The following is a 509,986-nucleotide window of genomic DNA, read 5'->3' on the forward strand; positions in this document are numbered from 1 at the left end:
TTTGAATTTTTCCATTTTAACAGAGATCATATCTTCCCAGCCAGTTGGATAAAGAGTCTTAAAGATATCATCTGGGATAATGAACCAAATACTCATGGATGTTTCAATGAGAAAGAGGTCATAGGGTTTTGTGGCTATCATGTAAGAACTGTGACCATAAAACAATGAGGTACTCTATGAATTAAACATAAAAACCAATCTTACCAATTTAGAGCTTTACATATATCCAGCCAAGGACAATAGAGACAATACCATATATGTATCCGGGTACTCCTAATTTATACTAACTCTTGCAAATCTATTTGTTTACTACTTTTTAGTCCAATTGGATTCTATTTTCCATTCCCTGAATATGCCTTTTAGCTTCATGTCACTGTTGATATTTCTATTATTATTATTATATTAAAGTCCCTTCTAAGGTACATGTGCACAATGTGCAGGTTTGTTAACATATGTATACATGTGCCATTTTGGTGTGCTGCACCCATCAACTCGTCAGCACCCATCCACTCGTCCTTTACATCAGTATAACTCCCAATGCCATCCCTCCCACCTCCCCCTTCCCCATAATAGGCCCCAGTGTGTGATGTTCCTTTTCCCATGTCCAAGTGATCTCATTGTTCAATTCCCACCCATGAGTGAGAACATGCGGTGTTTGGTTTTCTGTTCTTGCGAAAGTTTGCTGAGAATGATGGTTTCCAGCTGCACCCATGTCCCTACAAAGGACATGAACTCATCCTTTTTTATGGCTGCATAGTATTCCATGGTGTATATATGCCACATTTTCTTAATCCAGTCGGTCACTGATGGACATTTGGGTTGATTCTGAGTCTTTGCTATTGTGAATAGTGCCACAATAAACATACGTGTGCATGTGTCTTTATAGCAGCATGATTTATAATCCTTTGGGTATACACCCAGTAATGAGATGGCTGGGTCATATGGTATTTCTAGTTCTAGATCCTTGAGGAATCGCCATACTGTTTTCCACAATGGTTGAACTAGTTTACAATCCCACCAACAGTGTAAAAGTGTTCCTATTTCTCCACAGCCTCTCCAGCACCTGTTGTTTCCTGACTTTTTAATGATTGCCATTCTAACTGGTGTGAGATGGTATCTCATTGTGGTTTTGATTTGCATTTCTCTGATGGCCAGTGATGACGAGCATTTTTTCATGAATCTGTTGGCTGTATGAATGTCTTCTTTTGAGAAATGTCTGTTCATATCCTTTGCCCACTTTTTGATGGGGTTGTTTGTTTTTTTTTCTTGTAAATTTGTTTGAGTTCTTTGTAGGTTCTGGATATTAGCCTTTTGTCAGATGAGTAGATTGCAAAAATTTTCTCCCATTCTGTAGGTTGCCTGTTCACTCTGATGGTAGTTTCTTTTGCTGTGCAGAAACTCTTTAGTTCAATTAGATCCCATTTGTCAATTTTGGCTTTTGTTGTCATTGCTTTTGGTGTTTTAGACATGAAGTCCTTACCCATGCCTATGTCCTGAATGGTATTACCTAGGTTTTCTTCTAGGGTTTTTATGGTATTAGGTCTAACATTTAAGTCTCTAATCCATCTTGAATTAATTTTTGTATAAGGAGTAAGGAAAGGATCCAGTTTCGACTTTCTACATATGGCTAGCCAATTTTCCCACCACCATTTATTAAATAGGGAATCCTTTCCCCCTTTCTTGTTTTTGTCAGGTTTGTCAAAGATCAGATGGCTGTAGATGTGTGGTATTATTTCTGAGGGCTCTGTTCTGTTCCATTGGTCTATATCTCTGTTTTGGTACCAGTACCATGCTGTTTTGGTTACTGTAGCCTTGTAGTATAGTTTGAAGTCAGGTAGTGTGATGCCTCCAGTTTTGTTCTTTTGACTTAGGATTATCTTGGCAATAGGGGCTCTTTTTTGGTTCCATATGAACTTTAAAGTAGTTTTTTCCAATTCTGTGAATAAAGTCATTGGTAGCTTGATGGGGATGGCATTGAATCTATAAATTACCTTGGGCAGTATGGCCATTTTCATGATATTGATTCTTCCTATCCATGAGAATGGTATGTTCTTCCATTTGTTTGTGTCCTCTTTTATTTCACTGAGCAGTGGTTTGTAGTTCTCCTTGAAGAGGTCCTTTACATCCCTTGTAAGTTGGATTCCTAGGTATTTTATTCTCTTTGAAGCAATTGTGAATGGAAGTTCATTCATGATTTGGCTCTCTGTTTGTCTGTTACTGGTGTATAAGAATGCTTGTGATTTTTGCACATTGATTTTGTATCCTGATACTTTGCTGAAGTTGATTATCAGCTTAAGGAGATTTTGGGCTGAGACGATGGGGTTTTCTAAATATACAATTATGTCATCTGCAAACAGGGACAATTTGACTTCTTTTCCTAACTGAATACCCTTTATTTCTTTCTCTTGCCTGATTGCCCTCGCCAGAACTTCCAACACTATGTTGAATAGGAGTGGTGAGAGAGGGCATCCCTGTCTTGTGCCAGTTTCAAAGAATATCTTTATTTCTGCCTTCATTTCATTATGTACCCAGTAGTCACTCAGGAGCAGGTTGTTCAGTTTCCATGTAGTTGAGCAGTTTTGATTGAGTTTCTTAGTCCTGAGTTCTAGTTTGATTGCACTGTGGTCTGAGAGACAGTTTGTTATAATTTCTGTTCTTGTACATTTGCTGAGGAGTGCTTTACTTCCAACTATGTGGTCAACTTTAGAATAAGTGGGATGTGGTGCTGAGAAGAATGTGTATTCTGTTGATTTGGGGTGGAGAGTTCTGTAGATGTCTATTAGGTCCACTTGGTGCAGAGTTGAGTTCAATTCCTGGATATCCTTGTTGACTTTCTGTCTCGTTGATCTGTCTAATGTTGACAGTGGGGTGTTGAAGTCTCCCATTATTATTGTATGGGAGTCTAAGTCTCTTTATAAGTCTCTAAGGACTTGCTTTATGAATCTGGGTGCTCCTGTATTGGGTGCATATATATTTAGGATAGTTAGCTCTTCCTGTTGAATTGATCCCTTTACCATTGTGTAATGGCCTTCTTTGTCTCTTTTGATCTTTGATGTTTTAAAGTCTGTTTTATCAGAGACTAGGATTGCAACCCCTGCTTTTTTTTGTTCTCCATTTGCTTGGTAGATCTTCCTCCATCCCTTTATTTTGAGCCTATGTGTGTTTCTGCACGTGAGATGGGTCTCCTGAATACAGCAAACTGATGGGTCTTGACTCTTTATCCAATGTGCCAGTCTGTCTCTTTTAATTGGACCATTTAGTCCATTTACATTTAAGGTTAATATTGTTATGTGTGAACTTGATCCTGTCCTTGTGATATTAGCTGGTTATTTTGCTTGTTAGTTGATGCAGTTTTTTCCTAGCATTGATGGTCTTTACATTTTGGCATGTTTTTGCAGTGGTTGGTACCGGTTGTTCCTTTCCATGTTTAGTGCTTCCTTCAGGGTCTCTTGTAGGGCAGGCCTGGTGTTGACAAAATCTCTAAGCATTTGCTTGTCTGTAAAGGATTTTATTTCTCCTTCACTTATGAAACTTAGTTTGGCTGGATATGAAATTCTGGGTTGAAAATTCTTTTCTTTAAGAACGTTGAATATTGGCCCCCACTCTCTTCTGGCTTGGAGACTTTCTGCCGTGAGATCTGCTGTTAGTCTGATGGGCTTCCCTTTGTGGGTAACCCGACCTTTCTCTCTGGCTGCCCTTAATATTTTTTTCCTTCATTTCAACTTTGATAAATCTGACAATTATGTGTCTTAGAGTTGCTCTTCTCAAGGAGTATCTTTGTGGCATTCTCTGTATTTCCTGAATTTGAATGTGGCCTGCCTTATTAGGTTGGGGAAGTTCTCTTGGATGATATCCTGCAGAGTGTTTTCCAACTTGGTTCCATTTTCCCACTCACTTTCAGGCACACCAATCAGACATAGATTTGGTCTTTTCACATAATCCCATATTTCTTGGAGGCTTTGTTCATTTCTTTTTCCTCTTTTTTCTCTACATTTCTCTTCTCACTTCGTTTCATTCATTTGATCTTCAATCATTGATACTCTTTCTTCCAGTTGATCGAGTTGGTTACTGAAGCTTGTGCATTTGTCACGTATTTCTTATATCAGGATTTTTATCTCTGTCAGTTCGTTTATGGCCTTCTCTGCATTGATTATTCTAGTTATCTATTCTTCCATTCTTTTTTCAAGATTTTTAGTTTCTTTGCACTGGTTACATAGTTCCTCCTTTAGCTCTGAGAAGTTTGATTGACTGAAGCCTTTTTCTCTCAACTCGTCAAAGTCATTCTCCATCCAGCTTTGATTTGTTTCTGGTGATGAGCTGCATTCCTTTGGAGGGGGAGATGCACTCTGATTTTTTGAATTTCCAGCTTTTCTGCCCTGCTTTTTTCCCATCTTTGTGGTTTTATCTGTCTTTGGTCTTTGATGACGGTGACAAACTGATGGGATTTTGGTGTGGGTGTCCTTTCTGTTTGTTAGTTTCCTTCTAACAGTCAGGACTCTCAGCTGTAGGTCTGTTGGAGATTGCTTGAGGTCCACTCCAGACCCTGTTTGCCTGGGTATCAGCAGCAGAGGCTGCAGAAGATAGAATATTGCTGAACAGCGAGCGTTGCTGTCTGATTCTTGCTCTGGAAGCTTCATCTCAGGGGTGTACCCCGCCATGTGAGGTGTGAGGTGTTGGTTTGCACCTAGTGGGGGATGTCTCCGAGTTAGGCTACTCAGGGGTCAGGGACCCACTTGAGCAGGCAGTCTGTCCATTCTCAGATCTCAATCTCTGTGCTGGGAGATCCACTGCTCTCTTCAAAGCTGTCAGACAGGGTCATTTACCTCTGCGGAGGTTTTTTCTGCTTTTTGTTTAGCTATGCCCTGTCCCCAGAGATGGAGTCTACAGAGACAGGCAGGCCCCCTTGAGCTGCAGTGGGCTCCACCCAGTTTGAGCTTCCCGGCAGCTTTGTTTACCTACTTAAGCTTCAGCAATGGCGGGCACCCCTCCCCCAGCCTCATTGCTGCCTTGCAGTTAGATCTCAGACTGCTGTGCTAGCAACGAGGGAGGCTCTGTGGGCATGGGGCCCTCCCATCCAGGTGTGGGATATAATCTCCTGGTGTGCCGTTTGCTAAGACCCTTGGTAAAGCACAGTATTAGGGTGGGAGTTACCTGATTTTCCAGGTGTTGTGTGTCTCAGTTTCCCTTGGCTAGGAAAAGGGATTCCCTTCCCCCTTGCACTTCCCAGGTGAGGCGATGGCTCGCCCTGCTTCAGCTCTCGCTGGTTGGGCTGTACCAGCTGACCAGTACCGATTGTCCGGCACTCCCCAGTGAGATGAACCCGGTACCTCAGTTGAAAATGCAGAAATCACCCGTCCTCTCTGTCGCTCGTGCTGGGAGCTGGAGGCTGGAGCTGCTCCTATTCGGCCATCTTGCTCTGGGATCTTGATATTTCTTTTAAACAGGAAACACTTTCTTTTCCAATCTTGACCTGTTGAAAATCTATAAAGTCCATCAGATTTTGGTCAAATACTATTCTATTAGGTCTTCCCAGTCTTAGCCCCAGACAAATTGCTCCCTTTTAAAAAATTGCTTATAACTCTAATTCATATTATTCCTTGTGTATAGTGATTAGACAGTTTATTTTCCTTACTGGATTATGATGGTAAAGATAATATTGTGTTCATTTTTATGGCTCTCTTAAGGCCTAATGCAATGTTTGGAAGAAAAGGGAGCAAAGAAGAAAGGAAGGAAGAAAATAAATAAATAAAAAAATAAATAATAAACAAATGGTTGGGCGCAATGGCTCATGCCTGTAATCCCAGCACTTTGGTAGCCAAGGCAGGTGGATCGCTTGAGCTCAGGAGCTTGAGGCCAGCCTGGGCAACATGGTGAAATCCCATCTCTACCAAAAATACAAAAAATTAGCTGGGTGTGGTGGCACGCACCTGGGGTCCCAGTTATTAGGGAGGCCGAGGTGGGAGGATTGCTCGAGTCTGGGAGGTGGAGATGAGCCAAAATTGCACCACTGTACTCCAGCCTGGGTGACAGAGTGAGACTCCATCTCAAAAAAAAAAAAAAAGAAAAAGAAAAAGAAAATAAATATGTATGTATACATATACATATATATATACTATATATGTATATACATACACATCACACATGCACACACAAATATATGGCATACCACTTATTCTTGAGGCATGTATTCATAATTATGTAAACGTCTTTGCATGAATGTTTTATGCATTACACCAGAGACTTCTGGTTTCAAGTAAGATGGTGAAATAAGCATGGCTCTGGCTCCTGCTCATGCACAAAAAATTTTGGAGATGTCAGAAAGGACTGGCATCTGAAACAAAAACAACCTGGAATTAGCTGATAAATGAATTCAGTAAAGATGCGGGATACCAAATCGACAAAAATCAGTAGCATTTATCTACATCAACAGTGAACAATCTAAAAAAGAAATCAAGAAAGCAATCCTATTTACAATAGCTACAAAAAAAATATGCAGGAATAAATTTAACCAAAGAAGTGAAAGATCTCTACAAGGCAAACTATAAAACACTGATGAAAAACATTAAAGAGGACACACACACACAAAGGAAAGATATCTAATGCTTATGGATTGGAAGTACTAATATTGTTAAAATGTCCATACTACCCAAAGCAACCTACAGATTCAATGAAATCCCTATCAAAATACCAATGACATTTTTCACAGAAATAGAAAGGCAATTCTAAAATTTGTATGAAACCATAAAAGACCCCGAGCAAAAAGAAACAAAGTTGTTCCTGAGCAAAAAGGAACAAAGTTGGAGGTATCACACTACCAAACTTCAAAATATACTAAAAAGCTACAGAAACAAAAAAAGCATGGTACTGGCATAAAAACAGACACATAGACCAATGGAACAGAATAGAGAACTCAGAAATAAATCTGTGCATTAATAGCCAACTCGTTTTTGAGAAAGATGCCAAAAATACACATTGAGGAAAGGATACTCTTTTCAGTAAATTGTGCTTGGAAAACTGAACATCCATATGCAGAAGAATGAATTAGACCCCTATGTTTTAACATATACAAAAATCAAATAAAGATCGATTAAAGACTTAAATGTAAGGCCTGAAACTATGAAATTACTAGAAGAAAACATTGGAGAAATCCTTCAGGATATTGGTCTGCACAAAGATTGTTTGGGTAAGACATCAAAACTATAGGCAACAAAAGCTAAAATAGACAAATAAGATTATATCAAGTTAAAATGCTTCTGCACAACAAAGGAAATAATCAACACAGTGAAGAGACAATCTGCAGAATAAGAGAAAATACTTATAAATACATATAAAATACTATATATGTATATACATACTGACAGGAGATTAAGAACCAGAATATGTAAGGAGCTATTCATCTGACAGGAGATTAAGAACCAGAATATGTAAAGAGCTCAAACAACTCAATAACAAATAATAATAACAATAACAATAACAATAATTTGATTTAAAAATAATCAAATTATATGAATAGATATTTTTACAAAAGAGGACATAAAATGGCCAACAGGTATATTAAAAAATGCTCAACATCACTAATGATCAGGGAAATGCAAATCAAAACCACAGTGAGATATTATCTCACCCCAGTTAAAATAACTATTATCAAAAAGACGCAATGAAAAAAAAAAATTCATGCCAATATCCCTAATGAACACAGACACAAAAATGTTCAACAAAATACGACAAATCCAGCAGCATATGAAAAAGTTAATTCACTATGATCAAGTAGGCTTCATTCCTGGGATGCAAGGTGAGTTCAACATATGCAAATCAGTAAGTTTCACCACATGAAACAGAATTAAAAACAAAAACCATGTGATCATCTCAATAGGTGTGGGAAAAAGTCTATGATAAAATCCAACATCCCTTCATGATAAAAACCCTCAACAAACTAGGAATCAAAGAAACATACCTCAAAATGATATGACAAACCCACAGCCAACATTATACTGAATGGGCAAAAACTGGAAGCATTCCCCTTGAGACCTGGATCAAGACAAGGATGCCCATTTTCACCACTCCTATTCAACATAGGAGTAAGTCCTAGCCAGAGCAACCAGGCAAAAGAAAAAAAGAAAAAAATATTCAAATACAACAAAAAGAAATCAAACTTTTTGTCTTCAGTGATGTTATGATTCTGTACCTAGAAAACCCTAAAGACTCCACTAAAAGGCTCCTGGAATTGATTTACAAAATGACTTCAGCAAAGTTTCAGTACACAAAATCAATCTATAAAAACCAGTAGCATTTCCATACACCAATAATGTTCAAGCTGAGAGCCAAATCAAGAATGCAATCCCATTTACAATAGCCACACAAAAAATAAAGTACCTAGGAATACAACGAACAAAGGAGATGAAAGATCTCTATAAGGAGAACTACAAAACACTGTCAAAAAAAAAAAATAATAGATTACACAAGCAAATGGAAAAAACATATCATTCTCATGGATTGGAAGAATCAATATTATTAAAATGGCTATGCTGCCCAAAGCAGTCTACAGATTCAACATGATCCCTACCATGTTGACATTACGAATGTCACTTTTCACAGAACTAGGAAAAACTATTCTACAATTCATATGGAACCAAAAAGGAGCCTGAATAGCAAATCAATTCTAAGCAAAAAGAACCAAGCTTAAGGCATCACATTACCCAACTTCAAACTATACTATAAGGCTACAGTAACCTAAACAGCATAGTACTCATAGTAAAACAGACACATAGGCCAATAAAATGGAACTGAGAACCCAGAAATCAAGCCACACACCTACAGCCTTCTGGTCTTTGACAATGTTGACAAAAATAAGCAATAGGGGCCAGGTGTGGTGGCTGTCATCTGTAATCTCAGTACTTTGGGACACTGAGGCAGAAGGTTGGCTTGACATCAGGAGTTCAAGACCAGCCTGGGCAATGGCAATGTAGTGAGTGAGACCTTTTCTCTACAAAAAAAAAAAAAAAAAAAAAAAAAAAAAAAAAAAAAAGCCAGGTGTAGTGGCACTTGCCTAGGGTCCCAGCTAGTTGAAAGGCTGAGGTTGATAGATTGCTTGAGCCCAGGAGGCTGAGGCATACTGAGCCCAGTGTGCTGTGATCATGCCACTGCATTCCTGTCTGGGTGACAGAGTGAGATCCTGTCTCAAAAGAAAAAAAACAACGGAGAAAAGGCTCTCTATTCAATAAATGGTGCTGGGTTAGGTGGTAGCCATGTGCAGAAGAATGAAACTGGACCCCTAACTTTCACCACATACAAAAATTAACTCAAGATGGATTAAAGATTTAAATGTAAGATGTCAAACTATAGGCTGGGCGTGGTGGCTCACGCCTGTAATCCTAGCACTTTGGGAGGCTGAGGCCGGTGGATCCCGAGGTCAGGAGATCGAGACCATCCTGGCTAACATGGTGAAACCCCGTCTGTACTAAAAAATACAAAAAAAAAAAAATTAGCCAGGCGTGGTGGTGGGCGCCTGTAGTCCCAGTTACTCGGGTGGCTGAAGCAGGAGAATGGCAGGAACCCGGGAGGCAGAGCTTGCAGTGAGCTGAGATCGCACCACTGCACTCCAGCCTGGGCGACAGAGCGAGACTACATCTCAAAAAAAAAAAAAAAAAAGAAAAAAAAAAGATGTCAAACTATAAGAATTCTAGAAGAAAACCTAGGAAACACCATTCTGGACAGCAACCTTGTGAAATAATTTATGACTAAGTCCCCAAAAGCAATTGCAACAAAAGCAAAAATTGACAAGTTAGAACAAAACTAAAAAGCTTCTGTTCAGCAAAATAAATTATCAATACAGTAAACAACCTCCAGAATGAGAGAAAATATTCACAAACATACATCTGACAAAGATCTAATATCTAGACTCTATAAGGAACTTAAATAATTCAACAAGAAACAACCCCATTAAAAAGTGGGCAAAAGACATGAACAGACACTTCTCAAAAGAAGACATAAAAGTGGCCAAACAACATGAAAAAATGCTCAAAGTAACTAATCATAAGAGAAATGCAAATCAAAACCACAATGAGATACCATCTCACACCAGTCATAATGGCAATTATTAAAAAGTCAAAAAACGACAGATGTTGGCAAGGCTGCAGAGAAAAGGGAATGCTTATACACTGTTGGTGGGAATGTAAATTAGTTCAGCTACCGTGGAAAGCAGTTTGGAGAGTCCTCAAAGAACTTAAAATAGAACTACCATTTGATCCAGCAATCCCATTACTGGGTATATATCCAAAAGAAAATAAACGATTTTTCCAAAAAGACACATGCACCCATATGTTCCACTACAGCACTATTCACAATAGCAAAGACATGGAATCAACCATGGTGCTCATTAGTGGTGGACTGGATAAAGGAAATGTGGCACATATACACCATGGAATACTATGCAGTCATAAAAAGAATAAAATTATGTCCTTTGTGGCAACATGGATGGAGCTGGAGGCCACATCCTAAGCAAATTAATCCAAGAACAGAAAACCAAACACAGCATGTTCTCACTTGTAAGTCGAAGCAAAACATTGGGTACTCATGGACATAAAGATGGCAACAATAGACACTGGGGACTTCTAGAGGAAGGAGGGGGAAGGGTTCAAACACTAACTATTGGTTACCATACTCGCTACCTGAGTGATGGGAACATTCACACCCCAAACCTCAACATCATACAATATACCCAAGTAACAAACCTGCACATGTGCTCCCTGAATCTAAATCTAATCTAATCCTGAATAAAAATGGAAATTATATTTATTGAAAAACCAAATGCTTCTGGGCGTGGTGGCTCATGCCTGAGCCACCAGGACCTTGGGAGGCCAAGGCAGGTGGATCCCTTGAGGTCAGGAGTTCGAGACCAGCCTGGCCAATAAGGTGAAACCTCGTTTCTAGTAAAATTACAAAAATAAGCTGGGTGTGGTGGCGCATGCCTGTAATTCCAGCTACTTGGGAGGCTGAGGCACAAGAATGGCTTGAGCCCAGGAGGCAGAGCTTGCAGTGGGCTGAGATTGTGCCACTGCACTCCAGCCTGGGCGACAGGGTGAGACTGTCTCAAAAACAAAACAACACAGAACAAACAAACAAACAAAAAAACATGCTGATGAGGTTATGGAGAAAGGGGAACACCAGTACATTGTTGGTGGGAATGTAAACTAGGATGGCCACTATGAAACATAGTATGGAGGTGCCTCAAAAAACTAAAAATCGGCCTACCATATGACCCAGCAATTCTACTTCTGGGTATATATTCCAAAGAAAGAAAATCAATATATCAAAGAGATATCTGCACTACATGGTTATTGCAACACTATTCACAATAGCCAAGATATGAAAGCAACCTAAGCACCCATCAGTAGTTGAATGAATAAGGAAAATGTGGTTTATATACACAATAGACTATGACCCAGCAATAAAAAAGAATAAATTATGTGATTTGCTTCAACATGGATAGAACCAGAGGACATTACATTAAGTGAAATAAGCCAGGCACAAAAAGAAATACTGCATGTTTTCACTTACATGTGGGAGCTAACAATGTTGATCCCATGAAGGTAGAAAGTAGAATGACCATTACCAGAGGCTATGAGGGAAATGGGGTATGGGGGATGAAGAGAGATTAGTTAATGGGTACAAAAATACAGTTAGATATAAGGAATAAGTTCTAGCGTTCAATATCGTAGTAGGGTGACTATAGCTAACAATAACTTATATATTTCAAAATAGCTAGAAGATTTGAAATGTTCTCAACACAAATAAATGATAAATATTTGAGGTGACAGATATCCTAATTATTCTGATTTGATCATTACGCATTGTATGCATGTATCAAAACATCACATGCATCCCACAAATATGTGTAATTATTATGTAACACTAAAAAATAAAATTGAAAAATCCCCACTGATGGTGGAAGATGAAGTATGAATAGAGAATCTAGAGAGAGGTAAGAGTTGCTAAACTTTAGACATTGATAAGGAAAAATAAGTGTAAATATGATCCTCGGTGAGTTAGGGCCAGATGTGGTGGCTCACACCTGTAATCCCAGCACTACACTTTGGGAGGCTGAGGCGAGAGGTTCACTTGAGCCCAGGAGTTTGAGATCAGCCTGGGCTACTGCCCCATCTCTACAAAAAACTTCAAAAAATTTAGCTGGGTATGGTGGCACATGTCTGTAGTCCCAGCTACTAAGGAGACTGAGGTGGGAGGATTGCTTGAGCCTGGGAGTTTGAGGCTGCAGTGAGTGATGATTGTGCCACTACACTCCAGCCTGGGTGACAGGGTGACACCTTGTCTCAAAAAAAAAAAAAAAAAAAAAAAAGTTAGGGATTGCTACCTGAAGAATAGAAACAAAACACATAAATTTTAAACAAGCAGAAGAAAATCTGATCTATCACATGTAGGCAAAAAAGAAAGTATAGCAAAAATAAAACTTGAAAAAGATGGCAAATGGAGTGCCGATATATCAGAAATTAGAATATATAGAGTAGATTAAACTTTTGCATCATAACCTGAAAATCTCAGAATGTATTTCTAAAAATTAGATGTAGCAATATGTCATTTACAGAGGATAGACATAAAATAAACAGTTCAAGAAAGGCAAAAAATAAGTATAGAAAATGCAAACCAGCAAAATATGAACCAGAAGAGAACTGGGGTAATAATTGTAATATACAGTTTGAATTTAAGGCAAAAAACAAGTTACAAGGGATGTGATAGTTAATTTTATGTTTCAACTTGGAGGGTGTTTGGATGAGATGAACATTTAGATTGGTAAACTTTGGGTGGGGCAGATTGCCCTCCATAACGTGGGTGAACGTCATCTAATCAGTTGCAGGTCTGGATAGAACAAAAAGACCAGCCTTTCCAAGCAAGAGGAAATTCTCTGCCTGCTGGACTTTATCTGCTCCCCTAGCTATAGACTTCTGGCCTATACAGTAGATTTGGACTTGACAGTGTCCATAATCGCATGAGCTAATTCCTTATAATACATCTCTTTCTATGTATACGCACATCCAGTTGGTTCTGTTTTCATGGAGAGCACTAATACAAAGAATAAAGTGGGTTACTGCATATTGGGGGAAAAAAAAAAGGTCAGCCAGGCGCGGTGGCTCACACCTGTAATCCCAACACTTTGGAAGGCTGAGGGGGGCGGATCACGAGGTCAGAAGATCGAGACCATCCTGGCTAACACGGTGAAACCTCATCTCTACTAAAAATACAAAAAATTAGCCAGGCATGGTGGCAGGCGCCTATAGTCCCAGCTGCTTGGGAGGCTGAGGCAGGAGAATGGCGTGAACCTGGGAGGCGGAGCTTGCAGTGAGCCAAGATCGCTGCCACTACACTCCAGCCTGGGCGGCAGAGCGAGACTCCGTCTCGGGAAAAAAAAAAAAAAAGTCAATATATCATAAACACTAATGATGGAATAAATATGCACTAAACAATATTGTATTAGTCCAATTGTGTTGCTATAAAGAAATACCTGAGGCTGGGTAATTTATAAAGAAAAGAGCTTTAATTAGCTTGTGGTTCTTCAGGCTGTACATAAAGCATAGTGCTAGCATTTGCTTTTGGTGAGGGCCTCAGGAAGCTTACAATCATGGCAGAAGGTGAAGGGGAACCAGCGTGTTACATGGTGAGAGAAGGAGCAAGTGAGAGAGGGAGGAAGTGCCAGGCTGTTTTAAACAATCAGATCTCATGTGAACTCATAGAGTGAGAACTCATTCATTACTGCGAGGACAGCACCAAACCATTAATGAGGGATTTACCCCCATAACCCAAACACCTCCCACCAGGCTCCACTTCCAACATCGGGGATTACATTTCAGCATGAGATGTAGAAGGGACAAACATCCAAATTATATCAAATATACATTCAAAGTACAGGGAGCAAGGACCAGTAGACTACTGGGGAAAATTTTTAAAAATCTACAATAATACATGGTAATATCTAACAAGACACCTTTAAAATTTTTTGATAAGGCAGATACAAAATAAGCACACAAAATGTACAAGACTAATATATTTCATCTTCTATTGTTCTATGTGTTTAACTTTGCACACCCAAAAAGCTAATAATCTTTCTTTTTTTTTTTTTTTTTTAAAGAGAGAGTATCTAGCTCTGTGACCCAGGCTGGAGTGCAGTGGCACAGTCACAGTGTACAGCCTCAATTTCCTGGGCTCAAGCAATCCTCCCACCTCAGCCTCCTAAGTAGCTAGGACTACAGGTGTGCACCACCATGCCCAGAAAATTTTTGTATTTTTTTTTTGTCGAAATGGGGTTTTACCATGTTGTCTAGGCTGGTCTTAAACTCCTGGGCTCAAGTGATTCAACCACCTTGGCCTCCCAAAGTGCTGAGATTACAGGTGTAATAGCACTGTGCTCACATCTGTAATCAATAAGTATAAATGCATAATCAATTAATAAAAATGCATACTATAAATCCATAATATAAATGCATAATCGATTAAAATAAATGTTCCATGGGTGCTTTAAAAAATATCAATTTTAAAAACATATAAATAAAAAATATCTATTTTTTAAATATCAATTTTTAAAAATATCTATTTTTTAAAAAATTTAAAATATCAATTTCTAAAAAATATCTATTAAAAAAATCTATTTTTAAAGCACCCATGGAACATTTATATTAATTGATTATGGACTAGGTTACAAAAGAAGCCTCTATAAACTCCAAATAATTAGCATCACATAGAGTATGTTCTCTGACAACAAAACACTAGAATAAGTAATTAATAACAAAAAGGTAGATTTAAACAGCTCTGTCAATAAAAAATTTCTAAAACAGCCAGGATTAAACTGAAATCCAAAGGAAAAGTATAATATTCAATTTCTTTGCATACTTATCTGTGGCAACGCTTTGAAGACTGGATTTAAAATGCATTCCTCAACAAGATTTGTGTTTGTTGTGCCGACTGGGCATCTAGAGGTACAACCAATCCAGGACCCATCTGATCTAAACTTTTGGAGTATTTTTGGACCACATAGATAATATTAATTTTGGCTCCAAATTAGGTGTGGGGTTAGTGATTTTCAGGGGAAACTTTTTTAAAAAAATCATTCCACCCAGAGCCAAGGCTCAAAAAAGCACATATCTTCACTGTCTTCCTCCATGGATTCCATTGCCACCCCCCTTCTCCTAGTGTCTTCCTCGAAAGGTTTGTCTCCTGTCCCTTCATTTATAACCCATTGTAACCCAGGTTGTAGGCCACCAGGGATCAGTGGATAATTTCCAGACAAGTGCCAGCTCTGGCACTCTTTTATTCTACTTTCCTTTAAAAAAAAAGGGACAGATATTTCATATACTGTAAAAGTCATCTTTTTAAAAGTATGCATTGAGAGGTTTTAGTATATTTACATGTAGAACCATCAATACTATCTAATTCCAGAGCATTTTCATGACACCAGAAAGAAATCTGTATCCATTAGCAGTCATGCCCCATTCCCCTCTCTAACTCCCCAAGCCTCTTTCTGCCTGTACGAATTTGTCTATTTTGATTCTGGACGTTTCATATAAATGGAACCATACAATAATATCTTCCGTACCTGGCTTCTTCTATGTAACATACTATTTTCAAGCTTCATCAATATTGCAGTGTATATCCTATTAATATTTCATTTTTTTTTTTTGAAATGGAGTCTTGCTCTGTCAACCAAGATGGAGTATAGCGATGCGATCTTGGCTCACTGCAACCTTTGCTTCCCGGGTTTAAGCAATTCTCCTGCCTCAGTCTCCCAAATAGCTGGGATTACAGGGACCCACCACAACACCTGGCTAATTTTTGTATTTTTAGTAGAGATGTCATTTCACCATGTTGGCCAGGATGGTTGTGAACTCCTGACCTCAAGTGATCCACCTGCCTTGGCCTCCCAAAGTGCTAGATTACAGGTGTGAGCCACGGCACCTGGCCACTTCATTCCTTTTTATGGCCAAATAATATTCCATTATATGGATATACCACATTTTGTTTAATCATTCATCAGTTGTTGGACATCTGGATTATTTTCACCCTTTAGATATTATGGCTAATGCTGCTATGAATATTTATGTGCAAGTTTTTGTGTGGACATATGTTTTGTCTTGCATATATGCCTATGAGTGCAATTGCTGGGTCATATAGTAACTCTATGTTTAATCATTTCAGGAACTATTAGACAGTTTTCCAAAGTAGCTATACCATTTTAATTTCCCACTTCTTATTGTTTTTTAGTACTTAAGTAATTCTACTTTCTTGCCATGCATTTTAAAAGATTAAAAAAAAAACCCCTTCTCTCTGTCACCAAACAACCATCAATTACATGGGTCTATTCAGCTTATGAAAATAAGCTGAGCTGTACACTTATAAGTAGTAATGGATAACTAATTCATGGAATATTTACCCAATGAAATATTATATGCAGCAATAATAAACTAGCAATAAGCATATCAACAATATGGATGAATCTAACAAACAAGCACCAGAGAGACGGATACAAAAGAGTATCTATTCTATTATTCTAGTTATATAAAGTACTAAAATAGACAAAACAAATCTATGCAGTTAGAAGTCAGGATTAACCTTGAGGGGAAATAGTGATTGGAAGCGGACACAAGAAAGCTTCCAGATTCCATTTTCTGGGTGCTGGTTACATGAGTTTATTCAGTTTGTGGAAATAAACTGAACTATATACTTACAATATGTGTACTTGTCTTTATGTGCATTAAAAGTTTCAAACAGTTAGAAGAAAAATGTATTCAACTTTGGGTATGTAGTATCCAGAGTTTTCCCCGCATCTTATTGCTTGATGATTCCTATGATACAAATTGCTCTAGAAAAATAGAAAAAATAGGTAAAGTGTTCAACATAATTTATAAGGCCAATATAATGTTGATACCTAGTCACATAAAGAAAAAAGGCCTATTTTACTTATGAACATAGATGCAAAATAATTCCAAGTAAAATGTTAGGTAACAGAGTCTAATACCCTACTAAAAATATATTATACTTAAATAAGGTTAATACAAACAATGTAAATTTGGTTCAACGTAGGAAGATCTACAATAAAAATCATCACATCAAGGGATATAAATAGGAAAAATAATCACATGATCATCTCAGACACAGAAAAATAATTTTATAAAGTTTAATACTAGTTCATGATTTAAAAATCTCTTAGAAATTTCACAGGAAAATAAAGGAAGGTTTTCAATCTAACAGAGGACATCAACTAAAAATCTACAGCAAACATTATATTTAACAGAAACTTTAGTGTGGTGCTCTCCTGTAATCTCAGCTACCTTGGAAGCTGAGGTGGGAGGATTGCTTGAGGCCAGTTAGAGGCTGTAGTGAGCTATGATTGCACCTAAGAAGAATAGCCACTACACCTAGCCTGGGCAACACAGCCAGAATCCGTCCCTAAAAAAAAATTTAAAAACAAAACCAAAAACTTCAGATGCTGTATTATTTGAATGTGTTTGCTATACTTAAAAGAAACTGAAATAACAGTAGTATAAACACATAAGGATTTTTTTTTTTTAAATCTCAGAGCAGGAAGTTTAGAGGTGGGCAGTACAGCTATGTTCTGGAGGCCCCTTCTGGCTTTCTGCACCATCATCCTGTACATTTAACTTGTGCTTTAATCATCTCAAGATGGCTTCTGCTTCTCCAGGTAACCAATGTCCAGGCAGGAAGAAGTGAATGGAAAGAAGGGCAAAGATTCATGGAACCAAGCCAGCTGGGCTTTCTGACAGTACATGCAAGAACATTCTCTTAAATTCCATTGGCTTGGACTGTGTCATATAACTACCTGCAGTTGCAAAGGTGGTTGCATTTTGCTGCTATAAAAAAGGAGGGGGGGTGGCGTTCTGGTAGAAAGATAAAAATGGAGACTTGAAATTGAATAGGTAACTAGTAGTGTCTGCCTTGTATTCCCTTTAGGTTTGATAACAACACAATGATCCCCACTGACATGGTTTGGCTCTGTGTCCTCACCCAAATCTCATCTCGAATTGTAGTCCCCATGTATCAAAGGAGGGACCTGGTGGGAGGTGACTGGATCACGGGGGTGGTTTCACCCATGCTATTTTCCTGGTAGTGAGTGAGTTCTCACATTATCTGATGGTTTAAAAATGTTTGGCAGCTCCCCGCTCACACTCTCATTCTCCTGCTGCCTTGTGAAGAAGGTGCTTGCTTCCCCTTCGCCTTCTACCATGATTGTAAGTTTCCTGAAGCTTCCTCAGCCATGTGGAACTGCAAGTCAGTTAAACGTCTTTCCTTTATAAATCACCCAGTCTCAGGTAGTATCTTTATAGCAGTGTGAGAACGGACTAATACACCCACTACGACCACCACCTTGCAAAATAGTACTTGATGTCTTCGCCATTGAAAACAGACAAAAATAAATGTAACATATAGCTCTGTCAAGAGTTCTGCTACAAACTGCGGAAAACATATGCAGCTGATTCAAAAGAAAATAACTTATTATAATATTAAGTAGCTTATATAAAGTTGTTCACAGAGGTTATGTAAACTTGACGGCCCTATAACTGGGAACAACACCCAATCATATTACAGATCTACTCCAGTGGACATGCCATTATTACCACTATTTGGCAAAAACACTGCAGCATGTACTGCCAATTCCACCAGACTGAGCACTGGGTACTATTGTGGGAATCTCTGCCACTACCCTCTCTGGTAATGTATTTTTATTAATTGTACTTGTTAGAAAAAAGAATTTCTTGACAGCATGATTACTATTATAACAGAATACACACTGTTCACTTTTGAGCTCTTTTCTAAAGAGGAACAACTACAGAAGATAATTTAAATTTAGATTTAATCTGACTACAAATGATAATGTCTTCATGTACTTTTCATTTTCAATTCCAACGTATCTGGGACAACTTCCCTATGTTGCATTTTAGCTTCTGTTTTTCTTAAATACAGATGATGCACTTTGTCTACTTTCTCATAGGAGTGTTAAGATCTATAGTCCTATGAACTCTGTGAAATAAGAATTTGTGTATGTATGCATGTGTGTGTGAATGATGAAATACTTCTCTCCTTTGTTCATGTAATCCTGAATATCTAGTATTTAACATGTTTAACAATTTGAGAAATATGTAATTTCAAATATAATTACATTTTAAAGTGGAAATAAAGGTGGTAAGGAAAAGAGGGAGGAGTCTTTTCTGGCTTCTACAATAAAGAAATATAATTTCATTGCTTTAAAGTACTATAATAACAGAACTGAAGAGTATAAAAAATGAATAAAGTGGGGCCAGGTATGGTGGCTCATGCCTGTAATCCCAGCACTTTGGGAGGCTGAGGCAGGCAGATCACAAGGTCAGCAGTTTAAGACCATCCTGGTCAACGTGGTGAAACCCCATCTCAACTAAAAATACAAAAATTAGCTGGGCATGATGGCGGATGCCTGCAATCCCAGCTACTCAGGAGGCTGAGGCAGGAGAATCGCTTGAAACTGGAAGGTGGAAGTTGTGGTGAGCTGAGATCGCACCACTGCACTCTAGCCTGAGCGAAAGAGTGAAACTTCATCTCAAACAAAACAAAACAAAAGAGAAAGAATAAAATGAAATAAATTTTAAAAAAACCACGATTTAGAAAAGGTTATCATGTTGCTAATATATGCATTTACAACCAATATGCTTATTTTTAACTTTTGCTTAATTAATTATTGTAACTTCTAAAGCAGTAGGTTCAAATCAATTGCTGTTTAACTGGATGACGCTGTTAAAAAACGCATTGCTCCAAATCGGAATTCTTACATGTTGTCAGTGGGAGCATAAATTGGTATAACCACTTTGGAAAACCGTTTGGCAGTATCAACTAAATCTCATTGTATATACAACCTATCATCCAACAATTCCACTCCTAAGAGAAAGTGATACCTTCCTATGGTAGGAAACTTGGAAGTAGAGAAAAGCACAGAGAATAAAAATAAACTGTCATCCTAGTATTGAGGTAATCATCATTATTATTATTATGATTTTTTTTGAGATGGAGTTTCACTCTTATTGCCCAGGCTGGAGTACAATGGTGCGATCTTGGCTCACTGCGACCTCCGCCTCCCGGGTTCAAGTGATTCTCTTGCTTCAGACTCCCAAGTAGCTGGGATTACAGGTGCCCGCCACGAAGCCTAATTGTACTTTTAGTAGAGATGGGGTTTCACCATGTTGGTCAGGCTGGTCTCGAACTCCTGATCTCAGATGATCCACCCGCCTCAGCCTCCCAAAGTGCTGGGATTACAGGTGTGAGCTACCATGCCTGGCTGATATAATCATTATTAATGTTTGTGAAGAGAATCTTACTTTACACACTTACTTTTATACTAGGCTCACTTTATACAATAATATATTATAATTTCCATGTAATAGATATTTTTCAACTTCTTTTTTCTTTTTAGAAGAGACAGGGTCTCACTCTGTTGCTCAGGTTGGTGTGCAGTGGCACTCAAAGCTCACTGCAACCTCGACCTCCTGGGCTCAACTGATCCTTCTGCCTTGGCCTCTTAAGCAGTTGAGACTATAGGCCCGTACCAGCACGTTTGGTTATCCTTTGTTTTTATTTATTTTAATTTATAAAGAAAAGAGTTTTAATTGGCTTACAGTTCTGCAAGCTGTACAAGCATGGCTCCAGCATCTGCTTCTGGGTGAGGGTCTCGGGAAGCTTCCACGTGAGCTACCATGCCCGTCTTCACGGTGGAAGACAAAGAGAGAGCAGGCAGTGTCACATGGCAAGAGTGGGAGAAAGAGACAGCCCCTTTACCTTTAGTAAGACTTATTTCCTCAAAAGAATGAGTCTGTTTCACTCCCAGAGGACATAATGGATATGAATGAAATTCATATTTGTAGAGAGGGAACTAACATTCTTAAGTGCCTATCATGTATTAGGCATTGTGTTAGACACTTCGCTATGCTAATTTATGTCATCCTATAACGACCTTAACAAAGTAGGTATTATTTTCTTCATTTTATAAGTTGAAGAAATTGAAGATCATTCAAATTATGTGCCTTTCCTTTCCTGCCTTGATTTTACTTTAACCTGCTCCTTTTGAAGTCTTCTCCAACTTTGTTATAGCAGCTCCATCCTTACACTGCCCAGGTCAAAAGCCTCAGAGTCCTCCTTATCTCCTTTCCTTCATACCCCACATTCAATTTGAGGAAACCATCAGCTTATCATCTCCACTACTATTTCTCTGGTCCACATCTCTATCTTCTTGCCCCTCGATTATTATTATCTTTTTTTGAGATGGAGTCTTGCTCTGTTGCCCTGGAGTGCAGTGGTGCGATCTTGGCTCACTGCAGCCTCCACTCACTGTAACCTCCGTCTCCCGAGTTCAAGCCATTCTCCTGCCTTAGCCTCCTGAGTAGCTGGAACTACAGGCGCGTGCCACCACACCCAGCTACTTTTTTGTATTTTTAGTAGAGACGGGGTTTCACCATGTTAGCCAGGATGATCTTGATCTCCTTACCTCATGATCTGCCCATCTCGGCCTCCCAAAGTGCTGGAATTACAGGCATGAGCGACCGCACCCTGCTGACCCTAGATTACTTTAGTAGCCTCTTAACCAGTCTCTGTGCTTCTACCCTTACATCCTACTGTGTATTCTTAACCCAGCAGTCAAAGTGATCCAATCACAATGTCAGAAAATGTCACTTTTCTACACAAAATCCTCCAATGGCTCCAACCAACTCACTCAGAGTAAAAGCCGTACCTGATCTGCATCACCCCCACCTTTCACTTCTCTGACTTCATCTTCTCCATTCTTTCATGGCACCTTCTGGCCTGCCTCAGGGCCTTTGCATTTGCTATGCTTTCTGCCTGGGAAGTTGTTTGCTCAGATATCCCTATCTTCCCTCAAGTCTTTCCTCAAATGTTACCTCCTCCAGAAGCTTTCCTTGATCACCACCCACCTCTGAACATAGCACCCCTCATACTTTTTATGTACCCTCTCTGCTTAATTTTTATCCACAGCATTTCTTTCTTTCTTTCTTTCTTTCAAGACAGGGTCTCACTCTGTCGCCCAGGCCAGAGTGCAGTGGACTCAAGCAATCCTCCCACCTCAGCCTCCTGGATAGCTAGGACTTCAAGTGCATGCCACCACGCCTGGCTAATTTTTAAACTTTTTGTAGATAGGGGGTCTTGCTATGTTGCCCAGGCTGGGTCTCCAACTTCTGGCCTCAACAGATCCTCCTCCTTTGGCCTCCCAAGCTGCTGGGATTACAGGCATGAGACAACACTCCTGGCCTCTCCATAACATTTCTAGTAATACAGCAGTCCATATATTGTCCTTACACATTTACCATCTGTCTTTCCCACCTGGAAGAGGTAAGCTCCACGAGGGCTGGAGATGTTGTTTGTGCTCTCTGCAGTGTCCTTAACCCCTAAATGCGTGCCTAGCACGCAAAAGGCACTCAGTATATATTTGTTGAGTAAATGAATGCTTCCCCCACATTCCAACTGTTACAGCAGGCCAAGGGGACCTGTTGTGCAGAACCTCACAGCTTTCAACTCTGAGCTCTGTCTTCCTTGTTCTTTCCCAGCTTTTACTTAGGAGCCACTTCTTGACGGCGCTTGTCACAGGTGAAAGGCTGGTGAATCTGGAGAGATACTTGTGGCAAGTACCTGGCGTTCCTGCTGTCATCCACAAGCGCAGTAGTGGTGGTAGACAGCTAGAGAAGAAAGTGTAAAGTTTGCATCCTCCAATTATCACGGTTGCAAGACAGAACTTGAAACTAGATACACCTGATTCTGGTTATCTCTGGATGCCATTCACCGAGAATGAAGGGAAGATACTTCCTCCAACGTAGAATCTGATGAGGCGCCAGCAGGCTGCTGCTGCGGTGGAAAACTGCCACATCCGCCTTTGCAAACTGGTGTGGCCCCAGCTGCTTGGACTGAGGCTCACCGCAGGTTTCAGCCACTTCAACCGCAGGGCTATGAACATGCCAAGAGACCCATTAACCAAGTTTCTCATTCCTCCTCCGGGATTTAAAGTCCTGAAAGCAGAACCTTCACTTCGCCACCCAGGCATGCAAGAGGCGTGGGAGACGGAGAAATGGGGAAGCGAGGTGGCGCTGCCCAGCTTGGCAATGGCACAGCTGTGGTCTCTGATGCAAAGGCAGGCGGCCGCGCAGGGCCAGGCCCGGGTGGGAAAACTGGGCTCTGGGAAGGATGTCGGGGCATCCGGCAGTGCCCAAAGCCACCATCTCAAGCGTGGTAGTGGAGAAATGGATGCTGCACCTGCTCTCTCATCTTGCGGGGAATCGTGATTTGGGGAAGTTTCACCTTTGTTGTAGAACTACCCACATTAGAGCCTTCACTTCTTGGGAAGGGGTTAGCGGGAGTTGCCAGTGAACGTGTGACACACACACGCACCACATACTCCCCAAATCCACAAACGACTCCAGTAACGCTATAGTTACCCTTAAAAAGCAAAACAGAACAAATCAGCAGGCCCCCTCCCTCCATCCTGGCACTTCATTAACGTCGGCCAAGGCCACATTTCCCCTGTCCACTGCAGGGGGTCTGTCAGGAGAACAACCGGCGAACGTTTGCCTCACTTCACTCAGCTCTCTTGGGACGGTGTCAGCATTTTAGAATTCACACCTCAAGGAAGGAGTCAGCAAAGAAAAGCAGAGCTGGGCCGGGGCGCCGGTGGCCGCCGTCAAACCTTTGGGAAGCGAGGAATCGGAAACGCCCGTGACGTGCGGCGTTGTCCGACTCCTTCCACTCGGCAGAGCCGGAGAGACAAGCCTTTGGCGGGACGGTGAACAACTGTGCTGTGTACGGCGGTGTGCGTGCGCGAGTAAAGGGTGTGTAGCCCCGGCCAAACGCTAGCCCCCAAGGGCGCGAGTGCTCCACTGCGCCCAGCTCAAGTTTCGGTGGAAACTTTCTCTCAGAGGCTCCTCCTCCTTCACCTTGGAAACCGGCGAAGGCCGTGCGGCGCGGCGCTGCCTGAGTCCCCGGCGCACCTGGCGGCGGCGTGGCCCAGCGGCAGGGGCGGGGCCGGCGGCGGCGGGGGCGGGGCCGGGGCTCTCTCCCCAAGGCCTCCCGGCAGGTTGGGCCCCACCCCGGCCCCTGCACCGCCCCGGCCCCCGCCCCCGCCCCTCCCGCGCTCACTAGGGAGAGGCGTTGGGGAGCTCATGACCCACGCGGCTCAGCCAGTGGCTGACGCACCCTCGAAAAGTTGCGCTCCGACCTTCTCACGACCTACATTCTTCCCGGGCACTCTTGAGTTTGAGCTGGGCCCAGAGGACGTGGGCCAAGACTTTCCAGCGGCGGCCGCCCCCGGGGCGAGGAGCCGGCCCCGCTTTCCTCACGGGGTCCAGCGCAGGCGTCCCCGGGACCGCAGCGCAAACTTTCTGGACTGTCTGAGGACACTTGTCCAGCGAGCGCCACTGCTCGGGGAGGAGGAGCCACGGTCGGGGACAGGTAGGTGCTGTGATGGCCGGAGATTTGCGCTTGAGGGATTCTTTTATTTTAGGGGGTTAAAGGAGGAGGGAGACTCGAAATGTCCCTTCTCTGCATCCGCCAGCTGGGCAGGGGGAGCAGGCATTGGGCTGGGGGGAGGCTGGGGACGTTCCAAACGGGGTCGCTGCGTCGGGCCGGGGCGCCAGGGGGAGGAGGTGACTCCCAGGGTTTCGGGCTCCGGGACGGGGCGTTACGCGGTGACTGACCCTCGGATAGAGAGAGCCTGCTTGTTTTGACGAAGGAAGATGTCATCAGGGCCCTCCATCCCATTCATTGGTCCCTGGGTCCTCTGGGAGGTACAGGCAAAGGCAAAGAGATGTGCAGTTCAGGTTTCCCTTGTAAATCACCTTGCTTGCATAGGAGACAGAGGCGGTGCCCCTCTGAGGGTTGCAGCCCTTTCCTGGTGTAAGGACTTACTTGTTGGGTAGCTGTTGCTCAATTTCGTAAATTCTCTGATGAAACTCCGTTCAAGTCGTGGTTGTTATTGATAGTGTGTGTGTGTTTGTGTTTCCTCTGGCTCAACAAAGGTCCCTTGTTAACTCCACTTCTGCTAGGGAATGGGAGGAACTACCTGCTGTCTTATTTCAGGCCTGGTTAGAGCGAGGTGTTGGTGCAGGGGGCGGTAACCTTGTTGGCTTGGGACTTTGGGAATCATATGAGCAGGTCTGGTGAATTAGCCCAGTTCTGTCCCAGCCTCCTGGACCCACCCGTTCACAGCAGATCCAGCTTCCGCTGTTCAGCAGATGCTACAGCCCCAGCCATCCAGGGACAGGGAAACCCTCCTGAAGGGAAAGAGCCAAATATTGAGAAGGTGAGACAGCTCTCAGGAGGAGGAGGAGTAAACAGTGCCTACTAGTTGTTGCTTCCCTATAGATAGGGCTCGCTCCCTTGGCTTCTCTGGAAGGGCTGTGCTATCAGATTCATCTCATTAGGAAGTCAGCTGCTCCCTGCTAATAGCCATAGCAGCCCTGATGAAATTATATAGGTCATTGAAAAATAATTCCTGGTTAATCACCTTTATCCTGTTGATTAATGAGAGGAAAGATTTCCTCTCCTTAATGTACCATGCCTGCTTGTCAGGGTCACCTGCCTGACCTCAAGTTCACTTGTACACCTGGCACTAGGCAGGATGCTGTCCCCGAAGCTGTCCACATGTAGTGAACCACAGCTGAAGTCCACATTTGGAGAACTTCAAAGGTCTTCTTTGGACAGAAATCGAACAGGAGATTTAGTCCACAAATTCACTCTGTAATGCAGCATACTTGTTGGCTTTAGGTAACTTTTCTCATAATTAAAGGTTGATACCTTTTTAGCTTCAGTTAATCCCTTTCCGCAGAGCTCATAGAATTATGTCCTTGCCTGTCTTGAAATAAATTAAGTTTAGAGTCCTATTTATCATTTGTCCTCTAGGACAAGGAACAGGATTAAACTGTGTGGGGTGGCTGGAAAGGGTCAGAGAAACTGGACATCACTGAAGTGGATTCAGAGAGTGATTGAGAGTGGTCTAAAAATTTAGGTCCAACTGCCCAACTACCTTTTTTCTTGGCTCTCATGTAGAGACTTTATGTAGAACTTTTAATGGAGGACTTGAAGACTAGAAATAAAAGGAGTGTTTTATTTTTACAGAGTCAGAGTAATGCATTGCTGGACAGTTCTGTACTCTGCCTCCCAAGATTGGGTCAAAATACTTCTTTGCTAAGTTCTTTCTTTAATAGGAACTTGATAGATAATGAGTGCAAACAAGAAGCAGATGTACAAATATGTTGTGTAGAGATATGGAGGTAAAATGAGAAAAAACAAGAATTGCTTCTGAGGAGTGAAATTATATTTCTTTCTTTCTTTCTTTCTTTTTTTTTTTAAAGTTAGGGTCTCTCTCTGGCCCAGGCTAGAGTTCAGTGGCATGGTCTCGGCTCCCTGCAGCCTCGATATCCTGGGCTCAAGCAATCCTCCCACCGTAGCCTCCTGAGTAGCTGGGACCACAGGTTCATGCCACCACACTCTGTTAACTTTTTGTATTTTTCATACAGACAGGGTTTACCATGTTGCCCAGGCTGCCCTTGAGCTCCTGGACTCAAGCAATCCACCTGCCTTGGTCTCCCAAAGTGCTGGGATTACAGGTGTGAGCCACCACGCCTGGCCTCTTGTATTACTTTCATAAAGAAAATTTAATAAGAAACCTCATTTCTCCCTGCAAATATAAAGCAAAATTGCCTTATTTAATCTGTTTAGACACTTGATCTTTATTCTGTGTACATTTGTCTCCTAGGATGATACATAGGCCCATTGAAGATCTGGATCAGATTCTGCCGTTGAAACACAATTTAGATCTACTTCATCCTTATTTTTAGCAACTTCCAACCCTTGATTTTTAGCCCAGGTAGGGCAACAGTGCTCAATAGTGACAAGAAACTCCGGGGACTTCATTTATAGGGATCTCTTAATGAAGACGATTACAGAAGCGAACAGTTCTGTAGTGCTTTATGTTTCACAAAGTGCTTTCATGTACCATGTTTGTGCCTTGTGATTTAACCATTTTGTAGTAGATGCCATTGTATTTAGATTACATGGTAGGAAAGCAGATGAGGCTCAGAGATAATAAGGGACTTTTTTGAGATGGAGTTTCGCTCTTGTTGCCCAGGCTGGAGTGCAATGGCGTGATCTCAGCTCATTGCAACCTCTGCCTCCCAGTTCAAGTGATTCTCCTACCTCAGTCTCCTGAGTAGCTGATATTACAGGTACCCACCACCATGCCCAGCTAATTTTTGTATTTTTTTTAGTAGAGATGGGATTTCACCATGTTGGCCAGGCTGGTCTCGAACTTCTGACTTTCGGTGATCCGCCTGCCTCGGCCTCCCAAAGTGTTGGGGTTACAGGCATGAGCCACTGCGTCTGGCCTCTATCTAGTTTTTACAGTGTTTGAACAGGTTACTGGACTATAGATTCAAAAGTATTTTTATCTAATTCCTTAAATTTCAATTTTGAAAATGTTTCAAATGGTTTTAGAGTCTGCAGAATCTGTACCTTTTTGTTGTTAATTCTGTAATTACTTTTACTTAGAAATAGAGATGTGCGGTTTGCCTGCAACTGTTTAGAAGCTGGCATACTTGCCCAGTTGACTTTGATAAATACTGGAATTTGGGCTCAAGTTTTATTCTCAGAAGACATTACTAAGAAGAGATGCTAAGGGGAGTTTTCCGGTATCTATGTGTTTTGCTTAATTTTGAAGTTCTGAGAGTGAGGATACTATTGCCTTCTAAAAGAGAGGTAGAGACAAATGGTATTTTAGGGCTATTATCGAAAGTTAACACATTTAAGTTTATCGTTTTCTTTATAAATATGATTTTCTCCTACTTCCTTTCCAATTATATCACTAACTTAAATGAGACTTAATTTTCTTATTACATACATATTATTCAAATTCTAAACAATATGGAAATATATAATGTTAAAAGTTAAAGTACACTGTAATCTTATATTCTGGAGAAACTGCTGTAAATAGATATATTTCCCTTCATTTTTTCCTCTATTTAAAAATACATTTATTATTAACATGGTTGTTTGTAACTACTAGGGTAATCCTATGCAACTTTCAACTTGGTTTTTATTTTTAACTTGATAATATACCTTGAAAATGTTTTTATGACTATACATGCAGATCATTCTCCCTTTTTTTTTTCTTTTTTCTTTTTTTTTTTTTTTTTTTTTTTACTGGCTGTATAGTAATGCATTGAATAGATATAACATAGTTTTTTTGTGTTTTTTTTTTTTTTGAGATGGAGTCTTGCTCTGTCACCCAGGCTGGAGTGCAGTGGCGCAATGTCAGCTGACTGCAACCTCTGCCTCCCAGGTTCAAGTGATTCTCCTCCCTCAGCCTCCTGAGTAGCTGGGACTACAGGTGTGCATCACCATGCTTGGTATATTTTTAGGAGAGCCAGGGTTTGGCCAGGTTGGTCTCAAACTTCTGACCTCAGGTGATCCACCTGCCTTGGCCTCCCAAAGTTCTGGGATTACAGGCGTGAGCCACCACACCTGGCCCTGTAACATGGTTTATTTAAACAATTTCCCTCTGTTGGGAATTTGGGTTGTTTTCCATTTTTCTATATTAAGAACAGTGCTTCAGAGAACATCCTTGAGAGTGTATCATTGTACGCTTGTGTTTTCTGTAGGAAAGGTTTATGAGTCACTGTTATGAAAATGTTAAATTTCTTTAATTTACACTTCCCCTAGCAGTGTCCCTTCATTTTTAGTTATATGAACACACTCTTTCTTTCTGAATGCACGAGACTGAAGAGAGAAATTATTAATAGATGACCAGCCACTGAAATAAGAGGTCATAACAGCAAAAGGTGCTGAGCTTTTAGGTAGGGTTCACCTAATTTCCTCACATTTCAGGTTCTTTTGATATTAATGTTTTCCCCAAGAGAAGATAGTAATTGGTAACAGCTATAAAAATACTCTGCAGCTGTTGGTTGAGCTGCTAATTAGTTTTTATGGAGCATAGTGTTTTTTTTTTTTTTAACATTTTCCTAAGAACATTATTCTAGGACATGCCATTAAGGAGTTCAGAAAATCCACTAGGTTTTGCAGAATGCAGGGTGTATTTTAGCTCTTCTCTTTAAATTGTTAAAGTTTACCTACGTTGAAATATTGGTCATGGGTCCATTTTGGGATCTTTTGACTTGTAGAAAGTGCTAGGAACTGATTTCCCTCTGTGTGTGGAAAATGTGAAATAAGATACTTTGGCTAAATTTCATGATTCAGGCTCATTGAGGTGGGAACATTTCAGGAATTCCTGTGGCAAAGTTTTTACTGACTAAAAGAGTTGATTAATATTTTTATTTAGTCCAAGCTTTTTTTCATAACCATTTCATTAGAGGAGTGTGTCTTATTCCTCAAAATGAGTATCTTCTATTTTGTTTGTGTTCGTGGAACTTTTATTTGGATTCCATTCATTTTGGGTTGATTTTCTTTATAATGTACTAGAATGAGTATAGAAAAATATGTTTGCAAATATAATTTCTATACACACATACACACATACCCCCTATATTTATATATGTATGTATATATTCTACACATTTGTATATTTATGTCTAAGTATATAGTGATATAAGGAATGTTTTAAAAGTATGATCTTCATCAGGTCATTTAATAGAAAACTTTGTACATCCTCAAAATAAGGATGATGTCTCCATATTTATTTTTTAGAAAAAATGTTTCTTGATTTTCTTGGTATAAAAATTTTTCTTAATAAAATAAGAATTTCTTAGGACATGGGAAACTTATAGTTTGTATATATTCATATTTTGATCTTTTCTGTGGGAAAATACGTGTCTAATGTATTATCCTTTTTTTTTTTTTGAAACAGGGTCTCACTCTGTCACCCAGGCTGGAGTGCACTGGTACAGTTTGGGCTCACTGCAGCCTCAACTTCCTAGGCTCCAGCGAATCTCCCACCTCAGCCTCCTGAGTATCTGGGACTACAGGTGCATGCCACCATGCCTGGCTATTTTTTGTATTTTTTTTTTGTAGAGACAAGGTTTTGGCATGTTGCTCAGGCTGGTTTTAAACTCCCAAGCCCAAGAGATCCCCATATCTTGGCCTCCCAAAGTGCTAGTGTTACCAGCGGAGGGTGTCCAGGTTCTTGGTGCTTTGAATAAAGAATTGGACTAAATGCACAAACAAAGCAAGGAAACAATCAAGCAACAAAAGCAGAGATTTATTGAAAACGAAAGCACACTTCACAGGGTGGAGCAGGCCGGAGCAAGCAGCTCACGGGCCTGGTTTCAGAATTTTCTGGGGTTTCAGTGCCTTCTAGAGGATTCCCATTGGTTACTTGGTGTACACCCTATGTAAATGAAGTAGGGGCCCACGATCTGTCTGATTGGTTGCAGAAAGCGACCAAGCACCAAGCAGAGGCTAAAGAGAAGTCACAAAGTTACACCCTATGCAAACATCTGATTGGTTGTGGAAAGTGACCAATCAGGGGCTGAAGTTACAAAATTGTATTTCTATGCAAATGAAGACTTGGCTCGTGACGAGCCTCATTGGTTTCCAGAGGGGACCAATCGGAGGTACTTTCAGATTTTTATCTGCCATGCCGAACAAGGAGATGGGGGTTGCAAAGGGAATAGCCTCTGGTCCTTTTGTTACTTGGGTGTGGAAAGTTGGGGTTTTCCTTTTGATTTAGTTCTAGGAAGTCAGCGTGAATCAGCCTTAGGTTCCCTGCCTCCAGACCCTGTTGTTCTGCCTCAGTAGGATTACAGGTATGAACCACCACACCTGACCATGTATTAGTCTTGATTATTGCTTATTTTCTAACACTAAGTCACTATTTGGTAAGTTGAAGTTTTAAATCTTTCTAATTTGTAGATACTACAAAACACTTGTACTTTTGGCTTATTTTAAGCAAGATGTAGTAGTTTAACTGCTTGTATAAAAATCTGCCAGGCCCAATGGCTCATGCCTGTAATCCTGGGCATTTTGGGAGGCAAAGGTAGGAAGATTGCTTGAGGCCAGAAATTTGACACCAGCCTGGGCAACAAGCGAGACCGGTCTTAACAACAACAACAACAAAAAATTAGGCGGCATGGTGTTGCACCCCAGGAGTCCCAGCAACTTGGGAGGCTGAAGCGGGAGGATTGCTTCAGCTCAGGAGTTTGAGGCTGCAGTGACATAGGATGATGTCACTGCATTCCAGCCTCGGTGACAGAGTAGGAACCTGTCTCTAAAAAAAAAAAAAAAAAAAAAAACAAGAGAAAACTCTGACAACAGGATATTCGTTGACTTTGATCTGTTTCAGGAAACACCAACTGACTTGATATTTACCTAGTGATTGTATTAAAAACTTAATGGTTAATGTTCATTTCTTATCAGCTTGATTAAGTTTGACCTCTGAATTTTCTCCTTATACTTCTGCACTGTGTTTAGGACCTTGCATGTCCTATTTGAAAAACACACCCTGGAGTTGCTATAGGTAGTAACAACCAGCTTGCAACAGTTGGAGACTTTTTTTTTGTTGTTGTCATTAAAGTAATTCTACCTCTTGATTATGTCTTAGGATTGGTTTCACAGAGAAGTGGTCATTCCTTCACAGTGAATCACAAAATGAGTAGGTTTGACAGGATTTCCTGACTCAGTCTGGCTAATTCAACCTCCTGTTCTGAGTTTCTGTCAACATCGGCATGCCAGGAGCAAACTCTTGACTTGGCCGTCTTGGCTATACAGATAATTCCTAAATCCATACCCTCATTGCTGACCTTTGGATCCTAGGCTTGCTTCTAACCAATTCCTGCTAGATAGGTCTATGTTTAGATCCTGACATCAAAGTAAACTATAGGGAGATGAGAGTAACTCTGCATCTTAATCGCCTACCAGAGCACCTTATACTGAATAGAATCCTATAAATGTTTGTTATTAATGATCTGCCTCTTATTATTATATGGCCAATTATAATATTTTTCATTTTGTTTCTGTTTCCAGTTTTTCTTGCTCTAATCTATTTTCATTCCATAGCCAATTGATTTTTCAAACTATAGCTGTGCTCATGTCACCTATCATGGTCCCTGTTGCCTGCTGGGTAATGATTCAACTCAAGGCATGATGGTTAATTAATTTTATGTATCAACTTGCCTGGGCCACAGGGTGTCCAGGTATTAGTTAAACATTCTGGGTATGTCTGTGAGAGGATTTCTGAATTAGATTAGCATTAGGATTGGTAGACTCAGTAAAGCAGACTGCCGTCCCCAATGTGGATGGACCTTATTCAGTCTATTGAAGGCTTCAATAGTACAAAAAGACTGAGTAAGGGAGAATTTTCTCTCCTGTCTCTCTCTCTCTGTTTGACTGTTTTCAACCTGGGACATCAGTCTCCTTCTGCCTTCAGATTCAGACTCAAACTATAACTTATGTTATTGTCTCTCCTGGGTCTCCAGCTTGCTGGCTGCAGATCTTGAGACTTCTTGGTCTCTATAAGTGCATAAACCACTTCCTTATAATAAGTCTCTTTATAACACACACATACATCTCCTACTGGTTCTGTTTCTCTGGAGAACCCTTGACTGATTCTCAGGGCATTTATGATCTGGTGCTCAGATCCTTTGCTTTGACTGCCATGCTGGTCTGTTCCTCATTCTTGAACATACCCTACCTCTTCCTTTTCCCCCATCTTTGTTGAGACCATTCCTTCCTCTTTCCAGTTATTTTAGTGATGTACATTCTTCCAAGCCTAGTTCAGAGCTGTGACCTCCATTAAATCATTCTTGGCGGTCTTTTCCTGTATCAGTTTCCTGGCACCTGAATCTCCATACTGAAATTTTACGAATTTAGTCATTTGCTGCCATCCAGTGTTATCCTTTATACATTTGTCATTCTTCCCAATTAGATCCTAAACTCCTTTAGGACTGGAACCTAACTCTGTATTTCCACATCCCTCCACTGTTCATGGTGTTGCCTTTCTTTCACTTAGTAGGCTGCCAGTGAGTGGTTACTAATATTTTAAAGCACTAAGATCAACCTAGGGAAGGAAAGGCAGATGAGGGGCTTGCATGCCTGCAGTGCCCCATCTTGAGCCCATGGCAGAAACGTCTAATTAATTCCCCACAGGACCCAGAGCTCTCTCAATGCAGTGCTCCAGTGAGGCCTTGCCAGTTGTTTGAGGTTGTTACTAGAAATGAAACTTTTATATCATCCTTGATCTAGAGACAACTTTTCTAAGAAAAAAATTGAGTCGTATTTAAAGTCCTTTTGAATTTGTCCTTTCCTGAGGGACTGATTTGCAACGATTTTTGCTGTCATCTGTTTTGCTTTGTCCCTTGTAGTTCCCTTTGTTCTGCCTCTGGCTAAGTCATTTTATATCTTTTTATATATTCTGTATAGCACATTTGGGTCAATAATTTTGAACAATGGTGAAGGAGATCAATATGGAAAATGAGATGTATGTTCCTAGGAAATTTGGATTTGTCAAGTTTTACACAAATTTCATATAAGCACAATGTGATTCTTCTTATTTTTCCTGCAATTGAATGTAATTTTTGAGGGACACCATTTGAAATCTGACCTCATTCTCCTCTTTGGCTAGTCTTCTAAGCTCAAAGGATTGCAAACCCTCTGTAGTTTTCATCCCCCTTACTCTGCTCTCCTGCACTTGTCTTTTAACATATTTTAGTTTAGTTATGTCTTTTTAAAATTAAAAAAATTTTTTTCAATGGTTCCCTGGTTGGTTAGTGTCTTTTGTTTATTAACTCGTTCCCCACACAAGAATGTAAAGCTTTGTGATATTTGATAGTCTTGGCTATATATCCCAATACATAGACCAGTGCATGACATTCAATAAATATTTGCTGAATTGAGTTGGGGTTTGCTAACCTGGAACCTTTTCCTCCCCTGAATCTCTTTGCTAATTGAGGCTTCCTGTTGCATCCTCTGGGACCTCTCTTACTTTTTTTCTTATTGTTGCTGAAGACCCCTCTCTCTAGACCTAGCTAGTTCCTTCAACCCATACAGCTATCTCCTTCCTAGGTCTGTGCCTTTGTAATAGCCACCAATAACAGAAGTGGCAGTTTCCTTGGCAGTTCATGGTTTGCAAAGCACTTTCACATATATGATCTCATCTGAGGTATTCTTGAATCTTGACAGTGATGGTACACTTTAGGGCTTGCCTTTTACCAAAGTATGCAAGTTAGCAAAATCTTGTTCTACTAGGGGATGCAACCATTTTTAACAGTGTTCCAGGCCTATTTTTTTCCTTGGCTGCACTGTTGTCAAATTATGTATGAGGGGTATGCTGCTTTGACAAAGTCTTCTGGCCCACTAGGAACATTCATTATATTCCTCAAAGAGTGCCTGTATGGTAATAAGATCCTCAACTAAGGTGACAAAAATGGGAAAGGAAAAAAAAAAGAAGCAGATGACCATTAACAAATACTTATGAGACATTAAAATATATGTATATATAGAGAGAGATAGAGTCTTGCTCCGTCGTCCAGGCTGGGGTGCAGTGGTGCAATATCAGCCCACTACAGCCTCCGTCTCCTGGGTTCACAGGATTCTTGTGCCTCAGCCTCCTGAGTGGCTGGGACTACAGGCACAAGCCACCATGCCCAGCTAATTTTAATATTTCTTTTTAGTAGAGACGGGGTTTTGCCATGTTGGCCAGGCTGGTCTCAAACTCCTGGCCTCAAGTGATTCGCCTGCCTCAGCCTCCCAAAGTGTTGGGATTACAGGCGTGAGCCACTGCGCCTGGCCTGAGACACTTTTCAATGGAGGTACTTCACTAGATCCTGAAAAACCTGTTGCCCTAAAGTTAATTTGATAGCAGAAGCTCCATGTAGACCTGCCCAGCTGGAATTGGAGATACAAGCATGGAATTGAGAAGGCTGATCTGAATGATGCTAATCGTGTAGAGATCAGAGCTGGTGGCTTTTAGGTTCTCTGCCAGTGAATCGCCATCACTGTCTTTCTAGCCCCTCTCTTTCTAAGCTATTAATATGAAGAGGGAATCATTTTCTTCCTAAAGGCCTTCTGTTCTTGCCTTCTAGCCATGGGAGTGATCAATAACTATTAGTGTCTAATGATGACACAAGAATATTCCTCTGAGCAATTGGAGAGCTGTAGGCGTGTCACCCATTGACAGGTGTTCACAAATCTCTTTTTGCTGTTTTGAAATATCACTGCCAGGGGAGTTGTATACAACTTGTTCTGACAGAGTGGTCTTAAATATTCATTCCTTTTACCCATTGCTTGAAGAGAAATGCCAGCATTTAGTCTTCAGGCTGCCAGTAGTAATTTTGGAGAAATTGTATTATAACTTTGTCAAGATACTGATTTTTGTATAGCTCATTTATTTATATATTAATATATTAATTTTACCATTTTTAATTATGGAAGAACACACACTTTGAGGTTAGTGGAAATTTAGGGGTTACATGGAAGTCTTTGATCAATTATGCTCTCAAGTTAAATTAGCAAGTGTTTAACATTGTGTGAGGCTATATGTGCCTACTGGAAAGAGAATGCAATTTGGGTGCAAATATGTTTCAAATTTCTGACCACCAATTGGTAAATATGTGACCTTGCACAAATTACTTTTCTTTGATGAACCTTAGCTTCCTCATCTATAAATAGAGATAATAATACCCATACAGGAAATTTCTATGAGGGTTAAATAAGATAACACATGCAAAATACTTAACATGGAAGTATTAATCAGTACATGGTAATTGCTACCTATGCACTGAGGCTGTATTAGCACTTTCTAGGGATTGTAGTGGAGGTTCAAAAGGTGTGCAACATGTGTGTCTGCAAAGCCATAGAAGACAGTGACAAATGTGTACCTGACACACAGAAAATCAGGACAGTATATAATAAAGTGTTAATTGTACAGAAAGGAAGTTCAAGAAACTGAAAAGGTAGAAGTCACTGTGGTCAAAGTCTTCAAGAACCATTATGGGAGTTGTATTACAATTCCTTTGGTCACACATTGTATAAATCTAAACTGTATAAAAGGAGGATTTATTGGCTTACATGGCTGAAGTGTGGGAGAAGTGAGGTAGTTCTCAGGGAAGCCAGAACTGGGAACTCCACACCACCTACACTTTCTGTCTTATATCTCTGTGCCTCTTTTTTTGTGTCAGTTTTCTCCACGTCTTGAGGTATGGCTGCAGCAAGGCAGAGATCACCCAGAAAGAATGTCTGACCTTCTTCCCTTCATTTAAATTCCCAAAATCCCAGGAATGGTTCTGGTTGGCCTAGCTTGTGAGATGTCCCCATTGTTTTGGCCAGGGACACAGATTACCAGGTAACTGGCAGCCCCATCTAGAGTTACATAGTTGGGCTGGAGAAGAGGAACATTTTCTTTTGAAAAGGATTCTACCATTCTTAGAGAAAAGGAGGGGTGCTGGATGGCAAGAGCAGGAGGTGTTGTTTACTCCTGAGGGGGGAAGCAGGAGGGCTTGAGCTGGCTGTAGGGAGAAAGGCAGGACCTTTGAGCACTGAACCAAAGGCGTGGAATCTAGAAGAGAAGATGGTTTGTGTTAGTGAAATAGCATAAAGTAGACTCAGAGTGTATGCTTTGAAGTAGTTGGTTTAGGAGTTTGGACCCATCTGATAGGGCATAAACCCTAAGGACTAACATCAGATCGATATAGTCATATCGGATCTTTTAAAAATAGGTTTCATATTGTATGCCAAGTATTTAAATTGGTAACTTGAGAACTAACTTGAGTGCAGTTGAGAAGTTATACTCATTGATTGTAGACGAGGTGATCTTTGTAGTCAAGAGGCAGATACCCATCCTGGTACTATCTTAAAAACTAGATGCTATCAAGCATTTGTCTTATCTTTCCTGTAACAAACAAACAAACAAACACACACCAAAAAATCTTGTATTTCAGAATAACCAAATTGATGATTTGGATAAAATCTTGCTTTTAGAAGAATTCCAGTTAATAAACGCAAAATGAATGCTACAAATAAAATACTACAATTTTGTTACCTCCAATGAAATAATAGATTCAGGGAATGGTCATCAGTAGCTGCTAAAACTATTAAGTCAAAGGTTGATGGGGAACTTTATAGCTCATGGATTGGGCTAATAACCCCTGAACCTACTGGTCAATCCTATCATTACAAAAGAGAAAGAGGTAGATGTTACATGCCTCTTAATTGGATGCAATAGGTTCTGTATAGGAAATACACAGAACCATCTGTGAGGTTTCTTGCCAGAAAGCTGAACATGATTCTGATCAAGACTTTAGATCTCACTACTCGTTTATAAGAAGCACAGGAAAAGGAGGGCTATGTCAAACCATACCATAAAGATGTAATCAGCCAAATTCAGAGTGTAGAAATTTCTACAGGACAAATTACTCAGTTTTTTCAATAAATAAATGACAAGAAGAAGAGGGAAGGGGAGCTATAAACACCTCATGTTCTCACTCATAGGTGGGAACTGAACAATGAGATCACTTGGACTCGGGAAGGGGAACATCACACACCGGGGCCTATCATGGGCGGGGGGGAGGGATTGCATTGGGAGTTGTACCTGATGTAAATGACAGTTGATGGGTGCTGACGACTTGATGGGTGCAGCACACCAACATGGCACAAGTATACATATGTAACAAACCTGCACGTTATGCACATGTACCCTAGAACTTAAAGTATAAAAAAAAAAAAAAAGAGACATATTAACCATGTTCGGATCTTGATGTAGATAAATGAACCCTAAAGTTATATATTATAAATATACAATCATGAATAATATGAGAAATTTAAACTCTGGATGGTAGATAAATTAAGGGACTATTTTTTGTTAAGGAAATAATAATGGTATTATTTTAAAATGAGTTCTTATTTCTTAAAGATTCATATAGATTTTTTTTCAGATTATATGATACTGTATTGGTTTCTTACGCCTGCTATAACAAATCACACAAATTATGTGGATTAGAAAAAGAGTAATTTATTCTGTCATAGTTTTGGAGGCCAGAAGTCTAAAATCAAGGTATAGGCAGACCCCATTTCCTCCAAAGACTCTAGGGGAGAATCCTTGCCTTTTCCATCTTCTGGTGGTTGTCCTTGGCTTGTGGCTGCATCTCTCTGCTCTGTCTTTGCATCATTCTCCTCTACATGTGTCTCTGTCTAATTTCTTTCTGCCTTGCTCTTACAAGGATACATGTGTGCTCACTTCAGCAGCAATATACTAAAATCGGAAGGACATGTTATTGCATTTAGGCCTGCCTGGATAATCCAAGATAAACTCCTCCCCAGAATCCTTAGTTTAGTCACATCTTTTGCCATACAAGGTAATAGTCACAGGTTCTGGGGATTAGGAAGTGACTATCTCTTTGGGAGGTCATTTTTTTTTTTTCTGCCTGTCTTCAATATGATACATGAGATTTGCTTTTAAAAAAACAAGCAGTGGCAAAGAGAGGAAATGAAAGATTATAGCTCGCTGAATCAAAATTGGCAATCCATTCATTGTTAACTCTGAGCTGGGTCATGGCAGTTCATTGTATGAGTCTCTCTACTTTGTATATGTTTGAAATTTTCCATAACAAAAAAACAAACAAAAAAAGTAAACTCTCACACCAAGATTCTTTAGTAATTATTTCCTCTCAGAACCTAGCAAATACCATATTAACATTGATAAATACAACGCTTAATTTTTTTTCTGTTCCTAAAAATTAGGTATGATACTTTGGATATCCTGGCTAATCCTTCCATTTCTTACCAACATTTCAGACATACTTCTTTGTGCTTCTCACAAAAAGTAAAGGGTGAATGAAAATCTCTTCACTTGAAATTCAGAAATTATAAAATGACCCGAGGCTAAAACAGGATAATCAGTTTTTCTTCTTACTGAACTATTGGTCAATGAATGAAGTGGCGTGGTTGTATTTGAAGACTCACTGGCAAAGTAACTTATCATGGTATCTTGCCAGGCAGATGAAATCAATTTTTATTATAGGGAGGGCCTCATCTTTCAGCTGTTTTAATGTGATCATAAAATGTCCAAGTGAGCTGCAACTTGGCATACAGAGAGCACTTCCTGGCATAGGTTGGTGGTAATATATTCCTGTGAATTTTCTTTAGGTAGCCTTACGGTGTTATAAGGCTTAAGATTTTAATTCCTAAACTAAATTATTGTATTTTTCTTTAAAAACCAAAAATAATGAGAGTTTTTGGATTTTCCCCTCCTCACCCCTGTGCTGGAAAGGTTTCAAGGTACATTTAAAATATAATCACAGAAAGCAGAGCACAGCATTTTTTAAAGAGCTATCGTGGTATATCAGAAATGTAATATTTCTTAAAACACATATGCCCCAATTCATGCTTCAGCATGTGTGTTATAAATGATGGTGACTATTAAGATCCTGTTATAGGCTATTCAAGTTACTTCACATAAACTTTAGTACCTTAATGATTTTTTTTTAAGGAAAGAGAACAAAATTCATATGCAGGATCTCTGTTTAAATAATGCTTAGGTTGTGACTTAGATCACCAAAAGCAACATGTTTAAAAGTGCACTTACCTAGCATTTAGAAGTCAGTTTAATGACTTATTATGGTTTTATATTTTTTCATCAGTGATTTTTTTATATTGAATTTGTTTCTTTCCAAATGAAAACCTTCATTTTGTAGGAGTGGTATAAACTGTAGTTGCGACAGCTTAAAATTAGACTGTCTTTTTTTAGCTCATGGAATTAGAATTTAGATGGTACATTTGTTGTTGATATATGAGACTAGTAAAATCCAGCTCCTTCTTTATGTTTGCACTGAGCTGTGGTACAGATTGTTCTCTATAAGTCCGACACAAAAACATGTGGGCAAGTCAGTATAAAATTAAACTTTTTGTGGTATATGTGTTCATACAGTCTGTAAGGCTGACTACATTTTGTACTTTAAAATTTTAATTTTAATTTGATTTTTTTTGCCCTCTCAACCCCATTTTCCTAATTCTGAGAAGGACCAGGAAGAGAACATTTTGAACTTATTACATTGCCATGACATTGTAATGAAGACTTATGGGTAAACTATGTTTTCTGGAGGACGTGAACTAGAGATAGCATATCATGGTAATACAGATATAAAATGACTTTTCCATGTGAGTAAAATCACTGGCGAAGGAATAGATCTAAATCATTGTAGGCCTCTTGGGCATTCTAGTTGCTACTAAATGGTTTATTATGAAACTCGATGGTGATTATTAAATTTCTGAACCATGCCATCCTTTTAGAGTTATAAAATCACCCAATTTATGTACCCTATAATAAAGGAGAAATGATGTATGGAAATAATCAAGATAGTGGTTTGTATTTCATTTGATATAGTATCATGATAATCTGTTTTGCATTTTATAGTATATGCTTTTGTGCAAAGAAGTAATGTTTATTCAGGAACACACATTTTTACATGAAATGAGATACGTCTTGAGTTTAATTTTTCTCTTTGCTGCTTTTTCTTCTTTATCTAAAATATGCTATACAAATACCATAAATATGATGCAGAAGGCTGATTGGAAAAGAACCCTAACATTTGTATGATGGTTTTCAGTTTGCAAATAATTAACGAACTCTTTGGCAAAAACAAAGCATTAGCTCTAAGTAAATAATGAAACTGATTTTATATCCTTAATATTGCTCAAATTCATTAATTTCCCTCCATCTTTACTAATACTACCTTCTCTTCTGTGTTATTACATTTGTCTCTTAACTGGTCTTCCTGCTTCTCCCCAGGCCACTCCCTTCTACCTCACCCTTAGTAATATTTAAACAATATAGATGTCATCATGTCATTCTCCCTCCACCACCCTCCTTCCCATTTTAAAATCCTTTTGGGGCTTTTGTTTTTTAATCACTCTAAGGGTAAATAAAGATCCTTAATATGTGCAAGGCTCCCCAACTATCTTTCCAGCCTCATCTCATGATACTCTCTCACTAACTCTCAGTACTTGAGGACCGCTGTCATTCTTTCAGTTCTTTTTTTTTTTTTTTTTGATAACGGAGTCTCGCTCCATCGCCCAGGCTGGAGTGCAGTGGCGCAATCTCGGCTCACAGCAAGCTCCGCCTCCTGGGTTCACACCATTCTCCTGCCTCAGCCTCCTGAGTAGCTGGGACTACAGGCGCCCGCCACCGCGCCCGGCTAATTTTTTGTATTTTTTAATAGAGACGGGTTTTCACCGTGGTCTCGATCTCCTGACCTTGTGATCCGCCCGCCTCGGCCTCCCAAAGTGCTGGGATTACAGGCGTGAGCCACCGCGCCCGGCTCTTTCAGTTCTTTTAATGCATTGTTCTCTTTTAAAAAGCCACAGAGCCTTTGCACACACTGTTTACCGTATTTGGAACACCATTCCTCGCCCTCCCACACCATCTTGATACATCTCTACCTCAGCCACCTTGGCTTAGTTAACTCCTATTTATCTTTAGCTCAGGCTCCATTTCCTTAGGGAAATCTTTACCCTAGTTGGGTCTCACTATTATAGGCATTTACATCACTATGTATCTTTTTTTTTCCATTGGACTTACTGGTTATAATTCATATGCTTACATAAATTGTTTTCCCACCTGGCTGTACACTTCATGAGGGCAGGCAGTTCGCCTGTTTTTGCTCACCATTGTATCCCCAATACTTAGCTCAGTACCTAGTACAGATTAGGTACACCATAAGTATTTGTTGAATGAATGAATAACATGAAAGAATGGAATTAGATATGGCCATCATCTAGTTAATTAAGCACATACCCAGTACCAAAACCAAAGACATTGTAGAAAGTGAAACGTGCCCTTCAAAGAAATCATCTAGAGAGGTTACCTCCTTATTTCATAGCTGCTGTTGTTAGAAAGGAATTTTAGAGCAACTCTAAAGAATTGTCTTTAGAAGTAGTTTACAAGCCACATAAAGGATGAAAGCACTTATCCTTTTGATTAAAAATAGTATCCAGGGTGACTCATGCCGGTAATCCCGACACTTTGGGAGGCCAAGGTGGGTGGATCACTTGGGGCCAGGAGTTCGAGAGCACCCTGGCCAACATGGTGAAACCGTGTCTCTACTAAAAATACAAAAATTAGCCGGATGTAGTGGCATGTGGCTGTGGTCCCAGCTATTCAGGAGTCTGAGGCGAGAGAATTGCTTGAACACAGGAGGCGGAGGTTGCAGTGAGCTGAGATTGCACCACTGCACTCCAGCCCGGGTGACAGAGTGAGACTCCCTCTCAAAAAAAAATCCAGCTTGATGATTCTTTTCATTTTCTAAATGTACTTTTCAACTTACAGATATCAAATTCCACTTTCAAATAACCAAATTTGCCACAGTTGAAAATTTCAAAGGAATGTTATATGCATGAAGGCAGTCCTAAAAGAGTTGTTCCTAAAATGTTTTGAGCATTGGCGGGCATTTTTGTAATAAGTGTGTTGTCTTTGAATAGGCTAATGCTCCTTTGGATGTGTGGGTTTTGCTGTTCCTGTTAAAATCTTTCACAAAGCCTCTCTTCATGAAGTAAGGATGTTTCAATTTTGCTTCTGGTTATGAGGTGGAGGGATGTGTTTCAGCTTTTTAAGTCATTCGCTTCATCTTTGTGCTTTTCGTCCTCCATGGTCAAAATAAATCTTGCAGAATTTGCTTTTTACTAGAAAGGAATGTAATAGGGAGTTGAGTTAACACTTACAAAGTGCCTTACATTGCCAGGTGTTGAGTTCTATGCTTAAGAACAGTCCCTGTTAGTGTGAAAGATCACAGAACTGGGACCACATTCTTTCGTTGAAAAGCATCAGGGATTCTTGCCAGATTCTACTATTCAAGATTATTTATTCAGTATTTTCATTGACTTAGCTGCCAGCACTTATCCTTTTTTGTACTAGGTACTGCCCTTTTACTTTCTGATTTTGGAAGAAATTTACTGTGTGTTATACCTTTCTCCAGTAGCTTAAATTGGCATTGATTTTAAGCAGGAGTAATTGAGTCCAAAATAACACATACATGTCTTTGCCTTTAATCTGTGTGAACACTTTTGGATATATTGAACTGATAACAGCAGCTATTGAAGATTACCTTCCAGCAGTATATTTGTTACAGCTCCATTCAGCTTACCACCAAGACTATACTTTTCACTTGCTTACCTTTGAGAAAATGCACTCAAATCAACATGATATAGATGCTTTCAGAATAGTAGATGGCTCTGTAAGCCTAACATTTTGGTAGGAAGCCTTAGTTACATGGGTAGTAACAAAAGTTCTATTGACCTTTTATTCTAGTATTCTTGTTTGCACCTGAGCAACAGAGGTTTAGCTTTCATTTGCTTTTTGTTTCATTGACTACTTGCCAATAAAAGCTTACATTTTCATACTGCTTCAGTGCAGACGGTATTTACTTATGCAAATACATTTTTTTGTGCCTAGCAATAATAACAAGATTTGTGAGAGAATGATCTTTTGAATTTGATCTTTTAAAGACTGCTTCTAGGATAAATATCTTCTTTAACAGGCCACTGCTTTTTTGGTAAATAAGCCTGGTGGAAAGGCCTTTCAGTGTTTGTGCAGGAGGCTCACTATATTCTCCACCCATCTGTGTGAATCTCAGTCAATCCTGACTGTGTTTGAGTCACAAGCTCTAACCTGAATTGGTGACATTAATCCTTGTGAGCCCTGGCCAACCACTCCCTACCTCCAAATGCAGTTGTCCCCCAGAGGGATTTGAATGATGTCAAATGCATTTTGACTGAGATGATGCGCTTACATTTGCATTAAGCCCTTCATTATTTTTTATTTTTATTGTTTTTTAAATCATTCCTAAGCTGGAGTCATGTTATTTTGTAATATATTTAATAGGTACAGTTCATGTTCTTATCACTTACCAGATTGTCATGCCATTTCCTGTGTCGAGTGTTAAGAGAAAGAGAATTACTTTTCTGTATGAGATAGTGCGACTTTGGGACATTATTTTGCTGTGGCTTCAGGAAGTCTTAGGCATGAGGGCAATAATGTTCTAAAGTCACTTGTGTTCACTGGATGAACACTGCAATGCTGTAAGGTCATGAAAAGTTAACGAGAATTAATACTTTCTGAGCATAGTCCCCTACTATTTTAAATAATGACCCATTCAAGTCCGAGCAAAATATATTTAAATATTCTGACATGAGTTGAACAATTTAAAACTGGTTAAAGAAAGGGTAATAAAGGATTTAGGATGGATCATTTAGCTGTGAAGGAAATTGGCTGCTTTGTATGACAGGTTTACTAATCTTTTAAGGAGGGAGCTGAAGTGAAGAGAGATTAAATAGTTGCCCAGAGTCATGTGGGTAATCAGTGACAGAGCTGGGTTCTGAATCCAGATCTCTAAAGCAAAGCTGGTGACCTTATCTATTCTGTAGTACAGCGTTTCCTCTGGGAGAGAGGCATTATGTGTCATAAGAAATAATGCAAACTTCTCTTTATTGAAAATTGAAACAAATTCAGATTTAGAAGATAAGTTAGTAAATTACTTGAGCCTTTATTGAACTAGCAATCCAATTTAATAGAAATTTATCAAGGGCCTAGTATGTGTAAAGCATTATGTTAGGTGCCAGAGAGGTTATCAAGATCACCAATTCTCAGAGCTTTTAAAATATGTGTGAAAATAACTTTCATATAATACAAGATTCATTCATTGAGCAAATATTTACTTGGCACCTATGTTGTGCCAGGACTTGGGTAGACACTGAGAATCATTCATCTAGTCATGAATTAATAAATTCATCCTGAACTTTTGATGATCTGCTGTGTGCCAGGCACTGTTATAGGTGCTGGGAATATAGTTGAGGACAAAGCAAGCAAGGTTCCTATTCTCATTGGGTGAGTGAGGAAGAGACAGACAATAAATATGTAAGCAGGAAAAGACCTGCTCTGCAGAGAATTAAAGTCAGGTGGTCTGCAGAGAGTGACTGAGTGGCTATATGAGATTGCAAAAATTAATTAAGACCTGGTCTTTACTCTGGAGGAGATGGACTTGTAACTTTAGTGTGATTTCATTTCTGCAGTGATCAATGTATGAATAAAGTGTGCTGGGTAAATCCAACTGTGGAGAGCCTTGCATATCCTCATGAGGAAACTGAGAGATGACTAGGCACTCTGCTGACAGCATCAGAGGTGTGTTTTGGGTAGTAAGGTTGAAGCAGTCAGAAGTCTAGGCTGGACAGGAGAGAGATTGATAAGATGTGATGATTACTGTCTGGAATTACAGCCCTAGTCAAGTGCAGGGGGAGGGAGAGAGGAGGAAGTGCTTACTTTTTGCTGAGAGAACTAGAAAGGGCTTCCTGGGTGAGGTACCATTTAAACCTGGTCTTTTAGCATGCAGAGATGAAGGGAAGGGTATTGTATGGTTGTATTACTCATGAGCAAAAGTGGAAAGATACAGCCTATTTTGGGAGTAGTTAGACTTATTGGCAAGTTCAAGCATGTGTATGAGGGAGAAAGCCATTTTGGTTAGGCCTGAAATACCAGGTTGCTTCAGGTGAGCAGAGGGAATGCGTTGAAGTTTTTTGACTAAACCGATACAGTCACAGCCTTAGGAATATTATTCTTACAGCAGTGTATAAGGTAAGTTGGAATGGGGAGAGAGGTGGCTGAGAGAGAATCGAGGAGGCTATTGTGAAGGCCTGTGGGTAATGGAGGCCTGATCTAGGATGGTGACCCTGGGGCTAGAGAAAATGGGATGGGTCCCGGTGGAGGTAGGAATAGTTAGGCAGTCTACTGATTGGATGTGGGAAGTTAGGGAGAAGAAAGGGAAGAATGTGACTCAAAGAATGTAAGCCCAGATGACTGGGAAGATGGGATTTCTGTGACAAAGTTGGGATGGCAGAAGTAAGTCTGTTTAGGAGGACAGATTAGTTTGAATCTTGAGGAGTTAATGGCGCTGGTGAGACACTGAAGTATGAGTGTCAGATAAGTAAATGAAAATGGGATTTTAGCTCTGAGTTAGAAGAGGTGTTAACTAAGGGCATGGGAGTGGAGGCTGTGAGATAGATGACAGTGGCCAGGGACTTGCTCAAAGAGAGAAGGGAGGTGAGGTGGAAACTTAGAAACATCACGGTTTTGGCTATTTTTATTTTTGTTTTTGTACTTTACTGCTCATAATCTCTGAATCAAACTACACTATTAGGCTTGTAGCCCTTTAGAATCTCTTGCTCAATCTACTATGTCTCTTGAAAAATTGCACGCCTGGGCCATATTATCTTGATTCTATTGTAAAGTTGAGTTTTAATTAGGGAACAGCTCTATGTCCTCATTTGCTGTAGGGATGCTATTGGGAAATTTTTCCATCATATCTTTCAGTGTTTCCTATAGCAACTTTTTCATAGTAAGTGATAGGAAAGAACTTTGCTTCCCTGAAAAAGTGCAAATGTTTGTTCCTGATGGAAAATTATATAACTAATCATGTTTACATTTTCACCTTTGCTGCTATAAAGCACAAAATCAAATTCTCTGTTGAACTGTAGTTACTGTGTAAGAGTTCATGGTCTCCATTTTGAATTCTATTCCATTTTCTTTTATCTTGGCCACATTCTTCATTTACTACCCTATTTTATACTCCTTGGCCATAAGTTCTAGTTTTCTTCTTTAACATATGCATTTCTCATAAGCTACATCAAATTCGTTGCAGGATTAGATGGGAATTCATAAATAAGGTCACTATGCTACTTACTATATGAATGAGATATTCTTAGAATGTTATAGATCAATATATAAATATAAGGACTCAACATATTTTAAATTTTCATATTTTTTTCTTTTCTATGAAACTTTGATAGCTTTAGACAAGTAGTACATATAATCACAGACTGTAAAACTATGTGAAAAATGATATAACAGGGAGTCAAATTCAGGAGCAAATATTTGCACATTGACTCCAGTTTACTCTGCCTCTTGGTTAATTATTCATTCCCAGGTGTATGAATCATTGCAGTAAGAATTGGATTTTTTTCCCCAGTCATTCATAAATGTTACCAGTTGGCTCATTTGGAAACTTGGAGTTTATATTATTAGTGACATGTGACTAATCATTGGAATTTGAGCTAATCTGATCTGGTAATGATTTTATTTCCAATCAATTTATGCAGATCTTCCCTCAGAACACTGTGTAGTGTTAGTTGGTTGTTTACTATTGAGTAATGAGTAGGTCACTGGTTAGGTAAAAAGAATTGACCTCCTACTGCCAATCATTCCTTGGTTCTGTTGTCTAAGAAAATATCTTGTCTTTTTCACTCTATGCAAGGAAACCCTTGCTTTTGGTGGCCAGATGAGGAATTGGACTCCTTTATGACACACATCTTTTACAAAAATTAATACATAATAGTTTTACGTGTTTTGGGGTACATGTGATATTTTGATACAGGCATACAATGTGTAATGATTAAATTGAGTAATTGGGATATTTATCACCTCAAACATTTATCTTTTCTTTATATTGGGAACATTCCAATTCTTCTAGTCTTGCTATTTTGAGCTATACAATATGTTGTTGCTAACTGTAGTCACCTTATTGTGCTGTGGAACACTGGAACTTAATCCTTTTATCTGACTGTTTTCCTACTCATTAACCAACTTCTCTTCATTCTCTCCTCCCTCCACCTTTCTCAGCCTCTGGTAACTACCAATCAACTCTCTATCTCATGAGATTCACTTTTTAAGCTCCCACCTGAGTGAGAACATGTGGTAAATAAATCTCATGAAAATCTTTTATAAGATTAAAATTGTCAAATAATTAAAGGGGTATCTGTGATGACTGGATTTGCCCTATTTAACCTCCAGTAAAAAATTTTTCTAAACCTGTGTTAGTATAAATCTAAATGGGTTTGGGTGGTTCATGCCTGTAATCCCAGCACTTTGGGAGGCTGAGGCAGGTGGATCACCTGAGGTCAGGAGTTCGGGACCAGCCTGGCCAACATGGGGAAACCCCATCTCTACTAAAATACAAAAATTAGCCAGGTATGGTGGCACATGCCTATAATCCCAGCTACTTGGGAGGCTGAGGCAGGAGAATCACTTGAACCCAGGAGGCTAAGGTTGCAGTGAGCCGAGATTGTGCCACTGTACTCCAGCCTGGGTGACAGACTGAAACTCTGTGTCCAAAAAACAAAACAAAACAAAAAACCACAAAAACTAAATAGTATAAAAAATCTTTGTAGAATCATATGAATATCAAATAAGATTTTTTGGAATTTTGTTTTAAAAATAGTAATTCCTAGCTGTAAGTCAGTTTTGTTTGTTTCAGACTGATGACCTATTTTCCATTTTTATGGAATATCAAAATGATGACATCACAATGTTTTGTGATTTAATTTGTATAAGAAAAAAGTGAGTTCAGTTAAGTGACACACTGATGTTTACTTATTTAGATCCTATCTGCATTTTATTCCCCCAAAAGAAATACAGCTGTCTTAAATATGGCAGTGATATTCAGTGTCTTCTCTGGAAGCTGCAGGTATGGATTTGACTGACATGGTTGAGCCAATCCCTGCTCCTCTGCCTGGTGTTCATGTTATATTTCTTGGTTTTCATTAGAGTTTCTCAGCCCCACTCAACCTTAGCACAGTTCATTGTAAAACAAACAAACAAAAACTTAAGGGTTTTTATTACATTAAACAGAATCTTTTATCAGGAACCACAGGATAAATTTCTTTCTGACTCAGTATGAAAAATAGTTCTCTGAGCAACTGGTTTATTTTTACCCTGTGGACACTGAATCTTAAAACAGATCATGTTTCTCTCTGCGTGTTGGCTGCAGCAAAGCTTAGAGTCCCTCTAAGCTGAAAAGCTACAGCTCTTCTCTTCTGGCTCTCATTCTATCTTGTGGCTACAGTTACTGGTACACATATCTTACCCTACTCGTTTAAAAGTTGCTTGAAGACAAGGATTCTACTGTGGTCATCCCTCGGTATCTGTGAGGAACTGGTTCCAGGACTTTTCCAGTTTTAAACTTGACAAAGTGTCATCTTTGTCTCAAATCACCCTCTCAGTTCTCATTAAGTGGAAGAATGTAAACCTGTGCTGGTCTAAATCTAAAAGGTGTAAGAAATCTTTGTAGAATCATATGAATATCAAATAAGATTCTTTTTGGAAGTTTGTTTTAAAAATAGTAATTCTAACATCCAGTAGAAATACCAGTATCCAACAGTAATACCAACATCCGTGGGATGTTCAAGCCCCTGATATAAAATGACATAGTATTTGCATATAACCTACACCTGTCTTCCTATATATTCTGAATCATTTCCAGATTACTTATAATACCTAATACAATGTAAATACTATGCAAATAGTTGTTATACTGTCTTGTTTAGGGAATAATGGCAAGTAAAAAAGTCTGCGTATGTTCAGTACAAACATGAATATTTTGAATATTTTCTATCTTGATTAATTGAATCCATGGATGTGGAACTCATGGATATGGATATGGAGGGCTGAGTGTAGTACTCTTTATACTCTTTACAGTGCTATAATATTGGCCTACATATGTTTTGCATGCAAAATAATGGCTGAATTGAGTATTAGGAAGCCATTCAAAACCGTGGTGATCATGTTAAGGAGAACGATATATGTGTATAGTATGCCAGTGAAGCTTTTGAAATACGCTGGGGGTTCTAGGGGTTGTGTGTTTGAAAATATAGCTTAATGAAATGAGATTCTCCCAAGGATGACCAAAAATATTGAATATAAGAGCCAACATAGGCTACTTTCCTCTGTATCATATCTGAATGTACTGTTTTATTGAAGTAGGGAACCTGCCATCTCCCACCTTTGCTCCAGGAAGAAAAATCACCTCTCCTCTTTCATAGAAAAAAGATAAAGGGCTTGTTTGGAGTTGAACAAGTTAATCCATGAGGGTTTCGAAGTTGCTTTGATGTCTGCGCATATAAATGGTATAGACCATTCCTACTGTGTAAAGCAGGTTACATTACCTCTAACATGGTAATAAAATGCCATAGTTGATGATCCATGTGTTCAACTATTATTCCATGTGATTAAATTCCAGTACAACTGGACAGACCCATGGGTGGACACACCTATAGAGTGAATTGTAATGGCATGTGACACATAGTCAAACCTTCTAATAATACTAAGAAAGGCTATTGAAATGAAGATGAACCTCGTTAACTAAAGGCAAAGATCATCAACTTTAGACACACAGTTGGTAACTTTTTATAATGCATTCTACAAAGTCTATGTTCAGTTGTATAGAAAAGGGAAACTTCATTTTTTTAGTTTAAAAATATATTATTATCTTTTATCGGCATGTGTTGTATGTTATTCATGTCATGATTCTGATAGTAAAATCTTAAATATCACATGCTTAGAAAAATATTAACTGTAAAGAGAAAACCTTGGGACTGTATTGTCCCCAGCCCCCAGCCCCCCAAACTGGGAAAGTGCTGAGAGACCAAAGAATGATGCAGACAAATCCAGCTTGATTAGTAGATGGGTTTATTAAGATTTACATATGGGGTACTCCTGGGTGGCAGCAGAACAACCCTAGAGATCCGTGCTGCCTCCCATCTCTAAGGTGCTTTTAAGCTAGTTTTCTGACTTTTTGCCTACTATTTGTGTGTATTGGGACTATTTTCCTTGGTAGGTTCTTAGATACTCTCCGAGATGTTTGGGTTCTCAGGAATACCTGTTCCTGGGTTGGGCACCATGGCCTTGGCTCACTGCCTAGCCTGCGTGATTCAGGCAGTGAACATACTGGTAACCTAGTGGGGGATCTGTCACACTACACTAACCAGAAAAAGAATTTAATTCTTTTCATTGTATTTCTCTCTCCCTTTCCCTCATCTGAAAACCAAAGTATAGGATTTGTTTAACTAAAAAACAAAACAAAACAAAACAAAAAAATCTACCTTACCAGAATTATTTATTTATTTATATTAGATTGGTGCAAAAGTAATTGCGTTTTTTGCCATTTTTGTTTTTTTAAGGCAAAAATTGCAATTACTTTTCACCAACCTAATAGACAAGAATCTGGCCCTGTTGCCCAGGCTGGAGTGCAGTGGCATGATCATAGCTCATTGCAGCCTCCAATTTCTGGGCTCAAGTGATCCTCTCACCTCAGCCTTCCTAGTAGCTGTGATTACAAGTACACACCACCACACCTGGCTAGTTTTTAAAATTCTTTGTAGAGAATGGGGTCTTGCTGTATTGCTCAGGCTGGGCTTGAGCTTCTGTCCTCAAGTGATACTCTCACCTTAGCCTCCGGAATTTTATTTAAAAAAGAAAGGTTACATTAGGTTCTTGAAAGTGTCTTTTGAAGTAGTATGTAGTTGAAAACATATCTTTAAGGACACTTTATTGAATTAATGAAATACCAGTGTACTCAGCATAATACTGATTATATAGTTTCAAGTTTTCTTTTCTTTTAAAGCGTATTTTCTTCAAATGAAGCTTAAACGGTTGTATTTTCCATGTACAAATATGTTTCAGTTCTGGTAGACTCAAATAAAAAATCTAGAACCTAGTTTCCTAATTAACGATAAAGATTGTGCTGTATGAAGTTATGCATAAATATTTAGAAGAGGAAGGCTTGGCATTAAAAGGACTGACTCCAGAGTCTTCCTTGGGGAAGAGTTGTTGTGGGGACTAAAGGAGTTTATTATTTATGACAAGGATTTAGAATAGTGTCTGGCACAAAGTAAGTGCTGTATGTGTTTGCTGTTTTTATTATTGCTATTATGTGGCTTAAGCCATTTATTTGTATAATTTTTAAAAGTTTTTTTTTTCATTGCCTGACCCCTAAAAGGATTTGAGCCTCTTCCAAAGCAACTGAAAGGTCCTCTGCTTTTAGTAGAAGTTAATGAAAAGCTAGAGTTTTGGAACTCCCCCTTTTGCCCCTAGCCGTCTTTTGTTCTAAGATGAAGTTTCTTAAATTTGGTGGTTCTACATTTCCTCCTCTGTAACACGATGGTCTAAGATGACATCTGTAAGATGACAGTTCCACGTTCTGATATCTTTTCAAGTCACAACAATTCTGTGACTCTTTGATCTTACCTTCTGCTTCAGCAAGAATGTTAGGGTTATTCCTTTAGAATTTTAGAACCGGAAAAGCATTAACCAAACACTTCTCTCTGGGGAACTCCTCCCTTCTCCTGGCTTCATTTAGTGTTTGTTGTTGTTGTTTTCTTATAAATTACTAGCAATCTTTGTTTTTCCTTTTATATATTTTTTCTAAAGCACTTTTTACATGCTATATAATGTATTTAGTTATTATGTTTATTGTCTCTGTCTCCCTGTTGAATGTATTAGTCCGTTCGCACATTGCTATGAAGATATACCCAAGACTGGGTCATTTACAAATAAAAGAGGTTTAATTGACTCACAGTTCTGCATGGCTGGGGAGGCTTCAGGAAATTTACAGTCATGGCAGAAGGTATGTCTTCACAGGGCAGCAGGAGAGAGAATGAGTGCCAGCAGGGGAAGTGTCAGACACTTGTAAAACCATGATATCTTGTGAGAACTCACTCACTATCATGAGAACAGCACAGGGAACTGCCCCCATGATTCTATTACCTCCCACTGGGTTCCTCTCATGACACATGGGGATTATAAGTGTTACAATCCAAGATGAGATTTGGGTGAGGACACAGCCAAACCATATCAGTAAGCTTCATGAAAGCAGGGATCTTTGTCTTTTTTGTTCAGGTGGCTGATACATAGTAGGTGCCAAGTAGGGGCTCAAAAACATTGTTGGATGAACAAACAAATAGATTTTCAGTTGTCTACTGGACGATTTCTAATAATCATCTCCAGTTCTTTTCTGAAGCAACTATCTTTCATGATTTTTCTTATCTCCACCAGTGACACTACCTCCATGTTGTCAAGAGCAAACTCCTAGAGAAGTTGGCAGCCACACCTAGAACAGAAAAATTCAGTGATTTTCAAGGGGATTTAGGATAGTCACCACCATCGTGGCCCTGGGTACAGAAACAGTAGCAGTACAGTCTCACACAAGGTAGATGGGGCTGAATCTTCTCAAACAGAGAACTGGGGATAACTGGCCAACTGCCCAGGAAATTGCTTCAAGTTACCAAAATTTATTACAAAATCATAGCTTCTGTTGGGTATGCCTGATATGCTTCCTCTGTCATGTTAGTTCCATTGGAGATTCCTTATTGCTTCCAATAAGGAAAGCAAATTCCCAATTTTTGTGGTTTGGCATCCAGTTCCAAGTACCCCTTGTCAGTTGTCTGCTCAGCTGAGGCCTCCTCCTTAGGGTCTCCGAATGCAGTCCTGCTTCTGCTTTAAAGCCCCTCTGTTCACTGTGCTGTTGTTCTTCACCCATTCAAATCCAACTTTTCTGATTGAATACAGCAGCTTCTCAGCCCTCACTTGCATGAAGCCATCTGTATCATGTTTCTGGGCTCCCAAACATTGTGTTATTCTTAAATATTTCATTGCTTATCTCCTGCTTTCCTCACTTGTGATAACCTTTTGAGGACAGAGAGTGGTGGAATAATAGAGGTAGGGATTCGTGAATGAATCATAAATTCTAGCTAAAGCAAAACCCACAAAACCATTAACGTAATTAACTTAACATAAGTGCATTTACTGGCCTGTGATGAAGTTTTCAAGGGGTTTAGAAAATTCTGAGATCAAGTCCTTTCTACTTTTGTTTTTTTGTATTAAGATGACCTTTAAAAAAAAACTGGATGATAGTGATAATACTTAGTAATAGTAATGGCTTCAAATGAATTATCTGTACTTGCAAAAATAGAACATTGGCAATTGATTGCGTGTGTGTATACATATGTACATACATATTATATATTTTTAGAAGTAATTTTATGGATCTCTGATATCAGAGAGTCTGGGAAAGATGGTTGCTAATCACACAAGCATACATACATACTCTATCTCTTTACATTGTTGGCTGTTCTCTCCTCTGCTCAGGCTCAAAATATTCATTCTTCAGGGTCTCAGACATTGGCTTAAGATTCTCATGTTGTGGTTTGATTCTGGTTGTCCAGCTAGGAGATGTGTGAAAGTTACTTTCCATGTATGTAAAAACACCCTCCTTCCATTTCTTGAACTTCAAAGAATATTTTTTCTTGTTCTGTGCAGATTAATCTAGACAATGGCATTCCATTCCCTTTTTAAGTAAATCAGCTTTGTTAAGGTCATCAAAAAAGAAATTTTACATGGCTTTCTAATTTTTCAGGCTGATGAAAGCACTCAGGATACAAAAGACATTAATTTGTTCATTTTCTTTCCAAATCTTGTACTATTTGTTCTCTTGTTCTATATTGTAAGGCAAGTTAACATTTGCTTCCTTTTTGTAATTGTTCCATAATCTCAAGTTTTCATTGAATGTTTCATTGAATTCACTATATGTTTACTCTTGGATTTTGACATTTTAATTATTAGGAACATTTGATCACATATAATCTTAATAATGTTCAACAATACCACACTGCTCACATTTATGTGGAATGCTGACAGAATGACAGGCAGTGGGAGCCAAGATTATGTGCCACACGGCTGATTGGTGCAGGGGAAGGCGGGGTGTTCCCATGTTACAACGCAGTGTCTCTTGGTTACTGTGCAGTTCCAGACAATAGATACCTGCTGTTTTAGTCAGAGTTTGTTGGATGCAAAGAACAGAAGCCCACTCAAATTAACTACAAAAAAAAAAAAAAAAGCAAAAAACCCAAACCTTAAAAATGTAGAATCTCGTAGCCAATCTATGTGGCACCAGTAGACCCATTAGGGACTATGGCATGGGCTGGAAATAGAAAGTCAAGAATCATGGTCATTGCCTCCTCTCTTGTTCTTCCTTTCTCTGCTCTCTATCCTCTCTCACCTGGGTCAACATATTTGTGCATGCCAGCATTAACATGACCTTTTGGTTTTAGGCCCATATTAGACCCTGCATTTTTCATAAGTCATATTCCCAAAAGAGACCATTCGATTGGCTTCATTTAGCCTGTGGAGTCATTCCTGCTGGATCAGGTTGCTACCCTGGGTTCAGTGTTCTTCAGGGTTTAGAGTAGGGGAGGATTTACATGGTACAAATTGGGAAGCTACTAGTTGGATATTGTGTCTCCTGCATTGGCCCTTTGTTTCTAATCTGTTCTTCCATATGTTCTATCATTTTGTCTTTTTGTTATACACTTTGAGAGATTTCCTTACTGTTATGGTAATTTTATTAAATTTCTATTTTGGCAATCACATTTTCAGAAATATTTTAAAAGTTTTTTATTGTTCTCTATAATCACTTTATTTTCATTGTGTCTTATTCTTTAATGATTATAGTTGAGTGGGTGTGGGGTGCAGTGTGTGGCTATTGCCCTGGCACTTTGGGAGGGCAAGGTGGGAGTTCAAGTTCAGCTCCTGCTTGAGGCCAGGAGTTTAAGACCAGCCTAGATAACATAGCGAGACCCTGTTTCTACAAAAAAAATTATTTTAAAAATTAGTCAGGCGTGGTGGAGCAAATCAGCTGGGCGTGGTGGTGTGCTTCTGTAGTCCCAGCTATGCAGGAGGCTGAGATAGGAGGATCGCTTGAGCCCAGGAGTTCGAGGTTGCTGTGAGCTGTGATCGCACCACTGCACTCTAGCCTGGGTGACAGAGCAAGACTGTCTTAAAAAATATATATTTAAGAAGATACTAAAACCATTTTTTGAGTATTGGTCTCGCTCTGTCACCCAGGCTGGATTGCAATGGTGTGATCGTAGCTCACTGCTGTCTAGAACTCCTGGATTTAAGGGATCCTCCAGCCTCGGGCCACTCTTTGAAGTACAGTACTCTTGTTTCCCAAATTAACACTTTGCTTTCAGGGTCAGTTTTCCCCTCCTGTTACTGGTCTTCCTTGTAGACTTGGTTCCCTATTCGTAATAAGGAATAAAGGACTGGGAAAAGTTTCCTCTACTCTTTTAAAAAGATCTATATGTAGAGCCTTTTTTTTTTCTTCTTTTTCCTCAGCTGTCCCTGTTCTCTGAGTGAGAATTCTAAATGAAGCGCTGTGTGCGTGCGTGCGTGCGTGTGTGTGTGTGTGTGTGTGTGTGTGTGTGTGTAGTACTGGGTTGTCTGTTGGCCAGCTTTTCTTCACCCCCAAAATGCTGTAAGGAAGTATTTACTCTGAGGTATCAAAATTCACATCAGAAGCCTTCACAAGCCATCTCTTACTCCCTGCTGCCACAGTTGGTTCAGTTTCTTTAGAGATGAACCCTGAGATGTGTTGTCTGTCATCACACTTGGCCAGGCTGTGCGAAGGCTGTGCTAGAGGCAGGGGAGAGATGGGAGTGCTAACTGTCATCACTTCATCCCCCTATTTCCTGCCGCAGATCCTCTCCCCACTCTGTGATACCTGTTGACTCGGAGCCCAGAGCCTCCCCAGGCTCTGTTGAACAGATTGCCTCCTTGGTGGCCTTGGAGAGCAGCTTTCCCCTCTGTTTCATCTGTGAGCGCATACTCCTTACCCGTTCTGTGTTCCAGGAATTTGTTGAAATCTCTTACCCATTTAAAGTTTCCTTTTAGTGAGCTCTTTTCAATAGTATGGAATTCTTCCATTTTGTTCTTTGATGCTTTTCCTTGCAATTGGACTCAGGAGGGACATCCAGGCTGTCAGGCACCTTGAAATGGAAGCCACATCAGGTTGTTCTTTTAAAAAATAGCATTTGATTATTGGCTTTTATTTTGCTTTTTAAAATAAGACATATACATATAAAAGAATATATATAAGTACATGTATAATTTAAAGAAAATTAATAAAATGAACTTGGCTACCTACTATATAGCTTAAGAAACTGAATGTCGTATGAGTAGTACCTTAGAAACCCGTTTGTCCTCCCTTCATTGTATCCCTTTTGTCCCCCACCCACCCCCCACATTTCTCCTATGGTGACCATTATCCTTCATTTCTTAGTCACTCCTTTGCTTTTTTAAAAAATGCATTTGTTTTTTATATATTTATATCTAGACAATATATTATTTAATGTTAGCTGCTTTTGCTCTTTCTACAAGTAGAATTCCATGACATGTACACTTCTGTACCTTGCTCTTTTACTCAAGCTTATGTTTTTGAGATTTATCCATGTTTATTCATGAAGCCATATTTTATTTATTTTTACTACAGTGTAGCACTGCATTGTAAGATATACTACAATTTAATTATCTTTTTAAAAGAGGATTAAAAATTTTTTACTGTATACTCATAGAACACTTCTGATACCAAATGTGTGTGGGTATTTCCCACACCAACCAATTCTTTAATTCTTGGCAGACAGTGACTACTTATCCTACAATTTAATTCTGACACTAACTGCCTGGAGTTAGCAGAAAGCCCACAGGTTAAGGGCTCGGTCCAAGATTGCCCCCTACCTCAGATGCCAATAAGAAGTAGGGAGTCCCCAGGTTTCCTACAACTTCTATCTGACTTGGCTACAAATTGGAGGTTCTCATGACCCATTCCTCAGGTTCGATAATTTGCTACAAAGGCTTGTAGGACCCAAGGAAAGTTTACTTACTGTTACTAATTTACTACAAAGTATATATTAAAGGATACAAATGAACAACCAGGTGAAGAGATAAATAGGATGAGGTCTAGAAGGGTTCGAGCATAGGAACCTGTGTCTTGGTGAGCTTTGGGATATGCCACTCTGTCGACATATGAATGTGTTCTTGTACATCAACTAGGAAGCTCTCTGAACCCCGCAGTTTAGGGATTTTATGAAGGTTCCATTTATGTAGTAGGCATGATTGATTAAATCATTGGCCATTGGTGATTGAACTCAATTTGCAGCCCCAGCAAAGTGGGGTGGGGGAGTGGAGGAGTGGGGATGAAAATTCCAACCCTTTAATTAAATGATTGGCTCTGATGACAACCAGCCCCTTTCCTCCAAGAGTCACCTCATTAACATAAATCCAGGTGTGTTTGAAAGGGCTTATTATGAATAATAAAAGACGTCCCTCTTATCCCATCACTCAGGAAATGTTAAGGGCTTTAGAAACCCTGTGCCAGGAATCAGGGGACAAAGACTAAATGTATATATAGGTCCTCTATAATATGAAATACATGAGCATTTTTAGTTCCAGCTATTCAGGAGGCTAAGGCGGAGGATTGCTTGAGTCCAGGGGTTTGAGGCTGCAGTGACCTATGATCACACCTCTGCACGCCAGCCTGAGAGACCTCATCTCTTAAAAAATATATATGTATTTCATATGATATGTTATTATATTGCAGTATCAGACTTTCTGATGCTGGTGAACATTTGTGTTTGTGTAACCATATAATCATGAGAAAGATTGCTATGAAGGTAGCGCTGTTGCACAAGAGTTTCCCTAGGATATAAACCTAGGACTGGAATTGCCGCTTCCTAGAGTATATGTGTGTTTAGTTTTACTAGGTGATGACAACTGTTTGCCTGAGTGGTTGTACCAGGATACAGTATATCAGTGTATGAAATTGTCTGTGGCTCCCCATCTTGGACAGCACTTGGTATGATCAGATTTTTAAAATCTTTTGCCTGTAGATATGGAATCATTTCTTACTGCGTGTTTTTAAAATTGAGATGTGATTTATATGTACTAAAATTTACCTTATTGTGGCCTTAACTTTCTTTTTTTTTTTTTTTTTTTTTTTTTTTGAGACGGAGTCTGGCTCTGTCGCCCGGGCTGGAGTGCAGTGGCCGGATCTCAGCTCACTGCAAGCTCCGCCCCCCGGGTTTATGCCATTCTCCTGCCTCAGCCTCCCGAGTAGCTGGGACTACAGGCGCCCGCCGCCTCGCCCGGCTAGTTTTTTGTATTTTTTAGTAGAGACGGGGTTTCACCGTGTTTGCCAGGATGGTCTCGATCTCCTGACCTCGTGATCCCCCCCGTCTCGGCCTCCCAAAGTGCTGGGATTACAGGCTTGAGCCACCGCGCCCGGCCTTAACTTTCATTTTTAAGGATTTATTTTCATATGGCTACTAACCTTTCATGCTTTCTCTTCTATAAATTTTTGCCATATCTTTCCAATTAGTTCCTCTTTTAGACTGGTGGATGTGCCTTATATATTCTGGATATACTGTACATATACACACATAATGTCATGGGATTTCTTTCTTTCCTTTTCTTTTCCTTTTTTTTTTTTTGTTTGTTTGCAGGATTCATTTTACCAGGAGAAAAAGGCAGTGCTTATGTCCAGTAGTCAGTTTTCTGTAAATATGAATGTGTTGTTCTTTTTCTTTTCTTTTCTTTTTTTTTTTTTGGTCGTGGTTTAATCTTTGACAAAATTGGGAACTTTCAGTACTTTAAAAAGTTTAGAGTCTTTGTTTCCTTCACCTCCTAATCTGTTACCTCTGTTGTGAAACATTGTGATTGAGAATGTATCCTTGACATTCAGTAACTCAGAATGTTTTCCTTAGAGTGCACACTATTAAAGTTGGAGTCTGACGCTTCAGATGCTTGTGGTGCTTGGTGCTTGTGAGGCTGGCTCTGCTGATAGATCTAGCTGTTTTGGAGGTATCAGTCCACAGTCTGGCCAGCACTTGAGGAGATGGGCTGTAAATGCTGATCCAGACTTATGAGAACTCTAGTGTTTTTCTTGATTCTGTAGTTAACACATTTATGAAATTTGATGGAAAAGTAAGTTGGCTTTAATAAAATTATAACATTAATTAGTAACCATTCTTTTTTCCATTTAATGATTTACCCTGAAGTTAACTTAAGGGATATTTTCTGTTAAGTGGTGATATTTCTATGGATAAAAACTTAGTAAAATGGCAAAACTTTGCATATTTAACCACATTAGTAATTTATTTTAAAAGATACTTTTTGGAAGACTTCTTAGGACTGTAACAAAAGTGCAAAAATGAACTCTGAAATAGTTTTTTTGTTTTTGAATGCAGAGAGGTCTTCCAAAAGTTCATTCAAAGTATTGATGTATGGTAACTAGCAATACATCTTTTACGTAAGCTGCTTGGTCCTTCTCATGACTGTTCTTTTTGGAAGGCTTACATGTTCTTAGAGTTTTCGTAAACATTTGGAATGTTTTTCAAGGAATGCATTTTCATTTCCCTTCTGCTCAAAGTATTAGCTATCACTTCCCCTGTGCTGCAGCCACATGGGTGGTCTTCTTTCATTTCCTCGAACCACCATGCTTTTCCTGACTTAGAACCTTCCCATATGTTGATCCTCACCCTCTGCCCACTCCTATTTATATTATTTATTTTTAAAAAATTGTAGTGAAATATACATTTTATGGGCTGAATTGTGCCCACTCAAAATTCATATGTTGAAGGCCTAACCCCCAATGCCTCAGAATATGATTGTATTTCAAGATGGGGGTTATTTGAAGAGGTAATTAAGTTAAAAGGAGGTCATAAGGGTGGCCCTTCATTTGATACAACTGGTGTCCTTTTAAGAAGAGGAAATACAGACACGGACAAGTACAAAGGAAGACCGTGTGAAGTTACAGTGAGAAGACAGCCATCTGCAAGCCAAGGAGAGAAACCTCAGGAGAAACCAACCTTGCCTGCACCTTGATCTTGGACTTCTAGCTTCCAGAATTTTGTTTGATTGTTTGTTTTTGAGACAGAGTCTTGCTCTGTAGCCCAGGCTGGAGTGCAGTGGCGCAATCTCAGCTCACTGCAACCTCCACCTCCCAGGTTCAAGCAATTCTCATACTTCAGCCTCCGGAGCAGCTGGGACTATAGGCGTACACCACCACACCTGGCTAATTTTTTTGGTATTTTTTTTTTTTTAGTAGAGATGGCCTTTCACCATGTTGGCCAAGCTGCTCTTGAGCTCCTGGCCTCAAGTGACCCTCCCATCTTAGCCTCCAAAAGTGCTGGGATTACAGGTGTGAACCTCTGCACCTGGTCTAGCCTCTAGAATTTTGAGAAAATAAATTTCTGCTGTTTAAGCCACCCAGTCTATGTTTTTTGTTATGGCAACCTGGGAAACTAATATAATACATAACACAAATTAGCATTTTAACGATTTTTAAGCATACAGTTCAGTGGCATAAAGTAGTTCACATTGTTGTACAACCATTACCACCATCCTTCTCCAGAACTGTTTTCATCTTGCTAATCTGAAACTCTACCCATTAAACAGTAATTCCCCATTATCCACCTTGGCGTCCAGCTCCTGGCAACCACAATTCTACTTCTCCATGAATTAGACTACTCTAGGTACCTCTAGACTGGAATCATACAGTATTTGTCCTTTTGAGACTGGCTTATTTCACTTAGTGTAACATCCTCAAAGGTCATCCATGGTTTAACATGTGTCAGAATTTTCTTCCTTCTTGATGCTGAATGCTCCAGTGTATGTGCATATTCCACATTTTATTTATCTACTCATCCATCGATGGGCACTTGGGTGTCTTCCAGTTTTTGGGTGTTGTGAATGTTATGAACATGGGTGCACAAATACCTTTTTGAGTCCTTACTTTCACTTCTTTTGGGTATATATATTTAATACCTAGGAGTTCAGAATTGCTGGATCATATGGAAGTTCTATCTTTAATTTTTTGAGGGACTGCCGTACTATTTTCCTTACCAGCTGTACTATTTTACATTCCTTTCAACAGTGCACAGGAGTTCCAGTTTCTCAGTTTTTTAGTTAGGTCTTTCTGATTAGTCTGTCTCATGGTACCCCGTTATATTCTTTCATAACATTTACTGCAGTTTCTAATGATGCATTTTGTATGTTTTTAGTGTCTACTTTTTCAACTAGACTGTACACTTGAGCAGGGATGATGGTAGTTTTTTTAGTATCGCCATAGCATTCTAGTATGATGCCTGATACATAGCAAGCTCAAAAATAATGATTATGTAACTAACTGAATGAATGAATACATGATGTGCTTATTTTGTGCCTGGTACAATATTGAGCATATTTTATATGTTAATTTTATTTTCACTTCAATCCTTTGAGGCAGGCAGTATTTGTAACCTCACTTACATATGAGGGAACTGAGGTATGGAGAAGTGAAGTAGCTTGCTCAGAATTAAGCAAGTTAGTGAGTGTTGGAGGTGGCATCTTAAAATGAAAAATTTTTTAATTGACACATTATAATTATACATATATATGGGGTACAACTTGATATTTCAATACATGTATATATTGTATAATGTTCAAATTAGGGTAGTTAGCATATTCATCACCTCATGCATTTATCATTTCTTTGTGGTGAGAACATTCAAAAACCTCTCTCCTAACTATTTTGTAATATGAAATACCTTACTGTTAACCATAGTCACCCCACTGTGCAATAGAACATGGAACTTATTCCTCCTGTCTAACTGTAACTTTTTTCCCCTCTACCAACTTTTCCCCATCCTCCCCTCTCCCATCCTTTCCCCAAGGAGGTGGTATCTTAGTACTTGTCTGTCTATACAAAGTTTATGCTTCTAATCATTCTTAACTCTAGAGGTAGCATGTGTCCTGCGGCGTGTTGGGATGGTGTTAAATAATGCCACAAACTCGTATTTTGCTTTTGATGAAATGACAGTCTGTGAAGGTTTACAATATATATATTTTTAAACTTGAGTTTTTCTGTGATGATTTTTTAAATAATACATTTGCATGTTCCTTTTTTCTCTGAGTTTAGAAATCTTAAGTTTTATCAGTTCTAAATATTGAGTACTTTGACATCTTTACTCAAAAATTCCCTCAAATTTAAAATTTTACAAATAAGATGTACTTTGATGGTGTTGATAGGGATTATCATGAGCACACACTTCATAAAAGTTTAAAATGTACGTTTGTTGATTGGTGATGTGGAATCCTAGAAATATCATTTGAAAAAACTTATTTTAATAAAAGCAATGCTTATACATTGCAAAAAGGTCAAACGTAAAGAAATGTATAAAATAAAAAGTAAAAATAAAATGTCTAGCCTCAGCCTAATAGTTTTTTTATACATTCTTATTTGTACTGTTTCATTTTACTCAAATAAGATCATAATATAATGCTGTTTCCATTTAATAATATCTTTTGGATATTTTTTCTTAGCACATACACACTATAGACTAAAAAGTATACACCATATACTTTTTAAGGGGTGAATTGTGTTCTATTGTGTGGATATACCATTATTTATTTAATCTGTCCTCTTCTAATATAAATTTGGATTGTGTATTTGTTTATTTGACTTATGTAAACCATGCTGCAGTGAACATTCTTGTCCATATATCTTGGTATGCTTACATGACTATATATATAGCATAAATTACTATCAGTGATATTGCTGAATAATACCACTGATAGGCCAATACTCTGATAGGCCAATTTGCCCTCCAATATTGTTGCATCAAATTTCTATAAGATTTTTCTCTTTACGCACACCTTCAACAGCTTTTAATATTTGTACATATGAATGACAAATGTTTCAATGGTGTTTTGATCTTTGTTAATTTCTTTTTTCTTTTTCTCTTTTTTTTTTTTTTTTTTTTTTGAGACAGAGTTTCGCTCTGTCCCCCAGGCTGGAGTGCAGTGGTGCAATCTCAGCTCACTGCAACCTCCGCCTCCCGGGTTCAAGTGATCCTCCCACCTCAGCTTCCGAAGTAGTTGGAATTACAAGTGTGTGCCACCATGCTTGGCTAATTTTTGTATTTTTAGTAGAGATGGTGTTGCATCCTCTTGGCTACCAAGAGATCTTCCCACCTCAGCCTCCCAAGTTGCTGGGACCACACATGCATCACCATGCTCAGCTAATTTTTGAAAATTTTTTGTAGAGACATGGTCTCCTTATGCTGCCTAGGCTGGTCTTGAACTCGAGCTCAAGCAATCCTCTTGCCTTGGCCTCCCAAAGTGCTAGAATTATAGGCGTGAGCCACCACGCCTGGCTGCAATTGGATGTATTTTTCAAGTTAAACCTCAACAAAGATTCTGTTATTAGTAAGCTTTCTGAAAATCAGTAGATTAGACTCGTTAACATGGTTCTCAAAGGAGATTTTATTAAATGTAAAACTTGAAGATGTTACCTCTGTCAATGCTCATTTGAAAAATGCTTTGGTTTTTAATGCTGTGTATTCTGGCAGATAAAAATGTGTTTGCTTGGAAACCATGGACACCTTAGTGAAAGGAGATATGAACATTTTACCTCCAGAGTTTAATTAAACATTTAGTTTTTTACATGTAAATTTTTCTGGTTGTAAAAGTGATACATCAGGCTGACGCGGTGGTTCACACCTGTAATCCCGCACTTTGGGAGACTGAGGTGGCTGGATCACTTGAGGCCAAAAGTATGAGAGCAGCCTGGCCAAGATGGTGAAACCTTGTCTCTACTAAAATAAATAAATAAATAAATAAATAAATAAATAAATTTATATTATATTATCTATTATATGTAAATATATTTATATATTTATAAATAAATAAATATATAAAGATATATTATATATATATATGTATAAACTAGCTGGGTGTGGTGGCTCATGCCTGTAGTCCCAGCTACTTGGAGGATGAGGCACGAGAATTGCTTGACCCCAGGAGGCGGAGGTTGCAGTGAGCAGAGATTAGCACCACTGTACTCCAGCCTGTAGAACGAGACTCTGTCTCAAAAAAATATGATATATTTATATTCTAGAACATCTTAGATATGTAGAAAGCATATATTAAAAAAACTGTAATGCCATCATCTAGAGATAGCCACCATTAAATTTTGTCATATTTATTTCTAGTATTACCTTTTCCTATGTCTGCAGACATTGAAACATATATGTATATACAAACATACATTGATATTTTATAAAATTAGGCCTATACTGGACATAGTTTTTTTCTTTTTTGAGATGGAGTCTTGCTCTGTCACCCAGGCTGGAGTACAGTGGCACGATCTCGGCTCACTGCAACCTTCACCTCCTGGGTTCAAGCGATTCTTTTGCCTCAGCCTCCTGAGTAGCTGGATTACAAGTGCTTCCCACTATGCCTCTCTAATTTTTATATTTTTGGTAGAGAGAGTTTCATCATGTTGGCTGATCTTGATCTCCTGACCTCAAGTGATCCGTCCGCCTTGGCCTCCCAAAATGCTGGGATTATAAGCGTGAGCCACTGCACCTGGCCCATAGTTTTAATTTTTCATTTACTATTATGATATAGGCATTTTTCCATACCATTAAATATTCTACAAGGTTTGCCATTTAGCTGTGCAATCTCGGACAAGTCATTCAACCTCTCAGTGCCTTATTTTGTCATCTGCAATAGGGATAATAATGGAGATAATGATATACTCACTATACAAGTTTATTGTATGCATTAAATTCATGTAACGCATACAACAAACTTACTAATGCATGTAAAATATTCAGAACAGGCCTGAGATGTTATAATTGCTAAGTTGATATTATTCTTATTTTAAAAACATGATTTCAGATCACCTGAGGTTGGGAGTTCAAGACCAGCCTGACCAATGTGGAGAAACCCTGTCTCTACTGAAAATACACAAATTTGCTGGGTGTGGTCATGCATGCCTGTAATCCCAGCTACTTGGCAGGAGAATCGCTTTAACTGGGAGATGGAGGTTGCGGTGAGCCGAGACAGCACCATTGCACTCCAGCCAGGGCAACAAGAGCGAAACTCCATCTAAAAATAAATAAATAAATAAATAAAAAACAAACACCACCAAAAACCATGATTTATAATTTTTCATAGTATTTCATCCTATGAATATATAATAATATATTTAGCCACTTCCTTATGGGACACTTTTAAAAAACCAAATATTCATTATTACAGGTAATGCTGTGATGAATAAATATTTTTGTACATAATGTTTTCCCATGGAAACATACATAATATACATTTCCTGAAAGTGATGTTATTGGGCGTCACAGCTTTCAGGTATAATACAGTGTCCTTTTGATTTTATTATGGAAAAGTGGTGTTAAAATATGGGTTTTTGATTATCACTGGGTTAAGACAGAGAGTTGATTCTTAAAGGGTTGTGATGTGGCATTCTTCTGCCTATTGATTTAGGCATATCCCATTGGAGGCACATCAGGAGCCACTGGAGTTATAGGTGTGAAAGGCAGCCATTTCTTTTCCTACCTGTTTGGGCCAACTATTCCTACAGGTAACTTTGGGTCTACTTGTATGACACAGAACAAGCTATGCCAAAATGCAGACATTTTCCACTACAGAGACTCTGAAATAGCTCTTTTGCAGAACTAAAGAGGCTAGTAAGTTTGTTACCTTTTTCCCTCAATGTAAAAATTTTATATTCCTAAGTGTTTAGAGCTGTGTTTGTTTAAAACACGCATGTCCCTAAAAATTCCAGTCCAATGAATGAAAATTCCTCAGAGCAAGGTTGAGGCAAGTTAGGCCTTAGAAATCCGAAGCAGAGACTATAGTAAAACACAAAAAGTCTGGGAGATGCACAGGTGTTTTTCTGAAGGACATTTTTTTTTTTTTTTCCAGGTGATACACTTGGGCGTTGAAGGACATTTTTTGAAATCATGAGAACCGAATGTTTGACTATGAATGTTTCGTTATAACTGCCTGGAAGGTTAGAGTCAAAGAAGTTGAAGTAGGAATATTTATAAATACATTCCTTAACTTTTAGCTTGTGTGTGAAAATGGAGAAGATTATGTGGCTTATTGTTAATTTTCCTTGGCCCCTTATGTGGATTTCCCCATCCCCCAGTTGCAATTCTTGGTGGCTTACACTGGCAAAACAAAAAATCATTCTTCACTATGGTTTGGGACAGAGCTACCAGATCTTATTGGGAAGGTAAATCCCAGGAACCCTTCCCCATATTTTGCCATTCTGAACTGTGATTTGTATAGATGATAATTTGACTCTGAAGCTGCTCCATTGAACAATTACAAGTTCACAATGTTAAGGACCAACGGTAGCATCACGAGGCTTAGTAAAATTAATTTTACACACACAACTTGTATTTTTCTTCATGCAATTTGTACACTTACTGGGTTGAGAATTCACAGAAAATATAATTAAGGCTATCGAAGCCAGAGAATATAAGGATGTTTTCCCACTCTTCAGTGTCACTGTAATAATAGCACCTTGTGTAAGAACTCTAAAAACCTTGCCAATCCTTTATAAACTGAGATAACCACTGCTGTCATTAAAGGAGGGCAGGTCATTCCCCAGCAGGGATCAGCTACTCCTGCCTCCTACTGTTTGCTGATTTAATTCTCTTTGTAATAGTGAAGCTGGATTAGGAGTCTAGAGTTAGCACTGCATGCCTTTCCAAAGGAACCAGGGAAAGACTAGGAGTCAATTTCATTACTTTCTTGAGGTACGCCCCCCCAGCCTCTGAGGTCTTTTCCTTGTATTTTGGAAGTTCAGAGCTGGTTCAGGGAGATGCCACTTCTTCCTTCAGTGCTGCAGGTATTTTCTGAAAGCCTTCCATCAGTGGTCCTGATCTTGGTCAGTGGGACCACATTTCAGTCTCTGTTATTACACAGAATACAGCTCTGCTTCTAAAGGCAAAGAGGCAGAGAGCTGAGTTTACTTTACTGTTAATTAATTGATGAGTTGTTTCGTTTATGTTTAACAAATAGGTATCAGGAGTCTGCTGTTTATTGAGAGCTGCATTAAGCTCTGTGAAAATATATAAAACATATAAAACACAGTTCCTGTTGAAAGCAGTCTGGAGTATAAGATAGAAGCACTGAGCACTAGAGAACAGAATAGAAAAATTTAATATTTTCCTGTTCTAACTTGGCCCACACAGGTTTTCCGTTAATGATAAAAGGACGTAACTGATAATTCAGAAACACATACCTTCTTAACATACATCATCTATGGAAAAAAAAAGCCATTAAGGCACCAAAAAAACCTACTGTAGGACTGTAAAGATATTTACCTATTACAGAGATTTATTGATATGATAAAATTAAACAACCATAACTCTCTAATTTGTTAGAAAATCTCCGTCCCCTTCTGTCATTCCCAAAAGTCTATCCATTGAAAAATGTTCTCTTTAAAATAACATCATCAGCTTTCAATACTCTAAAATAAAAACAAATGGGCTTTTTTTCAAGGTTTACAAACATTTTTCAAAATAAATGCAAAGTAAAAGGTAAACAGGGCCAGCTGGTGGTGGAAAGGACTAAGGATTTCCTTGTGTGGTACAGAGCTGGAGTGCTATGGAACTCAAGTGAAGAGAGTTGGGCATTAAACCTCTCGGAAGATGAAATGAAGGGAAAGCAAATGAGGAAAACAGGTAGAGAGTTACTTTCTGCACCTTTGCTTCTGACTCCTTATGGGACTCCTTAAGGGCAATTTGGAAATGTACCCTGATCCACCAATCATGGTTACATACAGTATTGTTAAAATATATAAACATTTAAAATCTCATAATGAAAGTAATAATTTTATAGAGCAGAAGACTCAGAAAACATACACATAACACACAAAAGAAAAATAAATCATCTATAATCTGGCCACCTAGAAATAACTATTGTCATGCCCTGACTTTTTTCCAATGTAAATGATTTTACATTGGGTTTCCAGATCAGAGGGTAAACAGATTCCATAAAAATAATGAGTTAGATTCATATAAGATTGTTGTATTCGTTATTGTGACAATAATTTTGACCCTATCTACCTTTTACTTTGCAGTTATTTTGAAAAATTTTTGTATTCCTTGAAAAAAACCTATTTGTTTTTATTTTACAGTTTTATTGTGATTATTTTAGAGTATTTGAAAGCTAATGACATTATTTTAAAGAGGACCTTTTCAATGGATAGATTTCTGGGAATGACAGAAGGAGATTTTTCTAATAAATTAGAGAGTTATAGTTGTTTAATTTTCTCATATCAATAAATCTCTGTAATAGGTAAATGTCTTTATGGTCTTACAGTGGGGCTTTTTTGGGTACTTTTAACAGTTTTTTTTTTTTCCCCGTAGATGATGTATGTTAAGAAGGTATGTGTTTCTGAATTGTTAGTTATGTCCTTTTGTCATTAATGGAAAACCTGTGTGGGCTAAGTAAGAATAGAAAAATGTGAAATGTCAGACAACTTAAAGTTTCTGATATGTGTGAAGCTATTAGGTGAACTTAAGCCCTTGACCACCGACAGGTGCATTTGGAACAGGAAACTGCCTGAGCAGTGGCCTTCTGCATGTAGGGAAGAGCCCTGGCCCTGGAAGTGTGCTTTCTGAATCTGAAATTATTCTATTTGGTCTATCCGTTTTGTACCCTACCAGGAAAGGGAGCAGAGGGGTTTTGTGTTTTAGAAGAACCTTACAAATTCTCCATGTTCCAGAAGTTCTTACTCACCATGAAACTGCAAAGTAGAGTTTATTCCTTTTCCCTCCACCTGTCGCATGTGTGTCTTTTGACTGATTGAGAAATCTTAACTTTTTTGGAAATTAGTGGCTCCTTGCTGTGATTTTTAAAAAGATGTTTTTAAGTATACTGTCTGGCTGCCTTAGTTCTATAATGTCTTTGATTTAACTCCCCTCCCACCCCTTTTTTAGGTATCTCTGAGACCTTTTTTGGAGGCGTGGGGATTATAAACTCAGAGGCCATGCAGGTAGTATAATATGAATATAAGTTTCTAGGGAGGAATGGTAAGAACTATGACAGACTGGAGAATACTTCTCTCTCCAACGGTGATTCAAATAAAACAGAAACAGAAATACATTTTGATGGCCAACAGGAAATCCAAATTTGGCTTGAAGCCTTCCAGTTTATGGTTCCTGTAGTAATAATGGTAGTAGAGTAGTCATGTGATGATAATGATTGTAAAAATAGCTAACATTTATTGAGCACTTACTATGTGCCAGACACATGTCTATCTCATTCTGTTTTCATGGTAAAGGTAAATGTTATTATTATCCCCACCTTAGAGATGAAACTGAGGCTTAGAGAGGTTCTTTGTCCATGTCGCAGAGATCATAAGTAGCAGAGTCAAAGCCAGGTTTGTCTAACTCAGAATCTTGAGCTCTGTGATGTGTTTTGACTTTAGGCCAGAGAACTTTGAATTGGACTTGGAAGAAAATAGTCAGTGGTTAAGCTACTCAGAGTGTTGGCACCAGCCAGTTTTGTGGCCTTGGGGGAAGAAGCCAGGCCTGGAAAAAGGGGCAGTGTTCTTGGCCCTATAAGGAGGAGGAAACAGCCTAGCCAGGTCAGCTGTGGTGTGAACAGGCTCTAGGAAAGTCTTCACCAGGTACTTTGGGAAGTGATGGCTTTGGTGGAGGGTAAAGAAAGTAGTAGTTCCTGTGAGGTGCAGAAGATGTGTGTGGGTTTGTGGGTGGGGGTGTCTGTGCAGCATATAGGAGGGGAAAATCAGACTAAATGGAAGTTTAGTAGGAGCTTGTAATGTAGGTTTTGGCAGATTTGAGTAAGGTCTACTGGAATATTTTGTACCCTGGCTCTCCTTAACTGTGTATGTGGGAATATCTAGAGCTGTAGAATAAATAACTAAAATGTATGGGGTTGAGATTTAATCCAGGGATTCTTGTTGCAGTACACTTTAAAACTGAATGAGGTTTTAGTCTGGGCGCAAGGGACTGTCTTTTGTTTGGCTTATCTTGGTCGGCTTCTACTTACACACCACAGAGTCGCTTTTCTTGGGCATAGTGGATCTCTATCAGGATCACTGGCATTTCCCGTGATATTTAGCAGAAAAGGGGTCATAGAGAAATTATCTTCACAAACCTTTGGTTGTTGAACCAACCAGCACCACCAAAATACTCGCTGTTAACATAGCACCTTTAAGCAAACAAGTGACTTGTTGTACCTTGTAGTTCTCAAACCTTCTCTAAGTGACTTTAACACAAGGAAATGAAAAGTAAAACCAATCTGTTCGTATAACCGGCTGCATGTGAACATAAACCCTAGGAAACACAGCGGCCTCTGTGAAAGGTCTGCTTGCATAAACCTCACAGAGCCCTAAAGAGAAGTTTTTTAAAAAAGTATATATATACACACACATGCACAAAAGGAATTACAGGAGTATATCTTGACTTTTGTTCCTGAAAAAAAGTGGATATACTACAAAAATTTATAAGAAGGTAAGATTGATTGATGGAGTTTACTTTCTGCCGCCTAAAGACTTTTAAATAGATACTGAAGGAGAAGGAAGCACATTTAGTTACAAGAAACCTAATATGTCTCAAAGTGAGTAGGGGTGGGACCAAAAGTCCAGCAAGAGTGGGTCTAGGGAAGCCCTTCTGTTAACTGTTTCATTGGTTTAAAATGATCACTTTCCTAGAAGGAACAAGAAAAACTGGTCCAGTTTGTTTTCAAAGTTGGAAGTAAATACTTATGTAAGCAGCTCCTGACTTTGCAGCGTTTCCATGTGGAATATCATTCAAGAATTTGGCCAGATCTCAAGTGATTTATGTTTAGCAAACAAGATTATCTTCAGCTTCCTATTGTGGAGGAGCAAATGGTTTGGAGTTTGGTTGCTGCTTTTCAGCCTCTTTTTAATTGCTTCTACCAGGTAGTACTGCATTAATCTTTGTTATTTATCTTCAGTGTTGGTTTGCGACAGAAGCAAGAAACCAGAACAGTGACTGAAGCTAGAATGGCTTAAAGTGTTAATACCCTTGTTGTAGAGCTACCAGAAACAACAACTATTTATTAAGGTTGATGGGAGAGAGAGCGAGAATGAGAAAGACCTTTTGCATACACTTGGAATTCAGCTTTATATATATATATATATAATCATATGACAGATGCTCTTAATTTTGTGGACAAATGAAATTAGATTGCTATTTTGAATGCTTATGATTGTTTATCTTTTTAAGAGTTTAATTTTCTTCCAATGTAGGAAAACATTGATTTTTGAAAAAAAAACATTTATTTTTGAAATTGTGGCTACCTATTGAAAAATGACACTTCTTTTTGGTATTTGAGGATACATTATTATGATAATATGAATACCAACATATTGTTTATTTAAAATGTAGCTAAATTTTTAATATGTTCTACATTTAATTTAGCTTTTAGAGGCCCTGTGTTAAAGGTCTTCCTGTTATTAGGTTTAAATTTGTGTGAGAGAAGTAAACATTTTAGCAAATAAGTGATTATTTTATTTCCCATGGCTGGACAAAAAAACGAATGAAGTGTTTCAGAGCATAACATTTGGGAAAACTATGTATTACATATTTCATGTTCCCTGCAGATAAAAATAACTACTCACATCTAGTTAGTGGGTTTCTGCTGTTATACCTACCACCACCACCACCACCACCTTTTTCTGAGTCTTGACTTGATGGTCTCTTCCTTAACTGCTGTCTTAATGTTTTAAGTTTCATAGCTTGCACACAGCGCAAACCAAGCAAAGATTAAATATATAGAGAAGGTCACTCTGTCTTTCAGATTGTATCAGCTATTTTGAGTCTAATTCTTAAACTGCTCCTGATACCTTGGCAGCAGGCCATGTAGTTGTCATTAGAGTTAAGTCTAGTCCTGTCAAGAACAGATTTACTAGTCTTTTTTAATTGCCTGCTTAAAATTTTTCATTTCCAAAATCAGCTGAAGAATTTAAGATTGTGAAAAGTATGGACTGAGGTCAAGTAAAAGTTCTGAGCAGATTAGGAATTCACTGAAGGAAGGAAATGAAGAGACGAATGATTTTAAGGCTGTTATGGAAGAGTGGAGGATTTCTGAAGCATTTGTATTTAGGAAAATCGAATAGGGCTTAAATTGTGTAGTTGTATGGCAATGGATATGAAGTTTACTTGATTGGTATAAATTATTTTCTTTTGTGCCTTTTTTGCATTTAAGTATGTCATCTATTCTTCTAGGGAACTAGAGGCTAAGCATTAGATAATTGGAAGGTTGAAGAAAACCAGATGAAGATAAGGTGGAATCTGGAGAGGATAAAGAGGAAAGTGTGCCCAGCTGGCTGAAAATAATGGTAGCATGATGGAGAACAAATAAGAGTTAGACGTGCAGCCTCCCCATGGGCAAAGCCAGTAGAATCTACGTTCTGCCATATAAAGGAAAGAGGACTGAATAAAAGGGAGGTGAAGAGATGTTTAGGAAGAAGCAGGATTTTTTTTTTTTTTGAGACGGAGTCTTGCTCTGTCGCCCAGGCTGGAGTGCAGTGGCTGGATCTCAGCTCACAAAGCAGGATGTTTTTTGAGAAAACTTGTTGGATGAAATAATGCATATATGCATCTCTGGGAATAGGAGAGGGCCAGGTTTCCCAGCAAATGGCCAGGCTTATTTTGTTGATGCTGCCTATCTAAGTGTGAGGTATGCTGGGCATGGCACTCATTCTTGTGACAATACCATGGTAGGATGATTATAGTTAGTAATAATATATAGTTTCAAATAGCTAGAAGGTGGATATTGAATGTTCCCAGCACAAAGAAATGATAAATGTTTGAGATGATGGATATGCTAATTACACTGATCTGATCACTATACATTATATGGATCAAAATATCGCTAGGTAGCCCATGGATAATTATCATATGCCAATTAAAAATAAAATTTAAAAATTTTAAAAATGGAAAAGAATGTACGGGCTATACTGGCCTCGAGGGAAATGTGGAGCCACAGCAGTTATGTGTGTCCCTGAAGGAAGTGGAAGACTGTAGCAGTTGGGACTATGTAAGTGATTGGATAGCCTAATTGAGTCAGAGCAGAGTAACCTAACAGGCTCATTTCTTTTTCTTGAATTATCCCTGACCTGCAGGACTTTGGGCATGGGATTGACTCCGTAATATATTGAGGGTAGGTCAGGCACAGAGTGGCTCATGCCTGTAATCCCACACTTTTGGAGGCTGATGCGGGAGGATTGTTTGAGGCCAGGAGTTCGAGACCAGTCTGGGCAACAAGGGATACTCTGTCCCTACAAAACATTAAAAAATTAGCCAGGCATGGTGGTGCATTCCAATAGTCCCAGCCACTTGGGAGGCTGAGTTGGTAGGACCCCTTGAGCTGAGAAGTTGAGGTTGCCATGAGCTATGATCATATCACTGTACTCCAGCCTGGGCAACAGAGTGAGACCCTGTCTCTAACAAATAAAATAAAATAAATATATTTTGAGAGTAAGACTGACCATATTCTAATATGTATCATTAAGGTCCTCATTTTGCTCCCTCTAAGCCTCTTTCTGAGAGGCACCATGGGTTCACATTGTTCCCTGACAGGCCCCGGTGTGCTGGGAATGTACTTCATGTTCTGTATCTTGGTTTTCTTTCTACGTGCCAATACTGGCTTGTTCACTGTCTGAACAGTTTCTTCAGATAGTTTCACTAGATTCTTCAGATAACTGGAGCTAATTGGTAAAATCATTCATTCTCTTGTGTAGGGTTAATTTATAACCCTTTCTCTGTTATATATTTACGTTCAAAAGAAGGATTCAAAGTATGTTACATAACTCGAAGAAATGGTGAAATTTTTGGCATGCCTTTGAGTAAATATTAAGATGTTGATATTACAGTGGAGTCATATATATGCATATTTCACTCATGGGAATTCAACTAATGCACCTGGCCAAAAGAAAAAAGAAGGGCAAAATAGTAATTGAAATATGATGAGCATAGTCCTGGAGTGAGCATAAAATGGGAGATGTGAGCCTGCTGTTTATAGGGGAGATTTAATTTCCTCTCAGAGTGAGAGCATTTTGGTCTGAACAGCATGACCCATAAAATGCAAGCCAGTTACTTTCTCTGATGTTTACCTGAACAGACAATAGTGTTTTCTGGATGGCTCATTGTGAACTTAGTGAGAGATGGCTTAGTATTGTATTTTATGAGGAATTACAGGGAGTTTTCAAGGGTAGTTTTACTATTTGTAATTGCTGCCTTGGTTTGACTTCAGACTCTAATCCAGTTCCCTGCATTATTAGGTATGACATCACAGTGTTGGCCAGTTGAGGGTAGATCTTTCAGAGCTCCCGTGAACTCCTTGAGATTTTGGACTTGTGTTATTTTTGTTGAATGAAATAATTTTCATGGCATGGGCACATTCTAGATGTTTTGGTTTAGAAGAGATGGGCTTTGCTGAGTGATTTAGGCTGTCTGTTGGAACTGGATTGCAAGTCATAGACTTGTTGAGACCATCTTTCCTTCTTACCTCTGGTGCTGCCCTAGCCAAAGAAGGTGGCAGTGGGGATGGTTGAAAGTAGAATGATGGTATGTCAGAGATCCCAGTGGCTTTGAAGTGGTTCTTATTATCCTTTCTGTTTTACACTGAATCCATATATTCTGTGTCATGACAGGGCACCTTGATCGTCACAGACAGTTTTGGCATTCCAGGAATGGATGACCTTCCAATTAGAAGATTACACTTCTTCCTTTGCCCCTTGCAGATGGCTTTGAACTCTGGAATTATGGGTGACATACATTAAAGCTGCTCATAAAAGATATGCCCCCAGCCTTCTGTTCTTTCCTTTTAAATGTGGTCCAGTTGTGCTCTACAGTAATGATCCTAGTATTTTATGCACAACTTGCCCAGTAGCTTACAATTATGTGTCACAAAGAAAAGTTTTAACTGTTTGGTAGGTGGCCTTGTCTGATGACAATACTGAGCATGTGGCATTTTGTTCTGTGTCTCACAGTATCACCATGACACTGACTGAAAATACCCTGATTTCTGCAAGGTGTCTGCTAGACCAGGCAAGATTAAGTAAAGATAATTACCACTGAGTTTTTCTATTTTTTACATTCCATTTAGAGAGGTTTGGTTACTGCCCTTGGTGAATTTGGAAGCTTCTATATATGACATCCAGATCTTCCTACCAGATGTGAATATGATCTGACTGCTACCCTCTCATTCTGATACAGCCTTCTGTCAGCCTCCTTGGCCAGTTTGATATTTTTATTAATTATTTACTTATTTTTTTACCCTTTTTTCAAGAAATAGGGTCTCACAGTGTTGCCCAGGCTGGACTAGAACTCCCACTCCTGGGCTCAAGCAGTCCTCCTGCCTCACCTTTCCAGGTGGCTGGGGCTGTAAGTGCACACCACCATGCCCAGCAATATTTTTATTTCTGTAATGTGTCATTTATCCAGTGATCGTTTTATTATTATAGAATCACAGAAATGGAGGGACTCCTAGAAGTAATCAAATTCGGTGGTTTTTAAGCCTTTTATTCCCTCTAAAGGGATATTAAAACCATTAAAAATATAATTTATCCCAATATGTAAATCAGAGAAAGCTGAACTTCTGGTTCAGAGAGGAACACAGATGAAGGGCCAAACACCATTTCTCCACTCTCCTCCCAACCCAGCCTTCGAGGTATCTGGGGGCTCTGTGGATCTCACTTTGAAACCCATAGTTCTGGAGTAACGGAAGGACTACTATATTAAGTAAATCCTTCTAGCACCAGTTAGCACCAATTTGCTTGTATATTGCTTCCTGAGGGTAAAATTTTAAAACAAAACTGCTCCAAGTTCTTCCTCTGCATTTGTCTGTAGTGTGAATTACCTGCAGACACTCAACAGTCATCAAGAAGCTTATTGTGTATCTTGAATGTTTAGCCCAACCAGCATGCACTGTAGGTACCACAGGTGAGAGGCTGACCTGAGTGACAGAGTGGTACTCACTATTTTATTTGATGATGAGTATGGCATCTGGATAGCACTTAAGAGATTGGGATGTACTAGATGAGATAGGCTCTAATTGTATAGATCAGTGATTTTCAAAGTGTGGTCCCCTGACTAGCAGCATAGGCATCTTCCAAAACTTGTTAGAATACAGATTCTTGGGAGTTGGATGCCATGGCTCACAACTGTAATCCCAGTACTTTGGGAGGCTAAGGTGAGGCTCATTTGAGGCCAGGAATTTGAGACAATCCTGGGCAACATAGTGAGACTCTGTCTCTACAAAATGTTTTAAAAACTAGCCAGGCATGGTGGTGCATACCTGTAGTCTTAGCTACTAGAGAGGATCCCTTGAGTCCAGAAGTCTGAGGCTGCAATGAGCTGTTATTGCACCGCTGCACTGCAGCCTGGGTGACAAAGTGAGGCCCTGTCTCTTTAAAAAACAAAAAACAAAAACAAAAACACAAACTACTGTGTCTGGTAGGTTCTTGGTCTCGCTGACTTCAAGAATGAAGGCGCGGACCCTCGTGGTGAGTGTTACAGTTCTTAAAGATGGTGAGTCTGGAGTTTGTTCCTTCAGATGTTCAGATGTGTCCAGAGTTTCTTCCTTCTGATGGGTTCGTGGTCTCACTAACTTCAGGAGTGAAGCTGCAGACCCTCGTGATGAGTGTTATAGCTCTTAAAGGTGATGCGTCCGGAGTTGTTCGTTCCTTCAGGAGTGAAGCTGCAGTCCTTTGTGGTGAGTGTCACAGCTAATAAAGGTGGTGCACACCCAAAGAGTGAGCGGCAGCAAGATTTATTGTGAAGAGTGAAAAAACAAAACTTCTGCAGAGTGGAAGGGGACCCGAGTCGGTTGCCACTGCTGGCTCGGGCAGCCTGCTTTTATTCCCTTATCTGGCCCCATCCACATCCTGCTGATTAGTCCATTTTACAGAGAGCTGATTGGTCCATTTTGAGAGGGTGCTGATTGGTGTGTTTACAAACCTTGAGCTAGACAGAGTGCTCATTGATGCATTTAGAATCCTGTAGCTAGACACAATAGTTCTCCAAGTCCCCACTAGATTAGCTAGACACATAGCACTGATTGGTGCATTTACAAACCTTGAGCTAGACACAAGGTGCTGATTGGTACATTTACAAACCTTGAGCTAGACACAGAGTGCTGATTGGTGCATTTACAATCCTCCAACTAGACATAAAAGTTCTCCAAGTCCCCACCCGACTCAGGAGCCCAGCTGGCTGCATCTAGTGGATCCTGCACTGGGGCCATGGGTGGAGCTGCTCACCAGTCCTGTGCTGTGTGCCTGCACTCCTCAGCCCTTAGGCAGTCGATGGGACTGGGCACCGTGGAGCAGGGGGCGGCACCCATCGGGGAGTCTTGGGCCGCCTGAGAGCTCATGGGAGGGGCTGGATTTGGGCCTAGCGTGCTGCAGGTCCTGAGCCCTGCCCCGTGGGGAGGCGACTGAGGCATGGCGAGAATTTGAGCATGGCGAGGGCAGGCCGGCAGTGCTGGGGGACCTGGTGCACCCTCCGCAGCTGCTGGCCCAGGTGCTAAGCCCCTTACTGCCTGGGACCGGTGGCGCTGGCTGGCTGCTCCGAGCGTGGGGCCCACCAAGCTTGCGCCTACCTGGAGTTTGCGCTGGCCCATGAGCTCTCTGCACAGCCCCAGTTCCCACCTGCGCCTCTCCCTCCACACCTCCCCGCAATAGAGGGAGCTGGCTTTGGCCACGGCCAGCCCAGAGAGGGGCTCCCACAGTGCAGTGGTGGGCTGAAGGGCTCCTCAGGCGTGGCCAGAGTGGATGCCGAGGCCGAGGAGGCTCCAGCGAGGGCTGCCAGCATGCTGTCGCATCTCAATCCCTCCTCTAAACAGGACAGCCCAACTGCTGTTGGTAATTTGGCCGGTGACCGCTGTAGCTACTTCCTGCTGGATAGGGGCAATGAAGGGGCCCTGCAGTTGTAGTGTCCTCCGGAGGAGAGCTCTCTAGGCCAGTGGAAGGGCCAGTAGGTCGGTCCAGAGGTCCTCGGTAGAAGTTGTTGGTTGAACTCATTTGGGGTTCCATTTGTAAGACCATCTGTAGCTTGATGGCCTTGATTCTAGAGGAAACAAATTTGACAAGCAGGTTCAAAAGACAGGGTCCAAAGGCGAGTAACAGCAAGGCGGCTGCCACGGGACCTAGAAAGGGGAGAAGCCATGTTGCCCAGCCCCAGAGGTTGGTATAAGAATTTGAAAGGCATTGCCTGATTTCAGAAACCTTTTCCTGTAAATGCCGGATGGCATCTCGTACTATCCCTGACTGGTTAGTGTAAAAACAGCACTCTTCCCCTAAGAAGGTGCAGAGTCCTCCTTTCTCAGCAGTGAGGAGGTCTAGGCCTCAGTGGTTTTGGAGAGTCACTGCTGCCAAAGCGTCTATTTGGGATTGTAGAGCAAGGATAGATTTCATTCTCTCTTGCAAACTGAGAAATCCTTTGAGAATGTATAGTAGTAGGATAATGAAGTAGATAAACAGGTTATTCCAGTTCTGGTAGCAGTAGCCATTCCTGACCCTATAAGTAGGGGTATTACTTGTATGGTTCTGTGCTGATGGACTTGAACTTTGAGGGGTACTGACAAGGTCTGATTTCCTGGGGCAATGTTAATGTTGGGAGTTAGAAAGACTAGGGTGCAGGTGCCTGTCCAGTTAGTGGGGAGGCAGACATAGGTCAACGTTCCACATAAGAAGAATATACCTTGGCTGGGTAGACAGAACTGGTTATGTGTGTTAAAAAGGTGTGTGAGTTTGTTGTTTCCATTTTCCCATACTTCTAGAGTACTTACCAAGGTAGCTCCAGTGAGTGACTGGAAAGGGGTGTTGGGAGCAAACTGAGTGGCTCCCTGTGTTCTGTTTTCCCATTAGAGAAAAAAACATTTTGTATCCACTAGGAACCATTTGAGAGAGTGATTGGAAAAGGGGATGAGAAGGCATTCACTCGTGGTGGGGGTGCTGCTACAGGGGGTCCAGGGGTGAATGGTGATGCAGGGAGTATGTTTGTCATTACAAAACCTGGACTGTTTGTTAAGCAGGGAGGAGGAGGTGATTTTTGGGCCCCTGAGAAGCAGACAAGCCATGTCAATGGAGCTGTTTGGGTGACTTGGAAGTTACTATGATCAGTTGGGGCTTGAAGTTGTAAGGTGTAATTACATTGATGCGGCAGTAGGTGTCCCAGGGGCAGGCCTGATAACAGGTTGCATTGGATGCATAAAGGGGCTTGGAAAGTTAAGATGGTATTCGTAGTTATAGGGCCATGTATGGGCTTTTCATTGCCTGTGTAATAGGTGAGGTTGGAAATGTAAGAATGTAAAAGTTGGATTGCACATCCTGTTAGGGTATTCTTGGTCCTATCAGAGATGGGAAAGTTGGCTAATGATTGCATATTTAGAAGTCGGAAAGGATCTTTTCCTTCATAGTGAGGGTGGTAGGTTAAGTTGGTAAAGACCCAGTTTTTTGCGGGAATGGGAGTGGCCACATAAGCAGAGGTTGATAGAGAGATACAAAGCCAACAGTCATTTGCCAGGGAAGGATTGGATTGGTTTAACAGAGTGAGTTAAGTTGAGAGTCTTGTAGAGGTAATTAGGAGCTAGTGGAAAGGGAGGGGCAATTGTATGAGGTATCCAAGGAAGCAGGAGGGGTAGATAGGCAAAGAGTAAATAGGAAGGTAAAGAGGGTGCTCTGAAGACGAGATCATTTTGTCTAGCCTGAGTTAAAGGTAGGAGTAAATTGCTGTCAGAAAGAAGGAAGATAGAAAGAAGGTTGATGTGATTAGGATTTTCATCCCAGCAGGAGCTACAGTATATAGTCCTATTGCAAAGAGTATGGTTAGTATGCTGCTTAATAATATAATGAAATAGTAAAAGGATTCCATTAAAGGGGTAAGGAGAGCTGTTAAAGATAAAGATTATGTAGTTTTTCACTTATCTTTTTATGGAGGAAGGGGTTTTTCCTCGAGATCAGTGGTGGGAGCCTTTTTAGTCTGGGATGTTTCCTTCCTAAATAGGAGATGCAAGTCCAACAGTTTGCAGGTATATTGAGGCTGGTCTGGCTGATCTTGGGACTCCTGAGCTGATGGTCCCGCAGGTTCCTCAGGGGATGTCCAAAGTTTAACTCGGGTGAGTGAATCCAAGATTCCACTCCTGCCACCTTAACTGCAGTGGTGGGGGTAGTGAGGATTACCGAGTATGGTCCTTCCCACAAAGAGTCCATAGATGGGGAGGTAGGGGGGAGAGGTTTGACCAACACTAGATCTCCTGGTTGAAACAACTCTGTTCCCTTTTCTCTGTGACATCCTTCAGGTAGGTTTTTAAGGTTTTGTTGATATTTTGCCACAGAAGTTATATCTTTGACCAAGTTGGCCGTTTCTTGATCAAGTAGGAGGTCATTTGTGAGAAAACATTGTCCATACAGCATTTCATTTGGACTGAGCTCCATTTTGTGAGAATTTTGGATTCTCAACAAGACCATGGGCAAAAGAGTAGGCCATGGGAGATGAATTTTTTGTGTTAGTTTCCTTAAGTGCCTCTTGAGTGTTTCATTTGCCTTTCTGACCTTCCCTGAGAATTATGGCCTCCAGGAGCAGTGAAGGTGATATTGTATCCCTAGCACCCTGGAAATTCCCAGAGTTATCGTGGCTTTAAAAGCTGGACCATTGTTGCTCTGTAAGCTTTGGGGAAGCCCAAATCTAGGAATTATTTCATGAATTAGGACTTTAATCACTTCCTGAGCCTTCTCTGTCTTGCAGGGGAAAGCTTCTATCCAATTTATAAAGGTATCAACACAGACCAACAAGTATTGAAATTCCTTTGACTTAGGCGTATGGGTGAAGTCTAACTGCCAGTCCTCTGCAGGATAGTAACCTATTTTTTGTTCCCCCAAAGGGGCCTTACGATGAACCAAGGGATTATTCTTTTGGCACACCTCACAGGCTTTGACTACCTGTCAGATGGTCTGGAGGAAATCTGGCCCTGTAAATAGGGATTTGGCCATTTGATGAGTGTTTTCAATACCCATATGAAAAGTTTGGTGGAGGGTTTTAAGTATTTTCCACTGGCTGGCTTCGGGTATAAGTACCTTTTCTTCTTCTGTCGCCAACCACCCCAAGGGGAGAAAACTATGCCCCTGTGAAAGTCCCCATTCTGTTTCAGTCGGGGAATACTGGAGCTTAATCTTTTGGAGGGGGTTGTTCCATATCAAGGGTCCTTCCGTAGGTATTTCTAATGGGAGGTTCTGCCTGGCAGCAATTTTGGCCTCAGCATCTGCCCGATGGTTTCCTTCTGACTTTTCTCCTTCACCTTTCTGATGGCTTTGGCAGTGTAAGACTGCCACCTCCTTGGGTTTTTGCACTGCGTGCAATAACTCCATAATTTCCTTGTGGTATTTAATGGGGGTTCCTTCAGAGGTTAGGAATTCCCTTTCTTTCCATATTGCAGCATGGGCACATAGGATTAGATAAGGATGCTTGCTATCTGTATACACATTTATTCTTTTTCCCTTTTCCAGTTCTAAGGCTCGGGTAAGTGCCACTAGTTCTGCTGACTGGGCACTGGTCCCCGGGGGAAGAGGCTTACTTTTAAGTACGGTTATATCACTATGGCATAACCCGCCCTTTGTATCCCATTCTCCACAAAAGAACATTAGTATATAGATTAAGGTCAGGATTAGCTAAGGGGACTTCTAAGAGATCATCTCGGGCGGCATTAAGTCTGGACTATAATTTGTTGGTAGTCATGTTTGATTGGTTCCCCATCCTCTGGGAGAAAAGTGGCAGGGTTGAGGGCCACGCACGTATGTGTTTGAAGCACTGGTCCCTCAAGGAGTAGTGCTTGGTATCTAAGTAGGTGGTTGTCTGATAGCCATAAACTTCCTTTGGCACCTAGTATGCCATTTACATCATGAGTAGTCCAGACAGTGAGATCCTTTCCTTGTGTTACTTTGATAGCCTCTGACACTAAGACAGTCACTGCTGCAACTACCCGTAAAGAGTGAGGCCAGCCTTTTGCTACAACATCAGTTTCCTCACTTAGGTATGCCACTGGTTGTGGGATTGTCCCACGAGTCTGAGTAAGGACTCCAAGAGCTATCCCTGTTCTCTCTGTGACATATAAAGATAAGTTTTCTCCTGTGGGAAGGCTTAAAGCTGGAACTTGTACTAGGGCCTGCTTTAAGATTTTGAAGGCTGTTTCTGTCCCTGGTTCCCATTTTACTAGATGAGTATTTGCCCTCTGGGTCTCCTTGATTAGAGTATAGAGGGACCTGGCTATATCGCTGTTTCCGGGGATCCATAGTTGGCAAAAGCCAGTGATTCCAAGGAATCTTCGCAACTGTTTTAATGTCTTAGGGTGAGCATAAGCCAGTATAGGCTGTATTCGTTCCTTGCTGAGGGCCCTGGTTCCTCTGGCTAAGATTAGGCCTAGATGTTTGACTTGCTGTAGGCAGAGCTGGGCCTTCAACCTAGACATCTTGAACCCTTGATTAGCTAGAAAGTTCAAGGGATCTAGAGTAGCCTGCTGGCACAAGGCTTCCAAACTGGTAGCCAAAAGTAAATCATCCATATACTGAAGGACCAGTGTGCCTGGACTTGAGAGGTGGCCGAGATCTTGGGCCAGTGTCTGACCAAACAGGTGAGGGCTATCCCTAAACCCTTGGGGCAAGACCATCCATGTAAGTTGGAATGTGTGGGGGTCTGTGGGATCCTCAAAGGCGAAGAGAAACTGGGAGTCAGAGTGCAGGGGAATACAGAAGAAGGCATCCTTGAGGTCCAGAACCGTGAACCATTCTACTTCCTCTGGTATTTGAGAGAACAGGTCATAGGGCTTGGGTACAACTGGATATAGCAGAATTACTGCTACATTGATGAGTCTAAGATCTTGCTCTAGTCTCCACTGACCATTTGGTTTTTGTACTCCTAGAACTGGGGTGTTGCAGGGCATTTCCTTGCTAAACCTTGAGCTTTTACATGGTTAACAGTATCCTGTAATCCTTTATGAGCTTCAGGTCTTAAGGGATATTGCCTTTGATTAGGAAAAGTGGTGGGGTCTTTTAGCCTGATTTGGGGACTGGGCAGGCATTTTTTGCTCTTCCAAATTGTCCTTCCACTGCCCAGACTTCAGGGTTGAATCCCTCCTCAAGTAGGGGATAACAAATGGATAACTTGTTCCCCATATTCATGTAGATAATCGCTCTAGCCTTGGCTAATATATCCCTCCCTAATAAGGGTGTGGGACTTTCAGGCATAACAAGAAAGGCATATGAAAAGAGCAAAGTCTCCCAATTACAACTGAGGAGGTGGGAGAAATACCTGGTTACAGGCTGTCCCAGGATTCCTCGGATGGTAATGGACCTTGAGGACAGTCGTCCAGGACAGGAGATTAATACTGAGAAGGCCACGCCAGTGTCCAGGAGGAAGTCAATATCCTGGTCCTCAATGGTTAAACATACCCGGGGCTCAGTGAGGGTGATGACAAGAGCTGGCGCTTGCCCCAGGCACCCTCAGTCCTGTTGCTGGATCATCTGGTTGGGGGCTTCTGACCCAGAGAACCTTTGTCCTCTGGGGCAGCGCACCTTCCAGTGATTGCCTTGGCAAAGTGAACATGGACGAGGGGGCAGCTTGTTTCTCATTGGACAATCTTTTTTAAAGTGTCTTTGCAAACCATACTGATAACAAGCCGTACTGCTGATTGGCCTGCTCCATTTTCTGTCCTCTCTGAACCACCAAGGTTTGTTTGTCTGTGGGTCATGACTAAGGCTGTGGCCTTTCTCTGATTTTGCTTTTCCTTTTGGGCCTATTCCTCTTGGTCCCCATTATAGAACACCGAGGTTGCCAGGTTTAATAATGCCTCCAAATTTTGTTCAGGGTCCAGGGCTTGCTTTTGGAGCTTTCTCCTGATATCTGTGGCTGATTGGGTAATAAACTTATCTTTTATAATCAACTGACCCTTGAGTGATTCAGGTGACAGGGGAGTATATTTTCTTAAGGCCTCCCATAGCTGCTCGAGGAAGGCAGAAGGATTTTCTTCCTTTCCCTGAGTTATGGTGGACATCATTGAATAATTCATGGGCTTTTTCCTAACTGTCCTTAGTCCTTCTAGAACACAAGTCAACAGATGTTTACGACTCCAAGCCCCATGATCTGAGTCAGGGTCCCAGTGGGAATCCATACTGGGGATGGCTTGCTGACTGGTAGGGAATTTGTCCCTTTCTTTGACTGTCATTTTATCATTTACTTGACTAAGATACCAAGTATCCCCAAACTCTTGGGCTGTAGCTAAAGCCGCATTCATTTCATTAAAGGCTGGGGTTTGATCTAACAATAGCATGACATCTCTCCAAGTGAGATCGAAGGTTTGCCCTAGACCTTGTAGGACATCTATGTACCTATCAGGATCGTCTGAAAACTTCCCCAGGTCTGCCTTTATCTGCTTTAAATCACAGAGGGAGAAAGGGACATGTACCCGGGTTGGGCCAAATTCCCCTCCCCCTACAGCTTGAAGGGAACATAACTGATAGCCTGGGGGAGTTTGTGGTCCTTTGGAGATTTCTTTGCTTATTTCCTTCTGTTCAGGGGAGATTAGAGGAGGATTATCATTAATAGGACGGGCAGCTATAGGGAGGCTAGGATGTGGGGATAAGCTGAGAGGTCCTCCTGTGGGATGTAAATTGCAATCTTTGCATAGTTGTGTATTCTCCTTCAGTGAAAAGAAAGCTTGGACATAAGGTATTTCACTCCATTTGCCTTACCTCTTACAGAAAAGGTCAAGCTGCAGGATAGTACTGTAATTTGTACTTCCCTCAGGTGGCCATTTTTCCCCATCAGAGAGAGAATATTGGGGCCAGGCCATAGTGCAGAAAAAAAAGAGCCACCTCTTTTTCAGGGTTTGCAGGTCAAATGGGTCCCAACGGCTTAGGATGCATTTCAAGGGTGAGCCTGTTGATGCCTGAGTGTTTCCCATCTGAAAGACAAAACTGCCCACGATTTTGGTTTGTTTTGTTTCTCCCCCTGCCCAAGAACCCGCAATGGTCCCTGGACCCTGCTGATCAGATTGGTTGCAGTCACCGACACAGCAGCAGAAACAACCCCTGCCCAAAAACCCGCAATGGTTCTTGGACCCTGCTGATTGAAATAGTTGCACTCACTGACGTAGCAGCAAAAACACTAGTTTTCCTCCCAGACCACAAAGAGGACTGAGGAAGGTCAGATTTAGTGGCCCTTACTGATGCATTCTTGAAAACCTGTACTCTTGCATGTCCTCCTAGACCACAGGGAAGACCGAGAAAAATTGGATTTAGTGGTCCTTACTGACACATTCTTGAAAACCTGTTAGATTCCTAAGCATTCTCCTGTTAATATTGGGACTTTACACATGTCCTATAAAGATGTTATGCCCCAAAAATGAAGTGGAAGGCCATACCCTGAGGGAGGGAAGGCATCTCCAGGATTGGAAGAATGACACCTTTTGTTCTCACTTATATGAATAGGAAGGATATAATTCTGAGGCTCCCCATATCCTAGCTTCAGGAAGAGCTTTTGTTAGGTCTGTTAGTCTGAGGAGGGATCCTAAAATTCCAGATAGTCCCCCCTACCATGGGGCTTTCTGATTGGTGAGGCCAGGTGCCTAAAGGAGGTAACAGAGTCCTGGAGTTTATACTAGAAATCATTCTTATAGGAGAAACTAGAAAACCACCAGAGACAGGAAGTGATTTTTAAAAGCAGGACTAGCCTTGGAGAAGAGAGGTGAGAGGAAGTTTGTCTGGCAGGCATTAGGACCCAGGGGGCAAAGGTCAGGATAGATAGGATAGATGAGTGAGTCTCACTTGGGCGACATCCCTTTGAGAGTTCCGCTCATGGCTGCAGGGTCAACCAACTTGTCAGGACCCTGGAGCTGAATGGCCTTCCTCTCTGTCAACCCTCAGCTCAGCCCAGAAGTACAGGAAAAGCGGAAGCTGGTTCCAGGCAAACCAATGCTCCCAAACCCCCGGGGGTTGTTAGAGAGCCCTTTCCCAGAAAGCCTGACACCCATGTCTTTAGTTTGGCAGCCACGCTAGTAGTTTTTAACTGGCTGACAGGTGCCTGGTATTTAGCCCCCAAATTCTAAGGAAAAATAGGACAGGATAGCAAGTGAAAGAGGTCCGATGGTACTCACTGCCTGGTGATTGGTGATAGTCTCACTGGTTGGCGATAGGTGATGGTCTCACTGGTTGGCGATAGGTGATGGTCTCACTACCTGGCGATAGTCTCACTGCTTGGTGATAGGTGATAGTCCCATCTGGGTCACCAAAATGTGTCCAGAATTGGTGGGTTCTTGGTCTCGCTGACTTCAAGAATGAAGCCACGGACCCTTGTGGTGAGTGTTACAGTTCTTAAAGATGGTGAGTCTGGAGTTTGTTCCTTCAGATGTTCAGATGTGTCCAGTGTTTCTTCCTTCTGGTGGGTTCATGGTCTCGCTGACTTCAGGAGTGAAGCCATGGACCCTTGCGGTGAGTGTTACAGCTCTTAAAGGCGGGGCGTCTGGAGTTGTTCATTCCTTCCAGTAGGTTCATGGTCTCGCTGGCTTCAGGAGTGAAGCTGCAGACCTTCGTGGTGAGTGTTACAGCTACTAAAGGCAGCGGGGACCCAAAGAGTGAGCAGCAGCAAGATTTATTATGAAGAGTGAAAGAACAAAGCTTCCACAGTGTGGAAGGGGACCCAAGTGGGTTGCCACTGCTGGCTGGGACAGCCTGCTTTTGTTCCCTTATCTGGCCCCACCCACATCCTGCTGATTGGTCCATTTTACAGAGAGCTGATTGGTCCATATTACAGAGAGTTGATTGGTCCGTTTTACAGAGAGCTGATTGGTCTGTTTTGACAGGGTGCTGATTGGTGAGTTTACAAACCTTGAGCTAGACACAGTGCTGATTGGTGCATTTACAATCCTGTAGCTAGACACAAAAGTTCTCCAAGTCTCCACTAGATTAGCTAGACACATAGCACTGATTGGTGCATTTACAAACCTTGAACTAGACACAGGGTGCTGACTGGTGCATTTACAAACCTTGACCTAGACACGTAGTGCTGATTGGTGTGTTTACAATCCTCCAACTAGACATAAAAGTTCTCCAAGTCCCCACCCAACTCAGGAACCCAGCTGGCTTCACCTACTGGATCCCGCGCTGGGGTTGTGGGCGGAGCTGCCCACCAGTCTCCTGCTGCGTGCCTGCACTTCTCAGCCCTTGGGTAGTTGATGGGACTGGGCACTGAGGAGCAGGTGGTGGCACCTGTCGGGGAGGCTCGGGCCACGTGGGAGCCCACAGAGGGGGTGGGGCTTGGGCATGGCAGGCTGCAGGTCCCGAGCCCTGCCCCACGGGGAGACGGCTGAGGCCCAGTGAGAAATCAAGCGTGGCATGGGCGGGCCGGCAGTGCTGGGGGACCCGGTGGACCCTTTGCAGCTGTTGGCCCGGGTGCTAAGCCCTTCACTGCCCGGGGCCAGCAGTGCTGGCCAGCTGCTCATTGAGTGCAGGGCTCACGAAGCCTGCGCCCACCCGGAGCTCATGCTGGCCCGTAAGCGCTGTGCGCAGCCCTGGTTCCCGCCCGTTCCTCTCCCTCCACACCTCCCTGCAAGCAGAGGGAGCCGGCTTCGGCCTCGGCCAGCCCAGAGAGGGGCTCCCACAGTGCAGCGGTGGGCTGAAGGGCTCCTTAAGCACAGCCAGAGTGGGCGCCGAGGCCGAGGAGTCACTGAGAGCAAGCAAGGGCTGCCAGCACGCTGTCACCTCTCACTACCATCAGAGAGTGCTATAAACACCCCTACGCAAATAAACTAGAAAATCTACAAGAAATGGATAAATTCCTGAACACATACACCGTCCCAAGACTAAACCAGTGAGATCGAATCCCTGAATAGACTGATAACAAGTTCTGAAATTGAATCGGTAATTAATATCCTACCAACCAAAAAAAGTCCAGGATCAGACAGATTCATAGCTGAATTCTACCAGAGGTACAAAGAGAAGCTGATACCATTCCTTCTGAAACTATTCCAAACAATTGATAAAGGAGGGACTCTTCCATAACTCATTTTATGAGGCCAGCATGATCCTGATACCAAAACCTGGCAGAGACACAATAAAAAGAGAAAACTTCAGATTAATATCACTGATCAATATCCATGCAAAAATCCTCAATAAAATACTGGCACACCAAATCCATCAGCACATCAAAAAGCTTATCCACCACAATCAAGTAGGCTTCATCCTTGGGATGCAAAGCTGGATCAACAAACACAAATCAATAAAAGTAACCCATCACATAAACAGAACCAATGACGAAAACCACATGATTATCACAATAGATGCAGAAAATCCTTTGATAAAATTCAACATCCCTTCATGTTAAAAACTCTCAATAAACTAAGTATTGATGGAACATATCTCAAAATAATAAGAGCTATCTATGACAAACCCATCCAATATTATACTGAATGGGCAAAAGCTGGAAGCATTCCCTTTGAAAACTGGCTCAAGACAAGGATGGCCTTTCTCGCTACTCCTATTCAACATTGTATTGGAAGTTCTGGCCATGGCAATTAGGTAAGAGAAAGAAATAAAGGGTCTTCACATAGGGAGAGAGGAAGTCAAATTGCCTCTGTTTGCAGATGACATGATCTATATTTAGAAGATCCCATCGTCTCAGCCCAAAAACTCCTTAAGCTGATAAGCAACTTCAGCAAAGTTTCAGGATACAAAATCAATATGCAAAAATCACAAGCATTTGTAGACACCAAAAATAGACAAGAAGAGAGCCAAATCATGAGTGAACTCCCATTCACAATTGCTACAAAGAGAATAAAATACCTAGGAATACAACTTACAAGGGACGTGAAGGAACTCTTCAAGGAGAACTACAAACCACTGCTCAAGGAAATAAGAGAGGACAGAAACAAATGGAAAACCGTTCTGTGCTCATGGATAGGAAGAATCAATATTGTGAAAATGACCATACTGCCCAAAGTAATTTATAGATTCAGTGCTATTCCCATCAAACTACCCTTGACTTTCCTCACAGAATTAGAAAAAACTGCTTTAAATTTCATATGGAACCAAGAGCAACCTCATATAGCCAAGACAGTTCTAAGCAAAAAGAACAGACCTGGAGGCATCACACTACCTGACCTCAAAGTAAACTACAAGGCTACAGTAACCAAAACAGCATGGTACTGGTACCAAAACAGACATATAGACCAATGGAACAGAACAGAGACCTCAGAAATAACGCCACACATCTACAACCATCTGATCTTTGACAAACCTAACTAAAACAAGAAATGGGGAAAAGATTCCCTATTTAATAAATGGTGCTGGGAAAACTGGCTAGCCATATGCAGAAAACTGAAATTGGACCCCTTCCTTATGCTTTATAAAAATAATTAACTCAAAATGGATTAAAGACTTAAATGTAAAACCCAAAACCATAAAAACCCTAGAAGAAAAACTAGGCAATACCATTCAGGACATAGGCCTGGGCAGACTTCACGACGAAAACACCAAAAGCAATTGCAACAAAAGCCAAAATTGAGAAATGGAATGTAATTAAAGAGCTTCTGCAAAGCAAAAGAAACTAGCATCAGAATGAACAGGCAGCCTACAGAATGGGAGAAAATTTTTGCAGTCTACCCATCTGACAAAGGTCTAATATTCAGAATCTAAAGGGAACTTAAACAAATTTACAAGAAAAAACAACCCTATAAAAAAGTGGGCAAAGGGCCGGGCGCGGTGGCTCAAGCCTGTAATCCCAGCACTTTGGGAGGCCGAGATGGGCGGATCACGAGGTCAGGAGATCGAGAGACGATCCCGGCTAACACGGTGAAACCCCGTCTCTACTAAAAAATACAAGAAAATAGCCGGGCGAGGTGGCGGGCGCCTGTAGTCCCAGCTACTCGGGAGGCTGAGGCAGGAGAATGGCGTAAACCCGGGAGGCGGAGCTTGCAGTGAGCTGAGATCCGGCCACTGCACTCCAGCCTGGGTGACAGAGCAAGACTCCGTCTCAAAAAAAAAAAAAAAAAAAAAAAAAGTGGGCAAAGGATATGAACAGAAACTTCTCAAAAGAAGACATTTATGTGGCCAAGAAGCATACGAAGAAAGCTCAACATCACTGATCGTTAGAGAAATGCAAATCAAAACCACAATGAGATACCATCTATTCATGCCAGTCAGAATGGTGATTATTAAAAAGTCAAGAAACAACAGTTGCTGGTGAGTCTGTGGAGAAATAGGAACACTTTTACACTGTTAATGGGAATGTAAATTAGTTCAACCATTGTGGAAGACAGTGTGGCATTTCTTCAAGGATCTAGAACCAGAAATACCATTTGACCCAGCAACCCCATTACTGGGTATGTACTCAAAGGATTATAAATCACTCTACTATAAAGATACATGCACACGTATGTTTACTGTAGCACTGTTAAAAATAGCAAAGACATGGAAGCAACCCAAATGCCCATCAATGATGGACTAGATAAAGAAAAGAAAATGTAGTACATATACACCATGGAATACTATGCAACCGTAAAAAAGAATGAGATCATGTCCTTTGCAGGGACATGGATGAAGCTGGAAGCCATCATCCTCAGCAAGCTAACACAGGAACAGAAAATCAAACACCACATGTTCTCACTCATAAGTGGGAGTTGAACAATGAGAACATATGGACACAGGGAGGGGAACAACACACACCCAGGACCTGTCAGGGGGTGGAGGGCAAGGGGAGGGAGAGCACTAGGACAGATAACTAATGCATGTGGGGCTTCAAACCAGGATGATGGGTTGATAGGTGCAGCAAACCACCATGGCACATGTATACCTATGTAACAAACCCTCACATTCTACACATGTATCCCGGAATGTTAAAAAAAAAAAAAAAAAAAAAAAAAAAAAAAAAAAAGAGGCTGGGCACAGTGGCTCACGCCTGTAATCCCAGCACTTTGGGAGGCCAGGGTGGGCAGATCACAAGGTCAGGAGATCGAGACCATCCTGGCTAACACGGTGAAACTCCGTCTGTGCTAACAATACAAAAAAAATTAGCTTGATGTGGTGGCGGGTGCCTGTAGTCCCAGCTACTCAGGAGTCTGAGGCAGGAGAATGGCGTGAACCCGGGAAGCAGAGCTTTCAGTGAGCTGAGATCGTGCCCCTGCACTCCAGCCTGAGTGACAGAGCAAGACTCCGTCTCAAAAAAAAGAATACAAATTTGTGACTAGATTTCCTGAATCAGAAATTTTGAGGGTGGAGCCCAAGCAATTTATATTTAGTAAACCCTTTGGGTGATTCTGTTGCATGTTACAGTTTGAGAACCACTGGTGTCAGTGAATCCAGTGGCAATGCCAAAGGCTGGCCTGGGGTGCCTTAACCCTGCATCCCCTTTCTATTAGCATTCTTCTTGCTTTGCTATGGAAACTCAGTATTTTTTTCACTCTTACGTGAACTCTCAGGCAACTTTAGCTTCAAAACTAATACCCTAGGTTGGACTTCCAATTAGATTGCCACCCCACTCATCGTTTCTGTAGAAATTCTAAAGTAGCCACTGGATGTGTATGTACACTAATTTTTAGATGTTACCTTAGTTGGAGGCCTGGTCATTTATCAAAGGAAGTGATTTTCTGCTTAACTTACCAGGTCCTCGTTTGTCTGAATACTGCTAAGGTAACTTGGGAATTGTAGACCTTTCAGCTGCATGTCTACTGTGAAGGTCTGATGGAGGGTTTCCTAAGGGCAGCACCTATGTAATCATGATCATCTTATCTGGGGTACTTTGTTATCATTATAAACCTGTTTCTGTTCTCTGTGTCTTTGTGATTCACTAGACAGTTATTCAGTATCCTGCAGTAAGGGATTCCTAGCCTGGGATCCCAAGAATCACCCCTGAGAGCAGAAAAATAAGCTTTGGTTGAATATGTGGTTATACTGTAAGTGGAAGGTCAATAGTCTTCATGAGATTCTGAAAAGGCTCTATTGCCTTTCACTCTCTTCCCTCAAAAAAGCTGATTTACCATTGCTTTAGTTGCTTTTGGATAATAGCTTTAAGAAGTGTTCACAAGATTTGCAGCCATTTGAACTGGAAATTTAACCTTTTGGCTTAAATTTCACAATCCTATTTTAGCCTATCTTGTCTACTCAGGCGTTACTGTGTACATTAAGTCGAGTAAGACTGGTTCTATACTTGTGCAATCTTGTTTTCTGTTTTTGGTGTTTGAGAACAGTGCATGCTTGTTACGGTCAGCAATAGTAATGCATTTGGATAGTGCTTTCCATCTTATCCAGTAATTTCAGGTATAGCTTCTTTTTAAAATTTGATATTGTGAGATATATAGAGCAGGAGGATATTAGCCCTATTTTTACAGGTGATGACACTGAGGCTTACAGGTGATGACATCACTAAAAACTAGGTTTACCCATCACGTAAAAGCTTTGGACACTCCCACTATGCTCATGCTCTGATTGCTTCCAAATATGCTTGAATGATGCCTAGAAAAGTCTCAAAAGTTCATTATGTCTAAAAGACTGTTTACTGGCACATTAAATCATTATTGTCTCTAAAGGAAATGGATCATTTTAAAATTGTGGATTTCTTTTTTGCTTTTCCTTAATTTTTTTTAAAACAAAAGTTAGATACAGGTATAATTTCCCCATTTCACAGTCAAATAAAACCTCTCTTCTTTTGTCTTCCACAGATATCTTTCAAAATCCTGTTCAATCATGTATTTCAGGATGTCGGGTCAGGAGACGGCAAATCATTGCCAGCTGGTGGCATCACCTCATTTTCATTAGATTGTTCTTTGGGTTTCAAAGACTAGTGCCCTTGTAACTTACACTACATAGCCTTAAAATTGCACATAAAAGTTTGCTGTGGAAGAGTAGCAAATGTAAGATAAATTGAGAAGGTTAAGGGGAAAACTGTGCTAAGAGCTTCTCATAAATGAATTCTCATCATAAAAGCACAGTGATTTTTCCAAGTGACAAATTAACTCAAGATTTGTGCTCTGCATTTTTAAACAACATGTGGTAGAGCAATAGGGTAATTCCGTTTGTCTTTAAGCCAGAGGTTAGTGCCTCAGCATATTGCACTTGTGCTTTTTGATTAATAGTGTAGAAAAGAAAGCTGTGTGTATAGATATTTAATTTATTTTTACTTTGCAAATGTGTTATATCTATGATTTAGTCGATAAACAGATGCTGTGTGTTAAGACAGGCTGTCATAGGAAAGACGTTTGTGTTGAGGCTTGGGGCCAGAGCATTTTCCAAAAGGAATATTTGTGCTTAGAAAACTTCTTATAAATATTCTTGTTCAGACTTGAATTCCTCTTTTACTTCAGTGGGGTCACTGAATAGATGTCGGTCATTTATTTCAGTTCCCTGCTATCGGGTCAGTAAAAAAGGTATTAGTGGAGTGTGGGTGATTTTTCTTTCTGCTGCCAAGTTAGAGGATTGATTGTGACAATGAACTCTGAACAAATGACTTCATCTTTTTATGAGGAATATGCATATTAATGTCATTCAGACAGTTTCTTGGGGACATACAAAATATCGATATTAATTTTAGGGTTTGTGTAATACAATAAGAATAAAGAAAAGAGGGTTCCTGCCCTGACATCCTGCAGTCTATCTAGTGAAATCTGACAGATCATGTGAAAGCTCTGTATTCTTCTAGTCATTGATGTCAGTATTATGAGTTTAGACTGGGTAATCAATAATAATATCTTTGCCCTTTGCATCCTTCTACTGAAGTTTTCATTTTCCTTTCTTTGGCCTGTGGCCTTATTGTATTTTTGCTCCAGGATTTTAATTTGTGGGGCAGAGACAGTAGGCGTGATGTTAGCTAATTGCCTACAATACTGGCTGGCGTGGACTTGACCTTTCAAAATTGGGGCACAATACCAAAGATCACATTTTTACTTCAATGAGGTTCTTTGCTGTTTCAATCTGAGGGAATCTTATCTGGGGATTCCTTATCTGGGGATCAACAAATGCATATAAATGAGGGACAAGTGCTTGGTTCAGGAACTCCAGAGCCATTTACCAATCAGTCCTCCAACCTGTGTGGTGGTCTTTACATTTCTTGGAAGCATAATAGATTCAAGATACGAGGAGAGGAGGGAGCCTGACGCAAAGCAGTTCCCTAGATTTCCTTAAAGTTCCTTTTAACTCTGGAACTCTCTTGGAATTGTTCCTTTTTTTTTTTTTTTTTTTAAACTTTACCGTATTTTTTCCAATAAGAAAAAAAAAAACCCACCAAAGCAGCACTCTGAATCTCTTCTTCCTATGGTGAAACCTAGTATTATGGAATCTGTTTACACCTAAATGAGGAAGGTAAATTATAATTTCAACAGCATGCCAATCAGCAGACCTAGAAGCCATAACTTTTAAAAGAAAATTTATATTCTAATTTTTATTTGTTGCCTATGTTTTGTAATTTTTTATCTAAGATCTTTTTAGAAACGTTTATTAGCCCAAATGAGTGCTTACACAATATGGTAAACACATGGGAGATTTCTTTTTTTCTTTTTTTTTTTTTTTTTTAAATTTCTGTACGTTATTGGGGAACAGGTGGTGTTTGGTTACATGAGTACGTTCTTTAGTGGTGATTTGTGAGATTTTGGTGCATCCATCACCTGAACAGTATACACTGCACCCAATTTGTAGTCTTTTATCCCTTACCCTCTTCCCACCCATTCCCCTCTAGTCCCCAAAGTCCACTGTATCATTCTTATGCCTTTGCATCCTCATAGTTTAGCTCCTATTTGTGATTGAGAACATACAATGTTTGTTTTTCCATTCCTGGGTTACTTCACTTAGAATAATATTCTCCAGTCTCATCCAGATTGCTGTGAATGCCATTCATTCATTCCTTTTTAAGGCTGTGTAGTATTCCATGGTATATATACCACAGTTTCTTTATCTTCTCCTTGATGGATGGGCATTTGGGTTGGTTCTACATTTTTGCAATTGCAAATTGTGAGAAGCCATAACTTGAGGGTATTTTGCAGTTGTATACTCCTTTGTCTGGACGGACACTGGACATATGTAGGGTTAAGAAATACATATGTGATTAGAGGGCTTATTGTTTATTGAAAAACATATTACCATTAAATTAGAGTCTGGTTACTTATGATCTGATTTCAAAATAGCTTTGCCCTAATAATGTAAAACAGCTCTTTTCCTGTTAGTTGGCTTTTAACATGTATTCAGACCATGATTTTTTTTTTTTTTTTGGTACTTTAAAAAAGTGTGAGATAAAATTCACATAATACAAACACTATGAGTATTTTTGGTCAAGAGAATTTAAGAAAAGTTTATTGACTCAACACTTGGCCCATTTTTTTGACTTTGATGGCTGATAGGCTGGGTGCTATAAAGCCAAGTCCTTGCCTTCATGGAGATCACAGCCTCCTGTGGGGATAAAAACATGTAAACAAATATTAATAGAAACATGTTGCAAGGTGCCCTGTGATTGCCAAGGATGTTTATTACACTTTCCTCTCTGAGCCTGCCTCTGAAAATAGTGGAATCTTTTCCTCTTGCCTTGCTTTTTTTTTTTTTTTGCAACTACTTCATTGTCTTAATGTTTACTCTGTTAGGGATATCATATGAAAGTTAGAATTTTGTCAGCCACTCTGTTCTTGCTTCCAACATTCAAAAGGCAGAAATGTAAGTGGTGATTCCTGAAGTTAGTGTATTTGTTGGGATTATAAAACATGTAGCACATTTAGGACTTGGTATAAAAAAGCTATTTTTGAATGTTGAAATGTAGACTGGGTTTATACCAAGCTATTTTTTCCTGCAAGTCTGTGGCAAGACCATTGCACAATAAACTCCAAATCTGCTTGCTTACTTAAGCCAGTCTTAATATTGCACATATTTGTTTTTATTGTACATTTCACCTTTCTCCCTTCCAAAAAACCCATGCCAGGAAAGGGTCTACTTACTGTCTTATTTGCTTTGAAGTTTCCTGAAATTTTATCTCCCTCTCTCTGTTTTTTGTTGTTGTTGTTGCTGTTATCTCTTGCATGTTTGTAAATGTAATAGCAGTCAATGTCTTTTCCTTTTATACTGGTAAATGAAGGATTAGCTGGATAATGTTCATAAAGATCTCTAGCATCCTTAGAGAAAGGACTAAATAAAATGAAATGGTATTATGCAAGATGAATAAACTACTTTCCCTTATTAAGCTGAGTTTTATTAAGGTGAGTTTTTTCTCAATGCTAATCTTTTTTAAAAAATTTATTTTAGGACTCTAGCTTTATTAATAGTTAATGCTGCTTCATTTCCCTACTCTAAGGCATTTCTGAACTGGTGCAATTGTCATTTTTCCTCTTAACTTTATAAAGTATAGTATCTTTAAAATGTTACTTAAACATTCTTTGATGTCTCTCCTTGGACCATGAAATGTAAAAATTGATTTTAATAATCTTATTTTATTAAAATCTTGCAATATTTTGTCTAGTGCTAGAATATAATTTTCATAGCTAAATTTTAAAACTTAGACTTGAGTTTTATTTTACCTCTCTGTGTGAAAAGCTTAAAGGGCAAACGTATCTGGTTATACTCTACAGTTTCACAGAAAGATCCTTTTCCTCCTTTCACCATCTTGACAGTTGAGAAAGTCAAGGGAACAATCAACAGACTGGTTTAAGAGAGTAGAAGTCTTTCCAGTGTCCTGGAATTTGCTTCCTCCCTGGTATGAAAGCTTGTATTTGCAGCATACAAAGTGATGTTGTGTAAAAATGTGAAGGACAGGTGTTTACTCTGGCCTTGACCAAGGTGAGAATTTGAGATGGAAGAGTCAGGCTCTGTGTAGGGGATGTTTTGGAACTTGACCAGTCTGTCAGTTTTGTTACCTACCAATGAAACTGAAAGGTAAGTGAAGGCAATGCAGTTTCACAACTCATAATACAGCTTTAAAATCTTTTTTTTTTTGGTTGATGTATTTTAAGCAGTTGAATATATTTTCCATAAATTTTACTGCTTTCCATTTACCTTTGAATAGAAGCCAATGAGGAGAAGTATTTAGAAGGTTATGAGCAATAACAGAATGAACTGTTGGAAAAGTCCTTTTGTGGCTTCCCTCAAGTGTGTACTGGTGGAAAAATTACTATAATTTGATAGTAAAATGTTGGAAAATGATTTTATTTACTATTTAGAAATAACACAAATGGGCCTTGCTTTTGAAATTCACAGGTTCAAAACATTTAATTATGCCTCACTACCTCAATCTTTGCTCATTATGCTTTACATTGATGGAATTAAATGTGACACATTGCAATGTTGGATCAACCCCACAGTTCTAAAATTTAGGGTTTGATTAAATTCTAAAAAAAAAAAAAAAAAAAAAAAAAAAGATACTGTACTGTTTAGTGTGAGAAATGGAGACTTGTGAAATTTTGTTTTTAGCCTGACGTTGTCTGAAGGAAAGAAAGTATCCCAGTGATAGAGGAGGAAAAGAACATTAACAATACCTGATTGTAACTTGCCTGTTGAAATCACAGAAGATTCTTCGGCTTTGGAAGAGCAAATGGTGTTTTCAAAGCTAAATCCTTAGTGTCTGTACCCATCATAATATGGCTAGTCCCCTGGGAAATGGTACTTTTAGTATGTGTGTCTGCCCATGCCAGTAATAAACACGTGTTTATCGGCCATTCGGCCCCAAAGCGTCCAGTTTTATCTTTTGGATATACAAGGGCATGTGCGGATGAAGGTCACAGCTTCATGATGCTTGCTGTGAGGCTCATGGGTGTCAGTAGGAAAGCTAACAATGTAATTCCCATAATGTCCAAGGAATTCTTTGGAGGCCATCCTCTGATTCTTTTGCTTACCTTGTACAGGGGCTGTCTATACAAGTTTCCTCAGGCTTTCAACAATGGTGTCATTAACTTGTACTTTAGAATTTGTAAGATTATATGAGCATTTTCAGTGGGCTAAAGTCACCTGTCATTTGTTTTAATGGTTAAGGGTCAGGAATTGAAAGTTAGACTTGGGTTTTAGTCTCAGCTGTGCTTCTGTGTGATTTTAGTTACTTAATTTCTGTAAGCTTCAGTTTTCTTACGTATAAAATAAGTATCCATTCATTCATTTGTTCATCCATTCAGTAAACAGTAAGTACTTCCCACGTGCCAGGCCCACTCTTGGTGCTGGGAAGCAAGCAATGGGCAAAGAAGAGAATAATCTCCGCTGTCATGGAGCTTCAATTCATGGGGAAATGGAATGTAAATTAAAAGAAATTAAACATTTCGTGTATTTTCCACATGTGAATATATATGAGATGATGACAGTTGCTACAGACAAAATGAAACAGCATCAGGGGTAGAGGTAAGATTGGAAAGCGATTTCTGTTTCATGTGGGGTAGACAGGAAAGGCTTCCATAAATAGGTCATATGTAAGCAGAGACACAAATGAAGAGGAGGATGATGTATGAGGATATCTGGGGTTAGAGGCTCCAGGGGATAGCAAGTCTGGCAGGAGTTGCACATTCCTGAGGTGAGAACAAGCTTGGTGTGTCAGAGGGGCAGTGAGGAGAGGCCAGTGTAGCTGAAGTGGCTGAAGTAGGGTGAAGGAGGGGCAGAGCAGGATGGTAATAGTGCCCAGCTTGTAGGACTGCTTAGGAAATAACATGCTTAACATGTACTTTATACATATTAAAAGAATAAAACACTGTAACAGTTGAGGTTTATTTTGGGCATGCAAGAAAGGTTCATCATATTACTAAATATAAATAGAAAAAAGTCATCTGATTATTTTTTATAGAAAAGGCATTTGGTAAAATTCAATCTCTATTATTGATTTTTTTTTTTTTTTTTGAGACAGAGTCTCGCTTTGTCACCAGGCTGGAGTGCAATGGCACAGTCTTGGCTCACTGCAACCTCCGCTTCCTGGTTCAAGCAATTCTCCTGCCTCAGCCTCCCAAGTAGCTGGGACTACAGGTGCCCACCATCACGCCTGGCTAATTTTTGTATTTTTAGTAGAAACGGGGTTTCACCATGTTGGCCAGGATGGTCTCGATCTTTTGACCTCGTGATTCACCTGCCTTGGCCTCCCAAAGTACTGGGATGACAGGCGTGAGCCACCGTGTCCGGCCGTTTTTTTTTTTTTTTTTTTTTGAGACAGGGTCTCACTCTTTTGCCCAGGCTGGAGCACAGTGGCATGATCATGGCTCACTGCAGCCTCAAACTCCTGGGCTCAAATAATCCTCCCACCTCAGCCTCTTGAGTAACTGGGAAGCTGACATTACAGGTGTGCACCACCATGCCTGGCTAATTCTTTTATTTCATTTTTTTGGTAGAGACAAAGTCTTGCTATGTTGCCCAGGCTGGTCTTGAACTACTGGCCTTAAGAAATCCTCTCACCTCAGCCTCCAAAAGAGCTGGGATTACAGTTGGAGCCATTGCACCTGGCCCTATTATTGATTTTATAAAAACCCTTCAAAATATAATAGGAAAATACCCTTAGCAAAGCAAAGTATGTTCATCTCAACCCAAAACCATCTGAGCCTAAATAGGAAATTTGAGAGCATTTCCATAAACATCAGAACCCAAAATAAGAATACTGTTTTCACTAATTGTTAATGGTATTTGGAATCATAAACCAGTGCTGCTGGATGAGAGAAAAAAATGAAGTTATCAAGGTATAAAAATCAGAAAGGAGGTAAATGAATGTTGTTTGCAAATAATGGGAATATGTGACCTGAATATCCAAGAGAATAAAATGAAAAACTAATTATGAAGAATATGATAATCTATAAATGTGCCTGGATGCCAAAGTAATGTGTCAACATTCATAACCTCCATATATGCTAACAACCAGTTAGAAGATATATTGGGAAAAAGGCCATTAGCATAAAAAGGATGAAACACCTAAGAATAAACTTAAGAAAATAATATGTGAAGGCATTTAAAAATGCTCCTGAAGTGTGAAAAAAAGATATGAAAACATGGAAAGGTCCCATCATATTTTTGGATGCGAAAATGCCAATTCTCTGTGAATCTGTATTTTAAGGTAATTCCTGTAAAAATAACAACAGATTTTTTGGGGGCCCTAAGCAACTTGGTTCTATGGTCATTTGGAAAAGTAAACAACCACAAATAGGACAATTCTGAAAAAGAGAATAAAATCTAGCTTAGTAAGTCTACAATAATTGAAACATTGGTATTGCCAGATACCATATTTAGCATATGATAAAGGTGGTATTTCAAATTAGTTGGGTAAAGTTGCTCAGTTCCATAACTGAGGAATAACCAGGTAGCTGTCTGGGGGAAAAGGTACTATTTGCAGCAGTATCTCAAATATTAAGCCAAAAATCAATCTATGATAAACAAATTTCAAGTATAGACTAGATTGTAAAATAACATGGGAAAATTATTTTATAATCTTGGAGTACGTACATATGGCCCTTCTAAGTAAGACAGAAAACTGAGAAGCCATAAAAGAAGAGATTGATATATTTGATTACATTTTTAAAAAAACCTGAATAGCTTCTGCATACTTCAAGGAACAAGAAAATTGGGGAAAATATTTGCTTCTCAAATCTTGAAGGGACTAATTTTCTTAATAAAAAGCTCCTAAAGCCGGGCGCGGTGGCTCAAGCCTGTAATCCCAGCACTTTGGGAGGCCGAGACGGGCGGATCACGAGGTCAGGAGATCGAGACCATCCTGGCTAACACAGTGAAACTCCGTCTCTACTAAAAATACAAAAACTTAGCCGGGCGAGGTGGCAGGCGCCTGTAGTCCCAGCTACTCGGGAGGCTGAGGCAGGAGAATGGCGTGAACCCGGGAGGCGGAGCTTGCAGTGAGCTGAGATCCGGCCACTGCACTCCAGCCTGGGTGACAGAGCGAGACTCCGTCTCAAAAAAAAAAAAAAAAAGCTCCTAAAAATCCATAAGAAAAAGTCCAACAACCCAGAAGAAAAGTGGACTAAGGATACAAATAGTCTAAAGGAAGGGAAATAACAGTGGCTTTTAAATATATGGAAAGATGCTTAACTTCACCCATTATCATAGATATGCACATTACAACTACACCACGGTACCATTTATCACTGTTAGATGGACAAAGATTACAGTCTTATAACCTGTTCTGTAGAGCGTATAGGTGCAAAACATTAGTCTATTTAGTGGGCAATTGGCAAAATCTATAATATGAAAAATTTCATATTGCTTTGTCCAGGAATTTCAATTTTAGAAAATTATCCTAGATATAAAAACACAGTCCTAGACATACAAACATTCATACAAACTATGAATGTATTCTGCATATACTGTATATACTTATTACATGCATGAGAAAATTATGTACAAAGGTACTCATTGTAGTAGTGTTTATAATGGCTAAAGGTTGGGAACACCCTAATGCTCATAACGGGATACTGAATCAATACATTATGTTACTGCTGTACACTTGAAAATGTGCGGTCATAAAAATTCACACCAGTGAATTCTCTTTATGTACCAATTTGGAAACATTGCCAATGTATAAAATAGTGTAATATGTTTATTTGTGTAAAAATGGTTTATACAAGATGTTTTGTTTATCTATGAAAAGGTGCAATTTCTGGGAAAGCTAACTTGGTGGCTGAAGACATGCCTAGCCTCATTTCAAAAAAAATCTGCACGTAGCACATGCCTTGCTCTTAGCACTTATTACATGCTAGTGGTGGTGGCGATTTTCATTGTAAAAACAAAGTTCCTTTGCCTCACAAGTTGATTTTTAACAGCTGAGTCTGGAAGAGGGAGGTCATCTCATTATAAATACTGCTTAATGAGTGTTAGACTTGGGTTTTTCACCAAGAATGCTGTATATACTTCCTGAAGTATATTTCTTGGAGGTTGTCAATACTAGCTCTGCAAACCAAAGATGTCAAATAATATTGGGCTGAACAAAACTAAGCAAACTTATTTTCTACAAGGCCTTCTTAGAGCCTTAATACACATACTGTGCTTTGTAAATATTCAAGAAGAACATTTAGAATGTGGCATTTTCCCAAATTTATTTAACTACAGAACCTTAAACAATGACTACTTAAAAAAACCACCTTATGAGTAGTTGTCACATCGGGAAACATCGCTTTAATACTAGAATTTGGTTTCATTCACCTTCATTATTCATTTTAATAAGTCAGTATTCTTGGTGTATTTCTAAGATACTTGTGGACTCTGCCTGCTTTTTTTCCTTCCCTCGTGGTGTGCACCAATTCATGAATTTGTTTTGTAGTTGAGACCCTCCCAAAGTCACCCAAATTACACTGAGTTTCTTGGGTAAAAATGAATTGTATGTAATTAATGTGAAATCTTAGGGATTGATTGAATGGAAATTGAAGATTGAAGCTTCATTTGGTTCAACTTTTCCTAAAGCTTTAGAAGGTTTACTGTTGAGAGGAGGAATGAAATCAACTTAATGGATACATTGTTGAGGAATTGTGAGCTTAATGTGGAGAAGACAGTATTACTGTGAGGCTTAGAAGACATGGCTTCTACCTCTGTCTTCATCTTTTACCACAACTTAATTTTGAACAGGTCACTCATCATCTCTGTGCTTCAGTTTTATCCTCTGTAAAACTCAGGGATTGCATTTAAGTGATCAGTATGGGTTCATTCATTTTAAGACTTTAAGTTATTATTAGCGTGCTTAATGGAATCAGTGAAGTTTGTAGACCTGTGTAGAATATTTTGTTCTACTATGGGAGTTTCCACATGTGAATGTAATGTATTACCTGTCCCAGTTCAATCCTTTTTGAGAATGAAATTATTCAATAATTAGCTCATAGTCAGCTTCATGTATTTGAAAACTTGTTGAATTGTTTGAAACTTCTCTCTTCATTGGTTGGTTGGTTAATTATCCTCCAGGAAAGCGTTTGATTATATTACAGATCAATTAATACAATGCTATGGATAATCCACACCTCCTGTATAAATGTGCACCCCACCCCCATTTGTTTCTCTAGTGTATGGAGAAATCCATGATGTGGATATTAATTCTTTCTCACCACCCCAACAAAGTGTTCATTTGGTGGTTTTGCTGTGCTTTTGTGTACTCTCTGCCTATTAGCATATTTCTGAACTTGACATAGTAGAGGTCTAAATTCACTGAATTTATGCCATTTGGAAATGAGCTTTAAAATTTGTTCGTCTGTTGAAATTAGGGATGTGATATAGCTATTACACAGAAGGACTGTGAGCCTGAATTTGATTTTATTATGTGGAGGTAGAATGTTTTGTTAGAAGGAAAGCATTTGCCTGGGGAGAGATTTGAGTATGACTGAATTGTTAACTGCCAACTTCTCCCCTTTTTAGCAGGAGACATATTTTGTTTTTAAATGAGATGACAACCAAGAGAATTATCAAGAACCGTGAATTTTAAGAGAGTTCTTTCAATTTACTTGAGTTCCATTTAACCTTGCTTTCGATGTCATTCTGTGCATTACTGTCAAAGGACTTGGCTTCCTTTGAAGTCATGAAGCGTTGCTGCTGGCGGAATCATGATGGTAAAATATAAGAGTGGTTCTTAGTAAAGCCCTTAACTGATACCCAGCAATGCCTTATTACCTAAGTAAAAGCATATGTGTGCGAGTGCCTAAAATTGTAGAGTGTAAGGGGAGGATATATGATAATGGACACTGAGATGGGAGAAGTATTTCTCATGAATTAGGGATGCCCTTTCATAATTCACAAGTTGCAAGATGAAAAAGCCTTGAAATCACCTGAAGAGCATCTGGCAGCAATCTGTAATTCTTAAGAGGAGGTAAAAGAGCCTGTATCTCTCCAGCACGTGATGATAAAACTGTTCATGTGGGGTATGGAAAAAGGAGAATTCTGTTACTTGTAAAACCCCTTGCGATTAAATGGCCTGAGATTTTGTTATGAGGAACTAGTAGTTCCCAGGTGGTTAATAAATGATTAATTGATTAGAGCGAAGAAGGCTGATTTGAGGGTATTGAGGAAATTTGAATATGAAGAATTTGTTTTTTGCATGCAGAACGTTATCCTTTACTTTTCATACTCCACTCTTCTCATGCCTGGCCACTGTTACTCCTGTGTCTAGTTTTGAAGATTTAGGTCACATTGTGTCCCCCTACCCCCATTTTTTTCTTTTCACAAAATATTTGTTATAAGAAAAGGTACATTCTAAGCCTTTGACACACATACACACATAGGTTAAACACACATACACAACACCTTTTGTAAAGACTTCTAGGGCCATCTTTTATTATATTGGACTATTACAGAAAAATTATGTGAATGAGTGGCTTACCCTTTGGGGCTTGAGAAATCATGGCTGTATAGAGATTTCAAAAAGACGTATTTGTTGTACAGGGCTCTGACTTTAATTGCTCCCCTCAACCCATCTAAAGATAGGAACTATTTTACCTATTATTTGTAAGTATATCAGAAGAGATTGCATCTTATTTTTTTCTTTTGCATAAGTAGTTGTGATCATATGTAATTACAACATTGTACTCTGCTTTTTCTTTCCACTTTGTATTATAAACTACATTTTCCCATTTTATTATAACTCATAACATATTTCTTTTTTATTTAAAAATTACTTTAAAAAATTGACCTAAAATTGTATGTATTATGTACAGCTTGATGTTTTGAAGTATATTTATATATACATATTATGGAATAAAAAGTTTTTAATGGCCGACAGAATTGTGATTAAGTAAATTATGTGGTTGTGGCAAATGTACAGTTTGTGACAAACTGACTTCCTCAGTTATTGGCATTTAAATTGTTTCCATGTTTATTTTTTATTTTTTTAAAACCCTAAGAGAGGCTTCTTGTACCTACGCAAGAAAAAATTGGGGGCAAATCCATAGAGTAAAGTGAAGGCAAGTTTATTAGGAAAGTAAAGGAATAAAAGAATGGCTACTCCGTAGGCATAGCAGCCTGTTTCTGTGTTTTAAATTTAAGTATAGTATTTATGATTTCCTTAAAAAATGTACTCTCTTGGACATTTTCTCTGGCTTCCACTTATTGTGATGCCGAATAGTGGCTTTGTGGTTTTGTTTAGTATTTATGTTAGATTCTGGCTAACTGCTAAGGGTTAGACTCTCTAGATGTTCTTATTGCTCTCTTGGACACCTCTAGGTTTTGTTCTGTGTTTCTCCCAGGTAGGATAATTTCCCAGCTTACTTCTCTTCAAGCTCATGTTTTTCTGGTTGTAGGATAGGCATTAAGTGACACATCTGATCTTGCCAGTTAGACCTGATGATAGGAGATGTGTGTCTAAGACCAAAGTAGACTTTGCCCATTGGGTGGCACAAACCTGAACTTTGAATTGTCAGTATCTAGAGAGGTCAGAGTGTCAGTATCTAGAGAGGTCAGAGTTACTCGGAAATATTTGGGAATATTGTACATTTTTTGAAATTGTTTGTAAAAAGTTTTTTGTGCTCCTTTCTTTGCTATTTTATATTATGCTATCATTATTATCTTAATATGATGCTGTTGACCCATGGATGTGGATTTACTTTCACACTTTTTTTCACTCCTAAAAGAAGCACATAATTGTTTGACATATCTTATAAGATGGAAGAATCCTTTTCTATTTTCTGTTACCCAGCAGGAGTTTCTCATTTTTGGCTAGCATTCAGATTTCTAAATAAAGATTTGCTTTTTGCTTATTTATTTATTTTTTTATGGTGAAGACAAATGCACACTGGGAGAACCCACTCAGTGTACAACATGTAGTGGTAAACGGGAGCAGAGAAAAAGTAGAGATACTCAGATTGGATTTTGCAGTTTATTAATTATTATTTTTATTCCTCTTCACAGATTTTTAAAGTCTTCTTCTAGGGGTTTCCAGCAGAGCTAAATGTTAGAGAAATCTTTCCGCTCCTCTGAAGAGTGAAGTGAGCAAATACAACCCAGCAGTAGGTTATTGAAGACAGCAGCCCCAGGTAATGTCTTCTTTTCTCATTATTATTGACATGTGTTCAGTAGTGCTCAGTAATATGTTATACTTTTTTTTTTTTTTTTTTTAAAGCAAGTCTACTTGAACTTACACATCCAAGTGAACATTGTCTTGTTTAAAATGTCTTAGGGAGAGGCTATACTCTATCCTCTATGCAAAGCATTAAAAAAATCTTTTCTTAAGAACTGCATCTTGACCCTCTGGTAGCATTCTTCTAAGCATCTTGTTTTCTCTAGTGGCAGATATCAACCTTGTAAGGATATACTTAGAAAATAGTCTAAACTCATTTAGAGCTTGGGTGATGATCATACCTGGGGTTCTCTAATTTTGATCAAAACCAAGAAGGAGCAATAACATAAGGAAACCAATTTTCCTTTTTGTAATTTGTAATTTGAAGACTCATACACTGTATTGAAAATAAATTTTAAGAAGTGACTCTGAGTTTCAAGTAATGGTAGTATTGTTAAAATAATTGATCAGGCTTCATAATTTACAGAGGCATATACGATTTATTTGACTGTATAAATGTTGATATTCTTTCTTATTAAAATCAGTAAATCAATCTGTTAGTATCGTAGAAGAGTTCCTATGTTAATCAGAAACTTCCTTACTAGATATACCTCTAAAGCTTTATAATTTGCCTCTTATAAATGATCTTCTTGTGGGGGTGGGGGGGGGTGTTTTGCAATATTTCCCAAAGTGTTACTAGAGTGCTTGTTTAAAATGCACATTAAAAATTTCATATTAGTAGGCCTGAAACTAGTGTGTCAAAATCAGAATCAGAATGGTAGGGGCAGGACTTGGGAATCTGCATATTGCAAGTGAATGTCAACAGAGATTGACATTCTGGTCCAGTAAAATCAGACCCCTACCTAGGATCATTGTATTTTAAAAAATTTAGTGCAAGTTATTGTGTAGACACAAAACAGCTATTTATGATTGTGTGCTTTTCTGGGAAGAGTGTGGGGAAGGGAGGCTTAGGGAAAGATTTGTTAACAGATCCAAAATTAGAGCTAGATAAGAGGAATAAGTTATCCTGTTCTATACCATGGTAGAATGACTAGTTAACTATCTAGCTATAGTTTTGTGTCCTTTAAGAAATCTCTCCCTAACCTTCCCTTCCCCCTACTCTTCCAAGAGACAGTTTAAGATAAGGAAAAGAAAAGCTGGTAATCATAAATAGCTATTTTATGTCCGTGTAGGAATTCTCATGAAGTTCTGTTTCTAATTAAGATATTTCAGGAACAAAGTGGTATTGCATAAATTTGGAGCTCATTTTAGACTAAGATTTAATAATTGTTAATAGGCATTGAGCCTATGTTTAAGTTTTATGTTAGTCATTCATTGGGTAATGACTTTTTAAATTTGGGATTTGACTCTGATGAACTCTGAGTTTTGGTCTTAAGGTCGGAATGTGTGTGTGTATCCCCTGTTACAGGGCTTTTTCCCAGTTAACTCCAACCAATGAGAGATCCTCTGATGTTTAAGGGAGCTTTAATTTCAAGGTCCTAAGCAGATCAACAGTCTTATGATAAAAAATTAGCCACTCATGAATCCTGGGAATAATTTACAACCATTCACCTGTCTGTACAGCAGAAGTTGTTTGGAACATGTTCTTGCCTCTTCTAGAAAGCAGCATGAGTGATAGAATGATATTTATACTGGTTTGGAAAAGGTCAGAAACCAAATATTGTTGCCTTAGATGTGAGGTTATTTTGAGTTGTGCAGGAGACTTTGGGAGTGGGATGTGAAGAGTACAAAAGCAAATATATGTAAATGGGAAGACCTGGCAAGGATACTAAGAAGGTAGAGGGAGTAGCTTAGGTGGTTGTAGGACTGACTTGGATAATGAAAGGATCTAACAGTTGGGTGTATTGATTTCTTCCGAGGAAATGATGCTGGATACTAAAGGTAGCATAACAAGAACCACCCAAGTGGAAGATGTGTTTGAAGATGGACTCTGGAAGCTTGAAGACAGTATGATGCAAAATGTGTATGATAGTCCTGAGGAGAGGCTGTCAGTAGAATTCATCTGATATGAAATTTGGATGTGTTCTCAGAACAGTGAGACAAATAGCAGGTGGATAGAGGGAATTACAGATATTCTGAGCTGTTGAGAGAATTGTATATTTGAATATGCTATTTCAGGGTTAAAAGTTGTCTACATGAGAAAAGAATAGCAGTTATGGCAGCATTAGAAGGCTGTCCTTTCTAATTTAATGCCGAGAATGTCTGAGTCATGCAGAATTGGGATGGTGAGTGAGGAATGTTTCTCTGTGGCTTCCCTGGCTTTGTGTGGGGAGCCAGTGGGAAACCATTTTCGAAAGTGGCTTTGAATAAAAATCTAGCCCCAAAACTGTTTTAGTAAATAACATAAAAAGATACCCCAAAAGTGACGTGTTTGGGTCAAATAATCAAACCACCTGCATAACGCTGTAAATCTGAAATTTGTTCATTTTGCACATATCTTTTCATAATTTTATCAATTTTTAGATTATAATCTATCTCTGCCTTCTTTTGTAAATTTAGTCTTTTTAATTAATTCATCCATTTTGGTCTCTTCACATATTCTATGACCCTTATAATTTCTTTCTAGCATAGTTTGGATCTTTTCCAGCTTTTTTTTTTTTTTCTGTTCTAATTGACCAGAATGGCTTAAAATAAATATGTATAATTTATGTTTGGTCATGTTTTCCGTTTCATTTTTAACATCCTTTCTGAAATACCCTTGTCTTGGTCTTTAAGTATGTAGTGCCACACTGAACTGATGTACTCAGAGAAAAGTCTAACAACTCTAGTCTAGACTAGAGGTTCTCAAAGTGTGGTCCCCAGATGAACAGTGCAAACTTCACCTGGGAACTTGTTGGAAATGTAAATTCTTGGACTGAATCAGAAGCTCAGAGGGTGGAGCTCAGAGTTTTGTTTTTTGGTTTTTGGTTTTTGTTTTTTTGAGACAGTGCCTCACTCTGGTTGCCCAGACTAGAGTGCAGTGGCACGTTCTTGGCTCACTGAAGCTTTGGCTGCCCAGGCTCAATCGATCCTCCCACCTCAGCTTCCTGAGTAGCTGGGATGACAGGCACCTGCCACCATGCCTGGCTAATTTTTGCATTTTTTGTAGAGATGGGTTTCACCATGTTGCCCCACCTTCTTGAACTCCTGGGTTCAAGCAATCTGCCTGCCTTAGCCTCCCCAAATGTTGGGATTACAGGCGTGGGCCACTGTGCCTGGCTGAAATTTATATTTAACAAGCCCTCTAGGTCAGCAGTCTCCAACCTTTTGGCACCAGGGACTGGTTTTGTGAAAGACAATTTTTCCATGAATGATGGGGAGGGGTGGCTTGAGAATGAAACTGTTCCACCTCAGATCATCAGGTGTTAGTTAGATTCTCATAAGGAATGTGCAACCTAGATCCCTCACATGTTCATTTCACGATAAGGTTTGCGCTCCTATGAGAATCTAATGCCACTGCTAATCTAACAGGAGGTGGAGCTCAGGAAGTAATGCTCAGCCACTGCTCACCTCCTGCTTGGAGGCTTGGTACTTAACAGGCCACAGACTGGTACCAGTCTGAGTCTCGGAGGTTGGGGACCGCTGCTCTAGGTGATTCTGATATGTGCTATTGTGCAAGCCATTTATTTTTTCTTGTCGTTGGTCTCCTGAGCAGATACATTAGGAGTTCTCAAACTGTGCGCACACGAATCATCTGGTAACCTTGTTTTAGACATTTCAAGAAGCAGAGAATTTTTCCTGACTGCATACCAAGAGATTTTGATTCAGTAGGTCTTGGATAACTCAGTTTATGTGCATTTTAACAAACTCTCCAAAGTAGTTCTCGTATCTATGATCTGGATTAAATGGATGTCTGTCACTTTCTTTAAGCCCAAAATTGATGTGATTTAAAATGGCTCTTTGGGTTTAGTTACTGAAAACTTGGGGCCAGAAATTTATTTGCAAAATGCATTCTGGATTATTTTTGGCTGAAGCCAGATTATGTTCTGATTTCTTTCCTTGAAAAATATTTTCTTGCCGGTTGCGGTGGCTCACGTCTGTAATCCCAGCACTTTGGGAGACCGAGGCAGGTGGATCACTTTAGGTCAGGAGTTTGAGACCAGCCTGACCAACATGGTGAAACCCCATCTTTACTAAAAACACAAACATTAGCCGGGCGTGGTGTCGGGCACCTGTAATTTACACCAAGCTACTCGGGAGGCTGAGGCAGGAGAATCACTTCAACCTGGGAGGTAGAGGTTGCAGTGAGCCGAGACCGTGCCACTGCACTCCAGCCTAGGCAACAAGAACGAAACTCCATTTAAAAAAAAAAAAAAAAGAAAGAAAAATATTTTCTTGCCTACTATATAACAATTTTCTGAGGCTTCTCCTTCTTGATAAGGAAAAGAGCCTTTGGCCCTTATAAACGTGGGGATTTCATTATGCAGTTCTTCTAGGTAATTCTTTCAAATAGTAAACTTTAAAACACTATTCTAGGGAATGCCACTTTTTATTGAGATGTATCTTTTGTTCCTGCCCTTTATTTCTTATCTCTAAGCCTGTTCCCTATGGATGATGGTATATTTTCCTCATCTCAATGTCATTCATATTTTTGTTTTTTTCTTTAGTTTTTATGGTACTTTATTAGAAGAATAGTTCGTGAGTCTTCCTCTTCTTTTCAGTCTTTTTTTCCCCTGCTCATCCCTTGGATTTAGGAAATTTCCAAGCTTTTTCTTCTTTCCACATCTCACTCACATGTTCTTCCCTCAGGGCCTGCTTTTTCATGTTGGCTAGGAACTTGCTCAGACATCACCTTAGCATCCACCTTATCAAGTAGCATCCGACTCCCACAACTCTCTCCTAAGCTTTAGCCCCATAGCAGCTGCCTCCTGGATGTCCCACAGTCAGGTCAGGTTACCATGTCTGGGATTGAACTCATTGTTCTTCACACCTGAAATCCATGCCTTCTTTCATATTCCCTGTATTGGTGAATGGCATCACCATCGACCATCAACCAAATGCAGCTAACATTTATCATGTGTTTCCTGTGTGCCAGGCACTATTCTAAGATCTTCCATGTAATTCCTTACAAAATCCTTTGAGATACATTCTATTGTTTTTCTCATCGTATAGATAAGGAAACCGAACCACATAGAGTTTAAGAAATTATCTCAAGGTCACAAAAGTATTAATTAGTGGAGATGGAATTCAAACCAGGCTGTCTGTTTCTAGAGCGTGTAGTCCTAATTACTGTGCTTTGCTGCCTTTCTTTTTCAGTAGCTCAAGCCAGAAATCTAGGATTATCCTTTACTTCATTCTCTTCCCTCTGCATATCTGCTTGGGACTCTTGAGTTCACCTACTAAATCTCTCTTAAAACCACACTTCCACTTCTCCACGTTCCATTGTAAGGGTTCTGGTCCAGGCCTTCATCATCTCTCTTCTCAACCACTATAATTGGTGTTTTCTTTCCATTCATTTCTTTATATTATGGCCAGTGTATTCTGATCATGACACTCCTCTGCATTCACCAGTGTAGCTCCTCCACAATCAGTCATTCATTGTGGACAATGCTTCTCTTTTATCCATATGTACAGGTTTGTTATATGGGTATATTGTGTGATGCTAAGGTTTGGAGTATAAATGGTCCTGTCACCTATGTAGTGAGCATAGTACCCAATAGGTAATTTTTCAGCTCTTTCCCCCCTCCCTCTCTCTCCACTCTAATAGTCTCCAGTGTCTGTTGTTCCCATCTTTTTGTCCCTGTGTACACAATATTTAGCTCCCACTTATAAATGAGAACATGTGGTATTTGGTTTTCTGTTCCTGCATTAATTCTCTTAGGATAATGACCTCCAGCTGCATCCATGTTGTTGCAAAGGATGTGATTTCATTCTTTCCTAGTGGCTGCATAATATTCCATCGTGTACATGTACTACATTTTCTTTATCCAGTCTACTGTTGATGAGCACCTAGGGTGACTCTATGTCTTTACTATTGTGAATAGTGCTGTAATTAGCATGTGAGTGCATGTGTCTTTTTGGCAGAACAACTTATTCCTTTGGGTATATACCCAGTAATGGGATTGCAAATGCTGCCATAGTATTCCATTATTTTCCTTTCATCTGACTCATCAAACTGTTTTAGTTGTTTGTTCAGTTACCTCTTTTAGACCATGAGCTGCATCTTATTTATTTCTGTGTGTCTATCACCCAACATAAGTATTGAATATTGATTATATGAAAGAACAATGACTATTTAAATGAGCCAACTGACTTCTACCAATTCTACATGCTTCCTACCTTTGTAAAATAACTCTAGCTGGTGGAGAGAGAGTGGGAAAATGCCAGATAGGAGACAGGATTAACAGGCAGCTCCCACTGAGACACACAGAACAGCATATGGAGACTCACATTGTGAACTTTTGCTCCAAGAACCACCACAGGAACACATCAGGAAAACTGAAAGAATTCACAGACCCTTTGAAAGAAGCAGCTTACCGCTGCAAACGCTACGTGAGTTCCCACCATGTGAGAGGAGGAAAAGTCTGCCTCTGCACCCACATCCCACTGGGAACCTGAAAATCCTGAAAATCCAGGTCATAGGAGATTTAACCTTACCTAGAGCTGAGACGGATTTAGGGAGCTGAGTGAAATATAAAAGTAGAAGAAGTAGTGGGAAGAGCCTTGTAGGCACTCCAGGTCCTCAGCTAGAGTCCAGGGAAGCCATTCCTGGCCTTATCTCACAGGTGTCTTTGGGGAAGGGAAGGCAGCCAGCGGAATTGGGGAGGGGCCACAGAGTAAAGGAAACTCCTAGCTGAACTTTGTAATAATTTTGACTAAGCACGAATTTTCCTGATTAGAATCTAGGGTTGGGGAGTGAACAGGAAGTGCAGATACGAGTGCGGAAGCTGTAGCCAAAGGTGCAGGCAGGTGGGGAGGGGCAAGGCCTGAGAGCCCTGCTGGCTTTCTCAGCAGGGAGGCTTGTAGCCTGGGGCAAGATCTCAGCCCTGCTTGCCAGCTGCTGGATATAAACTCAGTGCTGTTATCCAGGCATGGCAGGAGCGAGACTGGCCTTGCTGGGAGCTGGATACCTGTCATTGCTGACTTTCCCTGCCTCCCTGATGACCTGTATGGTGCAGCAGAGGCAGGCATAATCTCCCTGGGAACATAGCTCTATTGGCCTGAAAACTACCCTCCATCCCCCTCAGTGGCTGCAGCAAATCCTACCCAAGGAGAGTCTGAGTTCAGACCCACCTAACCCTGTCTCCACCTGATGTTTTTCCTCTACCCATCCTAGTAGCCAAAGACAAAAGACATAAACTCTTGGGAGTTCTATGGCCCTGCCCATCGCCTGAGAAAGCAGAGCACTTATCCTTGCCTATGTAGGGCAAGGTTATATCCCCCTTCTACTACTGTAGCAAGTGCTCTCTTGAAAGCACCACCTCCTGGCAGGAGACCAACCACCTCAAGTTATTATAGCAACTCATAACAGAACCCTGCTCGAAAGAAGGAGAAAACAACAGCTAATTCCACCACCTGCAATACCCTGGCTAACTAGAGGTCCTGAGTCTGTCTATGTGACAGCTTCACAGCTAGCATAACCAACATTTGAGAAAAACAGTGCACTAAACAAAACTAAAACCAAGGACTCCCACAGAGTCCACTTTACTCCCCTCCCACTTCTACCAGAATAGGTGCTGGTGTCCATGCCTAGGATACCTGAAGACGGATCACATCACAGGACTCTTTGCAGACATTCCTCAGCACCAGCCAGAGCCTAATAGGCCTACTGGGTGGCTATACCCAGAAAGGCAATAACAATCACTGCAATCTGTCTCTTAGGAAGCCCCAAATCTAGGGGAAGGGGGAGAGCACCATGTCAAGGGACCACCCTGTGGGAACAAAAAAAATCTGAACAGCAGCTCTTGAGTTCCAGATCTTTCCACTGAAGCAGTCTCCCAAAATAATAAGGAACCAGAAAAGGAATTCTGGTAATATGACAGAATGTGATCCCCAAAAGATCACAAGCTACCCAGCAATGAATCCAAACCAAGAAAAAATCTCTGAATTGCTAGATAAAGAATTCAGAAGGTTGATTATTAAGCTACTCAAGGAGGCACCAGAGAAAGGTGAAAACCAACTTAAAGAAATTAAAAAAACAATGCAGGATATGGATGAAAAAGTCTCCAGAGAAATAGATATTGTAAACAAAAGATAATCACAACTTCTGGAAATGAAAGACACACTTAGAGAAATGCAAAATACACTGGAAAGTTTCAACAATAGAATTGAACAAGTAGAAAGAACCAGAACTTGAAGACAAGGCTTTGAATTAACCATCTGACAAAGACTAAGAAAAAAAGAATTAAAAAAATGAACAAAGCCTCCAAGAAATTTGAGATTATGTTAAACGACCAAACATAATAATTGGTATTCCTAAGGAAGAAGAAAAATCTAAAACTTTGGAAAACTTATTTGAGGGAATAATCAAGGAAAACTTCCCTAGTCTTGCTAGAGATCTAGACATCCAAATATAAGAAGCTCAAAGAACATCTGGGAAATTCATTGCAAAAAGATCATGACCTAGGCACATAGTCATCAGGTTATCTAAAGTCAAGACAAAGGGAAGAATCTTAAGAGCTGTGACGCAAAAACATCAGGTGACCTATAAAGGAAAACCTATCAGATTAATGACAGATTTCTCAGCAGAAACCCTACAAGCCAGAAGGGATTGGGGTCCTGTCTTTAGTTTCCTTAAACAGAATAATCATCATCCAAGAATTTTGTATCCAATGAAACTAAGCTTCATAAATGAAGGATAAACTCTTTTTCAGAGAAATGCTGAGAGAACTTGCCACTACCAAGCCAGTACTACAAGAAATGCTAAGAGGAGTTCTAAATCTTGACGCAAAACCTCAACATACACCAAAATAGAACCTCCTTAAAGCATAAATCTTACAGGGCCTATAAAACAATAACACAATGAAAAAAACACAAGGTATTGAAGCAACAACTAGCATGATGAATAGAGCAGTACCTCATATCTCAATACTAGCATTGAATGTAAATGGCCTAAATGCTCCACTTAAAAGATACAGAATGGCAGAATGGATAAAAATCCACCAACCAAGTATCTGCTGTCTTCAAGAGACTCACCTAACACATAGGACTCACATAAACTTAAGGTAAAGAGGTAGAAAAAGATATTCCATGCAAATGGAAACATAGAAATCAAAAGCAAGCAGGAGTAGCTATTCTTATATCAGCCAAAACCGACTTTAAAGCAACAACAGTTAAAAAGGACAAAGAGGAACATTATATTATGATAGAAGAATTAGTCCAGCAGGAAAATATCACAATTCTAAATATATATGCACCTAACACTGGAGCTCCTAAATGTACAATTACTACTAGACCTAAGAAATGAGATAGATGGCACCACAATAATAGTGAGGGACTTCAGTACTCCACTGATAGGACTAGACAGGTCGCCAAGACAGAAAGTCAACGGAAAACCAGTGGTCTTAAACTATACCCTAGAACGAATGGACTTAACAGATATTTACAGAACATTCCACCCAACAACTGCAGAATATACATTCTTTTCATCAACCCATGGAACATTCTCCAAGATAGACTATAAGATAGGCCACAAAATAAGTCTCAATAAATTTAAGAAAATTGAGCTGGGCACGGTTGCATTATCCCAGCCACTTTGGAATTAGATTCCTATAATCCCAGCACTTTGGGAGGCCAAGGCGGGTAGATCACCTGAGGTCAGGAGTTCAATAACAGCCCGATCAATATGGTGAAACCCCGTCTGTACTAAAAATACAAAAATTAGCTGGGTGTTGTGGTGTGTGCCTGTAGTCCCAGCTACTTGGGAGGTTGAGACAGGAGAATTGCTTGAACCTGGGTGGCAGAGGTTGCAGTGAGTTGAGATCATGCCATTGCACTCCAGTCTGGGTGACAGAGCAAGATTCCATCTCAAAAAAAAAAAAAAAAAAAAAAGAAAATTTAAATTATATCAAGTACCTCTCTCTCAGACCACAGTGGAATAAAATTGGAAATTAATTCCAACAGGACTCCTCAACATGGAAATGAAATAATCTGCTCCTGAATGATCTTTGGGTCAACAATGAAATCAACATAGACATTAACAAATTCTTTGAACTGAATGATAATATAGTGATAACTGATCAAAACCTCTGGGATACAGCAAAAGCGATGCTAAGAGGAAAGTTCATAGCAACTAAATGTCTACATCAAAAAGTGTGAAAGAGCACAAATAAGCAGTCTAAGGTCACTTCAAGGAACTGGAGAAACAAGAACAAACCAAACCCAAACCCAGCAGAAGAATTGAAGTAAAGATTGGAGTAGAACTAAATGAAACTGAAACAAACATGAAAAGGCAAAAGATAAATGAAACAAAACTTGGTTCTTTAAAAAGATAAACAAAATTGATAGATTAGTTTAACCAAGAAAAAGAAGAGAGAAGATCCAAATAAGCTTAATCTGAAATGAAATGGGAGATACTACAACTGATACTACAGATATACAAGAGATTATTCAAGGCTACTATGAACACCCTTATGGCTACAGACTAGAAAACCTAGGGGAAATGGATAAATTCCTGGATATATACAACCTCCTATGTTAAACCAGGAAGAAATAGAAACTCTGAACAGACCAATAACAATTAGTGAGATTGAAACAGTAATTAAAAAATTGCCAACAAAAAAAGTCCAGGAACAGATGGATTTACAGCTGAATTCTATTAGACGTTCAAAGAAGAATTGCTACCAATCCTACTGAAATGATTCCAACAGAGAAAGAGGGAATCCTCTCTAAATCATTCTGGGAAGCCAGTATTCTCTAATACCAAAACCAGGAAAGGACAACAAAAAAAAGGAAAACTACAGACCAATATTCCTGATTAACATAGATGCAAAAATCCTTAACAAAATACTAGCTAACTGAATCCAATAGCATATCAAAAAGATAAATGCACCATGATCAAGTGGATTTCATACCAGGGATGCAGGATTGGTTTAACATATGCAAATCAATAAATGATCTTTGGGTCAACAAGGAAATCAACATAGACATTAACAAAGGTCTGTAGTTTTCTTTTTTATATACCACATAAACAATTGAAAACAAAAATTGTATGATCATCTCAATAGATGCAGAAAATGCATTTGACAAAATTCAGCATCACTTTATGATTAAAACCCTTAGCAAAATCAACATTGAAGGGATATACCTTAAGGTAATAAAAGCCATCTATAGCAAACCCACAGTCAACATTATACTGAATGGGGAAAAGTTGAAAGCATTCCCCCTGAGAACCGAAACAAGACAAGGAAGCCCACTTTCATCACTTGTATTCAACATAGTACTGGAAGTCTTAACCAGAGCAATCAGACAAGACAAAGAAATAAAGGGCATCCAAATTGGTAAAGAGGAAGTCAAATTGTCACTGTTTACTGATGACAGAATCGAATACTTAGAAAACCCTAAAAACTCATCCAAAAAGCTCCTTATAGAGTCCAGATATTAGATCTTTGTTCGAAGCATAGTTTGCGAAAATATTTTCTTCCATTCTGTAGCTTGTGTATTTACTCTGTTGATAGTTTCTTTTGATGTGCAGTTTGCAATCGCTTTTGGTGCCTTTGTCATGAAATCTTTGCCAGGGCATACATCCAGAATGGTATTTCCTGGGTTATCTTCCAGGGTTTTTATAGTTTTAGGTTTTACATTTAGGTCTTTAATTCACCTTGAGATGATTTTTGTATATGGTGTAAAGAAGAAGTCCAGCTTCAATCTTCTGCATATGGCTAGCCAGTTATGCCAGCACCATTTATTGAATAGGGAGTCCTTTCCTCATTGCTTGTTTTTGTCAACTTTGTTGAAGATCAGATGGTTGTAGATGTATGACTTTATTTCTAGGCTCTCTATTCTGTTCCATTGGTCTATGGTCTGTTTTTGTACTAGTACCTTGCTGTTTTGGTTATTATAGCCTTGTAGTATAAAGTCTGGTAACATGATGCTCCAACTTTGTTCTTTTTGCTTAGAATTTCCTTGGCCATTTGGGCTTTTTTGGGGTTCATATGAATTTTGAAATACTATTTTCTAATGTTGTGAAGAATGTCATTGGTAGTTTGACAGAAATAGCATTGAATCTGTAAATTGCTTTGGACAGTATGACCATTTTAACAATATTTGTTCTTCCTCTCCATGAGCATGGAATGTTTTTCCATTTGTTTGTGTCATCTCTGATTTCTCTGAGAAATTTACAATGATGATTTTGGACTTCTCATTGTAGAGATCTTTCACCTCCCTGGTTAGTTGTATTCCTAGGTATTTTTCTTTTTATGGCTATTGTGCATGGCATTGTATTCTTGCTTTGGCTTTCAGCTTGGATGTTGTTGGTGTGTGGAAATGGTACTTTTTTTTGTACATTAATTTTGTATCCTGAAACTTTGCTGAAGTTGTTTATCAGATTTAGGAGCTTTTGGGCAGAGACTATGGGATTCCTTAGGTATAGAATCATATTGTGTGCAAACAGAGATAGTTTGACTTCCTCTCTCCTTGGATTATGCTCCTGATTTTATAAAATTGATCAAATTATTAGAAAGTATAGAAAAAAGACTGGAAAGGGACTAAGTGCGGTGGCTCATGCCTGTAATCCCAGAACTTTGGGAGGCGAAGGGGGGCAGATCATCTGAGGTTAGGAGTTTGAGACCGGCCTGGCCAACATGGCGAAACCCCATCTGTACTAAAAATAAAAAATTAGCTGGATGTGGCAGCATGCACCTGTAGTCCCAGCTGCTCGGGAGGCTGAGGCACAAGAATTGCTTGAACTTGGGAGGCAGAGGTTGCAGTGAGCCAAGATTGCACCACTGCACTCCAGCCTGGGCGACAGAGTGAGACTCTGTTTCGAGAAAAAGAAAAAAAAATAAAGAAAAGACAAAAAACTGGAAAGAAAAATATTAAAGTTTTAAAAACGGTTTGTCTCTCATGTTGGTGGTATGAGTGATTTTTATTATCTTTTTTTTTGCTATATATTCTTTTTTTTTGAGATGGAGTTTCTCTCTTGTTACCCATGCTGGAGTGCAGTGGTGTGATCTCGGCTTACTGCAACCTCCACCTCCCAGCTTCCAGTGATTATCCTGCTTCAGCTTGCCAAGTACCAGGGATTACGGGCATGTGCCACCATGCCTGACTAATTTTTGTATTTTTAGTAGAGACAGGGTTTTGCCATGTTGGCCAGGCTGGTGTTGAACTCTTGCCCTCAGGTGATCCACCTGCGTTGGCCACCCAAAGTGCTGGGATTACAGGCATGAGCCACTGTGCCTGGCCTATATATTCTTTTCTTACAATGATTATATATTGTTTTATGATTTAAAAATAAATTCTGCTAAAAATAAAGAATATATCTACTGTTTTGATGATCAGCTGCTGCTTTGCTATTTAGGGTCTGAACATCAAAGCTGAAATTTTAATATTGATGTTTTAATCAAGGAAGAATAAGCCCATGGCAGATGTATCCTATAGGATTTGGGATTTACATATTGGACATGTTTTCCTGCATTTGTTTAGAGACATTTCCTCCTTTTTATTCTAGTAATTTAGATCTCACCTAATGGAATCTAGTAAATTAAATAAGCAAAAGATTATATATATTTTATATATATATTTTTCTTTCTTTCTGTGGCATTTGTTGTAGCTGTTAAAAACAAAAGCACCACAAAGCTTAAAAACTTAAATACTCATATTTGGTAGCTGGATTGTGGTATACCCTTTGTAGTCCTGTGGCTGTTTTTAGCATCACCATTTCCAGGGCAATCCTGATATGAATATATATTTGTTTTTGAAGGGAAAAGCTGAGAAGATTGTGGCACATTGTGCACAAATTCTCTCATGTAGTTGACCCTTAACAAAGATAAAGTGTCCCACTGCCCTATTTCATATTCACAGACCCTATATCAGGAATAGATTAATTTTATTTATTTATTTATTTATTTATTTATTTATTTGAGATAGCATCTCATTCTATCACTCAGGCTAGGGTGCAGTGGCACAATCTCAGCTCACTGCATTCTCCGTTCCCCAGGCTCAAGTGATTGATTTTCCCATCTCAGTCACCCTAGTAGCTGGGACCACAGGAGCATACCACCACATCCAGCTTTTTTTTTTTTTTTTTTTTTTTTGTATTTTTGGTAGAGATGAAGTCTCACCATGTTGTCCAGTCTGGTTTTGAACTCCTGAGCTTAAGCTGTCTGCCCACTTTGGCCTCCCTGGGATTACAGGCATGAACCACTGCACTTGGCCAGGAATAGATTAATTATAGGGCTGTATTCCAGAATGCTATAAAGAGAGGAAGTATGAAAAACATGTTCAACATAAACCAAAATAGTGTCAGTTAAAAAAGAAACAATAAAAACAAACCCTGAAAGCAACAATATATAGCTGGGAATGTTGGGACCTGGGGATGGGAATGCAAGGTTTAGATTGTGTTTAGCGGGAGAAAGGCAGATTCGTGTAAACATTTTAGAGTGGTTTTCCTTAGTCTGTTTGAGAATGAGCAAGCCTTTAGAATGTAAAAACATACTTTGGAATGCTACAGGATTCTGCCTCTAATTCTGTTATCTCTTAACTGAGAAAATAATATTGATAGAAAGTTACTTAAACTCTAATCATACTTTTAAATAAATCCATATTTCGCTAACTATGACATTATCTATATGCCATCTATATCTATTTGAAGAGTGGGAATTAGTCTAATGTAGATTTCCCCAAACTATGGCTTGTGAACCAAATCTGGCCAGTCACCTGTTTTTTATGGACCACTAGCTAAGAATAGTTTCTACATTTTTAAATAGTTGGGAAGAAAAGACCAAGAATAGGCATATTGAATGTATGTATCTTGCAAAGCTTAAAATATTTACTCTGTGGCCACTGTACTCCAGCCTGGGTGACAGAGCGAGACTCTGTCTCAAAAAAGAAAAAAAAAAGAAATACAGTTGATTCTCTGTCTAGGGGGATTTCATCATCAACCACCCTTCCTCCTCATTGTTTTTCTGCCTGTTGGTATCTTCATTAAAAGATGAAGCCTTGCAGTCTTCAATTTAAGGTAAAATACAGAAAGGCAAATGTATGAGCTTGTTAAAACAGATTTAAACAGTTATTAAGCAATGAATAGAAGTGATTATATCTGCCCTGGTTCTCATTTACAGGTGTGGTTGAAGAGAACAAGAGAGCACATTGGGTCTAAAAATGTGTATCTGTATTTTGGGCTAGAAATTTGGGAGGTTAGAGATCTTCATTAGTGGGTGAGAGTCAAGAGAAAGCTAAAGACAAAGGAAAAATTTCAAAGCTGTGACTTGATTCACCCTTCTTATATACCTGAGTCCCAGAACTTCTTTTTTTGCCTACTTATTTCCTAAGAATTGGAGCCCTGAAGCCTATTCTGTCTATGTGGCTTTGAAATTAACTAAGCTTTCTTCTCTGGGCAAAAAAGTGGATTCTGTGGCCTACCTATTGGTCTTAATTTCTCTTATTTTTATGTGAATCTAGATCTGCCTAGTACAAATTCAGCCTGGTTATCTGAACCACTGCACCTGATGATTCCAGTTGTTGTACATCTTGAACTTTTCTTGACCATGTTATTCCTGACCAGGTTCTGAAATATGATTTCGTGAAGTAAGCATAGTTACACACTGGTCACAAAGTCCTTGTGCATGCCAGTTGAACTCATGTCTGCATCCCTGTATTAGTCCATTCTCATGCTGCTAATAAAGGCATACCTGAGGCTGGGTAATTTTTAAAGGAAAGAGGTTTAATTAACTTACAGTTCAGCATGGCTGGGGAGGCCTCAGGAAACTTACAATTGTCATGGAAGGGGAAACAAACACATCCTTTTTCACATGATGGCAGGAAGGAGGAGTGCAAAAGGGGGAAAAGCCTTTTATAAAGCCATCAGATCTCACGAAAACTCACTCACTATCATGAGAACAGCATGAGGGTAACCACCTCCCGTGATGAAATTACCTTTCACCCGGTCCCTCCCATGACGCATGGAGATTATGGGAACTACAATTCAAGATAAGATTTGGGTGGTGACAGAACCAAATCATATGAGTCCCCCTCCATTCTCCACATAGATTCTACTTTTTTCTCATTTTCTTTTGGAAGTCTTTCATTTTAATAATTGGAAGTCATTAGAGCAGACCCTGCTACTGTTTATAGGTCTTTGACTATTGTCAAGTAGAATATTTGTGTATGGATATTATGGCCACTATCAGGCCTTTATTAGAGACTGTTTTGATGACATGTAATTGGCAACACAGAAAATGTTCAGAGGACATGCGGAAATTTTAAACTTTGGGCAGAGAAAGGAAGGAGATTTGTACTTAGCAGAATAGGGGACTTTATGGCCACTCTTTAATTTTCTGGGCCTCAAAAACACCATTTAGGTATCCTGGCAACTCAATAAAAGAAGGCAACTGTCTCTTAAGTAGCTAGGTAGAATCTACTAATTTATTGTTTGTTATTAAGTTCATAAAGAGAATTATCTTTTTTATTCTTGGATTGTATTGAGGTCAACCATTCTCAAAACAAAAAACAAACAAACAAAAAAGGACTTTGGACAGCCTGCCTGGGTTTGAATCCTGACCCCTGCCCCTTGTCACTTGGGGCAAGTTACTTATCTTCTCCCTGCCTCAGTTTCTTCAGTGATAAAGTAGGGAAAGTAATAGTATACATACCTCATAGGGTTGTTGTGAGGACTATATTTATTTATATGTCAAGTAATTTAAGCAGCGCAGGCCACATTGTAACTGCTATTGAAGCCTAAGGTACTATTAATAGTATTCATTGTGGTCTTAGAGTTAAGGCCCTAATCTAGCCATAGGTATTTTTAGATCATTCCAGGAAATATGTTCAGACATTTCCAGGAAAAAAGCCTAATCCTAATTCTTTGAAATACCTTAAATCAGAAAGATAAATGAAATTGTTGGAGGTGTTAAATTATATATTTTTCAGATAGGTTACTCACCACGGACACACCAGCATATACTTTTATGTTTAAAGTATTTTTAGCTGACAAAAATTGCCGATGCCCTGAAAAGTACTGCTGTGTTGGTTAAAATGGCACTCGTTTAAATTCAGGTTTCACTGTACGAATATTGATTTGCTGAAAAGCATAGGAGTGAAGCTCCCTGTGGGATTTAGATTGGGCATAGATAACAAAATACTCTGTTTGAATTTTGGTGATATCAGCAGTAGTAAAGGCAATATAAATACCCACATTTAGGTTATTTTATAAAATAAGCTTGCCATATATGGAGGGGGCAATTTTCCATCACTTTGTTAGGTAGACATGAGTTCAGAAGATTAGACATTTTAAATAAACATACTTATACTATTTGGATGTATAGAAACAGACATACAGAACTCTCAAATGAAATTTGCTTTCCTAAAATACCAACAGAAATTCCTAAAACTCTATCTTCACATTTATCTTCAAAATGACCTATTTTTTTATGTATATTTATAATCAAGTGCATCTGTGTTAATATGTTTGTGTTCATATGTAAAAAATTAATTGAGGTAGTAAACGAAGTTAGGAAAGAGATTATGGATTTCTTTTTTCTTTTTTAAATAAAAATACAGCTCCGTTCTCTAAAAATGTTTTTCTTTAAACACACCAGAAAATGTGAGCAGCATTCTGCCTGTTGATTTTATTAAAGGATGAAACAGATGCTCCATTGATCCTTGATATGGTTATTTCTGTGGCTAGTTTTCTATATGAGGGGAAACCGTTTGATTAATTACCATTAACTGTGACATATCCTGTGGGTAGTGAAATTTTGTGTGTGTATTTTCTCTTTTTTGAATAAATTAGTAGCTGTGTAAACAGGTTCCAGTAAAGTTGTATGCCAGAACGCTTAGTGGAAAATAAATGCATTTTCTATAAAAGCATAGGATGGCAGTGTTGTCAAGTACTTAGGTGGTACTCAGAGATGTAGTGGCCTGCCACTGTCTGTAGGATCTGAATCTTTGTCTTTTGTGGGGAGCTTGTGTTAGGTCCCGGTAGTGCCTGTACATCATCAAGGTGTTTACTTAGGCTAAGACCTCCACTCTGTTGCCACTAATACTAGTGTGAATATGAAGCCATTCCAAGATTATATTGCTTTGATTTTGGTAACCCCTGCTCTTGGCTGTCTGGTCACTCAGGGCATCATTGTTGCTGTTTATTAGATTAGTGCTTCCTAAATTGGGGTAAGAATATAACTTGATGCGCTTGTGCACACTTTTTTCTTACTTGATTTTTAAAAAATGCTATACGTGGCCAGGCGCAGTGGCTCACGCCGGTAATCTCAGTACTTTAGGAGACTGAGGCAGGTGGATTGCCTGAGGTCAGAAGTTCAACACCAGGAATTAAGCGTTGGCTGTTGAGTTATTCTCACATTCTTTGGTTAACTTTGCTTATTTTCAAAATAGATTTGAAGCTGACAATAAAACACAAAAATACAATTAAACTATTATTACAAGGATAAAATTATATTTTAAGATGGAGAAAACAGTTGTTTAGAAGGCTAGTCCTGTCAAGTATTAATAATTCCCCTGGTCGGAAGAAGTTGAATCCCTGAATAGACCAATAACAGGCTCTGAAATTGAGGCAATAATTAATAGCCTACCAACTAAAAAAAGTCCAGGACCAGATGGATTCACAGCTGAATTCTACCAGAGGTACAAGGAGGAGCTGGACCATTCCTTCTGAAACTATTCCAATCAATAGAAAAAGAGGGAATCTTCCCTAACTCATTTTATGAGGCCAACATCATCCTGATACCAAAGCCTGGCAGAGACACAACAAAAAAAGAGAATTTTAGACCAATATCCCTGATGAACATCGATGCAAAAATCCTCAATAAAATACTGGCAAACCGGATCCAGCAGCACATCAAAAAGCTTATCCACCATGATCAAGTTGGCTTCATCCCTGGGATGCAAGGCTGGTTCAACATATGCAAATCAATAAATGTAATCCAGCATATAAACAGAACCAAAGACAAAAACCACATGATTGTCTCAATAGATGCAGAAAAGGCCTTTGACAAAATTCAACAGCCCTTCATGCTAAAAACTCTCAATAAATTTGGTATTGATGGAACGTATCTCAAAATCATAAGAGCCATTTTTGACAAACCCACAGCCAATATCATACTGAATGGGCAAAAACTGGAAAAATTCCCTTTGAAAACTGGCACAAGACAGGGATGCCCTCTCTCACCACTCCTATTCAACATAGTGTTGGAAGTTCTGGCTAGGGTAATTAGGCAAGAGAAAGAAATAAAGGGTATTCAGTTAGGAAAAGAAAAAGTCAAATTGTCCCTGTTTGCAGATGACATGATTGTATATTTAGAAAACCCCATCGTCTCAGCCCAAAATCTCCTTAAGCTGATAAGCAACTTCAGCAAAGTCTCAGGATACAAAATCAATGTGCAAAAATTACAAGCATTCTTATACACCAGTAACAGACAAACAGAGAGCCAAATCATGAATGAACTTCCATTCACAATTGCTTCAAAGAGAATAAAATACCTAGGAATCCAACTTACAAGGGATGTAAAGGACCTCTTCAAGGAGAACTACAAACCACTGCTCAGTGAAATAAAAGAGGACATAAACAAATGGAAGAACATACCATGCTCATGGATAGGAAGAATCAATATCGTGAAAATGGCCATACTGCCCAAGGTAATTTATAGATTCAATGCCATCCCCATCAAGCTACCAATGACTTTCTTCACGGAATTGGAAAAAACTGCTTTAAAGTTCATATGGAACCAAAAAAGAGCCCGCATCTCCAAGACAATCTTAGTCAAAAGAACAAAGCTGGAGGCATCACGCTACCTGATTTCAAACTATACCACAAGGCTACAGTAACCAAAACAGCATGGTACTGGTACCAAAACAGACATATAGACCAATGGAACAGAGCAGAGTCCTCAGAAATAATACCACACATCTACAGCCATCTGATCTTTGATAAACCTGAGAAAAACAAGAAATGGGGAAAGGATTCCCTATTTAATAAATGGTGCTGGGAAATTTGGCTAGCCATAAATAGAAAGCTGAAACTGGATCCTTTCCTTACTCCTTATACAAAAATTAATTCAAGATGGATTAAAGACTGAAATGTTAGACCTAATACCATAAAAACCCTAGAAGAAAACCTAGGTAATACCATTCAGGACATAGGCATGGGCAAGGACTTCATGTCTAAAACACCAAAAGCAATGGCAACAAAAGCCAAAATTGACAAATGGGATCTAACTAAACTAAAGAGCTTCTGCACAGCAAAAGAAACTACCATCAGAGTGAACAGGCAACCTACAGAATGGGAGAAAATTTTTGCAATCTACTCATCAGACAAAGGGCTAATATCCAGAACCTACAAAGAACTCAAAGAAATTTACAAGGAAAAAAACAAACAACCCCATCAAAAAGTGGGCAAAGGATATGAACAGACATTTCTCAAAAGAGGACATTCATACAGCCAACAGACACATGTAAAAATGCTCATCATCACTGGCCATCAGAGAAATGCAAATCAAAACCACAATGAGATACCATCTCACACGAGTTAGAATGGCAATCATTAAAAAGTCAGGAAACAACAGGTGCTGGAGAGGCTGTGGAGAAATAGGAACACTTTTACACTGTTGGTGGGATTGTAAACTAGTTCAACCATTATGGAAAACAGTATGGTGATTCCTCAAGGATCTAGAACTAGAAGTACCATATGACCCAGCCATCTCATTACTGGGTGTATACCCAAAGGATTATAAATCATGCTGCTATAAAGACACATGCACACGTATGTTTATTGCGGCGCTATTCACAATAGCAAAGACTTGGAATCAACCCAAATGTCCATCAGTGACAGACTGGATTAAGAAAATGTGGCACATATACACCATGGAATACTATGCGGCCATAAAAAAGGATGAGTTCGTGTCCTTTGTAGGGACATGGATGCAGCTGGAAACCATCATTCTCAGCAAACTATCACAAGAACAGAAAACCAAACACTGCGTGTTCTCACTCATAGGTGGGAACTGAACAATGAGATCACTTGGACTCAGGAAGGGGAATATCACACACCGGGGCCTATCACGGGGAGGGGGGAAGGGGAGGGGGGAGGGATTGCATTGGGAGTTATACCTGATGTAAATGACAAGTTGATGGGTGCTGACGAGTTGATGGGTGCAGTACACCAACATGGCACAAGTATACATATGTAACAAACCTGCATGTTATGCACATGTACCCTAGAACTTAAAGTATAATAAAAAAAAAAAAAGAAAAAAAATAATTCCCTTGGTCTAAGAAAGGAACTGGATAGTATATCATTTTAGATTAAGAATTCTGATAAGTGCCATAATTTAATATCGTTGATTGAAAGCAAGCTGCTACTATATAAGGAAAGTTAAAGAATTTATGTTAAGTATTATTACCCTAATGGTGGATTATCTCACCATTGCACAGAGGTGGGCTGCTGTTACATCTATAGGCAGGTTGCTTACTCCCATATAGATTGGTAATATGACATTCACTTTTAGTTTCCTGCTATTTATATTCCATCTTGTCCTCCCTCAAAATTGAGGTAGTGAAGAGAAAGGTAAGATAAGAAAGATAAAACTGTCAAGGTGAAAATAAGGGAATATAATAAGCTAAAACCCATGGAAATGCTTTAACAAGGTCTGCCCTGTTTCTGGCTATGGATCATAAATTTGTATCTAAGCTTTGTAGGAACAGCTGGATCAAATAAAGGGAGACACAAATTGAAACCTCACATCAATGTAACAGCAGGTATCCTGAGGGGGCTAAGCCTCACTGAGGTTGAAGTTAGATTCTGAGTTTATATATAATAATTTGTTTATCCATTCATCTGTTGATGGACATTTGGATCAACAACTTTTTGGTTGTCAATCATGCTGTTATGAATGTTCACAAACAAGTATTTGCTTGAGTACCTGTCCAGTTCTTTCAGATATATAGCTAGGACTGGAATTGCTAGGTTATGTGGTAATACTGTATTTAGCTTTTTGAGGAACCACCAAACTTTTTCATGATGGCTACACTATTTTAATATTTAATACATTATTTAATAGAAACACCAATGTACAAGTGTTTCTATTTCTCCATATCCTCACTAACACTTGTTATTTTCTGTTTTCTTAAATTTAAAATTTTAATTTTTTAAATTATGGCCATTGTAGTGGGTATAAAGTGTTATGGTTTTCATTTGTATTTCTTTGATAATCAAAAATTTTGAACACTTTTTCATGTTTTTTTACATTGGTCATTTGTATATCTACTGTGGGGAAATGTCTATTCAAGGTCCTTTGCTTATTTTTGAATTGAATTGTTGGTCATTTTGTTGTTAAGTTGTAAGAGTTTTTTTTTTTTTTTTTTAAATATATTCTGGATACTAAACCTTTATTAGAAAACCTGATTCTCAACAAAAACTAGAAAGCCTACAAAGAAACACAAAAGTATGGCCATTCATAGGAAAACCAGAAATGGATAGAAACCATCTATGAGGAAGTCCAAATATTAGACTTATTAGGCAAAGACTTTAAATTGTGTATGATGAGAGAGCTGAAAGAAACCATGGATAAAGAACTAAAGGGGACAGGCACAATGGCTCATGCCTGTAATCCCAGCACTTTGGTAGGTAAATGTGGGAGGATCACTTGAGCCCAGGAATTTGAGACCAGTCTGCGCAACATAGGGAAAATTTGTCTTTACAAAAAAAAAAAAAAAAAAAATTAGCTAGGTAGTCTCAACTACTGGGGAGGCTGAGGTGGGAGGATTGTTTGAGCCTAGAAGATCAAGCTTGTAGTGAGCTGTGATCGTGCCACTGTGCTCTAGCCTGAGTGATAGAACAAGACCCCATCTCAAAACAAACAAACCAACAAAAAACAAAGCAAAACAAAAAAAGAACTAAAGGAAATCAGGAGAACAATGCATGACCAAATAGGTAATATCAGTAAAAAAATAGAAATTATAAAGTGCAACCACAGAAATTCAGAAACTGAAAGATGTAAGAGCTGAAGTGAAAAATTCAGTAGAGGGATTCAAAAGAAGATTTGAGCGGATGGAAGAAAGAATTAGGAAACTTTCAGATAGGGCAACAGGAACCACTCAGTCTGAGGAGTAGAAAGCAAAAAGAATGAAGAAAAATGAGCAGAGCCTAAGGGACCTATGGGATACCATCAAACCTAAAACATGCATTATGGGAATCCTAAAAGGAGAAGAGAAGGAGAAAGGGGCAATGTGCTAGACATTGAGTACAGAAGGAGAGTTTCATCTGTGGCCATTCAGTTTATTATTAATGTTCTTGAACAATATACAATTTTGTGTTCAATTCATAGCAGGCGAGGACAACTAAAAACACACTGTTGGGTGCAGACCAGAGAGTGCTAGAGAGGTGTCATTTGTCTGTCTTCGTGTGGTCCTTACATGGTTGATGTTGGCCCATATTTTCAATACAGGTAAAGAAATGTAATGACTGTTAAATACTGAAACATCTGGTTTACTACATTAACTTCATATTCTTCTTCTGAAATTGGAATGGGCCCATTGTGTTTCTCCACATTTGCGCCTTATTTGTCTTTGAGGAAACAAATAAAAGTTTCACTGAAATTTTGTAACCAAATTACAGGTTCAGTTGCTCATCACTTGCAGAGTCTAATTAACAAGAGTGAGGTCTAGTATCAAGAAAGTGACTTTTTATTCCAAAGGTAGGTTAGGGGAAGAAGTACAGGCTCCTGCCTTATGGATACTGCTTTGCTTTTGGAGCAGAAAGCAGGGGCTTTTAAAGGGGGAACTTGGCATGAATGGCATACAGGGGAGGGAGTGAACAGGTGAGGGTCTGTGTGACTCACTTTGATACCTTATCTACCAGATAGTTGAGCTGGCACCATCATGGGCAGAACTAGTTTTTAAAGTGGTCTTTGTCTCAGGATATTCTCCAGGTAGGAATGAGTTGTGTAGTGGGCATACTTTAGGTTGTAAATTGACTGTCATCTCTTGAGGCTGTCTCCTGGTGGGAGAGGTTTCTGGCTCTGGAGCTTCCAAGCACACAGTTAGATAAGCTTGCTCTGTAGAAAGTATCTGGTGAAGGGAAGATAGAGGTTCTCATTGCATTTCTAAAGAGCCAAGTAGGAAGTAGGGAACAGGGGGAAAGAAGGAAAGAGAAAAGAAGAGAAAAAAATTTTTAAAAAGCCCCAACTCATTCTCTTTCTCTTAGAAAAATGGGGATACTTGGTTACAATCCCACAAATGAAAAAAATACTGAATTCTTCTGGCATGCTTATTCCTTTCAGGTTCCATTTAGTTCATTGCTTCTCCCCAAGTGTATTAGGACATACTAGGTTCCAAAGGCCTACTTTATTGTAACAACACCAGACTTTCTCTATAGCATAGACTGCCTGTGGGCAGATCTTAACCTCAAATTCTTTGTTCTTAGATCCTCCATCAACTCTGTTCCCATCCTTAGGAATCAGAATTCCACTCAGATTTACTTTGAATGCAGAACAATAGGAATGTCCCCTGGGTGCGTGAATCCTAACTGTACAAAACCTAAAGATAAATGTTCTCCAACTCGTTATATGGTCATATTTGTACAAACAATAACCCAAAGAGAAAACTTCCTTACCAAATTAGCCTTACCAACAGTAACTTGAGATCAACTGTTCTAAACCTATTCCCTTTAGTCTAATGATTCTCCTCAATTACATTTTAAAGTATATATTTCCCTACATTTAATGGGAATAGCATCTCTCAGGGAAAATGTTTGCAACTGACTTATCCTCAAACATTTATCAGGAACAAGCTACAATGCCTGTACAGTTGGCTACTGATCACTTCCACACTGTGATTTTTTTTCCTCTGGCCATGATTTAGTAATACCAGCTTTGGAAAAATTCTGGGTTAGACTTAACATGAGTATCCCCTTCAGCATGGAACACTGGGCTCTCAGTGGTTTATTAAGCCAGGTATTTAAGTGAATAGAAAAGAAAATTAGGACTGTATCCCTGGATACTTCCTCAGACAGTATATTAATCAGGATGTTTGACATTATACATGATAGAAACCTAACTCAAACCTGTTTAAGCAAAACAAGATATTTATTAGCTCATCTAGCTGGGAAAAAAATTTATTTTATTTTGAGACAGAGCCTCACTCTGTTACCTAGGCAGGAGTGCAGTGGTGCGATCTTGGCTCACTGCAACCTCTGCCTCCCGGATTCCAGTGATTCTCTTGCCTCAGCCTCCTGGGTAGCTGGGATTACAGGCGTGTGTCACCACACCTAATTTTTGTATTTTTAGGAGAGATGGGGTTTCACCCTGTTGGTCAGGCTGGTCTCAAACTCCTGACCGCAGGTAATCCACTCGCCTCGTCCTCCCAGCGTGCTAGGATTATAGGCAGGAGTCACTGTGCCCAGCCTGGGAAGAAATTTTAACTCATAAAATAGAAGAAAACTGTCAGGACTCTCCTATCAGAAAAATTCATTTGCTCTTGCCCATTACCCACCCATGCAGTCTCTATTTGTCTCTGTGTCTCCTTGCTTCCCTTTCTTCTACTGTATGTATGTACTCCATGTGACACAGGAAAAAAGCTCCAGGCTATCAATTGTCCTGTACTTCTATCCTAAAAATGTAAATGTCTTACCCACTAGACTGTATCACAAAAGTTCTAGGGAGGGGTCTCACTTGTCTAATGAGATCATTTGCTTCTCCCTGAACACATCACTGTAGCCTGGAAAATGGGGGTCTCTGATTAGCTAGGCGTGGGTCACATTACCTACCTTTGTGATGAGGAATGGAAGATAGGAATTGGGGAGGCTATAGATAAACATGATTATTATCCTTACAAAACTGCATGAAATAAGAAAGGAGTCCCCAAATGGAAGGGGCTGCTATTACCAAATGGCAATGAGAGAAAAACATTCAGGACACCCATAATCGTTACCTATTAAAGTCTACCATCGACTCCTTCCATGCAAAGGTGAAGTGGCCATTTATTCCGCTGTCATTGCTAGACTTCTTAAAATTTTTCGGAAGGGGACAGCAATCTGCCACTCAGATGACTACTGTGAAGCATATGAATATATTCTTGATCGGTAATTTTGAATAATTGAATCTTGAATGTTCACAGAAAGAGAAAAATCTTTGATTATCTGCTGTTGAGTCTTTATCAAAAGCTTAGTTTTAATAAATAACATTCAAGTGGGCATGGTGTGAGCCTATAGTCTCACCTACTCAGGAGACTGAGAAGAAAGGATCACTTGAGACCAGGAGTTCAAGACCAGCCTTGGCAACATAGTGAAAATTTTTTTAAAATTCGAGGAAGATTACACAAAAGATTTGCTGTCCATCTATAACTACTGGTTACATTCCAACAGTCAGTTCACCCTTCTTTTTTTTGTTGTTGAATGATGTTGTGGGAAATGGGATAATGGAATTTTTTTTCTTGAGATAGGGTCTCGCTCTGTTGCCCAAGCTGGAGTACAGTGGCATGATCAAGGCTCACTGGAGCTTCGAACTCCTGAGCTCAAGTAATCCTCTCACCTCAGCCACCTGAGTAGCTGGGTCTACAGCACATACCACCATGCATGGCTAATTTTTTTGTTTTTGTAGAGGTGGGTGTCTCACTGCATTGCCCAGGCTGGCCTCTAACATTCCCCCTGTCTTGGCCTCTCAAAGTGCTAGTATTACAGGTGTGAGCCACTGTGCCTGGCCTAAATCGGGGAAAGAAATGGACTTCAGTGGTGAGTAGATAGAGAAGGACTGTTTTTGGAACAAGATAGTTAATAAAATATTTACAATGACTGCAAGGCTACACTGAGTTTTCTATGAACTTTGTTAAGGAAGTATTTTCACTAAATAAAAAAAAAAAGTATATTGCAGTATACTGTCTTAGTCTATTTATGTTGCTATAAAGAAATACCTGAGGCTGGGTTATTTATAAAGAAATGAGGTTGATTTGGCTCATGGTTCTGTAGGCTGTAGAAGAAGCATGGCACCAGCATCTGCTTCTGATGAGGGCCTTGGGAAACCTCTACTCATTGTGAAAGGTGAAGGAAAGCTGGTATATGTGGAGGTCACATGGTAAGAGAGCAGAAGCAAGAGAGAGAGGGGAGGGAGTACGAGGCTCTTTTTAACAATCAGCTCTTGTGGGAACTAAGAGTGAGAAGTTATTCACTCCTAAGAAAATGGCACTAAGCCCTTCATCAGGGATCCACCCTCATGATCTGAGCACCTCCCACCAGGCCCCACCTCCAATATTGGGAATCAAATTTCAGCATGAGACGGAGGGGACACATATCTAAACTATATCACATACCTTCAAAGAGTGCTGAATTAACATAAAAATATGAAACCACTTATGTAATATGGGAAGAGATTTAGAATTGTAATTATTTTAAAAATGTATTTACAAACAACGTTGCTTCCTGCGACAGAGGACAGATCTTCCCATTTCAACAAAAAATAAATCAAATATGACATTCCATTAGCACGTAAGGCAAAAATGAGACTTCCATGATCTTGAACACGAGGTACTTGTTTCTAGTTGAGATTTCCTACCCAGAATAGCACTGCTTCATTAAGTGATTCATTCCACTACCTCTATTTATGCTGTGAAAGCCTTTTCTCTGCCCCCCCACGTTTTTTTTTGAGACAGGATCTCACTCTGTCACCCAGGTCGGAGTGCAGTGGCATGACCACAGCTCACTGCAGCCTTGATCTCCCGGGCTCAAGTGATCCTCCCAGCTCAGCCTCCCAAGTATCAGGGACCACAGGCTTGCACCACCACACCTGGCTAATTTTTAAATTTTCTGTAGTGATGGGGTCTCGCTGTGTTGCCCAGGCTAGTCTCAAACCCCTGGGCTCAAACAATCCTCCTGCCTTGGCCTCCCAAAGTGCTAGGATTACAATAAGGAATGAGTGAGGAAAAAATGAGAAAATAAGAAAAAAATGTAAAAAGTTAGAATATGTTATCTATTATTTTTAACCTAGATTATTTTTTTCCCTCCTTCCATTTAATATGTGTATTTATTAGTATTTGATAGTTAAGGATTATCTAGTGGATTTTAATTTTCATATCATTATACATTGTCAAGTAGTGTGGCAGGTGATCTTAGATGCATATTTTATGTTGTAGGATATGCTTTCTTGGCTATTAAGTGAACAACGGCGTCTATGCTGTTGTCCATATTTATTTTCAAAATTGTAATGACCCATAGAAAAACCCCCACTGCTCTCCTCATCCCCCATCTCCTCTTGATTTAAACACGCTGAGAATCACAGTTCTGTCCTCTGAGAGAGAGATGGAGATATTTACAGAGATAGAAGGGATCATGAACTGAAAAGAATGGTAAAGGCTAGTGCTTACCAGCGAGATTGTGTGATATATTATTTAAACAGGGGAGGTAAATGTTGCTGATCCTGGAAGCAGGAGTAGTACTGAACTTAGAGTCTCTTTCCTGAGGCGTTTTGAATCTGAAGGATTCTGAGGAAGATGGAATATAGAATGGAAACTGAAGAGGATATTTTGAGGTAAAGACTGGAGGAGGTGGTACAGGAAGACCAAGAAATCAGGCAGGCCTTACCCAGGAGGTTTATGAAAGGTTTGGAAGAGGCACAGAGATGGAACTAAGTAGATAAAGTAGGACTTATTGTAACAGGATTGCAGAATTTTACATGGCTCTGTGCTTTTGAATAACTCGATTTTTATTTAATCTTAGAATATCTCAGAGAGATGCAATATTTACACATGGAAAACAACCTCTTTTGGAACTTAAGATCTGGAAAAGAACAAAGCAGGCGCAATAATTTGGGGAGAAAGATTCGTGGGACCTGCCTTCGTGTGCAGCCTAGTAACGTTGGGTGTACTGAGATCTGACCACTGGCCAGGGTTGTCTCCTTTGGTTGCTGGTTCTGGAATTGTTGGTTCTGGAATTGTTAGTCTCTCTGGCCCATCTACAAGTTTCCCGTCAGAGCACAGGAGCTAGGAATACGTGGCTGTAGGTGGCCGCAGGCTGAAGCTATAGGTAAATGATGACTGGTGAGAAAGAACAGGCTGCCTTCTTCTCGCCCTGTAGGTGAACAGTAGCACACCCTCCATCCCTAACCATTGTTTAAACCAAAAAATTCAGCAGTATACTTGCATAGAAAGGCTCTCAGAATCAAGATTTGACACTTTTACTCTTGGAAGGCTTAGAATCACGGGCTTACCAAAAACAGGTAACTTGGATTTGGAACCCACTGAATCCTGGAACCAGGTAATGCTGGTTTCTTGGGATTGGCTTGACCCTGTTAGAGACAGAGCAGAGCAAACAGCCTGCTCAAAGATTGGAAAAGGCCATTTCCCTGCCAGTCAGCTCTTACATACTCTCTCGCCAGCCAACGCTCCCTAAAAAATACCCACCATGTTGAAAGAACACTCCTCTTAAAACTTCTGTCCCCCCCTAAAAAAATCTAGGAAACCTTAAAACAACAGTTTTTCCTCCTTTTGGGTTTGGATGAAATTCCTCTCTTTGAGCAGGTGTTAGACATTCTTAAGGAAGAATATAAATAGCACTACAGCGCTAGGATGGGGCTTCCCATGTACAAATGAATACTAAATAAATATTGCTCGAGGAGAGTAAATGAGCTGGGAAGCAAACTGACTCAGTCACTGGCATCACTGGAAGCATTTATTAAGTGTTTTTTTTTTGTTTGTTTTTGTTTGTTCTTGTTTTTTTCTGAGACGGAATCTCTCTCTGTTGCCCAGGTTTGAGTGCACTGGCGCAATCTCGGCTCACTGCAACCTCCACCTTCCGGGTTCACGCCATTCTCCTGCCTAAGCCTCCCAAGTAGCTGGGACTACAGGCACCTGCCACCACGCCTGGTTAATTTTTTTTTTTTTGTATTTTTAGTAGAGACGGGTTTCATTACATTAGCCAGGATGGTCTCGATCTCCTGACCTCGTGATCCGCCTGCCTTGGCCTCCCAAAATACTGGGATTACAGGCGTGAGTCACCTCGCCTGGCCAAGTTCTTTACCTTCATGGGTCAGTGAGCCAGGGATGGTACAGACTACATTAGCAGATATGACTTCTGCCCTTGGAGACTGAGGGCACCATTTGTGAGCTCATTTTTGTGTGAAATGTACCTCTGTTGTCATTCTCAGCTGACACACAAGTAAATAGTGGTTGCGGCAGGGAATAATGATGGCCAATAGAAGGCTAGCATTCAGGTACACTGCACCTCAGGCACCTCCTTTGTTCATTCCACATTCCTTTCCCATTGAACTGCTGGAAGTACGTTAAAAATACCATCCCTATATTTGTGTGTGTGTGTGTGTGTGTGTGTGTGTGCATATGCATGTGTGTGTAGGTATATATACATTTAAAGAAATTAATTTTCCCCCACTATATATCTCTCTGGAATTTTATGATCTGGATTGGAAACATCAGCTTGGTCAAGGAATGATTTATCTTTCTTTGTTGGGCAGGAACATTTTGGGAGGCCCAATAATTTTCCTGTAATCTAAAGTGTCTTTAAAACATGGCAGGTCCTGGACAGCGTTGGAAACTGGAAGGAGAGATTGCTGTCCCTACTCTGGCCTTTCCTTTTCCATGTGCCTGCAAACTCTCTGCTGCTTTCAGCTCTCTCGCTTTACATATGGCCTGGGACCCTCCCTGCCAGCATTTTTTTTTTTTCTTTTTTTGGAGTCATGGTCTCACCCTGTCATCCAGGCTGGAGTGCAGTGGTGCAATCATGGCTCACTGCAGCCTCGAGCTCCTAGGCTCAGGTGATCCTTCCACCTCAGCTTCCTGAGTAGCTGGTACCACAGGTGCATGCCACTGTGCCCACTAATTTTTTTTTTTTAATTTTTTGTAGAGATGGGGGTCTTACTATGTTGCCCAGGCTGGTCTCAAACTCCTGGCCTCAAGCTGTCCTCCCACCATGGCCTCCCAAAGTGCTGGAATTTATAAGCATGAGCCACCATGCCTGGCCCTATCAGCATTTTAAAAGAGATTTTTTTATTTTGAAATAATTTTATATTTACAGAAAAGTTGCAAAAATAGTATGGAGAGTTCTTGTAGACCTTTCACCGAGCTTCCCTTAATGTTAACCTCTTACTTAACCTGTTATCAGTTTGATGTGTGATTTCTACTGAGTGCATTTTTTGAACCTCATTTGTCCTAGGGATCTTACTGTAGTCAGGATTCAACATTGACATGGTTGCTTTCCCTTGCCTTCAAGGACCTAGCAATCTAGCAGTGGGTTTTAGTGACCTAATGTTTTATCTTCTCACTTTCACATTTAAAAATGTTTTTCTGGTAACAGCAGTAAGGAATCTAAAGGTAACAGTTTCTAGGATCAAATGTCAGCTATAGTAGAATCTGGATGGAGGAGACATTTTTGAATTGAGAGTCTTTGCTGGGACTCTTGAAAAGACTTTTTTTTTTTTTAATTGATTTTTGTATTCATTTAGCATTTATTGACTGTCCCATATGTGACAGATACCATACTTATCTCTAGAGATACTAAGTTGAATTTCAAGATGTAGCTCTTGCCTTTAAAGACTTTATGATCTTTTGGGGAAATATACAATTGCAAAACAATATGGAAATGCTGTGCTAGAGGTACTTACAGGCTGCTCTGGAAAAACATGGAAGGAGACCCTGACACCTAGCCTGATATGACAAATCCCCATTAGGCTGCTCCAACTGGACAGAGAGCTCTTTGGAGACTGTGAAATAATATGTGTTATTCAATCTAAAATTGTAATTAAGATGGCCTAGGTAAATTCAGGGGACTATCAGTCCTTTGGTATTTTACAAATGGGTAATATATTATTCCTCCATAGGGTAGAGTTCAAATATTCATTAAATGCACCAAGATGGTGATTTTGGTTTGTCTTCCCAGCACTTTTTTGTGCATATTTTTACCTTTATAAAACTTAAATGTGATTATTTTGTAGATGCTGTTTTATATCCTGCCATATATATATTCATGCACTGCATAATGATGCCTTGGTCAATGATAGACGGAATGTAGAACTGTGGTCCCCTAAGATTATAATGGATCTGAAAAATTCCTACCTTCTAGTGATGTTCTGATGATTCTGACCATGTGAAGGCCTAGGCTAATGTGTGTGTTTGTGTCTTAGCTTTTAACAAAAAAGTTTTAAAACTAAAATAAATAAAAAAATTAAAAATCCAAAAAAGCTTATAGAATAAGGATATAAATAAAGAAAATATTTTTGTACATCTGTACAATCTGTGTTTTAAGTGAGGTGTTAATACAGAGAGTCAAAAAGTTAAAAAAATTAAAAAGTTTATACAGTGAAAATGTTATAGTAAGCTAAGGTTAATTTATTATTGAAGAAAGAAAATATTTTAAGAATACATTTAGTATACCCTAGGTGTACAGTGTTTATAAAGTCTACAGCAGTGTACAGTCATGTCCTAGGCCTTCACATTCACTTACTATTCACTGACTCACCCAGAGCAACTTCAGTCCTGCAAGCTCCATTCATGATAAGTGCCCTAAGCAAGTGTACCATTTTTTATTTTTTATACTGTGATTGTACCTTTTCCACGTTTAGATAGATTTAGATACACAAATATTTACCATTTTGTTACAGTTGCCTGCAGTATTCATTACTACCATGCTGTCCAGGTTTGTAGCCTAGGAGCAATAGGCTCTCCCACATAGCCTAGGTGTGTAGTGTGCTGTACTATCTAGGTTTATGAAAGTATACTCTATGATGTTTTCACAATGACAAAATCATTTAAGGATGCATGTCTCAGAATGTATCCCATTGTTAAGCAACATATGACTGTATATGTTTTCATATACTCTTTAGATTTCAGCAGATATTCTTCTCATACTATGTTTTTCAATATTTTATCATGAAAAATTTCAAACATAGAGCAAAGTTGAAGGAATTTTATAGTAAAGAAAGACCTAACCCATCATCCAAATTCTACCATTAACATTGTTCTATACTTGCTTTATCACATAACTATCCATTTCCCTCCCTCCCTCCCTCCCTCCCTCCCTCCCTCCCTCCCTCCCTCCCTCCCTTCCTTCCTTCCTTCCTTCCTTCCTTCCTTCCTTCCTTCCTTCCTTCCTTCCTTCCCTCCCTCTCCTCCTCTTCCCTCTTTTCCCCTCCCCTCCCTTTCCCTCCTATCACCTCTCCTCCCCTCTCCTCCCCTCTCCTCCCCTCTCCTCCCCTCCCCTCCCCTCTCCTCCCCTCCCCTCTCCTCCCTTCCCCTCCCCTCTCCTCTCTTCTCCTCCTTTTCTCGCCCCTCCCCTCTCCTCCCCTTCCCTCCTCTGCCCTGTCTTCCCCTCCCCTCCCTTCCCCTTTCTTTTGTTTGAATGCAGTGGTGCAATCATGGCTCACTGCCACCTTGAACTCCTGAGCTCAAGTGATCCTCCTACCTTAGCCTCCCGAATACCTGGGACTACAGGCATAAGCCACCATGCCCAGCTAATTTTTTAAAACTTTTTTTATTATGACAAAAAATTGGCAATCTGCAAAACATCAATATGTTGTCCAGGCTGGTCTCTAGGTCTCGAACTCCTGGCCTCCAGTTCTCCCACTTTATCCTCCCAAAGGCTTGAGCCACTGCACCTAGCTGCATCTTAATTTTTTGATACCTTTCAAAGTAAGTTGCAGATTTCAGCAAATATCCTCTAAGTGCTTCAGCATAGGTGTCATTAATATTAACTCAATATTTATTTAGTTTTTCTTTTGATACCAAATTTGTACTCAAATGAAATGCATACATCTTAATTATATATTTGCTGAATTTTAGTAAACACATACACCTGTGTAACCCAAAGTCTGTCATAATATAGAGTATATAACATCATCATCACCCTGGAAGTTTCCCTTCTGACCCTTCCCAGTCAATCCCTGCCTCCCACCCTTCCAAAGACAACCGCCGTTCTAATTTTTTCCATCATAGGTTAGTTTTGCTTGTTCTATGATTTTATGTAATTGAAATCATACAATATGTACTTATTTATGTTGTGGTTCTTTCACTCATCATAATGTTTTTGAGATTCATTCAGGTTGTTATGTTTTAGTAGCTTGTTTTTTATTGCTGAGTAGTATTTCATTGTATGAATCAGTTTCCTTATTTTATTGTTAGACATCTGAGTCTTTTAGCTATTAAGAAAAAAGCTGCTATGAACATTTTTCTACAAGTCTTTTGTGGATATATGTGTGTGTGTATAGTAAGTGTATGTGTGAATATATGTATATATATACACATCCACATTCATATATGTGTGTTTTTATTTCTATATATGTTTCTTTTGGGTAAATGCCCAGGAGTGGAATGGCTTGATCATAGAGGAGATTTATATTTACCTTTGTAAGAAACTGGCAGGCCTATTTTCAAAGTGGTTGTTTTATTTTACATTCCCACTCATAATGTACGAGAATTCTGTTGCTCCATATCCTCGGGTTGTCAGTTTTTAAACTTTGGTCATTCTGGTTGGTGGGTAGTGTACCACTACCACCAATAATAATATTGAGCCTATTTCCAGCACTTAGTGGTCATTTGTATATCTTCTTTTGTGAAGTGTCTAGTTAAATCTTTTTTCTATTTATTAAATTGGGTTGAGCTGTTAGAGTTCTAAATTCAGATACCAGTTCTTTGTCAGAGGTATGTTTTGCGGATCTTTATTCCCATTTTGTGACTTGCCTACTTTCTTTCCTAACCATGTCTTTAATGAGAAGTTTTTAATTTTGATAAAGTAAACTTTACTATTTTTCATATATTATTGCTTTCTGTGGCCTCTTCCCACATGTCAAGATGATATTCTCTTGTGTTTTCCTCTGAGAGCATTATGGTTTTAGCTTTTACGTTTTTATCTATATTATATCTCAAGTCAGTTTTTTTGAGTGATGTTAGCCAGAATTCAAGATTAATATCACTCCATATGGATATCCAGTTATTCCAGCTCCATTTGTTGAGAAGATTTTTCTTTCCTCATTGTGTTGTGTTGGTGCCTTTATTGAAAATCCTGATTGTATATGTGGGAGTCTGTTTCTGTGACTCTTTCTGTTCTTTTGATCTCCTTTGATTACTTTGGTCTTGTACCATTTTTAGTAGTGGTATATTGTATAAATGTTCCATAAATCATATGGATCACTTTGCCATTGTTGGACATTTTTAAGTTTATAATTTTCTGTTATTAAAAACTGTACTGTGATGTATATTACTTCTGTTGTTTAATCTTTACTTGAGTGCAAGTGGTAGAAATAATTTATAAACAAAATTCAAGACAAATATGTACAAGTATAAGATTACTTTTAGTTTTACATAATATATTCCAATTTTTAGTTCATTGACAAATGATAGTGCCTACTATTGACAAGAAGGTAGAGTGAGTGCTGTGACCAGCAGCTGTGAAGTCCTTGTCAGCTGGCAGAAGAAAATTCACTTTGTTTCTAAATGTCATTCATGGATTGTTGCTATTATACTGGCAACTAAAATTATTAGAGTAGAGAAGTATAAAGAACAAAAACTTCAAAAAGACTTTCTTAGAACTTAGTGTTCTCCATGGATTCCATAATATATTGTAAACATGTATTTGCATGCATGTCGCATGATTGAAAATGGGAGTCAGATATTTGGCCAATTGTTTAAAGGTACTCACTCAATTATGGAAATAGAACAGTGGTCATAACTCATGTCCTATGTATTGTCAGATGTTAGAGGTTATCTGTCTTGAGCTTTATTGTGTGGTAATCAGAAAGACATTTAGTTGTGTAAATGATCCCTGAGGTGCATGTTTTTATTTTATGTGTGTATAGATAAAATTATACCAACGCAGGAAGTGTTTGTAAATGCTTAGCTTTTTTATGTGATGATTTATCCACTTAGAGGAGCAATTTGTGATATATAGGCCACCCTAGATTTTATTTTAAGTATTTGTGATTCTTTTCTTGGGGAAGATGGATTTTAAGGGAGAAACAGTCATTTTGGATGAATATTTAATAATTTTTTTCATATTCTTGTCCATATGAACAGTGAAATAATTGCATATCATTACCTTTTAAGAGATTTTCTTGCATTTACCATAATAACAATTAATATCTGTAATGAAAGGACTACTGTACTGGAAAACTACACTTTTCATAAATTATTTAGTCATCTTTGTGGTCTAGTCAGCGTCTGATAGCTGTAGCTTGTGGGAAGCTAGATTGTGGTAGAGCACAAAGACCAAGGACTATACCTAGAACAGTGTCATAGGAACCTTGTATAAGAATGGGTTATTCAGACTTTTATATCTGCCTTCTAATTTGTCAGTAAATTAGAGGCTTCCTTTCTGGCCATGTCAGTTTGTATATATGTATGTATGTGTGTATTTATTTATTTATTTGAGACAGGGTCTTGCTCTGTCACACAGACTGGAGTGCAGTGGCATGACCACAGCTCACTGCAGCCTTGGCCTCCCAGGTTCAAGTGATCCTCCCACCTCAGCCTCCCAAGTAGCTGGGACCATACACATGTGCCACTACACCCGGCTAATTTTTAAAATTTTTTGTGGAGATGGGGTCTCCCCATGTTGCCCAGGGTGGTCTCAAATTCCTAGGCTCAAGTGACCCTCCCACTTCGACCTCCCAAAGTGCTGGGATTACAGGTGTGAGCTACCATGCCTGGCTGATGTTGGTTATTTTTAGCAAAATAAAAACACTTATCTGTCTGAAACTTTCACTATCACACTATGATCTATTATAAATCAATGAGAATCTTTAGGCGGGCTGTCTCCATTTTCTCTCTTTCCTCCATGAAAGAACACAATGAAGTGAGTAAAAAAGCCATTTATTTGCCTTTCCTTCTAGCCCCAGTGCTGATTCCAGCCTTCAGTGCTGATCCAGTTTCTGGATCACTGTGAATACAGGGTATAGGGGCCATTCTAACACACTTTAATCCCTACCTGGATTCAGCTCGTTAAATTGTTTGAAATAGAATTGTTTGTTTTAGTTGTATTGGTTTTAAAGTTTTGTGTGGTAAATTGCCAGAGTCCTGAACTGAACTCAGTCTTTGGTTAATTCTTGATGAAATGATATCTCCTTTCTCACAGAACCAAATGGACATCCTCAGTTGTTCTCTGTTCAGGAATCTCCCTGTGGAAAGTCGGTGGAGGTTTAACCAGGTTGGGAGAGAGGACAGTCACTGCTGGCTGCTGCCTACTGTAAATTCCCTTCGGTATCCAATTTTTCACTTCCCAGCCTATTCTTCTAATGAGAAATAACCCAGAAGTGGAACAGAAGAAAAACAAAACCCAAAACCATCAAACAAGCTTAAGACAAATTTTATCCTTTGGCTCTCCAATCTTCTTATCTAATCATATTATTTTCAGCAACTTTTGATAATGTGTGTTACTTGTATAAAATCAATTTGTGTGTCTTTTTTCTTTCATTCTTTCTTCCTTTTTTCACAATAAGAGCTTAGGAGAGTGAATGCTAATGCAGTTCTAAAGTGGAAGCTTAAAACTAAGAACAGTTTGTTCTCCTTCCATCCCTTTACGCTGTGATCTTTAACATCACCGTCAAGGAGTGTGTTTGGTTTTGTGATCAATTTAACTGTCAGGGGTTTGTGATTTTCTGAGAGCTGACTCTTGCTGCTAATGAACATGATCATTTATACAGTGTCACTGTAGTATAGGCATGTTAAATAATTGATCAGGCCCTGGCAGGTAGAGAACGGCAAATGCAGTCCCTTTGTTGCTATGGTAATACATTTGGTTAGGGGGGCTGTTTGTCATTTGGACCACATGGATCTGGCACATGTGACATAATTGCCTGTGGTTGAGGCGGTTGCAGGAGAAAATCAACTTAAGAAGAGGTGGCATTTTCAAGTAAATTAATATATATTTCAGGGTTTTTTTTTGGGCTTACCATTGTGGAGTGACTTATTCTTTTCTATTAAAAGGCTCATTCTCAGCTAATGGTAAGCACAGAGAATGAGTCAAGTGACAGATTTGTTTACTTGCCGACACAGTGGGGTTTGTTCATTTGTTGTATAAAATGGTTATTGTGTGAAGTTTACATTCCTCCCTGTATTATCCCCTGGAGGGCTCCCCATAAGTGAAATTGATGCTGTGTTTATTAGGGATCCAGAAGGGAAGGGACAACATATTCTCTTTTGTTCTCTGTTTTTTCTTCTTCTCCTTTTTTTTTTTTTTTTTTTTAAATAACAATCATAGATTTTTAAAGGTAGGAGCCATGTTTTTGTATTCTTTCAACTAATTTGTTGCCAGGTGCTCTTAGGGGTTGGGAGCACAGTGTGAGCAAAGCAGATATGGTCCTTGCCCTCAGAGGCTAGACTGCCGTGGATTATGTCCATTTGTCTTTCAGTTTCTCCTTTAGCCCTATCCTTAGCCTTATCAAGAACCTTCTCGGTATGTGTTTGGTAAGTGTTTAGAACAGTTTCTTCCTTTCCAGTCCAGTCTCTTAATATATGTTTCTTCCAATGATTTATTAATACTATTTGTGAACAACCAGCACAAAAGTAAATGAAAGCTTAATTGACATAAGCACAGCCCTTCCATTGATCCATGTCCTTCTTATCCTTCATAGTTTAGCCAAGTTTTACCTCTGCTGTGATGCCATCAAAGCCAACAGCAATGTCTTTCTGGCTGTTTTTTTACTCAGTTGATGTGACATATTTTGTTCTGTTTTTAAAAAATGTTATTATTGGCCAGGCGTGGTGGCTCATGCCTGTAATCCCAGCACTTTGGGAGGCTGAGGCAGGCAGATCACAAGGTCAGGAGATCGAGACCATCCTGGCTGGCACAGTGAAACCCCGTCTCTACTAAAAATACAAAAAATTAGCTGGGCATGGTGGCGCACACCTGTAATCCCAGCTACTCAAGAGGCTGAGGAAGGAGAATCACTTGAACCTGGGAGGTGGAGGTTGCAGTGAGCCAAGATCGTGCCATTGCACTCCATCCTGGATGACAGAGTGAGACTGTCTCAAAAAAGAAAAAAGTTGTTACTTAATGTGTCCTTGCCATCCCTTTTAGATGATTTGGGCAGGAAAAAAGCTGAAATCCAGTGGTCAAACCTCAGCATCTTCATTTTATAGAGAAGTCAGGCCTGTAGAAATTAAATGATGACAGGTTAATAAAAGAATCAGGACTGGTATCCAAGTGTCTAGACTCCAAGATTCCTCACCTTTACTCTTGATGGGCCATTTCTGAGAGGAGGCATCAGCAGCTGCCATGCTCTCAACTTAAAGTGGGAATCTTGTAGCCATGGATGGTGAACAAGAGGGCTGATGCTAGGACTGACTTAGGCATAATGGGTTACAACAGTGGTTAGACAATGCGGAACTAAAGGGTGCAGCACTTTATCAGGAGTTTTAATTTGACACATCAAGCTGTTGGAAACCATTGTAGGCTTCTGAGAAGAAGCTAAACATGAGCAAATTAACAGTTGAGGGAAGATGCAAGAGACACTTGCTGAGTATCAGTATGGTTGGGGGCAGGGAGGACAGCAGGAAATGCCTTTGGAAGGGAAGTGTTGCCTATTCGACATGTAGAAACTTGAGGCTCTTTGGTTTTGAACTAAGATACTATAATAAATACATGACAGAAATAGGAATCAAATTCTCAAATGGTGTGTCAGCTCCATCTCTTTTGATCAAAGGGCTTTCTGGCTCTGAATTTTGATGATTATCTTATTTTATTTTCACTTGCAGAAAGATCGTTCTAGCATTGCTTACCTCTCATCCCCTGCGTATGTGACTGCGGCCCTGTTTAAAATAGATTGAAATTAAGAGAAATCTTCTAAATTAAACAAAAAGGGAAATTTACTGAAAGAATTCTGATAGGTTATGGAACTCAGGCTCAACTGGGCCTAAGGAAGGACTCACATCGGGAATTAGAATGCCAGCTCAGCACTCTGTTTTCTTTCTTTCTCTCACTAAACTGGCTTTCACTCCACATGGCTGAAGCAGGCTGCACTATAGCTTCTGAGTTTATGTCTCAGTTATTGAAGCAACTGGAGAAACACATTTAGCATTTTCCGATTGTATTCTCAATTCCTGGGAGCAAAAATCAGATTGGCTCAGCCCAATTTTTGCCCAGCAAAGGTGGGAGGTGGAGCAGCCAGGCTCATCTAATACCAAAATGGCAGTGCCAGATCTCATCCTTGAATTGGAAGTATTGGGGGGCAGAGAAGTGGGTCTTGGCAGATGCCCCCAACAAATTGAAAATCCTCACTTCAAGTTACCCAGATTTCTAAAGAAGTGTTTGCATTTGTTGAATAACTTTGAAATTTCATTGTGGCATAATGGGGAATTACATTTATTCTTTCCATTTAATCAATTTCATCATATTAGAAACAATTTAGATGTGTAGTGTTTTCCTGAAGCTAATGTTTTGCCGCTTACCTCTGTACTTTTTAACTGCTGGAAAATTGACTTTATTATTATTATTATTGGTAACACAGGGGCTGAGAAGTTAAAGGTCTGCAATGCTTTAGTATAATGCTCTGATAATTAAAAGTTGAATTTTTGTGCAAGAAGAAATTCTGTGAATCATAAACCATATTTCTTTTGATTATGTTTATACTCTTTCCAGAGAGGTTCAGAAGTGAATAACCTTGAGATATTCAGACCTCACAATGTTTAGTAGCTTCAGAGATTCTGATTTTATTTATAGGCTGCAAAAAACCACTCAATGAAGTTGGTTGTGATTCACTGCTTATCACCTTGGGCTATTGCCACTCAACGCCAGGAAGATATTGAATTTTGTACAGTGAGAGAGTAGAATAAAAACCGTGTAGCTCTAAACAGAAGCCCAAGCGTTATCTCAGGTATTTCTCATAGCTTATTGAATGGACCCAGGCCAGTGGCTTCAGATCTGATTTTTTCTGCTTCTTCCCACCTCTGTGAGAAGTGAATACTTTGTCAATACAGCAACTGCTTGTTCTTTTGGTGACTGAAGGAAAAGCTAATAGGAACAATAATTTTCATGCCCCGTTGAGTAGTGGTCTGACGAAAAATAAATCTGGATAAATTATGCCTTGGCCTGTTAGAGTACCCCCGTTTCTCTCCCAGCTTTGATTTATGCAGTAGTGCTCCTCTACTGCCTCTTTAAAATCTATGGTAAACAAATTTTCTGTTATATGCAAATTTGAGAAAGGCACTGAAGTAGATAGCTTGAAATGTACATCAAGGGTATCTGCTGAAACCCATTGTCCATTCTGTTGAAATATAGAACTCATATATTTAAACCAGAAAACACGAAGTGGAACAAATTTTAATTGGAAGCTAGGTAATAAAATAAATGATACATGGAAAGGGACCCCACAGGTGCTCCAGAAAAGCTGGCGTAGGATTGGAGGCCAGGCCAGGAGGAGGTGGCACTGGGTAAGGCTTCACGTAATGGCTCCTGCAGGGTTGATACCGCTTGTTATTTTGACTATCATTTTTTAAATTACGTATTTGGATGGGGGAGCAGAGGGAAACTTTGCTTTTAGGTTTTTTCACTGTTGTCGTTTGGTTTTTGTTTGGAGGGTGTTGAATAGTCTTTGTTTTTTTATTCCTCAACGAAACCTTATCTCAAGGAGAAAACCAGCAACATTTGGCTTTGTTTCAGTCTTAAGTGTTAGAGTAATGCTCCCCCAACCCCCTCAGCTGAGGCCACAAATTGTGCAAAAGTATGAGAGCTTCTGGACTTTATTTGGTGTTTGACTTCATGGAACTTCTTGAAGTTATCCTATACTTATCGTAACTGGAGTGTTCTACCCTCCACCTGCCCTCTGGCTGCTTCCTCTGGTAGCCTGCCTCTGTGAGAGGCATCTTGAGCCCTCCTCAGTTAGATGGGTCATGCCATTTCTCCCTCCCAATCTGTTCAGTGAAGTCCAACAGCGCAGCTTGGTGAATGGTTTTCTGCCTCCTTGTGGCCTCTTTCACAGGCGGGTGTAGGCTCCCCACCTGCTTTATGTCTGGTTGCAAAGAATACAGATACCCTCCTGTGACCTCAGGTAGTAGGAAGCTTACTGTTAGATCCTAGGGAAAAGGAATAGCCAGGCTTCAGGAAGGGCAAGGGCTAAGGAGAGCTAGTCACCTAAGAGGCTGGAATCAAAAGGCTGAGGGATTGTGGACTGTCATTCTGGGAGTCCGCTGTTTCTGTAGCCCGCTACTCTCTAAGTTGCCCTTGTGTCACAGGATTTACCCGCTTTGCTGCCTGCTGCCATCTAGCTTTACCTCCTACTTCAAATCCCCAGGATAATTTGAAAGGCTGAACTAATTGATGATTATCTCTGACATTAGAGCACATCATAGGTTAAAGGCCAGCCTAGGGATTGGTTGCTTCTAAATCAGATTCCCATCCCTCGTTCTGTCAGCTTCTATGCCCTGTGACTAGCAGGTCGATGGTGTGTGTATATTTTGGTACAGAAAATCATTGTCTAAGGCTGCCCCCAAGCAGTGCTTGGCAATATAACCAGTGCCCTTTGTGGGGGCTGTGGGCAGGGAATGCATCACAGCTGGGGTGAAGAGTACACTCATGCCCATAAGATGCCAGGAGGATGGAGGTTATCCCCATTTTGAAACTGAGGAAATTAGAGCCAAAAGAGGTTAAGTACTTTGCTTAAACGCGGTGGCTCAAGCCTGTAATCCCAGCACTTTGGGAGGCCGAGATGGGCGGATCATGAGGTCAGGAGATCGAGATCATCCTGGCTAACACGTTGAAACCCCGTCTCTACTAAAAAAAAAAAAAATACAAAAAACTAGCCGGGCGACGTGGCGGGCGCCTGTAGTCCTAGCTACTCCGGAGGCTGAGGTAGGAGAATGGTGTAAGCTCGGGAGGCGGAGCTTGCAGTGAGCTGAGATCCGGCCACTGCACTCCAGCCTGGGTGACAGAGCCAGACTCTGTCTCAAAAAAAAAAAAAAAGTTACAGACTTGGTAGGTAGCGGAACTGGGATTTGAAAATTTATTTGACTCCACTAGGCCATGACATGTGAGTCTTTCAAAGATGAGGTGGGGCCATATTGAAACTTCACGAACAGTGCTGGCCCTTTCTTATTCTTGGAGAGACTGTAAGATTTCAGAACTGTTTTCCCTAGTGTCACACAACCAGAGTAGCTTCCTGTTTTCATCTTTAGGAAAATGCCTTCTAAGAAAGATTCTGAGTTTTCATTTATTGAAAATAAGTCGTTAGAACTCAGCGCTTTGGAGTCAATACTGTTCTCACTATAGTACAGCTAAATTCGGGATTGGAGTGGGGGTGGTTCTTCAACTGAGAAGTCTCCTCCCGAGTTGGAGAACACTGGAACCGAGCATTCCTGAAGTATATCCTGTCAGTCCTGCTCATTTCCCCTTCACAGGTTCTGTGCACAGGATCTTTTCCTCCTTTAGGGTTTTATGGTTACCCTTTAGCACATGGAAGCCCGAGATCAGGGAAGTAGGTGGGCCCCTGGCACACGGTAGGCATACAATACATATTGGTTGGGTAACTGGATGAAAGTGGGTACCCATGTGGCTCCACTGCCTCTCCTCAGATAGGTACCTTCCTGATGAATCACTCTTTCCTTGTGCTACAGACTTACCATTTCTCTTTGTTCAAATTTTTTTTTTTTTTTTTTTTTTTTGAGACGGAGTCTTGCTGTGTCTCCCAGGCTGGAGTACAGTGGCCCTATCTCAGCTCACTGCAAGCTCCGCCCCCTGAGTTCACGCCATTCTCCTGCCTCAGCCTCCCGAGTAGCTGGGACTACAGGAGCCCGCCACCTCGCCCGGCTAATTTTTTTTTTTTTGTATTTTTAGTAGAGACTGAGTTTCACCATGTTAGCCAGGATGGTCTCGATTCACGATCTCATGACCTTGTGATCCGCCCACCTCGGCTTCCCAAAGTGCTGGGATTGACCACGCCCAGCCTCTTTGTTCAAATTTTACCAGTCTTGGAACAGAAGGCAAGTTTTCTGGTACCCTGTTTAGGAAATCTTTGGAATTCTGTTTGGGCTTCTCTAGTGGTTCAACATTCAACTTCTGTGGTTTTGACCATTTTTAATCTTGTAAATGAACTCCGGGAAAACGTTTGCAATTGTCGGCTCCATCTCCTTTCTGCCTCCTCCCCTCTTTTGACATTGCCTCTTTGGTGGCGTTGTAGTGACTAACAAACAGTATAGATTTTGGAGCAGCCAGACAGACTTGAATTTAATTCTCTGCGCTGAAACATTCTGGCTGGGTGACCTTTGGCAAATTACTCAGTCTCTCTGAGCTTGGGGCATGTACAAAAACACAGCATAGTGCATGGCATATGGTAATATCTCAAGAAAGGTTATGTGGTGCTATTATTATTATAATAATAATCAAGATAATTGCTGCATTTCTTTCTCAGGGCTGTCAACGCTTCTTATTCCCAAAGGGGGGAGCTGTTAACTTTTGTTTGCAGCAACATAGTAATGGACAGGAGCCTTAATGCATGGTCTTTTTGTTTATATTCTGTTGTCAGCCTAGGATTTGAAGCATTTCAAGTGTTTTAAAGCAAATTTTGTATGAAGATAATTATCATGCTTCTAATGTATTTGGGAGCTGAGGTATTTTAATTAATGATGTGCCAGCAACCCTTTCAAATAGGGTGAAGTGTGATTTTTAAGGCCTTCATCTGCTTGGTCATAATTAGGGACATTTGGAACGCTCAGGCATAATATCTGCTGATTTGCACACTTTCATTAAGCAATCAGGACTGAATGACCCAGTGACCACACTTTCATTGGATCAGGTTCCAGTTGTTGAGGCGGCGGGGCCTTCTGTGGTTTCTCCTCTTCTCCCCTGCCCAGTTTTTCCTATAACGTTTGCTCACATTCTGTGTTCATCTAAAACTACAGTACTGTGCATATTTTTTCAAGGCCTTGATTTTTGTAGAATCCCTCTATTGCATTTTCTTTCCCTCCCTCCCTCCCTCCCTTCCTCCCTTCCTCCCTTCCTTCCTCCCTCCCTCCCTCCCTCTCTTTTTCCTTCCTTCCTTCCTTCCTTCCTTCCTTCCTTCCTTCCTTCCTTCCTTCCTTCCTTCCTTCCTTCCTTCCTTCCTTCCTTCCTTCCTTCCTTCCTTCCTTCCTTCCTTCCTTCCTTCTCTCTGTCTCTCTCTCTCTCTTTCTTTTGCCTTATGAACCAGTCTGGCTGAATCTCTCTTAGAAAGTAGCATTTCATATGAGACAGACTGTTATGGGAGTGTTAAAAGTGATTAATAATGGAAATGAAACAGATGAAGTTCATTCCATGAGGGAGGGAGAAGAAGAGTTCTTTGAGAACTGAAAGAGACTGTTGATTTCATATCTAAGCTCTATAAAGAGAGGAACCATGTTTGACTTGTTCACCGTAGTCTTCCTTGTATCCAGCACTGGTTCTGGTACAGAGTAGAATTTATTGAATAAATTGATGTGCAATGCATGCCCACTGGTACTTATGTAAATTATATTGGCATCTACAAGGACAGAGCCTAGGTCAGAATCTGGATCTCCAGGGCCCAAAAAGAAGTATGTGAAGAAGAAAATGAGGTAAAGAAGGCAAGAATTTAAAAAAATCAATACAGGAATATATAAGGAATGTAAAAGAAAGTTACAAAATAAAAAAGGTAAATTTTGCTCACTAGCATTTTATATGGAAGAAATGTAGAGGTTGTGGATATGTGGCATCGTATATTTCAATGCTGCTATTTGATGATTTTTTAAAAGCAGAAGTTGAGTAGCTACATGACAACTCTGCTATTGTTTGGTCTATATCTTTTTTTTGGTTTTGTCATTGCTAAACTGGGATGATTTTCAAGCTCAGAGTCTTCATTATTTTTTCCCCTTTCCACCTTAGGTTTATAGTTGCTGTGTTGAATTTCATAAATCTTTTTCTTGCTATTAATATAGATTATGTAATTTCTAATCTATTTTCATTTGTCAGATCCTTTGTACATTAAGTGGGTCAAAAGCTAGTACCTCAAGTATCTTCATTCAACAGGATTTTGAGTTTTAAGCCAGTCCTCCAAACACACACTCGTTGTGCAGTTTTCATGGACAACATACTCTTTCTTTTTCTACCCTCATGGCCACTCTCATTACAGACATCCAGAGGTGCCACAAGAGCCTCCTGGAGGAAGATTAGTATATGCTCCTTTAGTACTGGGGCACTTTCAGGCAACACAGTGAGTGCCATCCTTATGTCCTAAAGCTGGGTAAGCATTCTAACTCCTGAATCAGATCAAAGAGGAACCTGGTGTGGGAGGGGGGTGTGCTTTCTGGGATGGCGGTGGAGTCAGGGAGAGGACAGACATTTCCTGAGGAATAGGAGAACACAGATAATAGGAGAACAGATAATAGGAGAAGACATACCGAGACTGTGAAGAAAAAGAGGTTTAATTGGACTTAGAGTTCCACATGGCTGGGGAGGCCTCAGAATCGTGGCGGGAGGCGAAAGGGAATTCTTACATGGCAGCAGCAAGAGAAAATGAAGAAGCAAAAGTGGAAACCCCTGATAAACCCACCAGATATTGTGAGACTTATTCACTGTCACGAGAATAGCATGGGAAAGCCTGGCCCCCATGATTCATTTACCTCCCCCAGGTCCCTCCCACAACACGTGGGAATTCTGGGAGATACAATTCAAGTTGAAGTTTGGGGGCACAGCCAAACCATATCAACCTTGTTGGTGTTTTTGCAGGTGAGTGCAACACTTGACTGTCAGATAATAATTGTAGCCCTTTAGGAGTGGAGAGAGATCTGTACTAGCTACCCACTCTAGGGCTGGAGCATGTATATAAGGGAGTAAGTTTAAGGAGTGTTTTTGGTGGTATGTAGGATTTATTTCCCCAGCCTGGTTGACGTGGCAAGACCCTGTCTTTACAAAAATTTTAAAAAATTAACTGGGCATGGTGGTGCATGCCTGTGGTCCCAGCTACTGGGGTGGTGGTGGGGGTTGGGGAGCGCCTAGGCAGGAGGATTGCTTGAGTCCAGGAGGTTGAGGCTGCAGTGAGTTGTGATCATGCCACTGCACTCCAGCCTAGGAAGCAGAGCGAGGCCCTGTCTCAAAACAAACAAACAAACAAACACGATATATTTCCTTTGGCTCGTTGTAACGCATAATTGTGACTTCCAATTATGTAGGCATCTAGAAAAATTAGTTTTGAAAATTTGTAGAGTATGCCTGTAGATCTGTTTACCAATCCATCTGTAATTATTTATTGATCACATAACATGTGACCAGGCCTAGCCAGCCCCTACTCAGATAGAATAGTAAAATTTGGTCTAGGGTTTTTTAACTGTCATTCTGTTTGTGATTTAGGTTATTAGGGAAAGCCCACTTACCCTGAAATCAAGACAGATAGCCTCTGGGAGTTCTGAGTGGAAATTCATCTGTTTCCTCTGTCATTTTAGAGAAGGTGCTGCACTGGTACTTTCAGCAGTGGATTATGCACAATCAACGGTGATGAATATATGAACATTTTTAATTAGTCTTCAGGCCCTGTGTCTAATGCAATCAGAAACCCTGTATCAGAGTAGAGATTTGTAATCAATCATTCATCATCTTCTAAGGCAGATATAAACCCATTTACTTTTAGCCTGCAACTTAAAATATCTGCTTTAGAGAATTATTATTAACCAGGCGGATATCTGTAAATGAAGTATATTTTGAGCATGTAGACTTAAATCTCAAATTGCAGATTGCTCTGATTAAGTGTAATTGTGAGAATTAAGGTGTCTCTAGCTTTCAGTCTGTCCATAGAACACCTACCAAAAGACAAAATAATGTTAGATAAAGAGTGTCAGACTGGCATTAAGGAAACCTGAATTCTAGGCCCACCTTTGCAAACTCCAGTTTTCTCATCTATAAAATGAAAAGAGGATTGAAATAGCTGCTATTTAAGTTCTCACTATGTTATGTTAAAGGTTTGTTACTTATAATAGAAACACTAATAGTAAACAACATCTGGGAACCATTTAATATGTCCATGGAGGCACATGGAGCTTCTATTGTGTCACCTTTCCCCATATTGCTCCTATGAGGTAGTTACTATAAAAAGGCCACCTCTGTCCTTAGCTTGGGAGTTCTTGTTGGGGAGGCTGATCTCTGTAAGCTAATGATTTAGAGATGTCAGATGTGAATCCACAACGATTATCTAAGTAAAGATCATTGAATTAAATATAGAGTTCTACAGAGATGATTTTTTGTTTATCTTCACGGGTCTGTCAAAATTCTGCAATGAAAGTAAAATTGACAAATTATATTTTCAAATTTAACTGACAACCAAGTAATTATAGTGTATTTATCTGCTGTTAAAATAATTTTTCCCCCAAAAGGGAAAGTCTAGAGAATCCAAGAACAAGTTAATCCTCATTGTTGATTAGCAGCATGAGTGAGCCTGGAGAAAATGGATCACTAGTTATTGGAGTATAAAGCATACAACTTACGAGGAGCCTGTTCACATCAAAAGCCTTCAGATATTCATACTCTTTGAGCTGATGTTTCCACTTCTGGGATTCTAATTGAAGGACAAAATCATGGCTATGTTCAAATGCATAGTTAAGAGAATGTTCCTAGGCTGGATGTAGTGGCTCGTACCTATAATTCTAGCACTTTGGGAGGCTGAGGCAGGAGGATCACTTGAGCCCAGGAGTTCAAGACCAGCCTGGGCAAAGTAAGGAGACGATATCGCTACAAAAAGTAAAAAAAATAGCTGGGTGTGGCGGTGCACACCTGTAGTCCCAGCTATGGGGAAGGCTCAGGTGGAGAGGATTGCTTGAGCCCCAGAAGTCAAGGCTGCAGTGACTGTGATTTCGCCACTGTACTCCAGCCTGGGCAACAGAGCAAGACCCTGTCTCAAAGAAAAAAAAAGAAGTTCCTTGCACAGTGTTTATGACACTGAAAACCTAAAAGGAAACTAAATATCCAGCCATGAGCAGATTGGTTAAATAAACCTATTTAATGCCAAATATGTCATAAAATGGCACTCTCTGGGGACCAGCCTTTTTTCCTCCAATAATTAAAAAAAATCTAATTATACTTATTAATTATAGAAATTTAGAATATACAGATAAACAAAACTAAACACACACAATCCCACCTTTCAGGAGGAAACATTATTGACATTTCCAGTTATGTCCTTCTGGAATTTACACTGTATGTACATATCTATGTGTATATGTATGTTCATATGTATATGTGTCCATATTTATGTGTGTATTTGTAGCTACACGCACAGAAATATGTGTTTAATCCTTTCTCACCTTTTTACTTACTAACAGTCATTCAGACTGTACAGTTCAATGAAACATTGGGATCATACCTTATTTGGCATTTGTTAAAGTTCCTAGTGCAAGAACAGTGCCTGGTCTGTAGAAGGAATTGAATAATTGTGGAACAACTGAATATATCTTGACCATCATTCCAGGTTCACTGTTTAATTCCAAAAGATTATTTTGATGACTAGGTAGAACTTTGTAGGGTGTATGTACCACATTTAGTTGTTTCTGGTCTTTAAGTATAAAAGCCATTACTGAAATAAATGCTTTTGTCCCTTAATTTTCAACATATTATAATTTATTCATAACAATTAGTACCCTAAAAATGGAATTGTTGGATAAAAGGTTATGTGAGTTTCTCACTTTTGGTAGCATTGCGAAATGCTTTCTGGAAAGAGTGGGCCATTGTATATTCCCAGTGAAAGAATGCACTGTCTGAGTTCACACTTAAGAACATGAATTTTTTTCCCCCAATAAAAATTTTTATTGAGATAATTGTAGATTCACGTGCTGTTGTAATAATTATACAGAGAGATCCTTCCTACACTTTGCCCAGTTTCCCCCAATGGTAACATTTTACAAAACTATAGTATAGTATCATAACCAGGCTATTGACATTGATACAGTTCACACATCTTCCTTAGTTTTACTTGTACTCTTTGTGTGTGCCCGCATTACATTCTATAAAGTTTGCCATCTGTGTAGGTTTGTGTATCTACCACCAAAGTCAACATACTGAATAGTTCCAGCACCATGTGGATCCCTTCTGTTGCCCTCTTACAATCACACCACTTCCCTCCTGCCCTCACCCCCGCATCTTCCCATACATCATCCCTAGCAACCACAAATCTATCCTCCATTTCTAAAATTTTCTCATTAAAAAATGTTATATAGGTGGAATCATACAGCATGAAACTATTTGAGATTGGCTTTTTTCACTTAGCATAATTTCCTGGAGAGTCATTCAAGCTGTTGTTGGTATCAATAGTTCATTACTCTTTATTGCTGAGTGATATTTCATGGTATGGATGTAACCAGTTACCTATTAAAGAACATCTGAGCTGATTCTGGTTTTTGGCTCTTAGAAATAAAACTACTATGAACATTTGTGTATGGGTTTTTGTGTTAACGTAAGTTTTCATTTCTCTGGGGTTAATGCCCAGCAGGTCAGTTGCTGGGTTGAACAGTAGTTACATGTTTGCTTTTTTATTTTTTTGTTGTTTTTTGACAGTGTCTTACTCTGTCACCCAGGCTGGAGTACAGTGGCATGAACACGGCTCACTGCAGCTTTGACTTCCCAGTCTGAAGTGATCCTCCCACTTCAGCCTCCTGAATAGCTGGGACTACAGGTGGTCACCATTATACCCAGCTAATTATTTTTATTTTTATTTTTTTTGGTAGAGAAAGAGTTTCACCATTTTGCCCAGGCTGGCCTTGAACTCCTGGGCTTATGTGATCTTCCCTCCTCAGCCTCCCAAAGTGCTGGGATCATAGGTGTGAGCCATTGTCCCCGGCCCATGTTTGGTTAAGAAACTGCCAGATGTTTTCCAGAGTGACTATACCATTTTATATTCTTACCAGCAAGTGATCTAGTATCTCTGCATCTTTTCTGATGTTTACTATTTTCACTATTTTTAATTTAAGCCATTCTGATAGATATGCAGTAATATATCTTTGTGGTTTTAATTTGCATTTCCCTAATAGCTAGTAATGTTGAACATTTTTCATGTACTTATTTGCCTTCTGTATTTCCTCAGAATAATGTCTGTTTATGTCTTTTGCCCCTTTTCTATTTTTTTACTGTTGAGTTTTGAGAGTTTAATATTTTAGACACTAGTCCTTTTTCAAGTATATGGTTTGCAGATATTTTCTGCCAGTCTGTAGTTTACCTTTTCATCTTCTTCACATGCGCTTTCATAGAGCAAAAGTTTTAAATTTTGATGATTTTCATCAGTTTTTCCTTTTACGGGTTGTGCTTTTGGTGTCAAGTCTAAGAACTCTTTTCCTAGCTGGTATGAACTTTTGACTCATCCCTTAGAGACCCTCTAACATTGGTCATAATTTTGCAGCTTGAGGTAACTGTGTTAGGAATTGGGTTGGAATATCCTTTGCTTTGTTAACAACTAGACTATTGTTTTTTCCTTTCTCATATCTTTAGTTGGAGAATGGCATAGCTCTCTTTTCTTTCAGGCTGTCAGAGCTTTTCTGAAATGTTGCAATCCTGCTTCAGAATGGGGGCATCTGAGTCTTGGCATTCATCCCAGTCAGAGCCTCTTTTGCCAATTCTTCCACAATTTCTGTAATTGTAACATGTAAAAGAACTCTTCATCCTGACCAGGAAGGATGGTGGTGAATGTGACAGTGGGGATTCATGGGTGAAGGATAAATGGCTTTGACTGAGTCTGAAGCAGCAAACTTTGAGGGGTTTGTATTTCATGTTGAGCACATTCCCTTCGACCGTAGTAGTAGTGGAGTATAAAGAGATGGTTGAGGGTGAACTCTTTGACCTGATGGCCTGGTTTTTCATCCTGGCTCTTCCCCTTACTAGTTGTATAAGCACAGGCATGTTTCTTAATCTCTTCTTTCATCAGCTTCTTCAGTTGTAAAATGAAGATAATAATAGTAGTAGCTATTTCATAGCGTTGTTCCAGGATTAAGTTGTTACATGTAAAGGGCTTGGTATAGGGCCTGGTAACTGCTCATAGCTGTTAACATTTTTATTATTTCACCTCTTGCATTTATCCTGTCACCTGAAGTGCTTTTTAAAATGCAGATTCCTGGATTTCCATTCCCAGACCTTCCGAATCAGAATCTGAAGGGATAGGGCCCTAGGAATTGCATTTCAGAAAGATTCCCACATGGTTCTTAGGAATGCTGAAGTTTTTGAATAGTTACCTTGAGCCATTACTGTTTCTCCATGGTAAGTGAGCTCTCTAGTCTTTCTTTAGAGATGTGGTTGGGTACTTCTACCAAAGCGCATACCTCCTCTCTAAGAACACTTCTGGTGTTGCCGGAAGCTAACCAAACTTTCTATGCAGAGTCAAGTTATGGCGGAACTGTGTATCTGGCTGGCTCAGTGGCATGCACACTGGGGTCAGGCGGATGTGAGACCATAGAATATGACGGGTTCTATGATGAACTAGAGCATGAATGTTATATTCAAAGGTCTCCAAATGAAATAAAACATAAACCTGTGGGCTGGATTCAGTATTCTGGCTGCCAATTTGTAATGGTTTTACATAGGTATGGAGCAGTGTCTTTAGGTGAGGTTGGAAGGGAGAATATAAATTTGCAAATCTCTTTGTCAATTTTCTTGTAAGTGCGCTGCTCAAGGCCAATATTTTTTCTACCAGCCTATTAGGGATTATTGTCCAGTGTAAATATTGCAAATTAAACTCTGGGGATGACCTTAGGCTATATAGATAGCAGTATATGCTTCCTTTTTCAAAAACAATGGCTCTGTAGCACTTCTCCCACAAAGGATATGGCAGAAAGCCACAGATATTCCCTCTCTGAGAGACTTAACTGATACTTTCTTTAAGCAAGAATAACCTTGATTAAAGTTACTGTTTTAAGTTAGAGGCTAGCTTTTGAGAATACAACTGACTTCTTTTTATAGTACGGTAGATGTGGCCAGGTGCAGTGGCTCACGCCTGTAATCCCAGCACTTTGGGAGGCCAAGGTGGGTGGATTATCTGAGGTCGGGAGTTCAAGACTGGCCTGGCCAACATGGTGAAAATAAAAAATTAGCCGGGCATGATGGTGGGTGCCTGTAATCCCAGCTACTAGGAAGGCTGGGGTGGGAGAAAAGGTTGAACCTGGGAGGTGGAGGTTGCAGTGAGCTGAGATCGCACCATTGCACTCCAGCCTGGGCAACAGAGGGAGACTGTCTCAAAAAAAAAAAAAAAAAAAAAATACACTGGACGTTCTCTTAACCAATCTATGTGATTCCCCAGTTTACCAGTGCTTTCCATTCTTTCTGGAAAGTATATTGACTCATGCCTACTCCCTGCTGAGTGCCCTTTCTGGTAGGCTATTTCTGGTGTGTGCTCAAGGTTCCAAACTTTTCCTCCCAGTGTTGAGTTGTGTGCATTTTTATGGTAATTATATAGTTTCATTAAATAACATGTATACTGATGAAATATGTGTGTGAAAAGGAAATTGTTTATTTTGATGAAGTTGAATTCTTTGGAAAGACTAAAGGCAAATTGCCATAAGATATTGGTGTCAAATTGGATGTGGAAGAGAGAACTCTAAATGATTGGGAAAGATGTTTAAAATATGGAAAGATTCTACGCTGAGTTGATTCATACTGACGTTTTTCTCAACTTCAAGTAACCTAAATGGGAAGTTAGGTTTATGTAAGAAAGACAACTTTGAACTTCAATCAGTAGACCTGTACTTAAAGAAATAGCCTTGGCCTATGTGAAAATGTTGGCAAATAAATTTGCTTTTTTAAGTTTTATAATTAAATATTTAAAGTAGGAACATATGTGTCATTTTAAAAAACTCATTATGTACCTTAAATGGTATTTTCTCTTAAGCTACAAGCCATCATCCCAATTTCAATAGGATTTCTGTAGTTCCATCCCACAGAGCTGTATTGCTAATAAAATAGAGTAGCTGACCAAGACTAGCCTGCAGCCAACTTAGGAAGAGGATCTCTTGTTAGAGAAAACAGTGCTTTCAAAAGCAGAGTATCCAGAAATACCTTAAAAATTTTTTTTAAGTTTGATCCTTTCATTTTATACCTTAGTTCTACCTAGTTTTAGCTTTTCAAATACTTAAATATAAGTAAGTATACATCTCATAGAACGGTAAAATCGACATTTTATCTTCCTGTGAAAAATTTCTCATTAAATGGTGCTTATTCAATATAAAGTGATTCGGTTTTAGGCCCAGAGGTGTTCAGAATACTCTACAGCAGTAAAATTGGGTGTAATAAACTATCCTGACTTCAGACATGTCAGACATGAATGGATAGTTTTTTTATATAAGATCCTAGCGGTAAAAATAAGTTTAGAAAATAAAAAATATTAACAGTCAGCTTATGTGGCCAAATCTTTGCTCTGCTCCCGTTGTATTTTCTGGGTGTGTTTTGCTTTCCTGAGTCAGGCAGGCCGCTTTGCTGCTTAGGTTATTCCCAGACTTCTCAGGGCTCCAGAAGCATGAACGTCTTTGGCTTCCCGGCCCAATGTTCCCCCCAGGCAGTGATGTTGAAGGTAGAACAGACAAGACAATTTGGATAAACAACTACATAAAAATTTTCCTTATCTTGACTTTGGCTCCAGTCCATGAGTGAGACACAGTAGAATAATATTCTTGTGCTTTTTAAGTATGTACGTACCCACTAAAGCTAACCAGTGAGTCATCAGCAGACTACTTGATGAAGCTAGTGTTGTTACTTTTCTCTAGGGTGTTCATCTCTTCCCACTGAGGATTTTTTTTAAAATATGCTACACTGGTTTTTAGATCCTCTCTCGCATTAGTAACAAAAAGACTAGTTAGAGATCATTATTTGTTACCTGTGATGGTAAGTACCCAGGAATATTTGTTGAATGAATGAGTTGGTTTGCTAATCTCAACAGACTTATATTTGCTAATAACCCTGAGTGAAGAGGGACATTATTAGTTAGGTTAATAAAGCATTAAGTTGAGAGTGGGAATGTTAATGCAGGCATAACGTAGTAAAATTGCCTGGCCTAAGCTGGTAATTGGAGTTTAGCCACTGCATATACATTTTTACAGTCCTTTATGTTTCTTTCTTTTCCATCAAAAGAGCTCATTCTTTTGAGACTCATGTCTGTGTCATCACCATCCAATAATATTCATTAAGCTCCTGCATGCTGAGTACTGCTGGGTTTCATCCCTTTTAATGAGTGTGAACGTTTAGGTTGAAGGATAGGCTTTTATGCAATACTGCTTTGTCCTGGAAGGAGTAATCTGTGAGTACACATAATTTTGGCACACTGTTTTCCTCAGTTCAGTGAGCTAATTAGATCAATCACATATTTTTGTTGGCAAGCTCTGGCTGCCTCTCTAAAACAAGGGGTAAATCAGCTTGCCTTTATGCTGGGAGATGTTATCAGACCTGGGCTCTGTTGGTAGTAGCCATCAGTGGGTTCTTTTATCTTGATTTTGTAAAAAGTTGCTCCTTTACACAGTAGATGTTTATGCTCCATGATTCCTTGCTGATTACTTTTGTCACTTACTAGCGTATGCCTTTTCAGTCACCAAGCATTGCTTATACAGAGTACAATTGAGACAGCCAAGTAAAAAGGTATCCCCGGAGAATCTCTGACTGGCCTGTGCACTGGAAGGATGGGGTGGAGCCTTGGGAAGTTCACACCATTTGCATTTGGTCGGAGGGGGGGCGTGGGGGGGGTAGGGGGGAAGCCTGGCCTCTCCTTTCCTGTGAAAAGGAACCTATCTCACTTTGTTGAGAGGTTTTCTTTTTTTTCTTTTTTGCCCAATAAATTCTGTTCTCCTTCACCCTTCAAAGTATATGTGTGGCTAACTTTTCCTGGTTGTGTGACAAGAACCCAGTTTTTTTCTACAACACAGTATTGTGTGTGTGGTGCTTTGTTTTGTGCTGCTCTTGGTTAGGTTTTTAAACAATGCTTTAAAAATAAGTAATTGCACAAAACAACATTTAAGGAAATCAAAATACAAGGAAACATGTTTTTGTTCAGTCCTTGGTGAGATGTGACTTGTCTCCTCCACATCCCCCCTCTTTTTTTATTCCCAGTTTTAAGTATTTGTAAGCTCTCTTAATTTTCCTTTCAAAGTGGTTTTGATTTGTCCAACTCTTTGCTATCACCTGGCTTAGTCCCTCATCACCGTACTACCTGCTTTGCCTGCAGTATTTTCTCTCTCTCTCAACGGCCTCTTTTGCCTCATGCCAACTTATCCCATGTTTATCTGCCAGACTGATTTCCTTACATCCCTCTTTTGTTCTATAGTGACTTTGCTCAGAATTCTTTATGAGCTCCCATTTGCCTCATGAACTAGGCCCTGACTCCCTTGCCTGGCTGTCATTACTCGATTCCATGCACTCTGTCAGTGGCAGTTCCTGCTCCTCAAAAGGCAGTTGTCTGCCCAGGGGCAGTATTGTTTTCCGCTCCCTACAGCACGGCACCATGGTTAAGAGCATGGGCACTGGAGCAGATTTGCTTGCGATCAAATGCTAGTTCAGCCACTTATCTTAGGAAGCCAACCTCTCTGTGCCTTAGATTTCTCATCTATAAATTGGGCATAATGCTAGTCCATCCTTCATATACTTCTGAGGTGTGAGTTGTGTAATGTATCTGACACATACTAAGAATTTAGCAAAAGGGTGAACTACTGTTGTTATTATGTTGCCTAAAATGCCCTTCTAATAATTATGCTAGCACTTATGTATTGCTACTATGTGTCAGATAGGCACTGTCCTGAAACTCTTTCCTATATGAATTTGTTTAGCTCTTACAATAACTCCATGAGGAAAGAACTGGTACCCCATTTTTTTTTTTTTTTTTGAGATGGAGTCTCGCTGTGTCACCCAGGCTGGAGTGCAGTGGCCGGATCTCTGCTCACTGCAAGCTCTGCCTCCCGGGTTTACACCATTCTCCTGCCTCAGCCTCCCGAGTAGCTGGGACTACAGGCGCCCACCACCTCGCCTGGCTAGTTTTTTGTATTTTTTAGTAGAGACGAGGTTTCACCATGTTAGCCACGATGGTCTCGATCTCCTGACCTCGTGATCCGCCCATCTCAGCCTCCCAAAGTGCTGGGATTACAGGCTTGAGCCACCGCGCCCGGCCAAGTTACCCCAATTTATAGATGAGAAAACTGAGGCACAGAGTTGGAGTGACTTGCCTAACCTCATCCAGCAGGTGTGGCAGCGCTAAGATTTGAACCTAGGAAATCCAGCTCTAGAGTCTGTGCTCTTAAGCACTGTACTATAAACCTAAATTCTCCTTGTGTGATAAGCATCCTGTCAAGTAAACCCCCTCCAAAACTCTATGCTTAGCTCCCCCTCAGCCCATAGTGATGGCTCCCTGAACTCCTAATGCATTTAATAGGCATAAAAAAGCTAAAGCCTTCATTGTTTTGTATCCTGCAGTCCTGTATATATATGAAAAAATTCTTTAATTATAATTATTGCATGCTATAATAGAGAATTTGGAATATGGAGACACCAAAGAATAAAATACAATACACCTGGAGATAACTACTATTCACAGATTATCTGTGTTCCTAAACTTATTTGTAAATATCATACATATATCTTTCATAATATAGGGCATTATACATATACACACTATACATAATTATGGTTATGCCATGTATATAATTTTGCATCTTGCATTTTTTGCATAATATTATAGTGTGAGCATTTGCCTGTTGTTAAATATTCTAAGTCACCATTATAATGAATACAAACAATTTAATTTGTTATTTAGTCTGTAGTGGACATATTGTTTCCTTCCAATTTTTTATAACTACAGACATTTCTACAACTAAATGGATCAAAGATTGTGGCTTCAAAAAGACTTCTGGTATGTTTGCAAAATTGCCTTTCAACAGATTGTATCTATTTATTACTTCTTCGGTAGTGGAAAACTCTAGGGTGTTTCAAGGCACCCATTGTGAAAATTTTGATGCGTCTTTACTAATGTGATAGATGATCTAGGGCAAGTGTCATGGCTCAAATTGCACTGAACCAAAGTGCTTAGGTAATAAGCACATGGTACTCCATGAGTACTCATTTAGTTAATTTCCAATAGTGATGTGGTGGGATTTGTAGAATTCTAAGATTTAGAAACTGGAGGAGATGGGACAAAATCATTTACTAAAGCTCCATATTTTGAAGATAAAGTGAGACACAGAGTGGTGAAGTAACTGTCCAAGTTTGTATAGCTGGTTGGGAGCAGAGTAAGTATTATGTTTCTAGTTTTCAAGCTCTGATTGTTTTCACTATGCCACATTGTTTTTCACTTACCTTAACCCATTCACCCCGGTCTGGCCTCACTTACAGTGAGACATAGCTGCCCAAACTGGAGGTGCAGCTTATGACCATATATCAAAAAAATCAATGTTTTCAACACTTTGGGTCTAAGATACAGGGATTCTGATTAACCTCACCAAACAGTCCAACTTTGTCATTATTTAATTTCTCCTTTTCCTGCTTAGAGCTTCCCAGGTGCCAGTGTTTAAGATCAAATGGAGGGAATGTGAAGATGGGGACCTGAAATATGGCCTGTCCCTCACAGACTGAGACCTTAGACCCTGTGATGCTGTTTAGTGCTTTGTACTTGGAAATAGGATTCTTAGGGCTTATGGGTTTAAGTGGTAGTTGCAATGTCTGGCTGTGTGGCCTTTCCCCTCTACTACCATGGTATTGAGAAAAGGAAATCAATGGAAGCTGGCTCAGCTTGACTTAATCTTGCACCTGGAACCAGTTCTCTGAGCTGTCATCTTAATACAGCCCTGCTCTGCAGGTTCAGAGGTGTGGAGGTTGGGAGGTTGAGTCCAGGAGTTTGAGACCAGCCTGGGTAACATAGGGAGATGCCGTATCTATAAAAAATACAAAATTAGCCAGGTGTGGTAGTGTGCAACTGTAAAGCTACTTGGAGAGGCTGAGGTGGGAGGACCACTTGAGCCCTGGAGGGCAAAGCTGCAGTGAGCTGTGATCGTGCCACTGCACTCCAGCCTGGCCAACACAGTTGGACTCTGTCTAAAAACAAGAAGTGTGGAAATCGTCACTGCCCTCACTATTTTTGCATTTCCCCAAAGACCAGTTGGTTTCCCAGAAAGGTCTGGGTAGCATGCATTAATATTTCTATGTATTGATAATGTGGAATGAAAAGTAAAGGCAATGACTTTTTACAGTTTAATCTTTTTTTGATATTGTGGTAATTAAGCCATAGAAAGGTTAGTAGTTTCGAGGCAGAACATACAAGTTAAATTCATACCCACCCACATTGCTAATAAGATTGACTAACATTTCCAAGGCAAGATATTTCCTTATCCTTCTTAGTTTTCAGAATAACCTACCTATATCGCTCCTCCTGCCCTTAACAAAGAACAGAGGATGTAACTAGTTGATTATAAGAATTATTTTGAATTAAAATTTCCCTATTAAAAAAATTGAAAAAGAAACCTGCTTTGAAAAATGTCTCACCTTCAGGGAAAGGTGAATGCCTGAATGCTGTTATGCTGTTTATTATGCTTTTGGATGAGAAACTTTATTCACTCAACAAATATTTCTTAAGGGCCTAAGTGATGGTTAATTATAAGTGTCAACTTGACTGGATTAAGAGATATCTAGATAGTTAGTGAAGTGTCACTTCTGGGTGTGTCTGTGCGGTGTTCCCAGAGGAGATCAGTGTGTGGGTAGGTGGACAGACCAGTGGGGTAGATCCGCCCTGAGTGTGGATATGGAACATCCAATCTGCCTGGAGGCCCAGATAGACAGAAAAGGCAGAGAAAAGGTGATTTCCTCTTTCTCTCTCTCTCTCTCTCTCCTCTCTCTCTCTCTCTCCTGAAGCTGAGACACTCTTCTTTTCCTGCCCTTTGGCATCAAACTCCAGGCTCTCCAGCCTTTGGACTCCAGTATTTATACCAGCAGCCCCCACTACCCCACTCTCAGGTTCTCAGGCCTTTGGCCTTAGACTAAGAATTAACATGGGCTTTCCTGGTTGTGAGGCTTTCGGACTTGGACTGAGCCACACTACTGGCATCCAGTGTCTCCAGTTTGCAGATGGGTTCCTGTGGGACTTCTTGGCCTCCATAATTGCGTGAGCTAGTTCCCCTAGTACGTACGCTCTTGTCTATCTGTCTGTCTGGAGAACTCTGACTGATACAGACTATTATGTGATACTTATTGTGTAAGGCATTGGGGATGTAGCAGTGAACAAAATGTAGACCTTGCTTTCACGGAGTTTGTAGTCTTGAGGAACAAAAAGGCAAGTTCTTCTGGGAATTCTTCCTAGAAGTGGAGACATCTAGGCTGAGACCTGAGGAGTGAGAAATCTCAGTTACCCAGGACTGAAGAATATGCCTACCATGATTGGATCTGGAAATGGGAAAGTGGGGATTCAGTATTTGACTTGACTGTTAATGTGGATGTACACATGCAACATGTTAAAGAAGGAGAACCATGAGAATATTTAGGTTTAATAACAGTGTCTTTATCTCAAAAAATGTTTTCTGCTACTTTAGAGCCTAAATTTTGTTTCTTCAGTTGGGCTGGCCTAACAGGTAGGGATAGATTGAAGTTCTCAAGTTCCAATCACAAAGACATTCTCTTTGGTCCCCACTTCATCAGTTCCAGCAGCACCCGCCACCCCCTGCCTTGCTACTTGTTCCTTAGTTTGAAAACTGCACGGCAGTTTTTTCTCTAGGTTGGCAGTTCTGATTAGAGTGGATTACTGCTACTCGGAAACCAGGAGAGAATAGTGTGACATGCTTTTGTGCAGTGGTACCCTTGATTGGCTGTATCTTGTCCCCTGAAGAGTTGTCATAAAGGACTGTAGGCCATCAATTGTTACTGTATGTGTGAGCAGTGGCAGAAGTACCTGCAGATACAGTGCTGGTGATATGTTAGAAAGAAGGTATGTCTGAAACAGTCAAGACACACTTCTCTATTTTAGTGTGTAAATGGTTGCTGCAAGAGAAAAGCCACCCTGCAGAGAGGCCATAGGCTCACAGAAAGGTAAGGCTTAAGCTATAAGATCATCTAGTCTAATGTTCTTAGAAGTTTCTTTTTTTTTTTTTAATCTTAAATCCTATAATCTCAATTATAACCTGTTGTACTCCTCCCCAAAGAACAATAACAGCTTGAAAGGCATGTTGAAAAGTTGTAATGGGTAAGGGAAGAACTTTCTTAAACACTCTTTTCTTCCCCCCAACAAAACCTTCTGTGGAAATTCAGAATATAAATTTGATAAAACGCAGTGAATTGACACCTTAGAGAGTTTTAATATTCACCATTTTAAAAAATATGTGAAGCACCGCTCCTCTCCAAAGCTCTTGGATTCTGGTAGGCACAGATGGAAAAATAGCTCATAGTAATGGCTCACTTTTATCAGTACTTGCAGTGAGAAAGGCTCAGTGCTGGGCTGGGCGCAGTGGCTCATGCATGTAATCTCAGCACTTTTGGAGGCTGAGGCGGGTGGATCACCTGAGTTCAGGAGTTCGAGACCAGCCTGGCCAACATGGTGAAACCCCGTCTCTACTAAAAACATAAAAATTAGCCGGGCATGGTGGCGGGTGCTTGTAATCCCAGCTACTCAGGAGGCTTAGGCAGGAGAATCACTTGAACCTGGAAGGTAGAGGTTGCCGTGAGCCTAACTCACACCAATGCACTCCAGCTTGGGCCACAGAGCGAGACTCCCTCTCAAAAGAAAAAAAAAAAAAAAAGATTGTACTGAGCACTTACCCACAGTGTCACATTTAATCTCCCCTGCAGTCCCATGAGGTAGGCACCATTATCATCACCTCTATTTTACAGATGAGGCATTAAGCTTAGAGTGGTTTAATGTCCTGCTGAAGGTTACATGGCTAGTAAGTGCTAGAACTTGTGCTTGAATCTGGGTCTCCATAACTAACCATTCAATGCCTTTAATTAATAATCTAGTGGACTCTTATAACTAGATGCCACAAGTTCATGCCAGCACCAGCACTGGGACCCAGGAATTCATACCCCTGGTCTAGTGTTCTTTGTGCTACACCAAAATAGATAACTGCTTTGGAAATATCAGAGTAATATTTAATAAGTGAGCTAGTTCCATGGAAACAGTTTTATCAGAGGCCTTTGAACCAGAGTGACTCCATTTTGAATAGGGGCTGGGTAAAATAAGGCTGAGACCTGCTGGGCTGCATTTCTAGTAAGTTAGGCATTCTAAGTCACAGGATAAGATAGGAGGTCAGCACAAGTTATAGGTTATAAAGACCTTGCTGATAAAACAGTTTGAGGTGAAAAAGCCAGCTAAAACCCACCAAAACCAAGATGGCAATGAAAGTGACCTCTGATTGTCCTCACTGCTACAGTCCCATCAGCACCATGACAGTTTACAAATGACATGGCAATGTCAGAAAGTTACCCTATATGGCCGGGCACAGTGGCTCATGCCTGTAATCTGAGCACTTTGGGAGGCTGAGCCAGATAGATCACCTGAGGTCTGGAGTTCGAGACCAGCCTGGCCAACATGGCACCACCCTGTCTCTACTAAAAATGCAAAAATTAGCCAGGTGTGGTGGTGCATACCCGTAATCCCAACTACTTGGTATTAGAAATGCAAAGTGCTTGTTCCCCAGTGCCATAAAGAAATAGCACTCGAACATAAATTTAATTTTCTCAGCAGGGCAACTTTTACTTTCTGCAGAAAGGGTGCCCCTCGCAGATGGAACAATGGTGAGAGCACACCTGGACAGGGAAGGGGCAAGAGTTCTTATTCCTGATGCAGGTATTCCATACTGCTGTGTCGTTCCCCTATTGGCTAGGGTTGGACTGCACAGTCTAAAGTAATTATGATTGGCTATTTTAAAGAGGGCAGGGGCATGAGCCAGAGTGGTGGGGTGAATAGTTTGGCAGGAAGGACGGTTAGGAACAGGTAACTAAAGGTGACTTAGGTCCGAGCAGGTGATCGGGATGAGTTAGGACAGAGCAGGTGACCAGGGGAACAGATGTGAACTACTGATTTGGACTGGTGGGAAAGTATTTACTGAAACTAGAAGGAAGTGGGCGAGAGAACCAGGAAGCTAAACTTTAAAATGGAGAATCAAAGAATAAGAGAGCTGAACATACTGACATACTGATTCTTTGAAGAGAAACTTGGGGTTCACTATATTTAACATTGGGAGGCTGAGGCTGGAGAATTGCTTGAACTTGGGAGGTGGAGATTGCAGTGAGCCAAGATCATACCACTGTACTCCAGCTTGGGTGACAGAGCGAGACTCTGTCTCAAAAAGAAAAAAAAAAAAAAAGTTACCCTATATGGTCTGAAAAGGGGAGGAACCCTCAGCTCTGGGAATTGCCTATGCCTTTCCCAGGAAACTCATGAATAATCCACCTTTTGTTTAGTATATAATCAAAAAATAAGCATAAAAATGGTCAGTCAGCCACCCTCAGGGCTGCTCTGCCTATGGAGTAGCCATTCTTTATTCCTTTACTTTTTTAATAAACTTACTTTCACTTTACTCTATGGACTCACCTTGAATTCTTGCACGAGATCCAAGAGCCCTCTTTTGGGGTCTGGATCGGGATCCCTTTCTGGTAAGTTTCCTTAAAAAAAAAAAAGTAGTATGGGACACATGTTCTTTTTTTAATGTGGCTTAAAAAAGACTAGCCTGTAGTCTTTGAAAGAGAGATGAGTATGTGTTAAAGTAAAGGGGAAAATCTCTCCTTCCTTCTCTTTTCTCCCTTACTCTCTACTTTTGGAATCAGAAGATTTAGACTTGAAAAATCTTTAAATAGGGTTTGTTTTTGAAAGAACAAGTGAGTGACAGGATTATTTTTCTTGTTCTCCAGGTTGTTGGTATTTATTTGTTTGCCTGTTTATATTTTTAAGTTTTTTATTTTTAATTTTTGTGGGTACATAGTAGGTATATGCATTTATGGGACACATGAGCTGTTTTGATACAGGCATGCAATATAAAATAATCACATAATAGATAATGGGGTATCCATCCCTCAAGCATTCATCCTTCATGTTACAAACAATCCAATTGTACTCTGATTTTAAAATGCATAATTAAGTTATTATTGACTGTAATCACCCTGCTATGCTATCGAAGAGTAGGTCTTATTCATTCTTTCTATTTTTTGTGCCCATTAGCCATCCCCACCTCCCCCTGAAAACCTATGTGTGTATTTTTAAATTAGCCAAATTATCTAGTAGCCTCACATGAAGGGTAAATAGTTTTAAAATGGTAATGTAAGTACGTAGAGTAAAAGCTAGTTTTTGTGTTCATTCTTAAGATTGGTTTTGGGTCATTTAGAACTATTAAAGGTGGAATATTAGAAAATATTGATTGAACTTACTGAAGCAGCTTTGGTGTGTTTTCATTAGTTTGTCTAGCAAAGTAATATTCTTTACTGGTTTTTGAAGGCTTGTACCATTTACAAGATTTCTGAATTTAAAAAACTAATATTTTCCCTCTCTCTAAGTGTCTTTAATAACCTTAGATATGTAGTTTCTTAGTTGATGGATACTGATGGTTCTAGTTGCTTGACATCCTGGGATGCAGAGACTCTGAGGTGGAGATTTACGTGCAGGAGTTTGTTAGGGTACATTCTCTGAATCAGCACCTGTGGGGGAGAGAAGCAGGACTGTGCAGAGGATGATGATGGACTGCCATCAAGTCCTTTCTAAGGCCTAGGCTGACCCTACAGGAAACTCTGAAACTGGGTTGACCCCCTCAGGATTGTCCTGAGTTGGGGTTGGGGGCAACATCCTCCTTTAGTCATGGATATGAACTGCCCTTAAGGGGGAGGGCTCAATCATGGGCAAAGCAGCCCTCTTTGGCAGAGGGAAACTTCTGGAGAGGGCTGACAGCCAACAGCACTCTTAGCAGCTGGGAGAATAAATTTTTTGGTCCTGGAGGGATTTAGGGGGACCTGAGAGCATCCATTACAGTGCTATTAATGCTTGAAATTTAGTAAAAGGTAGGGGAAGTGGACAAAAGGTCATCAGATAATCTCTGTGTGATGAACATAGTGTTAAGGTAGATAGGTAATTGTGCAAGTATAACTAAGATTCAATGCCATCCCCATCAATATACCAATGACTTTCTTCACAGAATAGGAAAAAACTACTTTAAAGTTCATATGGAACCAAAAAAGAGCCTGCATTGCCAAGACTATCCTAAGCAAAAAGAACAAAGCTGGAGGCATCATGCTGCGTGACTTCAAACTGTACTACAAGGCTACAGTAACCAAAACAGCATGGGACTGGTACCAAAACAGACATATAGACCAATGGAACAGAACAGAGGCCTCAGAAATAACACCACACATCTACAACCATCTGATCTTTGACAAAGCTGACAAACACAAGAAATGGGAAAGGATTCCCTATTTAATAAATGGTGCTGGGAAAACTGGCTAGCCATATGTAGAAAGCTGAAACTGGATCCCTTCATTACGCCTTATACAAAAATTAATTAAAGATGGATTAAAGACTGAAATGTTAGACCTAAAACCATAAAAACCCTAGAAGAAAACCTAGGCAATACCATTTAGGACATAGGTATGGGCAAGGACTTCATGGCTAAAACGCCAAAAGCAATGGCAACAAAAGCCAAAATAGACAAATGGGATCTAATTAAACTAAAGAGCTTCTGCACAGCAAAAGAAACTACCATCAGCGTGAACAGGCAACCTACAGAATGGAAGAAAATTTTTGCAATCTACTCATCTGACAAAGGGCTAATATCCAGAATCTACAAAGAACTTAAACAAATTTACAAGAAAAAATCAAACAACCCCATCAAAAAGTGGGCAAAGGATATGAACAGATACTTTTCAAAAGAAGACATTTATGCAGCCAACAGACACATGAAAAAGTACTCATCATCACTGGTCATCAGAAATGGAAATCAAAACCACAGTGAGATACCATCTCACACTAGTTAGAATGGCAATCATTAAAAAGTCAGGAAACAACAGATGCTGGAGAGGATGTGGAGTAATAGGAATGCTTTTATTTTTTTATTTTTTTATTTTTTATTATTATTATACTTTTAAGTTCTAGGGTACATGTGCATAATGTGCAGGTTTGTTACATATGTATACTTGTGCCATGTTGGTGTGCTGCACCCATCAACTCGTCAGCACCCATCAACTCATCATTTACATCAGGTATAACTCCCAGTGCAATCCCTCCCCCCTCCCCCCTCCCCATGATAGGCCCTGGTGTGTGATGTTCCCCTTCCTGAGTCCAAGTGATCTCATTGTTCAGTTCCCACTTATGAGTGAGAACATGCGGTGTTTGGTTTTCTGTTCTTGTGATAGTTTGCTGAGAATGATGGTTTCCAGCTGTATCCATGTCCCTACAAAGGACACAAACTTATCCTTTTTTATGGCTGCATAGTATTCCATGGTGTATATGTGCCACCTTTTCTTAATCCAGTCTGTCACTGATGGACATTTGGGTTGATTCCAAGTCTTTGCTATTGTGAATAGTGCCGCAATAAACATACGTGTGCATGTGTCTTTATAGCAGCATGATTTATAATCCTTTGGGTATATACCCAGTAATGGGATGGCTGGGTCATATGGTACATCTAGTTCTAGATCCTTGAGGAATCGCCATACTGTTTTCCATAATGGTTGAACTAGTTTACAATCCCACCAACAGTGTAAAAGTGTTCCTATTTCTCCACATCCTCTCCAGCACCTGTTGTTTCCTGACTTTTTAATGATTGCCATTCTAACTCGTGTGAGATGGTATCTCATTGTGGTTTTGATTTGCATTTCTCTGATGGCCAGTGATGATGAGCATTTTTTCATGTGTCTGTTGGCTGTATGAATGCTTTTACACCGTTGGTGGGAGTGTAAACTGGTTCAACCATTGTGAAAGACAGTGTGGCGATTCCTCAAGTATCTAGAACTAGAAATACCATTTGACCCAGCGATCCCATTACTGGCTATATACCCAAAGGATTATAAATCATGCTACTATAAAGACACATGCACCTGTATGTTTATTGTGGCACTATTCGCAAGAGCAAAGACTTGGAACCAACCCAAATGTCCATCAATGATAGACTGGATTAAGAAAATGTGGCACTGATAATCATGGCGCCCCTCAGAACCACTGTGTCGCTGTGGAGCCTCCTGAGGGGTTCTGCAGGTGTGGAAAGGGTCTGTTTCTGGGCTTGAATCCAGCCCTGGCATGGTGGCCTGCTCCAACCGCTACCTTGCTCTTTCGAGGTGGGGCTGCCACGCTGCCGGTCAGCTCGGAGGCCACAGAATCTGGTAGCCCAGAGACCAAGAAACCTACATTTATGGATGAAGAAGTTCAAAGCATACTCATGAAAATGACAGGCTTGAACTTGCAGAAGACTTTTAAACCAGCTGTACAAGAACTGAAGCCACCAACCTATAAGCTAATAACTCAGGCACAATTGGAAGAGGCTACAAAACAGGTAGTTGAGGCAGCTAAAGTACGATTAAAAATGCCACCGGTTCTAGAAGAGCGAGTACCAATAAATGATGTGTTAGCTGGAGATACGATTTTGGAAGGAACAGAAACAACCAAATATATGTTTACTGATATATCATATAGCATACCACACCGGGAGCGTTTTATTGTCATTAGAGAACCAAGTGGCACACTACGCAAAGCCTCTTGGGAAGAACGGGACTGGATGATGCAAGTTTATTTCCCAAAAGAAGGTCGTAAAGTTTTGACACCAATTATTTTCAAGGAAGAAAATCTTAGGACTATGTATAGCAAGGACAGGCATGCTGATGTCCTCAATCTCTGCTTTGCCCAGTTTGAGCCAGATTCCGCTGAGTATATCCAGGTTCATCACAAGACCTATGGAAGATACAGATAAACACGGAAAATATGACCTTTTACGTTCAACAAGATACTTTGGTGGAATGGTGTGGTATTTTGTAAATAATAAAAAGATTGATGGTTTGCTGATTGACCAGATTCAGAGAGATTTAATCGATGACGCAACCAGCTTGGTCCAGCTGTATCACATACTCCATCCAGACGGCCAGTCGGCTTGAGAGGACAAGGATCAGGCTGCTGAGGGAATAAATTTAATCAAGGTCTTTGCAAAAACAGAAGCACAGAAGGGAGCCTATGTAGAACTAACACTGCAAACTTATCAAGAAGCACTCAGTCGCCATTCTGCAGCTTCCTAAAAATATTTTCAAAATACATTTATTTTACTAAATACTGACTACATTTCTCTGTTAATATTGAGCTAAACGTTAAAAAATGACCAGATTAAAAGGTATCAATTTGTAGTTCTCCCTACAAAGCAAAAATTGTTACCCTATTCACTTTTCTAGGCTACAAGGATATTTGAGTGCCTGGTTATGAATTTCTTGAATCATGTTAGATGAGCGTAGAGTTAAAAAGTATGGTTTTTTTGTGTGTGTTACCAAATAAGGTAAACGGTAATTTAGACCCCAGCTTAATGAGGTCAGAGGAACAGAGGTTTCACATCCTGACTCCAGAAATGGGTAGCTGCTAGATAAAATTGGAGCAAGACCTGTGGAATGATGCAATGAGGTCAAGAAAAAGAGTTTAGAGAATTACAGCATGGATGTTCAGCTCTAAGAAAAATGTGATTGACAGCATTTGAAAATGCAGATTTAGTTATGCAAAGAAAAGAGAGTGGGGCTGATCCCTAGGCAAGGTGTAGTTTCGGCTCAGCCTTCTAAAACTAGAAGCCTATTTTCATTGTTGAGAAAGGAAACAGAAGTATCTTCCATTAATTCAGAAGGTTTTAGGAGATACGGTCTAATAGTATGAAAAAAATCAAAGCCCATGTCTGTTTTAGTTAACAAGGAAAACACAGTGATTTAAATGCTGCACATAAACTCTTCTTAAGATGATATGGGCATTATGTTCCCAGTGGTCCACAGTATTTACATATAAAAATCTAAGAAATTTCTCATAGTCCAAAGCGCTGTGGTCAGGGTAGCAATCAATACCTATATATAATAATGATCTGTTTAGTCAGGTAAATGGAAAGCATTACAGTCAATCATCCAAAATATCTTCATCCAGATTGATATCTGTTATGTCAATATCTTCTAATTCCAAATTATCCAAATCTACTTCTAGTTCGAGTAAACTCTGCAAACAAAAGAGGGTAATTAAGTTTTACAGTACTGTTAAAGGGAAGTTATCTGTGGGTTCATGATCCAAAGTGAGAACTAAAATTTTCTTAATAGTAAAAAAAAAATCTTCCCATTTCAAAGCCGCTGCTCTGAAACTTGATTCTGTCTCTTAAACCACAGAGGCCTATGTATTCTCCAAATATTGATGGGGAGGAGGATGGGGTAGAGGGAGGTTTGAGTATGATGTCTGACCTACCTTTTCTTCTTTGTTGGCTGTGTGGGAGGCCACAATAACTGGAGTAGGAGAAGCAGGTTTCCCATCAAGTTCCTGAAACCCCAAGTGAAGATATTTATGAAGACAAGGAAATTTACTCAGGAATTTAAAGTTTTCCCTCAAGAGAAGGATGATCAGAATTAGGAAGTGGGAGATGATGTTTAAAAGTGAACCATCTCAGCCAAATTTGTCACATGAAGTACTCGGCTGACCTGTTGAGCTGTAGAGCTTGAGGGCTGAAAGCCTTTTTTTGCCTCTTCCATGACGTTTCTCTCTTCATTTGGCTATTGGAGAATAAAGCAATGATGAAATGAGATATTTTGAAATCATAACTTACCTATGAACTTGGCCTAAATCCCATATATCAGCTCTTAATTTAAAAAAAAAGTATTTACTGCAGTTCAAAATCTGAAGTCATGAATGTACTTCCACCCTGTAGTTACAATAAATGAAGCTTGATATCCTGGCCACTCACTGTGAGAAAAAAGAAAATGTGGCACATATATACCATGGAATACTATGCAGTCATAAAAAAGGATGAGTTCATGTCCTTTGCAGGGACATAGATGAAGCTGGAAACCATCATTCTGAGCAAACTGTCACAAGGACAGAAAACCAAACACTGCATGTTCTCACTCATAGGTGGGAATTGAACAATGAGAACACTTGGACACAGGGTGGCGAACATCACACACTGGGGCCTGTCATGGGGTGGAGGGGTCGGGGAGGGATAGCATTAGGAGAAATAGCTAATGTAAATGATGAGTTAATGGGTGCAGCAAAGCATCACGGCACATGTATACATATGTAACAGACCTGCACGTTGTGCACATGTACCCTAGAACTTAAAGTATAATTAAAAAAAACAAAAACAAAAAACGAAAACAAAAACAAAAAGATGTAATCCATTAACAGATCCATTTCTCCCGGGTGTGTGTGTGTTTATGTTAAGGAGGTTTGGTACATAACTCTGTAAAAATAGAACCACCTTTCTTACACAATTTATTTGATTCATGGTGTGATTTGTTCTAGTGTTAAATTCCAAACCTGGCTAAGCCACAGATCTTTAAATTGCACATACAGGAATGTGCTTTGTATTATAATTATTTGAGGAAAAATCTGGGACTATGTGACATGGAGAAGATGAATATGATCTGCAGAAATTTTATAAAACCAGGAGTCAAATTGCAGAAGCTGATCCACAGTGGGAGATTTAATATGAAGATCAATGTGATGAATGACTTGAATTTTTATTTATAATATCACATGGTTTTGTATTTCATAAACAATTACAAGAAAATCACATATAATTACATCTTAATTTGCTAATTTAAATTGTATTAAAACAGGGAATATATACAGCTGAATTTATGGGCTATTCCTTGTATTATTGATCAGTATCTGCCATGTGAAAGGGAAGAAACAAACATTTTTTAGTCCACATTTTGGGTAGTTTATCTCTCAATACAGTTAACGTATCATTTCCTTTAGAATAAAGTAATTAATTGAGATACTTTAAGTGATTAATATTTAGTGCTTTTTTCTTTTTCCTGGTAGGATAATCAGTTTTGTTTATATTTCTAACATGTATTAGAATTACTAACCAGTTGGACTCGATTTGTGTAGCTAGACTTGACTTAACCAGGGAAATGGAATATCTGTAGTGGCTGAAATGCCAAGTTTCTAGACTGAGTGATACATTGTGGTGGTAGCAATGACTAGTAAACCAGTTGTTACACCTTCTTCAAGTCATTGTTTTGCCTATTTGCAATCTTTTAATATCTCTAAAAGTTGGATTTGTGATAGGTGAAAGTTTCAAGACACTGTTCTGTTGACCTTATGGCCAAGCAAACAAACAAACAAAAAACAAATGTAGAGCTTTCATTAGAGACTGAATTGGAGGAAATCACATCATGTTTTTATCAGCACTCTTGTTATTTGCTTAAGTGAATTGCTTCCTTGTATCACCCTCGGATCTATTCCTATGCAAACAAGGTATTTATGCAGGAGTTCCTTCCTGGTAAAGCCATTCCTAAGCCCCTCTTCTGATCACAGCTGACCATTGACTCCTGGCTCCCATCCAGTCCTCCCAGTGCTCTGACTTTGCTTCTTACTACCCATGTGACCAGTCACTTTTCTCTAGGCTTCAGTTTCTTCATCTGTAAATGGGGATGACGCCCTACCTCAGTGGGTGGTTGTAAGAATTGAACAGACAATTTAGTGTGGTGCCTGGCACAGAGTAAGTGCCCAATAAGCAGTGGCTTTTCTCACTGGTGGCTGTTACTGTTACCTGCTGATGCAAACACCTCTCCATAGTAAGCTGCTTATCCGTGACGCCTGGGACTAGATTTTATTCATATCCCCACACTGCACATCTTGGGCTCTTGGATTAAATGCTTACTAAATCAATACATGAATAACATAAAAATGTGATCCCTACCTTCAAGGAGACCAGACTGATTCTGAAATAATCACAGCACAAAGCAGAAACTACATAACCATAGGGAGATGTAGTTAAAATAAAAGGTTTAGAGGAGAAAGATATTAATAGGCAGGTTTAGGGCAGGTACTTAGTAGGCACTTTGTTCAGCGTAGTGTTTTTGATGTTGGTAGCCAAAGGTTTTGGGATGCTGAAAATTTCTGGACATGTTCTGTTTCTACTGTGAAATTTTACACCCTTCAGTTTTAATGACAACTTGTTCTTTTACTTGCACATGTGACAGGGATGGACGAGTGCTCCCTTTTAGCCCACGCAGGTGGAATTAAATCTGAGGGCATCTGTTAAAAGCATCCAGTTTCTTTTTATACTTTTGCAACCATTTACTAAATATGTTTTCATTTCTTCTGGTTTGCTATTAGACTGAATATAATAATTTCATATGCCTTGTTGTAGTTAGTGTGTGTAGATAATTCAAACATTTTTGCTTTTTTAAAACTTCCATTATATAGTTATTCCACTTAATGACTTTGAAAAGATTCTTTCTCCAGAGAGAGAGAGTCAAACTGGAATTAATTATTTTTTAATCACTTTTTTGGGACAGCATGTTCTGCTTTGTGGTTCTCCTCCCCAATCACATAAGCTAGATTTACTTGAGAAATCATAGGGGGCTCTGTTCAGGCAGTTACTTGTTTGATTCCCCCAGAGGCACTGGCTCTTTGATCTTCTACTAGTGTAACTCCTCTGATCTTTTATTCTGTAAGGTGTTTGTGTCTCTGTATGATGGATGTTTCACTGACCCAAGTAAATGGAAGAAAATTTTCTCTAGCCTTTAAATGTATTGCTTTCCTTGTTCTTTCAAAAAACATACTTTTCTTGAGTAAGAACATTTAGAGGCATCTGGCATCAAATCAACAGAATTGTGGCCTTTAATGGAATTTGAGGCACTGTGAAGTGGTTTGATTGGTAAGAATCCATTTTTGTCTCTTTCTCCTTGACTGTGCCCCCGCTTACACAATAACAAAAACAACTCTTCTCCTCCTCCTCTTATTTTTTGAAACAAGAGTATCTGATTTCATTGAATTCTGTACTTTTTTATTTTACTTTTTTGAAATAAAAAAGTTCTTAAAAGGTTTTTATTGTCACTTTCATTTTCTTCCTTGAAGGGGAGGAAAAACTCTCAACTGTGTACAGAGTAAATTAAATTACGAGAAAAATAACCTATGGAGTTAAACAAGATGAACTGAGGTTTTGGAACAAATCTAAGAATTGCCTTGATGTTGTAGATAGTTTAATCCATGATTCAGAGATATATTAGTCACTTTGATAGACTGTTGATTTGACTAATTACCCCGAAGGCTGACTGGCTGACTGAATTGCTCAAGTCAGCTAGTAATTTTGATCAAATCAGCGAGTAATTATGGTTTTGTGCAAGCAACAAATATAGAATACTGATTATGTTAGACTAAAGAAGATGTCATTGTGATATAATCATATAAAATATTTAATTCAAGCACCATAGCGTTCTTTTTATTTTTTCTTACTCTAAGGTTTACATTCTCAGAACAAATAATAGAAAAGGTTGTGGCAACTTTTTGGAGAGAATAATTTTATTCTCTCAATAAACAATGCATAAATGTGAACGATTCTCTGGTGCTAAGGTAAATACTCTTATATTTTAAGTGTACTTTAATTATAATATGCATATTTTGGGAGCCTTCAGAACTAAATATGGTCAGATTTTTAAAGCTGAAAGTTCTCTTTACATTTCTCATAGAAAGAAGCTAGAAAGGAGCAACTTATATGGGAAAGCTGGAAGTTACTGCTGCTAATTTCCTTACCAGTTCATTCTATAATTATTAATATTAGTATGATCAGGTCCACTAAAATCCAGATGCTTGTATTTGTTTGGTTTCTATTCTGTCATCATCCTTTCCCTCACTTTTGAAAATTCTTTCTACAGAGGATGATGTTTATTATTGAATTCTAATTAGCAGTGTTTGTATGCTATATTTGTGGGTTTTCAAAACATTTTAGAAACACAGACATGTTTACTTAATGGAAAAATCTGCCTTTAATTTTACTTGAGTTGTTGGATGGCTTACCTGTATTACATTCCTTTTCTATGAAAGCAGGAAATATAATTTACTTGGAACTCTGTGTAGATTTCAGTGTATAATTAGTAACGTTTGTGAAGCCCCTCCAGGGTTCTCCAGTTTTGTGTAGTCATTTCATTTATTGTATATGTTCTTGGCATTATCTGCCACTTAAAACCAGAGATTGAAAGGGAGAGGTGGAGAGAGGGAGGACAATCACTTACAAGGTTAGGATAATTTTGAGTTTATTCTTCAGGAATTATAGATGTATACCTGCTCTTTCCACCAGCCTCTCATAGTGTGGGTGTCTCTCTGTGCTGAAAGTAGTTCTTGCATTTGAAGACATACATTATTTTTTGAACAACCTGACCCCAAATGCCTACTGCATTGTTGGATATTCAGCTGATTCTCCAACTTAATGAGAAAAAAAAATGTGTTGGTTTCCAACAGATGCCTTACTAAGGGATGTTTGGTGGTAATTTTTGGTATTTTAATATTTTGCCATATTCAGTAACATCAGAACCTAGTCCTCAGATATAACCTCAGATATAACAATTTCACTCTAATAGTATTGAGTCAGATAATCAATTTTTGGTAATTCCCTAATGCAGAAAATGGAAGTGAATTATTGTGAATATATGTGTTAATAACATATAAAATTATTTTTACAAAAAAGGAACTACCTAGGTTCCTCTTTTGCTACCTAGTTGCTCTTCACAACTCCTTTGATTTTAGAAGTCAATTAACTCCAAAGTGCAGGATGCTTTCAAGGGGGAAGTAGGGACCTTGTCTATTCTTGCTCATTGTTTTCTACCTGAAGCACCAACTCTAGGGAGAAGTAGTGCCAAATGCAAAATCTATCTGAAGCAAAACTTAATTTAGAATAGCCTTTGATTTTTCTTTTCTTGCTTTTACTTTCTCTTTTTTCTCCCTGTACAAAAGACATTGATATACACATGCTAATTTAGTGGAGAAGACTTTTAATTAAAGAAGCATAGTTAGCCTGAAACCATTCAAGTGTATGCCAGTCACTCTAGAGGCAAGTGTAGATGAATTGAAGCAGAATATGGGAGAGTTGTGATCTACCCACTTGCTTCTGGAGGCTTATGGATAAATTAATGCATTCTTCTCCATAGAGACAGCCTCTCTGCTTGGAGGGGTGGCGGCCATCTAGTCAATAAGCCATCTTTGCTGTGGCAGAGGAGTTGCTCAGTATAAGTTGTTTCAGCTTTTACTTTTATTTCTTGGAAGTACAGCATGGTAAGCCTAAATTCTGGACCTCCAAGCAGATATTAGAGCCTCCATTACCCTTTGCTAATTGAAGGTGACACGGGGCTTTTTCTACTGTAGAGTCTCTGAAAAGGCAACAGCTATTGCTTATTATTTACATCTGTATGCTGAACTAGACTTACACGTGTATGTGTGTGTGTGCTACAGTGTATGTTGCTCTAGGTACAAGGGAGAGACATTGAGAATGTACTCTTTGTTGAGTGAGATACAGTACTGCTTTATTCAGGGGTAAACAATCTCATCAAAATTTCACCAAATGATGCTTGGGACAAAACGAAAGCTTCAAAGCAGTTAGATCTGCCGTTAGTGAGTGCAATATTTTAAAGAGGAAGTTTAAGAAACTTGTTTACAGGTGCGTAACGATATTTAGTTTTCAGAATAAATCTTAATCTGAGAGAACAGGTTTTTTACGAGTAGAAGAACAATCTCATAAGAAAAGCCAATTTAAGAGTTGTGGTGTAGTCAGGCGCAGTGGCACATGCCTGTAATCCGAGCACTTTGGGAGGCTGAGGTGGAAAGATCACTAGAGCTTACGAGTTCGAGACCAGATTGGCCAACATAGTGAAACCGTGTTGCTGCTAAACGTACAAAAATTAGCCAAGTGTGGTGGTGCACGCCTGTATTCCCAGCTACTCAGGAGGCTGAGGCATGAGAATCGCTTGAACCCAGGAGGTGGGAGTTGCAGTGAACCAAGATTGTGTCACTGTACTCCAGCCTGATGACAGGGCGAGACCCTGTCAAAAAAAAAAAAAAAAGAAAAAAAGTTGTGGTGAATAGTGGTCAAACTGCTCAAGTGAAGTTACAGTAAGCTGAATGCAGGAAGCTTTTCTGGATATGAGAAACTTTGTAGTGAGCTACATTTAGTTTGACCGATTTTGTTGTTCCTTAAAAAGAGGTCCTAGAAAAAATTGTTGAGAACCACTGAGGCTCCCTGAAAGGGTTTTGGGGAACCCCAGGGTCCCTCAGACCACATTTGGGGAACCACTGATCTAGACTGACAAAAACTTGGGCAGAAGATTAATTTTACAAATTCCTAGAGTTAGGAATCTCTTAGACTGAAGGTAAATTGCATACATTTAATTCACTGAGTATCGTGCAACAATAATATTAAGACAACCACTTAAAAAGTGCTTCTAAAAATAAGACTACAACTCTTCTGAATTATTTACATTTTCCTGATATGTTATTTTTGTATATATTTATTCCATTGGAAGTTAGCAAGTCTTCTAGGTACAGATGTAGTTGGTTTTCTTTTATGTGTTTTCTGTTAAATCTCTTTCAGACATTTGGTAGTCATTATGATGGAGTCAAATAGCATATTATATTAAGCTACTCTTTTATCCCTACTCATACCCATCAGGCTATACTCATTTTGCAGGTACTTTCCTTTCATATTGAGACTCAGAAGAGTCTTCAAATCTGTTGTCATTGCTATGCTTATGATAGAGCAAGTACTTTTCCTTTTATTTAAGTTGTTCTTTTGCTTTTATTTTGTTAAATAAAAAATGTTTTTGCTAAGTAGTAGATAAATATGGTACAAAATTCAAAAGTCAAAGAAGGTACAGTTTGAAAAGTGAGTCTCTCTCCTTCAGCTGTCCCCTAGCCCCCAGTGCCCTGTGCTGACTCAGCCACCTTAGAGTTCTTGTGTATCTTTTCAGAAATCTTCTATGCTTTTACAATCAGATGGGCTAATACATTGCTTTTCTTCTTACAGAAATGGTGGCATACTGTATTTGCTGTTCTGTTTACATTTTGGCAACCTTCTCCTATCAGTACATTAAGAGCTGTGTCTTTTTTGTTAATTGTAACATAGTATTCCATTACACAGAAGTACCATCGTTTATATAACCAAACCAGTATTGATGGATATGTAGGGTCTTTTCAGTCATTTACCATTTAAACAATGCTGCAAGGTACTAGTGTGATTAGTAGCTATAGTTAGAGAGGTACTGGTGGCTAAGAGAATGTGTCTGGGTCTGACTTGATAGTCTGAGTCAGACTCCATGATATCTGTGTGACTTTCATGAGATGAGTTCTTTTTATTTCTGCTCTATTCATAGCAGAACTTTTTGTTATCACAGAAGTCACAAAATTCCACAACTACATCTTCAGTAATACCATTAGAATGTGAACTGACTATTAGCGTGTTTTGGGACTCGATTCTCAATGGTTTTACCATGAATGCATCTTTAAAGTGGGTTTTAAACTTTTTTGAAGTGGGGCACCTCATGGACCCTTTTTAGAATTGGCTGAAAACTACGGCTACCTCTCTTCAGAAAAATATGCCCACAGTTTATAAGATTCATGGATGTATATGGAATTTTACTGTTATTTCACTAATTACACTTAGTACTTTTATGTCATGTGTGGATGAAGAACCTTTTTGAAAGGATGTTTTTCATGTTTCAAAAGGTAAGCATCACATCATCTGGTAACACTACAGGTTGCAAAGCTGCACATGTTCACATGAAGGGATTTAAAGCACTGGGTGGGGAACTAATTCTGATTGATAAAACTGTAGATACAGGTATTAGACTGAACAGCATCACTCGTCAAAGGTACCTACTTTTCCAGAGAACATGACCAAGACAAAAACTTACGTTTCTTTTTTTTTTCCAGGAACATTTTTGGAAAGAACTTTATGAAGTGAGAGGGTTCTTCTTAGAAAGATTCAGAGCATCTACTTCAAGTCTCTCCTTTAAGTTCTACCCTATAGAAGTTGTCAGATCATTTTTTTCTGCATTTACCTTAGTCAACTTTTGGGGTTTTGTGGCAGAAATCTTAAACAAGGTGTTTTTTAGTAGCTTTCAACAAAATAGTGATGTAAAAGGATGGTTTATACTATCAAGTGTACAGTGATCAGTTGGGTTGTTGGGGAGACTTTCCCCAAGAATGATCCAATTTTTAGGTTCCAACAAATCACCCTACGTTTATAAGAAACTTTTCTGTTCAATCACCAATGAGCTGATGTCTCAATACTTGCTATCAATTTCAAAATACATAATTTTTACATTCTAAATCCTTTCCTGTAGGGGTTTAATTTCTTCTTTAAAAATTTTTTTTAAAGTTTTGATCTTTATCGAGGTATAATTGATCTACTTAGTTTCTTAAATAGCTTTAAAATTAAGTCCAAAAACAAATTTCAGATAGGAATTTGAATATTAATTTTAATTTTTCTTTTCACATTTATTCTGCTCATCAGTCAGTTGCATGGCACATGGGTATGACATAGTTGGTAGCCTGTTCTTGTGAAACTAAGGTGTAAAATGAGGTAGGATTGTTTCATGGGATTATTAAGTTTTAGGCATCTTGTTACTATTTTGAAGCATGTATTTTCCAAAGCTGGAAACCATTTGGAATGTGTGTATTGAGAGAATTTTCTTTGCGTGCATTTTGTGTGTTAACTGGTGACCTAGAAGCTGGTGGAATGAAATAAGATTCTGATTACTGAAATGATGGACGTTGTACAGTGAATGAACTAGAGTTAAACTATGGCAAGTTGAGGGAGGGTTAAGCACAAGGTCCAGAAGAATAGGGGGCTATTAGATGCTTGCTTTATTTTTCACAGTCCAGCATTGCCCTGTGATATTGCGGTGAGAGAGAAAAGAGAACTGGGCCAGAAGATTAGAGCACAGGAGGATTTAGGTTTAATAGGATTTTATGAGCCTCCAAGAAGAGGTTGTCTGAGGTAGTTTGACCCAAAATGAAACACCCTCCTCAATACTGCTATTAGTTATAATTGAGGGCACAAGGTTCACCTCTCTTAAGGTGTTCCCAATATTTGATGAGTCTTCATCCTTAGATGGAATTTTATATGATAAGCACATTTACAGTAATAGACTTTTTATATATTTTTTATGTATTTAGTAGCAGCCAATTCAGAGCATTCCAAAGTACATTCTCAAACAATGAATTTTTCTATTGGCAGTTGCTCAGGAAATAAACAAACAAAACCTCAACCATGGAATTATATTTACTGTGGCTGCTTCCTGTGCTGTAAGTTCCTTAAGTGAAATATGCCTTAATGGTAAAAAAGAATACAGATAGAATCCCATCTGCAACTAGAATTCTTATGAAGATTTTTGTACAAAGGCCATCATCCTTCTTTAATGATTATCTGATTACCCCTCTCCAGTTGGTATAACAGTTGTGATAAAGTACATAAAATAATGACTCAAACTGTAAGAGACCTAAGAAATCTTACTTTAGTTCTAACTGCTTACCTAAGTGACATTCCAAAAGAAGAGTCCCATTTTTCGCTCAAGGTTTCACAGCTGGTTAGAGCTAGAACTAGAGTTTTGGGAACCTACCTCCTAGCTCGAAGCTCAGATTCCCAGGTTGGGACTTTAAATTTTTAGACTTTCAGGCTTGGACTGAGTCAACAACTCTTAGCCATTATCCTTTGTTCCCTACTTTAAATCTACCTAAATTCTCTAGCCATTTCCACAAACCCATCAGAGTGATATCAGAAGGGATGAAGAAGGAGGGGTAGAAAGGGAGCCAGCTGTGCTTTCCATCAAGTATAAGGTAGTGGTTTTGGTTTGGAAACTCACCACGAAAGACTTGGCTTTGCCTCCCTTTTATCTCTAGCACTCTCCTACCTGTGTTCTTGATCTCATCTTTCTTCTGCTCCTTTTGCTCCATCAAAATTCTTTTCCTTATATCTTCAAATTATGCGTGTTCATTCGTTCATTCCCATTAGGCCTGCAAATATAATCACTTTTCCTTGAATAAAAATGTTCCTTTGGCTCTGTCTCCCCTTAAGGTGGCTATCCTATTTATTTCCCTTAAGAATTTTTAAAAATTCATCATTAGAGGATATTTATTTAAATAGATAAAAGAATTGAAGGATGGTATGAGATAATATTTAAATGCCAAAATATTTATAGTTTAAGTTTAGTCTGATAGTAAGAAAGGGATATATCAAAATATAGTTATTGATAGTTCAGGAAAAAATGCGATTTTGACATATTTTTAGCTTTTCTAATTATTGTAGCTTTCCAAAGTGTCTGAAGTTGGGTAAGATGTCTGGGAATGAAATTTTTACATTGGAAAAGAGATGTGATTTAGATGGCTAGAATCTGAGCTTTTATAATTATATATTTTATTATTCTGTAAGGTGGAAGCATATGTTTTGCTTTTTTCATAGTCAAATAAAAATATATATTTTTGAAAAACAGCAAATAAAATTGATACAATTCTTTGGCCAGTTATCCCTGTCTCTAACAATATTTAATAGAATTTTTCTTTCCTTATTGATGGAAAGTATTTTTATATATAATATTAATGAGATATAAATATGGCCACTCAATAATGTCTATAGTCAGTTCTGTCTTTGCAGTGTAGAATTTATGCTGAAATATCAAGCTGTTGTATATATATTTTGACATCTCATCTCTTTCTTGCCCATTCCCCCAACCAAAAAACTCAACCACACCACACACCTACACGCACCCACTTTGAGTATTTTTTTTGTGTTGGTGGTTTTTTTGAAGAAAGATAAAAAAAAATCACTCCTTGGCATCTAAATGGTTTGTAGAGCTCTCTCTCAGGCATGAAACTTGAGTCAATGTGCACGTGTGACTTTACGGGAAGAACAGACTGCATGTGTGCCAAGAGTGGCAAGGTTTGCTTCAAACATTTTCGGCATCACGTAGCTTAGACTGAAGAGTGTAGAGGGAAAGAAAGGAGAAACGTCTGATGATGCCATATTCCTGACAGACTCACATTTAGTAACTGCAGCCCCTTTACCTACTTACCTTGGCTTCGTTCTGTCCTTTGTTCTTCTCTTGGGAGGTTTAGCTGTGATTTGATAGTTTAATAAAAAGCTTAGAGTGGCTGCAAAAAAGGAAAAAAACACCAGTAACAGGAAAATGCAGTGTGTTGAACACCTTAGTGCTTGAGGAAATATGTCCTTATGCATCTCTCATAAATATGGAGCCATCTCTTTCTGTTTTATTAATGTATTGCCCTGGTGACATGCCAGTGTTTTAGTACTCTAATATGGAATAAGACAGAGAGAGAGAGAGAATGAAAATATCCAACTTTTTGTTGTTCTCTGGGCGTGCTAGGTAGTATTTTTCATTTGTAGGATCTTCTGGCATACTTGTTTCCTTCTCAAACTTAGCTTGTTTGACTTGCCTCATTCCTTCTTTCTCTCCCAAGTTTTCTTTATATTGTAGTTTCTTCATTCATGATACATTTTAATTCTTTAGGCATCTGTTTCAAAAGTATAGTTGGATAAGAATAAATGAAATGAGATGCACTTTTCTTAGAAATGTTACAAGTTCCCTTAGAGAATAGGGCCAGCGATTATAGCCCTTAGAAAGGAGAATATAGTTTCCTAGAAAGAGCACTGGACTGGGAATACAGAGATTTATATTCTGTTTCTATCAAAATTAACTTGTGCTGGGCATGGTGGCCCATGCCTATAATCCTAGCCCTTTGGGAAGCCAAAACGGGAGAATTGCTTGAGCTCAGGAGTTCGAGACCAGCCTGGGCAACATAGGGAGACCCTGTCTGTACAAAAAATGAAAAAAAATTGGACGGGTGTGGTGGCACATGCCTGTAGTCCCAGCTATTCAGGAGGCTGAGGTGGGAGGATTGCTTGTGCCCAGGAGTTCAAGGCTGCAGTGAGATATGATGGCTTCTACACTCCAGGCTGGGTGATGAATTGAGACTCTGTCTCTAATAAAACAACAACAACAACCACCACCACCACCACCACCAACCACCACCACCAACAACAGCAAACTAACTAGTAAGCTCATAGCATTGGCTATTTGTCCCGTCTCTACTGCATTCTCGCCATTTCTGAGAAGATTGCATGTAAATTCCTTCTGAAAACTAACTTGAAGGATCTTAGCATATGTTTCTGTTTTTGACTTAGAAGCAATTGGCATGATGTATGTTCCTTTCATACCTCTGAAGAAGAATCTTTGAATTCTGGAGCTGGAATGACTTGAGTCTTGTAGTTTTTCGATCTCTGGGATAAATCAAAACTTTGATTTTCTTCATTATTATCACTATGTAACCTAAATAAAAGGCCTTGACATTTTCACAGAAATGTAATGTGTAGAATAATGAGGAAGTTGATTCAGAATCTTGTTTTATCTCTTATCATTTAAAACAAGGCTGTAAATGTAAATGTTTATAAGGGCTAGTGAGGTAACCTGAATGAGGTGAAGGTTCTGGCAGTAAGATCACAGGGAGTGGCAGGCACTGTGGGGACGGGAGAATGCATTCCCTGCATATATGGGGTAGCCACTCCTGATTTTTGAAACACTAGATCGACCCAATAGTAGCAAAGAGCCATGGTTGGCGGTGGACAATGTCCATTGAAAACAAGTTTGTATTATTTGGAATTTTAGTTTGGGGAATTCAATTTTAATAAAATAAAGCTATAGAAGAAACACACAGGCAGTTTTCCTTGAGTATATGATTTGTGTACTTCTTTTAACAGGCCGTCCTTTCTGTATACCTTAACTCTCCTCCATTCTTTTTCAAAAATGTTTCTTTCCTCAGAACTATGCTTGCAAGTGTTCTGTTCTTATGTCCTAAAAATTCTTTCTAAGACCTTGTCATGATGAATAGTTGCCCTCCTATTAACAGAAGTGCTCGTTTTAAATACTTCTTAACTATTTTCCAGTGTTTAATTCTATTCCCCACAAGGAACTTAACCCCTAAGTCTCCTCTGAAGCCTACTTTCTCCCATCTTACTGTTTACAGGGAGGAACAGCTGATTGGTGTTCTCCTTGTAATACCTTTCATATTACTCTGTTGAAAATGGCTACCCCCTGTTTTCTTTTGGCATTACGAGTCTACAAACTTTTATTACAGTTTTTGTTTTCCAGGGTTCTGGTAATTGTAATTACTTTTTTCTGAACTCTTCCCAATCTGTACACTAAAAAAATAGTATTTTCAATTATACCTAGTCCTTTTATGGACTGATCAAACTGGTGAGACAATACCACTGTCTTACTGCTTTTGTCAGTGCCACACAAATGGATCATATTCACCATACACTCTATGACCTCAATTTCTTTTTTCCCCTACTTACTCTCTTGTAGTCAGGATTTCTTTGTATTTTTTTCCGTGTTTCACTTTTCATTTGTAAGTGTGCTGCCTTGCACTCACACCTAATAAACACTATCTTGTTTTTGATGGATCATTTCTATCTCTGATTTGTCAAGGTTACTTGGAATTCTATTATTTTTCAGAAAAGCTAGAAACTTTAACCTAGTTTATAGCCACAAAATGATTGAGAATCCTTTCAATTCTGGCAGCCATTGATTTAAAAAAATATTCAATCAAATTAGACCCAGGAATCTGGGTGCTGTTTTATAATACCTCCCCCAAGTTGCATCAAGCCATTTATTTCTCTTGCTATTAACTCATGGTTTTCCTGTTACTGGGTGTTTTTAAGCTCTGCAAACATTGGTATCATAATAGGTTGGTGCAAAAATAATCGCGATTTTTGCCCTTGAAAGTAATGGCAAAAACTAATTACTTTTGTACCAACCTAATAGTTTCTTGCTTGATTCTAGAAACTAGACTTGAACTTGAGTGATTTAGAATAGTAATTTTGGGGGGTTGTGGCTGGTTGTAGTGGAGAGAAGAAACCCAATAATTGTTTCATTTATTCATGTAGCTTAGGTAGCATTATTATTTTGTATTTTTAGTAGCAAAGTAGGAGAAAATAGGAGAGCCTTTAGATTGAGTGTATCTGTTTTGTAGATTTTTTTCTGTGTTGGACTTTAAGAATGTCTAAGCTTTGATTTAAATTTTATAGTCAGTGTCCTATTTAATTTATGAACATAATAAAATTCATTTTTTTGTTATTGTCATTACAGGTTTTGGAAGGTGACAATGAAATGTGAAGAAGTTCCATTTCTCAAACCTGAAAGTTAGTGACTGCTACCAAATTTTAATGAAAATTAAATATGACTTAGAAGTATTGATTTATGAAGTCTTATGATGTCATCGGTTTCGACAGGAAGCAAACTCCAGCAGGCTGTGAGCCTACAGGGAGTTGACCCAGAAACATGCATGATTGTATTTAAAAACCACTGGGCACAGGTAATGTATGAATTCCACTTTTTTTGCTGGTCTCAGTAACCCCAGGGGCCTCCATCACATTGAATCAGGTGATAGGTACCTCTGTGATAGGTAACTAGATTTCTAGAAACATAGGGAGGGAAACTCTTTCAGGTAGGAAGAAAAGTAACTTTTTCATCTTGCTTTCCTAGAATAGGTATCTGGTCAAAAACCGAGGTTTTCACAAAAGCAATTAGGGTACATGCATGTTCCTTGGATATTTTTAGAAGAACAGCAGTTGTTCCTTAAAGTGACTTTTATATCGCTTTGCAATATACTTGACCGTAATTACATCCTCTCTCTTTCTCTCTTCCCTGCTGATTTCCATCCAGTTCTTAAGCTCTAATAATACTAAAATACACATTTATTAAACATTTACCAAGTACTCTGTTGAGTACTTCAAATGCATTATGTCATTTAATCTTCTCTACAAACCTGTAAGGTAGCTAATGTTAGCTTCCTCATTTTACAGAAGAGGGAACAGAAAATTACCGAGGTTAAATAACTTGTTTGAGGTTATGCAGCTAGTAAGTTACTAAGCCCGTTACTTAGGCTTTGGTCTCTTGACTCCAAAGCTCATGTGTTTGATCTCTGTGCTCTACTGTTTTGCGGCTGGTGGTCCCTGTGTAACTTAATGAAAAATCCCTGAGTATACCTGAATATATGTCTTCATTACAAAGTGATTACAAATTTTTTTTTTATTATTTACTTTGACTTCTCTGATCTGCTGTGTGGATAATTAAGGGTTGAATGTTCAGAAAATTTACTATCCTGCCCCTTAGGGAGTTTATAAGTAGTAAAATAAATAAAATTGGCATTCTTTACTACTTGCCCAACATTGCACTCCCCAGGTGAGCTGGTAAGTGGCTATTTATGTGACAGTTTTTAAATGACTACCCAGTTCCTTCCTGTGGCTGGAAACAGCACACGGGTCAAAGCACTGAGCCTGTAAATCGCAACAATTATAGGGGACACAGTTTAGATCAAAAACGAGCAAAATCAATTCTGTTTCTGAGCCGTTTATACTTTGTAGCTTCTTGTTACTATCCAGTATAAACCTTCTCCGATTTTTTGTGCATTCTCTGACTTTTTGCCGTTAGAATTTTAATGAATTTGCTATGGACATTAGGGCACATATGCTTTAGTTAAGGGAAGAAAGTAATTTAGGAGTTTTTGAGATAATTAGAGTAATAACCTTTGGCTTTGCACTTTTATAAATATTTTAAAGCAGTATCTTCAAAGCGAGGTGGTAAATCCTAAGGAATGAGCCCAGTAGTCCATTGGGTGTAGGAAGAATATTTTAGAAGGTCTGTTTCTATCTTTACCTTTTACAAATTTCTGTTTTGTGTTTAAAATGTACATTATATATTTGTATATTAGTACCTGTATGATTACTAATTTATTTAGTTACTTGTGCTCATTTAAAAAATCTATTAGTGCACAATCATATGTTTTTAATTGAGAACATTTTCAGCTCCAGTCATTTCATTAGGCTGAAGAAGTCTATCCTACTATGTAGTCTTCACTCCCAGCCCCATTTTGTTTATTTGTTTGTGTATAATACCTTGGGTTATAATCATTTCTCCTGGGGTAACTGTGATATGATCCATTTAGTATTCTGTGCCACTTTCCAAAGACGTGATACATCATCAGCTTCTTGATCATATGTAGGTGGGTCATCTGCCCTGTCAGATTCTGTCCCCGGCAGGCTTTCTCCAAATGTGAGGAATGTGTCAGTACAATGTGTCACATTATTGAAAGACTATTGGTCCCAGAATCATATTATTCATTTCCATAACAATACAAATGACTTCATTATTTTCGGACATTTTGGGTTCTCTGAAGCACAGTACAGATACATAGTACTCTCAGTGCAGACAAGTCTTGAGTTGAAGGTAAGGATAACTTTGTCAAAGGGGATGCTGTTTAGTTGTTAAATATTTTCTTTTATAAAGTTGGGACACTCATGGTCTTATTGTTGACTCAGCCATTTCTTTACCTTTGGGCAGGTGTTTTTAACCTTTTTTAGGCTTAACGTTTCCTTTTAAATAAATTCGGAAAATGCTCTCAGTTGCTGCCTATAGAGGCCCTTGAGGGCCTTTCTGTTATCTTTGTGAATGAAAATACTGGTTGAAGAAATTTACGTGAGTGTCAAAGTGTTATTGTTCATTGGAGATTTACTGAGCCCACACTCCAGGCATGTCACTGTAGGCATCACAGGTGGGACTTGAGAATGTATAAGCCTTGGTCTGGGCTTTAAAAAATGTATAAGCTGATTCAGATGACAATGCAAGATACATTATTATAAAATAGATAATCATTATTACATGAATTAAGTCAAGAGAAGGGGCTATTATGGCTGGAAATGACCTAGGAATGGAGAAAGTGAGATTTTGCTAGGTTGGCTATGGAAAAGGAGGGTTTTGATGACAGATAGGAAAAGAATATTTCAGAGAATGGATACTGGGAACAAATGCTCAATTTTAGCTTTTTTGGATGGTAAATATAAAGGAGGGGAAGGCAAAAAAATCATAGCCAGGCAGAGATATGGGACGAAGAGTAAGATAAGGAATGAGATCTTCAGTTGGTGGGAATGAATGATACTTACATATTGTTTTAGAGTTTCATGCATTAGCTCTTGGCTGTGAGTTGTTGGGCTGGGGTGGGTGAAGAGCAGTTGCAGAGGATTGGGAAAAGAGCTCAAGTCTGATATAAGCTCCTAGGCCTACTGTGACTACAGCCCCTGGGTTCCCCTGAGGCGACGCAAGAAAAATCTGTAAGGCTGGTAGGGAATGAGACATAGACAAAGCTGGAAAGCATTTTATTTGCCCAGATGCCCCATTACCTGCCCAGTGTAATGCTTTTTTAAATGTCAAATTAGGAAAAAGTGTTGGCCGGGTGCTGTGGCTCACATCTGTGTTCCCAGCACTTTGGGAGGCTGAGGCGGGCAGATCACAAGGTCAGGAGTTTGAGACCAACCTGGCCAACACGGTGAAACCCCATCTCTACTAAAAATAAAAAACTTAGCCGGGCGTGGTGGTGCGTGCCTGTAATCCCAGCTACTCGGGAGTCTAAGGCAGGAGAATCGCTTGAACCCAGGAGGTGGAGGTTTCAGTGAGCTGAAATTGCGCCACTGAACTCCAGCCTGGGCGACAGAGCAAGACGTCTTAAAAAAATAAAAATAAATAAAAAAAAAAGAAAGGAAAAAATGAAGGCAACAAAAGCCTGTGGTATCCCGAGTTCTATTCGTTAGGAGACTTAAGTACAAATTCAACATAATTAACTTGTATTTGACAGGTTCTGTTCTGCTATTTGTTAATAGCTTCTATTCCAGAGCTTGAGTTAAAGAGCAAACACTGATGGAGGAGATCTGCTTGCCCACTTACACCTTAGAGCCTGTCAGAGGCAGCTAGTTATACAACCAGCCGTCATCCAATCAGTCTGTGATTCAGGGGAGTTGCCAGCGGAGAGACCTTAAATGGCCCAGTGGTGCACTTGAGGTTCCAAACTGTTTCTGGGTCCAGTGATCTCATGGCATCCCAGAATCATTCTAGAGTATACTTTCAGGAATGGTTGCATTCCTAATAGTGACACTGAAGAGTCTGGGCTATAGAAAGTAGCCGCTGACTTTCTCTCACCTTCTGAGATGCCATCTTGTCCCATAAGTTGCCAGAGTGATGAATCTCAAATCCAGATCTGTCTGGTTCATTCCTCTAGGTGAACCTTTCAGTGGCATCTGGCCACCTACAGGCCAGGATGGCACACATAATTTGTTATGTCCTGGCTTCTGTTACTCTCTGCCTCTCATTTAATCACCAAAAATGCAAAGTTGCTTGGGGTTCCTAGCCACCCCGTCTCCTGGCAGTATCCATCATGCTATTTTATCCCTCTGTGCCTTAGGCACTCATTCTTCTTTCTGCCTGAAATATTCCTCCCACTGGTTAAATGCCTGTCCTTCTACAGGCCTCATTTGAGGCATCATTTGCTCTAGGAAACCTTCCCTGCCCTCTTTCATGCTCCCACCCCATGTTCAAGCATTAACCTGAGTATTCTATCACTCTTACACCAATCACCTTATAATTTAATTATTTATATTTTTAGAGAGAGAGTCTAGCTATGTTGCACTGGAGTGCAGTGGCTATTCACAGGTGCAATCATGGCATGCTACAGCCTTGAACTCCTGGCTCAAGAGATCCTGCTTCCTCACTCTCCCAAATAGCTGGGACTGCAGATATGTGCCACTGCATGTAGCCCAACCACTTTTTATTAAAATTGCATATACACTATCTTCTTCACAAACTCATTACAAGCTCCTCAAGATCAGAGGCCATTTGTAACTGATATTCCCATTGCCCAGAACAGACTGTGACATATAGTAGATGTTCAATAAACGATTGAACTGAAAGGCAGTCAGAATAAAATACAAGTTTAAAAGACCTAGGCAACTTAGGAAACAGCTTTCAATGTACACTAATTTTAAAACATTGTATAATTTGCCACCAGCAAGATCTTTGGACTTGCGTTAAATGATCTGGAAGAGTGTGTGTATGTGTTTTATAGTAGTCTGTAAGAACAGTTTATAATCTAGTAGACTGTTGTTTTTATCTCTTGCCTTTGTGTCTTTGTTTTTATCTGAATGGAAGAGAAGACAGAAACAATAAGAAGCATTATTAGCCCACCAGGCAATAAACTATTCAACTAGACTGCCATGTGAATTAAATTCCCTACACTAGTTATTTTTGATGGCACAGTTGTACTTTCTGAAGCTTCATGGACCTTGTTCTATTCCTTTTCTCTCTGCTCCTTTCAAGCATTGAATTTCAAAAGGTCTCTGCTCTTAGAGCCAGAGCAGAGGAGGTGGGTTAAAAAAAATCAATTGGAAATGCACATTTCTGTCTTTGCCTCTAGTTAATTAATAGCCCAGAATGACTTCTGTCTACCTTCAGCCTCTAAAAATAAGCTGTTTAAAAAATGTTTAGGCTAAGAAAATGTCAGAGCTCAAATAGAGTAATAGTGATGGATGAGGAAAAGTCAGTGGGTTTAGTAACATTTTTCATCTTGGAGAGGGGTAGGGATGGGAAAACACAGAACCATCTAGATTGGTTAATTAAGTCAAATGTCTTCCCACAATAGTCAAAAATAGATAATATACTTGAGGTATGGTATCTTGTGTAGAGTTCCAAGTAGCCCAAATCTAAAGTCTAGAGCATCCATGCATGGATTTGACACGTGTACTGTATTTGAGTCTCATTCCCTTGCTCTGCTTATCTCCATTCTTTCGCTCTGTGCCTTGTAGTAGACTAAATGACAGAGAAAAATTAAGTAAAGCCTTTGAGAGATGAACAGTTGGGAAGTATTAGAGAACTCTGATTAATTTTCTAAATATCTTAGTAAATTTATGTTTGTTAACATTTCAAAAAGTTCTGTCTCCCTTCCAAGGCTTACAGGTAGCTCTAGCCTTGATGGTAGAAGGTAAAGTGAACCAAAGGTATACTTCTTAAGTTAGAGGACTGAGGCATTAACTTGCACTTCTGTCAGACTCTAAAGTGGTTGAACATGGCTGGGTGCGATGGCTCATGCCTGTAGTCCCAGCACTTTGGGAAGCCGAGGTGGGCAGGAGTCTGAGACCAGCCTGGCCAACACGGTGAAACACTATCTCTACTAAAATACAAAAGTTAGCCAGGTGTGGTGGCACATGCCTGTAATCCCAGCTACTTGGGAGGCTGAGGCAGGAGACTTGCTTGAACCCAGGAGGCGGAGGTTGCAGTGAGCTGAGATTGCACCATTGCACTCCAACCTGGGTGACTGAGAGAGACTCCATCTCAAAAAATAAAAATAAAAATAAAATAAAAATAAAATGATTGAGCATGTTGAAATGTCAGCAACTCTCCTACTGTGTGCTTGGTGGTAAGTTTGATTTTTGCTGTGGTTGAAATTAGTGTTCTTTGAAATATCATTATTTAGATCATTACTCATAAGGCTTTTCCATAACTGTTTTATCCAAGATTTAGGCAAGCTTCTGGAGCTCAGGACTGGAGCTGACATTAAAAACCTGGTGTTAAGTGAATACGTATTATAAAGCTGTTATCTTAATGTAAAAAGAAGTGACTTGGTAGAGGTCTCCCTGTGGAAATAGATGCATAAGGAACACTTAATACTGAAAGACACAGCTGTTAAGTCATGAACAAGGGCTGCATGGAAACTTTTGTGTCGTTATTTGATACGTTATTTGATTAAGTGGAATTTGGCTTTAGACAGCTAAATCTTGCCCTTCAGTGTGTTGGAAAATATTGCATAGTAACTTGGTTTTTTCCACAATGCCACCTTATTTTAGCATTCCAAAGGATTTGGAAGTGTGGGTTTTACACATAAGACTTTCTTAAAATAACTGGGCTCTAACTTTGGTAGCATAAATAATCACTTACTGATACATGCATGTATGTAAGACAGAGAACAATATTAACTGGAATCAAAGCTAGTCTCCTGAGAGAGAAACACTTGTGTTTATCCTGAAGGGTAATCATTTGTAGCTGAGGTACAATTATGTGATTTATGTAGAGCTTTCATTTTGAAAGCATTTGCACTTGCTGTTTAGAATTTGTGCCCGTTTGAAATTCAGGCCAATTATCACTGGCTCACAGGGGCCATCATAAGGGATAAGGATAGGAGTATCTGATACTACTTAATGAAAGAAACATGCTATTTATTAATCTTATTTAGCCCCAGTAATTCTCACATTTATAAGTCAAATGGCTTTGAAATTAGGTTAAATTTAGCTCTATGAATTTGATATTTTTACCAGCATTGTTCATACTGTTGATTTTTATGTGTTTCTTTCTTTTTGGAATTGTGATACTTTACATTTAGGATCTGTATGTGATGAAGGCTAATGGTGCACCCACACACATACACATACACACGGGCACACACGTCTGTGTTTCTTAAAGTTTGTAGATTAACAAACATCTAGCTATGATCCGCAAAACGTTTAAGTTGCTATTTCTGATCTCAGCTGGTTTACTTAATTAATGAGTGTGGGCTTTATAAGGTGTTGATTAGTTTTTTAAAATGGTATTTTCAGCCTAACAAAGTAAATTTGTTTTATAATTTGGGAATATTTGCAAAGTATATTTTGCTTGCTTTCATTCTTTTACCTACTGAGATCCCTCCGGCCCCATTAATTGTGTTTTTTCTTCCTCTGAGCTGAATCCTTGAGACTGAGTCTAGAGAGCTGAGAAGAAGCCAGGTGTGGGAAATGAGGCAAGGTCGGGAGTATAAGACAGCTGGTAATCAGGAGTAGACCAGGCCTGGGGGAGCCACTGTGAGCAGCGTGAAATCGTGGCATCCATAGCACCGGAAGGTAAAAGTTGGTGTGTGGGTGGAACTGGCAGCAAGCAGAAATCAGGGACACAGAAATATTGGAGTTTGATGGGAGTGATACGAAAAGAGGGCACAAAAGGAAAAAATAAGGAAAAGTCCAGGTCTTATCAGAGATCAGTTTATAGAAACTGAAAGAACTATGACACCATTGGAGTGAGAAAGTTGGGACTTGGGATAGAAGTTCTTTGGCATTTCAGTACAAATTGTGCTCTAGTCAAGAAGCTTCTTAGGCATTCCCTGCCAATATAGGAACCGGTCCCAAGATTGGGCCACCAGAGCCCGCTAGTAAAAGCAGGTCATGGGTGTGTCTGCCTGGAAAGGAAAAGGAGGTACCCTGGGAAGGTCCTAAGGAGAGAGGTTAAGGACATGTGGCAACACAAGCATAATCAGCACTTTGCTGAGCATTGTGTGTTTCATGACTCACATATGTTGGTTACAACACACCCATCTTCCAGGCAGTAAAACCAGTGGGTTAGGTCTGGGTCTTCAATGTATCTGCTCCATCTGAAGACAGTATAAGGGAACTACTTTAAGAGAGTAAAGATGCTTCAGTTTAAAAGCTGCTAAACAGTTTGCATTCTGTATAAAAATCTTAGTTCTCTTTTTAAGGTTTTTCATAGCAAAAAAAGGAGGTCTGTAAAGGAATGAATTGGAATAAATAATATAAATGAAGGTTAATTAATGAGAAAAATACAATTTATGGTTATGTAAATAAAGACTTTTGCTGTGTCTTACATATTTGCATGCACATATATAGTTTATATAAAATATACATATGCATATGTATAAATTTATATTGCTTAGAAATTGCTGAGACTTAAGAGATCTCTAATTGTTAATTGTTTTTAACTCAATGGTTTGGTCTTTTTTGGACATTAGTACATGATTACTTTGTCTACCTTTGTTTTTATTTGTATTATGAAATTAGATAAACTTACAGGAAAGAATAAATAACCTTAAAATCTCATTTATATCTTTTTAGACTCACTTTTAATCATGTATCTACTTGGCAATGTATTTGCTTTTTAGCTTACATTTTAATGATAGAAAATGAATTTACTTAGTGTTTTTTTTTTTGATGGCTCATACAATTTTTTTATATTGTATGGTGATATAATATATTTTGATTGTAATTCTCTTATTCTTGACCATTTGAGTCAATAGTATTTTTTTCATTATAGGAAAGTTGAACATGTTTTAAAAGATTATTTTTGGGTTGTTTCCTTGGGGCATTTTCCCCAAAGTCAGATTAACAAGTCAAAAGGCAGGAACAATTTTATAGCTTCTATTACATATTGCCAGATTGTTTTCCAGAAAGATTGAGCTAATTTGCTACTCCACTATCAATGTATAAAGCACAGCCCCAGTTTTAGATAGTTTAGACAGTCTGGGCACACATGAAAAGTGTAATTACCTTTTTATCCTGAGGTCTAGCTGTAAAGATAGTTCTCATAAGTAAACTCAATATATGGACTTTGAAATTATAGAACTGATAAGGCATGTCTTTTGTTCTTCAGAATGTGGAGGCTTGAAGTTAGGGACTTTTGGGGCTGGACAATGTGTGGTGTGGAGGTAGAGGGTCCCTTTGGACCAGTGTGGTACTGTGATTGCATTCTATTGAGTTGTTGGTAGGGCCCAGAACAAAGGGATGGGGGAGAGCCAGGTCCCGGTGTTTCTGCTGCTAGGACGGTGACCAGGTGCAAGGAATCCTGAAGGGCTTGGTGGAGGTTGTAGGATAGTGGGTGTACTTTGGAGTCAGGCATGCAGCAAAGGAGAAGAGGATGTCTAGTGGCTGTCCTGTGGCCACTAGTCAGTGGGCCAGGTACTCCTCCCTGGGTAGGGGCTAGCCAAAGGCCTTCCTTTTTTTTATTAAAAATGTCAACTCAAGGGTGTTGGAGTGATTTTTTGCCTTTGTGACACAGCATTATCAACTTTATAATGGAAGTCAATGGTGATTATAGATTCTGTGGAAATTCTTTTATTCTGTAAGGGTGGACTTGCCTGGTCTATAAAGATTTTTTTTCCATTTCTGACAAGGGAGAGACAGACATTTCCCTGAGAAATAAATTTCCTTCATTGCTCATGCATGCTGACATAGCATTATGCCTTTGCCAGCTTCCCCAATGACTTGCAAAAATTCCATAACCTAAGTACTCATACAGAACATGTAACAGCACATCATAGAACTGGACCCGGAGGGTACTGCAAAAGACACATAGATTCCATGCAATTCAGAAAGGCAAAAAGGGACAAAGATAAAGTCATTGATAAATGTTTGGATGTTTAAAAATTATCATATGTGTATATTTTCAAAGGAGTAAATGGAATGAGTATTATACCAGAAATTCTAAGTCATAAAGTTAAATGGAAGTTGAGATAAAAAATTGTTTTAGTTTCCAGGATGCAAAGTGGAAGTATCTGTTGGCACAGAAAGTGAGAAACCTTCAAATGCTAGCAGTGGGAAAGGAGAGAAGCTGACCGGGGCTGTGAGGTGACCTGTTTAGGGATTTTTATTTAAATTGTTAATTGAGTTTTTTGTGGTAAAGTATATATAACAAAATAGGCCACCTTAACCCATTTTGATTTTTGTTTTGTTTGAGGCTGGAGTGCAATGGCGTGATCAAGGCTTACTGCAGCCTCAACCTCCTGGGGCTCAAAAGATCCTTCTACCTCAGAGTCTCAAGGCATGCACCACCACACCCAGCTAATTTTTACAGTTATTTTGTAGAGACAGGGTCTCACTATTTTGTCCAGCCTGGTCTTGAAGTCCTAGGCTCCAGTGATCCTCCTATCTTGACCTCCCAAAGTGCTTAATTATCAGCTCTATTTCCAAAACTTTTTAATCACTCCAAACTTTAGGGGTTTGTTTTGTAATTGGTTGTCTCAGAATTTTTAAGCTTAAAGAAACACAACATTCAAGCCCTTCATTTTTCAGTTTCAGTATATGCCACATGTTAGGGTTGATTCTACTAGTTGTATGTCGCTCGTTTATCAGTTTCCTTTAATCTTTTCTGTTGCTGCATGTTTGGTTGAAGAGGGCATCCATCCAAGTAGGGAAGGGAGGATATTGTTCTGCCAAGGGCATATGAGTAGCTGTGTTCCTCTGCTGAGATCTCCAGAGCAATTCTGTTTGTAGGAGAACATGGGTGGCATGGTTTCCTTGTGCTTATTTAATGTATTTTAAAATTAAAAAGCAATGTTATACATTTACAATCTAGAAAAAAATTTAAGAATTTGTCATGACTTTGAACATAAAAATGAGTCTTTTTGCATATTTTTCACATACATCTTTGACATAATTGATTATTATGCATCTAACATCTATAAATAGCTTGCTTTTTTCATCTAACATATCACTTACAATTTCTCATTTTCCTCAATTATGTTCATAATAAATAATCCAAAGAATGCATGTAGCTTAATTGATGTAACCATAGTATTTTCTTTGATATTTAGATTGTTGAAATTTATAACTGTGGAAGTAAACATCTTCAGACATCTTCTTTCTATAGTTTAACTCCTTCATTTTAGTGTTTGAGAGGAAGACACACACACACACACAATGCTCACACATATCTTGTTGTGGGCAGTGGCTCCTGCACTTTTGGTGAAGATTTGGTAAAATCAGTGGTGATGTGTTTTTGTAATTATGATAAACATCAGATAGATGACAAATGTTTGACTTGGTTACAGGTTGTGAAAATCTTGGAGAAGCACGACCCCTTGAAGAACACCCAGGCAAAATATGGGTCTATCCCTCCAGATGAGGCCAGTGCTGTGCAGAATTATGTAGAACACATGCTCTTCTTGTTGATTGAAGAGCAAGCCAAGGATGCTGCAATGGGGCCGATTCTGGAATTTGTGGTCTCTGAGAACATCATGGAGAAACTTTTCCTTTGGAGCTTGAGAAGGGAATTTACTGATGAGACTAAAATTGAGCAGCTAAAGATGTATGAGATGTTGGTCACCCAGTCGCACCAGCCTCTGCTGCACCACAAACCCATTCTGAAGCCTCTGATGATGTTGTTGAGCTCTTGTTCAGGAACAACCACCCCCACTGTGGAGGAGAAGCTGGTTGTCCTACTCAATCAGCTCTGTTCCATTCTTGCCAAAGATCCATCCATTTTAGAACTCTTCTTCCACACTAGTGAAGACCAAGGCGCTGCCAACTTCCTCATCTTCTCCCTTCTGATTCCCTTCATTCACCGAGAGGGGGCAGTGGGCCAGCAAGCTCGGGATGCATTGTTATTCATCATGTCTCTCTCTGCTGAGAACAGCATGGTGGCCCATCACATTGTGGAGAACACCTACTTTTGTCCAGTAAGTCTCTCTCCTTGGCACGTTTTCCACTCACTCCCTTTTTTCTCTTTTGTTGCTAATGATGAATACTATCTTACTCCCTTTTTCCTCCCAGTAAGTTGTAGTTGGCACCTCCTATGGAAAGATGTTTAGAGGAAATCTTTTGGAGGGAGCAGAGGAGTCTAAGTTGAGATGCTATTTGTCTGAGCAACATCAGCTCATCATAAGCCAACAGAGGAAGCTAGATGTGTTACCGTTTTTGGTTAATTTTTTACTGCATTAAGAATGATTTTAATTGTTCTAGGAGCATAGGAGCATATCCTGAGAAATTGGTAAAACCTGTGCTTTCTCATTCCTTAGCTTTTCAGGTTGATTTTTCTCCAAGGAATCATGGCATGTGATAAGACCTCCACTGCTGGTTTCACAAATTAATTTGTTTCTCAGCAAGAAAATGACCGCTAGTTTTAGTGTATTTTGTTGTCGTAGGAACATGGGGTGGTGGAGTGGGAGTTCAACAGTCAGTTAGTGTGTAGGGGTCACGCTGACAACACCAAATGCTGGCAAGATGTGGAGGAGTAGAAACTCTCATTCATTGCTGATGGGAATGCACAATGGTACAGCTACTTTGGAAGACAGTTTGGCAGTTTCTTACAAAACTAAACATACTCTTGCTGTGTGGTCCATCTATTGCACTCCTTGATATTTACCTAAAGGAGTTGAAAACTTATGTCCACCCAAAAACCTGCACATGGATGTTTATAGAAGCCTTATTTATAATTTGCAAAAACTTGGAAGCAAACAAGATGTCTTTTAGCAGGTGAATAGATAAATAAAGTGGGGGTATATGCAGATAATGGAATATTTTTCAGCTAAAAAGAAATGAGCTGGTAAGCCATGGATAGATATGGAAGAACCTGAAATGCTTATTACTAAGTGAAAGAAGCCAATCTGAAAAGGGTGCCTACTGTATGATTCCAACTATATGACATTCTGGAAAAGGCAAAACTATGGAGACAATAAAAAGACTATTTTCTTCCCCTGAGCATTGGGGCAGGGTGAGGGATGAATAATCAAAGCACACAGGACTTTTATGGCAGTGAAATTACTTTGTATGATACTAGAATGGTGGGTACATGTCAATATACATTTGTCCAAACCCACAGAATGTAAAACACTGAGTGAGCGCTTATGTAAACTATGGTTTTGGGGGTGACTCTACTACGTCACTGTGAGTTCATCAGTTGTAACAAATGTAGCCCTCTGGTAGAGGATATTGATAATCAGGGAGGCTGTGCATGTGTTGGGGCAGCGTGTATGTGGGGTATCTCTGTACCTTCCTCTCAGTTTTGTTGTGAACCTTAAACTGCTCTAAAGAAAACCTCTTAATAGCAGTTTTGAGAGGGAGCTATACGAGGTTTGGGTTTTAGCTTATTTGAATTGTTTAATTCAGTTGTGTAATTCTGCTGTTAAAGGAGAGCAGATATTGTAACAAATCAAAATATTCAGGTGGTTCACTTGATCAATATGCAAAAGGCAATTTAGAAAATACCATTTACAAGAGCAACATAATCATAAGGTATCTTGAAATAAATCTAACAAATACATGAAAGGCCTTTGTGGAGAAAATTATAAAGGGCATAAAAGATCTAAATAAATGGAAAGCTCTACAGCCTGTAGATACTGTACAGATGAGACATTCCTGCAAATTAATCTATAAAGTTGATGCAATTTATGTTTTAAAAACTTTTTATTGTAAGAAAAAGTAAAATACAGAAAATTTAAAACACTAAGATGAACAGTGTATGCACACCACCTAGATTCAAAGTTGTTAATATTTTGCCATTCTTTGGTATTTTATGCTTTTATTTGTTTTTGTTGTACCATTTGAAATTAAGTTACAGATGTTAGATACTTTAGTCTGTATTTCCTATGAATGGGGACATTCTCCCACATAACCACAATACTGTTATTATACCTAAGAACATTATACAATAATTCCTTAATACGATCTAGTATCCAGTTCTCCCATTATGCCCCAAATTACTTTCATAGCTTTTTTCTCCCCCTTTGTAGAGTCCAATAAAAGATATACATCTAGCTATCAGGTCTCTTTAGTCTCCATTAATATAATAACAACCTGCCACTTTTCTTCCCCATGACATTGACTTTTTAAGAGACCAAGCCATTGTCTTATAAAACATCCCCACATTCTGAGTTTGATTGTTTCTTGTGTAGTTTGACTTGTCCCTAACCCTGCATTTCCTACAAATTGGACTTAGATCTACACGCTCAGTTAAATTTAGGTTAAATATTTTTGGCAAGGATACTTTACAAGTGATGCTATATACTTTTTGCATTACAGCAAGGGGCCTATGTTAAGTTATTCCACTATTGGTGATGCAATGAGACCCCAGTTAATACTTATCAGAGTAGTAAGTATTAAGTGGTAACTGTGTTGTCAAGAGTGTGAAAACAAACAAAAAAAAAGAACTTTTGAGAATATAAATTGGCATGGTAACTCAGGAAAGCAGTATGGCAATGTTTGGTAAACCTGAATATTTGCATACCGTGTGATCCTGCAAATTCCCTTCTAGATATCTGGCCTGGAGAAATCTGGCACTTATTTACAAGGATACATATACAAAGATGTTCAATAAAACAGTGATTTGAACAACAGAAAAATAGAAGTACGTGAAGTGAAAGATAAACTGGTTTATTCATACATCAGTGGAATACTTTTCAGCATTCAAAGTGTATGAATAGTGTACTGTCATGTAACTATGTGTATGAACAGCAGTAAATCAAAAAACATATTGAGTTATTTATTTATTTATTGAAACAGAGTCTCGCTCTGTCACCCAGGCTGGAGTGTGGTGGCGTGATCTCGGCTCACTGCAACCCTGCCTCCCGGGTTCAAGTGATTCTCATGCCTCAGCTTCCCGAATAGCTGGGACTACAGGCGTGTACCACCATGCCTGGGTAATTTTTTGTATTTTTAGTAGAGACAGAGTTTCACCGTGTTGACCAGGCTGGTCTCGAACTCCTGACCTCAAGTGATCTGCCCGCCCGGCCTCCCAAAATGCTGGGATTACAGGCATGAGCCACTGTGCCGCCTAGAGTTTACATAAAATTTTAAAACGCAGAATCTTAGTGTATGCTGTTTTTTGGATACATGTGTATACAGTAAAAGTACAAAACAACCGCAAGGATAATAATATATGCGAAGTTCAAGACTGTGACTTTCTGGGGGTGAAGGAAGGAGAAGGGATGGTAATGAGATTGGAGTGGGGTGTAGTTCTATTTCTAATTTTTATTGTTTGAAAAAATCAGAGTGTTCTGAAGAAATTTTTGCAGAATATTAAAATCTGTTAAGTCTTGGTGATGGATTTCTATTATGCTTTGTGTATTTTTGATATTTCATAATTAAAAAATTTAAATATATTATGACAAGAATGGACCATTTTTAATGTTTAGATTTCTATTTAACTGTGTCATAAGCAGATTTTAGTTGAGTGTTGCTTTTATAAAAATGTATTTTAAAACACTGTACAGATCATTAAAGTTGGAGTGAAAACAACATCTCCAGCTGACCTTGTTTGCTAGAATGGAACACGAGCTTCATTGTGTTAAGTTGCCCCTTAGGATAGATCCCATAATCTCATTTGTACCCAGTTTTCTATAATTACATCTGACAACGTAATTAAAAAAAAAAGGCCTCTTTATGTTGAAGATAAAAGCATACTCTATTAACCATCCAGCTAAGGACCACAGTTGACAAAAAGATTTCTCTAATTAGTATGATTGTCAAAGCGTGTTAGCATCAGGCTGTTGGAAAAGTAATGACTCTTTCAGGAAATTGGACCCCTTTTGTAAACCTTTACTGTTATAGTTGATAGGAAGAGCTTGCTGGTTCTGCTGCCTCATAACTCAAGATGTGCTTTCCCAGGAAAAGAAGGAGAATGAAGATACTCTAGGGAACAATTTGGTGCCAACAAAAGGGGACTAAATGACCCTGTCACTTAAAAAAAAAAAAAAAAAAAAACAAATATTGACTATTAAGCCCATGCCACTGTTATATACTGGCAAATGTAGAAAACGGTGTATACGTAAATCAAGTAATGCAAATTAAAGCAAGCGACCGTTAGGTACACAGCCGCAGGTAGAATGTTATTTATCCCATATCCAAAATTTATGAGGCTTTTTATTTTGGCAAGTTGTATCAAATAGTCCCCACCAGGTGTTATGCTGCGAGCTTCAGACTAAAGCCATCTGCCAAAAATCTTTGTGTTTGCTAAAATTAACCAGATATCATTAGATGTTTAAAGTTAAGCATTACTTGTTCACTGCTCTGTACATGTCTTCTTCCTTTTTTTCTTTTTTTTTGTATGTCATCTTTCTTTCCTTCATTGGAAACATTTCTATGTGTAAAACATTATGCAAATCTTGGTACATGCATTATTTTCTTTAATCCTGGCAACAACTCAGTGAAGAAACGGAAATTTAGAGAACTTTAATAACTGCCTGTCAGTGGCAGACTCTGGTTCAAAACCACGTTTGTCTGATACTAAAATCCTTGGTCTCAGCAACTGCGTTGCTATACTGCTGCCAGGGAAGTTGTTTGCTTTTTTGTCTATTGTTATCCTTGTGGTTTTACATGTGATTTGTTTCTTTTAAAGAGATTCTTGAGGGAAAATAAGTGAAAAATAAGTGCACATAAGTGAAAAATAAGTGAAAAATGGGTTAATGCTTAATGTGTTGGGAATAAATAGAATATTTTGCAATTTTTGTGTGTGTGTGTGAATGGGAATCCAAGGATCAATAAAAGTCTAAAATACTGGATGGGAATTTTATTTTTAATGAGCTGTTGAATACATCTATGTTTAAACTTTTGTAATTTAATTCTAAGTTAAAAAATGAAATTTAAAAGTAAATAGAATGTTCTATTCATCTCTTAACCTAGAAAAGTTAGCTACAGACCTGTTGGTATCTTTCCTTTTCCTTGTCCTGTTCCCACAGCACTCTATATCCCCTTAGGTAGTAATTATCTTTCTTGCATTTATTGGTTTATCAGCCATATTCTCCATCTCTCCCGGTCTGCCTTGTTCACTAGTCTTTCTCCAGGACCAATCTTGCGTATGTCTGGCCCACAGTCTGTGTTCTAGAAATATGTGCAGTCTGGGTGAATGAATCTGAACTCTGAGCACAGCCTAGGAAGGGAGGATATAAATACCATAAAGATTTAGAATCTTTTCCTAAGACTGTATAATACTCTTTATTCTGCAGAATATTTTCTCCTCTGTTTCTTTGCCATTCTGAAGGAGATAGCAGAGAAACTTTTTGTAGTGGCAGGAACATGACAGGACTTCCTGTTCAGCTGTCACTTCTGTACGGACAACGTCTTTCTGTCTTCTGGGAGTATCCTTGTGCATACAGAGTATCCTTCTGTACAGGGACTATCCTTCTGGATGGGCAGGCTTCTGTTCACATCTCAGCCATGCCCTTTCAGAATACTCATTTTAAAAAGTGAATATTACATATGTGTTATTTTTAATTACTGTCACTGAGGTATGTAATTTGAAAATTAATGTTGCTGTAATTATATTGATATACTGAATAGTTACTCCCAGCTTTTTAGTCAGACAAATTAAGCCTGTCTTTATGAATTCATCTTCAGAGCCTCAAAGTGGTTAAGAAATCAGGAGTATGCAGAATTAAAGCCTTTGTTCTGTGGTTAATTTAGCAGGAGTTAGCAAATGTAATTGATTTAAAAAAATGTGGCATCAAGATTAGATTTCTCTTCGAGGAGAACTTTTGGTCTCTGTTCTCTTTTGCCGGAGATTTCTGATTTCTAAGAAGCAACTCATTTGGGTCACATTCAAAACTGGAATGAAAGTGTTTGTATGGGTATGTTCACTTTGAATAGGGGACATTCTCCTTTGGGACCACAGATGCCCTGATTTTTTAAAAAGAGGTAAATGTACTGTCTTGTTTACGGTTGTATTTTCTTAATGTAGTACCTGGCCTGAAGTAAGTGTTTGGTATTTCTTTTTTTAAGGAGTGAGTAAATGAATGAGTGATTAAAGGTTGCCAGGAACCAGGAAATAGAACAGAGAAATGTATATAATTTTTTGATTTCTCTAGTACTGAAATGGTTCATCTATTTGTCTCCCTGTCCTTTATACTCTACTGGGGGCTCCTATACCAACTCCCCCACCCCTCCTAGATCCTCCCATGACTTCATATGGTCTCTCCATGTTAAGACCTCCCCGACCTGTACTCTGTTGTTGAGTTGCGTATGTTATTCATGGGAAGGACTCCTAGCATCTGAAACTCAACATACCTGACTGGACAAATCATCCATACCTCCAGTGTGGACTGGAATGAACAAGTCTTGTTCTCCAGAACAAGTCAGGAGAGATGGAGAGGTAGGCAATACACTAATACATGCAAGAAAGATGATTGCTACACAAAGGCATACAGAGAGTGCTGTGAGAACAGGACAAGGGGAAAAGGGAGGCAACAATAGGTCTACAGATAATTTTTTTCCAAGTTTAACATACCTAAGCCCACCCCTCCTCCTGACTTCCTGTTTGTGATGCCAGGCACTGTGGATTATTTTGTCATATCTCATCTGTCTAAATCTCCCTTTCCTTCTCTCTCTGGTTCATATGGCTTGAGGTCCTATCTACATGTTGACGGCTCCATCTCTAGCCCAGAGCTCTCTTTTAAGGATCAGCCCCACGTATCTGAATACTGGGCTCTCCATTTGGATGCCTCACACGCTCCTCATGTTGTCCTATAAAACCCTGCAGGATCTGATTCCCGTTCACCTTGCCATCCTCTTTCTACCTGTAATTCTGCACTCTAACAATACTGCGCTTCTCTTAGTTCCTGGAGAATACCATCTTTGCTTTCTCCTTTGAGCTTTTGTATATGCTGTTTTCTCTGCTTGGAATATTCTTCCCCCTACTCTTTTTCTGGCTAACTTCTACTTACTCTTCATCAGCTTAGACATCACTTCTTCTGAGAATATTTCCTGCTGCCAACCCTCCAAATCTGAGTTAAGTCTTTTGTACACCCACAGCACTATATATTTTCTATTATGTATTCTGAGCATTTCTAACACTGTTTTAATTGCCTGTTAATCTCTCATTAGACAGTGAGATCAATGAGTATGTCACTATTTCTTTTCTGGGCCTGCCTCATTATATTTTCTTGAATGTTTCCATCTCATTCGAGGCCATTGTCACCTCAGGGTTTGTGCTAGAGCAAAGACTTTTGTAGCTGGCCTTTTTTTTTTTTTTTTTTTTCTTTTTCTTTTAAGGCACTCCATCTCTGTCGGCCAGGCTGGAGTACAGTGGGCCAGGCTGGAGTACAGTGGTCCAGTCTCAGCTCACTGCAACCTCCGCCTCCCAGGCACAAGTGATTCTCTCTTACCTCAGTCTCCTGAGTAGCTGAGATTACAGACTCATGCCACCATGCCCAGCTAATTTTGTATTTTTAGTAAAAACTGGGTTTCGCCTTGTTGGTCGGACTGGTCTCAAACTCCTGGTTCAAGTGATCCACCCACCTCAGCCCTGCAAAGTGCTGGGATTACAGGCATGAGCCACCACCCCTGGCCCCATAGCTGACTCCTTTGCATTCATTCTGTGCCATCCCTGGCCATCTTATACGTATCTAGCAAGTCAGGATCTCCAAGTTGCTGTTTAATTCAGTATCACTTCCCAGCTGGGAGGCCTCCAGTACTATGAAATTCATTGCTTCCCTGGTTTGATATTCCACAAAGTAAAATCAACAAGCACTCAGCATTAAGTGTGTTATCTTCTTACATTTCTGTGTCTATTAAAGGCATCACCATTTTCTTGGTGACCAAGTTGGGTAAGTTGACAGTTTTGAGGTATCCCACTTACCAAGCCCAAAGGCTGTCAGTTTAAATTAAGGAACAGAACAGTAAGGGAGGAAGCAAGCCCTAAGAGTATTGGATTAATGCCAGACTGATAGATGTCATGATTAGATCACCCTCATATCCACCTTCCATGTGATACTCAAATTTTATTTCCTCCTCTCTTTTCCTAGTGCTGATGCCTCCATGTAGACTCACTTTATCTCTGCTTGAATCTTGTCATTACATCTAACTAGCTGATTGCTGTCCCCCAATTCTTTCTCCTTGCTATTGTTTGTGAAGATCAAATGAGAAAATATATGTGGAAGTGCTTTCTAAACTACAAACGTGCAGCTGTCAGTCATAACCTCAAGCATGCAAGGAATTGCATGGAATCTTTCTCATAAAGCTCATGGTTCCAATGTATGTGACTTTCTGTCCTGGACCACCTCAAAACAGGGGATTCTCTAGGCTGTGGTATGTGCCTTCTCTGTATTTGCCCTTGATGTATTGTACTATAGGATGTTGTTTATGAATTTGTTCCTCTCCTGAATTTCTTGAGGCCAGAATAATGTTTCATTCATCTTTGTGTGTACTTCCCCTGCACCAAGGCCAGCATAGTGCCTGGCACATGAGAGATGAGCAACCCATACCAACTGTGTGTATATTAGCCAGATAGTTCTGGTATTGCTGTCCTTCTGCCAGAGTTGTTCTTCCCTACTATCTCCACCTGTTTGCATCGTTTTTAGCTGGCTGATGGGCTCTTATACCTTTAATACCTTGCTACTTAAAGATATAGTTTTGGAAACAGCAGCATTGGTATCACCTGTGAGCTGTTAATTGCAGGTTGAGAACTTTGGAAAAGCATTTATTTTGTTTTTATTTCTGAATACAGGTACTTGCAACTGGGCTCAGTGGTCTCTACTCTTCCCTGCCTACAAAGCTAGAAGAGAAAGGCGAGGAATGGCACTGCCTTCTGAAAGATGACTGGCTTCTACTTCCTTCTCTTGTCCAGTTCATGAACTCCCTGGAGTTTTGCAATGCAGTCATACAGGTACCAGAGCACGATGAAGGATCCCTTTGCTATAGCTTCATTCAGAGCACAAGCATTGCAAAGGATTAATTTAAAAGCATTCACTTTTTAAAATGTTAATAAATGTTTATGGAATATTGGTGCTTTACTTTAAGCCAAGTGAATGTCCTTGAATGAGTGAAAATGTTAGTTTGTAGGTTTCTGTAAGTTTTAACTGAGAAAAAGAAATGAGTAGATTTTCTTTATCTTCTTTATAAAAAGTGTTAATTCTGTTTTGATTATCTACTTAGCCATCAAAAAATAAGTTCAATGCCTGACTCATTAAATAGATATTTTTAGGTTTCTAAGTACTCCAGATTATACCACTTCTACTTCAAGGTCTTCTTGGGAATTTATAAAGGAGAACACTTTATTTTGCTTAATGGTGCATACTACATAAAGAATATTGTTATCCCAATTGAATTTAGAAGAAGTTAAGCATTTTCATTGAAACACAAATTAAATTTGCTTTGAAATTGGCCTGTTTGGGGGGGAAAAAAAACAACCACTGAACTCTTGTGTATTTGGCTTCTTGATTAGATTTTTACCTTTAGACTTCTTGTTACTGTTTTCAATAAAAATCAGATTTTATATATATTTAAAGATGTGGTAAGTTTTCATAAAAATGTTTTGTTCCATATAGCATAAATATTACCTTAATGTTAGATTTATTAAGAAATCAAGTTTTCTTTATAGTGATTGTAGGATGAAAAATGTTAGTTATAATCTGTTTATTTACCAAATAAAGAAATAGCCTCTGGAAGAAAATACAAGTAAATTATTTTAGTTCCATCTCATTTTTATTGCTAAGTCAAAGGAAGTTTTATTTATATATAAGAAAAATGGATTACATCTTATTTTTTCCTTTAATATTGAGTCTATCAACATTTTCTTGCAGTTTGTGGAAATAAAAAAGATGGAACTACTATTAGTTCTTCCCCAAAAATATATACACACAGAGTGATTATCAGTAATTTAAAGATCTAGCCTCACTTTCCTAGAAATTGCTTTTTACTTTGTTGTTTGACTTTCTTCCTCTTTTTCATTGTCATCTTTTTTAAGAAAGAGAAATAAAGCTAATAGGCATGGTAAGAACAGGGAAATTATATATTTCATACTGTATTTTGACATTGAAACCATATACTTTTAAGATTTTTTGTTTGGGGAAGACTACTGAAAAGGTTACTTATAAAAGATATTAGTAGAGGGTTATCCACACTAAATATATTTTGGAAATCAAATATGAGAAGTATTGTACCTCTGATAATGTTTTCTGCTTTTGAATATTATCTATTTTTCTGAAAATATTTTTAAATGCCTTTCTCTTTAATATAAGTGACTATCAGGAAATACATATTTAAAATGAGAAAATGTTTTCTGCCAGCAAAATAAATGTATTTAATTGTTCGCTTTGACAGTTATGCTTAGTTTTTAAAATTAGTTACAGGTTGAGATGTGATTTAGAAGAAAGTAAGGGGCAAAAATTAAACTTTCCAGTTTGTTAACTTTAATTTATGAATCCTTATACGTACTCAGTCTGTTTATTGTGTTTTTTCCAAACACACAGTTTAAAATTACCAATATTATGTTTGAAAGTTCAACTTCTGTGAATTTTAACCAAGCTGTTTATGCTGAAATAAGCTATTTGAAGGGGTTACATGACAGTATGAGGTCTGATTTGTTCTTTAATCACAGAATAAATGGCCAAAATTTGGATTTCCTTTTTGAGTTCAGGATGTACACAGAATTGTTTTGTTTTAAGAACTGAAGATTGAACTCTTTGCCTTTTTCTTGACTATCTGCATCTCTCTTAGGTGGCTCACCCCTTGATTCGAAATCAGCTTGTCAATTACATTTACAATGGATTTTTGGTACCAGTCTTGGCTCCTGCTCTCCATAAGGTCAGTGATTGGCTCATGTAATCTTCTGTCTCTATAATACAAGTGATGGACAGTGAGGAGGGTAAACACAGTGTAACTGATTTGATGGTGACTTTAGCCTTATTTTTCTTCTATCTCTATTTCTTAACAATATCAAACACAGGTCTTAAAATGGCCACAGCTTAAACTGATGGGTTCTGTCTGGTGTCATAGAACACAGTATTGTGAGTGTCAAGTAGGATAGTCAGCCCAAAGGAACGTTGGCAGATAGACTCTGACTCTGTGCCTGCTTCGCTTTGTGGGTGGTGGCTACTTGGAACTGTCAAGCTGTCCTCCAAGGCTGAGTCTGTCATAGAAAATGCAAGGTATGCCGTGGGCATGGAGAGGAGCAGTAGTAGCACAAGTGCCATAGATTTGCTGTCTACTTAATAGAACGTAATTTTTTATTGTAACAGTTTTGTGACAGCAAAAATTAAAGTGAAGCTGTCATTTTTCCTTCACTAAATAAAGTTAAGGTTCCATCAAAGGTTGGCTGTCTCATTAGCACCACTCTGATTTTCTTATGACTCTCTGATTTTGTATGATAAATCAACTGATATATTTTCCATTGTGAGCTGTCAGGCGACACCCCTGGGCCTAGAATTCTGATTTTTCATTTTTCCTTCACTAAATACAGAGACTTGTGCAGTATTTAGTTCAGGGAATCTTTGTCAAGATTTTGGAATCACACCTCTGGCAGGGACAGAAGCAAAGAGCAACTTGATCATATGTTGTTTTGATGGAATGCCCACCATTCTGCATCCTGAAGTTCAATTTCTACAGACTTTTATTTTACAGAAGCCAAAAATACTTGATTATGGCAATGTTGAAACCTTGCCATCCAAGCTGATGGGGTTTCTGGTTTAGAGCAGATCTTGACAGAAGATGTTCATCTCTTACTATTTAGTGCCTCTCCAGCATAGTGGCCATGTTTTCCAAGCCAAACAGAGTACTTGGTTTGACTTAGATTTTTATGTTATTTCTAGGTTCGAGAGGTCATCTTTGATGTGGTTTAAACATAAAAATACTGAGGTTTCCATGTTATTTTAGTAGTTTATGGCCACAAAAGAACCAAGTCTGTGAAATTAGATCTCTCTTGGAAAATAAGGGATTAACTTTGGAAAATACAGAACTTGTATTTGTTTCTAGGTTAACTTTGTGTTTGTCAGTATTTCATTGTTCCAGGGATGGAATGGGTATCTTGCATTGAAGATCTCTAAACCTCTGCATGGAAGAATTTTCCTCTTTGGAGGAACACAAGAGTGCTATAGAAATTCTCTGGCAGTAATTATCCATATATACTCTCACACATTTAGACTTTTTTCTTCATTTGTTTCCATCCTTTTCCTCATTGACCTATTGACATAAAATAATTTCCTGTCATTATTATAATAGTGATAATTATTATAATTACTATTTGTTCAGGAAATTTTATGTTATTATAATTAGCACACTTTAGTGTTACAAACATTAGTGATAGCTCTTTATCCATAATTGAGGATGAAAACCACCTCAGAGAGCTGTTACGAGGATCTTACTGGTCACCCCACACTTCTTCTTCATAGCACTTAGCACAAGTGGAGTTAAATCATTACGTGTGCTATTACTTGCTTAATGTCTTCTCCACAGTGGTATGTACACTTTTATGTATGGCGTATTATCACATGTGTTTTGTTCACTGGGATATCTCCAGTGCTGAACACGGTACCTTAGACTTAGGAGGCTGAAGAAACAACACACCAATGGAACGCATGTTAAAGTACCTTCCCAGATAGTGGTTTGTAAGAGAATAATAGCTAACATTTGATCTAGCACTTTATATGTATTATGTAATATCCTCAGTTGTGCCCATAATTAAAATATGAGAGTTTTAAAACCATAAAGTTAATACATGCTTATTGTAAAAATAAAAAAGTCAATGCTGAATGTGTAAAATGAAAAGCGAATGTTACTGTATTAGGTTTGAATTTCCAACCCCTAATTCCGATTTCTTAACTTGTATCCATTGCAGACAATTTCTCTCAGGGCTATATAGCAACTAGGGAAACAAAGATGGATTTTTTCCTTCTTAATTAATTTTTCTCCCTGTTCTCCATCTGTTTTTTGTTTGTTTGCTTTTTTATCATTTAGAATGAACAGGGTTAGGGAGGGAGCAGGCCAGGGAAGGTGAACAGCCTCTCCTGTGGCTCTTGGCTCCCTATGTGGTTGATGAAGAAAGGAGCCATTTCACGAGTGGCAGGGCAGGAAATCAGAAGCACAAGAACAAAGAAGTCTAGAACTGGATGTTTCTTGAGGGGTTCCCAGTGACAGCAGTCATATCCTATATCCTATGTTTCCCCCTTTAATATGGGGAATGATGCCAAGAAGTCTGGGCTCAGGTCTACTGGAAGGGACTCCTGTCTGTGTTTTCTATACTCCATGTCCACTGCCTTGACATGAGCATTATTTTTTTTAATTGTGTATTTATTTTTATTATACTTTAAGTTCTGGGATACACATGCAGAACGTGCAGGTTTGTTACATATGTATACACATGCCATGTGGTTTGCTGCACCCATCAACTCGTCATCTACATTGGGTATTTCTCCTAATGCTATCCCTCCCCTAGGCCCCCACCCCCTGACAGGCCCCGGTGTGTGATGTTCCCCTTTCTGTGTCCATGTGTTCTTGTTGTTCAACTCCCACTTATGAGTGAGAACATGCGGTGTTTGGTTTTCAGTTCCTGTGTTAGTTTGCTGAGAATGATGGTTTCCAGCTTCATCCATGTCTCCGCAAAGAACATGAACTCATTCTTTTTTATGGCTGCATATTCCATGGTGTATTCCATGGTGTATATGTGCCACATTTTCTTTATCTAGTCCATCATTGATGGGCATTTGGGTTGGTACCAAGTCTTTGCTATTGTTAGTAGTGCTGAAATATATATAATATATATATTGTTAGTGTGCATGTGTCTTTATAGTAGAATGATTTATAATCTTTTGGGTATATACCCAGTAATGGTATTGCTGTGTCAAATGGTATTTCTGGTTCTAGATCCTTGAGGAATTGCTGCACCATCTTCCACAGTGGTTGAACTAATTTACACTCCCGCCAACAGTGTAAAAGTGCTACTATTTCTCCACATCCTCTCCAGCATCTGTTGTTTCCTGACTTTTTAATGATTGCCATTCTAACTGGCATGAGATGGTATCTCATTGTGGTTTGGATTTGCATTTATCTAATGACCAGTGATGATGAGCTTTTTAAAATATGTTTGTTGGCTGCATAAATGTCTTCTTTTGAGAAGTGTCTGTTCATATCCTTTGCTCATTTTTTGATGGGGTTTTTTCTTGTAAATTTGTTTAAGTTCCTTGTAGATTCTGGATATTAGCCCTTTGTCAGATGGATAGATTGCAAAAGTTTTCTCCCATTCTGTAGGTTGTGTGTTCACTTTGATGCTAGTTTCTTTTGCTGTGCAGAAGCTCTTTAGTTTAATTAGATCCCATTTGTCAATTTTGGCTTTTGTTGCCATTGCTTTTGATGTTTTAGTCATGAAGTCTTTGCCCATGCCTATGTCCTGAATGGTATTGACTAGGTTTTCTTCTAGGGTTTTTATGGTTTTAGGTCTTACATTTAAGTCTTTAATCCATCTTGAGTTAATTTTTGTATAAGGTGAAGGAAGGGGTCCAGTTTCAGTTTTCTGCATATGGCTAGCCAGTTTTCTCAGCACCATTTATTACATAGGAAATCCTTTCCCCATTGCTTGTTTTAGTCAGGTTTGTTGAAGATCAGATGGTTGTAGATGTGTAGCATTATTTCTGAGGTCTCTGTTATGTTCCACTGGTCTATATATCTGTTTTGGTACCAGTACCGTGCTGTTTTTGTTACTATAGCCTTGTAGTATAGTTTGAAGTCAGGTAGTGTGATGCCTCCACCTTTGTTCTTTTTGCTTAGGATTGTCTTGGCTATACAAGCTCTTTTTTGGTTCCATATGAAATTTAAAGTAGTTTTTTTCTAATTCTGTGAAGAAAATCAATGGTAGCTTGATGGGGATAGCATTGAATCTATAAATTACTTTGGGCAGTACGGCCATTTTCACGATATTGAGTCTTCCTATCCATGAGCATAGAATGTTTTTCCATTTGTTTGTGTCCTCTCTTATTTCCTTGAGCAGTGGTTTATAGTTCTCCTTGAAGAGGTCCTTCACATCCCTTGTAACTTGTATTCCTAGGTATTTTATTTTCTTTGTAGCAGTTGTGAGTGGGAGTTCACTCATGATTTGGCTCTCTATTATTGATGTGTAGGAATGCTTGTGATTTTGCACATTAATTTTGTATCCTGAGACTTTGCTGAAGTTGTTTTCAGTTTAAGGAGATTTTTGGCTGAGACGATGGAGTTTTCTAAATATACAATCATGTCATCTGCAAACAGAGACAATTTGACTTCTTCTCTTCCTGTTTGAATACCCTTTATTTCCTTCTCTTGCCTGGTTGCCCTGGCCAGAACTTCCACTATTATGTTGAATAGAAGTGGTGAGAGAGGGCATCCCTGTCTTGTGCCAGTTTTCAAATAGAATGCTTCCAGCTTTTGCCTATTCAGTATGATATTGGCTGTGGGTTTGTCATAAGTAGCTCTTATTATTTTTAGATACATTCCATCAGTACTTAGTTTATTGAGAGTTTTTAGCGTGAAGGGGTGTTGAATTTTATCGAAGGCCTTTTCTGCATCTATTGAGATAATCATGTGGTTTTTGTCATTGGTTCTGTTTATGCGATGGATTAGGTTTATTGATTTGCATATGTTGAACCAGCCTTGCATCACAGGGATGAAGCTGACTTGATTGTCGTGGATAAACTTTGATATGCTGCTAGATTCAGTTTGCCAGTATTTTCTTGAGGATTTTCACATCGATGTTCATCAGGGACATTGGCCTGAAATTTTCTTTTTTTGTTGTGTCTCTGCCAAGTTTTGGTATCAGGATGATGCTGGCTTCATAAAATTAGTTAGGGAGGAGTCCCTCTTTTTCTATTGTTTGGAATAGTTTCAGAAGGAATGGTACCAGCTCATCTTTGTACCTCTGGTAGAATTTGGCTGTTAATCTGTCTGGTCCTGGGCCTTTTTTTGGTTGGTAGGCATTAGTTAACTTCTTATTGGTCTGTTCAGGGATTCCACTTCTTCCTGGTTTGTCTTGGGAGGGTGTATGCGTCCAGGAATTTATCCCTTTCTTTTAGATTTTCTAGTTTATTTGCGTAGAGGTGTTTATAGTATTCTCTGATGGTAGTTTGTATTTCTGTGGGATCAGTGGTGATATCCCCTTTGTCATTTTTTGTTGTGTCTATTTGATTCTTCTCTCTTTTCTTCTTTGTTAGTCTGGCTAACAGTCTATCTATTTTGTTAACCTTTTCAAAAAACGAGCTCTTGGATTCATTGATTTTTTGAAGAGTTTTTCATGTCTCTATCTCCTTCAGTTCTGTTCTGATCTTAGGTGTTTCTCGTCTTCCGCTAGCTTTTGAATTTGTTTGCTCTTGCTTCTCTAGTTCTTTTAATTGTGATGTTAGGGTGTCAATTTTAGATCTTTCCCACCTTCTCCTGTGGGCATTTAGTACTATAAATTTCCCTTTAAAAACTGCTTTAGCGGTGTCCCAGAGATTCTGGTATGTTGTGTCTTTGTTCCCATTGGTTTCAAAGTATTTATTTCTGCCTTAATTTCATTATTTACCCAGTAGTCATTCAGGAGCAGGTTGTTCAGTTTCCATGTAGTTGTGTGGTTTTGAGTGAGTTTCTTAATCGTGAGTTCTAATTTGATTGCACTGTGGTTGATCTGAGGGACTGTTTGTTATGATTTCCATTCTTTTGCATTTGCTGAGGAGTGTTTTACTTCTAATTATGTGGTCAATTTTAGAATAAGTGTGGTGCTGAGAAGAATGTATATTCTGTTGATTTGGGGTGGAGAGTTCTGTAGATGTCTATTAGGTGCTTGGTCCAGAGCTGAGTTGAAGTCCTGAATATCCTAGTTAATTTTCTGTTTCATTGATCTGTCTAATATTGACAGTGGGATGTTAACGTCTCCCACTATTATTGTGTGGGAGTCTAAGTCTCTTTGTAGGTGTATAAGACCTTGTTTTGTGAATCTGGGTGCTCCTGTATTGGGTGCATATATATTTAGGATAGTTAGCTCTTCTTGTTGCATTGATCCCTTTACCATTATGTAAGGCCCTTCTTTGTCTCTTTTGATCTTTGTTGGTTTAAAGTATGTTTTATCAGAGACTAAGACTGCAACCCTCCTTTTTTTTTGCTTCCATTTGCTTGGTAAATATTCCTCCATCCCTTTATTTTGAGCCTATGTGTGTCTTTGTACATGAGATGGATCCCTGAATACAGTACACTGGTAAGTCTTAATTCTTTATCCAATTTGCAAGTCTGTGTCTTTTAATTGGGGGCATTTAGCCTGTTTACATTTAAGGTTAATATATGTTATGTGTGAATTTGATCCTGTCATTATGATGCTAGCTGGTTATTTTGCCCATCAGTTGATGCAGTTTCTTCATCGTGTCGATGGTCTTTACAATTTGGTATGTTTTTGCAGTGGCTGGTTTTGGTTTTTCTTTTTCATATCTAGTGCTTCCTTCAGGAGCTCTTGTAAGGCAGGCCTGATGGTGACAATATCTCTCAGCATTTGCTTGTCTGTAAAGGATTTTATTTCTCCTTCGCTTAGGAAACTTAGTTTGGCTGGATATGAAATTCTGGCTTGAAAATTCTCTTCTTTAAGAATGTTGAATGTTGGCACCCACTCTCTTGTGGCTTGTAAGGTTTCTGCAGAGCTATCCACTGTTAGTATGATGGGCTTCCCTTTGTGGGTAGCTTGACCTTTCTCTCTGGCTGCCCTTAACATTTTTTCCTTCATTTCAACCTTGGTGAGTCTGACGATTATGTGTCTTGGGGTTGCTCTTCTTGAGGTGTATCTTTGTGGTGTTCTCTGTATTTTCTGAATTTGAATGTTGGCCTGTCTTGCTAGGCTGGGGATGTTCACCTGGATAATATCCTGAAGAGTGTTTTCCAACTTGGTTTCATTCTCCCCATCACTTCCAGGTATACCAATTAAACATAGGTTTGGTCTTTTCACATAGTCCTATATTTCTTGGAGGCTTTGTTTTTTCCTTTTCATTCTTTTTTTTCTCTAATCTTGTCTTCACACTTTATTTCATTAAGTTGATCTTCACTCTCTGATCTCCTTTCTTCCACTTGATTGATGCGGCTGTTGATACTTGTGTATGCTTCACAAAGTGCTTGTGCTGTGTTTTTCAGCTCCATCAGGTCATTTACATTCTTTTCTAAACTGGTTATTCTAGGTAGCAATTCCTCTAACTTTTTTCCAAGGTTCTTACCTTGCTTGCATTGGGTTAGAACACACTTCTTTAGCTCAGAGGAGTTTGTTATTACCCGCCTTCTGAAGCCTACTTCTGTCAATTTGTCAAACTCATTCTCCGTCCAGTTTTGTTCCCTTGCTGGCGAGGAGTTGTGATCCTTTGGAGGAGAAGAGGTGTTCTGGTTTTTGGATTTTCAGCCTTTTTGTGCTGATTTTTCTTCATCTTTGTGGTTTTACCTACCTTTGGTCTTTGATGTTGGTGACCTTCGGATGGGGTTTTTGAGTGGACGTCCTTTTTGTTAATGTTGTTGCCATTCCTTTCTGTTTGTTAGTTTTCCTTCTAACAGTCAGGCCCTTCTGCTGCAGGTCTGCTGGAGTTTGCTGGAGGTCCACTCCAGACCCTGTTTGCCTGGGTGTCACTAGTGGAGGCTGCAGAACAGCAAAGGAACAGCTGCCATTCCTTCCTCTGGAAGCTTCATCCCGAGGGTCACCCACCAAATGCCAGCTGGAGCTCTCCTATATGAGGTGTCTGTCGACCCCTGCTGGGAGGTGTCTCCCTGTCAGGAGGCACAGGGGTCAGGGACTCACTTGAGGAGGCAGTCTGTCCCTTGGCAGAGCTCGAGCACTGTGCTGGGAGATCTGCTGCTGTCTTCAGAGCTGGCAGGCAGGAACATTTAGGTCTGCTGAGGCTGTGCCCATAGCCGCCCCTTCCGCCAGGTGTTTTGTCCCAGGGAGATGGGAGTTTTATCTCTAAGCCTTTGACTGGAGCTGCTGCCTTTCTTTCAGAGATGTCCTGCCCAGAGAGGTGGAATCTAGAGAGCGGCTTGCTGAGCTGCAGTGGGCTCCACCCAGTTTGAACTTCCAGGTGACTTTGTTTATACTGTGAGGGGAAAACTGCCTACTTAAACCTCAATAATGGCAGATGCCCCTCCCCTCACCAAGCTCGTGTATCCCAGGTCGACTTCAGACTGCTGTGCTGGCAGTGAGAATTTCAAGCCAGTGGATCTTAGCTTGCTGGCCTGTGTGGGGGTGGGATCTACTGAGCTAGATCACTTGGCTCCCTGGCTTCAGCTCCCCTTTTAGGGGAGTGAACAGTTCTGTCTTACTGGCCTTCCAGGCACCACTGGGGTATGAAAAAAAAAAAACAAACAACAACAACTTCTGCAGCTAGCTCTGTGTCTGCCCAAATGGCCGGCCAGTTTTGTGCTAGAAATCCAGGGCCTTGGTAGTGTAGTCACCTGAGGGAATCTCCTGGTCTGCGGGTTGTGGACTGTGGGAAATGTGTAGTATCTGGGCTGGAATGCACCATTCCTCACAGCACAGTCCCTCACGGTTTCCCTTGGCTAGGGGAGGGAGTCAATGCCCCACCCTGCTTTGGCTCACCCTCGGTAGGCTGCACTCACTGTCTAACCAGCCCCAGTGAGATGAACTGGGTATCTCAATGGGAAGTGCAGAAATCACCTGCCTTCTGCTTGATCTTGCTGGGTGCTGCAGACCAGAGCAGTTCCTATTTGGCCATCTTGCCAGCCACCTCTATTTATTCTATGAGGCTTATTTAGTATCCTAAATAAATTTTCTTTGTGCACTCTCTCAGCCACCAACTTATGCGTAACATTTTAGTTACCTGCCATCAGCGTAGGCAGTTTACAGAGGTGAACCTATTCTCTCTGTCTCATAAATAATTTCATGCTTAAACAATATTTCTACCGCATTTCTGAACCAGAGATGAAGTCATCACCAAGTGTTCTGGGTAACAAAAGGTGAGGAGTGGAAATCCTTGACAAGTGAAGATTGTCTCCGCTTTCCTCTTCCCACTCTATGTAAGGATAATACGATACTTAGCCTTTGCAAGTTGTTCTCATAAGTTCTTGTGTTACGTGCTTTCCTCATCCAGATGGGCATTTATTTTTCTGTGTTAGTAAAATGGCATTTCTGATTTTTTTAAAGGGCTGCATAGTTTTCTATAATGTGAATAGGTTCACAGTTCCTTATTCACAAACTTCAAAAGCTCTGGAAACTCAGTTTTCTTATAATTCACTTGATTCACAACCTAACCTTTGATGAACTCATTTGGTATTGAACCCTACTTGAACCACCTCGAGGCTATTTACTTTTAACTCACTTGTGTTAATTTTTGTATGTTTTGTAGAAAAAGCAGTAATATATTTGATTATAAGGTACTGTCCCCCTCCCCCCTGGGGGATGTTCTGTCGAATATGGCAGATGTACATTACTTTTCTTAAAGTTTTGCATTCCAAAATACACATCATCTCCAGGGTTTGGGATAAGGGATTGGAAACCTATTTTGGACATATGGGAAAGGATAAATTTTTAATTTAAGGTTAAAATCATACTTTGTAAAAGTCATATTAAATAAAATGATACTATGTTAACATAGGTAATATAGGAGTTAGATCCAGCTATAGATACGGATATCATTTTGTACAAAACTGGTTATTTATACTTCAGATTAATGGGACAGCCCTTATTCAACAAGAGCTGGTTTTGTTGTCTCTGTATGTTTAATTCGTCAAAGCTAAATTTTCAAGGCTGAATATTCATTGGTATAGTTCTACTAGTCTGGGTTCTCAGAGAAGCAGATGCCAAGATAGGATTAAATGTGCCAGGATTTTATTTGGGGAAATGCCTGTGTGAGAGAAAATAGGAGCAAGATGGGGGAAGGCTGGGAGAGTTTTCAGATTGCAACACCAATCTGACCCCAAGTGATGAGAGAGGCAGAGAAGACTGGCTGGAAGTGTCCTAGACTGTTGAACAGTCTGAGAAAGGCTATTAGAGGCCTGCATCTCTCAGGAACAGGCCTGCCTTAGTATGTTTACTATACTCTAGTGCTCCCAGTCACTGGCTGGGAATAACCTGCAGGAAGTGTAGCCTCAGACAAATGTGGAGAACATTCCAGAGTTTAGCAGCAGGGGCCCCAGCTCAGTAATGCTTCCTGTAGTTGGAAGTCTGCGAGGTGCATTTCCCAGGCCACTACAACGGTTGATGGATTTCCATGGTTTTTCTGGTTATAGATGTGTACAAGATGGTTGTATATATTTGCTTAATTTAGAGACCTCTTTCCTGGTGTACAGAATATTCAGGAGTTCAAATGGACCCCTAAAGCATGGGGGCATTTCGGTCAGGATTAGCTTGACAGAGGAGCTTATAGTAGCAGTCATGATGATTATGCTGTAGTCACAGACAACACTGAAGTCTCAGGGGCTGAAATAACAAATATTTGTCTCTTGTTCACCCTGCATCTTTGCATTGCATCATCACTGCATCTTTGATTGTGGGATGAGTAATTTGTAGCTAGCTTTTCTCCATGTTATCCTCACTCAGGGATCCAATTTGATGGAGCCTCCACTATCCAGAACTGATATCACTGGTCTCAAGTTGATGTTAGGGAGAAGAGAACCTTGTGAATGACCCACTGGCTCTTGAAGATTTATCTGGAAGTAACACATATCGTTTCTATTGACATTTCATTGTCTAAAGCAAAGCAAGTCACCAGGCCACATCTGACCTTAGGAGGAAGTGCAGTTCTGCCATTTCTTCAGAAGAAGTCTAGAATATGATTATTAGCCCTAATGTTTGTCATATGTCACGCATTTAGTCAAGGCCCCAAAAGGAGTAGATGGCATTCAGACTGGGTAGTGAGGGGAACTTAATAAGTGGACTAGTTACAACAGTGTGGTGTTTCAGTGATCTAGCTCTGTGTAATAAACTATTCTCAAACTTAGTGACTTAAAACAGCTGTTGGTTGTTAGTATAAATCACGATTCTCTGGTTCAGGAGTGCAGTCAGGACGTGGTGGGGACAGTTCATCACTGCTCTGTGGTGTCTGGGGCCTGAACAGCTTGGGGCTGACTAGATCTCACTCTCTCTTCTTCCCTCCTTCCACACAGCCTCTCCACAGGGCTGCTTGGGCATCTTCACAGCATGGCAGCCTCTGGTAGTTGGATTCCTGTACTGGTTGAACTCCAAGGGCTCCAAGAGTAAGTGTGCCAAAGAGGCAAGAGATAGAAGCTGCTAGTCTCCTAAGGCTGGGGTTTGGAACCTGGAAGAGTATCACTTATGCCATATTTCATTGTTCATAGTCGCACAGAGACCACCCGCTTTTAAGGGGAGAGGACATAGACCCTACCTCTTTATAGTAGCAGTATTAAATAATGTGTGGCCATATTCTGGGCAGGTTTACCACAGTTGCCACCCTTAAGTCTGAATGTGCTGTAAAGGGTCAAAGAAACATATGTGGAGAGGCCCACCTGATAAGAGCCATGAACTTCAGTCATGGGTTACAACCTGCCTGAGACAACCCTTCAGAGGGGAGTCAGGGGAATAAATAGCCAAGCTTCCTTCTCCTTCTTCCTTCCAGTCTCCTGCTAAAACCCCATTGGGTGAACCCAAGTAGAAAGCATATGGAAGGGAACCATGGGAGAAAGGTCTATACAGGTCTACTGGGGCACAGGGCAAGGTGGAAAAGGTGGAGAGTAGATTTAGAGGGGCCGTTGGAAGCAATCAGCATGCTCATTTACCAGTATCAGCATCTTAGAGCAGTAATTGGCAGGTGGAAATGGTTCCTGTAGAGTGTGTTTGGGTTTAATGCATAAGTAAATTACAGCTTAAAATTTTCTAGAAACACATTAGTGAATCCACTTTTTATAGCTTATAGTCACTGCCTCATTCTGTTTATTGAACCTTGTCCTCTGGAACCTAAAATCAGTTGGACTCCAGGGTGACAGGTAGAAATGCTAACAACATACTAGATATGAATAAATGAAGGAATATCTGAAGCACAGGTAGCCATCACCAAATCAGGCTTATTATTACACGTATTTAAGCAGAGTCAAGGTGTGCAGTGGAAGAGCACTAGACTGTGACTCAGAGGTCTGGGTTCTAGTCCTGGCTCTTTTATTTACTACTGCTGTGTGAACTTGTGCAAAGCTTCCAACATCCTTGAGTCACATTTTGTATTAGTCCATTTTCATGCTGCTGATAAAGACATACCTGAGACTGGGAAGAAAAAGAAGTTTAATGGGCTCATCATTTTACATGGGTGGGGAGGCCTCACAATCATGGTGGAAGGCAAGGAGGAGCAAGTTACATCTTACATGGACGGCGGCAGGCATAGAGAGAGAGCTTGTGCAGGCAAACTCCTGTTTATAAAACCATCAGATCTCATGAGACTTATTCAGTGTCACCAGAACAGCATGGGAAAGACCCGCCCCCATGATTCATTTGCCTCCCACTGGGTCCTTCCCACAACACGTGAGAATTGTGGGAGCTACAATTCCAGATGAGATTTGGGCAAACCATATCACATTTCCTCAGCTCTACAATGAGGACAGTAGTACTCCTCTTTCCTCCGTATAGGGTATGAAAATCAAATATAAGTGCATTCTGAAAAATCATATACTGTTATATGCAAAGGTATTATAACTATTGCAGGACAGATTCTGCCATCTCATTGGCAGTAAAAGGATAATATTGTTTGTTCAAAGACCATTTAGTCAGTGTGCACCAGGTGCAAAGTATTCTGCCAGACTCCATGGAGAAATGAAGGTGGCTGAAAAACACTGTCATTTCCATGGAGTTTATAATCTGGGACCCAGGAGACTGACATGTTCATTTAAGCAAGAAAAACTAAGTGCTGTGACAGAGAAAGTAGCCAGGGTGGGTGGGGGAGGGAGAGAGTGACATTGTGCTGAACCTTGAAGGTAAGCAGGTAGGGAGGGCGTGGAGGAGTGTGTTTGGATGAAAGTACACCAGGAGAGCTGTGATGTCCAAAAGAAGTCAGGCACCATAGGACTGAGAAAAGACCCTAATGTGATTTGTAAGGCAGGTGAACATTGATATCCATAGTAAGCAGTGTAGAGGGAGTCAGATAAGGGTCTCAAGAACCATCTGGTGGTGACAAAATAAGGCCACTAGTGTGGACTGGCATTCTGGGTAGTGTGGTGATGAACAGAAGAAAACAGTAAGGCAGGGGATTCAAGAGAAGGGAAAGGGGTGGAGAAAAAGACAGACATAGGCGATTCAAGATTTAAGAGAGAAGGGATTGTCTTGGTCCCTAGCTATAAAACCTTTCCACACTACCTAAAGGAGACGACTGCTTCTCCCTTAAGGACTGCGCCCAGCTTTTTCCTCACTAGGCTAATAAATGCACTTAGCATTTGCTTAAAAATATTGGGATTGTGGCTGGGTGCAGTGGCTCACGCCTGTAATTCCAGCACTTTGGGAGGCTGAGGTGGGCAGATCACAAGGTCAGGAGTTAGAGACCAGCCTGGCCAATATGGTGAAACCTTGTTTCTACTGAAAAATACAAAAAATTAGCCAGGTGTGGTGGCAGACACCTATAGTCCCAGCTACTCAGAAGGCTTGTTTGAACCTGGGAGGCAGGAGAATTGTTTGAACCTGGGAGGCAGAGGTTGCAGCGAGCCGAAATCGCGCCACTGCACTCCAGCCTGGGTGACAGAGTGAGACTCCGTCTCAAAACAAAAACAAAAACAAAAACAAAACAAAAACACAAAGGGATTGTAAAGAATTGCTTTATTAACAACCCCTGGGGCTTCTGACTCCCTGGAACTCTGAACTCTCTTGGTTCTCCTTAGGAGAACTCAGTCTGCTCTGCTGACTGGATGTTGTCTTTTCCTAAATGTGGGCATGCCTCAGGGACTGTTTTTCCACTGATTGACCCTCATGATTGCTATCTTCACTCTGCACAGATGGCCTAAAAAGCTGCTGGGGCTGAGTATTCTGACCACTGGCTAGATCTCTTCATCTCAATGACCTGTTACTTCCTCAAAGTTAAAATGTCAGGAGGCAAACTCATAATGTCTTTCTCCCGAGACTAGTTTAATTCATCCTCTGCATACCTTCTTTTTGTGAATAATACCATTTTTCCCTCTTACCTGGCATAGAAGCCTTAATCATCCTTGAATTTTTTCTCTTAATCTTCCCAAATATAGTGCCAACCTTTTCCTGCAAGGTTCTTGAGTCTGTTTTTTTGTTTCTTCTCCCAGTAGTGTCACTGTGGGTCTTCATCTCCGCATATCTTGACTGGGGTTAGTTTTCACTTACGGTCTCTTTACTGCAACTTCTTTCTTCAGATTATCTCACACATAACTGCTGGATTAAATTTTCTAAACACATCATCCTTCCTCTAAAACCTTGAGTGGCTCCACTTCCTACAATGTTCTTAGTCTATGCGTTGTGTCACAGCCCTGACTCCGTGCCATCCTCATTCTTGGTTCAAGGCCTCTCTCGTATACTTAGTCCGTTTTCTCTGCTTGGAACATTCTCTTCCTTCCTCCTCTGTGGTGGAGTCTTACTTGCTTCAAGGACTAGCCTAAATCCCTGACGTTGGAGGTTCTAGGCTTCTCTGTTCCCTAGAGTTGGCAGCTCTCAATGCCCCTGTTATTCCGAGCACGTGCTCCTTTCTATTGTTAGGTGATTTTGCATTTGACCCTGCTTCCCTGCTCTTTCCAGAAACCCCTGGAAGGGCCTGCATCTGTCATTCCCAGAGAGTGCACCAAGGAGCCCTGGGGCTTTTCAAATAACTCACAGGGGTGCTAGGAGATATTTTCAGTGTATGAGGGAAACACAGTGACATCTGTTGGACACCACATGAACTACCAGCTCAAAATAGCAGTTTTGTCATGAACTCATATTCATTACTTTCAATTTGGCTTTACCAATTTAAAAATGAGTTTTTGGGCCGGGCGTGGTGGTTCACGCCTGTAAACACTTTGGGAGGCCGAGGAGGGCACATCACCTGAGGTCAGGAGTTGGAGACCAGCTTGGCCAACACAGTGAAACCCCGTCTCTACTAAAGATACAAAAATTAGCTGGGCATGGTGGTGGGCGCCTGTGGACCCAGCTACTCAGGAGGCTGAGGCAGGAGAATTGCTTGAACCCAGGAGGCGAATGTTGCGGTGAGCCAAGATCATGCCACTGTACTCCAACCTGGGTGACAGAGCGAGACTCCATCTCAAAATAATAATAATAATAAATAAAAATGAGTTTTTGGTGGGTTCTGTGTTTAAGAGCAAGTATCATATAAAAACTGATGTGGAACAGGAAATGAGGTTTGTAGCAGACAAAAACAAGTGAAGCAGTCTAATTGGTTTTGGCATTAGCTTGGGAAAATCTCCATCCAGATGTGTGGTTTCAGGGTCCTGGGCTGGTGGGAGACCCATAGAAAGTTGGCAGTTGCAGCCAAAGATGGCTTCAGTGCTTGTCCTGGATCTGGCAGGATTAGAAATAGGGGACTGGTAGGTTGCTTGGATGGGAAAAGGTTGTATAAGTAGCACCTCAGGCTCAGTCATATTATTTCTGTCAAATGTCTTGTGAACTAGGGTAGGGTAGTCTTTTGTTTAGTGGGTTGTTTTGCTCCTTTTTGAAAAGAGATTGTTAGGAAATTATGGCAAAAGTTTGGGACTATCTCTGGTGGATAGAGGTAGAGACCTTGAGGTGAATGTGCTGAAGTAAGAGGTGGATGGAAGGGAAGATAATTACATACCATCCTTTCTGCGGGCAGCTCACAGGCATTAGCAATGATAACTGTGACCTCAAGGAAAGCCTGCACCTTTGGTTTTTGCCAGGAGCAGCCAGCTGTGTTTCATTCTACAGATTATTCCATACAAGTGCACTTGGAAAGACAGAAGCAAAAAATCTACCAGAAAAACTGATTTTTCCACCATCTCTTGTGTGCTGAAACCATGCTTGAACAATATACTTGGGTAGAATAATTTCAGCCATTTCCTTAAAGGCATGTGTACTGGGTTCATATAAGCCGCGGTGGAGCCCATTTGTTTTACAATCTTGTCTTCCAAACACGCACATACATATTCATGATCTGCATCCTGCAAGCTCAATAATTCATGGCTTATTGACTTAGGTTGATGGATGGAAGTTTTTTTGGGGACTAGAGAAGTAAAGATGGAAATTTTGAGAGGCTGAGAACAGCCACACTTGTGAGTTGCCCACTTGCTATTAGTGTGTGTGTGGGTGGGCAGGCTGGAACTCCGGTGGATCCCAATTTGGCTCTTACTGGCTAGGCATATTTTGGACTTTTATGCCCAGTGAAAATAGTGACTGACGATTTTAAGAGCAATTAAGTACCATCTTCAAATTATTATCACCATTATAAAATATTAATGGGCTATAATTTGGTGCTGAGTTTGCAGGAGGAATACACTGATCGCTTATGTCATAGTGAGGAGTTGGCAGGACAGCCTGCCATTCAACCATGATTTAGCTTCATTTCTCCTGTCCGTTCTTCCTCATGCCTCTGTAGTCTGGGAGACAGTAGTGGGGGTTCTGGAGTAGGAGAAGGGTAGACACAAGTCCTCTTGTTCTCTGGCAGACTTCCTGTTGGATTTTTGGTTGCTTCAGCAGTCTGTGCTCTTTGTCACTTGTCATCTGTGCCACTTCCTGAGGAAAAACATCTTGAAGTTTTATGCCTGGTTTCCTAGAATGCTGTGGAATTTCACTGATCATGTCATTCCTTTCAGTGGGAAATGGGAAGAAGGAATCAAAAGCACGGAATGTAAGATGCCACCTTGGCTTTGGAATTTTGAAATTCTGTTTTTTAAATTTGGTGGTGCTTTGTTAAATCTTTTGTAGCTTCCCTTGACTTAGTTGAGCCCCAAACGAGGCAACATCTCTGGGGTGAACCATACTAAAAGATATAGAGGAATACTTTTTTTGATCTCTGCATTTCATATTTCTACTTATATATTTCAATAATTTGCAGAAAACCCCACAAAACATTGTCAACCTTATTGACCCATGGTTTTTAATCACTGAAGGCTCCTGAACATTGTCTTGTTCTATTTTTACTAGCTGCTTATTCCTCTTCCTGTAATAATCTTGAGCTATATTTGTTCATGTGGAACTTTGCCTGTTTCTTACCATGCCTGGAGTAAACGAGTGACTTAGATTCTGTTCTCCACTGCGGTGAAAGCATACCTGTGTGCCCACCTCAGCCCACAGATTGCTGGTCTGGTATAACGTTAGGGGGAGTCCAACAATGTCCTGCAGAAATGAGGTGGCTCTTCGTAGAAGTTGCTGCTGTTGTCTCCACAGCTTTACAGGCAGGCTCCAGCTGGTTCTGGGACAGACAGGTATTCCCTTTAGAGCCACCCAGCAATTGGGGAAGCTGGGGATTCTTCAACTTGGCAGGAAAGCTCAATGCCCCTGGTGCCATCTCACACTTACATTATCAGATGCTGTCTGAGATCCAGTTGTAACCAAAGGAGCCATAATTAAGGAGCCTGGCTCAGCTGGGATGGGAGTGGTGGAGCCCAAGCAATCATTCTGTCTACTCAGTTCCCCTGGACTTAAACAGGAGAGTACCGTGGAAGCAGAGGGCCAGATGTAAACATCAGGATAATCAGTCAGTAAATGCAGTTGAATGAGGTAATTAAAAGGCCCAGTCCTGTTGTGGGCCTGCAACTAGGTAACATGGAATGATGGTAGCACTATTAAATCTGGATTGAAAAAATCATATTAAGCAGACCAGTTTTAGACAGATTAAATTAATAATTTCTCTATCCAGTAAGAGCCAGCTATTAAGTAGATCTAGAAAATGTTAGCAACAAGTGTAAGAGGCTTTGACTTGGAAATTCTTGATGAATTGAAAACTAAAAGTTAGTGTGTACCATCTAATATATTCAATTAATGCATTACATTCAACTGATACAATTTTGGGAAGCTGCCTAGCTTGGCAGTTCAAGAAATGGGTTTGAGGTTAGCAAGACCTTGGTTTGAGTCTAGTTCTTTGCTACTTTATGTGCCTGTGGCAGGTATTCTCATCTGTGTATATGTATAATCTATAGATAATAATACCTACCTTATTGGGCTTTTGTGAAAACTAAGTAAGATTATGAATTTAAAGTGCTTATCATTGTCTCTGGCACTTAGTGCTAAATACATACTACCTATTATTACTTATTTATGTAACCAGCTGAATCTCTAAAATGAGACATCCTTCACATTGACACTGTGTGTTACTAGCCAATAAATTTTATACCAGTTTTGGTCACTATAGTGTTTTGATTTTAGATAATATGCTTGTTGCTCCTTAACATACTTTTATATTATTTCACAGCCAGCATCACTTTTGATTTTTCCTTTTTTTTTTGAGACCGTGTCCCACTCTGTCACCCAGGCTGTAGCGCAGTGGCATGATCTCGGCTCACTGCAACCTCTGCCTCCCAGATTCAAGTGATTCTCCTGCCTCAGCCTCCTGAGTAGCTGGCATTACAAGCATGTGCCACGGTGCTCAGTTAATTTTTGTATTTTTAGTGAAGGCGGAGTTTCACCATGTTGGCCAGGCTGGTCCCAAACTCCTGACCTCAGGTGATCCACCCACCTCAGCCTCCTAAAGTGCTGGGATTACAGGCATGAGCCACCACGCCTGACCCCTAACTTTTGATTTTCTCTTCTTTTATTTCTCTGAGAATGTGGTGTCAACTCAGTTGCTTATATAATTGTTTTCCTATTTATTCTAATTCTCAGTGTCACATGTTCTCAAACTTGAACGTGCAGATAGTTACTGGAGAACTTCTTCATTGCAAACTCCTGGGTTTCGGAGATTCTGCTTTAATAGGTAGGGTTGAGGCCCAGGAATTTGCATATGAGCTGGCGCCCAGGTGCTCCGGTGATCACACTTGGAGGAGCACTGATCTATGCCCTTGTGCCGGCACTTTTGCTATTTATGCTGTTTCGCTGGACTAGGATTCAGAAGACAGGGGTTCTAGTTATGTGTGCTCTCAAGGGTCTTAACCCAGTTAAGGATTCAGTTTTGTCTTCTATGGTAATCCCCACCCTGTCAGCCTCCCAAGACTGTAGTGAACATCAGATGAGAAGGTAGATAAAAGCACTTTGGTGAAGACTTTTCCAAATGAGCAAGGTATTAAAGTGGAGATAAGGAACCTCAAAATATTTCATATAACTTAAGACTTAGTAGTAGTATCTAAAGGCAAGTAGTGAAAGGAAATTGTTGGGTTCTTAAGTATTACGTGTTCCAAGAATGTGTTTCGGTCTCTAATGTGTGCGTAGTGTTTGATTGAGCGAGGTACCTCCCGTTGTTCAGGATGCTGGCCAAGTGGCATTATTTATTACTATGAAATCAACCCTGCTCTGCTGTGTGGTGCTATTAAGATATGTGGACAGTGATTTCAATACCATAAAAGTTTTTTCGAATGGAAATGTTATCAGCTTGGGATGGCAATACTGGCCACTCACTGATGTCATGTATATCACAGAATACTATAAGATATCACTGTTCTGCCTCCGACCCAGTCCTGCCAGATGCTTTGGTGCTGTGGGCAGGAGGGGAAAGAGTGTTCCTTATAATTTGAAGTTACGTAATAAAGATGTGACGGGAGGATTTTCTTCAGCTGAGTATAACATTATTACTTTTTTTCACTTCCCATTTTCTAGGTTATTAAGTGGAAAGATGATGTACCCAGACATTTAGATCCGTATACAAATATGCTTTCTCTTCATCTACATATAGAAAAGCCTGCAAGAATCCATTATTTATCCCAGAGCTATACTGTGGAGCAACTGTGTAACGTAAAGAAATGACAAATGTTTATGGTGGAAAGCCTCTGAATATATGGAAATATAATAGAAAATATGGAAATATAATAGAAGCAATTGGAATATTTGCTTCTTTTTTTTTTTTTTTAAAGAATATCTGTAATTACTATCTGAAGTCTTGTGCTGAGTTTCCAGCGTAGTTAAGCACTGTGTCTTTGAATGTTTTGTAGACAAGGAGACTTCCTGTAAGGCACGTGGCATGTGTTCAGCTGATACCTGGGCATATTGTTATGTGAATGGAAGCCCAGATCTTTCCTCTCATTTTGCATAATCGCACAACAAGTAGTGAACTAATTGGCCATAGGATCTATATCACCTTGGCCAATAGCCAACTTGATAGCGTCTTGAGGCATCCCATCACTTTAATGCTGTATCTAATGCTGTGCCAAAAAAACACACAAAAAAACCCCAAAAACTAAAATAAATAAAAATGCTGGCTTAAGTAAGTAAACTTAAAATAGGAAAGAGGAAGGCACATTTATTCATTGACATGAACCTAGATGTAGTGGTATCTACTAAATAAGTTCTTTGTGAAGGATTTAATATGATGTGGATTTTGGAGTCAGACTACCCGGATTGGTTTCCCAGCTCTGCCACTTGCTAGCTCTGTGCCTTTGGGAGAACACTTAATCTTTCTGAGCCTTGTTCTTCATTTTTAAAATAGGGGCGATAATAATAATGCTTTACCTTACAGGATTGGTGAAGCGTAAATACTTTGGTGATTTGTGAAGAGTTAATACTTTAAAATGGTGCCTGGAACAATGTGTATGAGTTAACTCTTTTTACTGTTTTTGTTTTTATTGTTATATACTTGTTGAGAAAATAATAGATTTAGATGACTAAACAGCTCTTTTATTCCCACTCCATGCCACCCCACAATGCTGCCATCTAATGGATCTAAGAAGAGGCTCTGTGTGTGTCATCTTTCCACTGTAATTTATCAAGTTTGCCATATTGCCAGGAGGAAATAGGTAGAGAATTGTAGAAATCAGGTTTATTAGGAGAAATAACTCAGAGATGTAGACTTGGTGGAACCCAACCATTTGAATCTTTTCCTAGGCTAATCCCAAAGCTCCTTCTACCTCCTTCTCTATAGACTCACTTCTCCAGCTATTCTGGGCCATTTGCTATACTCTGAGTGTGATTCCAGCCTTCTAGTTAAATGTCCATGCTTATGCCTTTCCTCCACTTGAGATGCCAACTGTATTTATCTCTCTTCCAATTATATTTATCCAAATCTTCTCATCCTCCAATGTCCAGATTGCATGCCACCTCCCAGATTCTTGCTGATCAGTCCAGGCATAGGCAATAACCCTTCACTTCTCTAGAGTTTGCTGGCATCACCCAAGTGGCACTTGAAGATTACCTTGTATGATCATTATAGATTTGTTGTGTTGTATCTCTCATACCAGGTGGTAAACATCATAAGAGTAGGGAACCATACATGTTTGTTTATTCATTCGTTCATTGAACAAATGTTATAGCAGCATTTATAGTACATTGCCAAGTATGTAAGAGGTATTTTGACATCTCTTGAATAAATGAACATGTGAATGTAGATATGGTAAGTAGGTAGGAGCCTGTGTGTGTGTGTATATGTAGCAAACGTGAGGGAATGAGAGAGAAAGCTAACGAGAACTGTAGTGGTCAGGTTAGGTTGATGAACTGATGTTTAGCTAGCATTGTGGGGTGGCATGGAGTGGGAAAAAAATGAGGCACTTGCACAGGGGTGGGTGGTGGTGTTTAGGATTGGCTAGAGATGGCTGTTGCTTGGTACCCAGTAGGTGCTCTATGTAAGCAACTCCTAAATGTTGTGGAAGTCCAAAAGAGAACCAGAGTTGAGACAGATACTGCTGAAAAAATGTAAAGGAAGATATAGGTATTCTATGAAAAATGAACCAAAAAATATTTCTGAAGAATGAGTCATGGCTCCAAGAATGATGTTTGAAATGTGCTCTCTACATGTAGAAATGAAATTGTATCATTGCGTCAGACTTTTCTATACTGTTTTTCATTTGAGTTGCCTATGAGATATCAAGGTACAATAATTGGCAATATATCGTTGCTATGGTTATTTATCAAGACATCAAACTTTCTGACTAAGCATGTGTAATATTTATATTTATGTTAAATGCTTTAATACAACGAGTAGATTTTAACCATCCAGTTTTTTTCTTTGAAGATAGCATGTTGTTTGTCTGAAATTAGAATCCATTTCAATTTCATGCAGGAGCAAAGGTGAGGCACTCATCTGTCTCTGTGTCCTTTTTGCCTGACACAGTGTTAGCCCAATGCTTGGCACCAGTAGGTACTCTATGTATAAGTGTTTTTCAGTAAATGAATTAATAATGTATTGGTTTTTCTCGAAATGAATTAATAACATCTCAGTTTTAAAAACTTCACAGATTGGATGGATTGACTTCATGAAACATGTCCTTTGTGTTTAAGGTTCTTGCCAAATGTAAGTGGAGAGATTAAATTGGAGATAGAAAAATGATTGTTATATACGTTTGTAGAACTTTAGTACTAGACATAATTCCAGAGATTATTTAGTTCCAGCTCCTCATTTTTCAGACAAAGGCATTGAGGACCAGAGAGGTTAAGTGACTTGCTCATGCTCACATTATGTCAAGCTTGGACCTAGCCCAGATCTCCAGATCTCTAGGCTTCGGTATCATCTCTTTCCATTAGGCCCCTTGGAAGTAAATCTTGGTTTCATGATTCCTTTCATGGCCTAAGTTTAACTCCTGAGCTCCCAAAGAAGAATTTAGGAAAAATTTTATTATGGTTTTGTTAATTGCAAAATAGAAAGATTTCTGAGACAGCAACTCCTCTTCCTCTCAAGGATCCTGTGCAGTGCATGGGCTACTTGGGGGCACCCATATGTTTTTGTTTTTGTTTTTGTTTTGAGATGAAGTCTTGCTCTGTTGCTCAGGATGGAGTGCAGTGGCACAATCTTGGCTCACTGCAACCTCCGCCTCCCAGGTTCATGCAATTCTCCTGCCTCAGCCTCCCAAGTAGCTAAGATTACAAGCGTGCACTACCACATCCAGCTAACTTTTTGTGTTTTTAGTAGAAATGAGGTTTTACCATGTTGGCCAGACTGGTCTTGAACTCCTCACCTCAAATGATATACCCGCCTTGGTCTCACAAAGTGTTGCGTTTACAGGCATGAGCCACCACACTCAGCCTCCCATATTAATTTTTTAATGTCCTTTCCTCCTGGTAAGTCTGCTGGAAAAAGAGAGCTTGCACCATCTAGTGGATCTAAGAAGAGACTCTTAGGCTTAAATTTTGGGTGACCTTACTTTAAAAAGAAGGAACAATATTTTTATTTAATGAACCTGCACATTCTCACATGGAATCCTTTTTATCATGAGAGTGGCAGTAGCAGCATAGAATGAAGTTAGGGTCACTTTGTACTTCATAGTGCTAGAGATGCGACACCTTACTGACCGTGCTTCTTTTTAGTGGTGGAAGGCAGGCCACAAAGTGGGTAACTGGATTTAACTGATTTAACTGGATCAGGAAAGGCATGAGCATGGGTATTTTTAGATAACTCTCCAGGTAATTCTAACATAGAACCAGGGCTGAGAACCACTGCTGTATTACAACCTTGGTTTTTCAACAGTGCTTGGATTCTTGTACTCATTAATTGAAAACACTGGCTCTTCTGTAATGGGTCTTTCCGTCCTAGTTGGGAATTAGTCAAATCCTATTATTCCTGGGAAACCCGCTAGTGCTCATTTGGACAATTAACTTATTCAAGAATGTACAGCATTCTATCCAATGGATAATGAAGTTTTAGAAGCGTTCAAATTATTCCTTTGTTTTCCTTCAATGGAGATTTTAAATCTTTTTACATGCTCTGGAAAATATTTGTCTCATGTGGCAGGTGGTAGAAGACAGTATCTGTCAAGCCCGATAACTTGATGATCGAATGGGCAGTGCAGGCCAGGGGCCTCACCACTGACACTGTCCTGTGATCTGAAATGCCTGTTAACCTCCTGGGCTTGAGTTTTCTTTGAAGAGTGTGATTGGTCATCTTTGTATGTACAAAGTACTGCTCAGCAAAAAACTAGGTTACAAAAAAAAGCTTTTGTTACTCCATCACTGAAATATCTTAAGTGGCACCTTAGCACCTGTGTTGTGTAGTTGTGCTTGATGGTCATAATGACCAGGAGACTTTGTGATAGTGGTCCATAGCCTGGTGCACATCAGAAGCAACAAGGGATGCCTGGCAGTAGACCTGGAGATAATTAACTGGATCAGGATAGGGCATGAGCATGGGTATTTTTAGCTAACTCACCAGGTGATTCTGACATGGAACCCGGGTTGAAAACCACTGCCACAAGATATTCTTAAAAATGTTTTGCAGGCTGGATGCAGTGGCTCATGCTTGTAATCCCAGCACTTTGGGAGGCTGAGGTGGGTGGATCACCTGAGGTCAGGAGTTCGAGACCAGCCTGGCCAATATGGTGAAACCCTGTCCCTACTAAAAATATGAAAATTAGCCAGGCATGGTGGCACACGCCTGTAGTCAAAACTACTCGGGAGGATGAGGCATGAGAATCACTTGAACCCAGGAGGCAGAGTTTGCAGTGAGCTGAGATTGTGCCATTGCACTTTAGCCTGGGTGACAGAGCAAGACTCCATCTCAAAAAAAAAATTTTTGTAAGGTAAGGCACGCTGGCTTATGCCTGTAATCCCAGCACTTTAGGAGGCCGAGGCAGGAGGATTGCTTGAGCTGAGGAGTTTAAGACCATCCTGGGCAACATGATGAAACCCTGTCTCTACAAAAGATACAAAAATCACCCAGGTGTAGTGGCATGTACCTGTAGTTCCAGCTACTTGGGAGGCTGACGTGAGAGAATTGCTTGAGCCTGGGACGTCGAGCCTATAGTAAGTGGTGATCACGCCACTGTACTCCAGCCTGAGCCACAGTGTGAGACCCTGTCTCAAAAACAAAACAAACAAAACAAAACAAAAACAAAACAAACAAACAAAAGTTTTGTGAACCTTGAATTTCAAATCAAGTTTGGCAGTCTGATGTATATTTTCTGGCTTTTAAATTATTTGAGTATTGGAGATCCGTATTTGATAACCAGTATTCTCCTGGGGCCCAGGGAGCAGGAACTGCACTGTTTTGTGATTAGAGTAATGAAGTTATTATTGTGTCTAAATGACTCCATTTTTACATCTCTCAGAGGTGCTGATGGAGTCAGTCATGACTCCTGGGTCAGTGCATGACCCAGGTTTGAGGAATGTGAGTACTTTCAGGGATTGCCAGGAGCAGTGAGGACCAGAAGTTAATGCTTCTGTGAGTGGCAGCTTAATGTATTGTCATAATTGTACACATCTGAGGGCATTGATTCTGTATTGTTGGCCCTTGTCCCAGTGACAGTAGGAAAGTGGGTGCCTTTCACATAAAGCTTTTTTCCCCCTCTTATCATTTTAATAATGAATTTCACTTCTTTCTGTGGTATCCAGGAGTAGGGTGCCCTGTGAGTTCTCTGCAGAAGCTGTTTTCTGCAGTAAAGTCCTGATCTGTCACTGGGAGCAGCTTTCTTCTGACAAATGTAGCTGAACTGGTTGGCAGAAGGATGGCAGGGAGGTAAAAGGGCAGGGAGTGGTTATAAATCCTCTAAAACGTCATCAATTGAACTCTTACAAGGGGAGACAGTGTCTTTGACAACGTGTTCCAAATGGTTGATACAGATATTCAATTTCAAAGGATTTCTTCTGTGTTTTCAGAGGGCAGGGGACAAGAATGCCAGGAAATTGTTTGAATTCTTGCCTTGATGCCTTCTCCTCAAAATAGTGTAAAAAACATGAAATTTATTATCAGGTAGACTTAGGTTTGAATGTGGCTTCTGCCACTTGCCGTGTGCTTCTAGGGCAAAATTTTGAGCCTCACTTTTCTTAGCTGTAAGATGAGAATCCTAATACCTACCTACCATTTTACTCTATCAAGATGAATTAACATAATACATGTAAAACATCTAACACAATGTTTGGCACAGAGCTAGTACTTCATAAATGGTGGCTATTTCTGGAACTACTGTTAATAGTGGTAGTAATGAATGATAATGATAATAATAAACAAATTCCCCCTCACCTTTGGAAATGGCCTGTATGTCCCCTTAGCCTTTGGTGGGGATGGCAAGGGGGTGTTGACAGAGACCCATCCGGGAAGTGTGTACTCAGAATTTTCATCCTCACATAGTCAACATGTTATAATTTAGAGTCTCATCACATATTAATCCTTTAAAATGCAGTGACTCTCTAGAAGAGTTCATTTTACTGATTACTCATTTTGTGTACATCCTGCTATTTAATTCAGAGGGCCTATAATACAGATTTTTATGTACACAGTGTGGACAGGGGGTTAGTAGAGGAGAGGGGAAAATATAATTTGGGGATTACTTTGGCCATAAGTCACACCTGGTGTCATGGTTTGGTGTGGGGTTTGGACACCCAGGAAAGGTTAGATTATTGGGAAGTTGAGAAGAGGAGATGCCAGAATGGGTGACAGGAGGGTGGTGGGAACCCAACTACAATTTCCAATTTCCTGTGTAGGGTTCTCTGTTAGGATTGCCTGTGTGTTGCCATGAGTTTGTCTCGGTGTCCCTTCTGTCATTTGCCATCAGGTGACAGTGTCTGGAGTACAGTTCCATTTCATTGAAGCACTCGGTCTAGAGTATAAAGCATTTATGTGAATCAGTGGAAACTGAATTTGTACAGCTGAGGATCTGTACTGCAGTTTCAGAAAAGTCAGTATAGTTTAATTGAGGTATAAAGGGCTCTCCTCCCCATTTGAGTTGTGACAAGTTGAGAAATACAAAAAATGAGGCAGATGGAAGAAGATTAAAACACCATCTTTATTACCACTAAAACTGATGCCAGAGAATAGGGTTTACTCTTGTAGGCAAACATTCCCAATATTTAACCTGAGAATTAGACAGACAGACTCACCTAGACGCATTATAGAAAGTGTGGTGGGGAAGAGCAGAGACGAATATGTGCTTTCTTTTTGTGAGACAGAGTCTCACTCCGTCGCCCAGACTGGAGTGCAGTGGCACAATCTTGGCTCACTGCAACCTCCATCTCCTGGGTTCCAGTGATCATTCTGCTTCAGCCTCCCTAGTAGCTGGGACTATAGGCACAGGCCACCACACCCAGCTAATTTTTGTATTTTTAGTAGGGATGGAGTTTCACCATGTAGGCCAGGCTAGCCTTGAACTCCTGACCTCAAGTGCTCTGCCCGCCTCAGCCTCCCAAAGTGCTGGGATTATAGGCGTGAGCCTCTGTGCCCTCTCCCAAATATGTACTTTCTGCTGGAAGCCTGGCTCCCAGGAGAAGAGAGGAAGGGACAGGCTCAATCCCAAGCTCAACAAAATGACAAGTTACTCCTCCTCTCCTGGAGAAGAATTACGGGGGCAGTCAGAGAGAGGCCAGAAGTATGCTGCTAGGAGATCCTGCATGTGGGAGGACACATGAGAACTGGAGACTTCATTTTACTCCATCATGTCTGCATAAATTCAACCTAAGTTCTAGCAAATTTGGAAGTAGTAACTCATGCTTAAAAAAAACAAATGGGAGTGGTTTAAATGTCACTCCCATCACCAAGAACATATCATGGTCCCCGGGCCCTGCAGAAGATAATCCAGAGTCCTTAACCCGGTTTTGAAAACCTCTCCTGATGTGGCCCCATCCTGCCTATAAGCCTTCCTTCCCTTCATGATGTTCAAATGCAGACCTAAAGTCTGATTAGTGCCCTCATCATCCTCTGAACAGTTCGTTCTTGCTCCCGTGTTCCTACTGGATTATCCTTTCCGCTTCTTGCCTGTTCATCCGAAGTGTACTCATCTGGGCCAGGCGCGGTGGCTCATGCCTGTAATCCCAGCACTTTGGGAGGCTGAGGTGGGGGGATCACTTGGGGTCAGGAGTTCGAGACCAGCCTGGTCTACATGGTGAAACCCCATCTCTACTGAAAATACAAAAATTAGCCAGGTATGGTGGCTTGTGCCTGTAATCCCAGCTACTCGGGAGGCTGAGGTACAAGAATCATTTGAACCCGGGTGGCAGAGGTTGCAGTGAGCTGGGATCGTGCCACTGCACTCTAGCCCGGGTGACAGAGTGAGACTCTGTCTTAAAAAACAAAAACAAAAACAAAAAAACAAAAAAACCACACACAAAAACAAAACAAAACAAAAAAAATGTGCATTCATCTGTTAGGTCTCAATACAAGCACCACTGTGGGCAGAAGCCTTACACTGAAGCGTATGCTGACTTCTCTCATCTCCAAATTGCCAATGAACTTTCACATAGGACTGCACTGCTTAGTACTTGTTCATCAAATGAGCTTTGTCTGCCAATTGTTGTAAGTTTTTTGAGGGAGAAATGTTTCTTATGCTTCTTTTGTGTATCCTCAGCTGCTAGTATATTGTACACCTGGAAAACACTCAATATATATGCAGTTGGTTAAATAGATGTGTCAAAAGAAAGTGGCTAGCACTCTTACCACTGTATTAGAAGAGAGTGATGTGTTGGTTATGCTGGAAAATGAAATACCAAGACAAAGAATTGAGATTAGCACTTAGTTTTATGTCACTGATGTGGAATCAAAGAATGCTTTGGAACAGACTTGTAACAGAGAAGGTGGATCATCATCATTTTACAGCAGAGAATACAAAGGCTCATGATTTGGAAAGAAATGTTCAGAGTCTGTGAGCTTAATATTTGTGAGAGGAATAGAGGATATGAAGCAGATGATCTTTCAATTCTTTAACATTTGATTATGTTTACAAGGTTTATGTGGTAGCTTTATGTTTGCGTTAGAAGGTCCTCTAAGTGTTCCAAAGTGCTTTTCTATTATCCTGTCGATCCTCACTTCTTTATGTGCTCGCCAAAATCTGTGGAGGAAGGCACTTTTCACAGAAGCCTTCACATCTCATCGTTAACCTTCTTCATTGACACATGTCAGCTCACTGTGGTAGATTACATAGTATGCAGGCCTGAGACATCAGGCTTGTTTTCCATTTGTAAGCAGTTGGGACACCAGAATATTACTTCGCTTGCCCATGGTCACCAGATGCTAAGAATTAAAATGCAAGTGTCTTATGTTCATTCCCATTGCAGACCATTTTCTACTACTCCATGATGTTTTTCTCTTCTTTAAGATCTTCTGGAGACCCGGAGAGAATCCTGGCTGAGAAGGGAAGCACATTTGTGAATCCCTGATCAGCAAAGAGATCGGTTAGTGCAAGTACCTGAAGCACCCAGGGTAGAAGGTTATGAACCCCAGGTTGGAGAAAGGATGGCTTTGATGAGTGCTGAGAGAGGACGCTGCCCTGTGCCAGAGTGGAACAGGAAGCGGGAGCTGATACCTGAGAAGGACAGGTCAGCTAACCAGCCCTCAGTGAGGGGTTTCTAGGACAGCCTCGTTACTTGCTTTGTTGTAGGCTTCTCAAGACATCCGTGATCATATTTAACTGTTGTACAAAAATAGCAAACAAAATAAAAGTAGTGTTTTGGTCATTTGTGCCACTGTTTCTTTCCTGTAAAATTAAAAAAAATTTTTAGTTTTTAACTTAAAAAATTAAATGTTAGTGTTGTCTCTTATTGGTTAGTTAACAGAAAAGCTAATAGAGAAGTTAGTCTGTCTAGTGTATATTTTTAAACAGATTTCAAACACTGAGTTGTCATATAAGTAAGTCATGAAGTCAATTTGGTAGGTCACAATTAGCTCTTAAAGTAGAATAAAATAGAAAATACCAGAGTGCATTGCACTTAGTAATGGGAGTATTAGATATTATTATAAAATATTTTTATTATGATGAATCATGGTATTAAAAAGTTTGAAAACACTGAATGGGAGAATGTTACTAGATTACTTGTTACTTGATGTTACATTTCTGCTTTATCATGGGCTGCAAATAAATGTTAGTTGGTATTCTTTTGGTCTAAAACATTCATTAGTTAATTATTTCATTCAACATATGTATTTTAAGCACCCAATATATGCCAGGTACTGTTCTAAGTGTTTGCTGGGGTTGAGATATCTATAGCAATTTACTTACAAAGCATATCTTATTTCTCTTACTCAGAGAAAACACTGTATTGGTGTGCCTAAGGTTTAGCTGTGGATACAGAAAAATCCCTTTATATTACAGAAAACTCGCTTTAATGATCCTTTCGTATTCCGCACACCACTTCTATTTACAATTCACTAGCCAGGACACACATAGTAACATCTAGATGCAAAATGTGTTTTTTTTTTTTTTTAAATAAAGTCAGGGTTTATTCCCAAGGAAGAGAGGGAGAATAAATATTGGGGAGATATTTAGTAGTGCCTGCCATAAACCTCAAAGCTTCTTACAGATAAACAAAATTTCATTTCCATTGATAGGAAACTGGAAATTTCTATTATTATAATTATTGGAAAGGCACGGGGTTGGCAGTGCCACTGCATAGAGTTGGGCAGGTTGTCTACTGCACAAGGGCAGCCTGCTGAGGGTGCAGATAGGAGAGATGGTGTTCATGTTCTGTTTGCCAGACTTTGTTTCCTGGCATGGGGCTGTGTCCACCCACGGGAAGAGGCACCCTTATCTAATTGGCAGAAGACACCTTCTTCTCTGGCCAAGCCATCTGCTTACCGAACTGTGGGCCTGGGGGGCTACTTTGCCCAAAGAAATGTATTTCTAATTTGCAGAAATGCCCTATATGGGCTGGTTGTGGCTCAGAGGCCAGTCTCAACTAGCCTAGAGGTCGTCTTAAGCATTTGACCCTGACATACCTGATTCTGCCCCTTCTTCTAGTATAGCTCTTCTTGCCTGGTTTTATATTTTTAAAATAATAGAAGTTAGCTGACAAAACTTTATGCATTGTCTTATCACAAATAGGCACAGAGCAAATTTTCAGAGGCTGAGCAGGTCTACCGGTCCTGCAGAGTCTCCTCATCCCTGACGTCTTCGTAGCCCCTCACGTCACTTCTCTTCCATTGTAGGAAAGGAAATTCATGTTATAAATTAAGCTTACATCGATCTCTGATTTGAAAAGGAAAATTAGATATCTTTTGTTTTTAACTTCAACAAGTGCATGAGGGAGATAATGGTCCCAAATGATTGGGTTCTTGAGCATCAGAATTATGAAAAGAGAAACGGTCCCACTCTCCCTATACACAGAGGAATAATGGTTAAAACACACACACACACACACAAAACCCCACCTTATCTAAGGCAGCCAAGTGGTATTCATCTTGGAAACAAATGCAGAGAGTGGAGGGAAGATCTGGTCTGAAAGTTGGTGTGAATCTTTTATTCTTTCCCTGCACTCTCCTAAGAGAACATTAAAAATTTATCAGCAGCAAAGGCCCTGCAAGCTTTTCTTCAAGTAAGAAAACCAAAAAGCAAGGAAAACAGAGAAGGAGTTTAGTCTGTTTATCTTCTGACTATAATTTTCTCTCGCCCCACACTAACTTTTTTTGAGGGCTTGCTGTCCCGTCATTTTTGTGTCTGACTTGCATTTCGGGTGAGGTAAAGTGGAGTCATTCTGCTGGGATGCTCCTCTGGATTATCCAGTGGCAGATGATGTGCAGGTTTGGGACAACAGAGAGGAACAACCAGAATGACTGCAATTATTGAATTTGTTTGGGCAGATGCATGTGTGTTTTCTGCCTTCCCATTGTATTGAGGTCTTTCCAGTGCTCGTGGAAAATAAGCGAGGAGTGAAATCTGTCTTTTATCATCAGAGCTTGCTTTGTTACAGTTTTAGTGTCTAGGAAAATGGGTCTACATTTAAATTCCTCTCCCGAATGATACATTTAACCCATCAGGGAGATTGAGCTGTGTGCATGTGGTGGCGGGGCGGAGGGATGGGGGAGGAGTTGAGGCGGTTGCGTGGAATGGCAGGCATTAGATGCTGCCTTCTTCCAGTGGTTCTCAGATGCTTCATTCTAGAGAAGCTGCCGGTTGGGGTTCTGGCCCATGGACCATTTCCCCTCCACTGTGGGTTTTAAAGTCAGTCTCATCAGCATTCAGTAGTATTGTCTTATTAATCAGGAAGATAAATAGGGAGAAGCCTGAGGAAGCATTTCTTTTTTTTTTTCCAGCGGATCACTTTTCGAGGTTGCCATAATTCAAGAGCATGGCATGAGTTACACTCTGTATTTTCAATGAAATGTTACTCACTATAAGTGGAAAATTTCCCCTGCTGTTCCGGCATTGTAAAATTAATATAACTACCCTGCTAAGGAAGGCATCCCCAACATGGGCTGTGAAAATCCAGTGTTTCTATTAGTAACAGGGCTGCTGATTTCCGTCTTGACACATTTATTGATTACTCTGAGTACCTGGCGGTGCATCAGGTCCTTTGAGAGTTCACATTGCAGGTCAGATGTAGTCATTTCTGCAGTAAGTTTGCGATCTTAAAGGATGAATGTGTGTATTATGAAAACTGAGAAAGGGAACTGACAGCCTAGAAAAGGGAAGTCTGAGAGGTTTAATAAGAATTCCGGAATAGGAAAGTTGAGTTTTGCGGGGACAGCATTTCTCCGTCACCACTTATTAAGATGAGGGCAGAGTAAGGTACAATTTAAATTACAGCAGGTGGAATCTCCCTTTATAATGAGGAGTACTTTCTTCTGATTCAAAAATTATGAGCCTCGACTAAGCTGTGTTGCCCAAAGAAGCTGTGTAATCTCTGTTTGAGTTTGAAAGAAGGGTGTCGTGGGTGTTTGTGTTTTGGCAGCCCAGCACCAGACCTCTTTTTCTTTCTAAGCCTGTCTCTCCAGCCTTCTGGTGATTCTGTGAGCCACCCCTTCAGTAAGTATCTTTTTTGCTTGGACCATCTGGAGTTAGTTCTCATAAGATTGTTGGGACTCAAATAACCGAAACAATATGCTTAGAATAGTCCTTAGTTACCTACTAGGTGCTCAATAACTGGTCAGTGATGTTGTTTTCATTGTTTCTCAAATTGTCTGAGAAGTTGGAATAAAAAAGGGACCCTTTCTGGAACAATTAGTAAATAGGAAAGAGAAGAACCAAGTGGTCTTTGGAATACCCCTCAGATCTTTGTTTCTGAGCCAAAATGCCCCCATATTTCCTTGTTAATACCTCAGGACCATGCTATGAATTACCTTTCTTATGGAGTATTTGGGTATTCAATAGTTAAACTTTATTAGGTGAGGTTCAAGTATAATGGATCATATACTGCATTATACTCTAATAAATTATGTCATAATGAAGCTATAGGGTACAAATTATGCACACATAGTATAGACATAGCCAAATGACTATAGACATAGGCATTTGCTGAAACCTCCAAGGAGAGAGGTTTATGATAAGCAAGCGAAAATAACTTTTGATGTGAAAAAAGCAGTAACCCTTCAACTTGGCCAACCCTAGTTGCAGCATTGGCCCATTGGACATAGGACCATTTTTATTGGCAATGACAGCTTTATTCTTGTTCTGTCAGTATTGGTCAGCTCGTCCTGTGGGATTAAAATGAGGTTTAGATTGGCTAGCATTGGCAAATACAGATGAAAATATGTTTTAGGGAGTTTCTGTGTCCCCTTTAACTACAGCCTGTTCTAGGACACACTGAATCTTTGGGGCTGATGTAGCCCATCCCTTGTGACCACCTCAAAAATCTTCTGATTCTACAAAATGCCTGGGAGGGAATGGGGAGGGAGTGGAAATGGATGAGGTGTTCATTTTCTATAAGGGGTGGTTGTACTTTCCCCCCACAACTCCCAAAAACATGTACAGACAGGCAAATTTTGTTCTTTTGCCACCAACACTCCCACCGACTTCCTGGTCCTTCTTCTTTTTTTTTTTTTTTTTGCCTCCATTTGGCTTATTTTAAACTGAGCGCCCAAGTCAGGAAATAATAGCCATCCTTTACTGAGTCCCTTCTATGTGTTGAGATTTATGTGTATTCTCTTTAATCCTCTTAATACTTTCAAACATATTGGATTATCCCCATTTTGCAGAGGAGGAAACAGGCTTAGAGAGATCAAATAACACAATCAAGGTTATACAGGTAATAAATGTTAGGATTTGAACTCTAGTTTGTGTAGCTCCAAAGCCTCTCCTTTCTGAAAACCACTCTCTGTTATCTTGCTCTCACTGTTTTCCTGAAAACCTCATTTTCTACTCAGGGCTGGCAACCATATTCCCTGCAAGGCTAACATAACTCCTGGCATAGACCTCACATAGGTTCAGGTTTTAAGTAGAATTTCCTAATGCATTTGGCTTCTGCTTACAACAGCAAAGCACTCAGAATTGTGTTTTGTTCATCTTTCTGTCCCCAGGACCCAGTGCAGAGCTTTCACACCTGCATAAATGTTTGCTGAATAGGGCCATTCCTGATATGTTCCCATTGCGAGGAGGTGTAGGAAAAGTTAGGAACCCCAAAGGTGCAGCATCCAGAGCAGTTGACAATATTCATGACAAGGTAATCTGAACACTGAGAACAAAATGGAAAATGCAGAAAAACAATCAACCAAATCCCAGATAATAAAGTTTGTACTTCGGGGACAGGTAGTCAGTGTTTATTCAAGTACCTCAAATTTGGGCCAGTTAAATGCATTGAGATCTGCTCCAGGGAAGCAGGGCTCAGTGAGAAAGCCACATGGCCTTGGGAGCACCACCACTCCCTGTGGTTTGAGTGGCACTGCCTCCCACGTTGTGTCACTGGTGCCTGATTTTCCCCAGGCAGACAAATCCCAGCTCCTACTTCCACTGGGGAGATGAGCGGTGTTTCACTATTCAGGGCCTGGGAGGACCCTGAAAAGCCATTTGTTCACTGCTTCCCTTTTCTCCCAGAAGATATAAATTTATTATACTGATATATTTAATGTATTACAGATCCATTGAAGAAATGCTGGGAGAAAAGGGGCAGAGACTGGCTTTTATTTTAATACACTTTCCTTAAAATATGTTACTGAAATCCTCATTGTAGCCACTCTGTTTCCTCCTTCCTCAAATATTTTAGGAATAAATCAGTAAACTTGCTGACTTTGGCTGTCACCTCCATTCACCTCCCCAGCTGGCCTCTGGTGGTGCTAGCAGTATAGCGTGTGGCCTAGAGGTCGGGGAGCAGAAGGGAGGCATAGGGGAGCCGACGGGAGGGAGCCAGAATCATCAACTGCAGACTATTTTCAGATCTGGAGTCATTGAACACTTTCTGTCCTGAATTTTTGGCTGAAACAGTAGAGCTGCTTGCTGAGAACCAGGGCGTCTGTCTTCCCTTTTGTACTTGAATGTTCTTAGCGCTTCATGTCCTTGGAGGGGAGAAGATGGCTGCAAGGAGCCCATCCAGCTGCTGCCCTTGGCTGCAGGTGGGTGGATGTGCCTCCCGCCTGTCCGTTGGCTTGGCTCTCTCTGGCAGCAGCAGGTGGGCTCGTAGCCTGTGTTCCATGTTAAGACCCTTTCACTCCTGTTTTGTGTGATCCAGCCTTGTCATTCTTTTCCCCTCTGCTGATTTCAGTGGGAGCTTTACTCTGGTTGGACCCACTGGGGCTGATGACTCACTGATGACCCAGGTGAACCAGCAGTTAGCTAGTTTTTTCCTCTGTTATCAAAAGAAAAGCCAAGGAAGGGTGGCTTCTAACTTGGAGAGGGTGCCACAGTCACCTGACCCCACTGCCTGCCACCTGCCTGAGTGACAGAAGGTAGGATCCATCTGTTTGTTCCAATGTGACTAGATCACAAAAAAACAATTAGCAGGTTGGAAATGTATTTTTCAGGACACACATAAACCTGCCATTACAGGGAGGATTCTGGTGCTAATTTAGATGCAAATGGAATGGCCCAACCAGAGCTGATTACAGAAAGGTCAGAATGTCTATATGCTCAATTTCACTCCTATGCTGTGCAATAAGTTAATGTGCTGCTGCAGTTGTGGGCATGATAGCTGGCTTCGGTTCTGGCTTTAATTCTTTTTAGAGAGCTTTGGTTTTATAGAAGTAGAATGTGATGCGTGGTGTCACCTCCTCCCTTCCCACCCACCTCCTTTTTAAAAGAAAACACACTGTCCATTTTGCCTATTTCTGAGAAGCTTGAAATTCTAATAAAAAATAAAAACACACTTTTGGAGCTCTTAGTGTAAGACTAAAAAGAGTAGATTGATTGTAAATTCAGTTGCCATCCTGTTCAGAAAACTGATCTCACCTATGTGTGCACTTCTTCCAGGCCAGACCATGCTGGGTTATAGCCTGGAGCATAGGGAACTGGTGATGAGAACTGGTGGGTGAAAGGATGGCGTAGATGATGGTTAACTGTGCTCCTGTGGTGTTTTTTAGATGTTTTTAGCTGCAGCTCACAGTCAGAAATAATATTTTGCATGTTTGCATATATATGTATATTCACTGAATTTGCAGGCAAAGCCCATATATTTAATATATTGCATTATGTATATTTTCAACAAAATATGTATACACAAGTTTGACAAAACAGGACTTGCCCTTACTACGTGCAGGGTACTCTAATATTTTCTATTGGAATCTGGTCTAAACCATTAATGGACTAATAAACTGAATTAACTACCCACTCTTGATCTCAAACTGTAGTTTCAAAAACACCGGCTTGAGGGATTGGTGAAGATTCTTGGCATGAAGAAGGACCCAGACAAGGGCTATAGGAATGTACAGAAGACGGACAGAAAAAGATTTATTTCCAAGGATGGACTAAACGGGACTCAATAGCAGTAAAGTCAAGTACCTGAGTCAGGCCTCTATTCTGGAACTTGGGTTGAAAAGTAATCACATAATAGCACCTAAGCAGATATGTTCTTTAGAGTAACAACTGTTCTTATCTTGTCAAGGATAATTATTCGTTTGTGGACACTGAGTTTTCTTTAGGTGATTTCAGTCATTGTGGCCCACCTTTAGTATGAAATAACATTCTTAAGCTTTAGTATCCCTAAACTTTATTATTGTGTGTGATATGGCAGTAAGGTAGAACGTCATTTACTGTTTCTGTTAGCATTTCTATGTAAATTCGTAGCTACCTGCAATTCTTTATAGAACAAGTTAAATAAATATTGATAGTCATCTCTAAGACAGAGATCTTACTTATATTAACAGTGGACTGTCCTTCATAATGGGTGCATGAAGAAGACGCTACTTTACAGTCTTGCTAACACTTCTTTGGGGCATTAGCAGAAGATTTTGTTTTACATTCTGCACAGCAGAGCATCTTTTCCCTTGTGGTTTATTGTTAGCTTTCCAGTGATCACGCTTAGGCTCTGGTCTCATCCTCGTTAAGGAGGTTGCCTATTTGGGGGGATTAGAGGAAGTTTCTGAAAGTAAGATAATGGGACAGGAAAAGATTTTCTGGTATAAAAATCTCCTAAAGGCTCTGAGGATATGGTGGAAGGAAAAGATGGAAGGAGAAGGGGGCCAGATTTTCCTGATTTGGGTATTAGTTTAATGTGAGTATGATCTCATTTCATAAAAATATGCAACTTAATGCTTAATGGACTTGGGTTTTTAATATTTATAGCATGTTATATAAATATTATCCCTCCAAATGCTTCTTAAATCCTCTTAGCTTATAAATGACAGCTTTGATTTCTAAAAAGAAATGAAATCTTTTCATTTATCCAGCCTAACAGTAGTAAACAATAGATACTTAATGCCCTCCTTTCACGTTAGGCCACAGAGACTGAGACTATAGTCTAAGGAGTTGATTGCTGTGCTTTCGAGCTTACTAAGGTCATATGTAACTTAAGAGGGGAAAAGCTGATGCTACATTATTGGTACAAGGGCTGGAATTCTGTATGACACGTCAGTTCAGCAGTGTTCCGTAGATAAGTTGAAAATACTGTATTACAGAAACTACATACATAGCCTGTTTGGAATGATTATGCAACTTTTTTCTAGTGATCAAGGTTGTTGGGGAATTAGATTTTCACCTAAATCATTTAGGATTAAGTTTCTGCTAAAGGATCCCAAGTTTGCAGTAGTGAAGTGGATGTGGGCTAATGTAGGGTTGTTGTGAGTCATTTCCCCCTTAGCCATGATTGGTGACATCAGTTATTACAGAGATCTTTATAAAAAATGTCTTTACTCTCTGTGGCCTTCAGGACACATGTGGAGGATAAAGAATAATCAAAAGTTAAACTAAACTCTGGCAAATATAAATCACTAGATCTTTGGGGCTGTCATTCACTCAGGAAGAAGTATGTTCTGTGTGCCAGGCTTTGTACATTGCATTGGGGTAATAAAGGAAAAGACACAGTGTGCATCCCAGGACAACATTAGGAGTGCTCCATACATGGGACTAGAAAACATCAGGAAACACAAAGACGGAAGTAGTTTGTTTCAGAATCAGGGGCAGACCATGAAAAGCACTCTTCCCAGTGCAATTTATTTGTTAAATGGTTGATGGTTACCTGTTTCTATTGCTATATTTGGGCCACAGAGAGCTCTTTACAGTTGATCAGATGACATAGGGGTGTATTGAATGTCTGAGAGCTTGCATTGTTGGCACTAAGCTGGGGGAAGGGAATTTGCGCTACGATATGTACTCAGACCACTGTGGAATGACTTCTCATTAGATTCTAATGCACTGGATAAGCATGCCTTGCTTAGGATAAAGAAAACAGACACACTGACTTGGTAATATTTTATCCACCTGGGCTCATCTATCCAGAAGATAGCTGAGCACCAGAACTTTTTAAAAGTAATTTAAGCAGCCAAAATAGATAGCTCCAAGCCTTTATGCACAGATGCATCCACTCAGGGCTCATCTACACTTATGTAGCAGATCTGGACATCTGGTTTCTAAACTAATCTGTGGATTTTGAAAGCTGAAAATTAAAAGGGGAAGAGGAATGGAATATAAAAGGAATGGCCCAGTAACCGTAAGATAATGTGACAACTAATGCTTTTAAAGGAAGAGAAAGAAAGAAGATTTTAAAAAATGGAAAAGGGAAAATAAAAATCACTCAAATTATATTGCCATCTGTTTTGTTTAGAATCGAGTGCATTTGACTCATGGTGGAGGGATTGCTAAGATTTCTAGGGTGTGTGGTATTAGAATCTGAAAGTTTGAACTATTTCTCTGGTGATTTTCATGGTTTCAGGTGTGGCTGTTTCTTTATGCTTCTGCGGGGCAGTTCATGACCCTGGGAATGACCTCTATTCATCAAGAGATGATATATTCTCATCTTAGGAGGACAAAGATGCATATGCTAGCTCTTAAAATACTCATAATAAAAAATGTTTACGGTTAGAATTTTGATACTTGAAGCATCAAATCCTCAGCTTCTTGAAAAACTTGGCTCTTCAGAGTCTTATTCACTGAAAAATTGACATTTTACTACATGAGAAAATTACACCAGGTAGCAAATATTAATTTGTATTATAAAAAAGTCACAGTTACTTTATAAGCAGTGAGTTCTTATAGTACTTTATAAATAACATTTTATGTGTATTATTCAGTTATAAAAAATTTGACTTGCGTCTCTCCAGAAACACATCTGAACATCTGTAGTACTTTGTGTCTGTACTGTTCCTTTGCAATTTATTTTATCATTTTGCTTGTTATAGCTCATCTTCCTGGACATAAAGAGTGTTCTTATGTTTTCAGCTCCTTGTACATAATAGGTCCCAATAAATGTTTATTGAATGACTAATAATGAAACAAGTTACTCCGAGCTTTCTAATTAATCCTTTACAATCCATGTAAATACTTTCCATTATCTTTTTTCTTCATTTCTGATTATACTCTAAAATCTTTATGGTATTTGAACTGCATTTGATGATTAGAATTGTCAGAACACTTGAATTGATTCTTTATGCCTTTCTTTTTCCTTATTGAATTAAAGGGTGGAAACAGCATGAGGTATTGTGGAATGTGAATAGGTTATGGGTTTCAATAAAGCTCTGAAGTGTGTTTTCGTGGGCAGTTGTGTTCTTGCCTTGATGGGGTCACTGTGGTGAGGCTGGGGCCACGGGAGAGGCGTGTATCACAGCATCAAGAGGATGCTCACCTGCACTCACTCTGTTGTTGGTTCTAGGTGACTGTGGAGGAGGTCATGACCACAACTGCATATCTGGACCTTTTCCTGCGTAGCATCTCTGAGCCAGCACTACTTGAGATCTTCCTCCGTTTTATCCTATTGCACCAGCACGAGAATGTCCACATCCTAGACACTCTCACGAGTCGAATCAACACCCCGTTTCGGGTAAGGAGAGCGCCAGAGGAAGGGAACTTGCAACTAAGAACAGATTTCAGGAGAGTTTGTTTTGGGAATGTAATTATGAATATTCTCTTTTGCTCTCTCACTCTCTGTTTTTTGTTTTTGTTTTTTGTTTTTGGTTGTTGTTGTTCTGTGGCCATTACCTTCTTTCTCTTTGGTTAGAGATGAATGGGATAATGTGTTTTGCTCTCAAGGATCCTTCTGTCAAAGAGGTGACACTTACTGCCTTTCATAGGACATCTTTTGTGATTTCTCTGTTTTAGTACTTTCTTCTGTAGAACTAGCAGAATGTACTTTTGTGGGGGCAAGATGCAGGGGAACACGTGGACCTAAGCGCAGATAAAGCCAAGGAACCAGAGTGCATCAGGTCTGGGTATTAGAGATCATATTCCTGTCCATGAGTTTTCCTGAAATGGAAGTTTGGAAAGTTGTGAATTTGGGTGGTCATTCTTCATTTTGAAGCTGTGATTAACTTGAAAAATACTCCTCCCCAAAGGCTGTCCCTATTTAATTGCAATTCTTGTTTTAAGAGCAAAAGAATGAGAATGTGTATATCATTCAGTTTGTAACATATATAGAGATAATATGTATAACAATAATTGCACAAAGGGGGAAAGAGGGAATAGACTTATATAGGAGTAATATTTCTATATTTCACTAGAGCTAATTTAATATAAATCCGAAGTAAATTCTGGTAAGTTAAAATGTATACTGGAAGCACTAGAGCAACCACTAAGAAAATAATTTAAAAATATAGTGGAAAAATCATTTAAAGGAATTAAAATGTTATACTAAGAAAATATTCAATTAGCACTACACTTAAGAGCAACATAATACACATTCTCCTCCAATGTACATGGAATATTCTCTAAGACAGACCATATGCTAGGCCATATAACAAACCTCAGTGAATTTAAGAGGATTGAAATCATGCAAAGTGTGTTCTCTGATCATAATGGATGGAAATTAAAAAAATATTGACAAACAAATTTGGGAAATTCACAAGTATATGGAAATTAACACACTTCTAATCAGTGGGTCAAAGAGGAAATCACAAGGGAAATGAGAATTTACTTTGAGATAAATGAGAATGAAGACAAAATATACCCAGACTTATGAGATACAGTGAAAGCATTGTTTAAAGGGAAATATATAGTTGTGAACACATATGTTAAAAAAAGAAGAAAGAGCTCAAAGCAGTAACCTAAGCATCTATCATAATACACTGGAAAAAGAAGATCAAACAAAGCAGGCAAAGAGAAAACAATAAGGATTAGAGAGAAATTAATGAAATAGCAAATTTAAACAATGGAGAAAATAGGTGAAATAAAAAGTTGGTTCTTTGACAAGATTGACAAACTGTTGGCTAGGCTGATAAAAAAAGAGGGAAGTCTCAAATTACTAAAATGAGAAATGAAAGAGGAGGATATTATTATCAACCTTACAGAAATAAAAACAATAAGTGAATACTATGAGCAACTATATGCCAAAGGATGACTTAGATGAAATAGAAAAATTCTAGAAAGACACAAACTTGTGAAATGGAAAATCTAAATAAATTTATATCAAAATAAGATTAAAATAGAAATTAAACAAACTACTCATAAAGGAAAGCCCAGACCCAGATGGCCTCACTGGTGAATTCTTTCAAACATTTAGGCACTAGTTAAAAAGTAAGGTCAGCAAAATGGTGGAATAGGAAGACTCAGGCCCTTATTCCCTCACAGAGAAACCCACTTAACAAAAATGTATGGACCAAATTGCCTTTGTGAGAACTTCAGAAACTTTGTAAGAACACCAGTTAAGAGGTTGTAGCACAAAGCCAAGAAGAGACATATTGAAGTGTGCAGGAAAATAGGTGGCATTATTACCTGCTCTAGCCATGCACCCTCCCCAACACAGTGTGGCAAGATCCAGAGAAAACTTCCGACTGCTGACTTTTACCTTGTGAGGGAAAGAGAAGAGTGAATTGCTGGCTTCACATTGCTGCTTATGTTCTGTCTGTTTTTTGGGAAAAGAGGAATAAAATAGCTGTAAGACACACAGAAAACAACAAAATGGAAATAGTAAGTCCTTCCACCTCAGTAATTATTTCAAATGTAGATGGATTACACACTCCAATCAAAAGATATAAACTGGCTAAATAGATTAAAAAACATGATCCAAGCATATACTGTCTAAAAGACACTCACTTTTGATCTAAGAACATGTATAAGCTGAAAGTCAAAAGATGGAAAAATATATCCCATGCAAATGGTAACTAAAAGAAAGCAGAGATGGTTGTACTTATATTTAAAAAATTAGATATTAAGGTAAAGAGACAAAAAAAGACACAAGAGATAAGGAATGACATTATGTAGTGATAAAAGGGTCAATTCACTAGTAAGATATAATATTATATATAACATCAGAGTTCTCAAATATATGAAGCAAACATTGACAGAATTACAGGGAGAAACAGACAGCTGCACATTAACAGGAGACTTCAATGCCCTACTTAAATAGTGGATAAAAATATCAGACAGAAGATAAAGAAGGAAACAGGATTTGAACAACACTATAAACCAGTTGGACCTAACAGACATATACCAAATACTCCACCCAGCAATGGCAGGATATACATTCTCCTCAAGTGCACATGGAACATTCTCCAAAATAGACCACTTGTGAGGTCACAAAACAAAGTTTAACACGTTTACAAAAATTGAAAGCACACAAATAATTTTTTTCTGACTGCAATGGAATGAAACTAGAAATAAATAGTAGAAGAAACAGTGGAAAAAATTATGAATACATACAAATTAAACAACACATTCTTGGGCCAAAGAAGAAATCACAAGGGAATTTAGAAAATATCTGGAGACAAGTGAAAATGAAAGCACAATATCCCCAAACTTATGAGATGCAGTGAAATAGTACTAAGAGGGAATTTTATAGCTGTAAACACTTAGGTTAAAAAAAAGAAAATCTTGAAGCAGCAACCTAACTATACATCTCCAGGAACTAGACAAAGAAGAACGAACTCAAGTCAAAGTTAGCAGAAGGAAGGAAATGATAAAGATCAGAGCAAAAATCAGTGAAATGAAGAATAGAAAAACCAATGAAACCAAGACTTGGTTTTTTGAAACAACAACAACAATATTGATTGACCCTTAGCTGTATTAACTAAGAAAAGAGAGATGACTCAAATAACTAAAATCAGAAATGAGAGAGGGGACATTACAACTTATGCCACAGAAATTAAAAAGAACATACCACAAACAATTATACACCAACAAACTGGATGATCTAGAAGACCTAGATACATTCTTAGAAGCATAGAACCTATCAAAAACGAATCATGAAGAAATAAAAAAAAAGTCTGAACAGACTTACCTCTAGTAAGGAGATCAAAGTTGTAATAATAATTTAAAAATCTTAAAGAAAAACCCAGGACCAGATGGCTTCACTGGAGTAGTCTACCAAACATGTAAAGAAGAATTAACATCAGTCCTCCTTGAATTCCTAAAAACTTGAAGATCCAGGAACATTTTCAGACTAATTTTATGAGGCCAGTATAGTCCTGATACCAAAGCTAGACAAAGGTATTTCAAGAAAACTAGAGACCAGTGTCCCTGATGACTATTGATGCAAAAATCTTTAACAAAATACTAGCAAAAAGCATTAAACAGCACATGATAAGGATTGTACAACATGACCAAGTGTAATTTATTCCTAGAATACAATGATGCTTCACCGTATGAAAGTCAATCAGTGTAATATACCATGTTAATAGAATGAAGGACAAAACCCACAGGGTCATCTCAATTGATAGAAAAAGCACTTGACAAGATGGATTAGAGACTTAAATCTTAGACCTAATACCATAAAAACCCTAGAGGAAAACCTAGGTAGTACCATTCAGGACATAGGCATGGGCAAAGACTTCATGTCTAAAACACCAAAAGCAATGGCAGCAAAAGCCAAAATTGACAAATGGGATCTCATTAAACTAAAGAGCTTCTGCACAGCAAAAGAAACTACCATCACAGTGAACAGGCAACCTACAGAATGGAAGAAAATTTTTGCAATCTACTCATCTGACAAAGGGCTAATATCCAGAACCTACAAAGAACTCAAACAAATTTACAAGAAAAAAACAAACAACCCCATCAAAAAGTGGGCAAAGGATATGAACAGACATTTCTCAAAAGAAGACATTCATACAGCCAACAGACACATGAAAAAATGCTCATCATCACTGGCCATCAGAGAAATGCAAATCAAAACCACAATGAGATACCATCTCACACCAGTTAGAATGGCGATCATTAAAAAGTCAGGAAACAACAGGTGCTGGAGAGGCTGTGGAGAAATAGGAACACTTTTACACTGTTGGTGGGATTGTAAACTAGTTCAACCATTATGGAAAACAGTATGGTGATTCCTCAAGGATCTAGAACTAGATGTACCATATGACCCAGCCATCCCATTACTGGGTATATACCCAAAGGATTATAAATCATGCTGCTATAAAGACACATGCACACGTATGTTTATTGCGGCACTATTCACAATAGCAAAGACTTGGAATCAACCCAAATGTCCATCAGTGACAGACTGGATTAAGAAAAGGTGGCACATATACACCATGGAATACTATGCAGCCATAAAAAAGGATGAGTTTGTGTCCTTTGTAGGGACATGGATGCAGCTGGAAACCATCATTCTCAGCAAACTATCACAAGAACAGAAAACCAAACACCGCATGTTCTCACTCATAAGTGGGAACTGAACAATGAGATCACTTGGACTCGGGAAGGGGAACATCACACACCGGGGCCTATCATGGGGAGGGGGGAAGGGGGAGGGATTGCATTGGGAGTTATACCTGATGTAAATGACGAGTTGATGGGTGCTGACAAGTTGATGGGCGCAGCACAGCAACATGGCACAAGTATACATATGTAACAAACCTGCACGTTATGCACATGTACCCTAGAACTTAAAGTATAATAATAATAATAAATAAATAAATAAATAAATAATAAAAAAATAAAAAAAAGAAAAAGAAAAAGCACTTGACAGATTCAACACCCTTTCATGATAAAAGCACTCAACAAACTAGAAATATAAAGAAACAACTTCAACATATTAAAGCCCTTATATGAAAAGCCCACAGCTAACATCTTACTCAATGGTGAAAGACTAAAAGCTTTTTCTCCGAAATCAGGAACAAGGCAAGGATGCCCAGTTAGAGGTCCTAGCCAGGGCAATTAGGCAAGAGAAAGAAATAAAGGCATTTAAACTGGATAGAAAGAAGTTAAATTGTGTCTGTTTGTAGACAGCATGATCATATATATAGAAAATCCTAAAGATGTCACTCAAAAACTGTTAGAACTAACAAGTGAGTTCAGTAAAGTTGCAGGATACAAAGTCAACACACATAAATAATTTGTATATATTAACTATGAACAATTCGAAAAGGAAATTTTAAAAAGCTCTTTATAATAGCATCAAAAAGGATAAAATACTTAGGAATAAACTTAACTGAGAGGGTGAAGGACTTGTGCACTGAAAACTACAAAACATTATTGAAAGAAATGAAAAAAGAACAAATAAATGGAAAGACATTCCATGTTCATGGATTGAAAAACTTATTTTCATTGAAATGGCCATGTTACTCAAAGCAATCTACAGATTCCATGCAATTTGTAACAAAATCCCAGTGACATTTTTTGGGCAGAAATAGAAAAAAATCCTAAAATTTATATGAAATCTCAAGAGACCCTGAATAGCTAAAATAATATTGAAAAAGAAGGCAAAAGTTGGAGAGCTCACATTTCCTTATTTTAAAACATATTACGAAGCTATAGTAATACAAAACAGTGTGGTACTAGTATAAAGACCAATGAAACAGAATAGGAAGCAGAATGAAACAGAAATGAACCCTTGTATTATGGTCAAATGATCTTTGACAAGGATGCCAAGACTACACAATAGGAAAGGACGATTTCATCAACAAATGGCAATGGTAAAATTGGATTTCCACATGCAAAAGAATGAAGTTGAACCCTTACTTTACACCATATAAAAAATTAACTGAAAATGGATAAAAGACCTAAACATAAGATCTGAAACTACAAAACTCCTAGAAGAAAACATGGAGGAAAACTTCATAGCAATTGATTTTGTAATAATTTATTGGATATGACACCAGAAGCGTAGGGGAAAATAGACAGATGGGAGTACATCAAACTTAACAACTTAAGCATATCAAATGAACTAATCAACAAGATGAAAGGGCAACCTACAGAATGGAAGAAAATATTTATGAGTCATATATCTGATAAGGGGTAGTATCCAGAATATATAAAAAGTTCTGTAACTCACCACCAACCAAAAATCCAAATAATCTAACTTAAAAATAAACAAAATACTTGAATATTTCTGTGAAGAAGACATACAAAGGACCACAAAACATATGAAAAGATTAGAGAAGTGCAAATCAAAACCACAATGAGATATTATCTCATATCCATTAGGGTGGCTACTATCCAAAAAACTGAAAAAGTAAGTGTTGTTGAGAATGTGGAAATACTGGAACCTTTGTGCCTTGTTTATGGGAATGTAAAGTGGTGCAACCATTATGGAAAACAGCATGGAGGTTTCTCAAGAAATAACACATAGGATTAGTACATTATCCAGCAATCCCACTTCTGGGAATATATCTAAAAGAATTGAAAGCACTATCTTGAACAGATATTTGTATACCCATGTTTATTGCAGCATCATTCACACTAGCCAAGAGGTTGAAGCAACCTAGATTGTCCATTGATGGATGAATAGATAAAAGAGTATGTTGTTATGTGTACAATGGAATGGAATGTTAATCAACCTTAAAAAAAGAAGGAAATCTTGTTACATGCTACAACATGGATGCTCTTTGAGGGTATTATGTGAAGTGAAGTAAGCCAGTCAGAAAAAGACGAACTGTAGGATTCCACTCATGTGAGGGATCTAAAATAGTCAAACTTAAAGAAACAGAGGGTAAAATGATGGTTTCCAGGAGCTGGGTGGTGGGGAAAATGGGGAGTTGTTTGGTGGTTACTGAGTTTCAGTTTTGCAAAATGTAATGTTTGAGAGATCTGTTGCACAACACTGTGAATATAGTTACCACTAGTAATTTGTATGCTTAAAAATCAGTAATATGTTAACTTTTATGTTGTGTGTTCTTTATCAATTTAAAAAATGAATAATTAATACAAATTCTTCACAGACTCTTTAAAAAATTAGAAGAGGAGGAAATACATCTCAACTCATTCTGTGAAGCCAGTGTTAATTCTGATTCCAAAACTAAACAAAGATACCACAGGAAAACTATACACTAACTATGAATATGGGCTCCCCATATTCTCCATAAAACACTAGCAAATGAAATCTAGAATAAATAGAAGGGATTCTACACTATGATCAAATGGGATTTATCAAACTAGGATTGTAAAGCTGGTTTAAAGTCTGAAAATCAATGAATGTAATACATCATATCAAGATAAAGGAAAACACGATTATCAACAGCATACTCAACAAACTAGAAATAGAGGGGAACTTCCTAGCAATCTGATAATGGGCATCTACGAAAAAGTCAGAGCTAACATTATACTTAATAGTGAAGAATGGTTTTTCACTAAGATAAGGAATAAGATATCTTCTCTCTTCAATTCTATTCAAGATGGTACTTGAAGTTCTAGCCAGGGCAATTAAATAAGAAAATGAAATAATGAAATAAACACATTTATATTAAAAGTAAAATAATCAGTATTTGTAGATGACATGCTCTTGTATGTAAAAACTAAGGAATGCACTAAAATTGTTAGAATGAATGAGTCTAGTAAGGTTGCAGATACAAGATTAATGTACAAAAATCAATTTACAATAACATCAAAAGAAAATATGAATAAATTTTACAAAAGAAGTGCAAAACTTATGCTGCAAAAAGTATAAAACTTTGTTTAAATTAAAGAAGACCTAAATAAAAGGAAAACATCCCATGTTCATAGACCAGAAGACTTAATATTGTTAATATAGGAATACTCCACAAATCGATCTACCATTTCAGTGTTTTTCTATAAAACTCCTATCTGGCCTATTTGTTGAAATAGATAAGCTGACTCTAAAATTCATATGGAAATGCAGTGGACCCAGAATAGTCAAAACAAACTTGAAGAAACGAGTTGGAGAACTCAGCGTACCTGGTTTCAAAACTTTCTACAAAGCTACAGTAATCAAAGCAGTGTGGTGCAGGATAGACATACAGATCAGTGGGACAGAATTGAAAATCCAGAAATAAGCTCATATATCCATGGTCAATTAGTTTTCAAGGAAATTTCAAGACCACTCAGTGGGAGAAAGAATAGTCTTTTTAACAAATGGTGCTAAGACAATTGGATATCCACGTGCAAAATAATAAGGCTGAATCCACACCTCATGCCATATACAGAAATTAACTCAAAATGGACCAGAGACCTAAATGTAAGAGCTAAAACTATAAAACTCTTAGAAGAAATCATAAGAGTAAATCCTTGTAGCCTTGGCCATGTTTTCTTAGATATGACACCAAAAGCATGAATGACAACAAATGAAAAAATTGATAAATTGGAAATTATCAAAATTAAAAACTTTTGCCTTCAAGGGACAACAACAGGAACTTGAAAAGACAATTCACAGAATGGTAGGAAATTTTTGCAAATCATATATCTGATAAGGTATTTGTACACAGAATAAACAACTCCTACAACTCAATAATAAAAAGACAAACACCCTGCGGCTCACCCTTAACAGTGAGGAGTCCGGGTTACTATGAAGTCTGATAAATTAACAGTGATTTGCAGGGGTTACTGTGGCAATGGATAAGAAGGAAACCTAACTGGGTTGGGGAAAGGAGGTGTTGGATGGTAATATTGTGAGACAGAACAGAAAGATTTCTTAAGGGAGGTGAGGCCTAAGCTAAGACTTTGAGAATAGATAGGAGTTAGCCTGTTGGAGGAGTCAGGAAAAGCCATTGCATTTAATGGAACCACAAGTGCAAAGACTGGGAATGGTAACAGGGTATGTTGCTTCTAGCTAACTACACGTATATGACCTGTCCTGAGGATAAGAGATGTTTTGGGTTAGGCTAAGTACAGCTCTTTCTTTACAGCATTGTTGTGGATTTCATTGGCCAGATTTTAAGGCCAACTTGCCTAGAAAACAGACTAGCATTTACTCTACAAAGAGTGAGAGCTTAGAATTACTTAAATGGGCCAGTAGATTGATAAAAGCTTACTCTCAAAAGGGTGCAAAGATTTTACAATACACCTTTGGGCATCTCCCCTATTTGGCAGTTTACCTTTTCTTTTTGGAAATCAGCATTGATAGAATTCTTGTTTTTTTAAAGAACTTTTTAGAAAAGAACATTATCTCACCCTCAGCACAATGGGAAATGGAACCAAGGAAAATGTTTGCCCCAAAGCCAAGAGAGGAGCTGAGCTTGAGGCTAAGAACTCTGAAGGGAGACTTGGCTAGGTTATATACAATTTTCCCTGAGCCCTGTCTTGTAAATAACTAATGTTTGAAAAATAACTCAGGAAAACAAATTACCTAAATAGGAGATTGTGTGTGTGTGTGTGTGTGTGTGTGTGTGTGTGTGTGTGTGTGTGTGAGAGAGAGAGAGAGAGAGAGAGAGAATTGGAGAATTGTAGGGAGAATGTTTATCTGTCTGGATTTTTAAAAGTTGGAAATACGAGCCCAGGCATTTTTGTAGGAAGATAATTCTGCACAGTGGCATAATTCCAGACACTGGCTTTCTAATCAAATCCTATGGGAGAATTGATATCCTGAATACACATTCTCTCTGGCAGCAGCATGCTTTTTATCAAAACTGCTTAAAAAAAAAAAAAAAAAAAAAAAAGGCCCATTTTACTTTGTAATTCTGATTTATTTACCATCTGTGGGGAGTGGAGTTATCGTTCCAGCATCTGAACTAGAATGTGTGTCTCTTGTTTCCCAGCTTTGTGTGGTGTCCCTGGCATTATTCAGAACTCTCATTGGTTTACATTGTGAAGATGTGATGTTACAGCTAGTTCTAAGGTGAGTTGCCTTTTTTGTTTCCGTTAAAGAAAAATTCACTTTATACTTTATATTACTTTCTATTCATATACTTTATATTACTTTGGTCATATAAGCTAAATAGGGGCCATGCATCTAAGGAAGAAAATTATCAAGAACATTAATTTGTGTTTTGCATTGTTTCCCAAGGTTAATTTTATTTGTACTATTAAAAGTTTGTCGAGGGCCATATGCATTATATTGTAAATATGCTCCTGGAAATTATAGATAGAATGCTTGAAAATGTTCAGAAGTATTATAAAAGCTATTCTGGTCTGTGGCTGAACGTCTTTCTCCTGAAGTACATTTATAGGGGACTTTTGCTATTAAAAGGAAGTTTTCCAAATATAAAATGCTTTTGATATATAATTTCTTTGATTTATGCTTTGATAATGGTACACACACAGTGTTTACTCTCTGATCTGTGAGTATATTTCAGTTAAATTCAGTAAAAATTTGATGAGTATTTGCTGTGAACTGAGGACTTACATACAAGGTAGCAAAGGTTTGTCCTTTGGACAGAAGTACAGGTGGGAAAGGTTTTATGAAGTGGCTGGGATTTGAAGATGAGTATTAGGAGTCAAAGTGCACAGCTATTAAGAAGACAGTCATTTGGCAATTTAATAGGGAACTCCGGTACACCAAATCTTGTCTTGGCCCAGCAATACCTCTTCTTCTCCAGAACCTGTGAGAAGCATCTGTTTTTGTGAAGGAAAGCAATGATGCTTCCTTATTAGCTCATGATTTAGCTCTGAATCTCTGCACAGAACTCTAGAAACCCCTGGTTAGACCATGGTGCACGTCTTTCCTTCTTTTTGGTAAACCCAGATCCTGAACCTTGGAGTTGACTACTCTGGTGAAACCCTACCCCAGCACTGCAAGAAGCGGACCCAGAGAGAATGTGGTCCCAAAGCTGAGAGAGGAGCGAAGGGCTAGGGCTGAGAGGAGCTCTGAGTTGCGAGGGTTTGTGCTCTTACATGCTCTTCTGGTGGTGTGGAAGCAAAAACGAAAAAGTGGGACTACCCGGGTCCTCTGGCATGTACTCCCTGCTCCTCCTTCCTTAGTGGACTTCCTGACCCTTCATTGGAGCAGTCCTGGGGAATAAGAGTGGGTGCTAACTTTGAGACCACTTTGCTTGAGGAGTGGTGCCGTGCAGGCATAACATCTTGCAAAAGAGAATGATTACAAAACGACTCTGAAAAAGCTGGTGGTGGCCTATTGTGGAGGGCCTTACAGAATTGTCGGGAGAGTATCACCTATTAGATTTTTAAGTTTAAAAGAGCTTTTGAACTTTTTAGGGTTTTAGATTAGGTCATCAGTAACTAATCTTAAGGATTAGCAGAAAACAAATCCAATCTTAAAGAAACACCCTGGATAGTCTGGGTAGAGCATTAGTTATCTGCCCTAAAAGGATTATGTTAGCTCCTCATCAAGCCTCTACTGATATATGACAGAATGCAAGGCCTGAATGAAATCCGGAACAACTTGGCAAAGCCGTTTTTACTGCCCAAAAAACCAGGCTTTTACTCCAAAGTGGGTAAAACCTGATGGTATTTAAATGTTAAATTCTTAAATACTGCTTCTTTGATGGTAGGAAAACCAGCTGTCTTTTTTCAGTGTACTTGGAAGCCTGGCCTTGGTCTGGAGGCGCAGAGCTTCCCAGCTGTGGGTTACCAGGTCAGATTTAGTCCAGATGATGGAAGCTCTTGCTTGCTGCCTATTCAGTGACCTTTACAAGGTGAGCACTAATCACCCTTTTACTGCTCATATAGTGGTGGTGGTTGTGTTAAAAAAGTATCCTCAGAGATGGCATCAGTAATGGCTTCTCTGGAGACCCAGACTTGTACCTTATAAAGATGAAGAGATCAGCTCATGGTTGAAATACATAAATGTTCAAGTCAGGGCTAGTCATTTCTAGGGTGGGTGAGGACAAATATCCCAGGGAAGTGCCTGAATGTTATGTTATCACAAGTTCTGAATGGAATAATGAAAAAAAAACCAGTGCCAGACCTGAGGTTAGGACATGGGCTTGACTGCCTGGTCCTAGGCTCTCTGGGCCTAAGTTTCTTTAATGAGGATGATAGTGACAATAATAATAATATAGTTACTCTTAATTGAATACTTCCTCTGTTTCTAATTCTGCGGTGTTGCTTGAGGGGTTCCACCAGGAGAGAAACTGAGAGGACATACACAGAAGTCGATTGGGCACATAATAGGCATGGAAGAAACCACTGGCTCCTGGTCTCCTTCTTCTGCACTGCTGATGTGACTCAGCCTGTTTTGGTTTTGGAATATGCTACCTCATAAGGTTATTGGGAGGATCAACTGTGGTATGTCTGTGAAAATGTTTTGAAATGCTGTAAAGCAAGGTTCTGTAACCTTTGGCCTGCGGGCCGCATGTATGGGGCCCAACACAAATTTGTAAACATTCTTAAAACATTATGAGATTTTTTTTTGCAATTCTTTTTTTCTTTTAGCTATCATTAGTGCTAGTGTATTTTATATGTGGCCCAAGACAATTCTTCTTCTTCCAGTGTGGCCCAGGGAAATCAAAAAATTAGACACCCCTGCTGTAAAGTATAACACACATTTAAGGGAGAGAATTTTCTAGAAAGGACATTTTAAACTAATGAAAATAATTTTTTCCCGATTTAGAATCTGTGCAAAAAGCAAAGCCAATAAAAAAATATTTATTCTTCAAGTCATTTGAACATTATTTTAAGAGACATAAAAAATGGATTTATAATCTGTCCTTTTTGTTTGCTGCTGCCACTGCAGTCATTTGAATATACATGATAAACTTGCAGATCTGAGAGGCAGTAGAGCAATGAAGATTGTGTGACTGCGTTTAATGAAGGTATTTGTTATGTGATAAATAAATAATAACTATATGTCAATTTTTGTTACAACCCAAATACTCATAAATACCAACATTTCAAAATGATGATCCATTTGTAACAGATACTAGTTTCTTCATTTGACAAAATATCAGAAAAGTGAGTTGAAATAAGGTATCCCCAAAGACAGGATATTTTAGTGAGCAGAAAACCAAGGAGAAATTGTCCACCTCCACGGATATGACATATGATAGGCCAAAGGCAGGCAGGAAATGCTGACAAGCAGTGAGGTAACAAATATCTGCCATGCTCCTGGAACCTCCCAGTTGAGACAAAATTTAATTGCTTAATACATTGAATGCTATATCTGAATATTCTGGTTAGAGAGTTTTTTTCAGAAGTACTGGTCCATTGTCAGGTTTATGAACTGCCTTGCCTGTTGTGTTCAGATAGAGGTTGTTTTGCCTGAAGAGAAGCTGTATGTATACTTTAGGAACATTTTCATTTTGCATAGGAGTTAGGGGTCTGGAGGAAAGGGAAAAAAAAAAACCCAAAAACCCATAAAGCCTGCCAGCCTAGGGGAAAATGAATAGTAGAAATATGGCCAGAACTTCTTTGAATCACAAATGATCTTTTTGAATTCACTAACATTGCTTTGTAGATTTTGGTCTATGGGTGCACTGTTGGAGTTATCATCTCAGAAGAAGTGCTTCACTTAGCTCATTGTACTTCCCTGCCTTGTTTTGCTTGTGTTTATGGTCAGTGTAGCATAGGGCAATATGTGTGCTTTGTTATCAGCTGATTGTCACTGAATATTTTAGAAGTGATGATGGTTTAATTTAATGACCAATATCCAAGAAAATAAGAAATAGGCCCAGGATTATAGAGGGTTGGGGAAATAGTGAAAATCAGGGAGGACAATATGTATGATATATATGAGATACATATTTTATGTATATATTAGATATATTTTTTCTTTTTTTCCTTCTGTGTTGGGGCATGGCTTTGCAAAATCTGGACCTCTGAAGTCAGATATTTATTAGTCTCTGATTATTTTTATAGTTTCATGAATTTAAATTCTCAAATAAAATATAGTATAAATGAAAAGATAGTTTGAGGATAAATACCTATACTAAATTCATAAGTGATTTTTCCGCTATTGGCAGCCAATTCATCTTGATATTTGACATTTGGGGATATTCTGGCATTTATTCTATTTCTAATCTTTTCCTGTGAGTGATGAAAAGACAGACAGAGGGGCACGGTCTTTTTTTTCTATTCTTTCTTCTGGGATGATCCTTCATTTTAAAGATACAACAGAACCACTGCTTTTTTTCTTTTCTTTTGAAAATTGATGTATAATAGTTGCATATATTTTTGGGGTACACATGATATTTTGATGCATGTGTGCACTGTGTAATAATCAAATCGGTATCATTAGGGTATCTATCATGTCAAGCATTTATCTTTGCGTTGCGTTGGGAACATTACAATTATTTTCTTCTATTTTGAAATATACAATAAATTATTGTCAACTGTAACTTCTCTACTGTACTATTAAATACTAGCACTCTGTGTAGCTGTATTTTTGTACCCCTTAACTAACTTCTTCTGCCTTCCCTTCCCAGCCTCTGTAACCACCATTCTGCTCCCTACTTCTGTGAGATTCACTTTTGTAGCTCCCACGTATGAGTGAGAACATGCGATATTTGTCTTTGTGTGCCTGGCTTATTTAACTTAATATAATGACCTCTGAGAACCACCATTCAGAATACCCTGGGCTATTCATTTGAATACACTCCCCATTTCCTGTTTCGTAGACTCTTTCTTTCAACCAATAGGGGATCTCTGTTGATTTGATCTATTCAGAAGAAAATTTTTAGTTTCTACTGAAAGCATGTATTTGTAAAGTTGCAATTCCCCAATAAGTCTTTGTTCTAATATAGTTTCAAGCTACCCACTGGTGATATTTGATAAATAGCTTTATTAGCTTTGATCCAGTGTTCCATTTTTAATACTTCAAAGAATAAAAATCTATGAATATCAACTTAAATCATAAAATATGCTTAGTTTGAGCCATAAGCAGTCATTGCTGTTCCAGCAGTATATAAAAGCATCGAAGCAGTTTATTTCTTAAATAATTAATGACCAAAATAAGGATACAATAAATCCTGTGCAATCGGAATTTCTCTAGGCCTCACCAGCCTATGGGAAGAGTTCACATCAATGGCTACAGGACAGGTTTTTCCAGCTCTGACCCCAGCCACCTCATAGAAAACCTTGGACCCGCCCCTAAACCCCCAACCTAACACAAAAGTATCACCCATCACTTCTAGGGATCACCAAGTGAGAAATCTTTTTTGTTTCTCTGTTTTTGTTTTTTAGAGACAGGATCTCACTCTGTCCCCCAGGCTGGATTGCAGTGGTGTAGTCATTGCACACTGCAGCCTCTACATCCTGGGCTCAAGTGATCCTCCCACCTCAGCCTCCCGACTAGCTGGGACTACAGGTGCACACCACTACACTCGGCTAACTCTTCTATGTTTTATAGAAACAGGATCTTGCTGTGTTGCTCAGGCTGGTTTTGAACTCTTGGCCTCAAGCAGTCCTCCCACCTTAGCTTCCCAAAATGCTGGGATTGCAGGTATGAGGCACTGTACCCCACCCCCAAATGAGGAGTCTTACATATATGCATGAACAAATCTCCCACCATGGTTGCCACAGCAGCATCAGCCATGGTCCCCTCTCCTGCTCCGATCCCTTTTGTTGCTGCTACCTTCCCTTCCCACCCCCCAACCCGCTGCCCCTGTTCCTGCTGTGCACCCCGGCACCTTCCTGTGGTGCTAGAGCAGCATTGCCTTCTCTGGGTGCCCACTGGGGTCCAGCTGTGCTTTGTTCACAGCTGGCAGGTTCACACAGAGGTGGGAGAATGCTTCTCTCTCCTGTGTTATTTCTGGTTACCAGAGCGTCTCTACTCACAGATATCCTTGTGGAAAAGAGCTCCTTTATTTTCTGCCTGCAACATCCATTTTTCCTCATTGCTAAATTCCCCAAAACTAAACCAAGAATCAGAACAGGCTTGCCTCCTGTTCCGTACTTTCCTTTTTGTTCTTGTAACCTTCTACTTTCATGAAACTGCACTTATGAAAACAGATGCCACCACATCAGACCTGCAGGGTGTGTCTGGTTCTTACTGATAGCAGGTTTACAATATATATCTGCCCATGGGGACAGTGGGAGGAGGGGATGAGGACCGCCTTACCTAGATGGTTTGCCTTTTCTGAGAACTGAAGGTTAAGTGGCAAGTTTGCCATATCATACCTGGAAAGTATTATTAAAACCTTCAGTATCAAGTAGCACAAAGAGAACGGAATCTTTCTTCCCTCTCTGACTCTGGTTCTTGCGGTGGATTAGTTGTGAATATCAACTTAGGTTTTCCTCGTTTGGATCAGCAGGAGGTGTGGGAGATGGTTGAATGTTTACAGGCCTGAAGACATGTCCTGAAAGTCGTACTTTTTATCTTTTTTTAATGAAAAGCTTAATCTTATCTTGTTTTTCTCTGCACTGCTTCTTTCTCAAATGCCGAATACCGAAGTAAAAACATGCTGGCTGATTGAAGGGTTGTGATTGTTCACATAAGGGCTTGGGCTCATCTGTAATTGGCTCCTGCACACGTATGTGATGCTGGGCTCTGGCTATAAGTTCTTTATCCCATTTGCTCCATTTTGTTTAAATAAGCAGTATGTTTTTTTGCCCTGTTAAGAAAAGAAGTCATTTAAACACACTTTATTCTAGCCATGAAGCCCACTGATGTGCTCCAGGTGTGTCAGAAATGGTTGCTCAGGTTTTCTTGTCCCCAGGTTCATAATGATACTAAGATGCTTTTGATCACCAACCAAAAGTGTTTTGTGTGAAATGGGGCCCAGTGATCCTCAATGAGTCATTTTCCATTATATTTTCTCCTGGTCACCCGTGAGAATGTAAAGAAAAGGTTTACACTATGGAGTGGTTGTTTGCTGTTGCCATTCAGTGCCTGCGATGAGCCAGAGTTTCTGGGATTATAAGAGAAATGATCGAAGCAACTCCTTGCTGTGGTAGCACATTATATTGAGGAGGTAGACACTGAAGTAATCGTGATACAAGGTAATAGTGCTTAATAGAGGCCCATGACCATAGTGGAGGGAGGGATTAGCTCCCTCTCAAAGAAGGTGACACTGAAGCTGGACTTTGTAGAATGAAAGGCATTGGTCAGGCAGAGAAAAGGGGAAATCTCAGGCCAGGTAAAGGTGACAGTGGGCACAAAGGCATGGAAGTGAAGAGGGATCATTTAAGAGATGCAGAAGTTCTTGGAGACTAAATTGTAGAGAACATTAAGTACTTTGTAAAGAGGATGTTCTTTCAGAAGAAATTAAGCTAGGGAGTAAACCCTGGTGGCTGATGAGATGATCAGTTGAGAGCTGGGAGAGGATGAGTCTGCCCCTGGCCACAAGGAGTCCCTGTTATGGTTTAGTTAGTCCCAGTAATGGTTCAAGACATTGCAGAGACCAAACGCTGGTTCTTTTTGTCATTCTAGGTATCTGATCCCCTGCAATCACATGATGCTGAGTCAGAGGTGGGCTGTGAAGGAGAGAGACTGTTACTCTGTTTCTGCGGCCAAGCTGCTTGCCTTGACTCCTGTCTGCTGCTCCAGCGGGATCACTCTGACGCTGGGGAACCAAGAGAGGGATTATATTCTCTGGTCGAAGTGTATGCATGACACTTCAGGTAGGAACTCGCTAGTGATGATCTTTAAACCAAAGGATGCCATTTCATCTCGCCTTGGGATGTGTGTCCCTTTGGGTGGACAGGGAATTATGTAGTGGGTCCCATTTCTTTTATGAATGACTAGTTGGGATCCTTTTCTGCTTTGTAAGGAGTTATGGACACGTTGTAATCAGTGTTCATTGACGTGCCCAGACATTACGTAGTGTTGCCAGATCTTTATTTTATGTGGACTTTCTAGTGGGATCCTCAGAGTCAAAATGTGAAAACGTGTGCTAGCTTGTCTTCGGAAACAAGACAGGGGTGAGAGGTGTGGAGATGGCTATTACTGAGACAGAATCAGCCCTTATTTTAATTTCTAAAATGAGCCACTTATAGAAATCTGTCATAAGGATTTACGTATTATTGTATATGACTATAAAACTTGAAATTTGTGATATAACAGCGGAATCGCATGCATTTGATTGACCTAATGAGGAAGGCTGCCATAAACACTTTACAGGGGTTATGATGCTCGGTGCTATTTGCCAGCTATGGTTCCCCTCATACAAGCAAAATTGAAATGGCCATCTCTGTCAACCTTGGCTCTCTGGCAGGCAACTGGAGCAAGGGGGCATTTGTGTATCTTTGATGGTCATATGGCTGTTTCAATTCAGGAACTTTCTGCATGTCCTGTGACCACTAGGAAATCCCCAGTCCTGGTGTTGAGTCAAGCGTTTCCAGTTTGTATTCTGATATCCATGCCAACAATGTCATTCTGTCCACCCAGCTATAATTTTCTTAGATAAAGTGTATTTAAAAGCTGGGTTACTTGACTAAGAAAATGTCAGTATGTTTGATATTAATGTAATTTGTAGAAATTAAGGTTGTCTTACTGATTCTTTGTCTTTATATAAAGATGCATGGAAATTAGCAATTTATGTAATTTAATTGTATTTTCCTATTAGGCAGGTTAGTATGGATATTTTGTATTTTCATACCTAAAAATTGTTTTAAAAACATATTTAAAAATTGATGTCTTTTCTAAATTTACTATGAAAGTTTTTTCAAGAATGATTCTGTGGCTAGCCTTGCCTCAGAATTCAAAATTCAAGTTAAACCTATGATTCTCCATAACTTGCCAACTTCTTTCTCTGTGTGATCACTTTTAATGCTTTGAAGAAGGTAGTATTCCCATTTTACAGATGAATAAACAAACTCAGAGAAGAATTGACTTGTTCATGGTTATACAGCTAAGTAGGTTCTCTGGTTCCAGATTCCATGTTCTTTCTACTCTCCTGCCCCTGGAATTGCCTTACAGCAGATAAATGCCCTAATGGATGTGTGGTGACATAGCTAGCTAGCTAGCCAGAGTAATTACTGTACAGGGGTAAATAATTTTCCCAAGAAAGTAGCAGAGCCAAGATTCAGGTTCTGCATCTTGGTTCTGTGTCTTGGTTCTACTACTTTCTTGGGCAAATTACTTAAGTTTTCTAATTTTTTTTTCTTATCTGTAAAATAGTACCTACTTCAAAGGGTTATTCTCAGGAAAGCAAGTGAAGACATGTAAAGCTCTTAGAAGATTGCCTGGCATGTAGTAAGTGCACAATAAATATTGCTAGTAGTAGTATTTGATGTATTTTTACATAACATAGATAAGAGATAAACACTAACGTTTTAGCAGTAGAGCTGTAAAATGTGAATTATGTCTACCCTAATGCCCTGGAAATGGGTATTCTTAAAGGCTCAATTCTGACCCAGTCTGGTAGAGATTTAGAGCATGAAGAGACGTGAGGCTTGCAAAGATGTGGCACTGAAGTAAGAATGGAGGTCGGTGTGAAATTGCCTGTGCTTGAATTGTGGCTCTTCCACAATTTGGGTTGGGCATTCTTTCATCTCTGAGCCTCAATTTCTTTATCTGAAAATGGAGAAAATAATATCTACCATACAGGATCACTGGGAGAATTAACTTAGATAGCATTGATAAAGCACCTGCATCATACTAGATGTTTAAGAAATGATAGACTATATATTTTTCCCTCAGTCTTTTTCTTTTGAGGGAAAATGTAAACTTATAGGAAGATATTTTCACAGCTATTTCAGTAGTGAAGTTGGAACTTTTAACATCAAAGGCAGTCATAGTAACATGAGCAGCATTCTTAGGTTAAAATGACTTTTGTAGTGAATATGATTTTACTTTAAGAGACCATTTGATAATATCAGCATCCTCGATAGTCCCCAGGAAGGCAGAATGAGTTAATAGGCTTTTCTAAAAACCCAGGATTTTTCTACAAAAAGTCTGGTTCTCAAATTCATGGATTATCAGCCTTCCACTTTAGATTCAAAGTAAAAAACTTTAAGGTTATTACTCTGTGGCAGGTACTATATCAGGTGTATTACCTAATTTAATCCTCTCAACAACCTGAGAGATTGCTATCATCAGCTCTTCTTTCTCTAATGACTCGTACCAGATAATAGATTTCCATTGGCTATAGCCACTATTGATTGGCTACATTGGTTTTCTATCTTCTGTGAGGGTAGAGTTTCTATTATTAATCTTTCCTTCTTACAATCTAACCATATTATTCAGAGGTTGTTTAATCAGATATAATTAGACCCAAAGTAGCTGGCAAGACACAGTCTTAGCCTAAATGGATCACACCCCCATCCACTACCTTTGTCCCCACACCTCCCTTGTTCTAATGGACCTCTGCCTCCTGTGCAGGACCTGTGGAGTGGCCATTCCCTGAAGCGTTCTCCCAGTCAGCCTGCATTGTGGAGTATGGGAAAGCCTTGGACATCAGCTACCTGCAGTACCTGTGGGAGGCCCACACCAACATCCTCCGCTGCATGAGGGACTGCCGTGTCTGGTCCGCCCTGTATGATGGCGACTCCCCCGACCCTGAGACGTTTCTCCAGGGTCTGACGGAGGAGGGCAGTGTGAGCTCGGCCTGCCCTGTGTTCGGGCTCCCGCAACAACTCCCCAGGAAGACGGGAGCTCAGCTAGCTCCCAGAAAGGACAAGAGCCAGACAGAGCTGGAATGGGATGACAGCTATGACACTGGAATCTCCTCAGGGGCTGACATGGGCTCCCCTGGGCCTTATGATGATCTGGAGGTTTCACGCCCCCCAGCACCCATTGATCCCCCAAAACACATCCAGGAGATGAAGAAGAATGCCATCCTGCTCTTCAAAGGGTCCTACATAGAAGAGTCGGACTTTCAGGATGATGTGATGGTATACAGGCTGTGTGCTGAGAAGGACTCCGAGGACGTGAAGGATTCTCAGGAGGAAGCTGCTAGACCACCAGCTGAAGCCCAGGCTGAAATTCAGAGTGTTTCCATCAACAACGGCTCCCTCCTCAGCACCCAGCCAGCAACAGATTCAGAGGAGGAGTGCAATAGGGACAATTCAGACCCATTTCACAGTGAGCCCATGGAGCCAAAGCAAGAGAGGGAACCTGAAGCAGCCACAGAATCCAACTCAGAGTTAGCATCCCCTGCCCCTGAGGCAGAGGACAGCTCTAACCTGACAGCCGCCAACCCGGAGAGCGAGGATCTCATTGCCCAGTATGACCAAATCATTAAAGAGCTGGATTCCAGCGCCGAGGGCTTGATGGAACAGAATTTCCCCACACCTGATCCCTTGCTTCTCACTAAGGAGGAAGAAGGGAAGGAAGAAGAGAGCAAAGGAGAAAAGGAGGAGGAGGGGAAGAAGGAGCTAGAAGAGGAGGAGGATGACTTTGACTCTTTTATAGCAGAGACACCTGCTGTAGAGACTGTGCTTTCCCCGTTTGTGGGGAGAGAGGAGGCTGCCTTTGCCAGTCGCCATCCCGTGAGGACTCAAAGCACCCCATTCACAGGTGACCATCTTACATTGTTTTGTGGTTTCTGCTTTTGAAAGTACTTGTATGTATTGGAACAGGAAAGTAAGGTAGGCAAAGGTAAGGAATATGATCGGTTTGTCTAACAGAGGGCTGAAAATATTTTTGTCAAGAGCAAAGAGGGGTGACTTTATTTTTATTTTGCCGTTCTTGCAATGATTATCTTATTTATTTCTCAAGCTAGGGGTTAGATTTTATTACTTAGTAACTTCTTTTGATATGTCAGTGTTAAAATAGTAGGACTGATTAAACCACACAAGAATCCAGACTTCTTATTTAATGACTTCATTTATTCTAGTGTAACTAACTTATTTTTCTCCTTAGCACTTATTTACATTTATTTTTAACAAATGACTGTCTCCCCGAGTAGAATGCATGCTCTGTGAGGGTGGAGCTCTATCTCTAGCACTGGAAGAGTGAACAGAGCACAGAATAGATGCTCAGAGTCCTTGTTGGGTGACAGTAGCTGTGCACACATCAGAGGCATCGGGGTTAGCTGTGCCTTTGCCTGGGAGCTCATTTCAGAGAATCACAAAATCTTTATCCAAAAATAAGTGGAGTGGACCCACATCAACTAAGAGCGCTTTGAAAGAGTGTGTGTGTTCAATGATACACCACCAGCCACAGGTAGAAATCTTGCAAGAGGTAAAGGGATAGGGTAGGATTTACAGATAGGCAGGTTGGGGTGAAGACCTATGATAGAAAACATCATTAAATATTAGCCAACAAAATCTGCATTTACAAATCATGGTGCAATGGGAATCGCCATAGATGAGATGGCATACTAAGCCCAGGGAGGGCCAGGGTGGGACCACTGGATGGTGTTTAGGTAGCAAGGAGAGGGGCTGGAAGATAGTAGCAACGGAGGGCGACAGTGGTCTTGGAGCCAGGCCAGGGGTTGAGTCCTGGCTCTAGCATTTAGCAGCATGTGGCCTTAGCATCCCAGGCCTTCCATTTGCTCCTGTGAGGACTGAATGAGATACTGGGAGGTCATTATTCATTTTATGACAGGTAGCTCCCTGGAGAAGCTTGGTGAGGAGGGACTGTGCTCCTACCTCTTGGAGTAACCCAAAATAGATGATAACAGATTGCCTTCTGGTCCAGCCAGCCAAGTAGGCTTATGTGATTTCAAGGAGCTTTTCCAGCCTCCTCCTCCAATATTCATCTATTTACTGATGCCTGAAGATTTGTATATACAGGAAGAAAGCTTTTAATTCCACAATTAAGGGCTTGCGGTTCTAGTTGAGATAATGTTTCAGTGTGAATGAGTTTTAATTAAAATTCAATCAGTCAGTCAATCATAAGTAAAATGGATTAGATAATCTCACTTTTCCCAGTTGATAAGGGGGACAGGGAAGGGGGAGCTGGAAGAGTTCACTTGGAGGGAAAGGGCAGCAGTAACTTGGCATGTCACAGCTTGCCTTCTCGTAGGACATCCGGACTACCCATGGCCATGAAGATTATTCTTTAGAATTCCAGCTTTCTTACAGAGGAGCTTCATTCCTGGGAAATGTGCAAATAGAGGAAAGAAAGTATAGCTCAGGGCAAGGTAAAAAAAAAAAAAAAAAAAAAGCAAATCCAACAACCAATTAAATAACATCAATATTTTACATATAATACACCTGAGAACTGAAAAAACATACTGCAAGCTCTTTGATACATACAGGTAATTGTCACTAAAACCTTCCTTTTTCCTCTTTAGAACCCTGTACACAGCTTTAGGAAACATCTCTCTTCCCATGTATGTCTGCTTTATAGTTTCTGAACTTCTGAGTGTGTTCTGTAGCATTAGGCTTAACTTCTTCTCTCCAGGGCATCTGATTTCCACTGAAATGAGTTCACTTCCCAGCAAAATCAAAGCATTCCATTTGTCTAATTTTATTTATTCATGTGTTCAGCAATCTTTTATTGATCCCCTGATGTTTGGCAGGTGCTATGCTAGGAAATAAGGACACAACATTAGAGGAATTCACAGACTTTCAGAGGAGACTCCAACAAAGAAGTGTACTCTCTTAGTGGGAAATGCATGATTAGTTGTCATATGCCAATCCAGTGGGAACCCAGTGAGGGGAGTGGGACTGGCCTCACAGAGGAGAAGGATGGACAGTGCAAGGAAGTCCCCAGGTGAAAGCAGGTGAGAATGATAGTCCAGACAGAGGAGACAGCAGGAGGAGACTGAAGAGCCTGCCAACCTGTGGGGTGTGACCGCATGGTTTATGTGGGGTGGGGAGGTGGGAGAGAAAGGCAGAAAGCTTGGTTGGTGCCAGCTTATGGAGGGCCTTTGGGCCAAGCTGAGGGATGGAAACCTTGTGCCCTGTCACTGAAGAAGCCCCTGGAGTATAAAGTTGAGGAATGATGTGACTGGATCTGAAAAGGCCAGCTTTGGTAGGAGTGTGTGCTGAGCACTGGAGTGGGGAGAAGTTGGTGCCAGGAAAGACAAGTGAGACACCCTTATTGCCGTGTCAGAATTCAGAATGTGCCAGTGCCTTTATCTAGTAATTCTGTTTCTAGGAATGTCCTCAGAGCTGTATTCACACTGTATGCTGAGGTGTACATACAAGGATGTTCATTGCAGCATTGTTTAGAATAGAAGAAGACTGGAAACAACCCAAATACCCACCGGTGGGAGACTGACTTGCTTGTGCAACACCCTGGCAATCTAATGTTTTGTGGTCCTGAGATGAGCTCTGTATGTGTTGATACGAGGTGTGGTCTCCAGGGTGTATTGTTAAAAATGCTAGGTCTCTCTCTGTCTCTCTCTTTCTGCCTCTCTCTCTCTCTCTCTCTCTCTCCTTGGCAGGCAAGATAATGTGTTGGGTAAGAGCACTGGAACAGGTGGTGCGAATTAAAATTCTATTATTCAAAGGTGGGTTCACTTAGCATTCTGCCTCCTCTTTAAATGGGGATAAATAATAAATATACTTCCTAGGGTTGTTTTGAATCTTGAGTGAGTTGATACATGAAAAGTGCTCAGCACACTGCCTGGCAGATAGGATGTGCTTAATAACTGTTTTCAATAATAATTAAATTAAATCTCTATTAACATAGAAATACTGTTGCTGGAGTCCAGACCAGAAATGAGACTGACCTCAGGCAGCGGAGCAGGGGAGGTGGAGCTTCAGGTCCACATCAGGAGATATGTCCAGGGTAGAATTTGCTGAGTGGAGGCACAGAATCGACGGCTGCTCCATTCTTGGACAGGGGAAGTGCAGGAAGAGGGTGCAGGTTCGATGGAGGCAGGGGAACAGGGGAGAGCGGTGAGTGGATGACAGGAGGCACAGTGGAGATAGTCTCAGTGACTTTGAAGAATGTAATACTTTGTGAGGCGGGGAGTCTATGTGTGCTCCTAGGAGATGTGGGAAGAAAATAAAACCGCTGTCTTCCAGACACACCTGCAGCTTCCTGAATTGTGCTGAGTCTTTCGATTTTCGGCTGCTTACCAGATCCCCCTACGCACTTTTTGTTAAGCAGGGATTTTTTTTTTTTTTTGTAGTGCTAGAAACTAAGAATAAAGTAGGAATTTGAAAGTTTTAACACATTTTTTTATTGCACACACCCAAGTGATGAGTCATTTAATTAGCGGACACTAATTATAATGTCAAAGTGGACTCCATTTGTATCATTACAGTCTACTGGCCTTGACCTAATAATAGTCTGTCATTCACATAGGTCAATGATGACATCATCTTCCTCTCCACAGGGCATGGGATTCAAGCTTGTGGGAACCCTCCCACTTCACCTCACCCCTTATAGTAGTGATGTCCTATGGATGGTCTCCCCTGGTCACTGCATGGTCAGCAGTTTAGAGTTTGTAGGATGGCTGTATGTGGCCAGGCACAGTCTGGGACTGGGGAAGAGAAGTTGAGGGATCATTTTAGGGTCATATGTTTTACAGAAGACTCTGGCCACCTAAGTATGTCTTAATTCACCTGCTTTTGCTCCATCTGGAAGGAAATAGATGCTGAGCCAGGGACTGTAGGGGAGCAAGAGAGAGGAAGCTGAAGACAGCAGCCTTCCCCCTCTAGATCTACCTGGAAAGCCAGAATTGTGTTGCGATGCCTTGAGAGTTACCATTGACATTTCTGGGGTTCTTTATGGGAAAACCATTCATTGCTTTCAAACTGGGGTCCCTATCCAGAGTTTCCAAATGTGTTTGGCAAAGTCTCCCAGTTGTTTGTAAGCATCTCCAAAGAGTCTCTATCTGAAGAGTTCATTGACCTCTTATGTCATGGAAAGTGACTAAAGACCTCTGCCTCCCATCCCAAGGATGGGAAAGTTGAGGCTAAATGCCACACGTGAGGGGATGGTGCCTCTTGTGTTGAGATCCCTTAGAGACATCCTCGGTGTTCCTGGAGACAGAGATATTGCAGTTACCCTCTTCCTCCCCTGTGTGGTAAAGGTTTCGGTTTGGTGTTCCCGTTCTACACACAGAGCTTCTGTTCCTTGCAAAGGGTTTTACTCTCTTATGCTACCAGGGCTTCTGAATGAAGCATCTTGTGATAAAGTATGTTTTTGTTAATGTTGGTGACATCTTCATGAGGCATGGCTTATTTATCAAGGGATGTGTGCTTTTGTTATAAACATGTCATGGTTTAGTAGCATCATCAGTAGCTCCACCAAGGGAAATGCAAAATTCTCATTGTGTTTAACAGAACACTTTTATGGTAAAAATTTAAAGTATCTTCAAGTAAGTTTATTAATGCCAGATTTATTTTTGGTGTTCCCTGCCCTCAGTGAACTCAAAGCATATTAATTTTCTAGTGACCCAAAGTAGCAGAAACTTCTTTTTGCCTATTTTTTTTTAATGGACTGCTTTTGTACGACTAATTTTTTTAACTGCTTTTTTTCAATGACTGCTTTTGTAGTCATACGGATTTTCTTTTTTAAGAAATCTATGACACGGCGAACTATATCTCCCCAAACTGACACCCTTTTCTCTCTCCTCTGAAAATTCAGGTGTGGTTACTGAGTTGCTAAGGTTATAACCAGGCACTCCTCCACCTCTCACCCATTTTTTTTTTATTGTTCCACATTACGACACTTGACAAAACCAAATTTTTCTCAGTGTGCTTGTTCAGGATAGACAACCCCTGTTCTCAGTGTTGCTATTTGATAAACATAGTTTGTGCATTTTTGGTGTTCTTTACACAGATGTTTCGTTACTAAGACTTTCAATGGCCTCTGGTGCTTACATGAAATGCTACAGTCCATACAGTCTGTGCATCATGAGATGATGGCTGTCATGTGTTAAGCACTGGCAGCCCCAAGAAATACAGGAACAATGTAGAAAAGCATATTTTAATTTAAAAAAGTTAAATTATTTGGTTTTTTTTTTTTTTTTAGGTCTGTGATAATTTTAATAAGTATCAAAACTGCTCATGGAGTCAAAATGTCAGTAGCCATGCCTATTTTTCTGTTTTCTTTTTGCCGTGGTGGTTTGTTTTCTGTTTTGGTCTCAAGGCAGGAGAAAACTTGGCCGTATTTGCTGTCTGGCTTGCACCTGCAGGCCCGTGGTGGTTTGGGAGCTGTGGCACCAGTGGTTCTGCCGTTGTCAGGGAAAGGCATCCGTGTGAGCCCAGCCAGCCCTGAAGCCTTATGTTCTTCCTGCAGGCCCATTCATCAGCGTGGTCCTGTCAAAGCTGGAGAACATGCTGGAGAACTCTTTACATGTTAATTTGCTGCTTATTGGGATCATTACTCAGCTAGCCAGCTACCCCCAGCCACTCCTGCGCTCCTTTCTGCTCAACACCAACATGGTCTTCCAGCCAAGCGTCCGCTCTCTCTATCAGGTATGTTGGCTGAGCCTACATCCATACCTGTTGATTTTGTGGGTGCTAGTTTGTAGGGCATCTCTGCTCTAATTCATTTGCTTTCCTTCCCTGTCCTATTAAGCTCACTGTGTAGTTTATTCTAAACAAACTGTAGAGCTTCATTTAGTTCGATGTTTTGAGGGTGCCCTACGCAGAACACCCAGGCAGTTAAAAATGAGCCAATGTCTAACATCATAATAGTTTCCATAATGAGGGTTGTACCTGCAAGATATATTGATAACTGAGAGTGGAATTTCATGGTGAGGCATTAACATCAGTAATGCTGTTTTGACAGGTCCTTGCATCTGTGAAAAACAAGATTGAACAGTTTGCCTCTGTAGAGAGAGACTTCCCAGGACTCCTCATACAAGCCCAGCAATACCTGCTCTTCCGTGTGGACATGTCTGATATGACCCCTGCGGCACTAACCAAAGGTAAGCCAGGTTTCTCCACAGTGCCCCTCCTTAAATTCCTCCTCCACGTCCCTAGCCTACTGGCCTCAGTTCACAGACGCTGCACTGGCTTCTGGATCCTAGAAGCATTCAGATATTTTCATTTTTATGCAACAGGGAGGAACCACCTCTTCACATTCTTAATCCTAAAGAAAGGTCTCCCTTGCTCACACCTGGCCTGTTTCCTCTGTGGAGGGTCTAGAGGGGATTTGGTCTTTTAACTGAGAGTGGTGCCTGGAAGGAGCTGACGTGTAGGGTATTATCAGGCTAGAATAAATCACACAGCACACATGGGCCAGAAAGAGGCATTATGTGCACTCTCCGAGCCATTTTTTTGGGCAGCCCCTTCCTGAGGAGGGCATGTGTTCTCTTTATTATGTTTTCAGAGGCTCTTGGGCCAAAAATAAGTGTGCTTTAGGGCCCTAGGAGGTAAAACAAAAAACAAAACAAAAAAATGGTTTGGACTGTGAGAAGTAAAGTTTATGCTCAGCCTAAAACCTCTCAGAGTGCCTTTTTATGACCTCTAGAGGCGGCGTTAGGCCAGGGCCCTGGCAGAGTGAGGGGTGGGGGCAGGGGATGGGTCGGTGCTAGTAGGAGCACTGAGAATGGCTGGCCAGGCCCGGGAGCACCACTGCTGCTTTACCTTATCTAAGCTCTGGTTGGACCGATTTGCTGACCATTGTCCCCTGAGCTGTGACTTAGCCCTTGGTAGGAGCAAAGTAGGAATGCCACATATTGCACTGGCTTTTACTTTTCCACACACAGACCAATCAGGCTTCTTCGTGGCAGATGAACAATGGAGAGAGTAAGGCTCTTGGTCCTGGGCCAAAGGCAAGTGATCAGAAACAAGACTGGCAGTGAGTGGCGGAAATGAAACTCAGGGCGATTGTTCCACCTTTCAAAGAAGCTGGAAAGAACCCAGAACTCTGAAGGCCTGACGCTGCCCCTGTGCAGCTATTTGATCTTGTTCGCTTTACCTCACAGGCCCAATGTCCCTTGACTTTTCAATGAAGGATTTGTTCTCCATCTCTTAGGTGCTTTCTAGCTGAAGCCAGAACTTGGGTTGTGATGAGCCCTTAGGGTACTGCAAGGTAGGGTTTGAAAGAAAGGTAGGCCATGTGCCACTGGTAAAGTGAGGAGTTGGGCTTCAGGCTGTTGGACTTTGAGAAGAGCAGGCAAAGGCGTTCATGGAGGGAGAGGCCCTGGCACCTCTGTGGGAAGGTGGACTTCAGGTGCCACGTGGCCTCCTTAGACACACGGGTGGTCAGTGTGTGAGCTGTGTTCCTCCTGAACAGGGCGCATGTTGCTGCCACCCACCCCGCGAGAGAAGGTGCACCAGTTGCCAGTATAATAAACCACTGCAAAAACCCATTGGCTTAGCACAAGGCCATTTATGATTGCTTATGAATCTGTGTGGTCATCTGGGTGTTTTGCTGATCTGGGCCAGGGTGATTTTGCCTGGACTCGCTTGTGTGGCTGCCATCAGTGGGTGGCTGGATGTCTAGGATGGCCTCACTCACATCCGTGGCTGTTGGCTGGAGTGATGAGGGTGATGGGGGTGTTCCTAACCATCCGGCAGAGTAGCCCAGGCTAGTCCATGTCACAGTTAATAGGGTTCCAAGAGTGAGAGCAGAAGCATAGGAATCTTTAGAGGCTCAGACTCAGAGCTTATGTAAGGTCCATTCTGCAGCATTCTGTTGGCCAAAGCAAGACACAGGGCCAGCGCAGATTGAAGAATGGAGCAAAAACCCTACCGCTTGATGGGAAGAGCTGCAACAAGTTGTGGGCATTCTGTAGCCTCCTAGACAAGGCCTAGTCTTCATTGTATTTTACAGTTTATAAGGTGCTTTCTCAGGTGGTCAATTTTCATTATCAAATAGCACTCTGAAAAGGGCAAAAAAGGTACCATTAGCTTCATTTTCATCAAGGAAGCCAAAATTAGAGGTCCAGGGTATTCAGCCAGGATCGTGAAACTCAAGTGCCTGAGCCCATCTTAGCTAATTCAGAGACGAGTGTACACACTGACCAACCTAGATACACTGAGGTACACTAGATACTCAGGGTACACTGAGCCTTAACCCCCACATTCAGGGAAAGGGTGAGGGTCACTCACACCTTGGGCTTGTCCTGGTTTCAGAGTATCTGGAGGCCATGATTGCAAAATATATGCCTGGGGAACTTGTTCTCACTGCCTAAGGTTGTCAAATTAGTTAGCTGGGTTCCATGCTCCTTAAGCAAGGTCTGTGACACTCCAGGGCTTTGACCTGTAAGAATCTTCTCTCTGGATATAACACTTTTCTTTCACTTGAGTTTTTTTAGATTAACTTTCTAACTTTTCCAGGTTAGCCAAGTCATACTCTTTCCCCACTTAAAGCATCTTTAACTGACAGAATGAGAGTTTCCTGTCCCCTTATACAAAGCTGACTTCTGAAGCATTTACTGTGACGTGATTTCCCATAAATGATTCAAATCTGGGAGGCCTGTTCTTACTGGGATGCAGAGCAGTTTACAATGAAGAATTATGGTAATGGGCCAAATATTTGGTGGTCCAAGTGTCTGCGTGCTCTGCCCTTTGCCTAATACTGCTGCCGGGGAGATGAACACATAACGTATCTCTCTCCTCACTTCTGAAATCTTCCCAGTATTAGTCTTGAAAACCTTCTGTTGCAGCTTTTCAGACCCAGGGCAACATTTCAGAAGCCATTCCTAATTCTGACATTTATTTATACTTCCCTCCGCCCTGCCTTTTTCTTCAGGTGCTCGTGCATGCTTGTTGGACCCTTTTATGAGGGGCGTAACTCAGGCGCCTGCAGCCAGAGCTGCTCCATCATGCAGGCCCTGCATTCCCTTCGCCTCCTGGCAGCCCCGTGAAAAACGAGCCTTCTCACTAATGCTTCCAACAGCGGTAAAAGTCTGTGTGGCCGCTGCTGCAGAGCAAGCGGATGTCCTGTTCCCAGTTCCACATTATTATTCTTGAGGCTGTTGGTCTCTGAGATTCAGCCATTTGCCAGGCCTTTCTCTTTCTACTCAAATACTTTCCAAACCACAGAGTAACAGTTCACTGTATTTACTTATGTTCAGAGCTCTTTTACTGGGCACTAATTCTAGAAGGGAGATCAGGTAGGTAATGTCCCCAGTTTACAGAGATGGAAACTGAGACATTCTGTGATGAGCTGGTGGCCAGGTAGGGACCATAACTCGGGTCTGCTTGCTTTTGAATGGAGAATTTGATGGTGCTTGGTGACACACTGAAAGGCCAAGACCTCGGAGGGGAGCCCGGGTCAACATGCTGCAGCCGCTGATGGAATTGTGCTATGGATCTCCTGGCCAGCCCCTGGTCTCCCTCACTGGGTATTCTCCTGTCTTCGTTAGTGAAGACAGTTCTGATTCTTAGATTCATACTGAGTAAATGAGCCTTAGCAATGACACTTTTTATTCATAGCTCAAGCTAGATAAATGAATCACAAAACCCCTTTTTAGGGGAGAAGAAAATGAATGAATTTGAAGGAGAATGGGGAGATGAGGAATATAAGCAGCTGTAGGGAGCATCAGGAGTAGGGAAGACTGATGAGATCAGTTCTTTCACTCATTCATTCAGCAAATATTTATTAGCTCCTACTATGAATATAGTTAGTGTGTTAGGGGTTGCTAAAGACATGTTAGCGATAGGGCTCAGCCCTGAGAAAGGTTGGAGTCTAGTAGAGGAGATAAAACATAAACAATGTGAGGCTGAAGGGCAGTGCAGGCCTTAGTTGGTCAATAACATGGGGAGGAGGCTAGAATGAGACTGTTTGGGTAGAGGGCAGAGGAAGGCATAAAGACTATAGGAATGAATTCTGGGGGCAGGAAACTGGAAATTCATTGTGAACTTGGTGGCAACTGTACTAATGAGGATGATGTGGTAGCTGATACCCATTCAGAGATCCCTGTGTACTTTATACCTATTGACTCATTTAATCCTTATAACAACTCTATGAGCTTTTGGCAGGTGAGGAAATCGAAGTACAGAGAGGTAAAGCAACTTGCCTGAAGTCAGCCAGCAAGTGGCAGACTCTGTGGTCTTAACCACTATACTAATAATGCCTCTAAGGCTAGTAAGATTTAGGTGAGCAGAGAAATGGGGCAGGGAATTCCAGGTGGAGGAACCAGCATGAGCAGTGCAGGTCTCGGTCTGGGAGTAGTGTCCACAGTGTCCCATTCACCACTGGAATGCAGGCCAGCTTCCTTTGTGAGCTTTGCTGGGTGCTTTGGAGAGTGACAGGGCCTGAGCTATGGTTGGGGATGAGAAGGAGTGCTCTCCAAGGTTGACATGTACCTCAGTGATATCAACACTTTTGTGCTCACTCTGTTGCCGGGGCATGAATTTCTGCTGGAAGGTAGCAGAAGACAGATTCTCAGCAACTTTTCCAGTTCTTTATGGCATTAAAGCTGTGATAAGTCTTAATCTAAAAGGATATTTAAAGCAGGAAAGTGGAAGTTTTTTTTTTTTTAGCACTAAAGACTATAGTAGTGAGATGTGGAAAGTATTATAAATGTCAAGAATTTTTAGTACTGTAGTTAAGCAACACTCTGAGAAGAGTGTTGAAAAATGGTACTGAATTCTAAGAAGCAGCCAAAATAATGAAGAACTTGAATGTAATGATTTATAAGGAGTAATGAGATTGTTTGGGTAGGGGGCAGAGGAAGGCATAAATAATTCCTACAAATATATGAGGGCTGGTGATGTTCAGGAATCAAATAGGGAAGTTGAACCATTTTAATTAGTAAAAAGTAGTTTGATAAGAAAATGCAAATCACTTGGATATGTTAAAGTTTGAACTCATCTTAGGCCTATGTTATTGAAATTGAGATGGAAACCCTTGGCAACCCTCCTTCAATGTAGGCTTCTAAGCCATTTGATACTATTAATTCCCCATGGTTGCAGGAAGTTCTTACTCTGGTCTTACCAGCACCCAACTTCCCTTCCATCATTTCTGCTGATCTCAAGGAATCTTCCGCTCTCCTTTTATGTAAAACGTTGGCGGTCCCAGCCAGAAGAAGACTGGAGGTCACTGGGGAGCCTGAGAGGCTGGAGCACCCGCTGCAGAGAGCTTGGAGTGACCCAGCTCACCCAACCTCCCTGCTGGAGCTATGCTGTGCTGTCAGGGCTTCACCGGCAAAGGGAGAACAGTCATCCCAGCATTGGAGGCTGGGAGAGCAGGTGGGGCTACTCATCGCCCCTTAATAAGCCAGTGACAGGAGATGCCTTTGTCAGTTTTCCCCATTTCCATATTCTGGCATGGAGGGTTCTTGACAAACCTATATTCTTTCCATGATTTCTGCGTGAAGTTCTTAGAAGGAATTTTGGGTGAAAGTCTCATATCACATGCTATATGCTGGAGGATATCTGTTGGGCAAATATGTGTGTCTTGGAGTGCACAAGGGCTGCATCTTCAGGATTTAGTCCAGTATAGGAACTGCACTCATGACTAGATACTCTCCAGCAACTCTGCCCCCAAACACATGCTCCACTGAAGAGGGTGGATGGGAAGGCTATGGAGGGACGCCATCATGGTCTTCTTTCTGCTTTCAGATCCCATTCAGGAGGCTTCCAGGACAGGAAGTGGCAAGAACCTTTTGGATGGACCTCCAAGAGTGCTTCAGCCCTTCCTGACCCACCGAACCAAGGTGGCTGAGGCACCCCCTAACCTGCCCCTGCCGGTGAGGAACCCCATGCTGGCTGCTGCCCTCTTCCCAGAGTTCCTGAAGGAGCTGGCAGCCTTGGCCCAGGAACACTCCATTCTGTGCTACAAGATACTGGGTGACTTTGAGGACTCCTGTTGTTAGCTTTTTTTTTTTTTTTTTTAAAAATAGAGGTTCTTGTTTTGTAAGGTTTAATGTCTTGACTGAATGTTAAATGCAAAGCTGCTTACAAAGATTTCTACTTTAATGTTTCCTGACAATACTTGATTTGTGGGGAGGGGAATTTTCTGTATCTTTCCTCTCTCTCTCTAGCCGGGCCTTTCCACCTTATGTTATATATAGAATGTAAGTCTCATAAGCTGGTTGCTCCCATGGCAGTTTTCTTTGCTCTGTTTTTTCCTCCTTATATTTTTTGGGTGTCATTCTCCTATCCCTTTGAGTGATTCATCTTGCAGCTCAGATCACACCAAGCAATATTGGGGTTCAGTGATGTCCGGAAGTGCCCCATGTCAGAATCCCAGCTGTTCAGCAGCAGCACCGCAGGAAGACTGTACACCTGCAACTGCGCGGATGGTCCTGTTGCCTCCTGCATTTTGGCCTCTGTTTTATAAAGGAAGAATAAAGACGGAGCCCCTCCTGCCTCCATCACGAAAGCACATATCATCTGTCCCTTTGGATTTTACTTCCAGGACGTGTGTTGCCTTATGGTGCCGGCAGAGCCACTGGTCTCAGCTCTCTGCCTGGGAAGTCGGATGTCCTTGGAGAGAATTTGGAATGCAGAGAATTTTTCTTATTTCTTGAGGGCTTACTTTAATCAGCATGACACTATCTAAACACTGAAGATGGCCTTATTTTAGTAAGATTTGCACAAAATTAAGTATACCTATGCAAACTGTTACTTTGGTTTTTAGGAGTTTTATCAGATGAAGAAAGTATGGTCTCACATATGTATGTAAGAAGACAGCCATCATTATTTTTATAAGTGTTTTATAAAAACAAACTGATTAACTTGTGAAGCCATTTCATAGTGGGTTTTTTCAGGGAGGGTAAGCTGGGTGGGATGGGGAGATAAACTAAATGTAGCCTGTAAAAACACTGGTCATTATTTAAAATTCTATTCGCTTTTGCTAATAAGCTGCACTTTGTAGAGAAACAGGAACTGTACAACCCACTTCGGGATCTTGGATGTAAATGCAAACAGGTCACCTGGAGCCCTGCAAAGCCAAGTGCCTGCTGGTGACTCACTCTGCATGGAAATGCTGCCTTCTGAGTAATGGGGTTCATTAGAAGGCCCCACCATGTTGTATGAGTAACCCTCTGCTGCTCTGCAGCCTGCTCCAAGAGGCAGGATTATACTTAGAGCCCAGCCATGTTAAACCACCACCAAGAGCGGAAAACACAGAATAATTGTGAGCTGAAAATGAGACCATAAACAACTGATTTTTATGGATATCAAATTCCACTCCCCTCTATTTTGGGCCCAGTTCTGCAGGTGAGAAGCAAGTAACGGACGTGAGCCTGCCGGTGTGGAGGGAAATTGGAAGCCTCGGCTCTCTCTGTGCTTTGTGGGCGTCTCTGTGGAGCCCCGAGGGCAGCCACAGGTCTGTTGGTTGTGCCTCCGGAGCACTGGTTCAGTCTTCATCAGGCCCCTCATGCACAGGCAGGGCAGTGGAGGAAGGAACCACACCTGTGATGCTGTGGAGCAGTGGAGGCCCTTTTGTGCTTCAGGAATCTTGAAGCAGCTTTGTATTGAGCAAATGAGAAATTGAGAGCTGGCCTGTGAAATGACAACAGGAGACCTGACCTGGGCAGGGTGAGCTGTTGGGAGCCAGCCTTGCTTTCGTGTGTCATAGTCCAAGCAAGACACCAAAGATTCCTACTCACCGTACATTTCTGTTTGTCTTGACAAATGGTTTGCTCAGCTGTGGTGCAGCAGCCAGAAGGGATGAGGCACAGCAGACTGACCTGCTCCTGGCTTCCTGATGTCTGTTTGTATTTGCACAGCCCACAAGTCTCCATTAGAAAAGAAGGTAGCTTAAGATAGAGAAAGAGGAATAGTTGAAGATGGAAGTGCGGCTGTAATTTGTTATACTCTAACTTTGTTTTTGCACAAGTATTTATCTTCTTGTTTGGACTTACAAAGTCATAAAATCTTAACGCCACATCTGGAAATGGAATTCTTTAGCTTCGTGGTTTGATTTACACCTCTCTCCATTATCTGGTGGTGGTGGTGATTCGTCTTGAATCCATATTTCTGCATTGGTAGAATACCATGGTCCCCTTTGTGGAAGGTTTCCTTTGGGAAAAGATTGATTTTGTGCGTCTTACTGTTTTTTTCAATAGGTACTGAAATAAACTTAATGATTTTGTTTTTTTGAGACAGGGTCTTGCGCTGCCTGGGCTAGAGTGGAGTGGTGTGATCACAGCTCACTGTATCCTCCACCTCCTGGGCTCAAGTGATCCTCCCACCTCAGCCTCCTGAGTAGCTGGGAATAAAGGAACGTGCCACCACACCCAGCTAACTTTTTGGTATAGTTTGTAGAGATGGGGTTTCACCATGTTGCCCAGGCTGGTCTTAAAGTCCTGGGCTCAAGCGATCATCCCGCCTTGGCCTCCCGAAGTGCTGGGATTACAGGTGTGAGCCACTGGGCCCAGCCTGAAGTAGACTTACTTTAAATGACGACAGAGATGACTGGTGTATGCAGTGACAGGCAGGAGAATTTAACTTCCCATGCTGGGGTGCTGGCAGCAAACTCACACAATAACGCTAACTTCCTATTTGGATGTGGAAACCGGCTCATGTTTCTGAATCCATCACCGTCCTCAGAGGTTTGTGTCCATAGTTTTGCAAAATGAAGTCAGAAAATGGAGCTGGACATAGAGAGAATGGGAAAACCCATGTGGCTGAGTGAAATAACTAGAAGTGGGTTTTTTAGGGAGCGACTAGACATACCAAAAGAAAAACAGCAGAGAACTGAGTCTACCCACAGGAGAAGAGCCAATCCTGCATGGTTCAGGGAGGTGAACATTGATCTAGGTGGATATGAAGAAACCAGGGAGTGGGTGAGTGAGAGTGGGAACTCCTTGTCGGGAAAAAAAATCATTGGCAATGAGGTAGAATATTCCGGTCCTAAAGTAAATTGGCAAGCCCTTAGAAATATCTTTTTTTGCAATGAGTTGGGGGGAAAATCTTAAATATGTTTGGCATGCTTAAAAATATGGTCCGAGAGTGCGGACACGTCTCTGTGTGACAGGCTCCCACACCAGTCGCTGTGCCCCTTCCTGGAAGAACGTAGGGGAAGAGAAACCGTGGGTACTGCCCCCTGATGCAGCCCCTGAGCTGGGGTCACTGCGTCTGGCCTGGGCGGGAAAGGTGAGATAGCCAAGGGTTCCTAGAGTATCACAACATTAACCTCAATTCATAATTCAGGGCCTGACTTAAAGGTCCAGACTGAGTGACTTCTGTGGTTCAAATTGTATGAGAGCACTGAGATATTTAAAATTGATTTTTTGGAAATGGCCAAGTAAATGTTTTTAAAATTTTACACAAAGAAATTCCAGGTTAGATTCACCCTAAAACATAATTTCATGGCTGGTAAAATACAATTTCCCAACCATGAAATGGGAGTGCTGGAATAGCCAGTTAGAGATGTGATTTTTCTTTACCATTAAATACCTCCTTTCCCTGGTATTTAGAGGAATTGTGAAGTCGTCCCCATTTTGTTGAGTATTATTTTGGAAAACACTTTGATGTGCTTGGGTTGGAGTGGATGTCTGTCAGGTGTTAGGATGCATTCAGTATTTTTCTAGGTCATCAGGAGTACCCTTTCCTTAGCAGGTAGCTTTTATTTAGGTCAGATATAGTTGGTTTCTGTCCAGGATAAAACATCATGGAGCCAGGGTCTTGTCAGGAAAGCATCCTCTTATGAACAGAATCTAGAACACGCTCCACGAATATTGAGGTTGCCTGTTTAATTTGGGCAGCCAGTGGGTACTCCGGGTTGAAAGTTGTTTCCAGTGTCTCTGAATCAGCTTGGCTGTCCCGTCATGTGGACTGATTCCCAGGTCTGTTGGAGGTTTAGGGTTGCGCATGGCCGTCATGTGGACCGATTCCCAGGTCTGGTGGAGGTTTAGGGTTGTGGATGGGCTGATCTTCTGAATCTGGATCAGCGTGTCTAGGTTGTCTTCAGGAGGGAAGCACAGCCACAGCAGCCTGGACAAATCCAGGGCTTTAACAATGGCATCGTCCTCTGGGAATAATCAGCCCTTAAGACGGTCACGTGACATCATAGTTCTCGTGAACTATCTTTATTTGGCTGCACCCCCTTTTAAGTAAGCCCTTCATTTTAAATGGTCCCGGTGTGGTGTTCAGTATCTACATATGCCCCAGTTCTCATTTAAGGGCAGTTCAATGTAATTGCTAATTACCAGCCCTGTATTTACTGAAATGGCTGTCTGTCATGCTTGCCATTTTTATGAAACACTTTACTGCAGGTCAGCTATTATTGCATGTGCTACTTCAAGTCACTGGCTCAGGCTGGTGTCATGTGTGGTTTGCTGCAAACGGCAGCCTGTTTTGCAGTGTGAGCTCTTCCTGGAAACAGCAGTCTCTTGTAGCTGATGCCACATCAGCTTTAGGTCATTAAGAAGATATTCTAGGCCCCTTGTTGCTTCAGCCATCAGTCTATAAATCACCCAACACTAATTCTCCATCAAGTCACTGCTTAAAACAGAACACTGTCAAACCAGTTCATGTTCCACCCTTAAATCACATCGTTGAGGAAACATTGTAAGAGAATGAAGTTGACTCTTTCCCCTCCCCTTCTTTTTGAATGACCATCGTAAACCTAATGCTTTAGAAAGAGCTCTCAGAAGACTGAAAATGGTTTTTAGGATAATTTTGCCTCAGTAAATCCTCTCTATGTTCAGGCACTTACTAGGCCATTACTTGTTTTGGGACTACAGATTATCCTGGCAGCTCATTAACTGGATAAACAGGACTATAGTGAAAGATTTTCAGAGGTTCTTTAGGGAAAAGGAGCAGGACAGGATGGGTGGAAGCCTTCAGTTCTTTGACCTCTTGCACCTAGAATCCTAAAATCGATCAAGATTTTAGCTAGGACTGACCTTTCCTAGCTTGTAGGGTCACTGTGAATTTTGTTCCTGTCTTAAAAGGTTTAAGTAACCTAGTTCACTATTACCTACACAAGTAACAAGACGGCCAGTAGGACCTGTCAGCATGACTTCAACATGCACTCAGGCATCTTTCGGGGAGTTTAGATTTACTGTATCATTTCAGAACACAACAAAGATGATGGAGGCTCTTAGGCCAGATTAAATTTCGTGGAGCGGAGGCTGCAGAAGCCTCTGCTGCTTAGTGTGTCAGCTGACTTTTTACTGGGACAAGTCTATGAAGGGCCCACCTGTAACAAGGCCCCTTTTTGCCCTGTGGATATTTTGAAAGAGGGAATTTGGTGTTGACAATCTTACTTACACAACTCTTGCTAAGCTATTTGACTAAGGGTTTCAATCAGATGCTTCCCACCTCACAGGCAGGGGTCAGCTCTGTTTGCAAATAATCCATGAATATGTTTGTCTAAAACCTGCTGAAGAGGCACGGCAGCCACTTCCACGCTGCTTTTGGTAATGGGTAAAGAACACAGCCTTTCAGATAGATGTGGTGGCTTTTCCCCAATAGTTACTATGTAGAAACTATGCAACTAAGTTCAATGGAAATGAAAGACACAATATGAAATAGCGGGGCATGGCCGTAAGCTGTCCTGAACTATCCAACTCAAAGCTGAAGGAGAGCGTGTGCTTTTCGAGCTGTAAGCTGTGTCCTGAACTCTCCAACTCAAAGCTGAAGGAGGGCGTGTACTTTCCAAAACTTCGAGGCCTTCTTAGTAATTATTTTAGCAATAATTACTAAAATGTTAGTGGGGTGGGGGAGCTCAGCTAAAATATCCTTATCTTGGTGCAATAATGATCTAGGTTCTTTTTCCTAGGCCTGGGCCTACACCTTGAAAGACAGGAACAGAAGTTCACTTTGATGTGTAACCCTGGACAGAGATTAAACAACTCTTTTCTAGACCTAGAATGTAGAAGCCTAGTACTTGGTATCACCAGTCTCTTCAAAAGGGCCCCACAAAAGCTTGTCCATTAATTTGCTTCATACAGTAAGCGAGCTTTTACTGAATACTGCCTCTGTTAGATAGCATGCAGAGTGCTAGGGCTGACACATTCCTGCCTTCCCACCAGAACCCTCCAACCTCCTCCCCAGGCAACAGAACACAGGGTTTGGGCCTGACCAGGCAGAGCTGGTTCAAGCCAGCCTGGGGCAGAGCCAGTTTTCCAGCACACTCCAACTTCTAGTCAGAGCCTCAGCATTACACACCCAGCCTACAGGTGTGTGGATTCCTGAGCCAGATGGCAATGGCATCACCTGTGGCGCCAATTCATACATTTTAATGAGATTTCTCCCTGAAGAGTGAACCAGTAGACCAGACTAAATGCACACTCATGCAAGAATATAAAATTGTATTTCAGAGGCCCCTTTACAAGCAGAGCCATCTTAGCGAATTTCTTGGGGTGTTAATGTAAACATATCTTCAGAATATCTCATCGGGTTTCAGTCAGAGCCATGCTTTGGTTTTTTCCTAGTTGCAGTGATATCAACTTACAAGGTTTGGCTTTCGGGATTTCAGAAGCTGGCATTCAAGACAACAGGCAATTGTCAGAGCTGAATGAGAATCAGCCTGAGCAAATCAAGGGCTTTAACAACGGCATCTTCCTCTTTGCGGTTTTCACTTGACATAATAGTTTTGCTGAAGTGTCTGTATCTGGCTGCACCCTCTTTTAAGTAAGCCCTTAATTTTAAATGGTCTGGAAAGATCTTTGATACTTTCTGTAAGGTTTAGTCACCAAGAAGCCGGAACTTTTGGTGAAAATGGAATTTATAAAACGAAACTGAACCTTATCCTTTCTTACAAAATAAAGATCCTGTCAGACCCTAGTCTCAGACCACCTTTGCCCATTTGTAATTCAGAGACTTGCAGAGCGAGGAGAGAACTGATTCAGCCTTACTCTCTTGTAGAGAGGTGTAGTGAAAATCATGTTACTTTAGACCCAGTAGTTTTCTGGACCGCAACAGGATGCGGGGCACCTGGCTTCCAGGGTAAGGTCACATAGTCTCTTAAAATTCTGTCACTAATTCTTTTAAAAGATTTTTTTTTTTTTTAAAGTCACCTCCTCATGCCTGTCCAAAATGAACCACACAACTGGTTACCTTTCTCTGCCTACCTTTTGGGCTGGGGAAGAGGGGCCCCGTTCTCATCACTCTCAGGGAAGTCCTGAGCAACTGTACAAGCCAGGAAGCATGAGTCGCTGAATTGGTGATGGAGGGGTGTCCACTTTTTTCTAGTTCCTCAGCTGCTTCTGGAGCAGCGTTCACAACGGGAATATTTGTACTGTCCTTGGTAGGCTACAGGTTCACAGCTTCAAATCAAGGCCTCCAAGGATTTTCTTCTCTTACATCACGGTTTTGACAAGTACGCTTTTAAAAAACAACATTTGCAAAACTGGTCTTTAAGCGATGTGAGTCAGAGGTAACAAAGGCATATACCGAATGAAGGTGTGTTCCGGTGCAGTGGAGAGAACAGTATTAGTGTCACAAGCACAGGGGTGCAGACAGTCCCACCTTCATTGTCATGCCTGCAGCGCACCACCATTATCGTGAAAGGTCAAGATTGTGATTTACTAATTTATAATCTTATTTCCAAGCAAAACAAGTCAATTTCATGTTACAACTTTTTTCTTGTTTCTTTTTATCTTGTTTGGCCTGAGGGTTGGGGGAGTTGGGGGGAGTTGTCAACTGCACAATCTTTGAAGTGTAAGTAAGTTAATTTTTATGTGATATTTCAGTATATATTTTATTGATTAAATTTATTTGAAAATTTACTTTTTAAAATTCATTTATTCTCAGACCTGCGCCTTCTGGGATGGGTAGGGAGTTGAACAGGCAGTATCACTTCTATTCAGTCAATAGGTTGATTAATTCTAATAATATCCTCCTTTCCCACCCTCTTGAGACATCCTTAAACAAATGTGTGTTTATACCGTGCCAGTTTATTTGGTTGTGTTTTCATCTTTGTTAACCTGTGTTTAGGTCTGAAAACAGTATATCCAAATTACAGTCTCTCTTGACCACTGCTAATGCCCACCACCTACGACAATGGCTGGCCCTTAGGAGTTGCTCAAAAATATTTGTTGAAGGAACTGCAGAATGAAAAGTTTTCTTAGAATGGGTAACAGTATCTCTAACATAACATTTTATTTAGTTTAAAATTCCTTAATACAAGAAGGTGTTACTCCTTAACCACTGCTACAGCCATCACCGGACCCTCCTGATGTGGATGAAGCAGGCGGGGGTGGCTGCCGGTTGGCTGTGGAGGCACCTCCAGGCACAGGGCCCAGAGGGTGAGAACACTGGTGATATATAACGCCACAGCTGTGGCTTGGGACAGGGACTGACAGGGCACATGGGCGTCAGCTTTCACAGGATCCTGCTGCCAGTCAGGCTGCACTGTTCTCCCTTGGGCATGGGGACCCCAAACATCTCACGAAGACAGCTTCTTCTCCAGGATCTCCTTTATCATGGCTGGATCTGCTCGGCTTTGGGTCGCTTTCCGGACCAACCCAATCAGTTTATTTATAGCTCTGGGGTTTCCCTTCTTCAAATCCATTACCTAGAAAGACAGAAATTACTTAAGAGGAGAAAATGAAGAGACTCATGCCTCCAAATCCCAAACTAAGGCTTACGTTTACTGAAAATTAAATTCCGCTTATTTCCACTAGTATTAGATATAAAAATGAAGAACAGAAAAAGGGGAGGGGCCTAACTTCTGAGTAGGTTTCTAGGCTCCTGTCAAAGGAGATTTTTGCTACTCTGCTTTCTGATTAAAATGAGCAAGAAGTGATTGCTGAAAGCCAGAGAAGGTGGCACGTGGGAGGCAGGGCCCTCTCCTCTGGGATGCCATAATGACCGGAGGATACTGAGTCTGGGGAGGGATAATCTCTCTGAGATGAATCACTGCATCTAATCAGTGAGGAGACCTGTCTGATTCTCAGTGACGTTCAGCTGAAATGTGCGGCTTTCCTTCTCCCCGTGCTCCCCACCACGAAGATCCCTTTATCAGAAAGCAGATCTACACACTGGCTAAGTCTTCCGGAGCACTGGGTCGGGGGAGTGTGCTGTGTGGGTGGGGGGAGTGAGGAAGCCAGGAGGCACTGAATTCTTATCAAATAGCCACTGACTGTTAGGGCCACCGCACGACCTCCTGCTCTGCAGCATCTCCAAGGGCAATGACATGAGGATCTGCACTCAAGTCCCGCAGAACAAGCCTGAAACTACTAGCACGTCTTTATCAGTCACCACAGATGAGGCAGGAAGACGAGGCTGCTGAGGCCCGGTGCAGGCTCACTTTCCTTATCGAGGGCTCTCTACAGAGCTGTAAGTGTCCCCGGGAAGCTGATGGGTGGGTGGGTATTATTCTGAGAAAGTGGCTCACAATTTTTTTCCCCACTGAAAAGTATCTCTAGACAATACGATAAGACTTGGGGAGGAAGGGATGCCACTTGTTTTAGCTTTTCTGTCTTGTGCTGTGCTAAGAACACAAAATGACCTGGTTTTCAGCCATGCTCCTGTCAGGGATTTTCTCCACAATTTATAAATACTTTTCCCTTCTGCCTTTCTTCCCACTTCTTAGAAGCATGAAGCCGAAGTTCCTGTACTCTCCTTGATCTGCAGGCACACCTGCTGGTTCCTTACCGGGAGGTCCTTAGGAAGTGGCGCTAACCACACCAGATTCGAAATGCCGACCCTGGGAGAGGGCGACACACCTGGGAGGTCACAGCTTGGATTTCGTGAGCTTGCTGACACCCTTTTAAATTACACCTCCATGGAGAGTAAACTCCAGGGGTGGTATCCTCCTTATAGGAAAAGAAGTTGTGTTTTTCCAATATCTACCTATTTCATCTCTTCTGACCTTAACTAAAAAGATGACAATGAGGGAATTGTAGATGAAACTGGGCCAGTCATTCTTAGGAAGAGCCTCTGGGCTGCCACAGAGAGTGATGGCGAGGCTCTTGGGCGTGTCCTGGGGCTGGCTCTGCAGGTGGCTCTGACCCTCTCCCCCGCCCGAGATAGTCACCACTTGAGGATGGGCCTCCATCATGGAGTGGCAGAGCTGCTCCAGTGCCCCCCGGTCCTCCATCAGTTCAAGCTGCTTTTCTGAAACAATCTGCCCTGGAGTCTTGCCTTCCCTCTTCCACAGTTCCTCAAACACCTACGGGCCAGAGAAGGGAGAGGAAAGAGAAATGAGAAGTCAGCTCTTCTGCCAGCTCCATTTGCACTGCTGTGCTGTGTGGAACTAGGGTGGGAATGAGCAGATTCAATTAAGACCCCGCTGCCTAGGCCTGGCCCGAAGGGAAAGGGCGCCTGGCTGCCCTGCCAGGGCCTTGGCTCTCCTGAGGCATCCCTGAGAGCAGGGCTGGGGAACAAGGCCAGCTAGGTGGAATGAATGCGCCTGGGGTCTCCTGAGGCTGACGTCTCCCTCAGCACAGGGTATGAGAGGACTCGGGCCAGCCAGGTGCCCCCGTGCCCAGACGGATGGTGAGTCCTGCCCAGCTGACTTCACACGGGAGGGGGGCCGCGGGAGGCGCGGAGATGCCCATCACTCATGGGCGCCTGCTGACGGGAATCGGAGGGCCAGTGATGGATCTGTCTCATGGCCACTGAATTAATTGAGGTGACATTTTGGTGAAGGATGGGGCCACACAGCCTGCAGGAGGTAACCACAGTACTAAATAGTCCAGAAACAGCCTGCTGGGAAAGATGACTTTAGAGGAACAGGAAAGTAGCCCCATAATGAAGATACAAAATGGCAAACAACTGAAAACATAAATTAGAATCCACAGGGGCCTCCTGGCCTACCACATTCATCTCCTACAGGTAGAGCCGGATCCAAATCAGACTAGGATAATGAACGCTAATGGTCGGTATATTTTTCTACTTAAAAAATGACAACAACAAATCCCCAAACTCATCAAACCCGAGAAAAAGGAAACCATTTTCAAGGAAGGCATTTCCCAGGGTAGCTGTTTTCCTCATTCCTCTTGTCTTCTAGCGAAAGCCAGAACTGGGGGCAGGGAGGAGGGCCTCCTCTGTTGGTCTCCTGCCGGTGCCACCTCCATCCAGCCCACAATCATGACTGAACACTGAACATTCCCTGTTACCTTGGTGGCTGAGATTGGGCCAACCAGGAGCCATTCCTCCTGGAAAAACAGCTCTTCCATAATTAGCACGAACAGCAAAGCAAATAAAAGAGAGATGCTGTCTCAGCAGGGCTCAATGTCTTCCCCAATCTGAATCAAAACAAACCACAAATACTTATCACCGCTGGGACAGGCACTGCACCTCCAGCCTGGTGCCTCGGAACGTGTGCCCTGACGGTGGCCAAGGAGGTGTGCTTGGCAGGTCCTGGGTAAGCTCCCCACAGGGCACCCCTCTGCCGCTGCCCGACTGCTCAGGAAAAGCCTGGCCCTACTCTTAGAAAAATATAGAATGCACACGCCTCCAACTCAATTCAGCAGATACGTACGTGGCCTGACAATGAGGAAACCATCGGGAGAAGGGGGCACAGAAGCAGGAAGAAACTTCCTCAGTCTCAACATGCGTATCAGTGGAGTGTTGGCAGCAGAAGCACTGGGGACCTGGATGGCATTCCATGGAGCTGCCCTGTAAGTCTGAGGAGTCTGTCTGCCCCCTTTCTCTGACACGTTTAGTTTTTGAACTAGGACTTAAATTTTAAAATGCATTTTCTAATGATAAAAGTTAATACACATCCACTGCAGAAAATATAAGGAAATACAGGAGAGATCAAAAGAGATCACTGGAATTCCCCTTTCTTCAAGAAAACCAATGTTAGTATTTTGGTGTTTTTCCTTCCCATCTTTTTCTTTCTGTTTTGTAACATACTTGTGATCATAACATATATTCAGTTTGTGTCCTGCTTTTTTGCATTTATCACAGAAGTACTTTCTTAATAAAAAGATCTAGTATCCATCAGATGTATTTATCATAATTTAATTAATTATCCCCTTCTCATAGATATCTAGACTTTGACCAGTGTTGATTTTGTTCATCTGCACAGACTCCCAAAAAAGCTCCTAGCTGAAAACCTGGCTCAAAACAGAAACCGCCTGTAAGGACTTGCTCATGAAAAGTCTGTGCAGCAGCTTCCTCCAGGAAAACCAGGTGGACTGACGAGCAGCCTGTGCCTGGAAGTGGGCGGGGCCACTCCTGGGTCTGCCTCTGCAGACACAGCGCAGGCGATTTCTCTGCGCCTGTGGTAGCTGCTGAAGCACACAGCAGACCCTGAGCATGCCGGCCAGCGAGCCAGCCTCTGCCTGACGGGACCCAAAGATGGCTGGATTTGCCTGGGCCAAAATAAGCACAAGAGTGGCGGGGTGCTTGGGGATCACTTCCAATCACACCATTCAGAAGGAGAAGCAGTGCACCGCTAGTACAGATGCCTTCAAACACAGAGGCTGGCTGCTCCCCGAGAAGGAGGGCCAGGCGGGGTGGGGGTACCAAGCAGTGACGCTAGAGAAACATCATTCAGCAGCCTCCTGGAACCATGGGAGCCCGGTGGCTGAAATGTTCTTCCCTCCCAGAGTTAGAACACATAATGTTAGTTAACTCCACAAATTAGTGCAGTGGCCAGTCGAGGCTCCCAGTCCCCAGCCCCTTGGGCTTATACAACAGACGCTGGTTGTCCCATCCTCTGCTCAATCCTATTTAAGACAAGGATTGTGCACTCCTGGCTGGAGTCCAGGAGGGTGGGAGCCTCTGGGCGATAGTGGCGGGACCCTGTCTCCAGGCCAGACTCTCCTGCTCCTGGCCCTCTTGACACTCACAGAGTGGCCTCTGTGGCAGCCGAGCCCTGTGCTGCAGCATAAATCCTCAGCTTTTGTCAGTGTTTAATCACACCCTGAGAAGTGATATCCAAGTGCAACTGTTTCTAGCCAGGAGCGCAGCTCCCAGGCCCTGCTGCTGCCTACCCAAGACAGATAGACGTAACAAGGAATTTCTAGCACAGTGCTGGTCCTCTGTGTTAATAAATGGCCAACCAGGAGTACTGGGTAACGCAAGCTGGGAACTCCCCATCACACACAGACGCTGAAGCCAGCTCTGACACATGGGGCAGAGACTCAGCCTTTGGTTCCCTGAAGACTGACTTTACACACCCTCTTAACTGCCACCCAACTGTTTCTAGCTAAAGCTATTTTTGAAGTATCCTGAAAAGGCAAGCACACAAGCCTCTAGCCTCTCCCTGCCTGTCCTGGGTTTCCAAGGTCAGGATACGGAGGAAAGACACGTTCAAGGGACATGGCAGGGAAGGAGCTGTGACAGTTCCAGAGAAAGGAGTCCCCTTTTTGGTCAAAGGCAAGTATTATGAAAGGTTACTTTTCTAGAAAGGCACAAACATCAACCCAAGCCCCTAAGAAAGTGGGGCCCAATAAACTGTGCAGATAACGAAAGCACTAAAAGAGAGGAAAAGACATCTAGTCATCTGTAATGCAGCTTTGGTGCATGATATATAACGTTTTGTACATTGAAAGGTTTTTGGCGATTTCTCTTTAAAGCAGACCCCAAAGTAGACGAGAGATTGGTTACTATGGAACGCTTGTGTGATAAACGCGATTTCCATTTCTGTGGCACCCAATTCAGCTGGGTCTTGCCAGAAACGTTAACTGGACGATCCTCAGGGCATGCTGGATCATCTGCATCTGTTTCAGATGTGCACGAAGGAGATGCACCTACACCCCATACAATTTCCCTTGAACTATGACTGACCAGCCTTCTGGACAACATCCAGGGCGAGTCACAAGAGGCTTGGGAATCCTGGGAGGCTGTTTTCAGGTTAGCTGTGACTCTGACAGTTTGGGAGTCTGATGTGTCCAAGCTGACCCCGTCTTTAGTGAGGGGAGGAGACAGGGTGCCACCTGCCACTTCAATACGCAGCCTGGGTCTTGTGAGGGGCACACGGGATGCTTTTGTCTACAGTTACCAGGAGATAACTGCTTGTGATTATATATAATTTCCCAGCTTCTATTTCTGATTCTGAAGAACAGGGCTGCTTCGTGGCAGCAACCTCTTAACTCCCCTGGCTCTGGGGTGCTGAAGGGATGAGGTTTGTAAATCTCGGGAGCATTGGCAGGACACGGGAGGAGGGTGCCGTGAAAGGCAGACGGAATGAAGATAATGCACAAGGAAGAGGGTAAGAGACAGGCAGAGAAAGGCAGATTCATAACCAATTAGAGCACAAAGTGGGAAGTTCTTTGGAATTCAGAATTCTGCTCTCAGAAGAATCAGGACAGGATTCTTCTTTCTGTGTGTCTGTCATCCCTAGGAGTCAGTCACTCAGTCACCTTTCTTCCTTATCCCCTGGTCATCTAATCACTTAAAGGAGCCTCTTCCAGTTCTGCCAGAGGAACACCAATAACCAGTAGGATCAGAGAGTCTCTGTTCTCGCTCACAGCTTTCTAAAACCCAAGCCATGCTTGGACTCTTCTTTTAAATTTGGAAAAACAATAACTGCAACATATTTTTTCTTTTTTAAAAAAGTACACTATAAAAATAAGATACAAAAATATTCTCAACAGATTATGGGGATGCAAATCAAATCCACAGTGAGATACGACTTCACACCCACTAGGATGGCTAGAGAATCAAAAAGATGGACAACAACAAGTGCTGGTGAGGACATGGAGCAACTGGAACCCTCGCACACTGCAGGAGAGGCTGCAAGACGGTGCGGCCATTTTAGAATATAGTCTGGCATGTCCTCATAATGTGAATGAAACAGCATTAGCATATGACCCAGAAATTCCATTCCTATAGGTATACACCCAGCCTACGTGCAAAAACTTGTACATGAATGTTCAAGGCTGCATTATTCCTAATAGCCAAAATGTGGAAACAACTCAGATGTCCATCAGCTGACGAACGGACAGACAAAATGGAGCGTGTGTCCATACAATGGTGGAGGGGCTCAGCAGACGAGTGGCCCCATTTAGCCCTAAAAAGGGGTGAAAGACTGATGCACGCCGCAACACAGATGGACTTTTCATAAAATGTCCAGATAAAATAAAAATAAATAAATACTACAAAATCAATAAATACATAAAATATCCAGATAAAATGTTCAGGACACTATATAATTAATAATAAGAAATTAAAAAGTACACTATAATTTCAGTTTTTGAAAGTTTTTATTGCTATCCTTCGTTCCTCCCTCCTACCTTCTTCCTTCATGATGTTCATCTAATATTAAAGGTAGTTATTTCAAGGTGGTAGAACCTCAGAATCTTGGTTTTTCTGCATTACTTATATTTTTTATAATCAAATATACTACTTTCCCCCAGAAAATCAGTAATTTCCTAAAAAGAGAAAACAAAAGGTAGAAAACCAAACAAACCCCAAGGCAATGATACATAAGGAGGACCCCCTTGAGCAACACACACTAGACGCCCTTCTCGCCAGACTTGTGTTTTCACTTGACTGCCCCACAGAAGCCACCTCCTTTAAACATGCTGGAAGCTGACAAAATCTGAAAGCGTCCCTACATCTGAACCCAGCTGTCAGCGTCTTCCAACATTTTCCATTTCTTCTTACTGGAACTATCTTATTCACCGCACTAGGTGTTTTGTTTTGTTGTGCTGTGGGGCAGGATGGGTAGGAAAAGGGGAAGGTTTTTTCCTTCTTTCATTTCACATGCAATAATTCATGTGTTCTTCTATATATATATATATCATGTGTGTATATATATAGTGATATATACATAGAGAGTTTCCTGCCCTCAGGCCATCTAATCTTCCTGCAGCTGCTGTGCATTGTCATAAACGTTTGGATTCCCCTGACATCCAGACAAGCAAGAGCCTTTCCTAAACGCGGTGAGGTCCCTGTAGTTGACAGCCTCACTCGAGGAGGGTAAACAGAGCCTTTATTAGTCCTGTCTCCAGTTCCACAGCACCCAGCCCGGTGTGTGCGCCATGGTACCTCATAATTATCCCAAAGCAGCCACCTTCCCCAAGCCTCCCTTTGTAACCTGCCACTACTGTCGGTGCAGATAAACGTTACATGCAAAAGGCACCATTAAAATAACATTAAACTCCTCGCTGAAGCATTGACAGCTGCAATCTCTGAAGCTGAGATGAGGCAGCCGCCTCGGTGTTCTTTATCTTTCTGGTTATGTTTTGTTTTCTTTGGTTTTTTGAGACGGAGTCTCGCTCTGTCACCCAGGCTGGAGTGCAGTGGTGTGATCTCGGCTCACTGCAACCTCCACCTCCCCAGTTGAAGCGATTCTCCTGTATCAGCCTCCCAAGTAGCTGGGATTACAGGTACCTGCCACTACACCCAGCTAATTTTTGTATTTTTAGTAGAGACGGGGTTTTGTCATGTTGACCAGGCTGGTCTCGAACTCCTGACCTCGTGATCCACCTGCCTCAGCCTCCCAAAGTGCTGGGATTACAGACGTGAGCCACCGTGCCCGGCCCTTTGGGTATGTATTTGTAAGAATTTTCTGAATTCCACGCGTCTTTCGCCCTCCCAGCACTTAGGCAGAGGGACAGACAGACAAAAGGCTGCTTAGGATGATGCTATTTTTCTGAGTTTTCACACACTGGGCATGTCCGTAACATTTTATCTACAAAGTGCAGTCTGACTTCACCCTCCTTGCTGAGGACAGACTCTCCGAGGGCAACCATGCAGGAGGGACAAGGCAGGCCCTGGGACTGGCTGGGAGGCAGTGGGGGGCGGGACAAGAGCCCCAGGCAGGCTGAGAGCTGAGCTGAGGCTGCCTTGGGCATGAGGGAAAGTGCTCAGGTGTAAAAGGGCTAGGGGAGACATGTCAGCGGGAGATGTTCAGGGCAAGATTATTTCCCCAGGTTAGCAATGATGACGAGAAGCAAACTGCCTGCATTGCACATATTGGCTTCATATCCTTGCTAAATGAAATGTTTCTACCGTTCAGCATTAAACACATCACTACAAGCATTTAATACTTCCATGATGAAAGTCACTCAGTGATGGCATTTGGGTGTCACAGAAAACATTTCTCGGGACAGTGGCGCAGTCAGAAGCTGTAGGGAACGTGGACATACCTGTTTAGCTGCTGCTGAAGAAATCATTCTGCTGTCCAGCAGATCAAGAAGCTCAGCGAGTGCAGAGGGTGTGACAGGACTGGCGGCCCCCAAAAGAGAAAACACATTTACATCGCACACTGTCAGGGCATCCATGAACGGCTGTTCAGAATCAGAACACTTGCTCTCTTGGGTGTAAATATCAGACCCACACCTAGGGGTGAAAGCAGCAGGCCAGCTGGGCTCCCTTTTATTTTACTTATTTGTTTTATATCTTAGGATGTAACAAATTTTTGTGACTCGTGTTCTTTCTTTAACCACTCAACAATAACAGCTGTTTGGCAGAAGTTGTAGCAACAGACAACTGCTCAGTGCAATTAGTCAAGAAAAGGAGGTGGCTGCAAAATTCATGAACCACAACAGGAAAGGGAAAACAAACTCCAGTAATTAAATATTTTCAACTGAAAGATCACCTAAAAATTATTTAAAAAAAAAAACAAAAAACAGCTAACAAAGTCACGTTTCTGAGTGTTTCTGTGCAAATATAAATTCCTTTAAATTGTAAGAGATTTTCTGCAAGGGAACACAGTGACTACCAGCCACATCCTCATCCATCCTCGGGAACCTGATACATACTCTCTTCTCCAGGCTCACACAGCTTTCTGGACGCAGAAGGGCCTAGAATCCACTATACCTATATTTCTAGGATGTGACTTATTGGCCAATATCCTATGATATAAAAGGTCAGGGGCAACCAAGCATAGTGAAACAGTGAAGTATCATTAATTCACTTTAAGGTGAATTAATGGTAGGGGTGAGTGCCTAAATTATGGGAAAGACAATAGTGAATTACAAACTATTTCTTTTAAAATGTATGGTTTTCTGACTTCTAAATACAGGTTGAGTATACCTCATCTGAAATGCTTGGGACCAGAAGCGTTTCCAATTTTGGATATTTTTGGATTTGGGAATATCTGCATTATACTTGCCAGTTTAGCATCCCTAATCTGAAAGTCTAAAATCTGAAATGCTCCAATGAGCATTTCCTTGGCGCATCATCATCAATGCTCAAAAAGTTTTAGATTTTAAAGCAGTCTGGATTTCCAGGTTAGGGATACTCAACCTATATACACAGCAACTAGGCTCATGAAATGCTGTCTGAGATCATCTGGGGAATGGTTTTAAAAACGTAGGAATGACATCAATAGCACATTAGTGTTACACTGTGTAAATGAGGGCTTCTGAAACGCTTCATGCCACTTGAAAACACCTTCTATTTAAGTCTGGGTTCCCATCATGCACAATTAGTTTCTTTGGATGCGCTTAGAAAATACAAAGGAAACTACAGCTTAGTCCCTGTGCCGATTTCCCGGACTCCAAACCAATGGAGTGCGTGTGAACCAGGTGACTTACTGTACTCTAACTCAAGGGCAGTGAAACCCTACTGGGGCTGTCCACTTAAAATGGCTGATGTACTGAGGCGGCCCATCGTCCTTTAAGTGTCTGTTGATCCCAAAGTATGACTAAAAGGCAATTCCAAGTGAAACTTAGGTTTGGAGAATATCTGGTGTTACTAAACTGGTATTCAGAACATCTGTGAACCACCCTGATTGAACCGCAAAAGGAGGAGGGGCAGAGGCTGCTAAACACACTCATAAACCTCCTACCTCTACTGACAAGTAACAGGAAGGCCGGTTTTTCTAAAAGCATGGGTTGCTTGGATGTTCTGCAATCCTAGAAAATACCATGACCCATTATCTTAGAATGCAGACTGTGTGTAGAACCCATGATAAGCACTGAGGTGGAACTGGATTTCTTCAATGTGCAAAGGTAACGTCCCTAGCCCTATACGAGTTGATTGCCTTGGTCTGTCTGGGCTGCTCTAACAGGTCAGTACCAGAGACGGCGTGGCTTATAAACCATGGGAACTGTATTTCTGCTCTGGAGGCTGTGAAGTCCAAGATGAAGGCGCCAGAAGAGTCCATGTCTAGTGAGGGTCCACTTTCTCACAGGTGGCACCTTCTTGCTGTGTCCCCACGTGGTGGAAGGAGTGAGGGAGCTCTCAGAAGTTTCTCTGATGAGGCAGCTAATCCCATTCATAAAGGCCCCTCCCTCATGACCTAATCGTCCACAGAAGGTTCCCTTTCCTCATACCGTCACCTTAGGGGTCGGGATTAGGAATTTGGGGGAGGATCCGAACATTCAGACCACAGCAATGACATAAAAGACCTGGGGGTGGGAGAGGGACGGAAGAGGAACACAAAATAACCAAAAATAATGTCACCTTTGAGAAGTTCATCTAAGGACCTTAATTCATCAGTTGGGTCATAAATTTAGACTACAGAATCTCTCCACTGACGTAATCACACTTGGGATCTCTCCATCACCTTTCTGTCCCTACAATGCCTGTCACACAGTAGGTCATCATGTTTGTGTCACAGGCTTCCTCACACCCACAGGGTGTCTGGCAGACTGCACACGCTAATTCCACATATGCCAAGGCTAAACTTGAGTCACATGATGACAAAGATCAGTACCTGTCACACCGACCCTGAAAGACCCCAACATCAGCTAAATAAATAAACCCTCAGACTCGACACGCAATGGCAGCAGCAGCACAGGCTACTAATTTGCTGCTGTCAGGTAATACTGGTTTCCGGACAGTGAATGCGTCTCCGCTGAAGAAGAAACTGACACTGTGGCCTTCAGCTCTGCGTGCTGCTCTCTTCCCTCCCATTCTCTGAGGCCGCGGATTGACAGAGGAGGGGAAAGGGGCTCTTTCAAAGCTCCACAATTTGTCCAGTCCCTCAGAGCTCATTCAGGAATCACAGCTCCGTCTACAGCTTGGACGATGAGAGCAGACACGCTGATGCTTCTACAACCACCCCCGATACCCCATGAACCGTGCTGCCTGTCCCAATCCCCAAGCTTATCTCAGGCCCAAAGTCCACCTTCTCTGCTTCTGTTAAAATACGATGCAAGAAGGAAGACACTGGGACTTGGGCCTCTAGGAGGTACTTGCTGCGCATAAGGATTCTGTGTTCACCTCGAGGATTTCACGGTGCCCCTAGCTGGTGCCCCACCAAGCACCCGTTCCACGCAGCCCCCTTCCTGCTCCCCTCCTCTGCACATGCCCTCACCTCCCATTTCACAAGGACATCAGCTGAGCCACAGCTGAGTATTTTCTAGGGCACTCTCCTCCTCTTCTTCCATCAGACAACCCCTCCACCCCCGCTCAGAACCCCACACTTGCCACTCCTCCGAACCAAAGATGCTGGTTTCTTGTGTCCTGTGGCTTGAATCTCACAGCTTCACAAATGCTCCCATCTTCCCTATCTTGACAATGCCTTTGGCTGACCTTGCAGTCACTTGCGTCTGCCCAGTTTCTTGCCTTATTTTAACAATAAGGATCTAGCACCAGTGGCTACTAGCTACCCTGAGGAAGCACATGCCATCTGGATTCTGTGCCCACCCCTCTACAGAAGCTCTTCTCTTAAAAATCACCCCCGTCGCTTGTGGCCAAACGTTCAGCTTCTCCTCATCCGCTGTGCCCTGACTCCTGGGGCTGCACCGAAAGTTCCTGGTGAAACCCCCTTCTTGGGCCTCTGGAATCTCCTCCTCTTCCTTGCCTGTCCCTCTGCTGCTCCTTGCAGTTCATGCCCAGGTGGCTCCGGTGCCCTCTTGCTGGGTCCTCTGACTTGACCCCTAGTCGTGAGGAGGATGCCCAGGGCTGCTGCTGCTGCCTCAGGTCCCGTTTCTCTCCCTGGCTGACTTCAACCACCTCCTGAGAGGCCCGTTCACACCCAGACAATGTGCTCTAAACCAGGACGGCAAACTTCTGGAAAGAGCTAGAGTGTGCATATTTGAGGCTTGGTGAGTGCCCTCTGTCACATATGCTTCTTTGTCTTAACAAGGGTAAAAGCAATTCTTAGTCACACGCTCTACAGAAACAGGCCAGAGGCTGACATGCTATAGTTTCCCAATCCTTTTTCTAAACCAAACTTGTCTTCCTCACAGACCAGCTCCTCTGCATTTCCCAACACCCACCTTCTGTCTCGAATGGTGACAGCACCATGCTTCTAGGTACCAGAGTGCAGATTATCATGTTATCTTTGCTTTATTCATTACCTACTCCCTGAAAAATCTAGTACCTTCTTACCAGATCCTAGTGATCCTTCCAAACATTAATCACAGCCATCCTGCCCTCTGCACTCCCAGCACCACCACTTCTGACTTGCTGTGGGTCTGGCCACAGTGAGCTCAACAGGTTTCCAATGCCTGCAGCCCATCGTTGGATGCTAGCCTACATTTCATGCTGTGGGACACATCTTCCTCTCGCCCCAGTCCCTTCTTGGTTTAAAATCCTTCCCTGCTCCAGTGCTCAGGAATTGTTGCCCGCAGCTCACCTGAAACACTGGGGCACTCAGCTGGCTTGGACAACTGGAGAGCTGTACCTGCCTAATCTGACCACAAAATATTTGGTCAGGAAATCTACAATGTCCACTTTCTTAACTAAACCAAATCTGTTACTCATAATTCAGAAATTGTAAACCATCCTTTCAAAGCAATATACTCAATTAAAAAGCCAAGTTCAATAAGAGGTTGGACCCTTCAAACATCAGCCTTCTGAGAGGCCTTTAAAGATGAATGCTAATTCACATAATCATTCTCTACCAATTGGATCTCCAGAGTGTTCCCTGCCTGGGTGTCACTATGAGACTCTAGCTAGTTTTGCAGCTACTGTCCTTTTAAGCTCTGGGAACATTAGCCCTAGTAGCTGAGGCTGTTCAGTAATGTTTGCTCTATGGGTAGCCTAGTATATCAGTCCAGCTAAACGTTCTTTGAACTGTGTAGGAAAAGAGCTGCTATGGTTTGGTTTTGGCTTCTCAGTCCCTGTTCCATTTAAACTGTAAAACAGAACTGTTGCCTGCTTCCTCTACTTGATTTTGGAACAACCAAGCTTACTTTTATTTAGAATTGGGTACCCTTCAGGTTCTTAAAACTTTAGTGCTTATGAACTGCTTGGGTAAATACCAGGGGCTCCAGGTTCACTCAACAGGCTAATTTATCTCTCAGCTCCTTTAGAGGCCACCAAAATGGTTGTTAAACTCCTAATTTCACAGACCTACATATAAAGTTGTTGATCACAAGCCAGGCAACTTGGCTTCCAGTTTTTGTGGCTGTGCCATCTGAGGCAAGTCACCTCATCTCCTAGGGCCTCCGTTTGCTCATCTGCTAAATGAAAAAGCTGAAGATCCCTAAGGTCTCTTCCAAGACTAAAGTTCAGCAATTCCATACATTTTAACCAACAACATAGAAAAACTGTAAGTTTAAAGCTAAGGCATTTCTATTTCCTCCAGAAGCACAAACACCTCATCTTCTTGGAGCTTTCCCGGAATCTTCTGGCTAGTGTGAATCTCCCTCCTCTCTGTTCCCACTGCACTGTGTTTACTTCTAACACTGAAAGCATCCCATTCCGCCTTGAATTAAAATTATGCACAAGTTGTGGTCTTCCCCAGGAGGCTGACGGCACCTGTGGGGCTAGAACCGGGTCCTGGTCATCCCCACACACCGCAGGGCGGGGCTCTGCACCTGATGAGTTCACGGCTGAATTCCCCTGGTTCTCCAGAGGCTTCCGGCTCAGCTCTGGCTCTGCACACAGCCACAGCTCTTGGCCGCTTTCCACCCTCTGCTCCTGCCAGCTACGCTCCTCTCCTTCCCAGTCATGCCAGTTCTTTGCCGTTCCTGCACCTGGGCTCCAGGTAGGCACTGCCCTCTACCTCACCAAATCCCGTCCAGCCTTGAAGGCTCTGGTAGAGCTGTATCCCGTCCATAAACTCCTGCCTCCACAGAATGGCCACAGTATTTTCAATATAAACAGCAGAATTTCTGAAAGGAGAGGCCAAGCCTGGGAGGACAGGGATGAAAGACCAAGAGGCAGGCCGGGTGCAGTGGCTCACACCAGCACTTTGGGAGGCCAAGGCGGACGGATCACTTGAGGTCAGGAGTTCGAGACCAGCCTGGCCAACATGGTGAAACCCTGTCTCTACTAAAAATATATAAAAATTAGCTGGGTGTGGTGGCGGGCGCTTGTAATCTCAGCTACTCAGTAGGCTGACTCGAGAATTGCTTGAAACTGGGAGTCAGAGGTTGTAGTGAGCAGAGATTGTGCCACTGCACTCTAGCCTGGGTGACAGGGTGAGACGCTGTCTAAAAAACAAAACAAAACAAAACAAAAAGACAAAGAGGCAGCAGATGCCACAGGACTTCAGGACGGTGGCAGGTGCTTTGGCATTTAGCACACCCTGGCAAAGAGAAGGTGGCTGACACTGAGGCCCACATGTGCCTGTACTGTGAATTTTCCCCTGAAAAGCTCTCTGAGGCCGGTCCTGCCATTTTAATTTTACAGTGAGGAAACTGAAGGTCAGAGCAGCTGCGTCGGGAAGGGAACTCGCGCCCGGGCCACCCTAACACAGGGATGTGTGCCTTCCTAGCCAGCGGCTGAACATGGAGTTGACACCATCTAAAGTTAACCTTTTTGAGCAAACAGCTGTTGGGAGTTATTTGTCAATATCTGTCTGTCTTCACTCCCCGGGATGCTGCTGAGACAATGACACACCCACCCCGCCTGGACTCCCCCTGCCCCAGGGAGCTTGCAAGGGCCCTGCTACCTGCCTGCCTATGTGCCCCTGGGAACTCTCTTCCTGATGCCCCACAGTGACACCTACTGCCCATTCTTTCCTTCTTCAAACTTGCTTTTCCCTTGGCTTCTGTGTCACCAGTCCCCGCCCGGTTTCCTGGTTTTCCTTCTACTTCTGTGCCATCGCGCCTCCATTTCCTTCTTCTCTGCCCATGCTTCCCAGTTAAAGGCTAGAGAGCCTCAGGTTTGTTCCCCAGCCACCCTGGCACGTTGCACTCTCCCTGAAAGTTCTCATCTGTCCAACAGCTTCAAGTACAGACGCTGCTAAGTCCATGTTCCACTTACACTGTGCTGTGTCCCTGGATTCCCCAAACTCTCATGCCCAGACTCACCTCAGATTTTTCCACGTGCTGTTCCCCACGTCTGGAACTTTTCCCCGTCAACCTTGGCCTGTCCCTGCTCATCCTTTCCTCAGCTCTTAGCTTAGCTGCTACCTTCTTCCCCTCTCAGAGCACCCCCATCACTGGCTGCAGCCACCAGCTTCAAGGCTGCCTGTCCTTTGATTCAGGGCCAGCATCTGTCCGGGAACTGTGCTTCTCATGCTGGGTACAGGGCTTAGCACACAGCAGAGGCTAAGTGAACACGAGCTGAATAATGAACCAATGAGAACTCTCAACTGCAAACCTCTCCAAGATCTTATCAGCTGCAGATTCATAGATCTTGCCTACTGGTTAGCCTCGTGAGGGGAATGTCTGGCCCGCAGGCAGCTCGAAGTCAGCACGTCTGAAATGGAATATGGCATCTTCCCTCACCCCCGGCCTATGAAGTTTATTCCTCTTCCTTTAGCTCCTCCTGCACTGAAAAAGCCTGCCCTCTGTTTCACCTCTGCCCAAGCAAGAAATCTGGAAGCTGTGCCAGTTGAGATAATTGCTCTCAACTTGGCCTAGCTCACTTCAGCCCAGCCGCAGCCACCTTGGCTCAGGCCTGGGGCATTTCTCATCCGCATTCCTGAAGGAGGTTCCCAAATGCAATTCCTGCTTCCAGTCTGCTCTCAGACACTGAATATTTGTGTCCCACCCCAAATTCCTATACTGAAGCGCGATGGTTTTAGGGGATGGGGCCCCGGAGGAGTAATGAGGTCTAGAAGAGGTCACGAGGGTATGGTCCCCATGGTGGGAATGGGGCTCCTGTAAGAAGGGACTGGAGGGCCTCCTCTCCCTCCCCCCTTCCTGTCTCACCCCTCCACTTCTGCCTGCCATGTGAGGACATCTGTGAGCCAGGCAGCGAGCTTCACCCAGGACTGCGTCAGCTGGCACCCGGATCCTGGACCTTCCCCACCTCCAAAATCATGGAAAGACATGTTGCTGAAGCCACTCAGTCTGTGGAATGCTGGTATAGTGGCCTGAGCTGAGTGAGCCACACTGCACTTCCTCAGTGTGAAACTGGCATGAGCTTGTAGTCTATGGCTACAAGAGCTGGTGATAAAGGCAGACACAGTTCTCCAGGCGGCCCTTGGTCATCTCTGCAGCTCTGTCCCTACCATTCCCACCTGCCTGCCTCAGGCCCCTGCAGCTTCTGGCATTCCTGAGCCTGTTCTGCCTGCTGGTCTCTGAGCTGCACACCACTCTGCTTTGTCTCCACGATCTGTCCCTCCCACTGTGGGACGATTCTCCCTAGTCTTCAGGGCATGGCTCAAACACGCCCTCCCGAGGGGAACCCTGGTTGGTTCCCCAGCGTCCGTTCAGCCCCCCTTTCTGTGCATTCCCAGCACCCCGTGCGTGCCTCTGGAGCGACAGGATCACCCAGGGGTGGCTGCCTCCTCACAGATCTGTATCCTCCACGAGTTTGTAAATGTTTGTCTCGTTCACCTTCGTGCCCCCAGCCTCCCACACAGTGTGAAGGACACAGTGGACAGTCACAGATTTGAAGGAATAAACATATTTTTACATGGGCTAGAGAACATATTTAGAATGTGGAATCCACAGGGGATGTTTGTGTCATGTCAGGATATCCTGAGGGAGAACAGGGGGAGCCAGAAAATGGACCTGCCCTATTTCCAGTGCTTCTGGACAGGGCACATCACAAAGGAAGAAAGAAATCCCAGACCTCACTCACCTCTCACTGACAGCGAGGTTCTGTTGCTTTAAATAGCCCAGAAAAGTGTTGAGGACCCAACTAGTCACCTTTTTTGGCTCTGCCCTAGTTTCTTTTATCACATTTTGGAAGAACTCCAGTAGGCCGACTTCGTTCTGTTAGAAAAAAAAAGAAAATTACATAAAGCCTTCCCAAAAATGAAAGATCAGCATTCTGAAGGCAAATCTGAAACTGTCACCCTTTGCCTCCTCTGAGACAGCCACTTTTTCTTTGCTAAACCCTGAGATGTCACCAGAAAATTCTGATCACTTTCAGCTAATGACAACTATTCTACTACTGTCACTGTGCATTTACATAGCATTTTCTCAAAAGGATAAACGCATTTTAGAGAGCCCCGACTTTGCAGGCCAGAGGGATGGTAAAACTCCACATCCTCCAAACTCACTTGCTTTCTCTGTGTCTGCTGTGTGTAACCCACAGTCTCCATCCCTGAGCTGTAAACTAGGCCTAAAATGTTTGGCCTGACTTTAATGCCCCTTCTCTTTCCAGGCCTGTCCTCTGCTGAAGTCCTAGTAATTGCTAGAAAAGAGGGTAACAAACAAAACAAAATAAAGAAAGAACAAACAGAATATTCTACCTGTGAAAAATCAAAAGTGGATCATACTTGTACTGATCTTCACATCATGACAAGAAGTAGACAGGAATGGTTCTGAAATGTTTTCAAAATGAGGGAGAACAGGGACACATGTCATCCACTTAGGCCACTTAATAACAGGTAGATGGGGCGGCAGCCTCCCAGCCTTCTGAGCTGAGCCAGGTACAACAGGCCCTGCCTCTCATCGTGTTCTGGGAAAATGATCAGCTGGAGACTTGTTCCATCAAGACTGTACCACTTCTCCCCCTCTGGACTGTCAGCCCCACTAGTCAGGGCTGTGCTCTCCTTTTTAAAGGAATAGCTACAGCTAAGTCCATGTGGGCCATGGCAGATGCTCGGTGTTAGGCTGGTGCAAAAGTAATTTTGCACCAACCTAACATCAGCAGACGGCATTGGGGTCTCCCGTCAGCATGTATGTGTGTTGGAAATCACACACGAGCACGCATTCTTATCATACCATGTTCACCTTTAAACACTACAACTACGCATATGATCAGCCCTGAGGCACCTACCACATTCTATACTACAGCTTGCTGCCAGCTCAGATAGATTTGACACAATCAAGAAATTTAGCTAAGTCCTACTATTTCAATAAGAAAAATAAAAACTGTGCTGCTCAGAAAGGGAAGGCTGAAATTTCCAAATTCAGAGGATATACATTTTAAGTAGCAGATTTCCCTTACCCACAGAAATTCAAATCAAACTACACTTTTTTTGAAATGTTCCTTTTAAGTTCACACTGCACCTAAGGCTCCTACCCATGCGCCTTTCAGAGACCCTTCCTTAACCAAAAGAACCTTCTGGAAAAAATGAGATACTGGGAAGAAGCAAGATATACTACCAAAAGTGCTCTCCGAGTGTAGCTATTGTAGCTGCTGGAACATACACACAGGCACAGCAGAAATTCCATAACAAAAAACCCTACATGTTCTTTGTAACAGATAAATTCTCTGGTGACAAGCCTACTGAATAATCCTGTAATCATCTCTTGAATCTCTTTTCAAGCCAGTGCTATTATTCTGCTCATGCTAAACCAGGGCAGAGGCCACCTCGGCAGCCCAGGCTTGACTACAGATAAAGGCAGAGCCAGGCAGCATGAAGAGGAAGTTGTGCTTAACTTATGGAAAAGTATTCAAACTTCCACAAGAGTACACAAATCACTGGGGAAGCAGAAAACTGCTATCTGGCCCAAATCAGACGGGCAGAATTCCCTTTGTTCTAACCCAGACAGGCTGGCCCACTGGTAAAACGAGCTGTCAGGAGAACTCTTTGCTTTGCCAGGGAAAGAGTTTTCTAAATCCACCTAGAAATATTGCATTTAAACTCACAGACTCACAGGCTTGGCTGAGTTGCTGGGACGTGATGAATATCTATTCCTCTACCCTTGGGTGGTTTTTTTATTGGATGGATAACACGGCAAGTCAGATTTCTGTTTGTCTTTTCATGTCAGTGCTGTGATGAAGCCTCTCTGAGCTGGAACTGTACTTCACTAGGGGATACATGGTTTCAGTCCACAATTTAAAGCAGACAGGAAAATCTGTGGTGGTGATAGGGTGAGCTATAGGGAGCGGGGCTGAAGGAGGCTGAGCCGCAGCCACCCAGGGAATGATGGATCAATAAAAGCTGCACATGGGCTGCCCGCTCTGCTCTTCATAGCAGAAGCCGCTTCTCAGGGAAGAAACACACACATTCTAGTTTCCTCGTCTTCTTAGTTTTTCCATGAGATTGGCAAATGCTAATAAGCCTGGCACGAATCTCGGAAGTCTCTGGTGAACATGTCAGTGCAGCCATCTGGTTTTCTCAGAAAAACAGTGAGCCGGTAATTCCCTTACATAAAAATCATATGAAGAGCAATGCAGAAAGGCCACGGCAGTAGCGGACCTTTAACGTCCTCCTCAAAAGCCACAAGCAAGCACTCGCCTCGGGATCAATCTACCCTACATGCGACAGAACTGCAACTTCGGCGACACAGACAGCCCAGTCCCCTGGCTGACTGCGACTCTAACTGTTCCTTCAGATGGCTAAAGCAGCAGGCATGACTGGTCCTGTCTTTTGTATAATACCTGACAATCTACACAGCTCTATGACTGGGAAACATCTTTTTCACGTTTTAATCAAATTTCCCAAAGCACTGACTTACACCCAGAGCCACGGCCAGCTCCGCCTCTCAGACGTTAACAGGAATCCTTGATTACTAATGATTAGTCAGGTGATCAATGCTGGTGTGAGGCAAAGCAGAGGGACCTGCTCACCGCCACTGCCTGCTCAGGGAAGGAACCTTTCTACCCTGCACTAGGCCCTGGGAGCAACCTGCCTTGAAGCCGTCTTCTGTATCCCACCTTCAGAGATGATCAAATGCAAATGCTGGAAGACATTCCAGTTGGAATACGATGAAGGCTGATTTCTCAACTGCATTTCTTGTTCTAAGTCACACACCCTGTGAAGCTGATGATAGGCCAGAAACGAGGTGGACTATATTTATTTACGAGAAGGAAACCTGATAGAGCCAGCTGCCCAGTGGCAGACTCGGAGAAGAAAAAGCAGCCCAGAAGAATGCAAGTTGAGGAACAGCTGGTTATGTGACAGGGAGTGTTCCGACAGCTACAAGGGACCCCAGATGAACCATTCTGGGCTAGTCAGAGGTGCTCAAGAGTATCTACTGAATATGTGCTAGACACAGAGCTCAGCACCGGGCCCTGTGGGTGGCTGCGTGAGGCCGCCGCTGCTGCTGAGGCCAGTGATAACCAGAGTTACAGCAGCAGCGGTGACGGGCGCCAGGCACCGTCTACACACTCTCCACATTACCTCAGTTCATCCCAGCACCAACCGTCTGAGCTCAGCACTCTCAGGACTTTTACAGATGAGGACACGAGGCACTAACTTGCTTGAGGTCCCACAGCAAGAGAGCACCAGAACTAGGACCAACCTCTGCAGTTTTGCTTTTAACCTCTGCGTGGCTCTGCCTTTGAGGAAGGAAAGGGCATGGTCTTTGTCTGCCTGGGGACTGAAACCAGCACCTAGGAGTGCCAGGCGCAATGGGAGGCAGCCAGCTCATCTGAAGAAAGCGCTGTCCCACACTTCCATTATTCTATTTGAGAGCTGCCAGCTGTTCAAAGGTTCTTAACGTATTAAAAATGTTGCAAGGAAATTAACTTTGAAATCAGAAGGAGAAAATGGCAGGTTTACTTTCTGCCTTTGCCAGTGTACACCTAGGCTACGTGGCACTCAGCTGTGGCACGACACACACCCGTTCCCAGACCAGGAAGGAAGACAGCTGCACACCCACCGCACAGACCATGCTGGGCCCTGGGGACGGAGGGCGGCCAGAGCTCCTCTGCCCCTCTCCCGCCCCCTGCCTTGCCTCTGCATCCCCTCCCCACACTACTGCTGCCCCAGAAGAGGTCCTGTGAGCACACCCAGACCTGGACACTGCACAATCCTGATCAGGACAAATCCTGTTATTTCTCATACTGGTTTGGTATTAAGCATATTGTATTTTATTTATTATTGCATTCTAATTCCTCTAATAGAGTAACTCCTACCTAACTGGGCAGGTCATGCCTGTGATGGGAGCTGCTGACTACACAGAGGCTCTGCATCTGCAGATGGAACCACAGGGGTTTCCACTGGACAAGGCTCTCGCATGTCACAAGGTGTCATTTTGCAGAGGCACACACTGGAATTACATCCGTCCCCTGTGCAGCGGGGTGCTGGGGTGAGCAGCTGCTGAGCATGTGTGCAGACGCTGGAGGAGGCTCATCACCTGCGAATCAACGCAGGCCCTGCTGTGTCATTATTCCTGTGGATTTGGTCATTCCTACAAAGTGAGAACAACAAAACTCAAATACAACAGCTATGTAAAAAAATGGCCCTGAAAATAAGACCAAATGCTAGTGCTGGGGATGGCAATGAAGCAAAGAGGCCCAGGACAGTGATGGCTCTCAGCCAGAAAGCAGGCGTCAGGACAAGGCTAAGGACTAGAATGTTCAGTGGGGCGGTGGCTTGGGTGGGTGATGTGAATTGGTGCCCCTTCCGCTTTTCACAGAAACAAGAAGCCTCTGCAAAAATCTTTCCGCGAGTGCTCCTGTGAACAGAAAAATTACTCATTTAGAGAGGCCTCGTCAGTGGAGAAAACAAAAGGAAGTTAATTGGTGGTGTGAGGCTGGCACAGGAAACACGACCACCCCCTCGAGAGTGTCAGGAGAAAGCTAGAACAATGCAGGACCTCCACTGCTGCTGGCAAGAATACAGGGATCTGCAGAGGCTGTGAAATGGACCCACAAACACCACGGGTGTGTTCTCCCAAGCAACATACAACTAGGGGTCCAGGGCCCTGTTCTGGTCCCCACGATTGTTATTCCTGGGTCATTTCCCCAGCAGGGCTTGGGAGCCGCTACAATCTGAGCAAACCTTTGGTCCCAACCATTTCACTTGTGCTATGTTCACAGCAAAGCCGGAAAGTAGACAGATCGTGAGTTCAACTCAGGCACCAGTTCCATTCAGGGGATATTCAGACTAACGTGAAAATGACCTTACATCCTCTGAGATGCAGTAACTCCAGGGGAGATGCTGAAGGAAACCAATTTGGGAATAACAACTTCCCCCGAATAATCAAAATCCAAATTCAGGTACTACAAGCTGACAGCAGACCGGCACAGCTAAAAGGCTGTATCTGCACGAATGGGACACAGGCAGTGTGTTGTCAAGAAATCAATTCCAATTGTAGTCACATTCCAGTGCGCCAAACACCACCACTGCCAAATTGTCCCCATGTGGAAGGAACCTGAGTTGCTCAATAGGAGCTTTCTGGCTGGAGCTTAGAAACAGCAACAGAGGCAGTGAGGATTTGCTCCCTTCCTCCAAGATCTGCCTGAAACCTGAAATAATATGTATTTATCCTGAAAAGGAAATTATTCCACAGGAAATTGGGCTTTGGGATGGGTTGGGGACAGAACCCCTGTGGGTCCCCAAGGCTGGCACTCCTCCCTGCACTGTCTCCCTACTGGGCAGGATCCTGAGGGGTCACATGGCTCTGAGCCTAGAGCATCTTCCCCTCTGAAAGCTCCTCATCCCTTGCATCCAAAAGAAATGAACGGCTGGTTTTACAGAAGTAGAGTTAGATGATACATCTTTTTATTCAACTTTACCAGAACAAAACTTGGTTACTTTTCTAGTGTATAGAGTCACTGTAAAAGCACCCTTAAGCTAGCAAGCTCTGGATGCAATTTTTAAAAAATGAAGAGTAAAATCAATTTTGAAAATTGCACGGAGATGAAATATGGTGCCTGACGATGTTGGCCAAATGGATTTTCCTTCAACAGTAGTTAGAAGGTGAGTTACTTTGCACCTCAGTAAGTCTGGCCAGTCTAAAACCAGTCAATATGGTTTTAGATACTATTAGCTTTAAAGTATTACATATGGGATATATAGATATTTATCATGGGAAATTATTTTATAGGCAATTCATCCAGAAAGCAAACCTGGTCATTTCTAGTTTACCAGCCACTTAATGGAAAATTCTTGAAAAACAATCCACTTAACAACCAGTTGTAGTCATATCTTTTCTGTTTCTTTGTCCCTTGGCGACACCTTCACCTTTTCCATGATGTCAGAAACAAAGGATTATGATTTTAAAAGTGGAAGAACCAGCTGGAGAGAATGAAGTTGTAAGTAAGATGACACATCCTGAGGCTGACTATAAAGACAAACACAAGCCTACGGCAGCCCAGGGTGCTGACTCGAGGGCTCGCAAGCACATCTTCTACAGTCTCGCTGGGGCCATGCTGGATTTTTCTACAACCCTGCCTTTCGTGGCTCTCAAAGAACCATTTTAGCGTGTTGCTTGGTGTCAACACTCTTGTCCCTGGCGGCATATTCTTTGGAGTCTGCTTGGCTGTATTTAGGCTTTTTTAGATTCAGTGAAGATGTGGCTGTGTCTGTCATCTTCGGGGTAAGTGAGTCATCACCCCCTCTTTCAGCTGGGGAGGGAAACAGCTCCGGTTACCCTGCAGAGCCCTCCCAGCTCCAAAGTGTCAGAGGTCAGATGTGGAATCAAGGGTGTCTGTCCCCGAGTCAGTGTTTTAACTCCATGCCCTGTAGGGCTGCTCCGGAGAGACGTGGAAAAGCTGAAGCACTGACATTTGGAACTAGCATCTGGCACTGTAGTCAGGGTGGCAGGCCCTCAAAAAAACACTCAACTCGGGATGCTCTGGCTTCCTCCACTGAAATCTCCCACAGATGAGCTTCAGATCTTCCCATCTACTGACTTCATGCACAGCCAGGGCCCTGTGAGCTCATCTCTGCTTCCTACCAAGTGCCCATTACATGCCAGGCTTGAAGGACAGGAGGCACCAGGCAAAATCAAGCCACAAACTCTGCCCTACGTGGAGACACTTTTCAGATTCTTTTTTCTTTTTTTAAATTTTAGAGACAGGGTCTCTCTCTATTGCCCAGGTTGCACTGCAGTGCACGACCACAGCTTGCTACAGCCTCAAATTCCTGGGCTCAAGCAAGCCTCCCACCTCAGCCTCCCAAGTAGCTGGGACTACAGGTGTGTGCCACCATGGCTGGCTAATTAAAAAACATTTTTTTTTGTAGAGACAGGGGTCTCACTATGTTGTTGCCCAAACTGGTCTCGAAATCCTGGCCAAAAGGGATCCTCTTACCTTGGCCTTCCAAAGTGCTCGGATTACAGGTGTGAGTCACTGTGCCTGGAACTTCCCAATGATTCAGACAGGACTCAAGTGCCTCCAGCAGCAGGTTTAAGAAACACAATAAATAAAGCTGCAGAGGACAGCTTATATTACTTTTCTTCTAACTTTATTTTTCCACTTGGAAAATAGACATGATTTCTGCTTTTCATTGGCGTTGACTGATTTTCACTAAATTCAGTGGATGGCGCTTTATGTTTATTTATAGGGCAGTCTGGCATCTTAAAAACCAATAGGAGTGGTAACAACTTTTAAATGAATCTATGTTCTGTGACCGTGCAGAACAAAACGCTAGTGGCATGAACGTTAACAAAAGTAAAAACTCTACTTTCTCCACTAATGAAACAAAAGTGACCACCAACAGCAATTAACTAAAAACATTATTTCTGTTTGACATTATAGTACATTTCATAAGCAAGTGGGCAGCAGGGCTTAGGAATGAAGAGATTGGGCCTTGAAGTCAGCATGCTCTGAACGTGGCTCCAACATGGGCTTGGGGAAGTTACTGCACCGGGGAGGTTACATTTCCCTACTTGTAAATGGGGAGAGCAGCAGTCCCTGCCTCAGAGGGTTGCTGTAAGGATAGATTAAAAAGTGGTACAATGTGACTTGCAGAGCATGCTAGAAGCAGGCAGCCTTTTCTAGGCTGCTTAGGCAAATGGCTACAATGCTTTTGTGTTCTCTGAGTGAAGTCAAGCACAGGGTTTAGGAAGAGATGCCCCATGGATACCAGCTGGGGAGGATTTTGCTAAGAATAATGCACACGCATATAATTCTGATCATTCTATTATAATAACGACTACTGATATATTGACTCCGAGAAAAACTTGTTATGCTATTAGAATCTCTCGTTTTTCAGAATCCGAATGCCTGGATTTCAGCTTCAACATTTCTATTCTTTAATCTTTACAAATGAGGTCATGTAGAGAAAAGGAAATGCTTATATACTGTTGCTGGGAATGTAAATTAGTACAGCCTCTATGGAAAACAGTATGGAGGTTCCTTAAAGAACTACAAATACTAGTTAAGTTTATGATTATGAAATAAAAACTAAGTAACAAAAACAAACAAACAAAAAAAGAACTACAAATAGAGCTACCATTCAATCCAGCAATCCCACTACTGGGCATCTAGCTAAAGGAAAAGAAATCATCATTTAAAAAAGATACCTGCATGCAAATGTTTATCACAGCACTAGTCACAACAGTAAAGATATGGAATCAACGTAAGTGTCCATCAACGGATGACTGGATAAAGAAGTTGTGGTATATCTACACAATGAAATGTTATTCAGCTATAAAAAAGATGGAATCATGTCTTTTGCAACAACATGGATGGAACTGGAGGCCACTATTTTAAGTGAAACAACACGGAAACAGAAAATCAAATACCACATGTTCTCACTTATAAGTGGGAGCTAAATAATGTGTACCCAGGGACACAGAGTGTGGAATAACAGACACTGAAGACTTGGAAGGGTGGGAAGGGAAAAAGGGATGACAAATACTTACTGGGTACAATGTATATGATTTGGGTGACGGTTACACTGTAAGTCCAGATTTTCCACTATGCAATATATCTATGTATCAAAATTGCACTTGTAGCCCCTAAATTTATATTATAATAAATTTTATAATCATAAATATTTGTGTATAATTTTATAATATATACAAATTTATATATAGAGAAAAGCTAACCTTGCTACTCTAGCTTATGTCAAGTTGCCTTGATATATATATACACGTACACAGGCACAAAATCAAGTTGCCTTGATTTCTCACACAGGAAATTGACTTCATACATATATAAAAGAAATCGATTTCATATATATATATGAAATCAAGGCAACTTGACATAAACTAGAGAAGCAAGGTTAGCTAAATAGGTTGAAGTTTTAGGTGGGGCAAGATACCCCATGATTCTCTGGGTCGTCAAAGCATGGTTTATATATCTGACCTTTGGAAACAGGGATGCTGTTATCAGGAACGTTGCTTCTCCCAGGATTTTCCTGTGTGCTGTGATAACATCCCATTCACTCACCCATCTGTCCACCCAGTCATGGAGTACCTACTATGTGTCAGGTACTGTGTGTGGTAGACGCTAAAGTACAACATTAGAGTTCTGTAATATGAACAATAATTTGGTGCTCACTGCACGATAAAATGACAAGGTAAATTAAAGACTGGAGTTAAATTCTGAAGTTTGTCATCATTTGTGGGTGAGGTGTGCGTGGGGGTGGGCATGTGCATGATGCTTAATTTAATAAGCAATCCGAAGACACAGAGCTCAGAGTCGCAGCTCTGCAAAGCACACTTCCACCACTGCTATTTATTTAATGAATACTCCTGGGCGCTCTTTACATTGAAAGATGGTTCATTAGATTTGTGCATCTGCCCTTCTCAGCAATCTGTTGTGTTTCTGATGAAGGCAGGAAAAAACATGAACATATCATTTTCGGGTATGTTATGAGTAACGCAGCTTCCAATGATTACAAAGTCATAAAGGGCTCAGGCTGCCTAATTTCAGGAAAACAATTTGTCTGAATCATTCTCTTTCCATTCCTATCTCATTCTAATCTCACTCACTTATCTTGGAAATTTCAAGTACTAGCCCTTTAAAGGAGAAATACTAATCACCCAATACATTATCTGCAAGCCATAAAAATAAGCATGTTTTTAAGGTATCAAAAAAAGTCCTTTCAAAAATGGCCAAAAAATTCACCCTTTTTTTTCCGACCAAGTTAACCACTACCTCTTGTGGGCCCTGATCCTACATTATTCATCTATCAAGTGTAATCTGTCCTGGGGGCTGGTTATTGTAGTGTGTGTGTGTGTGTGTGTGTGTATGTGTGTGTGTGTGTGTATAAATTCTTGGAAGTCAAAAAAAAAATCTTAAAAAAAAATTTTGTTTCTGTCTCAGAACCTGCTACACAGAAGATACTAATAAAAGTGCTGAACTAGGCCGGGCGTGGTGGCTCACACCTGTAATCCCAGCACTTTGGGAGGCAGAAGCAGGCGGATCACTTGAGGCCAGGAGTTCAACCAGCCTGGCCAACATGGCAAAACCCCATCTCTACCAAAAATACAAAAAATTAGCCAGGAGTGGTGGCTCGTGCCTGGAATCCCAGCTACTCGGGAGGCTGAGGTGGGAGGTGGCTTGAATCCGGGAGGCAGAAAATGCAGTGAGCAGAGATCATGCCACTGCACTCCAGCCTGGGCGAGAGTTGAGATCCTGTATCAAAAAAAAAAAAAAAAAAAAAAAAAATGCTGAACTAAAAATTGAAGGCAGGTTTCCCCATACAGGCCTTTAAACTATTAAAATATAGACTCATTCATTTGCCAGCCCCTAGCAAACACCTATTTAAGGCCTAATAGGTTTGGGCACCATGCAGGACCCATGAATAAAGACAAGGACACAAACACAAACACAAAAATGTTCCTGCCCTCATGGAGCTTATGCTCAGTGAGGTGAGGCAGACGCTGTCCCCATTACCCCTCATCAATGGCCGAGAGTGACAATCCTATGGAAATGCCCTCTGAAGGGGGCACAGATTCTCATACAGTGCCTTGAACAGAAACAGCTGTATTCTTGAGAGGAGATTCTGAAAGCTTCTTTCACTCTCTTATGGAAACAGCTAATATACACACACACAAATTAATGTTATATATAGTGGATTTCTCTATGAAATCACATTTTGAGCAAAGAAACCTTGGCCATTTCTTGGTTCATCATACACTACCTCAAAGGGTAGGCTTGGGCTCCTGCTGAGTGGAGGGAGGTAACTTAAATCTTCGAGGCTGAGTAGCCTTGGTACCTTCCTCCCATCTCCTGTGTAATTTCACAAATAGTAATAAAAGATAGGGCTAGAATTCAGTGTTTATTTCAAGTAGGTTGGAAACTCAAGTGGTCAAGATGGTGGGGAAGACTGAAATATAGTTTTGTTACATCAACCTAGGAAAAATACATGAATTGTAAGAGGCTTTGGGTTAAGAGCTCCCCTGTACGGAATGCTGACTGACTGAGTCGTAGTCAAAGTGTGGCATTAAGCACTGCTGATGATGTGCTCATCTGTGCTGAGTAGCAGAGAAGATGAAGTAGTCCTTGCCTTCAAGATGCTGAACAACATACACTAATAAGCACTTAAAAGACAGTGATACAATTGCCAGAAAGGTAAGAAGAAGATCAAACAGCAGCCCACAGGAGGCAGTGACCAACTCTGCTTCTCCAAGTAGCTGATTTATGGATGATGAAGAGAGAATCATTCATTCAACATGCATCTGACTGCCTATGTTGTACTGTAAATGCTAGGATGTTACTGGAAGTGTATAAATAGACATAAAAACATATATTCCAGCATCCCAATGTAGTTATGATTGGCCATCCAAAAAGCAAAAATCCAGAGTTTCCACAGATTCTGCTGCCCTAAAAGATGAGTGTGGCATATACTGATTCCCTGGAAGAGGCAGCAACAAAACTTCCCACTTCCTAACAGACAAAACGACGACAACTGTGACAAAATGCTGCCCTCACTGATGCTGCATCACTTTAATGCTGCCATGACAAAGAAAACCACAAAGCCCCAGGCAGCTCTGAAAAGGATGGAAAATCCCTAAGCAGATCTCGACAGTGTCAAGTTCTCCACCGGCCCCGTCAGACGCAGCCTCAAGCCTCAAAGGACTGATACTTTTAGTCAGAGTTTTCGGCATTTCGTGTGGAATAAATGTTTTCTTCTGAAATTGGCAACACAACTGGCTGGGTTTTGGGAACGCAACCTCCTGCCAGCCCTGCCACGGCTCGACACCGCTAGACATCCCGAAACCCTATATACTGATTTTCTTTTGTCCTTCAGACACATGGGAAAAGCTCATCCATAACATCTGGACGGTCTTCAAGAAGTCTCCACAGCTGCTGTGGGCAGGCGTTCATTTCTACACAGAAGAAATGACTAACACAAGACTGCGTTTCATCTTCCGGTTGTATGAGGAGCATTTACCATACAGGGCAGTGAGCAAAGGTTACTACATCTTATTCTTCTCAGTAGCATCTATGGTACAACCTAAGAAACATGCCCACCCCACTTAGAGCCCATGGCAGCCTGTGTGTGGCAGGCCTCTGAAGGACACTGCCCCATCTGCTGAGCCGAGATCGTCTTGGCATCCGATCGATACCTACCAGCAAAGTGAAGCTGTGTTCCAGCAGCATCCCATACTGTTGCACGAGCCTCTCTCGGGTCACGCTGGGGAGCTCCGGAAGTGTCTCCCGAATCTGGTCAATATTGATCACTTGCTGTGGGTCTGCACCTGCGGGCAGCGATGTGGCGTCGTAGAGCACCAGGGGAGGCAGGTTGGGTTCTGGCATGAACCTGGGCAGACAGAGGAGAGGAGACAGGACCTAAATCTGGAGTACTTGGATTAATGAGAAAACAAAACCTACCCCAGTAACATGAATGTTTCTGTGTTTAGATGCCATGTTACTTGCAAATATCTTCAAATGTCCTATTACGTCAATTCTGTTTCCCAGTGCATCGGTGGGAAAACCTCCAAACCCACCCAAAACCTCCAAACCCACCCCTCTCCATGCTTATAAATAAGATGAGTGAAAGGACAACACAGGCTTGAAGCCACACTGGGATTTGTAACTGTGGATACATAATTCATTCCACAGTTCATCAGGAATTGTGTCCACAGTTGTGTGTGGCTTCATGACGGGGATGTGTTTGTAGAGATGTGTCGTTAGGTGATTTTGTCATGGGACCATCACAGGGTGCACTCACATGAACCCGGATGGTACAGCCTACTACACACAGGCCATGCGGAACAGCCTACTGCTCCAAGGCTACTGAGTGTCCCAAATCCTGTAGGCAGCTGTAACACAATAGCATTGGTGCATCTAAGCGTGTCTGAACAAGAAAGGGACAGTACAAATGCCATGTGATAATCTCATGGGACTCCTGCAGCATACACGATCCACTGTTGACAGAAGCATCCGTATGCACGCAGGACTATGTCTTCATAAAGACACAGGCTGGAAAAAACAGGACCGAATGAGAACAATTTGCTTATCAGAAGGAAAGGTGACTTCCCCCCATTTCAACATTTCTACTATTTTTAGCAGCATTTACATAAATAAAAAAATGAAGGGAAAAAAATTTATCCTTGAAAAATAGAAGAAATGAATATATTTTGCCTAAATAAAATATGACAGCTGGAGGAGAGGGAGGGAGGGATGAAGAGGTGGAGCACAGGGCATAGCGAGGCAGTGCAACGTCTTTCTCGGTGCGACACGACAGTGGATGCATGGCATTGTGCATATGTCAAACCCCACGCGATGTGCCACACAAACAGGGAACCCTAGTGTAAACCATGGACTCTAGCCAATACGGAAGTGTGAACATTGGTTTCATCATTGTAACAAATGAGCATCTTGCATTACTGTGTCACATAACAGGAGACTCTGGGCGTAGAGTGGGGAGGGAGAGTACCTGAGAACTTCCCATTCAATTTTACTGTAAAGCTAAAACTGCTCTAAAAAATGAATTAATTTTTTTAAATGTGAAAGCTGCACCATCGCGTGTAATCTTATGAAACAATATGTCCCTCCCTCTGTTCTTGCCCAGCACTCATGGTTTCTCTCTGCCCATTTCTGTCAAACGGCTTATGTAAAAAAAGCAGGGTATTCAGAAGAAGTGGTGGTTCGGAGGGAACAGATTCGAAGCACACACTACCCATCGCCTCACCGCCAGATCTCTTCTGTGAGTTAGTCTGGCTTCTGAAGGCAAGAGGAAATCCATGGGAAGTTCCTGCAGCTCATTATCATTTGAGGCATCACACTGAAGCCACGGGCGGATGGAAAGCCAGACTCCACACTTAGGGGAAGGCACACCAACAGGGCAGGGAGCGACACTCAGGAATAAAGTGGGCTCCTGGGAGAACAGACTCACCCGGGAAGTTCACGGTTAATTAAAATGATTTTGACTCTAGCAGACACACAATGGGAGTTCTTGGGGTGAGGTTCACGGGAAGGGTTTATGAGTTTCTTCTTTCCCACATAAGCATGCTAATTTTGATTCACACTGATAACAACAGCTACACTTGCATCTTTCTGCCCTTCACAAAGGAAAGGTGGCTGATCTCACAACTTTGTTGCTTAAAACCTCAACCTGCTAAACTCAATGAGAAAAAAAATAAAAGTTTCAATTTATCTTATGCCTGTTCTTAGTATCAGCTTTCTTTGTGGGTCTCATATTAAGTAGTTCAACTTAATTTATCATGAAACAGCATCATGTGAGGTTCAAGGGAACCACCATCAACATATGCTATCAACATCTCTTTTCTTGTTTCTTCTCAAGGAGCTTCATTCAGCATAGTACTGAATCGGTTATTGAACACAAGAATAAGAAGAGCCTAGACCCCAACCTCAACTGCCATCCTCTTAGCTCAACTATGACAACTTCGACACAAAAGTGGATGAACAAGTTCTTCCAAAAGCTGAATCAGTCAAACAAGGCACTCTGAGGCTACCAAATCAAGAAACTAGTACTTCTCTCAGTATGCATATCGAAGAGGAAGTCCAGATGTCCCATCATGTAACAACAATGACAAAAAGTGGTTTCTCAAAATTGTTCAGGATCATTACGTTGAACTTTAAATGAACTTGAAATACACTCCAGCCCCCGATATATAGCAGTATTTTGCCATAAGGAGTAACCACCTGTAGTCCTGTTTTCCTTCTTTGTCTCTCATTGACATGGTGCACCTGCAATAGTTAAATAAGAAAACATTAAACATCGCAAGCAGTACTGGCCAGCCTGTATGCAGGGAAGGGCTCCCCTACCAATAAGGGACACAGGCAAAATTGAACTCTGTGGCCTTCCATGGGAAAACCTTAAGTGAATACATTAAAAAAAAAATCATACAGAAAGCAAAATGTACAGAATGATCTTTTTTTTTTTTTTTTGAGGAAACCTAAGAGTGGAGAAGCTAAGTGCCTCCTTCACGGTCACATGGCTGGCCAGCGGCTGAGCCCAGCCCTCTCGCACCCCGCCTGGCTGTGGTCAGGACGCTCAGCAATGCGAACTCACCCCAGCTGGTAATGAAATGAGCGTGTTTCGTTCAGAATTTCACCTCCATTCTCAAGTTCATTGATTTGCCTCTGAATTTCATAGTCTAGGAAAAACACACCAATTTAGCATCATATTTTGATTATACCTTTCATCTAGTCAAGCAATAATTAGAAACAACCTTTCTCAATCTTTAAGTTAAAAAAAAATCAAGAAGATTGTTTATAATTATCTTTCCCTTACACGCTGTATTTCCCTCTCACTGCCATCACAGAATACTGGTGCTGGAAAGGGCCTTAGGAAGGCAGGCTCCCTCCGTGTTGAGACAATTCAGGTTCAGAGAGATCATTACGCAACCCCATGCAGATGACGTGACTTGGCAGAAGTGGGGCTGGGCCCAATATCTAGGTCTGAGATTGCTGCCTACCAAGGGTTCTTACCCTGGAAGCCTGGGATGGGCTTCAAAGGCTCTGGTACCCCCAAAATTATACACAAAGTGTGGGTTGTGTGCATATGTGCAGGTTTTGGAGAGAGGGTCCAGCATTCGCATTCTTTACAGAGGGACCCACAGCCCCGAATGATTAAGATCCATGGAATGAGGGAGGCTGTGGGGATCTAAAACACAATCACAATTGCTAAGCTGCTGCTGCCTTTTTTTTTTTTTTTTGAGAGATGGGGGTCTCACTATGTTTTCCAGGTTAGTCTCAATCTCTTGGCCTCAAGCAATCCTCCTGCCTTGGCCTCCCAAAGTGCTGGGATTACAGGCCAGGCATGAGCCACTGAGCCCAGCCTGCTAAGTTTCTTTATGAAAATATCTTGAGCCTCCACCTTAACTCTGCTTCCCACCATGTACTACCTTCCCTTGCCCAAACCTAAACCCTTTATCCGAGCTGCTAAGAGGCAGCAACACCAACACATGTCAGTTTTTGCTGCCCATCTCTCCCCAGCTCCAGTGATCTCTTTGGTTGACACGAGATGATGGCTAAATGGCCTGACACTGGGAGAAAAAGGTGGTGGAAAGAATCACAGACTTGGAGAATTGAACCCATAGTAGTAAAGCTTTGGCTCTTCCACTCTGAGTCAGACCACAGGGAGAATTCCCCCTCAGACTGGTCCTCCAAAGAGTTCTTCATAGGACAGGAGAAGCCTAGGGACAGCCAAAAAGACGCCGGGGTCTCCTTCATAACTTGTGGATGACTCTACCTAAAATCTGGCTGCTTTTTTTAGGTTACTATCACCAACTCTTAAAATAACAGGTCCCAGCCCACTACTACCTGCATTTCCTCCATTTCTTCCACGCTTCCCACCAACTTGGCTTATAAGGGTTTTCCCTGACTCAAACCTTTCCCGGCTTTGGGAACATGGGTTATGTCCCTTTCTGGAGGCAGAACAGTTCACCATCTTTAGTCTGCCTTCATGTGGGAGCCTACCCCTTCCCTCTCTGCTCCCATAAGCTATCCCTTTGACCACTTTAATGCCTTTTTCCTGAAGACTGTCTTCATTGAGGCTGGTTGATTCACTTGAGGTTCAGGACAATAAGGTTTAACACAAGACTAGAATCATCTTTTCTGTACTGTTTCTAATATTTTCTTGACAAGACCAGGGCTCTATTAAACATTCTGGCTACAGCAAAACTTTGGCAACAAACTCAGTTGTCTTGGTCTCTGTGCACTCTTGAAGCGGTGCACTTCAAACTCCATCCCTCCTTCTTCCTCTCTAGAGAGCTTTGGTTTTAAAAAATCTTTTTAGTACTCTGAGGTCCTCCCCTTGAATTCACAGTTACCTATATCTATGGGATTGCCCAGATATTTATCCTGCTAAGCTATTTTAATTATTATACATTTATCATCAATGAAATACCCACAGTGTGGCTCCAGAAAGACTACTCTTTGACTGCATGGGCACATAACCTAGCAGTTAAAAAGAATATAAAAAGCAGGAAAACATAATGACCACTTAGGTCAAGCCACGGTCAATCTAAAATGAACAACCATGCCCTTATAAATCTCAGGCTGGTCAGAAAGAAGGTAGAAAATAGTAAAACATAGCCATGATCTTCTGTGGATCCTCTGATAAACAGGTAGAGTCTAATTTCCCCTCAAGTCTGCTTTGAATTCAATGTAATATTCTTTTTTTTTCTCAGAGACAGAGTCTTGCTCTGTCGCCCAGGCTAGGGTGCTGTGGCGCGATCACAGCTCATTATGACCTCAAACTCCTGGACTCAAGTGATCCTCCCTCCTCAGCTTCCTGAGTAGCTGGGAGTACAGGTGCACACCACCACGCCTGGCTAAATTTTTTACTTTTTGTAGAGATGGGGTTTTGCTATGTTGCCCAGGTGGTCTTGAACTCCTGGCCTCAAGCAATCCACCCACCTTGGCTTCCCAAAGTGCTGGGATTATAGGCATGAGCCACTATGCCTGGCTTCAATCTACTTTGAACAGAATACACTGGAAGTGACACTGTGTGAGTTCTACAGCTTAGGACTCACTTCTGCCTTCATCCTCCTGAAATGCTCCCACTGCCTCATAAGAAAGCCAAGGTCAGGCAAGTGCATAAGAAAGATCACATGGATGGAGAAGCCCAGCAGACATCGGCATCAAGGCCCCAGGGTGTGAGACAGACTACCACGGACCCACTGCTTCAGCTGGCCTCCTGGTTTCCCACAGCCACATGAGTGAGCTGACGCAGGACCAGGAGAACGGACCAGTGAAAACAAAAGTAGTTCTTGCATAAGCCCCTACGTTTCTGGGTTGTTTGTTACCCAGCAGGAGAGAAACAATAGGAAGAAGGACGCTAGGAGCAGCAGCTGGCATTCACCTATGGCTTTGGCCAGGAACCTGATGCTGTTGAGATTCTTCACTTCCGTTCGAACGCCCAAAGGCTCCCCAGGGTGATGCACGGATATATTGGCATCCACTCTCAACTGGCCCTCTGGAAGGAGAGAAAAAAACAACTCCTTAGAAATTCTTGGAGGTGACATGGTCTTTTAAAGGCAGGAAGTGTCAAAGGAAGCAGCATCTAACTCTACCTGCTGTTTAGTTACAGCAGCCTAACTTCAGAGTTAGGCTCTGAAGTACATGGCTGGTACTTCTGGCCCCTCGGGAGGGGTTACAGTCCTGAGGCATCTACGGTGTGCGCCTGTACATGTGAGCACATACAGATGTGTGTGAGCACATACAGATGTGTGTGCGCACATACCAAAGAGAAGTTTTAGACACGCCAGCTGGAGAGATCTAATGTTTTTGTGCTAAATAAGAAAAACAAAACTATTAAAATGGAGATTGACTCTGCAGTTTTATACCGAAGTTTTTTTCCAACTGTCAGAGCTGAGTTGGAGGAAAGGCCTCATATATCTGATAACCCTATACTGCTCTCCAATGGAATGTGGATTTCTAACAGTGATTCCAGGAGATTTAGAGGAGAGTCCTTGAGAATTTGCAGCTCAACGGCAAGAACTGAAACCTGGGCTTTTCCCCCTCCTCCTTCCTCCAGGTACCGTAATAATCTCCTCCTTCCACAAACATGACTCCGAATCCTTCCTGACGATTTGCCACAGCAGAAAGGCAGAGCTGTTACGAAGTCGGGAGTCTGTGGTGGGACTCAGAGAGGTGCTGACCCCATGCGGGGAGGACCTTCTTTGACCCTGGAGGCCCCTCAGATTAGGAGCAACAAGCCCTAAAGAAACAGGCAGTGTGTGGGGAGGACTAAAAGGCTCTTGAGAAAGAGAGAGAGAGAGAGAGAGAGAAATTTCAAGACAAATAGATGTAGGTAAGAAAGAATCACATTTGGCACCCTGCAAAGTAAAGCTCAGATTCTCTATTCCCCGTTTCATTTACAACATTTAAAAGAGAACAGAGTGAGAAGACAAAACGCTGGATTTTATTTTCCTAGTTAAGTTTTTAAATTAAAAAGTAATCTGCCAAACCTGAGTGTCTTGATGGGCTGAATAAATTCATTTCCCAAGATTCCAAAGCAAAAGCATATTAAAATAATAAAGTAGTCAAAATGAATTCCATGTCATGAAAAGGAACTGGTTCTCTGTCATTCTCCCAGTGCTGGGCGGTGCAGCCTATACCAAGCTGGAGGTCACCGGCAGCCGGTGGCTGACACCTCGCCACTCATTCTCAGAGAAAGGGAAGGGTTCGCCCAGTTGCCACCCATGCTGACAGGGAAAAGATGCCTTTAGCTCAGACATTACTCTCTCTCCAGCACTGACTTCTCAACATTTTTACAAGAATTCTGTAGCCCCTTATTTTTAATCCCTTTTTTGACAAGTTGTGTGTATCTGCATCTCAGGCAGTCCCAACTACTCCTGACATCCTGAGACTCTCGGTCTAGGAACCCTGAGGTCATCTTCTACTTCTCTGTTTTATTTGCCCCTTATATCCAAACTGGCAACTAGCCCCTACCAGTTTGGAAGCTGCCAAATATCCCTCATGTCTGTCACGGCCTTTCCATTTCCGTCGCTACCACCCTTGCCCAAGGTCCCTCGCCTGAGGTCTCCGAGCTTCAGGCTTAGGTTATAAGATCACATCCTGACTCTTAACACAGTTCCCTCCTTGTCCAAGGGCTGGCAATGTGGCTGTGACTTTCATACTGCTACAGTCTGGGTTCATCATTCCTGCTGTTTACTCAACAGCACAGACAGCTCCTACTGGATCACCTGGGCTCCTCTGCTTGGCGTTCCACAGCTCTCCTCTGATTTCGGTCGACACAACCCGTATGTTCCCACTGCTCATTCCGGAAGAAAGATCTCCACCAATCAGGGCAGCCCTCTGCATACACATCCCTGTCCGCTCCACCAGCACGCTCTCTTTATCAGAGCTACTGTCCCTCTCCTCATCCCTCAAGGCTTCACTGGAGTGTTACCGCCTCCTCCTAGAAGCCCTCCTCAGCAAGCTGGCCTGCACTGGTGGGTCCCCTAACTATCAGAATACTCATAATCTATACTACACAATTTAGTATGTGACCATAGTCTACTGTGCACTGGCCTCCATCTTTAAGACCAGAGTGGAAGGCCCCTGAGGCCTGGGCCAGATTTTAACCCCCACTTGCCTTCTCAAGGGCGTCACTCTCAGTTATCCCTTCTCTCCCATACCAGTCATTACTCTTTCTCAGCATTCCATCTGACATATACATATGCAACAGTATTTCTCATTAAATGAACAAACCAGAACCCCAAAACCTATTCCCTTGAACCCAGTTCTCACTCTATCAGTCACTCAGCTATGTTTCTCTGGTTTCCTTTTCAGCAAAGCCTCTTACACAAGTTTTGTTTGTTTGTTGCATATACTGTCTCCACTATTTCACTTCCCATTTATTCCTAAACCCACGTCAGCCTGGCTTCTCTCCCCATCTCTCTAAAAATGCCCTTGTCAGAGTCACCAACAGTCTCCTGGCTGCCACATCCGGTGGACACAGTACACCCTTGTCTTCACCTACTGGACACCTCAGCAGCATGTGACACGCCAACCGATCCTTCTTTCGTGAAGTACTTCCTAGCTCAGCTTCTGTCGCCTTTTGCTCCCAGTTTTCCTCCTCTGGATGCTTTGTTTCCATTTCACTTGCTGATGCCTTCCTTCCCATCCAAACCCAGGACCCCCTTCCTTATCTAGACTCTCCGGGTGGGCGGATACAGTTTTAAATACCACCTCGTGCTGAGGATGCCTACATTTGTCTCTCCAGCCCAGATCTCTCTGAGCTCCACACTTACAGCTCCGGTATCTATTTGACACCTCCACTTGGAGGCCTCACAGGCAGCTCAGTTTCCAAAAGGAAATCCTGATTTGCCCCTGCACAAAGACGTTCTCGATCTCGCCTTCCAGTTTCAGTAAACAGCACCACCACCTAGCTCCTCCAACTTCCCTAAAGTCATTTGTGCTTTCTTCCTGTCTCTTACCTTCCACACAGCCTATTTCTAAAAACCATCTTGTACGTCTCCCCGTCTCCCCGTCTCTCCATCTTCATCTTCACTGCCACCAGTGCTGTTCAAAACAGCATCGTCTTCCATCTGAACTATTGCAAAAGCTTCTTAACTGGTCTCCTGGCTTCTACTCTTACTCATCTGAAATCCACTTCCCACAGAGCAGCCAGAGCGGTTTTCTAAAACATTCATCAGACTATGTCTTTCCCTTGCTTAAAAGCCTTTCAGTGATTACCACTGCACCTGGGTTGAGAGCTAAACTTCCTGCCATTATCTCTGATCTACCCCTTGCCCGCCTTTACAGTGTCACCTGATGCAACTGCTCCTTCTGCTTCTGGCACAGTGGCCTTGTGCTACCTTGCTTACCTCAGGGCCCATCCCCAGCCTCTCACCAGGGCCCTGGCCTCAGCTGCTTTCTGGAATGCTCGTCTCCTGGTTCTATGCTGCCTGAGCCTTGAATCATTCTTCAGGTTTTAAATAAATGTCACCTCCTCTGAGGGGCCTTTAAAAAACGACGCTGTCACCTTCCAATGTGACTCTGTAGTATGGCACCCCATTTATTTCCTTGAAGCATTTGTGGCTGTAATTATTTTATTTGTTAATGTATTTGTCACCCTCCTGAACGTAAGATCCATGTGGCAGGAACAATGCCTTCTGCGGAACCTAGAGTTGGGTCTGGCACTTGGTGACTGTTGAATAAATGAAATCTTATTGAGCGACGCATGCCAGAACGCTGGCATTTTCCTGAGCAATGAGTAAGCAGACTGGTTTCTGTCTCACAGTAGGTTCCCGGTAAGTTCCACAGTTCCGTCTGAATAGGACTAATCTGCAGTTGGAATCCTCTGAAAGGCCCATTAAGCTCAAAGGAAAACTTCCAAAGTGTGCTGAGCTCCATCGAACCAAACTGCAATACTTAGGAGACAACTTTTTCTGAACTCAGGGAACCATGAATTGGACCTCGCCTGCTTTTAAAAATGAAAGCATCTTTCACAATTTAGAATTCTAATTTGGAAGAGGAATAAAAGCATGAGTTTCAGTCTCTCCCTGAGAAGACTACACTCCATAAATACCTGAGAGGAATCATTTAGTATCCTGCAGTGTTGAAAGAGAGTTCGCTATCCTGGATTCAAATGCAGTATCAAACGTTAACAAAAGACGTGCTATCTAGTGAAGACAAAATACCTTTTAAACAAATTAAGTTAAATTGCCTCAAGTGCACAAAAGCTTTACTAGTTAGGTTTGCTTCAATGCATTCTGCACCACTGAGGGAGAGCCTTCATTCACATATCATGAGAATGGCATCAGGCTCCATTTCTACCTTCTAGAAGTCGAGATTTATAACAGCAAAACTAAAAAAACTATACCACTGAGCACAGTGATAAAGTGCAGTTTTGTAGTTTTCTCTAAGACACATTCACACAACAGCAATATAACATCAAGATAGAAAACTGTTTCTGCAAATAGCAGGGGCCCAAAGATGTGGTGGGGAGGGTCTGTTAAACTATCTCGTTCTGATCACTGAAAATAAAACAAGGTTTGACCAAAAAAAAAGTGACCAAATTTTATTGAACATATTTTACAAAGCTCATTCATCTAGATGAGTGGTCATTCCATAAAAGTATTACTACTTGTTACTGTTAATAAGAGCACTGAATATGTACCCAGCACAGGCTATTTTCGAGGCCCTGTCTTAAGTTTTCTAGACATTAGTACATTCATTAGTACACATCTTGACATTAGTATATTCATTGTAATACAGCTTTAGTCAGAAGTTCCCAACCCGGGGGCCATGCACAGGTCCTGGTCTGTGGCCTGTTAGGAACCAGGAGGCACAGCAGGAGGTCAGGAGGTGAGTGGTGAGCAAGAGAGCCAAGCTTCATCTGTATTGACAGCTGCTCCTTATCCCTCGCATCACCATCTGAGCTCCGCCTCCTGTCAGATCAGCCGTGGCATTACATTCTCATAGGAGCACGACCCCCATTGTGAACTGTGCAGGACAGGGATCTAGGCTTTTGCTCCTATGATAATCTAACGTCTAATAATCTGTCACTGTCTATCACCCCCAGATAAGGGACCATTTAGCTGCAGGTAAACCAGCTCAGCACTCCCAGTGATTCTACATTATGGTGAGTTGTATAATTATTTCATTATATATTACAATGTAATAATAGAAATAAAGTGCACAATCAATGCAATGCACTTGAATCATCCTGAAACCACCCTACCTTCGGCCCCCCAAGTCCATGGAAAAATTGTCTTCCACGAAACCAGTCCCGGGAGCTAAAACGGTTGGGGACTGTTGGTTTTGGTGACAAAGCCACTGAGCTATTCCCGAGGCCTTTCAAACGTAACCTATCCAAACTGGAATTCTACGTTTTCTCCCACAAAGTAATTCCTCTCAGCCAGCTGCCGCAACTCTATCAGATGGCCTTGATGACTTCTTTTCCTCTTTGGTTTCTTCTTTTCCCTTTCTGTACAAAATTATTTGGGGCCATGTTTTTTAAGTGTGGAAAGTGAGGCTCAGAGAAATCAAAGCCTGGGCACCTATAGCTAGAAGTTGTAGGACAGGATTCCAAGCCAGATCCGGGACCTGGCAGCCCTTGGCATCCTGCCTTGCTATCCTGCCTCTCTTAAGTCAGCATCTGTGATGTTGTCACGACACTGCCATGGCTGCCACTAGGGAAATGGTATGATGCTGTGCTTAGAGAAATGGCTCTTGGACCCAGACACACCTGGGCTCAAGTCCCAGCTCCGTTACTTCTTCTGAGCCTTGGGCAAATAACCCCCACCTCTCTCAGCCTCAGTTTCCTCACCTGCAACAGGCAAACACTAGCACCTACTTCTCAGCAATGTCATTAAAATTTAAATGAGATGATAAATTAATTTAAAAATGCCTAGTGAACTGAGGAGCACATATTAAATGTCCCAACTGGTAGATATTATTATCGTTGAAACACTTAGCATGTCTACTTCTGTAAACATTCAACTTAACAAACTATTAATACTTTGGGCATTTCCTCAACAGGGGCAAAAGGCTGTCCACTGAGAAGGAAATGACTTGGAACCTGGGCTGAGTTGTTCTATGCTCATCAGCAAAACTATCAGGAACTCACTGAACCACAGCCCAGAAGCAATTAGGCTTCATTCCACAGCACCCTGGGTGTCCACCAGTCTTCAGTGTCACTTCTTCAGGGTGGCCCTCAGCTCCTGAGCTGCAGGCTCCAAGGCCAACACACTGGTCCTAAAGGGGTGGCGGGAGGGACGGAAGGATGAGCAAAGGAGAGGGGGCTGATAAAATGCTCACAGCACCAAGGAGTTGGCTCCCTGCAGACTCCAGGCAGACCTCAGCTCCCACAGAACTTTAGAACAACCAAAGCCTCTCGGCTGCTGTGCTAAGAGCTGCTGGATTTGTATTTAAAAGAAACAAAAAGTGTCACAACAAATGAGATTTAATGAACACTCTCAGCTGTCACTGACTGATGAGTTCTTGCCACTATGGTTTATCTCTTGGCAAGGACCCAGATGGGACTATGTCTCAGCTAACAGGTGGCCTATTTATGATCCCATAGGGTTGGTAGGAATCACAGTTACTTTGAAGAAGAATGGGATAATAAAAACTTTCTTAAAGCAATCAACACTTGGAGCATAAATGGATAACCATCCAACTTGCCCATATTTCATTTGTGTTCTATGGATTAAAAAAAAAGTGGCATGAGCAATAAATCTAAAATTGAGAATTCTCTTACTCTAAAAGAGACCATTGTCTCTGTAAAGAAACTTGTAGGCAGCTAACCTTTATGCCACTCAAACTCATGTGGCTGTGTTTTTCCAGTCTTTAGCTTACAGAAAATAGCAAATAAGCAAGTTCTCTCCTCAGATTCAACATGTACCAGGGCTCTGATGTTATAATTTGCTCCTTGTTACACATTCTATATGACAAATGTGGCATTACAAATCCAGAAGTTCTCCTGTAATGTGCAAATACATTATGTGACATGCTAAGCTTGGTAAATAGTATTATCAGACAGCACGGAGATGAACATCATCATCAACGGCATTTCCTGGGCACCTGCTGTGACCATTGTACCGTGCTATGGAAAAATGCAATTGTAGATTCAGACTATATTTTGTCTCCTCTCCATCAGGGCGTGCTCTGAGGGTAGCAGAAGTTTTAAAAAAGTCCCTAGGAACAGAGTACAGGAGAAAACGATGGCAGAGGCTACCCTTTAGGGACTTATGGGAGAGCAAAGCAGTACCAGGCCAGGGCAAAGGACATCTAGAGTCATGAGGAAATCGAGTGTGACCAAAACCTAGGATCTTTATATGCAATTTGCAAATGCTTCAAATGTGCAGTCTGGTCCCGAGGGTGCAAGTGTTTCTTTTATTTGTTTTAGTTTCCTACTGTATTTCCACTGAATTTAATTAAGATTTTATCTCAGGGTAAAGTTTGCATAATCTTGGCTTACAGTCAACATAATTTGGCTTCCGCTGTATATGGATGAAAAATCTATGAAAGAAAAGAAACAGACTCAAAGGAAAAGAGACAACTAATGACAAAGTGCTATCTATACGGAACTCACTAACTAAGAACTGTTCTTGATAAACACAGTGTCTTCTTCCTGAGAAAGACTGAACTGTTCAAAACCATTAGTTCATTAAGGGTTTGGTGTGTCTGCAATGTTGCTGGTCATGCATTTATATTTGGTTGTGGGCTCATCAAAGAATCCAAGGAAAATTCTAAAAAACAGGGTTGCAAAAGGGAAAAAAAATGGCTGCAAACAACCTCAATATAACTGACAGAAAATAAAACTAAAGTCAGAGAGGTTCTAGGAGGCAGGAAGGGAGAGGGAAACAAGAAGGCTGCTTCTGCGGCTTCTACCTGCCATGTTTGCCTGGCTGGTCCCCAGGGCTTGAAGGATCAGCTGCAGCTCCCTGACAGCTGTTGCCGCCTCTTCTCCACAGGACAAGTCGGGCTCCAGGACCACCTCCAGAAGGCCCACGCCTACCAAAGAGGGGCAGAGTCAGCCTCACTGCAGTTCTCCAATTTCACCAACAGAAAAATTAGGCTTCAGTTTCAGGAAAATCCTGCCTTACTGATGGACTCTGAGTGGTTCTAGCCTCTCAATCATTTCTCTTCCCTTCCAGCATTTTTTTTTTTTTTTTTTTTTTTTTTTGAGACAGAGCCTTGCTCTGTCGCCCAGGTGGAGTGCAGTGGCATGATCATAGCTCACTGTAGCCCTGAACTTCTGGGCTCAAGTGATCCTCCCACCTCAGCCTCCTGAAGATCTGGGACTACAGGTGTATGGCACCACACCTGGCTGTTAATTTTTTGGCGAGTAGGTCTTGCTATGTTGCCCAGCCTGATCTCAAACTCTGTGTCAAGTGATCCTCCCACCTCAGCCTCCTGAGTCGCTAGCATTACAAGTGTAGGCTCCTACGCCCCACTTTTTAATTTTTAACTGTTTCACTTCTTTTAATGACTGCTTAAAATATCCAGCTGCTGGCTCTGTGACTAGGTGGATAAGTTTGTCTAACTTTAGGGTGAGTTACTAGCAAGCCTAATAATTACAGTTCAAGCCATGTTCGCTAGTCAGCTACGCCAATCCCAATGCTGATATTTTGGTCTCCATCTGTTAGGCTCCTGTGACTGCTTTCTCAATTTGTTTAAGAAAACTCTAACGATGAGAAGAGGGGTCTGCAATCCAAGAACTGAAGTAGGAAGGAGAAGTAATGAAAACACTCCAAGTCTACCTGCCCTGTTCAAATCAATGAGCGTCTGCGACCTCAGGTCGTCGTGGAGGCTTTTGCCACTGTCTTGCTCCAGCTGGATCTGCTTGATCCTCACCGTCTTGGGGATCACCTGACTCTGCTTCTTCCCTGCACAGACGCCGTATGTCAAGCTCCCATTCACAGCAATTGGGAGCCTCTGCTGGGTAATTTGGTAGCCTGCCTGCACACAAACATAGGGTACACACAGTCACTGGCCCACACATAAAAGCTGGGATTCAGTTTACTATCCCTTTTACAATGTCACACAAAGACAGGCCTTCTTAAAGCAAAAACAGTAACAAGAAAAAAAAGGAAAAGGAGAAAAAAATTAGTCGCTGCATTGCAGCCATCATTGAACCTGGTCTCTTCTGCCCCTGCCATTACCCCTTCACCCTCCCCAAATCCTCCACTCCCGATAACAACATAATAAACAACACGAATTCAGCCCATCACCCTCACTAAAGTGCTGTACTGGGGAATAACAATAATATCATTGTCAGGGACCCCTAAGAAAAGAATTTATTGTTTCCATCCAGCTCATTAGCCTAAACTCTGCATCTCATTACCAGGCTCCTGGCAAACCCTCCTTATTCGGAATGCTGGCTAAGCATTTTGCCATCTACTCTCCACACGGCCAACAGCAGTTGCTAGTGTGTGTTTAAGCTTGTTTTGTTTCCGCTTTTTAAAGGAATCAATCATGGCAGCTGCCCTCCCTGACCCAACTTCCCTAGCTCCTCCAGCCAGAAAACGCTGTGCCATTCCCCCTCCGTTAACGGAAGGCACATGCTACTAAAGCACTGATGGATCCTGCAAGGATCCCTCACCTGCTTCTAAGTGGAAAGGAAGAATTACTTTCAAATGCACAGAGGCACCAACACGCACTAAAGAGATAGCAGGTCAATGAGGAGAACTGGAGAAGAACAGAGAATAAGAGCAAAGGCATCTGTGGCATTTTCTAGGTCCCAGGCGCTGCTCTCACTGTGTTCCACTCAGTTAATTCCACAACCACCTTTGGAAGGAAGAACAAGGCACGGAGGGATCAGGACCTTGCCCACAGTCACATACAGAGCTAGTGAGCATCAGTGTCAACGTCTGAATTCAGGTGGTCAGGCTCCAAAATCTGTGTCTTTCACCACTTGGCCAGCCAGCAGTTTAAGAACTTTAACTGCATCAGAAATACTACTGTGCTTGTCAAAAGACAGACTGCTTGGCCCGACCGCAAAGGTTTCCAACTCAGTAGGTCGAGGGTGGGGCCTGAAGATTTCTATTTCTTACCGGTTCCCAAGAGATACTGACGTTAGTGCCCTGGGGACCACACTTGGAGAATCCTGCAAAAGGCTAACCCGTTTTCTATGCTGAGGCGAGAAGTCTCAATTTGTAAAACTAAGCTCTGGGTAGGTTGTTGGATAAAATATAAGATACCCAGTTAAATCTGAATTTCAGATAAACAACAAATGCTTTATTATATGAGTATGTCCCATGAAACTCTAGATTATTTGAACGATCTGGGCCAGAAAGACCAGAAAGCCACAGATGACCAAAACATCTCATTTTAGTCATATTATTACTAAATCTCCCACCTCAACCAAACTGTCTGTCACTCTTAAAAGATAAAGAAAGGTGGTTTAATTCTTTCTGCCCTACCAAACAGTAGACTTGCTGAGAGGCTGGAGGCCAGAGGGGAAAAGCAGCAGCCCCTGGAGAATGCAGTCTTACTTGTATTTTTTATTTAATTCTACTCATGCCCTCACCCACTAAAAAACAGCTCCCCCCAATCTTCAGTTCAAAGAGAATGAGGTAAAACAATATCGTCACTGTTGTTTTTCTGAATCAGACCAAATGAAACATTATTTTGGGAAACCCATTCAACATTTCAGTTTTGTTCCAGTTCGATGGTATGAAAAATTGGCTCTCACTCACATGGTGTGGCTTAAAGAAAAAAACTTTTTAATTTTCAGAAAAAAGCAGGTCAGTATGGAGTTTACTGCTCAGCCAATTACTGTTCTTGGTCCAGGTTTCTGGTTCATGTTTCTGCTTACTATTGTCCACTTACTTGCTCCTTGTGAGATGACAGAAATGTCTCCAAAGGAGACAGCCCTATTATTGGGAACTTCAACTTAAAAGTGAGACGCCCTCGCTCTGCCGACAGAGCTACAGTATGCATTTACTGTTGCATCAGCCAGAGGCTTAGCTTTTGTACTAACAGGCAATTAGCACCAAATACAACGGGCAGGCTGAGCCTGCGAACACTGGCTTCTACTCCCTGTGCAATTATGAGCGAGCCACCAGAAGCATGAGGTAAGCAAGAAGTCAGCAATCAGGACAATTGCATCCAATCTAGTAAACATCAGGGGCACCTGCCTGCATCAGGGCTGGGCAGAACTTCCCGCTGGGATGGACACAGTGCTGGCTGAAAACATGAGAGGCACAGCCCCTTTCCCTTGCTCCGACCCCCCACAGCAGGGCTGGCCCAGCTCTGAGAACTTGCAGTGGGGTGGACCACAAAGTGTACTTACAGGGAGGTCTGCATAGAAGTAGTGCTTCCTGTCAAACAAGGACTTCTTGTTTATGTGGCAGTTCAGAGCCAGGCCTGTCATCACTGCCGCTTCTACACACCTCCTGTTGAGAACCTATGGGAACACAATACACAGTTCCTCTCAGAACCGCAGGCTGAACAAATGCTTCTCCCACACACTGACATCCTCGCTGAATATGCAACTTGGCCCTTCAACAGGCATTATCTCTGGTTCTCTGGGTGGGCAGCTCCAGTTCACAAGCCGACTGTTTGCCTGGGAATCAGGGAAATGATATAAAGAAGAAAATGCATGCAGCAGTGGGCCCCACTAGACACTTAATGAACTGCCACATCGGGAACCCTTTCCCCCAGTGCCCGGCATCAAAGCTACAGGAAGAGTCCCAGAAAAGCTTAGCGGAGCAGTTACTACATAGAATAAATCTAATCTCACTCCTTCTACAAACAGAATAAGGGGCCGGTCAGAATACACGAGAGGCACTGATTCCTGAGACGAGTCCTGATGAAGGGTGGCTTCACTTTGACAGAAAAAGAATGAACTTCTGAAAACGACAGGGCCGTAGCCATCTTCTCAAGGGCTAGGAAATGTGGCATAGCTGTTGCCTGGCTTTCTGTCCGTGCCAGGCCAACTCCCTAAAAGTGGAACACCAACAGAGGGCCTGTCCTACACACCAGATGACTCCGTGCTGCTGGTCTCTCTGGGGGCACCCGGCGCCCCAGTTCCCTCTGGGTCCCACCCTGCCCCACTTACAGGGGTGAATGACCAAGAAATGGCTGGCACACTTCCCAGCACCAAAGAATGTGAGCAGCCTTTAAGAACACTGGGGGTCTGGAACTACACAGACAACGAGAGATAATGTAGCCAAGGAGAAAGAGCATTAAATTCTTGAGTCAGGTTCGAATCCCACTTCTGCCCTGACTAGGAGCCTCAGTTTCCTTGTGTCTAAAATTGGGATTTAAGATCTACTTTGCAGAATGGATAAAGTGATAGCTGGAACACCTCCCCTAAGGTAGAGATTCAATAAACACTTCATTTCCCTACTCTACTTTGGGAAAATTTTGGAGGACGTCATGTTTGCAGATGAAATATATTTCTATTTTTATTAGGATATTTATGATGTTCTTTAGTATATTTAATATGCTATTATTGATACAGATAGGGCTTTCTAGTTGAGCATTTCCACACCCACCGTTTTATTTCAGCCTCACAGCAACCCTGTAAAATAAGGAATCTGTATTATTCTAATATTTCAGATTAAAAAAACAAAACTAAAACACAAAGAGTCTAAAACATTTGCCCAAATTCACAGAACTGGCAAGTGGTAAAGCGCCTGTAGTCCCAGTTACTTGGGAGGCTGAGGCAGGAGAATCACTTGAACCCGGAAGGTGGAGACTGCAGTGAGCTGAGATCTTGCCACTGCACTCCAGCCTGGGCAACAGAGTGAGACTCCATCTCAAAAAAAAAAAAAAAAAAAAAAAAGAAACCCAAACAAATCTCCCTCCTAGTGACAACATCACATCCTTATTTTTTAGGACTCAGGTTATAAGATGGAGCCATTTCACAGTTTCTATTTGGAGTTCTTCATTCTATGCCTAATAATGTCAGCCCTGCAGCAACAAAGGTTTTCAAGAAAAGATGTGTGGGGAACAGGAGGCTCTAATTATTGATGTTTTCACTTGCCTAATGTTTGGCATTTTACTGAGCGGTTGTTACTAAGATACAAATATAGCTGGGTGGAAAATCCTGCCAAATAAAAGCCTGATGATTCGGGTCCAGGCACACAGAATGTGAAACTGGAGTCCCGACCCTGGCTTTCCTCTTCCTGGGGCCAGAATGCAACCAGCCACGGCTGGCTCATAAACTGCCTGACTCCTGGTCTGTACCAGTTCTGCCTCATCATTCCCTCTGCTTTCCTAACCACTGCTTTCGCTCTCATTTCAAGCCACTTTGCCCCTCGGACCAAGCGCTTCCTCCTTCTAGGCATGAAGAGAACTCAGATTATTTTGTTTGTTTATTTTCGAGCATGCACCATAGCCTCCCCGTGGGTGAACAGCTGAGGACCAACACAGACTCTCACTGTGTCCGTGTGCACACAAGTACACGGGCACTTCATAAACCACCACTTTCCAGAGAAGAAGGCAGTAAAACACACAAACACTACAGTGATACTGAGAATATGCTTTAATCTTTTTTTGATGATTTAGAAGCCATGAAGTACTTCGAGGTCAGAATTATAAGCATCCATCATCACACACTACAGCTGCACCGAGGGCCTAGTAAACAGACAGTGCCAGTTAAAAGAATGCCAATAAAAAAAGGAATTTCCTAGGATCTTAGTCAAGCTGCTTGTGACAGATGGAGGTCCAGGTCAGCATGTTCTGAGGATAGGATACAGAATGGGAAAATTCAACTTGGGCTGTCTTCACTCCAAAAAAAATTCTTAAATGTCTATAAAGCACTAAACTTTAGGGATACAGAGATGAATAGGACTCTGTCTCTGCCCTCAATGAATCCGCAGTGGTGACATGAACCTGCCAGCGTCTGCAAACCCTTTTCAAGTTTGTCTTTCATACCAGGGTGATCCTGCTAAAATTGTGAATCTGTGGCATTCTGTTACCTGAAGTCCCTCAGTGGCCCCTGATGTTCCCAAAACAAAGGCCAAGCTCTTAATGATCAAGCTCCTGCCTACATCTTCAATTTCATCTACTACCACGTCTCCCCACAACACCTCTGGTGTAGTTCTCCTGTGCAACCCGTGCGGATCTTCTGATTCTCCCCATTCTTATTCCCTTCAAAATCCTAGTGAGATGTCACCACCTCTGTGAAGCCTTCCTTGTTGTCTTTTCTGTGTACCTCTTCTGACCTTCTACACTCCCATTGGGGCCTCTATCACAGTGGATTGAATTTGTTCACATATATTTCCACACAATTGCAAATTTCGTGAGGATGGGAATTGTCTGTCCACCCTTATATCCCTGGAGCCTAATACAGAACCTGAAACATTGTGGTGCTTGATGAATGTGTGTTGAACTCAAAGGAGGAGGGAGGGGATGAGTATCAATGGAAGGTTTCAGAGAGGCAGTGACGCCCCAGTCTCGTCTAAGGTGTCGTTTGTCACAGGCTGGCCTGCAAACTTGTTTCTGGAAGTGCCCTGAAGTGACAACTGATTGTGTGTGATACAATCAAGATGTAACTTAAAAACTAAAAAGACTAACTTGGCTTGAAGAAAGTATGTTCCAGAATTTCTTTGTAATTAAATGACTACAAAGGATCTCAGGGTTAGCCGGAGCAGCTCTTGTTTGGAAAGAAGGCGAGCAATCTTTGGTACTCACGTAGCACACCTTTCTCAGCTGAGCCTTCAGGGGCTTCTTTTTGGCTTCAGCAAGGGTCAGCAGCGAGCATTTATTGCGTCAGGAGGTGTGCCGCACATCACACACACATGCCATTGAATCCTCTCATTCCTAGGGGAGATACTATTATGATCCTCATCTTACAGTGACGGCAAGCATAGAGATGACATAGTTTGGCCAGGGTGACACACGGAAGTGGCAGAGCCAGGAAGTCAGACCCCAGAACCCAGGCTCTCAAACACTATATTCAATCTGAAATCTTACAACAAAGAAGCATGTTAGTTTTAGCTATCAAGACTACTAACACCAGGCCATAACCCCAGAGCAGCACCTCAACCCAAATCCTACCGAACATCATTTAAGGCAGATGCTATTTCTAATGTGTTTCTCCTTGCCAGTTTCTCCCTCTTCAGATTTGCTTCCAGATGTTGAACTCCCAGAGGGCGAGCATTGTGTTCTCTTAACTACATGAAAGAATTGAGTGTTCTTTCAGTGCAGTCTCTGACACGTGGAGGGCTTGGTGACGGGTGAGCCTACATGTTTTCTCAACGAGCAGAGGATGTTCTATTGCTAGACTTCAGAAACCCTTAGACACAGGTACCCATACAATGATTTATCAAATAAGAGGCTAATTCTTCTATTTAATCAGAAGATGAGAAAGCTGTGATGGGTAGAGGTAGGAGATGAGATAAATACACAGTGGGTGGCCAACAAATTGTATGACTAGTAGAGAGAGATAAGGCACATCATGGCCAGGAAAAAGATCTTGGGGTGGTGGGTGGTGGGAGTAGCAAATGCTTTTTAATAAAGAATTGCTTGTTTGGCTTATTGTAAGACCTGCGTAGTGCTGCAACCATAACTTCTTTGAAACCTAAGATACATCCAGCTCATAAGCAACATAAACAACTCAGTTTGCATGAGACCTCTAAGAGGACACAGTGACCCCAATTTGAGAATAAGGCTTCTAGTTTTAACATTTATTTAGCTAAACCAGACAAACATTCCCTGATCTCTGAGACCATCATTTAACAACAGCTCCTAGCACTTTCAAACAAATCACCAAGTTCTCCACATTCTACTTTCTTAACATATCATGCCTTCAGTTTTAATTCAGGTCTTTGTTTAAACACCACCCACTCCCACCAGGACTTCTGCCACTCACCACCTGGCCAGGAGGTTTCTCTGCCTCCGTTTTCAGCCTTTTAGTCTCTCTTCCACACCTCTCCTAGGGCGACTTTTTTGAAGGATAAATCCGTTCATGTAATTCCTCTGCTTAAAATCCTTTTCACTGCTTCCCAGTCCTAACAGGATAAAGTCCAATTGCCTGGCAGAGGCTTCAGTGCCCTTGGTGGTCTACCCCGACCACCTCTCTAGCTTCCTCTTCCTCCAGTCCCCCTGACCACCATGTTCCCGCAGCCAAACATGAGACACGCTTTCATACAAACTGCTGCTTCCACCATGTTCCCGCAGCCAAACATGAGACACGCTTTCATACAAACTGCTGCTTCTGCTGGGAATGCTCTTCCGCATCTGATTCAGCAAGATCTTAGCATCCGGCAAGACTTTCGGATGTCACCTCTTTTGTGACATCTTTCCCACCACTACTACAGTCGAGGTCTTTCTTCCATTTAGCTCCCCTGGCACTTGGGGAACACACTGTCTCCCCAAACAGACTGAGTTCCCCGAGGGCAATCAGGTCATTTTGTCTTATTCTTCTTTGCCCCATCACCTAAATATAATACCAAGCTGATTAAATGAGATAATGAATAAGTTAACATTTCCTTCATCAACATCGAAAAGACTATAAGCTGTGACATAAAAGCAAAGTGTTCTACAAAAATATATGAATCAGGAAAAGGAAACCACTCTTTTAACACAGAGACTTTATTACACATGAGAGAACAGCTGAAACGTCAAACAGGGCACATTTGGGCAAATTAGAGATTCTCAACAGCAGGAGCCCACTCCTACCCCAGGGTACGGAGCCATCAGAGGATGCTGGAAACACGCTAGAAGCTGGAGCCATGGGTAAGACCCACCCTCTATCAGAGATGTTGCTGGAGGCAGAGAGCGAAGGCGAAATACCCTCTTGCTCCTTTCCTCCTACCTCTAGTCTTTTATCAGAGCCTCCTGCTGGCCTAACCCAGCCAGAAGCCAGCCAAGCGGGGGCTCTAGGATCTGTAGCCTGCAGGAGCAGCCTCCCTGCCATTCAGAGTGGAGTAGAGAAGTGGTGTAGCACAGAGCTGAGAACACACAGGCCAAAACTACCACAGCAAATACATACAGTTCTATGTTCATTTCTGTCCTTTTTTCTTTTGATAAATAAACAGCCATTCAATAAAATAATGCCACTCTCTAGTCTGTCCAGTCAACTTAAAACTGAAAATTTTGTGGATACCCTTTTCACATGCGTGGAGCCAAGAATTATGAAATCCAACTAATTTATAAGGAACATTTGTGATAACTCATCTGGATTGAACTGAACTGTAAATCTACATTAAATACCAGGAAAGGGTTTGCTAAGCAAATTAACAGAATAAAGAAGATTATATAACTTACTTAAGTCCATAACATATTCTCTAGAATTTTAGTGCTTTTATGTGAAATTCCACTAATTACAAATAAATCTATTCACAAAAGCCAGTCTCTAGGATCTATTCTGAGAAATATCTTGTTATGTACTTCAAAGGAATAAAATTGAATGTCTTTCAAAATAGTCCACAATTCACACCATTTCTCTCCCCTTCCTACTTTGCCCTCAATTGGTGAGCCCATGATGCTGTAACACCCAAAGTTAGTCCAATAAGTATCTGTACATCCTTAAAAAATTGAGGCGACGTGGCAAGACTAGAGTCTTTACTGAAAATCCAGCTGGCAATTCCTATCAGGCATTAAAACAAAGAATAGAAGGTGATGTTTTCCAAAAAGCCCACATGGCAATTACTCTGTGAAACTGATGCTATACATGACAAATATGATAATTAGGATATAGCATGGTAAATGCTTTAATTTATGGAGAGAAAGCAATTAAGATTTATTAAGTTAAAAGGCGGCAGTAAAACAGGCCTTTATCTTACTGCTAACCATAAATTTGTCTCAAAGCATGAACTCCCTCTGATTCGTATTCAAAGCAAAAGTTACCACACGGATAAATTTTCATTACAGTTGAGAATATTGCTCCCCAGTTTCCGCACCCCTACACCGCTTCTTACCACTGAGCCCTTTTATCATCACCCAAAACAAATACAAAACCTCTTGTGCTATAATAATTAAGCTTGCTGAAGCTGGTCAGTTAATTTTTTAAAGTGGAAATTTACCATCCAAAGGTACTCCTTTTATGCAGATATTAAATATTTATATTAACAGAACCACATAAATATATACGTTCTTTATCCTTAAACACAGGCATTGCCTAGGGACAAGGAGAATGTGAAGGCTACATTTCCTCTTTTGTTTAAATCTCTCTTTCCTGAAGGGGAAAGAAAATCAAATAGCCATTGAATAGGAAGCAACTCTGAGTCCAAAGAAGAGAAGTGTAGTCTGGCAGTTTCAGCTGTCCTCAGCTCATAGTTTTCTCTCTATTCTGAGCTCTCTTATACTAATTCCATTCCCCAGGGGCAGTCAGGAGCAAGGGGAGGAAATTTTCCTTGGTCCAGAGTGTCAAAAGTCCCATTTTTCTCATCTGGGATTTCATCCTCTTCCTGCCTTTGCCTACCTAGCAAGCTCAGGAGGCCACAGTCACCACGAGACAGGCACTTGATGCCAGCATGGTTTTTGGCACTGGGGCTATTTCTGTTTTCTTTTCTTCTTTTTGAGACAAGGTCTTACTCTGACATCCAGGTTGGAGTACAGTGGCCCGATCATAGCTCAAGGGAGCCTAGATCTTCCAGGCTCAGGGGATACTCTTACTTTTGCCTTCTGAATAGCTGGGACCACAGGTGTGAGCCACCACGCCTGGTTAATTTTTGAATTTATATTTTGAAGAGATGAGGTCTTGCTATGTTACCCAGGCTGCTCTTGAACTCCTGGGCTCAAGTGATTTGCCTGCCTCAGCCTCCCAAAGTGCTGAGATTTCAGGCTTGAGCCACCATGCCTGGCCCTCTATTGCTTTTCCACGGACCATTGGAATACTAAGATCTGAGATTTACCTCTGGGATTTTAAAAAAAGGACAGAAAAGTCTTTGGCCTACATCAGTCCTAGGTCTACACCTAACCTGGATGAAAAGAGCTCTGCCATGATACAGTTTGGTTTGCTTGGATTTCACTTTGGGATTGGAGGCCAATGGCCCAATTACTATAGCATACATTTGTGAAGTCTCATACTTGGCCATTTAGCCATGTTAGATAGGGAGGTTACAGTGGTTGGCGGCCAGTAAAAGACAAGATGGGGTGTGTGGGTTAACTGGTCTCTATTCCTTATTCCCACAACATTCTCAACAGTTACTAATCTGGCATTACTCACTGGTGATTAACCTGATCTCTGAGAAGACTCATACTAATTGATGAATTAGGGCAAAACTTAGTCAGAAAGAACAGAATCTGAATCTCAGTCCTCACACTAGCCATGTTATCTCGTACAAATTATCTTACCTCTCTAGGCCTCACTTTCCTTATCTGTTTAGGGAAGAACAGTTACTTGGCAAGATTGACCTATGAATTAAATAAAATAACTTTTCGCACAGCAGACACTTAGTAATACTAGTTTCAGAATGAAAGTGTTATTAAATGCAAAACGCTTACCTCAATTGAATCTTTCATATGTCAACTTTTCCAGGAGGCATGGGAATTTGATGAGAAAAGGGCTAAACAGCTCCACAGATCCATTAGTCTGGATTTATAATCCAAAATAAGGCACAACAGATGCTGAAATTATATATTATGTCAACATAATATTTCCCCTTTAAATGATAACCAACCCCTTTTGTGATAATTACTTGTGTTATCTCCAGTGGAACAGACTATATTTCTTAATGTCTCAGGGAGCTTATATGACTTCATTTTCTCCATTTTATAATGAAGCAAAAATTTCCTGGATAACCTTGTATGCTTTTGCATGACCAAAAAAAGCTCCCATGTGCACTAAAAGAAACAAGCTTCTAACAGGCTGAAGTTACAAACCAGTTAACTGAGCCAGTTTTTACTCCCATCTCACTCTTGCCTGCCACACATCTGTAAGTTCCTGTCTTCTAAGCTAGTAGCTACTTTTGAAATTCAATGAGAATTGATGAAGAAGAGCTGTATAAAGGACATGGGAATCAAGTAAAAACACAAAACCAAACAAACAATCAAAAATATTGCTCTTTTTGAATACAACTTTAGGATATGGCCAGGATCTTTAATGAAGAAAGATTTCTCCTACTTCAACTCTGAATATTTGTCTTTCTCTTGTCTATAATTTTTTTTTAAAAAAGTATATTAATATTTAAAAAGCTAAAACACAAACTCATTCATTTTATATTTGCCCCATACTGAAACTGCCAAGTCTTTTCTAACGTGTCCTAAAATTTACTCATCAGACTCTACACCTGGAGAGATGTGATGTAACGACAAACTATTTCACATCACTGAAACCTCAAGAGGAATCACTGATAGTAACAAGAAACATTAATTTCATGACTGAAAAGCTCTAATGATCAGAATGAGATTTACTTTCTTCTTTATATATATGATTAGTATTAAGTTGAAAGATTTGACTATTGCTAAGAAACAAAATAACTGACTTGAACCAACCAAACTCTAAGTAAGAAATGCAGCTAAGTATTCACTATTGATATGAATACAGAATCAGCTATGAACGAGTCCTATGAATATCAGAAACAAATTCCTAGAGACACCTGCCATTCTGTCAAAAGTGCACCTGCTATATATTCGCCAGCCTCACAAATGTTCTGAGAAGTGAGTCTTTGGAAGAGTCTATCAGGACAGAGACTTTTAGGAACAAAAAGCTACCTTTAATTTCATGCATCCAATAGGAATGAATATAGCATCTTCTTAGAGGCTTCTTAGTAAGTCAGAAAATCATGGAGGTTCATAAGAGAAAGAAAGAAAAAAACTTTAAACTTGCATAAGGCAAACTCCCTATTTCTTTAATTATGTTTGCTTTAGGAGTAGAAAGTAAGATAAAATAACTGGCCTGGACATTTAAAAACTGTCAATGTCATGAAGAAACGAAAGACGGAAGAGAGAGAAAGAGGAAAGGAAAGGAAAATAAACAAAAAGAAAAAGGACTAAAGAGACATGACAACTAAATGCAACGGGTGCTCTTTGACTGGATCTTTTATTGGGGGAAAAATAAAGGACAATACTGAGACAACTGTGCAAATCTGACTATGAACTATGTTTTAAATTACAGTATTCCATCAACGTTAGCTTTCCTGACTGTGATAATCATACTGCAATCATAGAAGTGAACATTTTTATTCTTAGGAGATAGATGCTAAGATATTTAGAAAGGAAGTGCCATGACATCTGCAACTTATTCTTAAATGGCTCGTCCAAAGGAGGAAAAAAAAAAATCTAGGTGCAGGATGCATTTCATTGTGCTATTCTTTCAACCTTTCTGTAATTTTTAATTTTTTCAAAATAAAAAATGTTGAAGAGAGTGGAAGGGTTAGGTAATTCTTCTATCTAGGTGAGATGATATAAGCCTCCCCCACAAAACTCAAGGAATAACTATGAAGAGAAGAAGGAGAGACCCTAAAGGAGGCAGGAGCTATTGAAACTGATGCTGGTTGGATCATGGCAGATGGGAGGCAGGACTAGATTGCAGCTCCAGACAGAGCAGCATGCGGAGGCTTGCATTGTGAATTTCACCTCCAGATCGACTGCAAGAGCAGGCCAGCAATCCTGAGAAGAGCCACAGATCTTCACAGACTGCTCCTACAGGACCCGGGAGACACCCCAAATACTCTGGGAGGTAGAAAGCCTCGGGCAAGTTTTCAAGCCCGACTGGCCCTCTGCCTGGAAACAGACTCAGGGTGTGTTGGGAGTGAGACCCCTTGGTTTGTGTGGGAGCTGGGTGAAGCCTGAGACTGCCGGCTTTCCCCTACCTCCATGACAACCTGCATGACTCAGCAGAGGCAGCCATAAATCCTCCTAGGTACCCAACTCCAGTAACCTGGGAATCTCATCCCCATTCCCCTACAGCAGCCGCAGCAAGACCCGCCCAAGGAGAGTCTGAGCTCAGACACGCCTAGCCCTGCCCCCACCTGATGGTCCTTCCCTACCCACCCTGGTAGTGGAAGACAAAGGACATACAACCTTGGGAGTTCTGCGGCCCCACCCACCACTGGTCTGTCTCCAAGCTACTACAGCTGAGGCTCTCTGGAAAGCGCCACCTCCTGACAGGAGGCCAACCAGCACAAAAATAGAGCATTGAACCACCAAAGCTAAGGACCCCCACGGTGTACACTGCACCCTCTGCCACTTTCACCAGAACAGGCGCTGGTATCTACGGCTGAGAAACCCATGGATGGTTCACATCACAGGACTCTGTGCAGACAACCCCCAGTGCCAGCCCGGAGCCAGGAAGACTCACTGGGTGGCTAGACCCAGAGGAGAGACAACAGTCACTGCAGTTCAGCTCAAAGGAAGCCACATCCACAAGAAGAGGGAGAGAGTATTACATCAAGGGAACACCCCGTGGGACAAGAAGATCTGAACAAGAGCCTTCAGCCCTGGACCTTTCCTCTGACAGAGCCTACCCAATGAGAAGGAACCAGAAAACCAACGCTGGTAATATGACAAAACAAGGCTTTTCAACACCCCAAAAATCACACTAGTTCACCAGCAGTGAATCCAAATCAAGAAGAAATCCCTGATTTACCTGAAAAAGAATTCAGGAGGTCAGCTATTAAGCTAATCAGGGAGGGACCAGAGAAAGGCGAAGCCCAATGCAAGGAAATCCAAAAAACGATACAAGAAGTGAATGAAGAAATATTCAAGGAAATAGATAGCTTAAAGAAAAAACAATAAAGAATTCAGGAAACTTTGGACACACTTTTAGAATTGAATGACAATAATGACACAACCTATCAAAACCTCTGGGATACAGCTAAGACGGTGCTAGGGGGAAAGGTCACAGCCCTAAACACCTACATCTAAAAGTCCGAAAAAGCACAAACAGACAATCTAAGGTCACACCTCAATAAACTAGAGAAATAAGAACAAACCAAACCTGAACCCAGCAGAAGAAAAATAACCAAGATCAGAGCAGAACTAAATGTAATTGAAACAAACAAAAAAATACAAAAGATAAATGAAACAAAAAGCTGGTTCTTTGAAAAGATAAATAACATTGACAGACCATTAGCAAGATTAACCAAGAAAAGAAGAGAGAAAAATCCAAATAACCTCACTAAGAAACAAAACAGGAGAGATTACAACTGACACCACTGACATACAAAGATCATTCAAGGCTACTAAGAATACCTTTAGGCACATAAACTAGAAAACCTAGAAGAGATGAATAGATTCCTGGAAAAATACAACTCTCCTAACTTAAATCAGGAAGAATTAGATACCCGGAACAGAAAAATAAAAAGCAGCGAGATTGAAACGGTAATCTAAAAATTGCCAACCAAAAAACGTCCAGGACCAGATGATTCACTGAAGAATTCTACCAGACATTCAAAGAATTGGTATCAATCCTTTTGACACTATTCCACAAGATAAAGAAGGAACCCTCCCTAATTCATTCTATGAAGCCAGCATCACCCTAATACCAAAACCAGGAAAGGACACAACCGAAAAAGAAGATACCCTCGATGAATGATAGATGCTAAAAACCTTACAAAATACTAGCTATCTGAATCCAACAATATATCAAAAAGATAATCCACCATGATCAAGTGGGTTTCATACCAGGGATGCAGGGATGGTTTAACATACACAAGTCAATAAACGTGATACACCACATAAACAGAATAAAAAACAAAAATGACATGATCATCTCAATAGATGCAGAAAGACCATTCGACAAAATCCAGCAACGCTTTATAATTAAACCCTCAGCAAAATTGGCATACAAGGGACATAACTTAATGTAATAAAAGCCATCTATGACAAACCCACAGCCAACATAATACTGAATGGGGAAAAGCTGAAAGCATTCCCTCTGAGAACTGGAACAAGACAAAGATGACCACTCTCACCACTCCTCTTCAACATAGTACTGGATGTCCTAGCCAGAGCAATCAGACAAGAGAAAGAAATAAAAGGCATCAAACTGTCCCTGTATGCTAACGATGTGATCATTTACCTTGAAAACCCTAAAGAGTCCTCCAGAAAGCTCCTAGAACTGATAAAAAAATTCAGCAAAGTTTCCAGATACAAATCACAATGTACACAATCAGTAGCTCTTCCATATACCAACAGTGACCAAGTGGAGAATCAAATCAAGAACTCAACCCCTTTTAAAACAGCTGCTAAAAAAATAAAATACTTAGGAATACACCTAACAAAGGAGTTGAAGGACCTCTACAAGGAAAACTATAAAACACTGCTGAAAGAAATCACAAACGACACAAAAAGAAACACATCCCATGCTCATGGATGGGTAGAATCAATATTGTGAAAATGACCACAGTGCCAAAAGCAATCTACAAATTCAATACAATCCCCATCAAAATACCACCATCATTCTTCACAGAGTTAGAAAAATTCATATGGAACCAAAAAAGAGCCCACATAACCAAAGCAAGACTAAGCAAAAGGAACAAATCTGGAGGCACCACACTACCTGATTTCAAACCATACTATAAGGCCACAGTCACCAAAACAGCATGGTACTGGTATAAAAATAGGCATAGACTAATAGAACAGAATAGAGAACCCAGAAATAAACCCTAATACTTATAGTCAACTGATCTTCAACAAAGCAAACAAAAACATAAAGTGGGGAAAGGACACCCTTTTCAACAAATGGTGCTGGATAATTGGTTAGCCACATGTAGCAGAATCACACTGGATTCTCATCTCTCACCTTATACAAAAATCAACTCAAGATGGATTAAGGACTTAAACCTAAGACCTGAAAGTATAAAAATTCTAGAAGATAACATTTGAAAAACCCTTCTAGACATTAGCTTAGGCAAGGATTGCATGACCAAAAACCCAAAAGCAAAAGCAATAAAAGCAACGATAAATAGCTAGGACCTAATTAAACTAAAGAACTTTTGCATGGCAAAAGGAACAGTCAGCAGAATAAACAGAAAACCCACAGAGTGGGAGAAAATCTTCAAAATCTAAACATCTGACAAAGGACTAATAACTAGTATCTATAACAAACTCAAACAAATCAGTAAGAAAAAAAAATCCCATCAAAAAGTGGGCTAAGGACATGAATAGACAATTCTCAAAAGAAGATATACAAATGGCCAACAAACATATGAAAAAATGCTCAACATCACTAATGATCAGGGAAATGCAAATCAAAACCACAACACGATACTACCTTACTCCTGCAAGAATGGCCACAATCAAAAAATCAAAAAACAGTATATGTTGGCCTGGATGCAGCAATCAGGGAACACTTCTACACTGCCGGTGGGAATGTAAACTAGTACAGCCAGTACGGAAAACAGTATGGAGATTCCTTAAAGAACTAAAAGTAGAACTACCATTTGATCCAGCAATACTACTACTGGGTATCTACCCAGAGGTAAAGAAGTCATTATTCGAAAAAAAGATACTTGCACATGCATGTTCACAGCAGCACAATTTACAACTGCAAAATCGTGGAACCAACCCAAATGCCCATCAATCAACAAGTAAAGAAACTGTGGTATGTATGTATGTATGTATGTATGTGTGTGTGTGTGTATATATATATATGATGGAATACTACTCAGCCATAAAAAGAAAAAAAATTAACAGCATTTGCAATGACCTAGATGGGACCGGAGACTATTATTCTAAGTAACTCAGGAATGGAAAGCCAAGCATCATATGTTCTCACTGATATATGGGAGCTAAGCTATGAGGACACAAAGGCATAACAATGATACAATGGACTTTGGGGACTCGTGGGGGAAGAGTGGGGGGGGGGCAAGGGATAAAAGACAACATATATGGTGCAGTGTATACTGCTTGGGTGATGGGTGCACCAGGATCTCACAAATCACCACTGAAGAACTTATTCATGGAACCAAATACCACTTGTACCCCAATAACTAATGGGAAAAAAAAAAAGAAACTAATGCTGACTTGTAAACCCCACATTCTGCCACTTCCATTCACTGCTGCTGAAAATCAGCTCTAGAAAGGAAGCATTACATATTAAAGCTATCTACTTAAACTTTTCTATGCCATAGATTCAATTAAGCTATGGGATATACTAAGGCCCTTGTGTATGTAATCAAGTATGGTGCAACCAAAATCTGTTAAGAGAATTCCACAGTATCTATAGAAAAGTACACAAACCCTGCAAATAGACACCATATACATGCACAATCAAGAGTATGAAAGGAAGATTTGTTCTTTCAACTGGTAGGAAAATAATTTTCCCCAATTATATCTTTTCTAGCTGAAAATACTTTTAGCTTCTCCCAAAGTTGTATGTGTGTCTTATTTTCTATCAGTGCTTCCATTCTGTTGCCTATGTAAGTATACATGTATATTTATCAATTTGTGCTTCTCTGAAAGACATCTGTGACTGAAAACTTCTCATTTATTGTTACTCATACTGTTGTGAATACACACCATCCTAAGTTATGTCAGGATAGTATGAGGTAAGTGTTTACCACTGCCACTCCCAGCCCAACTCTATTGGCCACTATGAAGGGGAAGTATCTGTGCTGACATTTTAATGATGCAAAGTTAAAAACATGAGTACTGATATGGTTTGGCTGTTCCCCACCCAAATCTCATCTTGAAGCCTCACATGTTGTGGAAGGGACCCGGTGGGAGGCAACTGAATCATGGGGGCAGGTCCTTCCTGCACTGCTCTTGTGATAGAGAGTAAGTCTCATGAGATCTGATGATTTTAAAACTGGAAATTTCCTTGCCCAAGCTCTCTTCTCTTGTCTGCCGCCATGTGAGGCATGCCTTTCACCTTCTGCCATGATTGTGAGGCCTCCCCAGCCAGGTGGAACTGCAAGTGCAATAAACCTCTTTCTTTTGTAAATTGCCCAGTCTCAGGTATGTCTTTATCAGCAGTGTAAAAACAGGCTAATAGAGTAAACTGGTACAAGGAGTGGGGTGTTGCTGAAAAGATACCTGAAAATGTGGAAGTGACTTTGGATCTGGGTACGAGGCAGAGGCTGGAAGAGTTTGGAGGGCTCAGAAGAAGACAGGAAAATGTGAGAAAGTTTGCAACTTCTTAGAGACTTGTCAAATGACTCTGACCAAAAGCCTGATAGTGATATGGACAATAAGGTCTAGGCTGAGGTGGTCTCAAATGGAGATGGGGAACTTGTTGGGAACCAAAGCAAAGATGATTCTTCTTATGTTTTAGCAAAGAGATTGGTGGCATTTTGCTCCTGCCCTGGAGATCTGTGGAACTTTGAACTTGAGAGAGATGATTTAGGGTATCTGACAGAAGAAGTTTCTAAGCAGCAAAGCATTCAAGAGGTGACTTGGGTGCTGTTAAAGGCACTCAGTTTTATAAAAGAAGCAGAGCATAAAGTTTGGAAAATTTGCAGCCTGACAATGTGATAGAAAAGAAAAACCCATTTTCTGAGGAAAAATTAAAGCTGGCTGCAGAAATCTGCATAAGTAATGAGAAGCAGAATGTTAATCCCCAAGACAGGGGGAAAATGTCTCCAGGGCATATCAGAGGTCTTCACAGTAGCCCCTCCCATCACAAGCCTGGAGGCCTAGGAGAAAATGGTTTTGTGGGCCAGGCCCAGGGTGCCCCTGCTTGTGTGCAGTCTAGGGACTTGGTGCCCTGCATCCCAGCCACTCCAGCATGACTAAAAGGGGCAAAGGTACAGCTTGGACTGTTGCTTCAAAAGGTGAAAGCTGCCAAGCCTTGGCAGCTCCATGTGGTATTGAGCCTGTGGGTGCACATAAGTCAAGAATTGAGGTTTGGGAACCTCCACCTAGATTTCAGAAGACGTATGGAAACACCTGGATGCCCAGGCAAGTCTGCTGCCGGCGGGTTGGGGGGTCCAAACGGAGAACCTCTGCTGCTGGGCAGTGCAGAAGAGAAATGTGGAGTCAGAGCCCCCAGAACCCCCAGACAGAGCCCCTACTGAGGTACCACGCTGTGAGAAGAGGGCCACCTTCCTCCAGACCCCAGAAAGGCAGATCCACTGACAGTCTGCACTGTGGGCCTGGAAAAGCCACAGATACTCAATGCCAGCCCGTGAAAGCAATCAGGAAGGAGACTATACCCTGCAAAGCAACAGGGGTGGAGATGCCCAAGACCATGGGAACCCACCTTTTGCATCAGCCAGCATGACCTGGATGTGAGAAGTGCAGTCAAAGGAGATCATTTTAGAGCTTTAAAATTTAACTGCCATGCTGGATTTTGGACTTACATGGGACTTGCAGCCCCTTTGTTTTGGCCAATTTCTCCCATTTGGAATGGCTGTATTTATCCAATGCCGTACCCCCGTTGTATCTACGAAGTAACTAACTTGCTTTTGATTTTACAGGCCATAGGTGGAAGGGACTTGCCTTGTCTCAGATGAGACTTGGGACTGTGGACTTTTGAGTTAATGCTGAAATAAGTTAAGACTTTGAAGGATTGTTGGGAAGGCATGGTTGTTTTTGAAATGTGAGGACATGACATTTGGGAGGGGCCAGGGGTGGAATGATATGGTTTGGCCGTGTCCCCACCCAAATCTCATCTTGAATTCCCACATGTTGTGGGAGGGACCTGCTTGGAGGTAATTGAATCATGGGGGCAGGTCTTTCCTGTGCCGGTCTCGTGATAATGAATAAGTCTCACGAGATCTGATGGTTTTAAAGATGGGAATTTCCTTGCACAAGCTGTCTTCTCTTGTCTGCTGCCATGTGAGACATGCCTTTCACCTTCCACCATGATTGTGAGGCCTCCCCAGCCAGGTGGAACGGTAAGTCCAATAAACCTCTTTCTTTTGTAAATTGCCCAGTCTCAGGTATGTCTTTATCAGCAGTGTAAAAACGACTAATACAAGTATTATAATAATACCAAATAAAATTTACATGCCATTTGAGAATCTATGAAGTGCTTTCACATATATTAACTTCTCTGCACAGACGTAAAAGTGAAAAAGAATCAAATATAAGGTAAATAAGATAGCTATCTGGCTGTGATAAGTAAACAGAGGTTATGAGTGACTACAGGCATCTTAAATGTTACAACCAGCTATAAAGGAAAAATTCCCGCTATGTTTTGTCGGAAATGAACAATTAGCAAGTATTGTAGAAGGGAATGTAATCTGGTGCTTATACTAAGAATGGGGACCAGGCAATTCTCACTTCTATTTTTAGCTGGGTTCCTGACTTCTTTGCGTCCTTGGATAAGTCAGTAAGGCCATCAGTTTCCTCTCCTATCAACTGGGGTTGGAGCCCCTGACCTTGCTCATTGGGATGGCTTATGGGTTGGCAAATATCACCGAAAATTCAAAACGCTATTGGTAATCACATATTGCCTGTCTGCATTTCCTAAGAAAGCTGCAAAGCATGACAAAGACCCTTGATTGATTACGCTTCTTGCTTCTATACTTGTAAAAGGAGATTCGTGCATCAAAATTTAGAACAGAATTATTTTAAGGCTCCCGGGAGCACTAATGTATTTTGATTTCCAGTTATTCTCCCTGCCCCAGCTCCAGTCCTTATTATAATGACGCACCCAGTGGTGAAAGGCTGGGGAACACAAAGGCTCACTAGCAAGAACCCTCTGCCACGATGAACAAAATGCTCTTCAGAGGAGCCCAGCCTGACGACCTATCCATGCCAGAATCACCAAGCCTACATTTGTCATCTCTGGTATGCCAATGGCAAAATCACTTCCTAACTTTGCCAAGATTTTTAAAAGAGCTGAGAAAAAAAACTCCCCAAGATGCTGCAGTGTAGAAAATAGCTAACTCTCCCCACAATATTACACGTGAAGCCGAAAACACACATAAATATGGCCAAGTAAGAAAGGCCAAGTCAATGACCTCAGATGACAAGTGCGTCTACTTGCAGTATAAACAAAGAATTCCTCAAGACTCACCCAAAAAGAGCTTCTCACATCTACTCCCAGACATGATGTGACACTGGCTTCATGCTTTTGAAGGCAGAATTTGGGCAACAGTCGTTCGCCTGCCCCTAGGTTTCCATGTGACAGGACTTTGCTTTCTACTCCATATTCTCTTGTCCCCAAAAGAGTGACTTTTCTGACAAGTGACTTTGGGAAATGGAACCACATATGAGTGGGTTGGCCCCGTGGCTGAGCATTCCTATAGAATCTTGCAGTATCAATGATCAGGACAAAGCCTAAATGAGTTCTTTCTAATCAACATGCCCACAATGATGAGACAGTCGGCTCTATTCTGGCCACGTGATAAGCTTTCTGCAGAAGCAAGTTCGTCCTCTACAAGTGAAAAGCCTGCAGTTTTGGAGACCTGAGTTCAACAGAGGCAGCAAGTACTAAAAAGCATGTGGCTAAACATCACGTTGCATTTTTCAATCAAGCTATTATCTGTAAAAAAGCTGGTATGTTCATTTTCATCTGACTGACTTCTGTGCTGATTTCTCAGTCGGTTCTGACTCAAGACGGGAAGGGAGTATTATTTTTATTGACCCACTAAAAAGACACAATATCTTCCTAGAAATTCTTTTCTAGTACAGTTGTGCATCACTTACCAATGGAGATATGTTCTAAGAAATGCCTTGTTAGGAGACCTTGCTGTTGTATGAACATCGTAAGAGTGTGCTCATACAAACCTGGATGGGATAGCCCACTACGCACCTAGGCTACAGGATATAGCCTATCGCTCCTAGGCTACAAACCTGTACAGCATGTTATGTACTGAATACTGTAGGCAACCGTAACACAACAGTAAGCATTTGTGTATCTAAACATATCGTCATGTTTTATGCCATGATGACAAGATGGCTATGACATCACTGGGCCATAGGAATTTTTCAGCTCCACTGTAATTTTATGGGACCACCGTCATATATGCAGTCTGTTGTTACCAAAATGTCATTATGTAGTACATGATGTACTCATAAAAACCATCTAGCAATCCCCACAGCATCACCAATGATGCCAGAAAGCAGAAGAAACCCAACAGGGCAGCTGCCATGGCCAGGCATGTATTTCCTTTGAAGGAAGAGCTTTGCCAGGCCTGCTGTAATTTGTTAAGTTCGGGAACTGTCCATGGAAGAAAAATGAAGGGTACCCAGCTGCATGATTTCAGGCTGCGTTTTTATTATAGGCTTCTAGTATAAATCACCAGAACAAAGCCTGTATGAGCTACTCGAATGGCAGAGACAAAAATAGTGTCACAGAACACTGTCAGGTTTTTTTTGGACTACTACATATTTATATCACCAAAAGACTCCTAAGCTTTTGTACTCCCAGGCATCTTTGGTAATGTGTTCACTTTATTTTCTGCACATTCCTACCTCTCTTTCCAGTACAGGAGTGCCCCCTTATCCATGAGGGATGGGTTCCAAGATCCCTGGGGGATGCCTGAGACCTCAGATGGTACCAAGTCTGACATAGACTATTTTTTTTCCTATCTATAGGTATGTATGATAAAAGTTTAATTTATAAATTATGCACAGCAAGAGATAAACAGTAAAAAAAAAAAAAGAAAATATACTGTAATCAAAGTTATATGAATGTGGTCTCTCTCAAAATATCTTATTCTCCTGTATTCAGGGTAATTGAAACTACAGAAAGTGAAACTACAGATAAGACAGTACTATTGTAATACAGATTTTTGGTTGCAGTAGTGTACAAAATTCATTCTGAACAGTTAATAATTCTAAGTAAACACTATCTTCTCTAATAAGGGCTTATTATTTTGCTCAATATCTCATCCACGTGCATATTTCTGAGGGAAAACAAACCAATAAAAGGATGTGGAAATGGGAGAAAAGCCTTTCCCAAACAATACTGGCAGTTTCTTGCTCGGGAGTGAATCTGTTGGGAGATGAGCAAGCTGCTCATTACTTGGGATTACTAGGAAATCTAGTAAAAGGAAAGGAAAGGAGCATTACTAGGAAAGGAGCACCAAGTTCCTGAGAAATGATGTTGAGTCAGGGAGATGCTCTGCAGACCCAGAAGATTCACCCAGGGGGAGGCCAGACAAGGTCCCTCACGTTCGCCAAGGCTGGGGTGGAGAGGAAAGCGAACTCTCAATTTCCTCACTGATTTCTCCCACTAGAGCCAGCTGCTCCTGTCAACTCCATCATATTGCTTTTTGTTGTTCCTTAAGAGGAATGAGATGGCATCATCATTTCTACACAAAGGCGAAGGGAGAATCATTTTTTTAAGGATGAAGCTTTTTTTGGGAAACCGATCATCTTTAAAGGCAATAGGTGAGAGAGTGCATCCTTGCACGTCTAGCAGGAATTTGGAAAGAGCTCAGTCACCTGATCCGTGTTTGTGATGAGAGGGCAGGTAAGAGGTACTGGGATGTACACCACTCTTGGCCCTAACTAGTGTGAACTGCAATACACACACAACGACACAGAAGAATTACAATGGGAAGGGAGGGATATCTTAGTGGGACAGGGCAAGGGGGCCAGAGAGAAGTTAAAGGTGCCTTCTCTGCCCCATTCTGAGTCACCCATATTCACAGCCTGTTTCATCCCCTCCCTTCTATAAGGTTTCAACCTTAGTAAAGTTTCAGCCCAGATTTTAGATTTTGGTGGGTGGCAGTGGGACGGGGGTACAGGAGTCTGCCCTAAGAACTGATAGTCTCTCTCAGACAAGCCTGGGGTCAGATGTACTAACTCTGTGGTCCAGAAGCCCCCAAGCTAAGAGGTAAATATGGAAAATGGCCCTCACTTAGCCTGGAGCATCAGGCAAAAGCCAATGCAAAAGTGCTTTAAAGAGATGGACTCTCAACAAGATACCACTAATAAAGCCCTGTCAGATATGACTTCATAATAAAAAAATTACAAAATATACCAGAAAATCATCTACTTCCAGCCAGAATCAGCAGTCAAGCAAAAAGCATAACAAGATCACCCAAGAACTTCAGGTAATGGAATTACTGAACACAGACTGCAAAATAAGTAGCTGTAAAATTATGAAAGAAATAAATAACTGAATACATGAAAAAGGAACAAGATATTTTCAAAAGATTAGAGAGATTTAAAAGAGAAAAACAGAATTTCTGTAATTGAAAGATCTAGTGAACTAAAAACCTCAATGGATACGTAAAAGAGCGACTACTATAAAAAAAAATTAGTGAACTAGAAGCCAGTGTAGAGAAAACTGGCCAGAATGAAGCCTGGAGAAAAGATCCTAAAAGAATTTTCCTGTGACCACTATTTGCATGGTGATATGTTCAGCTAAGAGCTGCCCATAGCCAGGCCTGCTTTCTTCATGGTGAGTCTGGGGAAATCTGATGCACAGAGCCCTGAATTGGAGGCTAATTAGGTGAGATTTCCTTTATCCATTTCTTCTTCTGACTCAGCACTCTCGTCTTTGCTCCCTCCCTAGGTTTAGATCTCATACTTAGAGGGCATCATAATACATGGTGCATACAACCATCAACACAGCATCAGTGCTGTGTAGTCAATGCCTCTGTATGTATATAACCATGTGGACATACATCTATAAACATAGTACATATACATCTGTTAATGAGATTAATGTTTTTGGATGTATACTCATATATACATATCTGTAAAATAACAGCCACTTACATAACTCTGACTTCCAGCAGCTCCAACTATAGTGGAACAGGTTGGGAGCCAATCACTGAACTGGAAGTGAGAAACTTTGGTTCTAATCTGAATGGAATGTTAAGAAACTGTGTGACCATGGACGAGTCCCAACAGCAGTTCTCTCATCTGTAAATTAAAAGGACTGAACTGAATGATTTTCAGGACCTCTTCCTATTCTAGTGTCACATGGTGATGCTAAATAGCTTTCATAGCATCCATGTACTTTATTTTGTAGGAGAGGTTTCTACTCAGAGCTTTGTTCTTATTTATATTTACAAATGTGATACTCTGACTTTCTGAACTAATCAGAAATAATCATTGAGAAGTGAAAAATGAGCAAGTAGGGATTCCTAGAGCCAAATATACTGACAGCAGCTTTAAAAACCTGGTGAGGAACAGGTAACTATAAAAGCAGGGAAAAACACTGTACTATGAAACCTCAAAACAATGGCTATCTTTAGCCATTTACTGTAGGATCAAAAAGCTTTACACATCTCAATAGACCTTGAAGGCACCATTACAACACTGAGCAATAACTGATGTTGTTGATAAGCTTGGGTAATCAAGAAAAGGTTGTCTTATGTTCAGCCAGGACAAGAGACCCATAAAGAAGTTTAAAAAATAGCTAAAGGGTTTTAGACAGGAAAGTCCTTTCATATGGATGCCCCATGTGTGCGTATGTAAGTGTATGCAAGTATATAGGGAAATATTTATTAGGGTTGCTATACACATGTTCTATGCAAGGTACTGTCAAGTGGACCAAGAAAGATACATGAACTGCTCTTTTAGAAGCTTATAATAAAACACAGAAATCCTTATGAACAACATACATAAAACATAAAAAGATGTTCAGTCAACTGTATGAAACAAATATATATTGATAGAAAGTAGAGGCCAGGCATGGTAGCCCATGCCTATAATCCCAGCACCTTGCGAGGCGGAGGCAGGAGGACTGCTTGAGCCCAGGAGTTAAAGAGTAGCCTGAGCAACATGGTGAGACCCAGTCTCTAAAAAAAATAAAAATAAAAAGAGTAGAAGCATTATTATTAATCTGGTTAGGTTTCAGGTGGGGAATATTGCATGCAAAACTGGTAGAGAGGTGGGGAAGTGAAAATGGCTGTGAAGAGAGAGGCTTTCAAGAACCCACTGAAAGTTAGAAAAAGATCCATGGCAGGGAAGGAGTCAAATGCTTCCCACAGGGAGGGAGGTGAGATCATGCTGCCTGCTGAACGTGAAAGTCATCATCGTCATGAGACACTGAGTTCATGGGAGACATTCAGTTAACGAAGTTATACGGCAGGTTTAGACCATCACAAGAGTGAGAGCTGAAAAGGAACCTTCCACATTTGTGGGCATGAGCTCACAGACATATACCTCTTTTAGGGTGACAAGGGTCACTATACAAAACACCTCATCCCTGTAACACCTCACTCTCAAAAGCATGGAGGATAACTATAGAAGTGATTTGGAGAGTGACTGGCAAGAAGCAAGTCTGAGCATACAATGTAATTATAAATCTTTCAGATTACATTAAAGCAAATCATTGAAATGAAAAGAAATTTCATAGAAAATGGTCACATTTTGTCTTCTTAGTTAAATAACTAAACATCATCTATGTGTGAATGGAGAGAGAGATAAATATAGATCTGATTATAAATGTATGTATTTAAAGACTTCTCCCTAATGATGCTATCTTCAATTTCCGTTTCATTTCTACATTTTGAATTAAAAACAACTTTTATAATTATGTTTAGAATTAAGGGTCAGAAAAACATTTCAGAAAGCCTGATGCTCCCTAGACTAGTCAAGTGTTTCTAAATCTAGTAGGTTCTTCAAAACAAAAGTTATCACCAATATCTTCTATGTTCAGAGTCAGAATACTGCAGATTTACCTAGTTTGAATGAAATGTCATAAGGAATCTAAAAAATAAATTCCAAAGTACTTCAGAAAAGCATTCACATCACCATTTCTTTAGGGAGGCAAGACCCGTTCTGCTGCAATCGGCATACATATGTTCCAGAAGGAATCTCCAGCAGAAAGCACAGCATTCTCATTGTTTGTTAGTTCCCAGAGGGCAGACAACACATCATATTTATTCACATCATATTTCTTCCCCTGTTCATTCCCCTTATTCTGGCTCATAATAGTATGCACTCTTGTGAATAAAAGAAAGTTTTGTAAAATGTGGTAAACAACATTCCTGTTTTCATTCCATAGCTTCCAGGGGCAATTCTAAATACCTTTGATATGGAAAGCCCTGAATGCTTTTTTAGACAGGCTGATACTGAGAAAAGAGGAGAACGTTCTTGCATATATGTGTGAAAAACAGCTTTTATGGTCTTTTCCCCAGTTCTGGAAACAAGAGGCATTCACAGTTGCTAGGGAGTTCTGTGTTACATACAGATAAGAGTTTTCAGACAGGCAAAACAAGAGCAGAGTTCCTCCTTTCTTATTAATCGAATATAGTGCAGCCTGATTATCAGGAGTTATCTACTGTGCCACAATAAGCATTCCTACCAGCCAGCTACGGCAGAGCCGACGGTGTCCTCTCCCCTCTCTCCTGCATGGGAACTAACACCAGGAGAGGGCAAGCATTTCTGATCACAAAAAGCAAGTGTGTGTGTGTGTGTGTGTGTGTGTGTGTGTGTGTGTGTAAGCATGGGTCTGCACATGCATACATTTCAAACAAGCTTGATTCTTTGCTGAAATCTCACCATTACTGGAAATATTATTTGGCCAATTATGAAACAAACAGAACTGTAAATCACATGACATTTTACCAAACAAATAAATTTCTTTCTTATTTTTCTTCCCATTTCACATCCATATACAAAGTATTACAAGTCAAAAAATTGGAATGATATTGTTAAATAGGAAATAACTAACTTTAAGCAAACACCCTAAGATCCTGTCTATAGATGTACAGATGAATAATTCCTTAATCAATTAAGGAAGGCTCTGCACCACAGTAAAGAGATTTCACTAGGTCAAAATAATGAGTGAAGCTGAATCCCTGCTAATAAAAACAAAGAATGCTGTCCTTAGTGTAGCTGTAATCCTGCCTATGAGCAGTGAAATGGGCTGGCTGACCTTTTCATCCTGAAGATTTATGATGGGCTTCCACAAAATTCTAAAACTAAGGGAAAATAAGAAAATAAAAAGATCCTAAAAAAACATTCAGAATAAGGGTCACTAATCAGAACGGGGAGGGGGTCGGTCAAGACAGCAGGTGTGCTCCAGTCATGCTGGGGAATAGGGAGATGGAGACAGGAGAAAGAAATGAAGTATTCTATTTATACACACATACATTTATATATACATATACATTTACAAATACACAGATGTGTACATGCCCAGAGCCAAGCTCAAAGTAAGCAAGAAAATGCCCTGGGGCCACAGAAGTAAAGGTAGTTTAAAGCCATGTGACAACAGGGGTAATGAGGAGAGACAGGACAGCACATTTTCTACTCACTTTCTAACTGTAATAAGGACAGCAACTGCCTGGTAGGGTTGTTATGAGGTTAAAATAAGAGAATACGTATAAAGCACCCAGAACAGTGCCTGCCACATGGTAAGCACTTGGTACATGGCAGTTGATTTTACTACCATTATTATTGTTAACTGGGCTGAGACATCAGATGTCAGTGATTTAAAGCACCTTGGGGGCAGAAGTCAAGGCCATGAGCCCATGTCGTAGGGAGCAGGTATGGCTTCCTGCATAAAGCTGTGAGCCAAAAAATATTAGTCCATTTAGAAAATCTTTTGCCACCAACTGGAGGGGTTGCTATGGAGGAGGCCAGCCGCCTCAGGCCATAGGTGAAAAAGAGTCTTGAGAAATCTGAGCCCTTGACCCTGTTCCTGGCTTGGATGTGTGGAGCTTGATGCTGGCACTATCTAAGCTGTGTGGCAGTTAGGGGGCCAAGAAATTAACATAGAAACCAGTTCATTCAATAAAGCCCAATGGGCCCTGGCAGAGGCCACCAGGAATTCATTCCATAGAGATACCTCCATAGTCCAGGGTACAGTACTTAAGTTAAAAATCACACTGAGCAGAATAAATAAAAACAAATTCACATCTGGACACACCCTGGCTAAAGCTATCAGAGAAACAAAACAGAGTACTGACAAGGGATGCAGACTTCTCATCAGCAATCACAGATGCCGGAGGACAATGGAAAAACGTCTTCAAGTGCCAAGGGGAAATAAATGTCAAGTTGGAATTCTATACTATTATTCCAGAGTGAGGGGGAAACAGAAACAGCTGGAGGCACATACAGACCAAGAGAGTTCATTACCCACAGACCTGGAATGCAAGAGCCACCAACAAAGGAAGAAAACAGTGCCCAAAAGCAGAGTGAGATGTAAGAAGCAATATTTGCTAGAAAATGAAAAAAATCAGAGGTGTTTCCTCAACCTTTCACAACCAAACCTCAACACTTCCTCGCACCCGGAGGGGAGGGACACACATTCCCCTCGGGTTACAGTGGGAGAGAGGGCTCCTACTCCATGGCTCCGGAGACATTGTCTGCTTTCTCAGGAACCTTATTCTATCAATAATTCCCTCCCCCTTATATCTTTATTCCTTTAAACCTAACTTAAGTTTTTTAAACAAAATATCACAGACATGTATTTTTAAATACCTGATCATGAAAAGCAGCAGTCCCCTGTCCCACCTCTTCCTAGGTCCCGTCCTGTTCCCTGGCAGCAACCCCCTTTGGATCTTTGAGCTGTCTTGTCTGGTATTTATTTTCCTATTTTTAAATAATATGCCTGTGCCAGGGGACCTTTGGAAAATCCATCACCTGTTGGCCAAGGCTCCTGGCCATTTGCCATGTGACAATCCTTCCTTAATCTGGAAAAAAGACAGACCTGATAAACTGTCACAATGACACAGTGTACTTGTTTTAAGAACATGGACTCCCAAGACTTACCCCATTCCATTTCTAAGAGATAACTGATGTAAGTTACAAGGTAAGAGAATAACATTATGAGACATTTTGCAATATTTTTATATCTTACTTTATCACAAGAATTTACCCAAGCTCGCTACATTATATATTTTTTCTTTTCTTTTCTTTTAAAACAGGGTCTCACTTTGTCACCCAGGCTGGAGTGCCGTGGTACACTTCTCAAGCTCAAGTGATCCTCCTGCCTCAACCCCACAAGTAGCAGACTACAGGCATACCCCACCACGCCTGGCTAATTTTTGTATTTTTTTTTTTTGTAGAGACAGGGTTTCACCATGTTGCCCAGGCTGGTCTCCAACTCCTGGGCTCAAGCCATCCACCCGCCTCAGCCTTCCAAAGTGCTGGGATTATACGCATGAGCCACTGTGTCCAGCTGCTAAATTATATTTCTATCCCAAAATAAAATATACCCACTCCCTAAAAATCCTACCATGGTAAGTTGGGTAACATACAAGTCCATAAAGTCAGGCAGAAAAAAGGATGGTAGGTCACGTCTCCCCCAGGGAAGCAGACAGACCCATCACATGCATGAGCTTGAGTATGGATGGATCTAGAATGTGCGTAAGTCTATTTCTCCTAAAACCAGGGTAAGGGTAAGAGTTGTGAGAACAGGGGTGTGGTACGGGCTTCATTATTTGGACTTTGAGAACAAAAAACAAACAAATAAAAACTTTACCAGCAGAAGGCTGAGATGCCAGTACAGGTAATGTTTGATTAGTACCTAATGCTATCTTGTATATAAAATAAAAATAAATCTTGTTTTTAAAAATGCTTTTGACTACTAATCTGTCTTTTGGGAGCTCCAAATCATTTACCCATCACCTAATTAAAAAACAAAACAAAACACAGTAACAATCCCATATCCCACTTCACCGCCAAAGAAAAACACAACAAAATAAAACCCATCTACTAGCTTAAGGCCTGAAAAGGAGAAAGAGGCCTCTAATCAGTGGACAAGAATGTTCTACAGCCTATACTTAGGTTACTTTTTTCTTGCTTTACCAATTTAGAACATGACTTCCAATTATGGTAGGTAAGAATTTAGTTCTTTTCTTTCCCAATATCCAAGTTATATCACAGTTTTTATTAAATCGGTAGCTGGTGTTTCTATTATTATTTAAATGTTTATCTCCTAAGCTAATAAAATACTATGATTATATTTCCTTTCTTGAACATTTTGTTCTTCCTAGAAAGACTTGCTAAATCCTTCATTTTTTTCATGTGCTTCATTTTTTATGTATCTATTGCTCATTCCTCTAAAGGCTAAATTATATGGAAACCTTTTTCCACACAAATCAGATACCTGCTAATTCCCTATTCTCATTTTTTTCCTGGAATTCTTTATTCTGGAGCCACCTTCCTCCTCTTCTAACAGGTCTCATGGTAGAGCTGGCAACCTGAAACTTCTCTACTATTCCAGCAGGTTCCTGGGATAATGAAAGGCAAACTTTTTGAGAATCTGTCTGAAAATATCATTCTTCTACTGTCATACCTGATTGACACTGTTGGGTACAGAATTCTAGGTTAGAATTATAATTTTTTTCCCCTAAGAATGTTTAAGGCACGGTTCCATTCTCTTACAGGTGTAAGTGCTGCTGTTGAGAAGTCTGATGTCTGACTCCCAATCCTTTGTATGTGGACCTGATTATATTTTTCCTCTTTGTAAGCTTTAGGACTTTAACTTTATTCCCAGTGTTAATAAATTTCTTGACATGCCTTCATGTGAGACTATTTTTATCCCTCATGCTGGGTAGTTGGCAGGCCCTTTCCATTTAGAGATATATGTTCTTCAATTCTGGGAAATTAATCCATGTGAATCCATGTGTTTTGTTTGAGAGTTTCCTCGAGTCTGTTTTCTATTTTTTCACGAGTCTCTTATTAATCAGATGCTGAACTTCCTGGATTGATTCTCTAATTTGCTTATTTTCTTCTTCTATTGTCCAATGTACTGCACATTGGTTTTGATTTCTGGAAGATTTTCTTGACATTATTTTCTAACTTTCCTAGGGGAAGGAGAGGCACCATAATTTTAATTTCTAAGAGCTCGTTTTTATCCTGTTTGTTCATTTTTTAAAAGTAATATTATGTTCCTGTTTCAAAGATGCAGCTACCTTCCCTTATCTCTCTGAGGACATTTATAAAAGCTATTAATTTTTTAAGTATTCTTTTACCCTGTGCATTATTTACAGCCTCCTATTTCCTTTAGCTTTCTTTTTTATTTTGGGCTTTGTCTATCATGTTGGAGAATCTCCTCAAGTGTCTGGTGATTTTTGGCTCTCAATCTATATTTTAAAGTAAGATACTAAAATGCCAATTAAAAGTCCCATGTAAATGCCTGGGGCTTGTTTGTCAGTGGTCTTCACTCTTAAGCAACCAGGTGGCCAGACAGATTTTTTAAAATTGAGAGACCTCCCACCATGTCAATATCTCATGTTCTTCCCACTAAGGTCACACAATCTTCAAAGAAGCTCCTGCAGATTCTTGCTTGCGGGAGGAGGGGAAGAGGAGAGATGGACACACCAGGCCACCTGAGTTCCCACATTGGGGCAGGAAAAGAACTAGGCAGGTCCTGGAGTTCGCTACAGATGCTGTCTGACATCGCCTTTCGCTCTGACCGGTGGCCTCAGGGAAAGTGTGTCATGAGTTGAGTTTCTCCAAAGACTATAAATTCCGGTGGGGGTAGGGCAGCTGCCCAGGGTCAGGTAGAGAAGCTCAGATCTCACTGCTCTGTACTCAGACTCCGACTAACCCCTTTGTTTTCACCTCAGCCAGCCTTCCACAATACTTGACGCCCCCACATCCTGAGCGTTTTTAAGGTTGTGTAGGACACATCATCTCAGGTCTCACTAGAGTCCCTTCCTGCAGGCGCTTAGGTCACAGTGCGTCCTGCTCTGCAAAGTGAGGCCCTCCTCCACCTACCATCTCTCTCTCACACACTCTTGTCTCCTCTCCCATTCTTCTGTAGGCTTATCACATTTGCATTCTTTCACTATCATTTCAGTGGGGTTTCTTTGGGTTACAGAGAGGATGGATTAAAATGCCTGTGTTCAGCTGGCCGTATCAATCAAAAGCCTCTCCTGTCTTTCGCCACCCCTTCTTCACTGGCTCCTTCTCATCAGCATTTTTAAAAAGTTTTGTTTTACTGCAGTAAGAACACTTAACACGCGATCTATCCTCTCAAACACATTTTAAGTGTACATTATCATAGACTATATAACTCATCAGCATTTAAACATTCCCAAGTCTCTCCAATGTTAAGAAAGACATGACCAATAAATGTTTGCTCTTGATTCCATGTCTCCTCTCACTTGCTGCACTGTTGTCCTTCATAGTAAAACTTTTTGAAACACTTGCCCACACTCTCTTCTTCCTCCATGCCCTGACATTTCTCAATCCACTGCCACCTACCTTCTGTTTCCATCACACTCAAACTGTTCTTGCAAAAGATACCCTTCTTAATAAATCCAATGGGCACTTCCTAGTCCTCACTTTACTTGACCTCTCAGTAGCATCCAATGTTCTTGTATTCCCTCCTCCTCAAAACACTCACTTCCTTGGAGTTTCTGGCCCTGTACTCTCCTTATGTCTTCTTATCTCTTTGTAAATGGGATCCACATCCCTTATCAGGGCTTATACGGTACAGGCTATGCTTTCTGCTCTAGCCTCACCTCTTGCAATGCCCATATTCAAGTTCTATGCTACAACACAGGGAAAATGTTTCAGTTTCTAGAGCAAGCCACGTTGTTTGTCTTCTGGTCTTTGTACATTCTATTCACTTTTTACTCGGCCAGTTTCATCAATTCCTTGTATCTGTGTTGAATACTCTTCCTATGTGCTCCTCAAGCACCTTGTATTTCCATGACTAACATGTTTATTAGAAGGTACTGCAACTGCCTGCTTGCTTGCTCATGCTCCATGTGGGCAACACCCATATCTATCTTCTACCAAGTTCAAAACTGTGTCACTAGAGCTACACAAGGGCTAGCATAACATAGGCATCCAACATATGCCAGCTGAGTACATGAAGACACAACCGACAGAGAAGAATGGAATGTCTACAGAAAGACTACACATTACCACAATTGTTTTAAGTAACAATCCTAATTTTTACTCAATCAAGTGCCAATACCATGTTGGACCACAGAAACACTCCAAATAATTACAGATGGGAAAAAAAGCTCATAAGCCTTCTTTTGTGCAATCAAAGTAATTATTTATAATTCAGAAACAATTTTATCCAATATACTAGTTTTTATTGGTTTTTATTATTTACTTAATTCTCTATACATTTCTGAGGTGATGAGAACCCCAGGTTAGTTTTTGTTGGCAGATCACTTAACTAGTGAAATCAAGGTTAAGTGACCAATTGTTATGTATAGCATTTACTTTTGCTCTCACTGGCAACATAACTGTGCACAATAACTCAGGAGAGCCTTTGTAAAGACGAAAGCCACCAATCATTATGGGTATACTAGTAGGTAAGATTTACCTTACCTATTATTAAGAGCTTTTTAATTAATTGCTTGTTATTACTTGTTAATTATCTGTTAATTAATAAGAGCACTTACTACATGCAATTACTGTCTTAAGTGTTTTAAAGGTACTGATTCATTTAATTCTCACACAAATCCAATGAGTCAATTATTCCCATTTTATAAGAAACGGATGCAAAGAAGATTAAGTAATCTACATGAAAATTCTATTCATCTCACTAGAATTTTTATCTTTAGCATTTTCCTGCGCCACTAAAAGTCTATTATAAACATTATCAGTGGCTTCATAATGTTGCACTATACTGATGTATTATAATTTATTCAATGATTCTCCCATCACTGAGAAATTGTGGTTACTTCCAATTTTCTACCTTTAAAAATAGATCTGCTATAGATATCTCTGCATATAAGTCTTTGCCCACATGTTTATTTTCCAAGGACAGATTCCTAAAAGAATTACTAGGTCAATAAATATATGTTGGGTGAATAAAGCAGTCAAATTGCCATCAATTTTGCCTAATTAGCTGTTTTTTTCTTGCTTTTATGCCTACAAAGTTTCTCCCCAACCCACGGACAAACAAATATTCTCCTAGATTTTTTTGGATTTAATTTGACATTTAACTTACATTTTATATATATATGAACTTTGTTTTGATGTATGAAATGAGCAATATTTTTTCTCCAAATAGCTAACCAATTCCCAAACCATCAGTTGAATAACTTATCCTTTTCCCACTGATTTTTGCTTCTTCTTATATATATTTTCCCTTTTTGGTTTATTCTTTCGTCAGGAGGCAGTGAAACTTTGGGGAGAAAAGATAACAGGCTTAACACTGTAACTGCTGAATTTAAGGTGTTTATGAATCATTCAGATGGAAATGTATAGTACGACACAATAGATATAGGTTTCTTGCCTAAAAGAGAGAGGGGAGCTTTATTTGAGGGTAAAAAGATTATTCAGGGGAACACAGGTAACAGAAGAATTGAAATCCAAAGAATAGGGCATGGGAAACCAACATTTCAGGGCTAAGTGGCAGAACACAGCCATGTGAGAAGGCACAATCAGCCAGGTAGAGGACAGGGAAGAAGCAGGAGAGAAGGGAGCAATATAAGCCCTGGGCAGAAAGAGTTTCAAGCACCATCATGAATCACACTTACATTTTTGGTTTACCTGATCAAAACAATAACATAATGTTCTACTAAAATCCTCAGAAGCACATATTCTCAAATTATTGGTTTGTTATAAATGGAGTTCTAAGCAGAGTCTGGCTATTAGAGCATCTTTATACATCTCCATAGGGCTTAGGGAAGGACAACTGTCTAAAGGTTTTAGTATATTTTAAATCTATTTAGAGGTAAATAAAAAGATTTTGAAATGTTTTGAGTGACAATGCTTAATTCTGGGAGTTTAGGCATAATGTTGCTCACGTACTAAATGAGGTCCCTTAAAGGCAGAAACATTTCTGAACAAGAGGTAGATCTGCTGTCTACAGAATAACCTATTTAGGCTACTTAAACCATAAGCATTGTAGGCTCTGAAAAGGAAAACAAATCCTAGCTCATGCAAAACTGTATTTCCAGACTTTGTCTGCCATTTAATTAGTGTAAGCCAAGCTCTCAACACTCAAATGTCTCAAACACATTCACTGTGTTACTGATTTGCTTACCAGTGAACAAGCACCTTCTTTTTTGGTGCATGACAAGTTTTACAAAGCAATTAAAATGTTGGCATTTTAATTATTTTGAATTTTTCTAATTTGTTCTAATTTTTGACCAAATTTAGGTACAACTGGAGAGTCTATTTACAGAAAACATGCTTATCTGCAAATGGATCTGTTTCTAAAGTGAACTATAATAAGTATGGCTTGATAGCCATCACACTCACAGCTGGAGAAACCTAGGAGCAACTCAGAGCTTATGCCTAATCGCTTGATAAGTAACTACCACATGGGAAAAAAAATGTTTTGAATCTGGGAGGGAAAATGTAGAGGTGTTATGACAACTTGCCTTCCATTTTACTTGTCTAAATATTACTGTATTTCTACTATATCTGAATCTCTGCCCCAAAAATATGTCATATATTTATAACCAAAAAAATCACCCTTCTCAAACAAGCAAAAAATCTTTCTGTAGATAGATCTCTAAGTCAGAGAAAGAAAAAGAGGGTGCATCTCCACATCTATCTTCTCCCAAAGGGACCCAGCAGCACATCAAAGGTGTTCTTTGGGATGGGAGTCCTCCCTGACAGAAAATGCGAGTAAGAGAAAAGTTCCAAGAAAAAGATACTGCCCCAATACAACCAAAGCTGAGTGAGGCAGGCACACTGGAGGCACTGCCCAGAATCTTCCACTTTGGTCAGTGACTGAGAAAAGTACACCTCTGCCTCTGCAAGCCTGCCAGTGCTCAGTTCAACCAGCTTCCAGTCTTTTGTTTGTTTGTTTTTTGAGACAGAGTCTCACTCTGTCGCCCAGGCTGGAGTGCAGTGGCATGATCTTGGCTCACTGCAAGCTCTGCCTCCCGGGTTCACACCATTCTCCTGGCTCAGCCTCCTGAGTAGCTGGGACCACAGGAGCCCACCACCATGCCCCGCTAATTTTTTGTAGTTTTACTACAGACAGGGTTTCACCATGTTAGCCAGGATGGTCTCGATCTCCTTACCTTGTGATCTGCCCGCCTCAGCCTCCCAAAGTGCTGGGATTACAGGCGTGAGCCACCATGCCCGGCCTCAACCAGCTTCCACTCTTATTTAAATGTTTGAGAGCATGGAATTCACCCATGACAATGTCTGCCCCTCCCCACCTTTGTCACCACCATGGATACACATTTCCTCCAAAGATGGCAGGAAACCCCAAACACAGTTGATATTATAGGTCCTGGACAGACCATATGGTATTTATTAGCTAAAACATTTACACTGTTCCCTTCATACTTTTCTTAAAAATCCAATCAATTATCTAAAAATATATGCAAAAAGTCTTGCTGATGGGTATACTGGGCCCAGTCATTCCATAGGATCAAGTAAAAATGAGTGGTTAATAGTTATTACAATAGTTATAAGAACAATAGTTAACTCACTGCATATCATGGCTGTTTTCTACATTATTGAGTGTTTCTTAATTTGCAACAACCACAATCATTACTGGCCTTACACTAAAATCATGTGATATATGCTGCTTCCTTTGAGTTGACTCCTCCTCCTCCCTTATTTATCTGCCTAAATTCTACTGGGCTACTCAAATAGCTCAGGCCACCACCTCTTTAGTAACACTTCCATAACCAAAGGTACCCCTACCTCAATTTCTCACAATAGTCCTTTCATTTACTGAATTAGTTGTCCGTTTTCTGGGTTTCAAAACCATCCTCTGCATATTACCTTCAAAGAAGGAATCACATTGCCCTCTATTTGTTTATAAGACACATCTCCCCTACTAGTTTTTGAACTCCTTAAAGGCAAGGCTCATCTTTATGACCCAGCTCATAGCACAGTATCTGATATTAGTAGGCATGCTAAAATGTTTGTGAAGTGATAAATACGTGTATGAATATGTTTAGACTTAGAAACAGCATCACAGAGATGGGTCTTTAGAAAACATTTAATACATCCCACTTCACCCAAAATTCCCTAAAGAAGTATTTCCAAACAGTTGTGTTATTATTAAAATAAGAAAATAATTTTCCATGTTCAATATAAAATAAACATTTTTCTAATGAAAATAGGATTAAATAAAAATCTTACCGGCAAAGTTCCAGGTAGAGATGCATCAAAAAAAGAAACCAAAGAATTTGGAGGTGCTGAAAAGCGAACTTGAGATCCAGAGAAGAGTTTAGAGTTGGAGGAAATCTGGGCATGAATTTCCAAACCTACCACAGCAGCCCATTTGTGTTCACTAAGAAGAAAGAGATAATGGTTAAGATGTAATTATGTTTGTCACCATGAATGAATTTCTGTAAGTCTAAACCACAAATGTTAATTTCCTATATGTGTTTTAAACTTATGACAGTGTTATATCCTTACATTAAAAATGTCATATTTTATCAGTGACTAAATAAAAACCAATTTAGAATAAGCGCCTACACTGAGATTGGCAAACTAAAATTCATTTACAACATGGCATCGGGAGGCTGATGATATAAACACGAAGGCAATAGAGAAAGGAACAATTTGGTGTCTTAAAACAATGTAGAAATGGGTATCAGGTGACAACTGCTTGGCTAACTTCAGTGAAAAGCAGCATTTAACAAATTAACTGTACCTTATCAATTAATCACTCAGTAAATGAAGAAAGCTGATCTTTCCCACATTATTTAGAATTAACATAAATGGCAAGATTCTACTACTAGAGAAATAATGATAAATAGTTCCACATTTCTTATTTAAAAAGGAAATTTGCAACCATGTTTTGAATTCCTTTCACAAAAACGGTTTGCAAGTATAATAACCAGAGAGACACAGATATAATAAATCACCACTAAATGATACTCTTGAAAAAATTTTGCTAAACCCCATCATATTAAACCATCTGATGTGGCATATTTTTGGTCCCCCATATCACTTGCAATTCCTGAGACCTAATTTCAGGTTACTTTGTTCATGCTTATTTGCTATGAAATCTAAGAAGCTATTAAATACTATAATAATCCCTCTTATCCGGCCAGTCCTACTCTGTTGAGTCTGTACATAGGCCTCTCCAGGTCCTTATAAATGTGCTTATTCCCTGTGAAATCCATGTATGTTCCTATCCTGCTCTTCTCCCAAGCAATTTTGTGTGTATATGTGTATATATATGTGTGTGTGTGTATATATATATACATATATATACAGATTTTACATCATTTTGTTTTGTTTCAATAATTTCAGCACATAAAGGTCTATATCTGAAGTACTGTAAGAATAAGTCCTTCTTTTTAAAGTTTGGAAACACAGCCCACAAGGGAGGTGAATTAAAGAAAGAACTCGTTAGAAATTCTGCATGCAGTAAAGCATCATTCAAAGTATTTTTGCAGTTCCATTACATGAGAGAAAAAATGTTCTTTCCATTCACAGGGAAACAATCTAATTCACGAAAAGAATACAAAACTGAATACTTCTTTCAGGACAATTTCCCTCTGTTTCTCCAACTGAAAGTAAAAATAATGCCAACCAGTCTCAAAGAATAAACAAAATATTAGAAACTTGCCGTATGTTTCTGTATTTAAAGAGAAACTATTTAATTCTTACATAATGAAGCATAAACAGCTGTTCAGGGGATAATCTGGCCAAATAAGCAAAACTCTCTATATAACCCGAGGGAGTACCTCTTCTTTTGGCTGCGTCCTCCTAGGTCTAAACACACATATTCAACATAAAACGCCTGCACAGCTAGCTAGTGTTTTCTGACTAATGACAATAACCCACCACTTCCAGAGCTTGTAGGTAAAGGCTCCCTTTCTCCCTTTAGAACACTGCCGGCCCATACTAGCGCTAAATAAAATCAGCTAAATATGATCCCGCTTCTCCTGTCACCGTCCCCACTGCCAGTGCTATTAGTAAGATGACCGAATCCACTCTTCTGTCTGTGCAGCCTTCAAGAAAATACTTGCTATTTTACACTCGCGAATTCCCCAACTACGTCTATTTGAAAATAGTGGTTTATATATGGGGGCGGAGCTGATAGAGGGCCTGTTTTGTGCTTTTATTTAGGTTTCGGGGCTCCAGGTTATAACTCAACGCCCTCCCCTCAGCCAAAACGTCTAGAAGCTGGGCTGTAATTGCCATCCTTTCCCCAGTCCTGCAGTTCCACCTCAGTTAGGTGGGCAGAAATGGTATGAAACAGAATACCCTTTCCTCGGCTTCTGGGTCGTGTAGAGGGGCTGCTGAGCCACTGAGCTCTGTCCCCTAATCCAGTTGGATGTGGACCCAGTCGGAGCCTCTCTTCGGTGGCAAGAACCGCTGTCAACCCGGGCGAAAGTCCAAAGTCTTCCACGGCCGACCCAGCGCAGCATGGGCGCCGCCATTGTAACGCCAGTGTCTTGGTCAGGTGACTCAGTCACACTGTGCCGCGAGGCTCCCTGGGAAGCGTAGTTCTGGAACTGTATTAAAAACGCTATAGGCTCGGACCGGAAGACTACTACTCCCGGCGAGCGTGGTGATTCGAAGCCTGCCGGAACCCGGCAGAGAGGGGAGGGAAGGAGAAATAGAGGAGAGGGTGGGTGGGTTTCAGGGTGGGGAGGTGTGACTCCTCCTAGCGGGGAGTTGGAGAGGCTTGTGGCTCTGAGCGTGTATATATGAGTTTGAGTGTGAGCACTTGGTGTTTGGAGCTAAGAAGCGTTGCCGGGATTTTATAACCCAGTTAACCTTGCAAGGGGAAGTAAATGACCTTGACATCTCAGCAAAGACTTCCTGAGCCCCCAAACCTACTCCGTTATATTCTATGTCTACTCCTCTACTTCGCTCAGCAATTTGTGCGTTAATGCAACAAATACTTATTTGCATGCCTACCGTAATGCCAGGCTCAGTTCTTAGGCACTGTAGTTACTGCAGAGATCAAGACAGTTAAGGCCCCCATGTTAATGGAGCTTACATTCTAAAGAAGGGAGACATACAGAAGTTAACAAAAATAAGATACTTCCATATAGGTAGTAAGTGCTATGTTTAAGCAGAGGTATTTAGAGAGAAACAGCCCTAGATTGAATGTTCGTGTACATTTTAACCTCCTTTTTATCATTGGCCAGTATCAGAAACACACTCATTGTATGCTAGGAGCAGATACCATCGTCCCAGCGGACTTCCTTCATTTTCCTGCGTCAAAACTAATACCCCTTGTTAAAACTGCCACCGATTTTTTGTATTTGAACACAGTCTAGAGTAGTCATTTAGGCACTCTCTATTTCATCATCCTGCTTTGATTGTCCTCATAGTGCTTTTGACTACCTGATGTTTATCTTCTATTTCCACAAATTCCTTGTCTGTCTTACTCACTACAGTACAAAGTAGGTTCCTCAAAAATATTTGTTGAATAAAGTAGGGCAGTGTGGAGAATGCATTTGACAAAGGATGGAGTGGATGCCCTTTGGAGCAGTAATTGTTTAGGGGAGAGATGATTAATTAGGATGGTGGCAGAGGCAAAGAGAAATGGATCTATTTGAGATAGATATGGGAAGTAAAATTGAAGGACTCTGATGGATTGGATATGATGGTGGAAGGCTAGGAGGAACAAGTAACTCCTGGATTTCTGGCTTGCATGACTGGCTGATGAGGTTATCCACCGAGATAAGGAAACCAGAAAAGGAACAGGTTTGCAAAGAAAACATATGAGTTTGGTTGCCTTGGAGACATTCAAGAGGAGGAATCAAGTAGACATCAGTGATGCCTAATTCTGAGTATAGAGCAGGGCAAGGGGAAAAGCTGCGTATTTTGTATACTTCACATTGATAGGTTTTCAGTTATTGATCAATAATCCATTGATTAAATGGCTGTAACCTTTGATCTTTTCCTTTAATACTCTTAAATTGCATATCCATATGGAAGAAGGAAAGTTTAGTTACTCTTGTTAAAATTGTCCACATTTATTTTTTCTATCTTTTCTACTTTTTCACCCACTATCACTAATCTAAATTGCTACACCAGAAGTATCGGTCATTTGACCAAGGATGAAAATGACAAAAATGACAGGGACTGGAAGGGAGTGGTGGAGACTTGTTCCAAAATTTCTCTCTAATTGTTGCACTTTAAGGTTCAGATGATTCTCTAGATCCTTTACTAGAGTCTTCCCTCTGAGTTTCCATGTTTTCCATCTTTACTCTAGGTAAGCTAGTTTTCCCTTCCTTATTTAGCTCCTCAGGTTTTTCTGGCCCAGACTGTGGTCAGGGGAGTTGCCTCTGAGCACAAAATGGCTTCAGTTTTGTTAGAACAACAGAGGAGAATGGAACCTTGTATCTCTAGCTAAAAAGAGAGGGAGACACTTGCTACCTCATCGCTGGTAATCGGCATCTTAGAAGGCAATTCACTCCATCACATGGAAGACTGGGAATGTTTTGAAAACCACCATAAGGGAGAGCAACACATTTAATGAAAATCCTAATCTTATGGGTAAAATGCGCTATAAGGGAAGCTCATCTTTGTTTTTTTGTTTTTGTTTTTGTTTTGAGACGGAGTCTCGCTGTGTCGCCCGGGCTGGAGTGCAGAGGCCGGATCTCAGCTCACTGCAAGCTCCGCCTCCCGGGTTTTTACGCCATTCTCCTGCCTCAGCCTCCCGAGTAGCCGGGACTACAGGCGCCCACCACCTTGCCCGGCTAGTTTTTTGTATTTTTTAGTAGAGACGGGGTTTCACCGTGTTAGCCAGGATGGTCTCGAACTCCTGACCTCGTGATCCGCCCATCTCGGCCTCCCAAAGTGCTGGGATTACAGGCTTGAGCCACCCCGCCCGGCCATCTTTGTTTATGAAGCAGTATTGTGCAGTAATAGGCTATCGCCGCAAAGGCCCCACCCCACCACTAGAGGGAGATAAAAATCCTACGCATGTAAGTGTATTTGCTTCCTTTCACAAATGGAAACCGGCCAGTTTCCTGCATCTTATCTCTAATCATTCCCCTTTCAAAAATCCCATAGAACTAATCGTGGAAATAGAGACTTGTCAATAACCATCTCTTTGGCTCTCCTCTCCCTCAAGATTATTTGTCGTTTCCCGAAATACCTGTAGTTTTCCTTGTGAAAACAGGAGCACTGTTTTCTGAGATCTCCCCCTGCCTTGCTCCTTAGCTGGTCATACTCCCACCAAACCGCCTTCTGTGGGACCATTTCTAGCCTTCCTGCTGCATGCCAAATCTGATATCTGTCAGAACTATTACTGACGGACAGCTCTCTAGCTGCGAGAGCTATTTTGGTTGCACCAACAAGGTGGCTGTCATCTGGGAGACACAGAGATTTTCATTTTCAAGGAACTCAGAAGGTAGCTGGGCAGAGTTTCTAGCAAAAACAACATTTTTCTTAGGGAGAGCCTCTCGGCTCTTATTTTATCCATAAAATTGATACACAGTACAAATAGATTTAGAACAGGTTTTTAAAAAGCTATGTAAAGCAGAGCAGAATTTCGAGTTGTTACTTACAAATGGCAATAGTTAGATGTGTCTAAAATAACATGCTTGGTTTTATTTAGTGCTCTTCAGTGGGTCTTTGAATGTCAGAGTTGGAATGAACTGGCTCACCTCTGTATTTGACTCAAAACTATGAATAAAAACACGTTGATTTCTGAACACAGATTATTTTTTATCTCAAATCTAAGTTGTGCTTAATTGTAATCATTCCCTTTCACTAGTTCACGATGGGGGAAATAATATGAAAACCCAACATCCTAGGATGGATAGTTTCTTCTGTAAGGTAGGTACAATGTGAGGGGATAATACAGGTGGTTCTAAGTTTCCATTTTTTTAAAAGAAATGAATAGTTTTGATAGAAACATTAAAATTGCAAGTAAAATGAAAAAGAGACAGTTTCCACTATCCTGGCAATGTATCTCGAAATCTATTTGTATACAGCTTTCCAGTTAAAATTGCATTAACTAATGTAGTCTTTGATTAACTACTTTTGTCCTGTGGAAACAAAGGCAATGCTTTAAAAGCGTTTAGCAGGCTGATAAACAAAATGCCCCTTGTAGTCTAACAGAGCTGGAAGCAGATGGTTATCTTAGTATTTCTTAGCACAGTTGTGAGCTTGATCCCTGTCTTGGCTGTGAGTTTCTGTGTGTTCTGTGGCTATGGAACTCAGCCTGCTGTCTTGAAACTTTATGCCACATGGGTAGAGATGGAAGATGGCTAGGTCAGTATATATTATCTTAAAAAAAGAGAAAGAAACCACAGCGGTAACAACAACAAAACCCACGTAAGATGATGTACATATAACAGAAATTAATAGCATCATTTATGTTGCAACTAGAAGAGCTCCTGTTTTTGAGAAAGCATTCTGAAAACACGAAGTTCCTTCATAGAAAAAAATACATTTTAAAATCCAGTTAGGTGTCATTGGGGAAAAGAGAAAGACTGGGAATACACATGTGCCAAGCAAATGGGAAAACGGGATTCATTTCCTTTTATTTTACCATTAAAGTCTTGATTCTGATAAAATACTGATGCAGAGGGAACAATTGCTTTCTCTAAAAGATTGTTTTGCAGCAAAGAAATCTATAACTCCTTTTTCCTTTCCAGTGCAAGGAAATAGAACACCCTGTTCAATGTTCCTGTAGAGATGAAGGGCCATATGGGGAAGATGAGGCCAGCACATTGTTGCTATTATGCCTGGACTATAAACTAGAAGCTCTCTATGGTCTCCCTTCTTCTGTCTAATCTCAGGGGATGGTTTGGATGGTTTGCACTTTCCCAGGTGTTTTCTAGAAATTTTTAGAAATCTGTCTACTCCCTCAGAGCCAAGAAGAATGATGTATGAAAAAGAAGCTTCACTTCCATACTTCCTTTGCTTCATGATGTACTTGAAAGAAGATACTCCCGAGTTGTAAGTAATGGGTGGTAGAACACGTTAAACTCCATGTTTCTATAAACTATGTTTTTGCATGTGGTCATATCCCTCTATGTACTAAGAAGTTCTCTCTTTTGTGTTTTGGAATTGGATATTTGGCCTTCAAAGTTAGAGAGCTTGTACACACTACACACAGACACGTGTGCACACACACACACACATCACCACACGCACACTTCTAAGCAGTATCTTAATTCAGGAGCTCCAATAATAGGAACTTTTAGGTTTCAGAACAGATGATGTTTTTGTATGTCAGATGGTTCTCCTGATTTTAAGCCTAAAGATGTTGAAAAGTATGGCGTTAAAGAACTCCACCACCAAGACACGTGGACTTTGATGAGACCTTTTAGTGAATGAACTCCTACTTGCTAATTGAAGGGAAGATGTATCAGAGTCCATCAGCGTGGTACAGAAGAGAACTGAAGAGTTTATCTTACACATCCTGCCAGGTAATTGGTGTCATCACCTGTGCGTATCTGAACTGGTATTTCTGTATCTAGGCCACCCTTGAACCAAGAACGGATGGACTGCACAAAGCAATAAAGGCTGAACTCATGTTGGTGGCAGATCCTTCAGGGCTTACCACAGTTTAATGTACAGCCGTTGAGAAGAAATTTAGTGCTCCATGAAGAAGTGCCAGATTGAATTAAAATCAAACAACAATCAGATGAAACAACCACTGAGATAAATGGAAAGAGAGAGAGAGAGAGAGAGAGAGAGAGAGAGAGAGAGAATTCCCAAGGATTCATGAATACTAATTAGGGGAAGACCAGCACACACATTATTCATGTCTCTTTGGAGTCTGAGTCTAGATTCTAATTTAACAATACGATTTTGATGACTTGGCCTAGTAGTGATTTCAGTTGGTGTGAATTCCACACTTACATCAGCTTGGCTACTAAAAGGCATTTTCATCTGCTCACGTATAGTAAGAATGAAGACAAATGGTGTTAAGAATGGGACTGAGTATTGTGTTTTTCAAAAGACAAAAGAAAGTAAGAATATGTAAAATGCCTCTCTAGCAAAGAGGAGGTTTTCTAGCCCAATATTCACGTTTGTGTTCATTCCCTATAGCTGTTATCTTTCTTTCGCCTGCTGTAGCATGCTGGTATGATGTCTTTGGGAAACATTTTGTAGTACTTAAGAGAATTATGAATTTTAACATTTTACATGAATTTATTAAATAAATGCATTATCTTCTACTTATTGCATTGAAATACACAATCTCATTAAATGTTCTCATCGTTTATGAGGGCAGTTTGACATTTCACAATCTCTTAGAATTTAGTGTCTTCAGCAAATGTCAAAATGAAAAATCTTGAGTTTAGGAAAGAAAACATTTGCCTTGCTTAGTTCTTTAGGCCAGTGGTCCCCAACCTTTTTGGCACCAGGGACCAGTTTCGTGGAAGACAATTTTTCTAAGGACTCGGGGGGGCAGTGGAGTAATGATTTTGGGATGATTAAAGTGCATTACATTTATTGTCCACTTTATTTCTATTATTATTATTACATTGTAATATGTAATGAAATAATTCTACAACTCACCATAATGTAGAATCAGTGGAAGCCCTGAGCTTGTTTTTCTATAGCTAGACAATCCCATCTGGGGTTGATGGGAGATGGTGACAGATCATTAGGCATTAGATTCTCATAAGGAGCATGCAACCTAGATCCCCTGCGCGTGCAGTTCACAGTAGGGTTTGTGCTCCTATGAGAATGTAATGCCGCTGCTGGTCTGACAGGAGGCACAGCTCAGGTGGAAATGCGAGTGATGGGGAGTGGCTGTAAATACAGATGAAGCTTCTCTTACTTGCCTGCCGCTCACCTCCTGCTGTATGACCCAGTTCCTAACAGGCCATGGACAAGTATTGGTTGATAGTCCAGGGGTTGGGGACACCTACCCTAGACCAGCCATCATTTTGGGTACCTGAGGCCCTTTTCTTCGAATCTATGACTAAAGGAAATTAGCTGCCGTGTAACCATTCCTCTTATAGCAATTCTGGTTACTACTCCAAGAAAGATCAAGAATATTTTGCAACTGGCCTACGTTGTTTATTAACTCTTTCTAGAAACTTCTACTAGGCTTATTCTTATGCCCTTGTGTTCTCTTTAGCCAACAGAGATATAAGGTATCACTTATTTCAAAGTGATAATATCCTTTTGCATTGGTTTTATTGCGCAGTGGATCAGATGAACTGTAGTTCTCACTGTGTAAGTTAATAGAAGTTGTCCATGAACTCGAAAGATAAAATTGAGTATGTGTTTTGGGTTGGAATTCTATGCCGCCATTTAATCAAATGTTATGTTTACTCTTTCTTCTTTAAAAAAATGCTGTAACTCATTTTCAATTGTCAAGAAATGGCAAGCACAGAAATGGTAATTTTCACTCTGTTTGAAATATAATGTGGCCACACAGGCCAAATTACAGAAAATCAATTAGTCCCTGTTACAAGAGTCATGTATCTGAGGTCTTATTCTGTCTCTGGTTACTGTAGCTAATGTCCACTTCTCTCCAAAGGAATTCTTAGGAGAAAATCAACTGAAGACTTTTTTACTAGAGCAAAAACCTATAGGACCTAGACATTTAATCTTTGTCAATTAAGATAGAGACAGAAATAAATTTCTTCCTCGAATCACTTCCTCCCTTCTTGTACTTTTAAACCACATACTCTTGAAAGAGAAGTTATCATTTAGTTTCTGAGGCCTAAACTTTTCAAATACTACTTCTATATTATGCTATCTATGCCTTTTTGTACAAGGTAAAGACCATAATGCTTCTCAAGCATGTGGTTTCACATAAATCTGATCTATGTCATGAACTCTTTTCTTGATCTAAATCAACTAACAAATTCAGTTGAACGAATATATCTAGGCCCAAAGTTTTTATTATTCATGATGTTCCTGTTTCATAGATTTACAGTTGCACATGCCTTCTGGGAAGAAAACACTGCCCCCAGATTTCCTCACTTTTCTCTTTTATATGCTTTTAAAGGAGGGCTTTTGTTTCAAAGATTCATTTTGGTGTCAGATAACTTCTTGAGTTACACCTAGGGAAACCCAAGACATCTAAAAATAGGAGCAACATTTTTTTTTGTAAAGATAAACAACATTAATTACTGATTTCAGAATATTACTGATTCCATTTTCCTCATCATAGAACAAGGCAGCCATAATCAAGAAAATCTTCAATTAACATTAAAGGTTGCACTCGTACTAAACCCACACTTAAAGCACAGATGTAGAAGGATTGTTTTAAAGTGTTGTTAAGAAACATAAAACTTGTGGTAAGCCAAGTTATAACACTTGTGTTATCCAGGGCCTATAATTAATTTTAAAAAAATCAAAACACTTTTAAAAATAGTCTTGTGCATTGAATTCCAGCATGCTGCTGCTTTTATGTAGAAGGATTTCTGTAAAATGCAAGTTTATTTGTAGATTGCAAGTGACTCAACGATGTTACAATATAAAAGAAAATCATACTCTAGAGTCTTTGTTTGGGGATGTTAGGGGCTGTCTTGGAATACTCAGTTCACTCAGAGGATTGCTTTTAATCTGAAGCAAAAGAAATTTCATAAACTGAAATTGTTGGCCAGATGGAATTTCCTGATTAATTTTTTAGTGTTTGGTATTAAACATAATAATGAAAAGGGGAGTTCTGAGAGTAAACCCAATTAACATTTCATAAAATTTATTGCTCTAAATATGGCTTACCCTTTATTTCATATCTTCCTGGATAACCTGCCTGTACCTTGAAAAACTTAACTGGTCAACTTCTCTCCCTCCTTCCCTTGCATTGCTTCCATTTCTTTGTCATTTGACTTTCTTTTCTTTTTTGTACTCTATTCATTGAGTCCTTGCAAGGCTACAGGCACCCTTCCAGTGCCTACGTTGTCCTATTCTTTATGGACCTTGGTGGAAAGAATATTTGTAACAGTTTGTAATATTAAGTCCTGGTGCTAGAATGCTGTCCCTCTTGTTGTACAAGAGACTCTTAATACCATCTGTAATCATAGACTGGCTTGCACTTGATAAAACTAGTCTTTGTGATGTTGAGAGCAAAGGTGGACATTCTCCCTATATTTTCTTTTCCTATTTATTACTTTTCTATGGTAGGTGGATATTCCCATTCACACACTCTCTCTCTATATATATATACACACACACACACACACACACACACATATATATACACACATATATATATATTCATTGGATATGTGGGGATTGGAGAAATGACTTTTTGAAAATAAAATTTATCCTAGCAGATTGAGATTTTTGGAGGGCAAGAACCATATTGTCCATGATTCAGTGTCCTTTCAGTTCTCAGGGCTATACCAGCTGTGCTGGCTATCATCTACCCACCGCTCCTGGGAACTATTTTCCTGTCCCCACTGAAACCCATCCACATGGCTATGTTAAGGACTGCCAAACTGAGCTAGTACTCTATGCCGGGGCTGGCTACATTATTTGTGAAATTCAATGTAAAATTAAAATGCAAGATAATGTGTTCAAAAATTATTAAGAATTTCTAGATGGCAGAAGCATTATGCCAAACATAAGACCTTTCTAAGTTAGGTCGCTGTGCAGCCACACAGGTTTCATGCCCAGCTGTGCTGACCTTCCCACCTCCCACACCAGCCATGGTTTATCGAGTCCTAGGGGAAGAGAATATCTAACGCAGGTAAAACCAGAGACCTTTCTGGTTGGTTTATTTGTACCAGAACTAAGAAAAAAAAAGTCCCAGTTGGATAAAACTGGGGACCTATCAGCTGGCTTGCTTTCAGCCTTGTGATGAATGCCTTTGATGGGCTGAACACACATCATTTCATTGTATCTCAGACATGTGCTGGCAATGGTCCAAATATCATCTAAGGTACTAATAGTTTGCTAGTCTCTCTGTTGACCTGCAACTTACCGTCCACTAGCTTTGAGGCCCTGGAAGCTGGAACAGATAACCTCTTGAGCATTTTCCATTTTTGTAGTTCTCTGAGCCTATGACCAGATTCTGCAAAATGAACCTAATCTATAGCCATACATGTGTAAAAATGCAAAAGAGTTCTTGATTTCTCATTTTTCTTGGGTAAGGTTCATGGAACAGTCAATTGCTTAGATCTTGATAGTGTAGTGGCCACTAAGATAAAAACAAAATGAAGCAACAAAACAAAAATAACCTATCCTTTTAAAGCTAACCATCAGTCAAGGCAATTTGTTAGCATTCCAACTGTAAAATGATTCTGAGTGCTTCCTTAGGGGAAAACTGCTTAAGGTCTAAGTAAAGAGGATCTCATACCCCAGGGAACCTCCATCTTCACAGTTTCAGTCTTTTTCTCCTTTTCCCAATAGTACAACTCCCAATAATTTTCTCAAAGAGGATTTACAAAACTCTGATAAATGAGTAAAGATAGGCTTCTGGCAGACCTCTTGACTGGCATTCATCAGGGAGCTAGCTTTACAGGGCAACTTTGGGGGCAGGACACAGTCAGTGTTCATAGACTAGCACCTGAGCTTTGGTATTTTCTGAGTTTTTTCTATTACCCTATTAGACTCTTCAAGGAAAGAAAGAAGGATCAAAGTAGATCGAAGGTCTTAGATGAAATTCAAATTTAACAAGTGATTACTTCCCAAGTTATACACAGAAACTTCGGAGGAAATTAGCTGGATATTGTGTTATGTCAAGTATTTTATAACAAAGATGCGTACAGATGGAAATCTATTCTAGCCAGGTGTGGTGGCTCACGCCTGTAATCCCAACGCTTTGGGAGCCTGAAGCTGGTGGATCACTTGAGCTCAGGAGTTTGAGACTAGCCTGGGCAACATTAGCGAAACCCCGTCTCTACAAAAAAACTAAAAAATTAGCTGGGTGTGGCGGCCTGTGGTCTCAGCTACTCCGGAGGTTGAGGTGGGAGAATCACTTGAGCCCATGAGGCAGAGGTTGTGGTGAGTTGAGAACGTGCCACTGCACTCCAGCATAAGTGACAGAGCAAGACCTTGTCTCAAAAAGCAAAATGAAACAAAAAGAAATGTATTCCAATGAGAAATGAATAATTTCTCAAAATATACCTAAAATTTAGGGTCATAGATGCAGAGCACTTGTTGCAGAATAATATTTAGGCAAATCATTGTCCCTGGGAAGATTTTGTTTTTAAAAATATCACCTCTCTGTCAATTTATAGATGAAGATGCTGGATCCCAGCATGGAGAAAATTCATATTTTCCCAGTGTGTATCTAGAGCTATCCAGACCTTTTTGTCTCTAATCCTGACTGGGTTAATATCCAGAGCTCTGCTTTTGTACACTGCCTGAGGTAAGAAATTGATATGTGTCATGATGATGACTTACTCTTACATTAATATATTTTTTGTCCTTTCAGTTGAATATACTTTAGCCTTTTATCTCCTAAGTAAAAACAGGATAAAGCCAAGGTAAGAGCTGTAAGACTGGAAGTGAGAGCAAGCCTGCAAAGACAGTCCCCAAGGGAAGGCTCTTCTACAAATGTCCAGAAGATTATGTCCATATGTCTTTCTGGAACTGTTGCCAAGATAGTCACAGGATCAAAATTACTTCTTTGTGGCCATTATGCCGTGTCACATCTTACAGAGCCAAAGGAATAAATTCCAGATATACAGAACACACGTCCCTTCAGCCTCTCTCTCAGGCAGGCTGTCGACTGCAGCATTAATGCACAAATCAAAAAAGGCAGCCAGAGCCTGAAGACTTTCTGCTAGCCTATTCCTTACTGTCCACCTTCCTAATGCACTGGAGTGAAAAACCTACAGGCAGGCCCTTGTCCTTCACACTGTGTGCTCCCATGCTGGCACTCCCAGGCTAGAAAAAAGAAAAAAAAAAAAAAAAAAAGGAGCAAGGGAGGGAAGAGAAAACAGAGGGGAGAGATTTTATCTAGTAAAAAGCCATATTTTCAGGAACACTTTAGTAGAGGACCTACCACAAAAATTTGACTTGTACTCCTGTCCCTTAACTGGCCAGGAAAGCATACTCTAAATACCACTCCTCTTCCTTCTCAGTGTCCCTCTCTTTATCTTCCTCCCTGATGGTCTGTCCTCCACAGCTGAATGTTTCTGAGTGTTTTCACTCTTAGAAACAGTATGATTCCTGTCAAACCACAGCTTAAACTTTACAGAAAAGCTCTTGAGCTTTCATTCCTGTAACCAAGATCAGTGATCTGTCATGTACAGTGGCATTTCCAACTGACTGCTAGAAATCTCCACCTTGATGCCCTGCCAGCACCTTGAAATTGGCACGTCCACAATCTCAGCATCTTCCCTCCTGAAAGAAATATTCCTTCCCTGGACTTTTTTTTTTTTTTTTTTTTTCTGTTAATGACAAATCACTCTCTCAGTCATTCCAGCCTCAAACTTTGAAATTATATCTGATTACTCAATGATATTATCACATGTTTTCAGTGATCACCAGGTTTCTAGAATGGTGGCTAAGTGGAAGTGATGCCACCATGAAAAAATAAGCAGATGTGTGGAAGAGGATATTAATTGCAATTTTGGACATTGGATTTGAGATGTCAGTGAGACGTCTAAGTATGCAGGGCTAGTGGAAAATACCAGTCTGAAAGTCAAGAAGTCTGGACTGAAAATGTAAATTTGAGAGTCATCAGATCAGTGGTAGTGAAGACATGAGAGTGATGGAGTGATAGAGTTACCCATAACAGGGGTGGAGGGCGTAATATGTTTTAAAAGTTTTTAGTAGATATATTTGTTTATTTATTTCTTGGGAGCAAACATGAGGTTTCTGGATCAGAGGCAGAGTTATAACCACGTGGGTTCCCCACATCCCATTCTCCCATTTTAGGGTAATGGGATGACCAGATGTCACTCTACATATGCAAAGAAATTTTTTTCATTATAGAAGAGAAATTCTAAAATTATGGACCTGGGAATCAGTCACAAAGTTTTCTTGCATGTTTTCCCCTAGACATCTTACAGTTTTAGGTTTTACATTTTGGTCTGTAATATACATGAGTTAATTTTTGTATATGGTGTGAGGTATGGATCAATGTTGTTTTTAAAAAATAGATATTCAATTGTTCAGCATCATTTGAAGGAAAGACTATCATGTCTCTACTGAATTGCCTTTGCACCATTGTAAAAAAAAAAAATCAGTTGTTTGTGTATATGTAGATCTATTTCTGGATTCTCCATTTTATTCCATTGATTTATATGTCTATCTTTCCACCAATACAATACTGTGTTAACTATCATATCTTTATTATAAACCTTGGTACTGGTTAGTGTTCATTCTTTAACTGCGTTCTTCATTTTCAAATTCATTTTGGCTATCCCTTGCTTTTCCATGTATATTTAAGAATCAACTTGCTAATTTCTGCCAAAAAAAAACCTTGCTGGGTTTTTCATTGAGATTACATTGAATCTGTAGATTAATTTGGGGAGAACTGATATTTTAACAATTTGAGTTGTGTTTAATTTATTGAGCTTTTCATTTAGTTCTCTAATTTCTCTCAGCAATATTTTATAGTTTTGAGTGTATTTGTGTTACACAATTTTGTCAGATTTATCTCTAATTATATTATTTTTGGTGCTATTATAAATGGCATTGCTTTAAAATTTCAGTTTCTAATTGTTTATGAGTTTGTAGAAATATAGTTGATTTTTTATATTGAAATGTGTAACCTTGCTGAAAACACTTATTCATTCTTTGAGTTTTTTGGTAGATTCCATCAGATTTTTTTGCATGGACAATCATGTTGTCTTCAAGTAAAGTGAGTTTTACTTATTATTTTAAGGTCTAGATGCATTTTTGTCTTGGTTTATTGCACTGACTAGAACCTTCAGGACAAGGTTAAATAGAAATGGTGAGAATGTACATTCCTACTTTTCTCTTAATGTTAAGGGGGAAAGTATGCTTTTGTATACTTACCTCTATAGTTGCCAGTTCTGGCACTCCTTGCTCCCTTGTGTGTATATATACATATATTTTCATTTGTTATCAGTTGCTTTTTGCCTAAAGAAATTCCTTTAACATTTCTTATATGCAAGTTTGCTGCTGATGAATTATTGTAGCATTTATATGTGTACAAAAGTCTTTATTTTGCTTTCATTATTAAATACTTTTTGTTTTGGTTGTATGTAGAATTCTAGATTGGCAGCTAGTTTATTTTTATTTCTTTTAAAGACATTGCTCCAATATCTTCTTACTTCCATTGTTTCAGACAAGAAATCAGTTGTAGTCCTTATCATTGTTTTTCTGTATATAATGTCTTTTCTCTCTGGCTGCTTATAGGATCTTCTCTTTATCACTGACTTTAAGCAATTTTGTTTGATGTGCCTTGTGCTTAAGATTTGTTTAGCTCTATATCTATGGATTTATAGGTTTCTCCAAATGTGGAAAATTTTCAGTGATTATTTTATCAAACATTTTTTCTGGCCTCCTCCTCCCTCATGCCCTTCAGGGACTCCAATTTCGTATATATTAGGCTTCTTAAAGTTATCCCACAGCTTAATGAGGGTTTTTAAATTTTTAAAATTTCTGTATGTTTTTATTTGAATAGTTTCTATTGCTGTATCTTCAAGTTCAGTAATCTTTTTTTTTCTGCAATGTTTCATCTGCTGTGAGTACCATACAGTGTATTTTTCATCTCAGATATACCTTTCACAGTGAGGTCTGTGAAGGAAGAAGCACATTCACCAGGTGGACATTCAGGATCCAAATTAACTTTTCCAAAGTGGGTGTTTGGGACTTACTCTCTTTGTGCATTTGCTGACCCTCCCTTTTTTCAATATTAATTTTTATCCATGTTATGTATAGTTTAATAAGTTAGATAGTTTCTTAAGGTATATATGTTAGTTAGAATTAGTTTCATCTGTATTTAACAGAAACTCCAAATAACGGGGTCTTAAATATATAAAGCTTACTCATTCATAATAAAAGCTGTTGCATGCTAGTCAGTCCTGGGCTTGTTTGGCAGTTCCTGAAGTTAATGGAATCATAGGCTCCTTCTACCTTTCTATTTCTCCATCCTTAGTCAGATAAGCTCCAGTCACTCATGTCTGCATTCCAGGCAGCGGGAAGATGAAAAGAGGGAAAGACAAAGGGGCATGTCTATCTGATAACTTCTGCTTACATCTCATTGGCCAGAATAAAGTCCCATTGCCACATCCAGCTGCAAGAGCACCTGAGAAGCATGGATTTTTATCTGAGCCTACTGTTGTTATGAGTAAAATTGGGGTTTTATTACCAAGAACAAAGGGAAGAAGGCATCATTTCTAAGAAGGACTCCTGAGCCATCTTCCTTCTCACCCTAATTGTACTCCCTACAGGCAACAACTTTTAGCTCTTTTAACTGTTTTTCCTAGGATTTATTTCATATTCAGACAACAACAACATTGTGCTGCTAATTCATTATTTCCTTATTTTAAATAGGATGAAATGAAGATTTTGCCTCTCTTGTACCCTTATTCCCATGCCACTTCCACTTCCCTTCACCCATTTTTCCAAAATAATTGTCGTAATTTTATTCACTCAATGTTTATATTTTTATGATCATGTTAATATTATTCAAAGCTGAGTCATGTAGTATACTGTAATTACATATTCTTAAATTTAAAAAAATTTCACTAAATTATTTTTATTTGCTTAGTTTTATATGTCTCTAGTTTATTCCTGAGCTTTTAATTTAAGCATACATTGCTTCTCAGTACAGTCAAATTTGTTTACCAATTTCATCTTCATTTGAGGGACATGCTTCTGGCTCCCTTTGTTTCTTTTAGTTCTGACCTGGAATATCTGCTCTCTGGTCTTGATATATAACTGTCTTCCTGAGCAGTCTCATCATCCTCACCCTGGGGATTCCCTTCACTCCTTGCATGTGTTGGGTCTCCTATTTCCTTGTTCCCATCTTATGTCTTCTTTTTTTGTTTGTTCTCTTGTTTTGGTAAGGCACATTCTCTAGTAGCTTCCAGAGAACAGACACATTGAAAGTAACTATTTTTGAAATACATATCTGAAAACTTCTTAATTCTAGCCTCATACTTGATTGATAGTTTGGATGGTTTTAGAATTCTAGATTGGAAATAATTTTCCCCAGAATTAAAAACAGATTTTTTTCTCCTAGATGTTTTAAGCCATTAGAGTTTTTCTTCATTAGTGTTCCTTTTGAAAAGTGCTATGTGACTCTGCTTTCCAGACCTTTTATGTCGCCTGGTTTTTTTCTTCTTGGGATGTTTTTAAAATCTTCTTTTTATTCCTAGTGTTCTCAAATTTCATAACAGTGTCAATTTATGTGGATCTTGTTTTCATCTACTGAGCTGGACATTTCGTTGACCAGCTCAACCTGAAAATTTATAACTTTAAGGTCTGGAAAAAATTTTGAATTATTTCCCTGGTAATTCCTTCCTGTCTGTTCTCTTTCCAGAGTTCCTACTATTTGGATGTTGAGCCTCCTAGACTGATCTTTTATCTCAGTATCTTTGATACTGTGGCTTTATGCTTTGTTTTATGAATTTCTGCCATTTAAACATAATTTCAAGAAGTAACAGTAAATGCATATGTCCAGTCCTCTGCATTTAACTGGAATCCTCTGATCTCTTTTCAGATACTTTACTGCAAGTAAGGAAACTATTGTAGAAATCCATATGCCATGACCGAGATGAGCACCAGGTTTTTTTTTTTCTGGTCTGATTCTCCCACTTATCAAACTCTTCTTTAGGATATTTACACAAAGTAGAAACAAAGGCAAGTAAATGAAAGTAGAGCAGGACCAGATGCAAGCCCCTTGGGCACATTATCCACCTTCGCTACTGCTAGGTTTACTCATTTCAGAAATGAAGGCCAATAATACCCACTTTTTATAGCTCAGGCTTGTTGTGATGAACAAATGAGGGCATGTAAATGAAGATTTTTGGAAAAATATGTAGTGGCATATAAATGTGAAAGATTATAATTCTCCAAAAGGAACATAGAACTTCCTGATGAATGCTCAATTAGAACATGCTGTTGCTCTTTTTGGCCAAGGGAAAAATTAAGGCAAGAATCTAGTAAGATAGTAGCAAGATCAGTGGAAAGGAAGATCACAGAGGAAGCTCTGGGTAGTGGATGGAGTGGAGGCTTTCAGATAGACAGACAAGATTCACACCCTGATTTCAGGACTTACTGGATCATCCATAAAGTATCCTTTTCTTCAAAATGAGCAAAATAATACCTACCTTGTAGTGTTGCTTTAAGGAACAGACTTGCAGAGACAAAAATAAATGTAAAGCCCTTGGTACAGCTGGCAACCAATAAATAGTAGCAACTATCAGTGGTTAGGCTCACTGGCTCTGGAGTCAAGCTGTCTGGGTTCTGTCCCATTCTGCCATTTATGAGTCAAGTGATTTGAGGACAAATGACTCAACTTCCCTGTATCTCTTTCCTCATCTGTAAGATGGGACAGTAACATTAGCCACCTCATCTAGTGGTTGTGAATCTTAAATATGTTAGTTAATGGAAAGTATCTATAATAGAGCCCTGGCACCTAAAAATCAGTGCTTAATAAAATTTAGCTATTATGATTGTTGTTAGCTTATAAACATAGTAATTATTTCAACCATGCATTGAGTCATCATTCAGAGTCCAAATGAAGTTGCAATTTAATTTGTGTGCTGTCTTAGTCTGTTTGGGCTGCTACAACAAAATACCTTAGACTGGGCAATTTGTAAACAAAGATTTATTGCTTACAGTTCTGGAGGCTGGGAAGTCTAAGATCAAGGTACCAGCAGATTCAGTGTCTGGTGAGAACCCATTCCTCATGGATGATGCCTTCTATGTGTCCTCACATGGTAGAGGGGTTAAACAAGCTCCTTTCAGCCCCTTTTACAAGGGCACTAATCCCATTCATGAGGGTGGAACTCTCATGACCTAATTGCCTTCCAAAGGCCTAACCTGTTAATACCATCACCTTGGGGGTTAGGTTTCAACACGTGGATTTAGGGGGGATGCAATTATTCAGACAAGCATGTGCTACAGTAAATTTGCACATAATAAATAAATAGAAGTTACTTGTCCTAAGGTCAGGTGGCTCATTATCTAAAAGGCCTCCAGTTCTGTGTTCCTGGTCCCATAGGTCCTTAAACCAGGGCTGAGGTGAGAACATTTGAATATGTTCTGATGTCAGGGCTCTGAGCCAAGTCCTGATACTGATTCTGAAAAGAAAAGGCCCTAAATCGAAAAACAACAAAGGGAAGAAAGATCAACTATCTCCAAATCAGCCTTCCGGATTTCATGGGCATCACCAAATAGCTTCAGACACGATGGCCTTTCCGTTTGATGCAAAAACTGAGATCTTATAGAACCTATTGAATCTTGCCTTCCTGACTTGAGATATCCATATACCAGCTGGCTATTCCACCCAGTGACTGGATGGACTATGGAGATCTCTTAAACCAGGGGTCCCCAACCCCCAGGTGGCAGACTGGTACCAGTCTATGACCCATTAGGAATCAGACTTCACAGCAAGAGGCTAGTGACCATTACCGTCTGAGGTCCGCCTCCTGTCAGATCAGCTGTGGCATTAAGTTCTCGTAGGAACATGAACCCTATTGTGAACTGCGCATGCAAGGGATCTAGGTTGCGTGCTCCTTATGAGACTCTAATGGCTAATGATCTGAGGTGGAACAGTTTCCTCATGAAACCACCCCCTGACACACCTCCAGCCCAGTCCGTGGAAAATTTGTCTTCCACAAAATGGGTCCCTGGTGCCAAAAAAGTTGGGGACTGCTGCTCTAAGCTTCATCAGGCTGCAGAGCTACTCTGTGCCTCCGCACTGGGCTGCCAGCTCTACACCCTGGCATGGTTCCAAATTATCAGGATGGCAGCATTGCCCAAGCACTCAATGACTATTTTGTTGAATGAATAATCAGTGGAGGAGGAGGTAATATACTGAGTATGTATGCGTTCCTAGCATATCATGTATCTGCTATATCAAGGCAATATCTAGCTTATGGTTTTAAAGGTGATATGTAGTGTTTGCTCCTCTACCCTAAGCTCATGGCACTTGCACTGTAGTGGGTGTTGTGTTTGTGCCTGCTTTAAAAAACTGTGAACCCCTCAAAGGCAGGGGACTTATTTGTTATCTGGGTAATTTGAGGAATGGATGAATGAATGAATTTATCATTAGGCAAATATTTGTTGAGCTCCAAGCAATGATCTAGAGATATAACAGTGCTCAAGACAAATGAGGTCTGTGAGCTCATGGAGCTTACATTTTAGAGAGGGGGACAAGCTGTAAATGAATAAATGAACAAGGTAATTTCAGATAGTGAAAGCCAAGAAAACCCCTCATAAATTCTATCAGTGCAAACTTTTTGGCATTTTGTTATAAGGAAAACATAGTATGTAATTTGGCCCTGAGTGCCTTCTCTGTGCAACAGATCTCTACAGAGGAAAGAAGGATAGACTACAAGGATTTATCTAAATTACTAAACTGTAATGATCTAGTTCTCCAAAATGAGACAAGCAGCAGCACTGCTTAAGTGTTTTAACTTGGCCTGCAATTTGCTAATCAGAGGCTGGAGGTGACATGCCATAAAACTGTACAGGCTTTTAACTGATAGGTTTACAGAAGGTTCACAGCAAATCTGTGCCCTGTAATTGAAAGTTTAAAGGCACAAATCTGAGGTCATTTGAATAAAAAAGCTCAATACTCCTATCTTTTCTATCTTCTAAAAACGAAAGGAAAACATATGTCAGAAATAAACTGATATAGGTCCATAACTCCCAGTGAAGAAAAAATTGAGAGCTATTGACAACCAAGTCCTTACTTAGGTAGCCACAGCACTTTTAACATGTAGGTGAGGAGAGGAAAAGTTCTTTCTTAAACACATAATAAACATATTTTGAAGATACCATTCTACCTTGTCTACATGATAAAAAGGGAAACAAACTTAATTAGCCTAGACCAAATTTCACCCTGATGCACATAGATAACTCCCAGTGTGATCATTATGCAAAAGCCAAGGTGATATTTGTATCTCAGAATAATGTGTGTTTTTCCAAGGGCAGAAGTTGATCTTTAACACATATGCATGTAATAATCTCCACCTGTGGCTTTCACAAAAACTTATGTTTTAGGGATTCCTGTGATGGTGGTGGTGGTGGGAGCTTCTGGTCCTCTGTGATTAGTTAGTAGTCTGTTGGTGGCCAGGAAATGGGACAAACAGCAACTGTGGCCATGAAACAGACACATGGTCAACGAGGGTCTACCCCACCAGTGCTTCCCTCCACTAGCATTGCTTGGTTTTCTTTCTAATCCCTGTTCTGTAGATGCTTGAGCCAAGGAGGGGCCAGAAGAAAAATAAGGAGGTCTTCTACTTTTCCTCCATAGCCATATTCCTCATGTTTAAAATTCAGCTTTAAAATCCCAGAATGAAAATCATTGACATTTGGGGGAAAGGGTGTACCTTTAAGTGTGTATTAAGTCAAATTCCATAAAATGATAAAAATAAATTACATATTTATTCTAGGCATCCATGAAAATAGTGTGACAATAAATTATTCCAAAGTGATTTCTCCTCAGAAAAGAGCTATTATACAATTTCTACCATTTTCCCTAATGTTTCACTTAGATTTATATTCATAATGTTATCAGAACACATTAATCCAAGCAAGACACTGCCCAAGAACTGCAGTTATTATTTCCTTACATACGTACACGTGCATGTATGAAGTTGAAGGAAGAACACGCATGCCAATAAATAGACAAACAGACACACAAACACATGATTCTCCATCTCATAACAGTACAGTCATTCGTGATATGCTAATTTCTACTAGGTGCCCAGTCAATTGGTTTCACAGCTTAGCTATTCATCGTCAGACAGAGTGTCTGTGTTTCCCCCATGCACTTCCAGTTCGCAGAATAGTGCCAGACTGGCATCTTGTCTTGTGACTTGATAACAGATTCCATTAATAGTGTATGCACTGGGACTAACATCCAGTCCCTCTCAGCTGGAAGAAATCTGGCAATTAGTGCCAGCCCGAAGGACTGCAAGGGCTGGGGGCCTCGCATGCCAGGTCATACGTAAGAGGCTGACTGTGAATTAACACCCTGTATATGCACAAGGAATTGCAAAATGGAAGATTTGAAAAAAAAAAGAAAGAAAGAAAGAAAAGAAATGAGGGAGGATACTGGGTAAAAAGTTTCCTGATATCTGCCTTCCTCCCTTTGTGAAATTGGGGATGAGACAAAATCGTCATTGTTTCATTGACTGCGACCATGCCTAGCTCTGAGCTCCATGTATTTCTCAGCACATTGCTAGTTCTCAATGATTATCATTATCATTATTAAGGATGGTAATAATTGACAGCATGATAAACAACTTGAAAAGAGCTAGTTTCCTGAAGAAAAAATATAAGTCACTCTAATAATGGCTCTTGTACACAGGAACAAATAGAACATTTGTGTCTTGGTATTTTAAATTATGTCTTTGTTTGCTGAGGCTGGAGGGCACAGGGTGCAATTTTAAACTCCAATAAATGAACAAATGAATTAGCATTAGGAAAAAGAGTACATGTTAATCAAAACCAGCCATTTGGACTTGGGGTCCTTAATTACATGTAGATTTTCTGTCTTGCTTCTTTTTTTCTAATATCACTTATTCCTGTATTTGCAGAACTGGCCTTACCCATCATAGGAGGAAAATGTTGCTTACTGGGTGCTGAGGTTTTAGGCCGTGGCACATAAATAGTTCTTCCGAAGGAAATCCCTTTAACAGAGATAAAGCATAAAATGCCAATATGCTAAAAGCAAGGACCAAGAAGGACCTGGAGCTCCTGAGCCAACCAGCTTCTCTCTCTGACTTTATTCAGTCACTAGCAGGAAGGAAGACAGATGTAGATATTCAGTCTCTGAAAATTTGAGAGTTAATTAATTTTTTTCCCAGAAGACTTAACAAAGACTGCTCAATAGTCTTATTGAGAAAAATGTGTGTGTTTCCTCCTACCTCTATCTTAAAACATTTTCCTGCACTTACCTGCAAGGAGAACATATTTAACTTGGTCAATCATTTCAATTAAACTGGAACTAGAAAAAATTTAACATTTCCTGCAATATGAAACAATTGCTCCAGCTTTTCGACCCCTACTCTTTCTGTAATTTACAATGACATCTAATATTGGAATAAAAACTCAAATATGATCTATGGAGCTTGACTATTTCTTTTTGAAGTGGTTTGGCATGAATGTATTTGTGCAACTGAACTCATTTGTTTTAAAAGATGGCAGAGTAGATTTTACCTAGGAAATCCCTTAGAATTCTAAATATACATTCTCTGGGGTATGCATTTGTTTTCAGAATCTGGTAAAAAAAAAAAAAAAAAGATAGGAATCCATTTGACTAAGGAAGCTTTTCTTGAAATATCAGCTTGGTAGATAAAGTGTCAACTTGGTGGAAATAATAATAATAAAGATGATAATATCTCTTTGGAAAACAGATTGAGCAACATTTCATCCCCTTTTTTCCATAGAGCACCAGGGGCCAGCTGTACTGAATCTTCATGAATTTACATTGCTCGCCAATGCCTCATTTCCTTGGGCATCTTTACTTAAGGCCCTAAAAGCAACTCACATGCTTGGAGAACCATTGTCCCAGCCCTTGTTTCAAGCTTTATCATTGATTCCTCATCACCTTTAACTATACAATTGGAAAGCTTCTTGCCCTGTGCTTAAGGTTGAGTTCCATCTTGGTGCACCTATGTTTGTTTCCTCTTGGAGCCACTAAGCAGTTTCTGAGTATGGAGAAGTCTTTTCTAGATATCCCACATGTTCTGGTTGAGCTAACAACCCACCTGCAACTATACCCTCCAACAACTTCTGCACCTGTGAAGAGACAGAGAACATCCCACTTTCTGTGCAAGGGGCTTTGCTTCCTCTGTGTTCTTCCCTGTCCTGGGCGAATACCCTATTGAAGTGTTTCCTTGCAAAGCATTGCTGTTCATTTCTTCAGGCTACCGTCAAAAACGGCCACAAACTGAGTTGCCTGAAGCAAGAGAAACTTATTCTTGTACAGTTCTGGAGGCCAGAAGTCCAACATCAAGGCGTTGGCAGGGTTGGTTCCTGCTAGAGTTTCCCAGGGAGAATCTATTTCTTTTCTCTGCTGGCTTCTACTGTTTGCTAGCAAGACTTGGCATTCCTTGGCCTGTGGCTGCTTAACTCCCACCTCTGCCTACTTCTTCACGTTGCATCCTCTCCTGTTTGTGTCTGTGTCTGTGTCTCTTATCCTCTTCTTATAAGGACAATAGTCATGTTGGATTAGCGCCCCCCCCCCCCCGACCCCAGTCTGGTATGACTTCATCTTAACTTGATTACATCTGCAAGGACCCTATTTACTGTTGTCCAAAAGACCACCAAGATGGCTAAATGGTAGAAAGGACAGGTTTATTGGTGATATCAGTTTGCAAGCCAGGCAGAGAAAGTCTCCAGTGTAGAATGAAGGTGCTCTCTTTTTGAAGAGGGGAAGGGGAGCAGGTTGGGTTTCATGCCCCTCAGGGTCTGTATTAGACAATAGAGTCATGTATATTCAGCAGGTTCAGGAGAGAAGCTGTATATATTTATGAGGGTAACTGAGCACATGTGTAATGGGTAAATGCATATGTGACATCCATTCCATGTTCACTTTGGGGAGGGTTTTAGATTAAAATGACATAGAATTTGGCTCTTTATGTCAAAAGGTGAACTATGGGATGCAATGACAGTTTGTGCACAGTGTCTATAAGCTGGTTGAAACTGGTGTAAGGTTTGCAATTGCTTATCAGAAAAGAATGTTTTTAAGGCTGGTCCCTGAGTTGTAGTGGTCTGGGTTATAAATCAGAGCCCATAGCTCCTGTTGTTAGGAAGTTTCGCCATAGGAATTTAGAAATTAGTCATGCGAGCCTGGACCTGAACCCTTGACCATAGATAACTTTGTTTCCTTAGTCTTTGGGTCCATCTTGATAAATGGGCATCTATTTTGGTCTCTCAGATCACATTCCATGTAGGTCACATTTACAGGTATTGAGGGTTAGAACTTAAACATATCATTTTGGGGGACACAATTTAATCCATAACAGTATTATAATCTTTGTTTACATTGTTACCTTTTTTACTTTATTTTGTAATAGCCTGATGGGTTCATCTTGCCCACTGCCCAGAAAAACAAATGCACTGAGAACGGTAAGTATTGCAGCAAAGAAAGAGTTTAATTATCACAGGACCAGCCAAGTGGAAGAACAGAAGACATTCCTCAAATCTGCCTCACTGAAAGCTTGGAGGCCAGGGTTTTTAAAGTTAATTTGGCAAACAGGGGGCTTTGGAATGGGTGCTGTTAATTGGTTGGGGATGAAATCATAACAGTGTCCAAACTGTCCATGCCTACTGAGTTAGTGCCTGGGTGATGGTCACCAGTTAAATCAATTCCTTGATATGTGTTATGGGTCTGGTGGAGTCAGTCAGGATGCAAAAGTCTGAAAATTATGTCAGAGACTTATCTTGGGTTTTGACAATAATGATGTTATCTATAGGAGCCAATTGGGGACGTCACAAGTCTTGTGACCTCGGCTCCATGACTCAGCACTAAGGGATTTTAGAAAGGCAAGATAGGGAACAATGGCTGGTTATTCTTTAACTATGCTATGTCTTCCAGAATGTAGTCCCCTTCCATAATCATAACCTTGCAGCCTTTCATTAGTCTTACAAAGGTGGTTTTGGTACCTGAGCAAAAAGGGAGTTAGTTTCTGGAAAGGACTGTAATCATCTTTGTTTTAAAGTTAACAAAGACAGCTTGTAAGATTAGAAGCAAGGTGGAGTCAACTATGTCAGATTTCTTTCACTGTCATAAGTTTTGCAAAGGCAGTTTCAGTTCTGAGCACTTTGGAACAGTTCTCTATTGACTATATATATCTCAGCATCTGGTACATCATAGTGCTCAGTAAATAATGACTGATTAATGAATAAGCAAACTATGCCTATTCATAATCACTGTGTTGGGGTTTGGGGAAATGTTGATGTTTGATAGAAAGAAGGACCCCAGGATCTTGCCTAGGTGTCTAGAATCCATTATCCTTTGGATGTTAACTGCAGTGGGTACAAACAAACACTACAATGTCACTTCATAAAACTAGTTCCAAAATTTCAATAAACCTGATAGAAATGGTATGTGTATACAGAGAAAGGCTGTACAGGCTAACCAAAATGTCAAGTTTCCTTGCATTTAACTCAGAATTTATATTAATGGGAATTGAGAGTGGCTCAGAAAAGCAAAAGCTCAGTCTTCTCTGCTTGATGGCATTGCAAGGTCAATTTGAAGGAGCCAAGCCCTACACCGGGTGGTCTCTTATGCAGTACTAAGTAGAGGGTGGACTGAGCAGAGGGCAAGTGCTCACATTTGCCCTTGGTGTTGCTCTCACTATCTTCACTTATTTACAACAGATACCCTTCTCTGGTCCAAAGCTGGCCCACTGACTCTCTCCTTTTCTCTTCTTCCTCCTCACTCCCTGACTCTTCCCCAGGCTTTTTTTTTTTTTTTTTTTTTTTTCATCCCCTGTCTTACATCCTCCTCTTATGGGGCAACAAACCTTACTGGCTTACCTGTCTTAGGGGAAAGGATAGCTTCTTACCACAGAAGAACTCCATATAGGCCCCTTAATAAAATGGATATTAGAGGAATTTGGAAAATCCTCTCAATACAAATGCCTGGCTTGTAAAGCTATTGTTTTGCTGCATAATCCTATTTTGCATGTCAGAAGTGAATACTATCCTCCCCCTTTTTCTTTGTTACTTCTACAATAAATTCTAGTCTCCCCCAGGCAGATGGATACCTTGGGCCTACTAGTACAAAAACTAACCAAAAAGCTGTTTAAGTAATTTTCAAAATATCTCTTCTAATAAATTAAGTAATTACAAGATACACAGTGACAAATGCCAAAGAAGAAATCAGTTGAGTGATGAGACAGCCTGAGTAACTTGGTGGGGAGTTTACAGAGGGCTTTCCAGCCCACCGAACAGCCTTGGAGGGAGAAAAACTTAGCAGGAGGGCCCCAAAGAGACCATATTATTCTCTTCATTAAGGCATGGACCACATTTTACCACTGCATTGACCAGCCAACCATTTAATTTTACTCTGCAGCTTTCCCCATTTACTTCAGACCGACAAGCATCTTCTAAGTGATTTAGTCTTGGGTAAAGTTTGTGACATTCTCAGAGACCGTTATCTAGTGATTTGTAAAATGTTCTAAAAACCTATCATTTTCATGTTGGAGCCTAGAGGAGGGAAGAGGAAGAACCAGAATCTTAGTTTGGTGCCATTGTCAGGACTCAGAACACAATATCCCCAAGTATGGCACCTTGGCATGCTGAGTGGTTTTGAGCTGAAGAAGACAGGAACGCCTCAGAAACAAGAAGGTCCCTCTGATCTTCTGACCTCCTATCTCCCACCCTGCTTTCTTCCCCTAAGCAGGTCATATAAACTAGAATTCTTCTCCCCAAATCAAGTTATAAGACCTAGGACATTCTCCTCCCACCTCCCTCCTATGTCCTGCCCCATACCTGGGGTTGTGGGGAAGGCATGCCTTACAGACACACAGCAAACAATCTGAACAAATAGGGCTTTCTGTATTCCCCTAAGTTTATTACTATTAGGTCATCCTTCCTTTTTTTCTTTTCTTTTCTTCTTCTTTTTCTTTCTTTCTTTCTTTTTTTTTTTTTTTTTGAGACGGAGTCTCGCTCTGTCCCCAGGCTGGAGTGCAGTGGCGTGATCTTGGCTCACTGCAAACTCCCTCTCTTGGGTTCACGCCATTCTCCTGCCTCAGCCTCCCTAGTAGCTGGGAATACAGGCGCCCACCACCACGCCTGGCTAATGTTTTTGTATTTTTTAGTAGAGACGGGGTTTCACTATGTTAGCCAGGATGGTCTCAATCTCCTGACCTTGTGATCCACCCACCTCCGCCTCCCAAAGTGCTGGGATTACAGGCGCGAGCCACCGCATCCGGCCCATACTTCCGTTTTTTCCACTCATGTCTCTCCATAACTAGTCACTTCTTTCATCAGATGTGGCATAAAAATACACAGTTTTCCTTAGGTCTTTGGGTCTTCATTTCTGAAAGCTCCTGTGTCACATAAAACTTTGGTTAAATAAATGTGTTATGCTTTTCTCTTGTCAACCTGTCTTTCGTTATAGGGTTGTCAGCCATGACCCTTGTGATGGGTGAGGAAAAGGTATCACTTTTCTCTCCCATACCATGGCAGTGGTTCTCAACCTTGGCTGTACATTAGAATCACTTGGGGCATTTTAAAGGCATATATACATGTCAGTATGCAAGAGTTTATTATTACTTAAGCCCTAGTTTCTGGGAAAGCACTGATCAGGTGCTGAATTCTGGAAGGATTCCTTTTGGATTTCTGTCATCAAACTGAGTCCATGCTAATTCTGTTCCCGGTGTTGGCATTGGCCTGCATGTCAGAGACATTCTTCAGCCTGTGGTCCTCTCCATCCTCTCGTCTCAGCCCTTGGCATCACAGATTTGACTTTAGCCTGAGGATGTGCTGCACCATCAGACAGCTTGGGATAACTGAGTTACCATAAAACCTGCAATGTTGTCTCACCCAGTGTCATGATGTCTGAGCGAGCACTAATGCATTGCCCAAGATCGTATCATGGATATGCTGCCTTCTTATTACAGCAGAAAGGTGGGGTACTGAGGATGAGGGCTCCAGGGAGGGCACATCTCTTTACAAGAGATTAGCACTGTCTAACAAAGATGACTGCTATCTCTGTGGTATTTGGTAACCTAATGCTTATATTTTCATTTTGCCCATGACTGATAGAATTAAGCAGAAGATCATTACTCTTATTTCTTGAAATTCTGCAGCCTCTCTTTATTCAGATTCCTCAAAATGAGTAGACCAGATTCACTTGGGTTCACTCAATTGGTATGGCCTATGAGAGTTTCAAGTCGTGATAACTGGGATTTCAGATTCCTTATTAATGAATAGGTGAGAAAGAGTCCAACAGGAGCCAAGGAAAGGCACCTAGCGGAAGTCTCCAGGTGAAAAAGAACTTTCTGAAGTATTGGCTTATTCACTCATTATTTTATTGGCTTATTCCTTCATTATTTTCTTTTGTTTCTTGGTCCAGAAAAAAACACATTTATTGTACACCATTGAGTTGGAAAGGGTCTGTGGATGCCTGTCTCACAGTAGGTGCACCTCCAATATTTGTGGAATGAGTAAATAAGAAAGTGATTTCTAGAAGGAACTCATCATTAATTGCCCTGATTTACTTCTTGTTTCCTAGACATTCTTGTCCAGTCACTTCTGTAATAAATATAGACCAAATTCTCCTGCTTACTGGTCTCTGCAGCTGCCTTTCTTCCTGACTATTTGCTGGAATGGACATTATTTCTGTTTCATTTCTACATTATCTCCACATTATCCTCTGGCTTGTCAGTCATAACATTCACGTGTATAAATCCATTTTTATCGCTTTTTATCTACTAGGAAAAATTGGAGTCAACTTTAATGTTGTTCATAAATAAAGTATACTCTACTCTTCTATTTTTTTGTCTTATTTTCTACACACTTTTATTTTGCTTTTTGCTTAGTTTTTGTCCTTTCTCCATTTTTCCCTAGTTGCCATTTTCTTCTTCATACATAGATCAGGATTAAGAATGAGGGAGCTGAAATTAAAAAAAAAAAAAAAAAAAAGAATAAGAGCTAGTGAAAAATTTTATTTTACAGAATAATTGAGATAAAGATATCCTTATTTAGTAAGGGCATTTTTTCCTTTTCATTAACTCTAATTTATGCTCTGCATTTTGCTGAGATGGTAAAAGGAAACAACTGAAGCCAACTCGGTTATTATTAGGGTCCTAGTCAGCTTCTTGGCCTAGTCAGCTACTTTCTCCTGGATGCCTTGTCGAAGGACTGGCACACAGTAGGACCTTGATACATGTTTATTTAATTACTCGAATGGAAACAGAGAGGCTTTTAAATCTCAAATTAGTTCAATAAAAAGATTGAAATGGAAAAGGGGGAAAAGATTGAAATGGAAATGAGGCTTCAGGCTTCTCTGTGGATTTTGTTTCTCATTCCTGCCTGTTCTCCATTAGCATTGATAATTGAAAATTGACTGCATTTAATCTCAAATCTATTAATTGATAAGCCATTTACTTTCCCTGACAACAAAAATCAGTGGTGTTTTTTGACTGTTTGACTACTTATAAATTGATTTATTCAATTAATTTTCAAACTTTTGCCTCATTTTTATCTTGCAAGCTTGTCCTTGACTTCTGAATGGTTCAAATAAATTACCCCTCTAAAATTACAGGAAAGTTGGTTGTAAAGCTTAACGTAACCAAAAGAATCTCAAATTGCAGAACCCAGTTTTCCAGTGATGCAGCCTTTATGAAATGAAAACAACTGTTCGAAGCTGTAGCTTAAAATCTGCCTTCTTCCCAAGGCAATGGCAGAGGCACTTACATTATTGTCTCAGGCAATTCCACTCAATGAATTGTCCTTTAAACAACTTCGATTACATACATTAGTTGGGAGTTCTGTTTCATCAGCTTGTCCATTTCTTACAGTTCTCCTGTTCTCATACCACCAAATAGGCATGATTAATCTGGGGTTTCCTTCTCTTCTAAAGTTTCCCAACCATCTCCCCCTTTCTTGGTTTCTAAGAACTGCTCAGGTTTTTCTCTGAAGATGAGTCTTTCTCTTCTAGATTTCCCTTTTTAAATTTTCTAGGTTAGGCGTTTGTTGATGTATTTCCTTCGTGGTCAGAAATTTGTTACCCAGTGAAAATGTCAACACCTGCAAGTTTTTTCCTAGCTCTGGCAACATTTCCTGAGAACAACTGGCTGATTTCCTTGCTTATATATTATTTTTAATGGAAGTGCCCTTGACCCTGACCTGTTCTGTAAAAATAAAATTTTGTTTTATTTTCTCTAATTTTTGTGCTGTGTCTTGAGCCCAATTTTATTTGTTTTGAAAGCTGTGTTTTCAGTTTTTTCTTCCCTAACTCATTTCAACAGTTTCTTACTTCGATTGTCCATTATCTTTAGCATGAAAACTGGCATAACAAAGTATAATCAATTGGCTAAGAGATTGCTTTTAGTGATTGTGGATGTTTAACCATACAATCAATGAGTTTAGTTCAGGTCGCATGTCCCAGTGTAATATATTAACTCTGTTGCTTAGAAGCCTGGGATTTGCCCATCGGAATAGCTGAAAGTGATGAAAGGAATGAAGCAAACAATCAGAAGTAGAGACGGAAGTGCCATAGCCAGTTGCCGACTGCCTGAAATAAAAAATCTGTTACAGATCTGACACATGTGTGACTTTTTCTATTAGCAATCACTGAGCTACATCTTAGACAAGATTTTTTGTAAACGTCCCATTGAAGTTTGAGAACCCCTCTTTCCCCTCCCTTTCCACAACCCAGGAAAGGGGAAGAAAACAACTTAATACAATAGGTTTTCTTCATCTCCTGCTGATGCGGATGCCTTCATTTCTCTGCCTCCACCTGTCAAAATGGTGAAAAATTTGTATGTGATTGAAAATGAACGTCTATGTTGACTGTGAACAAAAGAAAATAAACAGGCACCTTTCTGCCTACAATTTCAATGAGAACATTGGTCTCAGACACCTACATCTACCCTGGCAGTCCCTGGCTGGTCCTAACCACTCCACCTCCCAGATGGAAATCTCAGCCAAGTGCTACAGTTGGCCTAAATTTAATGCAAGGCAGCTCAGAGGACAAAAGACAAGTGAGTGCACCGCACACCATTTTTGTTGTTGTTGTTCCAAAAGTGAAATTTATTTCAAGGAGACCAAACTGCTCCTCCTCAAACCACTGCGACCCACTACAGTTTTCCCTGAGAGTGTCTTACTGGGAATATGCCATAGTTAAAAGACAATGTCACCAGCCAATGAATATGAAACATTGGGTCTGACTGAATAGCTATGAGCCAAATCTAGATCCCAACGAGTGACTTTAGAGTGCTCCTCTTCTCATGTTTAACCTGCTTCTCTTTCCCCACCCTCTTAGTCCCACAGGCCTTTAATGGGTTCTCAATACCTTTCAATACCAATTCAACAACTTAGTGTCTCCAAGAGAAATGTACACATTTATTTATCTGAAAGTGGCCTTTGTATAGGGAAATAGCCTTTTTGAATTTAGTTGTAAGGATGACTCACTTTGCAGAAAGCCAAAGGCACCCTTAGGTGAGAAGGGGTAACAAGTAGGTCATCTTGAGGGGGACCCTTTGCAGGCCAGGATGGCCCCACTACCAGGCAGACTCGAGGTTCTGAGGGGACTTGAGGTTGGGCAAACAAGAATACAGCGCTTGCTGCAGCTAGTCAGAAGGGCCAGTGGATTTGAGTATTTCAGATCAGATTCTGCCTTTGTGACACTGCATCTTTGTAGGGAGAGACATTTCACAGTGTTTCTTTTAATGAAGATTCTAAAGTGATTTATGATAATTCAGAGATACTCATCTGGAATGGTGTTCTCTGCAGATTAATGATGATGGGAAAAAGTAGTGTGCCCACATCTGTTGAGAATTAAATGTTGTTGGAAAATGTTTGTCATAAATTGTTAATGAGGAATTCACAAAATTGTTCATTCAAACACACCACCCCTTTTATGAACAAAAACAAACCAACAAAACACACACATATTGAATTGAGAAAAGATCAGAAGGAAATACATTAAAATATTCACAGTGTTAATCTAAAATGATGGGATCCTATTTTCTTTTTTTGTACCAATATGTATTCTAAATTTTCTACAAAGCATATACAATAACATTATTAAAAATTAAACACCATCATTTGCCTTTTAACACTGCACCTGTTTTTGAGGTCATCCAACAAAACAAAACAAAAATTTCCCAGAGCTCCGGAAAGTTAAGTGGAGCTCAGAAGCATGGAGTCAGGTGGGATGTGATGGCAGGCCACGCACACGCCTCACCCCTTCCCAGGTGCCCCACTGTGTAGATGGCCATGACAGCTAGCTGCGGCTCAGAAAACAAACCAGAGAGAGAGAGAGAGAGGAGAGAGAGAGAGAGAGGAGAGAGAGGGAGAGAGAGGAGAGAGAGAGAGAGAGAGAGAGAGAGAGAGAGAGAGAGGCTTTTATTTGAATTGTCAGCCTTAGCCTTGAGATACAGTGCAAGTGGTTTTAACAGCCAAATCACATCTTTGCGAACAATGTCACAAAGAGAGAAAAGGAGCATTATATTTTTTATCTCAAAGATGTCCTGAATAAAGTATACTTGGTTCCAATTTCATCTTGATAGTGCCTCACAGATCACAGTGACAGCCTTTCTGGAAGAATTGCCGATACTGGGTTTACCTTGGTTTTTTCCACTCAGGGTAGAGAAGCTCTGCATTTTTATTAGCACACACCCAGCACAGACCCATTATTATTATTTACCATTTTAAACGTCTTCTTGGTTCTGATGGATTTCTTAGCTCAGGTAACAGAATGTCCTGGCCTTTAGAGAATGCAGATGGGACGGGCGAGCTTTAGCAAGGATCCCATCTAACTAAACACACCACAATATCACCTACCATCTGCCGCAGCATATGCTTAAAAGGCACGGTTTACAAACTAAATAGTAAAATTCAGGTTTCCGTGGCCCACATGATCTGCAGTATAAAATCTTAGCTGTATTTTTAAAGCCATCAGGAGCCAAAATAATGACAACTTTTTGCAGATCTCTGGTGCCAGGAGGGTTTGTTCACGAAAAGGTCTAAGCAACCTGGAAGATGGAACCCAGCTGCTGGAAAGGGCATGCCTGACTTCTTCCTCCTCCCTGGTAGGAGCAGGCCCATGGCACGCTGAGCATCTAAGTTAAAGGCCCCAAGGAAGGCCACACTGTCAATAGTCTTGAGTTGATCCTGGAGTTTTTAAGGCCAGGTCCTGTTTGGTTTGGGGCTTCACCTTACCCAGGGGTCAAGAGAAGAAATACAGGAAAGTGTAAGGCAGGGCCGTGCCACTCCTGGCGGAGACACTACTGAAACTGATGTCAGACTGCAGACAAGAGCACAGGAAAAACCCCAAGCACAGTCTCCATGGAGGTCAGTCTTGCCAAGAGCCTGAGACAGCATCTTGGTGCCTTGAGCTTCCCAGGGGAATCTGACAGAGGCAGAGGAGGAAAAGCAAAGCAGAGAGGAAGCAGATCAGAAGAAGGAAGGAGGAGGGAGTTTCACAGGCCTCTCCAAAAGTAAACTGGGGATTGTTGAGCACAGTAATAGCGCTCTATGGCTCCACTGCTCACAGCTCCCAGACTCACGGTGGGTCAGCGAGAGGAAGGGTGATTAGAGGAGAGACAGGGTGACAGGCTTCCCCCCAACAACGTGTGCACACTGAGCAGCAGACACATTACACCTCTGTTGACTCAGGAACCCTTTCATTCTAACATGGGTTCTTAATCTTCCCAAAGAACCCACATTTCTGAGCTATCCTTTAAGATTTTCACTGATAGACCAGGCATGGTGACTCATGCCTGTAACCCCAGCTCTTTGGGAAGCTGAGGTGAGAGCATTGCTTGAGCCTAGGAGTTCAAGACTAGTCTGGGCAACAAAGCAAGGTCCCTATATCTACAAAAATATTTTTAAAAAATAAAAAATAGCTGGGCGTGGTGGCAGGTGCCTACTGTTCCAGCTACTTAGGAGGCTGAGGTAAAAGGATTGCTTGAGCCCAATGAGCTAGCCTCATGCCATTGCATTCCAGCCTGGGCAACAGAGCTAGACTCTGTCTCTTAAAAAAAACATTTTCACTGATGCCCATTAAGTTTTGGTGTGTGAATGATGTCGAAAATAACACTGCTCTGGACCTAGTGGGGAGAGGATCATAGCTACCTAAAGTGGCCATATGAATCTTTGGAAGTGTCCTAATCCTGTTGTCCCTGTCCTATTTTGTATACTTGAAAAAGATATCCAGAATCTGGCCATATCATATCAACCACTCACTGGCTACCACCTTGATCCAAGGGTAGCAGCCAAACTTTCCCACCTGCATTCACTCTAAAGCCTTCTAACTGGTCTCCCTGCTTTTACTTTTGCCCCCAGCCCACTCCAACTATTCCAAAGCAGCCAGTAATCCTTTGAAAACATTGGTCATGTCAAGTCACTTGCAGGATATGGCCCCCCAATCTCTCCGACCTCATCCACTGCTTTCCACTCAGTCACAGCCAGGCACATTTCCACCTCAGGATCTTTGCATTTGCAGTTTTCTCTGCTTGGAAAGCTCATCTAGATACTGGCGCCCATCAAGTCTTTGCTTAAATGTCTCCTTTCCAGCAAGGTCTCCCCTAATTCTCTTTACAGTTGCACCCCTGCCCCACCTTCCCTGACTCTTCTCCACTTGATTTTTCCCTAGAGCACCTAGCAGTTCTCACTTGAAAAATATATCATTACTTATTTTGCCTCCTCTCCATGTCCCCCATTTCACTAGAAGAGAAGCTTCTTGAAGAGCTTTAAGTCTATGTTGTTCACAATTGTATCCTCAGTACCTAGAAAGGTGCTTCACATTTAGTAGGTGCTCAAAAATATTTGTGAATTGAATTTGCTCATTTCTTCCAGAAGTCTTGTGGGGACCTTTTTTATGTACAGTTTTATATATTTAAAGGTCATGCCTGATTGAAACAAGAAAAACATTGGTAAAATCTTATACATACTGTATGGAGGCTGTTCAGCAGTCTACATATGAAATAGGCTATAAGTGGCAGCCAAGTGTCCTGTAGACAGAAATCCACACAAGGTCACCCACGGTGGCTCACGCCTGTAATCCCAGTGATTTGGGAGGTTGAGGGGAGGATTGCTTGAGGCCAGGAGTTTGAGACCAGCCTGGGCAATATAGCAAGACTATCTCTACAAAAATAAAAAAATATAAAATAATTAGCCAGGCATGGTGGCATGCACCTGTAAACCTAACTACTTAGGAGGCTGAGGTAGGAGGATCACTTGAACCCAGGAGTTTAAACCTGTAGTAGTGAGCTATGATTGCACCAATACACTCCAATCTGGGTGACAGGAGAGACCCTGTCTCAAGAAGAAAGAGATCTACACAAGAGAACCTTCTAAATCCTTGATGTTCCTTCTTAAATGGAGTTTTAGCTCATTGGGTGAGGAAAGAGTATACATCTTATCATTATCTAGTTTGTGTCTGGTGCTAGAAAAATGTTATTGTCCCTCCAATAATTCTTTCTAACAGACCACTTTTGAGTATCCTAAATTATTTTAAAATGAAATAAAATAAAGAAACATAAAATGTCGATTTGATGCCAGATCTATCCAAGCCCATCTGTATACTTGTTTATTTTTCAAGAGGCGTGTTTCATTAGAAATTTGGACATAAATGATGAAAGCTTATTGGATTGTTTTTGGTTGTGTAGTTGAAAATGGCTGTGGTGGGACAAGAGCTTTAGAGGCCTTTCAAGGGTATTATCCTGTACTTTTTCTGATCTTGCTTACATGTACCAGCCCTATTGGCTAAACAGCCATAATTATTCTCTTGACTTTTCTTTGTGAATTGATATTGCTATTGAAAATAACATCCCTGAAGACAGAGCAAGGTAATATTCATTTTTTTAAAAGCTATCTTATTATGTTTACCTTGCTGTTAAGTGTATTTCTTATTTAGCCTAGAAGTGCTGTAGTGTGGCAAAATATTGTAACTTACATAATAATTGTAATTTAAAAATGAAAACCACTAGGTATCTTTTCTTCTTTGCTTTGGTTTTGCTGGCTGTATGATTGTTTTGGCTCTATCTGTAAACATACATAAAATGAATAACAGTAAATGAATTACAGAGGTATAATTCCATTGAGGGTTCTGGAAACAGCTTTTAGCCTCAAGAGCCAAGCTCTTACAGTCTGTATCGAATCAGAATTGCAAGACAGAATTATAGCTTTGTTACTCAAGGTTTGCTTGTTGTTAATTTTATTGAGAACATAAAAGCTAATATGAAGCATCTGTTGCATCCTTGACCCCTTCAAGAAACCTGTATCCATGGCAGCTGATACCAGGTAGGAGGAGGAGGCCCTGAATCCTCACAGGGTATTATAAAAGAGAGAGAGAGAGACGCCTTGTTCCTTGAATATCTCTTTGACACTAGATCCCTGTGGTGGGAGGGTTGGGATGAATTTCAATCTGTTCAATCAACTTGTAGTTATTGAGCTCACACTGTTGGCAGGTCCTGTTCTAGATGCTGGGGTCACAGTAGTGAACAAATGAAGCAAAATCCTTCCTGCCCTTTTGGAGTACTTATAACTACAACTAAATCAGTACATGTGACAACCCATTTAACTCAAAACCAGCTAAGGAAAGATAGTTTAGGAAGGCCTTCAGCGCTGGGGTGGGAGTGTGTTCTTTTAAATAGAATGGTTAAGAAGCGCTTCACTGATCAAAAGGTATTTGGGCAGAGACTCCAAGGAAGCATGGGAACAGTATTGATGCAGGTCTCTGGGAGAAGAGCCCCCCAGGCACAGAGGGCAGCCTGTGCAAAAACCCTGAGACAGAAGGCTTGGCAGAGGGGACAGCAAGGCTAATGTGGCCAAAGTCAAGTGGGCAGAAAGGGAGTGATGGGGCATGAGGTCCCAGAATATTTGGGGGACTGGATCCTAGATGGCTTTCTAAGTCAAGGGAAGGCTTTGGGATCCTCTGAGAAGAATGGGAAGCCATCAGAGAGTTTCAAGCAGAGAAATTACATTTTGAAAGGATCATTGTGGCTGCTTCACAGAAAACACACAATTGGGAGGCAAGGGTTTAAATAGGAGAGTAGTTGGGCTACCGCACAAATCAAGGCAATAGATCAGAGTGGCTTGGAAGAAGGTGGCAGGTGGAGGTGTTAAGGTGGATTCTACTTTTGGTTATATGCTGAAGGTAAAGTCAACAGAATTTGCTGACAGATTGGATGTGGGATCACTTCACAGTCTCATTTCCCTGGAATTGCTACAAGGTACACAAAGATCTTTGAGATTTCTCCTCCCTTCTGCTTTGGCCTTGATGATAGGTGTTCAAATATTGGTCATATTTCGGGTTTGTGTCTTCCTTTGCTTGTTTTTGCCCTGGGCACATATATAGCATTTGCTAGGGCATAAGAACATGACTCTGCTGCCAATTCTGTTTTCTGAAACTGAACATTGTGCTGCCACTGCAGGGCGTTCCCACTAAAGCTCAGCAGTTCTCCTGGATACAAGAACAACAAACGTCTCCATTCTTCCACACACCATCACCTCTTTGCATTCATTATTCTTCCACCACCATCTCAAATGTCTCTTTCCTTCAGACTCTGCCAAAGCCTGAACTGCTTCATGTTTAGACTGATGCAATCTTCATCCTGGCTTTTTTTTTTTTTTTTTTTTTTTCATGCTTCCAGAACGCTAGCAGCTAGTAGCAAAAATTATCCTTATTCATCTTTGTTTTTATCATCTCAGATAAGTACAAAATCCCTTTCAGTTTTCTGTCTAGGCTTCCAATTCATTCTCCTTCCATTGTACCTCCCTCCTCCCCACCAAATTTAAGTTGTTTAGCACATATTCTCATCCCTATTATTTTCATCTTCAGCACATATTTATATAATTTTGGATTCACTCTGGCAAACCACTTTGAGAACTGTGAGCACATAAAGCAAGCATAGGGTCTGAACTGGGGAGAGGTTTTTCTTTTTTTTCCATTATCTGGTCAATCCCGCCTAGCACAAGAGAACTGAACACAGTAAGCTTTACTGTAATAGCAAACAGCAATTGCAGTGCAAATCTTCATTTTTTCCTTAGTGCAAAATAATTGTCATGTTAATCATTTATGCAACCTATCAAATATTTCTAGCTCTGTTCCTTCTGATGCACAAAAGAGGATTGTAATTCCTGGCCCCTTTTTGGTTGGATGAAGTCATGTGATGAATTCTGGCCAATGACTTGTGAGTGGAAGTAATATAATTTCTCAGCCACTGCATTTAATTGCCAGAATACAACTGTAGTTCCTTTCCTTTATTGGGGATGATGGTGGTGACTTCTAAGATGGTGATCTGGATCCCTGATGGTGGCCTGGGTTCCTGAGTTACTCTGGGGAGCAGAGTCTTTTGGCAACCTATGGTGGATATCCAAAATGAGTGTGAAATCCTCGTTTTTGCTACTGAGATTTTAGGGTTGTTTATCACTGCAGCATAACCTAGCCTATCCTGGCTGATATATTCAGGTCATCTCTTTCTGTGATAATTACTTGAGTTTTTAATCCTGTTAAATTGAGAACAGGACCTCAGACAAATAAGGATTTGGATGGATATAAAGGACTAACAAGTTAGATGCCAGAATTGTCTATTCTGGTCATGGGAGGCCTAAGGATGATGGTACTAGAAAGGGGGAAAGGGTTGCAAATGGAAGAAGTAGAAGGACCCTGAAGCCAAAATGAAAAAATAGCTGGGGTTTATCTAAGATTGGTACTGTGGTCTGATACAACTTCTCCATGGTGACAGAAAAGAGATTTAGTCTTTTCTGTCTAACACTTGGCCTAATCCTAGATGCCTCCCTGCTGGGGGTCGCATTTGGTCAGGAAGGAACTTCCATGGTGACAAGAAGACAAGGCCAGAGGTGCCACTGCCTCTGTTTCATAACCTCCAAAGGGGACAGTTAACATGACTCATTTTCCCAGCTCTATTGTGGTTATTCAAATGAGTGAACGTAGGCAATGTCTGTGAGCAGCTGCTGTGAGGTCAGGAGAACTCACCAAGGCCTGATGCTGTTTCAGTATCACAGCATGTCAAAGGAATGATTTCTAGCTTCCTGTAGATACCATTAGCTAAATTGCAGTATCTGCTTCTCTTATTGTCTTTGCCAGGGTCATTGTTTCTTGCACTGAACCTTGGAGGAAGGATGAGGAGAGAAGTGGGTGCCTTCTGCCTCCCTCTCCTTTGGTGTGAAGTCTGGAAAAGAAGCCTGCTGTTTGGAAAGTTGCTTTGTTCCTAATTGGCATGAGGAGGCTTGAGAGAACCTCTACCTTTTGCTTGTGTTATGATTTTGTGACAGTGGGAAGTCAATCTTAGAGCATTTACAGCTCTCCCGAGCTGTCAGTAACTCAGAGACTTCAACTCCAATTAAAACCTATGACTAAAAAAAATTACCATAATCCAGTGACAGGCATGAAGAGAAAGCCATAATAATACTGATAACAACGTGCCAGTTAAGAGGCTATTGTATTTAGTGCCTTACTTCAGCATAGAGAAACCATCTCAGAGTTGCCATTGATATAACCAGTGCCTTGTTAACAGATGTGACCTGATCTTTGCAGGTCTCAGATACTTACCTGTATATACCTGTGGGAGGAAGAAGAAAAAAGTGAGGCCACCTAGAATAATTTGTCTGCTGGAAGTGCTGTCGTTGGCAGGAAATGGGAGCTACAAACTAGTGTGGTTATCAGCAGGGAATGGGTTCAAAGTTTCAGTCCAACAAGTCCAACTAATTGCCCAAACCACACTGAAAACCACACTTAAAACTCTCTTCAGGGTCGTCAAAAACACTCTATGTTGTCTCTTTTGTCACCAGAGCTGTCCTTCTCTCCATGGTCATCCAGTAAACTTCTTTGCCACTCTACCTTGACTTTGAACACTGAGTAGTAATACCACATACTCCGATCTCATTTTCTTGGGGCCTCTGTAAGGAACTCCAGCTGTTTGATAAGCTCATTTGAGTTAAGTTGTTAATGCAGCTAATGTTGTAAGGTTTGCCCTTCTGACTCATCTATTTGCATCTTAACAGGCAACTTTCAGCTTGAAGGCCAAGGTGTTACTACTTAGAATTTAGGGCACAGAAGGCTGGTGTGTGTTGGTAGTGATATTTGGGAGCACGAGTCTGTTTGGGGGACACTTTAGGTCATACCAGGTAAGTGCATATTCCTTTGCCTATAGATGTAGGAGGAGTGATACAGCCTTCTATTTGCATTCTGGGACTCTGTGAATCTCTTCAGTTCTTTGGAATCTGTTAAAATGCCACCTCTTCCAGATACCCTTCCTTTGTGGAAATGGGATGCATTGCTTACTGGCCTTCTCTCCGAACTTACCGTACACAGGTGCAGTACGCATAGTCTGAATATACTTGGAGGAGTGCACATACAACTGTCGTTTAAGCAATATAGGCAGTCATGTGTCATCGTTCTGTATGACTGAATAACAATAGTTACTCCACTACCAGGTTAGTGAGCCCTTTTGAGAAACCTAGTTTCTCTTTTGGAATAGAGATTTCAAGTCTAAGGGGCCTCTCTATTTGCCAACTATAGATATTAATCAAAGACTACACTCTGTTTGAACTGAGTATGGAAAGGATCCTGTGTGTGTTTCAGTCATACGTGCACACACATGCAAAAATATACACAGAGCAGCCCCTAGTAGGAATTCATATTATGTTAAAAACAAAGGACTCTGGAATAAGTGGAAACAGGTACCACATATTTGGAGAAAAATTTGACAAAACAAGTATCAAAAGCCTTAAAAATGTGCATATCCAGGGCCGGTTGCGAAGGCTCACACCTGTAATCCCAGCACTTTGGGAGGCTGAGGTGGGCAGATCACTTGAGGTCAGGAGTTCACGACCAGTCTGGCCAACATGGTGAAACTCCGCCTCTACCAAAAATACAAAAATTAGCCAGATGTGGTGGTGCGTGCCTATAATCCCAGCTACTCGGGAGGCTGAGGCACGAGAATCGCTTGAACCTGGGAGACGGAGGCTGCAGTGAGCCGAGATCGCATCACTGCACTCCAGTCTGGGTAATAGAGTGAGATTCTGTCTCAATTAAAAAAAGAACAACAACAACAACAAAAAAAAAAAACAAAAGAAACCTCGCATATCCTTTGACTCAGCAATTCGACATTGAAGAATTTATCCTAAAGTTTTAATCAGAGATGCTCACAAAATATTATGTATCAGGACAGATGATGATGTTCATCAAAGCACTTTCAGTAGCAAAATATTAAATAATTCACTTGAAAATAAATGGAGGATGAATAAATGGCTTTTGTATTTATAATATTTATAAATATTTATAAATGTATAAGTAAACTGGGAAACTAAAATTTAGCCATTAAAGTTCCTATCTTAGGAGAACATGTGATGGCATGGTAAAATGCTCCCAATCTATTGATAGATTTAAAAGTAGGTGATAAGAGATAGTGAGTTTAATCTAAAGTTTGTAAAATCTGTACAATATGCATGGAAGAAAGACTGGAAAGACACACACCAAAATGTTGACAGTGGTTACCTCTGAGTGCTTAAATGAGTGATTTTACATTTCTTCTTTATATTTCATATTGTCAATGAGAATTATTGCTTTTATAATCAGAAAAAGATGATTAAAAATAGAAAACTCATTTGTTCAAAAATTCAAGACAAAAAAGTTACCAAGGTGGCATGTAACAAATAGGAAGGGTTGGCCAACTATGGCAAGCCTAGCAAAGATCCTTGGGACAGCTTAGGAAAAGAGTTACGGTTTTGGATCAGAGGAAAACTGGGTTGGAATCCCAGTTCTGCCACTTGCTAGTGGCATATTATTTAATCTAAGCTTTAATTTTCACTTCTGGATGATTGGGGACAATAAAATCCACCTCCTGGAGTTATCTAGAGGATCAATGGGGAACATTAAAAAATAATAGTCGTTATTTTTAGTGGCACAATGTTCTGGTTCTTCCCAGTCACCTCTGCCTAGACCATTTTAGTTACCTATGAGAGTCACACTGGCTATGGATTTGCCCACTCAATTATACTCAAAGGTTATTGTTTTAAAATGTAGATTCTATTATAATTCAGGAATGACAAGGCTAACAGATGAGGGAACAACTGGTCATTGAAAAGATAGTTTGTTACACTTACAGATCCCAAGGGGAGGGACACACCACACCATGGAGGAGCACCTGGAGTAGCACTGGGATCAGTCAGGAGGCAGAGGGAGGGGGGAAGATGTGGGCGAGAGCCTTTATTGTGGTTTCTATGAAGGAACAGGCATGCAGGGTAAGCAGGCTTAGGACTAGCTGGTTTGAACCATTTTAGTGGCTCTGGGGCACAGGGGCTGTCTCTAGTTGCTTGGCTCCTGGCCTTGGGGTGATTAGGGCAGGTGGACAGTGACCCAGAGTGTGAGAGCCTAATAAAGGGGGTGTTTGGGGGTATAGGCTCCGGATTGGTTGATCTGCATTTGAAAAGGAAGTTCCCATATTTGCTATCTTTAGGCATGGCTGTCCCTGGGAGGAGCAGTCCCTTCAGGATCAGCAAGGCCCCAAGATATCAAAACATCAAAAATAAGCATAAAAAGATGATTAATACAGTTATAGGTTGGGAGTAAATTAGCTATACCACCTTTTATCATCCCCACAAGGAAAAGGGTCAGACCTTTGACATATAATACAATCCTTGCAACCTCTGTTTTATAGAATCATACTTGTCTTTCTTTTTTGGCTATTTTCTGTGTAACAAATCATCCCAAAACTTAGTGACCTAAAACAATAACCAGTCTATTTGCTCATGATTCCGCAATTAGAGCTGAGCTCAACTGGGTGGTTCTTTTGCTGGCCTTGCCAATGGTCACTCATATGACTGCATTTAGCTAGCTGGACAGCTGTGGCCTAGGCTCAGTGCGAGTGCTGGCATGGCTGGACCTCACTCTCGCTCTCTCTCTTTCTCTCTCTCCCTTCTCTTGTCTTGAGAAGTCAGGGGCCTGGCTTTTTCCAAATGATCTCTCCAGCAGAGAGGCTGGACATCTTCTATAGCACCTCAGGGTTTCTAAGAATGCAGAAGTAGAAGTTGCCAGGTCTTATTAAGGCTGAGTCCTGAAACAGGTGCAGCATCACTTCCACTGCACTCTCTTGGTTAAAGCAAGTCACAGCTCCAAGCCAGAGGGGAGTACATGAGGTCCTGACTTCCAGGAGTTGTGTACACCAGGAGGGGTGTTTCACTGGGGGCCATCAATGTAATGAACTGTCATAGCAAGTGAGGCAGAGCATTGATTCTAGCAATTCTTTTAGAGACTCTGAGACCCTTCAAGACAGAACCGTGGAGATCATCTAGCCCAGCTCATTGAGGAAATGGAGGTCCTGATGACTACTGTCCACAGGGGCTGTGTGCATGCTCTGGGTTTTCTCTTAAAAATGTGACAAGTTAAGGAACCATATATATTTTGTAGAGAAAAAGGTCTTGAAATGGTAGTGGCCAATTTTCAATAATCAGGCCCCAGAGAATGAGGATATGCTATATTTTCAGACAAAGTATACTAGGTCACCACTGATCACACAATCACTGGAATGACTTGACAAGAGGACCAGAGTGCCACTTACCTGAATTCTCAGTCAGCCAAATGGGAGGATGTTTCTTTTCCTTTATAGGCTTATTGTTAAAAGGTGTTTTGTACCACTAAATAATTTCCCTCTAAAGAAATAAAAGAAATCCTCGGAACCAGTAAGATTCGTGACTTCTGCAAAATCCTAAATTTCCTTCAACAATTTCCCTTTTCTAAAAAGAAAAAAAGTCGCTGGATGACCAAGATGGTTATAAATTCCTGGGTTGGTATTTAGGCTCACGGGGTAGTTTCTTCAGCTGAGGTTTCTGAGCATCTTCTCAGGGAGATGGCGCTGCCTCAGACTTTCCCAGCACAGTGCCCCTAGTGGCAGAAGAGAAGGATGCGTGCTGCTGGGCTCTAGTTCTAAATGTACCTGAAAATACTTTTTCTTGAATTCTCTTAGTCTTTAAAATTTATGTTAACCTTTCATTCTGCTCTGTGATATATTCATAATTGTTTTAAAATAAAATATAATGTTTTAGATTATTCATCACTTACCCAAGGGATAGTCAAGGCTATCCCTGTCTCCCCCTCCCCTCCCCTCCCCTCCCCTCCCCTCCCCTCCCCTCCCCTCCCCTCCCTCTATTTACTGGACATCTTTGAAACACTTGACAAAACCAATAATTTTTAAAATTTTAGATTATATTATTTTCGGCAAATATTTTAAATCCCTCCCGTTTGACCTCCGTGGGACGAATATACAGTCATATACTCCATAACAATGTTTCTGTCAACAACAGACCACGTACAGAATGGTAGTACCATAAGATTATAATGAAACTAAAACGTTCCCATCACCTAGAGAGGTTGTAACTGTGGGAAAGTCGTCGCACAACGCATTACTCACGTGTTTGTAGTGATGCTGGTGTAAACAAACCTACTGTGCTGCCAGCCACATGAAAGTCTAGCACATGCAATTATATACAGTATGTAATACTTGATCATGATAATAAAGTGTGTTACTGGTTTATATATTTACTACACTATACTTTTAATCGTTATTTTAGGGTGTACTCCTTCTACTTAGAAAAAAGTTAGCTGCAAAATAGCCTCAGGCAGTTATTTCAGGAGCTATTCTAGAAGAAGGCATTGTTAGCATAGGCGATGACAGTTCCATGCTGCCCCGAAGACCTTCCAGTGGGACAAGATGTGGAGGTGGAAGACAGTGAGAGTCATTGTCCTTACTCTGTGTAGGCCTAAGCTAGTCTGTGTTTGTATCTTAGTTTTTAACAAAATAGTTTAAAATGTAAAAAAATACATAATTTTAAAAATAGAAAAATGCTTTAAAAATAGGATATAAAGAAAAAATATTTCTTGCTCATTGGTACAATGTGTTTGTGTTTTAAGTGTTATTACAAAAGAGTCAAAAAGTTTTTAACAATTTAAAAATGTATAAAGTAAAAAAGTTACAGTAAGCTGAGGTTAATTTATTATTGAAGGCTGTAAGTTAATTTATTATTTTCTAGATAAATGTAATGTAGCTTACACCTACAGAGTTTATAAAGATTAAGGTAGTGTGCAGTGATGTCCCAGGCCTTCACATTCACTCACCACTCACTCACTGACTCACAGAGCAACTTCCACTCCTGCAAGCTCCATTCATGGTATAAGTGCCCTATAGAGGTGCACTGTTTTTTTTTTTTTTTTTTTTTTTTTTTTGAGATGGAGTCTCGCTGTGTCTCCCAGGCTGGAGTGCAGTGGCGTGATCTGGGCTCACTGCAAGCTCCGCCTCCTGGGTTCACGCCATTCTCCCGCCTCAGCCTCCCAAGTAGCTGGGACTACAGGCGCCCGCCACCACGCCCAGCTAGTTTTTTGTATGTTTAGTAGAGACGGGGTTTCACCATGTTAGCCAGGATAGTCTCGATCTCCTGACCTCGTGATCCACCCGCCTCGGCCTCCCAAAGTGCTGGGATTACAGGCTTGAGCCACTGCACCCGGCCAGAGGTGCACTGTTTTAAATTTTTTATAGTGTATCCTTACTGTAGCTTTTCCACATTTAGGTATATGTAGACACCCAATGCTTAGCATGGTGTTGCCACTGCCTACAGTACTCAGTACAGTATCATGCTGTATAGGTTTGAAGCCTAGAGCAATGGGCTATTTCATATAGCCTCGGAGTGTAGTGGGCTATACCATCTAGCTTTGTGTAAGTACACTTGTGCTAGGCAATTCTTGTGTTGCTATAAAGAAATACCTGAGACCGGGTGATTTAATAAGAAAAGAGGTTTAATTGCTCATAGTTTTGCAGGCTGTATGGGAAGAATGTGCCGGCATCAGCTCAGATTCTGGGGAGGCCTTGGGGAGCTTTTACTCATCCATTTTTATCACCTGACTGAACACCTCTAAGCAAATACTTGGCAGCACCTCAAAGTTAAGTGTCCAAAACTGAACTCATTATGTTCTCCACAAAATCTGCTTCTCCTCCTGTATTCCCAATCTTAACACAACCATCTTCCCAGTCACCCATGTTAACAACTTTGAAGATATATTTGACCTCTCCTCCTCATTTCCCAAGCCTACTCACCAAAATCCTGCTGAATCTAGTTCTGAAACATACAGAAAAACCTTTTCTCTAGTCCAGGACCACACCATCTCTTGCTTGGGCTTTGCTTAGCTCAGGTCACTATAACAATATACCATAGAATGGGAGCTTTAAATAATAGACATTTATTTCTACAGTTCTGGAGACTGGGCAGTCCAAGACGAAGATGAAGAAAGACTTGGTTCTTGGTAAGGGCCTTCTTCCCGGCTTGCAGACAACTGCTTTCTTCCTGTGTCCTCACATAGAGGAGACGGGATGTTCTGGTACCTCTTCCTCTTCTTACAGGGGTAATAATCCTATCATGAGTGCCCCATCCACCCTCTTGACCCCTGCTGAACCTAGTTATCTTCCAAAGTTCTGCCTCCTAGTCCCATCACACTGGGGGCTGGGGCTTAAGCATGTGAGTTTGGGGAAGGTACAAACATTCATTCCGTAACAGGCTTTTACACTGATGTCCTAATTTTCCCTCTCACTTTCAATCTTTTCTCCCCTCAACTACACAGCTTTCAGATTTTTTTTTCTCTAAAATACAGTAATGGCACATTGCTCCCTTGGGTAACTTTTCAGTAGCTCCCTGTATTATTTAGCCATGACATTTGCAGCAAGGCAGAATCAGGCCCAACCCATCCATTTCATCTCCAGTTATTCCTTCCTCTGCCCCCACCCTCTCTTCTTTGTTTCTCTTGCTAATACTCTTTCCTCTGCCTCTATCTGTTTGGCAAGGCAGACGATACTCATTTTTTTTCTGGCCCACCTCAAACGTGATGGCTTTCGTGAAGTCACCACCGCAGACAGAATTAATCATTCTCTTATCAGTGATTTATGGGTCAGTGGTTCTTAACACTGGTTGCATATTAGAACCACCTGGTGTATTCATTAGAGTTCTCCAGAGAAACAGAATCAACAGAATGCATATATGAGAGAATATATAGGATAGATATTTATAATAAGGAATTGACTCATGTAGTTACAGAGGCTAAAAAATCCCAAATCTGCGGTAGGCAAGCTAGAGACACAATGGAGCGGATGGTGTGGTTCCAACCCAAAGGCCAGAAGGATCAAGACCCAAAGAGAGCCAATGTTTCAATTCAAGTCCAAATGCAGGAAAAAAAAAAAAAGAACAAAACCCAGCATCTCAGCTCGACGATAGTCAGCCAGGAGGAATTCCCTTTTATTCAGGGGAGGATCAGGCTTTTTGTTCTATTCAGGCTTTTCAGTAACTGGAAGAAATCCACTCACATTGGAGAGAGCAATCTGCTTCACTCAGTGTATCGATTTGAGTGTTAATCTCACCCCTAAACACCCACACAGACACACTCAGAATAATATGTGACCAAGTATCTGAGTACCCTGTGGCCCAGTCAAGTTGACATACAATTCATCATTACACCAGGGAAACTGTTAAAATACACGCTGATTCTGCTGGGATCCAGCCCAGGGCTTTTGTGGTTTCATTGGTCTGGGGATTTTTCCTGGAGCCAGGGGAAAACTGCCAACTAAATTTTCATATATATATATAAATAAATAAAATATGAGATAACATTACATATATTACACTACATATGTAATTACATTACATATATTACATTATGTGTAATATAATTATATGTATATATGTATGTGTGTATATGTGTGTGTATATACGTACATATCTTTCAATAGAGTGTGGGATCCTTAACAGCAGGGTCGGGACTTAGCCATGGTTGTCTAGACACCGGCCTGCAAATTGAACCACACTGTGGCATAACTGTTATGGTTATGGTTATGTTATGGGTTGAATTATGTCCCCCAAAAGGTTGAAGTCCTAACCCCCAGTGCCTCAGAATGTGACCTTGTTTGGAAATAAGGTTGTTGCAGATATAGTTAGTTAAGGTGAGGATAACGGATGCAGATAAAAGATGAGATAATGGAGTAGGATAGACTTCTAGTGTCCTTACAAGAGGAGAAGAGACACTGAGACACACAGGGAGAATGCCATGTGACAATGAAGGCAGAGATTGGAGTTGGTAGCTATAAGCCAAGGAAAGCCAAAGGTTGACAGCAAGCCAGCAGAAGCTAGGAAGAGGCGAGAGTAGACTCCCCTATGGGTTTCAGAGGGAGCATGGCCCTGCTGGCACCTTGACCTAGGACTTCTGACCTCCAGACTATGAGAAAAGAATACACTTCTGGTTTTAAGCCACTGAATCGTAGTACCTTGTTAAGGTAGCCCTAGGAAACCAATCAAATAACCAGGTAGAGTGAAGCTGTGCTTGCAGGAGAGTGGGGTGCACGAAATGTATGGGAAGGTAGAGTGGGATAAACAAGAATTGGTCATTCTTTCACTATGATGTGAGGAAGGAGTGTTTTGAGAATTACTTTCTTGTTTTTCTGTTTGAGCTTTAAGGTTTGGGATCTTCCACGTGCTGGTGATCTTGAGATATCTAATTGAATCCCTTGAGTTGAACACCTTTCCAGAAATGATCACCCAAACTGATAACTGTTTTCGTTTCTCAAGCTACCCATAGATCTACTAGAAATTAACAGGGAGGCCCCTGGCTTATCCATTTCTTCTTTTTTCACTAAAGCTTGATCAACTCAGGGCTCATTCGTCAGAGCACATTTCTGGATCTGTAAGATTTGGGATGAGTCAGGGGCTCACCAAGGTCATTGGGAGGCACTGCCTGCCCAGCCATCTGCCCCTCACCCTTTGACGTCTCTTTAAATTAAACACCACATCCCGTGGTAAAATTGTTCTTGCTCTATTAATAGCCAGCTTGGCTTGTGTTGCACTGAAAATCCACGGAGGAAGGGTGTCAGAGAGAAGAATGAGGCTACAGACCCAAGGGCATATTTCTTGGTCAGATGACTCCAGTCTCTGAGGAATCCCAAGAATTCTCTGTGTAAAATCCCTGGGCCTTCTCCTCCACTTCTCCTGCGAGTTCTTTTTCTAAGATCTCATCCACCAAAGTGAATGTTCCCCTTTTCCTTTCCCAATATTTTCATGCTCGAATTTATGTTTGATCAGGAAATGCTACAAGGTTACTTTAAGTATCCAAACCCCTTTCTGTGGACTCGTGAGACATTTCTAACTTCATCCCTGTCATTACTGAATTAAAACGGAAACCTTCCACTCCTGATTGTTACTGATGCTTTCTGCAGGCACATCTTTATAACACTGTGATATAATTTTACAACTGATTGGCCTACAATTTTATAGGGCTGTCACAACCTCACATCTGCTCCCCGAGATGGGCCCTGGTAGCTTCCTCACTTCTCTCTGTACTATTTTCTCTAGATTCCCCATCCTGGCCCTGACCGAGTGCTCTTTCCTTCTGCTGGCTGCCACACTCGGGTCACCCCTCACAGCTGTCACCACTCCACAGTCAGGAAGTCCTTGCCAAAGCTTCTCGGGCTATTTTTCCAATGTTTGACCTTTGCCCATTCCTGACGCACCCACTACTCACATTCTTCCTGCCTCCTCTCTCTACACACTGATTTCTTGGCCTTTGTAGTCCCCAGCTTCCTACCCCGGCCCTCCTTACTGGCCGTGTGTCAGCCTTTAAATCCAGTTTCATCATTGTGCCCCGTGGTGTAAAGACAGAGAAGTGTCTCTCTGCCTAGGGACAGGGGTTCTTGGCGCCACTAAATAGGCTGTCTTCTGGTCCCCACCCTTCCATCTTGGAAAAAGCTCCAACTCCAAGACCTTCACAATGGTGGCGTATGGCTTGCTCTAGAAAAACCCCAGGTGATTTCTCTAAAAGACAGGTGCAAAACACAGAGGGGCTGAGGGTGGAGCTATTCCTGGACTCCTTTTTTTCTCTGAAGCTGGTTTTGATCAGCTTTGACGTTAACCCTAGCATCTGCACAATGTCCTGCTTGCTTGGTTCTCTTCACTGGTAGTTCCTAGGGGATAAGAAAAGCAGGCTGGAAAGGCCAGCACATTAGTAATGCCCTGGATGTTTAGAGTTGCTCTCCTGTACCCAACCCAGGCCACCTCCTCCCCTTACTCCCTGGGTCTGTGTCCGGGGCTTGTGCAATGTTGCTTCTCAAAGTGTGGTCTGGGGATGAGCAGCGTCAGCCTCATCAAGGAGCTTGTTAGAAATGCAGAATCCCAGGTGCCATCTGTGACCTCCTGAATCAGAATCTCATTTTAGCACGATCTCCAGGTAGTTCTTACGCACACACATTGCAGCAGGAGCAGCGGTGTTCCACTTGTGTGTGCAGCCGCCCAGGGCAGCAGGAGCCTGCCCAGTGCCCCTGGAGCAGCTGAAGGAACACCCTCAAGAATGCAGCAGGCTAAGTGCATTTAGAGGTTATCAATGTGTCAGCGAGGCAACCTCTTTATGGGGATCGTTTAATTAATGTTAATTGCTCTTGGCCTGTTGTGTGACTCTGGCAGGATTTACGGAAAATCACCATAATCTAACACCCTATAAAAGAGTCATTGCTTTTAGAGGCCTTGTGACTCATGCTGGGAGACACCTTCTGATACTTGATGCATCACACAGATGTATAAATAATGCCTACATCTGCATAATCCTCAGAGGCATCAAGGCACTTCATTTTTGGTGGGGGCAGGTGCGTCCAGGTGAAGAGCAGTGCTCCTCATATGTTATGATCTGGGTGGCAGTTGGTGAGAATTTGCTTTACAAAGAGAAATGATTTATCCAGTTTTATTACCCCATTCTGTGCTTTCATGGATTACATAAATTTTGTTGTTGCCATCAGCCCAGTGGATGTTTAAAATGGTTTCCATATTGCATGACACCCCATCCCTCCTCTTAGCATCTCACAGGTCAGGGAGAGGAAGAGGTAGGCTTGAAATACAAGTAGTGACAGGTGATGGCTCTTGAGGCGCAATCCCAGGAAAGCTCGCAAAGCGTTTTCTAATGGCAGGCGCCTGCGCAAATACAGTGACTAGGTTCGAAAGGGAATTACAGGGCTGGGGCACACCTGTCTGCGCTAACCCCATGTCTGAGGTCACACTCATTTGAAGAAAAGAGCATGTTTACCTTTTTAACATTGATCTTTACCTCCTTGCCCCTTCCCTCTTTTCTTAAGCTCTCTGTTCCCTTCCATTTGAAAGGGATGTAGGTGCATTTTGGACTCATTCACCCTCTGTTTCAATTAATTACCCTCAAGAGTAACTTCTTTTCCATACTTATCCTCCTAAGGGGAGCTGGGCCTCTGAAACTTTCACTCTTCAAGCTTCAAACAACCATTTCTCACAGTTATTTTTTTCCTAATATGAAGGATGTCTTACTTTCAACTTTGAAAACCGTCTCTTTCATGATCCTGAAGGTTTCTTTATCCTCACGCATTCCATCCATTCTCCAAACCCAGACCATCATTGACTTGCTTGAGATGAGACCAAATCCTACTCATCTTCCCTGAGTCATCCTTATTTTGGTGGAGGGCTGACAGTTTTTGGTTTGTTTCTGCACTTGCTGGTTCTCTCAGTCCTCACTAAAATCCTGTAACCTAAAAAGTAAGTATCTCAGTACCCATTTCATAGATAGAGAAACTAAGGTCAGGAAGCCTTTTTCAGGGAGCAGAGTGGGGGCCAGAATGAAGATGTCCAGCTTCCTGTACAGAGCAATTGTGGTCACCCCAGGGCCACGTCAGCACACTGGGTTTTCCACAGACTCTAGCTTTCTGGCACCATGATGGCAGCAGCACTGTGCTCACAGGCCAGCCTTGACAAATGTCCTCTGCTGTGCGGAGGGGCTGCCCTCATTTCATCCAGGGAAGGCCATGGCCACAGACCGCACTGGGCGTGGCACTCTCTCTTGAGCTTGGTTTATCATCCTGTGTGGGCACGAGCCACGTGGGTGCTGTCGTAACAGTGTTGGAGTCCCTACAAATCTCCCCTAATTCTTCCCTAACCAGCCTGCAGCACAAATGCTCTGCTCTTCTCACAGGTCTTTTAGGCTATGGTAATTGCTCTGGGAGCAATGACCCATTTTTCCACACCGAACAGCATGTGCCATCTGTGGGCTCTCTTGTCCAAATGATTCAAATTCTCTTAAATCCAGTTTCACTGTCATTTGTCATTTGCTCTGCGTCCCAGTCTTGCATTGTCTGCTAATCTGGAGATCTGAATTTCTGTCATTTTCCTCCTTTCCACCAGTAGACAAGTTGACAGGATTCAGTGATTCCTAAAAAAGAGAGATTAAAAAAATGCTTCATTCACTCACTCATTCATTTGTTATTTGAGCACTTACCTTGCCCAAAGCCCAGTTTGAATACTGGAAGACAGAAAGCTGGTCAAGGCCAGATGATTCCTTCTGGCCAGCCACAAATATGCCAACAACTAACCCCCACAGTGAACCAGAGCCAAATGAGCAAGAAGGGGTAGCATGGAATATTAAACCCCCTCCACATCCCATTAGAATTAAGCTCCTATGGCAAGGATGATAAGCAGTCTTGCTTGCTGACAAATCCCCAGGACCTAGAAGAATGCTTGGCCAGTGTGGTGCTCAGTAAGTATTGAATTGAGTTTAAATTTACATTATTGACCCAGGTTTTCCACCCTCCCTTATTCACATCTTTGTTGTATGACCAGGCAGCTCCTCTACTGAAGGAGAATACCTCCCCACTGCTCCACTTTGGGATCCCATATGTGGCTTGCTTTGACTAGTGGCATCCAGGGGAAGTACGTGACAAGGTGTTAGTTCCAAGTCTAGGCCCCTAACAGCTGTCACATATTTCCACTCTTTTTTGGCCTCTGTCACTGCCACAAGAAGAGCATGTCTTGACTAGCCCACTGGTCCAAAGTCAAGGATGAGGCAGTAAAGGGGATCCAGACCCACAAACTTGCAGTGTAGAGCCAACTTCCCCAGCCTAGCGCAGCCTGTGTTGACTCCCTCATCCAACCCACAGATGCAGGAGCGAGTCAGCCAAGATCAGCAGAGCCTCTTCAGCTGAGCCCAGCTAACCCGCAGATGTATGAACATTGTTATTTTAAGACGTGGAGAATTGGGATGGTTTATTATGCAGCACTGTTGTGAAAATAGCTCATTGATACTATCTCAGTTTGCTACCTGATTTCTTTCAGGGACTGGATCTCTAAGGCATTATTTGCCCTCATGGTTGCTCCAAAACCAAGGGTTGGCAAAGGCTCAGACAGCAAATATTCTAGGTTTTGTGGGCCACATACAGTTTCTGTTGCATTCTCTCTCACTCGTGCTCTCTCTTTTCTCCCCAGGCTTTGGTTTGGATTTGGCTCATGAATTATAATTTATTCACTCCCATTATAAACCACCAGAAACATACTTGTTGGTAAAGGTTTTTATCTAGACTTCAGCTTCAAATCAGAATTCCATCCATTTATTGAGGGCCTACTATAAGCCAGGACTCTTCCAGGCACTTTAAAATCCATTGTCTTATTTTGTTGTGTGAAGATTACTTTCCCATCAAGGAAATAAGCACAAGGGACTTCAATAAAATTATGGCAGACACAAGCTAATTTTTCTCTCCCATCAAAGAACCTATAGCCTGTGCTTCAGTATTGCCTGTGTCTCACTTTTATAGGTGAGATTGACCCTGGAAATCAGAGGCAGATTTGAGGTTCTGTTGACTTTCAATTTAGACTATAAAGCTGGTCACATTGTGATTTTTAAGCTGGGATACTCAATAGGGTGCTGGCAGCACTTGAAAAGAAAGGGTAACAGGATGTGCCTTCCTGGGTCACCACTTTTAATGAAAGGTTTTTGGCAAAAAGTTTAATTAACATAAGTGATAAGTTAATTTCAAATGTTTTAAAATATGAAAGGACATTATTAAAAGAATGGGGGAAAATCACATGAAGTTTCCAGATAATATAAGACTTAAAGACATTTTGAATTTTTAGCTTTGGACTCATGCCCAAGCCTCTATTACTATATCTTCAACCCTTTTTTGTTATTAAGGGACTTTGTCAGGAAATTGTTAGAAAAGTTAGAGAAATATCTCCCTCCCTCCCTCCCTCCCTTCCTTCCTTCCCTCCTTCCTTCCTTTTTTCTTTCTTTTTCTTTTTTTTTTTTTTTGCAAGAGCACAGGTGCTAGAGTTTTTTTTTAAAGAGCTCAATAATAAATTTTTTATTTGATTACATGTTGAACTAATATTTTAGATATACTGGGTGAAATAAAATGTATTATTAAAGTTAATTTTACTTATTTCTCTTTACTTCTTTTTCATGTGGCCACTAGCAAATTTAAAATTATACGCATGGCTTGCATTTGTGGTGCATATTATATTTCTGTTGTCCAGTGCTGATCTATAATATAGTATCCAAGTTTATTGTCTATAGAGTTCTTTTTTCATGGAGCCTCTTGAATAAACCTAGCTTGTTTTTCCTTCTTCTTCTTCTTCTTCCCCTTTTTTTAAAATGGAGTCTTGCGCTGTCACGCAGGCTGGAGTGCAGTGGTACAATCTTGGCGCTCTGCAACCTCTGCCTCCCAGGTTCAAGTGATTCTCCTGCCTCAGTCTCCCGAGTAGCTGGGATTACAGGCACCATGCCAGGCTAATTTTTGTATTTTTAGTAGAGATGGGGTTTTGCCATGTTGGCTCAGCTGGTCTCGAACTCCTGACCTCAAGTGATCCGCCTGCCTCAGCCTCCTGAAGTGCTGGGATTACAGACATGAGCCACTGCACAGGTGCTAGAGTTTTATGTAGTCTTTTTGGCCTCCTGTCTTGCTAGCAGCAGTTTCGTTATAAGAAGTGGTACAATCCACAGGGTCCTCTTATTTAGAGAAAACTGTCCCACCAAAGATAATCGCCCAACTGGAGTCCAGTGTCTCTCCTTATAGACCAAGCTCCAAATCCTTGGGCTTTGAGCATCCAGAATTTGTTGTCCCGAACTTCACCTAGTGTGCATATCCCAGCCTTATGAGGTGGCCTGGGGCAGCTCTTTGTACAGGATGGTAATAGGGCGGACAGAGTTTGGACACCCAGGCTGTGGTGTTCACATGCAGGCATGCCAGCTCTCCTGGTGCTGCAGGGAGTGGGAGTAGGAAGAGAAGTGTGTGAGCCATCAGCTGAGGCCTCTGTTCGCACCCTTGCTAGGTCCCACAGATGTTTAGGATGACCCCAGTTCTAAGTGCACGCAGGGAGTGCTACGCTCTGCTGATCTGGAGGTTCTTGGGTATAGAAACAATGATGAATGACAAAATTGAGGAAGTGTCACTGGGCCTGCTTTCATGTGTTCACCTGTTTATTTTCCCTTTTGAAAAATCTTTAGGTTGTGAGGCGATTTTAAAAATGTAAGGCAAAAGTTGTAAAAAGATCAAAATTTCCTCTGTATTTAAGGAGGTTTCTTGTCCATATACCCCTGCACTTATGAAGATGCTCACCTTTTTAGTCCAGGCTGTTATTCTGCTGTTGGTACAAGCTCCTTTCATCAGCTAGAGGTCATCTGATAAAATATGCTCAGAACCGGCAATTCTTTCAATTTGGAGAATATTAAGCACTGATTTCAGGACCCCTCTAGTCATTTCTTTCAGCATTTAAACATTAAAAATGAATATATTACATAAAAAATAGCTTCATTTAAGTGTTGCAGTAGTCTAAAGGTACAAAATAGTATATGGTGAAAAGTAAGTCACTTGCCCACTCTTGTCCTCTAATTGCACCCTTGGATGCAACTACTGTTACACATTTCTGATATAGAGGCGTATATGTATATAAAGTTTTCCTTTATAAACACAAAGAAAGGTCTACTGCACACGTGTAACTTGGGAACAATGTCAGTACATTCCCAGCCACATCTTTCTTTTTAATGAGTACACGGCATAAATGGAAGAAATTTGGGCTTGAATTATGGAAGATACGGTAAAGTTTGGAATTCAGTACTGTGGTGTTAATACATATATTATATATTACATATATATCTTCTATCTATCTATCTATCTATCTATCTATCTATCTATCTATCTACTTTTGTCCCTGGTTTCTGGCTCATAACTCCCATAAACCCTGTTACAGGCTTTTGTTATAATGATGGATGTGTTAAGCCTCAGAAGACAGAATCTATCTGAACTTCTCCTGCTCTCCTTTCGCTTTCCCCAAGGCAGGACTCTAATCTTCCCTGCCTTTATGATTGCCAGTTATAACCCCCTCATTCTAGAGAGGGTCCAGCCCTATACTCTGGTGAAGCAATGCTGACATCATGAAGCTTCCATAAAAATCCACGAGGACTGGGTTTGGAGAGCTTCCCGATAGACAAACACATTGAGGTTCCTGGAGGGTGGTGCGCGCAGGGAGGGCACGGAAGCTCCGCCCACTTTCCTCATACCTGTCCTGTGCAGCTCTTCATCTGTATCCTTTGTAATATCCCTTTTATAGTACATTGGTAAACGTGTTTCCCTGAGTTCTGTGAGCCCCTCCAGCAAATTAATCTAAGAAGGGGTCATGGGAGCCCGAAGTTGAAGCCAGTGGGTCAGAAGTTCTACTGGTGTCTGAAAGCTGGGGGCCAGTTTTAGTGACTGAGCCTTCAATGTGTGGAATCTGAAGCTATCTCCAGGTAGTGTCAGAGATGACTTGGAGGACACCCAGCTGGTGTCCGCTGCTTGGTGGTGGGGAAAAAAACCCCATGCATTTGGTCACAGAAGTTTTCTGTGTTGATTGGTTTTTGTGGTGTGAGAGCAGAGAAAAAGCACAATTAAGTTTTTCTGAAATAAATGTTATATGCTATTTAGTGAAAACTTTTCAAGAAGCCCATCCCCAGTTCACCTAAAGCAAGGATCAGCAAACTGTCACCCCTGGCTAAATCTGGCCCACTGCCTATTTTTATATGACCCACAGACTATGTCATTTACACCTTAAAAGGCAAAAGAAGAATAGTATATCATGTCATGTAAAACTTAGATGAAATACCAATTTCAGTGTTTATAAATAAAGTTTTATTGGAACACAGTCACACTTGATCACTTGTGTATTCTCAATGGCTGCTTTTGCATGATCATGGCAGAGTTGAGGTGTTGGGACAGAGACTGTATGGCTGCAAAGCTGGAAATATTTACCCTCTGCCTTTTTAGGGGAAAAGTTTGCTGACCCTTGACCTAATTGCAAATATAGTTCAACACTTTGATCACTTAAAGTCTGGTAATGGGAGTATATGGTCAGCATGCATGTGGGGAATTAAAAAATTCCCCAAAGTGTTTGTCTTGCTGGGAGAAATTCTGGAATCTTTTGACTGGGCTAAATCTGGCATAATTTTAAATCAAAAAGAAAACTGATTCTTTTATCTTATTTGAAATCCAAAAGACAAGATGTACTAATTATCAAAAGTTATTTAAAAGTTCAATCAAAAACAGACTTACTAATGGATTGAAGTGAATAACTTCCTAACCCTTTTTGTAAGCATGGTCTTAATTTAGAAATTAGCTGTGCATTAGAAAATAAAATATGAAAGAGAATTTGTACCAAAGGGAACTGACTTTTGGTCCTTTTCATTCTCGGGGATGAATCAGAGAGGCCAGACAAATGGCCTTTTTCAGATCTGGATCTGAGTAGAATTTTTCAGACACAGTGAACCCTTACTCCTGTGTTATTTAGGGATATATCATGGCTAATGGTTTTTTTCTTTTTTCTCTCTAAACATTTAAAAATAAAAATACTCTATCTATAAGAAATGAAGTTTTTCCTTTTTGGCAATAGAAACAATAATAATATACACACTCACAGTTATTTGCATCCAAGAGACACAAAGTGCTCCCTCAACTTTAAATAAATAATATTAGGATCTTTTAGATGGACAAAAAGAAAGCAAGAAGCACCTAAGTCATGAGGAAATTGATGTTTCAGATCACATATCTATTCTAACAATAGAGAAAAGCAATAAATTAAGAGGAAAAACGTAACCGCCAAGAAGCATAACTGGAAAAGAAAAATTTTTGGCCAGCCTCACTCATCCTTGACTAGCATTTCAGAACTGGACATGAGAGTAGCAGATGGAAATTGGCAACAGTAAAGATTATAGATAAGAGAAGAGAAAGAGTAGTATACCTTCTGGAAAGCTGTCCATCTATGATCTTAAGAGCCATCACCTATGAATTGTTTCATCAAGCACAAAATGATCAATATTTGTTATGTGAAGTTTTGGGGGAGTAAAGGCAATGTAAGTGTTCTTCTTGCTCTAAAGAAAAGGAAATTGAGGATCCGAGAGGTTAGTACTTCATCTGAGTTAGTGCTCAAAGCTGAAACCATTACCAGACATTTTGAAACAGCTAACCAGCAATTCCTTTTTCTTCCTTAATCATGGATTGAGCACCTCCTATGTTGAAAGCCTTGTACCAGGCATAATAAAAAAAAATAAAAAGATATGTAAAACAAGCTCCTTGCCTTTGAAACCCACAGTTTAGTGGAGTCGTAGAATCCAAGCCATCAAGCACTCTTGGTAACATTATCCACAATGCTGGTTGAATGATCCTAAGAAAGACTTGTAGAAGTCAAGCATGTGATAAACTATTTTAACATTTTATTTTCAGTAAATAAAAGAGAAGGGTTTCAACTGGAGGTCAGATGCAAAATTAAGTGGGGCCTGTGAATCTGTTTTAAGTGATGAGCTGTAGGCCTCTCCTGTGTTTCCAGAACTGGAAGAGACACCATTGGAAAACACACTGGGCTTAAATTAACATCCTTTCCTGGTGGATCTGGGGGCTGAATTGATGGGCACAGTGGGTCAAGTTATTTTTTACAGATTTACATCTTTGATTAAAAAGTCTCCTTTTAATCTTTGACCCAGTTGGAGTTTATTTTGGTGAATTGTAGATTTTTTTTTCTTCCAAATAACAAATAGTCTCAGCACTGTTTGTTGAATAGTGAATTGTTCCTTTCCCCTGCTGATTTGTGAAAATATCAGTTGTCACCATTTCCTGAATGTCTGTTATGTATCAGGTGCTTTGATATGTTTTGTAATGGAGTTGCGCCTTTTCTAGGTGACCCAGAATCTGAAATTCCATCCTGCATTTGATAAATTATCTATCTTATGCATCTTGCTAGGGAAGGAGAGGTTGCCTTCACTATAAAACTCGAAAATGCCAAGAACTTATTTTCCCAGACTCCTTTGCACTTAGGTTAGGAGCAACCATCAACAGACCCTCTCTGGAATTTACAACTGGATCTATTGATTCGAAGAGGGTGGACCAAGCCAACGCCATTCTGATGAGTGATCCAGCAACAACTACTGTCTAGGAGCATATGTGGCCATGCCAGCAGTGACATCCAGGATTCCATGGTAGGGCTGGCAGTCCTCACATGTTCTTTGGGGGCCTGAATTTCTGTGGTCCTGGTTGCTGCCTAGTCTTCCTTGTTCTTCCCTTTTCCGAAGACTGTTTCTCTCCCCTTCTCAGAAATTTTGTAAGCAACACAAGAGCCTTGAATAAATTCCTCATCTGCCCACATTAGCCAGAGTATGTCTCTGCCACTTATAACTAAAAACCTTGACTAATACAGGTAGGATATCATTTGATTTTCAAATCCCCACACCTTAAAGATACATATCACCATCCTCATTCCATTTTAGGTAATTAATATTCAGTAAGAGTATTAACTTGCTCAAGAGTGCATAGCTAGGAAGTAATAGGACTGGAATTCAAATCCAGGTTTGAATTTGTCTGATTCTGAAGTTCATACTCTTTCTACTCTATCACACAATTCCAACATTATCATAAACTATCTCTCTCTCTCTCTCACACACACACACATATGAGTGCTCTTTCTCTCTCAAGGCAGAAACTATGTGTAATTTTTTGGTGTGTGCTTTCATTATGCTCCATTGGTATAGCCTGGTGCTGCCATCACACTGTTTGATTTATTGCACCTTTATAATAAGTTTTAAAGTTGAGTATAGCAAGTTCTCCTTTATTCTTTTAAATCATTTTCTTGCCTCTTCCTGAATGTTTCTTTTTCTAGATGAACAATTGGATAATTTTGCAAAGTTTTCCCCAAATCATGGGGGAACAAATTAGCAGCTTGAATTTGAGGTGCTTAATGTTATTTTCACTTAACAGGGTTACATGAAGTAACCTTCATTGCTCCCACATGTGTATGTGTGCACACATTCATGCACACACTCACAAACATGTACCTATATAAAGACTTTTGGTTCTTTTATAAAGACTCCTTGTTTGTTAGCTTCAGCATATTTTCAAATTCTGTAGAGGCAGAAAGTATGGCAGTATTGGTCCAAGAAACCATTGGACATTGAGGCTGGCCAAAAAATGGAAAGAAGATGCCTTGATAAGAGAGTAGCAGTGGGGAGCAAAATAGTTCTTCGCAGGCTTTATTTTTTATATTGCTTTGCTCCTGCAAAAAGCAGCGTGGTTCACTTTGATTCTTCCATTATTTTTCTCCAAGCATAATTTTTATGCTGTGGGAATTCTCTCCAAGCAACACTCGACAAATAAATCCCAGGAAGATGTCTGATTTGCATGTGCACATAATTTTCCTGGTGTGAATTCTAGGTAATAGAAAGCCTAAATAATGTCCTTGGTCCTGGAAGAATTTCTGTAATTATGGCTTTGTTGAGGCTCTATTAAGAACCAATAAGACCCACAATCCTTGCCTGGTCCAATAAACCAAGAGAGTAATTTCCACCTTTTTAAGTGGATGTGGATTTGATACATAGGTGTTCATCATGAATTAATGAAAAGCCCTTACTTTTGATCCAGGAGGACACCAGGCTCTTCCTTCTCTCTTGCAGAAAAACATTCAAGTACAAACATCCTTGTGAGAATCCCCCATAGGAAATTCTATGCATCTGCTCAGATTAAAAAGGCATCAACTTATTTATTTCCTCTAATAGAGAGGGACTTCTCTGAACACTGAGTTCTCTCCTGAAAGGCCAGTGGCTTGGTTCTGGGAATTGAGAGATGCTGGTAATTGGCGTGATGCTCTTCATAGGAGATTCTGAGGGTGTACAAATGCTGATACCCACATGTAAACTGTGCTGTGGAATCCAGCTGTCTTTCTTGCAGCACAGACTCAACAATGCCAGGAAATTTCTGAGACTACACTTTTATTCCAGATCCAGGGTTATTCTTTTCTACCGTAGTCTACACAGGTATTTCTAGTCTGTCTCAGAATTGTGGATAACATCAGAAATGGAATGCAGCTTGTAGCAAGCCAGAGAGCTAACTTCTAAAATTAAATTAAAATTAGACATGGAACCTCATATCTTTGAAGATGTGCTACATAATAAGGTGGAACTGAATGTTGTGCCCAGGAAATTTATGCCATATTTGCAGCAACACTTATGATAAAAAATTGAATTGATGAGCGGAGAGTTAATCATGTTGTAACAGCATATACAGTAATCTCATGAACCACTCTCCACTAGAGTTAATAATTAACTGTTGCTGTGCACTGAGCTACCCAGTAATGTGGCCTGGCTTGGCTTTCCATCAGCAAAGACCCGGCAACCAGGGGCAATGGCTTCTGAGGAGAGTCAGTCAAAAATTGCATTTGCCTATATAAAATCTATGCTTTTACTTTCTCCTGATTTGGAACAGAGCTGGTTTGCTAGCTAAAGTTGTGGCGATAATGACTAGAAATGAATTTCTCATCTAGGCACGTTCTGAAAGGCCAGTTCTGGGCATCCATAAAGAAGAAAACTTGTAAGGTAACCTAAAAGGGACAAAATGATAGCTGCTGTAATTCAACTGTCTTTAACAGCAGTCTGCCAGCCTGCGCAATTAGGTATTATTGGTCCTTTCGCACATATTGTAGTGAAAAAGAACTTGCTTTATCTTTAGAGAAACTTAGTTTTACTGCTGATTCAAACAAATTAAAAATATAGATTTGGTCTCCTTTCAGTTTTTTGAAATTTCCAATACTGAGTATTTGGTAACCAGTAGTACGCATTTGATTCCTCTAGTGATCATGAGCGCTGATATTACTATGTATACAAAATGCTTTAGAAATCAGCTCACAGTGCAATTTCCTACTGTGGTTTGAGTGAATGATTCATGACTACAAATTTAAATGGTAGGTGGATACAGAGAAAAGTCATCTGAGTTTTTATATGATGACCCCTTTCCAGGTAAAGTGTCACAAATAATTATTTCTCCTAAGTTTTTCTAGACTCCAGTGAAAATCTGCCATGCCATTTTTCTCCCTCCTTAAGGGAACAGTTATCCATTGCTCAAAGACTAATGCGAGAGTCTGAAATCTTAATTGAACAAAACATATTTATCTCCCCCCAAATTTAAATTTAAATCCAAAATTTAAAAAGGTTGACCAACATTGCTTAAAATATTGTTCACCAAAGCTAGGAAAAAGTCCAAGCAACTATGAGTTACTTATGTCATAAGTAAAAAAGCATTTGGTGGCTTCACAATTTTTAATGTAGCCAAGTAGTGTTATAAAATTATGGTTCTTCTGACAAGGCGAAGGTTCCCCAGGGGTCTGTCTCTTGTGGGTGAAAAGGCAAAGTCATTTCATATCAGATGTGTGCTATTTAGAGAACTGTTCTGGGTGCTAAGAAAGTTAACAATCATCCAAATGGTGATAACTTACTAAAATAATGCACACTGGTCAGCCCCAGAATACATGATTCACAAAAGGAACTGATATATACTCATTAATCCTAGAGGCTGAAGATCCAAGAACAATTACTGAAAGTTCTACATAACTTGCCATTTCTGTAATTTCCCAATTTGAGCCTTTTAAAACCTATGGAGTCCCTTAGACCTATGCTGTCTGAAATAGTAGCCACTAAGCAACATGTGACTATTTAAATTTAGGTTAATTAAAACGATATAAAACAAAAAATAATTCAGTTTCTCGGTTGGCAATAGTCCCATTTCAAGTGCTCAATATCCATGTGTGGCTGTTGGCTGCCATACTGTACAGTTCAGACACTGAATATTTTTGTCATTGCAGCAAGTTGTACAGATACACCTTGAAGATACTGTGGATTTGGTTCCAAACCACTGTAATAAGGCAAAGATCACAATAAAATGAGTCACACAAATTTTTTGCTTCCCAGTGTATATACGAAATGTATGTACCTTAATTAAAAATACTTTATTGCTCAAATATGTTAATGATCGTCTGTTTTTGCTGATGGAGGGTCTTGCCTCGATGTTGGCGGCTGCTGACTGACTAGGGTGGTGGTTGCTGAAGGTTTGGGTGGCTGTGGTAGTTTCTTAAATTAAGACAACAAGTAAGTTTGCTGCATTGATTGACTCTTTCATTCAGGAAAGATTTCTGTATAGCATGCAATGCTGTTTGATAGCATTTTACCCACTGTAGAAATTCTTACAAAATTGGAGTCAATCCTCTCAAACTTTGTCACTGCTTTATCAATCCAGTTTATGTAATATTCTAAATCCTCTGTTGTCATTTCAGCAATGCTTAGAGCATCTTCACTTTCTCTGCTCATCCTGAAGAAGCACCTCCTCATTTGTTCCAGTTTTATTATGAGATTGCAACAATTCAGTTGCATCTTCAGGTTCCACTTGTAAATCTAGTTCTCTTGCTATTTCCATTGCATCTGCAGTTGCTTCCTCCACTGAAGTCTTGAACCCCTCAAAGTCATCCATGAGAGTTGGAATCAACTTTTCCCAACTCCTCTTAACGTTGGTATGTTGACCTCCTCCCGTGAATCATGAATGTTTTTAAAGACATCTACAATGGTGAATCTTTTCCAAAGGCTTTTAATTTACTTTGCCCAGATCCATCAGAGGAATAACTGTCTGTGGTAGCTGCAGCCTTATGAAATACATTTCTTAAATAATAAGACTTGAAAGTGAAAATTACTTCTTGATCCATGGGCTGTAGAATGGATGTCGTGTTAGCAGGCATGAAAACAACATAAACCTCCTTTTACATCTCCATCAGAGCTCTTGGTTGATGAGTTACATTGTCAATGAGCAGCAATATTTTGAAAGATATATATATTTTTTCTGAGCAGTAGGTCTCAACAGTTGCTTAAAATATTCAATAAACCTTGGTGTAAATAGACATGCTCTTGTGTTGTTCTTTTGAGAGAGCACAGGCAGAGTAGATTTAGCATAATTCTTAAGGGCCCTAGGACTTTCAGAATGGTAAGTGAGCACTGTTCTACTTCAAGTCACCAGCTGCATTAGCCCCTAACAAGAGAGTCAACCTGTCCTTTGAAGCTTTGAAATAATACATCGATTTCTCCTCTCTAGCTAGGAAAGTCCTAGATGACATCTTCTTGCAGTAAAAGGCTACTTCCTCTACACTGAAGATCTGTTATTTAGTGTAGCTACCTTCATCAATTATCTTACCTAGATCTTCTGGATAACTTGCTGCAGCTTGTATATCAGCACTTGCTGCTTCACCTTGTACTTTTATGTTATAGAGACAGTTTCTTTTCTTAAACCTCATGAACCAACCTCTGCTAGCTTCCCACTTTTCTTCTGCAGCTTCCTAACCTCTCTCAGCCTTCATAGAGTCAAAGAGAGTTAGGGCCTTGATCTGGATTAGGCTTTGGCTCAAAAGAATGTTGTAAGGTTTGCTCTTCTCTCCAGACCACTGAAACTTTCTCCATATTGGCAATGAGGCTATTTCACCTTCTTATCATTCATGTATTCACTGGAGTAGCACTTTTAATTTCCTTTGCATTCACAACTTGGCTAACTGTTTGGCACAAAAGGCCTAGTTTTGGCCTGTCTCAGCTTTCAATATGTCTTCCTCCCTAAACTTAATCATTTCTAGATTTTGATTTGAGGTGAGAGACATGCAACTGTTCTTTTCACTTGAACACTTAGAGGCTGTTGTAGGGTTGTTAATTGACCTAATTTCAATATTGTTGTGTCTCAGGGAATAGAGAGGCCTGAGGCGAGGGAGTGAGATGGGAAATAGTCAGTTGGAGCAGTCAGAGCCACACATTTATGAATTTTTACCATCTTATATGAGCATGTTTCATGGCACCCCAAGACAATTACAATAGTAACATCAAAGGCTGATCATAGATCATTATAACCAATTGAATAATAATGAAAAAGTTTGAAATATTATGAGAATTACTAAAATGTGACACAGAGACATGAGGAGAGTACACGTTGCTGGAAAAATGCTTGAAAGATGCTTGACATGGCGTTGCCATAAACATACAATTTGTTTTAAAAAAAGAGCAATATCTGCAACATGCAATAAAGGGAAGTGCAATACAATGAAATATTCCTGTATTGGATAGTGCTGCCTTAATTAAAGAAGAAAATAGCTGGGCGTGGTGACTCACGCCTGTAATCCCAACACTTTAGGCGGTCGAGACGGGCGGATCATGAGGTCAGGAGATCGAGACCATGCTGGTTAACACGGTGAAACCCCGTCTCTACTAAAATATACAAAAAATTAGCCAAGCGTGGTTGTGGGCGCCTGTAGTACCAGCTACTCAGGAGGCTGAGGCAGGAGAATGGCATGAACCTGGGAGGCGGATCTTGCAGTGAGCCAAGATTGTGCCATTGCACTCCAGCCTGGGCAACAGAGCGAGACTCCGTTTCAAAAAAACAAGAAAAAAAAAAAAAAAAAAAAAGAAGAAAATAAATATTTATTGAGAAATTACAATGTGACAGACATCATATTTTTCTTTTTCTTATTTCACTGTGAAGAAAAGAGCTTAAGTCACTTGTCCAAGTCACATAACTGATACGGGGCAGAGCTACGACTCAAGCTAGTTTCTTTTGATAAAAGCCCAGTGTCATTTCCAAGCATTCCAAGTGTTGGCTCATCCATTCATCCATCTAACACATACTTACTGAGAGAGTGACTGTATGTTTTAATCATGATGTCAGGACAACATGTGAAAACTGTTATTGAACAAACTGGACCCTCTGCTTACTGAGCACCTTGCTAGCAACTGGAGCTGTATGGTTAGAAATGCCAAATGTAATTCTACCTTCATAGAACTTATAGGCTCATGGGGGAGTCAAACTAAATATATAATCCCCAAATTATTTAGCAGCCACAATTGTGAAAGTATCAAACATGAAAGCCCATCCGTTTTGGGAGAGGCTTCCGAATCCCATTAAATAATGACAACAATCATAATTAACAATCAGGATTTAGCTTCCAATGCCTGGGAAGTTCAAATGAGTAAGGTAAATCTATGACACTGGTGGCCTCCTGATTGATGAGTCCACTGTAATCTCTTTTGCCTGGTAAACAGAGAGATCTATTTCCTTCAAGGTCATCCTGGGTTGGCATGACCAACTTCAATTTCATCTGATTCTCCTTGGGTAGAAGTATTTTTGAGACGAAGAGCTGAGATTGGCTAATTTGTCAACATTACAAAGCAGGAGACTTATCCTCGTAACTCTCTTCCCTCATTGAACCTTCCCAGCAGCAGCTGCTGACATATGAACCTCGCAGTTGAAGATGCCATAGCATGGCTATTTCTTGACTGCACTGCTGAGGGTAAGATAGTGAGAAAATGTTTTTTCCTAGCAATTTCTTCGTCATTTTTAACAGGGTCAAACTCAAATACTCATAAAGGGAGATTGAGAGCCAATATGCTATACCATCAAATTTAAAAAGCTAAAAAAACAAAGCCATAAACTGTTATCATTTCCGGTATTTTATTCCTTCTAATGCTAGCCCATTAGTTTCAATAAAAGAACAACAGAATGTCCATTTCACCGTAACTTGACATGCTTATTATGCCAATATGATTAGTTTTTGCAAAACACTCATGTACTGGTTATAGTTTGTAGAAAAATTGATTTCACAGAACCAGATAAATTAGAATTGGAAACATTCTATTAGGTCACAAGGGGCATCCCCTGGGGCTAGTATAGAATTAATCCCCAGTTCCCAGTGTATTATCTAATGGAGTTTTCTATCAGGTTTTGATGGGCTTACATATTTATTATAGGCTGGCAATACGTACCACTAAAAATTATACTAATCCATCTGAGAAATAAAATTCTAGAAAAATAAGAGTCTGCTGAGCACTAATTTTACTTTGGTGAATACATTTTTAATATACTGGTGTTTATAGCCTCTCATCTTATAAGAGGCAGGGTAGTAGCACTGGATCATGGGTTGGCATTACAATCAAATAGTGAATTTACATATCTTAAGTTGCAAGAATTTCCCCAGACAAAATTTCCCATCAGATTTACACAAAATGTGGTATGAATTTTTGATTCCCAAGAATGGCTTATTTTGCATAAAGGAAATTGAATCCTGTACCTCAAGCAAGTGGCTGCAATCAAGCACTTGACTAGCCTGACATTTTCGTCTTCTTAGGCACTGTGTAGTGAGCTATGACTCCGGGACAGATATTTGCGAGAGGATGGTGCGTGCAGCTCTTAACTAGAGGGCTGGGAGTGCGGTGCGGTGAGGGAGTTGGCTGGTGGTGCCCAAACTCCACATGTCCCGCTTTCTTCCTCAGCATGGCTGCTTCTTGGGCAGTGACTCAGAGAGGGAGAAAAGCAGAGAAGAAGGAGATGGTTTCTCCAAATAAAATTTACATACACTCTTCTACATACAGTCTACCCAAAAACTCCTGAGATCTCCCAGGTCAGGGTAGGATTGCCTCTCTGCTTCCACATGTAGCATTCGAGAATTCTCTTCCCCCATTAAGACCATCCTTGAAGTTCATTGTCACTCGCCTATTGAAGATGTTGGAGAAAAGTACATGATGTGATTTTCCTCAGTCCTACTAGGTGGTTTCTTCACCCTTTGCTCCTTCACAGAGATAACAAGCAGAAAGTTGGATGTGGGCTCAGTTGTGGGGTGTTGGTGGGGAAGGACGTCAGGTTTTGCTTGTAAAAAAGCAGCGAGGGAGGCACAGAAGTGTAACGTTCAGCCAAATAATGCTTTGTTCCACTTGTTCACGTTCTCATGTCCCTGTGTGAAAGCCTAGATGAAATCCTCATTGTTCAGGATGCGGCTGATGGGTATTATGTCTGGAGAGCATCCCAGTGAAGGTCTTATACATCTTTTATACACCTGCATGCTAAATGAGCAGGAACATCCAGATGCTGAGGAAGACTTATGAATTTGGTGTGAATTATGCAAAAAGTAATTTTGTATGTCCAGAAAGTAGCACTATCAGTAGTACAGTTTTTCTAAACTCTCCATAATTTAGGAGAATACAAACTGAAAGGCTGTCAAACAGCCACGAGGCCTAACTGCTCAGCAGAGTGTATCAGCTTCAACAGGTGCCAGTCACAGAGAAGGCCTTGCCCACTAGGGATTCTTTTATACCCAAAGCAGAAGCCAGTAAAACTGCTCCAGGAGGTTAAAAAAGGCAGGGACCTTAGCCACGTTAACTCTCAGATGGTGGCAGTAAAGACAGGTTTATCCATGGGCTCTGGCAAAGTGAAGATGGTGAAACGATTCTGAAGAAAGGAAGCCAGGGAGCTGTGCTCTTGGGGTCAGACAGAATTTCAGTAGTGATCAAGGTCCACCTTTGCCACTCAAAGTGTGGCCCATGAACCAGAAGAATCAGCATGACCTGGAAACTTATGCTACCTACAGAATCTTGAGCCCTACCTCAAACTTACTGAATCAGAAATACACATTTTCCGAAACTCCAGGTGATTTGTTTGCACATGAAGATTTGAGAAGCACTGATATACACCATTTCCCTAGTGGTTTTCCCACTAGTAGAAGCCTGAACTTACTAAGAAGGGACACAGATTTTCTAGCCCAGTGAAAAGTTGATCTCATTCTAATTTCAGTAAAAGCCAATGAATGACTGACTATGCTTTCCTTCATTACTTATTTTTTATTTTTTGACCACCCCCATTGTTTCCTTTTGGGAACAATTCCTCACTGCATGTGATTCTGGCAAGGCTGTCAGTCATATAGGCTGGGCACTTGATTGAGGTTGGCTAGAAACAATTTGTTTTTCTCCTGGGAATCGATCTAGAGAAGAGTGTCTTTATTCTTCTGAAATCCTAAGGTGCAGGAAAAATATAGGCTTGGGACTGGGACTGGCAGGGATATCTTAGCTACCATATGTAGAGAAAATCTGCTTGAGAATGAAGCCAGAGGAGCCAGGCAGAGCAGAAAGGTAGAGAGAGAGAAATCATTTGAGCACCTGAGACCGGTTGTGCCCAAAGGCAGACAACCCTGAGACTTTCGAGTCGAGCGAGCCAATAAATTCAGTTTAGCTTAAAGCAGGTTTCAGTTAGTTTTTTTGTCATTTGTAGCTTTAAAAAAAAGTGGTTCTGACCAATATATTCCTGAAATTGGATCATCAGATCTTCCAAACCAGAAACTTTGACATCTGGAAACCTGGAAATAAATGAAGAGAATAAGTTCATTATAAAGTTCACAACCTGTAATTTGACCACTGTGCGAGTGAGTTTGTGTGAGTATCTGTAAGAATAATCTGAGTATAAATGTAGAAGGTTTAAAACTTTTAGGCACTCATGAGCCCTAAATACCAGTTATCTGGATAATTGCATCAGGCTGTGTTTATTTTCTGGATTTAGAGACAATGCCTATTGAAATTAATATTCAAATTTATGCCAACTAATATGCAAATCAGGTTGGCTTTGGTGCTTTAAAAACAAGAGAATAGGATTGCAGCACTGGCATTTCAATGGTGCTGATGCTTTGATGAAAGAAGACAAAGAGGGCTAGAATGCAGATGAAACATGTTTCCTTGGACTACCCAATGCAAATGGGAAATTTATAGCTCTGTAAACTGTTTTAAAACATAAAACAATACCTCAATTTAATATAGCAGCTTAACCATTCATTAATTTACTCAGTGCAAACACTGCAACTTTCAGAAATGACGCTACCCATAAATACAATCTACAACCACAAAAAATTGAAAAAAACACAAAAGAAAAGATGTGCTTTTACTCCTGCCAAATTTCAAAATCTAAATCTACAATTGTTTGTTCCACTTGAAACACTGAAGCCTGCTTCTCTTCTATAATCAATTGATATCCACTCTTGGACATATATTTCACCCTTATGTGTCTAGTTCAATATGATGCATGGTATGTATACATATTTTTAAATTATTCATTAAAATTAGGTTAAGTTATAACAGAAACTTGAAAAGTAGTAGCTTAAATAAGGTAGAAATACTTTTATTTCTTAATAAAAAAAGTGCATGGAGTTGGACAGCCCCAGGCCAGTAGAGTGCCTCCACGGTTATTGAGAACTAAAGATTCTTCCAGATTCTCAAACAGAGAGTATAGAATGTGGTGCTCATCTTCTATGTTCAAGGCAACTGCTGGGTCACTCTAGCCATAAAATCCAGTTTCCCAGCAGCAGGATGGAAAAAAAGAAGAGTTTGCCACTTTTTTTTTTTTTAGAAAAAACTTGCCGGAGGAAGTTCCAAAAGGTTATACTTTTACAAAGTATATCTGCTTACATCTCATTAATCAGAATTTATTTCTATGCCATGCGTAGCTACGGGAGAAGCTGGAAAATGTGGTCTTTTAGCTGGGAGGCCATGTGCCCTGATAAAAATCATTATTCTGTTAATTTGGGAGAGAAACAGAGAACAAGAATGTCATTCGATAACTCTGCTCCAAATATTAAATATGCATGTGTTTATCAATTTATTTTGTGTTTCTCCCACTGGAAACTAGCTCCACATGGGCAAAGACTTTGTTTTCTTCATGGTTGTAGCCTTAATATTATTTTATATTTCTCTTCTCTGAGTTTTTTCCAGTAGTTTAAGAACGTTGATCAACCAGACTGCTGTGTTGAGAAGAATACAGACACCGCATTCAGATTCAGTGAGAAAAGGTGCTTTGATCAACTAATATTGTCTGCAGTGGACCATCCATGTGTGTCGGGTTTTACTATTCCTGGCTTAAGCATTCTCTGTAACCACGAGCTTGCAACTAAAATGCTTAGAAATGTATAGCTACCGTAAAGCCAGTTTAAATCTATATGGCAAAAGGCCTTATTTAAATTTGTTGTGTCCAGTGTTTTACTCTAAGTAAAGATAGTATTCTCTGCAAGTTTGTTTGTTTGTTTGTTTTTTCCGTATGTGGAACTCTCTTGTGTAGTTGTAAATTTCACAGGGATCCAGAGTGTTGCTAAAGGAATTATATGCAAATTCCAGGTTACACTTAGTTGGCAAACTCTTACTAGAAAGTTGCTGGGAAAAGAGAGTTTTGCTTTTCTTTAAAAGACAAAATGGAAAAACAGGTCATGAGTCTTATGCTGTCAGAGCAGAGATGCAACTCTATGACACGTGTATCTTCTGATTCATTTAGAAAGCAAGAGGGGGCCTGGAGGAGTGATAAGGACTTTTCAAGTGCAACACAAATGCTGGAAAGAAAAGCTTAGCTTTCTCTTTATTTAGCTCCAACAAGCCAAGCATGGGGACAAAAAGGGCAGAGTTAAATTAAACCACAATTAAAAATAGCTAAGACTATTGAGTAAAGCACCAAATTGCATCTAAAAAATGATGTCTTTAAAAAGCTGTCATTGCAGCAACCTTCTTTTTGTGCCCCACACAACACATTTCATCAGCATTGGTGACAAGACAGTGACTTGGTGAGGCCGTGATTCTTTCAGAGGGAGGGAATTCTGCAACCCCCCACAAAGATAAACTGGAATTTTCAGAGTATGGTTTGAAAAGGCCCCTTAAAGACTCTTATACACATCACTTGGGGCACGTGTCCCTCTCTCTGATGACTTACCCACTTGTGAATCAGGAATTACTGCCTTATTGGAATGATCTGCATTGCTATTTAATTTTTGTCTTGTTTAGCTGCATCCATGGAGAATGGCCCATTTGTATATAATATCTGGTAATTCCAGGTCTTAGTTTGGATTCTTTCAAAAACAAAGTTTAAGGGTCTTGGAAGCAGATTGTTTATCTGGTAGGTGGTCTCAGAAGGAGTGAGAAAACAGATTAAGACAGGGAAGGAGGAAAATATATGAGTGTGTTATTGAGGTCACACTATGGGCAACAGGGTCTTCATTATACCAGGGCACAGAAAAGTATACAAATACATCCCAGAATTGTCCCTCTGAAGTATGGAAGTTTGGTGCATTTCTGCACTGACACCCTTCCTATTGGTTGCGTGTTGCCCCAGGGGCGTTAGCATATAGCAGCCCCCGACTTTGGGGCTATGCACTTGTGTGGACAGAGTACTCCCTGGCATCAGAGAATCTTGCTCATTACTGGCTTGCAGAAAGGCTCATGAGACCTTGATTTGAGATGGACAATGACAGAACAAGGTGAGTCTGGCATTTACTTGGGGCTGTCTGCTGCAGCTACAGCTAAAGTCAGAGGTGGATTGAGGGGGAATGATGGGGAGGGAGAAGGTGGGTACCAGAGGTGTCTGCTGCAGTCTCTGTCTGTGAACTGGAACTCAGTTAATGCTCAGCAGTTTGATTTAGGCCTCACGGCTATCATCAATGCATTTTTTTTTTTGAGATGGGGTCTCGCTCTGTTGCCAGGCAGGAGTGCAGTGGCACGATCTCAGCTCATTGAAACCTCCACCTCCCAGGTTCAAGCGATTCTCCTGCCTCAGCCTCCTAAGTAGCTGGGACTATAGGCTTTTATTAGAGATGGGGTTTCACCATGTTGGCCAGGATAGTCTCAATCTCTTGACCTCATGATCCGCCCACCTCGGCCTCCCAAAGTGCTGGGATTACAGGCATAAGCCACTGTGCCCCGCCCATCAATGCATTTGACTATACATTTTTAACTAAGGAGACAATTTAAAATTGGTGCTAACCTAAAGTTAACAAAGTGAGGACTAACATCACAGTAGCCATCTTACATCTTATACAGATGTAATTTAAATCCTTGGAGTCTCCTCTCTCTTTCTTCCTGCTGTTTAACTTTCAAATATCCCTTCTGCAAGCTACTCTCTACCCAAGGTAGGGATGGAAAAGCAAGGTGGTGAAAATAGAATCTGTCAAATACTGTCACTTGTTAGAAACTCTTTTAAAAGTCCTTATGGAATAGGAAGCTGAGATTGTTGGCCAAAATGAGATTTGGGGATTACATGCAATTTGAATTTCTCCATGCTATTCAATTTCTATAGTTAATTGGGACATGACTCATAAGTCTAAATAATTGGCATAGAACGCCAAAAAGAAAGATGCATGAACTGCTTATTATTGATGCATCTGCATTTCCTGTGTGCGGTGGCCATGGTGGGCAAAGGATGCAGGGGAAGCAGAGCCTGGTGGAGCCTGCAAGGCTTTGGGTCTGAGCCTGCCCTTGGCTAGCCATGAGACACAGGGCAAGATAACCGTCCTCGCTGAGCCTCTGTTTCCTCAGCTATAAAACAGAAGCAGTAATAGCTTCCTTGCAGGGTTATTGAGAGGATTAAGTATAATTATGCAAAATGTCTGGCATATTGAAACTGTAGTGTTAACAAGCCAATGGATAAATAAATGAAAAATCTCATTTCTATTTTGTATCCTACTTTGACTTAGTTTCTGGGTAAAGTTTTCATTTACTGAAACCAACTGCTTTGACTCATTTTGACTTAGTCATTGAATGTAAAATTAGCAAGTCCCTTGGGTTGATATTGAGCTGAAAATACAGATGCCAGGAGGTCAGCACTTTCCCCATTTTACCCATTCCAAGAAGATGGAGCCATCTCAGTGAACAGAACGACTGCTCCTAAACCCAGAGTATCCAGCAGTAACTGGTCCCACAGCGGTCCCCCTCCTGTGGCCACTGCTCGTGTTCTGGACATGGTGAGAAGAAAGGCAGGTCCAGAGCAGGATGGATGGGGGCAACCTTTGGTGGTTCCTCATCATCCCAAGCTGTCTGGATCTATTGTAGGGGAGGATTTTGGCTCAGTCTGCAGCCCAAGGTAGACCACTGTGGAAAGCAACAGGGCCCTGGGCTTCAAATCTGGAGGTCCATGAAGACTTTCCAAGAGATACACAGGCGTGCTTAGATTTAAGGGACTCTATTTCCAGTTCATCAACTTTCATATGTACTCCTTCTAAACTGAGTAGAGGTGACCTGAAAACAAGACTGTTTCTCTCTTCCATATTCCCTTTAATAGTCTCCCTTCTACTTCACTAGAGAAAAGCAAGTGTCTCTCACCTATCTCAAAGCATACCACAGTACATGCCCAGGATGTCAAAAAGTCTGTGACTCCAAACAAAGGGACAAGTAGAAATACACTACTCTTTGTTTGTTTGTTTGTTTTGACAGGGTCTTACTCTGTTGCTCAGGCTGGAGTGCAGTGGTGCGATCTCAGCTCACAGCAGCCTCAATCTCTCAGGCTCAAGTAATTCTCCCACCTCAGCCTCCTGAGTAGCTGGGATTACAGGTGTGCACCACCATGCCTGGCTAAATTTTGTATTTTTTGTAGAGATGGGGTTTCTCCATGTTGCCCAGACTGGTCTCTAACTCCAGGGCTCACGTGATCTGTCCGCCTCAGCCGGGCCTCTTTTTTTTTTTTTTTTTTTTTTTAACTTTTAAGTTCGGGGACACGTACAGGTTTGTTACATGGGTTAACTCATGTCATAGGGGCTTGTTGTACAGATTATTTCATCACCCAGGTACTAAGCCTAGTACCCATTAGTTATTTTTTTCTGATCCTCTGCCTCCTCCTGTGAAAAGCCCCAGTGTCTGTTGTTCCCCTCTTTGTGTCCATGTGTTCTCATCATTAGCTCCCACTTATAAGTGAGAACAGGCAGTGTTTGGTTTTCTGTTCCTGCATTAGTTTGCTAAGGGTAATGGCCTCCAGTTCCATCCATGCCCCTGTAAAGCACATAATCTCATTCCTTTTTTTATGGCTGCATAGAGTACACTATTTTTTTCAAAAAGACCTTGAATTTTCCATAATCCACATATTGCTGAAGAAACATTTCCTGCTGAGGGAGATCCCTGTGACTCCGAAAAGGAATAACGGGGGCAGGATGTTTTTCAATGGTAAGGCTGGGAGTGTTACCTGTCTATCTGTAGAGGTGACTGTTACAGAGGTATGTCTCAACACATTTATTTGGGTTAATAAACGAAGCCAGATATGTGTGACAAAAAGTAAGCCTGATTTGGCCGACTGGTTTGACAATGAGGACCTTTTATATGGCAGACATTTTCCATTAATCAATGAGGTAAACGTGTATCTCGTAAGTTGAATTAAAAATATTTAAAACATGTGATAATACTAAGGCATTTAATAAGAAATATAAATATTAGAAAAGGCCTAGTGAAATAAGCAATAATTTGGTTTTCCCAATCCTTTGAGTGTGTATCAGGTTAAACAAGGTACCCCTCAGTGAATGACTAGACTGTACAAATGACAGTCATTTCATACATGTGGCAAACGATCATATGAATAAAAGCTCAATGTCACTGATCATTAGAGAAATGGAAGTCAAAATGACAATGAGATACCATCTCACACCAGTGAGAATGACTATTATGAAAAAGTCAAAAAATAACAGGTGCTGGTGAGGTTGTGGAGAAAAAGGAATGCTTATACACTGTTGGTGGGAATGTAAATTAGTTCAACCATTGTGGAAGTCAGTGTGGAGATTCCTGAAAGACCTAAAGACAGAAATACCATTTGACCCAGCAATCCCATTACTGGGTATATACCCAAATGAATACAAATCGTTCTATTATAAAGACTCATGCACACGTGTGTTCATTGCAGCACTGTTAACAATAGCAAAATCCTGGAATCAACCTAATGATAGATTCCATCAATGATAGACTGGATAAAGAAACTGCGGTACATATACACCACAGAATACTATGCAATCATAAAAGAGAATGAGATCATGTCCTTTGCAGGGACATGAATGAGCTGGAGGCCATTATCCATAGCAAACTAATGCAGGAACAGAAAACCAAATACCCCATGTTCTCACTTATAAGTGGGAGCTAAATGATGGGACCACATGGACACAAAGAGGGGAACGTACTATGTCTCATAAGTGAGAACACACTGAGGCTTATCAGAGGGTAGAGGGTAGGAGGAGGGAGAGGATTGAAAAAAATAACTAATGGGTACTGGGCTTAACACCTGGGTGACAAAATAATCTGTACAACAAACTCCCGTGACACACGTTTACCTATGTAACAGACCTGCACATGTACTTCTGAACTTGAAATAAAAGCTTTAAAAAGTGCACAGATTGCAAGCACACAGCGCAATGAATTCCCACAACCTGAACACACCTGTGTAACAATACCCAGGTCAGAAAACAGAACAAGGTCAACAATTCTGAAGCCTTTCTGGTGATACCTTCTAATCACTACCCACCCTTCAAGGTGAACCACCATCCTCATCAGTACCAGTACGGATTAGTTCTCTCTTCTTTTTTGTTATTTATGTAAATGGAATTATACAGTTTTAAAAAAAGATAGTAATTTGATAAATTTTGGTAGAAACTTTCAAGTGTATGTCTCAGCATTTAAGAAAGCAGATGATTCTAGTAAGTGGGTACCAAATTCTTTGATTAGTTGGGTGGGTTTCAATTCTTTGCTTTCAATAACATTAAAGGAGGATTTAATGGAGTTGTCAGCTCTCAGACATTAAAATAACTTATGATGAAAGAATAACTTTGTTATTTGTGGAATGAAAATCAGAAAGAGTTTAAAGAATTGAGTAGTATCTCTAAAACATGCATATTTGCCTTCTATACATACCTTCCATAAATATATAAATATCTATATTTATGTGAGGAAAGTATCTCAGCAATTATATTTTAAAACACAGTAAGTAGAAGTAAAATTGTTTCTGAAACTGTCTTATTCTAGCAAAAAGTAATGTTAATCCATAGATTCATCAATAATTAAAAAAGAAGCCTCATTTATCTCATTGCAAGCTGTATTATGGAAAAAATTTGCCTCTTAACAATTACTTATCAAGATTTATAACATATTGATATTTTATTGCCAAGAAGTTTATACTAGTATAAAATTCTGTGGGGAAAATATAATAAAAATACGAGTTCAAAGAGAAATAAGAATGATGTAAAACTTGGAACTGTAAGGGAAGATCACATCTATATGCTTTAAAGAATGATGGGCACCAAAATAGTATTTTAGTTCAATTAGATAAATGTAAGAGTGATGTGATTTTTTAAGTCAGCATTTAAAGTAATAATACAAAAAATTACATCCTTTGCAAATATTTGAACTTCTAAATGAAGAATTTAAATACTAAGTTATAAATGTGCTGCAGGGTGTTATGGTCTGAATGTGCCCCCACAATTCATGTGTTGGAAACTTACTCCTCAGTGCAGCAGTGTTGGGAGGTGTTGCCTTTTGGGAGATGTTCACGTCCTGAGGGCTCTGACTTCATAGATAGATTATGGCTTCTATAAAAAAAGCTTTTGGGAAGCGTTTGCTCTCTTTCACTCTTCTGCCATGTGAGGACACAACATTCATCCTTCTATTCATCAGATGTTAGTGCCTTGATCTCGGGCTTCCCAGCCTCCAGAGCTGTGAGAGAATACATTTCTGTTCCCATAAATTACCCAGTCTAGGGTATTCTGTTACAGCAGCACAGAGTGAACTAAGATAAGGGATATATTAGTTTTTCAAAATTCTATTAGAGGATATTTGAGAACAAAAGAAGAAAACCACTGCAATAGGGCAGGGGAACCCAACCCTATGGACTAGTACTGGTCCATGGCCTGTTAGGGACCAGGCTGCACAGCAGTAGGTGAGCAGCGGGCAAACGAGCGAAGCTTTATCTGTATTTATAGCCACTCCCCATTGCTCGCATTACTGCCTGAGCTCTGCCTCCTGTCAGATTGGTGGTGGCATTAGATTTTCGTAGGAGCATGAATCCTATTGTGAACTGCACATGCGAGGGATCTAGGTTGCACACTCCTTATGAGAATCTAATGCCTGATGATCTGTCACTATCTCCCATCACCCCCAGATGGGACTGTCTAGTAGGAAAACAAGTTCAGGTTCCCACTGATTCTACATTATGGCAAATTGTACAATTATTTCTATTACAAATGTAATATTATATCTATTACCATGTAATAATAATAGAAATAATGTGCACAATAAATGTAATATGCTTGAATCATCCCTAAACCATCCTCCCCATTCCCAGTCTGTGGAAAAATTGTCTTCCAGGAAACTGGAACACAACTAGTCACATGAGAGGACAATAGAAAAAAACAAGGGCCCAAACAGGAGTCATGTCAGGGAGCTCAGATTTCATTTTAGATGCCATGGAAGTCCATGGAAAGATTTGTATGTACTAACAAATGTACAACAGGAGGCCATATTGTAGTTCAAATAAGAGATAATGGTGGCTTTGACGGAGATGATATCAGTAAAGACAGACAGAAATGGACAGATTTGAAGGGGTTTTGTTTTGCTTTTTTTGTTTGTTTGTTTGTTTTTGGCTACTTTTGGGATGTTCACAATTCGATGAGGATGACTGAACAAAAATCCCTCATATCCAATCCATCATCACGTCATCACGTCATATCTCCAGGGCCAAATATAAAAGTGTTTACTGCATAAATGAGTGGGATCCCACAAATCTAGACTTTGCCTCTTGGATACATATATGGCTGGGATTTCCCACAAATGGGCTGAATGTGTTACATTAAGGAAATGGAGAAGATTAAAATAAAACACTTTTTTAACCCATAAGAGACCCTCGCTCGTCAGGTTTTCTGCAGGATTGTGAGGGGAATGGATTTGAGAAATCCTTCTCTCTGCCAAGGAGCGGCACCAGTAGCGGGAATGATCTGACTCAGGGAGAACCTGGCTGTCCTGTGTCATTCCGCTTAGTTTTCTCTTAGGTTTTAAATTTCTTCCATTTCCTTGACCGTTTCAGATCTCTTTACACCCCAGGATAGAATGTAAGAGTGGGAATCTGCCATAACACCTTTGGAGAAAATAGATTCTAGATATAGCCAATAAATCCAGCCCAGAAAGTAACTCCCTTTAACAAACAGAATGGCTGATAGAGGGGGAAGAATCATGTAGAAAACAAACCACCAAAACCACCCCGAGGAAGTCAGCGCTTTGCTCCTGACAGCCCGTGGGAAGGCCTGCCCCTTCCCCTCAGCTCCTCCTCCAGCTCCAGCCCCAGTGGGATGCTGGGTGAGGAAAATGACCTGCCGTTTCTGTAACAAGCTGGGTACAGACACAGCAAGTGGGCTTCTGGAGGATAAGGCAGATGGCCTCAGGTCCTCCTCCTTGCTCTGCATGCGGCCATGTTCAGAGAGTTCCGCGTGGCCGCACTGCCTCCCGGGATTGCCGACGGTTCCCTCTCCAGTCAAAGCGGATCTCCTAGAGGGGGTCTATGTTACAAGGGAGGAAGGGGAGGGGGCAGATTCAGCTTTAAAAGCAGCTCAGGAGACCCCCTCCTCCTTTTGGGTTTATCTTTGATTATCCACTTACCATCTGGGCCGGTGGGCAAGGGTAGGGGATGAGTGGAGTTTATTGATCACCATTTCCATCGTCTTTCTTTCTCCTGCCACAGCCTCCTGCGCAGCATCCCTGTGTCACTCCCTCTCCGCACTGCAGCCCGACATGAGCAAGGAGCCAGGTTTGCAGTGGCCAGGGCAGAAGGCAAACATACTCCTACACTCCTCTCAGAGGGAACCAGTGGTGGAGAATGTCTGGGAAAGAAAAGGGGGCAAAGGTCCCACAAGGACACCTGCCCTCCAAGCCCTCCGCCAGTCACTGCAATCCAGGTTCAGCCTCAGAGCGTAAAGAGCCTGGGCTTCATTCCCAGTTTTTCAAGCCCACTTTGCAGATGAACCAGTACAGGCTTATGTGCAGAGAAGGAGGATCTGTCTCTGTGGTTTGATTTAAGGTATGGCAGCTCCAATCTGAAAGTAATTTCTCTTTGGCCCGTCTCTGGAGACTGAAATGTCACTGATTTTGGTTTATTCCTCAGAGGTAAGTGGTGCCCTTCTTCCTGGGTCTCTTTTCAAATGTAAATCTTCCTCAGATGAAGAACATCTCAAATCACCCAAACCTCCCAGGAAGTGACTGAGTCCTCCAGCAAAAGCCTCACCCGTGGGGCAGAAAAAGAAGAGAATGAAAAGAGAATCATGGGTATCTGAGGGCGGAGGGGGACCCGAAACAAGGGGAAAAAAAGAAGAGAGAGGGAAGTTAACAGTCTTGGGTGATAGTAACAGGTAGAGGATTAATCAGACCTACAGTGGAGCTTTACATCGTAGACCAGAGAGCTGCCTCTTCCTGGTCCCCAAGGAGCAGAAAGGAACCAGGCCCTAGAAGTGAGGACTGAAAGCGTTTCTCAACAAACATACCAGCAAGCTTCAGATGTACCCTGTGTCAGTTTCTCAAATCCACTGAATCCCTGACCTTCATGGGTAATTCTAGCACAGATCCCAGGAATGGATTTTAGCAAGAAAAGTCTAGTACCAGGAGCCAGCAGTGCTGTCCATCTACCTGGGAAATCGGAACGTGGGAAAGATGAGAGTAGGTGAGGCAGCAGCCAGGGCTCCCAGTAAGGGCCATGGCAGGCAACTCTTCCGCTCAGTAGGTTCTCACTCCCCAAAGCACATCCAGGTCCCCATTTGCCAGCCATCATAAGGTTCAGAGCCAAGAGAGCCATGTGCCTCAAAACTCAGCCTGTCTCACCTGCCATCTGCTTCTCTGAATGGGCAAATCTCACAGGGAGGTCTGTTGGCCAGATGTGGCTGAAACTAGTGCCCAATTGTCCCTCTGCAGATGTGAAGCGGGTGCAGAGGGCGCTGGTGTTGTCCATGAATCATGTTCTGGGGCAGCTGATGTCCTCTGCTCATTCTAGGCAGGCACAGATAGTGCCAAGGAGGCCACAACCCAGCCACCCCCAGCTTGCTGAGAGGCCCTAAGCTTGCTGCCAGGTGCATGACCAATTGGGTCTGATGGTTAGTGCTGCCACCCCTGAGTGAAGCCCACTGCTTTAGGTAGAGGAAATTATAATGAGATGCTTTTCTATATTCAGATGGTCAGTTTAAAATCAGTATTCTGATTTAAAAACAAACAAAACCTGATTCCAGAATAATCCCCTGCCCCTTACCGTCAATATTATAGCTTAATTATTTGTGATACATCAAAAAGGGGTGGGAATCAACTTACATGCCAATCAACAACTCCTTCCATCATTATCAGACCTAGGGGGACAGCAGCTACTATTATTCTGTAATATCTACATAGCTACTCAGTACCCCAAGCCAATAAATGCAAAACCTCTGCTCCTTCTCCTCTCTCAAGCACAGTGTTCAATGCATAACAAGTACTGAATTAATGAGCTTGTCACTGGGGGCAACTCTGAGCTGGGATGACTTCTCAACAACAGTCCCAGGAAAAGCAAGGAGTTGTCCACTCACTGACCTCAGATAAACATTTGATAAACTGTTGATTCCGTTGGTTATTTATGAGTTATAACATGCATATAAATGAATATGTATTAGTTGGTACAAATTTTAAACTTTATGTAAAACATACATTTCATTCTACAGGCAGCTGACTTGGGTTAAAAATGAGGGTCTGGAATGCTATTAGAATTTGTGCTCCTGAATGCATATCTGCCCTCCACAGGGTGCTCCTTAGAATCACAAGATCTGGCATTGCAGAGTTAATCAAACCCATTTCCTTTCCTTTCATAAGTGAAGAAATAGAGGCCCAGAATGGCAAAGCAACCCCTGAACCAATTACTCAGCATGAGATGACAGAAGCAGAATTAGAATCCAGCATCCAGTGCTCCTTCTCTCTGCCATGCTCCATAGGATCAGAGTTCTGTAGGATCAGAGCCTTCCATGCCAGGGAATTCGACTCTTTGTCACTGTTTAAGGCATGCTGTAACAAATAATCTGCAGTGACCCACTCTTCTCTGTAATTCCATACGGTGATTATAAGCCATTCCATGATCCATTCTTCTCTATAATTCCACATGGTGATTACAAGCCATTCCAAGATCCACTCTTCTCTATAATTCCACGTGGTGATTATAAGCCATTCTATGTTACTCTGTAGTTGCAGCATGGTAGCTTCTTCTTATATTGAAATGTTTCCTTTAAATGCATTGGAGTCATATAGTATTTATTTTAAATAGAGGGAAACTAGCCTTTAGGAGATGAGGTAGTTCCTGGATTAGGTAGTCAGGCATTTTAAATTAGGACAAAAGACCCTGGGTAAAACTGCAAAGTAGGCCAGGAAGCTTGTTGTGCCCATGAGGGAACTTACTGCAAGGTGTCAATGGATTCATGTGTACACTAAGCACTGATTATAGACTAAACAAATAACACATCTTACTCATATACCTCCTACAGGTCCACAAGTATTTATTTCAAACCTTGGGGACCAAATGTGTTTTGGAAGTCAGACAGTTCAAGTTTTAGAAAGGTAATAGGATATATATATATATATATATATACACACACACACACATATACACACACACACACACACACCATATATTATATATACCATATATTAATAACATTCCCAGCAGAGTCTGAGCAGTACCCTATAATCCAACACATGACTAGTTCTGCAGTTAAATATGGGAATGTTCACTACTAATGGGATAAAGAAAGACTATAAATAGCTTCATGTTAGTTCAGGTCAGGTTTTGTCCCAAAAAATTAGTCTGTGACAAAGTTACCAAAAAAAAAAAAATCCTGTTTTCAGTGCTTTGCAAAGTTTGAGATTGTGGATAAGAGATTGTAGACCTATCTTGTCTTATTTTAAAAGTATGAATATGCTGATCAATGGGAGATACATTAATAAATGAGTGTCAACATTTAATGTGCCTTTTTGCCAGTTTGTATTTTCTCAATCAATGGCTAGACATAAAGACAACAAATACGTCAGAATTCACAAACATTTAAGGGCTCCTGGCTGTCCTTGGTGGGAGCCCCAAGCCTAGCTGGGCTCTGGAGCCTAGCTCATGGGACCACCTCCCTCACTGGTGCACAGCCACAGCTGAGGGAGTGGGCAGGCCAGCCGGGACCTAAGGCGGGAGCCTGATTAGGAAAGACTCCACCCTGTGGGACAAGGGTTATTAGGTAGAGGACCTCTTTTCAGTTGCACAGGCTCTGGAGCTAGATTGCTGGGTTAAAATTCTCGCTCTGCTATCGACCAGTTGTGGGGCCTCACACAAGTCATTTTACCTCTTTGTACTTCAGTGTCCTCCTCAGTTATGAATCCAAGTAGTAATAGTTTCTATTTCATAGAAATATTGTAGGGACTAAATGAGTTAATTCAGGAAAAACTTTTAGAGGGGCATCAGGCATACAGTAATCTTTTAATAAATGTCAGCTGTTTTTATTGTTAATATTTGCTTACATGTCTATGGTAGGCAGAATAATGCCCCACAAGGATGTACACACCCTAGTCCCTAATTGCTGGAACCTGTCATAGAATATTCTGAAACAAACTCCAGAATGTATTAGCATACATGGCAAAAGGGACTTTTTTTTAAAGCTATACTTTAAGATCTGGGATACATGTGCAGAATGTGCAGGTTTGTTACATGGGTATACACATGTCATGGTGGTTTGCTGCACCCATCAACCCATCATCTGCATTAGATATTTCTTCTAATGCTATCCCTCCCCTATCCTCCCACCCCATAACAGGCCCCAGTGTGTGATATTCCCTTTCCTGTGTCCATGTGTTCTCATTGTTCAACTCCCACTTATGAGTGAGAATATGCGGTATTTGGTTTTCTGTTCCTGTGCTAGTTTGCTGAGAATGGTGGTTTCCAGCTTCATCCATGTCCCTGCAAAGGACATGAACTCATCCTTTTTTATGGCTGCATAGTATTCCATGGTGTATATGTGCCACATTTGCTGATGGGCATTTGGGTTGGTTCCAAGTCTTTGCTATTGTGAACAGAGCTGCAATAAACATACTTGTGTATGTTTCTTTATAGTAGGATGATTTATAATCCTTTGGTTATATACTCAGTACTGGAATTGCTGGGTCAAATGGTATTTCTGGTTCTAGATTCTTAAGGAATTGCCACACTGTCTTCCACAATGGTTGAGCTAATTTACACTCCCACCAACAGTGTAAAAGTGTTCCTATTTCTACACATCCTCTCTAGCATCTGTTGTTTCCTGACTTTTTAATGATCACCATTCTAACTGGTGTAAGATGGTATCTCATTGTGGTTTTGATTTGCATTTATCTAATGACCAGTGATGATGAGCTTGTTTTCCATGTGTTTGTTGGCCACATAAATGTCTTCCTTTGAGAAGTGTCTGTTCATATCCTTTGCCCGCTTTTTGATGGGGTTGTTTTTTTTCTTGTAAATTTGTTTAAGTTCTTTGTAGATTCTGGATATTAGTCCTTTGTCAGATGGATAGATTGCAAAAATTTTCTCCCATTCTGTAGGCTGCCTGTTCACTCTGATGATAGTTTCTTTTACTGTGCACAAGCTTGTTAGTTTAATTAGCTCTCATTTGTCAATGTTGGCTTTTGTTGCCATTGCTTTTGGTGTTTTAGTCATGAAGTCTTTGCCCATGCCTATGTCCTGAATGGTATTGCCTAGGTTTTCCTTCTAGGGTTTTTACGGTTTTAGGTCTTACATTTAAGTCTTTAATCCATCTTGGGTTAATTTTTGTATAAGGTATAAGGAAGGAGTCCAGTTTCAGTTTTCTGCATATGGCTAGCCAGTTTTCCCAACACTATTTATTGAATAGGGAATCCAGCAAAAGGGATTTTTAAAGGCCTTTAAAAGGGGAGAGTATCCCAGATTTTCCAGATAGTCTTAACCTAATCACATGAATCCTGGAAAGGGGAGAACTTTCCTTAGCTGTGGTAAGGGAAAGAGACATGACTTTGAAAAAGACATGCTGACTTTGCAGGTGAAGAAAGGGCCCATGAGTCGAGGGAAGTAGGCAAACTCTGGAAACCGGAAAAGCCAGGGAAACAGATTCTTTCCCAAGGTGTCTGGAAAGGAAAACAGCCCTGCCGACATGCTGATTTTTAGCCCCTTGAGACCTGTGTTGGACTTCTAATCTAGAGAACTTCAAGATAATACATTTGTGTTGTTTTAAGTCACTAGGTTTGTGGTAATTTGTTATGGCAGTGACAGGAAACTAATAAATGTCTGTCTTTTCTGTTCTCTAATGAGCAACTTGAAGGTGACCCTGCATCCCTCACTCCTTATCCCCAGTGTCTAGTCAGAATCTGGCATGCAGTAGGTACTCAATAAATATTCAGTGATTTAGTCAACAAATGTCTGTGCAAGGCATGACAAATGGCTTTGCTTAGGCTAACCAAGGGACTAATATGGGAAATACTGAGGTAAATAGGGGATCAAGGTTTGATAAATCCTTACCAGGATGTTAGTCTAATAATATTAAAAACAATATTATTAAAAAGTGTGCTGGATAATATAATAATAATATAATAATATAATATTTGTTATATATAATAATATAATATAATAATAAAGGAAAATAACAAATGCTGACAAAGATGTAGAGAAATTGGATCCCTTGTACATTACTGGTAGAAATGTAAAATGGTGCCAATGCCATGGAAAAATACTTGGTAGTTTCTCAAAAAGTTAAACAGAGAATTACCACATGCAATTTTGTATACCCACTAATTCCACTCCTGGGTATATATCCAAAAGAACTGAAAACAAGTATTCAAACAAAAAGTTGTACACGCATGTTTATAGCAGCACTGTTCAAAATAACCAAGAGATGAAAACAATACAAATGTCCATCAGTGGATGTCTAAATAAACAAAATGTGTTATATTCATATAATTAGTTTTTATTGTTGGGCCACAGAAGGAATGAAGTTTTGAGACATGCTACAATATTGACAACCTTGAAAACATTATGCTAAACAGAAGAAGCCAGACCAAAAAAAAAAAGGTCACATACTGCATGGTTCCATTTGTATGAAATAGCCAGAATAGTCAAATCAATAGAAATGGGAAGCAGATTGGTGGGGAGGCAGGGAATGGGGAGTGACTGCTCAGTGAGGTACAGGGCTTTCTCTCGGTTGATGAAACCACTTTGGAACTAGATAGAGGTGATGGTCACACAACAATGTGAATGTACTAAATGCCGCCAGATGGACACTTGAAAATGGTTAAAATGATGACTACTATGTGAATTTTACCCCACTTTTAAGAAATAAAGCAAACTGGGCAGAAAATTTCTTCTGTTTCAAAAATCCGAACAAGGATGACAAAATGTAGTAGTATCATAGAATCTCTTTTCCCTACCATCTAATAAAATGCTCAGAAAGTAGCATGAGTGAGTGAGAGATTAATTGATTGATTCCCCAGCACCAAACAAACAAGGAAGGAGGAACGACTTTATGCCGTAAGTGTCAAGAAGTAGCAGCCGCAAAAAGAAACAGAAGATGCTGTTGAAGCTGAACAGGGCTCCTGACCTCACAGCCCCCTTCCCTCCCTTTCCCCAAAGCCAAGCCCTTTAGAGGAAGGAAGGCCAGTTAATGGAACCCAGATGACTCTCACCAATGCTCTCCAGCTTCAAGAGAAACACATTGAAGGAGTGAGTAAAGAATTCTGGGAAAATTCCAGGAGAAGTCCTTGAGAAAAGAGCTCTCCGTGATTGACCCTGGGGGATTTGTTGGAGGCAGGAAGGGCTATCAGGTCAATATGTTGAGCTGCAGGAACAAGCTGAGACCTAGAGGCGTGGACTGTACGCTCAGCTAGATCAATTGGGCACCAGTAAAAAGTTAGATTCATCTCAAAAAGGAGTGGAACTGGGCTCTAAGCGAGGACTGTACTCAGGCCCAGCTGAACTATTCTTGTTTATGCCCACCTTTTCAGGCTACAGAGAAGAGGATTGAAAATAAGACCCAATAGAAATGGAAAGCAGGTTGGTGGGGAGGCAGGGAATGGGGAGTGACTACTCAGTGGGTACAGGGCTTTCTCTTGGTTGATGAAAACACTTTGGAACTGAACAGAGGTGATGGTCACACAACAATGTGAATGTACTAAATGCTGCCAGATGGACACTTGAAAAGGGAGTCAGGGTGGGGAAGATAAAGGGTCTATATAAGGCAGGGGGATGACAAGGGAAATTCACCCACACGGTATTCCATCGAAGCGATACACAGTCACTCAGAATTGTCCATATTAGACATAAGTAAGATGAAAATAAATCACACAATCTCAATAAAATATTCTAAGAAAATAATGTATGTTAAAAACATACGAAAAATCCTGTCTGGGAGGAACCCAAAACCAAAACAGCAAAAAGATTCCTTGTAAGTGCATTGTGCTATATAAGAACTTAATGAGAACACAAGTTAAATAAAACAAAAGATCAACATAAGATGATAAAACAACAAAATGAGATGGAACAGGATACCAAACAACTAAAGGAACAAAATAAAATTCTGAGTAACTTAGAAAAAGAGATAGTAGACACAACTAAAAATCATATTAATTACAGCACTTGGGATCACAGCAAATACAGGGGAAAAAAGAATTAACTACTAATTAAGAAGCTCAAAGACAATTCAGTATAAGAGTATTTGATATTCATTTTAAGAATCCAGCAAATAAAACAGTAAACATATTGAAACACATAATACAGGAAACTTTTCCTGAAGCGATGGCAGGACTGAATCACCACTTTGATATGGTTTGGATCTGTGTCCCCGCCCAAATCTCATATTGAAATGTAATCTCCAATGCTGGAGGTGGGGCCTGGTGGGAGGTGATTGGATCACAGAGGAGGTTTCTAATGGTTTAGCACCATCCCCTAGTGCTGTTCTCATGAGAAGTGATAGAGTTCTCATGAGATTTGGTTGTTTAAAAGTGTGTAGCACCTTCCCTCTCTCTTTCTCCTGCTCTGGCCTTGTAAGAGGTACCTGCTTCCCCTTTGCCTTCTGCCATGATTGTAAGTTTCCTGAGGCTGCCCCAGCCATGCTTCCTGTACAGCCTGCAGAACCATGAGCCAATGAAACCTCTTTTCTTTACAAATTATAAATTACCTAGTCTCAGATAGTTCTTTATAGCAATGCAAGAACAGACTAATACACACTTGAAAGATGAAACTGTATCCTAGGCACAATTGATGCAGAATGAACAACATTGAGCCATATAGTGATTAAGCTAGTCAGCCTCTAAGATAAAGAGTTCTTTGGCCATCCAACAGAAAAAGCAAAAGGGGAAAAATATTAAGGGGGCTGCAAATTCCTCCCTATCACCTCCCAGTGCCAGAGAACACTAGGGAAATAGCTAACACAGGAAAAGAACCGTGACCTGGAATATTTTTATTTGGTCAAATTTTTATCCATGTGTAAAGGCAACAAGGAGAGCATTTGCAAATGTAACAGTGCTCAGGGAATATAGAACCCAAGAACCTTCTTGAAGAAAGCCTTTAAAGCCACAGGCTCTAAAGTCAGGCTGCCTGAATTTGAATCCTGCCTTTGCCACTTACTAGCTCTGTAATTTAAGCAAGTTACTTAAGTAACCTTTTTTGTGCCTCAGTCTCCTCATCTGTAAAATGGGGATAATAATAGTCAATATTTCATTGGGGTTTTTTTGGTGTGTGTGGATTCAATGAATTAATATGAATTAATTCTATGAATTTTAGCATTTCCTTTATTTTCATTTTAGTTTCTTTCGTCTCCTAATAAGTTTATGCAAAACTAAATTTAGTATTTTTATTTTGAAGAGAAATATAACATGATGACATTCTTATAAAATTATTTTTGTCCATTCATCCGTTCCTTCACCCAACTACAGACAGAAAGATGTCTGAATTGGTGCTCATCATATATTAACACTAGTAATTGTAGGTAGTGGGGTTTGAGTAATGCATTGCTTTTTTGTATATATCTTGAGTTTTTATAATATGTATGCAAAAAAAATAAAGTTGTTATTTTAAAACTAACCAATTAAATAACTATCTAAATATATATATAAATCATTTCACAGTCCTGCAAGGAATGATTCATGCTTGCTCAAGTACATTTTGTTCTTAAGAGATTGTATGTATAATCAAAATCAACCTTTTCATATTCTGTCAACTATTTTCCACTCTATTACTTAAGCATTAGGGAACAGTTTTGTCTTGTCAACACCCAGCTGGAAATAATAGCTCATATGTGATGAAAAATAGTGGCTGTGGGGTGTGGAGTGATTCACAGGAACATGATTTCCCATGTCAGGGAGAAATGATCTCCACCAAGTAGGCTGTAATTTTCCATAATGTTGAGCAAAGAGGTAGGGCTTACAGGAGCAACAGGCAACTCTTTCTTCCCCTGCCACTCAAATAACTATGCTCAGGATGCTCTCCTTTGACTACAAAGTAACCCTACTGACCTGCCATGGATCTGAGTCTGGAGCTTTGTGTTCAGTAGTTGGCTGATCCTCTGAGGTGCCTCAGGCAAGTTGGGTGTTCCTTTCCTTCAGTCCTATCACATCTTGATCACTCTCTACTCACACTTCACTATGATAGTTGGCCTATCTCCCCCTTAGCCTGTGAGCCTCTTGAGGGCAGAAATATACCTTGTTCATCACTCTAACCCCTGTGCCTTGTGCAGAGCCTGTCTTAGAATAGAGTGAATATTTGTTGAATGAGTGAATGAGTTATTGAATACTGAATAAGTTATCCATCCTTCTCTCCTGGTCCCTTTTGTCATCAGATAAATACATGTGGTGAGAACAAATGCCTGAGATAAATGGATCTGCCTCCTTCTCACAAGCTCTTGTGAGATGGAAAACTTTGGCATAATCAGCTGTGTTACACAGCTCATCACAGATGTAGACATGCCTCCCCTATGACCTAACCACATTCAGGTTTTCTGTTTTAGAGGCAACAAAGGAGAGCTGATTAAGGAGCAATTGTTCTGGAGTCACCCAAAAAGAAGACTTTATGAGCCAGTAGAGTGATATTGCTCAAGGATCAACGTGGGGTACTCTTCATGCTGTTCTGCATCTTAGAATCCCCAAGATAATCCTCATCTTCCCTCACAATGTTATTCTTAGACAGCCGTTAGGAAATAACATAAAGGTTAATTATTTGCAGAGCTACCCTGGCAAAGAGCAACAGGTCTATCAGTAAATAAAGTATTTTTATTTTTATTTTTATGTATGTTAATTGTAGATTTGATCCTTTCAAAAAAAGTAGGGCCCTTAATTCCTGGTGCCTCTGATCATAAAGACCCTCTTGTATTGAATGTGATTCATTTCATTGGACAAGGACAGTTCAACCGAGATCTGGAAGAGAAAACTCCTTGTTCCTCATTAGTTAGAAGCAAGAGATCAGCAAACAGGGATCAAGGTTGAGGAGATACACAGAAACTGGGGGTGCACAGGCGTGCTAGTTTGAAATGGCCTCAGACAGCATTTGCTTCCTAATATTTAGACCATGGTGCACATTTTTTGATGAATGGAAATAAAGAAAAAAATAAGGAAGGAAAGAAGAAAAAGGAACTCCACAAAATGCCAGAATTATTGTGCTTCCTGACTGGTACCCAAATGTAAGTCAGGAGGTCTCCTGGCACTTTGCCTTTCGATAAGGAACAGTCAGGGGTACTTTGTAACCTATTATGCACTTAAAAGTTTTACACTGATCTTTTGGAGGGGGATTCACTTTTACTCAGTCCTCAGCCTTGTTTCTCGTATTGATAAGAATTTGCTGATCTAGTATAAACCTTGAAATTTGCTAAGGAGAAAGTAGTTTTGAATTTAAAAAATTTCCAAAATGTTAGGAAATTTTGACAGTACATTCAGATCTGGGGTGGGCTCCTGGCTGTTTGGACACATTTTCTAGGGAGGAGAGCATCTTTTCTTGGGAATGTGAGGATGGTTAGCGCTCCAACCAGCAACCAGGGACTAGGGCCTGGGGGACCTCCTCCAGCCATCAGAAGATAATCCTCACCAGCTGAAAGCACCATGCCCCGCCCCAGCCCCCACTTCTCTGATTCTATCTTTAGAAAAAAATCACTAATTAATTAAAAACCCCATTGCATATAGTGCAGAAGTCCTCAAGCTTTCCCACGTGATACTCGCCCACAGTGTTTGTCAAATGGCAGAGTCCTGGATCCCACATTCTTGAGACCCGGGTCGGGAGCCCGGATTCTGCAGTCTCACAAGCCTAACAGATGTCAGAGCTGTGAGCACCACGATCAGACAGACTCAGCTATAGATGTGAGTGCAACATCCCTCTGAGACAAGGACTCATGGGCATTACTAATATGCAACAGAAAATTTTAAGAAACGCAGAGATGCAGATCTTTAAGATTTTCTGAAAGTCTGATGTATTGTGCTATTTCAACTGTGTTCTCAACTATAAATATGATTTATTTGAGATGCTACTTTGTGCTGGGCCTAGTATCAGGTCTTCACGTGATATCTCATTTAATCCTCACACTAATCCTATTTCACAGAATAGGAAGCAGAAATCCACACAAATTATGAAATTTTCCCCAGGACTTGCAAGTGCTAGGAGTTAGAGCCAGAGTGCAAGTCCCGGTGCCTGCAACCTTAAAACCAAGCATATTCCTGAGCTGGAAGAGAATCAACAGATGTTTCAAAAAAAGCAAGGCCAGAGAGGACTTCCTCTTTCTTTTACCTGCATTTCAGGCCTCTAACATCTCTCAGAGCCAATGGCATTAACTTCAAAAGTGTTTCCTATTCTATCCCATCGGAAGTCACAGGGAGATTTACTCCTGATTTTAATTAGGCTATTTAGATCTGATAAGCTTCTATAAATGTTAAAATAAAAAGTCTTGGAGGGGTCTATCTAGAAAGAGATTAAGCCACCTTTACAGAATGTCTTCTCTGGAACAGCTATTTCCATGTGGTCCAGGGAACTCATGGGCGATGATGCTCCTGGCTACTAAGAAAGCTCCAGACCCTGGTACAGGCGTCAGAGCACTGTTGCCAAGGAACCTTTCTTGAGAGGCAGAATTGTGATGCAAGCATATATCACTGATGGACACATAAAGTAAACCATCAATGAAATGAAAAGCAAGAAAGCCATTTGTCCATTGACAATCTAGGGACAATATACACATCATCTTTTTCCTTCTCAAAGGAAGAGACTTAAGGAGGTGTGGGCAGAGTTAGGGAAACCAGCAAAAAACACTGAGAACTCAGAGACTAGTGACAGGTGTGCTCTTACTCATCCCGGACCTGATGGGGCCAGGGGGAGGGGCCTCGGTTCGGGAGCTCAGTGGGGAAGGACACCTGCCCAGTGGTAGCTGCATTAGAGGAGGGGCACAGAGACTGCCTGCAGATCATCTTCAAAGCAGCCCTTGCAGAAGGGGATGAACAATCTATAAATAGTCTTTTATAGCCAAAGATAAGATAGGCTAAAAGTGGCTGATCTGAAACATCCTTTTTTTCTTATGTTCAGTCCATTACAGGCCTTTGGTGTTTGAGGGAAACTGGTTGAATATTTATCAAACCAAACGTTTGAGCACTGCAAGCCCTCTATTCACCAGTCACCTTTCCTTCAATTGTCTGTGCGTATCCAGGATGCCTTAATTCAGGTCAATCTCTCAATCACCCCTAGTTATAAGCCCGTAGTTTGATGGAACCAGTTGAGGTGGGCCAGCATTTTGAAGAGTTAGCATCTCCCTATCCTTACTTCTTCACTGATTCTGGCTCAAGTTCTCTGCTTACCCAAACAAAACTTGACTTCAGTTATCATAATGAACTTTCTGTATTTCTGTCACGTTCACCCTCCAACTCACAGCCTTGCTCCTGTCTCCATCTATGTTGTTGTTAGGACCAGCCACTTTCCACAGTGTGACTCACTCCCCCACCCATACAGTAGGATGTGAGGCATGGTGGTGGTGGTGGGGGCCAGGGAGGGGGTCATATCACTCAGCTGAGCTAATCAGGGTCTCTTCCCTGGAAAGCTGAAATGTAGATGACTGAATCTCCTCGTGGCTGGTGTGAATTTAGGAGTTCTCTGTAGCTACATTTTTCTATGAACCAGAAAAACAGAGGATGAAAAGTTGCAGAGAGGAAGAGAAGAATGAAGCAGAAACAAAGAGAGGACCTATGGGTAGGAAACGGAGATGGAGAGAGGCTTAGGATGTTCAATCCCTAGTTCATTTGCTTCTAAGGCTCAGCAAAATTTCCCAACTTAGCTAGTCCCAGTGGGTCTCTGTAGCTTGCATGTAAAAGAGTTCTGTATATATGACTCACCTTCTTTTCCTTCAAGCATTAGAGCAGGGGAATTGTCATGATAGATTAGATTCCCCGTGTGGTTTTCCCAGCATTGTTTCAAAGACAGCCATGTGGGGAAAGCCATGGCATTTTCTTATAACATTCTCATTTGCCTTAGAGCTCGTATAACAACAACAATAAATATTTATGAAGTATCTACTTACAACATTGACCTGATTTACTGACGGTAAGACAGGCTTAGTGAGAGGCAAGTGGCCTCAGGTCACACAGCTAGTGGGTAAGTGACTGCACCAGGATTCCAGAACGCTTTCTGATTCTCCTCTGTGCAGATCTAGCCTAATGGAAGGGTCATCCAGCTAGTGGTTTGCAAACTAATTTGGTAACCACAATCACTCAGTTCCCACCTCCAGAACTGCTTAATCAGAGATTTGGAGTGGGGAATGTAATAATGTATGTTTTAAAAAAAATTTTTAAGAGTTTAAAAGAAAAAACACTGCCGGGTACTGTGGCTCATGCATGTAATCCCAGCACTTTGCGAGGCTGAGGCAGGTGGATCACCTGAGGTCAGGAGTTCGAGACCAGACTGGCCAACGTGGTGAAACCCTGTCTCTACAAAAAATACAAAAAATTACCTGGGCGTGGTGGCGGGCACCTATAATCCCAGCTACTCCAGAGGCTGAGGCAGGAGAATTGCTTGAACCCGGGAGGTGGAGGTTACATGCAGTGGGCCGAGGTTGTACCATTGCACTCCAGCCTGGGCAACAAGAACTAAACTCTTACTAAGCATTCTTACATCAGAATTAGGTTTCGCTACATATAACAATTAACACTAATCATGTGATTTAAACAGGTAGAGGTTTATTTTTCCATGGGAAAGAAGTCAAGAAGTATACAGCCTAGGCCTGGTACGGTCATGGAAGACTCGTACCCCTCCTAGAATGGCTCCTATTAAGTAAGCTTGCCTCATGGTCACAACTATGGCTGCTGCAGCTCCAGCCATTACATTCATGTTTCAGGCAGTAGGAAGAAGAAAGGAGCAAGGGGGAAAGGGCATACTTTCTTTAAAGAGTAAGCCTCCTTCTAAGTGTTTTCCAAGAAGCTCCACTCCATGTCTTCTGTTTTGACCATTTCTATGGACAAGAGAGGCTGTAGATAGATGTAGTTGTATAGCTGGGCGCAACCGCTGAACCTGACAATACAGGGACTCCATTATTAAGGAAGAAAGGGAGCATAGACGTTAGGTGGGAAAATGGCAGCCTTTGCCACAGCCCACTAGGTGCCAGTCACTGCCCTGGGGATACAGTAATGAAAAGGTGAGGCTGCTGCCCTCTTGGCTTTTATGTTCCAGCAAGGAGACAGACAACAAAGAAGCAAAAAATAAATAATAGAATTTCAGGTGGTGATGGGTAATGGTAGCAATTGTAAATAGGTTGAAAAAGGTGAGGGTCCCTCTGAGCAGGTGACATTTGAGCAGAGACGTGATTGATGCACAGGGTTGGGAACAAGCATTCTAGGAAAAGAGGATGCACCCACCAGGACCTTGGGGCGTAATCATGCAATGTGCACTCTGGTGGAGAACCACTGATTCCAAACCTTTTAAAAGAAAATACTTTTAAGTATTCTGTAGCCTATTCAGATGGGGTGAAAAATAATCTGGGTCACATCGATAAAAGGAACAACATTAGTGACATTCCATTGGTGGTTTTATGTATTTATGAAATAAATTTTCTTATCAATATTTCTTATCAAGTTATTGATACTTCAGGTTATTACTATGAACCTTGTTGGTGTGGTTATAACTCATAGATACTTCTTGTTCCATAAAAGTGTTGCATAGTATATATTTTTAAAATTAATGCTAATTATTAAAGTACATTAAATATGAGTATAGTATGGATACTTCTAGTTGCATTTCAGTACTTTTCATCTTGTTTATATAATTTTGGATTCTTCCTTCTCTCTAAAAGTATTGTATGAAATATATTTATTTTTCAAGTTCAACTGAATTTAAATTTAAAGGTATCCATTTGTGTGTTTAGCCTATATCATTTCTTGAGAAGCAATGTTTTCCCCAATAATATTTGTCCTTGCTGGGTCTTTCTCTTACCTTAAGTGATGCCCTCCTGTTACTGTATTCTGGGGTCTGGCAAAGATTTTTATTGACCTTATTCATATCATTTATGATTGTATTGATTTCAATAAAATTTCCATTTTAACCTTTGGATTTATGTTGAAGTCATCATTTTTAAAACTTTTCATGTATGCCAGACCTCCTTCCCCCCACGTTATGAATTTTTTCATTGCCCCCTCCAGTTCTGTGATATCTTTCTTGATGAAATAGGAATGCACACAGACCTCAGTACACACACTATGCAACAATCACATTGAACAAGCAAGACTGTGGCATATAACCAAGAACCAACATTTTACCTCCCACTGCCCCTTTAAATCTGCTGTGTGCGCCTAGTTCTTCTCTTGTGTCTGGGTAAAAACTCAGGCAGGTTTTTCTAGTCACAGCATTCTCCAATCAATAATTTAAAAATCCAGTCTCATGTAACAGATAATACTTTGGACTTGGTTCAATATTGTTTTCCCTTCCTTTCCTGATCATGACCTGCTGTGCGTAGAGTCTGGCAGCTGGGAGAGGGAATACATCCTCACCTTTTTCCACTTTGTGCTTCCCATCTCCCCCCTCCATCTAATTAACTGTGATTTTTGGTCCCCATTCAGTGGATCGTGGGAAGGGAGAAAAGATAACATCGGCCAGAAAAGTTTTATCTTGCCTGGTACTATTGTGAGCTTGGTGTTGCCCTCTCTGGGCTTGGGAAATGTTTTAAGCTGACTCGTTCTCATCTGTATCCTGTGGGGTTTTAAGACATTCCCATTACCAGAGACCTTCCTCTCACCTGCAGTCCATTGACATGGGCAAGACACTCTTCTCCAGCTCATTGCACACTCTATCCCTGCTTCCTGGCATTTGGCATTATCTCTGTCTTATCTCTGCTGCTCTCTCTTCATCTCTCAGGCAGCTCTCTTGGATAAGACTATGGTCCACATCTGGCTCATGGAAAGCAAGTGTATTTATTACACTGACAGACCCTGTGAGAGCAGGCCCCTAACACAGCCCCTTCTCCTTGGCTTGTGTGTCAGCAGATGGCCAGACCAACTCTTGCTCTTGAAATTTCTCAGCTAGGGGTTAGGCCCAGTTTAATGTGTCCATCAACTGCAGGGGACACAGACCATGCTTTCAGAGTGTTCCTATTGAGGGCTTTTCACTAATTTTAACACGAGGGACCAGCACTCTATTCCTTACTGCAAGGAGAGAGTCAGAATCATAATATACATAGAGCATTCTCTAAAAATGTTCTCTCAACCTCCACTTTCTCCTTTCTTGACTTCTCTAATCTTTTATATGGGCTAGAGGTGGGTGGTCAGCTTAGGGTTGAAACTGGCTTTTCATCCCCCACCTCTTTTTAAAAAATGTTGTATTTTAACATAATTATGGGCTTATAGGAAGCTGAATTGCAAAGAAACATCGAGGGACATCCCATGCAATTTTCACCTCCAATGTTAACATCTTGCATCACTGTAAAGCAATATCAGAACCAGGAAATTGACATTGGTACAATCTACAGAGCTTATTCACATTCCACAAGTTATACATGCTCTCAATTGTGTGTGGTTTGCAAATCTGTGCAATTATTTCACATGTGTAGTTTCATGGTAACACCACCACATTCAAGATACATAACTGTACCATCACCACAAGGTCCTCACGCTACCTCTTTATAGCGTACTCCCTTCTCTCATCCCTAACCTGGCAAGCACTGATCTGTTCTCCATCTCTATAATTGTTATTTTGTGGAATCATTCAGTATGTATCTTTTTGGGATTGTCAGTCATCTCCTTTTTCCAAGTCCCATAAAAAATAATGGTCTCACTTTGGAAGGTAACATCTATTGTCTTCGTGCGTCAGCCGAAGGGGAGGCAAGAAAAGTTCCATTTTAACATTCTGTTACAAATAGTTTTGTTCAAGTTTGGGACATATTTTCTATTGTATCATTCTGATGCCTCAGCATTTCATTCATTTAACAAATATTTATGGAGTGCCTGGCATTTTATTGTTTTGGATGCTACTGTCCTGTGTTAGGCTTAATGTTCTCAGGAAAGCAAATAATTCCCAGGGTCTTCTCCTGGCATTATAGGTTATTTCTAGGCTATTGTTCTATAACTGCTTATTCTTAAAGTGTTTTAACTTGAACTTGCCCTGAAGTTGAAATTTCTGTACCGTTTTCTGTTTAGCCTTGAAAAGTCTCTCTCCTATTGACTTACCATTTCACTTAGAGTATCTCGGGGTCATCTACCACTCTGAGAGTTTCACTGCGCACCTAGTTCTTCAAATCTCTTAATAAAATTATTCACCAAGATTGGCACCTCTTGACCTCTGAGAGCTCTTACCTTTTACAAAGAAATGAGTCTTTTTTATTACCCAGTTTTCCTTGCTGAAATTTAAGTATTTGTCCACTTCGAATAGTCTGTGACTCCTATGGTGATCCATTCATTCTCTACTCACCCATAACCGGGTTTTAGTGTAGACAGTTGTCAAAGACATTTCCAAAGTCTGCAAAATGACTCACTCCCCTTACCCTGTGTACCCCCAAGGAGCTTTGAAAATCAGAGCTGATTCCTTAAAGATAAATTTGTACTTTCTTCCAGCAGCCTGGCTGGTATGGAAGGGAGAAACTAACAGTTGGTGGTTTCCCAGGGTCCCCTCTGGAAACGCAGGCTGAGACTGACATTGGCAATCTGACTGTCCTGCAGAACCACAGCTGTTGCAGCAACTGGTCTCACATCACAGTCGACAGCTCCACAGTTCTGCCCATGAACTCATTTGAAATTCCTAGGTGGATCACATCCTGTCTGGGTGATTTATTGATATCTGTTTTGTCAGAGAAGACTAGAACATTCTGTGCATTTACTATGATTTTATTGAATGCTCCAACCTGCCCATTTCAAGGGCATGCATCTTCCTTGGTAAAGGGCAAGGCAGAGCATTGATGCATTGTCGCTTCTGTCTTTCTTTTCATTCCTTTGTGCATTCCATGAATGCCCTCAGTTTCTTGTTTTTGTTTTTGACATTCTTTGGAGTCTCTTACAAGGTGCCCTTTAATAGATCATAGAATTTCAGAAGTAAAAGAAATGTTAAAAGGTAGTTTGGTCCAAACACCCCATTCTAAAGATGAAAAAAGCTGAAGTTGAAAGAAGTTCTGTGACTTGATCTGACACATTGAATGGCTTCTGTTTCCATTTTGGTTGTGCGTGCTTATTTTTTTTGGTATTTCTGCTAATTTGAAATTTTGAATAACATGGCTTTCCTTTTGGACCTTAAAACGCTGTCCTTCTTTTGTAAGTCTCTGTGGTGCTACAAAGAGGCTATCTCATCAGCGCTGTTGCCTGTCCACCTGGCCACTGACTAGCTTGATTCTACTATCCAGGACACAGAGGAGCCTAAGGTAGCAACCCCCTCTGCTCAACCCTGCCCAGTTCAGGAATCTCTCTGCCTTGATATTTGCTGCAGCTTCGGCTTGTCACCACCCTCTCACAGAGAACTTGTTTACTTCTCCACAGATAAAAATTCCTGGTTACAGTGTGTTCCTTTTATAAAAACGGTCTGCTTTCCAAAAGGCTGCTTTCTCAGAGCATTTCACTTTGCCATCTCTATCGGGAGATCTGAGCCATGACATACGCAGGGTTGAAGTGGGATGGGATGAGATGGGAAGCCCTTGCATATCTTCCTGGAGGGTGTGAAGCCAGCCGGCTTCTTTTGACTCACCATCCTGCTGTCTTATTTTTACAGCAAAAGGGAGGTACACGCCATCCTCCTTGTTTTCAGCCTTCGTTTTGAGCACTGCACACCCATGAGTACTGCCAGGGGTCTTTCTGTTCCCATCCAGACCACGTGGTTATTTCCACTCCCATGATGTCCACAGCAGCCTTTATCAGCCACCTCGGCACTGGAGCAGGGGCCTCCTGCTTTCTTGTTCGGTCTCCCATCTAGTCCGTCTGTGCTAGGGCGGCGAGTACCATGGGAATAAAAATTGTACATGCCGTCCCCTTCCTCAAGGCTGTGGTTCCTGGCACCCCCCTAGTTTCATGCAGAGTATCTGAGGCAAGGTCAACATCCTCTTGGCACATAGCAAGACCTCAGTGAGCCTGTGTTCGGTGCTCATCATTGGATGTATTCCAGCAGGGTCTCTGCCTCCACGGTGGCCCCCTGGAATGGGTTTATTGTTCATCCAACAGCCAGAGAGGATGCCAAAAAATGCACATCCAGTCATGCCACTGCTCTGCCCAATGTCTTCCTCCCACACACAATGGCTCCCCCATCATATTACCCTGCAATAGAATGAATTCCTGTCCCCATTTTCATGACACTCGATAACTGGTACTCTGCACAGCCTCACCGTGGCCCTGGTGTATTTCCCGCCCCTTGATTTGACTTGGTCACGTCATGTGCTTTGTCCTTGGGCGGCAGTGGCCCTGACTCCAGCAGGTGCTCGTCATGAGCCTGTGCAGTTGGACTTACGCTCCTCATGTCTGCTATTGCCAGGACAAGAACAAGAGCAGTTGCCCCTGCCTTTTGCAGCTTGGGTCCCAGAATGAAACACGTGGAGGAGGCCTGTCCGGGCTGAGCTGCTGATGTGCAGTGAGACGCTTGCTGCTGTGTGCCACTGAACATCTGTCGTTGCCACGTAGCAAGAGCTGATTGACGCAGAATCCAAAGCCCTACCTCGTGGTCCTGGGTGTCCTCTCTGATGACATTTTCGTACACTCTCGCCCTCATGGATTGCGCTCCAGCAGTGTGTTCCTGCCCCAGGGTTTTGCCCTTGCTGTGTCCTCCACTTATAATTTTATTTTCTTCAACTACCTGATCAGAGCTCTGGTAGTGATAACTGTGGTGAAGCAGGGTAAGGGGCTAGTGAGTCCCAGCAGGGGCAGGAGGAGGCTGTTTTAGATGGAGGGGTCTGAGGAGGGGACATCTGAGCAGAGAACTCAAAGGGTGAGGGAGCGAGGGAGCAAACCACACGTATCAGTGGGGGCAGGGCTCCCGGGCGTGTTCCATGCAAACAGTGTCTTCCAAGTACTCTACGGTTTTCTTCCTGCATTTGTGGCTTTATACAAGCTCCTCTTGGAGCTTGTATGTAATGGACCTGGAAAGTCCTTTCCTAACCACATCCTTCTCATTCTGAATTGAAGGATGTGGGTACCTACCCACATCCTTCTCATTCTGAATTGAAGCCAATCCCTTCCAGGTCCCTTGGCTTCCTAGGAGATTGATGTCTGCCCCTGCTGGCCTATGTTCCTAGGGTGCCCTGGCAGCTCTCCGGTTATTTGTTGGGGACAACCATCTTGAGCTCATAGCCAGATAAGAATAAAGAAGTTAGACTGGGAAAAATGATATTTAGGAAGAGTTTTAAAACTTATTCACTCTACCATTTTTCTAAATATTCTGAACCTTCTTCTGGGTGCAACCAGGTTGGTAGGGAGCTGATTACCTGGGTGTCATAGTGGTCTCCAATGTATTGCTGGAGTTGAGTACCAATGCCCCGTATTATTATTATTCAGAGACAGAGTCTTGCTCTGTCACCCAGGCTGCAGTGCAGTGGCTTGCTCATAGCTCACTGCAGCCTTGAACTCCTGGGTTCAATTGATCCTTTCATCTCAGTCTCCCAAGTATCTAGGACTACAGGCAGGCACCACCACACCCAGCTAATTTTTATTTTTATTTTGTGGAGATGGAGTCTCACTACGTTGTCCAGCTGGTCTCGAACTTCTGACCTCAAGCAATCCTCCTGACTCAACTTCTGAAAGTGCTGGGATTATAGGTGTGAGCTACCTTGGCCAGCCTTCCCAGTATAATTACACCTCTGGCCAGTACTGAGAGTTTGTATAAGACAGCCTAGTGAAATATCACATGGTCTAGAGCCTGGCTATCCAAGTGTGGTCTGACAACCAGTAGCATCGCAGCATCACCAACACCAAGGAGCTTGTGAAACATGCAAAATTGACTGGGCGCAGTGGCTCATCCCTGTAATCCCAGCACTTTGGGGGGCCAAGGCAAGTGGATCACCTGAGCTCAGGAGTTTGAGATTAGCCTGGCCAACATGATGAAACCCCATCTCTAATAAAAATACCAAAAAATTAGCTGGGCATGGTGGCGGGCACCTGTAGTTCCAGCTACTTCGGAGGCTGAGGCAGGAGAATCACCTGAACCTGGGAGGTGGAGGTTGTGGTGAGCCAAGATTGTACCACTGCACTCCAGCCTGAGCAACGAGAATGAAACTCAGTCTCAAAAAGAAAGAAAATGAAAAGAAAGAAAGAAACATGCAAAATCTCAAGTCCTATTTCAGACTTTTAGAACCAGATTCTCCAGTGTTCACAGCAAAATCTGAGAACTGATCAGTTCCTCATTTATGACATTGCTTGGTGTCCTCTTGGTTAGAACTTCATAGGTAAATTTTTGTTTTGTTAGTCTCAAGACAAATTGCTCTTCAGAGCATTTTATTTGCTTTGTTGCTCTTATGGACATTGCAAATTGTGTAGTTTCTCTTTTCCAGTTGGCTGCTAAATTTACACTGTCTTCTACACTTCTTAGTGTAGTGTTTTGTATGGACCAGAAGAAAAATATTTGATGCATAAACAAAAAGAATCCATGCCCTATATTATTAAATATAGAAGACTCCTAAAGTCCTCAAATGGGGTGGTATAGTTGTTTCAGTGGCATCAGGTACCAGAGAAATTGAGAAGGCTTTTGCTTACCAGCAGGCCTGAGGACACAGCCCCCAGGCAGCACTGGTGCTGACTGAGGAAGAGGAGCAATGGCTTCAGTTCTTGGGGACCGAGGAAGAAGCCCAAAGCTCTCAGTGACTGGCTCTAACACACCTAGAAGCTCTGCACATTATACACTGACCCTGTGAACTGCTCCCACATGCCAGGTGGGACTTCTGTACAATCAGCTGGATAATGATGACATAGAGCCATGCGCAATGGGTGGGTCAAATGGACCTGCCCAGTTCCTGGAGCTGGGGCTGTGGCCATGTCTCCCTTTCTCTTTTATGCCATGAGGGGCCTTTGGACTGCCAGGCACTGGAACGCCTTTGCTACTTTCTAGAAGGGAGAATATTCCAGACCCCACTTCTCCTCCCAATCCATGGCCTCCCTCAGTGCTGTCGCACCTTTTCTGTGCATGGTTCCTGTGGGAGAAGCGAGGTAAGGTAAGCCAAGCTGACTTGAGACTCTATTCAGCTCCTGTTGCTGCAGCAAGAGGGAAGTGACAGGCCGTTGCTCCCCGTCCTGTTTGCAGGTATCAGCACCTTTCTGAGGAGGCTGAAGATGTGCGGCTGGTGGCCTTCTGCCCCTATCTCTCAGAGGTTTGGAGGAGAGAGGTTTGGCTGAACAAGGCATGATTGGCAGGCCTGTGCCAGCTTCCTCCTGCCCTTCAAACAGTGGTACCTCTAAAGTGCCGATAAAGTCACTTACCTGTCTACTGGGTTTTTTGGACCAGGCAGAGTCACACCCATAGAAATCACAATTAGCAAATATATATGTGTGTTTGTGTGCAGACACACAGATATGTGTATATTGATTATGTGTGTTTATATGTATGTATGTATATATTCCCCCAGTCCAAGAACTAAACTCCCTGAATAGCACACCAAAACACTGCTTTTCAGTAATTTTAATGTAACAAATTAGAGAGTTGTCTGAAGTCAGGGAGTGCTGTAATTTGGAAGCTAGCCCTTCATGTCAACATGGCCCTGGGGATTAATCAGCAGGTGCAATAACTCAGCCCCTTCCAGGGTTTGGCAATCAATGGTAAAAACGGACAAACACAGACACGTACTTCAACTTACCCCATCAGGAACACCGCATAGCCTCCTGGCCTCAGAGGCGAGCACCTGGAAGCCACTTCTTGTTGTCTTCCCACATCTGAAAGCTAAGAGTGACACTATGGAATCTGTAGCAGAACCAAGCCACACGGTCCAGTTTGGGCCACTGATGGAGTCTGTACAAAATGAGATCCGATATTCCTTGTCAAGGAGTAGTTACTCTGGGACAGCCTTGGCTGCTCTTCCCACTTCATCCATTACGAGCTATTCCCAGATTTCCTTCCTCAGAGGCGGCTGCAAATTTGGAGTGCACAGATGTACACTCACATCTTAGATTACTTTTGCCAGTGCACATTACCTTATGTTTATTTGAGTTAAGTTTCATCTGCCTTCAGGCTGCTCAATCCCCCCAAGTGTTTGAATGCATCTGGAGTTTCCTGCAAATCTCCTTAGTTTTTATTAGCAAAAACAATTTGGAGCCAGTTGAAATCTCTGGGAAGACATTAAAGGACAATTATGTGACAATTGCTTGTGTAATCTGTGACCAGGTAGCCCAGGGAGGGACTGTGGGTTGTAAGCAGGATAGCACTTCTTTCAGCGTGTGCCTCTCCTGATCTCACAGCCCTGGAGAGGTGCCAGGGAGTCCCACATGGTGTTTGTTTCTGCAAGTGGAAATGCAGATGTCTGTGCTTCAACCAGAGCTTGGAAGCCACCTTTTGGGGGTGTGACAGGGAGGCATGTTACATAAGATCCATTCTGTCTGAGTGAATTGGTTATGGGAGAGAGAAGAGGAAGCAGAACAAGAGCGGGTGGGAAGCAAGTGAGTGAGAAGGAAGCTTGTGCAGCAGCCTGTTCAGATGTGTGGAAATACAAGTTTAATCAAGGAGAGGAGGGAGAATAGGAGTGTGGCACTATGGACTAGCCTAGGAAGGCATAGTGGTCAATTTTGGCATATCCTGGAAGCTGGAAGAGAGGGGCTTGGACAGGAATGGAAGGAGTTGCCCTCAAGACCCAGAAAAAGACGGCAAGGAGCAGCCCAAACTGACAGGAGGAGAGAAAGCAAAAGGAGTTGTTTGCAAGAACCAGATCTCTTGGAGCCTGGCTAGTGCGAGGCTCTTGTGTGTGGGCAGTGTCTGAGCGGATCCGAGTGTTTCAACGAGCTAAACTAGTCAGCTTCAAGCTGTTCTATAGACAGTGGGTGTGAATCCAAAATCATTTCAGACATTCAGCTTTATAATGCTTCTTTTAAGAAAAAAAAAAAAAAAAACCATGCAAGAAGCACCAGACCCAAATGATTCCTTTTTCTCTTGGCCAGTTACCTGTGCAAGTATCAGGCCAGTTGTAAAACACAAATCTGGGTAGGTTAGAAAGGCAAGTTGCAGATGCCTCTTCCCTTACAGCAGCATTCATGGGAGAGCTTCTTTCTCTCTCTCTGCCTCAAGGATACTCACCATTCTTCGATTCCATTTTTAGAAACAGGCTGGCAGCACACAATCTCCAGTCTCCACACAACTCTCCTCTCCTCGGTGGTCCGTTTATCTCTAAGTCTCGTTGGTTGTTTGCATCTGCCTGAGTAGTTCATGCATGGGAGTCAGACTCGGATGAACGTTCAACAGTCATTGAAGGGAGAGACTGTGACCACTTCCACTGCCTTGCTAATACCCACCACCTCACCCTCCAATCTGCTTCACTTCGGTCTTGCTTCAAATTCCTGTGGCTGCAAGGAAGACCTACTGTTAAAAATGAGGAGCTAAGACTATGAGTGTTTGGGGGAATCGAGTGTAGAGCTGCAGCCTGGGATAACCTTGGCAAGCACTGTGACCACCCAGATGGGGAAGCAGTGGACCAGAAGAGAGCCTCAGGCCCCAAGCATGCCTGATTCATGGAGTTCTTTCTCCCCCACCGAGTGGTTGTGTTAGTTTGATAAAGCTGTTGTAACAAAATACCACAGATTGGGTGGTTTAAATAACAGGAATTTGTTTTCTCACAGTTCTGAAGACTAGAGCCTGAGATCAAAGCGTTGGCAGGGTTGGTTTCTTCTGGGGGCTGTGAGGGAAGCGTCTGTTCCAGGGCTCTCTCCTTGGCTTCTGGGTGACCATCGTCCCTCTGCTTCTTCTCATGGTCGCTCTTCTGTACCTTTTTGTGTCCAAACTCCCTCTTCTTAAAGGAACACCAGATGTATTGGATGAGGGCCCAGCCCAATGACCTCATTTAATATTAATTACCTCTTTAAAGACCCTGTCCCCAAATACGGTCATGTTCAGATGTACTGAGGGTTGAGACTTCACATATGAATTTTGTGAGTGGACACAATTCAGCCTCTAACAGTGGTCAAAAAAGGTTTTCTTTCCTAAGTCTAGCTATAAAGAACACCCACTTGGAGAAGCAAAACAGCCTAAGATAGTTCAAAAGGACACACTCTGACTCCTCATCCTCTCATAGTTCATTGTTGGCTGAGCCAGAGTCCAATTTCCTTTGCTTCAGTGAGTGGATGCACAGTGTGAGGAGAAATGGGGGCCCTCTAATGCCCTAAGGCTTTGCTGGATTCCTGATCAAGCCACCAGGGATGCCCCAGGAGTGTTGGCAATGGAACCACCCAGGGGCTTGGCATTGTGGGCGTCAACCTGATTAAACCTGGCCTAAGTGCTGCACCCAAGTCATGTCAGAGGTGGATCAGGTTTTTGTTCATTCAGGTAAAATAACAGGCAGTGTGCAATAGGGGACTATTTCAGAGAATAGGGTCCTTTTCAAATGTTGCACAGATTGAGCTGGGTAGTGCATTCCACATAAGTGAGGGGATGTGGATGAATAACCTGGACTCAGGCAGTAGGCCTAGATTAGGGAAGGAAATGATGCTTGAGCCCCTCTGGCTTAGTCACCTGGCACCATGAGGTATCCTCAGGGAATGATAGTGAATGTCACCCGGAAGAGGGAATGCTCAGAACTGTGCCCCTGGAGCCCAGGCCATTTTGGTGGGAGCACTGCCCCCTTGCTGATACAGGTTGAAGGAAGCAGAATCTGTGTGGATCACCTGTGCTCCAGCAAAGCCCTCAGCAGCACTTCACTTGGCCATAGGGCCCAGGGGCTGACCATAACCTATGGTGGCAGAGTCTAGCCTGGAGGGTGTCTGAGCTCCTAGAGGGTGACAGTAGGTAAGTGGCAAGGGGAACTGATTTATGAGTTAGTGAAGGTGATCCTTTGGGATCCCTGGGAGGGAAAATCCAGGTAAAGACAGATCGTACACCCTACCTGGTGAGGTAGGGATTTTGGCCAACTCAATTTGGATTTAAAAAGGAAATATGGCCTCATTTTGAAATGTCAGGCTGGGGAAGTTTGGACAATACAGATTATATAGATAAAGAGGATGAGAGCTTAACAGTTAGACAGGGGGCAAGCATTGTATAAAGAGGGTACAACATGTGTAAAAGCACAGAAGAGCAAAAATGTTGGCCATATTTGGGGAATCTCAAGTTCAAACTTAATTTTAACTACAAACTATATAACATTTTATATCACTTAACAGTTTACCAAAGTTTTTTACATAGTTTTCTTATTATGTCTTCACAATGACCCTGTGAGATATTTTATTAACATTTGATGGTAGAAGACACTGAGGCTCAGAGATGTTAAGTAACTTGTCAAACTCAAAGAGTTAATAAGTGATAGGCTTAGGTTTCTAACCAGGGTGTCTAACTTCAGGCCTCACGTTTTGTTTGTTTGTTTGTTTGTTTGTTTGAGACGGAGTCTTGCTCTGTCACCCAGGTTGGAGTGCAGTAGCATGATCATGGCTCACTGTAACCTCGACCTCTCAGGTTCAAGCGATTCTCCTGCCTCAGCCTCCCAAATAGCTGGGACTACAGGTGTGTTCTACTATGCCCAGCTAATTTTTGTATTTTTAATAGAGATGGGGTTTCACTATGTTGGCCAGGCTGGGCTCAAACTCCTGACCTCAAGTGATCCACCCCTCTTGGCCTCCCAAGGTGCTGGGATTACAGGCATGAGCCACCGTGTCCATACCTCACATTCTTGACCTGACTATGCTACGAGGCTCCTGGGCATTGCTGAACGGGGAAGGGATGGGACTTGACAGTGAACCACCTAAACAGGGGATGAGTATTTTTTTTCTTTGAAATTGCTTGGAATTGCCAGTTGCATGATTATAATACAAAGCAGACCAATTTGTAGTTGGTTCTATCATTGTTTGTCAAGTCTCCATAAATAATTCATCCCTAATTCAGGCTGTGATTGCTTGCAGCCAGGGCAAACCTCTCCCTCCACCTTCCTGGGTATCTCATTGCAATGATTCTTACTGTTGGGTTCCTGACTGCCCTGGGCAAGGTTCTGTCAATAGACACTCATGTTTCCAGGCAGTGGCTACCCAGAGCCCCAAGGAGAAACAATAGGTAGCTTCTATACGGTTGTCAGGAAGGAAGCCTAGACCTTTTTAGAAATTATGGCACATTGGTGTTGAGCAGCCTGACCCTATTGTAGCCTGGAGAGCCATGTGTTCTCTCCTCTTAGAAGGAAAGCTGGAAGCAGAGAGATCATGGGTATCAACCTGATTAAGCCTGGCAAGAGAAAGGAAACAGGAGATTCTGGCCCTGCCACAGCTTAGGCCAAATATCATCCCAGACAAGCAGACACCTGGAGACTCAGCATGGACAAGCTATCACAGGGAGAGCTAGAGATGGAGGTCCACTCCCTCACTTGAGGGCCATCAACCAGAATTTTAACTTGCATTCAATGTAAGGAAGAAATAGATACACACACCCCACAGTTGGCATTTTCTGCACATATTTGATTAAAACCTGACAGCATTTTCCTAGTGAAGGTACAATTTCTGTGATTACCCTCCTCCCAGCTCCTTGAAAAAATAATCTTAAAGCAAGATAATTAGTCAGGTAACTGTGTATGTGTGTTTAGCCAGGTGTCACAGAAAGATGTGCAAAATATTTTCCTTGATTCTCAACATGAATTCTATTAGGAAGAACGGTTAGGGCCTGGTATTCCAGTCAGATATAGTACAAGCAAGTTCTTGGTGTCATCTGGAATTTTCTATCCAGACTCCAAATTTGCAGGTCTTCTCGGCACAATGAAGGTGTACAGGTTCCAAGTAAGTGCTCAGCTCACTGGAGCCATGAGACCAGCTTCGGGGCCATTCACATGGCTGTCATAAATGCCTGACACTGGGCATTTATGGAAAATGGTGTGGAAATATCTTGTTGTTTTTATAAAAAAAATACAAAATCAATGCATGTTCCTTACAAGCCCAAATTCAAACAATACAGCAGTATATAGAATAAACAATAAAAATTCCCTTCAATCCTTACTGCTATAATCTCATTATCCTCCCTATCCATGACCATTGCTGATAGTTTGGGGTGAATCCATCCTGACCTATTTTATGTATTATCACATATGTAACATGCAGACATGGTTTGTGTGTGTGTGTGTGTGTGTGTGTGTGTGTGTGTGTGTGTGAATGAGATCCTAGTATACTAGATACATTATTCAGTCACTTGCTTTTTTATTGGGGAATTCTCCATGTCAGTACATATAGATCTACCTTATTCCTTTAGTGGATGCATATTATTTAATCATTCTCTTAACATGGATGTTCAGATTATGGAAATTTCATACCAAAGTAGGCCATGCTCCTTTCACCCTTTTATTGATCCCAATCATTAAAAATATTCAAAGAAAAGTCAAAAGACACGGAGATACTGTCTTCTGGCAACTTGAGGAGTGACAAAAGCTACCTGACCCTTCTCTAGGCTCTACCCAAAATCACTACTCTCCTGAAGCTATGAGATTTTAACCTTCATTTCTTTATGCCTTTGTTTCTTCATTCTTTACCACAAGGATCCCCTTTTAAAATGCAGAGCAACTGGGGGTATAAAGGAGTGGGGATAAAACATTAATAATAGTTCCTACACCACCATGACAAGAAGGCTTTGCAAAGTGTAAAAACAGCTCACAGAGAAGGCATTATTATTATTATTATTCGTGTCTAGCACTTTACAAGTCATTTTGTACCTGGGTTATGCTCCTTAGCTACTTCACCTTCATGTGGACACTGTAAAGGCCCCTTTCTCCAAGACACGGGAAAGATCTGGAAGGATAATAGGGTGGAGAGATTGGGCTGAAGAGGCATTGAAAGGGGAAGGTGAGGAAAAAGAGGAAAGACAAGAGACCTGGGATGCTGACAGCTCACATTACCCTGCTCACGATGCTGCCTAGGGCTGACCCTGCCATACGCCGGCATGTTTGCCTGCTGACTGGGCTTGAAAGTTAAAATTGAGTTCTGTGGATGCTGGCCAATGACTTCCCTGTCATGGGAGCGATTGCTTTTTGCTGTGTTTGCAAGATGTGAATTCATTCTTTTTTAATATCAGTAATACACAGTAAAGAGCTTAATTCAATTTACAAAGAAATAGGATCAGGCAAGCCTTGAAAATATCGTGTGCCTTTATGGCTCTAAGACGTTAGTGTTGGAGTGGAGTGAGTGTCTCAGCAGCACGGAAACTCTCTCCATCACCATCATCCTTCATCATCAGAACCCTGGCACAGAAGCAATAGGAGCCAGAGGGGCTTGGAGCTTTAGGGGTGCCTTGGAGCTCTCGTTCCCGTGATGTAAGAAAACTGGGCCATACTGACCCAACAGTTACCACATCGATGTGCTATTACTCATGTAGAAAATGGAAGCTCTTGGTCTCCACTCAGGAGATAATCCATTTAAAAATTATTCATGTAGAGAGTGTGCTAAGCCACAAGCCCTGCCTTCCTGGTGCTTTGTGAGGAGTGATGTTTATTTGTTAGATGTGTGACCTGGGTTACAGGTGGCCTCTGCCCTGGTCTGTGTGAAGGATGGAGCTCATAGTTATGCTGGGCTTGGTTTGAGGGCAGGAATTAACATGGAGGAAAGGCTGGGAGTGGACAGGACCCTCTGACTACAAAGCTGCCACACAGCAAAAGCCTAAGGTCCGTGTCTCCTTGTGCAAAAGTTGCACCAGCTCCAGATTTTCTTTGACACCCTGAGGTACTGATCTAGTGGGCAGGTGGTCAGAAGTCTCCAGAAAGCTAGAATGGTGGTCAGGCATGTAGGAGGGAGGGCTGAGCTCTCTGGTGGTGGGGGGGTTTCCACTAGACTTCAATGTAATTAGATTTACACACATTTTTTGGATATCAGTTATGTGCCAGGCACCATGTTAGGTTTAGCAATGAATTAAATTTGATCCTTCCCTTGAGGAACTTACAAGATTACTTTAACATAACCTGCGAAGGTTGCTATGAGTGCATGCAAGAGAGATAGCCAAGCCTGGATGGGAATGCAGGAAAGGCTTTCTGGAGATGACACTTGAGCTGAAGTTTAGAAGAGGAGTCAAACAGAGTTATAATTGTACAACAGTAGGGAAGACATCCTAGGCAGAGGAAAGAGCAAGGACATCAAAGATATATGGAAACACCATGGCTTGCAAGAAATGAAGCCAGAGAAGCAGGAGCCGGATCACAAAAGGACGGATGTGCCCTGCTAAGGAGCTGGGACAATACTCTGTAAGTGAAGACAGCCCTTCAAAGATCTTAAACAAGGCAGTACCAAGGCTTAAAGTGTACTTTAATAAGTCAGACTGGGAGAGTCTGGAGGGTGGAACAATTCTCGAAGCCAGGAGACCAATAAGGAGTCTGGGACAATGTGCCAAAGGAAGCCCAAGGAGGTCTTGAACATGAGTAGAATCTGACCAAGAGGAGGTACGGAGAGAGGTGCAGAGCTGGAGAGCCTGGGAAGGGAATTAACAAGGACCAGACAGATTGTCAAGGTGCCCAACTAGAGATGAAAATTCCAAGAAGGGACCCAGGAGAAGTTGTATTTTACAGACAGGTCCCTTTTGGCAGGGAGTGGAAAGAAAGCAGACAAGATGGGGATTGTCCAGCTCTGTGAACATGTTGGATGGGTGGGGCTATCCTGAGTACAACAGAATCTGAATTCACGGCGGTGTGATGTACTCCAGAATCTACCTTCTGATGGTCATGGGCTTGGGATGGGCCTTGGAGAAGGTGAGTGGACTGAACCTGCAGGGTGGAGGTCTTCAGCTACTACAGCAGCTGGGCCTGGGAGAGGCAATAACTGGGACAGTTTGAACCCACTGTGACCTGCCCACCTGGCCACCATGGGGTATGCAATAGGCAACAGCTTTGAAGTTAAACAAACCCAAATTCCAATCTTTTCTCTGTCACTTCCAGGGTAATTGAGCAACTGACTTAACTTGTTGGAATATTAATATGTGTGTCTGTCAGATAGCATCTACCTTACCTGATTTTGTAAGGTGTAAGTTAAATGATTACTATATATAAAGTGATTGGCATAGAGTAGGTTCATTTATCTAACCGATTTTTTTTTTTTTGAGATGGAATCTCGTTCTGTTGCCCAGGCTGGAGTGCAGTGGTGCTATCTCGGCTCATTGCAACCTCCGCCTCCTGGGTCCAAGCAATTCTCCTGCATCAGCCTCCTGAGTAGCTGAGATTATAGGCATGCACCACCACACCCGACTAATTTTTGTATTTTTAGTAGACACAGGGCTTCGCCATGTTGGCCAGGCTGGTCTCGAACTCCTGACCTCAGGTGATCTGCCCACCTTGGCTTCCCAAAGTGCTAGGATTACAGGTGTGAGTCACCTTGCCCGGCCTATCCAACTGACTTTTATTACACCTACTGTGTTCTCAGTACTATGCAAAGTACTGGAGATAATTTTATGAATAGGACTAGCAAAGTTCTTACTCTCCTGGAGTACAAGCACTCTATGCTCAGCTTTTTGGATGTGAATCCACTGAGCTGGTGCACACCTTAATAAACATCCTCCTTTATTCACCCATATTGGTCTCTCTGGTCCTCTGATTCCCACAACACTGGAACTTCCATGTTGAATGCTCCATAACTCTCAGTAATGCTTGCTTCTTTCTACCCGAGTCGGTGCATGTTTTGGAGTGAATACTGTCTTGTGCAAAGTGCCTTGCTCGGTCTCTTCTGGAGTAAGTCACTAATGGAACAGTTCTCACATCCAGTTTCCACCAGCAACACCCAGGAAGCTTTCCAGGGAGCAGATTCCAGGGCCCCATCACTTGCATATTGGATCAGAGCCTCCAGAGACTCCTTGTTCATGGGAAACTTCCAAGGTTTTGATGGTGACCTTGGCAATCACTGCCCTAGCATACTAGAGTGAAAAAGACAACATTGAACTTCACATAAATACGTTACAGTAGGATAGTGACCAGACTAGGCCAATGTCAAGAATTGAGAGGAAATTATGTTAACCATGCTTTTGGGTGTAATTATTTCCTTGAGGGGAATTTTGTGATTATTTAATTAAGCATTCCACTTTGATCAAAGGTGTTGCTTTGACTTCTCAAGTATGAAATACAAGACTTGGAAGAATCGAACAACTTGTTAAATGCAAACAGTTTACCAAGGGCCCTAAACAAGACAAAATATCATAAATAATAAGCTTTAGAAATTAAGTGTAAATGTCTGTGGAGAAACTAATTATTCCTCTTGTTATGAACATTAACCCACATTCAGTTTTTAAGCCTGTGTTATTCTAATGATGCTCACCATTAGCCATTTCTGACTGCAATAAAAACAATTGCAGGGGGGATTTTGTTCATTAATGCACACTGGGATTTGCATGGTTTTGTCTTCACTTGATTGGAGTTTCAGATGCCTCAAGTCTTCATTCATTGCGAAATGGAGAGAACTAAGAGCTGCCCTTGTGTGAGAGCGAAATGCTTTGCATTTATAACAGAACTGGAGGGCTGAGATAGCTCACTGAGACACATACATAACAGGAAGTTTCCTCCCAGAGAGAAGAAGTTAAGCAGAGAAGCAGAGGAGTCGACAATGTACCAGCATCTTGCCCTAGAAGTGAACATTAGGGATGATGGATTTGCAGCTGTGCCCAGTCAGACCCAGGGAGAGGTGAACGTAGAGACTTTGGGATTCTGTCAGCTTTGTATCCACTTTATCCCTTCAACCAATGGTTAGCAAACACCTACCAAGTGTCAGGCTCTGTTCTAGGCATGTAGGATATATTGGTGACCAAAACAGACAAAGATTTTTGTTCTTTATGGAGCATTCATTCTAGCGGAGGGAGGCAGATGTACATCACAAACACAGTAAATAAGTAAGATACAAGGTAATAAGTGAGAAAGAAGAAGTGGAGCAGCGGAAGTGGAAATGGAAATGTATTAGGAAAGGTAGGCAGGGGAGGCCTCGGGGAGAGGGTGACGTGTGAGCAAAGACTGGAGGAGGTGAAGGAATTGGCCAACTGGATACGTAGGGGTAGGGGCACTCAGGGCAAAGGCTCAAAGGTGGGAAAGTGCTGAGAAGCATCGAGGAGGCCTGTGTGGCTGGAGTAGAGAGAGCAAGGGAGAGAGAGACAACAGAGAGAGAAGCAGAGCTGGTCCACCTAAGGCCTTGTAGATCAGGTCAGAGACTTTGCTTGACTCTGCATGAACAGGGGAGCCATGGCAGTGTTGGGAGCACAGTGTGGCATATCTGACTTACGTTTCAAATCCATCTGTAGCTGCACTGGGGCCAGGGGTCCTATGGCAGGAATTCAGGAGAGTGAGGCTCGTTGCTTGGACCAAGGTGGTAGCAGTAGAAAGTGAACTTCTAGATAAATCATTGAGACTGGCCCCAACAGGATTTCCTGGTGGATTGTATGTGGGGTATGAGAGAAAGAAAAAACAGAGTGGAATAATTGGAAGAGTGGAAAAAGAAAATCTGAAATAAACCAAATACACTCACAATCTAATATTAAGCCACATGTCTGAATGCCAGTGGAGTTCGGTGACACCTACAGGTTATAAACTTGGGTAGCTCTGGGTAATTTTGTAGGGCATCGGGTTGCTGGGGAAGAGCCTGGGATTTGGCGTCAGATGGTCTTGGGTTTTAAAGGCATTTACTCGCTCTGTGATTTTGAGGAAGCCGCTTGATCTCCCAGCACCTCAGTTTCCTTGTCTGTCATATGGGTTAATAATGTAATAATGCTTCTCTTACAGGGTCTGTGAAAATTAAATGAGGTAATGCATGTAAAATACCAGGCACCCAGCCCTAGAACGGTTGATTGTCCTCTCCCCTTCCTGTAAGGGGTTGTATAAATCATCCAGACCTGCGTTGGTGATGGAAAATGAAGAGAAGGCTGGGAAACTGTTCCTGGCACAGGCTTAGTTTCAGAGACTCTCATCTCCAGGACATTCCGTCCCCCTGCCCCTTTCCCCCACCTCCCACTGAGATGATGGGACAGGGTGCAGGAGACAGAGGACCTGGCTGGAGGCCAAGCTACCTTCTGGCAGCTGTGACCTGTTGGAAGGCCATGACCACCAGACAGGCCTGATGACCTATAAAAACAGGGTGACATGGAGGTAACCATGGCAGAGTAGGAATTTGTTTATGTGGGATTAGGAAGACATTACAGGCTACAGGGCTAACGTGGTCCTGTAGCTGGCCATATGCTTTAAAGGCAAGGAGCCTGTGCAGTGAGCTCCTCTGACCCAGTGAGACCATCGAACCCTGAGGAACCAGAGTTCAGCCCCATCACATGTATTTATGACTGGGGTAGCCTTTGCACTCATTGCTTGCTGGTTCTGAACTAAAGAAGCAAAAGCAACTTTAAAGCGTAGTCTGAATTTTTATCCCCACTGAGCTTCAGAGATCTGGCTTAGCTTATCCTTCTTTCATTCATCCCTCGTTCCCCTTCTAGGCTTTTTTTTTTTTTTTCTTTCTGCCATGTCCTGTCCTGGGCTCCAGACCTCTGGAATGTTCTCTGTTTCTGTCTCCTTCATCCACTTTCTTGCTTCTGTTTCAATCCTGCCCTAGAGAAAATAGATCATCAGAGGAGCCAAGAGGGACTAAAGACGCATCTTGCCTGAAGACCTGGAACCTGGCTCCTCGGCCCTTCCCAATGCCCTGTCCTGTGGTTGAGAGCGTCCTGGAGGCTGTGCCCACACTCAGAGGTCTGAGGCACATGGGCCAGGTGCCCTCCAGGGGCCATTCTACCATCTTTCCTCCAGAAACTCTGACTCAGATTTCTCCTGTCATATGCCAATCATAAGTTTCAATATCCAAATTAAAGTTTCACATTTACTGGATTCCTAACTAACTTCCAGACATTGTACTAGCTGCCCCCACAAATATGAACCACAGTAACCTATTCAATTGTGATTTAATTCAGGAAGGCTGGCAGGACCTGTACCTGCACATTTTAAAAGTATAAACCCTGATATGATTCTCAAACATCTTCCATGGTTCTAATAAAACATTTATCAGCAAATGGGCTAGGCGCGGTGACTCATACCTGAAATCCCAGCACTTTGTGAGGCCAAGGTGGGCAGATCATCTGAGGTCAGGAGTTCAAGACCAGCCTGGCCAACATGGTGAAACCCCATCTCTACTAAAAATACAAAAATTAACTGGGCGTGGTGGCAAGCGCCTGTAATCCCAGTTACTCAGGAGGCTGAGGCAGGAGAATCACTTGAACCCAGGGAGGCAGAGGTTGCAGTGAGCTGAGATCATGCCACTGCACTCCAGCCTGGGCAACAGGAGTAAAACTCCATCTCAAAAAAAAAAAAAAAAAAGTATATCAGCAAATGAAATTCAGACATTACAAATTGTTTGTTTCCATGATTGCTAGTATTTGCTGGGTTCTTTTACGTGACAGTGCTTGTTTTATCTTTAATAATGAGGGCTGATGGTAAGGATTCATGAAAAAATAAGGAATTCTGAAACTTCCAAGGGCCTTGAGGATGACTAGGAAGCACCAATAACTTAACTGTAGGCACATTCAGGAAGTTCATCCCACGGCCGCCAGGTGTATCGGGGATGCAGCAGCAGCAGGCCGGGTTGCGCAGTGGCTCTCTGCTTTATGAAGGCTTAGTGCTTAGTTCCTCTGTCCCTGCTTCCGCAGTCTCTGCAGCTCCTGAAGAAAACTGATGCTACCTTTGTATATTCTTTTTTTTTTTTTTTTTTTTTTTTGGCGACAGAGTTTCGCTCTGTCTCCCAGGCTGGAGTGCAGTGGCGCAATCTCGGCTCACTGCAACCTCCGCCTCCTGGGTTCAAGCAATTCTCCTGCCTCAGCCTCCCGAGTAACTGGGACTATAGGCGTGCACCACCATGTCCAGCTAATTTTTGTATTTTTAGTAGAGACAGGGTTTCACCATGTTGGCCAGGATGGTCTGTATATTCTTTACTCTCAGTCTCTCTCTTTTTTTAAGAGACAGAGTCTAGCTCTGTCACCGAGGCTGGAGCAGAGTGGCTTGATCGTAGCTCACTGCAGCCTTGAACTCCTGGCCTCAAGTGATCCTCCTGCCTCAGCCTCTCAAAGCACTGGGGTTTCAGGTGTGAGCTACTGCACCTGGCCCCTTTGTATATTCTGAGTTCAAGCTCCTTGTCCTTACTTGGCAAAATTTTCACTCCAGGCTACTGCATCGGTTACTGGCCAGCTTTGAAGGCAGGGAACAGGTCCCCCTGGCTGCATGATGGTGAGGTCATACAATGCTCTGAGGGGTCTCTGCAAGGGGCAGGGAAATTGGCTTGTTTAGTGTAATTGACTAAAGTACCCTGATGGCAGAGGACTGTGGGTAAAGTGCTCTGGTGAACCTTGGAAGGTCATTGGCTCAATTCTGCCATGGGCTTTTTACATGAAATGCCTTGGTTTCTTCATTCCAAACAGAGGAGTGGGTGGAAATGTCCTACCTTGCCTTAAGAAGCTATGTTATGATTAGGTAAGAAGACAGAAAAAGCAGCGGGTATTCTATAATTGCAGATCAGCCAGGGTATTAGAAACCCAGCCAACAGACCTAATCAATTCAACAGAAGACACCATTAGCACTTAGTTACAAGGCGACTGGTGAGAAAACAAGCTGGTGGTTTTTATTGTATTGTGTCTGAACTGCTGATGTTCTTCCTGCTGGTGGGAGCTGTTCAGAATTACTTTGTCAAGCCTGGCTCTTCGGGGGATAGGAGAGAAAACAGAGCTGGGAGCAGTCTCTGCTGTGAACAACCATAAAATCCACCTTGAAAAGCAGTGCAGAGTTGCAACAGAGATATGGTGGTTGGGAACTGGCTCTGGCTTGCTCAGAAAAAAAAATTAAGAAAGAGAAGGATGCTGTCCTGGGAGGCTAAGTAGCAGAAACATCTCTTCAGGAAGAGCTGTTCCTAGCAGGTGCCAACCCAGGAGACCCAGTGGCCAGGCAGGTCCAAGAAGACAATAGGTGCCAGGCTTTACAGCTCAGTGTTTCTTTCTGCCATGGCCAGGGGAAGGGGGCTGAAAGCAGAAGCACAGTTCGAGAACGTACCCCAAGCGTGGCTGCTGCAGATTGACCAAGGGCAAGGGCTGTGATGAGGCCAATTGCTTCAGGGAGGCTGGAATCACAGTGTTTTGTGGTTAAGGACAGAATCTGGTTCATGAGAAAGGAAATTGACCAGCACCTGGAAGGTATCAAGGCCTTAGGCATGTAGTTCTAGAAGAGTAGGGACAGAGAAGAAATCAAGAAATCAAGAGTCCATCCTAGGATTGGGGCTCAGAGGGACTCAGGCCTGCACTAGGGGTATTTGGCTGTGGCTGCAGTGAAGGCACCTGGGAGGGGCGAGAGCAGCCAGCCTAGCTGGTCCCCAGGACCTGTGTTGAACATGGACTGATGTCCAGGCCCTGTTACATTTTGATGACTTAAGAAAAGCAATGACCGGTGCAGGCTATATAGTCTTCTTCCTCAGAAAACAATACAGGGCTCCTTAGGAGGGGAGCTGGGCAGGGCAGGGAGAGAAAGAGCATTATGAGAATGACCCGGCATTTGTGAGCACCTTGGAGATCCTGGAGCAGAAGCCGCCCCGGATGAGGTCATTGGAGTAGGGCACCGGGAAGCAGTAGAATAAATTTGATTAAAGCAGTTTGTTCTTCTGATCGGCCCCAAATTAGAAAGCAGATCCAAGCTGGGCAGCACAAAATGGTATGAAAGGAGCCGAGCCCTGGGAAGTGTTTTTCCTTCTGTCCTTTGTCACTCACTTTCCAAACATCTGTACCTTCATCAGTACAGAAGTCTCTGGGGCCCTGTGGCATCTGCAAGAACAGGCTCCCCAGCTGAGGCAGCCAAGTGCAAATCCAGCACAGCACGGGGGTGCTATCTATCACTCAGAGCTTTCCAGGAAGATCCTATTCAGAAGCCCGGGTGCTTAACAGGCAAGGAACAGTGTTAATAAAAGTTCTTTTGACTTGAAAGGGCACAGAAAAAAACCAATAAAGCTGAGCCCAGCTCTTAAAAAATAAAAATAAAAAAAAAAAGGTTGATAAAACCGACAAAAAATAAAGAAGTAGTTTATCGTGGTTCTAAAAGAAAGGCGAGGGTTTTTCTTTCTCTTTTTTAAAGGCAGAATTAATTAATCCACCACCGGCTTGAGCTCTGAATGGAATGTTAGCTGTGACTCTGGGGGGCTGGTTAAGTCCTGTGGACCCTGGATGAGCTTTCATTAAAGCAACGGTATTTAAAATAGTGAATTTAAATTCATCCATCGAACAGAATAGAGCACCAGGAATGGAGAAGAAAAGCTAAATGACGAGAGTGCTGTTAGGAAGCAACTCTTGAGAGCAGAAGTGCAATTCCTTAAGCCCCGCTTAGGGACAAGATGATAATAATATTAGAACAACCATAGTGGTATCAGCAGTCCTGGTTCCTTCCCTTTCCTCTGCCTTTCCCAGCTTCTCACAGCCAAATCCATGGGCTGTCTGCACCCCCAGGCTCAGATCTATTTTAGTTCCTGAGCAAGCAAGACCCAAGGAAGTAGCCGCTTCTCATTCTCAGGCCAATGGGCCAGAGGGCCAGTTAAGGGGCTCCTCCTGTCCTTACCCCATCCCTGGTTGCCCTCCCCACAGGTGACATGCTCTATCCTAGGTCCTGGGTGAACTTCTTTGGAGTCTCTTAATTTCTTCACTGTCTATATTCTTCTAGGGCTGTATGTCTAAGGCTTTGATACCATCCATCGTTCGGGCCAATTTCCTCCCCTAAGGGCTGAATTCTGCCCTTGAGCCCCAGGCTAGAGTCCTGTCCAATACGGACAGATTTTCTGGAAGTAAGCCCATAGCTTGCCTGAGTATTTGATTGGCATCTAACTTCCCTGTTGCTGTGCAAGGAATCCTTTTGGGATGCACAGGATAACTGGGAGTGCGATGCCACCTGAGATGCCTGCTGTCCTCTCTGCAGCTGATCTTTGTGGCCCCATCATTTCCCCACACTCTTTCTTGCCCACGCCTGTCTTCCTCTTGTGCCCTCTTGCCCTGTTGTTGAGAGTCTAGCCTACCTCTCACCTGGCCCATTCAACCAGCAACTTGGGACAGTCTGTGGAACCCTGTGCAAGATCTCAATGGAAGAACAATTACTTTGCAAGCACAATGGAGGCTACACAAAGTGTACAGATAAATCTAGACCTTAGATTTAGTGTTTAGGATGGATTAGATTCATTATTCAATAAAAAAGATTATTGAGGGCTTATGTACCAGGCACTGTTCTAACTGCTAGGGTTATAGCAGTAAACACAAAAATACTTGTTCTTATGAATATTATGATCTGGTAGGGAGAAGATAGACAATAAAAAAGATGAAGTGAGAAAAAGATGTAAATGTTATGGAAATAAATAAAGCAGAGGAGAGGGCAGGCAATGTGAGGTAACTGTTGTGATTTTAAACAAAGTGAGGGAAACTTTTACAGAGAAGGTGACATTGAGGAAAGACCAGGGGGATGTTAAGGAGTGAGCCAGGTCATATGAGTACCTGGAAGAGAGCATTCTAGGTAAAGGGGCAGTCAGTGCAAAGGCCCTGAAGTAGACATATGCCTGGTCAGTAGGCTAGAACAGAGAAAATGAGGGGGAGGTGAAGTAGGGAGAGAATTCAGAACCTGTAGGTGGGTTTAGGCCTCCAGAATGGCCGAATGAAATAGGGACTATTTTAGTCAGCTCAAGCTGCCGTGACAAAATGCCATAGTCTGGGTGGCTTAAACAACAGGCATTTTTTTTTTCTAGTTCTGGAGGCCAGGAAGTCTGAGATCAGGGTGACCACATGGTCAGGTGCTGGTGAGGAGCCTCTTCCTGGCTTTGTAGTCAGCTGCCCTCTTGCTGTGTCCTCACATGGCAAAGAGAAGCAGCTCTGGTGTCTCCTCTTCTTCCAAGGGCGCTAACTCCATCACAAGGGCCTCACCCTCCTGACCTCATCTAAGTCTAATCACCTCCCAAAGTCCCCAGCTCCTAATACCATCCCCTTGGGGGTTAGGGTTTCAACATACAAATTTTGGGAACACAGACATTCCATTCACAACGGGGAGCTAGTGCAGGATTTTAAGCACTGAGAAAATCAATTCCGAAGTCTTTTACCCTCCATCGAATCATCAATTATCTGCCTCAGTTTTCCCAAATTCCATCCTGGGCTCTAACTCTAGAAGCTTTTTAGGAAATCAGAATGAGTCTTGCTTAGGAAAACTCGGGGTTTCTCTGCATGCTGCTTTGGTAGTTCATGAAAATCTTCATTTTCTCCATTCAGCAGAGACAGGTGATTTTCAGTTTATAAAGTTCGATGATATCAGCTTTAAAGTTTTCCTTTGGTCCTACTTGTGCGATTTTTAAAAACTAAGCAGTGATCCACATGAAAGATGTTTGGTTACCCCTATGACTATAGATTAGACCAAGACGATATGGCTTCAGACAATGTTAATCTTAACCTAGGCCTGGATTTATTAGGCTGCCCGGCATCCGAGATCTCAGATAAGCACATTTTCTACTCTAGCCTTTGCTGTATTAAGCCTCACATGGAAAATTTTCTAAGGGTTCAGAAAAGAAATACTTCAAACTGTAAACCACATAAGCCTTTCTTTTCAGTCTTGTCTTTTTCCCCCCACCTTCTCTTTCTTTATGTATAATAGTGAAACTATCTTCAGTGCTTAACTGAATCATCTGGAAGCCTGATCAGTGAGTTGAATTATCCTCACTTTTTTAGAAGAAGATGAATTATTTGCCTAGAACAAGAAACTGTGCACTGAGATGACTTGGTATAATGCCCTGAGAGGCAATAACAGCACAGTGACCCAGCCACGCTGGGCAGGTGAATGTCGTGGGATTGAGGGGAATGGCCTTCACTCTTCACTCAGCGTCTCCACTCCATCCCAGGCCACCGGCTGCAGAGATGAAAAGTAATGAGGGCATTACCCAGCTCCACGGTTTCTGTAGGATTCTGGACATGCCTCTGGTGCATACACCCAAATAGGACCCATCAGATCTGAACTTGCTCCAGTTGATCCGCTTGTGATCAGGATCCAGGCCTAAGCCCCAAGTCAGCTGCAGAACTTCATTTCCCCACACTCCTTTTTGCCTAGGCCTGGCTTCCTCTTGTGCCCTCTTGCCCTGTTGTTGAGAGTCTAGCCTGCCTCTCACCTGGCCCATTCAACCAGCAACTTGGGACAGTCTGTGGAACCCCGTGCAAGATCTCAATGGAAGAGAACAATTACTTTGCAGGCACAATGGAGACTACACAAAGTGTACAGATAAATCTAGACTTTAGATTTGTCATTCATCTGACAAATATTTATGTGCTTTTGTGTGACAGCATTGTTCCAGGCACTGGGGCTACAGTAGGGAATTAAACAGACAAGATTCCCTGCTTGCATGGAGCTTACATTCTAGGAGGTAACAGACAAGATATAAGTTTTGATCCTGGAGTCTCCAGGGCTGCGGTGGATCAGGGAAGAGAGCAGAACATTTCTCCAGACCTACCTCCTCAGGGCGGAGCTGGACTGGGCCAGGATCCAGGGCCCAGGAACAGGGGTGGGTCAGCCAGGCCTGGCCTCTGCCGGAACTCCTTATGTGGTCTCCAAAGGGCCTTTGCCTCCGTGAAGGCCTCTGGCCAAGCATGCTTTGTAGAATCAGTCCCTCCTGGTACTACCTAGGCCTCCTAGGCAAGGCTGCAAATGTTGCTCACTTGTGGAACTCAGGATGAAAACAAGCCAAATTGCCATGGTAGTTGAAGAATGAAAGTCTGAGCTTAAGGGAATGATCTGTCCCTGGAGGAAGTTGGGGGAAGCAATAGGATGAAAGAGGAAGCCTGCAGATGCAGGAGTTTTGATGATGAGAAGACTCCTTGAGATTCTTCTATCTTTTCTCTTAGCTTCACACAGCACTTACACATACACCCCAGTTCCCTCTCGAAGCTCCCAAAGCCCCTGTGCATTAAATAAAATTCAGAATGTAAGAAAAAATAAACTAGACATTTTATCTGTGACATGGATTACAGCATCTCCTCGGGTATGACTTACTACCCCAAAGCTTTTTAAAAGGATAGAAGCAATGAGGCTCGAAGCCCAACAACTGTTTCAAACCCATTAACTGGACTTGAGCTTCGCCACGCAGCTTCCCTCTGGTTTGAGGTAGCTGGGATGTACGTTTATGGCTGATGCATCTGTAGTTATAAATACTGGTGAAAAAAATAATGGGGCTTGAAGGTCGGAACAGTCCATTAACCCTAAAACTGCACCATCAGGGAGGTGAGGGAGCATCTTTTGTGGGGAGCAGACGGGTGTGAAAAAGTCCACACGGAGTATAATAGGGCATGTTTGGGAGACGAGGGGAATTTTCTGGTCACTCCAGAGTTTCATCTAAAGCCTAAGACTAGGAATAAAAGGCTCTAAATTGATGCCAAACTAAGTTCAGGAAACCACCGGCGACTGTAACTGGTTGTAGTCACAGTCCTACCATCCAGCCCTCTGGTAATCTGTGAGAACTTGGGTTGAAGGCAGCTTCCTTGATGGGGAAGTGCAGTGCTGGTGAGAGGAGAGTGATTCCCGAATGGGCCCCTCATAAAGATCGGGCTACCCCAATTATCCCGCTTCATGAAGTTGTTTGCAAACCACCGACCTCCAGAAGGGCCGGGTACCTGGCACTGCAGGGAGACTTGGAGGAAGAGGCAGGCAAGAGAGGGCTGGAATTGCACGATGGCCAGGCAGACAGGGGGCGAGGGCACGCTCTGTGGTTTCTGGTGTCCGAGGAGGACTAAGGGTAGATCCCGCACATACCACACACACCAGTAGATTCTGGAGGTGCGGGTGGAAGAGGGTGGATGAACTTGATGGTTACAATTTTGCAAGAGGTATGGCCAGCAGAGTGCATGAGGTCACGTGCTGGTGGTTCACTGGATAATGTGACCGAATCTTGCAAGGAACCATATGGCAAAGATGGTGTGTTATGTACTGAACAGCCACTCTCACCTTCTACTTTATGAAGAGAAGTCCAATTCTATTGGAGAAAACATGGCTGGCTAAAATGCCTGGCTAAAAATCACATTGCCTAGTTGCAGCTCAGGTTGTTCGAGTAAAATAGGTCAACGAGGGGAGGCCTGCTGGGGATATCTCAGAAGGTTTGTTTTCCTGTGATGGACAATATTCTTTCCTCCTTTAGCTCTTTTTGCTCTTCCTTATTTCCTTATTTCTTGTAACTTGGATGCGATAGCTGGAGCTCTGGCAGCTATTTTGTGAGAATGAGGATGAGAGGGCTACCCTAGGATGACAGAGCAATAAGCTAGAATGAGCTTAAGTCAATGACAACATTGTGAAGGCACGGTATAGCTCCAGACTTCTCATTACCTCTTTCTTACTTAAGCCATGATTGTTTAGATTTTCTGCTACTTATAACAGCATTTTATCCCTAATCATACATACCACCACTGCCTATAAAAGCTAGAGCCACCACCACCTATCTCCGTGAAGCCCACAGGCAGTGAGCCAGATTAGCAGCTAGTGACTGGCCCCAAAGGAGGGCCACAGCTTCTCCATAGCAACAACAGAAGGAGAAAGTCCCCCCTCCCTGTCCCCGTTCTTACCCCAACACTGAAGGGAAAGGCGGAGAGTGTGAGTACAGACACCCCACCCTTGCCACCCAATGACTGCTCCACGCCAAGCTTCAAGAGACTTAAATCCCGCCCGTGGGACAGTGTGTGGAATAAGTGTTTAAACCACTTTTCAATAACTGAAAATGACCTTTTTAATAAACAGAAATAATTGTCAAGTTTTGGAGTCAGGTTGAAATGGTAAGGGAGCCACTACCCAGTGCAAAAAAGGGCTTGGATTCAGCAGAATTAGAGACAGTTTGGAAAACAACATTATTTCAATTCTGTACCCCTATAAAGTATCTCAATAAACTGCTTATAACATACATCTGCTTAATTTCAGTTCTCTTAGACCCACCCCCACATCTCCATGTACTGATACGGAAAGATTTCTAGATCCAAGTTAAAGATCCTAATTTAGATTCTTAGATCCTAAGTTAAAGGAAAAAGGAGGAAAGTACAACACAGCATGCACAACAGGCTACCTTTGGAAAATAAAAGGGGGCAAACAGGAACTGCCCTGGAAACACGTACCGGGTTATCTACAGGGTGGATGGCAATGGAGGAAGAGCAAGATTTCTTAGGAGATATTTCCTTATGTGGATTTGATTCTTGAATCGCGAATGTGTTCCCTACTAAAAATTTAAAATTCAAAATGTTAGTGTCACAGAGTATTCAACTTTCTTACAGAAAATACATTTAGTTCAACAGATGACAAAAAATAGCAGACTGCAAAATTCTCCCTTCCATCCACTTCCAATAATGAAATCAGTGTCTGTTTGCTGCTTTTTTTAGACAAATCTCCCAGTTTTGTAAAACAAGGGAGTATTTTTTGTTTTACGAAACTGAGAGATTTAGGTGAGCTGTGAGTTAGTAGAAACATCCGGAACCATGTAAGGGAGCTTTAGGTTTTGTGTGAAGGAAAGAAAACAGTTTGTGACTTTAGCTGAAACAAATTATAATTAATATATTACTGTATATAATTTATTACTATAGTGTATATTATATTAATATAAAATATATTAGCATATTTATATATTAATTTAATTTGTTAGTATAGCCATATATTAATTTAATACATGTAATATAATATATTAATACATATATCACATGTTATATATTAATATAAAATAGTATATTATGATAACATATACTAATATGTTACATATACATATGACTGTATATAATTTTATGTTAGTTTATTTTTCAAACTTCTTGTGACCAGATTTTCTGTACCTAAGAGAAATTTTCTGTAACTAAGAGAACTTTAGCTTCAGAAATATAACACTAGTGAGAAATCTAACAAGTTTGTTTATTTGAGGCAAGGGTTGGCAAACTATAGCCCATGGGCCCAATCCAGCCAGCTGCCTACTTTTTTACAGCCAGTAAGCTAAGAATGGTTTTGACATTTTTGAGTGGTTATGTTTTAAATGGTTATATAAATATCTACATAATGTCCTTGCTATGGCCTCTTGGCCTCCAAGTCTGAAGATGGGAAAACATTGCTCTGGGTTGGGTGTTTCTATTGTGCTAATGCCTCATTTGGTACCCAAAGCCCTGAAGCAACAAGATTGAGTTGGGTCTCGTTCCAGCTGCCAGACGCGGAGAAGGCCTAGCATGCATAGCTCAGTATGTCACCGGCCCATGAATGTGACTCTTAAATACAGAAAAAGTGACACGTCAGCTCATTGCAGTGGGGTTCTGCGGCTTGAAAAAGACCTCTGTATTGTATATGTATCTTAGTAATTGGAACTTGGACTCATTACGTCTTTTTTAGCAATGACATTGTAACAGCATGGACCCATCCATCATTGTGTCATCCTTATGAAAATGGTCTCCACTGGTCAGCTTGTCATAGTTAATTAGTCTTCCAATGTATGAATAGTCAGAAGCAAAGCGACTTTGAGGTTTTTTTTGACAATTTTAACAGTGAACTCCAGAGATATCTGATCTTTCCTGCCTTTTAATTAGAGCCTTTTCATTTGAGAAGGAGAGTGTCCTTGTGGTTAGAAGTACAGCCAGTCTAGTTCTGCTTCCCATTTTCAGTTCTGTAGGCGACTCATAGCAACCACAGGCAAGTCGGTGACTCTCTGAGTCCTCAAATATGTGCAGTCCAGGAAGTTCTAGAATAAAATGCGGTTAACTGATTGCTACTCAAATGTAGATATTGTTGAGATCTTAGTGAGACAGGGGTAGTGTGTTAGATACCACTATGAAATCTCTAAACTTAGTAGTTTAAAAAAGATGAACAACCATTTGTTTAGCTCAAGATTCTGTAAGTCATCAATTTAGTGTGGGCACAGCTTGCTCCGTCAGGCACCCGCAGTCAGTGGTGTTGGTGTGTTGGGTGGGTGGGTGGTTGTGTTCATCTTGGCTGGGCTCTCTTATGTCTCGGGCCTTGGTTGGGACAATAGGCTATGCCTCTCTGGTCCATATAGCTTCTTCTCCTCCAGCAGGCTAGCCCAAGCAGAGACAGGGGTCTTGAAAGAGAGTGAATGTGTGTAAGAACTCTTAAAGCCTAGGTTTGGAACTGGCAAAATATCACTCCACCATATTTTAGTGGTCAAAGCAGGTCACAAGGCCAGCCTGGAACCAAAGGGGAGGGAAACAGAGTCTACCTCTCAATGGAAGGGGCTTCAGAGTCATGTTTCAAGGGCATGATTGCAGGAAGAAGAAGGGTTGTGGTTATTTTGCCATCTACCTCTGGGAGCTAATATATGAAGGAACACATGCAAGGTGTGAACTGGCCCTGCTACCATACCAGGTGGGGGGAAGAGGCCATGACCGTGAAGTCTAGATGCTAAGCTGTGAGAGAGGGACTGATCAGGGGAATTCAGTGACCTCAACTACAGCAGAGATATCGATGATGCTGCTGTTTGTCCCTGGGTCTCCTCTGTGGCAGAAGAGAGTGAGGGAGCCTAGAGAAGTTAGACCTGCAGAGGATGAGTAGGTCTGTGAGCAGCACCATGGGGGGTTTTGGCTAATGCAGTGAAGAAAGAGGGCATTTTTCCACATACGTTGGGAAACCAAGAGCGAACACAGGCTCTGAGTTCGACAGGCTAGTGGAGAGGAAAGAAAACTTCTGCACGCAGGAAGGAAATCCCCTGAACCAACAGGCTGAGGTTTGATGCTGTGAGCACAGCCTTCCAAGGCAGACACACTTGACTTCTAGTTGTGGTGTGACACCTTATTAACTGTGTGACTTTGGGCAAATCACTTAACCTCGCTAAGGCTCAATCTCCATATCTGTAAGATAAGGATAATAATATATGCCTCAGAGGACTGTAGGGGTGACTAAAGGAGATTTTAATCCATGTAACTTGTCTAAAGAGATACCTGGCAGGGTAACAGCTATCCATGAGTGTCCATTGTTATTAACCTTCTTACCTTTTGTTGCTATTGATTTTTCATGCATGGCCCACAATTCTACTTTGCAGTACTGGCCACACTGATGAGCTCTCCTAGTATTTTAGATGAACAGTTTCATGTGGATGTACCACTATCAATTCAAAACTAACACACATTAAGATAAATGAATTGTCGCTTCATACCATGTTCCTTTCCCAAATGTTTGTATCTGTTCATTCAGCACCACCATTTAGCCACCCAAAGAATCTGTGTTTCCTTCCTTCCTTCAGACCTCATATCCGGTCATCAAACTATGAAATATCTCTCACCCTGTACTTCCCATTCCATTCCCCCACTACCTGCAGAATCTGAGTTCTCACTTGACGCTCTGAGTACCACTTCAGAGTTCTTACAAGTTTCCCTGCCTCTGGGCTCTCTATGCGTTCATCCATTCTGCATCTTGTTGCAAAATTGATCTTCCAAAAAACAATCCCTTGCTCAAAGCCATCAATGGTGCCTCAGTGCTTACCAGCTGACATCCAAACATGAAGTCTGACATTCAAAGCTCTCTACAACCTGACCCAGGCCTTATTACTAGACCAATCTTCCAAGACTCCAGGCAAAGTCATTTGGCTTCACAAATTTTTCATATCTCTATTTTGTGTTCCCAATAACAGTGTGAGCCTGTAGAGCAGAGGTTGGCAAACCATAGCCTGAGGACCAATTCTGTATGATCCACAAAGCCTAAAATGTTTGCTACCTGACACTTCATGGAAAAGTTTATTGACTCTTGCTCTTGGGGGTAGAAGCATGTCATAAATGACTTTGTTCTTCCTACAGAACCCTGTACCCTTCAATGAACATTTATCGACCTCTAACCATCCTATTACTCATTCCTGTACATTTGTTTCCTTCATAAAGGGCCTTCGTCTCTTCTGCCTACCTGGGTGAACCTTTTCAATCTTCTGGGGCCCACATCAAATCCTCTGGAAATTCTGACTCTTGCTCAATTCTGAATCCCAACAGCACTAAACCACACATCCTTTGCTCATCTTCTGCTTCCAGTTAGTTCTTTGCATCAGAGTAGGTCATGAACCTAATTGATACCTGTTGCTTAGCTACCAACTGGTTATCATCCACCCTTCAGTACTCGTTAGATATTGTCTGGCCTGGGAAGTGTTCTCTGATTCTGTCATTCTTCTCCCCTACAACTGAGTTAGGAACCCTTCTTTGTACTCCTCCAGCTGCCTGGACTTTCCGTCATGGCCCTTGTCTTTGTGTACTGTGATTGTTGATTTACTTCTAGGATTCTCCAATTGGATTGTGACCTCCTTGAGGACAGGCTGGTGTCTAATTCACCGATATATTCCCAGCACCTGGCATGGTGCTAAAGACACTCAGTTCACATTTTTGAAAAAAATAATGGATCGATGTAATCAAGAGTTGCTGATTAACTACATGCCTGATTAAAATATTGGTACTATTCCTCATGGCACCCTATTTACATGCTTCAGTTCTCCAACTAGTCTATTATGTATAGTCTAGTTATACACAGTAACTAGACTTAGTTATAATAACAACCTTTCCTTAATTATATATCTATGGCTAGTTTGTATCTCTCAGTATTAGTCAATGCCTATCAACTTTTATATGACTGAGGTTATCCGGCAAAACTGGGGGCAACCTGGGAGAAACCAAGTTAGGAGATCCAGGTCTCTGGCAAGAGAGACATGTGCCTTTTTTCAATCCCAATTTCTCTCCTGGACTGTGGGCTACTAAAACAAATAGCAGCTCTCCCTCTTTATGAATTAAGCATTTCAAGGACAGCCTGGCTGTGAAATAAAACGATCCAGACAAATTATTGCACACTCATAGCCAGATTTCTGAATCAAGCCTGAGCCTGCCTAGAGCTCCACGTTCACCTAGCATAAAATAATACCAAATGTTTGGACTTGGAAACCATTTGCCAAATGTTGGGATAATATAACAAAACACACACACACATTATCAGAGACAGAAAATGGCATCCTGGAAACAGCTTAACCCACTGCAAATGAGAAGTAAGAGCCTTATTCAGCAGAAAAGTTCTTTCCCACTCTCGGGTTTGCCCTGGAGCTGTTTGCTGCTTGAACCTCTCTCATCTACTCGCGGTTTTTCCTGGGAGCACATCATATGTTGCAATTGCATGTCACTTAGCTGTCCATGATCAGTTTCTCAAACGCGAATATATTAGAGACAGGTTGTGAATTAGCCAGCCACGTTAGCCCCGATCTCCTCGCAGTAAAATGGATGCAGAATGACCACATTTTTCCCTTCTCTCTATGTACTGGTGGCTTCCACAGGAACCCTCTGGAAATGAAGCATAGAAAGAAGTTCACCTGACCAGACAGAGAATAGACATTTGGCATTTTAAAAAGCCTTTTAAATGTCTAGGTAGATGGTATACTACCCCGTAGCCTTTTCAAAATCTGTAAGACATGCTGTGAATGCCGTTGTCTAAAAGCACCAGCTCTGGAAAACCCTCTGGGTGTCCGGGTGAGGAAGGCAGCAACCTCACCACTTCTGGAAAGAAAAGGTTCCCACTTGCTTCAGGAAAAATCTCTTTCTACCAGATGACAAGACAAGGAAAAGCTAGCAGAATGTTTTGCTCATAATTTTTATCCGATCAATCATGTGTAATAAGCAATGCAGTTTGGCCACAAAAACAATATGCAAGATGGGAGATTGACTGCTTCAAGGGCTGGCAGGAAAGGGCACATTTCTTCAGGACGACATCAAAAGTCACTTGTTGCCTTGAGTGAGTGGTCAGAATTGCAAGTTCAGTGCCAATGGATGCTTTCATGTAAAGCCCCATGGCCTGAAGACAGCTCTCAAGTTGATGTTCAATTGCCACGTGCACCTGAGACATCCCAAGGAGCCCAGCAAAGCAAGAGAGCAGTCCAGTATTCTCTGGGGCTATGGCGCCTAAGTCCAGAGGAGAAGGGTCGTGAGGAATGTGGTGGTTGGGCACATAGAGGTCTGAAAAGTTTGCTTTTGCTTTCCCTTCCCGAAGTTTATACCCAAGTTGCACTTATTACTACTCTCTTTGGAGGAAAGGCAATCCAGAGCCCGCAAGCCACGGAGAAGAGTCAGAGAAAAAAAAGAATGTGCCCACCCAAGCTGGCAGGCACCTGGGCCTCTTCAGCAACTTGAGGTCTGACCTCCCCTCTCAGCTGGGGAAAGCAGGGGAGATAAGATAGGGCTGACCCTAAGGCCTCATCAGCATCCTTGACCTTGGTAGAGGGCAGACATGCAGACGTGGTCCTTGTCTGCATGGGGGTGAGGAGTGG

The 509,986-nt window shown here is 41.0% G+C and overlaps 3 protein-coding genes, 3 long non-coding RNA genes and 1 pseudogene across 32 annotated transcripts; 4 read left to right on the forward strand and 3 right to left on the reverse strand.

Moving 5' to 3' along the window:
• Nucleotides 1-16,666: 16,666 nt before the first annotated feature.
• On the reverse strand, nt 16,667-77,929 carry LOC135971021 (uncharacterized). The gene is made up of 5 exons (XM_074039149.1): nt 77,745-77,929; nt 52,043-52,074; nt 24,275-24,532; nt 22,378-24,200; nt 16,667-16,864 (listed from the first exon to the last, which is right to left on the reverse strand). The coding sequence occupies exons 1-4, from the start codon at nt 77,927-77,929 to the stop codon at nt 23,662-23,664; spliced, it is 1,014 nt and encodes a 337-aa protein (XP_073895250.1). The 3' UTR covers nt 16,667-16,864; nt 22,378-23,661.
• On the forward strand, nt 24,182-289,149 carry FHIP1A (FHF complex subunit HOOK interacting protein 1A). Of its 3 annotated transcripts, XM_065545584.2 has the most exons (14): nt 24,182-24,492; nt 66,395-66,482; nt 106,272-106,396; nt 190,484-190,709; nt 201,801-202,427; nt 211,184-211,342; nt 213,175-213,261; nt 253,271-253,438; nt 263,481-263,560; nt 270,989-271,179; nt 273,881-275,017; nt 280,649-280,827; nt 281,144-281,282; nt 286,873-289,149. In XM_065545584.2, the coding sequence occupies exons 4-14, from the start codon at nt 190,605-190,607 to the stop codon at nt 287,124-287,126; spliced, it is 3,126 nt and encodes a 1,041-aa protein (XP_065401656.1). In that variant the 5' UTR covers nt 24,182-24,492; nt 66,395-66,482; nt 106,272-106,396; nt 190,484-190,604; the 3' UTR covers nt 287,127-289,149. The 3 variants fall into 3 exon arrangements, with proteins under 3 accessions (XP_065401656.1, XP_045248880.2, XP_045248881.2); XM_045392945.3 differs by lacking the exon at nt 66,395-66,482; XM_045392946.3 differs by lacking the exons at nt 24,182-24,492; nt 66,395-66,482; nt 106,272-106,396; nt 190,484-190,709 and adding an exon at nt 197,931-198,087.
• Nucleotides 173,518-176,124, forward strand: LOC107128661 (small ribosomal subunit protein mS22 pseudogene; annotated as a pseudogene).
• A 6,137-nt stretch (nt 289,150-295,286) lies between the features above and the next one.
• Nucleotides 295,287-380,204, reverse strand: GATB (glutamyl-tRNA amidotransferase subunit B). Of its 25 annotated transcripts, none has more exons than XM_074040612.1 (14): nt 380,023-380,204; nt 377,941-378,091; nt 345,910-346,029; nt 342,551-342,664; nt 340,017-340,215; nt 339,145-339,267; nt 331,160-331,273; nt 328,364-328,448; nt 327,994-328,038; nt 325,456-325,645; nt 312,940-313,073; nt 304,206-304,284; nt 297,191-297,325; nt 295,287-295,726 (listed from the first exon to the last, which is right to left on the reverse strand). In XM_074040612.1, exons 4-14 carry the CDS (start codon nt 342,629-342,631, stop codon nt 295,598-295,600), a joined length of 1,314 nt encoding a protein of 437 aa, XP_073896713.1. In that variant the 5' UTR covers nt 342,632-342,664; nt 345,910-346,029; nt 377,941-378,091; nt 380,023-380,204; the 3' UTR covers nt 295,287-295,597. The 25 variants fall into 25 exon arrangements, with proteins under 25 accessions (XP_073896713.1, XP_073896703.1, XP_073896711.1 ...); XM_074040602.1 differs by having other exon boundaries at nt 297,026-297,325; XM_074040610.1 differs by having other exon boundaries at nt 345,901-346,029.
• On the forward strand, nt 309,812-310,747 carry LOC135971020 (uncharacterized). Its single transcript, XR_010587041.1, has 2 exons — nt 309,812-309,946; nt 310,594-310,747. It is a non-coding gene; the product is annotated as an uncharacterized lncRNA (long non-coding RNA).
• Nucleotides 380,205-418,909: 38,705 nt separating the features above from the next.
• LOC135971022 (uncharacterized) lies at nt 418,910-450,420 on the forward strand. Its single transcript, XR_010587043.1, has 4 exons — nt 418,910-419,043; nt 419,464-419,586; nt 445,838-445,911; nt 450,149-450,420. It is a non-coding gene; the product is annotated as an uncharacterized lncRNA (long non-coding RNA).
• On the reverse strand, nt 446,067-482,646 carry LOC141410345 (uncharacterized). Its single transcript, XR_012435163.1, has 2 exons — nt 482,428-482,646; nt 446,067-448,743 (listed from the first exon to the last, which is right to left on the reverse strand). It is a non-coding gene; the product is annotated as an uncharacterized lncRNA (long non-coding RNA).
• Between the last annotated feature and the right edge of the window lie 27,340 nt (nt 482,647-509,986).

The sequence above is a fragment of the Macaca fascicularis genome, chromosome 5 (assembly GCF_037993035.2).
Source record: "Macaca fascicularis isolate 582-1 chromosome 5, T2T-MFA8v1.1".
NCBI lineage: Eukaryota > Metazoa > Chordata > Mammalia > Primates > Cercopithecidae > Macaca > Macaca fascicularis.

Bases quoted from the DNA above. Each gene is read 5' to 3' on its own strand.
- LOC135971021 (XM_074039149.1), bottom strand. From the start codon at position 77,929: ATGCCTCAGTCGCCTCCCCACGGGGCAGGGCTCAGGACCTGCAGCACG. The intron at 24,533-52,042 runs GTAAGATCAAAG...CTAAAATAAAAG, and splicing joins CATTCTTGCTGAAGCAGAAG to AATCCCTCAAGCGCAAATCT. The intron at 24,201-24,274 runs GTAGGTCGTGAG...GTGGGTCATGAG, and splicing joins CAAGAGTGCCCGGGAAGAAT to CTCCCCAACGCCTCTCCCTA.
- FHIP1A (XM_065545584.2), top strand. From the start codon at position 190,605: ATGATGTCATCGGTTTCGACAGGAAGCAAACTCCAGCAGGCTGTGAGC. The intron at 190,710-201,800 runs GTAATGTATGAA...ACTTGGTTACAG, and splicing joins TTAAAAACCACTGGGCACAG to GTTGTGAAAATCTTGGAGAA. The intron at 253,439-263,480 runs GTAAGGAGAGCG...CTTGTTTCCCAG, and splicing joins GAATCAACACCCCGTTTCGG to CTTTGTGTGGTGTCCCTGGC.
- GATB (XM_074040598.1), bottom strand. From the start codon at position 380,198: ATGGCGGCGCCCATGCTGCGCTGGGTCGGCCGTGGAAGACTTTGGACT. The intron at 342,665-377,940 runs GTAAGATTTTTA...GTGTTCCCATAG, and splicing joins CTCTACCTGGAACTTTGCCG to GTTCTCAACAGGAGGTGTGT. The intron at 304,285-312,939 runs GTGAGTGAGGTC...GGGGGCCGCCAG, and splicing joins AACCTCGCTGTCAGTGAGAG to TCCTGTCACACCCTCTGCAC.